The sequence below is a fragment of the Mesoplodon densirostris genome, chromosome 3 (assembly GCF_025265405.1).
Source record: "Mesoplodon densirostris isolate mMesDen1 chromosome 3, mMesDen1 primary haplotype, whole genome shotgun sequence".
Lineage (NCBI taxonomy): Eukaryota > Metazoa > Chordata > Mammalia > Artiodactyla > Ziphiidae > Mesoplodon > Mesoplodon densirostris.
In genome coordinates, this window is record NC_082663.1 from 96910101 (window position 1) to 97441477 (window position 531377).

Below are 531377 nucleotides of genomic sequence, written 5' to 3' on the forward strand. Positions count from 1 at the left end.
CCATCTAAAACAGTTAGAGCCAAGAATGGTCTGAGGAAGCAGATTCCAAAATGAGATTTTAGAGCTGGACCACCCACTGGCAGGCTGGCAACAGAAGACCATGTTACTGGTGGCAGGTGGAGCATGGTTCACCACTAGCATGCCGTAGCAGTGTAATTGTTGAAACCTTCACTGATGGTGAACTGGGAATGCCTTGGTAGGGACAGTGTCTCAGGCATTTGAGAAATATAAGAGAACTAGTAATTATGAAGAGTATGGAATTGGATGGCTATTCTTAGAGGCATTCATTCCATTAGAGAAATGCTGAGGGTGATTAATTACCGATTAAAGGCTATGTATGAAGACCAGAAGGGCTTCTTAACAACGTATAAAAAGACTTTCATCTCTTGCAGCTGGAGGACAGAAAAAGCTGAGGATCAGGCCCAGGCCTTAACTGTAAGATGGGCAAAGTTCAAGAGAAGATTGGATTCCAGCCTCATCATGTCTGCTAAGCCAAGGTCAGGGACAAAAATCTTGGATACGGACCTATAGAAGTAGCCCACTTCTTCCCATTAAGCTACCCCTCCCTCCCTTCCTCCTCCTTGCTTGGAGAGGATGCAGAAGCTTCTGCCTTGCAGGTTAACATGCACCCTCCTGAGGATTTGCCTCACCTGCTCTGATCACCAAGCCAGTCGGGTCGAGACAATATAATTGGGCCAGGGAAGTGCTAGGGCTGCCAAAGTTGTTGCAGAACCTTGCCAGAATAAACCTGGAAGAGCCAAGAGCATATATTTGGGCCTGGATCCTGAGGGTTCTGGCTTAAGGGGGAAGGAACCTAAAGCTGGACGAGGGAGAGTGTTTTATGTGTAAGCCCTCCAATGATAGAACATGTAACACTGGCAGGGCCCTGAGGAGACAGTGCTGACACCCTGCTAGGGTAGTTGGAAGCTTGGAGAAAGGCTGAGCCCCTACACTTGGCCCAGCTCAGTGAGGTATGACAGGACCTCCAAGCAGACAAGGGGAAGAAGAGGTTACAAACCTTAGAGAAGTGTGTGGGCTAAAGCGAGTATACTGTGTAAGGCAAGACCGCCTGGAAGTTCCTCCATTTACCAAAGCGGGAAGGAATATGTCACTGTTTATAGGGACACTGGCATCATTTAGAAACTCGGTAGTGGCTGTCTTCTGAAGGCCAGGACTTAATAGTAGGAAATGCTGCCACAGAGCTGGGTGCCCTGATATCAGTGGGGATGGTGAGATCGTGAAATAATAGATGCCAGGTTGTGGCACTTAACCAGGAGGTGCATAGTGGTTTAATTATCTTAATGAACTGCAGGGTCAGAGTGGCAACCAAAGATCCTGATCCACAGAGAGCTATAGAGATGGTTAATGGAACGAAGCTTTGGTAGGTACAAGGTAGATGGTCAGCCAGTAAGGGCGTTGCCCAATCTAGATAACCTAAAGAACTAAAAAATGGATGATCGGGAGGTTGAGAGCAGCCACCACAATAAAGTCATGACTTTTGTTCCAGTTTCTGGTCCTGAGCCAGTTCTCAGACCCAAAACTCATTGATTGACAGAAGGACCAAATCTCCAGGAGGAAGGACCCTGCACACCATGGCAAGTGCATAATATTAATGATTTTTCAACTACTTCCTTAAAGGGACTTATTTACTTGGATAACCATACACTGGGAAATGGAAAATACCCAATGTTTTGAGGACTTTGGGGCACAGTTTCCAAGCTGACACTGATAACTAGGGACCAAATATCATCACTTGGTCCCTGCCCCCATTACAGTGGGAGCATATGGGGGCTAGGTAATAAACTTAGTCCTGGCCCAGGTATAGCTCATAGTGAGTCTGCCAGGTCTACGAATCCACCTATTGGTCATTTTTCCCCCATACCCGAATATAACTGGCATGGACAGTTATCTGTGGCATAAGAGCTATTATAGAAAGAAAGACTTAAGTGGAAGCTTTGCAATTGCCCCATACTCACAGCCAAGATAGGAAATAATGATATTGCGTCTTGGGGAGGAGAGAGATTAGTACGACACTTAAAGACCTAAAAGATTTTAAAATGGTGGCCTCCATCACATACCCATTTATTGACCAGTTCCCTACAGGTGGATCCTGGAGGATGACAGTGGACTACTGAAAACTGGACCAAGTTTTAGCTCTAATTGTAGGTGTTGTACCAGATGTGGCATCTTTGTTAGAGAAGATTAACAAGGTCTCAGATAGATGGTATATGGCCATTGATCTGGTAAATGCCTTCTTTTCCATCCCTGTTAGGTGGGAGGACCAGAAAGTTCACATTATGAATACACAACAGTGTACTATGGATAGTAACTCGCCCTCAGAACATAACATAGTCAGAAAGGATCTGGGTCATCTGCATATACTATCACATTGGTCCACATTTTGATAACATTGTGTTACTTGAACTGGATGAACAGGGAGTTGCAAGCACATCGAAGCCTTTGGTAAGATACATGCCCTCCATGGGTGGAAGATAAGCCCTGTGAAGATTCAGGGCCCTACCACATCAGTGAAGTTTTTAGGGATCTGATGATCTAGGATATGCCAACCTATCCCTTCAAAGTAAAAAACAAAGTATTGTATTTCACAGCTCCCCCACTCAGAAGCAAACATAGAGGTTGGTGGGACTCTTCAGGTTCTGGAGGCAGCATATTTTATACTGGAAACACTATTCCAACCCATTCATCCAAACAGCTTCTAGATTTGAGTGAGACCCAGAACAGGAAAGGGATCAGCAGCAGGTCCAGCCTGCAATGTAAGTGTCCCTCCCTCTTTTTTTTTTTTTTTTTTTTTTTTTTTTGCGGTACGCGGGCCTCTCACTGTTGTGGCCTCTCCCGTTGCGGAGCACAGGCTCCAGACGCGCAGGCTCAGCGGCCATGGCTCACGGGCCCAGCCGCTCCACGGCATGTGGGATCTTCCCGGACCGGGGCACGAACCCATGTCCCCTGCATCGGCAGGTGGACTCTCAACCACTGCGCCACCAGGGAAGCCCTGTCCCTCCCTCTTGAACCATACTTCCTGACAGGCGCAATGATATCAGAGCTGTTAGTTATGGCAAAAGATGCCATGTGCTGCTTATGGCATGCCCCAGTTGAACAATTACAACATAAACCCCATTGCAGTCAGACAATGCCACCTGTAGTGGAAAATTACACGTAATTTGAAAAACAGTTCCTCGGGTACTCCTGGGCCCTGGTTGAGACAAGCATCTGATCATAGAAGTGATCATACATCCAGAACTGAGCTGGGATCTGTCAGAGTCACAAAATCATAAGGTTTGGCAGGACTAGCAACAATCTGTAGTAAGATGCAAGTGATACATGGGAAAGAATGGAGCCAGAGGGCATAAGTAAGCTGCACAAGTCCTGATCCCAATATCATTCTCCACTGTTGACCACTGCCTCTCCTTCAGCTCCAGGGAAAGATAATAGTGTGGAGAAATCCAGTGGGCAGAACTTTGGGTTATATACATGTGCATCCACTCTATGTGAAGAAAAAAGTGGCCCAAGGACGCACAGGCAATGCCTAATGACTTGGTTGGTTAGCCAAAGTCTTGGAAGGAGGAAGATTGGAAGATCAAGGACAAGGTTTGGGGAAGAGGCATGTAGATAGACCTATATAGGAATAAGCATGAAAATATGAAGATTTTTGAATCATGTGTTACCTATAGAAATCATCTGAAGAGACACTATACTGCCAAATAGAATGACTCAGCACAGTGTTATTGTGCTTCTATTATTGGCCTCAGTGTTGACACAGTGGGAGCTGGAATGGAGTATCCAGGGATTGAGGGCTACACGTGGGCCCAGCAGCATGAACTCCTACTCATCAAGGCTGATTTAGCTACTTACTGCTTGGGTCAAATGTCCTAACTACCAATAACAGAGACCAATGCTGAGACCCTGATACAGCACCTTTCCTTGAGGAGACCAAGCAGCCACTTGGTGGCAAGTATTTAATTTTGGGCCCCTTCCATTTTAGAAAGGGGAGTGAATTAATCCTGACAGAATTGACACATATTCTGGATATGAGCTTTTGTTTCTTGGCTGCATGACCTCAACCAACATCGCTATGGAAGGATTTACAAAGGGTTTGATCAACCTACATGGGAGCCCACATAGCATCACAAAGGACCAAGGAATCTACCTTCCAGTAAAGGAAGTGCTGCAATGAATGCAGAACCATGAGATGAACTGACCTTGTTATATGCTAACCAACTGAAGCTGCTGGACTGATAGGGAAAGTAATGGTCTTTTAAAAAGGCATACCTGAGGCACTAGGTGCCTAAATTGACAACCGTTATATGGTGCTGTGTTCCCAACAAGTAGACTACAGGGGTCCAGGCACCAAGGGATAGAAGTAGGAGTGGCTTGACTTACACCACTCCCAGTGACCCACCAGGGGAATTTGTGTCACAAACTCTAGGATCTATGGTACAGAGGTCTTGGATCCCAGAAATGCTTCCTCCAGGGGTGCAACAAGAGTTGTATTCACCTTTAATCTACAGCAGCCCTCCATTCATTTCAGGATGCTCATATCAAGAGATCTTGTTGGCAAGGAAAAGAGTCCTCATCCTCCATTCCTCCATAGCTTATTGAAGTCTGACCAAAAAAAGAGTCTTTCAGAGCACCAAAAATAATAGCTGTCATGACTCGTGTAGTGAAAATCACAGCTATTTGGGAGATAGGTTTCATTAGGACTCTGTTGCTGGTGTTGCAGCTGCTGATTTAGCACAGCTCACTCAGTGTGACTTCAAAACCAGATGTTAAAAATACATAATATATTTTGTGTGTGGAGAGGGAGAGAGAGATTAAACTGAAGAGTAACCAATTATTGCAGGTGAAGAAGAGGTGTGGTCACTACCCATGTAAGATCACAGAAATTGGAGAACATAATTTCTATGTCAGATTTACCTTCTGTAATAGATCGATACCTAAGAATTGATAGGGAGTGACGTCAGCATCATAGCAACGTAAGATGTTGCCGTTTTCTCTCCCCGCTTTTTAGCAATTAATTAGACATCTCTCCATGAACAAAAGTGCCTCGTGGGGAGCTGTGGGACCTACCACCCTACACCAAGGGACCTGGGAGGACTTTCACCTACCTGTGCTTCCAAAAATAGACAAACAGACATGGTAAGGGCTGCAGACCCAAGGGAGTCAGCGAGCCTGCCCCATCCCTGCTCACTCCAGTAGGGGAAAAACCTGGAGAGTACTGGCCTATTCAGATACCCAGGAGCAAGAGGATTTTGTACAAGTCCAGCCTGCCTGAGGGGAGATACCAGTACACCATTAAGATGGGAAGGATAAGAGTTTGTACACAGTGGAGAGGAAGGGACTCTCCCAGAGCCCCCTTCCCCATGCAGGGCAATGCCTACATAGGGCTAAGCTGTCAAGTATTGGTGACCTCTCCTGTGGAGGAGGTGGAAAGCTGTGAGTGAGTGCCCAGCTAGCCCAGTTTTGTGGGTTACAGCCGGAGAAACCCATTTTTCTCCAGCAGCACCCAGAGTACTGAGGTGGGACCTCCATGACTGGGGAGAGGAGGATAAAGGGAAGGAAGCAGATAAGAATATCAAAAGGCATTAAGGAGGTTCCTGCTGACTACTTCAGCACTTCAGCAGGAAGTCACCCTCAAGCTTTTGGCGTTATCCCACTGGAAAATCCTACCACTGGATCCATGGGCACCCCCATCACCTGGAGTGCTAAACTCACACTCCTACCCGTGCCCCTCCTCCCCCCACCATTCTGTGGATGGATCCTTATGGGTGCTCCAGAGTACAGAGGTGAGAGAGCAGGTCCAGTAATCAGAGTGCTCTTAGAAAAATGGACCAGGGAGAAACTACAAACTAGAGCTGTAGCGCCACCTTCTGGAAGACATAAGAGGTTTCCAGCAGTCAGCCTGGTGAGTTATGAGAGTAAGAAAAGATGTTAAATCTTAAGAATTCTGCCACCTCAAGAGGGAACAGGAGAGTTGAGCAGGTCTACCCTCAAAAGTTGAGGAAACCCCAGATACAGCAGCAGCAGTGATCACTGCCCCATCTGAAGGCAACCAATAAAGATTTAAGGAGTTGTCTTCTACTTCAGATGGAAAAACAGCAACACAAAAATATAAGGAACCTGAAAAACCAAGAAAATATTTCACCCCTAAAATGAATAATTCTCCAACAACTGAGCTCACAGCTACAGAAAACTGTGATCTAGCTGATAAAGAATTCAGAATAGCTGTTTGAAGAAATTCAGTGAACTACAAGAAAACACAGAAAGACAGTTCAATGATATTAGGGGGAAAATACATGAACAAACAAAATGAAATCTTGATGAAAGAGACAGAAATCATAAAAAAACAACCAAACAGAAATTCTGGAGCAGGAGAGTGAATGAAAAGATTACAATAAAGAGCATGTGTAGCAGACTAGATGGAAAATAGAATTAGTGACTTAGAAGGTAGGAATTTAGAAACAACATGGAAGTGAACAAAGAAAAATAATAAAAAAGAGCAAAGAAAGCCTGAATGATCTATGGAACTCAATCAAAGGGCAAATATTAGAATAGTAAGTGTTTCAGAAGGAGAAGAGATAGAGAAGGGGACAGAGTTTATTTAAAGAAGTAATAGCTGGAAACTTCCCAAATGTGGGGAACGACTTGGACATCCATGTTCATAAAGCTAGTAGATCACCAATTTACAAATGTAGGCATAAACAGAAGGAAAAAAGAAACAGTGGAAATACAAAACAACCAGAAAGCAATCAATAGGATGGCAATAGTAAGTCTTTACATATCTTTAATTACTCTAAGTGTAAATGAATTGAATTCACCAAGCAAAAGACACAGAGTGGCTGAATGGATAAAAACACAAGACCCAACTTTATGCTGCCTACGGGAGACTCACTTCAGCTTTCAGGACACACATAGGCTCAAAGTAAAGGGATGGAAGAAGATACAAGGAGAAACCCAAAAGAAGTAGAGTAGCCATAGTTATATCAGACAAAGCAGACTTTAAGCCAAAAACTGTAACAAGAGACAGGGTCATTATATAATGATAAAGGTGTCAATACATCAAGAAGATATAGCAGTCATAAATATACACACCAAACATTGGAGCACCTAGATATATTAACCAAATACTAGAAGGTCTGAAGGGAGAAAGAGACAACAAATGAAATAATAGATGTCAATACCCTACTTTCAACAGTGGCTAGATCATCCAGACAGAAAATCAACAAGGAAATGTTGGAATTGAACCATATTTTAGACCAAATGGACCTAACAGACATATAAAGAACATTCCATCCAGCATCAGAAAATACATTCTGGTAAGTGTACACAGAACATTCTCCAGATAAATCATGTGAAAGGACAAAAACAAGTCTTGGCAAATTTAAGAAGATTGAAATCATACCAACTATTTTTCCAACCACAGTGGTATCAAATTAGAAATCAGTAACAAAAGGAAAGCTGGAAAATCTACAAATATGTGGAAACTAAATAACACACTTCTGAACAACCAATAGGTCAAAGGAGAAATCAAAAGGGAAATTTAAAAAATCTTGAAACAAACAAAAAAGGAACCACAACATACCAAAACCTATGGGATGCTGCAAAAGCAGTTCTGAGAGGGAAGTTTATAGCAAGGAATGCATACATTAAGAAATTTGAAAGATCTCAAATAAATAACATAACTTTACATCTCAAAGAACTAGAAAAAAAAAGCAAATTAATCTTAAAGTTAACAGAAGGAAGGAAATAATAAAACCAGAGTGGAAATAAATGAAATAGACACCAGAAAAAACAATAGGAAAGATCAATGAAACTAAGTGCTGGCTTTTCAAAAAGATAAAATGTACAAACCTTTAACTACACTAAAGAAACCTTTAGCTAGACCAAGGGGGGGAAAAAAAAAGGAGAGAAGACGCAAATAAATTAAAATCAGAAATGCAAGAGCAGATGTTACAACTGCTACTACAGAAATACAAAAGGTCATAAGAGACTACTATGAACAATTATATGCCAACAAATTAGACAGCCTAGATAAATTCCTAGAAACACACGCCTCCCAAGACTGAATCAGGAAGAAATAGAAAATCTGAATGGACCAATTACTAGTAATGAAATTGAGTTAGTAAAAACAAAACAAAATAAAACAAACAACAAAACAAAAACCCTCCCAACAAACAAAACTCCAGTACTGGAGGGCTTCACGGAGGAATTCTACCAAATGTTTAAAGAAGTCTTAATACCTATTCTTCTCAAGCTATTCCAAAAAATTGAAGAGGAGAGAACACTTCCAGATTCATTACATGAGGACAGCATTACCCTGATACCAAAGCCAGATAAGGACACTACAAGAAAAGAAAACTATAGATCATTATTCCTGATGAATATAAATACAAAAATTCTCAACAGAATATTAGCAAAGTGAATGCATGAACACACTGAAAGGATTATACACATGACCAAGTAAGATTCATCCCCCTAGGGTGTGAGGATGGTTCAACATATGTAATTCAATAAATGTCTTACACCACATTAATAGAATGAAAGATAAAAATCACATGATCATCTCAATAAATGCAGAGAAAGCACTTGACAAAATACATCTTTTCATGGTAAAAACCCGCAACAGATTGGTTATAGAAGGGACATACTTCAGCATAATCAAGACCATATATGACAAATCCACAGGTAACATTATAATATTATACTCAATGGAGAAAAATTGAAAGCTTTTCTTCTAAGATCAGGAACAAGACAAGTATATCCACTTTCACCTCTCTTGTTCAGTATAGTACTGGAAGTCCTAGCTAGAGCAATTAAGCAAGATAAAGAAAGAAAAGTCATCCAAATCAGAAAGGAAGAAGTAAAATTGACATTATTTGCAGATGATATGATTTTATATTTAGAAAATCCCAGAGACTCTATGAAAAAATTGTTGGGACTAATCAACAAATTCAGTTAAGTTGCAGGATGTAAGATTAACATACAGAAATCAGGTGCATTTCTATACACTAAAAATCTAAAGAGCTGAGAAAGAAATGAAAACTATCCCTTTTACAATAGCTTCAAAAACAATAAAATGCCTAGGAATAAATTTAATCAAGGAAGTCAAAGATTTGTAGAATGAAAACTCCAAGACTTTGTTGGAGGAAACTGAAGAAGACACAAACAATTGTGGATTGGAAAAATTAAAATTGTTAAAAAGTCATCTGTGTTCTGACTGTTTATTTTTCACCATTGCTAGAGTATAGTGCACTTTGATTTACTTTTATGTCACTGATTAGCATCTTTTTTTTTTCCTGGCTGTGTTGGATCTTTGTTGCTGCACGCGGGCTCTTTCTCTAGTTGTGGCAAGTGAGGACTACTCTTTGTTGAGGTGCGTGGGCTTCTCATCGCGGTGGCTTCTCTTGTTGCAGAGCACGGGCTCTAGGCGCACGGGCTTCAGTAGTTGTGGCGCACGGGCTTAGTTGCTCTGCGGCATGTGGGCTCTTCCCGGACCAGGGATCGAACCCGTGTCCCCTGCATTGGCAGGCAGATTCTCAACCACTGTGCCACCAGGGAAGTCCCAGCATCTTTTCATTTCAACTTGAAGAATCCTTTCAGCATTTCTTACAAGGCAGGTCTAGTGGTGATGAATTCCCTCAGTTTTTGTTTGTCTGGGAAAGTCTTTCTCCTTCATATCTGAAGGGTAACCCCTGGATAAAGTATTCTTGGCTGGCAATTTTTACCTTTCAGCTCTTTGAATATTTATTTCACTCTCTCCTGTCCTGCGGCATTTCTGCTGAGAAATATGCTGATAGCCTAGTGGCAGTTCCTTTGTAGGTTACTTTCTTTTTTTCCCCTGGCTGCCTTTAAGATTCTATCTTTATCATTGATTTTTGACAATTTTGTTATAATGTATCTTGGGAAGTTATTTTTGCATTGAGATAATAGGGTGTTCTATTAGCTTCTTGGGCTTGTATGTCCAATTCCTTCCCCAGGGGTTGGACATTCTCAGCTCTTAATTCTCTAAATACACTCTCTGCTCCCTCCTTCCACTCTTCTCCTTCTGGTAGACCAATTATCTTTTATTTGTTTTTCTCATCATATCTCATAGTTCATAGGGTTTCTTTACTTTTAAAAAACCTTAGTTTGTCTTTACTCTTCTGAGTCATTTCTACGTTTCTATCCTGTGGGTTGCTAATTCCTCTTTGATCTTTCTGCATCTTTTCCTAAATTCTCTAATGTATTCTTTATCAGTTTCATCGACTTTTTCAGCTCCAGAAATTTTGTCTGGTTCTTTTAAAAAATGTCCGTCTCGTTGGTAAATAACTCCTTCTATTCATTCATTTTGCTCCTGAGTTCATTTAATTGCCTTTCTGAGTTTTCTTGTAGCTCATTGACTCTCTTCATAACAGCTGTTTTGAATTTTTTATCAATTAGATTGCAATATTCTGTGCCTTTGGGTTCAGTTGCTAGAGAATTATTATTATTTTTGTTATACCATATTACCATGATTTCTCTTAGTGATGAAATGTGCCTCTGCTGTTGCATTTGAAATACCACACACCTTTCTTGTTTACTTTGTTCAGTTTAACAGATGGGCAATTAGAAACTTCTGTTTTCCACACGGTGGCGCCATTGGTCAAGCTTTTGGCTCCCTTTACCTGAACTAGCTCTGGGGTTGCACTTGGGAGCACCTGGTTAAAACAAACAAACAAACAAACTGGCATAGAAAAAGCTAGCAGCAGATTAGGGTGTAGTGTGGGCTTAGCCCCTGGGGCTTTCTGGGTGCCTGTTGCCCAGTAGGGTGTTCCTCAAGTTGGGGTGAACCTCCTGCTGAAATCTTGAAGCCGGCAGCAGGGCACTTGTTCCTTTAATGGCCTTTGATATACTGGTCTGCCTCTTTTCCTTTCCTCCCCTCCGCCCCCCTCAGTCACAGAGGTTTTTCCTCAGAAATCCATGCTGCTGGAGAGAAACAGATCCATCCTCCTGTGACCTGTGCAGCCCAGTGGTCAGTCACTCACACTCTTTTCCTCTCCACCTCCTCCGTGAGGGAAGTCACTGTTGCTACTGCTGGGAAAGCCCAGAGCATGTTGTGTCACCCTGGGGAAGGAGGGCTGACTTCTTGAGATTCTCCTTCTCCTCTGCCTCCAAATTGGTCTCTCTCCTGGCCCAACGGCATGCCTGATTTTCCTGCTAGCCTGCCTGGACTTCCACAAATTCTCTGTCTCCCTTGCATGTGTGCCTTGTTTTGCATTCACTAGTCTCCCCTCCCCTCCCCCACCCCACCCTCTGTGTTCTGGTGTAATGTGAAGAAGCACATTTGTTTGGTTGTGAATAACCAATTTGTTGCAAATAAAAGGGGAAAGAAAAAAGGGATAACTCATGCCACCATGATGCTGACATCAACCCCCAACCCCAAAGCCATTCACAGATTCAACTCAATCCCTATTAAAGTTCCAATGACATTTTCCACAGAAATAGAAAAAAAAAAAAATCCTAAAAGTTGAGTGGAATCACAAAAGACCAAAGCAATCATGAGAAAGAAGAACAAAAGCAGACGCATCACACTTCCAGATTTCAAACTGTATTACAAAACTATAGTAATTAACAGTATGGTACCGGCATAAAAATAGACACATAGACCAGTGCAACAGAATCAAGAGCCCAGAAATAAAGCCCTGCATGTACAGTCAACTAATATTTGACAGGGGAGCCAAGAAAAACCAATGGGGAAAGGACAGTCTCTTCAACAAATGGTGCTGGGAAAACTGGATAAGCACATGCAGAAAAAGGAAACTGAACCCTTTCTCCAACCACTCACAAAAATTAAAATGGATTAAAGACTTAAACATAAGACCTGATATTGTAAAACTCCTAGAAGAAAACACAGGGAATAAGCTCCTCAATGTTGGTCTTGGCAATGGTTTTTGATACCAAAAGCACAAACAACAAAAGTGATAATCGACAAGTGGGACTACAACAAATTTTAAAGCTTCTGCACAGCAAAAGAAAGAATCAGCAAAATGAAAAGGCAACCTACAAGATAAGAGAAAATATTTTCAAACTACATATCAGGTAAGGGGTTAATATCCAAAATATATAAAGAATTTATACAAGTAAATAACAAAAAAAAACCTGATTAAAAAATGAGTAGAAGAACATTAAGTATACATTTTTCCAAAGAAGACATCCCGATGGCTAACAGGTACATGAAAAGATGCTCAGCATCACTAATCATCAGGGAAATGCCAATCAAAACCACAATGAGGGAGAAAGTGGCCAAGATGGCAGAGTAGAAGGACCCTAAGCTCACCTTCTCTCATGAGCTCACCAAAATCACAACAATCTGCAGCACAACCATCAATGAAAAAGTCTGAAACCTACCAGAAAAGATCTACGACTAAAGACATAAAGAAGGAACCATGGCGAGACCAGTAGGAGGAGCAGACTAACAATACAATCAAATCCCATATGCCCCCCCCCCACCCAGTGGGACAGCCACAAACTGGAGAATAATTATATTTCAGAGGATCTCCCACAGGAGTGAGAGTTCTGAGCCCCACATCAGGCCACCCCCAGCCCAGGGGTCCAGGGTTCTGGAAGAGGATCCCCCAGAGCATTTGGCTTTGAAGGCCAGCAGGGCTTGGTTGCAGGAGCTCCACAGAATTGGGGGAAATAGAGACTTCACTCTTCAAACGCGTGCACAAAATCTCATTCAAACCAGGACCAAAGACAAAAGCAGTAATTTCATAGGAATCTGGGCCAGATCTACCTGGTGGTCTTGGAGGGTCTCCTGGGGAGGCAGGGGGGGCGGCTGGGGCCCACCCTGTGGGCACAGGCACTGGTGGCAGATATATCAGTAGTGGTTATCTGCATGAACTCCCCTCGAGGCTGACATCTTGCTTGGATCGTTAGCACCAAGACCTGGCCCCATCCAACAGCCTGTAGGCTCCAGTGCTGGGACGCCTCAGGCCAAACAATTAACAGCCTATAGACCAAATCTGCAAAGGCAGGCCAGACATTACCCTGGGACCAGTTGGCCCCTGACCCTTGGGTGACAAGAGGTGAGTGCACTGCTGGGATGCATAGGACATCTCCTACAGAGGGACACTTCTCCAAGGTAGAGAAACATAACCTGCCATGTACATAAAAAGACAAATAGAAATTTAGACAAAATGAGGCGACAGAGGAGTATGTTCCAGACAAACGAACAAGATAAAACCCCAGAAGAAGAACTAAGTGAAAGGGACATAAGCAATCTACCTGAGGCATATAGATCAGTGGAACAGGATAGAAAACCCAGAAATAAACCCATACACTTACGGTCAATTAATCTACAACAAAGAAGGTAAGAATATACACTGGAGAAAAGACAGTCTCTTCAATAAGTTGTGCTGGGAAAACTGGATAGCTACATGTAAAAGAATGAAATTAGAACATTCTCTAACACCATATACAAAAACAAACTCAAAATGGATTAAAGACCTAAATGTAAGACCAAATAATAAAACTCCTAGAGGAAAACATAGGCAGAACACTCTTTGACATAAATTGTAGCAATAGTTTTTTGGATCCGTCTCCTAGAGTAATGGAAATAAAAACAAAAATAAAGAAATGGGACCTAATTAAACTTAAAAGCTTCTGCACACAAAAGAAACCATAAATAAAATGAAAAGACAACCTACAGAATGGGAGAAAATATTTGCAAACAATGCTACTGACAAGGGATTAATTTCCAAAATATACAAACAGCTCATACAGTTTAATATCAGAAAAACAAACAACCCAATCAAAAAATGGGCAGAAGACCTAAAGAGACATTTCTCCAAAGAAGACATACAGATGGCCAACAGGCACATGAAAAGATGCTCAATATCACTAATTATTAGAGAAATGCAAATCAAAACTACAGTGAAATATCACCTTACACCAGTCAGAATGGTTATCATCAAAAAATCTACAAACAATAAATACTGAAGAGAGTGTGGAGGAAAGGGAACCCTCCTACACTGTTGATGGGCATGCAAATTAATGCAGCCACTGTGGAGAACAAACAGTATGGAGGTTCCTTAGAAAACGAAAAATAGAGTTACCATATGATCCAGCAATCCCACTCCTGGGCATATATCCAGAAGAGATGAAAACTCTGATTCAAAAAGATACATACTCCCCAATGTTCATAGCGGCACTGTTTATAATAGCCAAGACATGGAAGCAACCTAAGTGTCCATTGACAGATGAATGGATTAAGAAGATGTGGCATATATCTATACACATATGTACACACACACACATACACACACACACAGTGGAATATTACTTGGCCATAAAAAAGAATGAAATAATGCCATTTGCAGCAACATGGATGGACCTAGAAATTATTATACTAAGTGAAGTAAGTCAAAGACAAGAATCATATGATATATATATATATAACTGAATCACTTTATTGTACCTCTGAAACTAACACAACATTGTAAATTAACTATACTTCAATTAAAAAAAGAGGTTAAAGAAAACCACAATGAGTTATCAACTCACATCTGTTAGAGTGGCTGTCATCAAGAAGACAAGAGGTTAAATGTTGGTGAGAGTGTGGAAAAAAAATACACATACACACACAATTATTCAGCCACAAGAAAGAAGGAAACCCTGCCATTTGCAGCCACATGGATCTCGAGGTATTATGCTAAGTGTGATAGGTCAGACAGAGAAAGACAAATACTAGATATATCACCTGAATATGGAATCTAAAAAAAGCTGAATTCATAAAAACAGAGAAAATGGTAGTTACCAGTGTACGGTCTCTAGACGTGCGGGTTTCAGTAGTTGTGGTTCATGGCAACTAAGCCCATGAGCCACAACTACTGAGCCTGTGCTCTAGAGCCTGCGTGACACAACTACTGAAGCCTGTGTGCCTAGAGCCCATGCTCCACCACAAGAGAAGCCACCGTGATGAGAAGCCTGCGCGCCGCAATGTAGAGTAGTCCCCACTCGCAGCAACTAGAGGAAGCCCATGCGCAGCAACAAAGACCCAACACAGCCAAAAAACACACAGACGCACACACACACACACACAACATGTTTTTGCTCTGGCGGAGGAAATACCTACAAGTACAGAAGGAGCCTGGCTGGCTAGTAAAGAATATTTTTCACTTTCAAGGGTCTGTTCTGCTTGGAACACTGCCTTCTGGAACTTTCTCTTTTGGACTCCTTCCTTAACTATTCAAGCTCCTGAATTTTGGTTTGCTAAGACCTCCTGGCTACTATTCCAACCTCCCCTGGGGTTGGGTAAAGGCTGCATATTGCAACACAGAAATTAAGATCAGAGTATTTTCCACAGTAAAGCTATCTTAGTTTCAGAAGGCAGGAATTCTAATTATTATGTTTAAATCCCTCTTTGTAATGTATCATCCACTTCCTGGAGTTTATTTTTATAGGTGCTTTCATGTTTCTATGAAACAAGAAGAGACAATAATACTCCAGCCACGGAACCATTTGTTCTAGAATTAACAATACATGTGGTATTTTTTTCCCTAAAGACCACCCCAAATGTGAAGGCTAAAATAGATTATTTTCACAATCCACCATTTACGCTAAGCACCACCACTCCCTTCTCTATGTGTGTCACCACTGACCTCTATCCCAATGAGCTGACCCTGTGAATGTGGCCTGGGCCTCCCTTAGAAAGTTAACCACTATTGGCTTTAATTAGATGTCCTTTCCTAAATATATGGTGTATTTTATACCAGTTCCTTGTAGAAACAACAGAAGGTAGTTATTGACTGTTCCTTCTACCCTTAAGCTGCTTTCTGGTGCCCCACCATGGAACATATAGAATTAGGGACACTTAAATTACTTTTAGAGTGAAAAACAGCTTTATAATGTGGAAGTCATTATCTTTTCAACTTTCAGTAGAGCAATGCTAATTGTGTCCCATTCAGATGATTTTCAAATGTTCTTTAACTCTGACTGTAGTAAAATCTAATAAAGCATAAAGATGACCAGATGAGCTACTTTATAGTTTGGAAAGTTTGAAACAATTTGCAGGTGTGGCTGTTTAATTCACTGAGAGCAGCAGCCTGGAACAAGCCGCTGTGTGCCAAGATCTCGTGCACATTTCACCAGTCACTGCTTTCCATTAATAAACTCTTCTAAATGCAGCTGTCACTTATCCCAAGCTGCTATGGTCTGAATGTGTCCCCCGCAAAACTCACATGTTGAAATCTAACCCCACCCACCGCCGTCCCCCGCAAGGTGATGTTATTGGGAGATGGTCCCTTTGAGAGGCACTTAGATCATGAGGGTGGAGCCTTCATGAGTGGGATCAGTGCCTTTATAGAGGAGGCTTTGCAGGGCTTGCTCTCCTCTTCCGCCAGGGGAGGATACAACGGAAAGTCTGCAACCCGGAAGAGGAACCCCTCACTCGACCACACTGGCACTTTGATTCGGACTCCCAGCCTCCAGAACAGCGAGAAATACATTACTGTTGTTTATAAGCTACCCAGTTTGCAGTATTTGTTACAGCAGCCCAAATGGACTAAAACATAAACGTTATTCACAAGAGTTTGTGAATGTTTTATGCCAGGTAGGAAAGGCATAATTTTGGACCACAGGACATGGTAAGGGAGAATAGGCCTGGAAAGGGCTTCAAAAGAGACTGACAGGGCCTCCCTGGTGGCGCAGTGGTTAAGAGTCCGCCTGCCGATGCAGGGGATGCGGGTTCGTGCCCCGGTCTGGGAGGATCCCACATGCCGCGGAGCGGCTGGGCCCGTGAGCCATGGCCGCTGGGCCTGCGCGTCCGGAGCCTGTGCTCCGCAACGGGAGAGGCCACAACAGTGAGAGGCCCACATACCGCAAAAAGAAAAAAAAAAAAAAAAGAGACTGACACAGCCGGTTTGGACACAGCTGACTAAGATGCAACCGGAGCTTGGTTTCTCAGCCTCAGCACTATTGGCATGCAGGGATGGGTAATTCATTGTTGTGAAGGCTGTCCTGTGCATTGAAGACTGATTATCAGTATCACCCCTGGCCTCCACCCACTTGATGCCAGTAGCTGCCTTTCTCCCAGCTTTAACAGCAAAAATGTCTCCAGACACTGCCTAATGTCCCCTGGGTTGCAAAATCACCCTCAGTTGAGAACCATTGAAGTAGGAAATTCGTTCAGAGTTCCAGAGAAAAACTTTGCACTGTCCGTAGTTTGTTTAGGTACCTGATGGCAGTGACACCAACTATGAGCTACTAAGAAGCATTTGTCATATTCTGTCAAGAGGTTGACCTTTAAAGCCCATCTCGGTGAGTTCCAGTCTACCCTTCTTAGGTGGTAGCCTCTTCCCTGAACACCAGTGTTTTTCAAGATACTCATTAGGAGATTATGAAATCTATTTAGTGGGTCCCAACCAGCATTTAAAAAAACAAGAGGAAGAAGAAGAATGGAATGGAATAAAATAGTACAGAAAATGTCAGGGTAATACTTTATGGAATAAATATTTCTTTGTAAAACTTTGGATTATATATATAACTGTGAATGCTTGCTCATATTGGATATTAATGTAAAATGTATTTCTTACCACGAGTTGGCAGTCAAAAGAGTTTGAGAATCCCTATTCTATCTAACATATCCCTTGGACATACACTTCTCTCCTAATGTGCAGTGTATTAGTCTCTCACTAATGCTGTAACAAATTACCACAATTTAGGGGATTAAAACACACAAGTTTATTCTCTTACAGTCTGGGAGGTCAGAAATCCGAAATCAGTTTCGCAGCACTAAAATCAAAGTGTTGGCAGCGCAAGAACTTCAGTCCTATAACTGCAAGGAACTGAATTCTGCCAGCGATGAGCTTAGAAGAGGATTGTGAGCCTCAGATGAGAGAGCAACCCAGACTGACATGTTGACTGCAGCCTTGTGGGACCCTGAATCGAGGACTCCTTCAAGCTGTGCCTGGACTCCAGACCCATGGAAACTGAGTTATAAACTGATGTTGTTTGAACTTCCTAAGATGGCACTGATCTGTTATGTAGCAAAAGGAAACTAATAGAGGCATTCAAAGGATTCACTAGAGCAAATATCTAAACTATGCTGATATAGTACATGGATATTAATATTAAAATTATGTGATTTTATGTAATAATATGGAGGAATCTCAAATGCATTTTTGCTAAGTGAAATAAGCCAAACCCAAAAGGCTGCCTGCTATATGGCATTTTGAAGAAGACAAAACTATAGGGATGACAAATAGGTCAGTGGTTAACAAAGATTGGGGAGAAGGGAAGAGTGTTGACTGTAAAGGGAAACAGGAGGGAACTTGCGGGGTGAGTGAACTGTTCTGTATCATGACTGTAGTGATAGATACACATCTCTATATATTTGTCAAAATCCATGGAACTGCACATCACAGACAGTGACTTTTACTCTGTACAAATTTAAACATATATATATATATTTTTTTTTTGCGGTATGAGGGCCTCTCACTGTTGTGACCTCTCCCGTTGCAGAGCACAGGCTCCAAATGTGCAGGCTCAGCGGCCATGGCTCACAGGCCCAGCCGCTCCGCGGCATGTGGGATCTTCCCGGACTGGGGCACGAACTCGCGTCCCCTGCATCGGCAGGCAGACTCTCAACCAATGCACCACCAGGGAAGCCCTAAACATAAATTTTTAAAACTAAGTAAATTACAAATCCTTACTTGGAGCTACTTGCCCTGGAAGAGTTTCCCTAGTTGGACAATAGGAGAGGCCAAAGAGAACTCTTTGTCCTAGGATTGGAGCCACCACCATGGGACTTAGCCTAGAAGTTGTGGAGAAGGTGGTTTCCTTGTCTTGTCCTCTGAACACTTCTGTCCCATTCATGGAGCCAGGGTCCAGTCAAAATGATCAAATCTAATGTAGAGCCTGGTAAAGTTACTGAATGTCAAAGATAAGCAGAATTGCTAGGAAAAGTTAAGTAGAAGAAGAGAAAAAAAATCAGGTTGGCTTTATATTTCTCCGCAGTTGCAATATTTAAAAAATGTATGGTAATGGACTAGACTTGGAGACGTTAGTATGGACTCATGTTTGTCGTAATATAGAGGCAGATGGATGCATATAGAAATATTTATAGATATGTGTATATACACTGGGTAGTATACACAGAAATATTTCTTTACTCTGAGAGGGTCTAGAAGAAGCGAAAAGGAAAGAAGTGCTAAACCCCAGTGGCAAAGGGCACACCCAGCACCCAGATCTTGGATTCTAAATACCATTCTTCAGTAAAGGGGAACAGGACTCACTGGAGAAACGGGTGATCCTAGGGCTGGGACAGGGAATATACAAGATGAACCTGGAGCATCTTGTGGTGCCAGAAAGCAAGGAAATGCTCAAAAAACAAGACAATGGATGTATGTCAAAGGGACTCACGGGCTATCTGAAAGAGCTCTCAATGGCCAAAGCTGAAACATTTTGAGCAACAAACTAAATAATGTAGTATTGGATTATAACCCAAAGTATAAAATAAATATCTTTGAATCCATATTGACACAAATAAATAAGTAGGTAAATAAATAAGAACAGACAAATCTCCTGTACAAAAGAATTTCAAGGGAATTCCTTGGCGGTCCAGTAGTTAGGACCCCGTGCTTCCACTTCAGGGGGCCCAAGTTCAATCCCTGGTTGGGAAATTAAGATCCCGCATGCTGTACAGTGCAGCCAAAAAAAAAAAAAAAAAAGAATTTCAAATAATTTATGTAGGTGCTATACTCTGAAATCAATACAGCATAACTCTCTAACCCTTAAATATGGGCTGCCTATAGTGACTTCCATCCAAAGAGTACAGTATGGAAAGGAGGAGAAGAGTGGAAAAATCTGACAAACACGGCCCCAAGTGTACAATCAAGTTTAACATCACCAGCGATGAGTCATGTTGATAGCATGTACCCTGGACATGTTGCAGTGAGAATGGCACTTTACCTTTGCAGTCTTCCTCCCAAGCACCCTAACCCTAATCACGAGAGCAACATCAGAAAAACCCAAACTGAGGGCCAGGCTACAAAGTATCCTGACCTGTATTCTTCAGAACTCTCAAGTTCATCAAAAACAAGAAAAATCTGAGAAACTGTCACAGGCCAGAGGAGCCTAAGGAGAAGCGATGACTTAATGTAATGTGGTATCCTAGATGAGATCCTGGGGCAGAAAAAGGACATGAATTAAAAACTAAGGAAATTTGAATAAAGTATGGACTTTAGTTAATAATAATGTTCATCAGTCTTGACAAATTAGTTCATTAGTTTTGACAAATGTATTGTTGGGGCCCAGGGCAGGCTGCCCCAAAATATGCCTCAATGGCATATTGATTGTTTTGAACTAAAGTTACTTGAGAAGCAGCTGGTGAAAAAAAAATATTTTAAAAAACCCACTCTGACCCTGCTCTTTCCTGCTGAAAGCAGGAAATAAATCTCCCAAGTGAAGGTATCCTCCCTATATCAGGAGGATAGAAAGCATCCTTATCACCAGTTAGGGAATTCTAGGCTAAGAAAGCTGTATAAACAAACTGTGTTCCTTCTCCATTAGTCTGCTACCCCAAGCACGAGCCCCTTTGTTTTGTTAAACCTTCACAAATAATTGTTTCTTTGTCTAAAAATGATATATAAACAGCTTGCTTTGGTCACTTTGGGGATTCCATTTCTATAAGAACTCCATGTGTAAGAACTAAACTGTTTTTTTCTCCTGTTTTATCTGTCTTGTGTCAATTTAATTACTAGACCAGCCAAAAGAACTCAAAAGAGAGGTAGGCGGGAAATTTCTCCCTCACTGACAGTATCCTTCTAATGTAGGATATTAGCAGTGGGGACAACTGGATGCCGGGTATAAGGGAACCCTCTGTACAGCCGTTGCTACTTTCCTGTCAATTTAAAGCTATTCTAAAATTTTAAAATATTTAAAAATACATTTTAAAAATCCAAAAGCATGTATAGTGTGATTTTCTTTCCTTCCTTTCTTCTTTCCATCCATCCATCCATATATCCATCTGTTCTTCCATCAATTCTTCTCTCTGTATTTGTACATAGAGTGCTGCCTGTAATGCTGTCCACCACATTTTTGTTTTTCCTGCAGGGTATGGATGGATCCCTTTTTAAAAAAAAAAAAATTGAAGTAAAGTTGATTTAGAATGTTGTGTTAGTTTTGGGTGTATAGCAATTGATTCAGATATATATATATACACACACATATTTGTGTGTATATACACACACATATATATGTATTCTTTTTCAGATTCTTTTCCATTATCCGTTATTACAAGATATTGAATATAGTTCCCTGTGCTATACAGTAGGTCCTTGTTGTTTATCTATTTTATATATAGTAGTGTGTATCTATTTTATATATAGTAGTTAATCCCAGACTCCTTATTTATCCCTCCCCACTCCTTTCCCTTTGGTACTATGATTGTTTTCTATGTCTGTGAGTCTGTTTCTGTTTTGTAAATTAGTTAATCTGTATCATTTTTTAGATTCCACCAATAAGTGATATCATATGATATTTGTCTGACTTGCTTCACTTAATATGATAATCTCTAGGTCCATCCATGTTGCTGCAAATGGCACTATTTTGTGTCATTCTTTTTTATGGCTGAGTAATATTCCATTTTATATATGTACCACATCTTCTTTATCCATTCATCTGTCGATAGACACTTAGGTTGCTTCCATGTCTTGGCTATTGTAAACAGTGCTGCTGTGAACATTGGGGTACATGTATCTTTTCGGATTAGAGTTTTCATCTTTCCCAGATGTATGCCCAGGAGTGGGCATATGCTGGATCATATGGTGGCTCTATTTTTAGTTTTTTAAGGAACCTCCATACTGTTCTCCATAGTGGCTGTATCAATTTATGTTCCCACCAACAGTGTAGGAGGGTTCCCTTTACTCCACACCCTCTTCAGCATTTATTATTTGTAGACTTTTTGATGACACCCATTCTGACCAGTGTACCACATTTTAAAAAATTGAAATATAGTTGACTTACAATATTATATTGGTTTCAGGTATACACCACAGTAATTTGATATTTTATAGATTACACTCCATATAAAAAGTTGCTATAAAGTATTGGTTGTATTCCCTGTGCTATACATTACATCCTTGTAATAGCTATTTTATACCTAGTAGTTTGTACCTTTTAACCCCCCTCACCATTTTGCCCCCTCCCCCACCCCTCTTCCCTCTGGAAACCACTGTATCTATGAGGCTGTATATATAATTCTCTGTATCTGTGAGTCTATTTCTGTTTTGTTGTATTTGTTCATTTGTTTTATTTTTTAGATTCCCCCATATAAGTGAAAACATACAGTGTTTAAATTTCTCTCTCTGACTTATTTCACTAAGCATAATACCTTCCAGGCCCATCCATGTTGTTACAAATGGCAAAATTTTGTTCTTTTTTTGGTTGAGTAATATTCCATTGTGTGTATGTATATGTATACATATATATGTGTGTGTGTGTGTGTGTGTGTTTATATGTATGTCACTTATTTATCCATTCATCTGTTGATGGACACTTAGGTTGCTTCCATATCTTGCCTATTGCAAATAATTCTTCTATGAACATGGGAGTGCATATACATTTTTTTGAATTAGTGTTTTCATTTTCTCCGGATAAATACCCAGGAGTGGAATTGTTGGATTGTATGGTTATTTCTATTTTCAAATTTTGATGAACCTCCATACTGTTTTCCATCATGGCTGCACCAATTTACATTCTCACCAACAGTGCACAAACGTTTGTCCACCACATTTTAAGGATTACTGTATCTGACTAGTGAAAATTGTGATGATGTTCTGAACTGCTTGAATTACTTAATAATCGTGTTATTCCTATCAAGATATTAAAGTCACTGTGTTTTTTTAAATGGAGTTGGAGAGAGACGTGCCAATCCTCAAGAACTTGATAATATTCTAGTTATGATAGGAACCAACATACGTTTTCATTTTGTAAGAATTTACAGGATATTTGGCCCAAGAGAGAGCTTGCTAAATTACCATAATCCATCAGTACATTTAAATGTCATTAGTTATATAATCTTAAAAAAAATAGCATGTTTTAAATTTTTTTCCTGTGGAAACTCCCACCAAAAAGAAAAAAAAAAGGAAAGGATCCTAATTGTGTGATTTTGCTTTTAAGATACATGTCTTTTACAGTCAGCCACTACAGGGGGGAGGAATGCTCAGTTGTTCCCACTTCAATCCAGTAGAGCTCATTTCTTCTGTAGCCAAGAAGTAAAGCATATCTAAAAGCAAACAATGCATTTAATCCAGAGTAGAGCTCTGCCTAATAGGAGAGGTAGGGCTGGGATAATACAAATAATTATTTCAGGTGAATATAATTGCAATAAGGAGTTGATTGTGAATAAATAAAGACAAAACTTGGGAAGAATCACGTGACTTTTTTCTCCCTATCCCCCCCAACAGAAAAGACAGCCCAATCTCTCAATTTCTAAAATTTAATGTTATTTGGAGGTAGGTTCTAAAACCTTAAAATTTTAGCACTGGAAGAAGTATTCAGTAAACAGAAAAATACTCAAAGTCACTGAGTCCAACCCCCTCGTGTTGCAGATGAGGAACAGAGGATCTGCATGCTCAGTTTTAAGGAAACCTGATAAACACAATTCTGTTTACGAAACAAATAAATCAGGAGGTGATACTAACTTTACAAAATGATCTAATGCAGTATTCCTTTAAATGTGTTCCCCATATAGTCTTTTTTTTTTACATCTTTATTGGAGTATAATTGCTTTACAAGGGTTTGTTAGTTTCTGCTGTATAACAAAGTGAATCAGCTATACATATACATATATCCCCATATCTCCTCCCTCTTGCATCTCCCTCCCTCCCACCCTCCCTATCCCACCCATCCAGGTGGTCACAAAGCACCGAGCTGATCTCCCTGTGCTATGCGGCTGCTTCCCACTAGCTATCTACCTTACGTTTGGTAGTGTATATATGTCCAGGCCACTCTCTTACTTTGTCACAGCTTACCCTTCCCCCTCCCTATATCCTCAAGTCCATTCTCTAGTAGGTCTGTGTCTTTATTCCCGTCTTACCCCTCGGTTCTTCATGACATTTTTTTCCTTATATTCCATATATGTGTGTTAGCATATGGTATTTGTCTTTCTCTTTCTGACTTACTTCACTCTGTATGACAGACTCTAGGTCCGTCCACCTCACTACAAATAACTCAATTTCGTTTCTTTTTATGGCTGAGTAATATTCCATTGTATATATGTGCCACATCTTCTTTATCCATTCATCTGTTGATGGACACTTAGGTTGTTTCCATCTCCTGGCTATTGTAAATAGAGCTGCAATGAACATTTTGGTACATGACTCTTTTTGAATTATGGTTTTCTCAGGGTATATGCCCAGTAGTGGGATTGCTGGTTCATATGGTAGTTCTATTTGTAGTTTTTTAAGGAACCTCCATACTGTTCTCCATAGTGGCTGTACCAATTCACATTCCCACCAGCAGTGCAAGAGTGTTCCCTTTTCTCCACACCCTCTCCAGCATTTACTGTTTCTAGATTTTTTGATGATGGCCATTCTGACTAGTGTGAGATGATATCTCATTGTAGTTTTGATTTGCATTTCTCTAATGATTAGTGATGTTGAGCATTATTTCATGTGTTTGTTGGCAATCTGTATATCTTCTGTGGAGAAATGTCTATTTAGGTCTTCTGCCCATTTTTGGATTGGGTTGTTTGTTTTTTTGTTATTGAGCTGCATGAGCTGCTTATAAATTTTGGAGATTAATCCTTTGTCAGTTGCTTCATTTGCAAATATTTTCTCCCATTCTGAGGGTTGTCTTTTCATCTTGTTTATGGTTTCCTTTGCTGTCCAAAAGCTTTGAAGTTTCATTAGGTCCCATTTGTTTATTTTTGTTTTTATTTCCATTTCTCTAGGAGGTGGGTCAAAAAGGATCTTGCTGTGATTTATGTCATAGAGTGTTCTGCCTATGTTTTCCTCTAAGAGTTTGATAGTTTCTGCCCTTATATTTAGGTCTTTAATCCATTTTGAGCTTATTTTTGTGTGTGGTGTTAGGGAGTGTTCTAATCTCATACTTTTACATGTACCTGTCCAGTTTTTCCAGCATCACTTATTGAAGAGGTCCCATATATTCTTAAAGTATGATTCAACTTATAAAAACGGAATTTACCCACAACCTTTAGGAGTTTATGTAAATTTAGCAAATACACATTCCTGGAATGTCTTCTGTGTACAAGGCTCTGTGCTAGGCACCACAAGCAGTGTAGCAACAGACCCCAGCTCCACTGTGAAGTAATAGAAGTTCTTGAAGAAAACATTTATCCTGGAAACTGACGCTCCTCAGTAAACATAGAAAATGGAAGCATTTTTCAGAAATCATCAGAGTCCAGTGACAAGCAGCAACCACCCCAGTCTGAGTCTCACTTCCATTCCCTTGTGCCCTCATCTTCCTCCCCAGCTTTCTCCCTATCACTGCTTTCCGTATACCAGGCCAAGAGCCCACAAACATCTGGCTAGAGCAAATGAAGTGTTTACTTAGGTAGATTTCCAAGGAAATAAACCAACCTACGCAGAAATGAACTAGAAAGGAGAAAATATTAAAATTCTTCTAAATCTTTTACTCTTCAGTTGGCCTTCATTTTGGAGTTCTACTTTTTGATAGGTATGTGTCTTAGTGCTTTAATTCACCCAGATAACTGAAGTTGATGCATTCTGGGTTTAACCATGAGTCTGCTGTTTGTCTTCTTAGAAGGAGTATGTTAAGATTTTACTAGTGAAGTGTTAAAGCCTACCTAAGTATCAGTCAACACTCTTCTGAAGGCTCCACCCTGGAGAAGGTATTTGCCTGTAGACAGTCACAGGTTGACAGAGTTCTTGGAGAATTTGTAACCAATAGTACAACTCTAGGACTAGGACTAAAAAGAAAAGGAAACATAATTTAATCCTTTGTTTATAGCAGCGACACAGCCGTGTGCACCTCAGTGTTATAATTTGTAAAGGGTTGATAATTGGGGTAGAGATGATAAAAGTAAAGCGTTACTTATACCACACCAGTGTCATCCCTGAGGCAGTTATGGTAATGGAAGGATCCAGAAAGATCCAACAGGAGTTTCATGGAGATTCAATTCAAATGTTTATAAAACACCTAGATACGTTTCTAAATAACAGATATTCAAAATGCGTCTGTTCCCAGTTCACTTCCGAAAGCTCCTGTCTCCCAGCCTCACAGAATCTGCAGTGACAGCATTTTTCTTTTTGAGTGGGTGTCCAAGTTTAAAGTTTGAAGTAGTTATGAAGAAAATCAGACTGGAAGAAAAACAAAGCCCAATAACAAAAACAACTTGGGAAAGGGAAGAAAAGTCAAGGTGAATTTAGATTTCTTAAGATACTGTGTTTCTGGCCAGAGGAAATAACACATTTTGCCAGTTGGCTTTGTGGACTCCAGACTGGGCCCAGAGACGGAGCAGATATTGGAGCTTCTTCCTGGATTGTGTGGCCAGACTTATATCCCTTAGAATCTCCAACCATAATTCTCTGAGAGATGGGAACTTGTCCATATCATCTCCATTCACGCACCTTCTCATTCAGAGATGATGATGCTGAGGCTGTGCTCTCTCCTGGTGTAAATGGGACTAAAAAGGGCACCATGTTCACGGCAGGCCTTGGACCCCAGGATGTCCCTTGGCAAATTCTGCTACTTCTGGGAAGACCTGTTGCTGATCAGCCTCGCCCATTCCCTCCCTCTTCCTGTCAGTCAGACCTGCTTTCCTCACCACACAGAGAACTTTCCCCTGGCTTTTTCTAGAAAGGGTCAGTGCACAGCTCTTATTTGTGTGTCTGGCCCACATCCACATGCCCTAAGCAGACTAGAAATCTCGATACGCTTGAGGGCAGGTTAATGAAACACAAATTAACCACCCTCACATTTCACAACCAGGATGGACACAGAAACCGAATGTAAAATGAACTAAAATGTCAAGAATGAGACTAAAAAAATTGTGAGGAGAACATTGATATTATATGTGGAAAGCATGGGGATCTGTTCCAATTCTTTTAGAAGGAGCCCACAATCTAAGAGAGATGCTCACATCTCAATGTTCGGAGCAACTTGTATGGTGGAGCAGGGGGAAAAGATGTGAGCTATCAGTCTGAGCATTTCATAGCTATTCACCTCACAGAAGAGCTCTCAGACTGATGGGAATCTTTAATTTAGTGTAGTCATCTAAGCTGGTTCTTAAAATAACAATAATTATTAATAATCATAAAAACAATTTGTATGTGTCATATTGCACTCTAGTTTTGATTGCTTTATGTAAGCTTCTCTTTCGAGTGACATAATCCTGTCCTTCCAGCTAGACTGTAAATTGTAGGTCAGAGACTGAATCTTAGACTTCTCTTTCCTCTGTCAATGCTTAGGCCACCTAAGCAACTCATAGTAGGTACCCAACACAGAATGGAGCTTGAGGTACTCACACAGCTAAGATAGACCTAAATAACAATCTTCTTCTCCAGCCCCCTATTAAAGCAGGTGCATTCTCTAACTCTCCTGAACAGATAGTTCTCTTTCCTCTTATACATCACCGGAAGTGACAGACAGTGAGCGCCCCACCATCTAGTCAGGCCTGGTAATCAGTTTGTATGTAAACTGTTGCACAGCCACACTGATTGCTCAAATACTGAAATGCTTTCATACCCACTGGAAAATAGGCACTGCCGCAAGCCTTCAAATGTTCTCCCTCTGCCACCCAGTCTCCGCCCCTGGAGCTCCCAGGCCCTCTCACCATCCACATCAGTTTGGTAGGACTGCTATAACAAAAGACCACAGACTGGGGCTTCCCTGGTGGCGCAGTGGTTGAGAGTCCGCCTGCTGATGCAGAGGACACGGGTTCGTGCCCCGGTCCAGGAAGATCCCACATGCCGCGGAGCGGCTGGACCCGTGAGCCATGGCCACCAAGCCTGCGCGTCTGGAGCCTGTGCTCCTCAACGGGAGAAGCCACAACAGTGAGAGGCCCGCGTACCGCAAAAAAAAAAAAAAAAAAAAAAAGACCACAGTCTGGGTGGCCTCTACAACAGAAATTTATTGTCTCACAGTTCTGGAGGCTAGATTCAAATTCTGATGTCAAGATGTGGGCAGGGTTATGCTCCCTCTGAAGGTGCTCAGGGAAGGGTCTGTTCCAGGCCTCTCCCCCAGTTACTGGGAGTTTGCTAGTTTGCTGACAGTCTTTGGTATTCCTTGGCTTGTAGACACGTTGCCCTGATCTCTACCTTGTGACACATGGTGTTCTCCCTGGGTGAGTGTCTGTGTTCAAATGTCCCCTTTTCATAAGCACACCAATCATATTGGATTAGGGACCCACCCTCCTCCAGTATAATCTCATTTTATCTATAATGACCCTATTTCCAAATAAGGTCACACTCTGAGGTACTGGGGGTTAGGATTTAAACATATGAATTTTGGGAAGAACACAATTCAACCCCTAATATAACTTATCAACTAAAAGTCAACACCTGGCACAACAGGAGGACTCCAGGACTCACTCCAGTCCCTCACCCATTCTGATATGTCCATTCATGCGAGGTAGTACTTGGTAAATAGTTTGAATATTTCCTTGCTCCCAAGAAGTTCATTCAGTGCTGACAGATTGACTGACTTCCCAAGAAGTGTGTATAAAACTTTTGTTCCACATTTGGATAACACTAGGAATGCTACAGATTAGTATATTAGTGGTTCCAAGCCAGCTGCATGCTTAGAATTCTACCTGTGTTTAATATCAGCTGGTGAATGAAGAGCACCAAATGGATCTACCTAACCCCTTCCCCAGGGTCTAAGGAAAACCAGACCCTCAGAAGCTAACGGCAGCATGCTGAAGGAGATTCTTACAGGCTAGAGATGTTTGACATCCAGCTATGAGGGTCTCTGAATTCTTGATCTGTTGGAATGAGCCAGGATGGAGTGAAGGTGTATTTAATGGTAGAAAGGAGGCCTGCAGGGACTAAAGAACTCTCTTGCAGAGCAGGGAAGACCTTGGTAACCCTCTAAGGCTTGAGCAAACTAAGGATCTTGACTCTAGGGCCGTTTATTGGGATTCCAGTTCCTCCCAGGCAAATCTAGGGTCTACCAACCAGGACAAAATTCCTCAACATATTTTCTCTTCCAGTTCACTGAGGGTTGTTCCCATTTCCAAATAACTGTCACAAGTGTGGCCCAGATCATTTTTCATCTACCTTCTTTTCTGCCAGAACATAATAACTGTTCTGCTCTTTGAATATCACTTTGCAACTTTAACATTCCCTCAAGGGGATTTCTGCTGCATGTGTGTGGAGGACAAGACATCATCTGTGTGGAGTGAACGTGCAGGGCGTGAGGGAGGAGTACTGAGGGCATTTTCAGTCAGGGCCTTCCGCAATCCTTTAGACCAGGAGTTTTCAATTGTTTCCAAGTTTAGCGAGACCAGTTCTTAAAAAAAAAAAAAAAGTCTCTTTTGAATAAAGAGTGTTATGCTTCACAACAAACAAACTTGAAAATCTCTGATATAGGCTAACACCCTCCTTCTCAGAGGTGAGAATTCTGTGGTTCCAAGAGGTTTGGGTCTTACTGGGGCACTTGCAGACGTCTCTCCCTGGGAAGCAATGGACTGGGTTCAAGTGGCCTCTTTCTTAGCCCAGAACTCTTCCACACCATACTGTCTCTTACTCCAGCCCCATTTAATTCAAATTGAACTAGTCCTCTTCTTTTTCATTTTATCTTTTTATTTCTTCTACCTGTTCGGCAGAGCTGTCCTTTCAAAATAAGGTTCACAGAATCCTGCAAGTAGCTGTGGCTGCAGAAGAAGAAAACACAGGGAGCCCAGAGTAAAGAGACATCTAAGTTCAAACATCTGGACAGCTGTCTCAGGCCTCTGCCTTTGTGCAATGACAGCCTAAGGTTCTGACAAGCTCTCTTGATCACTTATTATTTCCTCTGAGCCTCATGCTGAGTTCTTTGGGGAAGCTTCTGTTTCTGCAATGTTGGACGACTGCAGGGGTGGCTAACAGAGCTTAAGGTTTGCATGGCTTCAGGCCATCCCGATGAGTCCTGCTCTCTGTTCCTTGGGTCCCAGCTCATCCCTAGAGTATGGGCTCCTGACCTCTGGCTGAGGGGAGCAGCGGGTTCTAACCAACCCCCAGGTGCCTCAAGGGCTCATGGGACCTGGAGGTGGTCTGGCGTGTTCTGGGAATGTAACAACCTTGGACACCAAAAGGCTGATCCTGCTCTCTTTTCCAACAATAGGACCCTACCCTGTTCCAAGGAGAGCTACCCCAGAACTTCCCCCATCTTAAACGTGAAGAGGGGAAAAATACATACGAATATGTCCCCTACACACGAACGAGTTCTGTTCCTAGAGTTCATTCGTTAAGTCCAATTTGTTCATAAGTCCAACAAAGTTAGCCTAGGTACCCAACTAACACAATCAGCTATATAGTCTGTACTATAATAGGTTTATAATACTTTTCACACAAATAATACATAAAAAAACCAACAAAAAATAAAGAAAACATTTTTAATCTTACAGTACAGTACCTTGAAAAGTACAGTAGTACAGTACCACAGCTGGCATACAGGGGCTGGCATCGAGTGAACAGGCAAGAAGAGTTACTGACTGGAGGAGGGAGAGGAGGTGGGAGATGGTAGACCTGAAGGCTGGTCAGCAACAGGAGATGGAGGGCAGCTGCAATTTCACTCACGCCTGACGTGGATGGCACAGGTTCTGGTTCCTTGCTGGATTCAGTTTTATCTACCCTCTTGAAAAAACGATCCAGTGATGTCTGGGTAGTGGCTCTTGTTTTCTCATCATAGATGACACGCTAGCACTGGATTGCATTCTGAACGGCTGCTGCAACCTTCGTGTACCATTCTACATTCGGGTCCTGTGCCTCAAAAACTAACAGTGCCTCCTCAAATAAAGAAAATCCCCTTGCCATTTCCTGTGTCTTGAATCTCTTCAGTTCTTCAGTTACTTCTTCCTCTTGTCTCTCTTTGTCCTTTCTCTGGGCCTCCAATTCCATCAGGTCTTCATTAGTAAGCTCCTCATGTTGCACAGCAAGGAGTTGAGTGAAGTCGTCCTCTGGCAGATCTAGCTCCACCTTCTTGTTGAGGGTTACTAAGTTGCTGAAGACCTCTTTGGACTTCTCATCTGCCTTCTCAAATCCACAAAAATCATGAACAGACTGTGCAGTAAAGTACACAAAAGCACAACCACTTGTAGAGGATGCATGCCCATGACAATGTATGCCAGACACATGAACTAACTTATGTGATTAGACATGTGAACGCACCATTGGCATCTTTGAAAGTTTGCGACTTGAAGGTTCGTGTGTAGGGGACTTACTGTACTTAATCTGTAGCAGGTGATTCAGCTACATTATTGTACATTTAGATGCAAATCAACTGTGGAGCTATGAGTGACACTTGAAAATAAGCCCTGTTGCCAAGAGGCTTCATTTGGTGCATCACATCTGTCTGGTAATAATCTGTTTGGAATTGTAAACTGCACTGCTTGGTATAATAGACTTCAGTTTTCCTTTGGCCCAGTTCCACTGTGACCCCCAGGAATTTCTCATAAAGGCACATCTGAAAGTGTTCTTGTAGGTGTGTCGGAGGCCAGACATTCGACTCAGCAATGGGAGCAATGTTTCTGTATTGGACACCAGATACCAGATGAAGGTTCAGGACATAGAAACGTTTCTTACTCTCTATCTTCTTGATTTGAGTTCCCCACCTTCAAAGAAGAAATACAAGCACACTCAATAGTCCCAGCCTTTTGAGTTGGGGAAAAAAAAATGACATAAATACTTCCCTGAATTTTTGGTTTTTTGGTCATAGGGAAAGGCAAGGGATTGGGGCAAATTTGCATGTGTTAAAGTTCTAATTACAAGGGGAAGTGGGGAAGGGGCAAAATTAGAATCTACGTTTTTCCTTTGATGGGTGGGGGTTAGGGTGGGGAATTTCTTTTTTTTAATTTTATTGAAGTACAGTTGATTTACAATGTTGTGTTAATTTCTACTGTACAGCAAAGTGATTCGGTTTTATATATATATATATGCATATATATATATATATATATATATTCTTTTTCATATTCTTTTCCATTATGGTTTATCACAGGATATTGAATATAGTTCCCTGTGCTATACAGTAGTACCTTGTTGTTTATCCATCCTATATATAATAGTTTGCATCTGCTAACCCCAAACTCCCACTCCATCCTTCCCCACCCCTCCTCCCCTTTGGCAACCACAAGTCTATTCTCTATATCTGTGAATCTGTTTCTGTTTCATAGATATGTTCATATGTGTCATATTTTAGATTCCACATATAAGTGATATCATATGGTATTTGTCTTTCTCTTCTGACTTACTTCACTTAGTATGAGAATCTCTATGTCCATCCATGTTGCTGCAAATGGCATTATTTCATTCTTTTTAATGGCTGAGTAATATTCCATTGTGTGTGTGTGTGTGTGTGTGTGTGTGTGTGTGTGTGTGTGCCACATTTTCTTTATCCGTTCATCTGTTAATGGACACTTAGGTTGCTTCTATGTCTTGGCTATTGTAAATAGTGGTGCTATGAACTATAGGGGTGCGTGTATCTTTTAGAATTATAGTTTTGTCTGGATATATGCCCAGGAATGGGACTGCTGGATCATATGGCAACTCTATTTTTAGTTTTTTGAGGAACCTCCATACTGTTCTCCATAGTGACCGCACCAACTTACATTCCCACCAACAGTGTAGGAGGGTTGGGGTGGGGAATTTCTACACAGCAACAGTCTTGAGGTCCTGGACCAGCCATGTCATTTGCACATGACTGGCTGTTTTGCTGCATGGTACCTTTTGATACTGAGACATTTTGCCCTAACCTAAGAAACAAATCATCTTAGCCTGGGTTCTTCAATGAGTGGAGCCTGAGGTAGAAGCTTATGTGCTTTGTTATCTAGTGCAATCCCAAGAAAGGAGTTGGGGAAAGGACTGAGATGGGGAGGTACGAGATCCAGTATGATAGTGCATTATTAGCTCCACAGCTGGTGCCAAATACAACTGATTGCTCAATCTCACAGGACTGAACAGGATAGAAGAATTTATATTCTGCCTCCTACTGGTCAAATAACACATTAACTGCCCACCTCCTTAACATCTCCTCCTTCTGGATTGTACAAATGTGGGCACTGGGTGGTCCCATAACTCATCAACATTGAGGAGATTGAAGCCCAAGCCAAGAGCTGCAAGAGGCACGGCCTGTCAGGTTGTTGATGGCTCCATGGAGTTGGTCATGGCAGTGGAGGCTGGAAGTGGACACATGACCTCTGGCTCCAGGTCTTCCCAGGCCCAAGACGGAGTGGATTTGACCTCAAGTAGGTGGCTCCAGCTTCTTCACTCCTTGTGCCATTTACATCTTTTTATCTTCTCATCTCTTTCCCCTCCTCCCTGATTTGGACTAACCCATCATTATGGTAGACAGTGATAGGGACCATCGAGATCTCTCTTCAAGGAAGCATTGCTGACCAGCAGTGAAAAGTGCAATCAGTAAATAGCCTCCAGCTGTCAGATGCTTTAGGCTCTGCCTTAGCTGCAGAGATTTGCTTTGAGCAGGGTCATGCCCATTCAGGGGCAGTCTGCATCCGGTAACTGAACATGAGCTGGCCATTTATTTCAGGGATATAAAACCCCAGATATTTGTTTTGGGTCAATTTTGAAGGGCCATTTTCAGTCCAGAGCTCCCCACTGGGTTGGCCTGTGCCACAGCTTGACTTCTCCCTCTGCCCAATCCTACTTCATCCCCCTTCCTGTCACAGGTTTTCTTCCTAATAGATATCTTGCATCCCAAACCCCATCTCAGCATCTGCTTCTGAAGAACCCACCCACCCAGCTTACAATATTGCACGCCCAGCATGTGTCAAATGTGTGTGATGAACTGGAAAATTTCGGCCATTCAAGAATGTGCAACTTGTCTTTACAACCCACCTCTGGCCCCCACTGGCCTCAAGGCACCTAGTCCTAAGTCTATTCCAGGAGCAGTGGTGTTGATGACGGCAGTAAATTTCTGATTCATATTGGCAACACTACATGTAGATATCTGGGGACAAAGAACTCCTGGACAGAAAACACTGGAATTTCTGCTACTAAGTGTACCAAACAGTGTCTTTGGGGCATTACCATATAGATGACCTCATCTGTATCTAAAGATGGGCTATATCTAAAGGCCAGGACATATAGGTACATTTATATTCAGTGTTTGATGGCTGTAGAATACCTGAGCCCTTGTATTTCCTCTCTGGGTTACTTACTGATGCCCTGGCTTCCATATGTGTTAGGCCAGGTAGGAGGCAGAGCCCCAGGTCCTTCTTTCCGCCCACCTCTCTGCTCTTTCAGGGTGACCCCATTTAGCATTACAGTGGCTTAGGGAGTAGTGGGAAGCTTTTGTGGTGGAGATTGAGGAGATAGGCAGTAATAGACTATTTCCCCTGACAATCCCTAATTCTGTTTGCTCATGTTGGACACTGTAGGGCGGCATCAGAGGGGGATGCCCTGTGCAGCATCACAGCCTGCCTTCCTCCATGAATGAGACTCACGCAGAACATGTAGGGCGTGTGTATGTGCCCTGGCACCCATATACCACAGCACACTCTCCTTAGGAGGTTCATTCTTCCTCCCATCTAGCTGTATCTGGAGTCTCTTTGCCAGTCTACTCTCCCAATCAAAATAATATATCCTTCTTTCAAGAGGAAATGGAAAGGGTTATTGAGAATTGAGCATCTGTTAGAACCATCTCCTTTCAATTTCCATGTTGCTTCACCCAGAAACAGTGTAAATGATGCAGAGACACTAACAGGAAGCTCCCTGTTTGCTCCATATCAGAGCTCAGACCTGATGTGGTGTGTATACTTCCAGTACTGGAAATTCCTTCCATGTCCTGCCCTAACTGTTGACTCATTTTGTGGAAATGAGAATTGTTGGGAGATCACCGTCTTAACTCAGTGAATTGACAAGAAACTAGGCCAATGAGACCCAAAGGAAGACAAAGTGCAGGCGCGGGTAAGGTAGCTGCTTATGGCAGCAACAGATGAGGCTCATCAATGTAGAATTTGTTATTGAGACTGTCATTTCATGTTCTCCTATGTCACCTTTGTCTCTGTGAGGCTCGTGATGTCATGGAAGAAACCCATCATGCTTTTTTTATTGTTACTTCCACCCCTAGTCCTTTAGCTAGGAATCATGTAATTTTAATTTTTCTCCAAGAGAATGCCCATCTGGTCAGACTTCATACAGTACTCGGTCTTTTAAGAACAATTCATTTACTCTTTTTTTTTCAATCTAGTCAAATTTTATTTCCATTTTGTGATGTTTATCACAATTGAGAAAATCCTTGGTCCTTTCTAAATCAAGATAAAAAGAAACACATGATAAGGTACTACATTATATAGATCTCATCAAGAGAGTTACTGTTTAATCCACAGACTGTGAAAAATTAGCTTTACATGCTTTTTTACCGGTATCCCAGCAGAAGTACAGACCTTTTCATATGACATTTGAATAAATAAGAGCCTCAGAGCCCAGCCACAGATTTTTGGTTTTATATAATATATGGATCTAAGTCCTAGCTCTGTTTCCGACCACAGATTCCCTCATGGCTCCTGGTGTGTTCTTCTGGCTGCTGATTTCACAACAAGAACATCAGCACTTCAAGGACACAGTGTCTCCTGGGTTTGTCAAGGGACCCTGCCCTGGCCTGGCTTCCTGATGGCATCCACATTGGTCACTGTCCTCACATCGGTCACTGTCCTCTCCTCTCATTCCACTCCACCCCCCTTTTCCAGATGTTCATGTATTAATACTTGCCAGATCCTTGCTATTATTGCTCTTTGGGGCCCTTTCAGAATATGAAGTGGGCAAGTTTACAATTTAAACCTTATGGGTTTGAATTTTCAAGTTGTGAACTTAAACCTTTTGGTGATTACTCTTGTCCAAATGCAGCTTCCTGCCCTCATTGGAAAAAAAAAATCGTCTCCAAAGACATTTGGACATGAAGTAGCTATTGCAAAAGAACATATTGTTGGTGACTTGAGTGTAAAGAAACCAGAAACATATGGATTACATTTGCTTTTGAATGAGCATGGTCTTTAAAATGAAGGGAGTGAATGAATTATTTGGTAATATCCAGTTGAGAGGTGGTCAATATTAAAGTATTTGAACAGTAAGGCAGCGCACCAGGCCTGCTTTCAGGATTCTCCATCCCCAAGCAGCAGGGAGCTTCTGTATTTGGTTCTGTTGAGGCCAATCCCCAGCTGTGAGACCTGTTGTGCAACGCAAATACTGGCTTCAGTTGGGAGACCGCCGCTGTCCAAAGACATTTTTGAGTGGATTGAGTGGTGGGTATTAAACATTTGAAGCAATTGTAGTATATTAGCTGCCAGCCAGTCTTTGTAAATAGAAATCCTACCTAAGTGACCGTGGGCAAATCCCTTTGCTCTTCTGGCCTATCTCCTCATCTGAGTGAACATTAAATAAGAAAATGTACATGAAGTGCCAGGTTCAGACCTGAAACATTTATGACTGTGCAGATTTATTCAATTCCTCAGTAGAGAGAAAAGTGAGTTTTTAATCACTGCAGCAGAAAGAATGACCATAGACTTTCTTGTATCAGGCCCAATCCGACATAGATGTGTGTTTTCAAGTTCGACACAATGTGTAGAGATTGGTCAGTGATCTGATTTTAAAAGCATCTTCAGATCATCAGGTGGGGCTTACCAGCTTTCTCTTTAGGTATCATCAATTGTTAGTTTTCCTTGGATTTTGGTCACCAAAAAGACAAACCAGAAACAAGGAGGGAAGAAATGCCAGAAATAGGATGAAGTCATCCAAAATATGTGACACTGTTTCACAAATACAAATATCTTAGAATCAACAAGGACAATCTTCTAGAGGATGCAAAATCACAAAAAGGCAATCAAAACATCTGTGCAGAGTTCTAAGAGGATGCAGACGGACCTGGGGTGGGTATGGGCTGATGATATGGACTATCTTTATGTTTCAAATGTTTGGTAGAAGTGAAGTGAAAATCTAAATTTGAAATTACTAAGAATTATTGAGTAGTCCTTAAGTGCAGGACAGTGAGCTAACTGGGGTGGGGAATGCAGGCACTGAGATAAGCCAGCTAGGACCTGCAGTCAACAGAATTCAAGACAGTACTGTAATAACAGCAACATTATGTTATTCATAACCTGCCATCTAGCCCTGTGAAGAAAATGAAAATCTTTCTTTTATGTCTAAACTTGTGCAGAGTTTGCAGCCTTTTAGAAATCTGGTCTGATGCATTCCTCTGTCATTCTAAAACAAGCCCAGGTCCCCAGGAATAGAAACTTTAGCTGGCCCAAGAGCATTCTCACACCCTTTGTTTCTTGGTCACTTTCATAACCTCCATGGCTCTTTCACAGTCACTGCAGACTCAGCATGTGTATCAGGTGATGCAATATTTCTTTCTGCCACCCAACCAGGTTCCTTCTGTCTTCCTTGTCTTTGTCATGATACTACAGTCTCCCACTGACCCAAGTAGGTTGCCTTAGAACTATTGTAGATCATTCTTCTGCTTCATTGCCCATTATACTAAATTGCCACATCCTGATGACTTTTTTTAAGTGTTTTATTGAGATATAATTTACATATTGTACAATTTGCCCATTTAAGATGTACAATTCAGAGGTTTTTAGGATAGTTGTATATATGTGCAACCATCACCACAGTCAATTTTAGAACACTTTCGACACCTCTAGAAGAAACTGTTCTCTTAAGCTATCACCTCTGTACCCTCCCATTACTGTCCCTCCCATCCCTCAGCCCTAAGCAACCACTACTTTTTGTGTCTCTATAGATTTGCCTATTCTGGACTTTCACATGAATAAATCATGCAGTATGTGGGTTTTTGTGACTGGCTTCTTTCACTTAGTCTAATGTTTTCAAGTTTCATCTGTGTTGTAGCATATATCGGTACCTCATTCCTTTTTATGGCCAAATAATATTCCATTGTCTGGATATACCATGTTTTATTTATCCATTCATAAGCTGATGGATATTGCGAGTGTTTCCACTTTTTGGTTGTCATGAATAATGATGTTATAGACATTCGTGTACAACTGTTTGTGTGTATATATGTTTTAATTTTACTCAGGCATATATTGAGGAGTACAATTGCTGGGTCATATAGTAACTCTGAGATTAATCATTTGAGAAGCAGCCAGACTATTTTCCAAAGTAGCTGTACCATTTTCCGTTCCCACCAGCAGTGTAGGAGGGTTCCATTTTCTTTACATCCTCTCCAACTCTTGTTATTGCCTATTTGATTCTAGCTATCCTGTTGACTTTGAAACATCGTTTTTCTCTGAAAAAAGGTAGCATATTTCTTGCCTAGACCTTTTTGTCCCTTCCCAATATCACCACCCTAGTCTAGAATTTCATCACCTCATGCAGAATTCTGGAGTCTAAACTGCTTTCTTTTCTCCCCTTTCTGAATTACACTACCGAACACTGCCAAACTCTATGAGAAATGTACATTAACCTATGTTCAATCTTCCTCAGATACCTTCAGTGACTTCTAAGTTCCTGTCACACCAACTCTGAACCACTCTTGTTGGCTTTCCAGGTACCCCTGAAAAATCTGGCCCTACCTATTCACCTCACCACAATCTCCCCTCTCCCTGACCACATCTTTAGGCAGATGCCACCCTCCTACGAGCAGTGATGTTGCTGCTCAGTGTTGCCTCCTGGGCCTTAGAGTTCTCACTGTGAATGTCTTCTTTTTTCTTCCCCTTGACCAAGAAATACCGCAGCTTCTAAGAAGTCTTCTCTGAGTCTTTACCCTTCCTTCCCCTGTCCAAGAGGTGGGTGTGGCTAGTCATGTGTCCAATATGTAGGCCAGACTTGTACTTTCTCCCTGGAATCTGAGCCAAGTGATATTCGGATTGAAAAATGGTGACAGTGGTCTCCTACAAAGACTCTTCATTCATTCCTATTACGTAGATCCCTGACTCAGCCTTGAATTCCTGTCCCGTGCATGATCTGATTCTCTAACTCTTTTCTTTTTTCTTTTTTAACATCTTTATTGGAGTATAATTGCTTTACAATGGTGTGTTAGTTTCTGCTTTATATCCAACTCTTTTCTTGAGGCTATAAGCTATCCCCTTAAATTACCAACACATTCCTTCTCATTTGTTTATTTGCCTATATTAGCCAAAGCCACACTTTACTGATTAAACCTGATAATCCTAATGGATACATCAAGCACAATAGTACTAGTATGAATGTTTCTTCAGCCCTTGCTATGGACCAGGCACTGTGCAAATCTCTTCATCTAGATGATTTCAGTTAATCTTCGCCTATCACCCTCTGAAGTAAGTAGCATCTTGTCTCCTTTTTATGCATGAGGAAATTGTATCTTTGAGAAGGCTGAAAACTGTCCCAGGGAGAAGCTGATTAATGGAGGAGCCAGGTTGGTGCTTGAATATGTGCACTTCACTATTGTGCAGTAAGCCCTCTCATGCCATCGGCCTGGCAGCCAGTGAGGGCTCTTCTCCGCTGAGCACCTTGTACATTTGTACCTTCTTTGCTTTGAGGAGAGTTCACATTTCTCTGATGGCACTTCATCACCTTCTATCTTGTATTATAATTACTTGGGTATGTGTCTTAACTTCCTTAGCCCAGAATCTAGTATGTATAAGAGGTAATCAATAAGTATTTCTGGGCTTCCCTGGTGGCGCAGTGGTTGAGAGTCTGCCTGCCGATGCAGGGGACACAGGTTCGTGACCCGGTCGGGGAGGATCCCACATTTCGCGGAGCGGCTGGGCCCGTGAGCCATGGCCGCTGAGCCTGTGCGTCCAGAGCCTGTGCTCCGCAACGGGAGAGGCCACAGCAGTGAGAGGCCCGCCTACCGCAAAAAAAACCCAAAAAAGTACTTCTGAAAGGATAAGTAAATGTAGAGTTGCATCTAAAGAAGATCTAGTGAAATTTCCAGTTCTAAGGAAAGAAGGAAACCGCTTTAGAGAGGTTAGTAGAGGAAACTTGCCCTGGCAAAGACGGCAGCAGCTACCCTTTTCCCATATTTATAATTTCTTCTTTTAAAAAGTATGTTATTATAAAATACTGATCTCCGTTCCAGTACTTTACACACAAACCTTTAATAGTAGACCGTGGTTTTGGTCACCAAGGTTACTTTAATTAAATTCAGTAGTTAGCAAATGCTTGTGGCAAAATTTCTCTCAAGCTATACCATTGGCCAGTGGAGCAAACTGCTTTTTACCTTTTTTTTTTTAAAAAAAAAAAAAACCAAAAAACATTTTATTTTTCTTATTTTCCTCTTGTTTCTCCTAGACTTTCATTATGGTCCAGCTGAACCAGCTGCTGCCCCTCTCCTTGTAAACTTCATGTTACATCCCAGAAGAACTGGAGGAGAATCAGTTTCCTATGTAGCAGCTATTGCGGGATGGGTAAGACCAGAGGGAGGGGAGCAGCCCTGTTGGGATAGAATGATGCCAGGCTGGCTGGCTGATCCTGGGTAGAATTAAGCAGGATGGCAAAGACCAACATAAATGATGTCAGTAGTAACATTGTCATGTTCCCACAAACTGCATGAGTTGTCTAATTGAGGCAATTTTTTTAAACTTCCACAGAAAAGATGCAAAATCTAACTTGTCCTTTTAAATATCATCAGTTGCTACTGTTTACTGTCTAGGCTTCAGTGGTTAAGACTACTGTCCCCTTTATAAGGGCCAAGGAACACAACATTTGTATGTTTCTTGCCCCCTGTGGTAATATAGAATACTGTAAGCTACCCCTTTCAGATGAACTATGTGATAGAAAGCCAACTCAACCCCTGCAGATAGTGGAGCTGATACTGTAACTGGAGACAGAGGAGAAAGGCTGAGACAGACCATGCAATCAGATAACTTCAAGGAAGGATGAGATCAGTTCAAGAAGATCAACATGGAGAATGAAAGAATTGAAAATAGCAAGAAGTTACCTTCATTTCAAAAAGTGAGTATATTCTGTGCACTTGAAATTTTTTATTTGTTTCATTGCAATGTTCTTTCCCAATATTAATAAATAAGCAGAATGGTTCTGAAGATGCAAAGAGAGATGGTAAAGGAAGTTAAAAGATTAGGTAGGAAGGCTTCTATGACAAAAAAGTTTTTTTAAAGACAACATATTTCTCTAATGTAATGTGTTCGTGGCAATGCAGAAGTATCTGAACACCTCTTTTGTAAGATTGGATGCACCTGCACCTTTCAAACAGCATGGCAGACTAAGTGCCTCAGTACAGCTCTAACAATTTTAATTCTTGCTAACTCAAGCCTATCTGAACAGTCAGGAAAGCTAACCTGAGTCCCAGAAAGAAAAAGACTGTTGGACGCAATGGTGAATTTATACTATGCTGAAAATGGGGTAGGGTAAAGTGAACCTTACTATCTAAACCCAAAAGCTTTAATAACATGCAATGTCAGTCAACAGTCAGCCTTATAATAGGAGTTATAAAGCCACTGGATAATAGTTGGAAAACTGGTTACATAGTCATAGCCAAAAAGCACAGGAAATCATAGACCTTTGGTTTTATCTTGAAAGACAGATTTGATTTGTATTTGAATGTTTCAGTTATATACAATAATTTCATCTTCCCCAGCTTTCTAGTTTTTGGAAATTATTCTTGATCTTAGTAATAATATTCTTGAAGCTGATTCTATGCTAGTGAATGTAATTTTCATGGAAATAGAGTGGAACATAGAGGAAAAAGCAGAACTGTTTAAAATTGTTCATCAAATTTGCAGTTCTTTTCTTTAAACAATACCTTGTAATTTATTGGGTATGGCCAGAAAACAAGCTTCTCTACTCAAATTTTGTAGGCAAGAACCAAGAAAACTTTTATTTTTTCCAAACTCTTAACTATTTCTGTGAGGAAATCTTAACATTTTCAGCTTCCTTAAGCCAAGTAGACAGAATATAGCTAAATCTTTTTTGACTAGGATGTGGATGACTCAGGGTAATCATTCTGAATATTTGGAAGGTAGAGTAGTGATATATTAGAAAAAGCACAGGATCAGGAGATCTGGTTATAATAAATTAACTCTGTTACTTCGACAAATCACTTCATCTGGGTCTTGATTTTCTCACATTTAAAATTAGGGGTTGATTTCTTTTTTTTTTTTTTGGATCTCCCCAGTTCACAAGTGAAATTTATTAAAATTAAGACTATAATGAATATAGTCCTAAGGAGACCTCTATCACATAGCCACAAGGCAACAATTTAATCACAAAGTTCTGGAAGCATTTACTAACTCTGATTAATAAACACTAGCAATTTTAAACATACAACAAAAATATACAAACAGATATGCTAGCAAATATAAATATTACTTAAACAAGTAGTAACTGTAAGATGGAAAATGCCAGTATTATATGTGCAAAATGTTCAAAAACAGTGTAAAAAATACGGGAGATTTTGGCACACAATGGGAGTAATCAGAGAGAATGTGTGCATCCATCACATCAAAATATATTGATTTCTAAAATGTGCTTAGTTACATCTTTTTTTTTTTTTGCTTTATAACAAATTTAATCAGTTATACATATACATATGTTCCCATATCCCCTCCCTTTTGCGTCTCCCTCCCACCCTCCCTATCCCACCCCTCCAGGCGGTCACAAAGCACCGAGCTGATCTCCCTGTGCTATGCGGCTGCTTCCCACTAGCTATCTACCTTACGTTTGGTAGTGTATATATGTCCATGCCGCTCTTTCACTTTGTCACAGCTTACCCTTCCCCCTCCCCATATCCTCAAATCCATTCTCTAGTAAGTCTGTGTCTTTATTCCTATCTTACGGGGTTGATTTCTAAGGTTCTCCAAGAACTGAAATCCTTTACTTCTGAAGTCAATTATGGGATTAGGCTCAGAAGCTATGTGCTGTAGCTAAATCCATGTCCTCACCTGCCTTAACCCTTCAGCACATCTAACACAGCTGTTCACTCTCTCCTTCTCAAAACACTTCATTACTTGGGTTCCAGGGCTCTACACTCATCTTATTTTCCCCTTCACTGACATCCTCTTGGGCTTCCCTGGTGGTGCAGTGGTTGAGAGTCTGCCTGCTGATGCAGGGGACACGGGTTCATGCCCCGGTCTGGGAAGATCCCACATTCCACGGAGTGGCTGGGCCTGTGAGCCATGGCTGCTGAGCCTGCACGTCTGGGGCCTGTGCTATGCAACGGGAGAAGCCACAACAGTGGGAGGCCCGTGTACTGCAAAAAAAAGAAACAAAAAAACTGGCATCCTCTTTTCTGTGTCTTTTGTTGAATTTTCCTCATCTTACAAAAGTCTGAATACTGGAGTGTACAATCTCCTCTCCATGCATACATCTTTCCTAGATTATTTCACACAGTTACATAGCCAAAGCCATAAAAAGATCCCAACTATTGATAACTCACAGATTTATATGTATAGTCCTCATGTCTCCCCTAAATTCCAGACAGCCTACTCATTATCTCCATTTGAGTATCCAATGGGCATATCAAAATCGATGATTTAAACAGAACCCTTGATTTTCCTTCACATGCCTAATCCTTGCCAAGAATTCTGGTTGTCAATAAATGGCTCTTCCATTTATCCTGTTTCTCAGGTCAGAGCTTTGGAGTCAGTCTTGGCTCATCTCTTTCACTCCTATTCTACACGTCCTCCATTAGCAGATCCTTTTGACTCCATTTTCAAAATATAACCAAAATCTAACCACTTCTCAGCACTTTCAGCTGGTACTATCATAGTCCAAGATACCATCGTGTGTTGTTGCCTTGAGATGGTCTTCTAACTGGTCTCCATCAGCAGCGGAGTGATCCTTTCAAAACAGAACCTGATTACATCCTTCCCCTGCTTGCAACCTCGCACTGGCTTCCTGTCACAAAGAGAAGAAAATCCGGAATCCTTACCTTGCCCTGGATGATCCAGCCCGGGCAGCCCACTGCTCCATCTCCCCTCGCTTCTCACTCTATTCCAGCCACATTCCTTGCTGTTTCTCAAACTCAGTGAGCACACTCTTGCCTCAGGGTCCTTACTGCTCCTTCTGCCTGGAATGCTTTCCTCCCAGATCTTTGTATGGTTGCTCACTCACTTGTTCGAATGTTACTTCTTCAGAGAGATCTTCTCTAGCTGTTCTAAAATGACAGCTGCCCCACTTCCACCACTCTCTTCCTTTACTGACTTCCTATTTCTCTAAAACATATATTACTACCCAATATTATTGATTTGTTTGCTTGCTTACTGTCTATTTCCCATGACAGAATGTCATCTTCTTGAGGGCAGGACTTTGGCTATTCTATTCACTGCTACGTCCCTAGTGACTACAACAATGCCTAACATTCAGTAGGAGCTCAATAAATATTTGTCAAATGAATTATGAAGGTATTGAACTGTTTGCATGTAACTTAATTTGTTCCAGAATATTTGCAAGCATGATGTTTGATGGGTCTGTAATCTCCTTGCTTCTCAGAGTGCTAGCTTCTATTCCCACCCCTACCTTTTTTTTTTTTTTTTTTGCGGTATGTGGGCCTCTCACTGTTGTGGCCTCTCCCGTTGCAGAGTACAGGCTCTGGACGTGCAGGCCCAGTGGCCATGGCTCACGGGCCCAGCCGCTCCGCGGCATGTGGGATCCTCCTAGACCGGGGCACGAACCCGTGTCCCCTGCATCAGCAGGCGGACTCTCAACCACTGCACCACCAGGAAAGCCCCTCACCCCTACCATTTTATAATCTGCTGCTCCTCATGAACTATGGTTATAACCTACAAAAAATTCCAGGGTTTCCAGGGGAAGCTAGATAAATAAACTTGTTAGGACAGTGAGATTCATTTTATGTACGATGCTGTGTTAATAGGTCCTGTCTGTGGCAATGTGGAAAAAAGTGACTTGAATGGGAGCCAGAAACTTGGAGCTCTAGTAATTACTCCTCCACCCACCAGCTGTGTGATGCAGGCCAGTCACATGGCTTCTCGTCCCCTCCTCTGTCTCCAGGTCCTGAAGATATCTTCATATAGCTGCTGGCTAGCAGAGCACCTAAATCTGTGACACCTATTTTTATCACAATCGGGAGATACTTTTCTTGTGTTTGGATTTTGCGCTGAGTGAAAGATGTGTTGGCTTGAAGTGATGTAGTAGTTGATTTTAGTTCAAGAATCTTATATTCCTTCACTAATTTTATAAAAGATTTATTAGGCATATACTATGCCAAGTCATAAAATAGGAATTGTAAATAAAGTGGTGAATAAGACAGTCTTTATCTTTGCCTTTATGGAGTAAACAGTCCATCCAAGTGGATAAAATACGCCTCAAACAAGCAATCACACACCCAGAGACCAGTTAAGAGGCTTTTGCAATTCTCCAGGTCAGAGGTGATGTTATCCTGGCTGGGAAGGGTATATATAGAGAGAAAATTAGAGAGACAAAATTAGAGAGCTGTTTTGGAGGCAAAACAGATAAAACTTGGCAATTGCTTGGATGTAAGGAGTGCAGAAGAAGGGAAAACATCGATAACTACCCAAATTTGGTGATTGATTGCATGTGAGAGATGAAGAAGAGGGAGGCAGCATGGCTAACTCCCAATTTTCTGGCTTGAACAACTAGGGGTGGGAGTGGTGATGTCATTTCCCAAGACAGGAAACACTGGAAGAGGAGCAGATGTGGGAGCAAGAGGTTGGGACAAAGAACGAGTCCAGTTCAGGCTGAGGAGCCTGTGAGACAGTTAGTGAAGATGGAGCAGGTGGGGACATGGATCAAGACAACAGACACCGGACACAAATGTAGGTTTCATCAAAGATGTGGGATCTTTGGACCTGTGGGGCAGAGTGACATCACTCCTGGAGGCCGAGCACAGAATCAGAAGGCAAGAGGGCCCAGGACCAAGGCTTGAGGAACTCCTATATTTAATATGTGGAGAAAAAAGAAGGTTGAGCAAAGGTATCAAGATGGGCCACAGAGGAAGAAACCAAGGAGAGCTAGCTGGGTCCCAGGGGTCAACGGAAGAGAGTAGCCGACTATGATGACTGCTACAGAGAGGCCAAGTGAGGTGAGAACTTTAGATTCAGCACTACACACATAATAGTGACCGGAGAGTGAGCAGTTTCAGGAGATGATGAGTTTGGAATTTCAAATGAGGTAATTTGGAGAGTGAGTAACAGGTGAGAAAATACAGACAGCGCATAACTTTTTAAAGAAGCTTTGCTCTAAGGAGGAGGAGATAGCATAATAAATGCAGGGGCACAGGAAGCCAAGGGAATAGCTCTCTTTTTTTTAAAGTGCAGACTTGAGCATGTTTAAATGGGAAGGAAAATGATATGGCCAGGGCGAGGTAAGAGAGTGGAACCGAGAGAATGAGATTAATAGATAGATAGCACCAGAGTTCCAAGGAAACATGAGAGAGTAAGATTCAGAGCATAAGTGGATGGACTGACTTTAGATCAGAAGCACATGTTATTTGCTGTGTCTGGAGGGAAGAGGAAAAGATGAGTGAGGACGCAGGTAAGTCAGGCTGGTATGGAAAGTTGAAGCGGTTCCCAGGTGATCACTTCTATTTTCACGGTAAAGTAGGCGGTAACGGGAAGGAGGAGGGTTGTAAGTGAGGAGAGTGGAGAATGTGTGAAAATAGTTGTGGTAGACAGTGACCATGCAAGACAGAGAAAAATAGAAGGACTGAGGATCCAGCAGAAGCTGGTCATCATGAGTTTATAGTGTTACCAACCTGCCCAGCCATGTTACCTTCTCCTGTTTCATTTTGTTTAATGGTAACAAAATGGTAAGACAGAGGTAAGTATGCAGAATAAAATACAAGTCGGCCATAATATGTTGGGGTGTTTCTTCCACTGTCCACCACCCCGGGTACACCCCTGAGCTCCCACTCTGTATTCCTTGTACCACATGGCGAGTCCACAAAGCATCATGAATCCAACCACCAGCTGTCTCTAGGGCTGGAGGCCAGGGAAAGAGGCCTTCCTGGGAAGAGGCAAGGCTGAAACGGCTGCTGTCATCTTGCAACTATGAGGAATAACCAATTAAGAGCTCACTACGAGAGCAAATGTTGCTGAGGATGGAGAGGAAGAGAAATCCAGTCCTGACGATGTTGTTTGAGCCCTGGACCTAGCAGTGCCTGTAGTGATACCCTACCCTTTCCAGTTCCATGAGCCAATAAGTTTCCCTTTTCACTTGAGCTAGTTTGGACTGAGGTTTCAAAAGGGCTGTTCCCTGTTGCAAGATCTTAATTTTTAAAAAGGAACCCCCTACTCCCTCAGTCATCTCTTTTTTCAAGATATCTTTGCTGTCCATGTGAGGCCTAAGAATCAGCAGGGATGCAGATCAGAGGAATGTTATGCAACTGGTAAAATTATTGATAAAAATTGCTTTGGAATGATATAAATTAAAAAGGGGGGGGCAAGGGCTTCCCTGGTGGCACAGTGGTTGAGAGTCCACCTGCCGACGCAGGGGATGCAGGTTCATGCCCCGGTCCGGGAGGATCCCACATGCCACGGAGCGGCTGGGCCCGTGGGCCATGGCTGCTGGGCCTGCACGTCCGGAGCCTGTGCTCTGCAATGGGAGAGGCCACAACAGTGAGAGGCCCTTGTACCACAAAAAAAAAAAGGTGGGGGGACAAGATTTAAATTGTATAAAAATATAGTTATAATGCTCTTTTTATAAAAGATGAAGCAAATACAATAGTCTTACAGTAATTGTTTTGGGTTATGAAATTATGGTTGATTTCCCCACCCCCCTTTTGGCTATTTTATACACTTAATGAGTATGCATCACTTGTATGCATTTATGTACTTACTTTTGAAATTAATTCATATTGTTACCAAAGTAATGTGTACACATTAGAAAAAAAATCAATCAATGTGAAAAGCTTATCATATAAAACAGCAATCTTCTACCACACCCTCTCCACCCATCCCTGAACCTGCTTTAACTTTTCCTTCTTGACTATACTTCCATATTTCTAAATATTATGCATAGACAGCTATTTTCGATTATCAATTTTAGAAAGTATCTTTTGACATTCTATTACATCGAATTAGGAATTAAGCTGTCTTCTACAGTATCACCTTTCAGTCTCTTTCTTCCCATCCTCCTAATATGGTTACGCCACAGTTAAATTTATATCAGCAACGATTGATATGCACATTATTCACTGCTAAACCGATAGTGTAGTCGTGAATATATTTCTGTTCTAAGATAAGTTTTTCCTTCTTCCTGGTGTTAATAATTGCCTTGTTTCTTTTCATTTGTTTGTATCCATTTGTTGCCGTATATGCATTGAAATTTTCTTAAAAGGATCCAATGATCAGTCAAACTTGTGGCAAAAATGTTTGTCAAAAAATAAAGTATCTCAGATAATCCCACCATCACTCCCACATCTCACCTTAGCCTGGAAATAACACAGCCCCCCACCCTCCTGGACAGCCTTCTCTCTAGGTCTACTGCATAGCTCTCACCCCCAGGGATGACGGATCCATGGTTTATTGAGCCCCATGTCTTCATCTTTCTTCAGTGTGTGGGAAAGCACATCTTTCATTGGCTTCCTAAGAAAGTACATGGGAGGTGAGTTTTCTAAGTCATTGCATATCTGAGAGTTTTAGATATTTAGTTTGCTCTCCTACTTGATTGACATTTTGGCTGGGTAAAGAATTCTAGGTTGGAAATAATTTTCACTGAGAATTTTGAAGAAACTCACAATGTTGTGATAAATCTGATGCCATCCTGATTCCTTTTTATTTGGATTTTTCTCTCTGGAGGCTTTTTAAGATTGTCCTTTTTAGATGCTCTGAAATTCACAATGAAGTACCTTGGTGGGAGTCTTGAGTTTTTGTTTTTGTTACTGTTTTCCACTTAATTATTCTGGTCACACAGTACAGTCATCCCTAGGTATCTGTGGGGACTTGGTTCCAAGATACCAAAATCCATGGATGCTCAAGTCCCTTATATAAAAAGGCATAGTATTTGTGTATATATATCACAGAATATCTGGGACAAGGCTGAAGAAGACTAGTTGCAAGGAACTGCCAGTGCACAGGCCCTGAGGTAGAGGCAGGTCTGTCATGTTAGAGAAATAGCAAGGAAATCAATATAGCAGCACGAGAGTGACTGAGGAGGAAATAGAAGGAGGGGAGATCAAAGAGGTAAAAAGAAGGTCTTTTGGGTAATGGGAAGCTTTTACTGAGTACAGAGGGGTGCCATTTAAGGTTTGAAGGAGAAGAGTGACAAGGTCTGACTTCAGATTTTGAAGAATCACTCTGGCACTTGTGTTGAGCATAGATTGTAGGGAGCAATATTGGAAGTGAGAGGACGAGTTAGGAGGCTGTTCCAGTAATCCAGTAGAGAGAGAGAGATGGTGGCTTTCACCAGGGTAGCAGCAATAAATGTGGTAAAGAGTAGTTGGATTCTGGATTTATTTTAAAAATAGAGTCAACAGAATTTCCTGATAAAATGGATGTCAAGTGTAAAAGAAAGTGTCAAGGAAGAATCTCAGGTCTGTGAACTGTGTAACTGGAAGGAAGAAATTCCCATGTGCTACAATTAGAGGAATGTCTGGAGTTCAATTTGGTTGTGTCGAGTCTTCCTGTGGCTTACCCTTGCCTTCTTCTGGGTGCAGTGTCTTAAGTCAGAGCCACTTCAGTTCAATTCTTGCAAAGAATAAGCCTGCAGTTCCTTATGTGTATGCGTGGAGGTGGAGTGGGGACAGGAATGTGAAGTCTTTGGGCTGTAAAGAGTGAGTAAACGGGTGTATGGGGAGTTGAATTGTTCTGTCTGTGTTCAACCAAGCCCCCTGTTTTTATTCTCACATCATATCTGCACCTTCCATGGAAACAGATACTTCCAAATCCTAAGCCTTTCTGTGGTTCTGTGGAGGTGGATTCCCTTGCTTCTCATTACTCTTCTCTTCTGCAGGCTTTTGGGTTTTTGCTTCCTCAGCTTCTGGAAGTGTTCCAAAAATTTGTTGAAATTTTTCATCGACTCTTCCCTTCTCTCATTCTTGTGTATGTGTGTTTGGAGAACAAGAAGATATAATGTGTATGATCAGTTTGTGCTACTGAACTGGTGGTGTGCATTAGGGGAAAAAAATCCTTTTTTCAAGCCTACGTGATTTTGATATCACCTCAAATTCTAGCCTCCAGAACTGTGAGAAATAAATTTCTGTTGTCTAAGCTACCTAGTCTATGGTATTTTGTTGTGGTAGTCTGAGCTGACTGAAAACACTAATCCAATGTCACTTAGCCATAGTTTGAGGAGCAAAACCCCTGTCCATCTAACTTCAGAGGCTGCTCTCCTAACCACTGTGCAATATGGCCTCTCTGATATGTAAATAAAACATTAGGGCTCCAATAAGTAAATGTGCAAAGAAATGGAATGAAGAGTTAATTTCTAAAAGAATCCATTTGGAATGAGGGAAAAAACCTTCAACCTTACCAATAAGGTTGAACATTAAACATTAAAATAGTACTGATGAAAAAAAGATGAGGGATCTCTCTTTTTGGTTAGAGGTTTTAAAATATATAAATGGTAATAATGCTGTTTAGGGTATAATTTGGTGACCCTGTAAATTAGCATAAGCACGCTAATATTCTGCTCATGTGCCCCAAGGCTCTTTTACAGGTTATTGACAGTGGAAGTCTGTTCTGATTGGCCTGTGTCCATACTAGGTGTTAAATATTTTGAATTCCACCCCTAGCTGGAAGACAATTTAGTGACATTTATTTAGAAACATAAAAATGGTCACATTGTAGTACCCTGTAGTTCTACTCCTGAGTATCATTCCTAGGGAATTAATATAATTTTGGAACTAGATCTATATCTGATTTACCACTCCTTAGTGTTTCTTGTAATTATAAGCTTTTAGAAGTAATCTAAATGTACAATAATAGGAGAATGGTTACATAAACAAAAATTCTATTATACAGATATTAAAAATAAAATAAGCCTTGTGAAAATAGATAGTAATATGAGGAAATTCTCATAATATGATTTAAATTAAATAAAAAAGGACTCTATTGTATATACTATGTGTTCATAGTTGTTTTTTTTTTCCTAGTGGGTAGCTAGGAAAATAGTTGGAAGGAAACACCCCAAAATGTTCATAATGATATACGATAGTATGAGGGACACTTTTTCCTGTTCTGTTTTCTAATTGTCCGCAATGTGAGTATACTTTATTTGACATAGAAAAAAATTATAAACGAAAAATAGGCTATCCTCAAATCATTTCTTCCCATGCCTCTTCATAGATATGTAAAATGGCAAGTAAAACAATATCATTCCCAGCAGACTCTGCACCCTTAATTGTTGAAGAAGATAGTTCATTTTATTCTTCTTGAAATATATAATGGAGGTATAAAAAAGTCTATTACTCTCTCTATATATGAGGGGAAGGACCCATCAGTGCTTTTTCAAAGTCTCCTCAGTATGTCCAAGTGCAATCAGTGGGAAATAGCACCCCCTTCTGAGGCACGGTACAAAACACTGGTTTTCCAATTAGTTGGTTTGTGATGATCACCATCTCGGCAAGTAACTCCAACGGTGGCTTATTATCTGGTTTGGGATTCTGTGATGTGATGATATGCCAGTCTAATGATGCTGAGCTATGTGTGGGCAGGGTGTGCCCTACAACTCTAGTCACAGGGACTCCTGGTTCTGAAGAGCAATGACTTGTGTGACATGACCATGGCCCTCAACATGGGCTCCAGGGAAAAATAGCTCTCTCTTTCTGGCTCTTCCTTCTTGGGCATGAAGGACCCCAAATAGAGAGAAGTAGTAAAGTAGGAATTCCAGAAGAGATGAGACTACTGGCCTGCTTATAGCTGGGTTTTGCTAATTTTGTTTTTGTTTTTCTTTTTCTATTCTGCTTTTATATTATATTATATAAAGGACTTACATTATATTATATTCTCATGTTAAGACTTCTTATATCCTTATATCAAGGACTTATCTGTTGTGTGTTGTGTGTCTCAATATCTTAGAACGTATTCCATAATATTAGAGGAATGGATATTCTGTCAAGGCACCTGCATATGAACTCAATTTGTGATTTAGTTTCCTCTTCTCCAGAGAGAGAAGTGCCAGAACATCAACCAAGTCACAAAGGTCGCCCCTCTGGAAGGATAAATGTGGCATTTTGGAATCAAGTAGGATGGCCTCCTTTAGAAGACTTGAGGGATGACTCTCTGGAGTTGCTGTTGTGCTTGACCCAGTGCTACTGGGGCACTTGATGGTGCCTTCTGTGGGAGGTGAAAGAGCTGACCCCTAAGAGTTAAAATCTTGGGACCCCAGCATGGGGCCCGGCTGAGCTCCTCCACTCTCAAAGAACCAGAGAGGCCTGTGCAAGGATCTTTGTAAATAAGACACCTTGGGAGAATGGACAGTATATATGCAAGGACCAGTTTTGTTTTGTTTTGGTTTGGTTTTTTGTTTGTTTGTTTGTTTGCAGTATGCGGGCCTCTCACTGTTGTGGCCTCTCCCGTTGCGGAACACAGGCTCTGGACGCGCAGGCTCAGCGGCCATGGCTCACGGGCCCAGCCACTCCGCAGCATGTGGGATCTTCCTGGACCGGGGCACGAACCCGTGTCCCCTGCATCGGCAGGTGGACTCTCAACCACTGCGCCACCAGGGAAGCCCAAGGACCAGTTTTTAACAGCAACCTCATACGACAGCAAAAGCACCACCAGTGGTGGAGTTAATCAGACCTTTTTCTCTCTCTACTTCAGGTGTGGCCTCCCCACCTCCCCTCCAACACTGAGAATTTTCAGAAAAGGCTGCTTGAAGATAGAGTCATTTCAAACAGTTTTTGAAACAAGGTTACCCTTTGATTGGGTAAATCCTGGAAGAGTTTCTGCATTCCTTGGGAGTGGGGAAGGAGGTGCTAGGTAGAAGAAAGCTTTGTTATGGAGGTAATAGACTTCTTGCTATCAAGGCAACTGGGGAAAACTGTGTCTGTGTTACCTCTGAACCTTTTGTGGTAGTTTACATGGTTATTCCCTTCCTTACATCTATTCCTAATTTAGCTTGATGTCTATCTCTTTCATCTTTGTCTTCCTGCTTCTGTCTTGTTTTCCTTTATTTTTATATACTTATTCTTTATTTTTACTGTTAAAATGTTTAAAAAATATAAATTCTTATTTTTTTAAATTGAGGTATTCTTTTTTTTTTTTTTTTTTTTTTTTTGCGGTATGCGGGCCTCTCACTGTTGTGGCCTCCCCCGTCGCGGAGCACAGGCTCCGGACGCGCAGGCTCCGGACGCGCAGGCTCAGCGGCCATGGCCCACGGGCCCAGCCGCCCCGCGGCATATGGGATCCTCCCAGACCGGGGCACGAACCCGTATCCCCTGCATCGGCAGGCGGACTCCCAACCACTTGCGCCACCAGGGAGGCCCCCAAATTGAGGTATTCTTGATTTGCAATACTGTGTTAGTTTCAGGTGTACAGTAAAGTGTTTCAGTTATATGCACATATATATACACATATATATGTATATATATTATTTTTCAGGTTCGTTTCCATTATAGGTTAAAATTCTATTCTTAAATCAATTTTTACTTCTATCTTAATAATGATTATTTTAAGTGTTTATTTAATGATCTCTCTATTTATTTTGTAAAATCCTTTTATTTTTCTAACCTTTTTTTTTTAACATCTTTAAGAGTGTAATTGCTTTACATTGCTGTGTTAGTTTCTGCTGTAAAGCAAAGTGAACCAGCTATACGTATATCCCCATATCCCCTCCCTCTTGCATCTCCCTCCCACCCTCCCAATCCCACCCCTCTAGGTGGTCACAAAACACGGAGCTGATCTCCCTGTGCTATGTGGCTGCTTACTGCTAGCCATCCATTTTACATTTGGTAGTGTATATATGTCGATGCCACTCTCTCACTTTGTCCCAGCTTACCCTTCCCTCTCCCAATATCCTCAAGTCCATTCTCTAGTAGGTCTGCGTCTTTATTCCCATCTTGCCCCTAGGTTCTTCATGACCTTTTCTTTTTTCCCCTTAGATTCCATATATATGTGTTAGCATATGGTATTTGTTTTTCTCTTTCTGACTTACTTCACTCTGTATGACAGACTCTAGGTCCATCCACCTCACTACAAATAACTCAATTTCGTTTCTTTTTATGGCTGAGTAATGTTCCATTGTATATATGTGCCACATCTTCTTTATCTATTCATCCGATGATGGACACTTAGGTTGTTTCCATCTCCTGGCTATTGTAAATAGAGCTGCAATGAACATTTTGGTACATGACTCTTTTTGAATTATGGTTTTCTCAGGGTATATGCCCAGTAGTGGGATTGCTGGGTCATATGGTAGTTCTATTTTTAGTTTTTTAAGGAACCTCCATACTGTTCTCCATAGTGGCTGTATCCGTTTACATTCCCACAAACAGTGCAAGAGTGTTCCCTTTTCTCCACACCTTCTCCAGCATTTATTGTTTGTAGATTTTTTGATGATGGCCATTCTGACTGGTGTGAGGTGATACCTCATTGGAGTTTTGATTTGCATTTCTCTGATGATTAGTGATGTTGAGCATCCTTTCATGTGTTTGTTGGCAATCTGTATATCTTCTTGGGAGCAATGTCTATTTATGTCTTCTGCCCATTGTTGCATTGGGTTGTTTGTTTTTTTGATATTGAGCTGCGTGAGCAGCTTGTATATTTTGGAGATTAATCCTTTGTCAGTTGCTTTGTTTGCAACTATTCTCTCCCATTCTGGGGGTTGTCTTTTCGTCTTGTTTATGGTTTCCTTTGCTATGCAAAAGCTTTTAACTTTCCTTAGGTCCCATTTGTTTATTTTTATTTCCATTTCTCTAGGAGGTGGGTCAAAAAGGATCTTGCTGTGATTTATGTCATAGAGTGTTCTGCCTATGATTTCCTCTAAGAGTTTGATAGTGTCTGGCCTTACATTTAGGTCTTTAATCCATTTTGAGTTTATTTTTGTATATGGTGTTAGGAAGTGTTCTAATTTCATTGTTTTATATGTAGCTGTCTAGTTTTCCCAGCACCACTTATTGAAGAGGCTGTCTTTTCTCCATTGTATATTCTTGCCTCCTTTATCAAAGATGAGGTGACCATATGTGCACGGGTTTATCTCTAGGCTTTCTATCCTGTTTCATTTAACTATATTTCTGTTTTTGTGCCAGTACCATGCTGTCTTGATGACTGTAGCTCTGTAGCATAGTCTGAAGTCCAGGAGCCTGATTCCTCCAGCTCTGTTTTTCTTTCTCAAGATTGTTTTGTCTATTCAGCGTCTTTTGTGTTTCCATACAAATTGTGCAATTTTTTGTTCTAGTTCTGTGAAAAATGCCAGTGATAGTTTGATAGGGATTGCATTGAATCTGTAGATTGCTTTGGGTGGTAGAGTCATTTTCACAATGTTGATTCTTCCAATACAAGAACATGGTATATCTCTCCATCTGTTTGTATCATCTCTAATTTCTTTCATCAGTGTCTTATAGTTTTCTGCATACAGGCCTTTTGTCTCCTTAGGTAGGTTTATTCCTAGGTATTTTATTCTTCTTGTTGCAATAGTAAATGGGAGTGTTTTCTCAATTTCTCTTTCAGATTTTTCATCATTAGTGTATAGGAATGCAAGAGATTTCTGTGCATTAATTTTGTACCCTGCTACTTTACCAAATTCATTGATTAGCTCTAGTAGTTTTCTGATAGCATCTTTAGGATTTTCTATGTATAGTATCATGTCGTCTGCAAACAGCAACAGTCTTACTTCTTCTTTTCTGATTTGGATTCCTTAATTTCTTTTTCTTCTCTGATTGCTGTGGCTAAAACTTCCAAAACTATGTTGAATAATAGTGGTGAGAGTGGGCAACCTTGTCTTGTTCCTGATCTTAGTGGAAATGGTTTCAGTTTTTCACCATTGAGGACGATGCTGGCTGTGGGTTTGTCATAGATGGCCTTTATTATGTTGAGGTAAGTTCCCTCTATGCCTACTTTCTGGAGGGTGTTTATGATAAATGGGTGTTGAATATTTTCAAAAGCTTTTTCTGCATCTATTGAGATGATCATATGATTTTTCTCCTTCAATCTGTTAATATGGTGTATCACATTGATTGATTTGCATATATTGAAGAATGCTTGCATTCCTGGGATAAACCTGACTTGATCATGCTGTATGACCCTTTTAATGTGCTGTTAGATTCTGTTTGCTTGTATTTTATTGAGGATTTTTGCATCTCTGTTAATCAGTGATACTGTCCTGTAGTTTCCTTTTTTTGTGACATCTTTGTCTGGTTTTGGTATCAGGGTCATGGTGGTCTTGTAGAATGAGTTTGGGAGTGTTCCTCCCTCTGCTATGTTTTGGAAGAGTTTGAGAAGGATAGGTGTTAGCTCTTCTCTAAATGTTTGGTAGAATTCGCCTGTGAAGCCATCTGGTCCTGGGCTTTTGTTTGTTGGAAGATTTTTCATCACAGTCTCAATTTCAGTGCTTGTGATTGGTCTGTTTATATTTTCTATTTCTTCCTGGTTCAATCTTGGAAGGTTGTGCTTTTCTAAGAATTTGTCCATTTCTTCCAGGTTGTCCATTTTATTGGCATAGAGTTCCTTATAGTAATCTCTCATGATCCTTTGTATTTCTGCAGTGTCAGTTGTTACTTCTCCTTTTTCATTTCTGATTCTATTGATTTGAATCTTTTGCCTTTTTTTCTTGATTAGTCTGGCTAATGGTTTATCAATTTTGTTTATCTTCTCAAAGAACCAGCTTTTAGTTTTATTGATCTTTGCTATTGTTTCCTTCGTTTCTTTTTCATTTATTTCTGATCTGATGTTTATGAGTTCTTTCCTTTTGCTAAGTTTGGGGATTTTTTGTTCTTCTTTCTCTAATTGCTTTAGGTGTAAGGTTAGGTTGTTTATTTGAAATATTTCTTGTTTCTTGAGGTATGATTGTATTGCTATAAACTTCCCTCTTAGAACTGCTTTTGCTGCATCCCATAGGTTTTGGGTCATCGTGTTTTCATTGTAATTTGTTTCTAGGTATTTGTTGATTTCCTCTTTGATTTCTTCAGTGATCTCTTGGTTATTAAGTAATGTATTTTTTAGCCTCCATGTGTTTGTATTTTTTACAGATTTTTTTCCTGTAATTGATATCTAGTCTCATAGTATTGTGGTCGGAAAAGATACTCGATACAATTTCAATTTCTTAAATTTACCAAGGCTTGATTTGTGACCCAAGATATGATCTATCCTGGATAATGTTCCATGAGCACTTGAGAAGAAAGTGTGCTCTATTGTTTTTGTGTGGAATGTCCTATAAATATCAATGAAGTCCATCTTGTTTAATATATCATTTAAAGCTTGTGTTTTCTTATTTATTTTCATTTTGGATAATCTGTCCATTGGTGAAAGTGGGGTGTTAACGTCCCCTACTATGATTGTGTTACTGTCGATATCCCCTTTTATGGCTGTTAGCATTTGCCTTACGTATTGAGGTGCTCCTATGTTGGGTGCATAAATATTTACAATTGTTATATCTTCTTCTTAGATTGATCCCTTGATCATTATGTAGTGTCCTTCTTTGTCTCTTGTAATAGTCTTTGTTTGAAAGTCTATTTTGTCTGATACGAGAATTGCTACTCCAGCTTTCTTTTGATTTCCATTTGCATGGAATATCTTTTTCCATCCCCTCACTTTCAGTCTGTATGTGTCCCTAGGTCTGAAGTGGGTCTCTTGTAGACAGCATATATATGGGTCTTATTTTGTATCCATTTAGCCAGTCTGTGTCTTTTGGTTGGAGCCTTTAATCCATTTACACTAAGCTAATTATCGATATGTATGTTCCTATTACCATTTTCTTAATTGTTTTGGGTTTGTTTTTGTAGGTCTTTTCCTTCTCTTGCATTTCCTGCCTAGAGAAGTTTCTTTAGCAGTTCTTGTAAAGCTGGTTTTGGTGGTGCTGAATTCTCTTAGCTTTTGCTTGTCTGTAAAAGTTTTAATTTCTCCGTTGAATATGAATGAGATCCTTGCTGGGTAGAGTAATCTTGGTTGTAAGTTTTTCCCTTTCATCCCTTTAAATATGTCCTGCCACTCCCTTCTTGCTTGCAGAGTTTCTGCTGAAAGATCAGCTGTTTACCTTATAGGGATTCCCTTGTATGTTATTTGTTGCTTTTCCCTTGCTGCTTTTAGTGTTTTTTCTTTGTATTTATTTATTTATTTTTTTTTTGCTGTACGCAGGCCTCCTGCTTTTGTGGCCTCTCCCGCTGCGGAGCACAGGCTCTGGACGTGCAGGCTCAGTGGCCATGGCTCGTGGGCCCAGCCGCTCCACGCCATGTGGGATCTTCCCGGACCGGAGCACGAGCCCGCGTCCCCTGCATCGGCAGGTGGACTCTCAACCACTACGCCACCAGGGAAGCCCTGTATTTAATTTTTGATAGTTTGGTTAATATGTGTCTTGGCTTGTTTCTCGTTGGATTTATCCTGTATGGAACTCCCTGCACTTCCTGGACTCGATTGACTATTTCCTTTCCAATGTTAGGATAGTTTTCAACTATAATCTCTTCAAATATTTTCTCAGACCCTTTCTTTTTTCTCTTCTTCTTCTGGGACCCCTATAATTTGAATGTTTGTGCATTTAATGCTGTCCCAGAGGTCTCTGAGACTGTCCTCAATTCTTTTCATGCTTTTTTGTTTATTCTGCTCTGTGGTAGTTATTTCCACTATTTTATCTTCCAGGTCACTTATCCGTTCTTCTGTTCTTCTGCATCAGTTATTCTGCTATTGATTCCTTCCGAGAATTTTTAATTTCATTTATTTTGTTGCTCATCATCATTTGTTTGCTCTTTAGTTCTTCTAGGTCCTTGTTAAACATTTCTTGTATTTTCTCCATTCTATTTCCAAGATTTTGGATCATCTTTACTATCATTACTCTGAATTCTTTTTCAGGTAGACTGCCTATTTCCTCTTCATTTGTTTGGTCTGTTAGGGTTTTTACCTTGCTCCTTCATCTACTGTGTATTTCTCTGTCTTCTCATTTTGCTTAACGTACTGTGTTTGGGGTCCCAGGTTCATAGTTCCCATTGTTTTTGCTGTTTGCCCCCAGTGGGTAAAGTTGGTTCAGTGGCTCCTGTAGGCTTTCTGGTGGAGGGGACTGGTGCCTGTGTTCTGGTGGATGAGGCTGAATCTTGTGTTTCTTGTGGGCAGGACCGAGTCTGATGGTGTGTTTTAGGGTGTCTGTGAACTTATTATGATTTTAGGCAGCCTCTCTGCTAATGGGTGGAGTTGTGTTCCTATATTGCTAGTTGTTTGGCATGGGGTTTCCAGCACTGGAGCTTGCTGGTTGTTGAGTGGAGCTGGATCTTAGCATTGAGATGGAGACCTCTGGGAGAGCTGTCACCGAGTGATATTACGTGGGGCTGGGAGGTCTCTGGTGGACCAGTGTCCTGAACTCGGCTCTGCCCCCTCCAAGTCTCAGGCCTGACATCCAGTTGGAGCACCAAGACCCTGTCAGCCACATGGCTCAGAAGAAAAGAGAGAAAGAAAAAGAAAGAAAGAAAAATAAATAAGTAATTAAAATAAAAAATTTGTAAAAATATTATTAAGATAAAAAAATTTTTAAGTAAAAAAAAAAGAAGAGCAACGAAACCAATAAGCAAATCCACCAATGATAACAAGTGCTAAAAGCTAAAGTAAGATAAACATATAAATCAGAACCTAGTCAGTTGCATACAGCAAACCCCAAGTCTACAGTTGCTCCCAAAGTCCACTGCCTCAATTTTGGGATGATTTGTTTTGTATTCAGGTGGTCCACAGATGCAGGGTACATCAAGTTGATTGTGGAGATTTAATCCACTGCTCCTGAGGCTGCATGGAGAAATTTCCCTTTCTCTTCTTTGTTCGCACTACTCCTGGGGTTCAGCTTTGGATTTGGCCACTCTTCTGCATGTAGGTTGCCCTCTGGCATCTGTTCTTCACCCAGACAGGAGGGGTTAAAGGAGCAGCTGATTAGGGGGCTCTGGCTCACTCAGGCCGGGAGGAGGGAGGGATATGGAATGTAGGGTGAGCCTGCAGCAGCAGAGGTGCACCGTGTGTTCTCCTGGGGAAGTTGTCCCTGGATGACAGGACCCTGGCAGTGGCGGGCTGCACAGGCTCCAAGTGGGGGAAGGGTGGATAGTGACCTGTGCTTGCACACAGGATTCTTGGTGACTGCAGCATCAGCAGCATTAGCATTTCATGCCTGTCTCTGGTGTCCGCACTGATGCCTGTAGCTCGTGTCCATCTCTGAAGCTCATTTAGGCGGTGCTCTGGATCTCCTCTCCTCATGCACCCTGAAACAATGGTCTCTTGCCTCTTAGGCAGTTCCACACTTTTTCCCAGACTCCCTCCCAGCTAGCTGTGGTGCACTAGCCCCCTTCAGGCTGTGTTCACACAGGCAACCCCAATCCTCTCCCTGGGATCTGACCTCCGAAGCCCGAGCCTCAGCTCCCAGCTCCCACCTGCCCCCTGGGTGAACTGATAAGCCTCTCAAGCTGGTGAGTGCTGGTCAGCACTGATCCTCTGTGCAGGAATCTCTCCGCTTTGCCCTCTGCACCCCTGTTGCTGGGCTCTCCTTCGTGGCTCCAAAGCTTCCACCCCACCGCCCACTCTCTGTCTCTGCCAGTGAAGGGGCTTCCTAGTGTGTGGAAACTTTTCCTCCTTTACAGCTCCCTCCCAGAGGTGCAGGTCCTGTCCCTGTTATTTTGTCTCTGTTTTTTCTTTTTCCTTTTGCCACTTGGCCACACAGGAGCTGCATGGAGGTTGGAGCTGCCCCTGCAACCACTCTTCTGACTTCCATTTGTCCTTTCAACCCTTCTAAAGAGAGCTCTTCTAAAAACCTTACTCCTGATGACTCCAGCTGAACCTCCATAGGGCTATACTTACTTTCTGTTTGTAGATGATGGGACTTGACCCCCCAGGAGTTGTGGAGGTAGTTATTAGAGCATGGTGTCTCTAGGATCAAAATATACTGGCAGCCAATAAGGTTGCTCCTTAACATCTATTAAAATGAAAACAACAACAAAAAGTAAGAATTGAAGATCAGGAGGCTGAGGGTGGTCATCCCAATGAAAAGTCACAATCCCTTGTTCTGTTCCCAGGCTCAAGCCAGTTTTTAGATCTGAAACCCGTTGACTGAAAAGTGACTGTTCTGTAGGAGGAAGGACTAGCCATGATGTTGGCTAGTGTCTACTGACATGATGCCTCCAGTTATTCCACAAAGAGACCTGTAACCATTTACTTGGGTGACTTTGGGAAAAGGAGAATAACCAATTTTGAGGAGTATTGGACACAGAATCTGAGTTGACCTGATAGCAGAGACTCAAAGTTTCATCATGGACCCTTGTTAGAGTGGGACCATGCTATTAAGTGGAGTCCTGGCTAAAGTCTGGTTCACAGTCCCTGAGTGCACAATTAGAATCGATATACTTGGTGGGGTTACTTAGTAACCCTAATATTGAGCCCCTTTTCTGTGGAGTGAAGAGCCTCACAGGGGGAAAGACCTAATGGGAACCTCTGAATCCATACCTCTCTCCCCCAGTTAGATAGTAAATCAAAACAATATTGTACCCCAAGGAGGATGGCAAAGATCAGTGCCACCATTAAAGACCTGAAAGATGCAGGGATGGTGATTCCTACCATATCTTCATTTAATTCCAGTCTGGCTTCTGCAGAAACCAGATGAATCCTAGAGAATGGTGTAGACTATTGCAGATTTGACCAAGTAGCACCAATTGCAGTTGTGAATGATTAGTTATTTTGAAAAGGCCAGTGGTCCATTCTCACAGGGATTGGTAACCTATTTGAAGTATGGGTTTGCCTTTGCTGCCCAAAAAGTCTTGGCCAGCACCATTATCTGGGGCCTTTGGGAATGCTTGATCCATAGACATGGAATCTCACACAGCATAGCGTCTGACTTGGGGACCCACTTTACAGTAACAAGGTTGTGGGAGAAGGCCTCTATCTGTGGAATTCACTGGTTGTAGCACATACTACACTGTCCAGAGGCAGCTCACCTTATAGAATGCTGGAAAGGCCTTCTAAAGGTGCAATTCAATTGCCACCTTGAAGGAAACACTCTGAAAGCATGGGATCTCTTCAGAGTGCAGGGATTTATTAAATCAGAGACCTCTAATGTGCTGTTTCCCCAGTTGGAAGGATACAAGTCTGGAAAACAACAAAGACAGGAATGGCCCCACCTCCTATCCCTTCCAATGTCTCATGAGAAAATTTGTATTTCTCATCTCTGCAATCTGGGCTCTGTGTTGTTGGAAGTCCCAGTGCCCTAAGGGGGTACACTCTTCCTAGAAGACACAGCAAGGGTACCATTGAACTATCAGTTATGGCTGCCCCAGGGCACTTTGGACTCATTGTGTGCAGGGACTAGCTGGCAAATGGAGGAGTTACCACTCTGGCAAGGGTAACTGACCCTGATCAGTGGGAAGAGGTAGCATGCTTTTACACAATGGGTACAGCATCACGATCCTGTTGGGCACCTTCAGGTACTTCCTTGCCCTGCTGTAACTGTGAGTGGACATGTGCACTAACCCTAGACTGAAAACGGTGTGACGATCAAGTGATTGGACCCCTTGGGAATGAAGGTTTGGTTCTTACCATTGGAAAAGCCACTAGACCTGCCGAGGTTGAAGGGAATTTAGCATAAATGGTGGAGGAGGGAGGGGATGAGTTCCAGTTGTGGCCTTGAGATCAACTGCCATGTCAGGAACTGTAGCACCTCCCACTAAACTCCTTTTTCTGAGTTTCCTCTCGAAAGAGAGGCACGTAGGAAACGAAAGAGTTGCTGCTCCCTGAACCTTTATGGAGAAGCAGATCTTCCTTCACAGTGGTCTATGGAAGCTGTGAGAATGTGCCTAACTGGCCTCCTGGGCCCAAGCTGCTATGCTTAAAAGCCATCACCAAGGGAGGCCATGCCTCTTCCTATGGGCTCTCCTCGCTGAGTCAGGTAGGGAGACACAGAGCTCTGATGGCAGTCTCTGGGCTCCTGGACTCCCAGCAGCTTTGTCAACCCTTCCACCGACTGCAGGGCAGTCTAGGATGCTTGCACCCAACCTTTTTTCCCTCTCTCCTTCACTCGAGGTCAGATTTATGTTGAGGTCTGATGACTCTCCCATTTTTCCCTGGCTCTCTGCCTATTTCCTTTCCCACAGGCATTTCCCCTAATAAAACCCATGCACATTTCATCTCATCTTGGCATTTGGCGTCTGCTTCTGGGAGGATCCAGACTTAACACCAAGCTGTGACTTTGTTCTGACAGCTAACTTACTTGTCAAATCAGCTTGGAGCTTCTGAGGCTTGTTTTCAGGCTGAGGTGGGCCAGACCTCATATAGCTTTTTCTTCTAGGACTAGTTTGGCTCTGAAACTAAGGAGTTTCCTTTCTGGAGTTTCTGATTAAATGCTCTGAAGTTCAGCAAGGACTCTCCACTCTGGCTGGCTGGAACATGAATATCCCCCAGCCTTTTGTGAACTGTGGAATTATTCATCTTATAGCTTCCTGTTTTTTGTTTTGTTTTCTGGCTAACTTTGTGACATTTTATCCTATGCATGTGCAGCTAAGTATGCAGTAATTGACTCAAGGGACTCCTGTGCAAATTTCTCTGTACAACTACCTCTCTGATACTCTGCCATATTCATACTAGACACCTCAGTCTCTTCAAACTCCAGGCTAGACAGCCGGGATAATTATAGGTGTTATGTCATTCATGTCCCTTCTCTCATAGAGGAATCACAAGCCTATACTGATTTTTAATATCTGAAAACAGTTGCTTCATAAACCTTACTCAGTTTTCTAGTTGATTACCATAAGAGGGCAGTTACCACAGGAGGGCAAGGCTGGTTCCGGTTGCTTTATCATTTTTGGAAGTGGAATCCCAGCACCAGCAACACCCTTAGACCTGGGCAAATAGAGCTCCCTCTCTGGCTTGTTCCTTAGAGGGTCCTGTGCTTTAGAAGACCTTTTTAGAAGTTTTCAAGTCCTGTCTGCCCCTGCTGCCTGAGACCAGCTGAAGCCACTAGCGCCATCCTGTGGGAGTGTCCCAAACCCAGACCAGGACCTTTGTGGGCTCTGGACCCTATTTCTCCCCTTCTGGATGCTCTCTAACCCTTACCTTGAGCATGGGCTTGACCGGCGCCCTGAGGAGCTCCAATGCAGGAGTGTGGCTTGACTGGTGCATTGTTTCCTGTGCCTGATGTGGTATTTCTTTTGCAAGATTACATGATATTGGGCTGCCAGAAAGTGCCGATATGCTGATTTTGGATGACTCTAACCCACACGAGACACAGTATAAGTTCAGTTCTCTGGTCTACCACTGCCCCACCAGTGACCCTTAGGCTTTATCCATGTATGTGGGCCGATGCATCGGTTCTCACATTTATATTCCAACTAGTCTACAACACCAAAGCAGACAGCAGGGGAAGAGCACATGTCCTTTATCCTTTGTGCCCGTGTTATGGGCACCCAGGGCAGTCTCCTCACCCCATCCCCAAGCTCTGTGCCATGTGCCAGGTAGTTTTCCATTGGTGGCTGCATCTATTTCCTCCAAGCACTTTTGAGACTATTGTTCTGCAGTGCCAATGGGCACTTTTCTGGATATGTTCAGGAGGTGGAAAAGTAAGTCATGCATAATAGATCCATTCCAATATTTCTATAAGCAGGAGCTTTTTGATTCCTTCCACTACAGCAGCAGTTCTCAACATTAAAATCACTTGGGAAATTTCAAAAAATACCAATGCTTTGGTCTGTCATACAGAGTGAAGTAAGTCAGAAAGAGAAAAACAAATACTGTATGCTAACGCATATATATGGAATCTAGAAAAATGGTACTGATGAACCTAGTGGCAGGGCAGGAATAAAGACACAGATGTAGAGAATGGACTTGAGGACACAGGGGAGGAAGGGGAGGCTGGGATGAAGTGAGAGAGTGGCATGGACATATATACACTACCAAATGTAAAATAGATAGCTAGTGGGAAGATGCTGCGTAGCACAGGGAGATCAGCTTGGTGCTTTGTGACCACCTAGAGGGGTGGGATAGGGATTGTGGGAGGGAGGCTCAAGAGGGAGGGGATATGGGGATGTATGTATACATATAGCTGATTCACTTTGTTATACAGCAGAAACTAACACAACATTGTAAAGCAACTATGCTCCAATAAAGGTGTAAAAAAAACCCCAATGCTTTGGCCCCACCCCAGACTAATTACAACAAAACTTCTGGGCATGGGGCTTCAGCATCTTTGTTTGGAAAACTGAGGTGATTCTAATGTACAGCCAGGGCTGAATCTGCTGCTCTCATTCTGGCATATCAGGCTCATTGACTCTAGGCTACTGCTGAGTTTAAGTTTCAATTAATTCTAATCCAGATCTTCAAGTAACCTATTAAATATGAAGTTTTCGATGAGAGCATCAGTATCAATAAATTTAACCTGATTCAATCTTATATTTGATCTAACACCCTTAGAATCCATTCCCATATATGCTCCCCAGACTTTGGCTGATACAAAATAGAAAGATCCTACGTGTGTAAGGCCTCTTCCTGGAGAAGACCTGGCATCTCTTTGTCTGGGCTATTTTAGGATCTCATTTTGAGCCTGGAGGCAATGAGAAGTGGATGGGTGAGGTCTGCAAATAAGTATCCCTTTTTAAAGCAAATGCTCCAGATGAGGCAGAAAGGTTTTTCTGAAGGAGAGGTGGTTTCCTCAGAGTAGAGAGCTGCTTCTACTGGTAAAGGAGGTTCTACGAGAACTGCTGATTTGAAGTTCTCAGCTTTGTCTCTCCAAATAGCCCCATCCTGTCTCAGCATCTCACTCCTTCCCAGTGTCTTTACCTTAGCATTAGAGACCTGGTAGGGTTACATATTTAACTGGCATTGCAACTCTGGGCCTAATCAAATCTATGTTGGACTTGCAGCTAGATGAGATAAGGGCCTTCTTTAAGGTAATCATAAGATTTTCTGACTGTCCACTTATACTTTGAGATGGGAGTTTAGATCCTTAATCTTTTTTTTTTTTTTTTTTTTTTTTTTTTTTTTGAGGCATGGGGAAGGAGCTCTCTTTACGACAGTCAGAAGAAGCCATAATAATCCACAATCCTCATAATCACCATTGTCACCATAATAGCTAACTCCTATAGCCACTCCATCTCCCAGTGCCTTGCTTCCTACCTGTAATTCATCCTATGCCACCTTCGATGAGAATTTGAGTAAGCATTGTCCCCTCAAGGAGGATATTCATGTGCTCTTCAAATATGTGAGCTGCCCAATCCCATAGTCACATCTTGAGAATCTATTTCCTGGAAAAATTCCTGAGAAGTATTGTATCAGGTCCCAAAACAAAACAGATCACACAATCCATGGATTTAACTGGCATTTAACAAAGGGGCTGTTTCTGGAGGTGTGGACAAGATTAAGGGAAGCAATAATGAATCATCACACATCCAAGAACTAGCAACGATGAGAAATCATTACCACACTTAGACCTGAAAGGACAAGAGGAAATGGTTTAGCCAGAGCCTAGGAAAGCTAGAGCTGTGGAAGAGAGCCACTCAACAGGAGCTGGGCTGTAGTGGAGCCCTTACCAGACTCATAATGCTGAAGTACAAAAGGGGGAAGAAGAAATACTTGAACTTCTCTCTCTTTTTGCCTTTTGATCTCCTGATGAAGCCTCCCATTGGTCAAACCCAATTGTACTCAAAGGTCAAGAGAAGCTGGCTGATGCTATTAGTAGAGATCAGCTTCCCAGGGCAAAAATTGGATTAGATGATGAAGAACTGAGAATAATTAGCCCAAGATACCAATCTCTTGCCAAAAATCTGCTACAGGAGCAGACCTTTATGAAATCTCTGTTGATCTTAGCCTTTGCTACTTACGAATTTATCTTTGGCTACTGAGGGGATGCTCCCAGGATATGGAGATTAAAAAACAACAACAACATAGTATTCCTGATCTTATTTTGATATTGTCAGTCCATGGGAAAGCTTCTCAGTGAGGTAGTAATAGAACCAGGAAGGGAAGTGAAATTATCCAGCTCCTAGCCTGCTGTTCAGTTCTCTACCTGAATTCCAGAACTTGCCCTGTTTTTCTTTTGTATGGTTTTCCTGGTTTACACAAATGGTGAAGCTTCACCTAATGCCAATAAGGGTCTTCTGGCTGAGTGAGTTGCCAGTTGTAGGTCAGTGCTCAGTAAAACTCCTGCCTCCTCAAGGCATAGGAAATGGGGTGGAGTGGTAATTTTAGAGGACGCTGGAAAATTGAAGGTGCAGTTGGCAGGTCTGAGATCCTTTTTTTTTTTTTTTTAACATCTTTATTGGAGTATAATTGCTTTACAATGGTGTGTTAGTTTCTGCTTTATGACAAAGTGAATCAGCTATACGTATACATATATCCCCATATCTCTTCCCTCTTGTGTCTCCCTCCCTCCCACCCTCCCTATCCCACCCCTCTAGGTGGTCACAAAGCACCAAGCTGACTGAGATCCATTTTTGGGTGAACTTCATTTCTTTCCTACAGCTCATAAACTGTGTGACAAATAATAACCACTCTGGAGTGCTTTCTGTACATCCTTAGATAAAAATAATGTTTGGCAATATGTAACATTTTCCCTGAGGTTTAGCTTTGTGATAGCTTCCTCCTTATAAGTATTTTATTTAAATCTTGAGGCAAGAATGACTATACTAAACTTTTTTTTTCAAGTATGGAAAAGACTGGTAATTGTCTTCCAATGTCCATTCTTTCTTTCTTCCTTTTAGTATTAGAAAGCATCCCATAGAATGTTAGAGACAAATCTAGTTTTCCTTAGAGCCAAATATGGCCATGTGATTTCCTTATCATTGGAATATGGACAAAAAAGACATGTGCAACACATCTGCATACATTTCCTAAATAAAAACACTTGCCCTCCACTTTCTGCCTTTTCCCTAACTGGGGCCAGGGTGCAGTTGAAGTGCTGGTGAGGCAGTTTTGAACATGTGGACAAAGACCATCTCCCTGGGGGATGGATGATGTCACAGAAGAGAACCACCTGCCCATCTTGGAACCTCCACTTACCACTGGGCTATCATGTGAAGAAATAAATTTCTGTTTTGCTGCAGCCACTGCTTTTTTGGATCCGTTTGTTACAGCAGCTTAGCCTAAACCTTAACTAATAATGCATCAAGGCTTATTTCAAAGTCACACATGACAATTGACTGTTTTGTGCAAATTTGTCTGAGAAGCTCTCCTGTAATCCCTAACTTTCCATCTAGATAAACAGGTGACCAAACAAAATATTTTATTGAAAATCAGGTTTTGTATTAATTTTATGTGCTTAAATGGATACTGAAAAAAGAAATGAACATATATTTTAATATGTGTTTTTTGCTATTATTTCTAGGATGATTTTCTCATTCATGTGTTTTGCTTCCTCTTCTTTTTTTAAATCACTATTTTCCATACTTATGGTTTCCACACTGGTTGCACACCAGATTGTGTGCAAGATCCGACAGAGAAAACACTCATGACTTTATCCTCCTCTTCTTTACAGTTGTTCTCAATTATTCTATGTGAATTGTCAAAGTCAGGAAGTATATTTTCTAATTTAGGAAAGAGGGTCGGTTTATACACTGTTGATCTTCATTTTAAACACATTAACTTAGTGAATGTGATTAAAATGTAATATGCAATATGACAGAGTAGGAGCAATAAAATTCTTGGAAACTAATCATTTGAACCCCATTACTCATTGTTCAAACACTTATTGAACATATAATGCTGTGAGGGTGTGGACTCAGTGTTTCATTAACACTCAAGCCATGGTTTCTAGGAGAAATGCCTTTAATGAATAGAAGGGAAGAGAGTGATTTGCACATTTCTTGTATAAAACGATAAGTGATGGAGTAAAGGCTTCTGTAAAACAGCATCTCAAGAGAGCTCCTGATGCATTCTCCCCCAGCCTGTCACTAAAATACCTAGTCGGCTTTGAAAAGGATTTTTAAAAACCACCAGAAATTAGGAGTAACAACTATTGATAGCATTGGAGGAGTTTCTAGTTACTACTAGTTCCATGCAGTCAGAAACAGGGCAAACCTGCCTGACTGGAAATACATAGGAAGCCCTCTGCCCTGCCCCTGCATGAATATCCCTGCAAAAAGAATGAAATTGGAATCTTGCACCATAAAAAAAAAAGAACCCTCAAAATGAATCAAAGACCTAAACAGAAGAGCTAAAAACGTAAAACTCATGAAGAAAACATTGGAGAAAGTCTTTATGACGTTGGATTTACCAGTGAGTTGAGGAAAGTATCCAGGGAATGACATGCTGCATCAGAGGTGGTATTATTGCCACAGATAAAGCATTTTAAATGGGGATAGAGACATGAGGCAGCAAAGCCCTTGGGCATTAGAGTTTCCTGAATCGATATTCAGTGTCAGAGAACTGGATCATGGGGCTGGTGGTAGTAGGGGCAGGGAGTGGAGACTTCACTTCAGCCAGGTGGTTCCCTGTATTAGACCCACTCTCACCATCTACGGGTGTATAGGACTCTTGATTTCCCTCTCTATCTACTTGGACAAATTTCTTTCTCAGTACTAAGCCTGGATACTGTCCTTGTCCAAGTCCCAAGACTGGATAGATTTTTCCTTTTGTGCAGCTATATTGTGGGGGGAAACACTTGATAAATTCTCCAAGAACTAAAGAGAAAAATGACTTAAGATAAAAATGAAGAGAAAGAGCACAATAGATAAAGAAGAAAAAATGACAGTGATTCAAGCTAAGAATTATGGATGTTTCTGATGAAGGGAAAAAAAAACAATTGAAACAAAAGAAACAAGAATTAAAAACGTAAGTCTATAAAACTTTCTTAAAGAGAAAAAACCGATTACAAATCTCAAAAGAATCACAATATTCTAAATTTTAAAAAACCTGTGAAAGAGGTTTGCTCTTAAGTATATCCTAGCAATAATTTTTGAATTATGAAGATAAAAAAATCCTGTATGTATCCTGACAGAAGCATAGAATTTCAAACAGGACATTTTCTATAGTGTGTTAGTTTGGGTCTTCCAAGAAGCAGACTCCAAGATGGAATTAGATATGGAAAGGATTTACTGGGGGAAATGACTGTAAGAAGAAGAGGGCAGGGAGCCAGAGGAGGTAGGGAGAGCCTTCAGACTGTGATGCTGGTCTGACCTCTTTGTAGGAGGGAGGAAAGAGAAGAGGGCTGGAGAAGAAGAGTCCCAGACTGCAGTGCCATGTTAAGAAAACTTCTGGCAGGCCGATGAGAAGCCCTCCAGCCAAAATTGCCTATCAGCAGAGTCCTTCACAAGACTCATTAACGTCCCTGCCATGCTTGTCATTCATTGGCTGGGAACAGCCTACAGGGTGCATGGCCTCAGTGTTAACCCTGTGGTAGACTCAGAGCAGCACCTGAGGCTGTCAGTCACTTGCACTCACTGAAGGGGGAGATGGGACTGATGCACATTTTCAGGGCCACCGAATGCAATCAGCCACAACCCTACACCTGAGGACCATAGATGATAAGTATCAATAATCTAAAAGTTTATTAGGCACATATAAGCAGGATTTAGTAAAGACAACAAAAGGAGTCTAGAGACTTCTACCCCAACCAGGCTCTAGAAGAGAAGGGTACAATTTGAAATTGAAAGTTGAAGTCACTTATTGATCCATGGGCTGCCTAATGGATGTTACATTAGCAGGCATGAAAACAACATGAATCGCGTCGTACACCTCCACCAAAGCTCTTGGTGTGACCAGGTGCATTGTCAATGAGCAGTCATACTTTGAAAGGAAACTTTTTTTCTGAGAAGTAGGTCTTTATTATAGTGGGCTTAAAATATTCAGTAAACCCTGGCTTTGTTGTTCCTGTGTTGCTGAGCACAAGCAGAGTAGACTCAGCATAATTCTTAAGGGCCCTAGGATTTTTGAAGTGGTTAATAAACATTAGCTTCAACTTCAAGTCACCAGCTGCAAGGGAGTCAGACTGTCCTTTGAAGTCAGGCATTGACTTCTCCTCTCTAGCTATGAAAGTCCTAGATGACAACTTCTTCCAACAGAAGCCTGTTTCATCTACATTGAAAATCTGTTGATAATGTGTAGCCACCTTCATTCATTATCTTATAGCTAGGTCTTCTGGATAACTTGCTTCAGCTTCTACATCAGCACATGCTGCTTCACCTTGCACTTTGATGTTATGGAGACGGCTTCTGTCCTTAAACCTCATGAACCAAACTCTGCTAGCTTCAAACTTTTCTTCCGCAGCTACCTCACCTCTGTCAGTTTTCATAGAATTAAAGAGAGTTAGAACCTTGCCCTGGATTGGGCTGTGGCTTGAGGGAATGTTGTGATCCTCTTTCCAGACCACTAAAACTTTCTCCATGTCAGCAATCAGGCTATTTCGCTTTCTAATCATTCATGTGTTCACTGGATTAGTACTTTTAATTTCCTTCAAGAACTTTTTCTTTGCATTCAGAGCTGGCTGTTTGGTGCAAGAGGTCTGGCTTTTGGCCTATCTTGGCTTTCGACATGCTTTCTTCACTAGGCTTAATCATTTCTAGCTTTTGATTTAAAGTGAGAGATGTGCAATTCTTCCTTTCACTTGAACACTTAGAGGCCATTGTAGGGTTATTAATTGGCCTAATTTCAATATTGTTGTGTCTCAGGGAACAGGGATTCCTGAGGGGCGGGAGAGAGATAGGGGAACGGCTAGTCAGTGGGGTGGTCAGAAGACACACAACATTTATTGGTTAAGTTCACCTTCTTATGTGTATGTGGTTCTTGGTGCCCCCAAACAATTAACAACCGTAACATCAAAGACAACTGATCACAGATCACCATAGCAAATATAATAATAATGAAAAAGTTTGAAATATTGAGAGAATTACAAAATGTGACATAGAGACACAAAGTGAGCAAATACTGTTGGGAAAATGGCACCAATAGATTTGCTTGATGCAAGGTTGCCACAAAAATTCAATCTGTAAAAAATACAGTATCTGTGAAGTGTAATAAAGCAAAGTGCAATAAAACAAGGTATGCTTGTAGTCTTTTACTCCAGCATAATATTCATTTTTCAAAAGGATTCACATTTTTTCCCCAGCAGCTCATTTGTTAAATTTGCAAAGTAACAGGTATAATTACAAACACTCATGGACTAAAACACCCAGAGAGTGACAATAAGTTTTAAGCTAATGTTGCCTGCATAGTCTTGGATTTTAATAAGTAATAGCTCTTGATCACTATCAATAATAAAATCTTACTATTACGCTTAGCTTTATAGTACTATGTGTTTTTATTGTGGTGAGATATACAAAATGTTATCTTTATCTTTTTAACCATTTGTAAGTGGCATTAAATATATTCACAGTGTTATGTAACCATAACCATTATCTACACTTAAAACTTTTCATCATCCCTAGCAGAAGCTTTGTACCCAGTAAACAATGCCTCTTTTCCCCCTCACCCCAACCCCTGGTAACCTCTAATCTATTTTCTGTCTCTGTGTATTTGCCTCTTCCAGGTACCTCATATAACTTCATACCATCATACAACATTTATCCTTTTGTGTCTGACATTTCACTAAGCATGATGTTTTCCAAGTCCATTCATGTTGTAGCATACATCAAAATTTCAATCCTTTCTATGACAGTAATATTCCATTGTATGTATATACCACGTTTTGTTTATATATTCATCTGTTGATGGACATTTGGGTTTTTTCCACCTTTTGGCTATTGTGAATATGTTGCTACAAACATTGGTATATGAATGTCTTTTTGATTCCCTGTTTTCTATTTTTATGGATATATACTTAGGAGTGGAATTTACTTGGTCATATGGTAGTTCTATGTCTATTCTTTTGAGAAACCACGAAAATGTTTTCTACAGAGCATCATTTTACATCCCCTCCAGCAATGCATGAGGGTTCCAATTTCTCCACATCCTTGTCCACACTTCTTGTTTTTCATTTTTGTTTTTGATTTTTATTATAGTTATCCTAGCAGGTATGAAGTAGTGTCTTATTTTGGTTTTGATTTGCATTTCCCTAATGACTAATGATGTTAAGCATCTTTTTAAGCTTATTGGCCTTTGTCTATCTTCTTTGGAGAAATGTCTATTCACGTCATTTGACTATTTTTGAATTGGGTTGTTTGTTTCTCGTTGTTGAGTTCTTTATATATTCTTATATATATATATATATATATATATTTATTTATATAATCCTTAATCAGATATATAATTTTCAAATAGCCTCATTCTGCAGGGTTTTTTTTACTATCTTGACAGTATCCTTTGATGTACAAAAATACTTAGTTTGGGCCTCCCTGGTGGCGCAGTGGTTAAGAGTCCGCCTGCCGATGCAGGGGATACGGGTTCGTGCCCCGGTCTGGGAGGATCCCATATGCCGCGGAGCGGCTGGGCCCGTGAGCCATGGCCGCTGGGCCTGCGCATCCGGAGCCTGTGCTCCGCAACGGGAGAGGCCACAACAGTGAGAGGCCCGCATACCGCAAAAAGAAAAAAAAAAAAATACTTAGTTTGTTGAAGTTCATTTTATTTTTCTTTTGTTGCCTGTGCTTTTGTTGTCATATCCATAAAGTCATTGCCAAACCCAACATTATAAAGACTTTCTCCAATTCTTTCTTCTATAAGTTTTATATTTTTAGCTCTTATGTCTACATCTTTGATCCATTTTGAGTTTTTTTTTTTGTATGTGGTATAAGGTAAGGTTCCAATTTCATTCTTTTGCATGTGGATATCCAGTTTTCCCAGCACCATTTGTTGAAAGGCTGTTCTTTCCTATTGAATAGTCTTGGCACTCTTGTTGATGTGATGGTTCAACCATTATGGTGGTTTATTTCTGGGCTCTCTATTCTATGCTATTGGTCTATATGTCTATTGTTATGCAACTACCACACTGTTCTAATCACTTTAGCTTTGTAGTAAGTTTCAAAAGTGAGAAGTGTGAGTCCACCAGCTTTTTCTTTTTCAAAATTAGTTTGGGTATTTGGGGCCATTTGCAATTTAATATAAATTTGAGGACTGGCTTTTCCATTTCTGTGAAATAGGCTGTTGGAAGCTTAATAGGGATTGTGTTGTATGTATATCACTTTGGGTGACCTTGACATTTTAACAATTTTAAATCTTCCTATTCATGAACATGGAATGTCTTTCCATTTATGTAGATCTTCTTTAATTTCTTTCATCAGTGTTTTGTAATTTTCAGCATACAAGTCTTTCACCTCCTTGGTTAGATTTATTCCTAAGTACTTAATTCTTTCAGGTGCTATTGTAAATAGAATTACTTTCCTAATTTCATTTTCTGATTATTCATTGCTAGTGTACAGAAACACAACTGATTTTTGTGAGTTGATCTTATATCCTGCAATTTTGCTTTATTTATTTATTTATTTATTTATTTAACTCTAATAACTTTCTTGTAAATTCTTTGGGATTTTCTATATATAGGATTATGTCTCCTGCAAAAAGAGATAGGTTTATCTCTTCCTTTCCAATTTGCATTTCTCTTCTTTCTTTTTCTTGTCTAATAGCTCTGACTAGAGTTTCCAGTACAGTGTTGAAGAGCTGCAATGAAAGCAGGCATCCTTATCTTGCTTCTGATCTCAGAGAGGAAAGCTTTCAGGTTTTCACCATTGAATATGATATTAGCTGTGGGTTTTTCATAAATACTCTTTATCATGTTGAGGATTTTTCCCCTTTATTCCTAGTTTTCTGAGAGCTTTTATCAATTAAAGGGTATCGAATTCTATCAAATGCCTTTTCTGCATCGTTTGAGTTGATCATGTAGTTTTTTTCTTTGTTCTATTCATGTTCCTCTGTTCTATTACATCAACAGATTTTCTTATGTTGAACTAGCCCTGCATTCTTCGGCTAAATCCCACTTGGTCATGGTGAATAATCCTTTTAATACTCTGTTGGATTTTGTTTGCTAATATTTTGTTGACTATTTTGCATCTATATTCATAAAGATAGTGGTCTGTCATTTCCTTTTCTTGTGATGTCTTTATCTGGCTTTGTTATCAAAATAATGCTTTTATAAAGTGTTTCCTCCTTTTCAATTTGTTAGAAGGGTTAAGAAAGATTGGTTTCAATTCCTCTTTAAATATTTGGTAGAATTCACTGGTGAAGCCATCTGGTTCAGCACTTTTGTTTGGGGGGAGGTTTCTGATTATTTATTCAATCTCTATTTTCTATTTCTTTTTGACTCAGTTTAGGTAATTTTTTTTTTTTTTTTTTTTTTGCGGTATGCGGGCCTCTCACTGCTGTGGCCTCCCCCGTTGCGGAGCACAGGCTCCGGACGCGCAGGCTCCGGACGCGCAGGCTCAGCGGCCATGGCTCACGGGCCCAGCCGCTCCGCGGCATATGGGATCCTCCCAGACCGGGGCACGAACCCGTATCCCCTGCATCGGCAGGCGGACTCTCAACCACTTGCGCCACCAGGGAGGCCCTCAGTTTAGGTAATTTGAGCATTTTGAAGAATTTGTCATTTCTTTTGGGTTAACTACCTTTGTATTATTCTGTTATAATACTTTTTTCCTCTGTAAAATGGATAGTAATGTCCCCACTTTCGTTTCTGATTTTAGTTATTTGCATCTTCTCTTTTTTCCTTGTAATTCTAGCTAAATGGTTGTAAATTTTGTCAATCTTTTCTAAGAACCAATTTTTGGTTCCATTGATTTTCTTTATTGTTTTCCTATTCTCTCTTTTGTTTACCTCCACTCTGATCTTTATTATTTCCTATCTTCAGGTTTAGTTTGCTCTTATTTTTGTAATCCCTTAAGGTATAAAGTTAGGTTATGGATTTGAGATTTTTCTTCTTTTTAAATATAGACATTTGTAGCTATAAATTTCCCTCTGAGCATTGTCTCATTGGTTGCCATAAGTTTTGGTATGTTGTATTTCTGTTTTCACTTAACTCTAAGTATTTTCTAATTTCCCTTTTGATTTATTTTTTTGACTCATTAGTTGTTTGAGAGTGTGTTATTAATTTCCACATATTTGTGAATTTTTTAGTATTCCTTCTGTTATTGATTTCTAACTTCACCCCACTGTGTTCAGAAATAATGCTTTATATAATATCTATCTTTTAAAGCAATTGAAACTTCTTTTCTGGCCTAACATATGGTCTGTCCATGGAGCAGTCTCAGGTGTGCTTGAGACTGATGTTGTTTGGATGGAGTATTGTGTATATGTCTGTTAAGCCTAGTTGGTTTATTGTGTTGTCCAAGTCTTCTGTTTCCTTACTTATCATCTGTCTGGTTGATCTATCCATTATTGAAAGTAGGGTACTGAAGTCTTCAACTATTATTGTAGAACTGTCTAGTTCTCCCTTCAATTCTATCAATTTTTGCTCTATGTATTTTGAGAATATGTTATAGATGTGTGAATGTTTATAATTATTGTATCTTCTTGCTGTAGAAAACCTTTTACTAATATAAAATCCACTTTTGTCTCTTGTAAACTTTTTTGATTTAAAGTCTATTTGTCTGGTATTGGTATAGCTACTTCAACTCTTTTTTGGTTACTATTGGCATGGAATATCTTTTTTCCTCCTTTCACTTTCAACCTGTATCTTTAGATCTAAAGTGAGTCTCTTGTAGATAGCATATAGATAAATCATGTTTAAAAAAATGCATTCTGGCTTCCGGGTAAGATGGCGGAAGAGTAAGACGCGGAGATCACCTTCCTCCCCACGGATACACCAGAAATACAGCTACACGTGGGACAACTCCTACAGAACACCTACTGAACGCTGGCAGAAGACCCCAGACCTCCCAAAAGGCAAGAAACTCCCCACATACCTGGGTAGGGCAAAGCGGAGAGATCCCCACACAGAGGATCGGTGCCGAGCGGCACTCACCAGCCCGAGAGGCTTGTCGGCTCGCCCGCCGGGGCGCGCAGCACTGGAAGCTGAGGCTCGGGCTTCGGTCAGAGCGCAGGGAGAGGACTGGGGCTGCCGGTGAGAACTCAGCCTGAAGGGGGCTAATGTGCCACAGCTAGCCGGGAGGGAGTCCGGGAAAACTCTGGAGCTGCCGAAGAGGCAAGAGACTTTTTCTTCCCTCTTGGTTTCCTGGTGCGCGAGGAGAGAGGATTAAGAGCGCTGCTTAAAGGGGCTCCACAGACGGGTGCAAGTCGCGACTGAAAGCGCGGAGCCCAGTGACGGGCGTGGGACGCTGGGGCTGCTGCTGCCGGCGCCAAGAAGCCTGTGTGCGAGCGCAGGTCATTGCCCACACTGCCCTTCCGGGAGCCTGTGCAGCCCGCCACTGCCGGGGTCCCGGGATCCAGGGGAGGCTTCCCTGGGAGAACGCACGGCGCGCCTCGGGCTGGTGCAACGTCACGCCGACCTCTGCCGCTTCAGGCTTGCCCCGCACTCCGAGCCCCTCCCTCCCGCCCGGCCTGAGTGAGCCAGAGTCCCTGAAGAGGCTGCTCCTTTAACCCTGTCCTGTCTGAGCGAAGAACAGATGCCCTCCGGCGACCTACACGCAGAGGCGGGGCCAAATCCAAAGCTGAGACCCAGGAGCTGTGAGAACAAAGAAGAGAAAGGGAAACCTCTCCCAGCAGCCTCAGAAGCAGCGGATTAAAGCTCCACAATCAACTTGATGTACCCTGCATCTGTGGAATACATGAATAGACAACACATCATCCCAAATTGAGGAGCCCGGAGTCAGTGCTGTGCCTCTGAGGTGGGAGAGCCAACTTCAGGACACTGGTCCACAAAGGACCTCCCAGCTCCACATAATATCAAACGGCGAAAATCTTCCAGAGATCTCCATCTCAACACCAGCACCCAGCTTCACTCAACGACCAGCAAGCTACAGTGCTGGACACCCTATGCCAAACAACTAGCAAGACAGGAACACAACGCCACCCATTAGCAGAGAGGTGGCCTAAACTCATAAAAAGTCCGCAGACACCCCAAAACACACCACCAGATGTGAACCTGCCCACCAGAAAGACAAGATCCAGCCTCATCCACCAGAACACAGGCACTAGTCCCCTCCACCAGGAAGCCTACACAACCCACTAAACCAACTTAGCCACTGGGGACAGACACCAAAAACAACGGGAACTACGAACCTGCAGCCTGCAAAAAGGAGACCCCAAACACAGTAACATAAGCAAAATGAGAAGACAGAAAAACACACAGCAGGAGAAGGAGCAAGATAAAAACCCACCAGATCTAACAAATGAAGAGGTAATAGGCAGTCTACCTGAAAAAGAATTCAGAATAATGATGGTAAAGATGATCCAAGATTCTATTTCCCAGATCCAAAATCTTGGAAATAGAATAGACAAATTGCAAGAAACAGTTAACAAGGACCTAGAAGAACTAAAGATGAATCAAGCATCGATTAAAAACACAATACATGAAATAAAAAATACTCTAGATGGGATCAATAGCAGAATAACTGAGGCAGAAGAACGGATAAGTGAGGTGGAAGATAAAATAGTGGAAATAACTGCTGCAGAGCAAAATAAACAAAAAAGAATGAAAAGAACAGAGGACAGTCTCAGAGACCTCTGGGACAACATTAAACGCACCCACATTCGAATTATAGGGGTTCCACAAGACGAAGAGTAAAAGAAAGGGACTGAGAAAATATTTGAAGAGATTATAGTTGAAAACTTCCCTAATATGGGAAAGGAAATAGTTAATCAAGTCCAGGAGGCACAGAGAGTCCCATACAGAATAAATCCAAGGAGAAATACGCCAAGACACATATTAATCAAACTGTCAAAAATTAAACACAAAGAAATCATATTAAAAGCAGCAAGGCAAAAACAACAAATAACACACAAGGGAATCCCCATCAGGATAACAGCTGATCTCTCAGCAGAAACTCTACAAGCCAGAAGGGAGTGGCAGGACATAATTAAAGTGATGAAGGAGAAAAACCTGCAACCAAGATTACTCTACCCAGCAAGGATCTCATTCAGATTTGATGGAGAAATTAAAACCTTTACAGACAAGCAAAAGCTGAGAGAGTTCAGCACCACCAAACCAGCTTTACAACAAATGCTAAAGGAACTTCTCTAGGCAAGAAACACAACAGAGGTAAAAGACCTACAATAACGAACCCAAAACAATTAAGAAAATGGGAATAGGAACATACATATCGATAATTACCTTAAATGTAAATGGACTAAATGCTCCCACCAAAAGACACAGATTGGCTGAATGGATACAAAAACAAGACCCATATATATGCTGTCTACAAGAGACCCACTTCAGACCTAGAGACACATACAGACTGAAAGTAAGGGGATGGAAAAAGATATTCCATGCAAATGGAAACCAAAAGATAGCTGGAGTAGCAATTCTCATATCAGACAAAATAGACTTTAAAATAAAGACTACTAGAAGAGACAAAGAAGGACACTACATAATGATCAAGGGATCGATCCAAGAAGAAGATATAACAATTGTAAATATTTATGCACCAAACATAGGAGCACCTCAATACATAAGGCAAAAACTAACAGCCATAAAAGGAGAAATCGACAGTAACACACTCATAGTAGGGGACTTTAACACCTCACTTTCACCAATGGACAGATCATCCAAAATGAAAATAAATAAGGAAACACAAGCTTTAAATGATACATTAAACAAGATGGACTTAATTGATGTTTATAGGACATTCCATCCAAAAACAACAAAATACACATTTTTCTCAAGTGCTCATGGAACATTCTCCAGGATAGATCATATCTTGGGTCACAAATCAAGCCTTGGTAAATTTAAGAAAATTGAAATTGTATCAAGTATCTTTTCCGACCACAATGCTATGAGACTAGATATCAATTACAGGAAAAGAGCTGTAAAAATACAAACACATGGAGACTAAACAATACACTGCTTAATAACAAAGTGATCACTGAAGTAATCAAAGGGGAAATTAAAAAATACCTAGAAACAAATGACAATGGAGACACAACGACCCAAAACCTATGGGATGCAGCAAAAGCAGTTCTAATGGGGAAGTTTATAGCAATAAAATCCCACCTTAAGAAACAGGAAACATCTCGAATAAACAACCTAACCTTGCACCTAAAGCAATTAGAGAAAGAAGAACAAAAACATCCCAAAGTTAGCAGAAGGAAAGAAATCATAAAAATCAGATCAGAAATAAATGAAAAAGAAATGAACGAAACGATAGCAAAGATCAATAAAACTAAAAGCTGGTTCTTTGAGAAGATAAACAAAATTGATAAACCATTAGCCAGACTCATCAAGAAAAAAAGGGAGAAGACTCAAATCAATAGAATTAGAAATGAAAAAGGAGAAGTAACAACTGACACTGCAGCAATACAAAAGATCATGAGAGATTACTACAAGCAACTCTATGCCAATAAAATGGACAACCTGGAAGAAATGGACAAATTCTTAGAAATGCACAACCTGCCAAGACTGAATCAGGAAGAAATAGAAAATATGAATAGACCAATCACAAGCACTGAAATTGAAACTGTGATAAAAAATCTTCCAACAAACAAAAGCCCAGGACCAGATGGCTTCACAGGCGAATTCTATCAAGCATTTAGAGAAGAGCTAACACCTATCCTTCTCAAACTCTTCCAAAATATAGCAGAGGGAGGAACACTCCCAAACTCATTCTACGAGGCCACCATCACCTTGATACCAAAACCAGACAAGGATGTCACAAAGAAAGAAAACTACAGGCCAATATCACTGATGAACATAGATGCAAAAATCCTCAACAAAATACTAGCAAACAGAATCCAACAGCACATTAAAAGGATCATACACCATGATCAAGTGGGGTTTATTCCAGGAATGCAAGGATTCTTCAATATACGCAAATCAATCAACGTGATACACCATATTAACAAATTGAAGGAGAAAAACAATATGATCATCTCAATAGATGCAGAGAAAGCTTTCGACAAAATTCAACACCCATTTATGATAAAAACCCTGCAGAAAGTAGGCATAGAGGGAACTTTCCTCAACATAATAAAGGCCATATATGACAAACCCACAGCCAGCATCGTCCTCAATGGTGAAAAACTGAAACCATTTCCACTAAGATCAGAAACAAGACAAGGTTGCCCACTCTCACCACTCTTATTCAACCTAGTTTTGGAAGATTTAGCCACAGCAATCAGAGAAGAAAATGAAATAAAAGGAATCCAAATTGGAAAAGAAGAAGTAAAGCTGTCACTGTTTGCAGATGAAATGATACTATACATAGAGAATCCTAAAGATGCTACCAGAAAACTACTAGAGTTAATCAATGAATTTGGTAAAGTTGCAGGATACAAAATTAATGCACAGAAATCTCTGGCATTCCTGTATACTAATGATGAAAAATCTGAAAGTGAAATCAAGAAAACACTCCCATTTACCATTGCAACAAAAAGAATAAAATATCTAGGAATAAACCTACCTAAGGAGACAAAAGACCTGTATGCAGAAAATTATAAGACACTGATGAAAGAAATTAAAGAGGATACAAATAGATGGAGAGATGTACCATGTTCTTGGATTGGAAGAATCAACATTGTGAAAATGACTCTACTACCCAAAGCAATCTACAGATTCAATGCAATACCTATCAAACTACCACTGGCATTTTTCACAGAACTAGAACAAAAAATTTCACAATTTGTGTGGAAACACAGAAGACCCCGAATAGCCAAAGCAATCTTGAGAACGAAAAATGGAGCTGGAGGAATCAGGCTCCCTGACTTCAGACTATACTACAAAGCTACAGTAATCAAGACAGTATGCTACTGGCACAAAAACAGAAAGATAGATCAATGGAACAGGATAGAAAGCCCAGAGTTAAACCCACAGACATATGGTCACCTTATCTTTGATAAAGGAGGTAGGAATGTACAGTGGAGAAAGGACAGTCTCTTCAATAAGTGGTGCTGGGAAAACTGGATAGGGACATGTAAAAGTATGAGATTAGATCACTCCCTAACACCATACACAAAAATAAGCTCAAAATGGATTAAAGACCTAAATGTAAGGCCAGACAGTATCAAACTCTTAGAGGAAAACATAGGCAGAACACTCTATGACATAAATCACAGCAAGATCCTTTTTGACCCACCTCCTAGAGACATGGAAATAAAGACAAAAATAAACACATGGGACCTAATGAAACTTAAAAGCTTTTGCACAGCAAAGGAAACCATAAACAAGACCAAAAGACAACCCTCAGAATGGGAGAAAATATTTGTAAATGAAGCAACTGTCAAAGGATTAATCTCCAAAATTTATAAGCAGCTCATGCAGCTCAATAACAAAAAAACAAACAACCCAATCCAAAAATGAGCAGAAGACCTAAATAGACATTTCTCCACAGAAGATATACAGACTGCCAACAAACACATGAAAGGATGCTCAACATCTTTACTCATTAGAGAAATGCAAATCAAAACTACCATGAGATATCATCTCACACCAGTCAGAATGGCCATCATCGAAAAATCTAGAAACAATAAATGCTGGAGAGGGTGTGGAAAAAAGGGAACACTCTTGCACTGCTGGTGGGAATGTGAATTGGTACAGCCGCTATGGAGAATGGTATGGAGGTTCCTTAAGAAACTACAAATAGAACTACCATATGACCCAGCAATCCCACTACTGGGCATATACCCTGAGAAAACCATAATTCAAAAAGAGACATGTACCAAAATGTTCATAGCAGCCCTATTTACAATAGCCTGGAGATGGAAACAACCTAAGTGTCCATCATCGGATGAATGGATAAAGAAGATGTGGCACATATATACAATGGAATATTACTCCGCCATAAAAAGAAATGAAATTGAGCTATTTGTAATGAGGTGGATAGACCTAGAGTCTGTCATACAGAGTGAAGTAAGTCAGAAAGAGAAAGACAAATACTATATGCTAACACATATATATGGAATTTAAGAAATAAAAATGTCATGAAGAACATAGGGGTAAGACAGGAATAAAGACACAGACCTACTAGAGAATGGACTTGAGGATATGGGGAGGGGGAAGGGTAAGCTGTGACAAAGCGAAAGAGCGGCATGGACATATATACACTACCAAACGTAAAGTAGATAGCTAGTGGGAAGCAGCCGCATAGCACAGGGAGATCAGCTCGGTGCTTTGTGACCGCCTGGAGGGGTGGGATAGGGACGGTGGGAGGGAGACGCAAAAGGGAGGGGATATGGAAATATATGTATATGTATAACTGACTAAATTTGTTATAAAGCAAAAAATTTTTTAAAAAATGCATTCTGCTAATCTCTGTCTTTTGGTTGGAGAGTTTACTTCTTTTACATTTAAAGTAATTACTTATAAGAAGGGATTTTCTTTTGCCATTTGGCTATTTGTTTTCTATATGCCTTAATTTTTTTTCATTTCCCCCATTACTGCCTTCTTTTGTGTTTAATTGAGTTTTTCAAGTTAATTAATTAATTAATTTATTTATTTATTTTTGGCTGTTTGGGTCTTTGTTGCTGCATGAGGGCTTCCTCTAGTTGCAGTGAGTGGGGGCTACTCTTTGTTGAGGTAGGCAGGCTCCTCCTTGCAGTGGCTTCCCTTGTTACGGAGCACAGGCTCTAGGTGCACAGGCTTCATTAGTTGTGACACACAGGCTCTAGAGCACAGGCTCAGTAGTTGTGGAGCATGGGCTTAGTTGCTCTGTGGCATGTAGGATCTTTCTGGACCAGGGCTCAAACCCGTGTCCCCTGCATTGGCAGGCAGATTCTTAACCACTGTGTCACCAGGGAAGCCTTTTTAATTGATTTTTGTATGAAACATTTTATTCCTTTCTCATGTATTTATGTATATAAGTTATAGATATTATCTTTGTAGTTTCCATAGGGATTACACTTAACATTCGAAAGTTATAGCAATCCAATTTGAATTCATACCCACTTAACTTCAATAACATATGAAGACTCTGTTCCTATACAGCTTGATTCTCCTCCCCCCACATTTCTATTATTGATGTCACGTCTTTATACATTGTGTGTTCAATAATGTAAATAAAGTTTTTTATGTATTTATTTTTTGAATCACATAGTAAATAAAAAGTGGAGTTACAAACCAAAATTACAATAATACCTGCTTTTGTAATTACCCACGTATTTACTTTTACCAGGGATCTTTATTTCTTCAAATGACCTTGAGTTACTGCCTGGTGTCCTTTCATCTTAACCTGGGCTCCTGTTAGCATTTCTTACAGGGCAGATGTAATGGTAACATACTCCTTCAGCTTTTGTTTATCTGGGAATGTCTTATTTCTTCCTCACTTTTGATGGACAGTTTTGCTTGATATAGAATTATAGGCTGACAGGTTTTTTTCTTTCAATACTTTGAATATGTCAACCTACTGCTTTCTAGTCTCCAAGCTTTCTGATGAGAAGTCAGCTCATAGTCCTATTAGAAATCTCTTGGATGTGACAAATCACTTTCTTCTCTTGCAGGATTCTCTCTTTGTCCTTGGCTGTTGTCAGTTTGATTATAATATGCCTTGGTGTGGATTTCTCTGAGTTTATCCTGGAATCTGTTGAGCTTGTTAGATTTGTAGATTTATATCTTGCAAAAGATTGGGGGAGTTTTTGTACATTATTTCTTCAAATAATCTCTTTGCCCCTTTCCCTCTCTTCTCTTTTTTTTTTTTTTTTTTGCTGTACGCGGGCCTCTCACTGCTGTGGCCTCTCCCGTTGCGGAGCACAGGCTCCGGACACACAGGCTCCGTGGCCATGGCTCGCGGGCCCAGCCGCTCCGCGGCATGTGGGATCTTCCGGGATCGGGGCACGAACCCGTGTCCCCTGCATCGGCAGGCGGACTCTCAACCACTGCGCCACCAGGGAAGCCCATCTTTTTGAGACTCTCACAATAAGTATGTTGGTCTTCTTTTTTTTCTTTTTTTTTTTTAAACATCTTTATTGGAGTATAATTGCTTTACAATGGCATGTTAGTTTCTGTTTTTATAACAAAGTAAATCAGCTATACATATACATATATCCCCAAATCTCTTCCCTCCCACCCTCCCTATCCCACCCCCTTAGGTGGTCACAAAGCACCAAGCTGATCTCCCTGTGCTATGTGGCTGCTTCCCACTAGCTATCGATTTCACATTTAGTAGTGTACACATGTCCATGCGACTCTCACTTCATCCCAGCTTACCCTTCCCCCTCCCCATGTCCTCAAGTCCATTCTCTAGTAGGTCTGCATCTTTATTCCTGTCCTGCCCCTAGGTTCTTCATAAGCTTTTTTTTTTTTAGATTCCATATATATGGAATCTAAATACCATTTATATATGGAATATATATGGAATTCCATGTATATGGAATAAAATACCGTTAGCATACGGTATTTGTTTTTTCTCTTTCTGACTTACTTCGCTCTGTATGACAGACTCTAGGTCCATCCACCTCACTACAAATAACTCAATTTCGTTTCTTGTTATGGCTGAGTAATATTCCATTGTATATATGTGCCACATCTTCTTTATCCATTCATCTGTTGATGGACACTTAGGTTGCTTCCATGTCATGGCTATTGTAAATAGAGCTGCAATGAACATTGTGGTACATGACTCATTTTGAATTATGGTCTTCTCAGGGTATATGCCCAATAGTGGAATTGCTGGGTCATATGGTAGTTCTATTTTTAGTTTTTTAAGGAACCTCCATACTGTTCTCCATAGTGGCTGTATCAATTTACATTCCCATATGTTGGTCTTCTTGATGGTATCCCACAGGGCTCTTAGGCCCTGTTCATTTTTCTTCTTCTTTTTTTTTGTTATTCAGGCTGGATAATCTCATTTGACCTATCTTCAATTTCATTGATTCTTTCTTCTTCTTGGTTAAAAACTTCTCTTGAGCTCTTCCAGTGAAGTTTTTATCTTAGATATTGTACAGTCAACTTCAAAATTTCTAATTGGTGCTTTTTTTAGAATTTCTATCTCTTTATTGATATTCTCTATTTGATGACATATCATCCCCATACTTTCCTTTAGGTCTTCAGACATGCTTTCCTTTGGTTCTTTTAACATATTTAAAATAGCTAATTTTAAGTCTTTGTCTCATAAGGCCAAAGTTTAAAAGTCCTTAGGAACATTTTCTAAGGACTGTTTTTCCTGCTGTGTATGGGCATACTTTCTTGTTTCTTTTCATTTCTCATAATTTTCTTTCATTAGAAACATTTTAAATAATGTGACAACCCTGAAAAAAAATATTTTGTTGCTTCTTCAGGGTTTGTTGTTGTTGTCATTTGTTTGCTTAAAGACTTTTCTGGGGCTTCCCTGGTGGCGCAGTGGTTGAGAGTCCACCTGCCGATGCAGGGGACACAGGTTCGTGCCCCTGTCCGGGAAGATCCCACGTGCCACGGAGCGGCTAGGCCCGTGAGCCATGGCCGATGAGCCTGCGTTTCCGGAGCCTGTGCTCCACAACGGGAGAGGCCACAACAGTGAGAGGCCCACATACCACAAAAAAAAAAAAAAAAAAAAAAAAAAGACTTTTCTGAACTAATTCAGTAAGGTCTGTATTCTTTGCTATAGTAGCCACTGATGTCTATGTTCAGTTAGCTTATTGGTCAGCTAATGGTTAGACAGAGGTTTCCTTAAATACCTAGAATCAGTAAGTTTCCCAGTTTTTGCCAAGGGGTTCTCTGTGTGTGATGAGGCACCCCTTCAACACATTCAGGCAGTTGACGATTCTGCCATAGTCTTCACATCTGCCTTGAGCAGTGCCTCAAGATTAGCTAGATGTGAGAGTTTCGGGCCTTCTCAGTTCTTTTCTGAGCATGTGTACAGCCTTAGTCGTGTGCATAGCTGTATACATGAATGTGGCCTTCTAGATTTTTGGAATATGTCAGAGCTTTTCAAAGCCCCCTATAGATATCTAATTCCTGAATTTTTCCTTTTAAACTTTCTGTTGAGCTTAATGTTTGCCTCAATTGTTTGCCCACTCCAGGCAGTTGCAATGTTAAACAATTGCCTATGATTGTTTTCAACCAGTACCCCTGGGGAAAGACTGTTTGCACTGAGTCAACTCTGAATCTGGTCAATAAAGACAGCCATGAGAGTAGCATCTTCCAGGGAATCACCAGATAGTTCAAATAATGACAGTTCTCTCAGAATGAGGCTTTAAAGGAATTTAACACTTTTATGCTTCATTTAGTGCCTGCCAGACTGCTGGTTTTCACCACAATACCAGGCTGTTGATTTTTAAGTCTACTGCAGAACTGAGGAGAGGAAAATGAGAATAAAGCAAGTTAAAATGCCATAAAGCTCACTGATTTTTTACAGAGATTTGGCTATTTTTCTTAAACAAACACTCTATTAATTGCTGCAAGATTTTGGTTACTTTCTTGAGTTCTGAAATAGTTAATTCAGACAATGTTTCCAGTGTTCACATTGGTTTCATGGAGGAGAAGATTTTCAGTGATCCTGGCTCTGCCTTCCTTCTGGATATCTGGTTTTTGACTCTTGATCAATTTATGATGTGCTGATTAAGGCCTGAAATTTCCCCTGGAGACCCCTAGGGTTAGTTTCTTTACTGATGGTTTACAACTGGATTTATGTGTCTGACTAACCTGGCTTGATTATTTAAAGAGCCTCCCTAAGAGTTTCTCCTTTGAGCTTTCTGTAAACAAGATTCCTTTCACAGACCTTGGTGGTTCAAGCTGGTGACATAGCATGGCTCACTCATGCAAATGAGGGCCCTTGGGGAGCTCGCACTTGGGATGTCTCTCTGACTTCCAATGCTTGCCTGTATTCTCTTTCTCTTGCTGCACTGTACTATTTTCCTTTAAATAAAAGCTTAAATGAAAATACTCTGTGAAAGCTGGTGAATCCTTTCAAATAACCAAACTGGGAAAATCTTTGCAATGGTATGTACATAAACAATATAATAGCATGCAGCTGCAGAAAAGAATGTGAAAGATATCTGTGGACTGATATGGAAAGACATCCAGGATATATTGTTAAATGAAAATGCAAGGCGCAGAATTGCATATTTAGTATACTATTTTTTTAAGTAGGAAAGAGATACATTATATACACAAAGGTATATAATTGTATTTGCTTGATTTGCATAAGGAAATACTGAAAGAATACAAAAAACTATGAAAATTATTAACTTTGGAAGTAGTGGAAGCAAGATATAATTTTTCATATTGTTTCAGTTTTTGAAACTTATGAATATGTTACCCATTCAAAAAAATTAAAATTTCAAAGTAAATGAAGAAAAAAGGAAAATAAAAATTAGGTCATGTGGCCCAAGGGCGATAATAAAGTGTTACAGAGGTTTATAATAAATACCAAGAAAATAAAAGATGGAAAAATAATAGACATGCCAAAGAATAAGCATAAATAACAAAAGTAAATAGCGACACAAGATACCAAGGAGAAGTTTCCCTTGGGTAGCATATAAAAGGCTTGGATTATTGTTTAGCTTAGGATTTCTGAAAGGCAGCACTGATGACATTTTGGGTGGGGTACTTCTTTGTTGGAGGAGGCTGTCCTGTGCATTGTAGGACATCTAGCAATACCCTGGCCTCCACTCACTAGGTACCAGTAGCACCACCCCTGCAACATTGTGACAACAAAATATGTCTCTAAACATTGCCAGATATCCAGAGAAGGGGGCACCAAAAGTGACTCTCCCCCGTTGAGCATCACTGCTTTAGCTGATCTGAAGAGTGAGTAGATTTTCTGAGCAGCTCATTAAAACTTTTTTTTCTTTTTAATTTTCTAGAGACGTTTTCCCGGCAACTGATCTGTGTCCCAGAACTACTCTTTCACTGAGATGTCAAATATTTCATATAAGAGTATTTTCTAGCTCTTTAAAAATTATTAACATAAGCATGACTCAACCAGTATGTTATTCTGCAACTTCTTTTGAGTGACATTAATGATTTATCAGAAATATTTTCCCTTTAATAAGTTATTTAAATTGTTCAACCATTTGATGTGGTTTTATTACTTTGAAACTTTTTGTGTGGTAGCCAATCTCTATTTCTTTAATGATATTGGAGAAATGGAATTAAATAATCAGATCCACGTATACACTTTTCAGTAGAGTTTTTAATTTAAAATTGAGGGGAGGGACACCTCTAGTAGTTTTGTTACCGAGTCCTTTTCTTTTCCTTCCTTTTCTTTCCATTTCCTTTCTTCTCTTTCCTTTGTTTTTTAACCTTTCCTTGGAAGTCTGGAATCCATCAAAATCCTTCAAGAAATTGTCCAGGGAGTGGTAAGGCCAATAATTAATTAGCTCCATATCTGTGGCAATCCCCATCTGGCAATGACCTACACCCAGAGGGCCCTGCTAGCTCAGTAGCTCACAATTCTCACAGTCTGACTGGTGGTAGGTCTCCCTCAGCTCTACCCAGAATCTTCTGAGAGTGATGCATGTGGTCATAATTATTTTAAAATATGATTGTTCCATTTCTGAAGAAAGCAAACCAAACCTGTAATCAAAAGACTGGTCCACAGATTACAGCACAACCATCTGCATGAGCCTGATGTTAAGTCTCCTTTCTCCTCCCTGTCTTGTTCCAGAAGTCTTTTTGTTAATGTGATTAATTTCAGTTCGAAGAACTGGGAAGATCACATTTCCCAGGAGAATCACTTTCGTTTACCCTGTCTCTGACCTCAGGTGGAAGGGTTTCCTCATTGGAATGGAGATAACAGTTCCAAGCAGAAAAGCGAAGACCATTTTATGGCTGCGACGGAAAAATTCTCTTCATTCTGAAAAAAACTGAAGGAGTCTAAAGACAGGATACCCTCAAATAAATCATCGGCCAGCAGCAGGATCTTTAATCACCTCTCCTCCCTCTTCCCCAGCACCTCCTGAGTATTTGCAACGCCATTCTCAATTCACGCGAGTGCATGCTTGCAGACTGGGAACTCGGCTCACAGGACGCGGAACTCTCCCAGAAGTATCCGATAAATAGCAAACAGATGCCGAGGATGCCAAAGACCTCGCCGACTAGGGCACTGCCTGGGAGATGAATTCCAGCCGGCGGTTTCCTAGTGGAAAAGGCTGGCCACCGGACTGTATTATTCTCTATGCTTGAAACCAGTAGGTTTCGAAAGCAGGGCGTCCTCTTTCCCCGGGCAGGGGTGCGGAGAGCCAGACACTGCCCCGGGACTGGAAACCCCATCCCCGGCAGTTGCGGATCTAACAGACGGCTTCCCGCCGTGCCCCTTCCCAAGGTAAAGTGGCCCTCCACTCTCCTTCATCTAGAGACGCAGACGCCACGCTCTCCAGTTTTTTATCGTCCCGTCTTCCAGCTCCACTTCCCAAGCTCAGGAAAGGCTCCGGGACACCCCTGACCCTGTTGCCAGCCTCGCACTTATTGCCGGGGCCGCGTGAGGCCGGAGCTTATGCAGGAGGCGAATTTAGGGCCAAAAATTTGGCTCCGGAAGTTAGTTCAGACAGCGCGGCTGTCCCTAGCAGGTTCATTTCAAAGCATGTGCCCCAAAGTCCCGGTTCGTAAGCCCTCACCCCAGCCCCTAGCGCACGAATCCCTAGGTAGTGGCCGGCAAGTGTGCAGCCCGCAGTTCATCACTACAGTCAAGGAGTTGAGGGTGCTCTGTACCTGTCTCTTTTCCGACAACACCCGAAACCGCACCGGGTCACGCCCAACAAATCCCGTGAATCGAAATACCCCCCGGTCGGAGGTGCCCAAATTCGAGTTTGGTCCGACCGTCCCCTCCCTGCGCCTACTCTGGAAGCTCCTCTGCGAGGTCTTTCCCTTCAGACCCAAAGGGGCGCGCGCTCAGTTGCGCCAGGTCCGCCTCTTCCCCAGGCCCTGGCAGGGGCGGGAGTGGGTAGGCAGGGACCTGGATCTGATTAGCTGGGAGGGGAAGCCGAGGTCCCAACAGCTCTCTCCTGTCTCCCAGGCTCCTCGAGGAGGAGGGAGGGACGGTACAAGAGAGGAGGGGCGGGGGTCCCATCACTGAGCACCCAGGCCGGGGGTCTGAGCCGCCGCCGCCGCCGCCGCCGCCGGGCTCTCACCTCACCCCCAGCCCCGGGCTGCGGCCATGGGACCCCCTTCCAGCTCCGGCTTCTACGTGAGCCGCGTGGTAGCCCTGCTGCTGGCCGGGCTGGCTGCCGTGCTCCTGCTGGCGCTGGCCGTACTCGCCGCCCTGTACGGCCACTGCGCGCGCGTCCCGCCGTCGGAGCTTCGCGACCGCGGGGGCCCGCACGCCGCGCCCTCCCCGCCAGGCAGGCAGGAGCAGGCGCGGACCCCGAAGCCCGGTCCCACTCTGAAGACGGAGGTGGCGCCCACCCCGCGCAACTGGCGATCCCCGGGGCCCTGGGACCAGCTGCGCCTGCCGCCCTGGCTCGTGCCGCTGCACTATGAGCTGGAGCTGTGGCCCCGTCTGAGGCCAGAAGAGCTCTCGGCGCCGGCGTTGCGCTTCACTGGCCGCGTGAACATCACCGTGCGCTGCCTCGCGGTCACGGCGCGGCTGCTGCTTCACAGCCTCTTCCTGGACTGTGAAAGCGCCGAGGTGCGGGGACCACTGTCCCCGGACGCCGGAGACGCCACCGTGGGCCGCGTGCCGGTGGACGAGGTGTGGTTCGCGTTGGACATGCAGTACATGGTGCTAGAGCTCGGCGAAGCCCTGCAGCCCGGGAGCCGCTATGAGCTGCAGCTCAGCTTCTCCGGCCCGGTGTACCAGGACACCAGGGAGGGACTCTTCCTCAATCTCTACACGGACCAGGGTGAGCGCAGGTAAGGGCAGGCCGGCCCTGGCCTCCTCGGCCCCCGCCCCGCATTCCCCGCGCGCAGGCTGCGGGTTCAAGTGCTTAGGTGCGCGTCTCCTGCCCTTGGCAAAGAAACCCACCCCATCCTTCGCAACGTTTTCTTCTAGAGTCAGAGGGTGAGCGCCTCCTTCCTCCCTTTCCCTCTTCCTTTGGCCAGGTTTCAGCCCCATCCCTGCCCATCCAGTTCGTTTCTATCGTTGCCCCTTTTAAGATCGCTGCTACCCCAAAAGTTTATTGTCCTCTACAGAGAACCCCTTTGTCCTCTAACCCAGAATTTACTCAGGGCAACGAGCAAACCCCTCGCTACTCAAAGTTTGGTCAAAAACTTCGAGTTGCTGGTCTGCGGTCCCAACGTAACATCTGGGAGGTTGTTAGAAATGCAGATTCTTAAGCCCCGCCCTCGACCAAGGGGATCCGAATATGTGTTTACCGGAGCTCCTCGGGTGATTCACCCGCGTTAGGGTTGGATAAGCACGGGCTAGAGCACCGTTGCTGCTCTGCGGTTCCTCCCTCTGCGCTTTTCCTGCTCTGACTCTTTTGCCTGGGCGCTCCGTAACTGCTGCTTTTGCAACAAATAGACCCACGTCGCGGCTGTTCGTTTCCATAGTTTTTTTCTTTTTGCTGAGGTTCTCCAAAACTTCAGAATCCCCTTTCATTCCTGCCCTCCCCCCCCCCACTGCCCGGGCCCCGCGTGTCGTTTTGCGGGTGAGCAGCGGCATCCCCTCCCCTCCCCGCTCTTTGACCGGCTATGTGCCAGAGTTTCGGGATTCAAAAAAAAAAAAAAAAAAAAAGTAAAAGCGGTGACAAGGGACCTCCCCTCTGAGTCTGCAGGCTCACATAGTGTACATGTGTTCTCTTTACGCTCGTTTGCGATAGTGTCTCCCACACGGAATGTTTCCAGCCCAAGAATTGCCTCTTTCCACGCTCTGGGACCACATTACTGACCCCCGGCAAGCGCCAGGGAAATGGTCTTTTTTCAAACTGGTGAGCTCCTGCTTCGCTCATGCAGTGGTGGAGCCTTTGCGGTTTACACAACTGCATGTACTTTGCCCTTTATTATTAGAGAAAATGTTCTCAGATGTTCTCTGAGGGAAAGAAACCCACTAAATTACCCCTAAATCTTCTCCTGCACTATTTTCAAAACTTCAGGGGTTTAAAATAAGTTTAATAAACTGGCCTAAGTGAAAGCGTAATCTGTAACTTTTGTTTTTAAGGACAGTATGCTTGATTTTTCTCTCAAAAATGCATCAATACCTGAGAAACAGTTTTGAAAAGTTTCTCATGAGGATAATGTGTTATGGACTTATGGGCTCTGGAAACCTTTTGAAATAACTGTGTATTGTTAAGGTGCAGGATTTTTCAGAGGGGGAGAAAGGATGCTTTTTTGCACACCTACCTGACAGTGTTTTCTGCTGTCAGTTAGCAAATCTTCATCTCTTCACCATCTCTTCCTTCTTCCTGTCTTAATGGGGCTGTGGCCTGGACAAACTGCCCTAGCAAACACGGGAAAGGAAAGTCCCGTTCCATTTTTCTATTGTGCTGCCAACTCTAGTAGTAACTAGAAACCATATTTTGAGAGCTTTCAAATTCAAATAAGCAGAAAATTTAATAAAGTCCTACAGATGTTCATAGACCTAGGTGGAGCTCCAGAACTGTGGCATCTTGAGAGGAGCTGTCGCCTGGAAGTTGTTCTTCTGAGTCTCTGCTTCTGAAACCAGGAAGAAGAGAAACCTGCAGCTGAGATTGAAGCCAAGGTCACAAAGAACCTGAACAAAATGATGACTTGTGATGAGGCAGATTTTGGAAGCCCAAAATTGAGCTGTGTGACTTGAGTCTCTTCACCTCTCTGAGTTTGTTGCCTCATTCATGGAATAGACATAATAACTGTCAACCTTTAGAATGTTGTGAGAATTAAGTGGGAAAGGGGGCACCGTGACTGGCATATAATCTGTGCAGTGATGGCTACTGTCATTAGCTTGGGGTAAAATTATCCTGTTATCTAAACACAGAAGCTGCCACGTTCCTGGTAGATACAATTCTAAGAAGATTTCTATATGCAGAGAAATTGCCCACTGTTTTCACATTTTTCTTGGGGTGTCTGTAATTCCAGCTGCAGTGGTTGGAACATGTTTACTCCTGTTCTTTGATGGTCTCTAATCACAGTCCAGACAGGCTAATGTTTTTAAATAATTGTACTCAACTCTAACGAAAGAGAGAAAGAAGGTCAATCCAGAAAATACAAAGAGCATCACTATTTGACACTTCTAAGGTTTAGGTTACGATTTGCTAGCTTCAGAGGTTGCTGGGGATGCTTTCTACCTGTGCTCAGCCTTTCTCTACCTGACAGGTGACTTCACATTTCTGCCCTATAGGAGCCATCTACATGTCCAAGGATACCTTGGACATGTGCATCTTCCATGTGTGAAAAGTTGAGAGCAAGATCCAAACGTTAACGTCCCTTTAAGCAGTATTTCCCAAACTTCATTCGCTGGCATATGACTATTTTCAGATTTTGCCGTATTCAATATCTATGGCCATATTATTTGCTAAAAAAAGTTACTTGATTTAAACAAAAATGTTAAGTAGATGTACTGAAAAGCAACTCTATACCATTATTATAGATGGAAAACCATTTGAAATTTATAGAAAGGAATGGCACAGACTAATACAATGAAAACAAAGCATTGTTAATAAGTTCTAGCTATCATTATTGTCTGCTGAAGGCTTTGGATCTGAAGGCTGCTCTCTCTTTCTTAAAAAAGGGAAATTAGAATTAGATGTTCAAGATAAATAACACCAAAGCAATGCTTTCTCTTGACCTAATCAGAATGATTCATAAAACTGAAAGGACTGACTTTATCATGTGTGAGTCTAATCTATGTAATAGTCTGTCTGAGGACTACCAAAAATCCTTCTCCATCTATACTTTGGAAAATCCTGCATTAGAGTAGTGGTTCACACTTTAATGTGCATCAGAAACACCAAAGGAGCTTATTAAACATGTAGATTCCAGGGGCACACCCTCAGAAATTCCAGATAAGTACACCGATATTCATAGCAACACTATTCACAATAGCTACAAGGTGGAAGCAACCCAAATGTCCACTGATGGATGAAGGGAAGACACAAAATGTGGTCTATACATACAATGGAATATTATTCAGCCTTAAAAAGGAAGGAAATTCTGACATATGCTACTACACAGATGAATCTCGGGGACATTATATAAGGGACCTAAAGTAGTCAAATATATAGAGACATAAAGTAGAATTGTGGTTGCTAGGGGCTGGGGGAGTGAGGAGTTTTTTTGGCTGTATTGGGTCTTTATGTGTGCGGGCTTTAGTTGCGGCGAGCAGGGGCAACTCTTTGTTGCAGTGCGTGGGCTTCTCATTGTGCTGGCTTCTCTTGTTGTGGAACATGGGCTCTAGGCGCACAGGCTTCAGTAGTTGTGGCACATGGGCTCAGTAGTTGTGGCTTGCAGGCTCTAGAGTGCAGGCTCAGTAGTTGTGGCACACGGACTTAGTTGCTCCGTGGCATGTGGGATCCTCCCGTACCAGGGATCGAACCCATATCTCCCGCATTGGCAGGTGGATTCTCAACCACTGCGCCACCAGAGAAGTCCCAAGTGGGGAGTTTTTGTTTAATGAGTACAGAGTTTTAGTTTTGCAAGATAAAAAGAGTTCTGGAGACTGGTTGTACAACAATGTGAATGTACTTAACACCACTCAACGTTACTTAAAAATGGTTAAGATGATGAATTTTATGTTTTGTGTATTGGGTTGGTCAAAATTTTTGTTCAGGTTTTTCCATAAGATGTTACGGAAAAACCCAAAGGAACTCTTTGGCCAACCCAATATTTTCCACAATTAAAAAAATTTTTAAAGCTAAAACTTTCTAGAGCAGTGAGTTTTGAGTGGGGTTTGGAAACTTACATATTTTAACAATTGCTGCGATAAACATCTTTTCATGCTTATTTGCCATCTGTATATCACTTCAATGAAATGTCTCTTCATGTCTTTTGTCCATTTTCTAATTGAATTGTTTTTTTATTTTATATTTATTTATTTGGCTGCATTGGGTTTTCATTGCTGTGAGCAGGCTTTCTCTAGTTGCGGCGAGTGGGGGCTACTCTTCGTTGTGGTGCTCAGGCTTCTCATTGCGGTGGCTTCTCTTTGCAGAGCATGGGCTCTAGGTGTGCAGGCTTCAGTAGTTGTGGCTTGCGGGCTCTAGAGCGCAGGCTCAGTAGTTGTGGCGCACGGGCTTAGCTGCTCTGTGGTGTGTGGGATCTTCCCAGACCAGGGCTCAAACCTGTGTCCCCTGCATTGGCAGGCGGATTCTTAACCACTGTGCCACCAGGGAAGCCCACTGAATTGTTTTTTTACTGTTGAGTCCTGGGACTTTTTTAGTATAATCTACATCTGAGTCCATTGTGAAATATACACAAATATCATTCTGCCAGTCTGTAACTTGTCTTTTAATCTTCTTAATAAGGTTTTCAGAGAGCAAAAGTTTCAATATTAAAGAAGTCCAATTTATCGGTATTTTTTATAGAACATACCTTTGGTGTAGTGTCTAAGAATTCTTTTTTTAAAGACTTTGTTGGGGTTTTTTTTGGAGACGTTTTAGGTTTACAACAAAATTTAGGGGGAAGTAGAGAGATTCCTCATATATCCCCTGCCTCCACACATGCATAGCCTCCCCCATTATCAATATCACTCACTAGAATGGCACTTTTTTTTTTTTTAACTGAGGATGAATCTGTATCGGCACATCATAATCACCCCAAATTCATAGTTTACCTTAGGGTTTACTTTTGGTGGTGTACGTTCTGTCTGTTTGGACAAATATATACTGACTTATAGCCATCATTATAATACCATACAGAGTATTTTCACTGCTCTAAAAATCCTCTGCTATCTGCCTATTCATCTTCCCACCCACCCACTCTGCCCAGCAACCACTGATCTTTTTATTGTCTGCATAGTTTTGCCTTTTCCGTATGTCGTATAGTTGGAATCATACAGTATATCACCTTTTCAGTGTGGCTTCTTTCACTTAGCAATATGCATTTAAGGTTCCTCCATGTCTTTTCATGTTGCAATAGCTCATTTCTTTTTAGTGCTGAATAATATTCTATTGTCTGGATGTACCACAGTTTATTTATCTAGTCACCTACAGAAGGACATCTTGTCTGCTTCCAAGTTTTGGCAATTATGAAAAAAGCTGTTATAAACTCTGTGCACAGGTTTTTGTGTAGACATACATTTTCAACTACTTTAGGTAAATACCAAGAAACATAATTGCTGGATCATATGGTAAGCTTATGTTTAGTTTTGTAAGATACTGCCAGATTGTCTTCCAGAGTGGATATACCATTTTGTATTCCCACCGGGAATGAATGAGGGTTCCTTTTGCTCCATATTCTTGTCAGCATTTGATGTTGTCAGTGTTCTGGATTTTGGCCTATATTCTAATAAGTATCTCATTGTTTTAATTTTCATTTCCCTGATGACATACGATGTGAAGCATCCTTTCATATGCTTTTCTGTATAATTTCTTTGGTGAGGTATCTGTTGAGGTCTTTGGCCCATTTTTTAATTGAGTTGTTTGTTTTTTTTAAATTTATTTTATTCAAGTCTAGTTGATTTACAATGTTGTTAATTTCTGCTGTACAGCAAAGTGATTCAGTTAACATACATAGAATGGAGTTGTTTGTTTTCTATTTTTTAAAGATTTATTATTTATTTATTTAATTTATTTTTGGCTGCATCGGGTCTTAGTTACAGCATGCAGGCTCTTTGTTGTGGTGCGTGGGCTTCTCTCTAGTTGTGGCATGAGGGTTTTCTCTTCTCTAGTTGTGGCGCACAGGCTCCAGAGTGCATGGGCTCTGTAGTTGGTGGCACACAGGCTCTAGCTGAGGCACGCAAGCTCAGTAGTTGTGGCATGCAGGCTTAGTTGCCCCTCAGCATGTGAGATCTTAGTTCCCTGACCAGGGATCGAACCCACGTCCCCTGCATTGTCACGTGGATTCTTTACCACTGGACCACCAGGGAAGTCCATGTTTGTTTTCTTATTGTTGAACTTTAAGAGTTCTTTGTATATTTTGGATAACAGTCCTTTATCAGATGTGTCTTTTGCAAATATATTCCGCCAGTCTATGGCTTGTCCTCTTATTCTCTTTATATTGTCTTTGACAGAGCAGAATTTTTTAATTTTAGTGAAATCCAGCTTATCAATTATTTCTTTTATTGATCATGTCTTTGGTGTATTATCTTAAAATACATCACCATACCCAAGATCATTTAGGTTTTCTCCTATGTTATCTTCTAGGAGTTTTATAATTTTACATTTTACATTTAGATCTACGATCCATTATGAGTTAATTTTTATGAAGGGTGTAAGGTCTGGGTCTAGATTCAGTTTTTTTGCATGTGGGTGTCCAGTAAGAGATTTTCTTTGCTCCATGATATTGCCTTTGCTTCTTTGTCAAAGATTAGTTGACTATATTTTTATGGGTCTATTTCTTGGCTCTCTATTTTGTTCCCTTGATCTGTCTATTCTTTTTCCAATACCACACTGTCTTGATTATTTTAGCTTTATAGTAAGTCTTGAAGTTAGGTACTGTAAATCTTCCAGCTTTGTTCTTCTCCTTTGATACTGTGTTAGGTATTCTGTTTTTTTTTGCCTCTCACTATAAACCTTAGAATCAGTTTGTCCAAATCCATAAACTTAACTTGCTAGGATTTTAATTGGGATTGCACTGAATCAATGGATCAAGTTGGGAAGAAGTGATACGCTGATAATATTTAGTCTTCAGATCCATGAATATGGAATAACTCTCCATTTATTTAGTTCTTTTTAAAATTTCATTCATCAGAGTTTTCTATTTTTCCTTATCTAAACCTTGTACATATTTTGTTAGATTTATACCTAAGTATTTCATTTTTAGGGACACTAATGTAAATGGTATTATGTTTTAATTTCAAATCCATTTGTTCACTGTTGGTATATACAAAATAAATTGACTTTTGTATATTAACCTTGTATCCTGCAAATTTGCTATAATTGCTTATTAGTTCCAGGAGGTTTTTGTCAATTCTTTTGGATTTTGTAGAAAACACAGATGATCATCTTATCTGTGAATAAGAGTGTTTTAGTTCTTCCTTCCCAATGAATATATCTTTTATTTCCTTTTCTTGACTTACTGCATTTGGAAGGACTTCCAGTACAATGTTGAAAAGGAGTGGCAAGAGGGGACATCCTTGCCTTGTCCCTGATCTTAGTGGAAAGCTTCAAATTCTCACCATTTAGTATGATGTTAGCTGTAGATTTTCTTGTAGATGGCCTTTATTAAGATTAGGCAGTGCCCCTCTATTCTTACTTTACTGAGAATTTTAATTGTAAATGGGTGCTGGATCTTGGCAAATGCTTTCTTTGCATCTATTAATGGGTGATCATGTGATTTTTCTTATCTAGTCTGTTGATGTGATGGATAACATTAATTGATTTTTGAATGTTGAACTAGTCTTGCATACCTGGGATAAATTCCACTTGGTCGGGATATGTAATTCTTTTTATGCGTTGTTGGATTTGATTTGCTAATATTTTGTTGAGGATTTTTGCGTCTCTGTTCAGGAGAGCTATTGGCCTGTAGTTTTCTTTTCTTATAATGTTTTGTTCTGATTTTGGTGTTAGGGTAATGCTGGCCTCATAGAATGAGTTAGGAAGTATTCCCTTTGCTTCTATCCTGTGAAAGTGATTGTAGAGAATTGGTATTCCTTAAATGTTTGGTAGAATTTACCAGTGAACCCATCTGGGCCTGGTGATTTCTGTTTTGAAAGGTTATTAGTTATTGATTCAATTTCTTTAATAGATATAGGCTTTTTCAGATTGTTCCTTCTTGTGTGAGTTCTGGCAGATTGTATCTTACAAAGATTGGTCCTTTTCATTTAGAGTATCAAATTTGTGGGCATAAATTAGTTCATAGTATTCTTTATTACCTTTTGAATGTCAATGGTATCTGTAGTGATGTCCCCTCTTTCATTTCTGATATTGGTATTGATATAATGGATTAATATATACCATATCTGTTACTGTTTTCTATTTTTTTGCCCTTGCTCTTTTTCCCATTTTTGTCTTCTACTCTTTTTTTGCCTTTCTTTACTATGTTGAATTTTCCAGTCCATGAACACAGAATATCTGTTCATTTATTTAAATCTTTGATCTATTTCACCAGCATTTTATCATTTTTAACATACAAATCCTATACCTGTTTTATTAGATTTATGCCTAAGTATTTAATTTTATTTGAGCAATTGTAAATTGTATTGTATTTTTAATTTTGGTTTTTATGTATCTGTTTCTACTACAAAGAAATAGTGAGTTTTGTGTGCTTATCTTGTGTCCTAGGACTTGGTGATCTCACTTGCAAGATCTAGGAGTTTTTGTTTTGTTTTTATAGATTCCTTGGGATTTTCTATGTAGATCATCATGTTATCTGCATACAGAGACAGTTTTATTTCTACTATTCCAATCCATATGCCATTTCTTTTCTTACCTTACTTTGCTGGCTGAAATTTCCAGCACTATGTTGACTAAGAGTGGTAAGTGTGGACATTCTTTTTCCCTAATGTTAGGGAGAAAGTTTTTAGCCTTTCACTGTTCAGTATGATTTTAGGTGGAGGTTTTTTTGTGTATGTTCCTTATCAAGTTGAGGAAGTTGCCCTCTATTCACAGTATTTCTGAGTTGCTTTTTTTTTTGTTTTAATCACAAATGGGTGTTGGATCTTGTCAAACACTGACATTACCTGTTACTGGATAGAACATAATGGAAAATGGAGGATACAACAAAATTACCAAAAGAGTGCCTGAGGAAGATCTCAGAGCAAGACCCTTGTTCTTCCCTTTATGGTTAGCATGGTCCGCAACCAGTGTGGCTTCTAATTCATAGAGTAGAAATGGCTTAGGCCAATGGGCCCTGGATTGTGCATGTTTTCCTTGTGATCTATTTGAGGTCAAAGGGGATCTAGAATTTTGCACATGGGATAAGAACATTGACTAGGGAGCTAAAGAAGGGCCACCATGCCAGGGATCGAAGTAAATGTGTTGCAGTGAATGCTGTGGAGTGGTTGTGCAAGGTATGGTCCAGAGGGAGTTTCAGCCAGACTCAGAGGACTGGCCATGTGAGCAAGAGCCCAGATGAGTGCCATGTTATCAGTGGAAACTACTGAGCCTTGACTGTTGTGAAGGAATGGTTTACAAGTCATACCAATCAAGAGAATGCAGTCACATCAATATGGCAAATCCAAGAAGTCCTCTCCTGTCAAGAGGTCTCCTCCTTCTCTGCCCTTCCCCAGTCTGGCATCTGGGTGTAGGAGAAAGACTCTTAGTTCTCATGCCCTTAGGAAATAAAAGAGCCCTGAAAGGGAATTTGGATTTTAAATGACTATCCCCCCAAACAAGACTGTTTTAAAATCAGTAACGATGAGTAACCTGTAATTGGCAAGCTTGCGTCCTTTTCCTCTACCATCAGTGAGAATATGGGTTCCAGAGTATGAAGTTATAGGACAGATTGCTTTACACATCTGAGTTCTGGTAAGTAAATTTTGACAATTAATTCTTCTCATGTAAAATAAATGTTTCCTCCAACACTAATGACTAGAGCTTATAACATTCCAATTCATCCAAGCTTTCCAAACAATTATTACTAAGGACTCCATAAACCAGTGTAATCCAAAACTATATTTTGTACCAGTTGCTTCTGACCTTTGGAAACCATTGCAGAGAATACTTATGCTAAAGGCCAGTTTCTCAGCTCATCAAGGTCTGATTAGTCACCTGATAAAAGAGGTACTAGGAAAACTGAAATAAAAAACATCTTGTGTTCTTTCCTTTCCTGATAAGTACAAGTCACTCAGATGGCCCCAGACTGTACAGAATGGCTAATAGGTTGTCTTTGGCCATTTTAAAGATGTAAGGAGGCCTTTTCTGAAATATCTTCCTGAGGGTAAAATTGGTTACAGCAATACTGAGAATATTAGGGGACCATGTTCCACTAGTACATCTTGCAAGATGAACTTGGCCTTCCTTGAGACCCTTGTTCATAATCACTAACCCCAATTAATAAATACACACCTTTGGGGTCTCTTTCATTAGGGTGATATTATACCATTACTAGCTATGAGAATTTTTAAATATGCACCTCTTCATTTACTGTGTGCAAGATTTATGTACGGTATAAGATGGATGTGAGAAGTATGGGATCTAACTCCATGAAAAACAGCTTAAAAACATGACAGTAATATCACTGTTTGCAGATGACATGATACTATACATAGAGAATCCTAAAGATGCTACCAGAAAACTACTAGAGCTAATCAATAAATTTGATAAAGTAGCAGGATACAAAATTAACGCACAGAAATCTCTTGCATTCCTATACACTAACAACGAAAAATCTGAAAGAGAAATTAAGGAAACACTCCCATTTACCATTGCAACAAAAATAATAAAATACCTAGGAATAAACCTACCTAAGGAAACAAAAGACCTGTATGTAGAAAACTATAAGACACTGATGAAAGAAATTAAAGACAATACAAACAGATGGAGAGATATACCGTGTTCTTGGATTGGAAGAATCAACATTGTGAAAATGGCTATACTACTTAAAGCAATCTACAGATCCAAAACAATCCCTATCAAACTAGCAATGGGGGCCTCCCTGGTGGCGCAAGTGGTTGAGAGTCCGCCTGCCGATGCAGGGGATACGGGTTCGTGCCCCGGTCTGGGAGGATCCCATGTGCCGCGGAGCGGCTGGGCCCATGGGCCATGGCTGCTGAGCCTGCGCGTCCAGAGCCTGCGCGTCCGGAGCCTGTGCTCCGCAACGGGGGAGGCCACAACAGTGAGAGGCCCGCATACCGCAAAAAAAAAAAAAAAAAAAAAAAAAAAAAAAACTAGCAATGGCATTTTTCACAGAACTAGAGCAAAAAATTTCACAATTTGTATGGAAACACAACAGACCCCAAATAGCCAAAGCAATCTTGAGAAAGAAAAATGGAGCTGAAGGAATCAGACTCCCTGACTTCAGACTATACTACAAAGCTACAGTCATCAAGACAGTATGGTAGTGGCACAAAAACAGAAAGATAGATCAACAGAACAGGATACAAAGCCCAGAGATAAATCCACGTATATATGGTCACCTGATCTTTGATAAAGGAGGCAAGAATATACAATGGAGAAAAGACAGTCTCTTCAATAAGTGGTGCTGGAAAAACTGGACAGCTACATGTAAAAGAATGAAATTAGAAAACTTCCTAAAACCACACACAAAAATAAACTCAAAATAGATTAAACACCTAAATGTAAGGCCAGACACTATCAAACTCTTAGAGGAAAACATAGGCAGAACACTCTAAGACATAAATCACAGCAAGATCCTTTTTGACCCACCTCCTAGATAAGTGGAAATAAAAACAAAAATAAACAAATGGCACCTAATGAAACTTAAAAGTTTTTTTGCACAGCAAAGGAAACCACAAGCAAGATGAAAAGATGGCCCTCAGAATGTGAGAAAACATTTGTAAACAAAGTAACTGACAAAGGATTAATCTCCAAAATATACAAGCTGCTCATGCAGCTCAATATCAGAAAAATAAACAACCCAATCCAAAAATGGGCAGAAGATCTAAATAAACATTTCTCCAAAGAAGAGTTACAGATTGCCAACAAACACATGAAAGGATGCTCAACATCACTAATCATCAGAGAAATGTACATCAAAACTACAATGAGGGATCACCTCACACCAGTCAGAATGGCCATCATCAAAAAATCTACAAACAATAAATGCTGGAGAGGGTGTGGAGAAAAGGGAAACTTCTTGCACTGTTAGTGGGAATGTAAATTGATATAGCCACTATGGAGAACAGTATGGAGGTTCCTTAAAAAACTAAAAATAGAACTACCATATGACCCAGCAATCCCACTACATATCCCCTGAGAAAACCATAGTTCAAAAAGAGATATGTACCACAATGTTCATTGCAGCACTCTTTACAATAGCCAGGACATGGAAACAACCTAAGTGTCCATCGACAGATGAATGGATAAAGAATATGCGACACATATATACAATGGAATATTACTCAACCATAAAAAGAAACAAAATTGAGTTATTTGTAGTGAGGTGGATGGACCTAGAGTCTGTCATACAGAGTGAAATAAGTCAGAAAGAGAAAAACAAATACCGTATGCTAACATGTATATATGGAATCTTAAAAAAATAAATCGTTCTGATGAGCCTAGGGGCAGGACAGGAATAAAGACGCAGATGTAGAGAATGGACTTGAGGACATGGGGAGGGGGGGAAGGGTAAGCTGGGACGAAGTGAAAGAGTAGCATTAATATATATACACTATGAAATGTAAAACAGATAGCTAGTGGGAAGCATCAGCATAGCACAAGGTGATCAGCTCCATGCTTTGTGACCACCTAGAGGAGTGGGAGAGGGAGGGTGGGAGGGAGATGCAAGAGGGAGGGGATATGGGGATATATGTATACATATAGCTGATTCACTTTGTTATATAGCAGAAAGTAACTCACCATTGTAAATCAATTATACTCCAATAAAGTTGTTTAAAAAAATGACAGTACTAGAGCCACCTCTTCTTATTGGTGTAAGTCGATCAAGAGGGTTTAGACTGTGTTAAAAAAACAAAATTCAACTGAGTACATGTATTCAGTGATGCATAAGTCAGGCAGCATCCCATCTAGCAAATAGAAAGGTGCTCCCAGGAGCTGTACAAAATGAAAGACTTTTATAGGCAGAAGGGGGCAGGACAAGGAAGTCATACTAGCAAAGACTGATTGTTCAGGGCAAGGTCACCTTTCTTTAGGGGTGACTGTGATCTATCAGACATATAACCTCACTAGTGCTGACTAGGTAATTCCAGGTTGAGTGGGTTAAGATTCCATTCCTGGGAGAAGGGGAAACTGTAATTAAGTATCAAGTCTCGGTTTGGTGATGTGGGGCGTAGTACCAATGACTCCATTTTGGGCCTGTTGTCTTGTTTTTAACAAATGAGATCTTTTAAGTTCACTGTGAAGAAAATGTCTTCCCTTTGTTTGAAAAGTCTGAAGGTCAAATCTACATTAGAAATGGCAACACTTGCTTAACCTGCTCATAGCACTTTTGAGAGAATGTGCCCTACACAGGCCACACTCTATACCAGCGATCTTCTCTCCATATTCCTGTTCCAGCTTTCTTATGATTACTATTTACATGATGTATCTTTTTCTAAACTTTTACTTTTAGTCTATATGTGTCTTGATAATAAAAGTGGATTTCTTATTGAAACATAGTGTTAGGTCTTACAGTCTGACAATCTCTGCCCTTTAATTGGGGTGTTTAGACTACTTACATTTGATGTAGTTATTGAGTTGATTGGATTCAAATCTACCATCTTGCTATTTGCTCTCTATTGTCTAAACTGTTTTTTATTTTATTTTTCTCTTCTTTTGGATTGAGTAGTTTTTAATATTCCCTTTAATATTAACTTGGCTAATTAGCTATGTCTTTTTGTATGTGGTGATGTGAGAAGTAGAGCAGGAGGATTGCTCTAGGGTTTATAATATGTGTCCCAACTTATCACAGACTACATTCAAATGGAACTATACCCACTTTACATATAATATATAAATCTTAGAAGCACATGTTTCTGTTTTCCCCCTCCTATCCTTTGTGCTACAGCTGCTACACATCTTACTTTTACATAGGTTATTAACCCTACCATATACTGTTATTGTTTTTCCTTTAAACAATTAATTACTTTAAGATAAATTTTTACAAGAGAAAAAATTTTTATTTACTTATATATATACCATCTCCAGGGCTCTTTATTCCTTTGTGTACATCTAAGTTTCCATGTTATATTATTTTGCTTTCACCTGAAAGACTTTAACATTTCTTCAAGTTCAGGTCTACTGGTGATAAATTCTCTCAGTTTTTGTCTGTCTGAAAATTTTTATTTTTCCTTCATTTTTGAAAGATATTTTTGCTCAGGATAGAATTCTAGATTGGTGTCTTTTTTTATAATTTCAGCAGTTTAAGGATGTTATTTCATTGACTTATGGCTTGAATAATTTCTGAAGAGAAGTCTAGGGATTTTAATTTTTGTTCCTCTGTATGAGATTTGCTCTTCTGTGATAATCATATGATTTTTCTTTTTTAATTTCTTACTATGGCAAATTATACTGATTGACTTCTAATATTAAACTAAGTTTGCATTGCCATGATAAATCCCACTTGGTCTTGATGTATTATCCTTTTATATTTTGTTGCATTCAATTCACTAAAATTTTGTTTATAATTTTTGCATCTATGTTCATGAGACATATAGACTTGTGGCTTTTTGTTTTGGTTTGCTTTTTATCTTGAAATGTCTTTGTCTGGTTTTGGTATCAGTAACACTGGCTTCAAATAATAAATTTGGAGGTATTCCTGCTTTAATTTTCTGGAAATATTTATGTATTTTCCTTAATGCTTAAGGAAGCCTTAAATGCTTGGTTGAGTTTCACCAATGAAGCCTTAAATGCTTGGTTGAGTTTCTTCCTTAAATGCTTGGTTGAGTTTCACCAATGAAACCACCTGAGCTTGGAGCTTCTTTGTGAGATGGTTTTTAACTACAAAATAAGCTTCCTTAATAGATATAGGACTATTCAGGTTATCTATTTCTTTATGAGTGAGCTTTGGTAGTTTAAGTCTTTCAAGGAATTTGTCCATTTAATCAAAGTTGCCAAATTTATAAGTATAAAGTTGTTCAAAATATTCTTTTCTTCTTATTATTTTAATATCTGTAGAATCTGTAGTGATGTCACCTCTTTCTTTCCTGATATTGGTTATTTGTGTCTTCTCTCTTTGGGGAGCTGGAGCCCTGGTTCTGTTACCACCCCTGTTACTACTAGTTGTCTAACCAGTTGCATAAACTCCCAGGGCTTCAGCTTTTCCATCTGTAAATTAAGAGAGTGGAGCTCTGTAAAGTCTCTTCCACTTCTGATAGTCAATAAGTTTGATCTGTCTGTCTAGAGATTTATCTACTTTATCAATCTTCTTGTAGAACCAGTTTTTTATTTCATACATTTCCTCTATTGTGTTTCTGTTTTTTATTTCAATACTTCATGCATTAATCTTTATTATTTCCTTTCTTTTTGCTTTGGGCTTCCTTTCCTTTTCTTATTCTGTTTTCTTAAGGTGGGTGCAAGGTCATTGATTTAAGATCTTTTTTCTCCTCCAATATAGACATTTAATGCTATAAAATTTCCACTAACTACTGCTTTAGTGACATGCCACAGATGATGTTATGTTGCTTTTTCATTTTCATTCAGTTGAAAATACTTTCTAATTTCCCTTTTGATTTCTTCTTTGACTCATGGGTTACTTAGAACTGTTCTATTTTGTTTCCAAATATTTGTGCATTTTCTCATTTTTTTAATTGAACCCCTGATATTTTAAATTTTATGTTGCTGAGTGCTGCATTTTGTTATATTGCTTTAACGAATGATGGCCTTTTTTTGAATAGGCACATAAATTACTTGATGATCCTTTTGATCCTCATTTGATCTCTTGAGGCTTGTGTTTAATCACTTTGAGAGTGGATCTAAAGTCACCTTTACTCTAGGGCTAGTTTAGTTCACTACGCAGGCATTACCCTTCTGGTCTCTGTTGAAAAATCCAAATATTCTGGAGATGTCTATACTCTGATTTGTGGGAGCTTGAACAACTCCTAGCACTATGTGAGCTCTGGGAATTGTTCAGCTTTCCCTTCCCTGGTAGCTATTCTTTCCCTGACAGATTTTCTTTGCTTGACCTTCTGAAGTGCAGATTACTATTTGACCAAAGACTCCAGGGGGATTCTATGCAGATTTCTGGATGTCTTTCTCTGCATACCTACTCCTCCCTTATAGTCTACCCTGCAATTCTAGCTATCTAGGTCTCCCTGAGCATCCATCTCTGCCTTCTCAACTTAGTGAGACAATTGAACTCTGTTTCAGTTCTCTTTCCCTGTGCTGCAGTTTAGAAATCACTTCCAGATAGAAAGACAAGGTGATTGTAGAGTTCAACTTCTTGTTTCTCTTCTCTTGGGAATCACAGTCCTGTGCGTCCTGTTATCCAATGTCTGAAAACAGTTGTTTCATATATTTCATCAGGTTTTTTAGTTGTTTTCAGCAGAAGGCTAATTCTAGCCTTTGCTGCTTCCTTATGCTGGAAATAGAAGTCTTATCATCTCTTGGTAATGCTATTAATTATGAAGTTAATCCTCAGTCATCTTCATGATACCTTACTTTAATTTTAGTATTTGTGACATTATACACTTCAAGCAGGCAGAGCATGGAAAAGACCCTGGGCTTGGGAGCTGGAGCCCTGGTTCTGGTACCATCCCTACCACTTACTAGTTATCAAATCAGTTGCATAAATTTCCTGGGTGTCAGCTTCCCTATCTGTAAACTAAGATGGTGGAACTCTCCAAGGTCTCTTTGAATTTTGAAATTCTGTGAAAGAGAGAATGTATGAGAGAGCAGACAACAGAAGCAAGAAGAACTACAGTCCTTCAGCCTGTGGAATGAAAACCACATTCACAGAAAGATAGACAAAATGAAAAGGCAGAGGGCTGTGTACCAGATGAAGAAACAAGATAAGACCCCAGAAAATCAATTAAATGAAGTGGAGATAGGCAACCTTCCAGAAAAAGAATTCAGAGTAATGATAGTGAAGATGATCCAGGACCTTGGAAAAAGAATAGAGGCAAAGATCGAGAAGATGCAAGAAATGTTTAACAAAGACCTAGAAGAATTAAAGAACAAACACCTAGAAGAATTAAAGAACAAACAAACAGAGATGAACATTACAATAACTGAAATGAAAAATACACTAGAAGGAATCAATAGCAGAATAACTGAGGCAGAAGAACAGATAAGTGACCTGGAAGACAGAATGGTGGAATTCACTGCCATGGAACAGAATAAAGAAAAAAGAATGAAAAGAAATGAAGACAGCCTAAGAGACCACTGGGACAATATTAAACATAACAACATTCACATTATAGGGGTCCCAGAAGGAGAAGAGAGAAAAGACACAAGAAAATATTTGAAGAAATTATAGTCGAAAACTTCTCTAACATGGGAAAGGAAACAGCCACCCAAGTCGAGGAAAGGCAGAGAGTCCCAGGCAAGATAAACCCAAGGAGAAACACACTGAGACACATAGTAATCAAATTGACAAAAATTAAAGACGAAGAAAAATTATTAAAAGCAACAGGGAAAAATAACAACAAATAACATACAAGGGAACTCCCATAGGGTTAACAGCTGATTCCTCAGCAAAAACTTTACAAGCCAGATGGGACTGGCATGATACATTTAAGGATGTATGTCCACTCATAAGGATGTCCACTCTAGCCACTCTTATTCTACATAGTTATGGAAGTACTAGCCACAGCAATCAGAGAAGAAAAAGAAATAAAAGGAATCCAAATTGGAAAAGAAGAAGTAAAACTGGCACTGTTTGCTGATGACATGATACTATATAGAGAGAATCCTAAAGATGCCACCAGAAAACTACTAGAGCTTATCAATGAATTTGGTAAAGTTTCAGGATACAGAATTAATGCACAGAAATCTCTTGCATTCCTATACACGAACAGTGAAGGATACGAAAGAGAAATTAAGCAAACAATCCCATTCACCATTGCAACAAAAAGAGTAAAATACCTAGGAATAAACCTACCTAAGGAGGTAAAAGACCTGTACTCAGAAAACTATAAGACACTGATGAAAGAAATCAAAGATGATACAAACAGATGGAGAGATATACCATGTTCTTGAATTGGAAGAATCAATATTGTGAAAATGACTATACTACCCAAAGCAATCTACAGATTCAATGCAATCCCTATCAAATTACCAATGACATTTTTTTACAGAATTAGAACAAAAAGTCTTAAATTTTGGGCTTCCCTGGTGGCGCAGTGGTTGGGAGTCCACCTGCTGACGCAGGGGACGTGGGTTCGTGCCCCGGTCTGGGAAGATCCCACATGCCGCGGAGCGGCTGGGCTTGTGAGCGATGGCTGCTGAGCCTGTGCGTCCGGAGCCTGTGCTCCGAAACGGGAGAGGCCACAACAGTGAAAGGCCCGCGTACCGCAAAAAAAAAAAAAAAAAAAAAAAAAGTCTTAAATTTTGTATGGAGACACAAAAGGCCCCGTATAGCAAAAGAAATCTTCAGGGGAAGAAAACGGAGCTGGAGAAATCACACTCCCTGACTTCAGACTATACTACAAAGCTACAGTCATCAAGACAATATGGTACTGGCACCGAAACAGAAATATAAATCAATGGAATAGGATAGAAAGCCCAGAGATAAACCCATGCATCTATGGTCAACTAATCTATGACAAAGGAGGCAAGGATATACAATAGAGAAAAGACAGTCTCTTCAATAAGTGGTGCTGGGAAAACTGGACAGCCACATGTAAAAGAATGAAATTAGAACACTTCCTAACACCACACACAAAAATAAACTCAACATGGATTAAAGACCTAAATATAAACCTGGACACTATAAAACTCTTAGAGTAAAACAGGCAGAACACTCTTTGACATAAATCACAGCAAGATCTTTTCTGACCCACCTCCTAGAGTGATGGAAATAAAAACGAAAATAAACAAATGGGACCTAATGAAACTTAAAAGCTTTTGCACAGCAAAGGAAACCATAAACAAGATGAAAAGATAACTCTCAGAATGGGAGAGAATATTTGCAAATGAAGCAACTGACAAAGGATTAGTCTCCAAAATGTACAAGCACCTCATGCAGCTCAATATCAAAAAAACAAACAACCCAACCCAAAAATGGACAGAAGACCTAAATAGACATTTCTTCAAAGAAGACATACAGATGGCCAAGAGGCACATGAAAAGCTGCTCAACATCACTAATTATTAGAAAAATGCAAATCAAAACTACAATGAGGTATCACCTCACACCAGTTAGAATGGGCATCATCAGAATATTTACAAACAACAAATGCTGGAGAGGGTATGGAGAAAAGGGAACCCTCTTTCACTGTTGGTGGGAATGTAAGCTGATACAGCCACTATGGAGAACAGTATGGACATTCCTTAAAAAACTAAAAATAGAATTACCATATGATCGAGCAATCCCACTACTAGGCATATACCCAGAGAAAACCATAATTCAAAAAGACACATGCACCCCAATGTTCATTGCAGCACAATTTACAATAGCCAGGTCATGGAAGCAACCTAAATGCCCATCGACAGATGAATGGATAAAGCAGTTGTGGTACATATATACAATGGAATATTACTCAGCCATAAAAAGGAGCAAAATTGGGTCATTTGCAGAGACGTGGATGGACCTAGAGACTGTCATACAGAGTGAAGTAAGTCAGAAAGAGAAAAACAAATATCGTATATTAACGCGTATATGTGGAATCTAGAAAAATGATGCAGATGAACCAGTTTGCAAGGCAGAAATAGAGACACAGATGTAGAGAACAAATGTATGGACACCAAGGGGGGAAAGTGGGGGGGGGATGAATTGGGAGAGTGGGATTGACATATATACACTCACATGTATAAAACAGATAAGTAATTAGAACCTGCTGTGTAAAAACATAATTAAATTAAAATAAAATAAAAATCAACTGAAATTTAAGGAAAAAAAGAGAGGGCGAATGTATGAATCCTATTCTTGTTCAGTATCCTTTAGGAATACTTGCATTTCTGATCACTCCATTTCCTTTTTAAAAGATAAGAAAAAATATGGTAGTATTTAGAGAAATGAAAATAGAAAAATCAAGAGGTGGGAGTGGCTTGTTAGTGTCAAATGCCTGAAGAAAATTAAGATCTTTATTTGGGACAAATTAAGGTGAAAACAGCATGATCAAGGTCAATCATTTTGTGCAGGTGACCAAGGAATGAACAGTGAATTGAAAAAGACTCCCTTCCAATTGCTGTTTATGCAGGAAATCTGGCATAGTCCTCAGGGTATGACACACAAGAGAGAAATTTGAGTAATATTAGGAAAGAATTTAGAAGTCTCAAAACAAGGTCAGTGAACTCAAGTGCCAAGCACATGATATTGCTGGTGTCACAGAGAAAAGAGGTCAGTTCATTACCTTATAGAGCCGTTGAACCCACACATTTTATGTGGCTGAGCAGTTTTCTCTAGGAGATGGTTTGCTCATCAGAGGTTTAGATCCTGTATCTTTTGAAAACAAGTATAACTAGCATATTGAAATACCACACCTCATAATTCAGTAAAAATGCAATCATTTTTCTCCCACTGTCCTTTTACAATTTAGTCTCTGGGATAATAGCTCTTGCTCCTGCATGAATACTCTAGCAACCCATAATTTCCTGCTAATTCTTAGGTAATAGATGATCTATGGTCACTAAGTTACAAACATTATCCAGATGCAAAAAACTTAGGAAATCCAGTCCTGGGTGATACTCAAAACTTTGAACTTAAGTTGCTGTTAAATCTCCCTTTTTCTCTCTCCAACCTCACTTCTCCAAGCTTGGGCTGACTTCAGGATAGAAGCCTGCAGTGACATAGAGGGTAGTGGTCCTTCCATCTCTCAACCTCCTATTTCTAGTCCTCCCCTTCCATCTTGAGCTGTTATTTAAACCCTACCAGGTCCAGTGGGACTAGTGGAGACAGGGAGAGGCAACACACAGAGCAGTTCTTATTTGAACCAGTACTCTCATCGCTTGGTCTCACTTTGGTCTAGCAGATGCCTTTTTCCCTTGAGATGTCATTTTCCTGGACTCCTCAGAGCTTTCTCACTGTTTCTCTTTCTCCTACAATTCTCTTGTCCCTGAAGGATGCTTCTCTTATTTCTCTGTTCTGATTGTCACTTGTGACTCCTTCCTCGGCCCCTAGACACACAGTAGTGCATCTCCAAGCTCCTCCGGGTGGCTCTATTGGACAGAATCTAAGATTCTGTCTCAGGGCCCATGGCTTTTCCAAGGAACACTCATACATCTCTTGCCTGGGACTGATGTGGGTCCCAAGGCAGCAGCACTCTCCTGGTTCTGGCTCCAAAACAGTCAGTATAGATTCCCACCTGATAGGAGTTTGACTCCAGCCAGTGTCAATTTCAGCTTTCTCAGGAGTGAATTGGGTACCAGCCTCTAAGTCTCTCAGCCTTAGGAAACACTTCCACTGCTCTCTGAGGGATTTTCTCCCCCTGTCTCAGGTTTAGAGGGTTGCACCTCCTCCCAACTCCCTGAGTGCAGGAGGACATGGCAACATAATGTCCCTCCCCAGCAAGGAATCTTTCCTCTGATCTCTTTTATCTATGTTCTCTGACCCTTCTTCTATGTCCTCGATGTAGCTGAGAAACCCAAGAGTGGCTTGAAGGTTCTTGAGGCCATTTACTTTCAAAATCTTCATAACATGGTTTGGCACCTTTGTTTGGAATTTTACGTCTATTATGTTTTGTCGTCTGGTGGAAATTTCAGTTTTAAGATCGTATTACTCAAGTAATAAACAAACATGATTCACGGGCCAATCCAGTGGTGTAACATCTGTCTTTACTAAACATTTTGATATCTGAGTGTTGTTACTGTGTTAAAAAAAATCAGGGGAGACAACTCTCCAAAGAGTCTTATTTAATCCTTGACCAGCTATGTTATTTAGCACTTCTTAACTAGAGCTGTAGGCGTATGGAGTTCATAAAATAATTTGGAATGAAATACTGTACTGAATGAATATTTTTTATGTGGTAGTAGATGGATCCCCAAGGGCATCACGTGTCTTGCCTGCTAAGACCTTTTCCAGCACAAGAAAGTGGTGAGCCCACCATTCTCTGGCTGTGCAAGAGGGCAGGAAAGTGGCTTTGCAATAGTGAACCACTAGGAGACAAATTCTCCCAAATTAACTCCCTCACCAGCTGACCACTCTAAACCCAGACTTCATAGGCATCATAATAACATGTTTCTGTGAGGTTTGAAGGGAGGAAGGATATCCTTACAGGGTTGCTTGAGTCCAAAGCAGAGAGAGAAGGGAAATAAATATCAGCCTTTGGTCCAGATATGGCATAACCAGATTGTGTGTGCTGCCGGCTGGCCCTGACCTTTGGAGTTAAGATTGAGAGCCAGAAAGGCTGTGTGTTGTAGGGATTTTTCCCTTTTTGTTTGCTTGTATAACACCAGGGAGGGAAATAGTTGAGTAAAATCCAAGCATTTCTTTTATTTCACTTCTCTGGAGACCTTAATCATGGAATTGGAAGGACTTGCTTGATGCTTCATTTGTTAAAGCAGTGACTCCCTAGGCTGGTGTCTCCTCGCCTTTTTAAACCTGCACCTTTGGTGAGCATGAAAGTTTCCCACCTCCTTGAAGAGGCTGATTTTCTCCCTCCTCCCCACCTTGCCACCTCCTTGAGATTCACATGCTTTGGTGAGTTATGGCAGCAGAGATGTCATCAAGCTATACTTTCTATAGTTTCCATTACAAAAACAATAGGCATGTGTTGGCTTTCCAAATATATAAGCATGTATTATATAATTGAATGCACTTTTTCACTTTACATTGCACTTTTCATGCTAACAGATCACCATTTGTACAAAGTGTCCCTGCGATTTCAGAAGGCTCACAGATCTGCTGAAGGCCAGGTATGAAAACACCCAAGGGGACTATTTCTCTTCATCCTAGATGACTCAGTCATGGCCACCTCAAGGGCTCTTTCCTCCATCCTGTTGGAGTCTTTATCTCTGTTGGAATCAGTTTTAGAGCTCTAAGTGGACTTAGAGATCATCTAGTCCCATCCTGCATTTTATAGAAACGGATGTCCAAAGAGTTTAAGCAACTTTCCCAAAGTTACACCACTATGCTTACACTGCAGGTCCTGAGCAGCTACTCAGGTTGCTGAATTCCCTGCTCATCTTTCTTTTTACTGTATTGTCAATTGCTTGAATCTTCTGTACTTTATCCCATCCCTTTAAAAGTTACCAACCAATACTACAAAACAAACAAATGCCAATGTGGCAAACTCTGCAAAATACTTCATGTTCTTCTGTATATACTAACATCAAGCTTCCTTTACTTTATAGTGCCTCCACGGCTGAGAAAATACTTATTTGCCATGAACCCATATTTTAGCCAAGTATTTTAAATGATACAGAAGAAAAAATACATAACCCCTAATTTCTCATAATTTAAAATTAATTGGGGAGACATATGTGGTTCATATTCAGCTTGTGGCCACCTGTGATCTCTGGAAACTTTTTTTTTTGTTACAATGTTGTGTTTAATTTCTGCTGTACAGCAAAGTGATGGAACCTTTTTAAATGCATTTGTAATTTCCAACCCTCCACCCTTACTCTGTAACTTATTCTTCCTTGAATTCTTCTGTAGTTCATCTATATCAAGAATAATCTGTGAGATTGGAAGGAATATAGGCGAATTCACAGGTCATTTATTGCTAAATGTAGTTACTAATAGTATAAAAGCTCATCCAGCGATGAAACATAGCTAGTGTCATTTTTTTCTTGATGGGGAAACAGGCTCAGCAAGACTACGTGACTAGTTCAGGGTTGCTCAGCTAGCGGTAGATGGAGCAGAGTCTTGCAGCCAAAGTGGCTGCTTGTCAGAGCCCATAAGCCCCCTTTCTGCCAAGAAAGCAAGAGTAGAATAAAGTGGGCAAAAGCAAATAAAGCAAAATAGGCTTGTCACAGTGAGGTTATGAGCACATCAAACTAGCTGACTGTGAAAAGCTTTTGAACATGCCTCCTGTTCTGTGTGCTCTTCCTAAAGCTGTGTGAAGTTTTATGTGAGCAGGGCCCTTATCGTGGTGGAGAAGGGATTTACAGAGGTGAATAATGGATAGACAGTGATAGATATCTCAAGATATCTGTGTTGAATTCTCCTTTCATTTATCTAAGGACTGGGCCTGAGCTGGGGTAAATGCATGAGAGACATTAAGTCTCAGCACCTTCGGAGAAAAAAAGGAATTTATCATACACAATTGTCATCTAAAAGCAGTTCCCAGGGCTTCCCTGGTGGCGCAGTGGTTGGGAGTCCGCCTGCCGATGCAGGGGACACGGGTTCGTGCCCCGGTCTGGGAGGATCCCACATGCCGCGGAGCAGTTGGGCCCGTGAGCCATGGCCGTTGAGCCTGTGCATCCGGAGCCTGTGCTCCGCAACGGGAGAGGCCACAACAGTGAGAGGCCCACATACCACAAAAAAAATAAATAAATAAAAGCAGTTCCCAGGTCACAGAGTCTTGGAAAATGGGATAATGAGACTGCAGATTTCTTTGGAGGAGAAAGTTGTTTGATAGGACCCATGCTCTTGTCAGAATCATGCAGTGTTTACAGAGGATGAACCTGGAAACCTTCTTGTTTGCTCAGGGTACTCTTGTCCCTAAGCTTTTCCCTATAAATCACCAGTGCATTGTGGGCTCGTGTCACCTTTTGTATTTTTCCTTGGAGATGGAGGAAGGAGCAGTAGGGATTCGATAAATCCATCCATATGTAAATGAAAATTGTTTTGTTCAGTTGGGATGTGTCCATATTGTTTAGCCCCAAGGATATGCAAAATAAAACTTTTTAAAGTTTTCAACCAGGAAAAAGAGGAACATGTGAGAAAAAGATAAAAAACGTACATTCTTCTTTTGACTTGCACTTTGATGGGGGATGAAAGCAATAGCCCATCCCCAAAGAAGTAATCCTAGTTTAAAAAAATCCTTGGTTCTCAAAAGCCTGGCATTGCATGTTCGTTATATTTGTTTCTATTTTGTTTGTAAATGGTTTTAAAGGCATATGATATAATGAAGTAAATGTTATTTTGCAGTTGAAAATTAAAGAGTTCTTTTGTATTTTAGGTCTTACAGGAATTCTCAGGGACAGTGAGAACTGGAGTGTGTATGTATTATGGGGAGGGCAGTGAGGAAGATGAGGGGAAAACATTACAGCTCCTTCCTGAAGATAATTATAAGCCATAATCCCTCAATATATATATATTTTTGCTTCCTCTGGTTTGAAATAAAAATAGATTTTTCCCCAAAATGTATTTCAGGGCCCTCTTAGCATCTCAGATGGAACCAACCTTTGCCAGGAATGTTTTCCCTTGTTTTGATGAGCCAGCTCTGAAGGCAACTTTTAATATTACAGTTATCCATCATCCAAGTTACGTGGCCCTTTCCAACATGCCAAAGCTAGGTAAGTAATGTTTCCTATCGTTGTATATGTATACAGGTACATATATATATATGTGTATATATATAAACATAATATATAATTATATATACACATATACATATGTATATATAATGTTATATATTATATAATTATATAGTATGTTTAATTACCTATTTATATATTTGTATTTATATGTTTTTATATGAATTATATATGTGTATATATATTTAACTCTGTAATAGATTTTATATCAGTAGATTTTCTAGTCAATGTGTTGAGAGTGTGTTATGATTGTAGTATATTATAACCAGGGAGGGCAGTCACATGGGATATGCATCAGCACCCACATCTTGGTGATGGTAAATCCCGATTCTTTTTGTATTTGGAGCTGAGGACACTACACTGATCTCATACATTGGCAACCTGTCTGCCCATTAATTTGGGCTTCAACTATTGATCATTAGTTATAACAAGCTAGTGAACTTGGTCTGAATCTGGTACATAGATGTGGGTTTTGTTTTGTTTTGTTTTTTGGTTTTGTTTTTGGCTCACAGTAGTTTTTACTTTTGATTGAATTGGCATCCAATTTCTCTCTCTTTTTTTTTTGGTATGCGGACCTCTCACTGTTGTGGCCTCTCCCGTTGTGGAGCACAGGCTCTGGACACGCAGGCTCAGCAGCCATGGCTCAGGGGCCCAGCCACTCCATGGCATGTGGGATCTTCCCGGACCGGGGCACGAACCCGTGTCCCTGGCATCGGCAGGCGGACTCTCAACCACTGCGCCACCAGGGAAGCCCCCAATTTCTTTTAATTCAGAGATTCCTCATAAAAATAAAAATTCTTACTTTTATTTTGAAACTCAGAACATCTAACAACACTGGCCCTGCACTTCCAATGTGCCAGTGATAGTTGCCGCTGAGAAGGGGCTACCTCCTTCAGGCCAAGCCCATGCCCCCACCTGCCGTGGTCCCCACCACTCCCTGTTAGTGTACACCAGCCCGTTCACATCAAGTACCTGGCCCTCACAGGCGTTTGAGTTTGTGATTTCAGGTTTAAAACCCACAGTGTGACTCCACTGAGGACCTGCCCGAAACCTGAGAATGGCAGAATTGTACCTTGTTGACCTACTATGGGCCTGGGAAACTCTAGATTAAGTGCTGAGAGAGATGGGCTGGACTAGGAAATAGTCGTGGATGGGAAAGAGATGAGGTAGCTCATGGGCCTAGTTTACAGTGCCCGTAGATTTGCCCTCCATCCAGACCATGTCATTCAAGGTGCTAATTCAGGACCGAGATACTGTCCTTAGGCCTTCCTAATATGGTTTTGATAGCTTGGGGGTAGACAAGTCCAAACTGCTGCACTCTGGGGAGGAGTTGGGAAGAACCAGCTGAGTGACAGTCGACTTGACAAATTATTTCAAAGGTAGATAATTTTGCTTATTATTGCTTATTTACAGTGATTTGGACTAAAATCAATTTCTCTAGGTCAGTCTGAGAAAGAAGACGTGAATGGAAGCAAGTGGACTGTTACTACCTTTCACACCACACCCCACATGCCCACTTATCTAGCCGCCTTTGCCATCTGTGACTACGAGCATGTCAGCAGGACTGAAAGGGGCAAGGAGGTGAGTGACGGAGACCCTCCAGGTCAGGGGACATTTGTACCAGCTGCAGACTGCTCAGGCACTCCTGCATCAGGGGCTACACCTACAGACCCCACTGTCCCCTCCTGGTTCTTCCTCCGATCTCCCCCAAGCCCTGTTACCACTCTCAGCGCAGAGTTGCAGAATGGGATGCAACGGCTCCCACCGCGGTTCTGCGGATGGGTTTCTATGGAAAGGCTGCTCATTAAGCCCACTCGAGGCAGGTTCTGAGCCCCCCACTTCCCGGGCTTTCGCTGCCTTTCAGAGTACAGGTGAGGGAAAGCGGGCACACTAGCATCTGGAAGCTCAGGTTTATCTGTTGTTGACTTCGCCTACATGCTACTGCAGCCTTGAAGCCAGGGTGCTGCCCAAAATGTCTAGCAGCCACTATGACACAGACACCAAACAACCCAAACTGACACCAGCTGGGACAGCTGCTCTGGCTGAAATGCTGCAGGCAGGTTAAGCATCATCCCTATCAAGGGGCAGGTCCGCTGGGTTCCTCACCTCTGGGGCATGAACATTTCCCTAGAGTTGTGTAAATAGGTGCTCTGTCCTGAAACACCCAGTTTTTCACCCAATTATACTCTCTTTACATAATAATCCTTTAGAGAAATATCAAGGTTATTGTAGCAGTACTTTATAGACTGGTTCACTCCCTACGCTAGAGTGTGGAGGTAAGTAGGGCCAGTGCCTTAGGCCCAGTTCTTCCTAGTCAGGTGGACTTCACTGGGCTGAGGAGAGTCAGGCCCTACAGCAGGCGGAGGCTCTCTCCTGGGCCCATGAATTTCCAGGTTTGTGCCATTGACTTGTGGAGGCAAGGAAGCTGTGGATGAGCCAAGTCTGTCACCAGGGGGAGAGTGGTTCAAAGCCCCTCCTCCTAAGGATGAATTCATAATACCGTGTTAGATGCAAACAACAGCTCGTTTTCCTCAGCTGTTGGATCCAGCCTGATTTCCCTTATTGAATAATCATGGGTAGATGCTTCGTATTCACAGATATAACATGAGCCAAGTCAGATGTTCATGGCATATATTGATAAATCTACTCAGGCGTGATGTGGAAGCCCATGGTTTGTACCTAGCATGAAGGAGTGGGCCTGGAGCTCACGAGTGACCCAAGGTGACTGTCAGCATCCTCATCTCCAGTGGCTTGTTGCTCTCAATGCTGCTGCCCAGTGAATAATTCTTATAAAGGATCATACCTGTTTCTTCATGAAAGATCACCCTGGAAAGAAAGCCAGCTGCCACAGAAAGCAAAGAGGAAATGGAACATGCCTAAGAAAGTCATGGTCTTAGCCAGAAACTTGAAATTTGGGATGAGTTTATCAGTGGAATGTTGCATTTGGCTCTGGCTCAGCTCTGGGAAGCGAAGGAGTCCACCATATACTCTACAGGGAACCAGACTGTACTCTTGGAATAGCATCCAGACTCTACAAAGATGACTCATTAAGTAAGAGATAAAAATTCAGTGAAGTTGAAAATGCGGTTCATGCGTGGCATGAGGATAAACATAAGACACGCATAACTAAGGTTGGAAATAACATATTTTGAGTAGAATTTATCACACATGGGCATGTGTAAAGATATTCCGCTCTTAGATGTTGAGGTCTGCTGTGTCTAAGGAGGGCCACAAGGACACGCTGGTGGGCTAGGTGTGACTTTGAAGGAACCTTATGGCTGCGTTCCTGAAACGTTCTGCACCTGGTGTGATCCCAGCTGCCCTGCCTCTCCCCCCACAGCTCGGAATCATCATTTGCCTCCCTTTTGGCTTAAAGAGTGGTTGTTCACGGGAGGAGCTTTGTAACCTGGAAATTTACATGCAAACATTAGTTGTTAACTGCCATTTGTCCCCCCAAGACTACAGTTCATTTGCACACATTATCCTGAACGTGGGGAAAGGCGACTGTTATTTCCACTCAGTAGCGTGGGCTCTGGTTTAGATGTCTTCCTGGCCTTGCCATAGAGGTGAGAGCTTGAGAAGGGGCAGGTACGGGTAGCGTTAGGGGCAGGGCGGAGTCCTGGGCCCCTCTTTCCCAGGATAATGGGGCCTGGTGGGGAGGAGGCTGCAAGGAAGGAGGGGCTCCAGGCAGGAGGCTTCCAAAACAGGTGGTTGCATTTTGTGAAAGGGGAGCATTCCTGAAACCCTCAGGTAATTCAAAAGTCACTTGATTCAAGACAAATTCTCCAGCAGAAGTACAAGCCAAGCCAGATGAACATGGTCGTGGAGGGCAGCAATCTGCAGATGTTGTTGTGTTGCTTTTCGTTTTCTTTGCATTTTCTTTAATGTTTTGCAGAGAGCTCTTTCTCAAATTAACTGTATTCACATCAGTATAATTATCTAATTCCCTCCTCGCTAACTTTCATTCTAGGGTTATAAGTTTCATACGTGTTTTTTAGCTAACACTAACAACTCCATTTAAAAGTGCTCAGGTGGCATTGGGGATACCGCGACTTCATATTAAAATACCAATGAGGGCCTCCCTGGTGGCGCAGTGGTTAAGAGTCCGCCTGCCGATGCAGGGGATACGATTTCGTGCCCCGGTCTGGGAGGATCCCATATGCCGCGGAGCGGCTGGGCCCGTGAGCCATGGCCGCTGGGCCTGCGCATCCGGAGCCTGTGCTCCGCAACGGGAGAGGCCACAACAGTGAGAGGCCCGCATACCGCAAAAAGAAAAAAAAAAAAAAAAAATACCAATGAATGTGAAAACAACATCACATTAGTCACCAAAGTCACACAAACAAGTTCAAATGCCCAAACGACAGCACGGTTGTGTTAAAATAACAAAACACGGCAGGGATTTCTTTTCAGGTACTAACGAGGAAGTGTCATAAACAGAGAATATAATTCACTTGCTTCAACAACTATAAAGTCATAAGACTTTTGATGCACTTTTTCAAATTAAGGAAATTAACCTTATTTCAAATTTGGAAAATAAGATGGGACTATTAATGTTTTCTTTAACAAACCATTTTAAATTTGCATGATTCAAATTTGCTTAATATGTTCTATACTGTTTAACTCCTATTAACTGCCCAATTCTGGTTTGAATCGTTGGAAATATGTCCTGAAAAGGGAAGCAAGGATCCAAGGGACCCTTTTACTCCAGCATAGAATCGACATTTTCTGTGGGGGTAGATACCATTCCCAGGATTATTTTTGAACTACAAAATTTTACATATTATTGCAAAAGAGCGAAATAACACACTTTCTGAGGAACCACTGTTCTCAACTTAGTGAATAGCCTTCTGGGCTTTTCTCATTGTGTGGACACATTCAAACGTTTTATTATGCAGCTTCCTCTGAAAAGGTAAGCCTTTGGCTCCAGAGCATCAGGGAACTGGAGCAAGCAGGCTGCCATTTTCCAAAAATCACTACTGCTTTTCCTAATCACTGCTTAATTGTTTCTGTTTAGATACGCATCTGGGCCCGGAAAGAAGCCATCGCAGCTGGAAATGCAGACTTTGCTTTGAACATCACAGGTCCCATCTTCTCTTTTCTGGAGGATTTATTTAATATTAGTTACCCTCTTCCAAAAACAGGTGAGGCATCTCCCCTTACAATGCATTTGATTTCCTATAATGGGGGCCCTGGGTTGAGATCAAAAGGTACCTAGACGGGCCTCCAAGGACCCATTGGCACTTTGCTATTTTTGCCGTTTCAGAGTTAGCCCCGCTGGCTTCCCATCATTATGTCTTACACCTTCCTAAACACACAGGGGCCTGTCTGTTCTTTCTCTGCATCGTTCCATGTGACCAGTAAGTTCTCGGAGAGCTCCCTGGCTTTACATCCCTCCTAGGTACTCACTGGCAACTTACATCCTCCAGACCATGTCTTCTCTCTTGCATTCTCTCCTTTCCTCTCAAAACGTGAGTGTGCAATGCAGTGTTCTGCATCCTTTTAGCCGCTTCTGTGAGTTACTCCAGTTCACTTTAGTAAGGTTTTGTTGGTTTTTCAAGAAATATTCTTTAGCTGTGAGTCATTGGATTAGGACCTGGGGGTCCCATCTGTGAATTTTTGTCGTATGAAATTGGGATCATGTGTGAACATAACATGATCCTCGAAGGAATATGTAAACATTTTATTTCTCATAGATCTGTACGGAATGTCCTTAAAATTATGTGAGCCACTCAGCTCAGAAAGTTGTTCCATGTTTTTTCTATCAAAATTAAGGGTAACATGTAAGTGTGTTTTGTTCCTCTGACAGGTTAGTTAGTTGAAGTCTTGGGGAAAAGTATGTTTGGCCTTTACTGGCATATAGTAGAAGGAAAGTGGGGAGTAAAAATTGGGGAGCTCAAGACTCTTGAGCACTGGGAAGCCAGGGGCTCTGCAGCTCAAGCCTTCTGGCTGAGGAGGGATGGGGAGTGAAGGAATGGGCACTAGCCTTGGCCCCCTCACGGATCCCAGAGGTGATACCCATCATTTAGAAAGTTGGAGGCAGCAGGAATCTGGGCATGGAGACCAAGTTCTGGCACTTCTGTGGCTGGAAGGTCTCAAGATAACCCTTGTCTAGGCAAGCAAATTTCCATTTGCCTTTATTTAGATAAGGAGAAGTCCAGAGTTATTCTTGATATCCTGTTCTGTCAAAGCATTTCCTCCATCCAATTAGTCACCTCCTTATTATCTCCACATCCATCCACTTCTTCCCATCCCCCTCATTCTCCCTAGTTTACATCACCAACCGCTTGACCACAACATCTCTCACTTAGTTTCACCACCTTCGCTCTTGTCTCCTCCAATCCATCTTCCACACTGAGGCCAGAGGGATTTTTCCAAAGCAAAATCTGATCATGTTGCTGTCCTCTAAAACCTCTCTGTGGCTTCCCATTTGAAGATAAAGTCCAAATTCCACACCCTGTCTTTGTAACAGTGCATCTTTTGCCAACCTCTTGGGGCTTTTAACAGTTTCTCAGAGTAGGAGGGATGCTCTAATACCATCTCTATCCTCTCCTTCACTTTCATCTTCCTCTCCTCTCCTCCAGGCTCTTGCACATGCAGTTTGCACATCCTGCCATACCTTTTACCCAACAGGTTGATTCTTATATTTCTCAACTCAGTGCCCCCTCCACCAGGAAGTTTTCCCTGACTCCACTTCTCATGCTTCCACAGCATCCTGTGTGCCCCTGCATTCAAGCTCTTGACCTACTAGATCTTAATCATCTCCCCCAGTAGGTTGAGGGCAAGTTGTGGGTCAGGATCTGGACTGTCCTTTTTTGAGTACTCTCAGAGCCTATGACAGTGCTTCTCTCAGAGTGGTAAACGGTAAACATTTTTTTTTTTTTTTTTTGGTGGAGGAATAAATACATGCAGTGAGTTCAGTAATTCCATGTAAATTCTGGCTAGATTACCAACTCTTGGAAGTCAGGGTTATATTGGCACTTTTTTTGTATCTTTCATAGCATCTCAGCCAATGTTGCTCTATGAGCACACATGCAAGTGGTACTTAGTCAAAACTGCATTTTTTTTTTTTTTTTTTTTTTTTTGCGGTATGCGGGCCTCTCACTGTTGTGGCCTCCCCCGTTGCGGAGCACAGGCTCCGGACGCGCAGGCTCCGGACGCGCAGGCTCAGCGGCCATGGCTCACGGGCCCAGCCGCTCCGCAGCATATGGGATCCTCCCAGACCGGGGCACGAACCCGTATCCCCTGCATCGGCAGGCGGACTCTCAACCACTTGCGCCACCAGGGAGGCCCGAAAACTGCATTTTGATAGATGATTAAAATAAGGAGTTTCTCTATTACTGGATCTTTAAGAGAAAGATAAACTAATGTTTCCTAATTACTTTAACTTTTGGTTGAGTCATTTAAAAACAAAAACAAGAACAAACAAACACACAAATAAAGCAAGAAAGCCAAACCTTCCCTATCAGCATTTCCCACATACGCCTTACCCTTTACTCTCAGTGAGTCAGGTGAAAAGCCTTTTTATTTATTTCTTCCATGGTGTTCTTTTAGCTTACCTTCTTGTAGCTTGCTCAGTTGAATTCTAAGCCTCAGAATCTAAACCATGTGTATATATCTATTACATAGAATAACACTTTTTTCTTTCTTTCTGCTTTTTTTTATTTAAGTATGGTTGATTTACAATGTTTCAGGTGTACAGCAAAGTGATTCAGTTAGGTACATATCTATTCTTTTTCAGATTCTTTTCCATTATAGGTTATTACAAGATATTGAATAGAGTTCCCTGTGCTATACAGTAGGTCCTTGTTCTATATCTATTTTATATATAGCAGTGTGTATCTGTTTACCCCAAATTCCTAATTTACCCCTTTCCCCCTTACCCCTTTGGTAACCATAAGTTTGTTTTCTGTCTGTGAGTCTATTTCTGTTTTTTAAATAAGTTCATTTGTATCAATATTTTAGATTACACACATATGACAGTTGTCTTTCTCTGTCGGACTTACTTCACTTAATATGACAATCTCTAGGTCCATCATATTGCTGCAAATGGCATTATTTCTTTTTTTTATGGATGAGTAATATTTCATTATATATATATATATATATATATATATATATATACACACACACACACACACACATTCATCTGTTGATGGACATTTAGGTTGTATCCATGTCTTGACTATTGTGAATAGTGCTGCTATGAACATTGGAGTGCATGTATCTTTTCAAATTAGAGTTTTCGTATTTAGGGCAACATTTTTTTTTCTGGTGTAGCTATCATTTTAATTCACTCTGTTTAAAGTCAGAAGTGGACTGAAATATAAAAATATTACAGAGATGATAGAGTTGGCTGTTTGGGTTGTTGTAAGTTTTGAAAGAAAAAGTGGCATCATGATGCTTTTAGGAATAAATATGGGCATTTGAGATTTGCAAACTTTTAAAATGGCAACTTCCCTTTTAAGTTTTTATTTTACTCTTAACTTGTAACTATCAGGCTAATGATATGTATTGTACATTCCAGCATGGTCTGTATTTTTGTAGTAGTAAAACTCAAGTACAATATAAATCATAAAGCAATGAAATAATGACCATAATCAATTAGAAGCTACTGAGTAAATGAGGATCACCTATTACTTTCCTAGGTGCTCTGTGAATGCAGAAGTAGTTGGCTGAGGCTCTGTTCAAATAGCTCAGTTAGGGAGATAGCTTCTACACGTTAAAAGCAAAAGCAACAAATTGCTAAGTATGAGATAACGTACTGGCTGAAAAAAAAACTCTTAAAAGAAAAAGGATTGATAACTGGTAATGGGAGTAGCCCAATTATATAAAGAACACCTACAAATAAATAAGAAAAATACAATAGAAAAAAACAAGTAAAAGATATACGAATAGATGTTTTACAGAAAAGGAAACAGATGTGAATAATAAACTATGGAGCGATACTTAGCCTCATTAAGCAATCTGAGAAATGAATATCCAAGGCCACAGTGAGGCACCATTTCATACCACTCAGTTGTCAAAGAGTAGGCATTCTGACAAATGCCAATAGAAAGTGACGTTGTTGAAGGGAGTATCAGTTATTACAACTTTGAAATTTATTTGTTATCTTACAATGTTGATCATTAGAATACCTTAAAACTCAGTAATTCCATTGCTAGAAATACCCCAAGAGGAATTTGAGCACATATGTGCCAGAAGACACATGCAAGAATGTTCATAGCCACACTTTTCATACTAGCCCCAAACTGAAAGCAACCAAAATGGTCACCAATAGGAGAATGGATAGATACAGTGTGGTTCATTCACACGACGGGAAACTATCCAGCAATGAAAATGAAACACTCTTTCTAAAGTTTAAAAACAAAAGAAACCTAAACAATATAATATTTAGGTAATATTATATATAAATTAGCAACAATATGTATATTCCCTTGGTTTTTCTTAAACAATGGAATGATAAACACCAAGTGCAGGATAGTGGTGAATCTCTGGAAGAATAAGCTAAAGGATGAGTTGAGAAGGAGCACAGAGGAAGATGTAAGTCAGCTGTTCCCAAATGTTACCATGCACTGGAATCACTTGGAAGGCTGGCTAAACCACTCCTGACCCCAGAGTTTCTGATTCAGTAGGTCTGGGGTTGGTCCCAGAATTTTTATTTCTGATAAGCTCCCTGGTGGTGCTGATGCTGCCAGTCTGGAAATCAGAATACAAGTTATTAAAAATAATCTAAATTAGGCACAGGCAAGCAATCAAATCTGGCCCAACACCTATTTTTATACGGTCCATGAGCTTAGATTGGTTTTTACAATTTTAAATGGTTGAAAAAAACCAAAGGAAGAATAATATTTTGTGATACATGAGAATTTTATATAAAATTCATATTTCAGGGTCCATAGTTTTATTGCACCACAACGTGCTCATTTGCTTACATAGTGTGTGTGGCTACTTTTATACTGGTATGCCTGAGCTAAATGTGTTACAGAAAACATATAGCCCACAAAGCTGAAACTATCTACTAATCTGGCCCTTTACAGAAAAAAATTGCCAACCCCTGTTCTAAAGGGTAAGTGGTAGAGTTATGGGTTTTGTATTATTATTTTAAAATAATGAATTCATCATTAAAATAAAATAAAACAGGGTCATGTGCGAAGAAACAAGAATTTTGCTTACTCCAGTTGCATACATCTGAAGTAAAGAAAAAAACAATTTTTTTAAAATAGTCATCAGGGTTAGTTAGAAATGGCTTCTTAAAGTTGGTTAGATTGGACCACAAGTATTGGTGGCATTCATAGACTGAGCAGAGGATTTCCTGGGATAGCAAACAGCTCTAGCAGAGAACGACTCAGTGGTTGTAGAGAACCAAAGGGATTGGCTTGAGCAGAGTAGAGCAGTCTTTTGTGAGGAAAGTGAGTGGGTTGCTGGGTAGGATGGGTGCAGGTGCAGGAAAGGATAGGTAGAAGAATGGGAGACCTAGGCTGAGGCAACTAAGTATACCCAAAGATAAAAGAGCATTACCTGGTGGAGGCTATGTATCCACTACCTGGATATGCTTTACTACGTACTGTCAACTTCAAGTGTAAAGTCAACTTAAATTACTGAACATAGCACAGCATAAAACATTCATTAGGCAAATGTAGCATGGACTATAGGAATGATATTTCTTACATTAGCAAAATAAAATTTTAAGACTTGTTCTAGTTTTAGAAGTAATAATGATCACACTGTCGAAAATGTGGAAAGATAGGGAAAAGCACAAAAAAGAGAAGCAAAATCTCCTGTTTTGCTACCATGCAGAGATAATCATGGGTAACATTTTGGTGTATATATTTCCAGTGTCTGTCTTTGTCTCAATCTCCACCTTTCTTTGTATTTGCTTCTTTGCTTTTAACAAAAATGATACCATGTAATTGATACTATTCTTGGACCTTTTTTTTTTTAACAGTATATAGCAACGTGATCCAGATAACTATTCTTTTTTATTGTCATTTTAAGACATTGGATGCCTACATATCAGTTTGACAGAATAATTTATTTAATCCTCAGTGGTTGAACATTTGGACTGATTTTACCGTTTTGACGGCAGGTGCTGCTTTTAAAACACTAAAGAAAACATAAGGAAATGTTTACAAATATCCATGCTACTTGCCTTAGTAGAAATTCCAAAAGTGGAAAGGGTAGGAACATTTTTAAAGGTCACGAAGCATTTTGCTGGATTGCTCCAGAAAAATTGTACCAGTTCACACCCTTGCCAAAAGGCTATGTGTCAGTTTTCCTATACTTAATTATTAATTCTAGCCAATACTAATTATTAATCTTCTCATACATTTGAAAGATTAAGTTATATCATTGTTTTAATTTTTGTTTTTGATACAAATGGAGCTGAACATTTTAAATAAGATTTCTGGCTGTTTGAATTATTTCCTTCGTGAGTTGTTCACATTTTTATTTTTTCTTTTTGATTCGTCAGAATTCTTTAAATATTGAAAAAATATTGTCTAGTTGTGATATATGCTGCAAATATTTTTCCCAGTCCATGTTTTGCCTTTCAAATTTGTTTGTGGTGTTTTTTTGTGAACTAAAATATTTGATTTTAGGGCTTCCCTGGTGGCGCAGTGGTTGAGAGTTCACCTGCTGATACAAGGGACACGGGTTCGTGCCCGGGTCTGGGAAGATCCCACATGCCGTGGAGCGGCTGGGCCCATGAGCCATGGCCATTGAGCCTGTGCATCCGGAGCCTGTGCTCCGCAACGGGGGAGGCCACAACAGTGAGAGGCCCGTGTACAGCAAAAAAAAAAAAAAAAAAAAATTGATTTTAAATAGACTTTATTTTTTAGAGCAGTTTTAGGTTTACAGAAAAAGTATGCCCAAAGTGTAGAGAGTCCTCATATACCTCCTCTCTCTCCCCTTGTCCCCACCCAACCCCAGTTTCTCCTATTGTTTTTTTTTTTTTTTTTTTTTTTTTGCGGTATGTGGGCCTCTCACTGTTGTGGCCTCTCCCATTGCGGAGCACAGGCTCCGGATGCGCAGGCTCAGCGGCCATGGCTCATGGGCCTAGCCGCTCCGCGGCATGTGGGATCTTCCCGGGCCGGGGCACAAACCCATGTCCCCTGCATCGGCAGGCGGACTCTCAACCACTGCGCCACCAGGGAAGTCCTCTCCTATTGTTAACGTCTTACATTGGTGTGGCTTTTTTAAAAATTACAATTGATGAACCTGTTTTGATACACTTTTATTAACTAAAGTCCATAGTTTACATTAGAGTTCACTCTTTGTGTTGTACAGTTCTGTGAGTTTTGACAAATGTATATAGTAATGACATGTCTCTGCTATTACAGTATCATACAGATAGTTTCACTGTCATAAAAAATCCCCTGTGCTCTACCTATTCATTCTCCCTGTTTTCCCCAAGTCCCTGATAACTACTGATCTTTTTACCGTCTCTATAGTTTTGCCTTTTCCATGCTGTTATATACTAACTGGAATCATACCATGTGTGGCTTTTTCAGACTGGCTCCTTTCACTTAGTGACATGCATTTAAGTTTTCTCCGTGTCCTTTCATAGCTTGATAGCTCATTTCTTTTTATCACTAAATAGTACTCTGTTGATGGCTGTACTACAGTTTCCTTATCCATTCACCTATTAAAAGACATCTTGATTGCTTCCAAGTTTTGGCAGTTATGAATAAGACTGCCATAAATATTCATGTGCATGTTTCTGACATAAGTTTCTGACTCATTTGGGTAAATACCTAGGATCTCAGTTGCTAGACCGTATGGTCAGCCTATGTTTAGCTTTACAAGAAACTGCCAAATTGTCTTCTGAAATGGCTGTACTATTTTGCATTCCCACCAGCAATGAATGAGAGTTTTTGTTGTTCCACATCTTCTCCAGCATTTGGTGTTTTGTTTTGAATTGGTGTGTCATGGTATCTCATTGTCATTTTAATTTGCAAATTCCTAATGACATATGTTGTTGAGCATGTTTTCATCTGCTTATTTGCCATTTGTATCTCTTTAGTGAAGTGTCTATTTAGATCTTTTGCTAATTTTGTAAAGTTATTTTCTTATTGTTGAGTTTCAAGGGTTCTCTGTATATTTTGAATGTAGGTCCTTTATCAAAAGTATTTAATTTTCATATAGTCAAAACAGTTTATTTTCTGGCTCTGTCTTTGGTATGTCTTTAAAGCCTTCTTTCCCCTTAAATTATAAATATTTACTTGTATTTTTCTTTCATTAATTTTATGATTTCATTTTGAGATGTTTGTATCTGGAAGTCTCAAATTTTGAGGAAGAGATGATTTCATTTTTCCCTCCATTTAAATCCACTTAGATATAATTGCTTTGCCTACTTTTGACAACCGTGCAATGGAAAACTGGGGACTGTTGATGTTTGATGAGTCATTATTGTTGCTGCAACCAAATGATAAACTAACAGAAAAAAAGACTGTGATCTCCTATATTGTCTCCCACGAGATTGGACATCAGGCATGTGGTAAAATGTTCTTTCTTATTTCACATGAAAATATTCTCCAGCTGCTACACCAAAAGTAGCGACACCCCCAAACCCTGCTGTACACTAAATTTTAAAATTTATTTGAAAAGTGGGTCACTGAAAGAAAACAAGGAAGAATCTGTGTAATCAGATCCTGGGTGGATTTGAACTATTGGTGATAAATCACAGTGATGAGAACTTAAAGAACATTCGCAGGTCATATATTTATATCCAAAGAGTAACTGTGTTCCACAAAGTTCTCTTCAGGAAAAGTAAGCCAAGCCGAGCTATGATTATTTACTTTCCATTCCATCTTAAAATAGAGATATTCAAAAAAGTCACTGGAAGATATCCACATTTCATTAGCAGATTGTTACAAACTTTTTTTTTTTGAGAGAAGTTACAAGTTAAAGGATTATAGTCAATATACTAGTGTCAGTGAGGTGAGCAGTAATTAATCCTCAAGCTGCATCCCCGAAGGTGACGTAAACAGGATTTATTTCATTAGATTTATATGCTTTTATGCTGTGATTTTAGAAGTTTAGTTATTTGATTTGCTGGAGATTCTCACATCTGCATTTTGACCTTTATAAATCAAGTTTGTCAAGAAAGACGTCATCTAAACTATGATATTGTTATCTTTTTGTTATATGGACTCCTAAGAAGTTTTGGAGAAGAGTGATTTACTGGGATTGAATAACACCCTGTTACACAGTCAACACATACTTTCACAAGTTTTGATCAGTCACCCAAAGTGTCATTTTTTATTATAGCCTAAATGACACATTGTTTTGGAATACAGGCTGCTATTAGTACATCACAGCTGTTATACAAGAATTTGGTTAAAGACCAGGATGTGGATTTGTTGGTTTTGGAAATTATTGTGTTTTTCTTTCCTGATTCTATTTATCATCTGTTTGACACTTTCTTTCTGTTAAGCTCAAATAGAAAATAATTATAGCTGTACCACTTTGCAGAACATATGAATACTTGAGTGATTTTTACATGGTGCAGATCAAATCATGTCCTGAAAACACAATCATTGCTTACAGCAAGATCCTAATGTAGTCTGTTTAGAGGTATAAGATTCTGTAATTAGTAGGTGCTAAGTAAACTTTCAGGACTTCTGCTTTAACTTAACTTTGGGGCAAAGTGGACAATTTAAGAACTGCTACTCTAGCTTACCTTATTTTTTAACATCACAATTTTAAAACAAAAATTGCTTTCAATCATTGGATGTGAAATGATTATTTTAGAAGAAATACATGACTGACATCTCTTCAGGTTAAAACAACAACCTCATTTTGGAGTCCTGTTTTCAAGTTTGTCACTGATAGCAAAATGCATTTAATTTTGTCTTTGACCTTTCACATGCAATTACAATAAATATTACTTAAGTTGAATTTAAGAATTTTTTTTTCTCAACTCCAAAAGTGGTTTGGAAACTTGGTTACCATGAATTGGTGGAACAATATCTGGCTCAATGAAGGTTTTGCATCTTATTTTGAGTTTGGAGTAATTAACTACTTCAATCCTAAACTCCCAAGGGTAAGTAGTTTGTTAATTATAATTTTTTCCCTTAATTATAAAAGTAATGCATGTTTATTGTTGAAAGTGTGTAAAATACAGAAAAATATAAGGAATATTAAATTATCTGTAATACCAGAGATGATCAATTTTATCTTTTTGGTATATTTTCTTTTTCCAGACTTTTGTTATTATAAATATTCCTAAAAGAGAATTACACAGAAATGTGCAATACCCTTTCTACTTCATACTATATCAAGAGCATTTTCACAAATCATTAAATCATTTTTGAAAACAAGATTTTTAAGGGTTGCCTAATATTTTATCATATCACCTTATAAGGTGTATATATGTAATATTTCCCTACTATTAGATTTTAGGTTATTTTCATTTATTTCTACCTAGACTAAATTTTAAAGCACTTGTAATCAGTAGTCTATGGCTTTAATGATAAGAATGTGCTATATTATATACTATAAATATTATATATTATGTTACATATAATATAGCTGATATTACATATAATGCTAATAGCTGATATTGTATCTATTATAGCTGATATTCTTTTGCTGTTTTGAGTAAATAATAATATGGAAAAATAAACTTATGGATGTGCAAATCTGATTATTTCAACTGTAAGTTATGGTTCTAATATTTTATTTAGAGTAATTAGGTAGTGCTTTCAGAATGGCATGATAAAGCCATATTGATTTTATTTGATTTAGGTGTTTAAATGTTTAGATTTAATACCATCTTTTGACACAGACCTCACTTTTGCACTCCAAGCCAGGGGTCCTTTCTCCCCCTCTGTTCCTGCCTCCTGCCATCCCTCTGATGCTCAGAGCTGCTGTTTCTGCTGCTCTTTGCTGGCCTCTCTCTCATCTCCCCTCCCAAGTGTTTCCAAGGCTCAATTTTTGGCCTCTTTCCTCCCTTCCCTACCCTCGCTCATTCAGAGTATATTGACATTTGAAATGCTGATCTCCACTGGCCAGATCTTCTTTACAGGCTAAATTTATTCACTTTGAAGGAGAGTCTAAGATTGTGTTCTTTCTATTATATTTGTTGTAAATTTTCTTTCTTATGAAAGGAGGGAGATGGTAGGTAGATATTTGGTTTATGTTGATTAAAAGATTGGCAGAATAAAAAGTTGACAGACCTCTCTTGGCGCCACAGAAACTTGAAAAAAAAATCCTTTTTTACCTGTTTGTGAAATTGTAGTTTCTGGGAAGCACTGATGTAGCAGCCTCTTACTGCCCCAGTTCCAGACCACCCACTCTGCCCTTTGCAAACATCCTATAAAATGCCCACCATCACATAGTCCAACCATTCTGCAGTACCTCTGCTCTTCCTCCCCTGGATTGGACATCATTATATAGATCAGCAGAATGACGTATCGAAAAGTTAATTGACTCGCCCAAGGTCATTTGCCTGATTGAGGCAGAACTGTGATTACATTCCAGTTACCTGGGTCTAGTCTGAAGATGAGGATAATGATGATAATAACAATAATACTGTATTTACCATTCACTGAGTACTTAGGATTTATCTGCCTGGTAGTGTAAGTTCCATACATATATCATCTTACTCAATCTTCAAAGTAATCATATGAGTATAGTTGTTATTTTTTCTATTGAGGAAACTGAGGCATAGAATCATTAGGTAAGTTATTCAAGGTCTCACACTTATTAAAGGTCAGAGATGAGAGTCAGTTCCAGGTTTCTCTAACCACAAAGCCCATGCCTTTAACCACTGTGCTCTGCGGAGAAAACACCTGGGAGTGTTCTAGTTCTCAAGGAGCTCATGGTGTGTGTGTATATGTTCATTATATGACTCTTTTCATATACATAAACTTTATACACATACAGTAAATCTCAGTTGTCTTCAATAGTCCTTTCCATATACTCTATACCTACAAAATTGTTTATATCTCTCTTTTATAAAGTAACATCTACACATGGTTAGTGTCATCTATAACTGGTTTTGAAAGCATTTGGTTGTATTCCAAATTAACTCTGTGCTGAGTCAATATGGAAAGAAATTGCATTCCCATAAAACAATTATATTCACCCTGTATGTCCTTAATTGAATAGACTATACTATCAACATCTATCAGTTACCTCTTAATGCAACTAAAATGGCTAAGATATTACCATATCTGGAAACAGTGATGAAAACATATTACTAATGTCTTTGAAGCTAAGATGGTAAGCTTATCCTCTCTTTTACCATTTAGTTATTTCTTTTTGTCATTGATTCTATTTTTGTTTGTTTTATTATTTTTTTTATACAGCACATTCTTATTAGTTATCCATTTTATACATATTAGTGTATATATGTCAATCCCAATCTCCCAATTCATCCCACCACCGCCTCCACCCCCACCGCTTTCCCCCCTGGGTGTTCATACGTTTGTTCTCTGCATTTCTGTCTCAGTTCCTGCCCTACAAACCAGTTCATCTGTACCATTTTTCTAGGTTCCACATATATACATTAATATACGGTATTTGTTTTTCTCTTTCTGACTTACTTCACTCTGTATGACAGTCTCTAGATTCATCCACGTCTCTACAAATGACCCAATTTCATTCCTTTTTATGGCTGAGTAATATTCCATTGTATATATGTACCACAACTGCTTTATCCATTTGTCTGTCGATGGGCATTTAGGTTGCTTCCATGACCTGGCTATTGTAAATAGTGCTGTAATGAACATTGGGGTGCATGTGTCTTTTTCAATTGTGGTTTTCTCTGGGTATATACCCAGTAGTGGGATTGCTGGGTCATATGGAAATTCTATTTTTAGTTTTTTAAGGACTGTCCGTACTGTTCTCCATAGTGGCTGTATCAATTTACATTCCCACCAACAGTGCAAAAGAGTTCCCTTTTCTCTACACCCTCTCCATCATTTGTTGTTTGTAGATTTTCTGATGATGCCCATTCTAACTGGTGTGAGGTGATACCTCATTGTAGTTTTGATTTGCATTTTTCTAATAATTAGTGATGTTGAGCAGCTTTTCATGTGCTTCTTGGCTATCTGCTATGTCTTCTTTGGAGATATGTCTATTTAGGTCTTCTGCCCATTTTTGGATTGGGTGGTGTTTTTTTTTTTTTTAATTTTTCGCCTTGTAACAAATTTAATCAGTTATATATATACATGTTTCCATATCCCCTCCCTTTTGCGTCTCCCTCCCACCCTCCCTATCCCACCCCTCCAGGCGGTCACAAAGCACCGAGCTGATCTCCCTGTGCTATGCGGCTGCTTCCCACTAGCTATCTACCTTACGTTTGGTAGTGTATATATGTCCATGCCGCTCTTTCACTTTGTCACAGCTTACCCTTCCCCCTCCCCATATCCTCAAGTCCATTCTCTAGTAGATCTGTGTCTTTATTCCTGTCTTACCCCTATGTTCTTCATGACTTTTTTTTTTCTTAAATTCCATATATATGTGTTAGCATACAGTATTTGTCTTTCTCTTTCTGACTTACTTCACTCTGTATGACAGACTCTAGGTCTATCCACCTCATTACAAATAGCTCAATTTCATTTCTTTTTATGGCGGAGTAATATTCCATTGTATATATGTGCCACATCTTTATCCATTCATCCGATGATGGACACTTAGGTTGTTTCCATCTCCAGGCTATTGTAAATAGGGCTGCTATGAACATTTTGGTACATGTCTCTTTTTGAATTATGGTTTTCTCAGGGTATATGCCCAGTAGTGGGATTGCTGGGTCATATGGTAGTTCTATTTGTAGTTTTTGAAGGAACCTCCATACCGTTCTCCATAGCGGCTGTACCAATTCATATTCCCACCAGCCGTGCAAGAGTGTTCCCTTTTTTCCACACCCTCTCCAGCATTTATTGTTTCTAGATTTTTTGATGATGGCCATTCTGCCTGGTGTGAGATGATATCTCATTGTAGTTTTGATTTGCATTTCTCTAATGAGTAAAGATGTTGAGCATCGTTTCATGTGTTTGTTGGCAGTCTGTATATCTTCTGTGGAGAAATGTCTATTTAGGTCTTCTGCCCATTTTTGGATTGGGTTGTTTGTTTTTTTGTTATTGAGCTGCATGAGCTGCTTATAAATTTTGGAGATTAATCCTTTGACAGTTGCTTCATTTGCAAATATTTTCTCCCATTCTGAGGGTTGTCTTTTGGTCTTGTTTATGGTTTCCTTTGCTGTGCAAAAGCTTTTAAGTTTCATTAGGTCCCATGTGTTTATTTTTGTCTTTATTTCCATGTCTCTAGGAGGTGGGTCAAAAAGGATCTTGCTGTGATTTATGTCATAGAGTGTTCTGCCTATGTTTTCCTCTAAGAGTTTGATAGTGTCTGGCCTTACATTTAGGTCTTTAATCCATTTTGATCTTATTTTTGTGTATGGTGTTAGGGAGTGATCTAATCTCATACTTTTACATGTCCCTATCCAGTTTTCCCAGCACCACTTATTGAAGAGACTGTCCTTTCTCCACTGTACATTCCTGCCTCCTTTATCAAAGATAAGGTGACCATATGTCCGTGGGTTTATCTCTGGGCTTTCTATCCTGTTACATTGATCTATCTTTCTGTTTTTGTGCCTGTACCATACTGTCTTGATTACTGTAGCTTTGTAGTATAGTCTGAAGTCAGGGAGCCTGATTCCTCCAGCTCCATTTTTCGTTCTCAAGATTGCTTTGGCTATTCGGGGTCTTTTGTGTTTCCATACAAATTTTGAAATTTTTTGCTCTAGTTCTGTGAAAAATGCCAGTGGTAGTTTGATAGGGATTGCATTGAATCTGTAGATTGCTTTGGGTAGTAGAGTCATTTTCACAACGTTGATTCTCCCAATCCAAGAACATGGTACATCTCTCCATCTATTTGTATCATCTTTAATTTCTTTCATCAGTGTCTTATAATTTTCTGCATACAGGTCTTTTGTCTCCTTAGGTAGGTTTATTCCTAGATATTTTATTCTTTTTGTTGCAATGGTAAATGGGAGTGTTTCCTTGATTTCACTTTCAGATTTTTCATCATTAGTATATAGGAATGCCAGAGATTTCTGTGCATTAATTTTGTATCCTGCAACTTTACCAAATTCATTGATTAACTCTAGTAGTTTTCTGGTAGCATCTTTAGGATTCTCTATGTATAGTATCATGTCATCTGCAAACAGTGACAGCTTTACTTCTTTTCCAATTTGGATTCCTTTTATTTCCTTTTCTTCTCTGATTGCTGTGGCTAAAACTTCCAAAACTAGGTTGAATAAGAGTGGTGAGAGTGGGCAACCTTGTCTTGTTCCTGATCTTAGTGGAAATGGTTTCAGTTTTTCACCATTGAGGACGATGCTGGCTGTGGGTTTGTCATATATGGCCTTTATGATGTTGAGGAAAGTTCCCTCTATGCCTACTTTCTGCAGGGTTTTTATCATAAATGGGTGTTGAATTTTGTCAAAAGCTTTCTCTGCATCTATTGAGATGATCATAGGGTTTTTCTCCTTCAATTTGCTAATATGGTGTATCACGTTGATTGATTTGCGTATATTGAAGAATCCTTGCATTCCTGGAATAAACCCCACTTGATCATGGTGTATGATCCTTTTAATGTGCTGTTGGATTCTGTTTGCTAGTATTTTGTTGAGGATTTTTGCATCTATGTTCATCAGTGATATTGGCCTGTAGTGTTCTTTCTTTGTGACATCCTTGTCTGGTTTTGGTATCAAGGTGATGGTGGCCTCGTAGAATGAGTTTGGGAGTGTTCCTCCCTCTGCTATATTTTGGAAGAGTTTCAGAAGGATAGGTGTTAGCTCTTCTCTAAATGCTTGATAGAATTCGCCTGTGAAGCCATCTGGTCCTGGCCTTTTTTTTGTTGGAAGATTTTTTATCACAGTTTCAATTTCAGTGCTTGTGATTGGTCTGTTCATATTTTCTATTTCTTCCTGATTCAGTCTTGGCAGCTTGTGCATTTCTAAGAATTTGTCCATTTCTTCCAGGTTGTCCATTTTATTGGCATAGAGTTGCTTATAGTAATCTCTCATGATCTTTTGTATTTCTGCAGTGTCAGTTGTTACTTCTCCTTTTTCATTTCTAATTCTATTGATTTGAGTCTTCTCCCTTTTTTTCTTGATGAGTCTGGCTAATGGTTTATCAATTTTGGTTATCTTCTCAAAGAACCAGCTTTTAGTTTTATTGATCTTTGCTATCGTTTCGTTCATTTCTTTTTCATTTATTTCTGATCTGATTTTTATGATTTCTTTCCTTCTGCTAACTTTGGGATGTTTTTGTTCTTTTTTCTCTAATTGCTTTAGGTGCAAGGTTAGGTTGTTTATTCGAGATGTTTCCTGTTTCTTAATGTGGGATTGTATTGCTATAAACTTCCCTCTTAGAACTGCTTTTGCTGCATCCCATAGGTTTTGGGTCGTCGTGTCTCCATTGTCATTTGTTTCTAGGTATTTTTTAATTTCCCCTTTGATTACTTCAGTGGTCACTTTGTTATTAAGTAGTGTATTGTTTAGCCTCCATGTGTTTGTATTTTTTACAGATCTTTTCCTGTAATTGATGTCTAGTCTCATAGCATTGTGGTCGGAAAAGATACTTGATACAATTTCAATTTTCTTAAATTTACCGAGGCTTGATTTGTGACCCAAGATATGATCTATCCTGGAGAATGTTCCATGAGCACTTGAGAAAAATGTGTATTCTGTTGTTTTTGGATGGAATGTCCTATAAATATCAATTAAGTCCATCTTGTTTAATGTATCATTTAAAGCTTGTGTTTCCTTATTTATTTTCATTTTGGATGATCTGTCCATTGGTGAAAATGGGGTGTTAAAGTCCCCTACTATGATTGTTACTGTCGATTTCTCCTTTTATGGCTGTTAGTATTTGCCTTATGTATTGAGGTGCTCCTATGTTGGGTGCATAAATATTTACAATTGTTATATCTTCTTCTTGGATCGATCCCTTTATCATTATGTAGTGTCCTTCTTTGTCTCTTCTAGTAGTCTTTATTTTAAAGTCTATTTTGTCTGATATAAGAATTGCTACTCCAGCTTTCTTTTGATTTCCATTTGCATGGAATATCTTTTTCCATCCCCTTACTTTCAATCTGTATGTGTCTCTAGATCTGAAGTGGGTCTCTTGTAGACAGCATATATATGGGTCTTGTTTTTGTATCCATTCAGCCAATCTGTGTCTTTTGGTGGGAGCATTTAGTCCATTTACATTTAAGGTAATTATTGATATGTATGTTCCTATTCCCATTTCCTTAATTGTTTTGGGTTCGTTATTGTAGGTATTTTCCTTCTGTTGTGTTTCTTGCCTAAAGAAGTTCTTTTAGCATTTGTTGTAAAGCTGGTTTGGTGGTGTTGAACTCTCTCAGCTTTTGCTTGTCTGTGAAGGTTTTAATTTCTCCATCAAATCTGAATGAGATCCTTGCTGGGTAGAGTAGTCTTTCTTGCAGGTTTTTCTCCTTCATCACTTTAATTATGTCCTGCCACTCCCTTCTGGCTTGTAGAGTTTCTGCTGAGAGATCAGCTGTTATCCTGATGGGGATTCCCTTGTGTGTTATTTGTTGTTTTTGCCTTGCTGCTTTTAATATGATTTCTTTGTGTTTAATTTTTGACAGTTTGATTAATATGTGTATTATGTGTATTGGTGTATTTCTCCTTGGATTTATTCTGTATGGAACTCTCTGTGCCTTCTGGATTAATTAACTATTTCCTTTCCTATATTAGGGAAGTTTTCAACTATAATCTCTTCAAATATTTTCTCAGTCCCTTTCTTTTTCTCTTCTTCTTCTGGAACCCCTATAATTCGAATGTGGGTGTGTTTAATGTTGTCCCAGAGGTCTCTGAGACTGTCCTCTGTTCTTTTCATTCTTTTTTCTTTATTTTGCTCTGCATCAGTTATTTCCACTATTTTATCTTCCACCTCACTTATCCAGTCTTCTGCCTCAGTTATTCTGCTATTGATCCCATATAGAGTATTTTTTATTTCATGTATTGTGTTTTTAATCGATGCTTGATTCATCTTTAGTTCTTCTAGGTCCTTGTTAACTGTTTCTTGCATTTTGTCTATTCTATTTCCAAGATTTTGGATCTGGGAAATAGAATCTTGGATCATCTTTACCATCATTATTCTGAATTCTTTTTCAGGTAGAGTGCCTATTACCTCTTCATTTGTTAGATCTGGTGGGTTTTTATCTTGCTCCTTCTCCTGCTGTGTGTTTTTCTGTCTTCTCATTTTGCTTATGTTACTGTGTTTGGGGTCTCCTTTTTGCAGGCTGCAGGTTCGTAGTTCCCGTTGTTTTTGGTGTCTGTCCCCAGTGGCTAAGGTTGGTTTAGTAGGTTGTGTAGGCTTCCTGGTAGAGGGGACTAGTGCCTGTGTTCTGGTGGATGAGGCTGGATCTTGTCTTTCTGGTGGGCAGGTCCACGTCTGGTGGTGTGTTTTGGGGTGTCTGCGGACTTTTTATGAGTTTAGGCCACCTCTCTGCTAATGGGTGGCGTTGTGTTCCTGTCTTGCTAGTTGTTTGGCTTAGGGTGTCCAGCACTGTAGCTTGCTGGTCGTTGAGTGAAGCTGGGTGCTGGTGTTGAGATGGAGATCTCTGGAAGATTTTCGCCGTTTGATATTATGTGGAGCTGGGAGGTCTCTTGTGGACCAGTGTCCTGAAGTTGGCTCTCCCACCTCAGAGGCACAGCACTGACTCCGGGCTCCTCAATTTGGGATGATGTGTTGTCTATTCATATATTCCACAGATGCAGGGTGCATCAAGTTGATTGTGGAGCTTTAATCCGCTGCTTCTGAGGCTGCTGGGAGAGGTTTCCCTTTCTCTTCTTTGTTCTCACAGCTCCTGGGTCTCAGCTTTGGATTTGGCCCCGCCTCTGCGTGTAGGTCGACGGAGGGCGTCTGTTCTTCGCTCAGACAGGACAGGGTTAAAGGAGCAGCCTCGTCGGGGACTCTGGCTCACTCAGGCCGGGCGGGAGGGAGGGGCACGGAGTGCGGGGCGAGCCTTTTGGGAGGTCTGGGGTCTTCTGCCAGCGTTCAGTAGGTGTTCTGTAGGAGTTGTTCCACGTGTAGCTGTATTTCTGGTGTATCCGTGGGGAGGAAGGTGATCTCCGCGTCTTACTCTTCCGCCATCTTACCCGGAAGTCTTGGTGGTTTGTTTTTTTAATATTGAGCTGCATGAGCTATTTATATATTTTAGAAATTAATCCTTTGTCCATTGATTCGTTTGCAAATATTTTCTCCCATTCTGAGGGCTGTCTTTTCATCTTGTTTGTAGTTTCCTTTGCTGTGCAAAAGCTTTTAAGTTTCAGTAGGTCCCATTTGTTTATTCTTGTTTTTATTTCCATTACTCTAGGAGGTGGGTCAAAAAAGATCTTGCTGGAATTTATGTCAAAGTGTGTTATTCCTATGTTTTCCTGTAAGAGTTTTATAGTGTCCAGTCTTATATTTAAGTCTCTAATCCATTTTGAGTTTATTTTTGTGTATGGTGTTAGGGAGTGTTCTAATTCCATACTTTTTTTTTTTTTGCGGTACAAGGGCCTCTCACTGTTGTGGCCTCTCCCACTGCAGAGCACAGGCTCCAGATGCGCAGGCCCAGTGGCCATGACTCATGGGCCCAGCCGCTCCACGGCATGTGGGATCCTCCCTGACCGGGGCACGAACCCGTGTCCCCTGCATCGGCAGGCGGACTCTCAACCACTGCGCCACCAGGGAAGCCCTGTTGGAAGATTTTAATCACAGTTTCAATTTCATTACTTGTGATTGGTCTGTTCATATTTTCTATTTCTTCCTGGTTCAGTCTTGGAAGGTTATACCTTTCTAAGAATTTGTCCATTTCTTCCAGGTTGTCCATTTTATTAGCATAGAGTTGCTTGTAGTAGTCTCTTAGGATGCATTGTATTTCTGCGGTGTCTGTTGTAACTTCTCCTTTTTCATTTCTAACTTTATTGATTTGAGTCCTCTCCCCCTTTTTCTTGATGAGTCTGGCTATGGCTTATCAATTTTGTTTATCTTCTCAAAGAACCAGCTTTTTAGTTTTATTGATCTTTGCTCTTGTTTTCTTTTTTTCTATTTCATTTATTTCTGTTCTGATATTTATGATTTCTTTCCTTCTACTAACTTTGGATTTTGCTTGTTCTTCTTTCTCTAGTTCCTTTTAGAAGTAAGGTTAGATTGTTTATTTGAGATTTTTCTTGTTTCTTGAAGTAGGCTTGTATTGCTATAAACTTCCCTCTTAGAACTGCTTTTGCTGTATCCCATAGGTTTTGGGTCATTGTGTTTTCATTGTCATTTGTTTCTAGGTATTTTTTGATTTCCTCTTTGATTTCTTCAGTGATCTCTTGGTTATTAAGTAATGTATTTTTTAACCTCCATGTGTCTGTATTTTTTACAGATTTTTTCCTGTAATTGATATCTAGTCTCATAGTATTGTGGTCAGAAAAGAAACTTGATATGATTTCAATTTCTTAAATTTACCAAGGCTTGATTTGTGACCCAAGATGTGTTGTATCCTATAGAATGTTCCATTAAAGTGTAATCTGCTCTTTTTGAATGGAGTGTCCTATAAATATGAATTAAATCTATCTGGGCTATTGTCACTTAAAGGTTGTGTTTCCTTAGTAATTTTCTGTTTGGATGATCTATCCATTGGTGTAAGTGAGGTGATAAAGTCCCCCACTATTATTGTGTTACTGTCAATTTCCTTTTTTATAGCTGTTAGCAGTTGCCTTATGTATTTAGGTGCTCCTTTGTTGGGAGCATATATATTTATAATTGTTACATCTTATTCTTGGATTGATCCCTTGGTCATTACGTAGTGTCCTTCCTTGTCTCTTGTAACATTCTTTATTTTAAAGTCTATTTTATCTGATATGAATACCGCTACTCCAGCTTTCATTTGATTTCCATTTGCATGGAATATCTTTTTCTAATCCCTCACTTTCAGTCTGTATGTGTCCCTAGGTCTGAAGTGGGTCTCTTGTAGACAGCATATATATGGGTCTTGTTTTTGTATCCATTCAGCGAGCCTGTGGCCTTTGGTTGGAGCATTTAATCCATTCACGTTTAAGGTAATTATTGATATGTATGTTCCTATTACCATTTTCTTAATTGTTTTGGGTTTGTTTTTCTAGGTCCTTTTCTTCTCTTGTGTTTCCTACTTAGAGAAGTTCCTTTAGCATTTGTTTTACAGCTGCTTTGGTGGTGCTTAATTCTCTTAGTTTTTGCTTGTCTGTAAAACTTTTGATTTCTCCATCGAATCTGAATGAGATCCTTGCTGGGTAGAGTAATCTTTGTTGTAGGTTCTTCCCTTTCATCACTTTAAATGTGTCATGCCACTCCCTTCTGGCTTGTAGAGTTTCTGCTGAGAAATCAGCTGTTAACCTTATGAGAGTTCCCTTGTATGTTATTTGTCATTTTTCCCTTGCTGCTTTCAATAGTTTTCCTTTGTCTTTAGTTTTTGCCAATTTGATTACTATGTGTCTCGGTGTGTTTCTCCTAGGGTTTATCCTATATGGGACTCTCTGCACTTCCTGGACTTGGGTGGCTATTTCATTTCCCATGTTAGGGAAGTTTTGGACTATAATCTATTCAAATATTTTCTTGTGTCCTTTCTGTCTCTCTTCTCCTTCTGGGACCCCTATAATGTGAATGTTGTTATGTTTAATGTTGTCCCAGAGGTCTCTTAGGCCGTCTTCATTTCTTTGCATTCTTTTTTCTTTGTTCTGTTCTGCAGCAGTGAATTCCACCATTCTGTCTTCCAGGTCACTTCTCTGTTCTTCTGCCTCAGTTATTCTGTTGAATACTGATTCCTTCTAGTGTATTTTTCATTTCAGTTATTGTATTGTTCGTCTCTGTTTGCTTGTCCTTTAATCCTTCTAGGTCTTCGTTAAACATTTCTTGCATCTTCTCGATCCTTGCCTCCAATCTTTTTCTGAGGTCCTCGATCATCCTCACTCTCATTATTCTGAATTCTTTTTCTGGAAGGTTGCCTACCTCCACTTCATTTAGTGGTTTTTCTGGGGTTTTATCTTGTTCCTTCATCTGGTACATAGCTGTCTGCCTTTTCATCTTGTCTATCTTTCTGTGAATGCAGTTTTCGTTACACAGGCTGCAGAATTGTAGTTCTTCTTGCTTCTGCTGTCTGCCCTCTGGTGGATGAGGCTATCTAAGAGGCTTGAGCAAGTTTCCTGATGGGAGGGACTGGTGGTGGGTAGAGCTGGCTGTTGCTCTGGTGGGCAGAGTTCAGTAAAACTTTAATCCACTTGTCTACTGATGGGTCAGGCTGGGTTCTCTCCCTGTTGGTTGTTTGGCCTGAGGCAACCCAATACTGGGGCCTACCCGGCTCTTTGGTGGGGCTGATGGCGGACTCTGGGAGGGCTCACACCAAGGAGTATTTCCCAGAATCTCTGTCACCAGTGTCCTTGTCCTCATGGTGAGACACAGCCACCCCCCGCCTTTGCAGGAGACCCTCCAACACTAGCAGGTAGGTCTGGTTCAGTCTCCTATAGGGTCACGGCTTCTTCCCCTGGGTCCCGGTATGCACACTACTTTGTGTGTGCCTTCCAAGAGTGGAGTCTCTGTTTTCCCTAGTCCTGTCAAAGTCCTGCAATCAAATTCTGCTAGGTTTCAAAGTCTGATTCTCTAGGAATTCCTCCTCCCGTTGCTGGACCCCCAGGTTGGGAAGCCTTACATGGGGCTCAGAACCTTCACTCCAGTGGGTGGACTTATGTGGTATAAGTGTTCTCCAGTTTGTGAGTCACCCACCCAGCAGTTATGGGATTTGATTTTATTGTGATTGTGCCCCTCCTACTGTCTTATTGTGGCTTCTCCTTTGTCTTTGGATGTGGGGTATCTTTTTTGGTGAGTTCCAGTGTCTTCCTGTCGATGATTGCTCAGCAGGTAGTTGTGATTCTGTTGTTCTTGCAAGAGGGAGTGAGAGCACATCCTTCTACTCTGCCATCTTGAACCAATGTCCCCTTATCATTGATTCTTAATCACTCTTTTCTGAGTGTACATTTCTCAATCCCATGTAGAGATGAGTGAAATATAACCCTTGCCAGAGGAGTATCAGATCCTGGAGCTTGAGAAAATTGCCATGAGCTTTGTTTTTTTAAAGGCTTAAGGCCCTGTTTCAATGATCTTCGAGAGATCAAATCTTTGGCTTCCTTTTAATCTAGTCATTAGATTGAAATTGAGTAGAGAGCATCACAGAACCATATGCAGAAAAAATTTCCATTTTTTCTAACTGGTCTAATTTCAGCTGAAAATTATTACAGTATGAGATGAATGGGTCATGGTCAAGGATTCAGAACATTCCAATTGGTTTCTTGATCTCTGAAGCTCCAGCTCTGACATTGCTACTCACTGACGTTTTTCCACCCCTCTTCTGCCTGGTCTAAGGAAGCAGCAGTCATGGTGGAGGGAAAGGGCACACAAGGGCCTTGCAGCCTGTCAGACCTTGCTATGCTTTTATGATCATTGTAAGCTGAGGCAAGTAGCTGAACATTTCTGAGCTTTCATTCCTCATCTGTAAAATAAGTTTTTTACAGTCATTCAATAGATTATTGAGTATCTAACAGGCACTGTTGTGACAGCCACCATTTTACTAAGCACTCATTATGTGCTTATAGAGTATTGCATACATTATCTAACTCAAGCCTCCAAACAACTCTGAAGAAAAAATAATAATAGTATAATCACAGTAGTGGTTGTGCCAGTCACAGTGCTAAAAATTTTATGTAAATTAATTTAGACCTGATAATAATCCAGTGAGGACAGTGTTGCTTCCTGCATTTTCGGAGGTGAAACTGAGTTTCAGAGTGATGAAGTTGGTTGCCTTTTATGAGTCACACAACTCCTAAGAGGCTGCAGTAGGATTCAAACCCAGGCAGCTAACTCCAAAGCCTGTGCTTTTAACCACATTGATATTCCATACAAATTTATTATCATAAATACTGTTATATTTCTTAGGATAATAGTAGATTTAATAGAAACAGGTTTTGTTCTCTGGGATCTCACAGCTTGCAGGAAGAAAGTAATGGTGAGTGTCTAGAATCGCTTTATCCAATCACTCTATGCAGTAGCTAGATAATGTTTTTTTAAAAGCTGGTATTACTTTTTACGTAGAGTTTCCCTTCAGGGGTGGAACAGGCTGGGATGAGCATCACCTTATGGGAGGCCCAGAGTAGAAAAACCTGAGGGATGTTGAGGAAGAGGTGTTCGTCTCATTAGTCACAGTTATCTTGTGTGATTCTGATGAAACCAAGAAGATTATGTAAAACCTTATACCAGGCAGGCAGAAGAGAGACAGACAATCCATTCTGAGAGAGAAAACCCCCACAAAATATAGAAAACGCTATATGTACAAAAATGTTCATCAATACATTTTTTATAACTGCAAAAAAACAAAAACAAAAAACAAAACTGGAAGCAACTTAAATGCCTAACTAATAGGGAAATGGTTGTCAACTATGGTCCATCGACCTTATGGGGTATTTTACAGCTGTGTATTTATTTATTTTAATGTTTTGCTTTTGCAAAAGTTATATCTGCAGTACTTTGAAAAGAAGAAAATCATCTGTGATTTGACCACCCTGTGATAACCATGATTAAGGTTTGGTTTATTTCTTTCCAAGTTATATTTATTTCACTTACAATGCAGTGGCCATTATTAGGAATAGTTACAAAGATAAGACAGCAAAATTTCTCAATGAATAATATAATAAGTAAATTAAAAAGGTTGTTTTTACAAATATGAGAATAAATAAATAGATAGGAAAAAAGATTGGAAAGAGCTGGACTAACAACATCCTAATGGGAGTTATTGTAGGGTGTGGGCTTATGGGTGTTTTTTATTTTTGCTATTTTCTTCATTGTGTTATGGGTCAACAGTGCACACTCTCAAGAGCTCTTGGCTGTTAAATTAGTAAAATCTATACTTAATGAATAAGGTCAGACTTAGGCAGATGTCTCCTCTAAATCCTTGCTTCTCAAAGTGTGATTCTCAAACTAGCAACATCAGCATCACCTGGTAGTTTATTAGAAATACAGTCCCCAGCCCAGACCAACTGTTAGAATATGAGTTTGACAAAATTCCCAGAGGATCCTTATTGACATTAAAGTTTGACATGCATTGCTCTAAATGACAGGCTTTCTCATTTGGGGAAGAGCAGAGTTTGATGATAGCTTAACCAAAGTATTAATAAATCTAAACATAATGTTTAGGAGAGGGTTGATTGGAACATTGGCAAATGGAAGCAGGGCAGAGTTTGAAAATTTATCTGACACTGTTGAGGGGTTAGAGAGTCAACTTGGGGATCCTGGCAAGAGTCACTAGGGAGCTGAGACTTCATGTAGATTACCAAGTGCTCGCCCGGCTCTCCAGGGTATGAGTGAGCTGTCCCTGTAGTTTCTCCACTGCCCTTTCTTTGGCTCTGTCTTCCCAGGTACCTCTTGACTATTCTTTGGTTTTCCTTCTAGCTTTCCTTCAGAAAGAAATGGCCCTTGTCATGAGTCTAAGAGAGATCTAGTCTTTTGGAGAGTTCTGTACTTATTAAAATATAAATAATTGCCATCTCTTAATGCATGGGTATCCAGTCTGTGGATTTATTTCTAATAACTAATATTACATCAGCATCATTGTGAATTTGTAAATCTGGCATGCTTTTGGTTTATAAATGTCCATGTAACAGAGACTGATAAATTTTAAGGGATTGCTAATAAAATTACCGATAAAATTCTAGAGGATTAAAACCACCTAGAGATGCTGTTACCTGGAGGACCTGTCTGGGTGGCCAGGAACCTCTTTAGGGCAACGTAGAGGTCTCTCTTGGAAACCACATTAACTTTTGTAATTGATTTTTTTTTATTGAAATAAAAAAGCATACCAAATGGGAAGGAAAGTATCTTAGAGTTTTGTTATTCAAGGAATCCTAACTTATTTGGCCCATTGTAGCCCAAAGGGTACTTCTCAATTATTGATTTTTCCCTTCTTCAGTGTTAGTTTTTGAAAGTATTTTAGGAACATTGAACTTTGTGTTTCTGTTACACCTCAGAAGTTAACGTGGCTCAATGTTTTCCTTTTAGAATGAGATCTTTTTTTCTAACATTTTACATGGTGTCCTCAGAGAAGATCACGCCCTGGTATCTAGAGCTGTCTCCATGAAGTTGGAAAATTTCACAGAAACCAATGAAATAAACGAGCTCTTTGACCTATTTACTTACAACAAGGTAAAATCAGTTACACATTTACATTTGTTCTATACTCTTGCAGAAAGCTACATAAAATGGATTCTAAGCGTCCTAGACTAATGTGCTACTACACAACTTTGGTACAAAAACCTTAATATTATTCAGTAGATGGATTTCAGAAAACATGGTTAAATCAGTTCTTATCTAGTAAATATTAATCAACTACAATAGGTGCTCAGTATCATCTACCTTTATTAATATAGACTTAGCTTGCTACTTTTAAGGTGAACCCTTCTGCTTGGTGGAAATTTGTTCTTGTATCGACTGCAAGAAGAGCACACAACATAAAAGTTGTGAGTTAAGTTTTATTCAGGAACCTTACTGAGGACTATAGCCCAGGAGACAGCCTCTCAGAGTGCTCTGAGAAACTACTCCAAAGTGGTAAGGGAGGGGCCAGGATATATCTGAACTTTTTTTGCTGGGAAAAACATGCAGTCAAGCATAAAAAGCTTACTGCTAATCACAAGGAACAGACATCTCAAGTTAATTTTAGTGCTTTTCTGTATACAGAAAAATGTAAAAATCTGGGGTCATTGAAATTTTTCCTTACATATACATCTTAACTATCTAGGGGCCAGTATATTCAAAGCACAGAATGCTTCCTGTTTTTCTCCATCCTGAATTCCCCCCAGGGTGCACTTTCAGTGGGCATCTGCAGTGGCTAATGGCTGATCCTTGTAGAACTGGAATGGCAGGCAACGTTTTTTTCTTTACATTTGCCGTATGAGTATCTCAGTTTAAAAACTTTTCTGTGCCTTGAACTCTTTATATGTAGGACATTTTCTCATCTTTTACCTATTAATTAGTGACAGTCTCCTATTTTATTAGCACATTTGGGGACAACCCAGACATTCAACTAAAGTGCACAATGCAATCAGGAGCACAGCCCAGAATCTTGCTTATCAGAATGGAATGCATCAATATTTAGATACCGAATTTTGTTTAAATAATGGACAGCTTCTTATGTCTTAGGGAGCGTCTCTGGCCCGGATGCTTTCTAGTTTCTTGAATGAGAAAATATTTATCAGCGCACTTAAGGTGAGTTTACAAAATTGTTGTTACCTGGAAAACAGTAAACATAAATTGCTTTGGCATGTTATTTATCTTAACCTTAACTTTTCTATTTTGACAGTCATATTTGGAGACATTTTCTTACTCAAATGCTGAGCAAGATGATCTATGGAGGCATTTTCAAATGGTAATTCTCTCACTTCCTGCCATGTTTTTGCTGAGTTGTTTTGTAAGATCGGGAGGCCATGTGTGTATGGTAATGACACAGGAAAACCATCTTTCCTTGTTTGTGACACTCCTTTAAGTCAGGAGTTGCTTCTTTAGTCTTCACCACTATATTCCCAATGCCCAGAAGAGAGCCTGCATATGTTAGATCCATAAAAAAATGTGTTCAGTGAATGAATGAATGAGTGAATGAATGCACTAAGGAACCATTCATATATAGAGAGTTGAACAGAATTAAATTTGGTCCAGAATATCACCCACTGGGAACTATTGTACCATGTAAATGAGGAAGAGAATAGCTATGTAGTTTCTTTTAGGAGATTGCTACCTCAAAAGATTTTGATGATAAATATCTGCTTTTGTGATGATTTTTTTAAAACAGGCCATAGATGACCAGAGTAAAATTCTTTTGCCAGCAACAGTAAAAAGTATCATGGACAGTTGGACACACCAGAGTGGTTTTCCAGTCATCACCTTAAATGTATCTACTGGCGTCATGAAACAGGAGCCATTTTATCTTGGAAAGGTTAAAAATCAGACCCTTCTAACCCACAAGTAGGTAGATTTACTCCTCTGTCTTCACCTTCCTTGGGATTGAGCTCTGATCAAATGGAAACCAGCCTGTGGGTGAGGAAACATAACCCCTACTGGATACACACCCTTCCATGGGGTGATTCTGGGATGGTGACTGAGTGCTCCATGCAGGATGTCGCTGGCGTGCTGGGATGGGGCCAAGCCCCTCATGTGCTGAGCAAGGCCAGAGACCTGCATTTAGGGATTCAAGCACGGCCCCTCTCCTGTGATATAGGGCCACACCCATGACCAAAGCTTTGGGTGTTATGCATTCTCTTCTCTCCTTTAGACAGAGGTCATGAATTACTTGGAATTCTGTGTGAAAGGCAGTAAAATAGAGCCTGAAATGCCTCCTGTTAGTTAAGAAGAAAGGGGATCCTGTTGCAATGTTGTCTTCCCTTCCCTAGAAACGGAACTGAATGGTGACTGTATCCTTGAGGAATAATTCTGTGCATGTCTGCCCATGCACTTATCTGTGCTTTTGTAGCCATACCTAAAATGTTAGAATTATAGATCCCAAATTCAAACCTTAGGTAAGTCTTATTCAAAATCTCTGAGTTTCAGTTGACTTATCTATAAAGTAAATGTAATAACATATATACCAGGGGATTGCTTTAGAAGTGAAATGGAATAATAAGTATAAAGTGGCTTAGCATTCATCACTTTCTCCTTCCCTTTCCTTCTCTATCTTGTGAGATAATTTTCAACTGTTTTTTTAAAAATAAATTTATTTATTTATTTTTGGCTGTGTTGGGTCTTCGTTGCTGCGTGTGGGCTTTCTCTAGTTGTGGTGAGAGGGGGCTACTCTTTGTTGCAGTACACGGGCTTCTCATTGCGGTGGCTTCTCTTGTTGCAGAGCACAGACTCTAGGCTCATGGGCTTCAGTAGTTGTGGCATGTGGGCTCCATAGCTGTGGCTCACAGGCTCTAGAGCGTCGGCTCAATAGTTGTGGCGCACAGCTTAGTTGTTCCACGGCATGTGGGATCTTCCTAGACCAGGGCTCAAACCCGTGTCGCCTGCATTGGCAGGTGGATTCTTAACCACTGCACCACTAGGGAAGCCCTTCCAACTGCTTTTGATAAAAGTTTTTATCCTCAGATCTCATTATATTAGGTATCAACACAAATGAGTAATTAATTTTCGTATATCACCACCAAAATTTTCAAGTTATCCTACTCTTTCTTTAAAACCCCAGGGGCGGGAACAGGAGAACTGCAGGTCCCTTCTCCCTATATTTCATGACTTGTGAGAAGAGGTGGCCTTAGCTATCACATAAACAGAGACCCTCAGTTCAAAGTCTGAGAAACCAGACTTGTGAGCGTTTGAGCAAGATTGGAAATATTGCCCAAATTCCAAGTAGTGTGTCTCTTTAGATGACTTATGTCCTCCCTGTGGTCAGCGACTTCATCCAGATCATGTCCACCAATGTGGGAAGAATGCCAGCATTCAGTTAATATGAGTAATCTGGCTGATTTTTGTTGAACACTTTTCAGATGAGGAGAAAGCTTGAGGTGGAGAAGCATTTTAAAATGTTTGTCAAGCATTTTCTTCTTAACTGATTATTCAACTCTCTTGGCACAGATGGCTTTGGGTCTGTCTGTAGCATTTGAATGACCCCTGAGTAAGGCCAGGTGGCTGTAATTTAATATAAACAAGACTTGAAAAGTTCAGATACAGGAGAGTCTTGGTAGCTACCTTAAGTTATAAAAAGAAGCAAATCTCTAAGACACAACAAGAGAGTAAACAAATAGCCAAAGCAAAACTGACTTGTGAAACAACCGTGAATAATTCTAAGAGCAAAGTCCTGCATATCCACAAGGAATGACCAAAGAATTTGAGTTCTGTTATTTTATCATCTTATTTAATATTGGCTCAGAGCTGATATTTTTATGTGTGAACATTAACTGAATTTTTCATTTTTTTCCAAAAAGTGACACATGGATTGTACCTGTTCTTTGGATAAAAAATGGAACTACACAGTCTTTAGTCTGGCTAGATAAAAGCAGCAGTAAGTAACAAATTTTTTAAAATATCTTCACATATATACGCAAATATATATGTGTATGTATATATATATGTGTGTAAACATATATATATATGAAGGCAGAGACTAAAATGTTGACATGTCTATCTTTTGAAAAGCTATCTTGTTTTTTTCTTTTTTTCTTTTGCGGTACGCGGGCTTCTCACTGTTGTGGCCTCTCCCGTTGCGGAGCACAGGCTCCAGACGCGCAGGCTCAGCGGCCATGGCTCACAGGCCCAGCCGTTCCACGGCATGTGGGATCTTCCCGGACCGGGGCATGAACCCGTGTCCCCTGCCTCGGCAGGCAAACTCTCAACCACTGCGCCACCAGGGAAGCCCCAGCTATCTTGCTTAAAACTAAAATATTGTATCATTCTTGTTGAACATAGAGCTTTAAAGAGAACTTTCTAATCAAAAGCCATTATATGTGAAAAAATATAATTATGTGGTAAGATCAATACGTATTTTACAATATCTTTACTTTTTGTTTTATTGGACTTACTGTTTAGAATTAAGAGGGTGTAGTACAGACATGTAGTAAAATATTCTTTAAATGTACCATTTCAAACTTTCCACCTGTTTCTTTGTAGAAGTATTCCCTGAAATGCAAGTTTCAGATTCTGATCATGACTGGGTGATTTTAAATTTGAATATGACTGGATATTATAGAGTTAACTATGATAAATTTGGTTGGAAGAAATTAAATCAACAGCTTGAAAAAGATCCTAAGGTAAGGTTATTGTTTTACACCTTTTATTAAATATCATTAATATTACACTCTAGCCTTTAGAGGTTGAGCTTTCATTAACCTGTCTGGTGGGAACCTGACCCCTGTTGCCACCCCTCACCCCAAGGCATACTGGATTTTTTTTTCTTATTCTTAGAAAGGAGAGGTTTTGGTTGAATGCATTGTGTTTTTGAACATTAATCTCACTTTTCCACAATAATTTTACCTTTCTAGGTAAAAAATCAGAAAAATTTCCCATTAACCATTAATTTTGTGATCTTAGGCAAGTTAAATGTTCTGCTTCAATTTCTTCACTTTAAAATGGGAAAAATATCATATATTTCTTATTCCTTATGAGGATTAGAGATGATGCAAGTAAACATATACTTAAAATTTCAAAGCCCATAATAGGTGCCTGTACATATATGCTAGAAAATGTTAATTTTCTAAAAACTGTATTTTCACCCTCCCTCAAAGGAGAGAATTTAATTCACCAGGTATCAGTAATAATCCAATATTGCTTTAAGTTGTAAAACAACTGTAAATTATTATGCAATATAGAAATATTAAAATATTGGCCAGCTCTTATCAGTCAGGATTTAATTGGTTGAATTAGACCAAATCTCCATTGGTGCAGATGGATGCTGGCTTAGAGGTCTATAGAGCTGGCTCTGCTGTGAAATCTTGGGCTGTTCATTTAGTCTCTATTCATAAAACTAGAGAGTTGAACTAAAAGATATCTTAGGTGTCTCTCTCTTCAAAAGTTCTGTGAGTCACATAGCAGCCTCTCTGGCAGAAGAGGCAGTGCACGGCATACTGGTCCAGAGCTCGGGTTCTGGGTCAGGTAGACTTCTGTTCATATTTTTGTCCATCATTTACCAGATGTGTGACATTGGGCCTCTTGTTTGCTCAGTCATGCCTTGGGTTCCTTATCAGTGTAAGAATGGGTGTAATAGACCTTAAAGGGTTGTTGTGAAGATTAAGTAAGGTGATGTGTATATTATGTTTAACAGAGACCTGACACAATTTGGGCATTCAGAACATGATCAGTAATTTTAAAAAATTATCATTGGTCTTTTGAATAAAGGTACCAAAAACAGTTATAATAATACTTTATTTAAAAATCTTTTTCAGAGTAGCTAAATTCTTTTTAATTTCTAAGGGCAGTCTTAGCCATGGAAGCACTAGGTCATGCCATGATAGCTATGATTTCTTGAAACCCTTGTAGATTTACTTATTGAAAAACTGGGGTCAATTATTCGTACAACATAATTGCTGAGCAAATAAAACATTTCTATTATTAATATTAATCTAGCAAATGTAAGTGTTATTATTACTGCCAGAAAAGATATGCAGCTACAACAAAGGAAAGGATTAAGCTTGGCTTGTTCAGATGCTTAAAGGGATGTTGTGAAGATAAATTTTTTGGGACCACATATATGAACATGCTGGGAGGGGTATTGAAGGACTGCTGTAGGAAACTTTGGGCACCCTTAGGACACAAGCTGAGACAGAGTCCTGTGGCCTGACAACGCCAGGGAGCTCAAACCGAAGCCTGAGGAGTTAGGTTGGCAGTTGACTCCTGCCTTTTCATGATTCAAAGGGCTCTGTTGGTGGTATTGTGTCAAATTAGTAAACTCTTGAGAAGAAAGATACCATTGAAAAGAGTACCTCACTATTGCCAAAATAGTGCTAAGTAATATTCTCTAAGGCTTCCTATGCCAAAAAGTCCCCTGACAACAATTTGGACATTGTGATACAGTTTAATGTATACTTTCTGTTTTGGAGAGGCCCTTTAAACTTGGCTTCCTGTTTTATTTTTTAACATGCTGTTTTTCACAGAGTATTTTGGCAAAACTCTCAGCCATATTTAAGCCTTATGATTGATGTCCAGAGGGATCACTTATCAAAAGCAGATGTATAATAAATAAATTATGGGAACTATCCTTAGAAATGATCATTTCTCTGTACATAATTCACATGAAAGTGCTTTGTAAGCAGCAATGATCTTTAATGTTGTTATTATTTTGAAAATTATTTTTTCACTAAAAATATTCTCATCTTTTCCTGAACATTTTTGGATCTCATTTGCAGGCTATTCCTGTTATTCACAGACTTCAGTTGGTTGATGATGCCTTTTCCTTGTCTAAGTGAGTATATTTTCCTCTGTCATCATTTTAGCGTGTACCTTGAGAAATTCATAAAAATAATAACCTCATCACTATGAACTTGGTTCTTTAGTATATACAGGCCCTAACTTATTAAGATTAGGATCAAATTCTGTGGTTATTATGGAATTTATGATATAAAAGTTGCTAGAATATGCAACAACATGGATGAACGTTGAGGACATTAAGCTATGTGAAATAAGCCAGGCACAGAAAGACAAATACTGTATGTTTCCATTTACATGAGGTACTTAGTAGTCAGAATCAGAGAGACGGAAAGACTGCTGGTTGCCAAGGGCTGGTGCAGGAGGGTGGGAGGGGGGAATGGGGAGATATTGTTTAATGGGTACAGAGTTTCAGTTTCACAAGATGAAAAGAATTATGGAGATAGATAATGATGATGGTTGCATAACATTATGAATGTATTTTTTAAAAATTTTTATTGGAGTACAGTTGATTTACAATGTTGTGTTAGTTTCTGCTGTACAGCAAATTGAAACAGTTATACATATGAATGTATTTAATACTAGTGAACCATACACTTTAAAACGGTTAAGAAGAAAAATGTTATGTGTATTTTGCAACAATAAAAAAAATTAGAAAAAAAGGCAATTCAAAAAAGTCATTATCAGGATAAGAGCAATAACATCTACTACTATTAGAAATGAAAGCCACAGAAAACAATGTTTTTTATAACAGTTTGACAAGAAGGAATATGTTCTTTCTCAAGTCAAAACTTGGTAGTTAATTATATGAAAGTCGTATATTTTCAATCAAATTAACTTTGGTATAATAAGGTTTAAACTGATTATGGAGAAATTTTGAAAGACTCTTAAAGGAGCAGCAAAGAAAATTCAATGTTTTATAAGGAAGCCCTGGGCTTCCCTGGTGGCGCAGTGGTTAAGAATCCGCCTGCCGGGCCTCCCTGGTGGCGCAGTGGTTGAGAGTCCGCCTGCCGATGCAGGGGACACGGGTTCGTGCCCCGATCCCGGAGGATCCCACATGCCGCGGAGCGGCTGGGCCCGCGAGCCATGGCCGCGGAGCCTGTGTGTCCGGAGCCTGTGCTCCGCAACGGGAGGGGCCACAGCAGTGAGAGGCCCGCGTACAGCAAAAAAAAAAAAAAAAAAAAAAAAGAATCCGCCTGCCACTGCAGGGGACAGGGGTTCGATCCTGGTCCGGGAAGATCCCACATGCCACGGAGCAACTAAGCCCGTGCTCCACAGCTGCTGAGCCTGCGCTCTAGAGCCCACGAGCCACAACTACTGAGCCCGTGTGCCACAATTACTGATCCCGCACACCTAGAGCCCATGCTCTGCAACAAGAGAAGCCACCGCAATGAGAAGCCCGCACAACACAAGGAAGAGTAGCCCCCGCTCGCCACAACTAGAGAAAGCCTGCGCGCAGCAACAAAGACCCAACACAGCCAAAAATAAAATAAATAAATTTGTAAAAATAAATAAATAAAATAAAATGCCTTTCCATGAGGAAAAAAAAAAAAGGAAGCCCTTAAAGGAAAACCTTTAGAAGGATGCAGTAGAGATGATGTAAATAGAAAAAAGTAATAGTGTTTAAATATTTATAGGATTATTGCAAAATGTATAAGGATCATTATTTTTAAAATCTCGATCAAGAGTAAAAACTTAGGTAAAATACAAGTGATTCAGACTTGCATTTGTAAAGACTGTTAAATGTTTAAATGTATAAATTTAGGAAGATTGTAGAAGATGTGTCCATATTTTTCTTAGATACTGGAAGTTAAGGAAATAAAGTAATTGATGTATCCAAAAACAATGTTTCTGGAAATAAATAGACTATCAATTAAGATTTTGAAGTGATTTTTGTTACCCAATGATGATGACTGTAGGTATAATTTTAATGGGCCTGAATTTTAGTGTATTACAGAATTATTGATTTCATTTATATTGGATTTACTCAATATAAGCTCTGCTGATAAGTTTCTAACCAGGAAAATGAATATATGTTCAGAACTTAAATTCCAGACAGTAAAATTAAGGAGTACACATAATAAATGATGCAGTGTGTTCTCTCTTTCTTTGGCCTGTTGTATTTCTTGAATGAAGGTCTGCATATTTTATCCTTCGTTTTTTTACTACTTTTCCCCCATGTGATGTACAGCACATTTCCCCACCCACTACTTTTCTGAAACATTTCTCTAAGATGATCATGACTTTATACTGTTAACCACAACCTCCTGCAAACTTCTTTTTTGACTTCCTGAGGCTCCAATATGCAAACCTAGTTCTCCTCCAGGATCTGACTTCTCTTTTTCTTGCTGCCGTGAGCATTCTTAAGACCAATCATGGTTATGTTATTTTCTTCTATCTTTCCTCTGGATAATTCATGCCTTCTGATGGTTTCAGTGATCATTTTATTATGTACATGTACAGTGCCTAGCAGATATCAGGTACGCAATAAATGTTTATGAAAGGATATGTTGATGACTTCTAAATCTAGATGTCTATTTGTCTCCTCCTGTCTTCTGTTTATCCTGTGGTCATTTAAATTCAGTACCTTAAACACTGAACTTTATTTCTGTCTCTAAATTGCTCCTGCTATCAATTTCTCTCTGTCTGTCGAAGCTACTACTACTTTTCCCATCCCCACACTTGAAACATCAGAGATGTCCTTGACTGCTCTCTCTCTCTCTCCATCTCCTATCAAGCCATCATATCTTATCTATTCATTCTGGGGTTCTGGGGAATGTCTTTTGGATTCTCACCTCACTTACCACCTTCACTGCTTCCATGCTAAGCCAAGCTTTCATCACCCTTTGCCTAGCCTATTGCATTAGCTTCCAGCCTTTAGTCCTTTAGAATTCTATTTATATTAGAATTCCATTCTGTTTTCTGCAGCATAGTTGCAACAAAATTTTAAGGTATTGATTTCATGATGTTACCCCGGTTGTTTAAACACCTTCCCACCACATGTAAACTCTTCATCCTGATACTCAAGGCTCTCCACACTTTTTTTTTTTTTTTTTTTTTTTTTTTTTGCGGTACATGGGTCTCTCACTGTCGTGACCTCTCCTGTTGCGGAGCACAGGCTCCGGATGCACAGGCTCAGAGGCCATGGCTCACGGGCCCAGCCACTCTGCAGCACGTGGGATCCTCCCAGACCGGGGCACGAACCTGTGTCCCCTGCATCAGCAGGCGGACTCTTAACCACTGCGCCACCAGGGAAGCCCCTCTCCACACTTTTGATTCACCTTACCTATTAGCTCCCATCTTTCACTACACATAAAAGAAATTCCCTGCCTCGGTTAACTTGGTCTGCCCATCACACTAATTCTCACTTTATCTTCTTGCCCATCACACTAATTCCCACTTTAAACTGCCTTCCTCAATCTCTCTACTTATTCCAATCCTACCCTTACTTCACTGCTTTTCTCAACTTCCTTCTCCAGAAGGCCTCCCTGCCTCTGCCATCACATGCGTATATTTTTCTTCTTTGCTACTTTATTGTATTCGTTGCCTCTGCTAGGGCCTTTCATTAACACCTTCTTATGTGCAAGTCTCAGCTCTTCACTAAGTTATAAGCTCCTCGCTGGTAAGCAACAGGAGTGTCCTGTTTGTGTTCACTTGTTTTGTGTTCCTACTAGTATCTGGCAGAGCATTAGATAGAGAATGACTTTTATTAATACTTGTTGAATGGAAATTATAGTCTCTTAAGAATGTATACTAAATGCACAAATATTCTAGTGCCTGACAATCAGCCCAACGTTTGGCCTGGATTTTCTACAACCTCCAAGAATTTGGGCACTTGAACCTATCAAACTGAAATTGAGGGTCTGTCCACATTGCTTGGGTTCCACTTCATCAATGAGATGGGACTTTTACCCTCTAGCTTCTTGATTTCATATACCTTATTGAAGGCAGGCACTGAAGCATGGAACAAATATGAGTTTTTGAGTCTGTGGGTTTTTTTTTAAACCAAACAGAAACAGTTATATAGAGATTGAAACAGCACTTGATTTAACCAAGTACCTTGCTGAAGAAGATGAAATCATAGTGTGGCATGCAGTTTTGGTGAACCTAGTGACCAGGGATCTTGTTTCTGATGTGAACAACCATGATATATATCCACTATTAAAGGTAATTTCATTCTTTGTTAGATGGGTTTGTTTTTAATTTCTGTCTTCCTCCTTCCATATTTTAGATAGTGTCTGTGAAAGCGGTCTTTCCCAAAATAATAGTCTATTTGTTCTGTATATATTCATTTTCTTAGGAATGGTTGTTTACTCTTAGAAGAAAATACCTTAGTCATAGACCTGGTCTAGGAGGTGAGTATGAGAGAAGTTTGGACAGTTTCTTAATTCTAGGTGAGGTATAAATGTGTCTTAAGAAACCAGAAGTGGATGGAAATGGTATGCCTTTTTTTTTTTCTTATAAAAAAAGGATAGTATCTATTAACAGCTGTTTCCCTAAAAGATTGTTAGTCTAACAGAATGATTTTTCACAATTGTATATCCATGATTTATATACTCGGATTTATAGGGCCGGCACTTGAAACCAGAGAGTTATATTCCAAAAAAGTAAACATTTTGAAGCTGCTTTTGATATTGGGAAGAGAGATGGGGCAATTAGAGTTAATGAATGAAGAAATAACCATGCCATCTTGTCCTTATAAAAGGGGAAAATAACATCTATAAAAGGGGAAATTTCTGTTATTAGATCTTTAACAGTGATCATAAGAAAGATGGCACAGGTAAAACCAAAGCCAAAGTTTGGGTGCAGCCCCTCGGAGAGTTAAGGGCCACAAACAGAACAGCAAGTGTGGGGCTTCTCTGGTGGCACAGTGGTTGAGAGTCCGCCTGCCGAGGCAGGGGACACGGGTTCGTGCCCCGGTCCGGGAAGATCCCACATGCCGCGGAGCGGCTAGGCCCGTGAGCCATGGCCGCTGAGCCTGCGCGCCTGGAGCCTGTGCTCCGCAACGGGAGAGGCCACAACAGTGAGAGGCCCGCGTACCGCAAAAAAAACAAACAAACAAAAAGACAAAACCAGCAAGTGTGTTAGGTGATGATTCCAAGTGAGAGTCTGGGACAGTCTGAAGGCGAGATCACAAGCGCTTCGGGGTTCCAGACTTTCTTTTATCTAGTGTACAAAGTGCTGATGGGAATGTACTTGAATGTGGCATGGCGACCAGTAGGAGAAGACACTTGTTGGTGGGATCAGGGTGGCTCACTGATAACATCTGATCACTGGTTTTGAGTGAAGAAGTAAAAGTTAATGTTTGTTTTTAAAAATTTCAATGAATAACATTAATTTATTCTGAGGGATGTATTGGTAAGTGTAGGACTATTATAAGCTTATTATTTACCAGCCAATAGCTCAATTGAAGAAATTTTATTTTGGTGTCAGCGCTTAAATTAATCCAAGGCATAAATCAGTATTCCTTGTTTTCTTAGAGATATATATACTGAGCATGGAAGTTTCAAGGTAGAAAGTTTGTTTTATATTTCTCCATTTTTTCTCTATTTTAAAGACAACTAGAAATGTTTGGGTGATAGTAAATGATAAGAATGGTTAATATTTATTGAGTTCCTACTATGTGCCAAGCAGTGTGCTGACACACATCATATTGTTTATGTATTGCTTACGTTTGAGGAAACTGAACCTATAGAGGTTTAAAAAGTTATACATTTAGTGACAAAGATTATTTCTGAAGAAATATCTGTCACCTCTCTGTTAATGTCTTTTCAGACAAAGAGAAAAGCAGTGTAAACCGGATGTTGTGAGCAGAACTAACAGTATATTTTCTTTATTGCTTATAGAAGTATCTGTTAAAGAGACTTATCTCAATATGGAATACTTATTCAACTATAATTCGTGAAAATGTGGCAACATTGCAGGATGACTATTTAGCTCTGTAAGTACTTTTTGAGCAGTGATCATTGAATTAAATAATTCATATTAATGGATAGGCTCCCAGATTCATAAAATAAGATACTAATAGTTATGATTCACTGAGAGATTTGTGTGCCATTTGAGAATAGTAGATTTAGGATTGGTGAGCTACATGTATCCTAATAGGAAATAGTAGTTTGGGAATCTTAATTTACCTGCAAAGCACATACAAGTACACACAGGAATTTATAGCTTTATACTCTCAAATCTTAGGCTACTGGTTGAAATCTTAAGTATGTTGTACTATTGATGAAGGGTTGTGCTAAGCAAAACCAGCCTATACAAACAAATTGAAGGGTATGGGAAGGACACAGGTGGAGAAAAATCCCCCCTGTATATTCTTGATGACAGAAGGAAAAGTTCCATTATTTATGTCAAACAGAAATTCTAACATTATGCAGATATGATTAGGGAGGTTGACAGTGAACTGTATCAGTCATCTGTGTGTGAGCATGACCAAGTATTGCAAACGATTTCCCCATCATTGGTTCGGTTAGGGGACTATGCCTGTTGTCATGCTGCTCTGGGAAGGGGGTGAAAGACAAAACATGACTGCAGTACCGCTGGCCTCCCTGTGACACAAAGTTTGTGTGTGTAGGCTGGGCTTCCAGATTTAGCGAGGGAATCTGTGACCAGCAATGAATGGTACAGGGATTATATTTACAGGTCTAGTCAACATCAAGCTGAAACCAATTAGACCAAGTAAGAAATACAAAAGGTGGTTATTCTCTCTCACAAGTATCCTTCTGAGAGGGGAGAAATTTTAGAGCTAGGGCATGTGAATGGATGAACATAGGGTTGGATTTACAGATGGATGGAAGACAGTGGGGATGAGCTAGGATGGAAAGTGGGTAGGTAGGCAAGTTATATAGGCAAACAGAAAGGCCCAACCAGGCAGCACCTTTGTTAACCAGCCATGGCCTTGGCTCTCCTAAACTGGCCTGAAGTGACCTGCTTTTTGTAGCATCCCTGGGCCAGTTCTCTTCAGAGCAATCTCAGGGAGTTAGACTATGCTTCCAGAGAATTCCACTTGCTGCTGCCAGCTTGGGGTGGGTGGGGAGAGGAGTGCTCAGAACTGTCTCTCAGAAGGTCTCCCCACTGGAGATTCTACTTCTGCTTATCAGAAGGTCAGGCCAGGCTGGGATGAAACTGGAGGGAGGGTGGAGCAATGGAGATTTGGCTCTTGGCATTTTCCGGAAACTTCTGACCCATTTGAATTCCTTTACCTCTTACTCCAAACTGCAGCACCTCAAGGCACCGCTCATCTGGATTTATCATTGTTCTTCTCCACGTTCTTTTAAACTTATTTCGTTTGCAATCGCAATGTGTACATCTGCTCAGCTATAAAAACAAAGCAGAAACCTCCGTTCTTTTTCTGGAGACAAGCGTTAATAGCCAGGAGGAAGAAACAGAAGCTTAAGCCAGGAGAGGCTCGCTGTCGAAGGAGAGAAATAAACCATTCCCTCTGTTCTCATGTGTAGAGAAATAACTTTATTTTTAAGTGTGTTATATCAGATACTTAAAAGTCATTTTTTTATCTGTAAGGGAGTTATTGTATAAGGGAGGAAAAATAAATTGATAACAGATGTGGTGTGTGTGTACACCCGTGTGTGTTTGAGGGAGATGAAGGAAGGCAGTAATTTATTTCTTACTTTCAAAAAGTACCAGTCTTGGAGCTTATTTGGTGCCTGAGAGCCTCTCAGCAAATATTCCCCTGAACCTTAAATACAGTTGCCATCCACAAAGGCTATTTTTTAACAAACCTGATGTTATTGGAAGGATGTTTTAAAATACCCATCTTTTTATGAAACACATATTCTTGGCGGCAGAAAAAATGATTGTAGTAATGAAAAATACATGTTTTTCTTTGATATTTCCTTCAAGAATATCACTGGAAAAACTTTTTGGAACTGCGTGTTGGTTGGGTCTTGAGGACTGTCTTCAGCTGTCAAGAGACCTCTTTAGAAACTGGATGAACCATCCAGAGAATGAGTAAGTGTAATATTGTAATTGCCCTTCTTTTTGTCCTGTTTCAGCACCAACAATTTCTCTGCCTTTTGATGCTCTTACTCTGGGAATGAACATTTTGTTTTTACTTAGATAATCTCTCTCTCTTACTATTTTTTTCAAATGTTCTTTAAAAAACACACACACACAATTGTCTCATGGAGGTCTGTGCATAGCAATAGATTAGAATTTATACACGGAATTCTCATCCAGGACCTCTCATTGCCAGTGCATTCCCTAATAAGCACCTGTGGTTATTTTGAGTCTTATTTAGGTTGTTCATTATAGTTATTTATTCACATATATAAAAGTGCATCAGTGCATCTCTTTCTGTGTAAGTTTGCAGTCTCACTGACACCTGAGACCAACACTGTCATTTTGGTGTTATTATATTACCTTTAAAATATGACTTCAGATGGACTCTTAGAAAATGTGATAATAAGATATGAAACCAAACTGAGTTATCAACATACACTGTTTGTACTGTTCTAATTTACTTCTCCCTCAAAACTCCTTAGTTTCTAAACTAATTTGATGATCTCAAGATGTTAATATGAATGACAGTTTTCACAATTGCTTCTCTAGATCCCTACTTTTGATATATATATCTGAGATCACAGACATTTTTTCTAGATTTATACTTCTAAATATATGACAACCTAGATTAACATATAACTTAACTACTATGAAAAATATCATTGCATCTTATACCTTACAGAATACCTTATCCGATTAAAAATGTGATTTTATGTTATGGCATTGCCTTGGGAAATGATAAAGAATGGGATTTTTTGTTAAATATCTACAATAATAAAACAAAGGAAGAAGAAAGGATTCAACTTGCTTATGCAATGAGCTGCAGTAAAGATCCATGGATACTTAACAGGTGATTATTACAACTTACCTTGAAAGGGTTCTTGGTGGAGGAATGCAATTAATAAACCAAAGGGAGAAAAATAGAAATGAGCTAATATAAGAATTAATATGAAACATAATTCAGTAACTTAGAACCATATGGGATTTTAACTCCATTTATTTAAGTTTTTTTTTTTGTGTGGTACGCGGGCCTCTCACTGCTGCGGCCTCTCCCGCTGCGAAGCACAGGCTCCGGATGCGCAGGCCCAGCGGCCACGGCCCACGGGCCCAGCCGCTCCGCGGCACGCGGGATCCTCCCGGACCGGGGCACGAACCCACGCCCCCTGCATCGGCAGGCAGACTCCCAACCACTGCGCCACCAGGGAGGCCCCTCCATTTATTTAAATTTACTCTTTCCATTGGATAATGTTTACGTATTTATTTTCTGCCACACGCGCTTTTACAGATATATGGAGTATGCCATCACTACATCTCCATTCACTTTTAATGAAACAAATATAATCGAAGCTGTGGCAGCCTCTGAAGTTGGCCGATACGTTGCAAAGGACTTTTTAATCAACAATTGGCAAGCTGTGAGTGAAAGGTAAGGAGGAAATGTGAGACCTCTCTTTCATTTAGGTCATTGGTTTGGTGCTAGTGGTTCAACTTTAGTCTGGCCAGGTCACTAAAGTCCTTTGCATTGACTAGAAAACTGATAAATTTTCCTGCGTTTAGTCTCACCACAAACTAGCTGTGTGAAAGATAAGGTCACTTATCCTCAGTTTTGGCTTTTTTTGTTAATGTAGATTTGTGTGGGGTACTTATCTACCTCAATTTCACACTGTGCCCACTAAGAATCTTGTCTTCAGAGACACAGATTAGAGCAAGTCATGTTTTTTGGTATGAGTGTACATCATCCATTCATTTCTTTTGTGAAGTATATCACCATATCTTTAAGAAACAGCAATGTTCATTACTACGTAAGCTTGGATATTGCTTGTGCGTTTTGTCAGATTCCCTTTATGTATCTGGCTTCCATGTTCTCGAACTTTTTATATTTCTCACCTTTTAAGATTAAATCTGCTTGCTACTTAGCCTGCCAGGTAAAATAGATGTTGAAATGCACAAGTCAGGCAGCATACCCTCGATAGCTGCTCTTTCTAGAACATGACTTAACCATATGTTCTTTTTCTGAGGGGTGGGAGGGTGGATCAAGCCATTTTATTAAGGGGCTTCAGGGGAGGGTCAAAGGGCTGGGAAGGCAAGGAGATCTGACAGCATCCTTCTCCAGGCCAGGATCTCCCCAGCTTCACAGTCTCTGAAAGCCTGAACCATACATTCTTAAAAGCCTCGAATAATATGTCCTACGGCTATTCGCATACTGAAGAGTTAGCAGATCAGAGTAGACAACAGTTCAGGTACATACACAGCTATAAAGTTGGAAGATACTTTTTGCAAATAAATTTAGGTCTTTGGAACAGAAGATATATTTAGAATATAAATGTTTAAGAATCTGAATATGGTTCTCTTATACAGAAAAATAATGGAATGTTTTTCGTTTATGGACATGTATTGAACACCTTTACAATACACCAAAAATGTATTTTTAAATCAGAAATTTTAAACATGTAGATAAAAGCTCTTTTGCAGTACCGTTTTTCTGGCTCATCAGGGGGACATACATAGCGTACTCACATATTGAGAGAATTGTCCTTATCTCTTGTTTTAAATTATCATTCTAGGTTCATTGTTCAGAGAGCCTTATGACCTTGGGGGTAAATGATGTCTTCCATTTTTGTTTAAGTCATTAAAGGTAATGCCCTCCTTCCCAGGTCCTACTTCCCAGTGGGAATTTGGGAGTTGGGTATAAATCAGAAGTATTTACTCAGGTCGCCTTGTTCCGTGAGGTTTCAGAGGTTCCAGCCTCGTAGGGCTGTCTGTTACTTTCTGTTCTCTCTCCCTGGAGCTTGTATCGAAAGCTCTGACCCCCATCATGCCCCCTCTTGGGCTGACATGCCCAGCTTTGCCTAGACTGGAAGCCATCTGCCCTCTTGCTGCCGTGATCATTTTGCCCAAGATCATTCACTTCAGCTACAGTCCCTGACTGTTTTCTTCCAGAGCATCCTGCGGAACAATCTAGCAGCAATTTTGGAATTAAACTGCTGAGAGAACAGCTCCTTTAAAAAAATAAGTGATGATTTTCCTGAGGACCCAGCTTGTAATCACCACAGCCTATCACACTCTCCATGCCTTCGGATGCCCTGCCGGGCCCTGAGAAAGACGCAGCTTCACAGTTACTTCCCAGGCTCAGGGCTTAGTAGTGCCTGGCACTTAATGTGCACTTGTACATGTTGAGGATTGTTCATATTGTTGTTGTGGCTCGAGGTGACATGGTGCCTGTCAGTCCCGGGCCATATCCACACTCAGATGGGTGAGCCTAAGCACAAACCAGACACTTTCTAATGTTGCAGAGCTTCGTAATTACCTGGAGTGGTTCATACACTTAAAGACTCCCAAGCCCACCCTACCCCTTGAAAATCAGAATCTGCCAGAATAGGGCGCAAAATCTGTACCTTTCTCTAGCACCCCAGGTGACCCCGGTGTAGTTTAACATGGAACCAATTGACACTGGATTAAAAAATTAACTAAGCCTGCATTGCTCAATATGGTAGCTACTAGCTAACATATGGCTATTTAAATTTAGATTAAGTACAATTAAATAAAATTTAAACTTCAACTCCTCAGGGAATTCCCTGGTGGTCCAATGGTTAGGACTCCACGCTTCCACTGCAGGGGGCACAGGTTCAATCCTCGACCCCTGGTTGGGGAACTAAGATCCCATAGGCCTCGTGGCACAGCCAAAAAAAAAAATTCAGTTCCTCAGTTGTACTAGCCTTGTTTTAAGTGCTCAGTGTGGCCAGTAGCTACCATACTGGACAGCTCAGATAGAGAACATTTCCATCCTCGAGAGAATTCAACTGGACAACATTGCTCTAAGGGGTAAAACAGCCTCTCAGTTTATTTCTCCTCTCTTCCTATACCATATACAGCACATGTAACTAGTTAAGCCCCCCAAATGGCTTTGAGCAACCCATGGGAAAGATTGCTGTTAATTTAAGTGTGTTTTAATTTTTATTCCTCAGAAGAACTTTTTTCTGCATTTGGAGAACAAAAACAGGTTTGCAACGCTCTCTAAAAAGTCCATTGTCTAGCAATTTATTTAAATGATTTAACTGTATTAAATACAAGTATAGAAGGACTTCCTTTAAAAAAAAAAACAAAAAACTCTAAACAGGTATTTCATTATCCCTAAGAAGGTCTTAGAATTGTAAATGCATTCACTTTTAACCATGGCTTAAATGTTTTTATCTTTTATCAACAAAATGCCATGCTCATAAAATAGATGCCTTTCCTTTTCTGTTTATGATACATTAAGCTCAGTTCACTCCTCTTACACATTCTGCTACAAAAAGTCCTTGGGACTCAAATAAATTTGTCTTCTACATCTAAAACATTTATTTTTAGGATTCAATTTATAGTCACCAGTCTTGCTGAATTTTGCAAATGATTTTGAATAGACAGTAATATTAAATATGGATTGTTAAGAGGAAATAAAAGTTCAAATTAATAATTTAAATGTTTTATTCATTAAAACGGCACAGGAATGCTTACCTTATTCTTTGTACATCAGGATATTTACTTAGCACTTATTAAACAATTATATTTGACATGAATATTTGTATGTTGCCAGTCTTCATAAAATGATAAAGGTAGTATAAAAGTGTAAGTAAACAAATGTGATGACAAATTAAATTTTATGTTATTTAAGTGAAAAGGGTTTATTTTAAAGTTGCTATAATGTGATCACTCGCAAATTGGCTTTGAAACTGGTATTTCTCCAGTGTGTTTCACTGAGCATTATTCGTGGAGACACTGACAAGCCTTCTGTGAACCAAGGAGACAGTGGCCCATCGGTTTGGAAACTGTCTATTTTAACCTCCACAAATTCACAGTACGTGTTAGCATCATAAAGCTCCAAGAAGCCCATCAGAGGGAAATCTAGCATCTAGCCCAGCATCTTGTCACTGTAATCCTGCTATGTACTGTCTATGCTAATGTAAACAAAGTGTCATTCTGCCAGTAGATCAGTTGTTCCAAGCGAAAGACAGATGAGAAACTAAATTCTCTAACCCTGTCATCTGGAACTGTAACTAGAACATTTATTTATTGATGGCCTATTAGTTAACATTTAGGCCTTGGTTTCCTCTTGCATAAAATGAAAGATGTTGTATGTGATCAGCTGTAAAGTTCTTTCTGGTAATAAGAAGTTCTGGTTTTTCTATGCCAAGGCACAGTTCAAGCTGTTGTTGGGGGTTATAAAGTGATTAAGACACGGTCTCTGATAAATGTTACAGAGGACAGATGGAAGTGCTCTAGAGATTCAAAGAGAAGAAGGGGGATTTGAACAAGCAGGTGGGAAAACTCACCTTCCACATGGAAGGGAGGACACCAGTAATTGCCTGGGGGCAAGGCTGAGAGTCCGACTTGGGACTGAACGTCATAACTGGCTGGAGCTTAGGGCCCTGGAAAGGAGGCAATAGGGCTGGTCAAGCATTAGAGTTGAGACACTTGAGACACTGCCAATAGCAATCCAGGAACATCTGCTCCGCTTAGCCAGGCCCCAAATTCTTCCCAGGGAGCCTAATCTGAATATATATTTTGGAACACTTGCTTGAGTAAAACAACTTCGGTTTGATACTGCTTCTCAGTCCCACGTGCAGGGCACTGCACTGGTGGCTGTGGGGGTATTTAGTTAATTGTTAGATGAGAGGTGATCTTTTGGATACTGATCCCAGTGAGGGAGCTTCCACTAACCATAAAGACATCTTTCAGGTTACAGAGAAATCAGTATGCACCTGCACTTGTGCATAGCTCCTATGAAGAAATGTGTGAATAGACACGAAACAATAGGGTTTTTGTGACTTTTTATTGGATGTGGTAGAAATGATGTTTGTTCCATGCTTGTTATGTTGCTTTTGGCTTTCATAAAATGATTCAGGCTTCACCGCCTACAGCAATACCCTAGCTTTATTTGAATATAGAATACGAGGTATCATCACTTTCAAACTCAACTGATCCAAAACGAATCTTACCCTCTTCTTCACCAAACCCCTTATTTCTTCTCCAAATATGTGATACTGGCTAAAGTCCTATGCTTGAAAAACTTACACTCTTTTTTCTTTAACTTTTTATTTTAAGTTGGAGTATTGCCGATTAGCAATGCTGTGATAGTTTCAGGTGCACAGCAAAGCAACTCAGCCATACATATACATGTATCCATTCTCCCCCAGGTTCCCCTCCCATCCAGGCTGCCACATAACATTGAGCAGTGTTCCCTGTGCTATACAGTAGGTCCTTGTTGGTTATCCTTTTTAAATATAGCAGAAACTTACACTCATTTTTACTTCTACTCTGTTGTGTTTCATGATTGGGAATATAGAGTTGAAAGGGTTAAATTGGAGCAAACAGAGAATTAAGATGTTATTGGAGTGCTGTGTCCAAGCACTGGAGGGCCCATTTTCACTGCCTATCACTGGGTCAGGCGAGATACCTGGCTGCCTCCATGCTTGCCTAAGTGGCCAAGCTTGCTGCAGGAAATCAGACATGGCAGGGGAAGGGATGGGAGGGGAGGGCAAATGTGAGAAAGGAGAGAAGCGGAAAGTGAGATGGACTAGAGTCCCAAATCATGCTGACTAGCACTGAATGTTATCAATTTCTTGAAAGGGCAACTATCCTGACAAACGTTGGCTCCTGTCTTCATGTTAATACCTTTGACTACTGGTGGGCTAAGCTATCTGCAATGTATATATTTTTGTTGAATACTATTTCAAAGAGATTGCTCTTTCAACCAGAAGGATAAATCATCTGTCTCAAAAATATCTCCTCTTGAAACTTTCAAGAACAGGAAGGAATGAAGTGTGCCAGGCACCCTGATAGACACTTCAGTGTACATTATCTCATTTAATCTCCATACCAATGCTTCTAACTCTATGTTATTCCCCATTTTTACAATTTATAAGTTGCCCCAAAGTAACTTCAAACCCAGCCCTGCCTCTGGGGTAACCTTTCTCCTGTATTTGGTAGAAAAATCACACATTTAGCAACATAGGTAGTTTTCTTTTGTTTCCTACTTTTTTTTAAGTCTAGAACTCAGTTTCTTTGAAAATTTTGTCAAATGTCTTGAGTCATTTCACAGGCTTTTTAAACCTGGCCAACCAAAATGAAGAACTAAGAAATATTTCTTCTTTCCCCATAGAAACAGATTTGGTTGCCTGAATTATATGTAGACCGTCTCTTATCCTCCACTTTGCTGAAGTAGACTCGGCTTAAGTTATAGCTGGGAACTTAAAAAGGACAAAAGCACTGTTTTCTCTTACCTTTGTCTGCCTATCATGCCAATGTTAACTCTTACAATTTTTAATTTCAAGTATACATTTTTGAAGTAAATCAATTGTGTGTATTAACTATCAACTATCAAGACAGAATCCTGATTCAACCCTTTCTTGTCCAGGCCATTATATTAACCTTTTTAATTTTCTTTCTTTTTTAATGCATCCAAAAGTCTTTCTTTACTTTTTTAACTACAGCAACACTTTGAGCAGGTATGTATCTGCTGTTTTTCTATAGCAACATTTCATGGCTGTTTTTCAGACAATTCTTGTCAGTTATTCAAGGTCACTAAACTAAAGGGGAAGTTTCAGTTACCATACCTGTTTGAGGGAGCTTAAGGAAAGCCAGAGTACTTAGCCCTCAGGGATCACCAACATTTTGAGAATCTCTTTGCAAAAAGCATATACAAATACAGAAGTTTCAATAAGCTTTCAGGGTATTTTAGTCAGGGTTTCTGGAACTGATTCTATACTAACTACACTTTTTAAGGGGTATACTTTGAGTATTTACCTTTTTTTTTTTTTTTTTTTTTTTTGCGGTACGCGGGCCTCTCACTGTTGCGGCCTCTCCCGTTGCGGAGCACAGGCTCCGGACACGCAGGCTCAGCAGCCATGGCTCACGGGCCCAGCCGCTCTGCGGCATGTGGGATCTTCCCGGAACGGGGCACGAACCCGTGTCCCCTGCATCGGCAGGCGGACTCTCAACCACTGCGCCACCAGGGAAGCCCTACCTATTCTCTTTTAAATTTTCTTAATTTGGGTATGTGACATCTGTTCTAACCACTTCATTTTGAAAGATAAAAACAGTTGTTGTTACTGTTTTTAAGAACAGCTTTTTATATTTAAATGAAACTTTTAAAACTATGTGTTACACAAATCAATATTAAACTATAATTACTTCTTTGTGCTAATAGACTTTTCTATAGCATGAATTTTCTATGAAAAGATGAAGCTAAACAAGTTCATATATGGTTTTGCTTAGACTTGGGAGTTAGGAATTAATAGGGGCTGTATACTTAGCATTTATCTGCTCTGTAGCTTTGTCTTGCCAAACATTTTCCACTCCTGATTAGCATCTTGTTGCTTTGTAGGTATGGAACACAATCATTGGTTACTCTGTTATACGTAATAGGGAGAACCATAAGTACGGATTTACAGATCTTAGAGGTAAGTACTATAGATATTGTGCATTATAAAGACAATTTAGAAGCCATTTTCTGTGTAATTTGGAGTTGCTAAAATTAAAAATAATATGCTTTTCTGAATTGTTACATTCTATGCTCCATTGATGCTATTATCACTGTGCAGGAAATGTCCTTTTTTTTTTTTTTTGGCTGCGTTGGGTCTTCATTGTGGTGCGCGGGCTTCTCACTGCCGTGGCCTCTCCCATTGCAGAGCACGGGCTCCAGGCATGTGGGCCTCAGCAGTTGTGGCGCACGGGCCTAGCCACTACGTGGCATGTGGGATCCTCCCATACCAGGGCTCGAACCCATGTCCCCTGCATTGGCAGGCGGACTCCCAACCACTGTGCCACCAGGGAAGCCCAGGAAATGTCTTTTCATTCTGTCTTGCTCTTGAAATAGAGACCATTCTTGTTCATGGAGGGTTGTACTTCACCTGAATTATCGCAGTAGATTATGACCCGGGCTCCCTGGCGCAGGCTATTCTTCCCTCCATCCCATCCATCACATCAATGCCGGTCATTGCCCTACTCCCGAAGTTTCAGTAGCTCATCACAGTTTTTAGAAGAAATTTTAAAATCTTTTCATTAGCACATGAAGCCCTTCACAATCTGGCCCCTGCATTACTCCCTAGCTTCACTTTTGCCCACTTCACCAACCAGAGTCAGAGAATAAGAGGCATAGGTACCCCCGAACACTTTTCCTCTAGCTACACTGTACCACTTAACAGAATTTCTTAAATTATCATGTTGTTGCACATTTCCCAGATTTCAGAAACACTCTACCTTCTGTCTGGGGTGCCCTCCTCATGCCTGTCCTTGCCTGGGTAATTCCTAATCCTCCTTTAAGACCCTGCTCCAACCACATATTCTAGGAAATTTTTTTTTCAATAAATTTATTTATTTATTTTTGGCTGCATTGGGTCTTCGTTGCTGCATGCAGGCTTCTCGTTGCACTGTCTTCTCTTGTTGCAGAGCATGGGCTCTAGGTGCGCGGGCTTCAGTAGTTGTGCCTCACTGGCTTCAGCGGTTGTGGCTCACGGGCTCTAGAGTGCAGGCTCAGTAGCTGTGACGCAGGGGCCCAGTTGCTCCACTGCATGTGGGATCTTCCTGCACCAGGGATTGAACCCGTGGTCCCCTGCATTGGCAGGCAGATGCTTAACCACTGCGCCACCAGGGAAGCCCTCTAGGAAATTTTTAACTAACTAATTTACACCCTCTCCTCCTCCATGCTCCCAAATCATCCTATATAGTTGTTACTATGAGAGAGAGAGGAAGAACTGGTAATTCCTGAAGGAATGATCTTTGTTTGGGTTTTGGCCTGCCTGAAGCTGAGCTGTCAGGACCTGATTTATCAAGGATTCCCCAGACAAGAGAGTGAGGGGCACACCCAAAAATCCTGGAACGAAAGCTCCTAGAATCAAAACTGAGTTTGTGTTGATATCTTCAAAAGTGCCTCTGTTCATCTTTATCTCTACAAAACCCAGTAGTTCTGTTGTTGTTGAAAGAATGAATGAAGTTTGTATAACTTTAGCAATCCCCAAAGTTCCAAAATTCTATAATCACTGATAGTTCATTTAAAAATGCAAAAATGGATTTAGCGGTAGTTAAATTATTGTAATTTTGAAAACAAGTGAGTTAGCTACCATGAATATCTTTGTCAAAAAGCTGTTAATGACCAACAGTCCTACTGCAATGTATTGGTTCACATGATAACATTGAAAATAATTACTAAAAAAAGGTAAATGAAAAGAAAGTCATAGGAATGCCTTTTCCCTCCACACCAGCACAGTTTTTATACACTCTCCGAATCTCTTGCTCTGGTCTTTCTACTCCACTCTGCTGGAGCCTGTCCTCACTCGTGCTCTCAAGGACCCGTGAAGCCCCCCACACACAGTCCCACAGACCCACACTCCCCTCCTACCCACTGCAGGTGCTGGATCATGGGCGGTGCTGCTGGTGTGTGGCTCCCACTGCCTGGCAGGAATGCCCAGGTGTGGGAGAGAATGGGAGGTTTGCTCCTGGCCCCTTAATCTACTTTTTCCTAGAACCTTATTCATCTTTTGAATTGTAGTTAGGCTTGACAACCCTATTACTACCTAATTTCAAGTACATTAGGGTTTATGTGACCTTTTGTGAGCTGGTAGGGTACACTATCATTTTATGGCAATGTGTGTTCTGAGTTATAATCCAATGACACAGAAATAGACTTTTGGAATATGATTTATTCAATTCAATTATTATTATCCCAATTATTCAATTGGGATCTGTCTGGCTTGAATGTAATATTGCAACAAACGTTCCCATAACTGAATGCTTGATCTGACTCAATGAAGGAATTTAGCCAACGGATGAATCCACTATAAATATTCTTAAATAAAGGGTAACATTTGTAAAGACATGGATGTTGTGTACCAGTTTTGAACTTTGGAAGTTGCAAAGTTTCTTTTGAAATAAGGAAAGGTCTCATTGTGTCTCTGTCTACAAATCTTGTATAATATCCAATATGCATTCTGGAAATCTTTATTGAGCACCTACTATGTGCTTGGGGAATAGAGCAGTGAGTAGAATAGACAAAGTTCCTACTTCCTGGAGTTTCCAGTCTACATCGGATTCTTCAGGACAGGTGTGGTCTTCATCACATTTTCTCAGTCACAGTCTCCTCAGTCTCCTCCCTATATGTCCACCATATAGGGACAGACATTTCTACTCATTCCAACTGTCATCATCCATTCACAAGATCACGTCGCTACTTAACATGAACTTTGTCTTACTGTGCCTAAGTGAGAAATTCAATTGCACTGATGGACCAACCGTCTCTTTGTCCTTTCAGCTGCAGCAGTTTTGCAGTAACATGTTGGAGGAGCACCAGAGACTCACAGTTCAGGCCAAATTACAGACAATAAAGAATGAAAATCTGAAAAACAAGGAACGAAGTGCCAGGATAGCTGCATGGCTACAGAAAAACACATAATTTAGTGGCAACTTTCGGCCCTTCTCTTGCATATTATAATGTGCTCACAGTTTTGTCTTCCAATATCCTGTGAGTCTGGAAAACCACACGTTTTGTTATTCGTATTTCAGTCACATTTACTACTCAGAGTCCTGTTCTTCCCCTATTGTCACGTTTGGCCCTGAGGCTCAGTGATTCTTGAGGATTTTGCCAATAATGCTGCATTTCTGGGGAAGATTTTGCTTCATGTTGGGCTATAAACCACATGATTTACTTTAAATGCCTTGGAAAAACAAATTTACTGTAGAAAGTTTTGCTTGTTCAGTTGTGAAGGCCAGTGGAATATCACATCATTGGGTAATAAGCACATTCTTTTCTGAGGGAAATACAGATTTGCAATACTCTAGGGTTTATTTAGTTCAATATTTTAAAGAGTAATGAGCAAATGACACAACAGTGTAAAGAAATAGAAACCAGAAAAATAATATTCACTAGAAGAGAGACAAGCCAAAGAAATGCAAGTTTTAAAAAGAAGAAACAGACAATTTCGTGAGCCACGTTAAGTGCCCCAAAGGCAAGAAATGTGTCTCCTCCTGCTCATATCTCTCTCCCCAGTGCCTGCTGCATCACGCCACACTTCACTGGCTACTAACTTTATGGTGTCACAAAGAGACCTGGAATCGTAGGATATATGAAGTACCCTTAGGATTGCTGTTGTGGAGAGCAAATGGAAAGCAAGGCTCTGCCCTGAAGCTCTTGACTGTAATTCACCTGTGGGACAGGCACTCTTTCAGCCAAAGTTTAGCAGCAAAAATGATGATGTCAACAGACAATAGCAATTATGGGCTAATCTCCATCGCAAAGGATAATGGTCAGATAAAGAGTCATGGAACTAAAAGATTAACCAGAGCATAATCTTTATAGCTTTGCACTCAGCAGATTAAGTTTGAAATGTGGTTTCATTTGGCCAAATTGACCCTGCTTGTAGTTTGGACAACTTTAAACATTTTCATCAACCACAATGTACGGAATTAGCTTAGTTTTGTTACCCCTGATTTAATCAGGACAGCTAAGGCAAATCATCCTACTCTAGATTTTGTGTGTATACCATTTAATTCTTGTTTTCATTTTAATTTTGTTTTTACAGAATGGGGGTAAAACTACAGATCTTCTATCTACCTCAAAGTGGTACTGTAAAGATTAAGGATGATATCAATGAAAAGCCTTTAAATATGTCATATAAACTCAAGGCAGTGTGATCTAAGGGTTTTTTCCTATTTCTTCTGTAAGCTAATGTACCCACAAATTAAAATGCAAGACAAAAGTTCACTTTCATATTTGCTTCACAAGAAGATACTCCCTGAGAGGGAATGGGAGGACAGACCAAAGCACAGCCTGCACAGACTTGACCATGGGTCATAGGTCAGAGAGATTTTTCTTTAAATTTAGCAATTTAAAGTATAAGCAATAAAACGTCTCCATGTCTTCAAATTGTTATGTGTGCAGTATCTTCCTGTGTTTTCATAAACGTGCGTTCTCTGTTTCCTCTATCTCCTCCAATCATCCATCTCATCTTTTGATAACCATGTCACGTGTCCTCTCAACTGCTTTCTCCTCCTTTCTTTCTCTCCTCCACTTCCACTCCCTCCCCCTCCCTTGTGTTCCCCTATCTTCCTTCTCCCTTTCCATTAACCTCTGCCTTCCTTCTGCCTGGTTGTCCATGTCCCCTCTCCTTGATCTTCCTCCCCTCCTATGCTCTCATTCGACCAAGTGTGCTTGGAGGCTGGCATTTGGGATGCTGAGCGGACTCTGATGCCTGTTATTGGGTGATGCCAAGCCCTGATCCTACCAAAGGAGCACATTGGGCTCTTCAGACCATTTGTTGACAATTAAATTTCCATGATATCTTAGCTTCTGTAGTAATTAAACAGCACCAAAAATGTTTATCCAAAATCAAAAGCCCAAATATTTGGTTAATAGTCCTTCCTCTAAATACGAACAAGAATTTTGAATAATGTACATTTTTTCTTACTTGGATGAAGCCAGTTACTCCAGATAAGCATTATATTTTATTATATTGTACCTTATACTTAGTATAAAAAGAAGTAATTATTGATTGATTACTGTGATAGCAATAAGTCAGGGAGTGATACTGAGTCAGATTTGTCTAAGTGGTATAAATACTTTATTAACCAATAAACCAGCTTATTTATTAGCACGCCAACTGTAACACAATATTTTCGACCCATCTACTTTATACTGTTCATCCTAAAGCAGGTTAACAAGATATACAATGTATTCATGATTTTTTTTTTTTTTAGGGAAAAGGTTCTCTTTTATTTTATTTTATTTTATTTTTTATTTTTTGCTTTATAACAAATTTAATCAGTTATACATATACATATGTTCCCATATCCCCTCCCTTTTGCATCTCCCTCCCACCCTCCCTATCCCACCCCTCCAGGCGGTCACAAAGCACCGAGCTGATCTCCCTGTGCTATGAGGCTGCTTCCCACTAGCTATCTACCTTACGTTTGGTAGTGTATATATGTCCATGCCGCTCTTTCACTTTGTCACAGCTTACCCTTCCCACTCCCCATATCCTCAAGTCCATTCTCTAGTAGGTCTGTGTCTTTATTACTGTCTTACCCCTATGTTCTTCATGACATTTTTTTTTCTTAAATTCCATATATATGTGTCAGCATACAGTATTTCTCTTTCTCTTTCTGACTTACTTCACTCTGTATGACAGACTCTAGGTCCATCCACCTCATTACAAATAGCTCAATTTCATTTCTTTTTATGGCTGAGTAATATTCCATTGTATATATGTGCCACATCTTCTTTACCCATTCATCTGATGATGGACACTTAGGTTGATTCCATCTCCGGGCTATTGTAAATAGGGCAGCTATGAACATTGTGGTACATGACTCTTTTTGAATTATGGTTTTCTCAGGGTATATGCCCAGTAGTGGGATTGCTGGGTCATATGGTAGTTCTATTTGTAGTTTTTTAAGGAACCTCCATACCGTTCTCCATAGTGGCTGTAGCAATTTACATTCCCACCAGCAGTGCAAGAGTGTTCCTTTTTTTCCACACCCTCTCCAGCATTTACTGTTTCTAGATTTTTTGATGATGGCCATTCTGACTGGTGTGAGATGATATCTCATTGTAGTTTTGATTTGCATTTCTCTGATGAGCAAAGATGTTGAGCATCCTTTCATGTGTTTGTTGGCAGTCTGTATATCTTCTGTGGAGAAATGTCTACTTAGGTCTTCTGCCCATTTTTGGATTGGGTTGTTTGTTTTTTTGTTATTGAGCTGCATGAGCTGCTTATAAATTTTGGAGATTAATCCTTTGTCAGTTGCTTCATTTAAAAATATTTTCTCCCATTCTGAGGGTTGTCTTTTGGTCTTGTTTATGGTTTCCTTTGCTGTGCAAAAGCTTTTAAGTTTCATTAGGTCCCATGTGTTTATTTTTGTCTTTATTTCCATTTCTCTAGGAGGTGGGTCAAAAAGGATCTTGCTGAGATTTATGTCATAGAGTGTTCTGCCTATGTTTTCCTCTAAGAGTTTGATAGTGTCTGGCCTTACATTTAGGTCTTTAATCCATTTTGATCTTATTTTTGTGTATGATGTTAGGGAGTGATCTAATCTCATACTTTTACATGTCCCTATCCAGTTTTCCCAGCACCACTTATTGAAGAGACTGTCCTTTCTCCACTGTACATTCCTGCCTCCTTTATCAAAGATAAGGTGACCATATGTCCATGGGTTTATCTCTGGGCTTTCTATCCTGTTCCATTGATCTATCTTTCTGTTTTTGTGCCAGTACCATACTGTCTTATTACTGTAGCTTTGTAGTATAGTCTGAAGTCAGGGAGCCTGATTCCTCCAGCTCCATTTTTCGTTCTCAAGATTGCTTTGGCTATTCGGGGTCTTTTGTGTTTCCATACAAATTGTGAAATTTTTTGCTCCAGTTCTGTGAAAAATGCCAGTGGTAGTTTGATAGGGATTGCATTGAATCTGTAGATTGCTTTGGGTAGTAGAGTCATTTTCACAATGTTGATTCTTCCAATCCAAGAACATGGTACATCTCTCCATCTATTTGTATCATCTTTAATTTCTTTCATCAGTGTCTTATAATTTTCTACATACAGGTCTTTTGTCTCCTTAGGTAGGTTTATTCCTAGATATTTTATTATTTTTGTTGCAATGGTAAATGGGAGTGTTTCCTTGATTTCACTTTCAGATTTTTCATCATTAGTATATAGGAATGCCAGAGATTTCTGTGCATTAATTTTGTATCCTGAAACTTTACCAAATTCATTGAGTAGCTCTAGTAGTTTTCTGGTAGCATCTTTAGGATTCTCTATGTATAGTATCATGTCATCTGCAAACAGTGACAGCTTTACTTCTTCTTTTCCCATTTGGATTCCTTTTATTTCCTTTTCTTCTCTGATTGCTGTGGCTAAAACTTCCAAAACTAGGTTGAATAAGAGTGGTGAGAGTGGGCAACCTTGTCTTGTTCCTGATCTTAGTGGAAATGGTTTCAGTTTTTCACCATTGAGGACGATGCTGGCTGTGGGTTTGTCATATATGACCTTTATTATGTTGAGGAAAGATCCCTCTATGCCTACTTTCTGCAGGGTTTTTATCATAAATGGGTGTTGAATTTTGTCGAAAGCTTTCTCTGCATCTATTGAGATGATCATATGGTTTTTCTCCTTCAACTTGTTAATATGGTGTATCACATTGATTGATTTGCGTATATTGAAGAATCCTTGCATTCCTGGAATAAACCCCACTTGATCATGGTGTATGATCCTTTTAATGTGCTGTTGGATTCTGTTTGCTAGTATTTTGTTGAGGATTTTTGCATCTATGTTCATCAGTGATATTGGCCTGTAGTTTTCTTTCTTTGTGACATCCTTGTCTGGTTTTGGTATCAAGGTGATGGTGGCCTCGTAGAATGAGTTTGGGAGTGTTCCTTCCTCTGAAATTGTTTGGAAGAGTTTGAGAAGGATAGGTGTTAGCTCTTCTCTAAATGTTTCATAGAATTCGCCTGTGAAGCCATCTGGTCCTGGGCTTTTGTTTGATGGAAGATTTTTAATCACACTTTCAATTTCAGTGCTTGTGATTGGTCTATTCATATTTTCTATTTCTTCCTGAGTCAGTCTTGGCAGCTTGTGCATTTCTAAGAATTTGTCCATTTCTTCCAGGTTGTCCATTTTATTGGCATAGAGTTGCTTGTAGTAATCTCTCATGATCTTTTGTATTTCTGCAGTGTCAGTGGTTACTTCTCCTTTTTCATTTCTAATTCTATTGATTTGAGTCTTCTCCCTTCTTTTCTTGATGAGTCTGGCTAATGGTTTGTCAATTTTGTTTATCTTCTCAAAGAACCAGCTTTTAGTTTGGTTGATCTTTGCTATCGTTTCCTTCATTTTTTTCATTTATTTCTGATCTGATCTTTATGATTTCTTTCCTTCTGCTAGCTTTGGGGGTTTTTTGTTCTTCTTTCTCTAATTGCTTTAGGTGCAGGGTCAGGTTGTTTACTCGAAATGTTTCCTGTTTCTTAAGGTGGGATTGTATTGCTATAAACTTCCCTCTTAGAACTGCTTTTGCTGCATCCCATAGGTTTTGGGTCGTCGTGTCTCCATTGTCATTTGTTTCTAGGTATTTTTTAATTTCCTCTTTGATTTCTCCAGTGATCACTTCGTTATTGAGTAGTGTATTGTTTAGCCTCCATGTGTTTGTATTTTTCACAGATCTTTTCCTGTAATTGATGTCTAGTCTCATAGCATTGTGGTCGGAAAAGATACTTGATACAATTTCAATTTTCTTAAATTTACCAAGGCTTGATTTGTGACCCAAGATATGATCTATCCTGGAGAATGTTCCATGAGCACTTGAGCAAAATGTGTATTCTGTTGTTTTTGGATGGAATGTCCTATAAATATCAATTAAGTCTATCTTGTTTAATGTATCATTTAAAGCTTGTGTTTCCTTATTTATTTTCATTTTGGATGATCTGTCCATTGGTGAAAATGGGGTGTTAAAGTCCCCTACTATGATTGTTACTATCGATTTCTCCTTTTATGGCTGTTAGTATTTGCCTTATGTATTGAGGTGCTCCTATGTTGGGTGCATAAATATTTACAATTGTTATATCTTCTTCTTGGATCGATCCCTTGATCATTATGTAGTGTCCTTCTTTGTCTCTTCTAGTAGTCTTTATTTTAAAGTCTATTTTGTCTGATATGAGAATTGCTACTCCAGCTTTCTTTTGGTTTCCATTTGCATGGAATATCTTTTTCCATCCCCTTACTTTCAGTCTGTATGTGTCTCTAGGTCTGAAGTGGGTCTCTTGTAGACAGCATATATATGGGTCTTGTTTTTGTATCCATTCAGCCAATCTGTGTCTTTTGGTGGGAGCATTTAGTCCATTTACATTTAAGGTAATTATCGATATGTATGTTCCTATTCCCATTTTCTTAATTGTTTTGGGTTCGTTATTGTAGGTCTTTTCCTTCTGTTGTGTTTCTTGCCTAGAGAAGTTCCTTTAGCATTTGTTGTAAAGCTGGTTTGGTGGTGCTGAACTCTCTCAGCTTTTGCTTGTCTGTAAACGTTTTAATTTCTCCATCAAATCTGAATGAGATCCTTGCTGGGTAGAGTAATCTTGGTTGCAGGTTTTTCTCCTTCATCACTTTAATTATGTCCTGCCACTCCCTTCTGGCTTGTAGAGTTTCTGCTGAGAGATCAGCTGTTATCCTGATGGGGATTCCTTTGTGTGTTATTTGTTGTTTTTCCCTTGCTGCTTTTAATATGATTTCTTTGTGTTTAATTTTTGACAGTTTGATTAATATGTGTCTTGGTGTATTTCTCCTTGGATTTATTCTGTATGGGACTCTCTGTGCCTCCTGGACTTGATTAACTATTTCCTTTCCCATATTAGGGAAGTTTTCAACTATAATCTCTTCAAATATTTTCTCAGTCCCTTTCTTTTTCTCTTCTTCTTCTGGAACCCCTATAATTCGAATGTGGGTGCGTTTAATGTTGTCCCTGAGGTCTCTGAGACTGTCCTCTGTTCTTTTCATTCTTTTTTCTTTATTTTGCTCTGCAGCAGTTATTTCCACTATTTTATCTTCCACCTCACTTATCCGTTCTTCTGCCTCAGTTATTCTGCTATTGATCCCATCTAGAGTATTTTTTATTTCATGTATTGTGTTTTTAATCAATGCTTGATTCATCTTTAGTTCTTCTAGGTCCTTGTTAACTGTTTCTTGCATTTTGTCTATTCTATTTCCAAGATTTTGGATCTGGGAAAAAGAATCTTGGATCATCTTTACCATCATTATTCTGAATTCTTTTTCAGGTAGACTGCCTATTACCTCTTCATTTGTTAGATCTGGTGGGTTTTTATCTTGCTCCTTCTCCTGCTGTGTGTTTTTCTGTCTTCTCATTTTGCTTATGTTACTGTGTTTGGGGTCTCCTTTTTGCAGGCTGCAGGTTCGTAGTTCCCATTGTTTTTGGTGTCTGTCCCCAGTGGCTAAGGTTGGTTTAGTGGGTTGTGTAGGCTTCCTGGTGGAGGGGACTAGTGCCTGTGTTCTGGAGGGTGAGGCTGGATCTTGTCTTTCTGGTGGGCAGGTCCACATCTGGTGGTGTGTTTTGGGGTGTCTGCGGACTTTTTATGATTTTAGGCCACCTCTCTGCTAATGGGTGGCGTTGTGTTCCTGTCTTGCTAGTTGTTTGGCATAGGGTGTCCAGCACTGTAGCTTGCTGGTCGTTGAGTGAAGGTGGGTGCTGGTGTTGAGATGGAGATCTCTGGAAGATTTTCGCCGTTTGATATTATGTGGAGCTGGGAGGTCTCTTGTGGACCAGTGTCCTGAAGTTGGCTCTCCCACCTCAGAGGCACAGCACTGACTCCTGGCTCCTCAATTTGGGATGATTTGTTGTCCATTCATGTATTCCAGAGATGCAGGGTACATCAAGTTGATTGTGGAGCTTTAATCCGCTGCTTCTGAGGCTGCTGGGAGAGGTTTCCCTTTCTCTTCTTTGTTCTCACAGCTCCTGGGTCTCAGCTTTGGATTTGGCCCCGCCTCTGCGTGTAGGTCGCCGGAGGGCGTCTGTTCTTCGCTCAGACAGGACAGGGTTAAAGGAGCAGCCTCGTCGGGGACTCTGGCTCACTCAGGCCGGGCGGGAGGGAGGGGCTCGGAGTGCGGGGCGAGCCTGCAGCGGCAGAGGCCGGCGTGACGTTGCACCAGCCCGAGGCGCGCCGTGCGTTCTCCCTGCGAAGCCGCCCCTGGATCCCGGGACCCCGGCAGTGGCGGGCTGCACAGGCTCCTGGAAGGGCAGTGTGGGCAGTGACCTGCGCTCGCACACAGGCTTCTTGGCGGCGGCAGCAGCAGCCACAGCGTCCCACGCCCGTCACTGGGGTCCGCGCTTTCAGTCGCGACTCGCGCCCGTCTGTGGGGCCCCTTTAAGCAGCGCTCTTAATCCCCTCTCCTCGTGCACCAGGAAACCAAGAGGGAAGAAAAAGTCTCTTGCCTTTTCGGCAGCTCCAGAGTTTTCCCGGACTCCCTGCCGGCTAGCTGTGGCTCATTAGCCCCCTTCCGCCTGAGTTCTCGCCGCCAGCCCCAGTCCTCTCCCTGCGCTCTGACTGAAGCCCGAGCCTCAGCTTCCAGCGCCGCCGGGGGGAGCAGACAAGCCTCTCGGGCTGGTGCCGCTTGGCACCGATCCTCTGTGCGGGAATCTCTCCGCTTTGCCCTACCCAGGTATGTGGGGAGTTTCTTGCCTTTTGGGAGGTCTGGGGTCTTCTGCCAGCGTTCAGTAGGTGTTCTGTAGGAGTTGTTCCACGTGTAGCTGTATTTCTGGTGTATCCGTGGGGAGGACGATGATCTCCGCGTCTTACTCTTCCGCCATCTTACCCGGAAGTCCTCATGATTTTTTTAATTTGATAATTAGAAATTAAAGTTGTCCTTATAATCTTATGCTTTTTTCCTCCTCAGACCTATTCAGTAACTTTTCATTGTTGACCTTAAGTGAGAGAACAAGTGCCTTAGTCTTGAACACTCTAGATGCTTTGTAATTCAGAGCTCTGGGACCAATCTGTACAGCAATTTATTCTGAAGAATGAATGAAGAAGCAAAATGAGCTTTAAAAAGGATTTCTACTTGATTACTTTTCTTGTTTACTCCAGTGAATGCTTTTTTTCCATCCAAACTCTAGCAGATTAATATGTCCAATCCCAAGCCTTAAGGGAGGTTTACAAGTGAATGTAATGAATGCTTCCCCAGATACAAAGAATTACGTAGCATAGTCAGAAGCATTTGAAACTACACGTATATTGCCTCCAGCTCAATCTTCTCACCAATTCAACAACATTCAGCAAATATGTTCTTCACAGCACAACTCTTATGTAAGAGTTATTTGGACTCTTCCTCTTCCCTTCCTTTTTTTTTTTTTTTTTTTCTTTTTGCGGTATGCGGGCCTCTCACTGTTGTGGCCTCTCCCGTTGCGGAGCACAGGCTCCAGATGCGCAGGCCCAGCAGCCATGGCTCACGGGCCCAGCCGCTCCGCGGCATATGGGATCCTCCCAGACCGGGGCACGAACCCGTATCCCCTGCATCAGCAGGCGGACTCTCAACCACTGCGCCACCAGGGAGGCCCTTCCCTTCCTTTTATAAACAGGTCAGTCCTAAAGGTGAGGCAGAGCAAGGTAAGCGTCTACACCAGTGGGAGCTGAGGGGCAGCTGAGGAGGCCCAGGACCTGGAACGAGGTGTAAGAGCTTGAGTGGGTGAAGAGGGAGTCCACACACCAGGGAGCAGCTTGGCACAGGATGTCAGAGCCCAGGAAGGGTGAGTAGAGTGGCCCTACAGTGCAAGGAGGGAGCTTATGACATGGACAGTCAGAGCCCAAACAGGGTGAGAATGGGCAGTCCCATAGTGGGGTGGAGAGGAGGCTCAGACTGGATGAGGGTTCAACATAAGGTATCAGAGCCTGAGGCAGGAGAGGACGACATCCACATAGGGTGGGGGAGAGGCAGAGATGGGAGCTTGGTTACCACAGAGGGTATGGTTCAAATAAGAAAATTTACAAATGATAATAAGATTCAGGTTTCTCACTGCTGGAGAAGGGAGTTACAGATATTCAAAAAGAAAAACTAGAATGAACCCTTTTTTGTTGGATTGGAATTAGAGGTATTGATGTTAGCAGTTCTCACTGTTCTCAATACATGGATAGATTTATACATATAGATGTAAATGTGTGTTTGTAAACATATCTTGCACTTTCTCTCTAGATATATATAGACATAGATGCAAACACAAATATAGATATAGATATAGATATAGATATATACTTTAACTTTCTAACTGAGAAGGCCTGGGAGCAACAACACCTCAATGACAATGAACACATCCAGTGCCCATATCTTGGCTTCTAAATGCCATGCTCTGCTAAAAGAACCAGGGCTTCTTGGGGAAATGGCTGATTTCAGGGATGGGGCAGGAAAGGGACAATTTGAGATAGAACATCTCTTTGTACTAAAAGATAAGGAAGTACTCAAATAATGATGGGTACATATCAAAGGGTACAAAAGCCAACCACAAAAGTAGCAGGATACTAAGTAAGACAGGTCAAAGGCTTCCTCTCTCTTTACTTCCCCTCACAAGTAATGCCAAGAAGAATAAAATGAAAATATCACCTTCTCTGCTTTCAGGCTTCTGCTGAAAGTGGGCTAGTTTGATGACTTGAAGACTCTTGGACCCTGGATGTTGATAGATACATATCAGAGGAGTAAATGTGTACTAAGCATGGAGTTTGCAAAAGTTTCTTTTTATTTATCCTCTTGCAGTGATCACCCTATCATTTACAATGGCCCCTCAATCTTAGCATATCTTACCTGGGATCAACACAGTCTATTAGTCCCATCAGTTTCTATGAACCAGAACAGTCCTTAGTGAGGCCAGGGGTCTCAGGTCTCATTTTAGGAGATTGTCCTAAAAATGCTCCATAATAGAGAGTAAGTATGATTTCTTTCAGAAATGATTACCACAATAAGATTAGTGAACATCCATGGTGTCCCATAGATACAAAATTAAAGAAATAGAAAAAAAAATTTTTTTCTTGTGATGAGAACTCTAAGGATTTACTCTCTTAATAACTTTCATATATAATACACAGCAGTATTAATTATATTTATCGTGTTGTACATTACATCCCTAGTATTTATTAGCTTGTCTCTGGAAGTTTATATCTTCTGACTACCTTCATGTAACCCCCCCATCCCATCCCCCCACCCCACACCTTTGGTAATCACAAAGCTGATCTCTTTACATGGGTTTGTTTGTTTGTTTGTTTTTGAAGTATAATTGACTTACAACACTATGAGAGTTCCTGGTGCAGAACACAGTGATTCAGTATTTCTGTGCATTACAAAATGGTCACTACAATAAGTCTAGTTACCATCCGTCACCATACAAAGATATTACAAAATTACTGACTATATTCCCCATGCTGTACATTTCATACCTGTGACATTTATTTTGTAGCTGGTAGTTTGGACCTCTTAATCTCCCTTACCTATTATTCTCCTCTCCAGAATTCCCTCACCTCTGGCAACCACCTATTTTGTTCTCTGTATCTATGACTCTGTTTCTGATGTTTGTTCATTTGTCTTGTTTTTTAGATTCCCCATATAAATGAAATCATACCATATTTGTCTTTCTCTGTCTGACTTAGTTCACTTAGCATAATATTCTCTAGGTCCATCCATGTTGTTGCAAAATGCAAGATTTAATTTTTTGTGTCTGAGTAATATTCCATTGTATTTATCCATATAATATTCTTTATCCATTCATCCAATAATGGGCACTTAGGTTGCTTCCATATCTTAGCTATTGTAAATAATGCTGTAATAAACATAGGGGTGCATATATCTTTTCTAATTAGTGTTTTCATTTTCTTTGGATATATACCTGAAAGTGGAATTCCTCAGTCATATGGTGCACAAGAGTTCCCTTGTTTCCTTTTCTCCAGATCCTTACCAGCCATTGTTATTTGTTGTCTTTTTGGTAATAGCCATTCTGACAGGTGTGAGGTGGTATCTCGTTGTGCTTTTTTTTTTTTTTGCGGTACATGGGCCTCTCACTGTTGTGGCCTCTCCCATTGCGGAGCACAGGCTCTGGATGCACAGGCTCAGCGGCCATGGCTCACAGGCCCAGCCGCCCCGCAGCACTTGGGATCTTCCCGGACCGGGGCACGAACCCGTGCCCCCTGCATCGGCAGGCGGACTCCCAACCACCACGCCACCAGGGAAGCCCCTCTCGTTGTGCTTCTGATTTGCATTTTCCTGATGACTGGTGATGCTGAATATTTTCATGTGCCTGTTGGTCATCTGTATGTCTTCTCTGGAAAAAATGTCTATTCAGGTCCTCTGCCTGCTTTTTAAATGGGTTTTTTGGGGTTTTTTGATGTCGAGTTTTATGAATTCTTTATATTATCCCCTTATCAGATCTATTATTTGCAAATATCTTCTCCCATTCAGTAGGAGGCCTTTTCCTTTTGTTGATAGTTTCCTTCACTGTGCAAAAGCTTTTTAGTTTGATGCGGTCTTATTTGTTTATTTTTTATCTTGTTTCCCTTACCTGAGGAGACAGATCCAAAAAAACATTGCTAAGACTGATGTCAAGAGTGTACTGCCAACTTTTCTTCTAGGAGTTTTATGGTTTCAGGTCTTAGTTTAATTTTTTAATCTATTTTGAGTTTATTTTTGTATATGGTATGAGAAAGTAGTCCAGTTTGATTCTTTTACATGTAGCTGTCCAGTTTTACCAACACAACTTATTTAAGAAGCTGCTGTTCCCCCATTGTATAGTTTTGCCTCCTTTGTCATAGATTAATTGCCCGTATAAGTGCGGGCTCATTTCTGGGCTCTCTATTCTGTTCCATTGAGCTATGTGTCTGTTTTTGTGCCAATATCCTACTGTTTCAATTACTGTAGGTTTGTAGTATAGTCTGAAGTCAGAGAGTGTGATACCTCCAGCATTGTTCTTCTTTTTCAAGATTGTTTTGGCTCTTCAGGGTCTTTTGTGTTTCCATTCAAATTTTAGAATTATCTGTTATAGTTCTGTGAAAAATGTCCTTGGTATTTTGATAGGAATTGCATTGAATTTGTAGATTTCCTCGGGTAGTATGGTCATTTTAACAATATTAATTTTCCAATCCAAGAACAAAGTATACTTTCCATTTGTTTGTGTCATCTTCAATTTCTTTAATCAATGTCTTATAGTTTTCCGAATATAGGTCTTTAACCGCCTTAGTTAGATTTATTTCCAGGTATTTTATTATCATTGATACAATTATAAATGGGATTTTTTTTTAAATTTCTCTTTCTGGGGCTTCCTTGGTGGTGCAGTGGTTGGGAGTCCGCCTGCCGATGCAGGGGACACGGGTTTGTGCCCCAGTCCGGGAAGGTCCCACATGCCACAGAGCGGCTGGGCCCGTGAGCCATGGCTGCTGAGCCTGCGCGTCCGGAGGCTGTGCTCTGCAACGGGAGAGGCCACGGCAGTGAGAGGCCCGCGTACCACAAAAAAAAAAAAAAAAAAAAAATTCTCTTTCTGGTAGTTCACTGTTAGTGTATAGAAACACAACAGATTTCTGTATATTAATTTTGTGTCCTGCAATTTAACTGAATTCATATATGAGTTCTAGTAGTCTTTTGGTGGTGTCTTGTAGCATTTTCTATATGTAGTATCATGTCATTTGCAAACAGTGCCAGTTTTACTTCTTCCTAATTGCAGTGGTCAGGACTTCCAATACTATGTTAAATACAAGTGGCAAGAATCTTGTTCCTGATCTTAGAGGAAATGCGTTCAGCTTTTCACCATTGAATGGGATATTATCTGTGGGCTTGTCATATATGGTCTTTATTATGTTGAGGGCTGTTTCCTGTATACCCGCTTTGTTAACTGTTTTTATCATAAGTGGATGTTAAATTTTGTCAAAAGTGTTCTACATTTATTGAGATGATTGTAGGATTTTTATTCTTCAATTTATCAATGTGGTGTATTACATTTATTGATTTGCAGATACTGAAACTTTCTTCCATCACTGGGATAAATCCTACCTGATCATGATGTATAATACTTTAAATGTATTACTGGATTTGGTTTGCTAATATTTTGTTGAGGGTTTTTGCTTCTGTGTTCATCAGTGATATTTGCCTGTAATTTTCTTTTTTTGTGATATCTTTGACTGATTTTGCTATCAGGGTGATGCTGGCCTTGTAGAATGAGTTTGGGAGCATTGTTACCTCTGCAATTTTTTGGAAGAATTTGAAAAGGTTAGGTGTTAACTTTTCTTTAAATGTTTCATAGAATTCACCTGTGAAGCCATCTGGCTTTTGTTTGTTGGGAGTTTTTGAATTACTGATTCAATTTCCCTACTGGTAATTGGTCTATTCATATTTGGTATTTCTTCCTGATTCAGTCTTGGATTCAGTACATTTCTAAGAATTTGTCCATTTCTTCTAGGTTGTCCATTTTATTGGAGTATAATTGTTTGTAGTAATCTCTTATGATCCTTTGTATTTCTGTGGTATTGGTTGTAACGTCTCCTTTTTTATTTGATTTTATCAATTTAGGTCCTCTCCCTTTTTTTCTTGATGAGTCTAGTTAAAGGTTTATCAATTACATTTATCTTTTCAATGAATCAGCTTTAGTTTCATTGATCTTTTCTATTTTTTGTCTCTATTTAATGTATTTCTGCTCTGATCTTTATTACTTCTTTCCTTCTCTAACTTTGGGTTTGTTTGTTCTTTTTCTAGTTCCTTTAGTTGTAAGGTTAAGTTGTATATCTGAGTCTTTTTTTGTCTCCTGAGGTAAGCTTGTATCACTATAAACTTTCCTCTTAGAACTGCTTTTGCTGCATGCCATAGATTTTGAATCATTATGCTTTGTCTTCATTTGTCTCCAGGTATTTTTTATTTTCTCTTTGATTTCTTCAATGACCCATTGGTTGTTTAGTAGCATATAGTTTAGCCTCCATGTGTTTGTGTCTTTGCAGTTTTTTTCTTGTAGTTGATTTCTAGTCTCACAGCTTTGTAGAAAGCATAGAAAAGATGCTTGCTACTATTTCAATTTTTAAAAATTTACTCAGACTTGTTTTGTGGCCTAGCATGTGAGCTATCCTAAAGGATGTTCCATGTGCACTTGAAAAGAATATGTATTCTGCTCCTTTTGGATGAAATGTTCTATATCCATATATTAAGTCTATCTGGTCTAATGTGTCATTTAAGGCCAGTGTTTCCTTATTGATTTTCTATCTGGATGATCTGTCCAATGATGTAAATGGTCTGTTACAGTTTCTTATTATTGTTGTGTTACTGTCAACTTCTCCTTTTATGTCTATTAATATTTGCTTTATGTATTTAGGTGCTTCTATGTTGGGTGCATATATATTTATAATTGCTATATCTTCTTCTTGGATTGATCACTTATCATTATGTAATGTCCTTCTTTGTCTTTTATTACAGTCTTTGCTTTAAAGTCAATTTTATCTAATATAAGTATTACTACTCTGCCTCTCTTGTTATTTCCATTTGCATTGAGTACCTTTTTCCATCCCCTCCCTTTCAGTCTCTGTGTGTCTTTAGATCTAAAGTGAATCTCTTGTATACAGCATATAGATAGGTCTTGGCTTTGTATCCATTCAGTGACTTTGTGCCTTTTGATTGGAGCATTTAGTCCATTTACATTTAAAGTAATTATTGATAGGTACATACTTATTGCCATTTTGTTCATTGTTTGGGGGTTGTTTTGTGGTTCTTTTTTGTTCCTTTTTTCTTCTTTTGCTCTATTCCCTTGTGATTTGATGACTATCTTTAGTGTTATGCTTAAATTCCTTTCTCTTTTGTATGTGTTTATCTATTACAGGTTTTTGGTTTGTGATTACCATGAAGTTTGCATATAGCAATTCATATAAATATGTGATTATTTTAAGTTGCTGATCTCTTAAATTGGAACCCATTTTAACAACCTTGCACTCCCCGTCCCTCTCACGGGATATGATGTTTTTGACATCATATTTTATATTTTTTTGTTTTGTGTATCCCTTAACTACTTACTGTGGATATAGATGATTTTACTACCTTGTCTTAACCTTCCTACTAGCTTCTTAAGTGGTTGATCTCCTACATTTACTATATATTTGCCTTTTCCAGTGAGATTTTTCCTTTTGTAATTTTCATATTTCTAGTTGTGGCCTTTTCTGCTTAGAGAAGTCCCTTTAACATTTCTTGTAAAGCTGGTTCCATGGTGCTGTCTCTTAGCTTTTGCTTGTCTGGTAAACTTTTGAGCTCTCCTTCAAATCTGAATGCTAGCATTGCTGGGTAGAGTATTTTTGGTTATAGGTCTTTTTCTTTCATCACTTTAACTCTATCATGACACTCCCTTCTGGTCTGCAGAGTTTCTGCTGAAAAGTCAGCTGGTAGACTTATGGGAATTCCCTCGTATGTAACTTAGTGCCTTTCTCTTGCTGCTTTAAATTTTCTTTATCTTTAATTTTTTCCATTTTAATTACATGTCTTGGTTTGGTCCTTTTTGGTTTGATCCTGTTTGGGACTCCTTGTACTTCTGGGACCTGGGTGTCTGTGTCTGTTTCCTTCTTTAGGTTCAGGAAGTATTCAGCTATTGTCTTCAAATATGTTCTCTGCCCCTCTCTCTCTCTCTCCTTCTGGGACCACTATAATGTGAATGTTAAGACACTTGATGTTGTCCCAGAGGTCTCCTAATGGTCCTCATTTCTTAAAATTATTTTTTCTTTTTTCTTTTCATCTTGAGTAATTTCCACTGAGTTGACTGAACCATTCCCCTTCTGTATCATCTAATATACTGTTGATTTCTTCTAATGTATTTTTTATTCCAGTAATTGTATTCTTCAGCTCTGTTTGGTTCTTTATATTTTCTAACCCTTTGTTAAACTTCTCATTGTGTTCATCCATTCTTCTCCTGAGTTCTTTGAGCATCCTTATGACTATTTGTTAAACTTCTCACTGTGTTCATCCATTCTTCTCCTGAGTTCTTTGAGCATCATTATGACTATTACCTTCAACTCCTTATTGGTTACGTTGCTTATCTCCACTTCACTTAGTTCTTCTTCTGGGGTTTTATCTTATTCCTTCGTCTGGAACACATTCCACTGTTGCTTCATTTTGCCTAATTCACTGTTTTTATTTTTATATATGTGGAAGGTTGATTATGTATTCTGATCTTGGAGAAGTGCCCTTATGTAAGAAACGTCCCATGGGGCCCAGAAGCTCACTCACCTCTGCTCACTGGAGCTGTATGCTCTAGATGTGCCCCCTATGTGGGCTGCATGGATCCTTCTGTTGTGGTGGGCTGACTACTGTGGGTGCAGTCGGTGTGGCTGCCCCCTAGTCTGGTTGGTTGCCAGGCCCTGCCTGGTGTGGAGGCTGCCAGGCACTGGTGGGTGGGGTTGGATTCTGATATGGCTGGCTACATGGCCAGGGGAGTCCCAGTGCTGGTGCCAGCTCAGTGGTGGGCAAGGCTGGGTCATGAGGCTGCTGGCTACAAAGCCTAGGGGATCCCAGGGCTAGTGCTGGCCCACTGGTGGGTGGATCCAGGTCCAAGGGTGGCTGGCTGCTGGGCCAGGGTTCCTGGAGGCAGTTCAGCCTGCTGGTGGGTGGGGCTGTGGCTGCAGAGTCTGAGGTGTTCCAGAACTGGGGTCATTCTGCTGTTGGGCAGGGCTGGGGCCCAAGACATCATGGGATGCTACCAGCCTGCTAGTGAGAGGACCAGGTCTTGACACAGCTGGCTTTGGGGCCTCAGTTGTCCCAGGGCTTGTGTATGCCTGCTTGTGTGTGGGGTCGTGGGCCCAGAAGCTCCCTGGGCTGGTTTCCACCCACTGGTGGTTGAGGTCAAGTCCCAGGGCTAATGCCAGCCTACTGGCAGATCCAGGTCCTGGGGTTTCTAGCTGTGGGGTCCCAGTGGCCCCAAAGTTGGTGTTGGCACACAGGTGGGATAGGCTAGAGCTAGTGCCAGCCCACTAATGGGTGCATTTATGTCCTGGGGTCTCTGGCTGTGGGGACCCAGGAGTCCCAGGTGTTAGTGCCAGCCCTCTGGTGGGTGGGGCTGTGTCCTGACCTGGCTGGAGTTCAGGGGGTCCTTCAGTAGGCAGCCTGCTAATCGGTGGTGCTGTGTGCCTTCCCAGCTAGCTGCTTGGCCCGGAGCGATCCAAGTCTAGTGCAGACTGGCTGGTGGGTGGGGCCTGGTCCCGTCACTAATAAGCTAAAGGGAGGATTCTGAAATGGCGTTTACTACCACCAGTGTCCTCGTGGCTGGATGAGCTCCCACAAATGTTTGCTGTCAGCGTCTGTGTCCCCAGGGTGAGTCCTAACTGCCTCCTGCTTCTCCGGGATAAGCAAGTGGGTCTGACCCAGGCTCCTTTCAAATTACTGCTTCTGCCCTGGGTCCCGGAAAGTGTGAGATTTTGTGCACGCCCTTTAAGAGTGGAGTCTCTTTCCCACGGCCTTCTGGCTCTTCCAAAAGGAAGCCCCACTGGCCTTCAAGGCCACATGTCCTGGGGGCTCATCTTCCCAGTGCAGAACCCCTGGGCCGGGAAGTCCAATGTGACGCTTGGACTCCTCACTCCTTGGGGAGAACCTCTGCAATTGTGATTATCCTCCGGTTTGTGGGTCCGCTATGAGGGTGGGGACTCTGGGCAGCTGGTGCTGATGTCTCTGAGGGGACACATTAGGCTGAGTCTAACGGATGGGGGTGGGATCCTGAGAACTGGAATCCAGCAGCCACTGTCAGGAGCAAGAATCGTTGCTGAGGTGTTGCTGGCAGAAGCAAGAAGCAAGCAGGAAGGAGCAAGCCCTTTGGCTCCTCCAGCCTTCTCTTGTCCCTCAGCGCCCCCTGTTGGCAGAGCTTTCAAAATCAAAGTGTGGTTTGTAGGGTCCCTAACATTACACGGCTGAGAATAAAAAGGTGGATTTGGAACTGACAGATAATGGCTTAATAACCTACTCAGGTCAGTATAATTATTCTGATTTTAACACATGGGGAAACAGAGGCTTAAGGCCACAGTGCTGGGAGAGGCAGAAGTCAGAATTTAAGATCGACTCGTTTACTGCCAAACCCCATTTACTTTGGGTTTTTCTTTTAACTGTCAGCTTAGGACATGGTTAATATGCTGAGAAGCCACAGGTGAACTTTTTTTTTTTTTTTTTGCGTTACGCGGGCCTCTCACTGTTGTGGCCTCTCCCGTTGCGGAGCACAGGCTCCGGACGCGCAGGCTCAGCGGCCATGGCTCACTGGCCCAGCTGCTCCACGGCATGTGGGATCTTCCCGGACCGGGGCATGAACACGTGTCCCCTGCATCGGCAGGCGGACTCTCAACCACTGCGCCACCAGGGAAGCCCAACAGGTGAACATTTTTAATCCACACACACCTACGGTAAACCAGACAGCAGGCAGCTCTTAGAAATAACAGGCAGTGCTTCATGTAGGTATGGTTGTTCAACACAAAGGAAAACTTTCTAAAAATGACTTTTTAAAGAAAGTTAAATTTGGACTTGTACTAAAAAGAAACTTTAGGTAAATGCATTTAAATAGGTTGTTGCTTCTACTTTGCAAACATTATTTAGATAGATTTTTTTTTTTTAGTTTCTGCTTTATAACAAAGTGAATCAGTCATACATATACATCTGTTCCCCCATCCCTTCCCTCTTGCGTCTCCCTCTCTCCCACCCTCCCTATCCCACCCCTCCAGGCAGTCACAAAGCACCGAGCTGATCTCCCTGTGCTATGCGGCTGCTTCCCACTATCTATCTACCTTACGTTTGGTACTGTATATATGTCCATGCCTCTCTTTCACTATGTCACAGCTTACCCTTCCCACTCCCCATATCCTCAAGTCCATTCTCAAGTAGGTCTGTGTCTTTATTCCTGTTTTACCCCTAGGTTCTTCATGACATTTTTTTTCTTAAATTCCATATATATGTGTTAGCATACGGTATTTGTCTTTCTCTTTCTGACTTACTTCACTCTGTATGACAGACTCTAGGTCTATCCTCCTCATTACAAATAGCTCAGTTTCGTTTCTTTTTATGGCTGAGTAATATTCCATTGTATATATGTGCCACATCTTCTTTATCCATTCATCCGATGATGGACACTTAGGTTGTTTCCATCTCCGGGCTATTGTGAATAGAGCTGCAATGAACATTTTGGTACATGTCTCTTTTTGAATTATGGTTTTCTCAGGGTATATGCCTAGTAGTGGGATTGCTGGGTCATATGGTAGTTCTATTTTTAGTTTTTTAAGGAACCTCCGTACTGTTCTCCATAGTGGCTGTACCAGTTCACATTCCCACCAACAGTGCAAGAGTGTTCCCTTTTCTCCACACCCTCTCCAGCATTTATTGTTTCTAGATTTCTTGATGCTGGCTATTCTGACTGGTGTGAGATGATATCTCATTGTAGTTTTGATTTGCATTTCTCTAATGATTAATGATGTTGAGCATTTTTTCATGTGTTTGTTGGCAGTCTGTATATCTTCTTTGGAGAAATGCCTATTTAAGTCTTCTGCCCATTTTTGTATTGGGTTGTTTGTTTTTTTGCTACTGAGCTGCATGAGCTGCTTATAAATTTTGGAGATTAATCCTTTGTCAGTTGCTTTATTTGCAAATATTTTCTCCCACTCTGAGGGTTGTCTTTTGGTCTTGTTTACGGTTTCCTTTGCTGTGCAAAAGCTTTGAAGTTTCATTAGGTCCCATTTGTTTATCTTTGTTTTTATTTCCATTTCTCTAGGAGGTGGGTCCAAAAGGATCTTGCTGTGATTTATGTCCTAGAGTGTTCTGCCTATGTTTTCCTCTAAGAGTTTGATAGTTTCTGGCCTTACATTTAGGTCTTTAATCCATTTTGAGCTTATTTTTGTGTATGGTGTTAGGGAATGATCTAATCTCATAGTTTTACATGTCCCTGTCCAGTTTTCCCAGCACCACTTATTGAAGAGGCTGTCCTTTCTCCACTGTACATTCCTGCCTCCTTTATCAAAGATAAGTTGACCATATGTGCGTGGGTTTATCTCTGGGCTTTCTATCCTGTTCCATTGATCTATCTTTCTGTTTTTGTGCCAGTACCACACTGTCTTGATGACTGTAGCTTTGTAGTATAGTCTGAAGTCAGGGAGCCTGATTCCTCCAGCTCCGTTTTTCGTTCTCAAGATTGCTTTGGCTATTCGGGGTCTTTTGTTTCTCCAAACAAATTTTGAAATTTTTTGTTCTAGTTCTGTGAAAAATGCCAGTGGTAGTTTGATAGGGATTGCATTGAATCTGTAGATTGCTTTGGGTAGTAGAGTCATTTTCACAATATTGATTTCCAATCCAGGAGCATGGTATATCTCTCCATCTATTTGTATCATCTTTAATTTCTTTCATCAGTGTCTTATAATTTTCTGCATACAGGTCTTTTGTCTCCTTAGGTAGGTTTATTCCTAGATATTTTATTCTTTTTGTTGCAATGGTAAATGGGAGTGTTTCCTTGATTTCACTTTCAGATTTTTCATCATTAGTGTACAGGAATGCCAGAGATTTCTGTGCATTAATTTTGTATCCTGCAACTTTACCAAATTCATTGATTAGCTCTAGTAGTTTTCTGGTAGCATCTTTAGGATTCTCTATGTATAGTATCATGTCATCTGCAAACAGTGACAGCTTTACTTCTTCTTTTCCAATTTGGATTCCTTTTATTTCCTTTTCTTCTCTGATTGCTGTGGCTAAAACTTCCAAAACTAGGTTGAATAAGAGTGGTGAGAGTGGGCAACCTTGTCTTGTTCCTGATCTTAGTGGAAATGGTTTCAGTTTTTCACCATTGAGGACGATGCTGGCTGTGGGTTTGTCATATATGGCCTTTATGATGTTGAGGAAAGTTCCCTCTATGCCTACTTTCTACAGGGTTTTTATCATAAATGGGTGTTGAATTTTGTCGAAAGTTTTCTCTGCATCTATTGAGATGATCATATGGTTTTTCTCCTTCAATTTGTTAATATGGTGTATCACATTGATTGATTTGCGTATATTGAAGAATCCTTGCATTCCTGGAATAAACCCCACTTGATCATGGTGTATGATCCTTTTAATGTGCTGTTGGATTCTGTTTGCTAGTATTTTGTTGAGGATTTTTGCATCTATGTTCATCAGTGATATTGGCCTGTAGTTTTCTTTCTTTGTGACATCCTTGTCTGGTTTTGGTATCAAGGTGATGGTGGCCTCGTAGAATGAGTTTGGGAGTGTTCCTCCCTCTGCTATATTTTGGAAGAGTTTGAGAAGGATAGGTGTTAGCTCTTCTCTAAATGCTTGATAGAATTCGCCTGTGAAGCCATCTGGTCCTGGGCTTTTGTTTGTTGGAAGGTTTTTTATCACAGTTTCAATTTCAGTGCTTGTGATTGGTCTGTTCATATTTTCTATTTCTTCCTGATTCAGTCTTGGCAGGTTGTGCATTTCTAAGAATTTGTCCATTTCTTCCAGGTTGTCCATTTTATTGGCAAGGAGTTGCTTGTAGTAATCTCTCATGATCTTTTGTATTGCTGCAGTGTCAGTTGTTACTTCTCCTGTTTCATTTCTAATTCTATTGATTTGAGTCTTCTCCCTTTTTTTCTTGATGAGTCTGGCTAATGGTTTATCAATTTTGTTTATCTTCTCAAAGAACCAGCTTTTAGTTTTATTGATCTTTGCTATCATTTCCTTCATTTCTTTTTCATTTATTTCTGATCTGATCTTTATGATTTCTTTCCTTCTGCTAACTTTGGGGGTTTTTTGTTCTTCTTTCTCTAATTGCTTTAGGTGCAGGGTCAGGTTGTTTATTCGAGATGTTTCCTGTTTCTTAAGGTGGGATTGTATTGCTATAAACTTCCCCATTAGAACTGCTTTTGCTTCGTCCCATAGGTTTTGGGTCGTCGTGTCTCCATTGTCATTTGTTTCTAGGTATTTTTTAATTTCCTCTTTGATTTCTTCAGTGATCACTTCGTTATTGAGTAGTGTATTGTTTAGCCTCCATGTGTTTGTATTTTTTACAGATCTTTTCCTGTAATTGATGTCTAGTCTCATAGCATTGTGGTCGGAAAAGATACTTGATACAATTTCAATTTTCTTAAATTTACCAAGGCTTGATTTGTGACCCAAGATATGATCTATCCTGGAGAATGTTCCATGAGCACTTGAGAAAAATGTGTATTCTGTTGTTTTGGGATGGAATGTCCTATAAATATCAATTAAGTCCATCTTGTTTAATGTATCATTTAAAGCTTGTGTTTCCTTATTTATTTTCATTTTGGATGATCTGTCCATTGGTGAAAATGGGGTGTTAAAGTCCCCTACTATGATTGTTACTGTCGATTTCTCCTTTTATGGCTGTTAGTATTTGCCTTATGTATTGAGGTGCTCCTATGTTGGGTGCATAAATATTTACAATTGTTATATCTTCTTCTTGGATCGATCCCTTTATCATTATGTAGTGTCCTTCTTTGTCTCTTCTAATAGTCTTTTTTTTAAAGTCTATTTTGTCTGATATAAGAATTGCTACTCCAGCTTTCTTTTGATTTCCATTTGCATGGAATATCTTTTTCCATCCCCTTACTTTCAATCTGTATGTGTCTCTAGATCTGAAGTGGGTCTCTTGTAGACAGCATATATATGGTCTTGTTTTTGTATCCATTCAGCCAATCTGTGTCTTTTGGTGGGAGCATTTAGTCCATTTACATTTAAGGTAATTATCGATATGTATGTTCCTAGTCCCATTTCCTTAATTGTTTTGGGTTCGTTATTGTAGGTATTTTCCTTCTGTTGTGTTTCTTGCCTAAAGAAGTTCTTTTAGCATTTGTTGTAAAGCTGGTTTGGTGGTGTTGAACTCTCTCAGCTTTTGCTTGTCTTTAAAGGTTTTAATTTCTCCATCAAATCTGAATGAGAGGTCGCGGCTGAAAGCGCGGAGCCCAGAGACCGGCGTGGGACGCTGGGGCTGCTGCTGCCGCCGCCAAGAAGCCTGCGTGCGTGCGCAGGTCACTGTCCACACCGCCCTTCCGGGAGCCTGTGCAGCCCGCCACTGCCGGGGTCCCGAGATCCAGGGGCGGCTTCCCTGGGAGAACGCACGGCGCGCCTAAGGCTGGTGCAACGTCACGCCTACCTCTGCCGCTGCAGGCTCGCCCCGCACTCCGTGCCCCTCCCTCCCGCCCGGCCTGAGTGAGCCAGAGTCCCCGAAGAGGCTGCTCCTTTAACCCTGTCCTTTCTGAGCGAAGAACAGACGCCCTCCGGCGACCTACATGCAGAGGCGGGGCCAAATCCAAAGCTGAGACCCAGGAGCTGTGAGAACAAAGAGAAAGGGAAACCTCTCCCAGCAGCCTCAGAAGCAGCGGATTAAAGCTCCACAATCAACTTCATGTACCCTGCATCTGTGGAATACATGAATAGACAACAAATCATCCCAAATTGAGGAGCCAGGAGTCAGTGCTGTGCCTCTGAGGTGGGAGAGCCAACTTCAGGACACTGGTCCACAAGAGACCTCCCAGCTCCACATAATGTCAAACGGCGAAAATCTTCCAGAGATCTCCATCTCAACACCAGCACCCAGCTTCACTCAACGACCAGCAAGCTACAGTGCTGGACACCCTATGCCAAACAACTAACAAGACAGGAACACAACGCCACCCATTAGCAGAGAGGCTGCCTCAAATCATAAAAAGTCCGCAGACACCCCAAAACACACCAGCAGACGTGGACCTGCCCACCAGAAAGACAAGATCCAGCCTCATCCACCAGAACACAGGCAGTAGTCCCCTCCACCAAGAAGCCTACACAACCCACTAAACCAACCTTAGCCACTGGGGACAGACACCAAAAACAATGGGAACTACGAACCTGCAGCCTGCAAAAAGGAGACCCCAAACACAGTAACATAAGCAAAATGAGAAGACAGAAAAACACACAGCAGGAGAAGGAGCAAGATAAAAACCCACCAGACCTAACAAATGAAGAGGTAATAGGCAGTCTATCTGAAAAAGAATTCAGAATAATGATGGTAAAGATGATCCAAAATCTTGGAAATAGAATAGACAAAATGCAAGAAACAGTTAACAAGGACCTAGAAGAACTAAAGACGAATCAAGCATCGATTAAAAGCACAATAAATGAAATAAAAATTACTCTATATGGGATCAATAGCAGAATAACTGAGGCAGAAGAACGGATAAGTGAGGTGGAAGATAAAATAGTGGAAATAACTGCTGCACAGCAAAATAAAGAAAAAAGAATGAAAAGAACAGAGGACAGTCTCAGAGACCTCTGGGACAACATTAAACGCACCCACATTCGAATTATAGGGGTTCCAGAAGAAGAAGAGAAAAAGAAAGGGACTGAGAAAATATTTGAAGAGATTATAGTTGAAAACTTCCCTAATATGGGAAAGGAAATAGTTAATCAAGTCCAGGAGGCACAGAGAGTCCCATACAGAATAAATCCAAGGAGAAATACACCAAGACACATATTAATCAAACTGTCAAAAATTAAACACAAATCATATTAAAAGCAGCAAGGCAAAAACAACAAATAACACACAAGGGAATCCCCATCAGGATAACAGCTGATCTCTCAGCAGAAACTCTACAAGCCAGAAGGGAGTGGCAGGACATACTTAAAGTGATGAAGGAGAAAAACCTGCAACCAAGATTACTCTACCCAGCAAGGATCTCATTCAGATTTGATGGAGAAATTAAAACGTTTACAGACAAGCAAAAGCTGAGAGAGTTCAGCACCACCAAACCAGCTTTACAACAAATGCTAAAGGAACTTCTCTAGGCAAGAAACACAACAGAAGGAAAAGAACTACAATAACGAACCCAAAACAATTAAGAAAATGGGAATAGGAACATACATATCAATAATTACCTTAAATGTAAATGGACTAAATGCTCCCACCAAAAGACACAGACTGGCTGAATGGATACAAAAACAAGACCCATATATATGCTGTCTACAAGAGACCCACTTCAGACCTAGAGACACATACAGACTGAAAGTAAGGGGATGGAAAAAGATATTCCATGCAAATGGAAACCAAAAGAAAGCTGGAGTAGCAATTCTCATATCAGACAAAATGGACTTTAAAATAAAGACTACTAGAAGAGACAAAGAAGGACACTACATAATGATCAAGGGATCAATCCAAGAAGAAGATATAACAATTGTAAATATTTATGCACCAAACATAGGAGCACCTCAATACATAAGGGAAATATTAACAGCCATAAAAGGAGAAATCGACAGTAACACAATCATAGTAGGGGACTTTAACACCCCACTTTCACCAATGGACAGGTCATCCAAAATGAAAATAAATAAGGAAACACAAGCTTTAAATGATACATTAAACAAGATGGACTTAATTGATATTTATAGGACATTCCATCCAAAAACATCAGAATACACATTTTTCTCAAATGCTCATGGAACATTCTCCAGGATAGATCATATCTTGGGTCACAAATCAAGCCTTGGTAAATTTAAGAAAATTGAAATTGTATCAAGTATCTTTTCCGACCACAATGCTATGAGACTAGATATCAATTACAGGAAAAGAGCTGTAAAAAATACAAACACATGGAGGCTAAACAATACACTACTTAATAACGAAGTGATCACTGAAGAAATCAAAGAGGAAATTAAAAAATACCTAGAAACAAATGACAATGGAGACACGACGACCCAAAACCTATGGGATGCAGCAAAAGCAGTTCTGAGAGGGAAGTTTATGGCAATACAATCCCACCTTAAGAAACAGGAAATATCTCGAATAAACAACCTAACCTTGCACCTAAAGCAATTAGAGAAAGAAGAACAAAAACATCCCAAAGTTAGCAGAAGGAAAGAAATCATAAAAATCAGATCAGAAATAAATGAAAAAGAAATGAAGGAAACGATAGCAAAGATCAATAAAACTAAAAGCTGGTTCTTTGAGAAGATAAACAAAATTGATAAACCATTAGCCAGACTCATCAAGAAAAAAAGGGAGAAGACTCAAATCAATAGAATTAGAAATGAAAAAGGAGAAGTAACCACTGACACTGCAGAAATACAAAAGATCATGAGAGATTACTACAAGCAACTCTATGCCAATAAAATGGACAACCTGGAAGAAATGGACAAATTCTTAGAAATGCACAACCTGCCAAGACTGAATCAGGAAGAAATAGAAAATATGAATAGACCAATCACAAGCACTGAAATTGAAACTGTGATTAAAAATCTTCCAACAAACAAAAGCCCAGGACCAGATGGCTTCACAGGCGAATTCTATCAAGCATTTAGAGAAGAGCTAACACCTATCCTTCTCAAACTCTTCCAAAATATAGCAGAGGGAGGAACACTCCCAAACTCATTCTACGAGGCCACCATCACCTTGATACCAAAACCAGACAAGGATGTCACAAAGAAAGAAAACTACAGGCCAATATCACTGATGAACATAGATGCAAAAATCCTCAACAAAATACTAGCAAACAGAATCCAACAGCACATTAAAAGGATCATACACCATGATCAAGTGGGGTTTATTCCAGGAATGCAAGGATTCTTCAATATACGCAAATCAATCAACGTGATACACCATATTAACAAACTGAAGGAGAAAAACCATATGATCATCTCAATAGATGCAGAGAAAGCTTTTGAAAAAATTCAACACCCATTTATGATAAAAACCCTGCAGAAAGTAGGCATAGAGGGAACTTTCCTCAACATAATAAAGGCCATATATGACAAACCCACAGCCAGCATCATCCTCAATGGTGAAAAACTGAAACCATTTCCACTAAGATCAGGAACAAGACAAGGTTGCCCACTCTCACCACTCTTATTCAACCTAGTTTTGGAAGTTTTAGCCACAGCAATCAGAGAAGAAAAGGAAATAAAAGGAATCCAAATTGGAAAAGAAGAAGTAAAGCTGTCACTGTTTGCAGATGACATGATACTATACATAGAGAATCCTAAAGATGCTACCAGAAAACTACTAGAGCTAATCAATGAATTTGGTAAAGTTGCAGGATACAAAATTAATGCACAGAAATCTCTGGCATTCCTGTACACTAATGATGAAAAATCTGAAAGTGAAATCAAGGAAACACTCCCATTTACCATTGCAACAAAAAGAATAAAATATCTAGGAATAAACCTACCTAAGGAGACAAAAGACCTGTATGCAGAAAATTATAAGACACTGATGAAAGAAATTAAAGATGATACAAATAGATGGAGAGATGTACCATGTTCTTGGATTGGAAGAATCAACATTGTGAAAATGACTCTACTACCCAAAGCAATCTACAGATTCAATGCAATACCTATCAAACTACCAATGGCATTTTTCACAGAACTAGAACAAAAAATTTCACAATTTGTATGGAAACACAAAAGACCCCGAATAGCCAAAGCAATCTTGAGAACGAAAAACGGAGCTGGAGGAATCAGGCTCCCTGACTTCAGACTATACTACAAAGCTACAGTAATCAAGACAGTATGGTACTGGCACAAAAACAGAAAGATAGATCAATGGAACAGGATAGAAAGCCCAGAGATAAACCCACGGACATATGGTCACCTTATCTTTGATAAAGGAGGCAGGAATGTACAGTGGAGAAAGGACAGTCTCTTCAATAAGTGGTGCTGGGAAAACTGGACAGGGACATGTAAAAGTATGAGATTAGATCACTCCCTAACACCATACACAAAAATTAGCTCAAAATGGATTAAAGACCTAAATGTAAGGCCAGACACTATCAAACTCCTAGAGGAAAACATAGGCAGAACACTCTATGACATAAATCACAGCAAGATCCTTTTTGACCCACCTCCTAGAGACATGGAAATAAAGACAAAAATAAACACATGGGACCTAATGAAACTTAAAAGCTTTTGCACAGCAAAGGAAACCATAAACAAGACCAAAAGACAACCCTCAGAATGGGAGAAAATATTTGCAAATGAAGCAACTGACAAAGGATTAATCTCCAAAATTTATAAGCAGCTCATGCAGCTCAATAGCAAAAAAACAAACAACCCAATCCAAAAATGGGCAGAAGACCTAAATAGACATTTCTCCACAGAAGATATACAGACTGCCAACAAACACATGAAACGATGCTCAACATCTTTACTCATTAGAGAAATGCAAATCAAAACTACAATGAGATATCATCTCACACCAGTCAGAATGGCCATCATCAAAATATCTAGAAACAATAAATGCTGGAGAGGGTGTGGAAAAAAGGGAACACTCTTGCACTGCTGGTGGGAATGTGAATTGGTACAGCCACTATGGAGAACGGTATGGAGGTTCCTTAAAAAACTACAAATAGAACTACCATATGACCCAGCAATCCCACTACTGGGCATATACCCTGAGAAAACCATAATTCAAAAAGAGTCATGTACCAAAATGTTCATTGCAGCTCTATTTACAATAGCCAGGACATGGAAGCAACCTAAGTGTCCATCACCAGATGAATGGATAAAGAAGATGTGGCACATATATACAATGGAATATTACTCAGCCATAAAAAGAAATGAAATTGAGCTATTTGTAATGAGGTGGATGGACCTAGAGTCTGTCATACAGAGTGAAGTAAGTCAGAAAGAGAAAGACAAATACTGTATGCTGACACATATATATGGAATTTAAGAAAAAAATGTCATCAAGAACATAGGGGTAAGACAGGAATAAAAAAAAAAAAAATCTGAATGAGATCCTTGCTGGGTAGAGTAGTCTTGCTTGCAGGTTTTTCTCCTTCATCACTTTAATTATGTCCTGCCACTCCCTTCTGGCTTGTAGAGTTTCTGCTGAGAGATCAGCTGTTAACCTGATGGGGATTCCCTTGTGTGTTATTTGTTGTTTTTCCCTTGTTGCTTTTAATATGATTTCTTTGTGTTTAATTTTTGACAGTTTGATTAATATGTGTCTTGGTGTATTTCTCCTTGGATTTATTCTGTATGGGACTCTCTGTGCCTTCTGGACTTAATTAACTATTTCCTTTCCTATATTAGGGAAGTTTTCAACTATAATCTCTTCAAATATTTTCTCAGTCCCTTTCTTTTTCTCTTCTTCTTCTGGAACCCCTATAATTCGAATGTTGGTGCGTTTAATGTTGTCCCTGAGGTCTCTGAGACTGTCCTCTGTTCTTTTCATTCTTTTTTCTTTATTTTGCTCTGCAGCAGTTATTTCCACTATTTTATCTTCCACCTCACTTATCCGTTCTTCTGCCTCAGTTATTCTGCTATTGATCCCATCTAGAGTACTTTTCATTTCATTTATTTTGTTTTTAATCAATGCTTGATTCAGCTTTATTTCTTCTAGGTCCTTGTTAACTGTTTCTTGCATTTTGTCTATTCTATTTCCAAGATTTTGGATCTTGGAAATAGAATCTTGGATCATCTTTACTATCATTATTCTGAATTCTTTTTCAGGTATACTGCCTATTTCCTGTTCATTTGTTAGGTCTGGTGGATTTTTATCTTGCTCCTTCTCCTGCTGTGTGTTTTTCTGTCTTCTCATTTTGCTTATCTTACTGTGTTTGGGGTCTCCTTTTTGCAGGCTGCAGGTTCGTAGTTCCCATTGTTTTTGGTGTCTGTCCCCAGTGGCTAAGGTTGGTTCAGTGGGTTGTGTAGGCTTCCTGGTGGAGGGGACTAGTGCCTGTGTTCTGGTGGATGAGGCTGGATCTTGTCTTTCTGGTGGACAGGTCCACGTCTGGTGGTGTATTTTGGGGTGTCTGTGGACTTTTTATGATTTTAGGTAGCCTCTCTGCTAATGGGTGGCATTGTGTTCCTGTCTTGCTAGTTGTTTGGCATAGGGTGTCCAGCACTGTAGCTTGCTGGTCGTTGAGTGAAGCTGGGTGCTGGTGTTGAGATGGAGATCTCTGGAAGATTTTCGCCGTTTGATATTATGTGGAGCTGGGAGGTCTCTTGTGGACCAGTGTCCTGAAGTTGGCTCTCCCACCTCAGAGGCACAGCACTGACTCCTGGGTCCTCAATTTGGGATGATTCGTTGTCTATTCATGTATTCCAGAGATGCAGGGTACATCAAGTTGATTGTGGAGCTTTAATCCGCTGCTTCTGAGTCTGCTGGGAGAGATTTCTCTTTCTCTTCTTTGTTGTCACAGCTCCCGGATCTCAGCTTTGGATTTGGCCGCACCTCTCCTTGTAGGTCGCTGGAGGGCGTCTGTTCTTCGCTCAGACAGGACAGGGTTAAAGGAGCAGCCGCTTCGGGGACTCTGGCTCACTCAGGCGGGGCAGGGAGGGGCACGGAGTGTGGGTGGAGCCTGCAGCGGCAGAGGCCGGCGTGACGTTGCACCAGCCCGAGGCGCGCCGTGCGTTCTCCCAGGGAAGCCGTCCCTGGGTCCCGGGATCCCGGCCGTGACGGGCTGCACAGGCTCCCCGGAAGGGGGGCGTGGACAGTGACCTGCGCTTGTACACAGGCCTTGCGGCGGCGGCAGCAGCCCCAACGTCCCACGCCCGTCTCTGGGGTCCGCGCGCCGTGGCTCGCGCCCGTCTCTGGAGCTCCTCCAAGCAACGCTCTTAATCCCCTCTCCTTGCGCACCAGGAAACAAAGGGGGAAGAAAAAGTCTCTTGCCTCTTCGGCAGGTCCAAACTTTTTCCCTGACTCCCTCCCGGCTAGCTGTGGCGCATTAGCCCCTTCAGGCTGTGTTCACGCCGCCAACCCCAGTCCTCTCCGTGCACTCCGACTGAAGCCCGAGCCTCAGCTCCCAGCGCCGCAGACAAGCCTCTCGGGCTGGTGAGTGCCGGTTGGCACCGATCCTCTGTGCGGGAATCTCTCCGCTTTGCCCTACCCAGGTATGTGGGGAGTTTCTTGCCTTTTGGGAGGTCTGAGGTCTTCTGCCAGCGTACAGTAGGTGTTCTGTAGGAGTTGTTCCACGTGTAGCTGTATTTCTGGTGTATCTGTGGGGAGGAAGGTGATCTCCGCGTCTTACTCTTCCGCCATCTTCCCCGGAAGTCTCTATTTAGACAGATTTTTATGGAATTGCAAATGTTCCAAAAAAACTGGCTTCATGCTGTCAAGTCACTATTTGTTATGGTTTATAATTGCATTTTGAAATATAGACTGTAAAGGAAGTACAGCTTAAGGATATTTTATTGATATAAGTAAACTTTATTGATACAAATGAATATGCTTATATTACCCAAGAATATGCTATATTACTCATGAAAGCTAGCTTTAGCTGAAATGCTGAGTTCCTATAGTTTGCATAAACCATAAAAAAGATTGAAAAGGATTTTTAAATCATAAAAAGGATTTAAGTGAATCCTAAGTTAAATATATCAGAAATTTAATTCAACATAAATTCTAATTGCAGATGTCAAATGTGTGGAATCTATTAGTGTTGAATTTATTGATGCATTTTGAATGTCCTTATTGATGTTTTTCTTTTAAAAGCAACTAATGACTTTTTTTGTTGGCTTTATATATGTTCTCATTTCATATTGGAAACTCTCCTCCTCTGAGCATCCCTTTTCTCAGCAGCAAAGTGAAAGTATTGCACTGCATTAGTGGTTTTCTCTAGGGCTTCTTAGAATTATTTTATGGATTGCATAGCTGTTGATTAAGTACAGCCAATTCTCGATTATGTCAGCCACGGGTGAGGGTGTGGGTGAGGGTTGGAGAAGCTTGGACAAAGAGAATGTTTGGGATGGCTCTTGTCCCCAGTCCCCACTTCAATTAGGATAGCTCCAGTTTTGTTGGCTTCATATATTAGGGTTTATTTAGAGAAAAATCTAAAAAGCAGTGTGTGAAAACTGATGGACTCTATGATCTGCAAAGCCCTTTGCAGGTGCGACATCACGTTGACACTACATAAATCATCCTGGGCTGCAGCCTCCACACGTCCCCTCTTCAGAGTCCCCTTATTTACCTCTGAAATGACTCACCTTTGACTGTAGAAGTAAAACAAATTACATTCGATGAACACAAAAATTCTAGAGCCAGTGTGCATTTTGACTAATCCTTGGTCACTAAGAAACATCCCCTCTGCGTGGCATTTTTGCAGTAGTAAGGGTTATTATTTTTTAAAACTATTTTCATTCTAGATTAAGGTTTTGCGCCATCTGCTGGAAGTATTTATTTTTGCAATACTACGAGAGAACTGTACATTTATTCTCAGAAGTATCTTTAAAAATATTAATACTTTAAAAAATTGTAAAGTACATGTTTATTACAGGAAATGGATAAGTGTAGAAAATAATAAAGTGTAAGACAAAAATCCGGAGGTACCTACTGTCAATAGCTAGCGTTTTTTCTTTATACATACAAGAATATGTTATCCTGAGGTTTGGTTTGTGTTTTGTGTTTGGGTTTTTTTTGTTGTTGAAGTATAGTTGGCTTACAATGTTGTGGTAGTTTCGGGTTTACAGCAAAGTGATTCAGTTATACATGTGAGATATATATATATATATATATTCTTTTTCAGACTCTTTTCCATTATAGTTTATTATAAGCTATTGAATATAGTTCCCTGTGCTATACGGTAGTTCCTTGTTGTTTATCTGTTTTATATACAGTAGTGTGTATCTGTTAATCCCATACTCCGAACTTATCCCTCCCCCCCAGTTTCCCCTTTGGTACCCATAAGTTTGTTTTCTATGTCTGTGAGTCTGTTTCTGTTTTTTAAATAAGAAAAACACAAGTTTGAGATCAACACTATGCTGATTTAGGTTACAGCAGTAGTAAAAAGAGAGGACACATTACAGATATGAGATTCTTTGGGAGGGAGTGCTCTCAGGCCCTGTTGTGTGTGAACCTTAAGGTTTGCTTTGCCAATTATGCAAGGCTGGGATCTTACCCTCCAACTTAACTGGGCAGGGTGGGATAGAGATAGGGTTGAGGGAGTGGGTTAGACCCTAGGAAAAGTGCGTTATATTGTTCAGATTCCCAGGAAACAGATCCCCAGATTACTATTTCCAGCAGTAAATGTGGCATTGCTCCTTTCTGTAGTGTCCATGTATTGAACACCAGTGTGCTAGTTGCTGTGACACATGCTATAGAATGAAGAAGTCTTATAGATGCTGATTTGAAGTGAGAGAAGTCTATCATGAGAGATAAGTATGTAGATAATTAACTACAACACAAGCTTGGAGACATAGAAGCGGGGTGCTTACCCTCATTGGGCAGGGAAACTGGGAGGAAAGCATAAAGTGGGTCCTGGAGGTGGGAACATTCCTGTCATTTAGTGTTAGGTTAATGAAGGATGCAGTGACAATGAGGCTGGGAAAGTAGACGTAGGTTATGTCATCAAAGGCTGAGGATCACAAAGCACCACCAAGTTGTTGGAGGAGGAAAGTGACACAGTGTAAGAGGATTTTAGGAGGACAACCGTGGTAGCAACATGTGGAGATACGAAGAAGGACAGAAGGCAGAGAAACCAGGTTAGGATCCCAAGTTGACCTGCTAACTGTGGGGGGTCTGGAACAGAGATAAAAATTCCTTATTCGATGTACTTAGGAGACAGAGCACAGTCAGAAAACCACATCCCATGAATAATTACTGCTAAATAAAGTAAAATTTGGACCCAATTGTGAAAGCAATCCGAGAGCGAATATATGTTTCTGTGGATCACTAACAATAGGCAGAGCCTTCCAAAGTGAAGTAGCAGACCCTGAGGGAAACTAGAAGCACTGTCCTTGGAATTGAAAGCCTCAGACAGGCTTCCAGCGCGTCCCTGGGGCCTGAGTGACAGAGAAAATGGGGCAGAGTTTGGTGACACACAGACAAGGTACACTTGCTGTTGGAGTGGTAGGATGGGGGAGACAGGGTGGGTGGCAATCAGCCCTGCCGGTACTAGTATTGATCAGTAAAAGAACCAGGGACATTCCAAGCTGAATCGCAAGTCAGGAGCACATGTGAAGCCAGAAAGAATGGCCTCCATGTAAAGACCAGAGATAATCAGGAAGGATCAGAATGGAACCTCTGCAAAGACACTAGGAAGAAAGCAAAACCAAATAACTGATAAAAAATACATAGCAGAACAAATACACCATAAAGCAGAAGAAAATATGAACAAAGTTCTCCGTGGAATAAAAAAAATTAGGAAACATTTCCTCTTTGAAACAAGAAATAAAATCAGAGATAGGATTCAGAAGAGATATGATAAAAGGAGAGGTGAAGAGAAAAAGTAAACTGAGCTGGCTGAGACAAACCTACTGAGATTTATGTCCAAAAATGCTTATATTAGAAAAACAAGGAATCAAAATAAATGAGCTAAGCATACATCTTAAGACAATGGAAAAATAAAATTAAAATATACCCAAAATAGAAGGACATGAAATAGAAAAGAAAGAAAGAAAGAGAGAGAGAAAGGAAGAAAGACAGACAGAAAGAAAGAAAGAAAGAAAGAAAGAAGAGAGCTTTTCTTTGACAAGATGAGAAATGTTTGAGAAGTAGTAAAACACTAGTACTAGGAATAAAAAGGGAGAGATAACTACAGATGCTGCAGACATAAAAGAAAACTGGATGCTATTATGAAAAAATTTATGTCAATAAGTTTGAAAACTTTGGAGAAATGGTTAAAGTTAAGGTCCTAGAAATATGTGACCTACTAAAACTGTCTCAAGAAGGAGAAAAAAAAATTCTTCTAGATTCTCATTTGGAATCTACTTCTTTAACAGTAAAGTATGTGTATCTTCTGTCTTATTAACAAATACAGTTCCATAATATCATTTTAATGGCTTGTATTATATAATTTTGTTTGATAATTAAGTCATTCAATTTTTACTCTCCCAACCTAGGAACTCTATAATCTAGCAGTTATACAAATGTGAACTTTTGCAAAGAGCTTTGTCTATTCTTAGAAGAAATTCCCCAAAGAGGAATTGCTGGGTCAAAGATGCCTGTTTTAAAGCTTTTGTTACACAACAAATGTCTATAATTTTTTTAAGGTGTGATGGGAAGGCATTCCTGGAAGAAAGAGTAACAGGAACAAATTTAGGTACAGCAAATATGAAATGTGTTCTGAGAATGAAAGAGTTCACGAAGTGCCCTATGACGTTAGTAAATCAATTTAGTAGAGCAATGTTAGCATAATATTAATTATGTTCTAGTAATACCAAATAAAATGCTAATAACAAATAATAGTAAATATATAATAATAGTAGTAAATATAATAGTAATATGGTAAAACAATTCAATGTTTTTAAAAAGAAAATTGTTCACCTGTACAACATGTGCACTTATACTGATCTCTGTTCAGGTAAGAAATTGTGTAAAACCATCTTTCCAAAACGGAGCTGCTGGGGTTCCTGAAGTTGCATAACTCTGCTAATTCTCCTCTCCCTTGCCTTATTTCATCTGCCCACCAACCACCCTATTTTTGTCATTGGGAATGACATTCATTAGAGTCTATCTAAATACACAGATGCTATTGCAGTGCACTTGGAGTTCAGCCTTACCGTAGCCAGGACAACCCCTCCCACCTCCCACTAGTCTCTTCTCCTACATACAGCTTTTGCTTGGAGCAGCTCCATCCTCCTAGAATACACACCCCACTCCCTCTCTACCTGAGTTTTCCCTGTCCATTTTTTTAAGATTAACTCAATTGCCACCTCTCCTTGGGAGCCCTTCTTGATACCTCTCTTTCCAGGGAAAACCAGCTGTTCCTCCACTCCCTCCACTGGCCCTGGCAGTGTCCTGAGCACGTGTGATGCACATCTTGTATGTATGTGTTTACATATCTCCTTCTACTAGACTTTAAGGAAAAGAACCATGTCTTATTTGTCATTTTATTAGTGCCTACCAACAGAGGTATTTAATCAATGCTTGCTAAGTGAATGATTTGAAGAGTAGTCGTAATAGATCCCAGTGAGCACCTCCAGTGATGGAGCCACTGGTCCTAGTTCAGATTACCAGCTTCATTCACTTCTGACCCTTCATGGTGTTTCCCAGTAGGAAGTTTGTCCTTTCAAAAGTACAACTCACTAGAGCTTCACAATGTAACAGTACCTTAATCAAAAACCCCAGTGAACCTGTAATTCACCAGACAGTAAGGATTTGTCTCTTTGAGATCTTTCCAGTAGAGGGCTGGATAAGCCCAGTGAGAGCCTGTTCAGTAGCTGCTTAGAAGGCTGCTAATGCATTTAAGAAGTTAAACTAGAGAGCTTCCTACCACAGCCCCTCCCTAGATTTTCATGACTCTCAAAGTCAGTGACTTTTTAATTATTTTAAAATTAAAATACCCACACCCTACATCACATTAAGTTTATTAAGATTATTTGGCTACAAGTAACAAATTTTCTTATATCCCCTTCTTTCTTACATGAGGGTAGTATACTTTCTTACATGAAGGCTAAATACTCTTTTTACTATGTTATTTTCATTTAATAGTATACTCTGGAAATCACTCTATATCATTTCATAGAGATCTTCCTTATTCTTTTTTCACAGCTGTAAAGTACTCTATGTTTATGGTACATGTGGATGTCCCGTACTTTATTCAACCACTCCCCTGTGTCTGGGCATTCCAATATTTCACAGTTTAAAAAATACTACAATAAATAAGCTTATGAGTAGTGTTATTTTTAAAGTAACAGTTGACCCTTGAACAATGTGGGGTTTGGGGTGCTGACCGACTATGACAGCAAAAATCCAAGTATAACTTGTAGTCAGCCCTCCATATCCAGAGTTCCTCTGTGTCTGAGGTTTTTCACAATCCACAGATTCAACCATCAGCAGATTTAACCATCTGTCGCTGGTGTAGTACTGTAGTATTTAATATTGAAAAAAAATTCCGTGTATAAGTGGACCTGTGCAGTTCAAACCCATGTTGTTCAAGGGTCAACCATACAGTATGTTATAAATTCATATACAGATAGCTACAAACTGACAAATTAAATTATATAACTCATGAGCATAAAGAATTTTACTTTCCCGGAATTAACAGGTAACTGAGGAATGTTTTAGTATGTGAATCCTTAATTTTTAAAAAAGCAACCAATTTTTTTGTGGTACGCGGGCCTCACACTGTTGTGGCCTCTCCCGTTGCGGAGCACAGGCTCTGGATGCGCAGGCTCAGCAGCCATGACTCACGGGCCCAGCCACTTCGCGGCATGTGGGATCTTCCCGGACCGGGGCACGAACCCGTGTCTTCTGCTTCAGTAGGCGGACTGTCAACCACTACGCCACCAGGGAAGCCCTAAGAAGCAACCAATTTTAAATTACATCAACTTAAGGTCTAGAAAACCTGAGAACATCTGAAGAGGAAAAAAAATTTTTTTTCTTAGTCAAAGTGCAATAAATTCAGCATTAGCAAATTTAGCAAGGTATTATTAACTTTAAAAAATACTCTTTTGGGCTTCCCTGGTAGCACAGTGGTTGGGAGTCCGCCTGCCGATGCAGAGGACGCAGGTTCGTGCCCCAGTCCGGGAGGATCCCACATGCCGCAGAGCGGCTGGGCCCGTGAGCCATGGCCACTGGGCCTGCACGTCCGGAGTCAAAAACTCTTACATCTCTTAAAATTATACTGTTATCTTTTTAAAAAATGATGTAAAGTTCCTCTGAAGATTTGCTACTTAAATCATTAGTTTGAAAAGCTATTAGATTTTTTTTTTTTAGCCAGGTCTCTCCTTTATTTTTTTTTAATTGAGATATAGTTAACTTACAATGTTGTGTTAGTTTCAAGTGTACAGCAAAGTGATTCAGTGATGCATGTATATATATATATGTTGTTTTTCAGATTCTTTTCCATTACAGGTTATTACAAGATATTGAATATAGTTCCCTGTGCTATTAAAAAAAAAAAGGCCATTAGATTTTACTTGAGAAACTTGGAAATAACACAGGAAATTATTTTGCATAATGTATATTCTTTTATTCTTTTTTTGGCCGTGCTGGGTGGCATGCAGCATCTTAGTTCCCCAACCAGGGATTGAACCCGTGTCCCCTGCATTGGGAGCGCAGAGTCTTAACTGCTGGACAGCCAGGGAAATCCCCTATATTCTTTTCTAAATTGAAGAAATAAGAGGAAGTAATAACTTTCGAACTTGTGGCACATTTATTTCTTAGCACTCAAAGTTTTTAAAAAGGTTTTCAGTTGGAACTTTTCTTGGCTGGTCACAATTCTTATCCTTTAGAAGATTTTCCTCCAGTTTTAAGAGGATTACTGCCTTGTATTTGGCCCTTGATATGTTTGTTCTTTCTGTAGCATCTTGTGTGGTAAGATCCGTGAAAAGTACCTTCTCCTGTTAAGTGTGTAACAATATTATTCAGCCATAAAAAGGAACAAAATTGGGTCATTTGTAGAGACGTGGATGGACCTAGAGACTGTCATACGGAGTAAAGTAAGTCAGAAAGAGAAAAAATATCATATATTAACGTATATATGTGGAATCTAGAAAAATGGTACAGATGAACCAGTATGCAAGGCAGAAATAGAGACAGATGTAGAGAACAAATGTATGGACACCAAGGGGGGAAAGTGGGCGGTGGTGGGATAAATTGGGAGATTGGGATTGACATATATACACAAATATGTATAAAATGGATGACTAATAAGAACCTCCTGTATAAAAAAATAAATTAATTTTTTTAAAAAAGAAAAAGAATAAAGCTAAACATTGGCCAAAGCGTGTATTTTTGTAAGGTGTGATTGTGGAAAAAGTCTGGTAGGTTTTTTACTTGATTTGAGGTTTATCAGTCCTTACTTGGCAAGATGGAATTGGCAATTCTTAAATGGCAAGATGACAAATTTTTTTTTTTCCCTTTTTTTTTGCGGTATGCGGGCCTCTCACTGTTGTGGCCTCTCCCGTTGCGGAGCACAGGCTCCGGACGCGCAGGCCCAGCGGCCATGGCTCACGGGCCCAGCCGCTCCGCGGCATATGGGATCCTCCCAGATCGGGGCACGAACCCGTATCCCCTGCATCGGCAGGCGGACTCTCAACCACTGCGCCACCAGGGAGGCCCAAGATGACAAATTTTTGATGAGTAGAATTTACTGTGTAATCTCAAAAATATAGCCTTTGCCTAATGGTTATAAAGTTCAGGTCAAACATACTTAATTCTGGTATCCCCTTAAGGTTTTGCATCACTGCCAGATGGATTGCAAGCTCTTAAAACTGAAGGTTTTGTTTCCTTTCCTTGTTTTTGCTGCAAAAGTAATTAGGAGTGAAATGGCGGTTTTTACCCTATAATTCACAAATGAATGAGGTGGGTATTAACCTGCCTGGGACGTGGTTTTAATGGCTCACAGCACAATAGCTGAGTCCTGGTGGCAGAGGACAATGATTGGAGGGCTGTAATTTAGAGATTAATATGTCTTAGTCACAGCTTATAAACGTGGTTTAGTTTTCTCCTGGGACAACCCAGTTTTTTCCTAAATGGTTTTTAGTTTAAATATATATATGCAGTATCATATATATGCAAATATCGTGTATATTTTTTATATGCAGAACTTACAGTGTAATCTCAAAAACATAGAAGTTACTTAACGGATATAAAGTTCAGGTCAAATATATTTAATTCCGGCACCACCTTCAGGTTTTATATCATTGCCTGATGGGTTGGAAGCTCTTGTAACTGACGATTTTGTTTCCTTTCCTTGTTCTTTGCAAGAATACTACATATATGTATCTATAATGTGTGTGTGAGTGTGTGTGTCTATATACTGGGCTATTTACACTGAAGTATAAAAATAGCCAGGCAGCAATTGGCTGTTAACATTAGTTGAATATCTGAAGTCGAGATATGACACCGAGCAGTACAGTCAAATCGTAAACTCTAGATTCATTGCTTATTGCAGATGAAAGATGGATGAGCAGACGAATGATCATTCCCTGATTTCATATGATTTTAGATAGACTCATGGTGGAAGAGAGAGTTAACAATTACACCCACCTCCTACCCCCTCCGTTTTTCCACCTCTCCTCCTCTCAGCCACTATTACAAGAGTTAAGGAGCACCTTAGGGGCCTTCTGACTTCTCCTCCGGAGGGTTCTATGGTTTCTCAGCAAAACAAAGGAAACAAGGCACTACAGTTTCTCTTTTTGTCCAGTATTCTTCCCTTCTTTGTCAACCGACTTAAAGGTATGTGTACTTTCTCTTTACAGCCCACCACTTCAGCTTGGCAAGGCAAGTCTCATTAAGAAGTAGGCACTAACAAAACTGTGAAAATCATCATTGGAAAGACGCTCCTTTTCAAAGGATGCACTTAAACTTGATTTCCTCTGAGGCTGGTAGAGAGAGAAGAGGCAAAAGCAGGTCACGGAATGCTGACTCTGAATGATATTGCCATATTAATGTGTTGTAGTTAAGAGCAGAAGAAAGTTGAGGTTCTTTTTGTTGCAGGCATGAAACTGAAAACTAAGAACTGAGCATAAGAAGACGTTAGGGATCTAGAAAAAAGGACCTCCACACTTGAAATATGGGATGAGTGGTTCTGAAGTATATTTATCAGGACAATGCTGAATGTATATTTATCAGCATAAGGCTGAAATGGCCCAGGCCGCTGTCTCATAAAAGAATTTTCTTCCTTCTCTGCTTTCCATCGATGGGGCAGAGTAAGCAGACAGGTTTCTGTTTTTCATAATCCTTAAAGCTGCAAGGAAGAATTTAAATGTATAACTCAAGAGATCCAGATTATAAGTGAGGTGTGAGTGGAGAGGCCCTCGGGGATGCTGATCTGTAACTGACCCAGAAGAGCCCTGCGGGGGCTTTGGTTTCAGAGCGATCCCAGACTGTAGCCTTCCTGGCGTTAGCACAAAAAAAAAAGCAATGATATGGTTGCATAGCTTATCAGATTCTCTGCTGAGTGCATTTCAAATTATTTTAAATCTATGATAGTGTTTTCACATTATTTTACATTGAGCCACAGAAGGGTGTGTGTGTGTGTGTGTTTTGGCAAATCCAGCAATAAAAGTATTCCTAGGAATCTTTACACACTGCAAATAAAGTTGTTTCTAAAGCATTAACATTGTTTATCTAAAAACACTCTCAAAGGCTTGGATCAAAATTACTTTTAATTCTCACAGACAAATGGCAGTGGAGATTTTGTTGGAGGTTACGGAGTTTTGTGGCTTTGAAAACAGTTGAATCATCTGGGAGGGAGCCGCAAGGGAATGATTTAATTGATCACCAGCACAGCAGTTGTTTCTCTTCTAAATATGTCCCTGGTGGGATTTTGCTCACCTGCCAATTATCTCAGTGATCTGTCATTTTTACCAAGGATGGGAACTGAGGCTAGAGACAGAATGAGATTGAAATAGCTTGACTCTCTACTGCAAGGGCTTTGAACGAAAATATGCGTGTGTGTTTTACTTCTAAATATTTTCTGAGGGGTGTCTGACAGGTAGTGTCTCTGAATAAACCCCTTTATCTGCTACTGAGTAAAAGTGGAGACCAACTTTTGAGCAAGAGTTTAAACTGAACGCTTTTCCTGTTTTGATAGTTTGCTAGTGTCCTTAGGGATAAAAGTAGAAAAAACACTCCACCTTGTGCAAGATACCATCAGCTTACATAAATTCAACCTTACGGTGCTGGAGGCATCCTGAAGATAAGGGTAAGTGCTTACAGTGTGAGTCATTTTTACTGCATTTCCCTGGATGACCTGTGCCTCAGAATGAGCAGGAAGGTGGGGTTCTGGGCCCAGTGCTGTTTCTACGGTGACCTAGTTCCTGAGGCCTCATAGAGCATGGAACTTGCCAGGGTGTATAGATCTGGGGTTTAAAGGTAAACATAATTCAACCACGCTGGCTCCTCTATGTGTGTAAGTAAGTCAACTACTTCATCCGATTCCTAACCTGAGAAACTGGAGAAAGGCCTGACTGTATAGGGCCTTTCCCAGGCAGCATTTTCCGAAGGCATTTTCAAGGGTGACTTTGTCTATGTGTGACTTTCTTCTTTCCAGCTGACTTCCAAATCCAATCCTGAGGTCAGATGTGGCTCATGTGTCTGAGCTGGGAACCTTTTTCCCAGCGCACTTTGGAGGTGTGTGCTATGACAGAGGAACTGGACGAGGCAAACTTGAGATGATCATCTAAATGCATCTTCCCCTGTTCCTAGTCCAGGCTTCATTTTGAACAAGCTCTGTGTGGCTCGGGTTGATTATATCCCGTCACTTAGCAATAGCCTATGTAGAGATGGTGGTCATCATTAAAATCAGTCTTGAAGCAGTGTAACATCCCCAAAACAGCTTAGTTTGGGAGGTCAGACAAGTCTGGATTTTAAACCCCTGTGGCCTAAATGATCTTTCTGGGCCTCAGTTTTCTCATCTGTAAAATATTCAATAGAAATAACAGTACCTAGTTCAGAGTGTTGCAGTGGAATTAAATGAAATAATATATGTAGAATGGTTAACAAAGTACTTGGCACATAGTAGGTGCCTAGTTAGCATTATTAGCATAATATTTATGAGATATGAATTGAGTACTAACAAAGTAGTAGTTCTAGGGGGAGATAAAGAAAGGTATAAGACTGCTTCCAGAGCTAAATTTCTAATAGAGGTAGGAACTTGCACGTGAAAGTTGAACTAACCACAGAAGGAAGATGAGTGTCACAGCCGAAATGTACTCCAGTGCTACTCAAAGTTCCTGTTCATGGTGAATCAAGGTTGGGCCAGAACGGAAATCAGTGAACTGCCTCCTCCAGATAGATAGTCTTGCTCTGGAGAAAAACATCAGCTAAACTATCCAATGTACCCAGTGAAGTGGCTGACCTCCATTCTGGCCCAAGCCTGGTGCTAAACTGTTGCCCCATCCTTGGGCCATACTTTAAGGATGGCTGCTCTTGGAGTGTGTGTTATGTCTGCCACTTGGGGGAGCCGCTTCTCTTTGGGCTAGACTATATTGTGGATTTTTACAGGCAATCTGACATGTGTTAGGACAAAACAGAGAGCTGGTTAATTCGATGTCATACACTTTGTGTTTCATTAAATGCAATTCCCCAGAATATACCATATTGCTTCCAGCCCTATCCTTGAAAATGAGCATCCTCTACAGCCAGGAGCTGTTGTTTCTCATCACCATGATCCATGAGGTAGCAGCAGTGGGTTCTCCCTGCCTCTTGGCAAGGGTTCTTAATCTTATTCTTGTGTGTCATGGACTCCTTTGGTCAGCTGTTATATCTATGGACCATGTCTCAGGATAATTTTTTTTTTCAGAATGATGGCTTTAATCATATAAAATAAAATCTGTAAGGTTACAAAGGAAACCAGTTATATTGAAATACACTTACCAAAATATTAAAAACAGGCTTCCCTGGTGGCGCAGTGGTTGAGAGTCCACCTGCCGATGCAAGGGACACGGGTTCGTGCCCCAGTCCAGGAAGATCCCACGTGCCACGGAGCGGGTGGGCCCGTGAGCCATGGCCGCTGAGCCTGCGTGTCCGGAGCCTGTGCTCCGCAACGGGAGAGGCCACAACGCTGAGAGGCCTGCGTATCGCAAAAAAAAAAAAAATCGGTCAAAAGTGCTACTCAGACTATTGTGGTTTGTTGGTTGCCTTATAATAAAAGGCAATGCCAGAATTTCAGTTAGAGCTTAGTGAAAATAAATATGTGTTCTTTATTCATCCGAGTTCAAGGGCCCCCTGCTATTCCTTCTCTGGTTAAGAACCCCTGCCTGGGAAATGCCAAGCAGGGAAAAAAGGGAGTTCTGAACCATTTTATTACTTTTCCTGGGACAGATATTTTGGGTTCCTAATAAAATCCAATTACAACTTCAGGCCCTGGTGAAATTCTATTATAATTTCCATTTGTTTTATTCAGAATATGAATAAATACGAGTAAGTTTTCCCCCAAATCTATATTTGGAGACGTACATTTCATGAAGGACTTAACCAAAGGCATCTTGGGTGGAGGATTTGCATAAAATATTCATTTCTCCTAATGCAGTTAAATGGATGCTCTTTGAGAAGATTTTCTTGCTTGCAAAGATGATCATAAAGTCATATCTATTCCCATGTGGAAGAAAATTTGTTACATGAAGAAGCTAGAAGGTTTAGGGCCCCGCTGGGGGCAATTTTCTTGAGGAAGCTTCAAACAGAGCCCAAGAGAGAAAGGAATCTTCAAGGATCAGAGTGATGGGGAGGCTTCTTGGAGCAGAGAGATAAACCAGAGTTCAAAGGGGAAGGAATGAGTTAGGTAAGAGATGGGAGGGATGGTAACAGGAGTGGGGAGGTCAGTAGTTTTGGCCCAAGGTAAGGAATGCAGGGAGGTGAGCCTAGACACGTTGCTGGAGTCGGTTTTGATGGACCTTCACTGATACACCAGGGATGTGGGATGTTATTGAGAGAGGGGAGTGACGGAAGTCCTTTCATAGGAATAAGATAAAGACATTTCTGGTTTAGGAATATCAACATGACCACAATGTTTTGGATAAATTTGGGGTAGGAAGAAATTATGGGCAATAGTTTTAGGATCAGATGGCAAAACTGGATGAAGAAAATTATACCTATCCTAATATCTCCCATAATTGCCTAAGGATAGCATTCACCTGGAGAACTTATTAATTTTACAGATCACCACGATTTTCCTCTGCAAATGATAACCCCACTAGGGCTGGCATTTGACAGGGAATTTATCATTTTTAAAATAGCTCCATGTGATTTTATCTCCAGACAACTTGGAAAATGCTCCCTGGGAATGTTTGGCTGATGAGATGTGAAATTGCATGTGACAGTGTCCACGCAAAAACTGCACCAGATCAAGTGAAACAGGCAAAGTAGATTTTATTCAAGGCTATCATAGGGAAGGAAAGCCAGAACTCAGTCTGAGCTCAACTCCACTGAAATAGAAGGTGGGAATAAAATACTAGAGGACTTTAGGGGAGAGATTGATCCCTGGGATGTGTGGGGCACATGGAGTAATTCCCCAAGCTTGCGAATGTTTTTCTCTGTGATTAGGTCACCTGTGTTTGCTAATTGGCACTCACCAATCCACCAATTAGCAAGTTAGGCTTCTACCTTCCCACAGAGACTGGCAAATAGGAGCTCAGTCTTTCTGGCTGATTACATTTCAAAGGGATGGCTCCTAGCCCTTGAGAAAGACCTTCTGGGGTTATAAAACTGGCTGAGGCTGGGAGAAGATTTACATCTCAATGGAGCAGAGAAAGAATTTACCGATGACATGTTTTCTGAAGTAAGGGATCTAAGAAAAGGGAGGTCAAGGCAAAGAGTCAGGAGAAGGCTGAAGTTTAGTCAAACTGAGGGGAGTGATAAGCCCATCTTGGTCAAGGGTAAGGTACTACTACTACTACTATGACTCCTGCTATCTTTAGGGTGGCTTCTCCCTGATACAGAATGGAAAGGAAGAATCAATGCTAGGAATGTTAGGAAAGACAAACCAACACGTCTTCCTAACCTAATGTTGGGAACTGGAGCGGAAGATACAGAAGAGTGAACAATCCATGTCTAGCGGCCCTAGACATAGGGAGAATGGAGAGGCATTGGTGGAATTGGAATTACCAGTTGGCAGGCAGAGTGGCGGTGCCAGATGAACTGGTCAAGCCTAACGCCCTGGTCCTTTGGTAGAAACAGTGCCCTGCACTCAGCACACGTAGTTGACAAGAGACGGGAGAGGCGGCAGGGCTGCGGAAGCCTCCTCTGGATCGTGGTCCTTTCTGCAGTGGCAGAGAAGCCTGGACTGTGCATTTGTGATTGTCAACCTGTGTTAACTTCACCTGACATGTACGCATCTTGTATGTGTGTGTGTGTATGTATACATATATAGGAGTATTTAAAAGTAAATTACAGGCATTTAAGCAGCTGAGTTTTATGGGAAACTGATGACTTCCATTTAGCACAAGTTGTGTTAGAAATCTGTCAGAAAACTTGTTTGAGGAGGTTGGAGCTTTTAGAGGCATCCTGGGCAATGATTTCTGAAAAGGTTATAATGAAACCATGGGAGCGGAGAAGATTTTCACAAAGTTACTGGGGATGTACTACAACATTAACGTGTCTTATTCTCTTTCAAGGGACTAAGTGTAAAGGAGGAAGAACGGCGGTCTAAGAATTCCTAGTCCTCTTGGGCAGGAGTGGCTGGTCCCAGGGTTGTGTGCTCCAGTGAGGTCTCTGATGCTAAGAACTGTAAAAGGTACAGTTGATTTGCTCATGGAAGTTGATTTGCTCATGGAACACCAGGCTGAGAAGAGCATCAGTAAAGTGTTCTGGGGGAGTCAGATGCAGGATTTAAGAGTGAGTGGTAAAAAAAAATGAAGCCAGGGGAGCAAATGGCTTTTCTAGTAAGTCTGGTTTTCAAAGAAAGTAAGATGTAGGGAGAGAGCAGGAAAGTCACAGGATTAGGTTACTTGGGATATGTGATATTAATGTGTTTTACTTTTTTCCAGTTCCTTTTTTTAGTCATCAGAAATGAGTGAACAATCAGAAAAAAACAATTCCACGCAAGAGAGACATGCAGGTCAAAGTTCTCCTGAGAAAAACTGTCAAATCGGACGGAAGCAACTGGTATGGCTCGTGGATACTATGATTCCATGGTATTTGGGGAGTTTGCAACTTGGGGATCTCTGAGATGCCCCAGATTTGGGTGGGAAGGTAGGCCCCATCAGGAATCCACAGGAAGGATCTCTGCCCCTTAGTGCTAATGGGGCTTCTCCTCGTCTTCACCCCGCTTTCATGAAGCTGGTCTCATCTTACCTAGCTTCTTGTACCTCTCAGTCCCCAGCATCCTGTGCAATAAAATCCTACCCTTGGAGTAGAAAATTTGTAGAGAATATGGTCAAATTTTTTTTTTTTTTTTTGCGGTACACGGGCCTCTCACTGTTGTGGCCTCTCCCGTTGCGGAGCACAGGCTCTGGACGTGCAGGCTCAGCGGTCATGGCTCACGGGCACAGCCACTCCGTAGCATGTGGGATCTTCCCGGACCGGGGCACGAACCCGTGTCCCCTGCATCGGCAGGCGGACTCTCAACCACTGTGCCACCAGGGAAGCCTGGTCAAATATTTTTATTTAACAAATCCTTGGGGTTTTTTTCCCCATGATATGCTAGTACCTGTTCTAAAGCTTGGTATATGTTAATTCACCTAACCCTTATCACAAGATACTGTTGTTAACCCATTTTGCAAAAGAAGAAACTGCTTAGAAGAAGTAGGAACTTGCTCAAAGCACTCCAGTAACAAGTGGCAGAGCCAAGATCTGAACAGAGGCATCTAAACTCTTGCTTTGCTACTGAGAATAATAGTAGATCGTGCTAAGTTGTGTTTATTGCACAGCTATACCTAAATACAGAATCGTTTCATAAGGTTGTTTGTAAAACAAACTCATACACACAAACCAAAATGAAATTTTAAAGAAACATACCTATATTATTTTAGACTGACTAGACTATTATTAAGCTAAAGAAACTGCAGAAAAGCCTGAGATTCTGTTACTAATTTGTTACCTTGAAATTCATACATTGAAAGTTTCCCTTTGGTTTCGAAATGTAGTATTTCATATATGTGTTAGCCTAAGTGTTTTGGGGCCACTCAGATTATTTTCTTCTAAAATCCTTCAGAGGAGCATTCCCTTCACTCCTGACATGTGCTGCATGTTCAAAATTAATTATCAGGACTGATTGAAGTATCTTTATTGCTTGTCTTTCCAATTAGGCCCCATTTAATTTCAAATTATAAATATCCCAAAACAGAGACTTGTGAAAATTTCCACTAACACGCTATTTTGTCATTCAAGCCAGATTTTCTTCTTGCAATCTGACTTTGACTGAGAGGGGATCCTTCAGGTGACTGCATTCTGCATCAGAGCCCTGATGGGGTCCACACTCCCAGGGCAGTGAGTGCTGAGATGCCCTAGAGCACGGAAGGGGAGGGTTGTGTGTATTGTGTGTTCTCACTGTGTTTTGAGATACTTTACCTGGGCAGAAGGGCTTTTACTCCCTTGTCATTATCCACCATAAAATGGTAATTCTGACTTTCATCCCCAGCAGATTTGAGAAGCCAGGGGGCGGTTTGCAGGTATAAAGGGAATTCTTCTGTTCCCCCTTGATTGTTTTTATTTTTTTATTATACATAGTTTTATACTATGTATTTGTTTATTCAGAAAGAATGACCTAATTTGAAAAGTTTTACATCATCTTTTGAAACTTAATCTGATTAAATTGTTTATTACTCTAGCTAAAACAACTAAGCTTTCATGCCATTTTGGTAAAAGTTACAGAAACTTCATTTTGATGCTGTGTAAAGCAGATAAAATTATCTGGTTCTTACTACTAATACATTTTATTTGTTTATTTGTTTCATAGCAACAGATAGAGCGACAGTTAAAATTCTTGGCATTTCAAAATCCCGGACCACAGGTAGCAGACTTTAATCCTGAAACAAGGCAGCAGAAAAAGAAAGCACGAATGTCAGAGATGAATGAGTATTTTTCTGTAAACTACAAGTAAGATCATGATTTATTATATTTAATCTGTGGGATTACAAAATGCATGAGTTCTCCTTGACAAAGCAATTAAATGTTGCCACATTTTTATTATTTAAAAATGTATTTTCTAAAGTACAGTATCACCCCTTATGTCTGGAAGTTAGCAATTTCAAGAAATAGACTATAATCTCCAAATAGACATCAGGTTTTTCTTTTTTTTTTTTTTTTTTTTTTTTTTTTGCTGTACGTGGGCCTCTCACTGTTGTGGCCCCTCCCGTTGTGGAGCACAGGCTCCGGACGCGCAGACTCAGAGGCCATGGCTCACGGGCCCAGCCGCTCCACGGCATGTGGGATCTTCCCGGACCAGGGCACGAACCCGTGTCCCCTGCATCGGCAGGCGGACCCTCAACCACTGCACCACCAGGGAAGCCCTGTTTTAAAACAACTTGGCAACCTATGTACCTTATGACCTAACATATTCACTTCTGGGTGTATATCCTGGAAAAACTCATACATGTACAATAGGAGACATGTTCAAGAAATTCATAGCATCCCTGCAATAGCAAAGAAAATAAAGTAGTAATAACCCAAACACCCACCCATAATGGAAAAGTTAAGTTAAGTTAAGTAGCTGGTATATTTGTACAGTGGAATACATATAGATAAGAAAATATCTGAATACATCTACATGTGCCACCATGGATGAATCTCAAATCATGATGTAGAATTAAAAAAGCAAATTACAGAAGGGAAAATGTGGTACGCTTGGGGATACATACACATATGGCATAATGAAAAGTAAAACAAGGAGATGATTTTTATGATATCAAGGTGTGTTTCCTTTTGGCCGAGTGGAGGGATACAGTGGATGGAGCGTGAAGAGGCTGTCAAAGGCACGACACCCCTTTATTAATCTGGGATACGTGGAAGTGTGTTTTATTCTTTATCTCTGCATGTATGTTTTGTACACTTTATGTACCTATGATAGCTCAGAACTATATAGCGTATAGCATCAGATGGGCAGGAAACTGTAAGATTTGTGTCTTGATGTCTGAGTAAAGACAGGGAGTATTTGGGCGAAGGCACAGGGAGAAGGACCGAGTCTGACCTAGGCTCTCTGTTGGCTGCATGACTCCCCATTCCCATCATTCCCATAATAGATTTCACATCTCCTTGTCTGTTGACACCTGCATTTCCTAGTGGGTGTAGGAGCTCTCATGCTTCAGATGAAGTGCTTCAAATGTAAATCCTCATGGGAAAGGCTGTCCTGCTACAGTGAGATAATCAGGCAAGTCTGCATAATGATCCTTAACCTTCCCCGCTTTATTGGGAGAGGGAAGAGGATGGAATAGCATTACCTAACAGGAAGGGAAGGAGGTGCTATGCCTGCTTGGGGGCCAAGGGTGCAGAAGGTCATAACTTCACAGCCTTTTCTGACTTCAACTGGTCCTAATGGATACAGGCTCTACGCAGGTACTTTTGTCATTCTCAGGGTTTCAAGCAGCTCAGTACTGAAGGATTTATTTCAAGATGGTTTGGTTTTGAGAAGGTGGCAGAATCCTGGTGAAAGCCTTTCGCTTTCTGGACTTGTAGAGGCCGACGGGCAGTGTCGGGGCACAAAGCACGGTGTACTCACTGGTACAGAACTTCCTGCCGCCAGTCAGCGTTTATGACACCTTCTGCCCCCGACACTGGGTAAAAAAAAACAGAATCAGAAAGGGACAGAAGCAGTGGTCTGAGGAGACTGTCAGCAGAGGAATTTTCAGTTTGCTTGTTTTTGTTTTTAATGATGTTGGTATAGTAACGGACAGTTCCAATGCTTCTCTTGAGTCATTCAAAATGTGACTGTATTCACTGTAGTGCTTCTTCTTTTCTCTCTTTTTTTTAAAAAATTGAAGTATAGTTGATTTACAATGTTGTGTTAGTTTCAGCTGTATATAGTGCTTTTTCTTAAGAAAGGAAAAATGGATGTAATTTATCAGGGGAAATTCCATCAAGGATGGTTATATTTTTAAGTAAAAACTTGTAGAAGGAAATTTTAATAGCCTTTAATCAGCTATTCCTCAAACTTTGCTTAGGTGGGATATTACATTCCCCAGCATGCTGGCAAAAATGAAGCCTTACTCTAGGTGACAACCCTGACTGCCTTGGTAATTGGTGTCTATTGACTGAATTTCCCAGGACATGTTGCCTCATAGCGTTCTGAAGTGTTGCTGGGTCATCTTTAGGGTGCTGCTTCCTCAGAGTAAAGGGAGCCTACTTGGGAAGATTGCTACACAAGAATCTATTCTCCATGTTAAGGAAAACTGCACTGTCCTGTCAGTGTCATTCTTTTCCTTTGCAGAGTTATGAAGAAGTATGACAAAAGCGGCAGGCTCATCTGCAACGACGCTGACCTGTGCGATTGCCTGGAGAAGAACTGCCTGGGCTGCTTCTATCCCTGCCCCAAGTGTAACTCCAACAAGTGTGGCCCTGAATGCCGCTGCAACCGCCGCTGGGTCTACGACGCCCTCCTCACTGAGTCGGGGGAGGTCATCAGCGCACTGCCCTTCCACGTTCCCGACTAGGAGCTGCCCTTGTGGTCTGATCGGTTTCTTCTTTACATTTAAGGCAACCTCTTTCTCTTGGGTGAATTTTAGGGCTGGGGGAAAATGTTTAAAAAAGTGTACTTAAGACTCATGTTCTGCGAAGCCATAGAACAGTATGGAATGGGCCATCCTTCTCTCACCTTCCTGCTGTGACCTCTCAAATTCCTCTCCTTGTAACCCAAGAGAGAGTGCCCATAGGTGGATATCAGCACCGACACCTCCATCACTACTTGGCTCTCAGATTAAAAGTCCCTTTCCTCTTTGCTGGTATCTTAGGAAATGGGGTCTGAAGATCTTCAGAATTCTGTAGCTGGCAGCTTGACTTCGAACATAGAATCATACATTTATAATAGCTAGTTACCCTTAGAATCTTACACATCACTAGTTCTAAATCAGAATTGTTACTTGGCTTGAAAAAAACAAAACCTTATGACTTGGCATGCATACCCACAGTCTCCTTTTTTTATTGTTGATATTTTAATAATATTAAAATGTAATACTTGGCAATATTTTTATTAAAAACTTGTATTTTATTTATGAAATGGAAACATTAGGACTTGAATATCCTAAAACCCAGTGGTTTACATTGTTTTTTATTTCAGGATCAGTATTTCAGAATATATTTTCAAAAGGAGGAAACTTAAGTTATTATATGAAAGCACATTGTTGCATATTGGCTAATTGAGTGCATTGATACCTAGCTGACTAGATACATGATGTGGTCTTTTTCAATTCTGATACATTGTAGGAGGTTTATAGAAACTTCCACTCAGCCTTCTTTGAATTTGCAGAATACTTTCTCTGAGTCTAATTTGTAAGAGAAAGAATCCATACAGCGTCTGAGACGATCGTTAGGCACTTCCCGCCCACCCCCCAATACAGTATCCTGGATCCATTACAGGTGTGAACCTTGGGATGCTAACTCATAGAAAAATCATTTACGCTCTCCTTTATATATTTATTTGCTTTTCCTGGAAAGTGAACACTGCCAACTTGGATATTTTGTGGCTATCATGGATTGCAGTTCTATAATGCCTCAGAAACATAAACACTTACGTGAGCAGGACTGCAGTGTTTGGCTACGCAGGCTATTGGCTGCACATGTCCAGGGGTGCCTTTCACATGGGCTACAATGCCACCAGTGCCCCCGGGAACACAGCAAAGTGACTCTGCTAGCAGGCGCCATTGATGTGTGGATTTCTTTCTTTTTTTACAACTTTATTGGAGTATAATTGCCTCACAATGGTGTGTTAGTTTCTGCTTTATAACAAAGTGAATCAGTTATACATATACATCTGTTCCCATATCCCTTCCCTCTTGCGTCTCCCTCCCACCCTCCCTATCCCACCCCTCTAGGTGGTCACAAAGAACCGAGCTGATCTCCCTGTGCTATGCTGCTGCTTCCCACTAGCTATCTGCCTTACGTTTGGTAGTGTATATATGTTCATGCCTCTCTCTTGCTTGATGTGTGGATTTCTTGATTGTCTAGTATTTATGGACACTTAGTATATGCTAGGCATTGAGTGCTTTACACTAGCTTATATCTTGTATAAAATGATTAAAAGAATATCCCTACATCTTGCTTTTTCCCCTTCTAGTGTTTCTTTTTCCTTCATTCTCTGTGGTGTCTATAACCGCAGACTACAATGTTCAGGTTAGTTCGAACAGTACTCCAAATATATTATCTAGCCAAAGCAGTTTTCATACTTTGATTCTTTTTCATAATCTATATTTTAATCCTAGATTTGGAATATTCTTTTTCATATTCACAGATTTCCTGAAATTCTGCTTTTTCCATAATAATTTTTTTTCACTCTGTGCAAGGGATATGACTCTCTTATCATCACTATTCATGTCTAACAAGTAGTTTATTTTGTGTTTATAGTTTGTAGTTTCAGAAGAATTTCCCTCCTCACTTTGTATGGTTCTTTTAAAATTGGCTGATGCTTAGGTCAGATATAATAAATTCAAAGAGATCAGAGACTGACTTTGTTTTTCCTTTGAAAGTGAATTCAATGGCCCTGAATGCTTAATAGATCTACTACTTAGTGACCATTCATTCGTTCATTCATTCATCAAGCACCTCCTATCTGCCAGCTACTTTACTAGGTGCCAAGGATACAATGAGTAAGAAAAAAAAATTTTTTTAACCTAGGATACATAAAGTAGAAAGAAAACCCAGGCTACTTAAACTGTGTCATTCCTCATATCCAAGGTCCCTATCCTGTCCGCCTTCCTCTCTCTATTTTTCAGAGTCATCTTGTGTATGTTTTATTTATCACGTCTAGCCTTTTAACCTGTACTTACCGAAAGAAATGGAAAAAAGTACGTCTGAAACCACTAGGTGGCGCTCTGCGGTGGGGGCGCTCCAAGGAGCTCCAGTCTCAGGGCAGAAAGAATTCAGCAAGAGGCAAAGTGGTCAATAAGAACTGATTTATTAGAATAGGGACACTTGTGAGGCTCACAAGTGGGCGGGTGCGAGGGTGCCGCACCCCGAGAACTTAGTGGGCTACAGCTTTATAATCAAAGGAAAAGTAGGGAGACGGAAAAGGCCATCTTCCTCATTCTTGAGTAGATGTCATGCTTCCACCATCAAGTCCTCCTCCAGGTTGGGCAGGGGAGTTTTCTTCTCCTTACATCGTCAAGCCAGGACTGCCATGGCACTGTGGAAAAATTATTTTAGGTTTCAGTACAATGAGAGTCTTTCACTTTGAAATATCACCTTTCAATAAATTATTGTTTTTTATGTGTGCAGAGAGCATGTCCTAGGGGTCATTAACTTACTGAGCTCACTGGGCAGGATGTGATTCTCATGCCACCATTGTTTTATTGTTTGGGAGCATGTCTGATGCTTCTGTTGGATGGTTTTGTTGCTAAGCAGACCTGCTTGGTTTTGTGGTTAAGCAAACCTGCTTTCTTGAGTGATCATTAACTTACAGGGGTTTCCCATACTTGTTTCTTTACTTACAATCCCCTAGGGGGATTAACCACTTAATTACCTAATTTGTCCCTTTACTCTGTCCCTATCACGTCTACCCCATCTTTCCGGAAGTGGGATCCCTTGTGGTCTTTGATATCAAGGTACTACTCGTCTCACAAAAGGAGTTGTGGGTTACTATCTCTTTTTTCTTCTCTGGAAGGCTTTGTTTCAGGTGACTTTGGTTTCCAGATATTCCTTAAATATTTGCTGGAACTTGCCAGTGAAGCCATTTGGGTCTGAGGTTGGTTGGTTGGTTGGTTGGTTGGTTTTTATAAGAAAGTGTTTAATAATACAAGTGTTTAATAATACACGCATTTGTAAAAACAGTTATATTCTATTTTGTTCTATCCTAATGTCAATTTTGGAGAGTTATATTTTTTCTAGGAATTATCCATTTAATCTAAATTTTCAAATTTGTGAACATAAGTTTGTTCAAAATAAACTCATTATCATTTTTCATTATAAACTATTTCCCCAAATTTTAGTTATAAACTATTCAAAGGATAGCCCAAACCAGCATCCTTTCAATAAATTCCTTTCCCCACTAAGTTAGTCAGAATTGGATTTTCTTGCTTATAAAGAAGATACCCTAACACAGGTATCATGCAGAAAATGGAAAGACACTTCTATTTAGTGGCAGCAAGTTTTTAAACAGACTTCCACGAGAAATGCGTCCCTTCTCTTTCCTAAGTTATACCTGAAGCCTGACTTAAGAGGTCTGAGCCAGAGCTTCTTGTCCTGTTTCTTGTCAACACACCTGTAACAAGTATGCTCCCTGTAGCAGGAGCTGAACAAGTGTTGATACAACTCACAGAAAGTTTCCACTGAAATAGAATACAAATGACCTAGCTTTGGGGAGTCACTACAAACCAGGCCCAGAGAGAAACAGAGAGAGGGAGGGAGGGAGGAACGCTTCTTTTTTGAACTACTTGAGATTCAGAATCCCCTTGTAGCTTTGAAATTTTCTCTAATGTACTTGGCATCAGAGTAGCATTAAATTATATGATTTCTGTAATTTTTGCATACATTCTTGGAAGATGAGGTTCATTTGCATTTTCAGTTTTTAATAATCCACTTTCCTAAAAGCTTTGTAGAAAAGTTATATGCATGGTTTTGGCTCCCTCAGCTGGCCATTCATATGTACTTTAAGTTTTAGAGAACAAAACCAAGACACCACTCTTGAAATAGATTTGGGTTTTCCCCCCAAAGTTTATTGCAAATTTAATGCTTCCAAATTTATGACAATCTTTCAAGTTTCATAAGTACGTTTTTATTCCGGTGTTTTTTTCTTTAAAGTTATAACTGAAAGCAAAGGCTACATTTTAGCAAAAACATCAAGTTTAGAAAATATTTCGGATAATATGTGTAATTCCTTTATGTCTCTTTCTCAAGCTGTCTGTGATGAAGGTACTAGTTAAGCAGACTGATGCTGCTGCCTGTTCCCATGGCAATGCCTCCTTTGGTCAAATGAGCTCCTCAGCTGTTCGCCACGGCAACCTTGTAACCTTTAGCCTTTTATTTATTTTGAAGTTTTGAATTTTATTTATTTTTTATACAGCAGGTTCTTATTAGTCATCTATTTTATACCTATTAGTGTATATATGTCAATCCCAGTCTCCCAGATCATCCCACCCCACCCCCACTTTCCCCACCTTTAGCCTTTTAAACTCACCACCTCTTCATCCTCTCAGCAATGTTTCCTCTTTCTTAGAAATGATAGAGGTTACCCAACACAAATAACTTTGACATCCTGATTACCTCCCCTGCCCCAAGTCTTCAGACAAATCTCTATCCTTTTCTTGCCTCCGTGTCTCTAGGTTCAGTGAAACAAGTTTCTCTCCTGTCAAGGACCAGTCAGTTGGAATGACCTCTGGATCCCTTTTCCCCTGATTCTTCAGGAGCCTCACTCTATTCATCGTTGTTATTTCTCCTCTTTCTTTTCTATATCTCTGCACTCTTAGTCGTTGTAGGCTTTTCATGATCAGCATACAGACATGCTTATGTCAGCTAAGGTTTTTCAACTGCAAACAGTTCTGGCTAATTTAAGCCAAAAAAGGGCTCACCCCATGTAAGGAAATGTACAAGAGCTCACCTCGGGAAAAGCAGGTTCCAGGACAGCTCTGTGGAGCGGGGAGCAATGCACGGTGGACCGTGTCCTCAGGACCGGTTGTCGGGAGCTTAGCTGAGTTGTCAGGTGTCACAGCAGCCGATTAAAGCAAAGAGCCAAAAAGGAAAGAGTTAAGTCTTTAATCACTTAACTGCGATCATATAAGTAAGAGGCTAAAACCAAACGCACCACCACCCCCAACCCCGTTCCTTTTTCCCCATGGTGGAGGGTCAGGTAGATCAGTGCAGTCATGGCGGGCATCTTACTGTTGACAAGCCCTGAACAAAATGCTCCTGCAGTTTTATGGACCCTGGGATGGGGAGGCCAGGGGTGAGGGCTAGGAATGGATGAGTACTGGGTATTGAGTCAGAGTGGGGAAAGATGTCTTCAGAATTCCCTCCTCTTCCTGATAAGGAGGGCTCAGCAAAGGTCTGCCCAAGGCCTCAGATAAAGACACCAAGGATTGATTAATGCAAATGTGCAAAATGCAGGTCTGAGAGGCCCGAATCCTTGACTGCAACACCCCTCAGAGATTACAGTGCCCTGGCTGTGCACCGGTGTGGGGAGGGCAGCCTTCCCATGAAGCGTCCAGGGAGACCTCTTGTAATGGCCCATGGTCAGGCCTGAAAAGTCACATGTAGGTTTTTTAACCAGGAGCCGGACTCTTCATCACTGTGTGGGTGAATCAACTCTAACCATTTTTTGTCCTGGTGAAAATCAGTCCCTGGGAAAGTGCTGAACGGTCCTCCAGTAAGTCAGAACCCTCCCAGATTAGCAGTCTCACCAAGAGAGCATGGAGTGGGAGAAGGGGATTAGCCCAAATAAAATCAGGGGCTGTTACAAAGAAGGTGGAAGAGAAGTGAGGCAAGTCAACTCAACAGCCATGAACTACCCATGCTCCCTTCTTAGAAAAACCAAAGCAAAACCTATTGTAGAAAGGTCTCTCTTTAAACCTGTGTCTATTGACCCCTCCTCTTTTCCAAACAGCCAAGCTTCTAGAAATAATATTCAACACTCACTGTGTCCATTTCTGTCACTTATTTACTTATTTCTCAACTCACTGTGATCAGCTCCGCCTACCCCCTAGTCAACCAAAACTTCCCTTGCCAAGATCCCCAAGGACCGCACCGTGGTTAAAGCCCAAGGACCTTTACCTCTTTATTTTGGTTGACCTTCTCTTGGTATTTGACTCTGCTGACCATGCTCTGCTTTTTGAAATCATCTCTACCCTTGTTTCTTTCCCCTCCTTCCTCTCTGAGTGTTTTTTCCCAGTCTCTTTTGTGGTCTCTTTGCTATTCTTTCATTACAGAGTTTCTGTTTTCAGCCCAATCACACACTCCTTGTTAGATTCAGTCATTCTCCATCCCTCAGCAGGACGGTGGTTAGGAGTGCTAGGTCTTGAGTTAGCACATGGGGTCCAAATCATGGCTCTACCCACCACTCGTTGAGCCACTGTGGGAAAGCCACTCAGACTCTCGTTGTGAGTTTTCTTATCTGTGAGAGTGGACCTGCCGACAGGATTGTTGTGGGATTTAATGAGACAATGCTTGCAAAGCATTTAAAACAACGCCGGGCACACAGTAAGCATAGCTTGATAAATGGTGGCTATCGTTGTGTATTCAGATCATCTACCCTGCCTTGTGCTCACATCAATCATGGCACTTTTTTGCTCTGTATTGTCCTTTTTCAGACCTCACATTAGTTAGTAACTTCCTTTTGGGGAGGACTGTGTTTTTTGGACACCAGATCCTTAGCACAGAGCTTGGCACAAAGAAGATGCTGGATAAAAGCACATTGGTTGAAGGTGAGTGACATCATGGATCACGTGTTGAGGGGAATGTGAAAGTAAAGTGGGCGTGGTTATGAAAGGTCCTCTGGGTTTCCTAGATGGTAACATAAATTCTTTTCATTAAGATGTTTGGCTATCATTTTTATTTTTTCAGTCCCACCTGACAAATATCCTGAATCCTTGTTCAAGTAAAATTCAAGAGTCTATCAGACAAAAACTTTTCCTTTCCTTCGTCTTCCCATCACCATGACCACCTCTACCATCATCATCACCAACATAATTGTCTTCAAGTTCCTGAGGCAGTCATTGAGTAGTAATCTTTTTTTTTTTTTTGCGGTACGCGGGCCTCCCACCGCACAGGCTCCGGACGCGCAGGCTCAGCGGCCATGGCTCACACGCCCAGCCGCTCCGCGGCATGTGGGATCCTCCCAGACCGGGGCACGAACCCGCGTCCGCTGCATCGGCAGGCGGACTCTCAACCACTGCGCCACCAGGGAAGCCCTGAGTAGTAATCTTGATCAGTTTGTCCAGTAAGAATCCCTGTTGCAACTTGGGTTCCCCAGTAAGTGGAATCTGAGCTGAAATTAGCATGCAGGAAGTTGGTTAAGGAGGGCTCTCCTTCTTCCCCTCCCCCTCCTCCTTCTTCTTCCTACAAAAGCTTAAGTGAGGGAAGCGGGGACTGAGCACTTGTTGGTGGATTTAATTTTCGCTGTCTCCACTCTGAGGTTCACTTAACTGTTCTGTATCAGGATTCACTCCACTTGGTAGGGACATGCCCAGTCCCTGAAGGGGGACAAACCTTCACTAACTGTGGTGCCACAGAGCCTCTGATTCCCCCTGAGTCAGCCCTGGTTGTTCACACCCCTATTTCAGTCTTTCATTTCCATGTAGTATGGGGGAAGGATTGGGGTGCCCGTGGGTTTCACCCAGTGTTAACAATGAGGTGGGGAGGTCGGGGTGGAAGAAAGGCTATTTTCACTGCAGCTCTGATGTAACCTTTTCCACTGACTTTTCCCCTCAGGATAGCTTTTCTTATTTTCTCTTCAGATTTCCAGCTCCGCATTCATTATTTGGGATATTAGATATAGTTTTGCTTTTTTCCGCCTTGTTCTACTTTTCCCCTCCCCCAGGGGCACCAAAAGATTGACTCTTGGAGGTTCCTCCACCCTCCGTGGCATCCTGCACCTGGCTTCACAGACATACATTCTCCAAGGATGTCCCATGACTCCCCTTGGGCTGACTATTTACACCCCCCCGCAACTTCTGCTCCTCTTTAAGGTACGGGGTAGAAGGAGAATTCTCCTGGCTTTGTGGACGCCTTCTTTTCCTAGTACTGTTTCAGCAGTGCGGGGATCACCTTTAAGATACAGCTTAGCCAAAGCAGACATTCTTTTTTTCCTTGGCAGATGCTTTTTCAAGTGTGTTGTTAAGCTATGCTTCTTCCTTTGTTTGCTGTCAACAGGTAGTTTTTTTTTTTTTCCAGTTGCCTATTTGTGGTGTTTACTGTTTTTATTTCCTTTCCTAGTCATTGGGTAAAGGGGAATCTGCAATGGTGCCTCTGTGGACATGTCTATAAGGGAAGCACCATTTAATTCTTTTCAAACTCTGCTCACCGGTGAAAATTACTGAAGAAACCATTCAATGTTTCACACATCCTATGTGTAAATATCAGTCCTGTTAATGGCACGGGCCTCTGAGAGGTTGAGTGAAGAAAATTAGGTACAAATTAATATGCAAGGGTGATAACTGGAGATGGTTTTCAACTTTAAGTTGGAGAATAGATTAGAACAGAGATCTGCTCATATATCACAAAGTATATTTTTGTTACATTTTAATAAAAGTTTCCCTCCCATTCCCTTCCCCACCCTCCATTCAGTTAAGGGTGGGTGAACATAAATACTGTTTATATGGACAAATGTGGTCTGCACCCTTGATACCATTCCTTCTTTTCTTGTTTTCTAAGCTTCTTGCTTCCTTTCCACATCACAGCCTGGTATGCAAATACTCAGAGCAGACTTTATGTTTATGCTTTCTTGATTCCTAATGTATCTCACATTAAACAGGAACATTCACATAACCTACTCTTAAATTAGAATATGTGATTTTAAAACTTCATTCCCCTGAGAATCTGGGGAGAAAATGTGGAACAATTACACGTGTACCACGTAGAAGGCTGTTCTTCAGTTACACCCCAACTGATTCACTCACACTTATGAGGTAAGTGCTGACAACAGAGCTAAAAACAGGGCTGGAAAGTGTGACTGATGCTGGTGTGGAGACGGGGAGGTGGAGGGAAGGAGGAAAACTGGGCCAATGGCTTCTGCAAGTGAGTGTGACAAAGCAGCTGAGTGTGACTTTTGTATTTTCCAGTCATCTGGGTATAGGCCATGAGTGGCAGGCAGTTCTAGTCCTCTGCCCTGATGTGACTCTAAACTACCTTTGATAGCTCACCTGAGAAACTCAAGGTGAGTTGTAGGACTGCAGACTTTCATAGTGTTAGGGTCCTGGGCCTGACACTTAGCTAACCCATTGCCAGAATAATCTGGGTATGTAATAAAATCCTTTACACCCGGCCCCCCCACCCCCCAATTTGACAGTATGTATCAAGAGCTTACTTAAAAGGTCATTTCAGCTGGACTAGGTTGCTGGGGCTCAGATACCATTCTGATGGCTGAGTAGGTGTTACCTTTCCTCCAAAGATAATCATTTACATTTGTGGCTGGAATGGATTTGGGCTGGGTTCCTTGATGTACCCAGGGTTTTCTTAAGCGTTGGAGGAGACTTCTGGAAAAAATAGGCCCAGACTTCGGCTCTACTTCATTGAGTGTTAAAGATATAAATCATGCCTAGTAGGGAGAAGGCGGGTGCAGACTGAGGCCACATTGCTGGATACTGCCATGGGGCCCTTGGGAAGGAACCCACCAAAAAGGAGGGGCTCCAGGGACTTCCCTGGTGGTCCAGTGGATAAGACTTCGCCTTCCAATGCAGGGGGTGCGGGTTCGATCCCTGGTTGGGGAGGTAAGATCCCACATACCTCGCGGCCACAAAACCAAAACATAAAACAGAAACAATATTGTAAGTAATTCAGTAAAGACTTTAAAAGTGGTCCATATCAAAAAAACAACAAACAAAAAACAACAAACTTAAAAAAAACACAAAAAGGAGGTGCTCCAAATGGGACAAAGTTCACACCTAGTTTTAAAGACAGAGGGGAGGGTGGTCACCAAACTCACTCCAACCTGTGTTCTGATAGACTTTGGTAAAACAACTAGGCACACGTGAATTGAAAAAGCTCCATCAATTAAGAGCTGAAGCATTCAGGGCCCAAGCAATTCTTGTGTTGAGATTCCACTTGAGGAGAAAAACTGTCTTCAGGCTATGTACCTCCCCAGATATGCTCACCCCACTGCATCCCAGGCTTCAGCCCGTTGCTTGACTTTCCCAGTAAAGTGACCCCTGGGAATGCTGAATTATTCCCATTGTCTTAAATCTCCTGTCACTTGCTGCCAGCCTTGGTGGGGCAGGGATTGGGGAGGAGACATCTGAGGTGGGTGCTGGCAGGGACTGAGCCGAGGGCTCTTTTTTTACAGCTCCAGACTCAGTTCCTACTCTACCCGACTCATGGAAGCTCCGGATTTTCCAGTGGCTGCCTAGAGGTGCCAGGTGACATACCCCAGGAGTTCAGGGGAGGTGTGAACCATAGGACAAATTTGGACCAAAAAAAGACAGCAGATTGGAAAGAGTTTGCAGACAAAAATTTCCCCCGTACTGCTATCTCTTTGCTGTTGCAAGATACAGCAACTTGAAATAGTCTCTGTGAGAAATAAGCTGGGTTTTGAAGCTGTAACAATTTGGATAACATGCCACCTTTTATTTGCTTTCCTCCTCCCTTCCTTCCTCCTTTCCTTCCCTTTGCCCTCACTCCTACTTCCCTACAATTACAGCCCCCAATGAAACACCAGCATGCAACTCAGGTTGTTTTCTAGAGGACCCAGGCTAACAGAATATAAAAAAAGGTGAATTTGGCAGAAGTTTGCAGTAAAGGCAAGGGTATGGAAGAAACTTCAGGGCACTGAGCATGTTTAGTAGTCCTAATAGATCAGCGGCAACAGATCTGGGCTCTGGATCTATCATAAAAATGGGTTGACAAGTTGGGGTGTAGGAGTAAAGTGTGGTTATGGAATTAGGCCTCCAGGAGGTACATTTCCTGCCCTCCAGCAGGTGGCAACAGGAAGACAACTACAAGGACTTGTAGCTTTGGATAGGTATGTCTATACTCCAGAGACTACAGAAATATTTGGAGTAATAGTCTCATTTAGGGATTGAAAGTATTCACTGCATCAAGCCTTTATAGGAAAAAGTAGTAATAAGAAGTGATCACCCCGGGGCTTCCCTGGTGGCGCAGTGGTTGAGAATCCACCTGCCAATGCCGGGGACACGGGTTCGAGCCCTGGTCCGGGAAGATCCCACATGCCGCGGAGCAACGAACCCTGTGCGCCGCAACTACTGAACCTGAACTCTAGAGCCCGTGAGCCACAACTACTGAGGCCCGCGCGCCTAGAGCCCGTGCTCCACAACGAAAGAAGCCACCGCAATGAGAAGCCTGCGCACCGCAACGAAGAGTAGCCCCCACTCGCCGCAACTAGAGGAAGCCTGTGTGCAGCAACGAAGACTGCAACACAGCCAAAAATAAATAAATAAATTTATTAAAGAAAAAGAAAAAGTGATCACCCTGTCAGTGAAAATGAAGAGAAATATAGTGAGAGGCCCTCTGTGTCCACTGGACACCGTTTTGCTAAAATCTTGGAAGTCTGTGCTTTGCTTTATAAGGGAAGGTAGAGTGATTCTTGCACATACACATCAGGCTGTTTAATTCTCACCACAGCCCAGGGGAGCAGACATTATTCTCACCTCCATTTTGCAGATCAGGAAGAGGAAACTTGGTGAGGTAGAGTGCTTTGTTCCAGGTTACACAGATTCAGGGCTCAAACCACCCTGAGGTTCTTTGGCTCAAAATCCCAGCTATAGTTTTGAAGGGAACTGAAGAGGAGGTAAACTTCACCTCCTCCTCCTAGAGATTCAAAATAGTTCTACCTGGTTAGTGGCTCTACTTCAGGCAATGAGTCAAGACAAAAGGGAAATGATTCAAAAGTTGAGCGAACTGGGACTCTATTAATGTGCCAGGTAAGGTAATCTGTGTTTGTATCAGACGCCTATGATTTATGTAGATCCACATACATTTTTTCCAGATGCTGCACAAATTGGGAAATGTGTGGAGTGTTGTCGAACCATATGTATTTGTATGTGTTCAATACACTGTATAATTGACTCAATTATCCATGTGGGGATTATTCACTTTTAATTTGCAATCTGGCTTCTCCTTTCAGTTAGGATGTTTCAGGGCTGCTCTAGGAATGCCAACTAATGTAAATAATAATTTAAGTAAAACATAATTGGGTACGAAAATTAAATCCAATCTTTTCTCAGCTCCTGAAGATTCTACAGCTGAAATGTAACTCTAATTCATCCACTATCTTTTCATTCTCCAATGCCATTTTACTACCAAGGATTTTATTGCTTTCCATAGATGATTGCAATAGCGCCCTATCTGGCTTTCCTGCTTACCTCTTTCCCATCCAATAATCATTCTGCTTACAGTAATCTTCAACAAACAAACACAGTTCTCACAAAAATTTCTTTGCTTGAAAACACTTAATGGCTCCCTATTTCTCACCAGACTAAATGTACATGCCACAACCTGTCATTCAAGGCTTCTTCAGGCCACCTGTCTCAGGAAGTTTTCCTGATCCAACCTGGGATGCCTTATCACTGTTCCCAGCTCTGAATCCCCTTAATGCACTACATGCTTTTCTCTAAGTGAGACAAAGGTATTCCTGAACCCGCGTTGTCTGTCTATTCTCCTGAGATGTCCTTAATCGCAGTCTCTGCGGCGATTCATCTCCTCTACTCCGCAGTACCTAGCTCAGTGCCCGACCACAAAGAAAGGCACAACGCACATTTGCCCATTTACCTGCTGGAAAACCTCAAGGGCAGGAATTTTGGGCCTTTGTATCCCGAGTGTCTAGCACAGTGCCTGGCACACAGTAGATGCTCAAAGAACACTACTGAACGAATAAAAGTACAAAGAGCCCAGGCTCCGCGTGGGGCACTGTAGAGCTCCAGGGATGTAGACAGGAAGGGCTGGTGGCGCAGGGCACAGGGTGGAGCTGGCCCTGGGCTCCTTCGGGGAGCGCGTTCCACCGCCTGCCCATTTGCAGCGCAGGCCAGACACTGCGGGCACAGCTTAAATTTTTTCTTCCAAAAAAAAATATGTGTATATGTACGCACGCGTAAATGTATATGTTTATACACACACACTACCTACATAGTACATAAAAATAGCCACACCATATCCAGGTATGCGTATATATATAAAATAGGCAAATATGTACATATAAACAAATTAATATATGTACAGCCTTAACTCGGAACGACGGGAGTGGCGGGGAGGACGACGGGGACGCCCCTTCGCCCCTCCAGGATCGCAGGACCGGAGCGGCGCGACCCCTGCGCGGCTTGAGCCTTACGGCTTGCCGTCCGCCGCTGCCGCCGCCATTGGTTGGATTCCAGGCAGCTGATCCTGGCGGCGGGGTCAGGGAGTTTTGAGGATGGCGGCGTCCGCGGCGCTGATTCTGCCGGAGAGCCCCAGGTATCCCCGGCTGAGCACGGGGGCAGCGCGGGCAGGGCAGGCGTAAGGATGCTGCTGTCTGTCGCCGAGGCGCGGGTGGGGGCCCGGGACGGAGGGGCGGGCGCGGGGCTGGCAGAGTCGCAGCGCGGGCCCCGCGGGATTGCGCGAGACTGCGGGTGCCTCAACCTGCACGGTAGTTCACCTGCGTGGGCTTACAGTGGGCCTGGGCAGCTGAGGTCAGTACGACAGTGTGTGGTCAGTGTCACCGTTCCCCGAGGCTGTATCTCAGGTACCCAAGCCATCCTGGAGTAACACTGAAATCACGTGGAAAGGTATTCCGTTTCCGTTTTCAGTTCTCTTTCAGACCTCCTGAGTATGAGAAAGTCTCCCATTGGTCCCGGATGGTCTTTAATACCTAACACGCGTTAATATACCTTTTCAATCAAGATACACTAGGCCTCAGGCCAGGAGTTTTGGCTTGTAACAGTATCTAGCCAGAATTTAGTAACATTGCTTTTGTTTTCATTTGGTTTCTTTTGAGTTCATTTGTTTAGTTCATTTCTATTTATGATAGGTAAGTAAGGTCGGCTGTCTATGGTGGTGAGGTAAAGTTATGTTTTAAAATAAAATTATTTAAGTAAAAGTGACTCCATTTAATGAAAAATAAGAGTGCAGGTGGTGTGTGGATGCAGAAAAGTGCGGAAGTATACAGGCAGATAATTGAGACTGGAGAATAACTGTGTCTAGATTGGAAAGGAGTCTTTTTGAAGAAGAGAGTTGTCATTTTGAAGTTTTTCCTTTTTTGATTACTTGAGTTCTGACAGCCAGTTCCTTTTCTCACCCCAGTGTCCTGGGTAACACATCACATCAGTAAACCATATTCAACGTGGTGCAGTAGAATTGTTCTTATCACATAATTTAAGTTGATTATTACAATTGAAACAGGGTTTTAAAACAGCTGTGTACTTAGTGTCCCCAAATGATATTGTATGTAGTTGTTTTTTTTTTTTTTAACTCCATTACCTGGCATGCAGCAGTCTTTTCTTTCTATTTTTGGTGTAATTGCCAATTCCCTCCTCCCACTCTTCTCAAAGTTCTGTTTTGAGTTAAGTGGATACATAAACTTTCACTCCTAAATTAATACCATTCCCCACAGAGTGCAAGCTTCTCCTAGTCGTTTGCCTTGCCCAGAAGAAAGAGAAAATTAGCCAGATAGACCTTTTCAACAGAAATACTTTTGGGGGTATCTTTTGGAAACGTCCTGCCTTTGCTGGTCATCATCTGTTTTTCTTTATTTTACTCAGACTTACCTTGTAGCAAGCAGAGTTGTTGAAATGAAAACTTACAGACAGTTGTACTTACAATAACTACAGTACCACTTGGGGAAAACTCATTTTAAAACTTTGTTTTATCAATTTATTTAGCATGAAAAAAGCAGTGTCGCTGATAAATGAAATAGATATAGGAAGATTTCCACGATTGCTCACCCGAATTCTTCAAAAACTTCACCTGAAGGTTTGTATGTTTGTACTTCTATAGATTATAATATATTCTCGTGATTCCACTGCAACTCTAGGTTTCTACTTGAAGTACTTTTTGCGAGCTATTGTTCTCCAGCAGGTCCTCAGGAACACCGGGTCTCTAGAAAATTTGATAATATCCCACGGTCAAAAGTTAGGGAACTTCTGTCTTCATTCAAATTAATTTTTTTAAATCATGGAACTTTTCAGAGTATATTTTATGGTAGTGTTAATAGTAAATATTTAAGCGTGAATGTTGTGTGCAAAATTTTCCAAATGTGTTTGACCAGGGAACTGTTTTATCATGGTATTTATTTTGGGACCAAGGCTCTGTGGAACACGCTTTAGGACAATTCTGATATCATGATTTCATTCTTTGTCTTAAAAATAACTCTGTAGTTTTGCTATCAACCAGTATGTAATTTTTCATTTAATCTTTCTCTTCCACTTTTATTTTCAGGGTGTGGTTATCTTGGATATATTGATGCTTAGTAATTCATTACTTGGTTAACTTGCTAACATTACTTAGTTAACTTCTTTATCAGGTTAATAAAATGAATTCCATTCAACATGTGTTTAAGGAGTGCCCATTAACTGCTCTGCCTGGTGCAAAGTATCACCATTAAATGAGAACCCAGACTCTTACCTCTTCTTTTTCCTGGCCAGAGGCCAGTCCCAAAGCCCTGCCCTTTCTCCCTCTGAAGTATCTCTCAAATCCAAGTTCTCTTCGTAATCCTAGTTCAGACCCTTATTATTTCTCCCTTGGACTACAACAGTTACCTTCAAACTGGTACCGCTGTCTATAGTCTTCTGCCTTCTTATCACTTCTTCATGGTGCTGTTCCATTTATCTTTACAAATATTTTTTTCCTAAAAAAAAAAAAAAGTTGATCATATCTTTACAGTGTTCAAAGCCATCAATGACTTTCCATTGCTCATGGGAAAAAGTTCATATTCCTTAACATTGTATTATAATAACGTTACAATATAGGTACAGTCTGTGTTTTCCCCACTTTGCCAGTGTTTCAGTTACCCTGGACTATGCTCTTTTACTGGAACGTACTGTGAACTTTTTCGACTTGGTGTCTGTGTAATATACTCTTTTCCTTACCTGAAATATCTTCCCTTCTTTAGTGAATAAACTATTCATCTTTCAAGGATTTGGCAGTCCTACTCTCAGCAGTTCATCCTCTCTTCTTTGCTTCTAAAACAGTTGGTTCATCCTCACCTCACTTTAGTACTACATCATAAGTATTTGTTTCATGATTGCAGAGTCTTTCTCTGACCTTGAATACTTTAAGTATCATGTCTTACTCATCTTTATATTTCTCACACTTGATACATTGATAGTTATGCAGTTGGCACTCAATAGCTATTCTTGGAGTTCATTCTTTTCCTTGCCATGGGAAGCACAAAATGAATATAGGTTCTCTGAATTCCTGCCTATAAGGAATTTGTGATGTAGAAGGAGAAACAGGAGGAACAACCACAATAACAATAGAAGCTACATTCTGTGGTGTTTGCTATTCACAGTTCCATTGCTCCCTCTGTGACCAGTGCTGTTCTAATGGCTTTGTGGTATTAACTCATCTGATCCTCACAGCACCCTTAGGAAGTAAGTACTGTTGTCATCCTTATTTTATCCATGAAGAAACTGAGATAGAGACCAGTTAAGTAATTTGCCCAAGGTCACACAGCTAGCTAGTAAGGCAGTCTGGCTCCAGAATCCATCCCTCTGACCCATTACAGTAAAGCTCAGGAAAGAGTGTGAAATGGTATATAAATCAGTCCCAAAGTGAATGATGCAGGCAGTTGATACAGAGTTTCTTTGATTGTCTGAGTTGGTGGCTGCCTTCTTTTTTATTTTTATTTTACTTATTTTATTGTATTTTTCAATTGAAGTATAGTTGATTTAGAGTGTTGTGGGTGGCTGCCTTCTTAAACACATACAAAGTGATATGGGACACAAAACTCTTACATACATCTTTTGTTCTTCATACTGAGGTAGGATGGAACATCTGCAGGAAGCTCGTGACCCTCTGGAGTTTGTCTTTGACCCTCTGGAGTTGAGAAAACATTAATATCTATCTTAGAGTAACTGAATGGCCAGAGCATTCCACAGAGGTGTTTGAATGCTGTGCCTTCAGAGGTGGGGAGTGGAGGTGAGACGGTGTGGTTGTTGAGAGCTGAAGCAGCTGAGGACAGAAACATCTGTATTTGATTACTTGTCTGCAGAAAGTCAGGAGAGAAAGTCAGGAAAGGGGCAACTCATCCCCACTCCCCCAACCCACCCGGACAGTTTTAGGGAATGTTCTTCCAGAGGGACTCCAGTTGTGATAAGGGCTCTTATCAAAGAGTTTGCAGCGACATCTCAGATCTGCCAGCTTTCTTTTATGTACTCTTGGTCTGTCAAGTTGGCCTTTGCCTTGGGACAAGCAGAGTCCTGAGAGCGGCGAAACCGCATGCAGGTAAGTTGGTGAAGAGGTTTAGGGATTTGGTTGTTATTCTTAATGTTACCAGCTTGACACTTTGATTTTACCAAGTTTGATCTGGTAAAATGGGATTGTGGGCAGAGGGTATCTCTTTTTGTCCAGACTGGTTCCTTGAAATCTCTAGTAGAAATAAACATGGGGAAAATAAGCTTAGGTATAGAATATGGGCATGCCTAAGTGTGGGTCTGGGAGTCCTCTTTGAACTGGCCCTATTCCTGAGCAATCGTGGCATATAGGAATACTTGGGAATTTTGGGTGGTTTGTTACCAATGTGTGGAGGGTGCTAGTGGCATTTAATGCCCAAGAACTTTGTTTTTTTTAACTTTTTATATTATATTGGAGTATAGTTGATTAACAACGTTGTGTTAGTTTCATGTGTACAGCAGAGTGATTCAGTTATACATATATACGGATCTATTCTTTTTCAAATTCTTTTCCCATTTCAGTTGTTGCATAATATTGAGCAGAGTTCCCTGTGCTGTACAGTAGGTCCTTGTTGGTTATCCATTTTAAATATAGGAGTGTGTACGTGTCAATCCCAATCTCCCTAACTATCCCTTCCCCCCTGGTAACCGTAAGTTCATTTTCTAAGTCTGTGAGTCTGTTTCTGTTTTGTAAATAAGTTCACTTATATATTTTTTTTAGATTCCGCATATAAGCGATATCATTTGATACTTGTCTTTCTCTTTCTGACTTACTTCACTCAGTTTGACAATCTCTAGGTCCATCCATGTTGCTGCAAATGGCATTATTTCGTTCTTTTTAATGGCTGAGTAATATTCCATTGTATATGTGTACCTTTAAGTGTCTTGCAGTGAGTAGGACAATCCTGCACAAAGAATTGTCTCATCCTGCATGCTAATAGAGCCTGCATTGGGAAACACTGAAGGAAATCAGAGTAACTTCCTTATCTGTGAACTTAAAAACAAACATTTGTGGCCTCTAAGTTTTTAAAATAGCTGTCACAACTCATGCAATTTTTTAAAAAAACCCTCATATACCTTGCTCCAGAGACTCTTAGGCCCTCCCACAAAGCCTATTGATGTTACTATGTTATATGTCTAGTTCTGCGAGATGAGGTGTTTGGATTTCTGGCCATGGCCGACTAGCAACAGCAAACTGGGGGGTGAAGGCACTCCTGTGATGGGGCATGTAGGCAGTTTCAAGAATCGACTGCTGGGTATAGATTGAAATGGAAGAATTATGAAAATCAGACACAAGAAATACAAAAGCAAAGAAATCTGAGGGTTTTTTTCTGAAGTGAAAAATCATCAGTGTATCTTAGCAGTTCTTTAGGAAAGTAATGCAGCACAGAACTTGGATGCTCATAATTATGATCTGACTTATTGCAAGAATCTAGTGTAATCCAATATACTTTGTTTACAGAAGTCTAGAATGGGTGCCGTACATTTCAGAAAGATTGCTTTTAAAAATTTAAAATAAAAGTTCTTTTATTTGATAGATTGACTTGTGGGTACCACCATATTTCCTCATTATGACAGAGAAGTCTCATTATATTAATATAAAGGACAGTCACAGATGTAAACCCCAGCATACAGAAATGCCTGAGGATTTTGTTATTGTTGTTGTTACAGTGTATGGAGGGTGTTGCTGGCATTTAATGCCCTGGGACTTTAAATGTCCTAACGATGTGCAGCACGGTCCTGTTCAAAGAAGAATTGGCCTCTCCTATGTGGACAAAAAAAGAAAAGAGTAGCTTATCTCTGAAAATGCATTTATTTTGTACTTAATATAAGCTGGAGGGCTTCTTACAACTTAGTTTATTAGGTTATTTAAAATGATATGGGCCTCCCTGGTGGCGCAGTGGTTGAGAGTCCGCCTGCCGATGCAGGGGATGCGGGTTCGTGCCCCGGTCTGGGAGGATCCCATATGCCGCGGAGCGGCTGGGCCCGTGAGCCATGGCCGCTGAGCCTGCGCATCCGGAGCCTGTGCTCCGCAACGGGAGAGGCCACAACAGTGAGAGGCCCGCATACCGCAAAAAGAAAAAAAAATAAATAATAAATAAAATAAAATAAAATGATATATATATACATTTTAAATTATGGCATATGCAGACTACTAGGACCATGTGTTCTTCCATTGTGGTGTTGGTGTGTGCATGCCTGTGTATGTGAGTCAGAGCTTGGATTCCGGACCACAGGCCTCTCTTGTCTCTAAAGCCATGCCCTGAGTTTTTAAAACCTAGTTGCCTTCATAATTATTTAGATAGTATACTGTCTTCATAGAATAGAAGATCCGTATAACTTTCTGAGGAATGTGACCTGATTTCAACTATATGTGGAATTAAGATGAGTTCACTCATCGTGCATGTTAAGAAAATAAATTCTTCAAAAAAAGAAAAAGTTGGAAGAATGGATTTTTTGATTTGTTCTTTTTTATGCCCTTAAAGTTCAAAATAGAGTGCTTAAGTGAAGTGTTTCAGTAACATTTTAAATTTCACAAATAGTTTATGAGTAAGTTTTTGTTTTAAGACATTTAAACAACATGGACGAACTGAAATGCCCCCCTTGGCTAACTCTTGCCCCTTCCTCCATCTTGATTCTCTCCTGTGTGAGTTATTTATTGCTGAATTGCAAATTTTCCCCAAATTTAGCAGATTAAACCAACAATAAACATTTATTATCTCTCACCCTTCCTGTAAGTCAGGAATTTAGCAGTGGTTTGGCTGGGTGGTCCTGGCTTGGGGTTCTCATGAAACTGCTCTCAGATGTTGGTTGGGGCAGCTGGTACCTGAAGTTTTGACTGGGGTAGAGGATTTCCTTTTAACATGGCTAGATGGTGGCACCAGTTAGTTCCTTGTCACATGGGCCTTTGCTTCTGACATGGAAGTTGTCTTATTCCAGAATGAGTGGTCCAAGAGAGGGAGGTGCTGTCCTTTTTATGACCTAGGCTTGGATATCACATACCTTCACTTTTACTATATTCTACTGGTTAGAAGTAAGTCAGTTAAGTCTGGCTCATATTCAGGGGAGAGGAAATTAGGCTCCATCTTTTGAACAGGAGTGTTAAAAGAATTTACAGATATGATAAAACCACCACACCTCCCTAGAAGTAGTCTTTGTTGTCGATTTGGTTTTCATCTTTCCAGGTCTTTTTTTCAAGTATTAATAAATACAGATGTGCAGACATATGTGCACGCATATATAAATAGAAATTTTTGATTTTTATATAAATGCGTTTATAAGTGGCATTATACTGTTTACCTTTTTAACTTATCACTTGTATCAAAGATCTTTCCATGTCAAGCCATACAGCAGTTATTCTTTTTAAATGCTGTTTTTCCTTTCTGCCTGTATATATATATTTATGGCATATGCTTTTTAAATACATAGAAAAAATTAACATCCATTTTCCATTTAAAATATAAGTTTCGGGCTTCCCTGGTGGCGCAGTGGTTGAGAGTCCGCCTGCCGATGCAGGGGACACGGGTTCGTGCCCTGGTCCGGGAAGATCCCACATGCCGCGGAGCGGCTGGGCCCATGAGCCATGGCCGCTGAGCCTGCGCGTCTGGAGCCTGTGCTCCGCAATAGGAGAGGCCACAACAGTGAGAGGCCCGTGTACTGCAAAAATAAATAAATAAATAAATAAAATTTAAGTTTCTTGGACACTTGCTTTCTAATTTTATAAACATGGGCCTTAAATTTTTCCCACTGAGAGGGTAAAAACGAATATATCTCCTTTACTTTCTCTTCAACACCCAGATATGTGTGGGTTACTTTTGGTACCTAGGAAGAAGTTAACCTGCTGCTGTCTGGAAGTAAATAGAGTGACTTACATTTAATATTGATCTACCCAGGGTCGTTGCTGGAGCAAGATATTGACTATGGATTTGGAACTTTGTTTCATGGCTGTATTTTATTCTCCATTTGTTGTTCTGCTCACATATTTTAAGCGCCACCTTATTTTAAGGGTGCACGTTTCATGTACCAGTGTATGGGGGGAGATACATGTTCCCTTGTCCCCCTTCACTCCAAACCACTTAATTAATATGATGCCCTTGAAGATCTTGAGAATGTCCCTTTTCTTGCTTTTTTTTTAACAATGTCTCGGGACTTCCCTGGCGGTCCAGTGGTTAAGAATCTGCCTTCCAATGCAGGGGAAGTGGGTTCGATCCCTGGTCGGGGAGCTAAGATCCCACGTGCCTCATGGCCAAAAAACCAAAACATAAAGCAGAAGCAGTATTGTAACAAATTCAATAAAGACTTTAAAAATGGTCCACATCAAAAAAAAAATCTTAAAAAAAAAGAAGTCTCACTTTCTTGTACATATTGAGGACACTGAAGTTTATTTTTCTATGTGCTCAATCACTATTTTTATTTTGTCAAAATATCTCATTTGGTGTATATTTAAAGGAATCAGATCGACAAACTTGGAAGTTAAATTGTACATATCCATTGAATTTAGTGCAACATGTGGTTCATTGATTGTACATGAGTAATACTGTTATTCTCTTCCTCATATCGATAAAGTCTGGTACTGTAGGTCATTATTTCAAGAAGGTGTATGGTAGTCACAGAAATTCTGGAACTTTAAAATCCAAACATTGCTCTTGAGGTAAGTGATCGGCATTTTGGCCAAATTGGGTTCATGCTTTTCTCAGTCATAAAACAGGTAGTAGATACTGGGAGTTCTGGTGACTAGCCTCCCCAAACCAAAAATATGCCAGCTTAGAGTTCTAATGCTGCTTCACTTGAGCAATTGTAAAGTTGTACCTCATCCTAAGCTGTTGAGGCATGGACTTCTGAAACTTCTCCATGTAGCAGTTGGGGAGAGGCAGCAACAGGGGAAGTTGTTTTTGGTATGTGTAGGTAAAGTATTTTTATTTGAAAGCAGTTCTAATAGTGTATATTTTTCATACTTGAAAAACCAGTCTTTAGATCAAGGAGATTATTTTGAAAATGAAAGAAAGGAGACTAGCCAGAACTTATACTCAGATGGCTAACTTCTTTCTTTCATATATTGCTTATAAAAGTAATGTGTGTTATGTGTAAGTTTTGGAAAATATTAAAATTATCAAAAAGACTTAATTTCTTGCTTTATATATGCTTTTATAATAATCCATGCTTTTGCAGAACTCATTAAAAAGGGAAGTTATTGGAACAGTTATTTGTTTTTAATTTGTCTTTCTAACTAGAGGATAGTACTCCTGAGGACATAAACTGTCTATGTAGCACATAATAAGTACTCAGTAAATATATATATATATATATGTGTATGTGTATATATATATATTTATATATATATATATATATATGTATATTTTTTGTACTTCTGCAGTATCAGTTGTGATTTCTTCTCTTTCATTTCTTATTTTGTTTATTTGGGTCTTCTCTCTTTTCTTCTTAGTGAGCCTGGCCAGAGGTTTGTCAATTTTGTTTACCCTTTCAAAGAACCAGCTCTTGGTTTTATTGATTTTTTTCCTATTGTTTTTTTAATCTCTATTTTATTTATTTCCTCTCTGACCTTTATTAGCTCCTTCCTTCTTCTGAATTTAGGTTTTGTTTTTCTTTTTCTAATTCTTTTAGGTGGTGGGTTAGATTGTTTGAGATTTTTTTTGTTTCTTAAAGAAAGCCTGTATCACTGTAAATTTCCCTCTAAGAATTGCTTTTGCTGCATCCCATAACCCATTGACTTTTAATAAAATAATCCTAAGGGTTAAACTAGTTGCCACCTCTCTATCTGATGGGAATCCTGGTGCTAGGTAATGGAGGATGTAGATAAAGGTTCTCAAGGTTAACTGTTTTTATCTGTTTAATGCTTCCAGGGTAGTCTCCCTCTTATTAAATGCCTACAGAGGCTTAGGGCTAGGTAAGGTCATATACTGGCAGAGGTTTTGGGGTGAGTTGGGGGGAGGAAAGAGCTACCAAAGGAAAGGAGCCCCCAGGTATTTTCTATCTTAAAATGCTGTTCTCTTAAATGGAGATTTTGCTTTGGGCTCTTAGAAGAGTTACTGGGGCCCGTTATAATTGGATAGTATTATTACAGAGAAGGTGTTCCCCCCCCAATGTTTTTTTTTATTTTCTTTCTTAATTTTTATTTTATACTGGAAAATAGTTGATTATAATGTTGTGAGTAAAGATGGAGATTACTATTAATTATTGTTAACATTTTGGGGTTTTACCTTGTATTGTTTTTTCTAAATGTCCATTGTTAAAAAAATTTTTTTTTATACAGCAGGTTCTTTTTAGTTATCCATTTTATACATAATAGTGTATATGTTAAATGTCCATCGTTTATGTTATTTACCATTATTTTCCACCTCCTATAAATCATAGAATTGAAAATACTGGGTTTTTTTAATGAAATTTATTTGGCAAGAGCCAGGTAATGAACTGTACTATGATTTTAAGATATTGAAATTTACAGACACATCAGTTTCTTTCTAGGATGGATTTACTTTCTTTCAAGTTCTCATTGTCATATGAACAAATGAATTTTCTGTTGAGTATCTGAGTTTTGAATACCTGAGTGTATGCTAATAGATTGCTTTCTGTGTTGTAGGTTGAGAATAGTTTCAGTGAAGAAGAGGAAGAAAAACTTCAAGCTGCATTTTCTCTGGAGAGACAAGATCTTCACCTAGTTCTTGAAACAATATCTTTTATTTTAGAACAGGTATTTTTATTGCCCCAAACTTCCTAACCATGGTTTGTTTACTACATGTTTGCATTGCTGTGATATCTATAACATTTTATCTTATTTTTCTCAAGTATACAGATGGAAGCTATGAATATGTTTTATCAAACAATTTTGATGTAGTAAAAAAATTTTGAATGTGTGATTTTTTTCCATGGTATTGCGTTCTACTAAAACAGTCTTAGTGTTGAGCAGCATGAGTAAAGTATTTGACAATATGAATCAAAATTTCGTTGACTTGAGACCGTTAAAAAAGGTTCAAATTTATTGTTACTTGGTATAATAATTTGGAAAAATGATTTGGGAAAATGAACACATTTTATTTAAGAAATTTAATAAATGATTTTGGAGGATTTATTTGACTAGGTTGATAAATAAAACATTTAGAAAAGAAATATTTGTCAAAGGACCTTTTGTCATACTATTTCTTCCTACTGAGCTGTTCTTCTGCATCCCTTCTTTACATGTAAATTCAGTTCATTGTTCAAGTTCATTGTTCTGTTCAAATCCCATCTCCTCCCACTGCAGCCTTGACCCCGTATACTTGCAATCCTCCCCTTATTTGGATTCCTTTTATGCTTGGCTCATCATGGTAGAGCACATTGTTAGTCTTTTCATTATTTCATGTATGTCAGTTATGTCTCCTTCACTAGGTTTTGAATTTGTATGGGGCCAGGATCACATTTTCTGTGCGTCTTATGTAAATGTAGCACATTGCTGGGCTAAAAATAAATTCTTTTTTTTAACATCTTTATTGGAGTGTAATTGCTTTACGATGTTGGGTTAGTTTCTGCTGTATAACAAAGTGAATCAGCTATATGTATACATACATCCCCATATCCCCTCCCTCTTGCGTCTCCCTCCCACCCTCCCTATCCCACCCCTCTAGGTGGTCACAAAGGACTGAGCTGATCTCCCTGTGCTATGCAGCTGCTTCCCACTAGCTATTTTACACTTGGTAGTGTATATATGTCAATGTTACTCTCTCACTTTGTGCCAGCTTACCCTTCCCCCTCCCCATGTCCTCAAGTCCATTCTCTATGTCTGCGTCTTTATTCCTGTCCTGCCCCTAGGTTCATCAGAACCTTTTTTTTTTTTTTTAGATTCCATATATATGGGTTAGCATACAGTATTTGTTTTTCTCTTTCTGACTTACTTCACTCTGTATGACAGACTCTAGGTCCATCCACCTCACTACAAATAACTCAGTTTCGTTTCTTTTTATGGCTGAGTAATATTCCATTGTATATATGTGCCACATCTTCTTTATCCATTCATCTGTCGATGGACACTTAGGTTGCTTCCATGTCCTGGCTATTGTAAATAGTGCTGCAATGAACATTGTGGTACATGACTCTTTTTGAATTATGGTTTTCTCAGGGCATGTGCCCAGTAGTGGGACTGCTGGGTCATATGGTAGTTCTATTTGTAGTTTTTTAAGGAACCTCCATACTGTTCTCCATAGTGGCTATGAAAATAGATTCTTAATAAATTCCTGTTGTTTGATTAAGTAGAATACTTGTGAAATAAAAGTTTATTTCACAATAAACAATACTATAGGTTTCTGGGCATTCTAGTGAATAGATACCATTAGGAGGACAAGCTGCTAGGCATCTACTACATGCAGCCTTATACAGATTACAGATCATAAAGATGATTATGGTTCTTATCCTTGGTGAACCTTCAGTAGAAGAAAAGGATAACTGAATAGAGCAGAGCAGCCTGGGGTTTATGAGGAAGTTTTTTCAGAATAATGTAAAAAACAACAGGTATCACCATGAAAAAGGTTTTCAGTTTTTTATTATATATTATCTAGGAAGTTGGTAGATGAACGTGGTTTTGAGAAAGTGTTTCTTGGAAAAATGTTGATAGTTGGGAAACAAAACCACTGTGTACTTATTTGAAATAATGAAGTGAAATAAGGAAATGAACTTTTAATTAGGATACCATTTACATAGCCAAAGCAAAGAAGTTTTTCTGTTAAGTAGATTTAGTATTACTTAAACCACAGGCAAAAATGAAGCAGTTTAGCTTGAATAATTTAGGCCATTTAATTCTGAATCTTCCAGCCCTTGGTTGAGTATATTATTATTTGTAAAATAATAAAACAATCTCTGCAGCAGAAATAGGAAATTTTCTAAATTTAAATCATTTAAAATAATGTTGTATTTGATTACAGTTCAAGGTCTCTGTATGAACAGTAGGGATATATATAATTTTTTTTTCTTCTTTTATAGGCAGTATATTACAATGTGAAGCCAGCAGCTTTGCAGCAGCAATTAGAGAACATTCATCTTAGACAAGACAAAGCAGAAGCATTTGTCAATGCTTGGTCTTCTATGGGTCAAGAAACAGTTGAAAAATTCAGGCAGAGGATTCTTGCACCCCACAAGGTATAGTGTATACTACTCAAAAGATATTTTTCAATATGTATGTATGGCATAAATTATTATATCTGAAAAATTCCACTCTCCTCTTCTATTTTCTGGAAATATTTGTGATTGGTGTTTTTTTGCATTTTCACCAGCATTATATGAGCGTTCCAGTAGTTCCAAATCCTTGTCAGCTCTTGGTATTGTCAGTTGTCTGTATTAAAGCTATTCTGTTAGGTTTTGTAATGATATCTTGTGTTTTTAATTTACATTTCCCTAATAACAGATTATGATGATTATCTTTTTATGTACTTACTTGCCATCCATATGTCTCCTTTGGTGAAGTGTCTGTTCAGATCTTTTGTCTAACTGTATTTCCACACTGTGACAGATAATTATAGTAATATAAAGGACAATTAGAAGTGTAAATCCCAGCATATAGAAATGCATGGGTTTTGTTTTTGTTCTTGTGTTTTTGGTTGTTACAATTTGTAGAAGGTGTTTGTTTTCTTTCTGTTGAGTTTTGTGAATCTTTTTTTGTCAGATATATGATTTGCAGATATTTTCTCTTAGTCTGTAGCTTTCCTTTTTAGTTTCTAACAGTGTCTTTTGCAAAGTAAAACCTTTAAAATCTGATCAAATTTGATTTATCATTTTTTTCTTTTGTTGATACTGCCTTTGGTTTTGTATCTAAGAATCTGTAGCTTAATGCAATGTCACAAACTTTTGTTTTCTTCTAAGTGTTTTATAGTTTGTGTTTTACATTTAAGTCTAACATCCAGTTTGGGTTAATTTTATATAAGCCATGAGGTACAGGTCCAAGTTGTTTTTTTTTTTCTGATATGGATGTTCATTTGTTTCAGCATAATTATTGATAACATCCTTTTGTTATTGAATTGCCTTAGCCCCTTTGTCAAAAATCGTTTGACATATTTGTGTATCTCTTTCTAGATTCTCTTTTTGGTTTCATTTATCTATTTGTCTATCTTTATGCCAATATCATGCTGCTTTAATTACTGTAGCTTTGTAGTAAGTCTTAAAATCAAGTATTGTTAATCTGCTGACTTTGTTCTTTTTAATAATTGTTTTGGCTATTCTAGTTTCTTTACCTTTTAATACAAATTTGAAAACCAGGTTTCTTAATATCTGCAAAAAATCCTTTAATTTATAGGTCACTTTGTAGATAAATGACTTCTTAACATTATTGAGTATATCTCCATTTATTTAGGTCTTGTTTGATTTCTTATATCAGTGTTTTTCATTTTTCAGCATATTTTGTTAGATTTGAACACTCTTAACCTAAGTTATTTTTTGTAGTTGTTGTAAATGATACTGGTTTTAAAATTTTGGTTTCTAGTTGTTTACTGCTAGTATATAGAAACACAATTGATTTTTATATATTGATATTGTATTCAAGACCTTGGTAAACTCACTAATTAGTTATAGCAGTTTTTTTGGTGGTCTTCCTTGTGATTTTCTTTGTAGGAAGTCAGATTGTTCATGAATATAGAGATAGTTTTATTTCTTCCTTTTCAGTTTGTTCAGCTTTTGTTTCTCCTGCCTTACTATACTGACTAGAACTTCTAATATGATGTTGAATAAGATTGGTAAGTTTGAACATCATGCTTTGTTCCCAGTTTTAGAGAGGAAGCATTCAGTCTCTCATCATCAAGTAAGATGCTGGGGTCTTCCCTGGTAGTTCAGTGGTTAAGACTCCTCGCTTCCACGGCAGGGGCACAGGTTCAATCCCTGGTCAGGGAGTTAAGATCCTGCATGCTGGTTGGTACGGCAAAAATATTAAAAAGAGAGTAGGATGGTGGTTACCAGGGGCTGGGGCTGGGGTAGGGAAATGGAGGCAATGTTGTTCAAAGAATACAAATTTCAAGTTATAAGATGAATAAATTCTGGGGATCTAATGTATAAAATAGAAACAAAAAGATGCTAGCTATGGGTTTTTAGAAAATGCCCCTGTATTGTTTTCATTTCTCTCTCTTTTTTTTAACTCTACATTCTAAGAGCTCTCAAGTGTCCTCCACATCACAGCTTCATTTTTCATTTTAATTTCTGCTTTTTCCTGTACCCTGTACAGGTTTTAAGTTTTCCATTTATTTATCCCTAAAATTTTTTTAACCATCACCATTAAAAAAAAAAAAGTCTCCACTTGCCTTTGAATATTTGCCTATTTTTTATATTTATATAATTTTCTTCTGTTTTTTTTCTTGCATTTATATAAGTACAGTATACTTGTATAGTTAAAAATATTTCTTTTTTCACCTCTAATAGTAAGTCATTTTTTATTGTTTTCTGGATGATAGTTTGTTGCTTTTTTAAAAGTAATATTTCTGGGGCTTCCCTGGTGGCGCAGTGGTTAAGAGTCTGCCTGCCAATGCAGGGGACCCGGGTTCAAGCCCTGGTCTGGGAAGATCCCACATGCCGCAGAGCAGCTAGACGCGTGCACCACAACTACTGAGCCTGCACTCTAGAGCCTGTGAGCCACAACTACTGAGTCTACATGCCACAACTACTGAAGCCCGTGTGCCTAGAGCCCGTGCTTCGCAACAAGAGAAGCCACTGCAATGAGAAGCCCGTGCACCGCAACGAAGAGTAGTCCCCACTCGCCACAACTAGAGAAAGCCCACGCGTCGCGGTGAGGACCCAACGCAGCCAAAAATAAAATAAATAAATAAATAAATTTTTAAAAGTAATATTCCTTCCTTATGTTGTATTACATTAACTTCTGTTTAAGAAGTAGTTTGATCAGTTGTCATATAAAATGCAAAAAAGTAGTTGGATATGATTAATTGGTCCCTACGACACTGGTTCCTTGAGAATGTAGGAAATTATCTTTTGCCAATACAGAGTACATGAGAGGGTAGCTAATACATTTTTAATACCTTAAATGCTAATTAAGATCATATAATAATAGCAAACATTTCTTGTGTTTACGGTGGGCCAAAAACTCTACTAAGTGCATTATATCTTGTAAGATCCATTAATAGTTCTAGTTTATATTTAAAATTAAACTGAGGATTAGAGAGATTAAATAACTGGTCCATGGTCATGCAGCTAAATAAGTGGTAGAGTTGGGATTTAACAAAGTAGTTACACTTCTAAGCCACTGTGCTATACTACCACCTAAATGTTAGCAGCAGAATTTTTCTGTGTCAGGCATTATGCATGGTGGTTTACATAGTTTGTGTGTGTGTGTGTATACGTGTGTGTGTTTTATATCTTTGAAAAAGAAATAAAACTTTCTAAAGTGTACCTTTACCATGTTAACCCAAGTGGTCCATGATGAAGGTGAGGTGGGAATCAGATTGGGCTCTCTCTCTTTTTTTTTTTTAATTTTATTTATTTATTTTTTGGCTGCATTGGGTCTTCATTGCTACATGCAGGCTTTCTCTAGTTGTGGTGAGTGGGGGCTACTCTTTGTTGCAGTGCGTGGGCTTCTCATTGAGGTGGCTTCTTGTTGCAGATCACGGGGTCTAGGTGCGTGGGCTTCAGTAGTTGTGGCGCGCAGGCTCAGTAGTTGTGGCACACGGGCTTTAGTTGCCCCGTGGCATGTGGGATCTTCCCAGACCAGGGCTTGAACCCGTGTCCCCTGCATTGGCAGGCAGATTCTCAACTGCTGCACCACTAGGGAAGTCCGAGATTGGTCTCTCTCTTAATTGAGCCTTGTTCCTTTTATGTCATGGTACCTCTGGCAACTATAATGTTATCTTCCTTTTTTGCCCTGATGACTGTTACAATATGGTGACTAAAATAGCTGTGGATGAAAATAGATCATGTCATTTAAATTGTAACAAAAATATATGGCAGTGATTTATTATATAATGAACAAAAGTTGTATTTGCAGTGACTGTTTTACAGTCATTTAGAGGTTAACATAAACTGTGTGGTGCTTGCAGTGGAACATCTGTGTAAGTAATTCTGAATTCAGAGAGGGTCAGATTCAATTAAATAACAAGTTAAAAAATCAGAAGGAACTTATTTTTAATTGAGTTTTTAAAAACACCTCTTTTTAACCTTCTATTATTTAAATCTAATAAATGAGAGGCAGATTGAAAATTGATTGGATAGCTTTTTTTTTTTTTTTTTTGCGGTACGCGGGGCTCTCACTGTTGTGGCCTCTCCCGTTGCGGAGCACAGCCTCCGGACGCGCAGGCTCAGCGGCCATGGCTCACGGGCCCAGCCGCTCCGCGGCATGTGGGATCTTCCCAGACTGGGGCACGAACCCGTGTCCCCTGCATCGGCAGGCGGACTCTCTACCACTGCGCCACCAGGGAAGCCCGATTGGATAGCTTTTTACAGGATATGATTGAAGGGATTTAAAAATTTTATCCTGTCTCACTTTTTCTTTTTTTAAATACACTTTATCTTAACCTCTTTGGACACTGAAATGTTACCACTGCTTATTAGAATTGGTAGTCTTCCCTCTTTTATCAGTGTTGACTATGTTAGCAGTGTCCTTCTAACAGGTTTTTCTGTTTGATTTTTGTTAAAATGCCTGTGTGGTTACAACATTTATTAAATTATGAATACCCTTTCAAACAGACCTTGAATACTATGTTTAATTTTACTCCTAAAATTCTGGTTAGAGTTCCTTTATGTATATTCCTGCTATACAAAATGTAAAAACTTATATGTTAAATATTACTGACATATTGATAATCTCTTTTTTTCTGAGACCTTAAGGAAAAGAATTGTGTTTTTTATATGATATTTTTTCTAAAATATTTTTACATTTGAAGTTCACCCTATTCCTCAGTAACATATGATTATGAGAAATATACATAAGGCATATTTTTAGCACTCTGAGTAGCCTGCTCTTTAAAGGTTACTGATTCCTTTACTGATTCCTTTTCTTAAAATGTACTTGTATGTTTGTTAGGAAAATTTTAAAGATAAAGGTGACAGTTGTATTTGTTTTGAATGCTCAAAATGTGTGTATTGTGATTTCATCCTATTAAGAGTGTTCTTAATTTTACCAGTTACATAGCAAATTTATTATTTCATTATGTAGTGAAAATTCATCATGTCTCATATGTTCTCGAGAAGCCTGCATTTAAAAATGGATGGCTAACGTTCTTAAGATAATAATGTTCCTAAACAGTCTTTTAAAAAAATCCTCTTTAAGCCATTATAATAAGATTTACTTTATTGTTAAGTGTAACAACTAATTGTTTGCTTCATTAATTGTTAAATATCTGTCTTTTATATGTAATATAAGAAATTTAGATTTGACATTTTTAAAACTTAGTGTATTCTTTTGTTTTATTTTCTTTTATATTCTAATTTCATTTCTTTTGGAATTCTAAGGATGGATGAATGGCTTTATTAAAAAGAGAACAGAAAAAGCATACTTCATATAGATAAATCTAAATACGTAACTATGAATACATATCTGAGTGCTTTTTCAAGATTTAAACGCTTCTTAACATTATCATCTGCATTTATAGGAAAGGTATTTTGTTATAATTATATCCATATACAAGTCAAATTTCTGCCTCATTTGTTGCGTTAGTTGTTGGCATGTTAAGAATGAAGTGAAATGAAGATGGTATGTTAAGAATGAAGTGAAAGCCAAGTTTTTCCATATGCTGGAATTGACTGAATGTAAATGTTTGTGAGGTTTAAATGCTGTTATATTCATTTACTGTTTTTTTATTGAAATATAATTTACCTGCAGAAAATGCAGAGATTTTAAGTGTGCTCAGTTTGATGAATTTTAGAAATTATATATACCCATTTAATCATTCTCCTTAACAAAATAGAGAAAATTTTCATCACCTGGAAAGTGCCCAGTTTTAATTCCCTCCACCTTCATACTCAAACTTCCATCACTGTAGGTTGTTTTTTTTCTGTTCGTAGAGTTAATATAAATGAACTCAAATAAAAGTGTCTGTCTACTGTCTCTCAACATAATGTTTTTTTGGATTCATTCATGTTACTTGTATCAGCAATTCTTTTGTTGCTGAGTAATATTTCCTTGTATGAAAATAACACAATTTGTTTATCTGTACTCCTCTTGATAGACTTTTGGGTTGTTTCCAGTTTCTGGCTATTAGGAATAAGACTGCTATTTGACATTTGTGTACAAGTCTTTTTGTGGACATATATTTTTATTTCCCTTGAGTAAATGTCTAGCAATGGGATTGCTGACCCCTTAAGCCAAATCTTAGGCTTTGTATTTGAGTTTTAGCCAGTCCATGCTGCACGGATTGGGAAAAAGTCATATAAATGTAAAAAGTCATATAATTGTAAATCTGTCACCTTGTTTGGTTCCCTTCTTTTACGAATCTGTCACCTTGTGTGGATCCCTTCCCTTTAACTTCTTTCTGCTTTTAGTCATTCTCCAATGCCTTCAAATCACTGTTTTTAAAATATTTTGTTTAGAAGTTATACTTTTTTTTTTTTTTGCGGTACGTGGGCCTCTCACTGCTGTGGCCTCTCCCACTGTGGAGCACAGGCTCCGGACGTGCAGGCTCAGCGGCCATGGCTCACGGGCCCAGCCGCTCCGCGGCATGTGGGATCTTCCCGGACCGGGGCACAAACCCGTGTCCCTTGCATCGGCAGGCAGACTCTCAACCACTGCGCTACCAGGGAAGCCCTAGAAATCATACTTTTTATTTGCAAGGGAAGTTGATGTGATATAAACTACTTCCTACCATCATCAGATTAGGAACTCTAAAGGTGCTTCTTTTAAATGGTAAGTCTTATTCTGTCCTTGCTCCAGATCCACCAAGTCTTTCCGTGTTGTTTATAATGGAAGTCAAAGTTCTTACAGTTGCCTTTAAGACCCTACATGATCAGTAACCCCTTTTGGTCCACTATCTTGTTGACCTCGACCTGGCTCACTTTGGATAATTCTATTCTCTTTACCTCAGGAACTCTTGGATGTTCATGTGGTTGGCTTCCTTATCTTTTTCAGCTCTTTGTGCAAATATCACACTTATCAGTGAGCCTTGCTGTAATCATCATAGTGAAAAGTGCTTCCGCTTCTATGGTACATTCTTACTTCGTTTTTCTCTATAATACTTATTATTCTTATCTGGCTTTCTATATGTTCTACGTGTTCATTTTTTAAAATTGTCTGTCTCTACTACTAAACTATAAACTCCACAAGGGCAGGAATTTTTGTCTGTTTTGTTCACTACTATATTTTCACTACTTTAAATGGCCCCTGGTAGATAGTGTGTTCTCAAAAAATAGTTGTTGATTAAATAAATGCACAATATTCCTACTTTACTAATTGTGCTATTTTGAGGTTCAGTTTATAGGGTTTTCTTAAAAAGAGGGATATTTGTGTTTATTGGTGTTAGAAAGAAAAGTAAAGAGAGGAGGGTATGGATTATATTTTGTATTTCCTAGTGTTCTTTTGTGTTTTCATTTTGGTTGTACTTTAAGCCTTTTGAGGTTCATTTATTTCATGACTCTTGAGTTTTGCTGGAATACTAGATTCAGTCATTTACATTTTTCCTCTTTGAAAGTGGGAATATGTATAATAAGAATTGCTTTAGCTTGAAATGGAAATTCTCCAGGGGAAAAAAGGTGATGTCATTAGCTGTTGATGCAGCAATCAATTTAAAGAACTTTAGATCTTAGAGACCCTTAATCAATCTAATTTGAAGTAGAAATGTATTCTCTGCTTTATAAATAATTGACTAAAACCAGACCATTAACAAATTAAATAAAGATTTTACCAATGCCAAAGAACTGTGCTGTTAGCATAATTACTCTTATGTCATAGTAGTCAAAGATGTGCACTTGCTAAATAGAATTGATGTACTTTTTCAGAGTGTTGTCAACTGTGAGAGCATTAGCTGAATGACATTTCGGTGTCCTCAAACTTGTACTATGGTCTTCATATATTCATGGTATGCAGAGGTGGTAAGGAGTCTGAAGGATGATTCACTGATGTTTTCCCTCATCACTTTATAACTTGGATATGAAGACCAATTAGGTATTTTGGCCAAGTCTGTGGGTCAAGGAGTATAATTTTAAGTTTCATGCCACCCTAGCAAGGACACTAGGTTGACTTTTGTGGCATCCAAACTTGAGGGTATAGGTTAGAGAGTATCCCTAAGTTGTGATATTTGTAATAAAGCATTTATACCTCTTGTAATGTGGATACTGTATTGCATAATAGTCATCTCTGAGATCCTGACCTTGTCTTTGTATACTTATAGATGTCACAGTATAGAATTCTTTCTCTGGGAGGCAAGTAGTAGTGTGGCTTGTTCCTTTGAGGCTTACTGCCTCCTGTTCTTGCCCATGACTAGAGGATGGCAAAGAGATTGAAGATGTTCTCTTATCGCACCTATACATTCCTCTGTTACAGCCTTTAATATATTGTATCTTTTTAAAAATAGCATTATTAAATTATAATTTACATAGTGTAATCTGTATCCTTTTAATTGTACTATTTGGTGAATTTTGATAGCGTTATATCTGTGAGATCATGGTCATAATCAAAATACAGAGCATTTTCATCGTGCTAAAAAGTTTCCTCATGGCCCCTGGCAGTTCTTTCCTCCCTAAACTCTGGCTGCAGGAAACCACTGATCTGCCTTGTGTCACTATAGATTGTGTTTAGTAGGATTTTATATAGATGGAATTATACACATGTACTTTCCTCTGGCTTCTTCCACTGAGTGTGATTTTGAGGTTCATCTATGCTATTGAATGTATTAATGGTTTGCTCCTTTTTATTGTGGGTTGGTATTCTTTTTTATTGCTTGGTGGTATTCTATCATACGGATGTGTCACAGTTTGTTTATCCATTCACTTGTTGATGGATAGTGGGGCTCTTTCCAGCTTTGGGCTATTTTGAATAAATTTGTTAACATTCATGTACACATCTTTTTATGGACATGTATTTTTATTTTTCTTGAGTAATTTCTTAGGGGTGGATTGACTGGGTTGTAGGGTCAGTGTATATTTAACTATATGAGAAACTGCCAAACAGTTTTCCAAAGTGGTTATACTATTTTACATTCCAACCAGCAGTTTCTTCATATCCTGGCCAACACTTGGTGCTGCCATTCTTTAAAGTTTTAGCCATTCTAATGGGTATAAGGATGTTGAACATAAGGATTTTGAATATCTTTTTATGTGTTTATTGGCCATTTGTTTATCTTCTTTTGTGAATTATCTGTTCCAATCTTCGCCCATTTTGTATAGATTTCATTTTCTTTTTTTTTAAATTTATTTTTCTTTTAACATCTTTTTTGGAGTATAATTGCTTTAGAGTGGGGTAGATTTCATTTTCTTATTGTGGTAAGAATTATTTATATAGTTTGGATACAAGTCCTTTGTCAGGTATATGTATTGTGAATATTTTATTAGTCCATGGCTTGCCTTTTTCTTAATGGTGACTTTTGAAGAACAGAATTTTTTATTTTGATGAAGTCTAGTTTATAATTTTTTTCTTTTATGGTTCATACTTTTTTTTTTTTTTTCGTTACGCAGGCCTCTCACTGTTGTGGCCTCTCCTGTTGCGGAGCATAGGCTCCGGACGCGCAGGCTCAGTGGCTATGGCTCACGGGCCTAGCCGCTCCGTGGCATGTGGGATCTTCCCAGACCGGGGCACGAACCCGTGTCCCCTGCGTCGGCAGGCGGACTCTAAACCACTGCGCCACCAGGGAAGCCCCTATGGTTCATACTTTTATGGCTCTCTCTAAAATCTTTGCCTATCCTAAGATCACAAAGATTTCCTTTTATGTTTTCTCCTAGAAGTTTGATGGTTTTAGCACTTACATTTAGGTCTGTGATCCATTTTGAGTTCATTTTTGTGTTTGGTGTTAGGTAGAGGTTGTTTTTTATTTTGTTTCCATGTAGATATCTAGTTGTTCCAGCATCATTTACCTTGGTACCTTCATTAGAAGTCAATTGATGGGTCTTCATGTCTATCCTTTGCCAATGCCACATTGTCTTTATTGCCGTACTTTTATATTCTTCAAGTTAGGTAATATAGCTCCTCCAACTCTTTAAAAAAATTGGTTTGACACTTTTAGGTCATTTGCCTTTCCATTTAAATTTTAGAATCAGCCTGTCAGTTTCTGTTAAAAAATTCCTGCTGGGGATTTAATTAGATTGTCCTAAATTCTATAGATCATTTCTGGAAGAACTGACATCTTAATAATATTGAATCTTTAAATTCATGAGCATGGTATATCTCTCCATTTATTGATATCTTCTTCAATTTATTCCAATAATGTTTGTAGTTTTTCCAGTGACCAGGATTTGCACAAATTTTGTTATCCTTATGCTATAGACTGAATGTTTGTGTCTCTTCAAGATTTGTATGTTGAAACCTCACCCCCATGGTGATGATATTAGGAGGTAGGACCTTTGGGGGGTGATTAGGTAATAAGGAAAGAAACCTAATGAATGGGATTAGTGCCCTTATAAAGAGGCCCTAGAGAACTTCCTTGCCTCCTTCTGCCATGTGAGGATACAAGAAGTCTGCAGTCTGGAAGAGGGCCCTCGCTCAACCTCGCTGGCACCCTTATCTCAGACTTCCAATCTCCACAACTGTGAGAAATAAATGTTGTTATTACTAAGCTATGCAGTCTGTGGTATTTTGTTTTAGTGGCCTGAACAGACTAAGACTGTGTATTTGCATGATTTTGGTTGCTACTAAAAATGGAATTGCATTTTTGATATTTTCCAATTGTTTGTTTCTAGTATATTGAAAACTATTGATGTTTCATATTAATCTTTTGCCATAACTTTCTTAAAATTGGCCACTAGTTTTAGTAGTTTTTTTGCAGTTACTTAGGATTTTCTACATATGTGTTATATCAAAATTACTTTTGTATATGTTTGTCTTCATCACTAGACTTGGAGCTTTGGGGACAGAGATTGTAAGTTTATTGATTTTTATGTCCCCAGCATCTATGACAGTATAAAAGTCAAGGTCCGTGCTCTTCTGGTTTTTCTCCTTTCTGGCTGCTTGTTTTAGTCAGTCATATTTGCTACTTTCTTCTCATTTCTACAACCTCTAAATTTTGTATTGTGCCAGGAGTCAGTCCCTGATCCTCTTCTCTTCTCTTTTGTACTTCCCTGGCAATCACATCTAGGCTTCTGGGTTTAAAAACTATTTTCTAATAAAACATTTTTTCTCTAGCCTACTTGACAGTTTCATTGGATATAGGATAGGCATCTCAAGCTTAACATTAAAAAAATAAACTGATCTTTGGATCATTCCTCTTGAAACTGTTCCTGTAGTTTTCTCATCTCAGTTAATGGTAAACTTGTTTTTGTTTGTTTGTTTGTTTTTGTTTTTTCATTTGCACAGGCCAGTCTTTATATCATTGTGCCATTATTATTTAAAAATGGATAGAAGACTAGGATGAAAGTCTGATTCTACTGATAAGAAGTGTAAGTTTCATCAGCATACAACTTGTGGTATTTACATAAAGATGGGAATCATTAGTGTCCTGAAAGCAACAGGCTTTTTCTCAAATTATATGCTTGTTGAGTTAAGGCTGATATCTATTGTATATAATAGTTAAGAAAACCACATATATAAAATGCTGGAAATTGAAGATTTTTCTTAATGCCAAGGTATTATTTGTTTTTAGCCATTTAGGACTGGAATTTATTATTTTTTGAGTTTTAGATATTCCTCTAGTTAGGACAAAAGTAGGGAACCACTTGCATTCCTTCTGTTAAATTACTTGGTAATTTAATCACCATTTATAATTTTATTATATTTGCAGATTTGTTCTAAGTCCCAAACAAATAGATTTTTTAGAATCTGATTTTATAAATTGGGCACTGCCAGCTTAAAAATGGGGAATAAAATTTGGCATCTCCCGGAGGGCCTCCAAATGACAGCCTGTTTAAATTTTTGCTGATTTGATTAATGAACCTATTTGAGCAAATTACAAATACCTTCTTCGTTTCTTCTACAGCATTTTCTTTCCAAAGGAAAAAGGTGAAAATTTGAGGTATAAGCATCAGTGCCTTTATTGTTCACTGGTATATAGAATGTTTCCAATGAAATGTACTCTTAACTTGGTGCTGTCATCTTGTGTCCTTTGGCAAACTCTATAGATACATATATTACTTAAGAAAATAGATCTCTGTACGTTATGGAAATAGTAGAAACTTCTCTATTTTAGACAAATGTAAAATTACTCTGAATCTATTATTTTAAAGATTTTATTATAACATATACACATGCAATAATTGAGGGATCATACGTATGACCTCTTATACATTCATGAATTGATTTTTCCAGCAGGTATTCCTTTCTTGGTGATACAGGGTTATAATGAGAAATGCTTCTAAAAGCTAACCTTATTAAGCAGATTACATTGAATTGAAAAATGCTCTTCTCCCCTGTATGAAAGATTTAGAAAAAGTTCTTATATCATGCTTTATTCTCTATGTATAATTTTAGAAAACAAAGAATAAGCCAACTAGAATTTTTTTAAGGTGGGAATTTTCTATAATTAGTCAGTAGATTATATACGAAGAAATCATTGAAGTCAAGAGAAATGGTCAAGGAAATTATAGAGCAAGTGTTTAGCTAAGCCTTAAAAGTAGGTAGGTTCATGGTCTTTTTGTATTAAATGTTTAGTTAACTTCCTAAGTTTTATATTTCATAGGCATAAATAGTAATGTATAGTTTGTGTAATAAGCCATATATATACAGAATTTCTGCTTATAGTATTTGCCAGTTACAAAATGAATGATGGATTATAGCAACAAAATATAGGTACTGTTTTCTCTTTTAGCAGTTATAGTTCTACTTTGTGTTTTCATGACATTATAATAAATAATAATTGTTTCATGAATATCCATACACATAATTCCTAAAACTCATTCAGTATTTCTGAGCAGTATTTTTTCTAACTATAGATAGATAGCTTGACCTATTAGTGGTTTAGTAGGTAATGAAATCAATTTGGAGGGTTTTGAATTAGTATTTTATTATTTTTTTTAATTTTTAAATTGTTTAAATTTCATTTTATTTTATTTTTAAAAGTATTTATTTATTTATTCGGCTGCACTGGGTCTTAGTTGTGGCATGTGAGATCTTTTATTTGCAGCATGTGAACTCTTAGTTGTGGCATGTGGAATCTAGTTCCCTGACCAGGAATCGAACCCGGGTCCCCTGAATTGGGAGCGCAGAGTCTTAGCCACTGGACCACTGGGGGAGTCCCTGAATTAGTATTTTAAAAGTGAAACATAGTAGAGATTCTGTATTACTGCTCTGGGTAAAAATTGTTTTGTGACACTTTTGTGTATGTATATCAGTTTGAAACATAAAAAAGTGTTTCTTACTATGTGATATGATCCAAGCAGAGGCTACTTTTGAGAGATCCAGTAAAGTATGATGATTAACTTTACATTTTCTTTTTCATTTTAAAAGAGTTAATATTATTGTAATTTTGGCTAATTTTGCATATGCTTGGAACTGTGGTTTACAAAGCAATTACGAGAATTTAAGCTTATGCTGAATTTTTTTATGTGGAATTAGAGGGAGCATGAAGTCCTTATATTTTGACTGACATGTTAGTGACATTGTCAGGTAATAAGTAATGTAAGTGAGATGCCTAAGAACTATCATGTAAACAGTTTTGGCATGGGTTGGAAAACATTAAAAATATTAGTGGCTCATTTTCCTTGTGTTTCATGTTATTTTGATGATATTTAAACTTAAGATGTTGGTTAAGGTATAAACACCCTCAGATTTAAATTTGAATATGAGATATCAAAATAAATTATATTAAAATGGTTCCTGGTATTTTAATGTACAGATGCCTCATATACACTATACAGAATTTTCTTTTAAATAGAATCAAATGTAGTTTAGCTAACTTAAGTCAAAATTCTGTGCTAGATTTTGTTTCCTATGTAATTAAAATATTGATGACTATCATATTTGTTTCTTAGGAGTCTCAGAGGAATAATTAAATAATATACTATAAGATTTTCACCTTGGCAAAGGGCCTTTGTTTTATTCATATTTGTATTACTAGTGCCTATTATAGACCCAGAAAATAATATATGTTCTAAGCAGTTTAAGGAATTCCTTCTTTCTTCAGCTTTTCTTTGTCTTTTAGGACATTGATGTTTTTCAAGTGTACCTTCCACTTGTTTTATATGTTTCTCTGTTTTTTCCTGTCATTTCTTCATGATCAAATTTAGTTATGATTCTTGGCTAGAAAGTTATGTAAATGATGTTGTGGTCTTCACAGGATATCATTTCTAGAGGCACCTGCTGTCCATTTGCTACTTTTTGGTGATGTTAATTTTGATCTCTTGATTAAGATGTTGCTTTTTTTTTCTACTGCATAATTATTTTCTTCTTTTGCAACTAAAAAGGAATTGTGGGCAGAAACTTTGTGACCGTTCATTTCAAATCAAACTTTCTCCACTTAAATTTAGTATCCATGGATGATTTTTACTTGAATCAATTTCTGTAACTTTTGATTTTGATATAATTTCAAACAGAGAAAAGTGGGAATAATAACATAAGGAATCTTCATATACTCTTTACTCCTATGCACCAGTTGTTTACATTTTACATATTTAATCTCTAGAATGGGGATAAGAGTACCTATCTCAAGTAGTTTTGCTGTTGTCTCCTAGTTTCACTGTAAATATTTTGTTTTGTTTTTCTTACTACTCTGTGTAACTGCAAAGTACTTTTTAAAATAATTCTAGTTATCCTTTATTCCCTCTTCATTTAAGTTTTCTGAATACTGATCTTTTTCTATGAAATTTTATGTGCATATACCTACATATGAGTTTAGCAATTTTTTGTTTTTACTTTTTTTTTCTTTTTTTTTTGCGGTACGCGGGCCTCTCACTGTTGTGGCCTCTCCCGTTGTGGAGCACAGGCTCCGGACGCGCAGGCTCAGCGGCCATGGCTCACGGGCCCAGCCGCTCCGCGGCGTGTGGGATCCTCCCGGACCGGGGCACGAACCCGTGTCCCCTGCATCAGCAGGCGGACTCTCAACCACTGTGCCACCAGGGAAGCCCTGTTTTTACTTTTTAAATTACTATTTCATGGAGTCATGGGACAAATTTTTTTTTTTTTTTTTTTTGGTGGTATGCGGGCCTCTCACTGTTGTGGCCTCTCCCGTTGCAGGGAACAGGCTCCGGACGCGCAGGCCCAGCGGCCATGGCTCACGGGCCCAGCCGCTCCGCGGCATGTGGAATCCTCCCGGACCGGGGCACGAACCTGGTCCCCTGCATCGGCAGGCGGACTCTCAACCACTGCGCCACCAGGGAAGCCCGGGACAAATATTTTTAAATCACAAAATTCAATAGAAAAGGCTCTAGAATTTAAGAACATCAACCAACGAACTCTTTTTAGTTATGATGGTTTTAAAAATTTACCTTTCCTTGTATTTTTTTATTTGTTTCAATTCAGCAGATAGATATAGAGTGCCAACTCTATTTAAAAGCTACTATTCAGAAAAGATACTGTGGGAAAAATTAGGCGGCCCAAATGCCTTATATTTATAATGCTTTGCAGTTTCCAAAACAATTTGAATATGCGTTTTCTTATTTGATATTATCAGTAACTCAGAAAAGTAGATAATTCATGTAGATTTATTTCTATTTTTTATGAGGAAATTGAGACCTTGAAAGATTGTGACTTAACTATCAGGGTCACCTAGCTAGTGAGTGACAGCGTAAGCATGAACTAAAGCATAAGCTTTAAGTTCAGTGATCTCAATTCTCCCATTCTACCTCTGTGCAGTGACTGAGCATACATTAATTTATGCAAGGGCCTGACCATAGTGGGACCATATTTTAATTTATTCACTTAATATTTATCTTTATCATTTATCTTAAGTGCTTAAAGGACAGGGATAGGATTAGTTAAATGAGATCAAAACAGTGTCTTACAGGTCCATACAAATACCTAGACGGTGCTTTTCAATTAAGATGGTGTTGTGTATCAAAATGCTTGGATATATGAGAGTAGTTATGACATGTTCTTTCCCGTTATATTGGAGGGTCTATTGCAGGTGACTGTTGAAAAAGTAGTGGGCTGCTATTAGAGACTATGTTACTACTGTAATCAGTGTTAAAGATCAGTACATTACGGATCCTTAACATGTAGCATTAAATTGATTTCTTTACTTGTGATATTATGGATTATGTCTCTGCAACATCTTCCCCCTTTTTACCCATAACCTCTAAAAGGTTCAGTGCCAGAAAGTACAGAATTGTATCTTTATTTTCTCATCACATCCTCTCTCGAATAGATAATACTTTCATTGCTCTCTTTCCAATTTGGCTTTGAGTCACTGCTGTGATTCTAGCTGTTGAACAGTCTTTCAAGTTAGCAATTAGTATTCCAGCTAAGTAAAAATTGTTGTGAGGCTGCCATTCTTACCAGTGTAGCTAAGGTAGTTTTACTAAATCAATTACTAGAGTCATGTTGTCAGAGGTATATGACAATTACATGTCACAAAACTTCCCTAAATATAGATACTTTAGATTTATTGGAAATTAGATTTAAAACTTCATAGTTTTGAGGCTGGAGAAACCAATAATCTGTCCTGTTCAGTAAAGCCACATTTATGCTGCTTAATACTTTGAAACTTAAGCTGTTTTAGTGTGTCTTTACTGTTTTTGCCTTCTGATTCAATTTTGCTGTTGTTAATTAATAAATTCAAAGGAAGTATTCTAATTAGTTTCTGTCATAACTGGGAACCATAGTAAGTTAGAATACTTTGGAAAGCATGATAACACCTGCTCACTAGTAGATATCAATTCTTTGCCTGGCTCTATTCCAATCTCACTAACTGTGTCTAAATATGTGAACCTCTTACCATCTGGGCACTTCAATTTCCCTTTTAAAAAAAAAGTTCTACTGTGTTCTACTTACTGCAAAGAGTTTTGAAAGATAATAGGAGGTCATTAAAGTACTTATCACCAGTATATGCTATTTACTGGTTAAAATTGATAACTATTTAAAAACCATTGGCTTTAAAATATACTGTTTTTTGTTTTTGTTTTTTTGGCTGCACCGCGTGGCTTGTGGGATCCTAGTTCCGTGACCAGGGAGGGATCAAATCCTGGCCCTCGGCAGTGAGCGCATGGAGTCCTAACCACTGGACGGCCAGGGAATTCCCTAAAATATACTGTTTTAAAATAGTAATTTACTATTTAAAAACCATTGACTCCTTTAGTGTAGTCCATCGCTTAGTCTCAGAACTTTTATTTTTAGAACAGAGTGTATTTAAAGACCAGTTTTACTGTTGAATTTGACAGGCATGGCACGTGGCCAATCTAATGAGCCCAAAGGGAGAATATGTACAGAGTGTGCAGGTTAAAGGAGCCCTGGAGCTGACTTTCCACAAAGTCCAGGCTATCCATGTTCATTCCTGCTGATTGGAGATTTGCTTAAAGTTGACTGTTTTCTTCCTTCTGTACCATCTGATTCCAATCTGTGCTTGTCTTTTGTAGCTGGAGACGGTTGGATGGCAGCTTAACCTTCAGATGGCTCACTCTGCCCAAGCAAAACTAAAATCTCCTCAAGCTGTGTTACAGCTAGGAGTGAGCAATGAGGATTCGAAGGTAAGAAACGGTATCCCATGGAAAGGATGTATTTTGTTTACTAGGTCTTGTAGTTTATTGTTAGCAAGGTCGTTGTTCTCTGAATTGAAGATTTTAACATAATTTAATTAAACTTAAAGAAAGATGAACCAAATGACAGATCTTTGTGACAAGTTTTGATGTCAGATTTACATAGCACTTTGTTATTTATTTGAAAAAACAGGTTGTCTTACAAGGTACTTTTCTTGCAAGAATATGTTATAATGTCTTCTTTTAAATTCTGCAATGGAAAAAAATGGTAGTAGTCATATAAAATTATGATTTTAATGTTTTAGATAATTGTGGATGTTCCTGGGTGTTTTGTGTTTTAAGCTGCATACATATGGCAGAGGGAATAATGTTGTCCAGCCAATGCCTGAAATATGAAGGTGACCTGAGTTCTGTTTGTGTATGTATAGTATGTCTGTGTGTGTGTTTAAATCTCAGCTATTATAAAATAGAATTTTGGATTAGTTTTAAACTGCATGGTGATTTTTTCTTTAGTATTAATTTAAGAAAACTTGAACATGTTATCAAAGGTAAAAGAGTTGCTATGGAATAGTTTTTACTACAGCATATTGAGAAATGTGTATTTCAGTTGTCATTGAATGCTATTTTTATATATTTTTTTTACTACAATTGAGTATCTTTAACAGAGAGAGAAGGGGGAGTGACTTTTTTTCCTTAGATAAATGAGACTGTCTCATTTTAAGACAAATGAAATAGAGGTGAGAATGAGGTAGGAAGACCTGAAGAAGAAGAGATTACTGTGGCTGTATGTGATCAGAGAATAATGGAAGAAATGTTATTATTTATAATGGGCATTGAAGGATGTGTATATTATTACTCCTTTGTTAGCACGTTCACTGTTTATTACGTCTTGTACATTTCTGTCTTCCATAAGAACTGGCATCAGTGCCTAGCTCAGGTTACATGTCCACAGAATTTTAGGCAATTGAATTGGATCTTAACATGTATAATTTATTAATTTATTACAGTGTTTGCAAAGAATCATTTCATTTCACACATTTTCACCAGAAAAGAACATAAACTTAGTGGTTAAGTGTCGAATTGACTGGTATATTATATATGCTCTGCAATTTAGTAGCAGTCTAACCTTGGGCAAGTTACTTAAATCTTTATGAGTGTCAGTTTCTTCATGTGTAAAACAGGAATAATATCTGTCTCACAGGGCTTTTATGAAGATCAAATACTCAGTGTATGTAAAGTACATGATGCTCTATAAATGCTGGCTGCTGCCATCTTCATCATCATCAATAAAAGTTTTCTTGGGCTAATGAATAAATAAGTCTCTTTGTTTTAAACCAAAGCTGCCACTAACTTTATTTCTTGATGAAATTAACCTTTTCCCTTTTCTTTCATTCTTTCTTCCTTTAATTTTGGATCATATTTTTCATATGTATGCTTCTGAGAATAGGGGAGGGAAAGGATAGCCTGGAAAGTCCTTTATTTTTTTTTCTCCCCTTGAACTAGGGAAGGCATTCCTTTAGGTTTAGGATAATAACCTGGAACTCACTGGTGTGGACTGGGTCTATTCCATGAGGGAAAACGCACACCTATATACACACATACATATATGCGTTCTCCAGGTATATGTTCACTGCTTTATTTCTCGTGACTATCATATGTTAAGTCTGAGTAGCTAAATGGAATTTATAGCTTGGAAGGATACAATTTTGACTCTATATTTGATATACTTTAAGCATCATGACTTTGGCAGTGTTTAACTTTGGGATGCTTGAGTCCTCCCAGCTTCTTTATTATGTCTTCAAAACATGTCTGTGTCAGTTATGTCTTTAGGCAGTAGGAATGAATGAGTAATGCTTCAAGTAAAAGAGTCATGTTTTTAATTCATTCATATTATTCAGGAAATCTATACAGATGTGAGATCCAACTCATCTGAGATACAGGCTTGATTGAGTACATTTGTATTTTTCTGTCTGTTGCTATTTTTAAATTTTGAATGAACATTTGGTTACTCTTATGACTTGCAGAGCTAGAGAACCATTTTCATTAACAGACACTTGGGAAGAGGAGCAGCAGCACACAAATGTAAAGGATATTTTCATTTCATATGCAGACTTAAGTGACCCTCTTTCTCTGTGTTGCCTATCTCCCCGGTGGCATTTTGTGGATTTGGTCCTTATTTCTTATATATTGTAAACAGCAGACACGTAATGGAATGTACAACCACGGTCAGCCTGGTTAGAAACATGCCCTCTCCAAGTGACGTGTGCCCTAGCTATAAAGGAACAGTTATCTACCATACCTCTGTTCCCCTCAGTGAACTGCTGCTGGGAAGCTTTACTTTTTCTCCATGTTTTTATGATCTGGTATTCTATTCTTTGTACTCTTGTTATATCTGATTCCTTGATGTTAATTTTTACATAACTTCTGTTATTAAGGACCACACACTACTCCTCCCCCAACCATTTGCTCTGTTCTGAATGAGAATTCGGGAATTCTAGACAGGTTAGAGTATTAGGTAAAAGGAACATGAGTATGGAACATGTTTTAAAAACCAAATTTGTTAAAGGAAGGGAGAAATTTTATTAAAAGGAAGATTAAAAGTTATCGCTGGTTAGCTTATGATGCAGAGTATCCTAAAGTACAAAGTTGTCATGCTTAAGAAATTGACATTTGTTTAAAACAGGAAACAGGTAAAATTCTTTCAAATGTATGTTGTTGTTGTTTTTGTCAAATGTATGTTTTACAGTGTAGTTATCCTGAAAGTACACATATATTAAAATAATTCTGAGAGGATTAGAGTCAGTGCAAATCGTAAGAGAATATTTTGATAGTATTTACAATGCTTATGAGCTGCTGAACTGAAAACTTACAGTAATTCACTGAGAAGCATGGTTTCTAAGAACCTCTTTCTTCTCATTGCCTTCCAACATACACATGAAAAGTGTAGCCTGCAGTGAAGTTTTAATTGCTGTCACTTTAGATAACATTGTTGTACTGGCCTCCTTTCTGTTAGAACATTTCTGTCTCGAGGCTTTCCTGTTTCGCTACTAATTTTATCATGAAAACTGGATGATTCTAGCTTTTCCTATAGTATTTTGATAGATATTCTAGTTGTTTTCAGTTAATTTTCTTACCGTTTGTCTACTGCATTTAGCAAAGTAAGATTATTTTCCTGTTCCACACATACCTCAAAACAAGTTTTCTGAGTTTTTTGGCTTTTTTGTTTTTTTTGTTTTACTTCATTAGGGGGCAGTAGAGCTCTTTGCTTACCTAACCTCTGGCACTCACAGTGTTATTTGAAATAACATTCAAAATAATTTGTGAAGTCAGTAGTTGTGGGAAATGCTAAGTGTTTACATTTCTAATCTGTATATAACAATAGAGTTCTCTTGTTTCCATCAACAAAATTAGTGCCTATTAATCAGATATGTACAGAACAAATAAATAAAATCATTCTGATTTCAATATTTGCTAATTTGCATATGATCATTTGCCAAAATGAAATTTATTAAAAAGCCTTCTACACTGTTGATTTTTTTTGTTACATTCTGCCACCTGTGTTAAATTCTTTATGAGAAAAGAATACAATAATCCCAAAGATAGTTGAATGGCTGTGTTAGGTTAGAGCATAACTGGTTCCAGACTAGTCATAGACAGTTGAAATTTCTTTATAGAGAATAGCAATTTTATATGTAACAGATTTGGTAATTAGGATGGCATCAACACTTTAACTGAATATCCTAAAAACACTAAAATATTTGAATTTTACTACTAATCTTGCATTTTCCTCAATAAATTTGCTGTTGAAGACAATCATATTTTGTAAATGCAGTGATTCTAAATTCTTTTTGTTCATCCTTTAAGAAAGAATCCTTGTGTTTCATTCTTTTTTTCTTCTTCTTTTGAAACAACTGAGATAAAGTCACCTTGACAAGAGAACTTTCTAAACATTTATCTAAGTGTTCCATTGGATTGTGCTCAGGTTGCAGAAGGGTAATTATGGTCTTGAGTGAACTTAGGACTTTTAATAGCAATTTTTAAAATTAGAGGTCTTCATTCTTATTTTCAAAATGTATGACAAATTCTATTTAGATTGAGAAAAAGGGGGAAAAAAGCTTTTTTAAATTGCTTACTCTATGTAGATATGGTATTACCTCCTTTGATATTTAAAACATCTCTTCCAGGTATGAATTCTTATTATTATCTGTATTTTATAGATAGATGGAGAAATGGAAACATGTAGTGGTTAGTTTATTTTCCTAGGTTGTTCCTAACTAATAAACAGAGCTAGGATTTGAAGTCAGGCAATTTTATTTCAGAGACCTATGCTATATTTATTGCTAGGATACTGTATCATTTTGCTTATTTAATAACTTAGCAGTTATCCTGTAATATGTGTATATGTTTCAAGGTGTTGAAAGCTTTTCTAAAATGCAATGATTGTTTTATTATTGTTCTTCATAAAACTATAATTACGCGGATTCTAAATTTCCTTTTCTATTTCTTTGATTAAATTAAAACAATTTTACACTAAAGTCAATGAAAGACACTAATATATTCTTTTATGTGGTAAGTAAAGTTGTATGTTTTGATGTCTCAGTTCAATAGACACTGCATTTATTAACAGAGCTTATTGTAAGGGCTATATGACATCATTGATGTTGATGTGTCGTGAACAAAGAAATAGGGTATATCATTAAAAACACATCCTTAGCTGTGTATATGACAGGTTTTTCAGTAAGAGAAAAACACACATATGCTGTTCAAATCATGAACTCTTTGTATTAGAAATTTAAAGTATTTTGATCTTCTTAAAGGTAATGTTTATATTGACTGATTCGGAAGGACCTTCAAATTTTTCTGAGCTGCTTTGATGAACAAGTCTAAAGTTTACAAATGTTGTATTTTTATTAATCTATATAGTGAATATATTTCAGCATATTCTCTTGATAATTTAAATTTATTTTTCTGTGTTACAATATTTGTGTATATATTTATAATGGACATTTTGGAAAATATAGGGAAAAAAAGCCAATTAAAATCAAGTGTAATTCTAGTACCCACAGCATTGTTATGTTTTGTTATATGACCTTCCAGTCGTTTTTTTTCCTATACCTCTGTTATAAGTGATTTTTTAAAAAAACAGTGACGTTTGCATTTGGTTTAAGAAAAAGAATTGAAGTTTTGTTATTACTGTTCAGTACTAGATGTGGTATGAGAAGATAGTCTCATTCATCAGTCAGAACTTTTTTTTTCTTTTTTGATAAATAGCAATTATTCATTTTCTAAAGTATACTATTTTATGATCTGAAAAGACATTCTATAAAGTCTTAGGCTTTCTTACTCACTGATTTTGATCAGAAATTTATAAAATTAGCTTTGTCTAATGAGCAGGTCTGTGTCAAGATACTTTTATTTGTGTCATTTGGGATGGTTTTATTCAGGGTTTAGAAGAATTTTAAGACAGGTCAGTGGTTTTTACTTTTGAAATGAAATGATTGATGAATATTGCTTGTCTTTTAAAGAAGATGTTTCTGGTTCTTTTTTTATTACCTAAGTTGTATACGTTTATTTTGAAAATTTTATAGATATGGAAAGAAAAGCTCACAGATTTACCACCACTGTGCAGTCTTTTTTACTTCAGTGTTCGTTCAATAGCTACTTTCTTTTTTTTTTAATAGCTACTTTCTTTTGAAAGTCTTCTTTGATTTTCTATTTGATTTTATATTCTGCTTTTTTCATTTAACTCTGTAACAGATCTTTTCCATATTCAGACTCATCATTAATATATTAAATGACTGACTGCATCACGTTTTGGCTATGACTTACTACAATTTCCTACCAGTTCCTCTGTTGTCAAATAATGAGTTTGCTTCCAGTATTTTCCTATTATATTGTGATAAACATCTTTGTTTATAAATACATGGTAGGTGTTCATTAAACACTTATTGAATGATGAATGAACAAATGAATGAATGAATAAAGCACCCTTGGAACTTATGGTTATTCTTCAGGAGTGTAATTACTGGGTGAAAGGGTGTAAACCAAAAAAAAGGTCTTTACTATAGTTTGATAATTGGCTTTTCATAATCGTTTTAGGAACACACACACTCAAAGGTGGCATTCAAAGGATACAAGAGCTTCTGGAGAAAAGTGTAACATTACTATCTCAAAAGTAGGTTCTTTGATAACTAGTTAATTATTTTGGATAATTTTAGGAGACCAGTGAAAAGCCCTGGTATTTTTGTAAGATTATAGAGCCCTCTCATTTATAATTTCTTTATTCCATTAGTATACACATTAAAGAAGCTTTTGTTGTATGTGTTTTATTTTATTATAGAACATGTAGAAGCAATCTCATAAAATATTCTAGCAGTTAGAGTAAATAGAAACAGCCCTTATTTGGTAGACAATTGCCCATATACTTTGAAAAAAAAGCCTGGTTCTTTGCAATCAAATTTATTTATTTAAGTAATCCTAAGGCTTTGTGGCTCTAGTTTTCTGATTCTTAATTTTGTTTTGTATCCTTTTTCATTGTGATCAGTTTCTCAATGATAGTATCCTTTAAGGTGTCATGTTTTCTAAATGAGAGCAATACAAAACTGTCTTTCCTCAATTTAGTGTGGTTTCTTTTTTTTTTTTTTTAGTTTTGTGATCAGTATGACTTTCTGAAAGATCTTAGGTGTTCAAGTATATTGAAGTGTTCAGATCATACGTGTATAGCTCCTTGGTATCACAAAATGAACCGCCTTATATGCGTGTGAAGAGTATGTATGTTTAAGTCTTTTTCTGTACTTTAGGTTGCCTAATGGAAAGTCTGCATTTATCTATGGATAAGACTTTTAAGCTAGCAAAAATATTGTTTTAGACACTGTGTATCTTTGATGAGTAAAAACAAAATATTAATACACAGAGTGTGATGGAAGTTAGTATTCATGTGGAGAAAATGATAAAAACGACTTGGAGGAGAAAATCTTTAAAAAAAATACTCCATGTATTTCATAATTTAAAAAATCATCTTTTTACTAAAATTCTTTTCAAAAATTTTGTGAAATTTCAAAGTAGGGAAACAATATCACCCTCACTTGTCTTTCCTAGCTTCTGAACTTCTTTACTTTTTTGAAATCTGGAGGCAACTGATAATTGTAGAATTCCTCAAACATAATAGAATATGTTTAAAAGTACCTTTAAATTTTGTTTAATGTATTTTTATGGATTAGAAATGATAGTAATGTAAATGAGTGACTTAGGTATTTTGAAATAAAAGTGTTAACAATGAATTAGACATCTGAACAAATAAAATTCAATAAATTAAAGTTCAATAAATTAAATAAGCAACAACTTTTAAAATAGCTCAAATTCAATTCAAGAAACATTTATTAAACCTTTACCATGCATGAGGTACTAGGCAAGGTATTTGTGGTATAGACGGGTTTTATTTTCCATCATGGAGCTTATGGTCTAAAAGGGAATACATACATTAAGCCGGTAAATATATTTAAGTTTAGTGACTGTTACAAAAGAGGAAATACATGGAACTGTGGAAACTGACAGCAAGGAGTTGGAGACTGCAACAGGCAGGGGAGTTTCAGGTGGAGGAAAGAACACATGAAAAAGGATAGGGGCTTATCTTCTGAGCATGTTGAGTATGAGGTAGCTGAGATATCCAGGTGGAGATTGTTTGTATGGCAGTCGGTGAGGTGGGGAGTGGATTATAGACTAGAAATTGAGACTTGGAAATCATCGAGGTTTTGATTATCATTTCAGTTATGAGATGGAAGAGGTTAGTCACTTAGGGAGGAAGTATAGAAGCTGATGAACTCCCAAATTTAAAAGGCAAGTAGAGCTACAGGAGCTTATCACAGTGATTGGGAAAGGAGCAGCCAGTGACCAAAGCAAGAGAGCATTTCTTGGGGGGTGAGTAATGTTACATGATGTAAGAGGTAAAAGAGAGAGAAAAAAAAAAGATACTAATTTAACCCTCACAGCTGTGAATTAAGTACTAGTATTTTCCCTAGCTTGTAGATTAAGAAGACTAGTCTCAGTGATTATGTATCTTTCCCTAGATTGGATATTAGAAAGTAATATGGGCAAGATTTGAACCCAGGTCCACCTGCCACAGTAGCCTGAACTTATAATCACTATATAGAAGTTTAAAAAAAAATGAACTTAGTGTCATGGAAGTCACTGATGATCACTCTGTGGGACAGGAGAAGGAGGTGTTTCAAGACGGAGGGCGGCATTGAATACTGTTGAGGGGCCAGGAAAGAGGAGAACAGACATATATATGATTGTTGGATTTGGTTAGATGGACTTCTCTGATAACCTTGGTAATTGTAGTCTCAATCACAATTTAGAGGCAGAAGAATCCTGATGGGAGTAAATTGAGGAAAGAAAACGAGGCAAAAAAGTGAAAGCAACCATATAACGTAACTCCTTCAAGAAACAGAAACGGAATAGTCAATGTAGGGGAATGTGGATTCAGTGACTGGAGATACTAGAGGAGGTTTGTATGCCAATTCCACATCCATTGGGGAGAAATTGACGCTGCAGGAGAGAGAGGGATATAAGTTCCATGAGAAAGTGAGAAGATAAGAGGGCCAGAGCACAAATGAAAGGGTTGGACTCTGATGAGAGTGGGAACACATTATTTGTTGTAACAGCAAAAAAGAAAGAGAATGGATTAGGTAGGTAGTTTGGGTGGTAGAAGAGGAAGCTGTGTCTGATTGCTTCTGTTTCTGAATGCAGTCATTAGTTGAGGGAGTGGGTAGGTCTAGAAGGTTTGAGAACAGGGGAGGAAGTATGAAACAGTTATTTTGGATATTGGGAAAATGAACAAACTAGTTATTTTAGGCTGTTTCACTGTTACTGACCAGTGCTTATTGCCCACTTGAGATTTGTGACCATGAATTTGAAATGAGAACTGTTGAAATGGTGTATATTTTCCTTTATCCATTTTTAGTTGCTCTGATGCAACTGTGAAGTAGGTAGATAATTGGGTTTAATCAGCATTTCATCTTTGTCAGGTGTATCAGGTGAAGGGAGAAAGGGACAAAGGATTGGCCTTGTGTACAAGGGAGTGATTTTAGTGATGGACCATAGATTCTAAATCAGATCAGTTGGAAAGTGAGGATATGGTGTATGTTGTGGGTGGCGTGATGGAGAGTGAGAATCTGGCTATAAAACTGGAACCCTAACCGCAGGCTTCCTTGAGTCATTTGTGGTACAGAGGAACCTCAGACACATTAGTTCCACGGTCACTTGGGAATTTTTTATTTGAATCTTCTCCCTTCCTCTCTTCTTCCCTCTCTTTCCCCTTCTTCCTTTCTTTTTATAATCGAGCAAAAATGCAGTTTCTTTCAGCGTTATTCCATTTTATCTCAAGGAGTTCCAACCTATCCATCTTTAAAGGGCCATTTTATCCAAAGTTAAAATACTGCCACTTCCTTTGTAAGGGTAATATAATAATAACTCCAGAAATAACCCTTTTATAATTCTCAGCAGTAAAACAAGTAGAATTATTATTCATATACAACTTTATTTATGGAATGAGCAAAGGCTGATGGAATTTTCCAGCCAAAAGAGATCTTAGATGGATATGGCAATGGATTCTTAGATATAATATCAAAAGCACGAATGACAAAATAGATAAATTGGACTTCATCAGAATTAAAAACTTGTGCATCAAAGGACATTATGGGGCTTCCCTGGTGGCGCAGTGGTTGAGAGTACGCCTGCTGATGCAGGGGACATGGGTTCGTGCCCCGGTCTGGGAAGATCCCATATGCCATGGAGCGGCTGGGTCTGTGAGCTGGGCCTGCACGTCTGGAGCCTGTGCTCCGCAACAGGAGAGGCCACAACAGTGAGAGGCCCGCGTACCACAAAAAAAAAAAAAAAAAAAAAAAAAAAGGACATTATGAAGAAAAAGAAAAGGTAACCTAAAGAATGAGAGAAAATGTTTGCAAATTCCTGGTAAGGAATTGCTGTCTAGAATATGTAAAGAACTTCTACAACTCAACAACAAAAAGGCAAACAACTCAAATAAAAAATGGGTAAAGGAGGGCTTCCCTGGTGGCGCAGTGGTTGAGAGTCCGCCTGCCGATGCAGGGGGCGCGGGTTCGTGCCCCAGTCCGGGAGGATCCCACATGCCGTGGAGCGGCTGGGCCCGTGAGCCATGGCCACTGGGCCTGCGCGTCCGTAACCTGTGCTCTGCGGCGGGAGAGGCCACAACAGTGAGAGGCCCGCGTACCACAAAAAAAAAAAAAAAAAAAAGGGGGTACAGGACTTGCATAGACATTTCTCTAAAGAAGATATAAAAATGGCCAACATGCACATGAAAAGATACTCAACATCATTAATCACTAGGGAAATGCAAATCAAAACAAGAGTGAGGGCCTCCCTGGTGGCGCAAGTGGTTGAGAGTCCGCCTGCCGATGCAGGGGATACGGGTTCGTGCCCCGGTCTGGGAGGATCCCATATGCCGCGGAGCGGCTGGGCCCGTGAGCCATGGCCGCTGAGCCTGCGCGTCCGGAGCCTGCGCGTCCGGAGCCTGTGCTCCGCAACGGGGGAGGCCACAACAGTGAGAGGCCCGCATACCGCAAAAAAAAAAAAAACAAAAAAAAAACAAAAAAAAAAACAAGAGTGAGATACCACTTCACACCCATTAGGATGGCTATACTTAAAAACAAAAAAAAGTAAAATAACAAGTGTTGGTAAAGATGTGGAGAAATTAGGACCCTCATATATTGCTGGTGGAAATGTAAAGTGGTTCAGCCACTATGGGAAATAGTTTGTCATTTCCACAGAAATTCAAACATAGAACTATTGAATGACTCAGCAGTTTCACTCCTAGATATATACCCAGAAGAAGTGAGAACAAGACTCAAATATGTACATCTGCATGCATGTTTATAGCAGTACATAACAGTAGCCAAAAGGTGGAAACAACTCAAATGCCCATCAATGGATGAATGGATAAACAAATAGTAGTATACACATACAATGGAATATTGTTGAGCCATAAACAGAAATGAAGTCCTGATACATGCTACAATGTATATGAAGCTCAAAAATATTTTTCTTAGTAAAAGGAACCAGACACAAAAGGTCACATTGTATGGTCTCATTTATATAAAATATCCAGGTTAGGCAAATCCATAGAACCAACAAGCAGATTAGCAGTTGTCAAGACCTGAGGGAAGGAAAGAATGGGGACTGACAGCTTAAAGGTTTTTGGTTTCTTTCTGGGGTGGTGAAAACGTTCTGAAATTAATGCACAACATTGTGAATGTATTGGAAGCCACTGAATTGTATACTTTAAAAGGATTAAAATAGTACATTTTAGAGACAGAGAGAATGAGAGAGAGAGAGAGAGAGAGAGAGAGAGAGAGGAGGAGGATGAAGGAGACCAACTTAGGGAATATTTCAACCCTCTAAGTTTACTGAGAAAACTCAGGCCCAGTGAGGTTGAATGGTTTGTCAGTTGATTATTGGCATAGCCAGATGAGACCCCAGTCTGACAGAGTGAAGGGGGTACACTGGATTTAAAGTGTAAAAGTGAGATGACTTGAGTTTAAATTCTTAGACTGTGGGCAAGAATCTGAATCTTTCTGCAGCAAATTTCCCAATTTGAAAATGTGGCTAGTAATACCCTTCTAGGATTATTGATAGAATTAAATATCTGTGAAGTGCCTATTATCGACAGAATGACTCTCACATAGTAGGCACTTAATGTTAATTGAATTTGAATTTGCAGTGCTATAGTTCAACGTTGTGTTAGGAACATAGGTTATTCTGGAAAATATTTTTAGGAATATATTATTTTGGAAGATAGTGGAGTACTGACTTGATGGCTTGTATAGTAGTTTGCCCTTACTAAAAAAATTGTTCAGTGTGACAGTATTCTCCTTTGTAAGCAGGCTGTTGGAATTCAGATTGAATTTTCTGTAACCATCATTTTTAACAAATCACTGTTCCTTTTCTCTAATTAGTAGAAATGATTCCCAAATGAATATAGAGGAAGAATACCACTTCCTTAATTACTAATATTGCATTGTAGGCTACTTGAACTCCCCGTGGGGTTTATTTTCACCCACAGTGACCTTTCCTAGAGTATATACTCTGAAAGAACAAGTCCACAGGGGTAGTATGGCATTGTGCCACTTATAAATGTAATTTTCTATTATCTTAAACCATCTTTGTTTTTATATCGCTATTCTTGATTATAATACTTTGTATTCACTCTTTTAGCCACAAGGCTCAAAAATCTACAAATATTGAGTCTCAAAACACTCCAGTGAGGCAGGCATATTGCAATCATCCTTTTTAGTTAAGAGAGGAGGAGGAGGATATTATTTAATTGTTAATGTATAATAATAGAAGAAATAGTCTACCAAAAATCTGTTGCTAGTTTTACGATAGTCTTATTTTAAAATGAGAAATCAGAAGTTCTTCTGTCTCATGTAAATGATGCTCAGATTTTCATCCTCATTTTAATTTGGGTATTTTCTCTACATTTCAACTGATTTTTATGTATATTGACTTCTTTTGACTCCGAAGTACAAGAAAATATGAACATTGTAAGCATATACCTAAAGTAGCTTGAACGATTTAAATTTATCAAGCACTTTGCTGTACACAGATAAGTAATTTATAGATTTATATATAAATTTATATTTAGATATAATTTATAGATTTCTTAGCTTTGAGAGTGGGTATTGTGTATTCGTTTATAAGTTAAATTATAGTCACCTCCTCAGGTATTTTAGGTTGGCATGGTAATGACTAATAATAACACTGCTGCCATATAAGTGTATTTACACTTCTCTTTGATGGTACACATGTTATTTATGAATTAAGTACTACTTAATTCTATGTATTTCAGCTGTCTGCTTCTAAAGAGTAAGATCTTTGGAGATGAGGGGCTATTATATAGGACAAGGACAAGTTTAAAAATAAAAACAAGTTTAAAAATACAGTTTACAGTTTAAAATGCGATCTAATTAATGGTAATTCCTAAGAACAGGTAAACATTTCTCATAAGGAAATGTTGTTTATTTAAGAAATAAACCCACAAGTTGCCTTGGGTCAGTTCATATGGATTATGACCTATTTGGAGGCTGAGGGGACGTCTAATTTCTTCATAATATTATATGAAATATGCAGGTGGCTGAGATACCTCATTGTCTCCTTTGTAAGTGCTGCCACTTTGTCTTTTTCTGAATTCTAGTCAGCCTAGGTGGATGGAGCTCATTAAAGCTGAGTGTCTCGATAGCTGCAGTGCACAGAAAGTAACCACTATGCCTGATACTGCCACATTTAAACAATTAAGAAGGTAATGATAATAGATAACGTTTATTGACCATTTAATATATGCCAGGTATCCTACGTGCTTTTATACTTTGTCTCATCGGACCCTTGAAATTAATAAACAATAAGTCACTTTTTTTTATTTGCCCAGAAGGACTGAAAATAATGTACAATTTAATAAAGTAACCACTATGCTTCCACAGTGATTACTTTGCCATCTGTCTTTAGTGAGGTCCATGGCTAGTGCCTGTTCTCATAGTCTATATGGTTTTATCTTGCTCTTAAACATTTTGTTTTGATAGTCATGAAGCTCTCCGGAGGGTAGGTGATTTATTTCCATCTGCCAAGCATGAGGAGTGAGAGAATGACCTTGACAGACGATTGCACTGAGAGTTTTCCTATTCTTTTCTGGCAGGGCTGTCTGGGTGATGAAGTACTCATAGTACTAGAGAATCAGGGAGTTTCTGGTAGTAAAATAGAGTCTGTACTGGATTTTTCTAGATGATAGCTGCTCAGCTGAAGTGCAAGTAGCTAACAGGTTAGCTGAATATTGACTGCCCTGTTCTGCCCTTGGGGCAGCCAAGCAGTGTCTGGGGGAACTGGAGGGCCCAGCCAGTCACCCAACCTCAGGCTGCCTTGTTGGTTAACCACATTGAAGTACAAACATGATCATTTTTTTTGTCAGCGCCAGATGTGAGTTAGGCTTAGGAAACATGATTTCCCTCAGAAATGGGAAGAAGTAGAAATTGTAAAATATTTTATCTTTTTTTTTATACCTAATTCTCTCTATCCTGTTGTTTAATTGCTGGTGGGATGTTGAATTTGGAGCTTGAAATTTGTACTTAGCAGTTTAACCATAGCCACTTACATAAAAGTATAAACATTTCCTGACCAGAATGTGTCTACCAGTCAATTGTATATATTGACAGAGGGCAAACTTGACCTGTTTACTTGAGGGTGCTTTTTGCTACCAATATTCTTTTTGGGGAAGTTTGGTTTACAAATAGTTTTAGGTAATTTTTGAAACTCTGATGTAAAAATTCTATCAGATAGTTTATAATTCATTAACTTACATTAAAAAATTCTATCAGTTTATAATTCATTAACTTACATTAAATGATTCATATTGCAAATTGGCCCAAATCTACAAAGACTGCCTTTATTAGCCCACATAGTTTTCCCTAATTCTCATTTCTGCCAGCCTCTCCCATAAAACTACTTATTTTTCTTTTTGCACATTACTATTAAAAAGAGTGACGTCCTCTTTTTTTTTCTTTTACATATAAGGAATCTTATGGAGAGATGGGTTTTAGGGTCTCTAATGTCAGTGCAGAAAGTGATGATCTCATAGAGACAAGACTTATTCTTGGGAGGGAGAGGAAATCCCTTAGGAAAGTACCACATTGGATCCCATCATAGCATTTCTTATTAAGTCAATTTCAGCCGTATTATTTTTCTTCAGAAGTTTTTTGGAACAGTTTGCTGTTTCTTTAGTTGAACATTTAGATTTACAGTGCATGTATGTCTTTTAGCCCTAGAATCACCTTAGTACATGAGGCCTCAGCACGCATCGACTGAGGAAACAGAAGATTCACATTTTCCGTCTCACACTCACACTGACTCCAGGAGTTACACTCGTTCAGGGAATGGTGGGCCTCATTGCTTGTATTATTTAATTAGTATTCTTTCTCCGTGTGCAGAGTGTATAGTTGAAGTCCATATATATAGTTGAATTTAACTGAATCACAGTTAAATTCACATGAATTAAATATGTCACTTGTATTAAGGGATGACTTGTTTGTGCTTTGGTCCCTCTTATGTTTTACTAATTTATGCCTTCATAATCTTCAAGTTCTCTTGTCTTAGAATTTAAAAGTACTAGTGTGTTCATTAAGAAAGTCTCCTGCCTATTACCAATCTCTTACTGATTTATAGGATTAGAGCCTGTTAGGAGAGAGAAAAGGTTCTTAAATATAAACTCACTGGTATTCTGTATTTGTCAGGGAAGTATATTCTTGTAAAAATCTTATAGGTAAACAAACATTCTGTGTGTCCTAGTGAAAAAAGGAGGGGATAAGATAGTATAGATGATAGTTCCTAACTTTTAAATTTGACAGGGAGGAATGTGAGTATATTGACCTAGTTAATGCCAATTTGAAGAATTCTAATATGATTCCCTATTTTCTTCAAATTGTATTGAGCCGGGTTCTGTTGGTACCAGCCATGTTATTTTAATTGGATTTAGATTCATACATGACTGTCTCCCGTGGCTTCCATTCTTGTACGCTCTACTTATACTGCTTTGTACAGTAGGGGTTTGCCTTTATTTATATTTGCAGCATTAATCACCTATTAATTTTTCATTTTAGGTCACTAAAATATATCACATACATTAGTATAAGAACTATAAAAATCAATTATCCTAATAAATTGCGGAGCAAAAAAAAATGTGAACAACTGTGATTTTAATTTCTTATATTTTAAAAGGTCTGGTTGAAGATTTTTATTCATGGTTTCTTCCCCCCTCACCTCTCCCATGTTAATATTGTTGTAGAGAAGGTTTAGACTTTGTTACTGAATACACACCTTATTAAATAGGTGTTTGTCCTGGGACAAAGCATTTCTCTGGTTCCTAGTTATTTCTGCCATTCAGCTAAAAAAATAGCTCTGTATTACATTTGACAGACAATAGAGAAGAATGTAAAGGACTTTGAAGGTGGCCTTGGTATGTAGTAAAAGCAACACAGGCTTTGGAATCACACTGTTTACCTCTTGGGAAATAGCTGAAGAATCTCGAGCAGGTTACTTACCTGATTGAGGCTCAAATTCTGATCTGAAAGTTTGGACAATAATAGCAACCTTCCAAGGTTTTTCTGAGAATTAAATATGGTAGGAAATTTAAAAGTGTCTATTACAGTACAGCACATTGATATCTTCATTACTTAAAGAGGTCTTTCCAGTTTAGAGCAGGAAAATTGAAGTGCCTAACTCTTTATAAGGCCATTATTAAGTTTTGCCAGAAGTAGAACTAGTTGTGAAAGTAGAAGACATAAAGAAGATAATTCCTTCTGTTTTTTTTGTTTTTTGGGCTTTTTTTTGTCTCTCTAATATCTTTAGGATAAATTTAGGAAGAAAATGTTTAAAGGAAGATTAGGTCTATTAAAAGACCTTACTGAATTTTGTTCTTTAATGCTAGTGACCTTCTTTTCCTAGATGTTTGAACCAAGTGAAAAAGGTTAATAAAGCTCTACAATAAAACAATCTGATTAAAAATAAAACTGCATACTTAATAAAAAGCCTGTCCCTTTGCTTACAAAAAGTGGGAGAATATAACTTTGAATGTTTCGTGAATGCAGAACTTTAACAAGAGTTATGAATAAACCTGCTCAATTTTAAAATAAAAATGAAAAGAAGTTTGAAATATACAGATCACCAGATGAGAGTATAAATTATTATTGGGAAGTTTATATAAAATAGAAATTAGATTATGGGCATCCTAATCTCACATTATTATGACGATATGAAAAATTAAATGAAGTGTCTTCAAATTTTGTATTTTTAACCAGAGAAAAGTTATTTTCTGAGTACTTCTATTTACAAAAAACAGCCACTGAGTTGGTTCTAAAAAAGTTAGATTATTTAAGTCCTGTAAGAATTTCATCTGAAATAGTTTTAGCAGCATGCAGTATCAGTAATTATACTATGAAGTCAGCATGATATTTGGATCTTCTAAAACTGTTTTGAAATTTGCTTAGTGCAGTTTTACCCAAATGTGTTAGTGACCTTGAGAATTTTTTTTAAAACAATACCAGTTACAGTGGTGTCCTGTGAAAGAGGTTTCAGTAAACTGAAGTTAATTTAAAATTACTTATGATTGTCACTTGGTCAAGAGAAATTATTTAACATGGCATTTCCCTCAATTGATAATAACATAAACAAAGAAGTAGATTTTTAAAATATTACTGATAAGTTTGCTTCCATAAAACCATGAAAGTAAACTTAAAACCTTCTGTTGTTGATATAAATAAAATACTTAAACTGTTATGAATTTCAATTTCTCAATAATGTTCTGGAAAAATATTAACCATTAAAATATGCATTAAAATGTGAATGGGAGCATGCTTTTTTCCTTTAGTGTCAAGTTCCAGGCACTGATAAGAACTTTACAGTAGTATACGTTCATTCCTCCCAACCCCTGGCCTTTTGCTTTTTTTTTTTTTTTTTTTTTCTTTTTGCGGTATGCGGGCCTCTCACTGTTGTGGCCTCTCCCGTTGCGGAGCACAGGCTCCGGACGCGCAGGCCCAGCGGCCATGGCTCACGGGCCCAGCCGCTCCGCCGCATATGGGATCCTCCCAGACCGGGGCACGAACCCGTATCCCCTGCATCGGCAGGCGGACTCTCAACCACTGCGCCACCAGGGAGGCCCTGGCCTTTTGCTTTTATTATCACATATTTTTCTTAAATATGTTATGAACCTTACACTATACTATTTTTGTTTAAATAGATAATTATCTTTTACAGATTTAATTAAAGTCCCAAGTCAGTTGGTTTAAGATATGGAGATTTTTCTGGGTGGGCTTGGCCCAATCAGCTGTTCACTTTAAAAGCAGAAAGTTTTCTCTGGCTGGTAGCAGAAGAGAAATCAGAAAGATCTGAAGCGTACAAAGGACTCTGCGTGTTGCTGGTTTGAAGATGGAGACATTGGTGAGAAAGAATGAGGGCAACCCCTAGGAGAAGAGAGTGTTTTCTGGTTGACAGCACGGAAACAGGGAACACAGACCATTAGCTGCAAGAACTAGATTCTGCCACCAACCTGAATGAGTGTGGAAACAGATTCTTCCCCAGAGCCTCCAGATAAGAGCCCTGCCTGACTGACATCTGATTATGCCCTTGTGAGAGGCCAGCCAAGCCTGTCTGAACTGCTGACCTACTGAACTATGAACTAATAATTTGATGTTGTTTTAAGCCACTCAGTTTGTGGTAATTAGTTATATAGCAATAAAAATACTAATACAACTTATAAGACCTTTTGTCAACCTGAACATTTCTATGAGGCTTTGTCTTAGCTCTTTCTGAAGTCTTAACACAGCATGTTACAGCCCTACTCTGGATTTGATCTTTACCTGAAAGCCATTTCATTATTTAAGAGTCATTTTGTCATCTGGAGGTCCTTCACACACTTTTATTTAACCCAGCAAGTCCTTGCTCTTTTGGAGCTAATAGTTCATTCTTTGGCTCATCTCTTTCCTATATGCAACGAGAAGAAACCCAGTGGCCCTTTTAGTCATTGAGTTCATTAGGAACATTTACCATTTTCAATTTTTCTGCCAACAACAGTATTTCTAAACTTCCCTCCAAAATAAAACAAGGAACCCCTTTCTTGCAGCTTCCAATCACATTTCAGTACTTTTAAACCCTTACCAACAACCCCTTCTGGTCCTTTTAGGCTTCCACTAACACTATCCTCAGTTCCCTTTAGGCTTTAACCTGATTCCAGTGCCAATGGCAGCTAAATCCAAGAGCATCCTAAGGCAGAAGTGCATGACATTTTTATGACCTAGGCTCGTAAGTCACATAGCGTAATTTCTGTTGTCCTCTATTGGTTGAAGCAATCATAAAGGTCTGCAAGCTTCAGGGGGGAGGGATATTGACCACACTTCTCTACAAGAGAAGTGTTAAGGTCATATTGAAAGAGGGGCCCGTGGGATAAAAGATATTGTGTCTATATTTGGAGAATTAAATCTACCACAGATCTCAACATTTTAGCTTGTATTTTAAAATTGCATTTTGTCTGATTTGTAATGCTCTTTCAAAATATAATGCTACCAACCCTGTAGCCCATTTCACAATTATAGATTTATGGGAAAATCTTAGGTTTTATTTATAACAGTCTTATAGTATATCCAATACTGACATCAGCCAACTGGTACATTCTTTAATTTAATTTAAAAATTAAAAATTAAATTACAGTTATTAGCTAGTGATTAAAGCTGATTATTTTTCTTGTTTAATGAGTTTAGATTTTTAAAGAAAAGTATTTTCTTAACTGAATCAATCTGTAACCTCTTTTATACTTTGTGTTACAGATTTCAGAAATGGTGTAGCAGTAGAATATGAACTGGACAAATACAAGTAGTGATGTATGATTTTTCAGCATTTTTTTTTACAGTAGTGCCATTTTCTTTTAAGAGAAGGTTCTAAGTGTAGCATATTATTATTTTGTGTTACACATGTCTCTGCTAGCTGATCATCAGCTGTGATACATACTGAAGCCTTGAGGGAAGATTCTCCCATCTCTTGTGGCTTCTCTCATCTCTGCTCTTTCCCTGGCAGAAAAAGTCTAGGACTTTGCTTTCAGCTGTAATGGGGCTAGGAGGCAATTCTACTCAAACGTTTCTCATCACAGTAAAATTTCACAAGGAACTTCTGAAGAACAAGTAAATAAATGATGGAGGAATAATATTTTATCAGGACTTTTTGAATCGCTATTGAGCACACATCTTAAAAACCTATTATTGAGGGACTTCCCTGGTGGCACAGTGGTTAAGAATCCGCCTGCGAATGCAGGGGACATGGGTTCGAGCCCTGGTCCGGGAAGATCCCACATGCCGCAGAGCAACTAAGCCCGTGTGACACATGCTGAGCCTGTGCTGTAGAGCCCGCGAGCCACAACTACTGAGCCCGTGTGCCACAACTACTGAGCCCGCGTGCCACAACCACTGAAGCCCGCGCGCCTAGAGCCCATGCTCCACAACGAGAAGCCACCGCAATGAAGAGTAGCCCCCGCTCGACGCAACTAGAGAAAGCCTGCGCACAGCAACGAAGACCCAATGCAGCCAAAAATAAAAAAAAAAAATTTTTTTTAAACTATTATTGAAAGTGAATGGTGCTCCTGATGAGAGACGGTGACAGTTCATCTCATAATATAGTACCTGCTAGATTTTATTGAATCATTAAGCAAACACAGGGAATCCTCTTTTCCCCTTTAGTCTTAAACAGGCTGACAGAATAAATCAGTGTTGCTTTGATTACATGAATTGAATAAAATCTCAGCAGAGCATATCATTTAAACAAAATAGTTCTGTCTAAAGTGCTTTTGAACCTGGACATGTTCCTAGTTCTTTGGCTGCCACAGTCCTGTGGTCTCACTGATGCACATCTTTTATACATGTTAAATTATGTATGTACAGAAAAGTGCATAAAACACAAATGTACAGTTAATCACAAAGCTGACATCTGTGTAACTACTACACAGATCAAGATATAAAATATTGCCAGCTTGCCAGAACTCTCCTTGGCCTCTTCTGAATAGTTTCCCCTTCTTTTCCCTCTCATGTAGTCTACCTTCTATGATAATATTTTCTTTTTGTTTTTATATTTTTACCCCTTAATCATACATCTCTAAACACCACAGTTTAATTTTAACTGTTTTATTTTTGACTTTATTTAAAAGGAATTATATTATTTTCTTGTGTTGCTTGCTTCAAAATTATGTTTTTGCTATTCATTTTTGTTGCATATAGATATAGTTTATTTTCATTGCTGTATAATATATTATTATATGAAAGAACACATTTTATTCAGTACAGTTTTAAAAAATTTATATTCATATTCATTACAATGTTGATAGGCATTTGGGTTGTTTCCAGTTTTTAGCTATTATGAGTATTACTGCTATGGACATTCTGGTACATGCCTCTTGTTACATATGATCATCCATTTCTGTTGGGTATCTGCCTGGGAGTAGAATTGCTGGGTGTTATTATATGGGAAAAGTCAAACTTATAACTGTTTTTGAGACACACTTTTTCTAGACTTATTTTGGGTGTGTCAGACTTCTGTGAGACAACTCCTTTAAGACCATAGAAGGCCTTTTATTTAGCTGAGGGGGTCTTGTAGGCCCCTTCATTATTCTTTTAGAGACATTAATGAGGGGGTTTTACATCTTGATTTGGTCTACAGTCCCAGACTATACATTTGGAGAATGTTTTGCCAGCTGAGAGACTGGAGATGAGAAGCAGTTGTGTTTTCCAACCCAACAAGTCCTGGCCCTTCTTTATTCCTTCTAAATCTTACTTGTAAACTGATTACTTTTTTCTTCAGCTCATCTCTTTTTTGCCCTGTTACCTTAGTCGTGCACAGCTGGGAACAACCAGCTGCCTTAACATTTGCCTGGAAATCTCAGACAAATCTAAATGTTTATTAAGTAACTTTTTCATCTTCTGAGTACTATAGAGAACAAAATTTTGCCACATATTTTGTTACTACATGCACAAATTCCCATTTTTTCAGCGTCCAGTGAAAATTTTCTTACCCTTTTCCAGCTTTTGCTAAGAGTTTGCTCACCATTTTTCAAGCCTTTGGCCACTGTTTGGTTTCAAAACCAATATTACATATTTTATTTTTTAAATTGTGGCAGTACCTCACTTCTGATACCATCAGTTAGCTATTGCTGTAGAACGAACCCCTCCAAAACTCAATGGTTTAAAACAGTAACCATTTATTGTTGATCATGGGTCTGTGTGTGGGCAAGGTAGTTTGCTGGCTGGGCTTGGCTGGTCTCAGCTGGGCTTGCTCATGTGTCAGCAGTTTGCTGGGGCCACACTAGTTTATTAGGATGGCTTTAGTCACTGTGGCGACTCAGGTAGCTGGGCTTCACGTCTTCCATCATTTGGCAAGTTAACCTGGGCTTGTTCACTTTGTTCAGAGGGAGCATGAAACGCAAGACGCAAGGCTTCTTGAGGCCTATAGGTGCGAACTGGCATACGGTTGTTTTCAACACATTCTGTGGGCCAGAGTAAGTCACACGTACAGGCCAAATCCAAGGAGTAGGGAAATAGATTCTAATTATGGATGAGAGACGCTACAGAGTCACATTTCAGAGGTAATGTCTATAGTAAAGGGTGGAGAATTGAAGTTATTTTTACAGTCTTCTAAAGTATATATATGTTTAATTTTGAAGTAGTTTTACAGTTTACACTCACACCAACAGTGTATAAAAGTTGTATTTGTTCTGCATTGTTATCAGAACTTAGTAATGAATCTTTTTAGTTTTAGCTATTTTGGTGAGTGTCCAGTGGTATTTTATTGTGGTTTCAATATTTATTTTCTTAAACTTCTAATAAGATGGCTTTCCTTTTTTCCCCTTTTACTGGCTATTTGAATATCTGCTTTTGTTAGGGGGAGAAGTACCTCCAGAAGAGAGTTTACTTCTGGGCTGCTCCTGACCCTCAGCTGTAAGTCATTACTTTGTTGTTAGCTATCCAGTGCCTTCGAGCAAATGTTTTTAAGTTTTTGCTTTTAATTATTTCTTGGTAAGTTTTTCTAGTTAATCCTTAGTGGGAGAGTTGGTCTTAGGCTCCCATTCCTGGAAGTAGAATAATTCATTGCTATTTCTTTGTAGTTTTGACTTTCATGAATCTGAGAGATTTGGGGATGCACATCTAAAGATTTAAGGGTTAATGTACATTATGGAAAGACCTTTGTAAATGAAATATCATCTGCCTTGCAAACAATGATTATTTTTTTCTGAGGCCCGACTAATCTGTTAGCAAACAATTTTGTTGTGTTTGACATGTAACAGGTGCTAACATCTTTTACAGTCTTGTCACAGGGAATAGAGGGTCTAGGTCATCATGTTCATTCATTAAGTCCAGGAAATCTTATTTCTCCTGTGGCTGATCATTTATGTGTGACATGAATCTGTCATTTGTGCCTCTAGTTTCCCTGCTTCTGCCTTTGTTCTGTGTAGCTTATTTTTCACATGGCAGTCATAATTTTTAGACATAATTCAGATTATGTTATTTCTCTGCTCAGTATACTCTAAGGGCTTCCCTTTTCTATTTATTTATTTATTTATTTATTTTTATTTATTGGTTGCATTGGGTCTTTGGTGCTGCACGCAGGCTTCCTCTAGTTGCGGCAAGCAGGGGCTACTCTTCGTTGCGGTGCGTGGGCTTCTCATTGTGGTGGCTTCTCTTGTTGCGGAGCACGGGCTCTAGGCGCGCAGGCTTCAGTAGTTGTGGCACGCGGGCTCTGTAGTTGTGGTTCACAGGCTCTAGAGCGTAGGCTCAGTAGTTGAGGCACACGGGCTTAGTTGCTCCATGGCATGTGGGATCTTCCCGGACCAGGACTCAAACCCGTGTCCCCTGCGTTGGCAGGCAGTTTCTTAACCACTGTGCCACCGGGGAAGCCCTAAGGGCTTCCCTTATAACTAAAAGTAAGACTCAAAGGCCTTAGCATAGCCTGTAAGATCCTACTGGATATAACCCCATGCTGCCTGTTTAATTAACTTTATCTGATACCTTTTCCCCTCTGTTCCCTCTGCCCTATCCATAGAAGTTGCCTTGTTTTTCCTGGAACACTTCACGGCTTTTGCAGTTTCTATTTCCTCTTCTAGAATGCTTCTTCCCTTGATATCCACACAGATTGGTATTTCCCCTCTGTTAGTTTTCTGTTCAGATATCTTTTCAGAGAGAAGCCTTCCCTGAACACCTTACAAATAATTGTAGCATCTCTCCTGTCACTCTTTATCCCCCTTAACGTACTTTGTTTTTCTTCATATAACTGTCATTTCCTAACATATTATTTATTAATATGTTTATTTACAGTTCTCCTGTCCTAGAAAGTAAACTCCATGAGAGCAGAAACATGCCTAAAACAGTGCCTGGCACACGGTAGACCTTCAGTTATTATATTTTTAATGAATGAATATGTGGCTAGTGCAGTATTTTTATTTCACACTTACAGACTGTTCTAAATTGATGAGCTAAATAACTAAGTTGAAAGGCAGTAAAACATAGAAACTAATACCAGCAAATAGGACTGAGAACTTTGTTGACATAGTAGAAGTGCAGCTTTGAGCCCTGAGCACATCTGGCCATGGTGATAACGTTAAAGATCTTTCTTCAGGCATTGGCAGTGTTGACAGGGCATTGTCCTTCTGACTTTATAAACCAATAAACCCCAAATTAGGAATAGATTATAGAGAGAAAATATTTTTTCTGCATCTTAAATCTTTACAAGGATTTAAAAACAATATAATTATTTTAATTAAGCATTTATTGCTTAAGAGAGCTTGTTGTATAAATAAATGTTTAATAAAATATGTCTAATGGGAAATAGAAAATTCAAATTTGGCATTTTAACAAATCCACCATTTTAACTGTTAGTAAATGGATTTGGGAATGGACTCATATAAAAGGTTTAATCAATTTAATATTTAGTGATTTCAACTGTGATTTCAAAGACATTGGGGGATAGTTTTCTAACTGTGTGCCTATACCTTACTTCCTTTGTCCTTGCACCAACAGCAAATCTCAGAATGAGGTGTGGGATATAAATTATATTTTTATCAGTTACACAGGTATTTTTTGTGTTCCTTGTTAGACACATCTCTTTGAGTATCACTGGTTTAAAGTAAGACTGTAATCATTGCTGGGTTAGGGACAAATCTCTATCACAGGGACAACAGCTGCATATTTACTGAACGTTTAGTATGTGCCATTGCTTAAAATATATTATCTAATTTGCTCTTCACAGTAACTCTATGAAATAGATAACATTTATTATCTCCATTCTATAAAGAAGAAACTGAGCAAGATCATATAGCTAGTAAGTAACTGAACTGAGATTTAAGCACAGGTCTGTCTGACTACAATTTAATAAAACATTCAGTGAATGACTCTCCTGATTTAGAGATGAAATTATTTCAGCACTTCATTTTCTATTTAAAATGGAAAAAAAAAGTCAGAAATGAGGATATGACGTGGAAAATATATTGATGCTAAGCAACTATTTATATCAGTTTCACTTGTTGAAGAAAATCAAGAATCAAATTTTGCATTAGAATAATAAAACTTGAAGATTCTGATCAAATTATAGTCCTTATATTTTGGGCAAATACAATTGTATATTTCTGATAACAAAATGTGTACTCTTTTTTTACTAAAGTGTAGTTGATTTAGAGTATTATTTTAGTTTCTGGTGTTCAGCATAGTGATTCAGTATTTTTGCAGATTATACTCCATTACAGGTTATTACAAGATACTAGTTATAATTCCCTGTGCTATACAGTATATCCTTGTTGCTTATCTATTATGTATATTGACGTTTGTATCAGTTAACCTCAAACCCCTAATTCATCCCTCCCTATTCCCCTCTCCCCTTTGGTAACCACAAGTGTGTTTTCAGTGTCTGTGAGTCTGTTTCTGTTTTACATATACATTCATCTGTATTATTTTTAGATTCCAGATATAAGTGATATCATACAGTATTGTTCTCTGTCTGACTTATTTCACTGAGCATAATATTCTGTAGGTCTCTCCAGGTTTCTGCAAATGGCAGTATTTCATTCTTTTTTATGGCTGAGTAATATTCCTAAAATGTGTGTTCTTAATAAAGTATGAACATTTATTCAAAACCTATTATGTCCCAAGCTCTGTGATAGGTGCTGAGTGGATAAAAATGGGTATTAAGGTTCCTCTTCTGGACAGACTCACAATGATATGATAGATAAAGACTTGGAAACAATGCAGTTAATTGGGAAATATGTTAAACACCTGAAATGGTGCCTGACATACTAGAAGCTTATAAATAGTAATGAATTATGGATGTTTATTCACAGTGCAGTGTGAATATACAATATGGTATTGATTTTATGTAGATTCATAGGAAAGTGTCCACAGTGGAGTACATATTTGATTTAGGCCTTAAAAAGTAAGTGAAAAAAGGAATGGATAGTCTGAGTAAAGGGAAGAGTATACAAAACCTAAATATATTGCCCACGCCTACAAAGATACTTCATTTACCTCCCTTGTAGCTTTAAAAAAAAAACAAAAACAGAAGGTGTTTCATTTACTCTATGAGTAGATTGTTCCAATAATATTGTATTATGACAGGGAGTCATTGACAAAATCAGGAACATTTATTTTGATTTTTTATTTTTTTATCTTTGAGCAATGTAGATACATAACCTAACTGTACCATATAAAGTACAGTAGATCAATCAGGATACTATTTAATCCTTAAAAGAGAGGATTGCCAAATATGTTGGCCTAAAAGAGTTATTTCATAAAACTTTGAACTTTATTGCCAAGTGATCATTTAGAAGCTTCAGGTGTCTAGTGAGTATGCTCCATTCTTAAGACTTTTTGGACAATTCAGGATGGAATAGTGATGGAGCAGGGACCTAATGTTATGCCTGATACATTAGATGCTCATAAATGGTAATGAATTTTAGAGGTCAGTTCCAAGTGCCATTGGACAGCACATAGCAAGTTGTTTTCTGTCTGTCTGCTTCCCATCCTAGACTCTTGAACCCATCCTCTGCCTAGTAAATAGATGAAATTAGAAATAGAGATATGGAAGAGACTACAGTATTTAGGCTATATGTGTCTCAGAATTGTTATGACTTTTCCTGTTGGTCACTGTTGGAAGACAAACTATGAATTTTTTAAAATGTAGACTTATTACGAAATTTTAGCTCAAATTCACACTTACTAATGTTTTACACTTTTTCTGGCATTGAGCTAATAAAGTCATTGTAATTGACCCTAAAATAGTAACTTAGGATCCTAATATCAGATCCTGCATCAGAAACATGAGAAAGACAAGGTCCTTGCTCTTGTTAATTAAGTGTGATAGATAAGGCTGGAAAGACAGGAAAGCAACTGAAGACGGATGAGTCTCTTAGGTGTGAGGTAATAGATCTGTATTCTTTAACCACGCTTTTGATTGCATCGATATAGATTTTGTTTGAAGGAAAAGCCTAAAGAAGGACTGCTATCTGTGAAAATACATAATAATACTGGAAATGTTGATCTGTTGATACCAGAAGCTTCCTTAACTTATATTTAAGCTTCTGAAGTTGTCTTTGTCCTCAGAGCCTCAGCATATATATAAAACTTTGAGAAAGCCCATGGCTTTCTTTAGTCAAGAAAATATGCATTCTTCTCACCTTTGTACTAAAATTAGTAGGAGTAAATAGAGTGTTTTAGGTTCTGTATTCTACTTCTCTCTTATGGGAAACAGCGTGTTTCAGTGCCTTTGTTCTCATTTGCCGCTTGGAGGACCTGTTCTGTGGTGAAAATATCTGTCTTTTCTTTGATATTGAGATTGTCTTTCTTTTGATATTGTCTTTCCTTTCTTTTTTTTAATGTTAATATCCTTTTGTTTTATAAAATAATGCTGATGGTAGATAGTAGGGCTTAAAAAATATATAATTTCTTAGAAAGTAAAATGTTGCCAGCCACATGAGGACCACCAATTGTGTGTGGGTGCGTGCATGAGTGTTGTTTTGGTTTGTAAAATATAAAAGTCTGGAAAGTACTGACTTAAGGGAAAAATCATAGGCTTTGGATTCAGCAAACCTGGTTTAAATTTTTTCTCTGCTATCGTTATCTTCTTTATCTCTAAAATGGGATGCGAATACTTATCTCTTAGGGTTGTTGTGAGGATTCACTGAGATAATGTAAGTGTAAATGTAGTGCCATGAGTATAATAGGAGCTGAATGAATTTAGTTTCTTCTCTTCTTTCTTAAGTGGTTGGGGATAGAGGGAATCTCAGGTAAAGTTACCATTTAAATTGAATATAAATCCAAGAGGAAGAAATGAAGAAAGGAAAGGGCCTTGGCAATCCACAGTTTGATGAGCCTCTTAGTAAAGGGATATGACATAATGCCTTGTACATATTTGGAATTTAGTAAATATGTATTGATTTTAAATTATTTGAAAATGTTGGATAAGGGAGTTAATAAAATGTTTGAGTCATAAGACAAAGAAAAATAAATCAAATTTAGAGAAAAATTGAAAGATTAAAAATTTTATTGTTGTAGTAAAGTGAATCAGGCAATGAACAAAATACTGTGGTGAAGAATCCACCATTTTTACATTACACATTTTAATGAAGTGTTAAAAGTATTAAAAAATTTTCCAATCTCATTATACTTATAACAATAATTTATAATAATTCAAAAATGTGTTCTTTTTTGTTTTAAAGTGTTTTCACACATTGTGCCGTCAATGTTTCTATGTATGTACTATGCATATTAATATTTTATTAAGTTTAATAGATGAGAGAAAACTGAAGGTAAGATGGTTAAGTGACTAGCATAGTTAGTCATGGTTAGTAAGTGATAATCAGACCAGATCTTAAGATAGCTAGTATAATTGTCTTTTATTTTTGTTGCTATTATTATGACAAAGACAACTTTATGAGGACCAAGTGATTTTAAGTATTTTATTTTCCCTTTTGCCTTCTGTGAAACATTTTAATACTTACTCTTATACATTCAGAATTTAATAAAAAGGAGGATGATTTCCCCAGGGTCACATTAATGACCTTATAACTCTGAAGCAGAATATATTCACTGAACTCCCTTGCTTTTGCTGAATTACAGTGACACCAGTTGATGCCATGGCAGTTGGATAAAATCAGCCAAAGAAAATATTTCTTGGTGTAGATACTTGGAATAGATGATCTAGATACCTTTTTCACGTTTATAAGCAACTATATTTTTGGGGTTTAAATATTTAGAAAACTTTTTCAAATTGCTTTAAACATCTGGAGATTTCTGTTTAAAATAATTTACCTGGACCAAACATATGCAAACCAGCTCTCATTTAGTGACATATATATACATACACACACACACACACATATATATATGGTGTCAACTGTGTCATATATGATATATATGTATCTTACATAAATATAGTATATATATGTTTAACACTTTAATTGAGCATGCGCTGTAACCTTTGGTAGCTGTTGTCTCTATAATTAGATACCCATATAGGCTGTGATCTAACCCAGTAGCTTTTGATAAATTTCTTTGCTATAAGAAAGAATATATTGGTTGGAGGTAGAGGGTAACCATGCCCCAACCCAGCTGGATGGATTATGTATATTCATCATTCTCCATAATTGAACTTGGTTAATTTAGAACTAATTTCGGTTAAAGACTTTAAAGTATGGATAACACAGCAGTTTAATGAGCAGCAAAAATGTGTACCTTGATGTCTGAAAGGACAGTTGGTAACATCTCTTGTCAAATCTGTGAGACTAAGTTAAGAAGCATAAGTCTTTTGGAAGAGATACTGGTACATGGCCCAATCAGTGTTTAATTATCACAGAGAGGACACCTTATAGGATCTAATTTGGAGTAATTTTGGAACTATTTTAGATGCAGCACCTTTTATCCCGGTAGTCATTCAGCTTCCCCCCACCCCTTCCTCCCTCGCTCTCTCTCTGTCTGTCTGTCTCTTCCTCTCTCTCTCTCTCTCTCTCTCTCTCTCTCTCTCTCTCTCTCTGTGTGTGTGTGTGTGTGTGTGTGTGTGTGTAAATATTTGACAAAAATTGAGCAACTCTTGTTGGAGTGAGGGAGCCAGGCATAGTTAGTTTATTTGACCTGCTCGTACTACCCCCCCTTAATTCCTAGAAATCTCTGTTACCACCCTTAGGGCTCCTTACCACTTCTTTAGAGGTTCAAATAAGAAAAGAGGAATCTTTTGACTTAAAGAATAAGCTGTAGGGAAATAATAACTTACCTTAGTGAGAAATTTTTAAATAATACAGCAGTTAACTAGATATATACAAATGCTTTTAATGTCAAAAGATAAAACATATCTGTTAGTACCTCTTGTCTAGATCTGCTTAAATCTTTTAAAAGTATCTTCCTAAGCAGCCTCATAGCACAGGGAGATCAGCTCGCTGCTTTGTGACCACCTAGATGGGTGGGATAGGGAGGGTGGGAGGGAGGGAGACTCAAGAGGGAAGAGATGGGGATATATGTATATGTATAACTGATTCACTTTGTTATAAAGCAGAAACTAACACACCATTGTAAAGAAGTTATACTCCAATAAAGATGTTTAAAAAAAAGTATCTTCCTAAAGTTTATTTTTTAAATGTTGGCTTTTTCTTCTTGAAAGCATCTTGTAATTAAAAAAAAAATCCTCAAATCAGTGTGAGAAGTTCTTGATTATTTTGTGAATAATTTATAGTTTATGGTTGGATTTATTTTGTGGCATAACATTCTTGAATTAGTCAGATTACTTTCACCAAATAGTGCTATTTTACTTTTTAAAGCCATTTTTTGGTATAGAACACTTTTTATGTTTTCTAAAATACATTAAATGATATATTTATTTTAATTTAAAAACTAAATGATGTACAAAAAATACCCCACCCAATTTCCATTTGAATGAAATTTCTGTGTAAGTTTCTGGTTATGTTTTGTATGTGAGTAAATAAGCCTAGTCTCTTTCCCTTCCCCCACTGAAGCTATGGGTTTATAGCTACACGGGGTGATTGAGATTACTTTGTGTAACTGTTCTCCCTAGCCAATAGAAACAAACTCTGGATTAGTCTGTATTTCAAATTACTGGTTAACTTTTGCTCTACCTCCAAGTAAGTGTGGGTAGTAGATAATTGTTTGTTCAAAGCTTTGGATAGATCTATGATGAAATTTCATCAATTTAGAGTAAGTCCTAATGAGCATGCCCACGTTGTCAAATCTTCATGCCATAACTGCTAATGAAATAAAAACGTTAAGGTAAAATAGTACCCAGCTAGCTTTTTAAACTTTAATTATAAAAGCTAACTGTCATGGTTTACAAATGACCACAGATATCTTTATTTCAAGGAAATTTTGGGATACTTCATTTATTTACACATAGTATATGAAGTAAAAAAAGAGTGTGGTTCTGGGCTTTACCACTTACTAAGACTCAGTTTTATAACTTTGGGGAGAGGGAAGTGTATATATTTCTTAGAAGGGGTTGTGTTGTACAGATCAAATATGATATTTGACATACAGCCACTTAATAAGCTATAATGTGCTCTTGGCAAAATAGAGTGAACAGGAGTTATAGTCTGAACCCTGGAATCTATTTCAAGTCCTTGGAGGCTAGAGTAAAGCACCCCCTAAAGACTTGGAAATGAAGAAAATGCTTCATACAAGATAAGTCCCTCTGAGACTTATCTTATATGTACACAAAATGAATCATGGCTAACATATGAAAAGTCACTGATAAAGTCAATATTTATCTTAGTCTGTAGTTATAGCTTTTTCAGTTTATCAACATATCTAAAGAAGTATGTGCTTCTCTGAAGCTGTTCAAATGGCCTTGTGCTGTTGAAGCCCAAAGTGATCTCTGAGACAAGGACCAGAATTGGCAGTGCATGAAGAAAGGAAATTTAACTCAGAAAAGTCTGAATAATCTGGTTCCATTGTTGAGGGAGTGCCTGTGGTGAGAAGGATATTTGAGGCCATTAAAATATCCTGTTCATCAAACTCACCTGGTTTTGTTTCTTGGCTCCAAGCACAGTTCTAACAAGGAATACAGTTGACCATATCATATTTTTGGTAAGTATACTTATTATAAATTAAAAATTAGCTATTCTTATAGGTCTTATGTACATAGTGTATTAGTTTGCTAGGGCTGCTATAACAAAATACCCCAGACTGGGTGGCTTAAACAACAGACATTTATCTCTAGCAGTTCTGGAGGCTGGGAAGTTCAACATCGAGGTGCCAGTAAATTTAGTTTCTGGTAAGGGTGCTCTTCCTGGCTTGTGGACGTCTACTTTCTCACTAGGTCCTTAGATGGGCTTTTCTCAGTGTGTATGCTCAGAGAGAGCAGGTTAGCTCTCTGGTGTCTCTTCTTAGAAGGACACTAATTCTTTCAGATTAGGGCCCCACTTAATAACCTTAATTACTTCTGTAGGGGCCCCATCCAAATACAGCCACACTGGGGTTGGGCTTCAGTATGTGAATTTTGGGGGGCATAAACATTTAGTCCATAACACTTGGTTACCATGTATCTGTCTCAGAGAGGTGACCCCCTGCCCTTGTACCTTTTTTTTTTTTTTTTTAAATCAAATTACTATCTAGGGACTTGTACTGCTAAGAGCGGCAAACTTTGGTGGCAAACTCGCTAAGCATATCATTTTTTGCTTTTTGGGAGCTATTCTGTGTCCCTTGTGTCATACTTAGACATTGTATGGTTGGCTGAAAAAGCCAGCACATTAAAAGATTTCTATGTTTCAGGCTTGACTCTGGTACATCTAGCTCCGTGGACCTGAGTCTGTTTCTCTGTAAAATGGCAGTAATAATTGCTCCACAGGGTTGTTATTGGTCATGATTCTTTAAGAGGAAAATATGTTAAAAACTATAGTAGGATACAAAGATGAGGTTTTTTTATAAAGATGTGCAGTGCTATTTTATTATTATTTGCAAACTTAAGAACTTGAACTCAGACCTCCTAATTCCAAGGTTAGGACTCTATAAGTGGCCAAACATGCCCATTTTCCCAGAAATAATTGTAATTCTCTATGGCCAAGTCCTCTGGGGAAAGTCCCATAAAGTTTTATTTGCACCATCTCGTGCAAATAAACCAAAATGCTGTGCTTTGTTTTGTGAATTTTATCCAAATTCAGCTGCTAGTGGTTGGTGCCCAAAATAAAAGATTTTTCTTAGTGATATGTCTAGAGCTTACAGAAGAATAATCCAAAACTGGAAAAATACATCTCTTAGCCCAGCCACTTTATATGTTACATATTGAGAAGTCTGTAAAATGTTAAGGAAGTATCCCATATTGGCTTACCAGCTGGTACTTTTATAGAGAGAAATCTGATTTAAGTTAATATCTAAGGCTGGATGGAGGTGGGGAGGAAAGTAGAGAAAAGGTTTTGATGATTATAGGAGTAGGAAGGATATTATTTACACTACCTCAGTGACAGCAAGGGGGTAAGAGCTAGAGAGGTAGGGAGAGGGAGAGTAAGAGAGATTATATGAAGAAAAATTCTGTTCTGATGCGAGTTATCTTTTGTAGGAAGATTGATGCTGCCTCTTTTCCCTCTAAATTTGCTGCCTTGAATCATAAGGCCTTTTTAGCTTTTTGATTCTACAAAACCATAGGACGTCCCTCAAACTTGAAGCATTTGCTCAGACTAATTGCTTTATGGTTATCTTTCCTAGGTAGGAAATATTTAAGTGCCTTTTCTTCAGTCCTACAGAGTTTTAGGCTGGTACCTTAGAAAGCAGAGCTGAGTTCCCATTTGGAGAAAAGCTTTACTTGTAGTGTTCTGTGTTGTGAAGCCATGTCTCTGGGGTGTCTTCTTCTGTAGCCACAGCCCTGGACCAGGCCAGGAGCTATGGAGAAGAGGTGCACGGGGACTTGTGCTCCTGAGTCCTGGCTGTGCCTGTATGTAGGTTAACATTAAAAATACTAATTTACGTCACTCATTTGAAATAGAGAGGCTTTGGAGCTTGAACTCTCTGTGCTTTTTAACTTTTTGAAAAATTGTTTAACGATATTTCAGTGTTATTATTGTAAAACCTCGAGTAATAGAGTAATACATCCTAGTTTGAGTTAGGATGAGAGAACGCTTTTAATAATTTTATGTAATATGGTCAAATCTTTGTCTTTTGCTCTTGTAAAGCTTATAATATTTAAACTATCTAAAATTATGACACTATTGTATTCTTCATTGAAGTTCATAATAGTGTAAATGAAATACATTTGCATTCATGTTTTCTTTTAATATACAATGAAAATATTTAGATAATAAGTTAAGGTCAAGACAAAGTCATATAATTTTAATTCATCTAACAGCTGTCTCTTGTCCCCATTTATTCCCTTTTTAAGGTAGCTTACAAATAAAAAAAAGCTTTGGTATTAAACTCTTTCTTGGAAGTCAGGAAACTCCTAGGTTATACTTCCTATAGAATCATATTTCATATTATTTCTTTGACTATAGTAATTTTCAGTTTTCCTGTTATACGTTCCTTTTAAATGCTAAGTAAGCCAAGTTAAGCAAGTTAATATTAGAGTGGAGTATAAACTTTGGAGTTTCCTGGCTTTTAGCATTTAAACTTTTTACTTTGGTGGGCTGGATCATGCAATTTAATTTATATAGTTAGTATAGATATATTTATATTCAAAGAGTAGTGGTTATTTTCTGCCATCACACTGTGAGTAGCTTAAAAAATAACTAATTTGCATCCTACATAGTGAAGTACTTGGTGTTTGCCCTTCACTTTTGGTAGCTTTTAATTTTCACCTTTCTAGCTGTGATCAGAGATCTTTCCAAAAGTTCTAGTACGTTCTTTGTTTTCGGTAGAGGAGTTATAGTTTCATAAATCATCCACTTTCTGTAGATATATTTCTACAAATGCAAATACAGTTGTATGTGCTACCTGAGGAAGCCAAAGTATTGGGTATTAATTTCCTTGTTAATACATTTTAACTGTTTCTCTTCCCTCCCCTGCAATGAGTACAATCAGAATACTAGTAATAAGAATTCGTTCATTCATTCTGTCATTCAACAGACATCTATTGAAAGTATACTATGTGCCAGGCACTTCTAGCTATTGGGGATAGAGTAGTAATCAAAGCCAAGTCCCTGTCCTCTTAGATATTTTTTTCTGGTAGGTGGAGAAAGAACATAAACAGATTGAACAGTGTATATTCTATCAGGTAGTGATAAATGCTGTGAAGAAAAACTAAGTGGAGTATGGAGACAGAGTAATAATGGGGTACTATTTTAGATAGGGAAGACGTTTCTCTCAATAAGGCAGTATCTAACTGGAGACCTGAAAGAAGTGTGCACGTCTTGAGGAAGAACAATCTAGTAAGCAGGAACAAGTGTCAAGGCCCTGAGATGGAAGTGTGCTTGTAGTAGTCCCAGAATATCAAGGAAACTGCTGTGGTGGGGTAGAGTGTGTTTGGGAAGAGAGTTTCAGATGATACGGTGAGAGTAATAAGGCGGGTGGAGGATGTGGAATCCTGTAGTGCCTTATAGGCCAAGATGGATGATCTGAATTACAGTCTACAAAGATAACTATGGCTACTGTACAGAGAAGTTGTAGAAAAGCCGTGGTAGAAGCAGAATAACCAATTAGTAGATTTTAATAATAATTCAATCAAGAGATGAAAGTGGGGCTTCCCTGGTGGCGCAGTGGTTGAGGGTCCGCCTGCCAATGCAGGGGACACAGGTTTGTGCCCCGGTCCGGGAGGATCCCACATGCCTCAGAGCGGCTGGTCCCGTGAGCCATGGCCGCTGAGCCTGCGCGTCCGGAGCCTGTGCTCTGCAACGGGAGAGGCCACAACAGTGAGAGGCCTGCATACCGCCAAAAAAAAAAAAAAGAGATGAAAGTGGTTTAGACCAAAATGGTAGTGGTACAGGTGGTGAAAAGGGGATTCAGGGACTTTGAAGATAAAGATGGTAGGATTTGCTGGTTAGATAGAAAGTGTGAGAGAAAATGAGTCATTAAGGATGAGTCCAGAGTTTACCTGGATAATTTATGTCTCTCTCACTTGTCTGTATTTGCAGGAACCCTTTCCCAACCATTCTGCTTACCCCCAAAAGAGTAGCCACTCTGACTCAGTGTTTATCAAAACTAGCAATCTTCCTTTAAGTCTGTTGACGTGTCCTTTTTTAACTTCTCTATAAAGAAGTAGTCAAAATCTAAATGTTTACTAAAAGTTTGAAATTGATTTAAACCATTTAAAATAGTAGATTAACTTTTTTTTTAATACTTGTATTTTATGGCAGGTAAGATAAAATACAGCCTGCCAATGCAGATATGGAGGACTAGTTTGCTGGGGAGCAAGTCTGTTTTGCTCTTTTCAGTCTCTCATAGCTATTTCCTTCACTTCCCTCAGTCCTCTTCTTAAATGTCATCATTCAAAGAGGAATATCTTAACACCCCATATAAAACACCTGCTCATTACTTTCTGTCTCCTTGTTTATTTGTCTTCCTTGAATTTATCATTATCTGATATATACTTGTTGCTTATTTTTGTGTCTATCACCCCACTGAAATATAAACTCCATTAAGCAGTGGCATTTTTTTTTTCACTGCAGTAGTCACAGGGGCTAGAACAGTACTCAGCATGTAGTAGTTACTCAGTAAATAACTACACATGAATTGAATGTATGAATGGTTTTAAGTAGATGTCCTTATGTGAAAACATAGCACAGTACATGGCACAGAATTAGGGGTTTATTAAATGGCAGAATGAAAAGAAAAATGAGCATCCTTGTGGATTGCTTGTGGGAATGTAAAACAGTGCAGCCAGTGTGGAAAACCACATTGTGAGTCCTCAAAAAATTAAACATATTACCATATGATCCAGCAGTTACACTTCTATGTATGTGCCCAGAAGAAGTGAAAGCAGGGACTCAGGTATCTGTACACCCATGTTCATAGTGGCATTATTCACAATAGCCAAAAGGTGGAGGCTACCCAAGTGTTTATCGACAGATGAATGGATAAAAATATAGTATATACATACCATGGGATATTATTCAGTGTTAAAAAGAAATGAAATTCTGACACTTGCTACAACGTGGATGAACCTCGAAGACATTGTCCTAATAAGTAAAATAAGCCAGTTACAAAAGGACAAATACTGTATGATTCCACTTATATGAGGAACCTAGAGTAGTCAAATTCATAGAGACAGAAAGTAGATAGAATGGTGGTTGCCAGGGGTAGGGGAGGAGTGAAATGAGGAGTTAGTGTTTAACGGGTACAGAGTTTCAGTTGGGGAAGATGAAAAAGTTCTGGAGACGGATGGTGGTGATGATTGCACAATAATGTGAATAGAATGGTAAATTTTTTATTATGTATATATATATATTTTTTTATAATTAAGATTTAAACTTTTAAAAAATTTTATTTATTTATTTATTTATTTATTTATTTTTGGCTGCATTGGGTCTTCGTTTCTGTGTGAGGGCTTTCTCCAGTTGCGGCAAGCAGGGGCGACTCTTCATTGCGGGGCGCAGGCCTCTCACTATCGCGGCCTCTCTTGTTGCAGAGCACAGGCTCCAGACGCGCAGGCTCAGTACTTGTGGCTCACGGGCCTAGTTGCTCCGGGGCATGTGGGATCTTCCCAGACCAGGGCTCGAACCCGTGTCCCCTGCATTAGCAGACAGATTCTCAACCACTGCGCCACCAGGGAAGCCCTATTATGTATATTTTACTACAATTTAAAAAAAAAACAACAACAGAAAGAAAAATGGACTTTGAAAGCAGGCTGTTCTGCATTTGAATCTTACCTTGACCTTGTTGGCTTTCTGGACTTTTTCATGGTTCTACTTTGGGCTTTAGCAAATAGAACCTAAAGTATTTAACATAATATTCATTGAATTGGCAACATGCCAATTATTCGGAGGCGTTTAATTTTATATTTCCTCATTTCTAGCTACTCGGACTCAATTTTATTTATGGTTATTTTTCAGTATTTTTTAAAGTTTATTATATATCTCAAATTCTTATTCTAAAGTCTTAAATTCTTTATTTTCTGATGTTTAGGTCCTGTGTTGTACTCTTAATAGATGGTTTACTTTCATTTCCTCCTTTTATTATTTATAAAAAATATTTCCTGGTTATTAGTTCTCATGTTATTCATTCTTGAGTAATAGGTTATTTATTTTTGACCACTGTTGTCTTTATTTCTCTGGGTTGAATCAGGAGACAGAAACCACAAAGTAATTCAAACAGGGGAAGTTATAAAGAATTATTAAGCTATGATAGGTGAGAAATTTAGAGGTCTCCAAATATCATTTTCTTCTCCTTTGCATATTTTGTCCCTTCTGCTGTCCCTTACTACCCTTGCCATCTGGAAAATATCTACTCATCCTTTAAGACTTAAATGCCATCTATTCTTTCCTTATTTGCCCAAGGCTTCCTTAGTGCTAGGTGACCATTTTTCTTTAAACATGCATCTATTTGTTTATGTATGTCTCATTTCACAATGGAACTGAGTTTTTTCTTATGTCTTAGTGCATTTGGGCTCCTATAACAAAATACTGCAGACCGGGTGGCTTATAAACACAGAAATTTATTGCTCGCAGTTCTGGAGAGTAGAGGTCCAAGATCAGAGTGCCAGCATGGTTGGGTGAGGGCCCTCTTCTGAGAGTATCAGAGTATCATCACACGGCAAAAGCAGCTAGGAATCTCTCTGGAGCCTCTTTTTGTAAGGCATTAATCCCAGTCATGAGGGTTCTGTCCTCATGACTTAAGCACCTCCCAAAGGCCCCATCTACTAATGCTATCACTTTTGGGGGTTAAGATTTCAGCATATAAATTTGAGGGGGCACAAACATTCAAGCCATAGCACCCTATCCATCTTTTAACCCTTGGTATTTAATGTACCACACAGCACATAGTAAGTGTTAGATGTTTTTTAGATGAATAAATAAACTGTATCCATGCATTCTTGGCTTTAAATAGTTTTTTATTCAAATAACATAATCACCTGCCATAACTTAAAAAAAATAGAATTCAGAAGGATACATGCTATAATTGAGAATTATCTGGGTTCCGTGTGTTTATACCTGAAAAAAAAAGCACCTTAATTTCTATAGTTCTTCAGTTTCCCTAATGCTTAAAAGTATATTGTTATGTGATAGGTAGAGCAAATTAGAGATGAAGAAAATGAGGTGAAAAGGAGCTAACTGCTTAAATGATGGAGTTGAAATTAGGAACCAGCTCTTTTTGGATTATCTTCCTTTAATCTTTCTAGTATTAAAAATCAAGTAGATAAATATTTATTGAGCTCTTCACTATGTGATGTTGTGTTAGATCTGTGACTCTAGGTTCTCTTCCACATCTAAGATTCTGTTATTACTTAGTAAGTTTGAAACCCTAAAGAAAACGTATTTAAATATTTTGCTAAAGTAGTTGGTTATGTCAAATACCTGAAATAATTATAAATTACTGTAAAATTATCACATATTAAATAAAATACAATAAAGTTGTATAATATACAGCAAACTCTATGCTGCGCTACCCAAAGATATCCTAAAATGTATGTGTTTATGTTTGCATATGCATGTTTACTCACACCTATGTGTACATATTTAGAATTTCTTAAATTGGCACATAAATTTATAATTTTTTAAATTGGCACATAAATATAATATGGGTGATGGTACCCCTTTTTTGAATTCCTGTCTCTGAAAAAATTGTACCATTCTAACTCCTAAGAAGTGCTTAAAATGACAGGACCAGGAAATACAGCCTCTTTGGTAAAGTTTGTTTTCTAGCCGATATAAGGCCTTTTGTAGTTGGTTCTGCTTTTTCTAGTAACCTTAATGAAGATTGGTTCGATCATAAGATTTTAACACAAAGTTTGCCCTGACTTATTCTCAGGAGGGGTCAGGTACAGTTTATGAAATCAACCATTAGAATGTATTCACAGAAACATCTTCCATTCCTAAGAGTTTGAAAACGTAATACTGTATGTCTTAATCATTCAGTTGCATTAGATACATGTTAATTCTGTAATGCACCTGGACGAGAGACTTACGGGTTTCAGATACTCTATGTTAAAGGGATACAAGGAAAGCATGTTTTTTTTTTTAACATCTTTATTGGAGTATAATTGCTTTACAGTGGTGTGTTAGTTTCTGCTGTATAACACAATGAATCAGCTATACATACACATATATCCCCAAATCCCCTCCCTCTGCGTCTCCCTCCCATCCTCCCTATCCCACCCCTCTAGGTGGTCACAAAGCACCGAGCTGATCTCCCTGTGCTATGCCCCTGCTTACCACTAGCTATCTGTTTCACATTTGGTAGTGTATAGATGTCAGTGCCACTCTCTCACTTCTTCCCAGTTTACCCTTCCCCCTCCCCGTGTCCTCAAGTCCATTTTCTACGTCTGCGTCTTTATTCCTGTCCTTCCCCTAGGTTCTTCAGAACCATTTCTTTTTTTTAGATTCCATATATATGTGTGTTTGCATACGGTATTTGTTTTTCTCTTTCTGACTTCACTTTGTATGACAGACTCTAGGTCCATCCACTTCACTACAAATAACTCAATTTTGTTTCTTTTTATGGCTGAGTAATATTCCATTGTATATATGTGCCACATCTTCTTTATCCATTCATCTGTCAGTGGACACTTAGGTTGCTTCCATGTCCTGGCTATTGTAAATAGTGCTACAATGAACATTGTGGTACATGACTATTTTTGAATTATGGTTTTCTCAGGGTATATGCCTAGTAGTGGGATTGCTGGGTCATTTGGTAGTTCTATTTTTCATTTTTTAAGGAACCTCCATACTGTTCTCCAGAGTGGCTGTTTCAATTTACATTCCCACCAGCAGTATGGTACTGGCATATACCAGTGTGTGCAAGAGGGTTCCATTTTCTCCACACCCTCTCCAGCATTTATTGTTTCTAGATTTTTTGATGATGGCCATTCTGACTGGTGTGAGGTGATACCTCATTGTAGTTTTGATTTACATTTCTCTAATGATTCGTGATGTTGAGCATCCTTTCATGTGTCTGTTGGCAATCTGTATATCTTCTTTGGAGAAATGTCTGTTTAGGTCTTCTGCCCATTTTTGGATTGGGTTGTTTGTTTTTTTGATATTGAGTTGCATGAGCTGCTTGTATATTTTGGAGAGTAATCCTTGTCCGTTGTTTCATTTGCAAATATTTTCTCCCATTCTGAGGATTGACTTTTCGTCTTGTTTATGGTTTCCTTTGCTGTGCAAAAGCTTTTAAGTTTCATTAGATCCCATTTGTTTATTTTTGTTTTTATTTCCATTTCTCTAGGAGGTGGGTCAAAATGGATCTTGCTGTGATTTATGTCATAGAGTGTTCTTCCTGTGTTTTCCTCTAAGAGTTTTATAGTGTCTGGCCTTACATTTAGATCTTTAATCCATTATGAGTTTATTTTTGTGTATGGTGTTAGGGAGTGTTCTAATTTCATTCTTTTACATGTAGCTGTCCAGTTTTCCCAGCACCACTTATTGAAGAGGCTGTCCTTTCTCCACTGTACATTCCTGCCTCCTTTATCAAAGACAAGGTGACCATATGTGCATGGGTTTATCTCTGGGCTTTCTATCCTGTTGCACTGATTTATATTTCTGTTTTTGTGCCAGTACCATACTGTCTTGATTACTGTAGCTTTGTAGTATAGTCCGAAATCAGGGAGCCTGATTCCTCCAGCTCCGTTTTTTTTTTCCTCAAGATTGCTTCGTCTGGGCTTCCCTGGTGGCGCAGTGGTTGAGAGTCCGCCTGCCAATGCAGGGGACACGGGTTCGTGCCCCGGTCCGGGAGGATACCACGTGCCGCGGACCGGCTGGGCCCGTGAGCCATGGCCACTGGGCCTGCATGTCCGAAGCCTGTGCTCCGCAACGGGAGAGGCCACAACAGTGAGAGATCCGCATACCGCAAAAAAAAAAAAAAAAAGGATTGCTTCGTCTACTCGGGGTCTTTGGTGTTTCCATACAAATTGTGAAATTTTTTGTTCTAGTTCTGTGAAAAATGCCATTGGTAGTTTGATAGAGATTACATTGAATCTGTAGATCGCTTTGGGTAGTAGAGTCATTTTCACAATGTTGATTCTTCCAATCCAAGAACATGGTATATCTCTCCATCTGTTTGTGTCATCTTTAATTTCTTTCATCAGTGTCTTACAGTTTTCTGCATACAGGTCTTTTGTCTCCTTAAGTAAGTTTATTCCTAGGTATTTTATTCTTTTTGTTGCAGTGGTAAATTGGAGTGTTTCCTTAATTTCTCTTTCAGATATTTCATCATTAGTGTATAGGTATGCAAGAGATTTCTGTGCATTAATTTTGTATCTGGCTACTTTACCAAATTCATTGTTTAGCTCTGCTAGTTTTCTTGTAGCATCTTTAGGTTTCTCTATGAATATTATCATGTCATCTGCAAACAGTGACAGTTTTAGTTCTTCTTTTCCAATTTGGATTCCTTTTATTTCTTTTTCATCTCTGATTGCTGTGGCTAAAACTTCCAAAACTATGTTGAATAACAGTGGTGAGAGTGGGCAGCTTTGTCTTGTTCCTGATTTTAGTGGAATGGTTTCAGTTTTTCACCACTGAGAACGATGTTGGCTGTGGGTTTGTCATATATGGCCTTTATTATGTTGAGGTAAGTCCCCTCTTTGCCTATTTTCTGGAGAGTTTTTATCATCAATGAGTGTTGAATTTTGTCGAAAGCTTTTTCTGCATCTATTGAGATTATCATATGGTTTTTAATCCTTCAGTTTGTTAATATGGTGTATCATATTGATTGATTTGCATATATTGAAGAATCCTTGCATTCCTGGGATAAATCCCACTTGATCATGATGTATGATCCTTTTAATCTGCTGTTGGATTCTGTTTGCTAGTATTTTGTTGAGGATTTTTGCATCTATTTTCATCAGTGATATTGGCCTGTAGTTTTCTTTTTTTGTGACATCTTTGTCTGGTTTCGGTATCAGGGTGATGGTGGCCTCGTAGAATGAGTTTCAGAGTATTCCTCCCTCTGCTATATTTTGGAAGAGTTTGTGAAGGATAGGTGTTAGCTCTTCTCAAAATGTTTGGTAGAATTTGCCTGTGAATCCATCTGGTCCTGGGCTTTTGTTTGTTGGAAGATTTTTAATCACAGGTTCAATTTTAGTGCTTGTGATTGTTCTGTTTATATTTTCTATTTCTTCCTGGTTCAGTCTCAGAAGGTTGTGCTTTTCTAAGAATTTGTCAATTTCTTCCAGGTTGTCTTTTATTGGCATATAGTTGCTTGTAGTAATCTCTCATGATCCTTTGTACTTCTGCAATGTCCGTTGGTACTTCTCCTCTTTCATTTCTAATTATGTTGATTTGAGTCTTCTTGCTTTTTTCTTGATGAGTCTGGCTAGTGCTTTATAAGTTTTGTTTATTTTCTCAAAGAACCAGCTTTTAGCTTTATTGATCTTTGCTATTTCCTTCATTTCTTTTTCATTTATTTCTGATCTGGTCTTTATGACTTCTTTCCTTCTGCTAACTTTGGAGGTTTTTTTTAGTTCTTTCTCTAATTGCTTTACGTGTAAGGTTAGGTTGTTTATTTGAGATGTTTCTTGTTTCATGAGGTAGGATTGTATTGCTATATACTTCCCTCTTAAAACTGCTTTTGCTGCATCCCATAGGTTTTGGGCCATCGTGTTTTCATTGTCATTTGTTCCTAGGTACTTTTTGATTTCCTCTTTGATTTCTTCAGTGATCTCCTGGTTATTTAGTAGCATATTGTTTAGCCTCCATGTGTTTGTATTTTGTACAGTTTTTTTCTTGTAATTGATATCTAATCTCGTAGCGTTGTGGTCAGAAAAGATACTTGATGTGACTTCAATTTTCTTAAATTTACCAAGGCTTAATTTGTGACCCAAGATATGATACATTCTGGAGACTATTCCACGAGCACTTGAGAAGAAAGTGTATTCTCTTGTTTTTGGATGGCATGTCCTATAAATATCAAGTCCATCTTGTTTAATGTGTCATTTAAAGCTTGTGTTTCCTTATTTATTTTCATTTTGGTTGATCAGTCCATTGGTGAGGGTGGGGAGTTAAATCCCCTAGTGTGATTGTGTTACTGTTTATTTCCTCTTCTGTGGCCGTTAGCATTTGCCTTATGTATTGAGGTGCTCCTGTGTTGGGTGCATAAATATTTACAATTGTTATATCGTCTTGGATTGATTCCTTGATCATTACATAGTGTCCTTCTTTTTCTTTTTTAATAGTCTTTATTTTAAAGTCTATTTTGTCTGATACAAGAATTGCTACTCCAGCTTTCTTTTGATTTCCATTTGCATGGAATATCTTTTTCCATCCCCTCACTTTCAGTCTGTATGTGTCCCTAGGTCTGAAATTGGTCTCTTGTAGACAGCATATATACAGGTCTTGTTTAATGTACCCATTCAGCTGTGGCTCACTGTGGGGACAAGGATACTGGCAGCAGAAGTTCTGGGAAGTACTCCTTGGCGTGAGCCCTCTTGGAGTCCAATAAGCATGTTTTTAAATGTAATTCTGGCTTCATGTTTATCTATGTAATTTTATAATCCCAGAAACAAAATAAAATAACTGAAAGGGAACCAATACAAAAATGAACAGTAATTTGCTATAAAAGTTCCTAAAAGAGCTGAGCTAGAGTTTGCCACTCTTTCCAAGAGTAATTATCTGAAATACTGAATATAGCTAAGTATTACCAAACATATTCTTATGGGCTTCCTAAAAAGAAATTCTCAGATCCTGTTTTATCTTTTGCTACCTAAAATAACTGAAGAAAAGAAAAGGAAAGGAAAAAAATAAACTTCCCCTCATACCCTGATTTCATGATTTTGAAATTATTTTAAGGTTTTATTACTTAAAAGAGTATTACTTTATTTATCTTGCTTGATGTAGACAGAGGAGTTGTCAGAGTTAATCAGTCACAGGTATTAAGGATCTACATATCAAACACTGTGCTGTGTCTTGTTGAGTTTGCAACTAGTTGTTACCTCAAAAATCTGCCCAGAGTCACACTACTGGATAATGTCAGAAGCAGAGTTAGAACCCACGTTTCCTGACCATAGCGGAGTATTTTCTGTTTGTAAGCACCTATGAGCATATGTGGAGTGGGCTTGATTCAAGACACGTGGAAGAAGTGAGATGTTGAAGGGTATGAACAGGTGGTGGGGAGAAGAGCTGGTGCTCTATGAGGGAGAGAGCTTAGAAGCCTTGGGGAAGAATAAAGGGAGCAGCCTAATGAGAGCGGAAGGCACATAGTAGGAATTGTTAGTAACCTGCGGTTGGATTAAGGAGATCCTTGCAAACCATGTACTTTTTATGTTGTAGGCCCTGGAGTGCTTTTATAGATTTCTCAAACAGAATGACTTGATAAAATTATATTTTGGGAAGATCATTCTGTGATGGTGAGCATGAAGGATTGAAGTAAGGTAATACCAGGGGGCGGAAAGGCAGGATAGATTGAGCTATCAGGTTGTTGTAGTAGGAATGAAGTAGAAAATTCAAACCCACAAGGCATATCTAGGGAGAAAAGCAATAGGACTAGATTTTCATTTAATACAGAGAATGAAGGGAAGAGTGTAGAAGAATTGTGATCCTGATGGTGCTGGTCCAGGAACACATTTTGAGAGCCACTGTTACAGATCTTGACAGATGCGTTTGAAGTTATCCAGATGAGAATGAGAAGGAAGATTTTTTAATTTAAGAAAGTGATCTTTAACTTCTGGCATCCATGGTCTTATTTACCACAATGGTAGTGTGTTATGAAACTGGCCAGCATCTCAGCATTTTTTCATCTAAACTTTCCATTATTTATTCATTTATTCAATAAATGTTTACTAAATATTTAATATGTGGTAGGCATATTTAGAACTGGAGATAAAGAGTAAGACAGACTTAGCTCCTGCTCTCATGGAGTTTACATTCTTCTGGGGGCCATATATAGACAAATAGGTAAACAGGCAAATTATGTAGTTGCCAGTTGAAGTATGTCATGTGAAGGGCACAAACAAGGGAAAGAAGAGAGAGAGAGTATCAGAGACCAGACTCTGTTAGGTATGGTGGTCTCTGAAGAGGTGACACAGAAGTTGAAACCCAAAAAAGAGAAGGAACTAGGTCTCTTGAGAGGAGGAAGCAGGAGTATTATCTTAGACAGTTAAATATTTATAGGCCCTAAGGCAAGATGAAAAATCTTTATTCTAGGAACTGAAAGTAGACTAGCTTGCTTATAAGTTTGCGGAAGGGAGGCAGGGGAGAGGTGAGGGAGAAAGAGGAGAGAAATTAAGGGCAATCCTTGGCTTTCTGGTTTATGTAAATAGATGAATAGTAGTATTGTTTACGGAAATGGGAAGAGAGTGTGTGTGTGTGTGTGTGTGTGTGTGTGTGTGTGTGTAGGGTTAGGGGGAGCTCAGCTGTTTTTTGAGAGTTTGGTCAAAGAAGCAGTCAATGAAGGTGATTAAAATCATTACTACATTAAAGTAAGATTACACAGTAAGATTAAGATTACACAGAGAGGAAACTTTCATTATTACTAAGAAGATTAGGAGATCCTCTAATTTTGGGGGTGTTTAAAGTAATATTGGTACCCACAAAGATTAAAAAGTTAGAAAGTCAAGTAAAAGGTTAAAATTCTTAATCAAATGGAAAAAAGGCAGATTGTCCAGAAGGGAAGTGAAAATAATAAATTAATATGTAATCATAAAGATAGATTGTTGGTGAGAGAGGCCATTGGCTTTTCAGAGAATACAGAAAATAATTACCATGGACTAGAATGTCTAACATTATCGTTGAAATATGAAATGTTAGTATTCATAGGGGTTACTAAAGGGACAGTGTCAGAATTGAAAGGAAAAAGCAGTTTCTAAGACCTAAAACCTAAAAATCATAGCAAACTCCTTGAGAATAAAATTTAAATGCCTAAAATAGTTTTTAAAATCTGGGTTTAGCTAGCTCAATGCCCTAGAATTTCAATGACTACAAAGAAAATTAGCTCATTAAAATGAAAGTCAGTCTTGTTTTTATTTTTAATGTGATATTTCCCAGATCTCTAAGGGACCATCGCAAGGATTTAAATATTCCGTATCCTTATGAAAGTGAATTATATAGGCCTCCTTGAATTAAAAAAGTGTAAAGACTTTCCCAGTAGTGTTCAATTTAAACTTGTGGCTTTCTTTCAGAAGGAAGCTCTGTTCTGAGAGAATATGGTTTTCTTTACATTTGGAAGAAATAGACATTGGTGTTTTGTTTGCCACTTATGTATTCATCATACTTACCACAGTGCCAGACACACAGTAAACATTTAGTCAATAGTTGTTGAATGAATAAATGAGTGAATGAATATGAATTTTAATTCAGTTTTGCTTTTTCTGGAAAGCTGATAATCTACAAAGCAGTTCATTTGTGCTATGTGAGGAGACCTCTCTCCCATTAGTGCATTCAGGTATTGTACAGTAGCAGGGCTCTACCTAAATAGTGTTAGTGTTGATCAGAAATGGGCTAGAACATTTTTGAGATTGTGTTTCCATGCATTACAGAGGAGACTGATGTTATCGTTAAGCCAAATATCAATTCCTTTTCGAATCTGTGAGAATTTTGATCATTTTGATCAGTCTCCTGTTTACAGCTAACAATCTACAGTCAACTGTGTCGTGCCTCAGTTCCAAATATGAAAGGATTGAACTCATGGTGCTTTTGAAAAGAAATACTGTAAAAGAATATTGGAAACAGTTATATGAATAATGAGATATGCCAGGACCTCATTTTACTTGGATTATTTTTGAAAGTTTAGTAGACGTACATATTACTCTAGCCACATGTAGAAAAATGACAGATAGTTCTATCTGGTCCATAGTTCTCTATTCTTAAAAAAAAAATCTAGCATGTTCTTTTGTATTTACTTCCTAGTTATGTATCCATACTTCCTTTATTTTGCTTAGTTATGTATCTGACTTTTTTTTTCCTGAAGCTCTTAATTAAAATCAACTTTTCCTCTACAATACTTAAAATTAATTTGGGGTCCTTTTTCTCATGATCCTGTTACTCAGTGATTGTTTTCTCAAATACTTGTTTCCAAGACCTTTGTTAGTTTTATGTAGACATATTTTAGTGGTTGGCGTTTCATCTCCAGCCAACCTTTCTGGGTTAATAATACTGCTTTACCCTGGCTTCTAGGATAGAACCTCATCAATCATGTAGATGTAGAATAGGACATAAGGAACACTAAAGAAGCAACATCATCTTTTATTCTAGCAGCAGTGGAGAGGATCATTATTTACCAAAAGGAAACAGATTGAGCAGAGATTTGACTATGTTAAGTGCTATTATTATTTTTAAAAAGTTATATGATAATTCTCAAGGGTTGAGCTGTTTTTAATGTTTTTTATGCAAAAACATTTTATGGGCTTTTAGCCGGAGAATTTTATATATAAATGGTAATAGAGGGACAGCATAACATTTTTGAACTTGGACGCAATGTGATGTAATGGACTTGGGACTTTAGGAGCAGATGCTTTGAGTTCTGACCCCTTCACTTAATAGTTTTGTAACTGTGGTCTAGTTACTTGACCTCTTTAGGCCTCAACTTCTTGTTTTGCAAAATGGAAATAATATGATTTATTCTCCAGAATTTTGAGGGAGTTGAATGCAAGTATATACACAAAATGCCTAATGAAACTTTTGGCACATTAAGTTTTTCTCCAAAGACAAATAGATCCTATTGCTAAGTATAGAAAGGAAGACGTAAAAAAAGTTTCCTCATGATTTGCTAGAGCTTTGTGCCCATAGATCTCTATATTGTCTTAACCTGTGCTCCATAATGATCCCAACAAGGATGAGTGTTTTAAGAAGGCATAGAATTTTTACTTTTTTGTTCACTTTGAACAGAAAGTCAGTTTGCGCTCTGAGGTCCTAGGTGGCTGCTAGATACAAGGATATGGGAAGATGGAAGATGAGCAAGGGGAGTTTAACGGGCCCCTGGTCCTACTTCCACCTATATTTTTCTGTTTTAGCTTTTGTATTCATGTGGACAATACTGTTTGAACAAAAGAATCGGTGTCTTTCAAGAAAGTTTGGAAAACCAAGAGCAGGCTCAAGCATACTATTCCTTGACTTCCCTTTCTCTTGGGTCCCACTCTGCTTTCTCCTTAGCCTTGGTAGGGCAGAGAGGAGGGAAGAGTTTTCCAGGCTGTCTTCTTGGTAGAGTTCTCAGCCAACAAAACATCACAGAAGAAGGGTCCTATGCAAAGAGGGCACTCCTGGTAGAAAAGTTCCTTGACCTGCTTAGCTCTAGGATTGATCTCTACCCATACAGAGACGCATTTTGGGCCATGATCAGAAATTTTCCAACTTTGAAATAACAAAAACAGACATCTTGCCTCTGATTACTTTCTCCTATTTGTCCTTATTGAGAACTCTTTAATTGACCTTTACTATTTTCGGTTTCTTCTTTATCTGTCTAAGATTCTAATCCATCATTTACTCTCTTTTCAGTGTCCTAGTCTTCCCTGAACCCACCAGCAAGAACTGTGCTTCTGGATAAATCTATCTGACTTTACTCTGCCATCAAACATTAAGCATTGTTGGAGAAAATAACACACTGGCTAACGAGTTGCCTAATAATTTCTTGAGCTCTGAGTTCCTTCTCTTTCAGTTGTCCGAGTGACTTCTCTCTCCTCCATCATCCTCTCTGTTGGCCTCTTACCATCAACACGTAAGCATGCTCAAATGAATCCAGCATCAAATAAAAGTAACAAATGAATCCATCTGCTATTTGAGGTGCCACCCTCTTTCTCATATTCTCACAAACTTTTAAAACAAGTTATTTATTTTCATGGTCTTTAGACCATTCCAGTACTGTTTCTGCTTTTGTAAATTTATTTTACCCTCCTGCTTAATAATGCTTAACAACTTTCTCATTACTTTATGAGAGTCTCATATCCCCAGCCTTACATTCATATCATTCTATTTCCCCTTTTCTTGTCATATGCACTCCCTTCATTTCATCATAAATACCTAGTTTTTTCTTCTCTTTCTGGGTTTTTACAGGTTCTGTTTCTTTTATCTAGAAAACACTCTCCTTGATTTCCCCAACTACTCAAACATACTGTTCAGTTATCAAATGTCATTTCCCAAGAGATTTTCCCTGACCTGAGTTGACATGCCTTAGTCTTCCTACTTTATACCTTATCTTCATAGCACTTGTCACATTTGTAGTAATTTATTTAATGTCTTTCTTCCCATGTCTTTTAGTGTTAGCTTCTAAAGAGTAGGGATTTCATTGGTCATAGGGCCTGATACTTGTAAGGAGCTCAAGACATATTTGTTGAAGAAATGACTGAATAAGTGAACAACTTTATTTCTCCATAGCTCTGTAGATCAGTGTGTCTTTGACCTTATGAAGCTTCTTTTCATTGGCAGTGTATAATAATAAGTTTTAAGTGGAGGTGCAGCAATTAGTTCCTCTACTAGAGTTATTAAGCAGTGTACTCAATAGGGCATAATAGCTGTAGAGCATATACACTTTTTCTTTATTATCCACTGCTTTTTGCTTTTTAAAAAAGCTAGAAATGTATAATAATTTCAAACTTTTTTATTAGGAAGCTGAGTATTTTGTTTCTTATGGCATTTTAAATTAAATCACATATTTATTGACTACTATTTATGAAATAGTAAATGAAATGAAATGAAAAACTAAAATATAGGTAAAAGATTTTTATCAATTTTCCAAAAAAATTTTTCTAAAAATAAAATACACTTTAAAAACAGTTAAGGAATACATATATCCAAAAGAGACACCAGAAATTCTGTTTTCTACCTAAATATATTAGACTTTTCTCAGCTCCTAATACTCTAGTAAATAAAATGTTACAAAACTTTTATAATGAAGAACAATTTGACAGCTGAAAGTACAGCTAAAAGTATAAGGTAAATTAATGAATATATAAAGGAGTAGAGAGCAGTGACATTGTACTCATTTTGTAGATTTCTCATTTCTACACAAAATAATAATGGTATGTGCATTTAAGTACAGTCAAATATTGCACATATGTACAGAGATTGCTACCATGTTTTATGGATTAGTAAAGAGTGTTAAGTGGAATTCTGAAGATATTTTAGGGTTTAAAAGTAACCTTTATATCATTTGTAGAGCTACTTTAGTGCTGTAAAAAAAATCCCTGTCAACATATCTACAGGTGAATATGACAAAGAAGAATGACAGAATTTGGTTTACCACTAGGAAGCAGATTAAATGATCTCTTAATTACTTCTCATATTAACATTTACATGTAACTATATTCCCAGCATATTGTAATTTAAACTCAAATTTAGAAATGAATGTAGGTTATATTTAACTGAGTTGAGAAAACATATGGTAGTAATTAAATTCTGCCTTTTTTTTTTTAAACAAAGCTTTTTTGTGAATAAAATTGCTGGCTTCCAAGTACTTGTACTTTAATTAAAACAACAACTGTACATTGTAATCCAGATTTTCCTCTTAAATACTTCCTTTATATCTTATACTTTATTTTCTTTAAATTATAGCTCTGTGTCTTGGGTAGAATTCTAAGAGAGTAATAATGGACTTTACCCTGCAATCAAAAAAGCAGTGTGGTAATATAGGAGCCAAGTGACAGTTTTTTCCCTCTAAGTATATAGATCCATAGTATGGACAGGAATCTTTAGGAGTGAGATAACACGTCTTTCTGTCAGTTTACAGCAGAATATTGACTGTCAGTTTCCAGTAACTGTCATGGAAACTAACCTAGATGAACATCGCTACTTACTTTGCAGTAAGTGACTGACTACTTGACCCATTATACTCATGGTGGAGAAAGAAGTAACTTGTTCATGACCTGCCATAATCTACCCCAGTAGGTCAAGCTTTGATTGCCTCCTGTTTATTGATTGCCCTAGTATGTCCATTTGAATTAAATTATGTGGTAGAGGCAGGATATATCTGGGGGGAAAGGAGATGGAGTTTATTTTTAAGGAATTCTTTCTGCAGGAATTGGAGCCAAGAGTTGATTCGGAATAATCAGTTTTTGCTTATTTTCTACCAGTAATTATGTGATTTGGTAAATATCTTTGTTGTGTTTTTTTTTCTTTAATGAAAATGATCTATCGCTCATATAGTATCATGGTAAAAACATTATTTGCCACATAATCACTTAAACCATGCTTTTATGAGAATAATAAATTACATTTATTAAGGGCTTATTATATGTTAGGGTTTATTCTAAGTGCTTGAAGTCCTAGTTCTACTGTGGAAGCTATAATGCTGCGATCATGCCTCTCATACCTCTTGATACAGCTTGAGTTCAGGCACATGATTTATGCTCAACTGGTTAGAAATCTCTGCATCAAACTTCACATCTGAAAAAAGCAATACAAAGGAATAGGGGACAGTTACAAATGAGGCACTGGTCCCAGCAGTGGTACTGGTGCCAACATTCTCAGCAGAGGCTTCCTAAGCCAACTTTTCTTTCCTTCAGCATGATTTTCATGGCATTTCTGGCCTCCTAGTGCTCTTTAGTTCCAGCTTGTTTCCTAAGTCTGTTTCTTCAGCTTCATCATTTATGTGTCCTTTTCTGCTTAACTTAACAGATTGCACCTGCTCCTGCAACCAAGAACTCTGACTGGTACAATTATTAGTGGCAATAATTGGGCTTAATCTCTATCTGGAAATATATCCTTTTTTTTTTTTTTTTTGGTAGCTACAGCTGTCAAAACCCTGAATTTCAGTTAACGTTGTAAAAGGGAATTTGAAAGGGGGAAAATATAGGTTTTAATTATTTCAATAGTGGCATCAGAAGGAAACAACGAACATCTAATTAAGAATACTATTTTCAAGAAATTGTTCATATATTTCCACTCTAAAAAACTTAAAACATTTTTTGTAGATGTTATTTTTTGTTCACATAATTTTTATTATGAAAAGATATAATTTGTATTGGGCGTGTATTCCTGATATTATGGAAAACATCCCTTTGATTTTCTTTTGAAGAGTCCACCCCTTCCTCGCTCATAGGGTAAGGCCACACCCACCAGCCAACTCAGAGATGGTGTATGTGACCTATACCTAAGCAATCAGCACATTGTGTCTCCTTACATACATGGATTGGTTCAGATTGGGTGAGTATATATCAGTATATACTGATCGAAAGATGGCTGTAGCAGCTTCAAGTGCTACAGCCTCACACATCACATGGAGCCTGAGAAGGAGGCCAACATATCAGAAAGTAGAACTGAGAGGATGGAGAGAGAGAAACTGAGTCTTGATGATTTATTTTGAAGCCTAAATCCAGCTATGCTTGAAGCCATTCCTACTCATACATTTTAATCCTTTGAGCCAATACATTACCTTTTTGCTTATGCTAGTTTAGGGCGTAGGTTTCTGTTGTTGGCAAGGAAGAGTCCTAGTTTCTTTGGGATGTAAATGATAAATCATCTTGAATTGTCATCATGGATTATTGCCACCACATTTTTAAGGTTAGCTTTTTATTTATATTTTAGTTATATACCTTTTATACATGAAATATTAACAAGGAAAAGCAACTGATACTTGAAAGTGAAGAATTAATCCAGAAAGAGATGAGAATTCAAACCTTGAATTCTATAAAACTTTAAGATAGCTGCATTTTTACTTTCTGTATGACTTAAATCTGTAAAACCCAAGTTGAGAAACAAAACTTAAAAAGAATATTATAGTCATGTAAAACGTGTATTTTAAAAAGTCAAATTAAACACATTATAAACATTTGCTGAATTGTATTTGATTTGTAATAAGCACTTCCCTACATTTTATACTGTTATTGCCTTATTATATAACTTTCTGAAGTTTTGATGTTGAAACATTGTGATTTTCCATCAAACATCATGACTGAAAATATGAGCGTGTGGATGAGAATTATGCTATTTCCAGATTTTTGTACATAAATATTTTAAGTAGGAAAGTATATTTATTAATACTGCCTTTAACTGCCCCAACATCATTCAGTATCCCTGTATTTTCCCTTTACCAATCATTCTTGGTCTGAAATTGATTTTCTTCATTTCCTTCTTGCTTGGAATGGATAAAGAAAAGAACCAGTGAAAGCACTCCAGGGGGAAGATGCCCTCAAGAGCAAACTCTCAAAAACCTGTTAGTCAGGATTCTTCTGGGTGTGAATGTCAGAGATCTAACACAAATTAACTTAGTCAAAATTTGCTGGCTCAAATAGCTACTGTGAAACAAGAGGTGAATCTCTAACCTCAGTCATGGTGGGATGCAGGGGTTCAAGCAGTATCACCACGGCTTTGTCTCTACATTGTTCAGTTTTACTACTCTTCTGTGATGGCTTTATTCTCCAACAAGTACTCTCTATGGACTGCATGTGTCCAAATGTCTATCATTCTTATAGTTCCAGACTTCAGATAAGTATGAATGACTGTCGTTTTCCCCAGTGACAATTTAAAAAAATCTCCAGGGGGTGGGGGAACCCCAAAAACTATTGGCCTTGCTTGGTTCTCATGGCCACCAGGGTTTGGGGATGGAAGGCCACATGATTGATAGCTCTATCAGTATCACACTGAATGGAGTTGTGATATTTCCAGAAAAGAAAAGATGCCAGTGAGACAAGTATAGAAGTCCTCTTCCAGTAGGGCAGATTTACTTCCCATTGCAAGCTGTTCTGCTTGCTTTTGTTTCACTATCTAATATATCATTCTTGAATTCAGTTGAATTCAGTTACCTCCTTTTGAAAAGATGCAAATGCTACTTCTGGTAGGATTTAGTTATTTATATCCAGTGCAAATTAGATCAGAAAGGTTTCTTCTAGTGTATAGCTGGGATCACCTGTGCTTAAGGACTGGAAATTTTGGCTCTGGAAAGGAAAGTAGGTATTTTGAAGGTTGGCAGTGTAGCAAAGTGGTAGACAGCATGGACTTTGGAAGCCATGTGGACCTGAGTATGACTTTGCCACTTCCCAACTATATGACCTTAGGCAAGTCACTTAATTTTTCAAGTCTTCATTATTTTAACCTGTAGGATGAAAATAATACCTGTATTACAGAGTGGCTATGAAAATTAAATGAGGCAAAATATGTGAAGCATTTATCACAATACCTAGCATGTAGTGGGTACTTGGTAAGTGATAGCTTACTGGATATTATGATTCGCACCGATAATAACAATAATAATAAACACTGTCTCTTGCCACCCTTGTTCCCAAATGCTTCCCAACTACCTAGGATTAAGAGTTTGAAAAGGTTCTGTAGTTCAGCTACATTAAGTTTGACATCAAATTTTACAAGTGAGTCTGGAAGTCTGATTGCTGTTCATAATGTTGGTTCTATGGGGAAAATTTTCTTGAACTTGAAGAAAATATATTTTTGTAACATAAGTGATTCTTCAGTGGAATTTGCTTCTCTTTGCTGTGTTATTGTTGTTTTTTTTTAATTATATTTAGTTTTTCCTTTTATGAGGGTCAATCAAATAAGTAAGGGTCAGAATCTATTTAGTAAAATGCTAGGATTAAAGTATATCCTAGCAGAATAAAATATATTCGCAGAGGCTGCTGATGGCCATAAGAAGTTGTGTCATAGCCATGTGACTTGTTGCGGGGAGAGGTGCTTAACTTAGAGCCTAATTAAGCCACAGATGAAATTTCAAGCGTTTTCATTTTGTTTTTGTAGTCAGATATTTAACATTTCACTTTAAAAGTCCTGTCATAACTTGTGGCCCTTTACAGCGGTGGGCTGACTGACTCAGTATGAAGAAATGTGGTTATGGTAAGCAGGCACAGGATTCAGCTGTTTTGTTATTAATGAGAATAAATTCATGCATAAATAATCTTAGACGCACATAGCTAAAATGATGACTTTCTAGTATAAAAAACTTAATAGCCAACTGTGTTAACATTCCCATACCTGCTTTGGTGAATGTAGGTGATTATCATTATATTAAGAAGTCAGAGTTATGGAGTTGATATTGTACTAGCTTACCTTTAAGAAAATTTATTTATGACTATAGACACTGATACTTTATTCAAACATCCCTCATGCTATTATTAGTCACAGAAATACTGAATCTGTGTGTATGGATGGCTTGTCACAATCTTAATATAATGATTAGGAAAATAATTAATATAGTGTACTCTAAATGATGAATTTTTATCTTCATATATAAACAATAGCACAGATTTTCAAATTTATCAGGAAAAGGAGACACTAAGCAAAACCTAAGAAATAATGGATATTGTTTTAGTGTGACATATGATTTTCTAAATAAAGCTTAGAAGCACTTAGAATATACCTGTATTCCTGTTCTTTCAGCATGTGCAAAAATAACGTCTTGATAATTAAGGTTTTCTTTTTATAGATTGTCAGTAATTTTTATCAGAAGTATATAATCAAGAAAGGATAATTGTTTCTGCCAAATAAATATCTATCCTTTTTAATGTTTTCTGCAGTAAACACTTGTGGCATTTTTAATATGTGGGGTTGTTTGCCACATTTTGCAGAGTCTAGTTCACAGTCATAGTCTTCAGTTTTGGGAGAGAGCATAAAAAGGTCATTCCATTTATTCCCCCATCCACTTGATGGTAATGGTAATGTGCTTTGCAGATATAATATGAAATTAACACCTTAGGCACCAATTTTTACTTTCTAAAATGTCATTGTATTTCATGTAAACAGTTGGGGTTTTTTATCTTTCTTGCCAATAAGAATTATAAGTAGAGTTGAGGACAATTTTATTTTTATAGAAATAGAAAATCTGTGGAAGAACTCTGCTACTTTTTCTATCTTTCTGAAAGTGCAATAAAGTGTAAATTACCATAGGCCCCCATGGAAGGAGCCAGTTACCATTTGAGTAGAATCCAGTTCAGATACTGAAGCACAGGGAGATTACATGACTTGCCTATGTTATATACTGAATTAATAGTAGAGGTAGAATTGAAGTACTAGTGTTTCAGAACCAAACTTGGGTCTGCTCGCAATAAAGCCAATCTGCTGACACCGGGCTGTGGTGAAGAGAAGTGCAGCATTTATTGCAGGGTTCCAGGCAAGGAGTTCAGCACAGCTAGTGCTCAAAGCACCCAAACCCCCCATGGGTTTCAGCAAAGCATTTTTAAAGGTGAAGTGAAGGAGGGGCATCCCAGGGAATGCGATCAGCTCGTGCATAATTCTCTGATTGGTTGATGGTGAGGTAACATGGGTGGTATCACAGGGGTTAACATTATCAGTCCTTAGGCACCAGTACGTCTGGGGGCTATGTGCTCATGATCATCAAGTAGTTAACTTCTTACATTTGGTGGTGGTTTTAGCATCTGTAGAACAACACAGGAAATGTGCATCAGATACTATTATCTAGATACTTCAAAGAGGAGCATCAGATACTATTATCTAGATACTTCAAAGAGGAGCTAGAGCAGAGGATATGGGGCAGGGAGTCTGTCCTGGGAAGGCCCCATAAGGTCCTGCCCTGTTATACGAGGCCCTAATTCTCAAGTCAGTTCAGCCCAGAGCCAGAGCCGTGGATGCTTTCTTTGTGGTTATTATGTGAAAGGCTTGACAACCAAAGATGTAAAGAGAGTGGTCTCAGATGCGTCTCCCCTCCCCTCCCCTCCCTTCTCCTCCCCTCCCCTCCCCTCCCCTCTCCTCTCCTCTCTTCTCACACACATAGTCTTAGTTAGCTTGAGATAGATATACATATACCTGTATATATAAATCTAAAACCACATATATATACTGCCTGCTACAATTAACACTTAATTTCATAGTCTTAAGTTATCCTCAGAAAGGTCCATTGTTACCCTTAAAAAGAAAGACTTTAATATTAGTCACAGCTGGAGAGAGAAGAGGAAACTTAGAAGAAGCAGTTTAATTTTGAAGTACATTTTGGTTTTCTCCTTGCTCTGTATTAGAGATGCATGCTTTTAGTAGATGTTCACCTTTAGGAGCCAGTCTCTTGCCTTTGACTGAATAGAAAGAATTATAAATACTGTATTGATAGAAACTGGTTGCTGTGGAAATCATTTTAATGTTATAAACTGACACCCTGACCACACTGCAGCATTAAATGCAGAGAATGAGAAGTTGCTGTTTGGTTTTAAGTCTGTAAAGCAAATGCTGGGAAGGTTTTTGGTTTACCCAAAGTTACACAGCCTGTAAATGACAGAGATGGGACTAGAACCTAAATATTTTCACTCTCAATCAAATTCTCTTTCTACTGCACTAAATTACATTTTTCTGAAAAGTAATATGAGTGGTTCATATAGGGAAATGTTGCAGTGAGGCTTAAGTTACTGTTTCTTATCTCATGTTCACTTAGGTGTTTTCACCCCTTCTTTTCTGTACCTTCTGCATTAATTTTTCTTTTGGATCTGGTTCCTGTTTATGTTGAATATTTAGAGAAATACCTGCCATTTTTGAGGAGAAAATATCTAATAATGTTACCCTCATTCTCTTCTTTATATTATGGGTAGAAGGAGAACTAGAGCACAAATTTGTCTTCCCTCTTATTCATTTGAATTACAGAATATGTTAAAAATAATTGTAATATGCAAACAAAAACATCACACAATGAAACTATTTATATGCTTAGTAAGAATTCAGCACCATAATTAAATTGCAAAGTTTAACATCATTGTATCCCTTTTTAATGTTAATATTTGTTCTTACTTATAATGGATGTCTGCATGTAAACTTTTTATTTACTATAGAGGTTGTAGTATAGAATATTAAAGAAGACATTCAACTAGACCTGGATTTTTCTTATGAGCTCCGAGGTTCCCATAGCAATTTTAGACAACACATGCTGTTTTACTGGAAGAGTAACTAGAGGATATAGTCTGATCACTCTCTACCTCCCATGGTAAACCTTCTGTTTGTTTTGTGAATTTAGTAGTTAAAGGTGCGTGATAAAACTTGTCATCTCTGTTAGATGCTGCTAAGTCAGATGGTAATAAAATGGCTGCCAAGCTCCAGCAGCTCTTCTTTTTATGCCATTAAACATCAGTTTCCTAGATGGTCATACATCTGGTGTGTTCAAAACCTTATTACTGGGCCTCCCTGGTGGCGCAAGTGGTTAAAGAGTCCGCCTGCCGATGCAGGGGATACGGGTTCGTGCCCCGGTCTGGGAGGATCCCATATGCCGCGGAGCGGCTGGGCCCGTGAGCCATGGCCGCTGGGCCTGTGCGTCCGGAGCCTGTGCTCCGCAACGGGAGAGGCCACAACAGTGAGAGGCCCACATACCGCAAAAAGAAAAAACAAAAAACAAAAAAACCTTATTACTCTGAAAGGACTAAAATGTACAACATAAGTTTTAAATTCCAAATTAAAGGGAGGAGGGGGATTCTTCATGAGTGAAAACGTTCCTCAAACATACGAAAGAACACAGAGTTTTTCGTGGAAATTTATTTTCACTTTTCTGACCATTATGTGATTTTCCTAGCAATACAAAACAATTCCCTGCAGTTCCTCCCATTTACTTGTTGAAGTAGAAAAGTACATTAAATCTTAATTAGCCATACTACCTATAGTAGCATCTGGTGTTACTGAATTTTTGCAGGCATCTAAAGGCAGTGTAGTAATCATTCCTTACCTGGAGGAAAAGATTCCAGCATTCTGTTTCATTAGGCATTTTTTCTAGTCTTTCCTTCAGTTACATTATATGTTGGGGAAAAATTATATATTCAGTTAACATGATTTGTTGAGAAAATACACATGTGCATACACACACATATGCATATATGTGTATTTGTATATGCACATATGTGTGTATGTATATATATACATGCGTATGTGTGTGTTGTGTTTGTATGTATATATTTATGTTCCTTTCTCAATAGTATTCTATTTCATACCTTGGAAAATATAAATAACAACAAAAAATATAAGATCAAGATGGCTTCTTTTAAGAAACTAAGTTGTGATTCCACTTTTTTTTGCCTTCACATCACAGATATTAAGAAAACTAGAGGACTTAATTTGGCTTAGACATTTTTTAGCATCTGTTTGGTTTTTACTTTGTTTTCTTGACTCACTCACTCAGTTATAGTGGGTTGGCCAAAAAGTTCGTTTGGTATTTGCTTCCTTTTATTATAAGTGTTTCTTATTTCCTTAAAACACTTTGAATTCCCCCTCCACTGATTCTTTTCCCTCCTTTGTTTGTTTACATGCCTCACTTATGTGGTAGTATCTGAAAGTAAAAAAGCAGTTTAGAAACAAAGTTGAATAAAATTTCATTGTTCTTAATTCTGGAGATTGTTTACTGAGGTTTTTATCTTGTTGATGAGTTATCTTCGCATCAAGCATTCAGGATATCAGTTACCAGACACATCATATTCAGTTATGGTGGGCTTATGGTGGTGTATTGTGCAGAATTCATGAAGGCTTTTTCTACAGATTTATCATGAATTTATGGCCAATGGAACTGTTTAAACTTCCTAATCCATTTGTTCCACTGAGTAGCCTTAGAGTTAAAACAGCAGTTTCCATTTCCCTTATGGGTAGGTGAACCCATGCACACATTTATCATTGATTTCTAGCACTGGAAAAATGTAGAAAGTAGGTGAGTTGCTCTATATTCAAAGGAGGGAGAATATTTGGGAGGAGTTTTCCTGAAAATAGGATTGGTGAAATAAAAATAAAATTTATATTCACCCTAAGGGAGACAAACTACCAGAAGCAAACCTCTTTGGTAGATGTTTGAATCAGGGATATGATCCAACCGTAGTAGAGTATTTGGTTTGACTTTCCTTTGAGAAGCAGGGACAACCCATGGTGTTGGGCTGGCAGGCATGAGGAAGCAATCACCCTTCTCTCCCTTCCTTCCCACCAAATTATAAATAGAAACATTGTGTCCAAATAACTGCAAAGATACAATCTAGCTTTTTTCTTTTCCTATTTTAATAAGCCTTTTTATTTTTTAAGAATTAAGGTTAGCAAACTTGAGAGAGAACCTAAAAGTACTCTTTCAAATGTTTCTGATCTTCAGTTGAGTTACTTGAATTAGACAGATCTATTAATATAATTATTGCATTACTACGTCCATTTTATTATATGCAGTCTAGAATACTTGGTCTTTTTACTCCTATAATCCTGAAATAAACATTTAATTTTTAGGCATTACAAATGCCCAGTAGCTGTGTTTTTAATTAAAGGGAATTGTATTTTTTTATTAATAGTTTAGATGAATCTATATATCCAAGTCTTGACCCACTGAAATGAGTAATCCTTTGTATTAGGGAAGGACATCAGTAGGATTAGAGATTTCTTGACTTTCTCGATCCTTCTTGTTAGTGCTTCAAGAGACTGCATAAAGATGATAATAGATGTTCTGTCTTATTCACCAAGTTTTCTCCATTGATTTCAGAACATTACATTATCAGAGAGAGAGGAGAATATCAGTATTTTTTTCTGTATCACACTCCCCACCCTTAGCACTGCTTCCCATTCTTTCTTTTAGCCATTATTTACTGAGGACCTACTGTGAACCAGAAGTTGTACAAAGCTCTGGCAATATGTGACCTTAATCATTCTGACCATTATGGAGTTACAGTTTAGTAGAGAAGGCAGAAAAGAACATGGATTCCTGAATCACACTGCCTGGGTTTTACTCTTGGTTGCACCACTTCCTGGTGAAGCTGGACAAGTCACTTCATCATTTGTTGCAATTTCCTTCTCGCTAAAATGAATATAACAACTGTACATTAAATGAGAAAATACATGGATTAAATGAGATAATGCATGTGAAACATTTAGCACTCACGTTAGGAGAGGAAACTTCTAGGCTACTATCTCTAACCCTATTAAAAAAGTGATTTGACCGGCTTTGTTTAGTTATAATATTTTTATTTAGCTTTTGGAGCCTTTTCCCAGTCCTAGTATAATACAACCTCTTGAATACACTCTGGTCACCTTTTGTTTTCTCCTTCAAAAGCTCCTAGTGTTCTGTCATTTCTTGGAAGCGTCCCCATTTAACAGCTCTTGGCTAGACATTCCTATCCATGTAACACTCATGACTCCCATTACATGCTGTGCAGTAATGTGCAGTTACTCCTTCCCTGTACATGTTGCTAATGTGGATTATTTATTTACTTATTTGAGGTGTGACTACTGGGTATCTTTTTAGTTATTTATTATCTGTCTCTTGTTGTAAACACCTAGAAGGGAAGAAACCATAGCAATCTGCATAGTGGGCATTTAGTAATTGAAATAAGTGAAAACAATTTCCATTCTCAATAGAAGAGAGTATAGCTTTCTTTCACCAGGCTGTTTACGTGGTTGAGAACAAACAGGACTGTCAGAACTGTCCATCTTATCCTTTAGATGCAGAGGTGTATCAAGTTCTGTTGAACCATTTGTAAAATGAATTACCTTTTTCATTCTTAAGTTTTTACAGTTTTAGCTGTGTATTTTCCAGTTTCAACTGTGTACTATTTCTCCATTGTAGCTCATTTCTTAGATTAAACTTTGGTAATGTCTTTTATTGTGAATAATAATTTTCTAAATTTTTACTTTTGTTTTGCTTTTTGATTCTTTGACTATTTTCCCATAGCCATTCACATTCTTCCAAGTCTTACTCAGAAGCCATTCAAAGCTCTACAATTAGATTACGTTTATTAACCACTCTATGATTAAGCCATTTCTTCTTTTTTATTTGCAGTTTGCATATTATATGCTGTACTTTGACTCGTTTAATAAATAGTTACTCTCCTTTCTTCTTATAATTCTGTCTGGAAATTTTCATTTTCATTTTATTTTCTTCCTTCCTTTACAAAAACTAGAGATCAAGTGTAAAACTTTCTGGATAAGTACATACTAAGGCTTTGTGTACCTAGCCCTTAATATTTTCACTGTTTTACAAGAGAAGAGGTTGTCAGCTGACTGTTAACCACATAAGGTGCCAGTTTGATGTGACAAATCTGTCCATTAAGACTGATTTTCCAAATAGTATTTCTTGGGAACACAAAATCAAAGCTGTGGAGTACTCTGTATGATTTTTAGTTCTAAGGATGTAGCATGCAAGTATTACTGTTCTCATTTTGGAGAGCAAAAAGTAAACTAGGAGAATTAAAGAGATTTATACATTATTTCTCCATTCATGTGGTTAGTGTTGGCTAGTATGTGTTGGTATTACTGAATCTGAACCCAAGTTCCCTGTCTCCTGTTGAATTGTTGTAAATTCAGATGAAAATGCTAAGAAGAAAGTCAACATTAAAAATACAATAGCAATTGGTAATTTAGCACAGGGCATGAAATATTACCTCAAGTCATAGTATGCTCATTAAAACATTTTAAATTAACTTGCTCAAGGCATCTCTTAAAGGATTTGGTTTTACGTACTGTATTTGTCAGTCTTTTTTAAGATATTGTTAGCTACTCATTCACTGAAATAGTGACATACTAAATAAAAGATAACTTTTCATATAGTCACTTGCATTGTTAAACTTAAGCATTTGATGTTAAGATTATGTATATACATATATATAAACACACACATATACAGACATGCTCATGTTTATTTGTGTTATTTATAAATCTTTTTCTCTAGGAAAAATAATTATTTATTTATAGAGTTATTATTGACATTGTTGGGATGACAACAGAGGAAGATTTGAAATACAATCTAAGTATTATTGTAGAGGATGTACTCAGTACTTTGAAAACTGCCTAAAAACCACCTAATAAATGAGTGTGCATTTGTTGGCAGGTAGTAGATCATGCTACAACCATACTATCAGATAATGTTATTCATCCAAATATTTATGAATAACTATCATAATCAGTGTACTCACACCCCATATCAAATCCATCAACAAATCCTGTTATCTCTTCTTTCAGAGTATATGCTAAATGTAATTACTCTCACCACCACCTACTTCAAAATTAGATTTCACCTTTTGAGAGACACCTGCCCCATGCATTTTATCTAAATTGGGACCCTATTTCCCAACTCCACATTCTTTCCCTCTATTCCACTTTATTTTTTTTTCATAGAACTTTCCACTTTTTGATATTATATCTTTTTTTAAAACTTACCACCTGTGGTTTATTGTTTGTTTTGCCATTAGATTGTAAGCACCATGAGGGTGAGGATTTTGTCTTTCTCATTAATCCAGTGGTCACTAAATGTAGAACAGTACCTGGCACACCTTAGTTATTCAGGAAAATGAATGTAGGAAGGAATTAGTGCTGTGGAGATATTGGAACTTGGTACAAGCCATGTAACACATTTTTGCTTAACACATTTTAAAAAAATTAGGGAGTGAGTGAATAAATGAATGTAAAAATTAGGCTTTGGTAGTCCACTTCAGAAAAATATTTGTCATTATCTACTGAAATTGAACATACTTATACCATGTAACTCAGAAATTCCACTTCTAGGGTTATACCCCACTGAAATGGAGATGTATGTTGCGGACAACCGTGTTCATAGTAATACTATTCATGAGAGCTCCAATGTAGAAACTGCCCACATGCCCATGAATAGTAGAATGGATAAGTAAATTGTAGTATGGTCATACAACAAAATACTATACATCATTGAGAATATACAAACCATAGCTGTATTAAACTATGGATGAATCATATAAATATAATGTTGAGTGAAAGAAGCCAGAGGCAAAAGAACACATACTGTGTAATTTTACTTATATAAAGTCCAAATCTATGTTTTTAGATGTCAGGATAGTGTTTATCCTTGAAGGGATGGCACTAGAAGGGGACATGAGGAGGTACTCTAGTGTTTTATGTCTTAAAGATAGTACAACATGACAATCCTAGTCTTAAAAGAACTAACTTAATGAAGGAGCAACAAACTAACATTAGGCTGACTAAAATAACTAACATATAAAGTACTTTGAATGAGCAGAGGATGAAATAATTAATTCTGTTGAGGTGTGTGTGGAAAGACAAAAATAAGTAGCTTTAATACCTCTAATAGTTTTAATAATCTTTGTCATAAACACCAAAAACTTTTTTGAATTTTATTTTTTTATACAGCAGATTCTTATTAGTTATCTATTTTATACATATTAGTGTATATATGTCATTCCCAATCTCCCAATTCATCCCACCACCACCCCTCCCCCTGCTTTACCCCCTCGGTGTCCATATGTTCGTTCTCTACATCTGTGTCTCTATTTTCTGCCTTGCAAACCAGTTCATCTGTACCATTTTTCTAGATTCCACATATATGTGTTAATATATGATATTTGTTTTTCTCTTTCTGACTTACTTCACTCTGTATGACAGTCTCTAGGTCCATCCATGTCTCTGCAAATGACCCAATTTTGCTTCTTTTTATGGCTGAGTAATATTCCATTGTATATATGTACCACATCTTCTTTATCCATTCATCTGTCAGTGGGCATTTAGGTTGCTTGCATTACCTGGCTATTGTAAATAGTGCTGCAGTGAACATTGGGGTGCATGTGTCTTTTTGAATTATGGTTTTCTCTGGGTATATGCCCAATAGTGGGCTTGCTGGGTCATATGGTAATTCTATTTTTAGTTTTTTAAGGAACCTCCATACTGTTCTCCATAGTGGCTGTATCAATTTACATTCCCACCAACAGTGCCAGAGGGTTCCCTTTTCTCCACACCCTCTCCAGCATTTGTTTTTTGTAGATTTTATGACTATGCCCATTCTAACCGGTGTGAGGTGATACCTCATTGTAGTTTTGATTTGCATTTCTCTAATAATTAGTGATGTTGAGCATCCTTTCATGTGCCTCTTGGCCATCTGTATGCCTTCTTTGGAGAAATGTCTATTTAGGTCTTCTGCCCATTTTTGGATTGGGTTGTTTGTTTTTTTTAATACTGAGCTGCGTGAGCTGTTTATATATTTTGGAGATTAATCCTTTGTCCATTGATTCATTTGCAAATATTTTCTCCCATTCTGAGGGTTATCTTTTCATCTTGTTCATAGTTTCCTTTGCTGTGCAAAAGCTTTTAAGTTTTATTAGGTCCCATTTGTTTATTTTTGTTTTTATTTCCATTACTCTAGGAGGTGGATCAAAAAAGATCTTGCTGTGATTTATGTCAAAGAGTGTTCTTCCTCTGTTTTCCTTTAAGAGTTTTATAGTATCCAGTCTTATTTAGGTCTTTAATCGATTTTGAGTTTATTTTTGTGTATGGTGTTAGGGAGTGTTCTAATTTCATTCTTTTACATGTACCTGTCCAGTTTCCCCAGCACCACTTATTGAAGAGGTTGTCTTTTCTCCATTGTATATCCTTGCCTCCTTTGTCATAGATTAGTTGACCATAGGTGCATGGGTTAATCTCTGGGCTTTCTATCCTGTTCCATTGATCTATATTTCTGCTTTTGTGTCAGTACCATATTGTCTTGATTACTATAGCTTTGTGGTATAGTCTGAAGTCAGGATATCTGATTCCTCCAGCTGCAATTTTTTCCTTCAAGATTGCTTTGGCTCTTCAGGGTCTTTTGTGTCTCCATACAAATTTTAAGATTTTTTCTTCTAGTTTTATAAAAAATGCCATTGGTAATTTGATAGGGATTGCATTGAATCTGTAGATTGCTTTGGGTAGTATAGTCATTTTCACAGTATTGATTCTTCCAATCCAAGAACATGGTATATCTCTCCATCTGTTTGTGTCCTCTTTGATTTCTTTCATCAGTGCCTTATAATTTTCTGAGTACAGGTCTTTTACCTCCTTAGGTAGGTTACCAGATGTTTTTATAGCATAAAACTTAGAAGTTCTTTTCTTTTTAATTAATAGAATCCTCAAAACCAGATAATATTATGATGAAGAGGCCAAGCACTTTTTAACAGACATTGTCTTAATTTATGGCAAACTAGAACATTCCTTAAGAGAGAGAGATTTTATTTCCAGACTTAAAAACTGAGTTTTTAAATGTTTTGAATAACAGCAAGTTGAAAATGATTAATAAAATATGTAAACACTATCACAATACAGTGTCAGCCCTAAGAAAAATAAAATTTTATATCAATAATGAATTTCACTGATGAACCAATGGAATATCAGGTAACGAACATGGATGAGATAGCATTGGCACAACCATCAAATTGACAAAAGTGTGAAGGTCTGGTAGTTGCCAAATATTTATATAGGGAAATGAGAACTCTTTTATACATTTCTGGTGGCAAAGTAAATTGGTACAGCCACTTTGAAAAGCAATTGTATAACACCTAGTAATCTTTGAGATGCACAAACCCTATGGCTCTGCAGTTCACCTCTCTGGATGTCAGCATGAGCCAACATTGTACATGTATAGTGGAACCAAGCAGAACCCTGCAGGACCCCCACCCCCACCCCAAATACAAACGCTCCTCTTTGTCCCCTGTCTTTTGCTTGTAGAAAAACTGAAGTCTCCCAGTCATCTCTGAGTCACAAAAGAGCAGGCTCAAGCAGTTAATGATTAGCATAATAGAGTCACAGACTCAATGTCTGGTGCACATTCTTGAGTTGTTTTGCCGATACTATAACTCCCATTAGAGGGAAAAAGCTAACTGCATGATAACCAAATTGTAGCCATGACATAAGCTGCTCCATCTTGAGCAGTACTGAATCTATAGCTAGCACTATTTGAAGAACTGGCCTTAAGAGAATGGGATTAACACTGTTGCTCAAAATAATCTATATCTTTGCGGTCATCAAAGGAAGTAACTTGTTCTGCCTGTATACATAACAGGCAGCTAAAATTGTCGGCAAAGAGGTGCTCCAGACCCATCTTCCACTCTAATTATATGGCACCCTATGTAAGTATGAAGAAGTTATGGAAGACAGACCTTGGCCCCTAATCCCATAGAAATGGAATGATGTCCGACAAGTGGGGATTTGTAAGCAGCTCTTTTGCCCCTTTCCTGTTTTTGTTCCCCTTAAGCCTTAATTATAAAAATGAGATCACGAGGTAACATTTAACCTAACTCCTGACTTATGTTCTACTAAATGCATACAGTATCTTGCCTAACGTATTGATTCTTTCCCTAGACTAAAAGAAGTAGGAATGAAGAATTAAGTAGTTAAAGAATGACTAGCTCTGTAACTCTAGCAGCCCCCTTAGCAATCCTGCAGCCAGACCACATGGGCAAGATAACATCTGAGCAAAGATCATTAGGAGTCAGTCAGCCTTCATGCAGTGGAAAATGACACAGAACCTAAACTTCTGTCTCAATGATTAACTGAGATCACTTCCCCCTCTTCCCTTTAAAAATCATCATGGCTGAGAAGAATCTCCAGAGTTGTTTTTTGGGGACATGAGTCCACCTTTTCCCCAGACTGCAGGCTTTCTGATTAAGCAACTTTCCTTTCTACCTCTCAACTACTGGCTTTTGAGCAGTGAGCACCTGAACCTGAGTTCGGTAACAATAGGATGATTGTTACATTTGCAGTAGTGACAAAGTAAAACAGTATCATGGCCTATTCTAGCTGGGTAGTTAAGCAGGTTTCTTTGTAATGTGAGACATCATATAGCAGTCAAAATGGAAACATTAGACTTCCATTTTGCCAAGATAGATAAATTTCAAAAATCAGTGCAGATTAAAAAACAAAAAAACAAGTTGCAAAATGAAGTGCACAGTAACAAGAATTGTATAAAATTTTAAAACAGTAGTATGCATTTTTAATGTAATGAAAATAGAAAGACTGAAATATTATCATAACTTGTAAAGTATCTCTACAGAGAAAATACTGTAGTACAGTTTCTTTCTTCTGCAAGGATTTAACTAGAGGTTTGAGGGAAGAAAGGTGAAGTATAAAAGTTAATGTTATTTGAAATTGCCATTAACTAAGCAAAATTCCAGTTTTGCTGCCTGATAGATTACCAGGAGGTCATGTTGTTAAATGAAAGAGTTTGGTAATGGTTATTATTTAGCTTGCTATTTTTACTCATTAGTGTATTAATATAAATTTGTGTAAAGGAATTTCTAGTGAGGCTCAAATCACATATATAGATGAAATTTTTCAGTTGCTTTTCAAATATATGGAAAACTTTAAATACATGGATTCTAAAGGTTAGGAAAGTTCAATACGTATCTGTTTGTAACTGCATTTTACACACACACATGTACTCAACAATTCATGAAATAAGATTATATTATACAGTGATATTTAAAACTTGAAATACACATACAAGATAATGAAGTGTAGTGGCTAAGAGCACAGACTTGGATCAGATAGAACTGCATTTGAATTCCAACCCTGGCAAGTTAACTTACCTTTTTAAGCCTTGGTTTTCTTAGATCTTGTTAAATAGTGATAGTTCCTACTTCATTTTGTTGATTAAATGAGAATCTGTGTAAACTACTTATTAGTACAGTGCCTTCATACACAGCATACTCAGGAAACCATCAATATTTTAATTCTAACTTCTTTCTCCTGAAAAACAATTTGATGAGTATCATTTGAAGTTTATGGTTCAGCTCTCAAAAGTTTATTTGATTCATAATGTAACTCAGAGTAATATAAATAGTACCTAGAGTGAAACGACCAACTGTAGCAGTGGTTTGATAGAAAAGTATAGTCAGACAGTGTTCCAGTTTGAAAAGCTGGGAGCTATACAGTCATCCTTTAGTATCTATAAGGGATTGGTTCTAGGATTTACTGTGGATACCAAAATCGGTGGGTGCTCAAGCCCCTTGTATAAAAAGGTGTGGAATTTGCATGTAACATACACACATCCTCCCATATACTTCAAATCGTCGCTAGATTACTTATAATACCTAATACAACGTAAATAGCTATGAATACAATGTAAATGCTATGTGAATAGTTGCGGGTATGTGGTAAATTCAAGTTTTGGTTTTTGGAACTTTCCGGATTATTTTTTCCAAATATTTTTGATCTGGGGTTGGTTGAACCCACAGATGCATTACTTGCTCATACGGAGGGTCCACTGTACTTTCTCCTCTTAAAGTTCTAGGAATAGAAGTGATAATCCTGTCCCCAGCCACCCTTCTATCTTGTGAGGAGTAGGAATGAATATATATATATATATATATATATATATATATATATTCATATATGTGTGTGTGTATATATATATATGTATATATGTGTGTGTATATATATATATATGTGTATATATATATATATATATATATACACATATATATATAGATATATGTAAGCCTGTGGTAGTAGCTCTGGTTGCCTGGGGCTGGGGCTTTTTGCGGAATGGGGCTTACAAGGGGAGTGAAGATTGGAAATGAAGTTCCGATGACAGAAGGCGCTGGAATGCCATGTTGTGACGGGGAAAGGGGTGTTGGGGTGGGGAGATGGGTAGTGGAAGACGTAAAATTGTAGGCCAGGGTTACAGGTGCAGTAGAAATTCTGAGTTTTAAAAAATAACCATGCCAGCTGTACACTATTTCAAGAAATACTCTTGGCATTTCGTTGAGATAAGATAATGAATGTATCACATTTTATCATCCCAATCTTCTTTATTTTAGGAAAATTAACTGGATTTCCAATTGTTTGTCTTAACGTGAGATTGTTATAGAAGTTAGTACAGACATTAAAGGCTATCAGCAAACCCATGTTAGAACTTTAATGATTATAAGAAATAAAGAGTTTTGTAAATATATCTGACACTTAAAACTAGCTGTTTTAGGGTGTCTATAATAAAACATCTGTCACGTGGTTCTTTGTGGTCAGTATTTTCAGGAATAAACTTGGTGCGTAACACTGAATGCTCTTAGAAGATTATCTCTGTAAACTACACTATGACTAGCGTTCCTCCTACAAAATGGGAATTAAATAAATATGTTAATGAATAGCTGTCTGTGGAGATAATATACTTTATTTCTTTTATTGGTTTGTTATCTTTGATAAGCCTGCTTTCTTTTAGAGAATCAGCATGATATAACTTGCCCAGGAGACTTGGTATATGAAAGCACAGTGGACCGTTTTGAGTATGAGAAGTTCAGAGACCTTCTGAATATATTAATGATTACCACCAAAGCACTTCTTGATATTTATTCTTCTAATAATGAGTTGTAAAGATGCCAGAGTCAAACTGAGAGGTGAATGCCAGACTCCCTCACTATCTGGGTGACTTGCTGTTTCACATCCGTTTTCCAGCTTTATTTTAGCATGATTCAAATGTGTGCCTCTGCAAAATGGTTAATTACCACAAGCCCTGAACTTTGGGGTCACTGTGAAAATAGTCACTGAATATCAAGGGTCTATATAAGGATTCTTAACCTATATAGATTCTGTCTTCAGAAGGTCTCTGAAAGTCCTGAAATTACTACATTTTGTGTATATGTGCATACTCATTTTTTCCCTAAGATGTCTATAGCATTTACGAGCACTATCAAGTCTGTAACCCAAGAAAGGTTAAGGACCAATCGGTTCGAAACCTCTTCAGAAGTCTTTTACATAGAGTAAAGGTTTGCCATCTCATTTCCTTGATATACAGCATGTACCTCTAGAGGAATGAGGATACAATGTTTGTTTACTTATCAATCTTACTTTAATTTTACAGTCCAGAAAATTTGTGGCCTTTTCATAATACAGTGGTATTTCTTTTTTATGTGAATTCATATTTTAATGCAAATGCAGTGTCACTGAGTGAATGTGATTGATAAAATGTGAATGATGCTTTACATAGTTTTATTATTTACATATCTGAAGTCATTATTAAAGGGGGAAAGAAGGAATTTTTCTTATTTTACACGTAGTTTGTTTTATGGAGTAAAATAATTTAAAATAAATTTTGGATTGAATTTAAAATGTTCCTATTCAGAAAACACCTGCCTTTTTTTTTTAAGAAAATACCTGCTTTTATGGAAATACTAAACCCTAACACATTCTGTAGAAATAGGATCTTATCATGCAGAAAATGGTAGTATAATATATAGACTAAACCATAGTTGATTATTATGAGTGTATGTGAATATTTTGTCCTATTTGAATTGGACTTGACAATAGAGTCAGAATTCTTCTTTAAAGCTTTAGCTATTGCTTCCTGGACCTTTGTGTTGCCCAAGGGAAGCAAACTTCCTAGAAAGTGGAACTGTAGAGAGAGTTGAAAATGAACAAGAGGATTAGAAGATGTAATTACAGTCTAACCTTAATTAATATTTTTGAACTAGACAATGAGTAATTTATTTGAAAATTCCAAAACCCAAGATCATAAAATTTATCACCTACATTAATGAGCAAATGTGGAGCTATTTTGCTGACTTAGGAATTAAATTTAGGAAAAACTTAGGAAAACAAGAAATTTTTATTCTGTCACCAAAGAAAGGAAGCACAATGGTTATGTTAATTAATAAAAATACTGGAATTAATAGCCATTTGGGGGTGTTTCCTTGTTATAGACACTTTTACATATTACCTCATTTGATCTTTATAACTGTATGAGATAAATAATGCTGCCATTTTGATGAGGAAACTGAAACAGCGTAGCTTGTTCAAGGTGTTCAAGGGAATAATAGGTGCTCAATATTTGTTAAATTGAATTGCATTGATATCTGTGAATCTCTTATCCTTTCCTTTTTTAGTGTTTCCATTTCCCCATTTATCTGTGGTTAAATTATGGCCTCAGGACCCCAGGCCTTGATACATCTAACATGGAAATGTCCCCAGTGAAATGTGTGCTACCCTGTCAGCAAGATTGTTTAGGAGAAATATGACCTATTTTATATAATCCTATGTAAAAGGTTAGTGAAGTAGATTTCTTATACCTTCACTCCTTCTTATTAATCACCAGTTACTGGACTGGCGATTGGGTGAAATACTGAAGGTCTTTTCTGTATAGCTTTTTTTGCCACTAGAGATGGATCCTTATTTTTCTTAATAATTTGAGTAGTTAAGCAATCTGTAATGTAGTTTTTGCTTACTTTGATTTGGTTTCTTGGGAAGGAGAGTATATTTTATGGATATACCATAATTCTATTTTTCCTCTCTCTCATTTTGCTATCAGCCTCATTTTAAAATAGTAGCTAATTCTGTGAATGATAACAAATTTGTGTGTTGTGGAATATGAGAAAAAGAAATGAAAATTTATATTGTATAGTCAGCATTTTATAAAGATCTGTGTATATGAGGAAAGTTTACTTACATTAAATATAATTCCTCAGCATATTTTAAGTGTTAATAGCAAGTATTGGTGCATTATGGTCAAGTTCATTTAGTTGGAGGGAATATGATAGAAAATAACATTAAGCGATGTCCTACTACATCTAACTTTTATAAAAGGGAGCAATTTTTAAGAGTCTGTGAAGATTGTATCAAATATTTTGTTTATGCAGGTGTAGTACTATATTTAAAAATAAATGGCTTTTTTCCTTATTCTCATTTGTTTATAATCACTGTTTTAATATTGCCTAATTATTTAGATCAATCCAGAGTGTGTGTTTTTTTTTCAAATGAAGATTTGCTTTGTGAAGAAAATTTTGGTATGAATATTAGAAGATATTCTAATATCTTCTGAGTACGTAGAAGAAAAACAATATTTTTCCTTCCTAATATAGAGGTCAGACTAGAAAAGCAGCTCTTGAAGTTGTCCCTGTGGGAAAGGAAAAGCCTTATCATTTACAGAATTTGATATCAAGGGGACAGTTGTTTTGAAGTAAGACAACCCAGACCATTACAGCACTGATAATTTTCTCCAAGTAGATTAGAGGTTTAATCATAAAAGAACACAATGTCCAGTATTTTTTGATACAGTGTTTTTGCATACAGAAGCAGCATTTTTAACTTTAAGGAAATTCTTTTTCCTTAGATTTATATTTTTTAAGCATTATGTAAAGGTTTTTATTATTAGAAAATGAATAGATAGCAAACTGATCAGAAGATTTTACATTGAGGAGAAAATTTGAATTTCTACATAGTTTTTATTAGTAATATTTTCTGTTGTGGTTCTGTTGATTCAGAAGATTATTTTACTTCTCAATGATATACATTACAGGAGTGAGGAAAAGTTGATCACATAAAATGCACGTAGCACGTATGTAATATTTACATGAGCCAGAAAGTTTTGTTCTTGGGCTTTCAATAGAAATATAAGACAAATCTGATGTTCTCATAGGAACAGTTTCCAAAATTATAGTTTGGTTTTTTATCTAAGACCTGTATTTTTGCCAAAATTATTACAAACTTCATAGTTAATCACCAGTAAATTTTACACATCTAGATAGAACTTTCCAAAGTGGATATAAATTAAACATAGCAGTTCTAAATTATAATTTTTTTCAAGTTTTTATTATATCCTATAATTTCTGTACTATATCTTTAGTACTAAAAAGATGAAAACTTTCAAATTGGGATTGTAGAATTCAGAAGGATGGGGGGGGCAGAGGGTAGATTTTAATAGATCCTTTTGAAGATCCTTTTGAGTAAACGGAATCATTAAATAGCCATTTTAAAAAACCCAAAGATTTATGTATTTTTATGAAAGGGTTTTTAAATTTTGAAGGTAACAGATGACCATTATAGATGATTTGGAAAATACGGAGAAATTTAAAGAAGAGAAAAGAAATGACCCTGATTCTACCACCCAAAATCAATCGTTTAATAGTGAACTCTTCACAGATATTGACTACTATGTAGATTTGGGGTTGTTTATAAATTTTCACAAAAATAGTTTTGTCTTGCACAATTTCTAAGGATACTTGCTAATGACAGCACAACACAGTTTTCTAAATAACACGACTTGGTAAACAAAATCAACAGTTCTTTATTCAAAAGTTCAGGAACAGTACATGGGCTAGCTGTAGGAGGGAGTTTCTCTAATCGAGGTTTGGCATACATTTTCAGAAAGCAGGGAAAGTGGAACCGTATCTCCAGGAAGTGGTCTCTTGGCGAGACAGGATAGAAGAAAGAATAGATATTGTAAGAACCCTTTAGGCCCAATCTTGGGTAGTAAAGAAAGAAAGACTCAAACAGAACTTATATTCAGTCTTTTGTCATTAGGAAATTTCAACTAGCCTTGAATAGGGTCTTGAGTCCTCCTTGACATGAACCTTCTTAGAGAGTGTTATGGACTGAATTCTATTCCCCCAAAATTTATATGCTGAAGCCGTAGCCCCTAATGTGATTGTATTTGGAAATAGGGCCTTTAAAGGGTTAATTGGGGTTAAATGAGGTTATATGGGTGGGTCCCTAAACCAATATGAGGGATGTCCTTATAAGAAGAAGACGAGACACCAGGATTGCATGCACACAGAGAAAAGACCACGTGAGGACAAAGGGAGAAGGTGGCTATGTGCAAGCCAACGAGAGACGCCTCAGTAGAAACCAGCCATGCTGGCACCTTCATCCTGGACTTCTTCTAGAACTGTGAGAAAGTAAATTTCTGTTGTTTAAGCCACCCAGTCTGTAGTAGTTCGTTATGTCAGCTCTAGCAAACTTAATAGAGAGTAAAGCTTTTTTTTTTTTTTTAAAGAATAATGGGTCCCCAAAGATATCAGGTGCTAATCTGTGGACCCTGTAAATGTTACCTTATAAGGAAAAAGGGTCTTTGCAGTTTTGATTAAGTTAAATATCTTGAGATAGAGAGATTATTCTGGATTGTCTGGATAGGCCCTAAGCACAATAAAAAAATGTCCTTATAAGAGAGAGAGGCAGAGGGAGATTTGACACAGACATACATAAGAGAAGTTGATGGTATCCCTAAGGTAGAGACCAGATATGGCCACAAGTCAAGGAATACTGGCTGTCACTAGAAGCTGGAATAGGCAAGAAGTAGTTTCCTAGAGGGAGCATAGCCCCGCTGACACCTTGATGTTGGCCTAATGTAACTGTTTTCAGGTTTTGGGAGTGAATAAATTTCTGTTGTTTTAAGCCATCAAGTTGGTGGTAATTTGTTACAGCAGCCATAGGAAACTAAAACAAATAGCTACTAAAAATACCAGATAATTTTCAGCATGTGTTGAAGGAATCTTAGGATTTTGTGTCATAATGAGATTTGCCTCTTATTTTATGAAGTTATGAATTATGTTGATTATTTTTCTTTTGTTGAGCCATCATCTTATTCTTGGATAAACTCACTTAATTCTGATTTGTTTAATATACCAGTGAATTTGATAATATTTTGATGATAGTTTACTTAGAATTTTTTTTTAATTAAGGAATGAAATTAGCCTCTAGTTTTCCTTTTTCATACTGTCTTTGTCAAACTTTGGTCATAAGGTTTTGTCAAATTTGTTTGAATGTGTGGCTGGAGCCCCAGTTATGCTAACTTTGAAAGCCAGGCATCAAAGCTAAAGCTTCCTATGTAGACAGTTGGGAGCTATTGTTGGTTCTTAAGCAGTAGAAACCTCATGAAAGGGGTGGTTTAGATAATAAGACATAACAGTGCATTTAATAGTCATCTATAGTTACCTATAAAACATAATCAGGTATTGCAGTCTCAGATAACAAATCCAGGTACTGAGTTTCTCGAACATATTCCACTCCATGCATGTTCTTGAGCAGTGAAGGCTTATGTGGGTTATGGGACATTCATAACCCACATTGGGAAGCAAAGGCACGCTAAGCCACTAAAGAGTGAGTGACTGAAAGGTGACCATATTTATCTTTGCCTTTTGATTCTTTTATTCCATTTTGTTCTTGTTTGGAAGAGAATCATAAGAATTGTAGGCATCATAGAAGCATAAACTTTGGGAATGTTAGTGGATGATAGGAAAATATCTGTGTAGATCAGAGTTTCTGAACTGTGGCTTTGGATTCTGTGAGAAAAAGGAGTGGAGATATTACTGAGGATCCATGGACCCATGTGCAACCCAAGCATTATCTAAACACTAAAAAAAAAAATAACATTCATCTGTTATTCCAGATTTTCAGTATACTAAATTATCTCATTAAAAAATCTGTATCATCAACTGAACAATTATATTTTTGAATTTGTAGTACATTTGTTTGGCTTTTAATGTTTTCAAGCAACATTAATCTACCTACTATTCCATGGTAGTCTGTAATTTTTTTGTTCATTTGTTTGTTTTAAAGGGACTGTCTTTTTTTTTAAATATCTTTATTGGAGTATAACTGCTTTACAGTGTTGTGTTAGTCTCTGCTGTACAACAAAGTGAATCAGCTGTATGTATACATACAGCTATATGTATACATATATCCCCATGTCCCCTCCCTCTTGAGCCTCCCTCCCACCCTCCCTATCCCACCCCTCTAGGTGGTCACAAAGCACTGAGCTGATCTCCCTGTGCTATGCAGCAGCTTCCCACTAGCCTTCCATTTTACATTTGGTAGTGTGTATATGTCAGTGCTACTCTCTCACTTCATCCCAGCTTTCTCTTCCCCCGCTGTGTCCTCAAGTCTATTCTCTACATATGTGTCTTTATTCCTGCCTGCCACTAGGTTCATCAGTACCATTTTTTTTAGATTCCATATATATGTGTTAGCATACGGTATTCGTTTTTCTCTTTCTGACTTACTTCACTCTGTATGACAGACTCTGGGTCCATCCACCTCATTACAAATAACTCAGTTTCAAAGGGACTATCTTCTAATCAAACACCAATTACTTTCTCTTACGGCTGAGGATATTCATGATTATACTGTTAGTCATGTTTACACATCTGGTTAGTCAGAGTCCTGGTCAGAGCCTGTGTTTTCAAGATTCCTTAGAAATTTTATGAAGAAGAGTTCCTAGATTTATAGCATTAATTACTGGTGTTTAACTGAAAAAGTATAGATACCTGCACCTTTTGACCTTGAGCTGTGCCTAGATTGAAAGTTATATTGTTGTATTTTGAAAGTTAACAAGATAGCTCCTGTTTTTATAAAATTGTTCTTAAATCAAAAAAAATTTGGGGGGTCTTCCCTGGTGGCGCAATGGTTGAGAGTCCGCCTGCCGATGCAGGGGACACGGGTTCATGCCCCGGTCCGGGAAGATCCCGCATGCCGTGGAGCGGCTGGGCCCGTGAGCCATGGCCGCTGAGCCTGCGCATCCGGAGCCTGTGCTCCGCAGCGGGAGAGGCCACAACAGTGAGAGGCCCGCGTACTGCAAAAAAAAAAAAAAAGAAAAAATTTTTTTGTACTTTCAATTTAGTAAACTATTTTTGAGGTGGTCCCACTGATTGTTTTGGACGTTATGTTTTAGTTCTAGCCACCATTCTTTGTTTAAATGGGTAGTAAGTCAAGAAGAAAATAAGGGTGAATTTTTGGAGACCTTTGTTTGTTTTCCACAGTTTTTCTTACCAGAGGAAAAATAACTAGATAGGAAGACAGACAGTTCAACAAGAAAAAATAATAATAATAAAAACTGTGTAGCAGGTTTGTGAGAAAATGTGCTGAGTCCATTGATCCGTGCATGTCCTTTAGTGAGCAGGTGGATGTGAGTAAGCCTCAGAGCATCAGCCAGCACTGGTAAGTGTGTGCTAATTCCAAATAGAGATGTGGTGAAAGGAAGAAAGAAAATGTTAACACTCCCTGGGGTATTAAGGAGTTGGGTGAGGGCACAGAGCACAATTAAGAAGAAATTATGATGACTTACTCTCTAGTGATAGTTAAGTCCAATTGAAACCTCTTTGTTCTCATGAAAATATTCCCAAAGCTGTAAAGAATAAGTAGTAAGACAGTTTATGTGGATCTTATGAAAAGTTAGTTTTGGGTGTTGGAATTAAATTTTAATAGTTTAATTTGGAAATCTGTTCATCCTGAAATCTGTCTTTCTTAGTAAAAACAATTCTAACATGGGTTAGAATTATTTTGGTTAACAATTATAGTTTCTGTATCCATCAGGCTATCAAACTCTTATATTCCAAATGATATTAAATTGACTCATTGACTCATCTAGTTAAATGGGAGTATGTTTTTAGAAGTGGGATAGTAGAATGGAAGTACAAGAGTCTACTTGTAATCATAAAGTTGACACAGGGTTTAATGAGTGAATTTATCCTTCTATTCAGGAACATGCGGCTGGACAGAAAGAGACTCATAAGAAATTATCTTGGGTATTCATTTTGGCCTTTTGTTCACAGAAGAAACTAGAATTCAAAAGAAAACAACATTTAGACTTTTTTTTTACATTATGATTATTTTATTTGATTGGTATCTGCAGGTTGCTCTTAATTAGACTATATAAAATATTTGTTAGTGTTTTGTGTTGTTTTAGTTTTATTTGTCTGTGTTTCTTATTTCTTTTAAGTTGACATATTTTACTGTATTTTTACTGTCCATATATAAATTATACATTGCCAGTCTTTAAAGGAATCATATATTCTATATTAAATATTTTTCTTAAAAAGAAAAAACAGGATAAAATGTGAAGAAATGAAATCTAGGAACTACTTTAGAAACATCAGTGGATTTCTACTTATTTAGTAATAAGGAACGTAAAATAAGTTGAATTTACATACCAGAGGAAAAAAAGTTTTCACTGCAAAGTAAAATGTGAAGCAAGAAATGAGTATGCTTATCCATATTTTACCTGAATGTAATGTATTCAGCAAATGACAGTTGAGTTCAAAACTGGTGTTAGAGTCCTTCCTAGGCTCTGAGAATATATTTGCAAACATATTGGTAAATCAGACATTACATTTATAATTGGAAATTTTAGGAGTTCTCTAAGAAGGGAAAGGTCGTGGTGCGTGCAAAGCACAGTTTAGGGAGCTTAACCTAGTCCAGGGAACCTCAGGAAAGATACAAGCTGAGACATGAGCTGAAACTGTAAGGTTGAGTCAGAGCCAGCAAGAGGGAAAGGGTTTGGAGAGAGTTGTAGGTGGTAGGAATTGCATGTTCAAAAACCCTGTAGAGACAGTAACTCTAAACTCAGCACTCTAAAAGATGAGTTCATGATTACTCGAATGGAGGCAGTGAGATGAGGTGAAGCCAGCCAGACTGGAACGATTGAAAAGGCAACACTTGAAATCATCTGATTAAAATAAGGTACTCAGTATAGCCGTAAGAATGCAGGTATTTTAATTGGTGCTCCTTGCCTAATTGCTTAAAAGCATTTTTATGTTTCTAAGTGCTGAATTCATTTTACATATTTTTTAAAGGAAATCATTTATTAGAAACATCATTATAAGTCTATGGAAATGGTTTTACTATTAATCTCCTATTTTGTTGTACTTTTTTTAACATCTTTATTGGAGTATAATTGCTTTACAATGGTTCACTTTCTTATAAAGCAGAAACTAACACACCACTGTTGTACTTTTTAAAGAGCAAAACATTTTAAACTTCCGTCTCCAGGTCTGTTCCCTTAATTATGATCTTTTCTGTCCTTCAGTCCAGGTCCTATAAGGAAACGAGTTTGGAATTTAACTCAACCCTTTTTTACATTGAACCAATATTTTTTCACTGAGAAATAGTCCATAAATTCTTGCTGCTCAATTAAGTGTTAATCTATATAAGGACTTTGGTAGGGAAATTGCTTTTTTGTTGTTGTTCACTAGAATTAGAAAACTACATGTACAAAGGAACCATCTGTGTTTTTAGTCATCATTGTATCTCCAGTGCCCTTCATTGCCTGGTATCTTATTGATGCTGTATAAATATTTGTTAATTGGATTAATACTAAATTTTATTTTTAAGCCCTGCTATTTGATAGTTCCATGGTTTTGTGACTAAGATCTAGGCCCGGGTGAATGAAGTATTATAGTTGATTTGAGTAATCTTTTAAATTTAAATATAAGATGGGAGAGATTATTTTAACATTTTATGTATCATTTAAGAAACTATATGTGAATCTTTAGTTTATGAGGCTCCTTTTGAAATCAGTGTGGGTTTGATATTAAGAGGACATATAGAATAAAAAACATAAAAAACAAGAATTGGATTGTTCATGAATTTTTATATTTTAGTTTTATTGGGAATCAGACAAAGCAATTATATACTTGAAACTACCATATTTTCATTTGTAGGGAGACTATAAATTTTTCTAGTCATATCAAACTCTTAAAAAAATACTTACATGCCATAAAATTTATCCATTGTGAGTATAAAATTTAATAAATTTTTGCAAATTTATGTAGGTTTGCAGCCATCACCACAGTCCATTTCTAGAATATTTGCATCATCCTTAAAAGTTCCCTTTGGAACATTTGCAGTCAGTCCTTACACCCAACCCTAGGCAACGACTGATCTACTTTCTGTGTATATAGATTTGTCTTTTCTGGAAATTTCCTACAGTTGGAATCATATATGGTCTTGTCTGAATTCTTTCACTTAGAATAATATTTTTGAGGTTCTTTGATGTTGTGGAATATATCAGTGATTGGTTACTTTTTATTGTTAAATAGTTTTCCATTGTCCAAATGTATCCTATTTTGTTTATACATTCAGCAGTGGATGGTCATTTGGATTTTTTCCTATCTAGGACTGTTATTCATAATGCTTCTGTAACATTCATGTGTAAGTCTTTATAGGGAAACATGTTTTCATTTCTTTATGTTAAAACCTAGGAGTAGAATTGGTGGGTCATATGGTAAGTTTATGTTTAACTTTTTAAGAAATTGCTGAACTCTTCCGAAGTGGCTGTACCATTTTACATTCCCACCAGCAAAGTAGGAACCTTTCAGTTTTTCCTCTTCCGTAACACTTGATACCATCAGTCTTTGTGATTATACCCATTCTAGCAAATTTGTAGTGGTGACTTATTGTGGTTTTGAATTTGCATTTCCTTAAAGACCAGTGATGTTGGGAGTATTTTCATGTACTTATTAGTCATCTTATGTTTTCTATTGTGGAATGTCTATTCAAATCTTTTGTCCATTTTTTCTTGTGCTGTTTGTCTTCTTATTAATGAATTGTTAAAGTTCTTTACATATTCTGGGTACAAGTACTTTTATCAGATTTGCAGATATTTTCTCCCAGTCAATGGTGTGTCTTTTTGCTTTCTTTATGATGTCTTTTCAAGAGAAGAAGTTTTAAATTTTGATGGTCCAATTTATCAAATTTTTCTTTTACAGATTATGTTTTTAGTATCATATCTAGGAAACTTTTGCCTAGCTCAAGATCAAAAAGATTTTCTCCTATGGATGTTTTCTTCTAGGCATTTTATAGAGGAAAAAGTCTTCAACAAGGAGTGTTGGGACAATTAGATGGCTATATGGGTTTTCCTTTCCTCCAGATAATTTCCTGGTGGCTGTTTTGTCTAAAATCAAATTGTCATAAATGAAAGGCTTTGTTTCTGGATTTTTCTCTTCTGGTGCATTGATGTATATGTTCATCTTTAGACCAATACCACACTGTTTTGATTATTGTAACTTTATAGCAAGTTTTTGAAATTGGGTTGTGTAATTCCTTTGACCTTGTTCTTCTTTCTCAAAATTATTTTGCCTACTTTACACTCTTAGCATTTCCATATATAAATTGAGACCAGCTTGTCAATTTCTACAAAAATACTTATTGGGATTTTGTTAGAGATTATGTTTTATCAGATGAAGTGGGGAAAATATCCACTTTAACAATTTTGAGTTTTTCAATGTATAAACATGGAATGTAGCTATGTGTTTATTTACATTTTCTTTAAATTCCTTAAAGATGTTGGGTAGTTCTCAGTGAATAGCTCTTGTACTTTTGTGGCTAAATTTATTGCTAAGGATTTTTTCTTAGAGCTCCTATGAGCGGAATTATTTTCTTAATATTACTTTTGAGTTGTTGGTGGTATATAGAAATATAATTTACTTTTTTAATTTTTATTGGAGTATAGTTGATTTACAATGTTGTGTTAGTTTCTGTTGTACAGCAAAGTGAATCAGTTATACATATACATATATCCACTCTTTTTTAGATTCTATTCCCATATAGGTCATTACGGAGTATTGAGTAGAGTTCTCTGTGCTATATAGTAGGTTCTTCTTAGTTATCTATTTTATATATAGTAGTGTGTATATGTCAATCCTAATCTCCCAATTTATATTTTTAATATTGGCCTTGTACCCTGTGACTTTGCTAAATGCATTTACTAGTTCTAGTTGTTTGCTTGTTTTTGGAAATTTCTTAGGATTTTTTACATATGTCTGAGAGTACAAACATTTTATTGTTGTGTTGTTGTTGTTGTTTTAAAGATGATTTTGTTTAATGCTAGGATTTCTATTACACCAAACAATTCTTCAGAAGTTGGAGTCACGATATAATCACTATTATATTACCTTATGTTAGTAATTAAATTTTTTATAAACTTTATTTTTAAAACAATTTTAGGTTTACAGAAGAACTGAACAGAAAGTACAGAGTCTCCATCTATCCCATCTCTCCCTGCATAGTTTCTCCTATTATTAACATCTTGCTTTAGTGCAGTACATTTGTTACAATTGATGAACCAATATTAATACATTATTGTTAACATAAAGTCCATACAGTGTTACAACTTTTGCTTTAAATAATTATATATTTTCTTTAATTAAGAGAAGAAAGGAAAAGTTTTACATACTATTTATGTTTACCCATATATTTACTCATACTCTTCTGTAGACCTGAGTTGCCTTTAGTCATTCAGACTGAAGAATTTCTGTTAGCATTTCTTGTTATTCAGGCCCACTGACAATATATTCTGTTTTTGTTTATCTGAACATGTCCTTATTTTACTTTTATTATTGAAGGATTGGACTTCCTGGAAATAGAATTCTTGGTTTCTGTACTTTGCGTTGTTTCACTTTATTTGGCTCCATAGTTTCTGAAGAGAATTCAGTTTTATCATTTTCCCCTTTATCGAATTTCTCTGGCCCCTTTCAAGATTTGGTTTTTATCTTTGACTTTTGGCAGGTTTTTTGTTTGTTTGTTTGTTTGATTTTTTAATAAATAAATTAATTTATTTTTTGGCTGAGTTGGGTCTTTGTTGCTGCGTGCAGGCTTTGTCTAGTTGCAGCGAGCGGGAGCTACTTTTTGTTGCGGAGCGCTGGCTTCTCATTGTGGTGGCTCTTCTTGTTGAGAAGCATGGGCTCTAGGTATGTGGGGTCAGTAGTTGTGGCTCACGGGCTCTAGAGCACAGGCTCAGTAGTTGTGGCACACAGGCTTAGTTGCTCTGCAGCGTGTGGGATCTTCCCAGACCAGGGCTTGAACCCATGTCCCCTGCGTTGGCAGGCGGATTCTTAACCACTGCGCCACCAGGGAAGCCCTTTCAGCAGTTTGACTGTGGTTTTTTTAGTATAAATTTTCCTTGTGTTTATCCTGCTTAGATTTTATTTAATTTCTTGGGCCTTAACCTACTATTTTCCATCAAATTTGGGAATTTTTCAGCCATTATATCTAAGGATATTTTTTTCTTGTCTTTTATCACCTGTCCTGCTAAGATTCCAATTACACATGTTAGATCATTTCGTATTGTCTCATATGAACATCTCTAATGTTCTGATCATTTTACTTTGGTCTTTCTTCTGTTTTACCTTTGGCTTGGGTAATTTCTATTAATCCAACTTCAATTTTTCTGATTCTTCCCCTACCATCTCCACTTTGTTGTGCTCATTTGGGAATGTTTTATTTCAATTACTGTACTTTTCAGGTCTGGAGTTTCCTTTTTTTTTTTTTTTTTTAGCTTCCATTTTTCCCTTGAGATTTCCTCTATATTTACTCACTAACAGCATGTTTTCCTTATATTTTTTGATCATAGCTTCTTTGAATTATCTTATCTGCTAAATTCAGCATCTGAGAACAGAGTGCACCTTTTTTCCTGAACATAGGTAGCATTTCCTGTTTCTTTGCATGTCTAGAAATTTTTGGTTGTAAACTGGACATTGTAGATTATATGGTGAAGTAACTCTGAGTTCTGTCATATTCTTTGTTTTTAAAAAAATTTTATTTATTTGTTTATTTATTTATTTATTTGGCTGTGCCGGATCTTCATTGTGGTGTGTGGATCTATAGTTGCGACACATGAGATCTTTAGTTGCAGCTTGTGGGATCTTTTATTTGTGGCATATGGGCTCTTAGTTGCGACATGCAGGATCTAGTTCCGTGACCAGTGATCGAACCTGGGCCCCCTGCATTGGGAGCGCAGAGTCCCAACCACTGGACCACCAGGGAAGTCCCTGTCATATTATTTAGAGGTCCTTGTTTTTTTGATTCAGTAGGCTTCCTTGAATTGAAACTACAAATGTTGTCTCCTATGCATTATACAGCTTATAGCTTCCCACTAATGTTTTCTTTTTTTAGCCTGAACCCTTGTAGGTCTCCCTTGTGCCTGCAAAATTTGGCCATTAGCCCAAGGATTTAGGCTAAGATGGTGTTCATGCTTTGTATTGTTTCTTTGCTTCTAAGGATTCCCTCCTAAATGATAGTGGCTCTGGTGACTTTGGGCTCTCTTCTCTGACAGTAAAGTCTGTCCAGTCATCTTTTTCCCACTCAAACTGTAAATGATTGATGAATTAACTCAGTTAATAATAGCATTACAAATAAAAATCTGATTTTTTTTTCCTCTTCCTACTTTTTCATCAGGCTTCATGGGTCTCCTATGTTCATGTGTAATTTTGCCATCAACCAGGAATTTGGGCAGCTTATGCTCTGCATTTGGGTCTTCATGCCTGCTGAGGTTGACTTGCTGCCAAGATTTCCTCTTTAAATTTTCAGCTGCTTTTCCAGCCCTAAACTCTAATTTCTAACATCTTTAGCCAGTGTGGCTGCATTTTTTTTTTCTCCATTTTCTGCAGCTGTAGCTGTAGCTATGGAGCTTGGTCAGTGCCTTGGGACCAGTAAGCCATGAACTCTTACCTATTCCACTTTCATTTTTCAAAATTAAAATTAAACTCTCTTCAGCCTTAGATGTGCTTTTGAATACTTTCCAGTGTCATAATTAGTTTGTTTGTATTAATCTTGTATTTTATCACTGTTACCTCTGGCATTTTGTGTGACCACTTCAGTCATCCACCATGACCAGAAGTTGAACTTATTCATCTCTATTGATTTTAATGATACTTTTTTTTTAAAAGCCTCTAAACATTCAGTAAAATATAAGTGAAGTTTTTAGGTATTAACTTATACCTCAGTTCTCCCAGGTTCATGTTGACAGTTTATACTGTTTTTAGGGGACAGCAAATTTATATTTTAGCTGATAGGCTCTTCAGTTTCTGTAAGGTGTGTGTGTGTGTGTTTGCGTGCATGTGCAGGTGTGTGCATATGTGTGTGTTTAATAGTACAATTAAAGTCACTGTTCATTCTTCACATCTGTCGGAGTTTTAGGCATTTGGTTGGGAAATAGTTTGGCATTGAACTTAGTGATGTTATTGGGGAACTTAAAAGACAGTGCAAATATGTTTATTCTCAAAGGAACATTTTATGTTATTATTGTTTTGTAGAACACTTTCTTCTATTGTAATCTAACCAATTTTTATATTTTCTCTAATGGCTAGCATTGTACCTACTAATGTGCAGTCAATTTATTGAATTATTCCCAGTTTAAATCAATAAAAATATGTTACTCTCCTTTGTATTTTATGTGGATTAATACCCCTCTTTACATGTGGGAATGTGCTTTCTCTGATGAAACTGGAACTTTTGTCTCTCCAGCTTTTCTAACATATTAACCTCAATTGTTAACTATTCTAAATATAGTTTCATAAAACTGTTGGGTTTTAGAGCTGGAAGAGAAACAAGTGATTAGTACTATGACCTGCTTACTTTATTGGTGAAAAACTAAAGTACAAACCAGTAAAGTAATACTTTACTTGGTTGATTATTAATATATAGTATCAGAACTAGTTCTTGAACCCAGGTCTCCTAAACCTTACTTCATTAACTATTCTTCTACATCTAACCCTACTCCCTCCTCAAAAAACTTATAATAATGTCACTTTTAAGAAACTTTCATGTCCCTTTCAAGAAACCATCCCACCCACAATTATAAAATTTTCTTACTCAGATTTGATTAGCACGTACAGCTTCCTTTTTTTCTCCCTCAGGTTTCAGAGCATTTATAAGCTGCAAATTCATATTTTAAACTTTTACTTAGAATGGAACATCAATAAGTTTGTAGGTGTGGTTTTTGTAACAACTGTAGAAGAAATTAATTCCAACATGAGTTTTCATTTTAGAATGTGCTTATTTTATGCAAATTATCTGTAAATGGAAAATAAATATGGAGATGGGCAGGTAAATAACAAGAATCAGTTTAGGCATGTTGTACAATGCCTTATCTAGTGTTGTGAGGTATGGTTGGGATATTGGAATGCCCCTAATAATGGCAGGGATTCCCACTCTCTCTCTTTCCCTGTTTCTCTCCCTCTCTATCTTCTTCCCTCCTTTCCTTCCTCCTTTGTCCCCTTTCTTCCTTCCTTCTTCCTCCTTTTCATCCTTCTTTCTTTAATTAGTAGGTTATTTTAAATACTTGTTCTACATCTTAGCTCTTTTTCTAAATGACCCTTTGAGTGTGCTAGGACTTGGATATTTGTCTTGAAGAACTTTTGGTATAATATTACCTTAAAATTATTCAAGGCAGGAACCTAGGATTTGTTCCTTAAGTCCTTTTCGGTATTCACCATTCATTTCTTAGCTTAATTGCTTCTGTCTTCAAATTCTGTCTTGAATCTACCCTCATCTCTTTATATCTCCTGCCACCTATTTCAAAGTATCATCATCCTTTAACTTTATTTACTAACTCCTGCTGGAGCCCCTTTAATCCATTTATACACAGTTTATACACAGTTTAAAGCTGACCTTCTTAAAATATTATTTAGATCACATTACTCCCTGCTTAAAACACTTTTCAGTAGCTTTCTGTTGTACTTAGTATAATATCCAGATTCTTTTCCATGGCTTATGATACCTTGTCTGATTGAGCCCAGTTCTCTAGCTCTCCAGCCTGATCTTTTTCATTGACCACAATCACATTGATGTCCTTGTAGTTCCTCAAATGCTAGTGTTTTTCTGCTGTGGTTTATTTCACATCCTTTTTCATCTGCCTCGAACTCTTTTTCCTGCTTTGCACATAGCTAACTTCTCTCACTTTATCAACTCAAATATTATATCCTTGGAGCGGCATACCATGAGCACCATGCCCATCCCAGTTTATTATTAGTTTCCTTTTTAGTGAACAGCTTGCAGTTATTTTGCCTGTTTTCTTGTATTTTTGTCTGTCTTTCTAAAATTTAAATTTCATGAGAGTAAAAAGACCCTAAACACACTGTCTGGCTCATAATAAGCATTTGGTTTTTACCAACTGCTTGAGTAAAAGTTAAAGTTTTTTGGACAAGTAGTTCAGCTTAAGCTAGAGAGTCTGTGGGGGAAAAAAGGAACTTGTAAAATGTAATTAATTAATTGAAAGAACCTGTAAAATGTTATCATCTAGTCTTACATTTTGGATGTAGCCATAAATTTATTTTGCCACTATTAAATATGGCATTCAGAATGTAACAGCAGACTGTAAATGTGTCTTAAAGATTTAAGTGCTAGTGTTCCAGACTACTTATCAACTGAAATTTTTTTTTGTTGCTTAGAGGTAAAAAATTTATCATTTTTAAATGATTATGCATAAATTAGCTTGACCATTTTGTATTTGGTTTTCTCATTTGTGACATTTTGTGTCATTTATGCTTTTCATTTATTACTTATTTTGAGTGTATCATGTAGTCTATTTCCTATGGACTACAAAAGAGTTTTTATAATTCAAGTGGTAAACAGTTTTCTAACTTTCACTTTTTTAGAAGCTGAGTGGTGGTTGGGTTTGAAGTGTGGTACAAACAGTTGGGCATATTAATGTGTTTTGGTTGTGGGGAGGACCTTGAAGTTGTGGGATCCACACTCTCATTCATTCATTCATGATGTGGAATGTTGAGTTCCTAAGGTTTGAGGGGAAACAAGAGATAAGCCTGATAAGACTTAAGTGATCTTCATTTCTTACCCTCACTCCAAGCCACTTGAATTTGAGGAAATTCATCTTCTGCAGTTATTCTGAAAAGCAGTGACTCTTCTTCGTATGGGTAGAACAGTTGGAGAATTCCAGCATATTATGGAAACACTTTAAGTACTACACAGCCCTATGCAGGGTACTTGAATTCTGCGCCTCCTGGTTAGCCTCAAGGAGACTGAGGACATGGTTCATTGTCATATCCCTTTATTGCTGCTTCTACCCTTGGCTAATGATACTCTCAGGTTTCCACTCTGTGCACTGTCCTAGGAGCTGCCAAACAACGCTTCTGGGGCAGAGGTCCTGCCAAAATGCCCCTAAGCTGCTGCTACCACCACTTACCTTTTATGTAAGGTAAATTCTATGCTCAGTTCCATTATTAATCAAGCAAGTTTAATAATAGCAGCACCTACCCGATAACATTATTGTGAGAATTCTTTGAGTTGATGAATAATAAAATATTTTTCACAGCAGCTAGTACTAGGCAAATATCATTTGTTATGGTTGTCATCATCATTAAGAAACCCCCCCCCCAGTACCATTAAGGATGCTATAAAGACAGTCATAGGGGAGAAGACTACTTTTCTAAGTATTCTGGAATAATAAGTCTATTCTAGGATATGTACTCTTCCCCTAACCTCTATTCTTTTCTAAATCATGCTTAACTTTGTCACGTCTATCAGAATAGAACATTCCCAGAGTCTCAAGACATGTATTATGCCCAACCTCAGTTTCGCCGTGCCTCACCATTCCAGAGACCCACATGCAGTCACATTAATGGTAATAACTCAGTTATTTTGGCTCATGTCCTACCTAAATGATACAAGGCCTCCACCTTCCTGTAAAGTATCCCGCAGTTTATTCTGGTAGTCCCCGGGGCCATATCACTAGTGCACACAGGCTCTACTTGTTCCTTTACTCTTGTCTTCTCATTCAGTTGCATGAGGGCAGACCCTCACCACCACCTCTGTAATGTACACATGTAGCTGCTTCCCTGTTAGAGATGCTGTCCCTTGCTACTCTCACAGATAAAAATCTGGAGTGCGTAAAATGGCATTACATTTACCATAGTCACCCCAGCTGTGCTTGGACTCCATGTTTCACAGAGTCCCTTCTGAAAACAACTTGTGCTATGGGTTCATAGACATAAACATATGTCCATAGACACAGACATTTCCATAGGTCCAGCCTAGTCTTTTCTCTCCCCTCCCCTGCAACCTCCCTCTCAAGTCAGCATCCCTTGGGTTTCCAGCCCCTGTGCAAGTCAGGTCACGCACACAGCTTAGATACGTTACCAGCTTGACTGTAGTATCCTGCTACAGACATCCAGGCACCTTTGAATTCCAGAGTAACTTTCGCACTTATATTCTGTGTTTATTCATAAAAGTAGTAGCTATATGATTGGTTATAATCCCTAATATGATATTAGGAGTTTTACATATAGGCAAATTGCTGATCTTGATAGTTTAAAACATTAAACACTATTTTCAGATTTTCTCTAATTTCACTTCCATTTCACACAAATTCACATTATTTCTGTGCCCCTGGGCCAAAGTCTAGGTAAATTTACTGCCCTAATGCATACTCTATCTTACTCTCTGGCACTCTCTTTTGCCTTCCTGGTTCACAGTACTGGTAAGCAGGATCCGCTTCTATCTGTATTACAATTTCACCTCTCCTTGGCATAAGTTAGAGTGAGACTTTAAAAATATCACTAAGTACTGGATTCAGCCCACTAACAGAAATTTTTTCTCTTTGTCTCAGGCCGCTGAGCCTCTTACCTAATTTTCTCCTTAATGGAGCTTCACACTTTCAGTCAACGTGACTTGGATTTCTTTGAGTAGACATTATTATTCCTACTAATAATTTTAATAACTTCTGGTAAATTGTAATTACCCATCCTCTTTATTCTCCAACAGTTTATTATAAATATTCTTCTATTTCCCTTTTTCTGTCTTTCACATTATCTTTGAAAGACACCTTTAGTTTACATCTTTAATCTGGTACTATCTGCAAAGACTTGTTGTTCAATTCATGCTCCATGATAATTTAACATAGAATACTGCTATCCTTGAAATTCCATATTTATGTTTTGTCTCATATGCCTCCCAGCTGCCAGTCCACTATTACTTGCGGGGAGTAGGGAATGTGACCCCAAATACTAAGACCACCCACTTATGTGATTTCATTTCTGTTATCTTCATTTCCCAAGGTGTTGGCTTCAGGATTTTTTTTTTTAACCTTGTGTTATTACAGGGTTTAGTTTTCTGACTTGATTGGTGATACTGAACATTCACAGCTTTTCACTTTTTCAGTTTATAAGCAAGAAACTTTAAAAGTCACTATCAGTGCCTTTTGTCATGAAAAAGACAAGTAGAAGGAATTAGTCTTTCTCACCCAAGGATGTCAGTTTGTGTATACCAGTGGGAACCAGACAGCATGTCTAGGTAAAATCACTTATCACAATGCAGCTACTTCTTTACTATGGTAATTTTAGCTCAACTAGGTCATGTTATAAATGTCAGCAAGGCACGAAAGGGAATAAAATGTCATCAGAATAATACACATGTGCTTACATTTCAACGGAACTTAAAATCTTTTATAGGAATCAGGATTAGCAGGATTTTTTTCTCATTCTAGTGATAAATGTGAATACAGTTACTGTCACTATGACTCTTAAGTGTTCAATTTGGTCTCACCCCTGGTTTCCTTAAATTAGAAAGAAAATCTCAATTTTGTTATTGGAGGTTAGTACAGATAAGAGTTTTTCAGCTAAGTAGATAACAGTCGTTGTAGTGGCTTGATTTAAAAATACACTTCCAGTTCACCTTTAAAAACTGGGTTAAGAGGAATGAGATATAATGTAAGCCACAAAACCACCATTTGATACTAACATTATTCATATTCTAGGCCAGAGTTTTAAAATTTTTAAAAATAATAAATTTTTATTCATTGTTGTTGATTTTGTACCTCACAAACTAGATGTTAATTTTAATTTAATTTAGGCAGAGTAATTGAAGAAAGGAAATATCACATTTCTCATGTTTATATATAGTAATTTTTTCCCTTACTTCAAGAGAAAGAATTATAGACATAAAAGGTGTAACAAAATAGATTTGTCAAAGAACCTTTAATAGGCTGCTGCTTTTTTTTTTTTCTTCAAAGTTTCAATTAAACCTGAAGAGATAATACAGTCCTGCTGTGATTTTAAATGACTCTTTTCATGGTTGCATAAATTGTGATTTGTCATGAATTGTAGATTGTGAATGACAGTTATGTCTGGATTCTGGTCCTTTTCCTTTTCTGATTCATGCTTGTTAAAACAGGACCTTTAGGATCACTGTGACTATCTCCTTGTTTGTTTCATATTATAACAGCCTTGATTACAAACAAGCTTTAACTACTTCTTAATTCAGTTTAATCTTTCTGCATTTGCAAAGAAAAAATTCTTCACTGCAGTAAATAAGTATTAAGACATACTCTTATATTTCAAAGATTAACTTAACTTGAGAATCATACTTTTGATTTTGACCCCCAACTTGTGATAGGATTAAGGTAGATTATTTTATCTTCTTGTAAAATAGTATAAAATAAATATATGCTTATAGATGTTACAGTGTAAAGTAGAAGAATTTCACTTTATAAGAAACTAATTTGCCTTCACATTGGGCATAAAAATGCCAGTATGTAGAGGACATTTATAATTTATCTACTTTTAAAGTATTTTAATTATTTCCCTTTTTACTATTTTTTTTATTCCCACTTATGGAATGAAAGATACAGGTAGTGAACTTATATTTAAGATTGATCATTTGTTTTGAATCAGGTACAGACTAATAATGACTCAGTCTAATATAATATTTGGGGTTCAGTCTCTAGGTGACAGGTATTCGTGTGTAATAAAACTCACCACTTGAATTGGCATTGATTGTCATTGTTGTTGAGAATCCTGGTAGGAGCAGGATTGATTGAACAAATGTGAAGATTGAATTTGCCTTTTCCTAGCAAGGTGGTCACAGAAGCAGGATGAAGTATAAAAGCTGAATACGACAGCATTAAATCTATTCAACTGTACTTCAGAGAAAAGAAATGGCAATGATTAAGGTTACTGTTCAATTCAACAAGCATTTATTGAGCAATTCTATAGTCCAATACAGTGTTAGCTGCTAATAGATACAAAAGGAGAAGATAGTATGATTTGCCCTAAAGGAGTTTATCATGTAATTTGGGAGACAAATGATTCATATATGAAACAGCTGGAGAACAAAATATGACAATATATAATCAAACAAAATACAAGCACAGTTATTTGTCCAGCAAATGAAAAGACATATCTGTATGATTTGAAATTCTTTGTGGTGACATAAAGTAACATAGCCTGAGGTACTTGAGATTTTTCGTTATTTAAAGTGAAAAAAAAAAGTAATTTAAAAGATGTTTATTTAAACTATCCTTTAGTCCAGTCTAAACACCAGTTACGTACATGATCACTTCATACATGAGACACTAAATGAATTCAAGAATACTTTGCTTCCTTTTAATGGCTGTTTTGCAGTGTCTTCTATATATTCTAAATGCAGTTTATTTTTCCAATGTCCAGGTAGTCTGAATTGTATTTTTTAAAAAGTAGGTCTCAAAGAGCACAGTCATCTGCTTAGCTTTGTGTAAGGAGGCCATGTGGCAAAGCAGCCTCACTACGTTCTGTTTATGTTATTTTTTTCTCCACTGCTTGCTCAGTGGTAATGGTCTAGAAGATTCCTTTTGTGTTGTTATTAATTGTGGTAAGAACAGTTAACATGAGATCTACTCTCTTAACAAATTTTAAGTTTTTAATACAGTATTGTTAACTGTAGGTACAGTGTTGAATAGCAGATCTCTAGAACTTAATCATCTAGCACAGCGGTCCCCAACCTTTTTGGCACTGGGGACCAGTTTCATGGAGGACAATTTTTCCATGGACGGGGCGTGGGATTGGGGCGGGGGGTGGGAGATGGTTCAGGTGGTAATGCAAGCGATGGGGAGCGGCAGATGAAGCTTCGCTCGCTGGCCCACTGCTTACCTCCTGCTGTGCGGCCCCGTTCCTAACAGGTACCGGTACTGGTCCGCGGCCCAGGGGTTGGGGACCCCTGATCTAGCATAACTAAAACTTTATGCTTATTTTATAGCAACTCCCCATTTCCTGAGTCTCCCTCCCCACCCAGCCCCTGGCAACCACCATTCTGTTCTTTGCTTCTACTTGTTTGACTCTTTCAACGACTTAATCTAAATGGAATCATGCAGTATCTGTCTGTGATTGGCTCATTTCACTTAGCATACTGTCCTCAAAGTTTTTCCGTGTTGCATGTAGGAGAATTTCCTTCTTTCTTTCTTTTTTTTTAAAGCTGAGTATTATTCCATTTATGAGTATAGCACATTTTCTTTATCCATTCATCTATTGATGGATATTTTAGGTTGTTTCTACATCTTGGCTATTGTGAATAATGCAGTGAACATTAGAGCAAATGTCTCTTCAAGGTCCTGATTTCAATTCTTTTGGATAAATACCCAGAAGTTCTGTTGCTGGATCATATGGTAGTTCTATTTCTAATTTTTTGAGGAACCTCCATACTGTTTTCCATGGTGGTTACACCACTTTACATTCCCACCAACAATGTACAAGAGTTCCAGTTTTTCCACATCCTCACCAACACTTTTACCATTTGCTTTTTGATAACAAAAAAATAACCATTTTAACAGGTGTGAGGTAGTATCTCATTGTGGTTTTGATTTGCATTTCCTTGATGACTAGTGATGTTTACATCTTTTTATATACCTGTTGTCCATTTGTAGGTATTCTTTTTTTAAAAATTAATTTTTATTTGAGTATAGTTGATTTACAGTGTTGTGTTAGTTTCTGCTGTGCAGCAAAGTGAATCAGTTATACATATATGTATATATATACAAAGTTTTTTTTAGATTCTATTCCCATATAGGTCATTATAGAGTATTGAGTAGAGTTCCCTGTGCTATATAGTAGGTTATTCTTAGTTATCTATTTTATATATAGTAGTATGTATATGTCAATCCCAATCTCCCAATTTATCCCTCCCCCACCCCTTTCCCCCTTGGTAACCGTATGTTTGTTTTCTACATCTGCAACTCTATTTCTGTTTTGTAAATAGGTTCATTTGTACCATTTTTTTTAGATTCTACATATAAGTGATATCATATGATATTTGTCTTTCTCTGACTTACTTCACTCAGTATGACAATCACTAGGTCTATCCATGTCATTTGTAAGTATTCTTTAGCAAAATGTCTATTCAGGTCCTTTGTCTATTTTTTAATGAGTTATTTCGGGTTTTGGGGTTTTGTTGTTTTTTATTTGATTGATTGTTTTTGCTATTGAGTTGGAAGAATCCCTTTTATATTTTGGATATTAACCCTTTATCAGATATGTGGTTTGCACATATTTTCACCTATTCTGTAAGTTGCTATTTTCACTCTTTTAATTCTTCCCTTTACTGTACAGAAACTTTTTAGTATGATGTAGCCCCATTTGTCTATTTTTGCTTTTGTTACCTGGGTTTTGGGTGTCCTACCAAGAAATCATTGCCAAGACCAATGTCACGAAGTTTTTTCCCTCTTCTTTCTTTTAGTAGTTTTACATTTTCAGGTCTTACAATTAAGTTATTACTCCGTTTTGGGTTGATTTTTATGTATAGTGCAAGATAAGGGTTCAGTTTTATTCTTTCACATTTGGATATCCAGTTTTCCTAACACCGTTTACTGAAGTGACTATTATTTCCCGTATGTATTCTCGGTACCCTTGTTGAAGATTGGTTGAGCCTATATACATGGGTTTATTTCTGGGCTCACTGTTCTGTTCCATTGGTCTATATGTGTGTCTTTATGTTAGTACCATGCTGTTTTAATTACTGTAGCCTTGTCATATATTTTGAAATCAGGAAGTATGATGCCATCAGCCATGTTCTTCTTTCTCAAGATTGTTTTAGGCATTTGGGGTTTTTTATGTTTCCATATGAATTATATAGGATTGTTTGTTCTATTTCTGTAAAAACTGCCATTAGTATTTTGAAATGCCATTGAATCTGTAGCTCACTATGGGTAGTACAGACATGTTAACATTATTAAGTGTTCCAAGCCATGAACATGGGATTTCTTTCCATTTATTTTGTGTCTTTTTAATTTGTTTCATCATGTTTTGTACTTTACAGTATACAAGTCTTTCACCTCTTTGTTAAATTTATTCCTAACTATCTTATTCTTTTTGATGGCATTATAAATGGGATTGTTTTCTTAATTTCTTTTTTGGATAGTTCATTTTTAGTATATAGAGATGCAACTGATTTTTGCATGTTGTTTTTTTTTTTTTATCTTTCAACTTTACTGAATTTCTTTATTAGTTCTGTCCAGTTTTTTCTGTGGAATCTCTGGAGTTAAGTGTATATGAGATTATGTTATCTGGAAACAGAGATAATTTTACTTTGTCCTTCAGTAAACTCTTAAAATACTCTTCAGATTCAGCCTTGGCTGGGAAGCTTTCTCTTTTCTGTGTCTCTCCTTAGGTATTTCTTCACTGTACCTCCAGACCCATTGCACATCTATCATGACATATGTCATTGTATTTTAATTTATTTTAATAAATTCATTTGTCTGATTCACTAGATTGGCATTTTTACCGTATCACCAGGACTTCACATAATTCTTGGTGCATTGCAGATTCTTAATAAACACTTACTGAATGAATAAAATATATGAATTTGTTATATATCACAATACTAGTGAAAATTTGTTATTGCATTTAGTTCTTACAATAAACGTGGGGTACATCCTATCATTAAGTGTCCAGTGGGTATGGATCTTTAAGATCCAGTGATGTATACAAGTTTAAAATTTAAAAGTCTACCTCTTTTACAGCCCCGCCTCTACCATATAATTTTCTCTGAAAAAACTGATACGAAAAGCTGTGATGTTCATTTCTCCACACCATGAACAGTTCTTAAAGTTGCTTGAATCAGTCCAAATATAGATGTGATGTATAGATATATTATGGGTGTGTACACACACTCATCCTCCTTAGAAACAGCTTTTCCAATGTTAACTGACATTGCCTTCCTCCCAGTTTTCCACTTGACTTAATTATTTCAGATACAGTTTTAAATTGCATTAATTTTTTTTTTTTAGCATTTAGTCTCTGTTTATTCTTTTTTAAGGTTATTTCTAAGGCTGGCTTGGAGTAGTTCAAATCCAGAATAAATACAGTTTGCTCCCCGTCACTCCATACTCTTAAAATGGTTTTGCTAGCTTTTAGAACCTCTTAGATACTTATAAAATAAGGTCAAGCTGATTCCACAGCCTATCGGTGGTATATATTAGTGCTATACTTTTGGCTAAATGTAATTGACATGAAATACAATAATTAATACAGTTAATAAACTTATTGCTTGTTCACCTGGAATTTTTGGTGTTGCAGTTTTTCATAATAGAGTTTTTTAATGTCATCTAGTTTATTTTTGGCCAAACTATATTTTATTTCTTAAGTCCTTAAACCCAGACTATTTGGAAAATCATATACTCTCTGACAAATGAGAATTCTTGTATTTTATTGATTTGAACTGTTTTCTTCAAAGTCATTATTTCAGCAATGAAGGTATCGAAGTTTTCACTTCTGTAGGTGTTATTTCTTGGCAGTGAATACAAGAAATTCTCCAGTTCAGTTTAAAAGAGTAAAATTTGAAATTTGTGGTTTTGTTAATTAGGCTTTCCATGAACACCTGGTTTTTGGCTTTCTTGTAACTATAGTGTAGTAGCCTTAAAAGCACTGAAATCATATCTAGGATTTTATATGTTGCAGAATGTAGTAGCTACAACTGCACTTTTCTACGTTCATACATAGTATGGTCAGTATTTATCATAATTTTTAAATGTGACAAGTTTTTTTTTCTTCTTTTCCTGTAAGTAGTGCTTCTTGGACATCACAGTCACTTCAGGCTGTGCCCTTAATTCCTGTCCATAGCATTATTTTATAAACATAAATGAGAGGATTAAAGGAAACATTTTAAAAACAAACATTTTAACTAGCATTTGAAAATTCAAGCAGTTTCATCAAATGTGGCTCCTGATAAGTTACTTCAGTTTAATCAGAATTTTATCAACTTGTTAAGGTCCACCTCAGATGGACCTTCAAATATTTTTTAAAGGCTTTCCATTCTTTTCTCTCTTCTTCATTCTGTTTTCTTTTTGCCCTCCTAACCTCTCCTTTCTCTTCCCATGTTTTTCTCCACTTATCTATCTTCCTATCCCCATGTTACCTCTTCCATTTCCTCCCCTATTTTTCTTCATTCACCTGTATTCAGTTCCTTTCTCACATTTATGTGCTTTATCCACTTGCCATTCTGTCTTCCCTTTATACAGTCTAAGAAAGGACACACCCTGGCTCATATAGTGATTTCCTGTTGTCTGCCTGTCCTTCCTGTGCTCATTTTTATGAAACAAACTTGAAGGGAAATAAGAGTTTGGATGGGCGAAATAGAGGTTCATTTTTAAAAATATTTGTTATTAACTCCAACAAATCTTGTGAGGATTGTTGATTAACTACGAGTGTATAAAATCTACTCTGATCTTAGTGTGAAAAGAGTTATGTTAGTATAGCATTCTTGGTTGAAAGCCATGATTCAAATTGAGTATACGTTTGTGATTGGCATTTAAAAACAAACTTTGCTGTTCCCTTCTCTTTAATTAAAGAGACAACAGTGAAGAACATTGATCCCTTCAATAGAAGACATATTTATTAAAAATCAACTTTTTGATGCAATACATTGCTATAGGATGCTAGAATTACTTTAAGCTTGAAGCAAAACCAAAACCCAAAACTTGGAAAGCTAAGTGCAAAGGCTTCAAAGCAGTTTAGGATCATCCAAATTGTTAGTCTAAATAATTGAAGACATTAAACAGATCCATATTTGTAAATGACAGAAATGATTACTGGTTTAAGTATTATTCAGTGGTACTTTATCAAAGCAGAGCCCCCTCACATTCCTGGTTCTGTGCTTTGCTGGACTCATTCTCTGGGAGTTTGCCCCATGTAATAAGTTTTGGTTTTCATATTGTTGCCAGTAGAAATGGGTTTTTATGGCTTAAGGAGAGTTGATATTGTTTGGTTGAATATGAACGCCTAGGGAGCCTACACATTAAAAAAATTTTCAAAACCAACTGTTAGATTAATGTTGAAAAACACTACTAATCCTGTTACAGTATAGTGGGTACTTACTTATGAGGTTCTCAGAGTAGAATCTTGAGGTTTCTTGAATAAAACTTAATGGGAATTTAAGCTGGTTTGTAACTATTAACAAATGTAACTTAGAAACATTTTCAAATTACTTTAAACTAGTTAAAAGTGGTCAGGACAATCATCAAAGATTTGAAAGTTGCTCAAGTTAGGTTCATTGAAAACTCCTGACTTTTAATCTCTTAATCATAAAAATGTTCTGTTCTTAATTGTCATGTGGTCCAGTAAGTATGAGCAGTTTTTCTATGTCACCAATGCTGTGAACAATCAGGCTGACGATTTCCTGATAATGTTCTATTACGGTGGTCGCAAGTAATTCTGGAAATAGTGTTTTAAGAAATGTCTTGCTCAGAAGCATCATTTCTTCCAGGAAATAGCCTTTCATTTTGGTCTAGAAAGTTCAAGGATACGGCATCCTGTTGGAGCTCTGGGGTACTACTATTTTCAGACCTTGTTTGTGTGCAACATGAGCCATATTGATTTCCAGATAATATGAATTTATTCAAAACAGGAGATTGTAACATTCTAGGAGCAGATTGTTTTTAGTTTTATTAAATTTACTTTGATTACAACCAAGAAAATTGCTTTCAAACAACTAAGACATTATATTCTGACCCCATAGCTTTGCTGTCATTTAACCTTTCCCAAGGTTTCTACTGTTATCCTAACTCTTCTCAGTAGGAGATGATGGTATTGGTACAAATCAAGAGATGTAAGATTTAACATCACTGTTGACTTAGCGAGAAATGCAAAATATATTTAATCAATTTTTTTCTTAAATAAATACGACCAAATGAACTTTGCTAAGTAATAATTTGACCATATAATAAAAAGCAGATTAGAGATAACTACTTATATGATGGGAATATTTTCTAAGAGTACTTCAGCCTCAAATATTGCATACAATTTTTGTTCTTGTAACATCTACAAGTTAGAATAAAAGCATGGTGTGGTATTGGTTTTTTTCAAAATTTCTGAAATTATGATAGAAATAAAGTAAAAATAAATCATGTAATTTTTATGACTGGAACATTAAATCTGTTTTTTAGTAATACTACCAATTAAAGGGGGAAATGCTCAGATTTAACTGTTACTATTCTACCATGCAAAGGCTTCCCAGTTTACAGACTGGGGAGTCTCTACATTAGCCTACAAAATCCTAAATGATATGGCCCCCTCCAGGTTTTCTCTCTGATCTTATTTTCTACCACTTTCTCTCCCTCACACAGTTCACTTCAGTCACACTAATCATCTTACTGTTCCTCGAACATCCCAGGGACTTTCTGCTTCAGAGTCTTTGTACTAGTTGTATCTCTACCTGCAGTGTTCTTCTCTCAGATGGCCGTGTAGCCTTTCCTCAGTGCTCACATGTCAGCTTCTAATTAGGCAGGCCTGTGTTTGTCATCCTATCCAAAAAGCCTTCACTCCCCACACTCCCCACAGCACCTGAACTAACTTACTCTGCTCTACTTTTTCATTTTCAATAGCATCTCTCACTTCCTAACAAACTATAAAATTTGCTCTTATTTTTAAAGAACATAATGTGTGAAATATTAACACAGAAGTGTGTTCAAAGGTAATGGTGTATGTGTAATACAGAGAGGAAGTTCAGGAAATAATAATTACAGAATCACAAGACCTGAAGAAAGGTATTAGTCTTTGAATGGAAGGGCTGAGCAAGTATCAGGCAGAATGAATGAATGTAAAATACTCCCACGTAAATGCATACTTTTGGCATTTCAGTCCCCTGACCATAAAGAAGGAAATCCTGAGATTCCAAAGAGGAAAAAAAAAAGTTACCAACGGAAAAACATGAATCAAACTGGTATTACACTTCTTATGGGTGACCCTGAATTCTAGGGTATAGTGTAGAAAATGCTGTTAGGGTTCTGTAGGAGAATGACTTTGAAACTAGAAGTTTATATTCCAAGCAAAACTGTGCTTGAAATGTGAAAGCAAACAAAGATAACTCATACTTGAAAGAACTCTAAAAGTGCATCTCCAATAAAATCATAATAGATGAAGAGGTGAGAGTTAAGAAACAGTGACTGTAACTCCAGAGTGTAATAGTATAGTGAAATACCCCCAAAATATAAGTGAGAGCTTCGCAGTTATCCAGGAAGGCAACTAATTCAAATTGGAACTCAAAATCTAACAAACAAGCAGCAGTCCTACAATTAGCAGTCAAAGGGAATTACAGCTTTTATAGTTCTGAACCCTGAAGACCCAGAAAGACTCCTCAAAGGAATTAAAACGTATTCATTATCAACCTGTTCTCCATTTAATCTGTTTTTAACTGATGAGCTTCTTCTTATTAGCCCACACTCTCTCTTCTTAATTGTATCAGTGTTCTTCGTTTAAAAAAAAGTAGATGAGTAGATTCTGGCACATTTCACAGATGGAAAAAACTGCAAAATATGTAGGAAAAGCACAGATCTGCAATTATAGAAATGACTGACTTCTGTGTCCTCTTACAAATAGTACCTTCAAGGTGGAAGTTCATAGGTAGGATGTAGACTGTTGGATAGACAGGGTGAGGGTTTTTCCAGCAAAATGAAAAGTCTCAGACCCTCCGAGACTGCTCAGACCCAGACTCTTTTCTGAGTGACTGGTTAGGAGAGCTGTTGCTCTTCTTCCCCCAGCACTCCTGAGGCTCCACATCAGCTGCTTCCTGTGCTCTGCCAACCATTTATACTTTAAAGGATCTCTTCACGAAAGGGACTCTGAGACCCTTTAAAAATCTGACCTTGGAGCCAAAATTATCCTATTGGGTATGTTTTTAGAACTCATACTGTTTTTTAGCTAGTTCATAACTCGATCTGTGTGTAAATTATTTACAGATGAATGCAGTTCCAGCCAAATTGCCTTATTTAAATGTATCATTACGGACACTTCAATAGCTTCTACATTTGAACACTGAATTTTACTTCATTTCAAATATATTATAAACTGCATAAGCAGTTTATATCATTCCTTACCATCCATTTTACAGTGTTAAAGTAATAATTTTACCCATCTTCAAAACCGTATACATTAGATTATTACTACCATGAGAACTTATATGTGAACTGTGGGTATTTTTTCCTCTTTATGTGACCTTCTTTTAATGATTATTACAAAATTGAAATTGTTTTCCTTTCAGCGCTATCTAGTACTTTTTTGTTTGTTTTCAAAGCGGGCAAGTCTTTTAAGTGCCTGATTTGCAAGTGTCTGTTAGCTAGCAAAGCTGGCTAGTTGATTGGTATTGCTGTCCAGTGACATTCTCTTGTCTTTCCCTGTGAGTATTTCTGTGAGGAATTCATTATATTACTCTAATACTGCTGAGAATTTCCCTACCTTCCTTTGTTATGTCTGCCTCCACTGTCACTTTGGCTTCCCTAATAGATGTTAGTTCAGATCCCATTCTTCCCCACCACAATGCCGGTGAAAATTTTAGCCTCTTGCCACTTCCTTTCTCTCTGCCAATAGAGACCCCGACCCTTCAGAAATGGTAACCTCACTGATTACAATCCTCCTCTTTTTGTTTATTAATTTCATCTCTTATGTTAATGCAAAACACTTCTCCAGTTACCACAGATTCTTCTAGAACCCTTAAAGCCCAAAATTCTTTGAAGTTTTGGTTGTCTGTGGGACTCCCTCAAATGGCTCCCCATCTGAAAACAATAGCCAAGATCTAACAGTGGCTTTATATAATTTGTCCCACTACTACCTCTCTTTCTTAATCATCTACTAATCTCCCTCTCACTTACTTTGTTCCAGTCATACTGTCTCCTTGTTATTTCTTGAAGATACCATGCACAGTTTCTCCTTAGGAACATTGTACTTGCTGATTTTTCTGTCTGGAACGTTCTACTCCCAGATAGTCTCATGGTTTACCCTTTCACTTCTTGCACATCTTTACTCACATTTCACCTCATCCATGAGACCTTCCCTTTCCACCCTAAGAAATAACAGGGTACCATATTTCCAGCATATCCCATGCCACATAGCTTCAGACAAGCTATCTGTTTTATTAGACAAATTATGTATTTTACTTATTTATTGTCAGCCTCCACCAAAATGCAAACTTCCACAAGAGCAGGGAACTTTAGTTTTATAAACTGTTGAATTCTGAGCCCCTAGAATAGTGCCTGGCCTGTCATAAGCATTCAATAAGTATTTGTTGAATGAATGAATATTATAAATGCGACTCTGTTCAGTATTTTATACGGGTATACATTTTAGCTAGAGTTGACTGGTCTCTCTCATTATGAGCATGAAATTACAATCCGATTGCCTGGGTTCAAATACCATTTTTGTTACCTTGCACACAAGTACTTAACTTCTCTGTGTCTCATCCTGTATCTCATAGGTTGCTTGAGGATTAAGTGAATTAATATATGTAAAGCAATTTTAACAGTATATGGCACACATAGTATTCTACAATTTGATGTCTACGGAAATGTTCAACATCATCAGATTTGCTTTAGTCGTTTCTTTCAGCTTACTGAGCATTGTTATTTCTGAATATTTATGCTAAGGTTCTTTTGAGGTGGAAAGTACAAGCCCCAACACCATGGATTGAATTTTTTTCTAATTCATTTGTTTATCTTTTTTTAATCATGGTTTTGATACTTTAACATAAAAAATACTTTCTTTAGGACAGAGATATTTAACTTGTATGTGTACAGTATTATATATACCTACTTCTGGGTCCCCACTTGTAACAACATCTCAAAGCCCTCCATTTCTGATCAGAGCTGCTTTGGTTTAACCCAGTTTGGTTCAATTCAAACCAGTATGACAATGGATAAATCACAAAGGGCAGCTTAAGCTTACTTGCTGCTGGTAACAAAACAAATATGCAAATATAACCTGTACTTCTGAAATATAGCGTACAATCCTGACATGCTACGTAGTGTCAGAAACAGGGTTTCTGACCTTCACAATGTGGCAGTGAAGCCTGTGGCTCTCCAGCTCCCATATACAATTCAGCTCAGTATGAAGTGGCTCTTTAGCCTGACACAGTTGTGTATCACTGATTAAGATAACCTCCCTACCTTGGAGGGAGTGTGAAGTAGTATCCTTCGGTTCAGAAGTAGTTGTTTTTCTGCATATCTCAAACAGCTCTTTAAATACAACTTGACTTTTCTTTTACGTTAAAAACATTTCATTTGTATCTTCATCAGTTAGTTTCTGGATTGTACGGAAGTAATTACTCCAGTATTCATGTTCAACTGTTATTTCCCAGTTGGTTTCTTTGAAGCCTTTTAAGTTTTCAGTGACAGTTACATAGAAATTAAAATAAATAATACATTTGCTAATGATGATTTTAAAAGAATGAGGACATTTTAGCTATTACACTAAAATAATTTTTACCCTTCTTCTTAGTCAGTAGGATTCTTTGGTTAGGAGAAAAATTGGCCCATGTTTAAGAAAATAATAAGTTTATCTTCAGACTAAAGCCGCTAAAGTTAGTCTTTGGTCTCCATATGTTTTAAAGAAGTATAACGTTTATACAGTTAAATGAGTTATCACAAAATGAACACTCCTGTGTAACCACCAACCATTGGAGAAGGAAAGTGTTATCTGCATCCCCAGAAACCCTCTTACTGATTCCTAACCACTGCCCCTTTCCTGCTCCCCAAAGTTAACCACCCTCCCACCTATTCTAATATCATGGGTTAGTTTTGCCTTTTTAATAAACTTTGTATAAATTGAATTAGTCAGAATATACAGTTTTCTCTCTGGGTTTTTTTTGCTCAACATCACATGGGTGCAATTCCTCCATGTTTTGTGTTGCAGTACTTTTGTTCCTGGCTGCATAGTATTCCATCATATGACCATACCGCAGTGTGTTAACCATTTTTCATATGGATAGAAATTTGAATTTGTACTATGATTGATGCACATGCATCTCTGTTGAGCATATACTTAGGAATTGTTAGATCACAAGTTCAATTTTAGTAGATAATCAAGTTTCCCAAAGTCACTATACCAATTTGCTTTCCATCAGCTGTATATGAGAGTTGTGGTTGCTACGCATCTTCTCCAAAACTCTGTATTGTCCTTGTTTTTAATTTCAGCTGTTCTGGTGAGTTTGTAGAGAGGCATCACATTGAGCTTTTAGTTTGCATTTCCCTGATTATTAGTGAGTTGAGCACTTTTTGACATGTGTATTGACTATTTAGATATCCACTTATAATAGAGAGCTTTTTCAAGTCTCTCGTCCATTTATCTATCGAGTTGTCCATTTTTCATATTTATTTGTAGATATTCTAGATACCAGCCCTTTGTTGACTGTATATGTTGAAATTATTGTTTCCTACTTTGTGGCTTGCTTTCTGTCTTAAGGCATTTTTGGGGGAAAAGAAATTTTTAATGTTAATATGATCTTATTTCTCTGATTTATTTCTCAATCTTTTCCTTCATGGTTTCTACTTTCTGTGCCATACTTAAGAAGTAATTACATTCTTATGTCATGAAATATTTTCCAGTGTTATTGTTGGAAAATTTTATTGTTTTACTTCCTGTATTATATAGCCTAGCAATAAAAATTTAGGTGTATGCACCCTTCTGTATACATATAGTTTATTTATATGTATCATATGTGTACAGTGTACTCATTTTTACATAAAACAAACAAAAAAAGAAAATAGAAAATAATTAGATAAGTATGTAAGTAGATAAGTGTCCTTTTTGCACACCCCAGTATTATGATACACCCAGTATTGTGCATTTTCCGATTTATACACACTACATTTTATGTCAACCTTTTTAGAATCAAATAATATTGTCAAGTAAATTACTTAAACTGTCAAGTAGGAAACTTAACTCATTGATAATTCAGTCAGAAAGCTTTTATTTGGAAATTTTCACTTGATATCAATTTGAGAAAATATGTTTTCTATAAGGCAGAAGTTATTCCCACAATTTTCACATACTATAATTTAGGAAATATCATAGTCTCAAATTAGTTAGGCATGTGACTGTCAGCAAATACTTGATTTTTTCCAAAATGCATATTTAATCATTTTATTTCCCTACTTTAAATTCTCAAATTTAACAAACATCTCCTTACGTTATATATTTGTCTGAAGATTTTCTTTTTCTTATAAGATTTGCTCAAATAGAGAAAAGGCTTGAACTAATCATGAAAAGTTAAAGAAAACAAATTGCACAGTTTTCCTTTCTTTTTTATTTAATAGCTAAACACAGACTTTTTAAAAAAATAATTGTTCTGGTTTTCAGTAAATAAGTTTGTGGTTTAAGATGGCTTTAGTCACTAAGCCCAGCAAATATCCTCCAACTCTTTCTCTCCCTCTCAGAAAGCTTCTTATATGTGAGATCAGCAGTCCCCAAATTAGACCATTTAAATGGTGTTTTGGAATAGGATCACATATTTATCTGTTTTCTGCGAGAATTGACATATTTTAAAAGAAATCTTCTCTCAGTTCAAAATAAACTCAGATTTACCTGTTTATCTGACCTTCTAATCTATTCATAGCTTGGACAACTTAATTTGGAATCTTTACCGAAAAAATAGAAAATAACGGGTTATTTATGACTCTAAAATTATTATCCTTTTAATGTTGGAGTATTCCTCTGTGTCAAAAATAAAATCTTATGAACTTTTTCCTTAACCTATATGTGAGGGTAAGGTCCAAAGAAAAACAATTTAAAGAATATCTTCCTATTAATTAGGTTTCAAAACAATCAAGAATGAAATAGGTTTCCTGGAATTATTTAAGCATCTGGTTTCCCAATAACCTCCACTATGTAGCCGTAGTTTTTAAAGGTGGTTACAGGGACTTCCCTGGTAGTCCAGTAGTAGAGAATCCACCTTACAGCACAGAGGACATGGGTTTGATCCCTGGTCAGGAGACTAAGATCCCACATGCCGCGGGGCAACTAAGCCTGCGCGCCACAACTACTGAGCTCACACACCTCAACTAGAGAGCCTGCATGCTGCCAACTACAGAGCCCACGTGCCTTGGAGCCTGCACACCACAACTAGAGAGATAAAACCTGCATGCCACAACTAGAGAGAAGCCGGCGCGCAGCAGTAAAGAGCCCGCATGCCACAACGAAAGATCCCACATGCCTCAGCAAAGATCCCGTGTGCTGCAACTAAGACCCAACACAGCCAAAATAAATAATAAATAAATCTTTTTTTTTTAAAGGTGGTTACATAGTTACCAGAAAAATTGAATTCTGATGAGGTGCAATTTTAATGCATTTGAGCTAGAGTAAAAAGTTTTAGGTTTGGATATAGAGCGGACAACAAAGGCAAAAGTCTAATGTAGTTAAAATTTATTGTACTAAGGGCAACTTCTAGAGTATAATGCACTTTGTTAATATGCATACACAGACTGAACGTTGGTAAATTGTGTATGTTAGCGTCATAAGATCAGTAGTTGTTATTAAGATAGTCAGTGAGCTTACTAATTGCAAAATAGGTAAGAAATTACAAATTACTAAAGTAAAATGAAGTCTGTTTGAAAAGCATTGTATTTTTTAAGATGTTCAAAAATGTAAACGACAATTGGAAACATAAATTTCAAACTGAACCGCAATGCATCTAACCACTTCTAGGCCATGTAATCTATTTAAAGAGGAGTACCATGAAAGGCCACTGCTAGAGATCCCCTGTAATAACTGATGAAGCCTTCATTATCTCTGAGAGATTGCTTTTGTTCAAAAGATTATCATTTTTTTTTCCTTCAGATTGTTGAGTTCCAAACCAACACATTTTGGGGTACTGAAATCTGCCAGGTATAAACTGATCTGTCTTTGAATTCACCTGCACAGCTTTTCACCAGAATCTCATGCTTTTTGTCATGTGTTGCTTTTCATGAATAAAGGATTAAAAACCTCAGTATTTTTCCCTATTCTCTGTACTACCGTGTGCTCCCGTCAGAATATTCATTAAACAGTTATACCTCTGTGACCTTGAATTCTCCTTAAATAAAAATTTAGAGTGCATAAATAGACTTCAGTGTAGCTTTGGGGTAACACTGAAAGTTTCAGTGATACAGATGAACTACAAGGCGACCCTGTGAGGAATAGTTAGAAAAAGTATACCACGAAAGTTAGGTAAACTGGATGACGAAGGATGGAGATTTTTACAACAAAGACTTGGGAAAGTTAAGGGAAGAAGGTAAGCTGTGCCAGGTGTGCCAGATCCTAGTTACACATCAAAATAGCCTTTTGCGGTTTTGTTTTTGTTGATGAAATTTTGCTTTGTTTGTTTTAATACAGCTGCCCTGGCCTCAAGATTCACAGAATCTTTGGGAGTGGCTCTGAGGATAGAAATTTTTTTTTTTTTTTTTTTTTTTTTTGCGGTACGTGGGCCTCTCACTGTTGTGGCCTCTCCCGTTGCGGAGCACAGGCTCCGGACGCGCAGGCTCAGCGGCCATGGCTCACCGGCCCAGCCGCTCCACAGCATGTGGGATCTCCCGGACCAGGGCACGAACCCATGTCCCCTGCATCGGCAGACAGACTCTCAACCACTGCGCCACCAGGGAAGCCCTAGAAAAATTTTAATAGAGGTCCCTGTTGGTTCTATTAGAGCCAGAGTTGAGAACTACTGTGGCATGGCTGTGCAAATCATCTTATTTTTTTTACTTTCCCACTGATCTTTTAAAACAACACTAAGATAAAAACTAAAAATAGTACAATATCCATTATTACAATTCTATGCTGTGGTAAATTTCAGTAATGCTGTCTTTAGCAATTTTTATTGTTTTTAGTGAAGGAATATTTAAACTAATTAGTTCACTTCAAAGCATGGTTACCAGTTATCTTCTTCCTTTAAAGTCAAAATTTTTACCATATATTCTATTTACCTTAGTATATTCAGGACTCCTGTGATTAGGGCTGTTTCAAATATATGAATGAGTACAAGTAAGTATTTACTTTTTATTGAAAAATTCTTTACTTTTTGTTTCATGACAACAGGTAGGTTCCCAAACATTATTCCAGTGATTATTGTGCACTAGCATTGGTATCTTTCATCTGTCAGACATGTGGGTAAATCAGATGACCTGGCCATGGCAGACTGCTGAGTCTGAGATTCTAGTGTTCATTTGTCTTAATGTAGGGTTTTAATTCTAAACACATTTATCTAATGTAGGATTCTGAAGTTACTGTGATATAAATGAAAAGCAACTTTTATTTGTAATGGTAATAAAGTATTAAAGTATTAGTAAATAAAAAATTGAGACTGTGAAATTGACTAGAGAATTTTGAAATGAGAAAAGATAGTTGAGGTCAGTTTATCCCCTCTCCCTACTTCTACTATGGCCCTCCTCCTCCACTACATAAAGTTTGAATTCTAAAAGATTAAAAGATAATGCCAGCATGGCTGAGACGTTCTTTGGGTTTACATCAAGTAAACTATACTATTTTGTAATTTTAAAAAACAGTTTTCTCTTTCTGTAGTTAATTAAAATCTTAACGTGTATAATACAGTGCAGATTTTAAGCTGCCTTTAGTTGACTTGTGCTTCTTATTATATTTGTTTCTTTGGGGATTCTTGGCTTGAGACCAGTTCCACATCTGATTTTTTGAACCAGCAATAGACAATGGCAGTAAAGTAATAAATCAACATAATGATTCAATTAATTGTGCTTCACATAAGTCACTTAACAGTCATATTTGTTACTCAGTGGTATGTTTGTCACAAAGTTAATATCTGTTTCCACAGTTTTTAAGGATTATATTATTGCTGTTTTTTCAAATTTGATCTTATGAATAATAATAATTTATATTCCCCCCAAACTTCCAACTATTGTAGTTGATCCTTTTTACTCATGCCTTCTTTGGGGGGAAGAAAAGCAAATTCTTACTTTCAGACATCTAGTTTTCATTATCTTGCAGCTAATTGATAATTATTCAGTTGCTGAGATAATTGGAAAAAATACATTTTATCTTTTAGTTTGTAAGGAATCCTTTGAACTTGAAACAGAAACTGAATCTTTTTGAGATTCACTAGATGGATTAGGTTTTCTTAATTAAGCATTGGATATCATAATAGTAACTTTTTATCCTTCAGGTATAAAAATAACTGATTTCCCATCCATAAACAATTTATATTAAATTGAAATGCTGAGGAGTTTTAAATTTTGTGTAGATCTCAGGAAAGTTAGCTGTTCTACAAGTTAGCAGGTAAGATTTTTGTGTACAGTTATATGCACTAGATGGTAGTAGACTGGTTAAAAAATTTAGAAAGTTATCCCACCTGGTGTAAGATGGAGGCTTGCGCATACATGTTGATTTCTTGTCCCTCCTGAGACATCACTAAAATAGAAGCATAGAAGCACATAATAGATTGATGCAGCAAAGAAAATCAGAGAAAACTTGTAAGTTTTCAAGAAATTACTGGGAGAAGGAAAGATGGGAGTGAGAAGACTGATGAAACAAGCTGTGAGGAGGTGAGAGGAAACTGATCGCCTATCTGAACCCGAAAGAGCCTCTGGACTGAGAATCTGCCAAGTATGAAGTAAGGGAGGAAGATGTAGAGCTGAAACAGGAGGATTAATTAAAGGTCTGTCCCTGAAAGCAGAACAGTTGGCTCCCCTATCCCACTTCTCCATCCCCAGGCCAGAAACCAGAGCCTCATCTCAGAAGAAAGGCAGTGAACCATATGGGAGGGAGTAAGGTTTCCGTTGTGCATCTTGGCACTCTACAAATAAGTCTACATTATTCTGGCCTTTGAAGGGTTGCAGCCTGACAGCTGGCTTCCTGCATGCTCACTACAGCTCTTGTCTAAAGTGAAGCTTGCCTATGTCCAAACATACCAGTGTACACAGAGATCTAGTTAATGCTACCAAGTAGACAGATGAAACCTATTTTCATTATTATGCTTGTCTATTGTTTCTGAAGCCCTCATATTATTACAAATGCCTAAATTTCTATTATGTTCTTATTATCATTTTGATTGTTCACTGAGTATTTGTCCCCTATTTGACAGATTTTTCATAAATGGAAGCAAATTCTGTTTTCAAGGGTAATTCATTTTGGTAGCCCAATCTTAGGAATCTACCAGAAACTGTTTTTTCCTCCCAAGGTGTTTTCATTTGCTAATGTATTAGTGGGATATGATTTAGGAACAATTAGTCTTTATTATTCATAATCTTAGTTTGAATTTAACCATAGCATAAGCTCACCCTGATATTTAATAATGTACACATATGCTAACTGCAAATTCAGATTTATTTAGCCTCTTGGGTTGTATCTTTTTTGCCTGTAAGAGATACAGAATGCTTTATTAAAGCAGTGAGAAATGTTATCTCATTAAGTGGAAGAGAAGAACATATTTCTTGTCTTTAAAACATTTAGTAATGTGAATTGAGTTGTAGTGTTCAGAAACATTGCAGTTAGACACAACCCTAATTTTTCTCTCGTTTCCTTACATTTTCATGGATATGCATGTGGAACTATTTTTGTATTTATTCTCAGCTAAATAAGTTAGTCCAAATATGCATGACTGAAATTACCTTCCATAAAAATTTCTGAAAGCATTTGAAAAATTTCCCAAGGGTGGCAAATCTATAATATTTTACTTGATTTAAATGCTGTGCCTAGCTTCTGGATGGATATATGATCAGAAGAACAAATCTAAAATGTAATGAAAGTTAACCAGACTGTTGTAAAGTCCAAAATGATCTTGTATCACTGAATGAGACTGACCTTGGAGACTAGTGGAAACTTCAAGTGGTAGTTTCCAACTTCTATTCATTTTGGAGTTATTGAGTATATGAAGAATATATTATACCTGTTCCTGAAGGTCAATAGCATGGACATGATTATGCTGAAGTATATTTTGGATATTGGTTTTAATCTATAAAAGACTTTCATATTTTGTACTTTGGGTTCTGTAGAAATTACCATTCCCATGCATCCTTATGACAGTTGAGATCTGAAAAGTCTTAATTAATGGTCCTTGGTTTTGTGTTTCAAGAAGTCAAAGGATGGGCATTTCCCCCCCCCTCTGTCTCACTTTGATATTAGAGACAAGATACAAACAAGCTTTTTAGATCTTGTAAAGACCCTTTATAGATATCTTAAATATACAGCTTATTATTGTCTACTGAGTAGAAAGATCGAGTTCTTTTTTCTTCTATTTAATATTTTAAACTTCTGTATTAACCCATTTCCAGATGCCTTGTGCTGTAGAAATATTTATTTATTTTCATCTGAAATTTATGAAAGGAATGTGCACAAGAGGGCATTTTAGCAAAACAATGAAGACAGAACAGCTTTTGATACTTGGTCTGCCCTTAATGAGTTCATTGTAAATTGAAGGCTCCTTTAGACCTTCAAAATTAACTTTCATGAGCATTCTTAGCAGCAGGCCTTCTGCCTGAAATCACGGTGCCAGTTTAGGACTTAATGTTCTTTTTTGTAAATACCAGTTCTTTTCAAAATTAGATAAACTTCTCAGGAAAAAAAATAGACATCAAACTTATTTACTGAACAAAATGAAAACTATTGTGGTTCAGGTCAGTTCTAATTGGAACATTGTAAGAGATAGTTTGAATATTCTCATGTATGGACTGTTTTTACATAATGTAACTCCAATATAAAGCTTCTGTGGTCATCTGAACTTTGGGGGAAGTAATTTTCCAAGAATTAGTACTGAAACTTTCTGAGTTACAAATTCATATACCTGATTTCATTATTTGGTTCCATTCCATATGGACATTCAAAACTATATGTAACCATTTTTGTCTAATTAGTTTTAAAGAGCATTCAGAACCTCTAGGAACAGTGCAGTGGTGATGTTTACACACCAGTAAGGGTTTATCGATGTACAAGTGTGGGTATATGTGGAGAAAAGCAAATTCATATTAAGTCTAAAGGTGCAGAAATCAGATCCTTTTTCCATTGTCAGGCATCTCTTTGTGTAAATGAATGAAAGGAATATTTTGAGGACATCCAAAAGCTTTTCTCTTACTGAATGTTTTTATTCTTTTCTAAAAATGTCTAGAGTTTTTTTAGTATATATGTATTTCTTCCTCCCTGACAGTCATTCTAAAATACTTTTGTACTTTATTTTAGATTGTTATTTCCTTTTAATATTATGCATCAATGATGATATAAATTTAGTTTTACTAAATTTAATTTAGTAAATTTAGTTTTACTGCTTTTGGACATCACGATTTCTTTTATTTTACATCTTCCTCACTGTTTTTTGTTTGTTTTACTAGAATTGATCATTTAGTAATTCTTTTAGATTATACCTGAAGGTGTTGAACTAGTCTGAGTCTTTTCCTGACTATGTCTATTTAATCTCTCACTTGTTTGCTAATTGGGCTTGACAGAGTTCTACATATAAATAGTTTCACCTGGAATTTTGAAGACTGTGCTTTATTTATTTTTAAAATATTTATTTATTTATTTGGCTGTGCCGGGTCTTAGTTGTGGCATGCAGGATCTTTGTTGCCACGTGCGGGATCTTCAGTTGCAGCATCTTCAGTTGCGGCCTGCGGGGTCTTTTTAGTTGTGGCATGCAGGATCTAGTTCCCTGACCAGGGATCAAACCCAGGTCCCCTTCACTGGGGGTGCGGAGTCTTAACCACTGGACCACCAGGGAAGTCCCTGTGCTTTATTGGCTTCTGTTATCTGATTTGCTTTATTGGCTTCTGTTATCTGATTTTGCTAAAAAGAATTCTGATATAAAATATGATTTTCATACCTTTGTAAATAACCATTTTCTCCCTCCCTCCATCTGTCCCACTGCAGCCAAAGATTTTGAAATGTATATCTGTAGAGTCCTGATATTATACTAAGATGTGATTAAGTGTCTGTTTTTAATTATTAGTGTTCTTCTGGTGCCTCTGCCCCTGAATCTATCTTCAGCCAAGAAGGAAATTTTCTTCTTTTATTTCTCTGATTACTTTTTCATCCAGTTCTTTCAGTTTTGTCATTCTATTAGGTAGCTACTGGAACTTGTAAATCTGCCTTCCATTTCTCTTTCTTTATGTTTTCCTAATTTTGCATTGGGTTATGGAGAGTCTCTTGTCCTTCTTGTCTAGCTCAATAATTTTTTCTTTAGCTGGTCCCTTTAAATTATCAGTCCATTTTTTTAGGTTTTGTTTTATCATTTTTTTTATCAGGCATGTTTTTAATTTTGTAGAACTCTTTTTCAAAATAGCCTGTTATTTTGTTGTTGTTGTTGATGTACTATCTTTTCATTTCACTGAGAATGTCAATTATATTTAAAGTTTTCTTTTTCTTCTACTCTGCCTGAATGGTATTTCTTCAGTTTAAATTCAGTGGCTTTGTTGCTAATTTTTCTTCAAATGATTGGTGATTCTTGGTTATTAGTATGTATGGTTGAAAACATAGATGGAGGAGTTTTCATGGCTTGAAAGTATTTATTCCCCAGCCCAGGTGAGACTCCACCCCTCTTGGGGGTAATAAGATTCTTATTACAGAAGCCTTCATCCAATGACTGCATGGCAAAAGGAGGGAGTACCGCTGGGCAGGGTGTTCCTTGTTGCAGGATTTTGTCCTCTGGGTTTGGGAGTCCTTTCCCATAAATTGCCTGTCATCTTGCTCTGTTTCTCTCATCCCCGTCGACTCCAGGACTCTCCATAGATATAAATCACATTTGAGAAAATATACAACTGCTTTTGTTGACCATGAGCTTTATGTTTCTCTGGGCCTCTACAGCAGCTTCTTCTTCGCTTGTTTAGATTCAGTTTTCTCATTTTATTATTACTTTTTAATCAAATCTCTGATTTTTAGTTTATAGAGCTTCCTCAGATTTTCTGGCCTGCAGTGTTATTCTTTCTTATTTTCCTGCACTGTTAATGTTTCTTCTTTTAAAAAAATGTATTTTTTGTGGAATTTGAAGGGAAGGGGAAGAAGTAAATGTGTCCTTATTTGCCATCATGATTCATTTTGTCTTGAAAGTATAGATTTCAGGGGCTTCCCTGGTGGTGCAGTGGTTGAGAGTCCGCCTGCCGATGCAGGGGACACGGGTTCGTGCCCCGGTCTGGGAGGATCCCACATGCCGTGGAGCGGCTGGGCCCGTGAGCCATGGCCGCTGAGCCTGCGTGCCCAGAGCCTGTGCTCTACAACGGGAGAGGCCACAACAGTGAGAGGCCCGCGTACCGCAAAAAAACAAAACACACAAAAAAGTATAGATTTCATTAAATTAAGAGAAACTGAAAAGATGATGAAACTATTTAATGGAGGTTTATCAACATTTTAAAAGAAGGAAAGTGTGCTGAATGTTTATAGTATGTAATGAGTTTATAAAAGCTATTTATTTATCATTAACCTTCCTCATGAGTTCATTTTTTTTCCCCCAAGAAAACAAATTGAAGCTACTGACTTTGGAGCAATTTCTTGAGCAGTGTTTATTGTTAGTCATCCTATTTAAGAAGAACTTGCTTAAGTGGTATTTTTATTTCATGGTAACGAATGGATTATTTTGATATATTCAGTACTCAGTATTGATCCATTTTATTAAAGTAGACATGTTATTTTCAAAAGTAGCATGTCAAGTCAGCATTTTGGTTGGTAAATTTTAACTTAGCAACATTAAAAGAAGTAAACCTTAGGTACTTTAATGGGGATTATAAAATAACTTCACTGTCTTGTTCCAGGCAAGATTCAGTAAAAAGCAAAAATCAGATATTATATTAATAGTCATACAAAGCAATAACCAATCTGTACAAGTAAATTACCTACCTGCTAAAATGGACAAATTGATTTTTTTATAACCTCATTTTAATTAATTACATTTTTTGAAAATGAATGCAATTTTAAATTAGACCCTAGGCTTGAAAGTCATATTTTTCATAATTGTATTTTGAAACAAAGTTTGCTAATAAGTGTTTAGAAGAGAATAAGGAAATATTGTCATTTACGTAGTTCTGGTTTATTTATGGTGTAAGTACTATATGTTTTTTCATTAAACTCTTCAAAAATAGGGAGACACGGAACAACACATTCTCTTTGTGAAAGTTCGAAATTATTAACAAGTCAGTAAGATTGCTTTTGTACATGAACTGCTTCATGGAGACTTACAAAATTTGATTTCGTTTTTGTCTTTTACTTTTTTCTAGAAAAACCAATTCCTACTTTAGAGACATGAGTAGCCCCTAGAAATTTGTTGCTTTTCTTTTAAAAGTGCACCTGCATCCAAAACTGATTAAAAACATACTGAAAAAGAAAGCTGCCATAATGAATTATATTTCTCAGTGCTACCTAATTTGCCAATATGACTAGTTTTGATTAAAAAGAAGTTGATTATAATGTTCAAAACTGTTTATTGAATAGAAAACCTGGATGCAATCAGAAATCAGAGGTGTACCTATGGAGTTACTGATTCTGAAAATCTTGATGTGACAATTGCTGTTTCCTTTTAAGGTTTTACTGATCTTGCCAGGGTAATACTAAGTAGTTCTTCTACAGGCATCAGGAGGATTTTCTTGTTGGGGTGGGGAGATGGTGATGCTTTTATTTTATATTTATTTTTTTTAGTAAGGTTAGAGTGATGTTACAGTGTATTCTTATCATATTTTAGTAAAACTCTTTTGTCAAATTGATCAGTATAACCTGTAGCTGGGTATTTCTAAAAATACATTATCATGACTAGAAGTTTTCATTTCATTGCATTTATTTGACATCTTTCTGGTTATTATTGACCAAAACACCTGACTCTTGCCTCTTCTTCTCTTCTTTCTGTGTGTCCTTTTCTCATTTTTATTTTGCAGCCTTTTGTATATGTCCATATCTCTGGCTTCTTCATTCCTATCAACCAGCACTAATTTTTTAGTGCCTGACTTTTATCTTCACTTATCAACTAAAATTGTTCCTGTTTATGGTTTACCAACAGGCTCAATTTTCCTGTTCTGCATCTTCTTGATCTCTCATCAACCTTTGGTATTACTGGCTAGCCATTCTTAGTGTTTTGACTTCAGAAATATTCTTTTTCCTTAGTTTTATAATAATTTTAGGTAACATTTATTGAGCACTTAATTTGTGTCATTCACTATGCCAAGCACTTTTCATGTCATATGATCTTTACTACAATCCTGAGATTAGTTACTATTATTATTCCCATTCACAGAAAAGGAAAGTGAGGAACTGAGAGATGAATTACTTTGTGTGAAGCCACACAACTATTAAGTTATGGAACCAGGATTGAAACACAGGCAGTCTGACTCAAGAACTGGTACTTGCAACTTCTAGATGCTACATCGCTTTTCTAATCAGTGTTTCCTCTCATCTTTTTCAGTTTGAGTCTAGGTTTTTATGTTTTCCTTTGGCCCACTCTTACCTAAATATTATGTTAAACATTTCTGTATTCCTCAAAACTGTCCAAGTATCAGTTAATGTACTTTTCAACCCACTAGGAGTTTAATACATGTTATGGACAAATTTCCTTTTGTTGTCCTTTGAAATTAAATTTAAGGAGAACAAATCATTACAGGGTTCAAAGTTAGACCTAAAAGGATGTAGAAGTGACCTACATAGGTGTTTTTATCTTATCCATAATTCTTCAGTTTCCTAATTGCCAATACTATAAGAAGACATTATTATACTTGGATTTCATCATTAACAATTAAGATATGATTTTCTTAGAGTTTAAGACTGAATTTAAGGCCAGTTTTTTCCATGTTAATTATTTGAAAATGTGTAACTCTACTCATTATAAAACGGATTATTGTCTATGTATTGGTTGTCAGGTCCTAGTCTATGCATTCCCATGTCTTTTTACTCTAATAACTAAGCTAAAGATAAAATACCTATGAATTTTGTTCTTTACATTTTGTACCAGCAGAATGAAAATAATTTTTTAAACTTCAGTACTCATTTCCAAAATAATTTGAGGTACAAGTTAGGCCCATTTGTACAATATTTGGCAGTATTTCTATGTCAAATATTGTACAACCTTGCATTTAATATGTCCCATGTATTATCAGGAGCCATTGTTTCCTTTTTAAAAATGAGTATAAAATTAATAAAAAGTGCTTTGGAAATTATTTCTTTAGTGACTGTAATAGGAATAGTTCATCTAGCAAAGGAAAAAACTTGAAATACGTTTTCCTATTTGCTTGTCATGACTAAAAATTTCTCTGGTTTTATAGAAGTTTAGTAATATAAGCAAGTTTTTATTTATACGCACATGTTTTAGAAAGTGAATAGTTCCTGTTTTGCTCTTTGAGGACTTTTCTTTAAAACGTGTTAAAAACTAAGATGTATTTGACTTGCAGCAAACCATAGTTCCTGAGACGATTAAGAGTTAGAGAGAGCTGGATGTCATCCATAGTGTGAACCTGTACCCTGTTGTTTAAAATGCCAGCTTGAGAGCCTTTAACTAACAGTGAGGCCCCTACATCAGATGAAACTGTTTCAGGTCCAAACCACCTCCTGCCGTTCGGGATCCATCTGGCCCTGCTTTCTCAGGTGTACATTTTCCTTAGATGAATCCTAGTGATTAAAATGCAGGACATGGTGCTGGGGGAAAAGAAGGGTTTTATTTTGCAGATTTATTCAACAATAATTCAGGTCAAATTTTCAGTGTATGTTTGAAACCATGATATTGTTTAATATTCTAGTTCCCTTTAGTATTTAAAAAATTACTGCTTAGTTAAAGTTCAGCTAGTCAGAATATTCCTTCACTAAAATCTAGCTCTGTCATTTTATAATTCATTCCACAGCACCTCACATCACTGTTACCTCCACCATAGCACTTAGCATGCAGAGATTTGATTTTCTACAACTCTCAGTTTCCTCTCTTATCAGGAGATAAGAGGGCATTAGCTACAGTGCCATGTAAAAGACAAATCAAGGTTTAATTTGAAAACAGAAGCCTGCAGTTTGGAGGCCCACCTGTTGACATAACAGAGACAGCATTGTGATCTCCTTTATGACTTTTGGATCTGGGCCTTGCATCATATTGCTAATTTCTCACTGGCCTTTCTTAGCATGTTTTTTTTTTTTTTTCCTAGTTAGGAGCTTGGTGGAGAGAGAACATTTCTGTTAGATTTTGCACAATGTCTTCAGTTCCTTGAAAGACATGTCATCTAAATGCAAAACATGGTCAGTCCTTTTAGTCTAAGACTTGGTTGAATTATTTGCCTTGCCACTGAAAAGAATATTTACTTCTTTAAAGCAAGTCTATACTATGTAAATGACACATAGTGCTTACCATACATGAGTTCATGTCCTGAAAATCTAAGATACTATGTTCAGAGTAGTTGGCATTCATTTTGTGTCACATATTCATGAAAAAGAGTAGTGAAAATATTTCTGATACTAATATTATGTTTTAATCTCTGGATTAGGTCACCAGTGAAAATGGACCTAATAGACTCATTCTATTAAAGACATTTTATCTACTTCACAAAATAGTAACATACTTCTGCATTATTTGGTAGTCTGCGCACAAAAGACATTACATCCAAAAATAGCTGGAAGATGCAGTTTTAGTGTGAAGCAGTGTCATGTGGGAAAGGAAACCAACCCTCTGCATGCTCTCTGCCTAAAACATAATTCTCTACTTACTGGCTTTTTTTCACTGCCTTGGAAAGTCAGGATTTTTCATGCAGTTCTAATAGTACTATTGAAATGGACCTTCATTATAGTACAGTTGTCTCTTGCTATCCGCAGGGGATTGGTTCCAGGATTCCTTGTGGCTAGCAAAATCTGTGGATGCTCAAATGCAACAGTCTGCCCTCAGTACCCGTGGATTCCACATCTGTGGTTGGCTGAACCCGCGGATGAGGACCCTGCAGATACGAAACCTTCTGATCGAGAGGGCTGACTATATTTATTTAAAAAAATCCATGTATAAGTGGACCCGCTCAGTTCAAACCCTAGTCATTGAAGGGTCAACTACTGTATTAACTTATGTAAATGTATATGGAAAGGCCCTCTCTGACAACCCATAGGTATGAAAACACTTAGCTTTCAGAATCGTAACCCACATTTAGCTTAGATCTAAAGGATGTTACATCTTTTCTGGAAAGTAATTTATTTAGGCAACATTTATATAACTCTTTGTATATAATTATTAATCTACTACTTGCTCATTTAAAATGTTACATTTAAGAGAGATTTTGTTTATGGTTTTCCCTGCTCAGTATTTTCCATGCGGCTTTATTTTCCACTTGATTTGAAAAGCCAAAAAAGATTCTATTCAATTTACTAAGCATTTATTAAATATTTGTTATGTTCATGGCCATGGGCTAGGTACATGTGGAGCATAAAAAATGATGACTATGATGATGATGACAAGGATTGTAAACACTTGCAATCATTGATTACTTACTGAATACCAGGTCAGGCAGCTGGCCTAAATGCTTCTACACATAATACCTATTTAATCCTCCTGTCCCTGTCAGGTAGGTGCTATTATTATCCCCATGTTACAAATGAGGAAACTGAGGCATAGAACATTTCATAATTTGTTCATGACAGTGACTTGTGAAGATGGGTTTAAAAAACAAGCAGTTTGACACTCAAGATCCTACCATAAAGAAGCTTGCGTCCTGCTAGAAAAATGATGGTATATTCACAAGGAAAATGCAGTACAAGGTAGAATATATTAAATGCCGGACTACTAGCTGAAGTGTGGGAGATATTGGAGCTCAGAAGGAGACATGCATTTCTTTGGGGAGATGGGGGAAGGCCTCATGGAAGAGGTGCCTCAGCTGAGCCCTGAAGAATGGCAGGGTTTTGCCATGTGTAAGTTAGAAGAGTACATTCCCATTGAAGGGGGAAGTGGGAATAAAGGCATTGTTTTGAGAAAATACAGAAGTGTTCAAGGGTAGTAATAAGCAAATTTGTATAGCATCCTTCTAGAGGTAGCAGGGAGAAGATAATTCAACTTGCATTGTAGAAGGATTAAAGTGGCAACCTGGGGAATTTAAACTTCTGCCAGTAATGAAGAATCTTTGAAGGATCTAAACTCTAGAAAAAGAAGTTCATGATCAGAATTGGATGGACTGAAGGGGGAAGAGAAGAACGGCCATGAGACTTTTTAAAACTTGGGCAGAGAGCATATTTAGTAATTGCATCAGATATTTAAAATATATTTTACTCTGTAACTAATGAAAACTAGGATGGCTGAAGTTAATTTGAATACATGGAAAAGAAAAATCTTCGTGCTTACACAGACCCTTAAATATGCCTAGGTTTTCATTTAAACTTGAAAACTCAATTTTCTGGTATTATTATAGATTCAAATTATAGATTATTTAAAAATGGAATTGTTATATTTTCTTTTTTAACTATAGGAGACTGTTTCAGTGGAAAGGGATTATCCAAATGGAATCTGGGCAAGGTTTAACATCTCTTTCTTATCAAGATGTTATAAAATATTTTATAGATTTTAATGTTTTACATCTAATCTTAGAAGATATCCTCTTAAGCTGAAGTAATAGGTCTGAGTTGATGCAACAGAAATAAATCTGTTGATACCTTCTAAAGAACTCCTCCTATTATTCTTTCATTTAAATCTCTTTCCATAACCTGACAATATTTAAAGTACAACATTAAAGAGAGTTGCACTCAAAACGCAATTTCATTTTTAGTCATGTGAATGGTTACATGTGAATACCTTACTTCATAGCACTGAAATAGTATTCTCTGAACATAGTATTTCTAGAGGAAAGATTTCCTATCATGGCTGCCAGGGGAAAGCTGATACACTTGGAGAAATTTTGGGCCACTCACCAAACCTCTGATTTCCTAACCCAGTTTGTCAACCAAGTTATACTGAGGTCATTATGCAGGCTGTGATTTCTCCTTAATGATTTTCATATTTTACTTCATAGGTTATGTTGACCTTTGGATTTCAGGCAGTAAATAAAATTTAAAAATCTTAGTTTAAGTTAGAAAAAATTTATTCTGTACCATATTTGTTTTTACAACTTTATTGGAGTATAACTGCTTCACTGTACCATATTTTTGTCCAGTATCTTTTTTCAGGCATTTTCATGTTCATGATTTTTATATAATAAAGTGATATATTTTTAATTTTAGATTTGTCCCTTGTCCTTTTCTAAAAACAACTCTAAATATACTGATTCTTTTTGGTTATTTTAGCCTCTTCCTAATAATCACCTCCCTCCCAACTTTCCATGCATGTGCTATGTACGGAGAATGATTTTTTTTTTTTTTTTGGTACGCGGGCCTCTCACTGCTGTGGCCTCTCCCGCTGCGGAGCACAGGCTCCGGACGCACAGGCCCAGCGGCCATGGCTCACGGGCCCAGCCACTCCGCGGCACGTGGGATCCTCCCGGACCAGGGCACGAACCCGTGTCCCCTGCATCGGCAGGCAGACTCCCAACCACTGCGCCACCAGGGAAGCCCCCGGAGAATGATTTTTAACCATTATTTTGGTTCCTTAGATTGTAAGCCGTCTTAGCTTACATACATATAGGTTATTAAAGAAGACAATGGGCTCTCATGTCTTCTGATCTGTGCCTTGCCAGTCTTAGTTCTTTATCTTTTATTAGAGGAATAAGGGACAGACATGGGAGAAGTAGTGAATACTCTTTATCCCATTTCTGCATATTCAAATCCCATCTTCAAACACTAGGTCTAGTTTTACCTCTATTACAAATTTGAAATGAAAGTAAAAGAGATATTAGTTGCCATTTTTTCCTTTTATTTTCAACTTTCTAATCTAAGGTTAATAATTGGAGGGCATTTAAAAAATCATTAATCTTGATGTAGTTAAGAATGATATTTGTACATTTTTAAGTCTTTTGTTTGTTGTTTCTCATTTCCTTCTTTGAATTTTTATTTCTAGTAAATCTTTATCCTTCTACTAAAGGGAAGGAGACAAGATGAGTGGTGGCAGACCTAACTGTATTCTTTATTTACTCTTTTTAAGGACAAAATGTTAACCTGAATTATATCTGGGTATTGGGTTACATGCGTGTCAGCTCTGTTAGTCTTTGTAAATTTTTAATATTTTAAATATTTCATAATTAAAAAGGAAAAGGTAGACTGGGAGAGGTTTATGGAAAGCTTTGACTTCTAGCCAAAAGAGGTAGAACTTCAATTGTTGGTAATGGAGGAGATACTATTTTTAGTAGAAAAGCAACTTGATGAAAGTGGCACTTTAAAAAACTGAATTTGGGGCCTCCCTCGTGGCGCAGTGGTTAAGAGTCCGCCTGCCAATGCAGGGGATACGGGTTCGTGCCCCGGTCTGGGAGGATCCCATATGCCGCGGAGCGGCTGGGCCCGTGAGCCATGGCCGCTGGGCCTGCGCATCCGGAGCCTGTGCTCCGCAACGGGAGAGGCCACAACAGTGAGAGGCCCGCATACCGCAAAAAGAAAAAAAAAAAACTGAATTTGGCATCTGTATTTAGAAGAATCTAGAGAATAATGAGACTGAAGAAAAGAAATTTAAGCAAATTCAGCATTCTAATTTTTGAGGAATTTGTGCTTAGGCCAGGGGGAATAGGAAGGAAAGGGCAAGAGATGCTGCTTTGTTTAATAGTTTTGGTAAACATTCCCAAATGAAAGCGTAGGTGTATTACTAATGCTGCATAATGCATTTCGTGTGCTTGAGAGCCTATCTCAGATCTAGTTCCTGCTGCATAACTACTAGTGCTCTCCATGAACTAGGCTAACATTTCAAACTAAGACCAAACCGAGAGCATGACCAGTAATATGGTTCTTACTCCCAAGCCACCCACGTGGAAGATCATTTTTTAAGAAGGGCGTCAGTTAGCTCTGTTACCAATAATACTGTTTTCCAATTAGTCTGGCCCATCTAGAAGTAGCCTTTGTCTATTTGGAAGAGGTCTGATTTGCGACATAGTCATTGGCTGCTTCTACAGGTTTCCACAGACTTTTATTTTAAGCCAGTATCTTCATAAATGGCTAAAAGAGAAACCTTTAAACCATTATTTCACCCCACTTTAAATAACATTGCTCCACACAAACACCCTGTATTTTTACAAAATGATTAACTTTTTCCAACTCCGTGACACAACTGAGTAGTTTTTTCACAACTATTTTGGGTAAATCCCACCAACCTTATCAATTTTATATTTGTTAACTCAGATGTGACTTGAAAGCAAAAATTACTTGTAATCACTTTGGGGTTACACAGATTTAACCTGTTCTTAAATTAAGTTGTATTCCAGTCATCTGTGGAATAATCTATGTCTTAATTCCCTGTTACCTTTATCTGATTTTAAAGCAGCCCTATGTGACCTAGAATCAAAGAGTGATGTTTGATGGATACTTTTACCATTCTGTCATTTTTTTCCCATCCAGGTTAGGAAATGTATTGGAAACCCTTGTTTATTTTCTAGCAATGTAAAATGCTATAAATTCTATAAAGCAATTTCAAGTTCAAAATTATTATTGACAACTTTTTAATAGGTTATTTAAAGATTTGTTTTATTAACTTGGCCTAGGTCACAAAACTCATTAATATTAATGACTAGGCTAGAGAGGCTTATAGCCTCTCTAATCATCAACAGAAACAAAACGTTAAACCAAATTGTGTAGCTTTATTATGTTATGAGTCATTCTAGGCAAAGACCACATATAACAAGCAAGAGCTGAACAGTCCAGTTTTAATGTTTCTGATTCAAACCTTTGGCTTTTTATTACTCTTTGAAGAGGAACTAGAGTTTTAAAATTGACACGCAAACAATTTTTTATGGACTTCGTATGAATATATAATTCATTAAAATAAAACACTTGGAGCTAATCATTCAAAAAAGTATTTTTTATTAATAAACTTCAGAAAAAAGATAAAGCTTGAGGCACAATTTACTTTTTTAAAAATACCAATTTTAAAATCACATTTTTCTTCTCTTAAAGAAGTTTGCATGATATAAGGCCTTACTATCGTTTGAAAATTTATATAAATGTGAGCTGCTAAGTGAAGTATTCTGTTTATTCCAAAGATCTAACAGCCTCTGCAGCTGTCTCTAGGCCTTTCCTGTAAAACAGCAGTGCATCAAATGATAGTGAAGAGGGCCTGAAATTTCCACCTTGACATGAGTATTTATGCTGTATTCAAGACAGCTGATTTTACTTACTTCCACTTACATATAAACAGCAGGTCCTTTTAAACTGGTAGTAGTGAACATAATGTGCAATATGAATGCTTATTAGGTCACTTTAGTTAAGTAGAACTAATAATTTGTGATGTTTGTGTACAGTAGGGGTTGGCAAACTTTTTTTCTGCAAAGGGCCAAATAGTAAATATTTTTTAAAAGCTTCCAGGCTGTGCAACTCCACTATTGTAACACAAAAGCAACCACAGACAGTACATAAACAAATGAGTATGTCTGTGTTCCAGTAAACCTTTATTTATGAACACGGACAGCAAGCCAGGTTTAGCCTGTGGACTGTAGTTCACCAACCCCTGGTCTACATTCATTTGAATTCCTCACTTTCTACTCACCTTTTTAATCTACCAGTATTGGCTTCTCCCTACCAACCCACCAAAATTACTGCTGCCATTGTCAGTGGCATTCTCCTTGTCATCTAAAATAAAAACTTACCAGTCCTTTTCTCAGTTGGTTTTGGGGAGCCTTGACACTTGAATCACACCTTCCTTCTTAAAACTCTTTCTTTAGGGTCTGTGATAGCACTTGTATAGTTTTTATCCAACCTCTCCAGGCATTCCTCAGGTTTTGTTTTTGCAAAGCTCCACTTTTTTTATAGCCTATTCCTTAAATATCAGTGTGTTTGGGCCTCCCTGGTGGCGCAAGTGGTTGAGAGTCCGCCTGCCGATGCAGGGGATACGGGTTCGTGCCCCGGTCTGGGAGGATCCCATATGCCGCGGAGCGGCTGGGCCCGTGAGCCATGGCCGCTGAGCCTGCGCGTCCGGAGCCTGTGCATCCGGAGCCTGTGCTCCGCAACGGGGGAGGCCACAGCAGTGAGAGGCCCGCATACCGCAAAAAAAAAAAAAAAAAAAAAAAAAAAAAAAAAAAAAATCAGTGTGCATTAGGGATCCATTTAAATTTTATATTGTTTCCAGAATAGGCAAATCTATAGGCACAGAGAGTAGGTTGCTGGTTGGGACAAGGAGTTAGGAGGGTTGGTGGATGATAGTGAAAGGGCATACAGTTTCTTTTTGGGGTGATGAAAATGCTCTAAAATTAATTGTGGTGATAGTTGCACAATTCTGTGAATATACTCAAAACCATTGAACTATACACTTTAAATGGGTGAATTGTATGGTGTATGATCATCCTCATAAGGCTGTTAAAAAAGTGTAAGTTAAATTCTCCAATGTCAGTATTTTTCCTAAATTAAAAATCAAACCTACATTCCACCCTTTACTCAAGTACCATAGTACAGACTGAACTATCTCCCAGTGCTGTTCTGAATTCATAGTAGCATGACCCAGACACTACGTTTTAAATGTAAAATGAAAATCTTATTTATAAGCTCCAGATATATTCAGAATTATAGAAAAATATCAACTTGTTAGAACCATTTGTTTTTTAGAATATGCATTATTAGTTCATTTGATGATTCCAAGAGGAATTTGCAAATTATAATCAGGTAATTAGGTTAGCAGGGAACTAACGTGGATGGAGAAAATGAGCTCAATCTTCATCTGTCACCATTACAAGTTAAAAATTTGTAATGGAACAACATGATTACAAGTTAACAATTTCTTCTAGATGGTTACTGCCTTAAATTAACCCATAATCAAATTAGTATTATAGCTGCCTGTCTTTAGGATTTTGGGTCCATGTGTGTTGAGGGTGAAATAGGGAGTTCCCTATTATTATATTGCAGGTTAACAGTGGATTTTCAGATGCCGCTTACATGATAAATTCAGTGCCCTCCAGAACATGGAGCAAATGTTGAACTTACGCTTTTTATTTTGCAGAAACAGAGCTTCCAGTTAGCTGATAAGAAGTGTAAATTGTAACTAAATTGTGAAATTAATACTCATTTAGGTGCACATATTCGTTCTCTTTTCCTTGAAGACTGACCTGACAGCACAATATGGAAAAAAATTAAACTGACTTATGTTTTTAATTGGTTTTTTCTTAACACTGCGAATTACATTAGGCTGTTTAGTTTATGCAAAGTTTAGGATGCAAAGTACATAGTGGCTCTTGAAAGTACACACACACCATCCAAATTTCTATGAATTTACCATGAGTACAGTAATGTGATTTTATGAACAAAGGAGAAACCCAAACTTGGACACTGAGCTCATAGTCTTTAAAACTACGCATTGAAAACAGAGTATGATTTCAATTTGCTATCTGTAGTTTACCCAGAATCCCTCAGCTGGGATACTAACACATGTTTTGAGAAGTTAAGTAATGCAGCTATTCCTAAATCTGTAATGATAATGCTTCAGTAATCAGATAAGTATTTATAGTTAGAATGAAGTATAATTTTCAGAAAAAGATAGCATCACTTATAATATTTATACAGGAAAAAACTCCATTTTTTTGCTGTCAGTGCTCTTCTTAACATAATTTCTTACTATATTTAAGGAGCTTCATGTAATCATATTCAAAACCTCTTATCTTGCTGATTATATTCAGCAACCATAGCTAAATATTTCAATACCAAAGCTGAAAATCATAATGACATATCAGCATACACATAATAAATTATAGTTAATGAATACTACAGAAGGTGCATTTTGATTGGCTCCAAGTTTGTGATCTGCTCATGCATAGCACACTGTTAATTTTTAAAAGGACAGAAAATATGGTGATGATATGACTGCCAAGCACATTGTTTTGTCTACGCAAGAATAAAGTAATATTTTAGCCAGAATGAAAAGAGCGTACACAGATAACGGAGTAAATGTTCTAACAGCTGAAGTATATATCCCAGATTAAACATATAGTGACAATACTTCATACACACGTTTACACAATTTTTATATTGAATAAAGATTTCTGGCCAAAAGTGGTTTATTGTTATGTTGACAGCCACAACTACTCTATTTTTAGCTAAGTATGTACAACACCCCGAATCTTCAGCTTTCACCAGTTTGAGGCAGGCACCTTCAAGTATGAGAAGCCATTTTTCAAGCTAACTAGAGAATCAATACTTAGAGTTTAATTTTTGTTCTATTTAGCCTACATATTTACTGAGTAATAAGCAAGAGTTACAAGACCTGTAAAACTACTGTCAGCATTGGGGCAAATGCTATAGAATACTTTGAAAACATTGTCATCAGACAAAATCCATTTATTCTGATACTTTCCATATATAATATTTTTCCCCCAGTGGGGTGAGAGGGAACATATTTAAATTTACTTCTTAAAATTAAGCTCAATAACCACATATTGTTATTAAGTACTATGATCAAGTACCATACTAGGCTATTAGACTACAATAAAGAAAATAAAGGCTAGCCCCTCCCTTGAAGAGCCTACCATCAGTGGAACAAATGTAAGTAATTCCATACAGTATAATAGGGAAAAGAAAAGATAGAGGTATGCAGCGGGTGCCGCAGTGGCAACTGAGCTGAGTATTAAAGGATCTAGCCAAATGAAATAGCTGGTATATGCGCATGTGTGTATGTCCATGCACACACAAGAGCAGTTGGGAGCATTACTGGGAGAAGACAGGGAGCAGCATGAACAAAAACCTGAAGTATGCAGAATGCTACTGGTACTGCTGGTGCATGCAGCACATTAGGAGGGCATTAGGAGATGAGGCCATAGGTGGAGTCATGGGCCAGGTATTGGAAGTCTTGAGTGCCATGTTAATGAGCTAGAAATTTGCTTTTGCTGTTTATGTACTGCCTGTATTGTTAAACAGATAAACATTTTGTCAAACTGTACTTTTCAAAGATTGAAAAAAGACAAGTTATAATTTGGTTGATTTGACCCCGGGGAAATGCCTTTTGTGGCTTGTATTTGTTGCAGTCATCTTTTTATAACGTCTATCAAACTTTGACATAAGCTCAGGGTTTTCAATTTGCCCACTGCCCTCCTCAAACAGCAGGGCCAATGCCTGTGAGGTTTTGGAGCCTGCTAGGCTAGACAATGTTTTAATGAAGAGCTTTTGGAATCATAGGGCTTGAGGGAGCAACAGAAATCAGCTCCATATTCAGGTGAAAGTAGTAATTTTCTTGCTCCGTTTCTCTGTATGATGTAGTATATTCATTGGGCTAACAGTTTTGTTTATATATTTGGAATTAGAATTTTAAACATGGCAATTGTATTATGTTAACCTTTGTGAAATTTTCACAGTAGCTTTTTTTAAAAAAAAATTAATGTAACTGAGACAAAGAGAGTTGCTTATATTTTTTTCTGAAAATTTTTGAGAAATTTAAGACCTTAACCTGACATTTTACATCTTTTATTTGGCATCTCATCAGCCATATTTATCAAACTATTTACCCTCAGCAAAGCTTTTATGTACTTCTGTGTATAATGAGTTAGAGAAAGGGAAGCAATTGTGCAAATTTATGGGAAGAAATTTTTTTCTATAAATTAGCTTGATATGCAGGTGAAAGTGTTGTTTTATCTTGAGTTACCATAATAATGCAGTAGAAAGAACAATGACTAGTTCCACTGCTGTATACTTTATATGAGTTAGTTCATCTTTGTAAGACTAGTTTTCTCATCGGTTAAGTAAGACGGTTGAACTATGTTATTGCTAAAGCTCTTTCTTACTGGCATTTTGTGGTCCTCTAACTCCCTCAGTTCCCCAGTTTACTTTGCTTATAGAGGTGTCCCTTTCAACATCCTTGAGTCATAGAATTGAAAAGAACCTTGGGAGATTGTGTAGTCCAACTGCCTCGCAGAAAAATGGAAATTTGCTCTTTCCCTCTACCTAGAATGTTTTGCTTGCACCTTCTCAAGCTAGCATCCTCTGAATCAGAGCTGGTTGTAACCCCTTTTGTTGCTAGGATTAATTCCATTGATCTGACAATAGGCGGAGAATCCCTTCTTTCTCACTGTTCCATGTACATTCTTCTTATAGTTGGAAGCTTAGCTGTAAAGGACAACCTGCCTACCTAGAAAAGGATCTTTCTTTGGTCAAGAGTGTATGGCTAATTCATCTCTGTATCAGTACTGTTTAGATGTTTATTGAATAACTGAATGTTATTGGGTGGCAGAAATGGTTAATGTTCATGTACATGATTAGAGTTTCACTAACTATTCAATAATAGTGAAGATAGTCAACAAATAATAATAGAAATACTGGAATATTTTTACAATGATCTGTAACTGTATATAGGTACAGTTGTAGATAATATAAGTTATAGATGTATTGATTTAATAAATGGTGCCTAATGATTTCTGTTTTATAAACCCATTCAGTAGAACTTGAAATATTATTTAAATTTTGTATCTATCCTTCATTTCTGTAAGTGAAAAGGAGAAACCTTCCTGTCTAAGTCCCTAACAAATTATTTTTAGATTTAACCAGATTTAACCAGGATTCTTTTACTGGAATCCTCTACTCCTGATTTTCTAGATGAAAAGATAATTGTATGATTTCTAATTCTAATATCCTACTTAATTTTAAAAGCTAAGCAATGTAAATTTGGTTTAATTCTTATCTATTTATATCTATGTTATTTAGAGGTTATTTCTGCTTCGATAATTTGTGATGAGGTTAATACATTTCTCTCTTGGAAAATGTATATGTGTTCCTAATTTCTAACTAATGGGAAAGCAGACGATATTTTTACTGTCAGCTTTCATCAAGTTAGACCTCTCTGAAGACCTTACTAAATTCTATTTCCATGGGAATTTTGCTAATGGGTATTTGCAACATTATCCAGGTGCTCACAGACAGGATTACAAATTAAAAATAAAAGAAATGGGTGAACAAATACATCTTTCTTCTCTTTTAAGAAATTGGCAGAATGATAATCTTTGGACTTTCATTTTCACTTGGCAGTGTTTTCAGATAGGGTGCAGAAAGTCTGTGTGGTATTAATGCATGTGACCAGCTTAGACAACATAAGTAATGAATTTCCTAAATGGGTTCTTGGTTGCAATCTTATATGTATAAGGCAGAAGAGAGTAAATCTTCTAGTCTGTGTATATTTAGTTCACAATATTAATGAGTTTAATGGGTCTTACTGGAAAATGGAACATTGAAGGCAAGCCACCCAGTTTTATTGCCTGTGTGCCAACTTACTAAACTATTTTGATTCATGTCATAAATGCCATACATTTCCACATACCATGCAGAAAACACTTATGGACCTGGTGATACTCATCATTTATGAAACACCTACTTACCCTAAATATTGGAGTTCCGCAGGGTTCTGTCTCAGGCTGCCCTCTCTTCTCATACTGCATTCTTCTCCTGGGCAGTCTCATCCAGTTTTAAATAGCAATATATCAGTAACTCCCAAATGTATATCTCTTATCTAATTTCCTTTTCTGTCTTTCCAGACTTATTTCACATATTTTCAGGGAAATATCACAGACATATCAAGCTAATTGTGTCTGAAAGTGCACTTTTGATTCTCTTTCTTCGCATCTACCTCCTCTAGTTTCCTATCTCAGTTGCATCCATCAGTTTCTCTTGCCAGAAACTCGAGAGTCATTCTTGACTCCGCCTATTCCTTCACCTCCCCCTCCAACTCAGATCTTTCACTAAATGCTATCTCTTCTACCTCTTAAACCATTTTTCAAGTTTTTTCACTTTTCTCTATCACTGTTGCCATCACGTTAGATCAGGTCACTATCTTTTGCCTAGACGAATGCAATATAGCCTCCTAACTGGTTTCTCCACATCTAGGTTGTCCAGCTCTAATCCATTTACAAATAAAACCCAAAGTGACTCATTAATATGTAAATACAATTACATCATTCTTAAAATTCTCCAGTGGCTTTCCATTGCTCTTAAAGATCTTCTCTCCGTCCCAGAAGAGATGATGGGGCCTATTGTTTGCTGGGACTGCCATAACTGTACCACAGACTGGGTGGCTTAAATGACAGAAATTTATTTCCTCACAGTTCTGGAGGCTAGAAGTTTGAGATCAAGGTGTCATCAGGATTGGTTTCTTCTAAGGCCTCGCTCCTTGGCTTGTAGATGGCCATCTTCCTCCAGTGTCTTCATACAATCGTTCCTTTGTGTGTGTCTGTGTCCTAATCTCTTCTTATAAGGACAGTAGTCATATTGGATTAGGGCCCACCCACATGGGTTTGTCTTTTTATTGTTGAATTATAGGAGTACTTTATATATTCTGGGTGCTATACTCTTATTAGATAATGAGTCACAAATATCTTCTCCTATTCTGTGGGGTTTTTTTACTCCTTTACTTCTTGTAAATCTTAACTCAAATGTTATCAGCTCAGTGAGACCCTTTTTGACCATCTAACCTTGAATCTCCACCTACCTACCCCCAAACACACATTCCCCCCCGCTTTATTTTTCTTTCTAGCATTTATCACCAACAAACATTTCTATATGTATGTTGTGAATTATGATGATGATTTTATTATTATTGTTATTATTGTCTTTATTACGCTTCTTGTTTATTGTCTGTTTTTTTCAACTAGAATATGGGGGATTTTGATTTCTATTGCTCATTGCTCTTTACGTAGCACCTAGAACAGGCCTGTAGGCCTTTAATAAAAGTTTATTGAATAAAAAGGAATGAATTTAACACATAACAGTGCCGGATTTTTTTAATTGGGGAAATATAGCACACATACAGAAAAAGAGCACAGTAATTTGTCAAAAAAAAAGGGCACCCTTTTACCTACCACCAAGATCAAGAAATAAATTATTGCCTAATTTATAATAACAATAATAAGAAATCAGAAGCCTCTCTTATGCCTCCTCCCAATTACTGCCTCCTTTCTGCAGTCACCCGGAGGTGATCAGTATTTTGGGATTTCTGGTAATATTTTTGTTGCTTTACTTTATACTTTTACCACCTAAGCATTTGTCTCTAAAACCTTTTCTGTTGTTTTTTTAAATATTCATATGCATGAAATTAATCATACATGTTGTTCTGTGCCCCCAGCCCTGACGTTCAACTTTATTTTGTTAGTCATGCATGATATATTGTATTTGGCTGTAGTTTATTTTCATGTCTGTATAACATTCCATTGTATTACTATACTACAACTTACTTATATATTCTTCTGTTGAAAGAAATTTTGGTTACTTCCATTTTTAGCTTTTTTTTTTTTTTTTTTTTTTTTTTTTTTTGCGGTACGTGGGCCTCTCATTATTGCGGCCTCTCCCGTTGCGGAGCGCAGGCTCCGGACACGCAGGCTCAGCGGCCATGGCTCACGGGCCCAGCCGCTCCGCGGCATGTGGGATCCTCCTGGACTGGGGCACGAACCTGTGTCCCCTGCATCGGCAGGCGGACTCTCAACCACTGCGCCACCAGGGAAGCCCCCATTTTTAGTTCTTTTTTTTTTTGCGGTACGCAGACCTCTCACTGTTGTGGCCTCTCCTGCTGCGGAGCACAGGCTCCGGACGCGCAGGCCCAGCGGCCATGGCTCACGGGCCCAGCTGCTCTGCAGCATGCGGAATCTTCCCGGACCGGGGCACAAACCCATGTCCCCTGCATCGGCAGGCGGACTCTCAACCACTGCACCACCAGGGAAGCCCCCCGCCTTTCCTTTTTATCCTACACACCTAAGCTCCATCCTTACTTCCCTAAACCTAAAAAACAACTGTCACTGGCCACCCCTTAGGTAAACATAGATTCTCAAAATTTAGGATAAGCTCTCTACACATAGACATGAAACACTTAAAACCACTCCCACACTCTTTCATATTCTCATGGTCTTCTCTAAGTCATTCTGAGTTGAATGGGAAATGATAATGATAATAGCTACCAGTTATTGTGTCAAACATAAGAAATTTTATATCAGGTATCAGTTTTTTTCCTTCGTGGGGCTAAGTATTTCAGTAAAGTAAGACACTAAATTTAGTTGACCTTTGAACAACACAGGTTTGAACTGCACAGGTCAATTTATACTTGGATTTTTGTCAATAAATACTGTGGCCCTACTTCATCCACGGTTGTTTGAATCTACGAATTCGGAACCACAGATCCGGAGGGGCATTTATGGGACTTCATCCAGAAAATTCAGTATCCACAGTGGGTCCTGGAACCAGTCTCCCGCAGATACTGAGGGATTACTATTATGGATGGATGGATAGGTGTGTGTGTGTAAAATAAACATATCCATATATATGCACACACTCATGCACACACACACATTATTTTAGCTATTATTTTAAGAAGTATTTTTTTAAAGTTACCTTCTTTCCCTTTCCTCAGTGTAACATTTTAGAAAACACTACCCTGAAAGAAAGCAAAGCAAAGCAAAATACAGGAAACAAGAGGCTAGCTTGGCTGCTACCTCTAGGGGTACATCAAATGAGCTGTTCACATACTGATTCAGTCTTCAGTCTCTCCTAACTTTCGGCTGGGAAGGGGGTGGTAAAGAAATGAACTTGCTTTGCTTTTCCCTAGGGTAAACCTAGGCTTATCATTCCCCTTTAACTGCTGGAAGGAAATATAGCACTGCTAGATAATGCCGATTCAGCCTTTGAAGGTTTCAGGATATGTGCCAGTTAACCAACTGATTCTTCTAATATGATTTGAAAAATTCATAGTTTTTTTTATCATTCGTAAAGGATAAGGCTTTAAAGCTGGTGTGCTTCTTCATTCATTTTAAAACTTACATGGGTGTATAAGAGAAAACAAAGAAAGGAATTTGAGACTGTGCTTAGGCTTCATGGAAAGGGAGGTGCCATTTCTGAGCAGAGCCCCACTGACTCTCCTAAGATTAGGAGAAAACTTGTTTTGAAAATGTTGGCTTTGTGAATGGAAATGGAATCATTAAAACAAAGAAAACAAAGAAAAAAGTGAGCATAGAACCTGAGAAATAGAATTAATACAGTGTTGGAAATGACCATAGGCAATTAAGTGCATGAATCAATGTGTTGCAACAGTTTTCCACTTCTTCAATTCATGGTGCCTGTTGTATGTCACGTGAGCATGACAGTATGGTCAGAGCGGGTGACACATTCTTGGTATTCTCTCCCCATTAACTTTCACTTCCCAAAGGTACGTTGAGTAAAATAAACATGTTTGAACAATTTTCAGAAACAGTGTTTCCTCAGTTTACAAAATCAACCAAAAGCGGATTGGGGTGGGTTGGGTTAATGTCACACTTTACTGCACTATCATGCATACGTACACAATATTACTTAGCATCTGTAGCATCCATAAAGATTTCTCTATTGCATTTGAGGTGAAAGGAAGGAGCAGGTTTAAGTCCCAGCTTGGAAGATGTTGTGTTAATTGTTAACTTGTGCTGAGTCTGTACATTACAAAAGGTAACAATCTCAGCATGTTAAGATCATAACTGTTAGATTAATGCTTGGAGGCAGCAGCTGTGCTGACGTGAGGCATTAATGGCTGGATGAGTTCAATCAGATATGCTGCCTCCAGTGTCTTTGTGTAATGGTATTTACTAGATTCCAAATGGACTGCTGAGAAAGATGAAATATAATCTCATGTATTATCTCTGCCTTGAAAAAATACATAATGAAATTGTTCTCTTGTTGGAATATATTTTATTAACCTTTGTGGAGTCAGCTTAAAGAACAGATACCCCTATAGAGTTGAAATCTTTTGCTAAAGTGGAGTGTTATTAAATGTATTTTTGAGTTCTTGGAACAATGGGGTTGAGTAGAGGAGGTAAGTTTGGTTTGTTTGTTTTTTTTAAACCACTCAGAATAATATGGCATATTCTGAGGCTAGCTGGAGAGGGAAAAAAATGCAATGTAAATTGTACACAAATTATTTTCTTTCTTTCTTTCTTTCTTTTTTCTTTACAGAGCCTGAAGAAAGTTCTTGTGGAATTCAGTCACAAGGAATTGTTTGATTTCTATAACAAGGTCTGTATTTTTTAAATAATTTCTGATAATGTGGGGTTTTTCACAATGTTTCCTCTACTTTATGAATTCTTATTTTTAAATGCCCATTACAGAGTTGAGTTCTTTAAACTTCCCTTATAAACATCTTATGTTTCACAGTAGGAAGCATTGCCAAGATGAAGAGACTCTGACAAACTAAATCAGGAAGAGAATGGATATGGTTTTAATTAAAGCAGTAGGATTGTTGTTTTAATGTAAAGCATTAAATAATAAACTGTGTGGTATTTAGCCACACTGGCACTTTAGAGATAGGTAATGTTAAATATTTTAATTTCTGGGCCCAAGGGAAAAGGCAGATACCAGGCCTTTAAAGATTTATCTTTGAGGATATTTCGTGTTTCTTTGTAAATACTGATTTTGCAATCCAGGAAAATGCACTGCCCCCTCTACCACCCTCCCCCCTTTAAAAATCTAAAATGAAAGAGCTGGGTGCATTTTAAACAGTAGTATTTAGAAATCCTCTTTTACAAATTTGAAAACAGATAGCAAGCTTGAATTCTAATATCCACATAAAAAGAAAACTTTTCTAAGTGGTATATTTATTGCTTATGTGAGTGCATTTAAAATACATAGTTACCAGTTACATTCTTTTCTTTCATTTGCATGTTTCTAAACAGCACTTCATATGAATTTCTCTCCCTTCACCAACTTTCTCTTTTTATTTTTTTTGTCTTTGTAAATAGCTAGAGACCATACAAGCACAGCTGGATTCCCTTACATGATGTTCTCAAAGACTGGTTTCTCTATCACACTCCTGCCACCTCATTGTTTTGCATTGAAGATAAACTGCCAGGTTGTGTTTTCTGAAGGATTCATTAGCTTTCTTCTTGTAAATTATACGGTTTATTGCTTCTTATACAAATAACAGCCAAGGAAGATCATTGTTTTGAGTACTGAAGTTCTAATATACATTCTCCAGTTCTGTGAGCCAACAGCAAGCAATTGTTAAGAACATTTTTGGGTTTTGTGTGGTTTTTTTTTGTTTTTTTTTTTTTTTTTTTGCGGTACGCGGGCCTCTCACTGTTGTGGCCTCTCCTGTTGCGGAGCACAGGCTCCAGACGCGCAGGCTCAGCGGCCATGGCTCACGGGCCCAGCCGCTCTGCGGCATAGTGGGATCTTCCCAGACCGGGGCACGAACCCATGTCCCCTGCATCGGCAGGCGGACTCTCAACCACTGCGCTACCAGGGAAGCCCACATTTTTGTTTTAAGGGGAACAAAAGTGAATATCATATTGTTTTTATTGTCCTATTTTTGCTTTATTGCCTGACCTGTTTATTTTTTACATACTTGATGATACTTCTGTGTATCAAGAAGGGTCCATGGATACAAAGTGTAATATGTATCTTAGAACACAGAACTTCTTTAATTACATTAATAAAAATAAGAAAGTAGCCACATTCAATTAACTACATTATGGCCTTTGTTTCCTTTAATATAATGAGTGTATTTTGCTTGGGAAATAATATAGGAAAGAAATTTTAGATAGAGCTAGTACTAGTACATCAGCCAACTCCAGTATGAGCATCTCTGTGCACTTTAATTGTTTCTCTGAGTTTAATGATTTAATAACAGTTCAGGTTTTTGTGTGGTTTTTTTTGTACTGAAAATTAATAATGATTCATTTCAAGGTGTGGGAGACAGATTCAGATCATGAATAAAAATAGTTGTAATGAGTGCTAAATGATTATCCTTAAAATTTTAAAACAGAATGTAAAACAAATTTTATGTTCTCTTTTTGTAAATATGTTAATTTCAGCCAAGAAGATTTTTATGTCTTAGAATTAGTTGAACTGAAGTGCACAGTATTTTATGCTACGGATCTATATAAATGTGAGTATGGTTGCCTGCAGAAAATAATATCAGTTGAATTTTTTATGAATGAAATGTCTGCACTATATTATTTCCAGCGAGAAAGACAGAGAGTGAGGGAGGAAAGGAGAGAAAGGGAGAGGGGAGGGGGGAAGAAAATGAGAGAGAGAACAGAGAGAGACAGAGAGAGATTCAAATATGACTTCACATGAAAGACTTTGATTTCAGAAATATCCTATAGTTAAACAGAACCACTGGATTTAAATCACATTCTTTATATGAGGTATCTGAATAATATGAATGTTAAATGTCTCCCAAATAAATGTTCAGTATATGGAACTTATGCCCTTACTTATTTATATGTGTGCTTGTATGTTGTTGCTTAGAAGGATTAGGTGTTTGGATTATTTCAGAATGTAAATATTATAGTGGCTGTCCATACTTGGTTGATTTGAAAAGTTTTTAAACTCAAACTTCGATTGATAGGATATCTAGAAGACGTGTTTATAATATAATGGGATTTGTTTCTATATGTAGCTTGTGGGATCTATCTTATATTTTTACACTCTGTTCTGCTGGTCCCCAGAGGAAAGTACCTGACTACTGTAAACATTTTGGTAAATATTCTTTCAGACTTCTTATGTACAAATAAACATACATCATTTCAAGTTGAATTTGTTGGGCCTTCCCAACAGTGACCATATGAATAGGTAGAAGTTTTCATTGGTTTGATGCCAACTTAACTCCCAGTGTAGGTATCTAAGTTAAATGTGACACTTCATAATGAAATTTCCTATTTGTAGCTTAAAATAGTGGTAAATAGTTTTCTCTCCATCAATCTAGTTCAGGAAAGTCTGACCAAAGGCATTGAAGGAAGGACAAGTAAGTAGTAGGTCTAATTCTAACTAAGAACATAATTATTCCTGAAATATATTTAATTCCAGATAATTGTGTTTCTTAAGCTACCACCATTGTTACGATACACAAGTAAAAGAAGATATCATTCCCAAAGATTATTAAGGTGTGTGTTACATTTTCATAGAAATAAGGTGGGTGGAGCCATAAGTGGGAACTGAAACCTACTGTCTTAGCAAATAAACATGTTTTGTATGAGTGCTTGTCATGAGGATTGAATAAAAATATAAATTACTTGTTAGAAAGGAGTACTACAAATAATATTTGCAATTCTCCAATTATAAAATATGATTATTTTTAAGTAGGAAACACCAAAAAAGTCATAAAGGAGTAACCTAAAATCATGGACTCTCAACATCCAGAAACAGCCGTTAATGACATTTTGGTAGATTTTATTGAAGGTTTTTTTTTTTTTTTCTATTCATATATCTTTCTCTACTATCTTTAAGTAGTCCTTCATTTGAATGAGTTACACTTTATTTATTCAATCTGTTGTTGGACATTTAGATTATTTCTAGTTTCTTAAAATACTAAAGAACTCAACTGGTAAAGATCATTATAAATAAACCCTAAACCACATTTCTCATTACTTTATTAATACAGGTTCCCAGAAGTAGGATTATTATGCCAAAAGTATGAAGATTTATTTTCTGTTTTTACTTTTTTTTTTCTTTTTTTTTGCGGTATGCGGGCCTCTCACTGTTGTGGCCTCTCCCGTTGCGGAGCACAGGCCCCGGATGCGCAGGCTCAGCGACCATGGGTCACAGGCCTAGCCACTCTGCGGCATGTGGGATCTTCCCGGACCGGGGCACAAACCCATGTTCCCTGCATCGGCAGGCGGACTCTCAACCACTGCGCCACCAGGGAAGCCCTGTGTTTTTACTTTTACTGGGATTTTATTATAAATATAAAATTGCCTATATTTTTTAAAAAGTGTTTTTTAAAAAGTCTATTTTGCTCTCTTACTCCCTAGAAATACCTACCTAACTAGTTAGAAGCATTTGGTTTATCTTTTCAGATATCTCATGTAAATTCAAATACACACACATCCCTCTTTGTATATGTTTTTATTTATTTACTTTTATTTATTTATTTTTTATTTTGGTTGCTCTGGGTCTTAGTTGGGGCAGGCAGACTCCTTAGTTGCAGCATATGGCCTCCTTAGTTGTGGCTAGTGGGCTCCTTAGTTGTGGCTGGTGGGCTCCTTAGTTGTAGCATGTGAAGTCTTAGTTGCAGCATGCACGTGGGATCTAGATCCCTGACCAGGGATTGAACCCGGGCCCCCTGCATTAGGAGTGCAGAGTCTTAACCACTGTGCCACCAGGGCAGTCCCTATTTACATTTATTTTAAGGCCATTTTTGTATATTGATAAATTGTTTTCTCAAAGGTTCATAACAGTTTATACTCTTACCAACAATAAATGAGAACTCACCTGCCTCAAGCCAACTTCATTACCCTCTTCCTCCTACTGTACATTTTATTCTCAACATTTTTTAAAATCTAGGAATGGGTTTGGGAAGAGTGTGGAGTGAGAGTGGGTTGGAGATTGAAGCATCACTAATTACTTGGGATATGTTATGTTGATAATTCCAGAGGGATAGAAGAGAAAAATTTCTTCTAAAGTCAGCAAATGTGAAAAACAGTTGCACAGTGTTTAAGCGTAAAAGCACTGAAGTCAGACATTTACTTCCTCAACAAATATTCAGTGACTGCCTATGGTGCCAGGAACTGTGTGTATGCTAGACATTATGTTAACAGTGATGAGCAAAATTAATATAGTTCCTGGCGTCTTGAAGTGTAATGTGTTAGACAGTTAAAAAACAAGCAAAATGTAACAACCTAATTGGGAAAAGAATTTGAAAAAGAATAGATACATGTATATGTATAACTGAATCACTTTGTTGTACACCCGAAACTAATACAACATTGTTAATCAACTATACTCCAACATAAAATGAAAAGTTAGGGGCTTCCCTGGTGGCGGAGTGGTTAAGAATCTGCCTGCCAATGCAAGGGACACAGGTTCAAGCCCTGGTCCAGGAAGATCCCACATGTCACGAAGCAACTAAGCCCGTGCGCCACAACTACTGAGCTTGTGCTCTAGGGCCCGCGAGCCACAACTGCTGAGCCCACGTGCCACAACTGCTGAAGCCTGCGTGCCTAGAGCCCGTGCTCTGCAACAAGAGAAGCCACCGCAATGAGAGGCCCGCACACCACAACGAAGAGTAACCCTTGCTCGCCGCAACTAGAGAAAGCCTGTGCGCAGCAACGAGGACCCAATGCAGCCAAAAGTAAATAAAGTAAAATTTTTAAAAAATGAAAAGTAAAAGAAAAACAAGCAAAATATAATAAATTGCAAATAAGTATGGGATGAAAAATAATTGGATTCTCTTAAGAGAAAATAAAAGATAGGACGAAACTTAGATGGTGCATCAAGGAAAGACTCTCTGAGGAAGTGAGATTTGGGCTGAGTCCTGTAAGATGAGTTAGAATGAGGCAATAGCAGAATACAGTGAAAAGCATTCTAGATAGAATGGCCAGTGCAGAATCTCAGAGATTGGAAAAGGCTTAGCGCGTTTCAGGAACCAAAGATCAGTGTGGCTAGAGTGTCATGAACAAGGGAATAGTGGAGTGCTTTTCAATTAGAGAGGTAGCCTGTCACTTCTACCACCTAAATATCTTGCAAATATATCTCTAGGATACTACCTTTTCCAAGCTACCATCATCTTTGCCCTGGACTACCTTGCCTCCTCTAGCCCCACTTCAGTCCAGTCTCCACACAGAGCTAATATTTTTAAAACATTAATCATATTAATTACACTACCTCCCTGCTTTAAACCCTTCAAAGACTTCCCATTACACTTCAAATAAAATTTAAGTGTCTGGACCCTCAGGAAAGACTAAGAGTCATATACTAGTTCTGCTGCTTTTTGTGTTGCTTAATTCGCTAAAGCTCAGTTTCCTCATCTTTGTGGTGGGAATAATAATAATCTAAATTACATGGGAGTGTTATGAAGGTTAAATGAGGTCATTCATGTTAAACATTTAGCATAATTCCTGATTTGCAATAATCATGTAAGTGTTAGCTGTCATTTTCATAATCACTAAGAAAATGACCAGGTTTTCTGTTGAAATTATTCAAGGTAAGGTTTGAATTGAACTAAAATCGGAGAAAGCTTGCTATGAAGCCCCTTCACTTTGAATTTAGTTAGAGTTCCAATAACAACTCTATTTTATGATAAATAAATTCGAGCATAATGCTCATCTATCCCATTCTTAATTTTTCATTAGCAAGGTAATAGGTGTATTATGGGATAGGACCAGAATCTGAAATGCATTTTTTCTATGACTGTGTTTCTACAAAGCTCCTCTGGCTCTGAGGGTTCTTTTTCTCTAACTCTATTCAATTAATTTTTATCTTTTCTTACCTTAAACAATGGCTTCTACACCTTATTTATTATGCCAGGTGTCTGTAAACTATGGCCTGTGGGCCTAATCCAGCCCACCAGTTGTTTTCATAAAGTTTTATTGAAACACAGCTCTGATGGACAGACTCCCAATCATCTGTCAAAGGTAATGGAATGTCACTCCCGTGACTTACATTATGTGAAATTCTGTCATGCTACCAAACTCACTCTAGAGACTTTCTCCCCTCTTGGCTTTGAAGAAGCAAGCTGCCATGTTGTAAGAGGGCCTGTGGACAGAACCACAAGACAAGGAACTACGGGTGGCCTGTAGGTGCTGAGGGCAACCAGTAGCCGCCAGGAAGCTGAAGCCCTAAGCACTCTGCCCTACAGCCACAAGGAGATAGATCTGGAAACAACTTGTGTGAGTTTGGAAGTGGATTCTTTCCCAGTCAAGCCTCCAGAAGAGAACACACTCCAACTGACTGTGACTGCAGCCTTGTGAGATCCTACGTGAAGACCCAGACTCCTGACCCATGGTAATTGTGAGATAATAAATGTGTGTTGATTTGAACTTCTGATGTTAGAGTCATTTGTTATGTTGTGATAGATAACTAAAACAATAGCCATGTTCTTTCCCTTACTTATAGTCATACAGTCTGCGGCTGCTTTTGCACCACAACAGTAGTTGCAAAAGAGAGCATATACCCAGGAAGCCTAAAATATTTACTACCTGTCTCTTTACATGAAATGTTTGCAGACCCATTCCTTATACCGTGCTGCTCTAGGGCACCTCTAGAGAAATATAGCAGTTGGTAGATACATAAATCCATAAGACAGGTGTGGTATATATTTCTGTAGCATCACCTTTATTTTAATTTTTGCCAGCCACATGGCCATCCAACTGGAAATTATATTTTTCCATGCTCTGTAGCTACTGCAGCCATATGACTAAGTCTCACCAGTGAAATATGAGTGAAAATTATATTCATCTTCACTTTTCTTTGCCCTTTCTATGACTGAAACATAGATTTGAAGCTAAGTTAGGTTTGACTGAGCAGATAAGGATAATGCCTTAAGGGTTAGAGAGCAACAAGATGGAAGGAAGCTGGGTCCTTGATTATCCTCATGGAGCAGTACTGCTGATACACCCTTGGCAAGCTGCTGCCTCCAGACCCTTACATGAGAAATAAAACATCTTGTTTAATGACTATATTTGGTATCTTTTTAATATAGCAGCATAGCCTATAGCCTAACTAATATGGGGGTAACATTTTAATTAGCCAGTAATTTAGAGCATGTATATTTCTAAAGAGAGATGAATATTTTACAACATATAGTTGGAAATACATATAAAAGTCAAAGAGAAAATGGGAAACTTCAAAAAAAAAAAAACAAAAACAACACTGTGCTTGCAGGCTGCGACTTCAGGCTAAACTCCCAGAGCTACTGAGAGTATATATGAATCCCCACCCCCAGTGTTGCTACTTGGAAGGGAAAGTTTAAGAAACCATAGGTGTATGTTGTAAATTTCCCCCAACATCTTTACATACTGTCTTTTCCACTGTTGAGGACGAGGGCCAGGATATTTCTGACTTGTTCAGGCTCATTAGTCAGAAGCTGCTCAGGAATTAGAATTTAAGTTTCAAATGAATCAATTTTGCTTCTCTAAAACTTTGATTTTTGTCGTCATTATGCAAATAGTTCTACTCAATACACCGGCCTCATTTAATGCTAAAATTAGAAACACATTAATTTGAGGGATTTTATAGTAAAGCTTAATGGCATTTATAATTTGGGAGAATTTCAAGGATTTTATCATTGCTTCCTTCCCCCTCCCACCCCCCTTCCCCTGTCATACATACTCTTGAATCTTATTAAAGGTCTTTTGCTTTTGTCTGAAGTGTGAGGTTGTACTAGCTGACCGAAGACCTATGATCCAAATCCAAGTGATGGCTGTTCTCAAACTTGCTTTGTTTTATTTGAAATAGAAAGTTATTAGTTTTTATTTGAAAAGAAGTAGTCTGCAAAGACAAGAAAGTTGAAGCAGGTCCAGGCTATATAACAGTAAGGAAGAGGATGCTACAGGATTAGAGAAACTGTTTTAATCTCCAAAGCAGGAAAAATAATGAATATATAATAATGTTCCCTTAGTAAAACTAGAGTTCAGTCATTTTTAGCTTCTTTTAATGGGAGTATGAGAATCTCATTCTATAAATGACTTGGTTTTTTTTTTCAAAACGGATCTGTTTTATTATTTTTTTCCACTGAAGTAAAATTGCTATACAATGTTGTATTACTTTCTGCTGTACAATGAAGTGAATCAGCTATATGTATACCTATATCCCTCCCTCTTGGACATCCCTCTCACCCCACCCCCCATCCCACCCATCTAGGTCATCACAGAGCACCGAGCTGAGCTCCCTGTGCTATACAGCAGGTTCCCTCTAGCTATCTATTTTACACATGGTAGTAACTAATCTTCCAATTCATCCCCCGCTCCCGTTCCCCACCAGCGTCCACATGTCTGTTCTCTACATCTGTATCTCTATTCCTGCCCTGACAATAGGTTCATCTGTACCATTTTTCTAGATTCCACATATATGCGTTAATATACAATATTTGTTTTTCTCTTTCTGACTTACTTCACTCTGTATGCCAGACTCTAGGTCGATCCACATCTCTACAAATGACCCAATTTTGTTCCTTTTTATGGCCGAGTAATGTTCCATTGTATATATGTACCACATCTTCTTTATCCATTCATCTATTGTAGGACATTTAGGTTGTTTCCATGTTCTGGCTATTGTAAATAGTGCTGCAATGAACATTGCGGTGCATGTGTCCTTTTGAATTAAGGTTTTCTCAGGGTATATGCCCAGTAGTGGGATTGCTGGGTCATATGGTAGTTCTATTTTTAGTTTTTTAAGGAACCTCCATACTGTTCTCCATTGTGCCTGTATCAATTTACATTCCCACCAACAGTGCAAAAGGGTTCCCTTTTCTCCACACCCTCTCCAGCATTTATTGTTTATAGACTTTTTGATGATGGTCATTCTAACCTGTGTGAGGTGATACTTCATTGTAGTTTTGATTTGCATTTCTCTAATAATTAGTGATGTTGAGCATCTTTTCATGTGCTTCTTGGCCATCTGTATGTCTTCTTTGGTGAAATGTCTATTTAGGTCTTCTGCCTATTTTTTAATTGGGTTTTTTTTTTGATATTGAACTGCATGAGCGTTTGTATATTTTGGAGGTTACTCCTTTGTCCATTGCTTCATTTGCAAATATTTTCTCCCATTCTGAGAGTTGTCTTTTCATCTTGTTTATGGTTTCCTTTGCTGTGCAAAAGCTTTTAAGTTTCATTAGGTCCCATTTGTTTATTTTTGTTTTTATTTTAATTACCCTAGAAGGTGGGTCAAAAAATATCTTGCTGTGATTTATGTCAAAGAATGTTTTTCCTATGTTTTCCTCTAAGAGTTTTATAGTGTCCCATCTTATATTTAGGTCTTTAATCCATTTTGAGTTTATTTTTTGTATGGTGTTAGGAAGTGTTCTAATTTCATTCTTTTACATGTAGCTGTCCAGTTTTCCCAGCACCACTTATTGAAGAGGCTGTCTTTTAATGGGAGTATGAGAATCTCATTCTATAAATGACTTGGGTTTAAAAAAATTTTTTTTCTTCAAAGGAATCTAGGTAAATGAAAGAAGGGATATAGTATTATATCCCTTCTTTATAGTATAATATATACTATATATATATATACTATATATATTATTACTATATATATTATAGTATACTATAATATAATATAGTATTAATAGTATTTTTAATAGTTGCATTTATTTCTGAAACTGAGTATTAAAGAACACAATACATCCTTCCTGCATTGTTTAAGGAAAAGTCAATAGTAAGGTTTTTCTCATCTTTAATAAATGTAGATTTGCTGTGAGGCGTGGAGCTCAGTGATGTCTCAAGGTCTTTCCCCATGTCTCTTTGCTTCTAAGATAAACAGATGTTCTTTGTGCTCTCTTTCTAGTCCACAGTTCAGATTCTTCCTGCAGGTTCAACCAGGCTACGTATGAACAAAGCAAAAAGCTGTCCCCAGAAACAGGCTGCTCTCACACTTTAGCATTGGAAGGTTCAGTGTTTCTCCCCATCCAGGAATGCAGTTTTGCTTTGGCAGCAGAGCACAGGAATTTTCCAAATGATCAGAGATAGTAGTGACTCATAACATCCCAGACCATGTGCTCCATTTTGCAGTCCAGCCTCTCTGTTATGTGCTGATGTAAGTAGTCCTGTGAACATCGGGGTATTTAAGAAATATTGGCTGAACGAATTAATGGAGTACATTAATAGTTTTTCTCCCTCTGCTTCTTTTATTTGCACGGTACCATCTGAATTCTTAAAAACAAAACCATCATAAACCTAGATTTCAAATGGCTTTAGGTGATCCACTGGGGAGGATCACCTAAAGTCACTGAACCTTTCATTCACCAATGAAAGGAGATATATATGAGTAGAATAAAAGCCTGATAACCTGCCAGATTTCTTCTATCCAGAATGCTAGAGCCGGTTCTCCCACTGCTGTGAGGAGATTTATGGTGGTCATGAAGTTGACCTAGATATGCTTCTGGTACTGATGCTGCAAAGTCTGAAAAACAATCACGCTCCTACCAAATTCAGAGTCGATGTATGTGACAGGGTCAAATGGAGTGCTCCAGGAAGGCACCGGCAACATTCTGATATTGAGATGTATGTTAAGTATGGATAGATTTTGTGAGCTCATTACCCAGGTTTTAATTTCCTATTGAAAAAGTTGTCTTGATTAAGATACACATATAGGGCCTCCCTGGTGGCGCAGTGGTTGAGAGTCCGCCTGCCGATGCAGGGGATACGGGTTCGTGCCCCGGTCTGGGAGGATCCCATATGCCGCGGAGCGGCTGGGCCCGTGAGCCATGGCCGCTGGGCCTGCGCATCCGGAGCCTGTGCTCCGCAACGGGAGAGGCCACAACAGTGAGAGGCCCGCATACCGCAAAAAAAAAAAAAAAAAAAAGATACACATATACACACTGCCTACAAAGAGGCTTTCCTTACTGATGTGGGTAATTCAATGACAAAGTTTTAGAAAGAAGTCTCCCCTTACATGACACAGATTGTTCCAAGTTAGCACGCGTATACAGCCTGGACAAAAATCTGAAAAAGTTCACATAGATAATGCAAAATGCATTTAAAAAAACGCGTGTCCTATCCAGCTCCTCCGTGAGCCCACACACCGGCCCCCCGACAATGACTCACCCATGCCCCCTGCCCCTCCAGTTTGCCCTTCTGACACTGGGTATCCCAAGCCTTCTATGAACAGTGGCATTCCCTCTGAACTGGACACATCTGGTCACTGGCTGGAGCTTACCTACCTGCCAGAGAGTTGCTTCCTGCTCTCCCAGTGACTGTAGACCAGCTCTGTCTTGGGAAAACCAACAAATTTCTCTTCCATCCAGTAGACTTCAACTACCTTCTCTAACCAGGTATGAACCCCAGCCTTGAGATGGTGGGGGGATCCCCTTCCAAGTTCAGTCTTCCTTGGGCTCTCCCTCAAACCTGTGGTACCCTATAACGTTTTTTGAGAAGTAAAAAATCCTCCTGTAATTAAATAATTACTCCTTATTTCATCAGCTTTCTAAGACTAAATTACATGTGTTTCAGGCTTTCCTAAAGAAGCCACGTCTATTTCATAAGCTTCTCTGTATAGGATTTCAAATAGAGCATGTTTGTGGGAAGAGGGTGAACGTTTCATAGGGGACGGAATGTTTCTATTTCTTTACCTACTTTCCTACTGTCTCCCTTTCTAGCTCCCTCGCATCTTTTAAGGGAGAATGATCTGCCATTCTGTTTGGTTAATTATAAAATATTGGTTGATGTTTACCGATGAGCAGAGTGCTACAAAAAGCCCACGTTTGTGCAGGGGTGACGCTCTCTTGCACTCCCTGCTTTTGCTCCGTGGGTTGAACTTGCCAGAAGCACCAGGGGAAGAGAGCCTAGCCATCTTTCTCTGCCTCAGAAAAGCATCACTGCTTTAGTTTTGTGCCATGTGGCTGGCAGCGACTAGGGATGGTCCAGAATTTGAGCCGAAGCTGATGTGTGTGGGGTAGGAGGGTCCTTCTCAGGCCTTAAGAGTGAACCTCGCACTCTAACCCAGCCTGATCAGGCTCTGAAAGGTAATAATAAAGTGTTACTTTGTTTCTCATTTGCTATCAGTCTTTATCCAGCTCCCTTGGGAATGTCAAGGGTTGAGGAGTGATTGGCAGGACAAGATTTGGGTGTTTGGAGGTTCTCTAGTCGAGTGCCATTAAATGCAATCACAATTTCTCCTCTGTCCCTTTTCTTAGCAAATCTGTCTTATTTTTCTGTGGTAAACATGTGTAGAGAGCTATGGACAGAAATATCAAAGGCATCATTCATATCTCAACTCTCAAATGGGCACTGAGTAACAGAAGGCTTTAAAATCAGTGACTGGGCTTCCCTGGTGGCGCAGTGGTTGAGAGTCTGCCTGCCGATGCAGGGGACATGGGTTCGTGCCCCGGTCCGGGAAGATCCCACATGCTGCGGAGCAGCTAGGCCCGTGAGCCATGGCCACTGAGCCTGCGTGTCCGGAGCCTGTGCTCCGCAACGAGAGAGGCCACAACAGTGAGAGACCCGCGTACCGCAAAAAAATAAATAAAAAAAAAAATTAAAAATAGAAAATAAAAAATAAAATAAAATCAGTGACTGACTCTCTCTGAAGAAGACCAGCTTGACATTCTTAATAAACAAAATATACACTTCTGTGAAAACAGAGGGGAGCCGTTGCTAAGTCAATTTCAAAGGCCACAACAGACCGATGAGACCAGTTCAAGGGAGGATGGAAATTGACCTCACGTTCACCACTTCCTCTATTTTTCTGAGAACTTGAACTTCAGCCTTTCCCTCAAGCTCCTTAGGAAGCTAAAGAGGTATGGAATGTACCTTTGATAGACTGACATGATTCTGTCTTTTGATCATTTGCTGAATTTGTGGAAGGAAGAGAACGGTTGAAAACTGGCCTCCTCTCTTTCCAGGCTAAGCGTTGACAAAGCAACACAGCTAAGGAGGAAACTGAGAAGAAGAGAGGATGAGATATTAATTGACTGATCAAGTTACCCTTACATGCTCCAGTAACAGATGTCCAAGCCACTTCAGGGCTACCTTTGTGCCTCCTTTTCTAAATGTGTTTAGTTATCTGCAAGTGGGGCTGATTCACATCATATGAAACCCACAGGATTTGCTTCAGGCAGGGGGATGGTTGAATTAAAAGCTTCTTCCATATGTTAGTTTCACCCTGAAGTATTTAACCCATACCAGTGTGAATCAAAAGCAGAACAAACTGATTTTGCAATGCCAGTTGTTTCTGCCTCAATTAACCACTACCTTGTGCAAATTGATGGAAGTGCTTATTGGCTGAACCTCATCCACATTTAAAATGTGTTATAGGCAGGAGAAAAAAATTTTCTAATTATGTTAGTGATGTTTAGTGTTAAAAAGCATGCAACACAGTGCTTGGTGTCAGTTTATCTCTTGTAAAAATAAAATACAGTGTGTGTATGTGAAAAAAAAAACCCACAAAAAACATGCAACCTTTCAGTTCCGTGCAGGGGGCTCTGAAATGTCCCAGGATATGTTCAGAGTAATTAAACTTGCTTGCCTTTTTCTGCTTCTTCAGGACTGCCATTGTGGGAGAGGAGAGGCTGATGGCAGGAAGTTCCTCTCCCAGACCAGTCAGCATGTCCTCAGATTTCATCCCCTCCAGTTGTTCCCAGCTTCCTCCCCACATGGATCTGTAGCAGCCCCAGGGTAGGCTGAGTGGAGCCGCAGACCACCAGGAGCTTACCCTTTATGCAGACAGAGACACCTCAGACAGACTCAGACCTCACACAGCAGTGCCCAGTGTCCAGACAGAGCTCTGCTCTATTCTGTGGGGGTTCTGCTCCCAAAATACAATAAATCGATGAGTCAATTAGCAGTTGCTTTGCATGCATACCCAATTTCTTCATTTATTATTTTTTTTAAAGGGAGTAATGGAGAAAGGAATGGACAAAGGATTGTGTGCGTGGGTGTGTTTTAAGGTGTTATATGTAACAAAAAAATGGATTTTAGTAACCCTATGGTTATCATACTCATACGGGCAAGACCTTAACTGGGCAACTCTGCTTTTTCATTCATTCATCTATACATCTGTTTATCCACCAACTGGATAGGCCGGCAAGTGAGGTCCTCTGGAAGCTCCTTGAGTTGATAATACCATAAAGACATTGCCCCAGGGCCTCAGGAAGAGGCTGATCAGGGGGCCAAGGGGCTCTCCCTACTGACTCCTCTGCAGCTTTCTGGCCGAAAGATGGGGAAATACCAGTGGGGCCTCTTCTGAGGAGCTGTGGTCTGTCCTTGCTTGGTCAGACACATCTTTACCTTAGGCTTCAGCTCCTCACTTAATGTGACTGTCAGTAAGTAAGTAAAAGAGTACAGGTCTGGTAATAAAGACTGATTAACTGCCTGCTTTGTGCCAGTTCGTGTGCTAGGTGTCATGGATTCAAAAGAAATAAGACAAGGTCTCATGTCTTCGGCGTTAATACCAGGGGAACATCACGCAGCTTGGAGGGACAGCACATGGAATACTGAATACAGCTAACAGCCATGCCCATTGGAAACGTGAAGTGCTTTACAGTTTACAAAGCCCTTCATACTCCTCATCTTACTTGATCCTCACAGTATTGTTATTTAGTAAATTGGACAAGTATCATTTCCATTATGTAGGTGAATAAGCTGAAACTGAGACATCTAAGTCACTTGCCTGAGAGTACACAAGTTGTGCTCAGAGTTCTGACGCCTGGTTTAAGGCTCTGTTGATGTCCATTTTGGCCTCTTGGCAATAATGGTTGGAATTCCTTCCAGTTCTTCTTCTCTGCAGAGAGCACCATGTTAAGCTTTCTCAGTGGAGGGCACTGGGGGGACAGTGCAGGAGGAAGAGGCTTCTGCAGGTCCCACCAGCTGCCCCATCGGTCACCGGTGTGGGTGTGAGGGCATCTGGTGGTGCTGTGCCCCAGCCAGGGCTCCAGAGCACCCAGGCCCCCGGCAGTCTTGCAGCCTGGTGTAGCCTGGTGAGCACTCTCCCGTGGCTCTCCCAACACAGACACTGCGTGTCCTATCCAGCTCCTCCGTGAGCCCACACACCAGCCCCCCGACAATGACTCACCCATGCCCCCTGCCCCTCCAGTTTGCCCTTCTGACACTGTGGGTGTCCCAAGCCTTCTACAAACAGTGGCATTCCCTCTGCAGCTGGACACATCTGGTCACTGGCTGGAGCTTACCTACCTGCCAGAGAGTTGCTTCCTGCTCTCCCAGTGACTGTAGACCTGCTCTGTCTTGGGAAAACCAACAGATTTCTCTTCCATCCAGTAGACTTCAACTACCTTCTCTAACCAGGTACGAACCCCAGCCTTGAGATGGTGGGGGGATCCCCTTCCAAGTTCAGTCTTCCTTGGGCTCTCCCTCAAACCTGTGGTACCCTATAACGTTCTCATATCTTAGAGTTACTGTTTTATCACAACTTCATAATTCTTTATGTTAAACTTCCCCTATTTAAATCACTGTTTGGTTTCTGTCTCCTGATTGGACCCTGACTGACATACTCACTAACTGTTGGTGTGCGGTCACAGACAAGGTACAGGAAATAGTTAAAGTTTCTAAAGTGTCTTATGGGCCGGATCTTGTCATCTGTCTCTGATCACTGCAGGCACCTGCCTACTTTGATGCCTGACACATAGAAGGTGCTGAATAAGGACTGATTAACTGAGCACAGTTGAAGTTAATTTGAACACCCCTGTTTGACAGAAGTAATAGCAGCCCACAGAGATACAGGAAGGAGCCTGAATTTATTTATGCATGTGGTTATCCACTCGTTTGTTCAATGAAATTGATCAAATGTCATTTGGGAACAGCAGCATTGACTCCAAGGGCAGGTCAAACAGCAGCATTGACCCTTAACTGGGAGACCAAGTAAATGGTTGCCTCAAGAGGACAAGCTAAAGAACATTCTGGAAGACTGAATGAAAACATTAAAAGACCCAGAAGGAACTAGGGAAATACCAAGTGTGAAGCTCAGAGAAGGTAAGTGACTTACCTAAGGTCACAGGGCCCCTTCTTGGTAGAGCCAGGAGCAGAGAGCAGGTCTCACGGTCCTCAGTCCAAACCCTTAACCATTACATTGCATTGCTTCTTCAAGTGGGGTGGGAAGGGGTGGTGATACAAACTGCCATCTCGGGAAATGGGGGGAAAATGCCCCGAAAATGGTTGTCCCTTACCTAGTAGTTCAGAAGAGTCTGTTTGGGGGATCCAAAAAATTCTCCTGCTCATGCTGTTACCTTTGGAAAAGCAACTAGCAGTTTCTCAAATATGTTGAGTTTGGGGTTTGACTCCCGTGAAGGTAATTGGCCACCTGTTAATCCACAGCATCCCAGGCTTTGGGGGCAAAGCAAAATCTTCTTTGTCCTACCCTCCTCAAAGCATCACTGGTTTCTCTGAGGTGGTCTTACACCCGCACATAAAGCCTCTCCATCACTCCTCTCCAACATCTGCTGCTTAATTGTCCTAAAGATCTTCCTTTATCATGTTGGTTTACTTAGCAGGACATTTTGCTATTTCTGGTCAGATGTTTGTCCAGGGAACAAGGTATGGAATCTTTTATTAAGTGAGGGAGCGCCAACAGAGCCTGTTCCACGTGCTCCTCTGGAGCTTCCCCCAAAGCATGACTTCTAGCTTGAATACTGCAATGAATGTATGGGCATATGTGACATACTGTGTCATTAATTTTTCACCAACAGATGGGTCACATATGAGCCAAGGGGGAATGTGGATATAGCAAGAGCTGTGTGAGTTAAGTCAAGCCATGTTTAGACTGTCTTTGTTGGCTGTTATTGGGAAGGAGCCCATGCTGATTAATTGGTTTCGGATGTGCATACACCTCTGTGGTGGGAAGCAAGAGAAAATAGGCCTGCCTTTGAGAGTCCTGGGAGAGGCCAGGTTCTCTGCAAAGAGTAACAGTGAAATGCGAGTTGCACTTTGCAGGCTGGCCCTGGCTGGAGATGCATCTTGCTGGGAATTGCAGGTACCCAGGAAATAAAATTTTCCTCACTAGGGGCTCTGTTACAGTGAGGATGGCTCTATTTACCTGGCCCAGTGAAATCAGTGAGGAAGGACACTGCCAGGATTTACAAATGCTTGGGTCATGCACCTGGTTGTACGCTTCATAACCTGGGCTTGCTCCAAGAGCCAGTACTGAGGCGCTTCCTGGCTTGATGGTTTCCTTCAAGGCCACTGTTTTGCCTCCCTCTCTCCACCCCTGACTCCCTCAGTCCTTGCATATGTACTGCTCTAGAGATCTAGGCTTTCCTCCGGGAATACAAGCATCCCTCAGAGGTATTGTGGGTTCACTTCCAGATCACCACAGTAAGGTGAATATCACAATAAAGCGAAGCACACACATTTCTTGGTTTCCCAATGCATATAAAAGTTACATTTACACTCTTCTGTAGTATATTGTGTGCAATAGCATTATGTCTAAAAAAACAATATACATACCTTAATTTTAAAATAACGCTGTTGGAAAAAAAGGCGCCAATAGACTTGCTCAACAAAGGGTTGCCACAAACCTTCTATTTGTAAAAAAAAAAAAAAAAAAAAACACAAAACAAAAAAACTGTGAAGCACGATAAAGCAAAGTGCAATAAAATGAGGTATGCCTGTACTCTTCTTTTACTTTTGTCTTATTTATTCAATCAAGAGGCATGTGCTAAGCTCTAGGAATACAATAGCTCTTCATGGGACTTCTTTGTTAGCCAAGTCTTCATCACCCTCTTCTAACAGCTAGGATAGGATTCTATAAACAGGGACATTCAGAATAGTGGACTTCTAGACCTGGGATGTTACTGTTTTTGAAAGGAAGGTGGTCCCAGGCCTCTGGTCCAGCAGCTGGCTAGAGTTCAGGCCTTAGAATGGCATAGCTTATTCCATTGCAATGTGTCATTCTGGATGTTGAGATCCAGCTGTCTGAAAACTAAATATAAAAATAACCAAGAGTTATATTTTTAGTCAAATTTGTTGAAATTCGGTTTATGTACAATAAAATATATTTATTTTAATTGTACAATTCAATACATTTTGATACATGTATACACAAATGTAACCACCATTACAGTCAAGATATAGAACATTTCCATCGCCCCAAAAGATCCCATGTGCTCCTTTGCAGTCAATCTTTTCCACCTCTGAATCCAGGCAACCACTGATTCCTTTTATGTCATTATAGATTAGTTTTGCCTATCCTAGAATTTCATGTAAATGGAAAGCATACAGGGTGTACCCTTTTGTGTCTGGCTTCTTTTGTTCAGCATATTTTTTAGGTTTATCCATGTTGCTGTATATATCCAAAGTTTGTTCCTTTTTTTTTTTTTTTTTTTTTTTTTGCGGTGTGCAGGCCTCTCACTGTTGTGGCCTCTCCCGTTGCGGAGCACAGGCTCTGGATGCGCAGGCTCAGCGGCCATGGCTTACGGGCCCAGCCGCTCCACGGCATGTGGGATCTTCCCGGACCGGGACACGAACCCATGTCCCCTGCATCGGCAGGTGGACTGTCAACCACTGCGCCACCAGGGAAGCCCAGTTTGTTCCTTTTTATTGCTGAAGAGTATTTCATTGCATGGATATGCCACAAAATGTTTGTTTATCTATTGATGGGTTTTGGACTAATTCTAGTTTGGGGCTATTATTAGTAAAGCTGCTGTGAACATTTGTGTCTGTTTGGGAGAGCACATGTTTTCATTTTTCTTGTGGAAATGCCTAGGAACTAATGAATTATATGGGAAGTGTTTGTTTATAAGAAATTGCCAAGTTGTTTTCCAAAATAATTGTACCATGTTACATTCCCACCATACATCTATGAGGATTGTCATTGATTCACATCCTCACGAACACTTGGTATTGTCAGTCTTTCTAATTTCAGCTTTTCTAGGTATGTAGTGGTTTTAATTTGCATTCCCATGATGACTAAAGATACTGAGCAATTTTTCATGTGCTTGTTTGGCCATTCATATATCTTCTTTTGAGAACTGTCCTTTCAAATATTTTGCTCATTTTTTAAATTAGGTTGTCTTTTTAATAAGAGTTCTTTGTATTTTCTGGAAACAATTCCGTTGTCAGACATATTTATTGCAAATATTTTCTCCCTGTCAGTGGCTTGCCTTCCAAAAGCAGAGGGCTTAATTTTTAAAAAGTCTACCCTTACCGATTTTTTTCTATTATGGTTTGTGCCTTCTGCGTCCTAAGAAATCTTTGCCTTCTTCAAATTCACAAACATTTTCTCCTGTACTTTTCTTTTTAAAGTTTTTTAGTTTTAGCTTTTATGTTTAAATCTATAATTCATTTTAAGGCAATTTTGATAAATGATGTGAGGTAAGGGCCAAAGTTCATTTCTTCTCTAAATAGATATGCAATTTTGCCAACATCGTTTGTTGAAAAGAATACATATCTTTTCCTCATTGAATTATCTTGGCACCTTTGTCAAAATCACTTGACCATTGATTATGAGGGTCTATTCTAGACTCTGTTTGAAACATGTACGTGTTTATCCTTACACCAAACCCACACTGCTTGATAACTGTAGCTCTATAATAAGTCATGAAATAAACTTCATTATAATTTTTCAAGACTGCTTAAAATATTCTAGGTCCTCTGTATTTCTCTCTAAATTTTGGAATGAACGTGTCAGTTGCTACGAAGGAAAAAAAAGCCAGTGGGATCTCAATTGAGACTGCATTTAATCTATAGATCAATTTGGGAAGAAGTCACATCTTAACAATAGTGAATTACCATTTATTCGGTTCTTAAATTTCTCTCAGCAATGTTTTGTCATTTTAAAAGTACAAGTTTTATATTTGTTTTATTAAATTTTTTCCTTAGGATTTCATTTTTACTTCTATATTAAATGGTGTTTTTTGTATTCCATTTTCTAATTGTTCACTGCTAATATATAAGAATACAACTGATATTTGTATTTTAATCTTGCATCCTATAACCTTGATAAACTCACTTCTTAGTTCTAGTAGCTTTTTGAGTATTCCTTTGTGTTTTCTGCACATGTGATCATGTCATCTGAGGAAAATGACAGTTTTTCTTCCTCCTTTCTGATCTCCACAATTATTTTCTAATTGTACTAGCTATGACCTCCAGGACAGTATTATCTAGAAATGATGAGAACAAACAACATTGCCTTTTTTCTTATCTTTCAACCATTAACTATGATGTTAACTTTAAATTTTGGTATATGCCGTTCATGAGACTGAGAAAGTTCTTTGCTGAGAATTTTAATCATGAATGAATGTTCAATTTTGACAGGTGCTTTTTCTGCATTTATTAAGAGGAAAATATGTTTTTATTTCTCCCTTATTCTGTTGATATTATGGATTACATTGATTGATTTTTGAATGTTCAACTAAATGTACATTTCTGGGACAAACCCAACTTTGTCATTGTGTAGTGTATAGGATTAATATATAGTGCTCAATTCATAGAACATTATGGGTTGACAGTTTTCTCTTTCAGCCCACTTAAGATCTTACTTCATTGTCTTCTTGTTTGCCTGGTTCCTGATAAGACATTGACTCTAATTCTTATCCTCGTTTCCTTATTGATAATGTGTCTTTTTTCCTCTGGCTGCCTTCAAGATTTTCTCTTTGGTGTTTGGTTTTCAGCAGTTTGACTATGATATGCCTGGGTCTGGGACTTTTAGTTTTTATTTTAATCCTGCTTAGTCTTCTCTGAGCTTCTTGGATCTGGGTTTGGTGTCTGTCATTAATTTTGGAAAATCCTGCCATTATTTCTTCAGGTATTTACTTTGACCCATTCTCCTCAAGGGATTCTAATTTTGCACCATTTAATAGTGTCCCACAGTTCTTTGATGTCTGTTCTAGATTTTTGTTTTTGTTTTTGCTTTCCATTCTCTTTTGTCTTTGTTCTTCAATTTGGATAAATTCTATTTACTTATCTTCAAGTTCACTGATTTTTTTTCCCCTCAGTTGTGTCAAGTCTACTGATAAGTTTATTGGAAGCATTCTTCATCTCTTTTACTGTGTTTTTTATTTCTTAAAGTTCCATTTATTCTTTCTTGTAGTTTCCATTTGTCTGTTGAAATTATCTATCTGATCTTTTATGGTGTCTACATTTTTTATTACAGCATTTAACAGCATTAACCATAGATGTTTTAAATTTCCTGTCTGGTAGTTCCAACATGTGTCATACTTGAGTCTGGTTCCAACCATTACTTCCTCTTGGTACATTGTGAAGAGACGTGATGTGTTCATGATGAACAAAATATTGCTGAGTTTTTCATTTGCTTCACATTCCAATATAGCTCAGAACGGCACTATTACTGATCTGTCTTTATTTAAAATTTTGACATTTTATTCATCATGAAATTTTCACGTTAATTTTGATTTTTTAAAATAATGCATTATAATATGATTTACCTCAATTGCAGAGTCCCCTTAAATTTTGTGCCTGAGGAAAGTGCTTCACTCAGCTACCTCAGTCCAAGGACTTTTGCTCTCTATATCTTGAAGCTGAAAAAATTGAAATTTTAATAATTTACATTGAAATAAGTAACCCTAATATCAATGCAGAGGGATTTTAGGATGAAAAACATTCTGAAAGTTTCTATTTTAGACAAAAAAGCAGTAAAGCACACACTCCACCAGAGCTCTTAGATCAAGGAAATGTGTGCCTCATTGACTTCTCACAGAAGGGCCTCATAAAGTTTTATTCCACTGTCTCCCAGAGTCTGTGAGTGAAGGCTAAGCTAGGTATAGTGTACTGTTTTTAAAGATTATCTATTAGCTTTCATTTGAATACAACTAAAAGGATTCTGGGGCCTGTTCCCCATAGAAAAAGGTACCCAGGGCTGACCAGGTCCTACAGTTGAGAGTAAAAGAACATAAAGAAGCCACTACTCTGTGGCCACTTGAAGGCTTGAAAAGGTACCCCTTTTGAAGAAAGTGCTCAGCATAGTATCTTCTCAGCTCCTTCCGGTGAGGGGAACCAGGAGGAAGAAATGAGACTGAAGGCACTTTGGTGTCTCCTTTCTCTGACCTCCATGAGGTTGCCAGGCTCTCCCTGCATTGTGGGAATCACACAGAGGGATGGGAAGGGCCTGTGTGACTATGTTCCCCCAACCCCCAGAGGTCACATTTTTAACGGGTGTGTGCCGTCACTTATTATTTGGCTGTTTTGCTTTAGCACTGTAAATCTCAGTGTGATCTTTCTCCCTTATAATTCTTTGCGTTAGAGAATGCTCAAAGAGAAAAAAACACACCTTTTGTGTGTCGGTGCTGGTGAGGTAACTGAAAAGATGAAACTGAAAACTGAATCTTAAAGATACAGGAAGTGAATCCCAGGACGAAAAGGCCAAACGTCTGTTTATGGTTTGATCAAGGATTCTGTAAACATCATGGTTCTAGACACTGTTCTGGGAGTTCAGAGGTAAAATGACTCTCCCCAGCCTCTGGCCTCTCAGTCAAGTGGCAAGACACTTTGGGTCCAAAATACAAGGCTGCATGACTAGAGGATTTAAGGGGTATAGTTAAGATTTCTTTTCTCCTTAAGTGACATTCTCTATCATTAAAAGCTTTAAGTTATAGGGACAAACTTTCTAGAGCCTGATTAACTCTTCCTGTGCTTTAGGATTGGTGACTCTCCCCACTGAATGGTGATGTCTGTGGTGGCCAAATAGGCACAGGGCTTAGGCTTTCCTTAAGAATTAGAGGGCTTCCCTGGTGGCGCTAGTGGTTGAGAGTCCACCTGCCGATGCAGGGGACACGGGTTCGTGCCCCAGTCTGGGAAGATCCCACGTGCCGCGGAGCGGCTGGGCCCGTGAGCCATGGCTGCTGAGCCTGTGCGTCCAGAGCCTGTGCTCCGCAACGGGGGAGGCCACAACAGTGAGAGGCCCACGTACTGCAAAAAAAAAAAAAAAAAAGAATTAGATTAGCTATTTTAAAAAAAAAATTTATTTATTTAGGCTGCATGGGATCTTTAGTTGCTGCATGCGGAATCTAGTTCTGTGATCAGGGATTGAACCTGGGCCCCCTGCATTGGGAGCATGGAGTCTTACCCACTGGACCACCAGGAAAGTCCCTAGATTAACTATTATTTAAAGTATTTTCTACAAAATTGTTTACTATTTACTCAGAATGTGTTTTTGGAAATACATAATTTTCCCTGATCAGAGCATGCTAGAGCAAAATTCAATATATCCCCTAACAAAATGTTAACTCTTTTTACCAAACGTTGCTGTTTGTTAAAATACATCACTTACCTCAGTACCTCCCAAACATTTTTTCACATCCTGCTGCACACAGAAAATACTTGTCTGTTGGAGTAAACTGTAGAGGATTTGTGAACCCTCAACTAGGCTGCTTACTGCTTGAAAAGTTGAAAAGATGCACATGTCAGTGGGAAAGAGCTACATCCATGAAAGTATAGGAAGTTTTCACCGCAGTTAAATACGTGAGAATCTGGTTAGTTGTCAGGTACTTGCTAAATAAGTTGCTGAATCTTGTGTTCCAATCCACCAAAGAGGGAGCTTAATGCTTGCTGGGCTTCTTTGGATTCTGCAAGCAAAATTTTTCTCATTGAAGTGGCTGCTCTAGCCCATTCAATAGCTACCTGAGGGCTTCCATGGTGGCGCAGTGGTTGAGAGTCCGCCTGCCGATGCAGGGGACACGGGTTCGTGCCCCGATCCCGGAAGATCCCACATGCCGCGGAGCGGCTGGGCCCGCGAGCCATGGCCGCGGAGCCTGTGTGTCCGGAGCCTGTGTTCCGCAACGGGAGAGGCCACAGCAGTGAGAGGCCCGCGTACAGAAAAAAAAAAAAAAAAAATAGCTACCTGATTAAGACCTTTAGATGACCTAAATACTGAGAAGATTTTGCTTCCCTACTAAGTAATCCAAAATAAAATTCCAGCTTATGAAAAGGCACAATTAGGATGTTTGTTAAAATTAAGAATTTCTTTGTAAATTTTCAGATTTCAAAATATCAAGATAAGTTCTTTGAAGGTGAATAAATCAATAGCCCTCTCTTCCTCTGTCTCTCTCTTTCTCCCCCTAAACACATTCTTATTCTACTTAGTGGATAATCTAGCCTTCATTTCCCATGTGGCAAAAAAGCTGTGAGGTTTGAGTAGATCTTAAGGAAAAAGGGGCTCTCCAGTGGGTCCAGGCACTGGTGCTTATGACCCAGCAGATTCCAGAAGGGCTTGTGGTATCTGCAGCAACTTGGAGTATTGTTTCGATTCTGTGGTGAGGCCATTAAGATTTTGGAGCAAAGCCTTTAACAGGTAACTGTTTTCCTTTGAAACATTGCTTCTGGCTCTTTGCTGGGCTTTAGTGGATTTTGGACATAGGGCACTAAGTGACCATATGATCCAAATCACCCCCCTCCATGAATACTATCTGCTGTATCTGTAATGGTGAGCAGGCCAAGAAACATTCCATTATTGGATGGAAGGGATGTTTATGAGGCCAGAGCCCACCACATCCATGAAGCCTCATGGAGAGTTCCCTATGACCAGGTACCTGAGAGGGAAAATTAAAATTCAGACCCAGTTGCAGGTGGTTTTGCTTGATATGTTGGCAGCTGCAAATGCTGGATAGATCAGCTACAGTATAATGGTCCCACTCAAGGTACCTTGAAAGACAAATGGCAGGAAAATCCGGTAGACATAACTTTGATTAATACATACTGTTGTCCACTTGTTGGAAAGTAGATGTGGCCTGAACCCAGGAACACAATTTATGTGGATTCCAGCAAGAATTTTGAATCTTGCACAAGGATTGAAAATAATTGGAGCTCCTCCTTTATACGTATAAAGTATTTGAAGGCCCTGGTATCCATATAGCCACTATTCATCTACATACATAAGCCTGAGGGATTCCCAGTCAGGAATTATGGGTGACAGATAGAAGGAAAAATATGTCCTTGGAGGGAACTGGGGTGAAGTCACTGAACCTTACTCCAAAGGCCTCAGATAAATTCAATTCAGTGGTCATTTGTGAAGCAAACGCTTACCCTGGGTCAAGCACTGTGCTAGCTGCTGGGGATCTGGCAGCACACAAAGCATGGTGCCTGTCTCAAGACTCTGTGGGATATCTCCCTCCCACAGTCCAGGAACTGAAATAGTGTTTTCTACGAGCCCAGGCCAGGTCTCTATTGCATATTTATATCCTGCTAAGGTAAGAAATGGGCATGTGGGTAAGTACAGAGAGCCAGATCAGTGTGAAAAGTAGTAGGGGTTTGGGAAATGACAGATCAGTTAATGCCTAAAGCTGTATTTCTGAACCCTCTTTCCACAACTGGTGGTAGTTAAATTCATGAGAGTCTCAACAGACTCCTGTTAATGATTCAGATCCTGTGATAATCCTGACAGCCCCAGTTGAAGCATGATTTTGAGCTCATTCTGACCTCAAGAGCTGGAACAAAGGGGATCATACTCATTAATAATTAGACTCAAATGGCATACTGTCTTGCCTGGGGTGGGTGGTGACTTCGTTCTCAATTTAGTTCTCTAAGTTTTATCTACAAGCTCCTACCAGTTCTCCCCAGCATGCATGATACATTGATCAGTCATAGACTTGGACTAAGTTTACACACAGAATTTAGGTGTAATTCTCTCCAACACTCTCCTTTCTAAGGTTCCCTCTTCGTTCTTCAGTGGCTGTGGTTTTCCCATGCATCTAGCCCTGCTTTCTCTCGACAATATGTTGATGGCTTTTCCTATTGGAGTTTTAGTGACCCGGCAATGTTGCCACCATGTCTGTGGTCTGCCCTCTGGGTAAAGTGACACAAATGGAATTCATTCTGTGCCGACCACTTTTCTAAGTTTCAACTCCTTTATAACAGGCCTGTGTTTTTCAATCTTCAGAGCCTTCAGATAGTTTTTTTTCCCCTTTGTTTTATTTTTTTTCAGGACGTATAGCTGTTATTTGATGGAGGATGGGGTTTATTAGTAGCTCAGTCCTTCTAAACTAAAAACAGAGCCTCTGAGATATTTTTTTGCAGTTCTAGAATGCCAATTTGAGTCTTTTTAAATAGAGATTCAAATTCTTTGTTATAATGCTTCATTGTTTCCATTCAGTAGTTCCATCCTTCTTCCCATTTTATCTTTATATTAATCTTATTTATTTTGAAACCCTTGTCTACAAACTTCAGTGTCTGGTTCATTTTTCAGTCTGCTTCTAATGACTGTTTTATCCCTTGATTGTCAGTCACTTCTCTGTTTCTCAACTCTACTTTTATTTTATTGTACACTAGACATTGTAGATTTTAAACATTTTTGAGGCTTTAAATGATATTATCTTTCACTAGAATTAATTTACCTTTTCCTTTGTGAGGCTTACAGAACGGGGATTGGTCCAATCAGGGACTGAGCTAAGAAAATGCTTACTTGAGATTTTTGTCAGTCTCAGTCTGCCTCTGGTTCATCCCTACTCCTAGGGTATTGTTCTCTAAATCTTTTCTGGTATGGTCATTGATCCCCCCCCACATCATGGTAAGTCTTGGGCTCTATTCTTTGTTTCTTCATCACTGTGAGAGCACCCCAAAGTCCATTCTGTTTTTCAAAAACTTTCTGCTTAGGCTTTTTGGCTCACAAACTTCAGAATTTGGCAGAAGTCTTTGGGAAAAACTGGAGGTGTTTTGAAGCCACTCAGATTTTCAGCCCTATGCAACTGCCAAAAAATTCTTCTGGTTCCTCTCACTCTGCTCAGGTAAAGCCTGAATCAGGTGCTTGCCCTTTGGCCAAAATCAACAAATGCCTCCAGAGAAAAAGAAGTTACAGAAGGTTAGTTCATTTCTCTTCAGTCTTTCTCCAGAATCTTAACTCCTGTAATCCCCTCAGATGTCTTTATACAAATGATTTCCAAAAAAAAAAAAAAAAGTATGTGGCCTTTTGTTACAGGGGTTATCTGTTATCAGTGGGAGGCTTAGTATGTCACAAGCTAAAAGCCAGTGTATGGGAAAAAGTAATAGATGTATAAATGAAACGAGAGAAACCTGAACAGACCCATTATGATAGTATGCCATGAACATAGGACTATGATTCACTCTAACCTCTGCACTCACTCTTGACAGCTGAAACAGGAAAGAAAAGAGAAAGAGAGATACAATACTGTTACAAACATTCTACATAATCTCATATCTCCCTACCTCATAATGTTCCTTCTTCTGGAAATATCCCAGCTTTCACACAAGACATGAAGACAGGTAAACACAATTAAGACTTCACACTTTGACCATAAAGGTAAAGGATGAGTCTATGAGGGAAAACGTGTCTTTCAGAAGAGGTAGAGTGAGTGACCCATCCGGGTCCATTTTTGTCTCTTGTCCATCACTTCAGCAAGGAAAGAGGGAGCAGCACATTTTTTCTCAGAGAGGGGGCTCCCCAGGGCTCTACCACTGATCATGTATTACGTATTATGCTTCTGCTCTACCCAGCAGTGCCCTAGGCACTGAGGATACAGAGTAAAACTGAAACACAACTCTCTGCCCCAAAAGGAGCTCCCAATGCCTCATCACAGCTTTTTCTGCATTTTTGAGGCCCTTGCTAGCAGTTGCTAAGGGAAGAGTTTTAGTAATATGCTCAGTGAGATATCCTTTGTTTCTCCTCCCTACCGGTATCTTCTGCCAATTTTCTATCTCTCCAGCTAAGCAGGCATAAACTTGTAAGCAAGAGAAATGAGAAAGTGTTGTACTTCTCATAGCTTGAAACTGACCCCACAGACCACTATCCTCTGCTAAACATTAATACTATTCTCAGAGTTTTGCCACTGTGTTGAAAATGGGAAAGGAAATCTTTTATAAGGATTATTATATCAACCAGATACAGTCATGGTTGGATTCTTTTTTGATAAGGCAGATGGGAGATTACTATCTAATGGTTTCCAGATAATAATAAATTATGAATATGTATCCGAATAAAATGTTAACATGACTGGCATGCAGAGGTTATAGAAATGTAAATTGTATCAGTCCCAATTGTGTAGCTTAAAAAATACTAAATTCTACTTGCACTCTTTGCCAGAGACTTAAAATTAAGTTTCCTTCCCTGGAGTAGTTTAACTGTAAGAATGGATACTTCCATTATCTGCCCATCCAAAATTATTCAGTTGATTTAATCCCCTCAAAATTAGCGGATTTTCACCATGGGATTTAGCCAGGGGATTTTTCCAGCTCTGCTGATACCAACATTTAAAGTGATTATGTATAATCTATTTCCTTTCCACTATCTCATTTCATAAAATACTGTTTTCCCAATTTCTCTATCTTCAGCAGAAAGGAGATCAGGACTGAGTATGCTATCAGGATTTGGCTCTGTGCCATTTATTAGACAAAATAGCTTTAAGAATTGCTGCTGAGGTATCTCTGGCAGTGGATTCTCTTTCCAAAATCCTGATAGGCCCTGGCCAGAGCTGTTCACAGGTCAGAGGAGAGTAGGCTGTTGGGTTGTTGACATAAGAAGATTTGGATAACCCAAGAGACATGTGGAGATGTGGAAAGAGGTCTTTGTAATAATATAGTCCTTGTGAGCATTTCTGTTCTGAGTGATAGGAGGCAAGGGGAGGGGATGAGCAGTGTTGTTTTGTTACCCCTAAATATTTTCATTGTCACGCAGTGGTGGGAATTGACCCAACTACATTATAGAGGTTAACGTCTAAGCCCTATTCACAAAGGCATAGAGTGTGCAATAGATTTTACATAACTTTAAAAAACTGGGCCATTTATTGTACTCAAGTACTAATCCCCTTCACCATGTAATCATTGCTTTATATAGAGCAAGGGCCAGAGAACTAATGTTGGATATAAAGCAACTTAGATATGGCCCTGAATGGCTTGTTTTTAGGAATTAGGTCTAAATCTTCAAGACATAAATATTTTGGAGAACATTTATTAAAAATAAGCCTTGGTCCCTTGAATCTTAGAGAAATGTGTAGTTGAGGGCAAGGACAGTTCTGCATATCCTTCTATCCCCACTAAACATAGATAAAGCTGCTTCTGCTTCTGTCCCTGAAGGATTAATTGCTATAGAAGTGCACATAGGGATTTCGTGAGTCTTTGGTTGATTAGCAATCTATGCATGCTCTGTTCAAAGAATTAAAGAGAAACATGAATGTAAGAGGAGAGAAATGGAAAACATCCCACAAAGTTGGACAAAGTAAAATAATTACAAGGAAACTGTAAAATAAGCAATTCCCAGAGCTCACACAGGACGTAAGAGTGTTGACTAATATCCAGCAAGAGTAAAGAGACATTGTTGAATTAAAAGACATTTAGTAGAGACCTCAAAAGGGCCAAGCCTTAGAAGGGGGCAAAAGAGCTCTAAACAAGGGCTCTTCTAAGCCCTCTTAAAAAGAACTTCTAAAAGGTACTTCAAAAGGGTCAAATTAATGTGAGAGTAACTGAATTACCTGCCAGAAAAAAAAAATTGAAGAAATTGTCAAATTTTTTTCAAATTTGGAAAAAATGTTGAACCCACAGATCCAAGAAGCTCAATAAACCTCGAGCAGAAGAAACATACTGGTTGGGTTTTACCTCCAGGAGCCCTACCAGGTTCTCATGGTGAATATTGGAGAAAAATCCCTCCTGCTTCTGGTAAGGGGAGTAGAAAAGTAACCATTTTCAGATATGCCAGAACATTCTCTTCTCAACAAAGTCTGCCCTTAAGATAAAATATTTTACCAGAGCCTAAATTATTGGGGCTTTATTAGAGCTTAACCAACCTGGGGGGAGAAAAATACCCAACTCCAGCCCCCTCTAGCCATCCTGTCCCACCTAGGAGGGGAAAACAACTGAGAAGCCCTTGTGAAGTTCACAGTCACAGGCTCATGAAAAGACTGAGACCTAATCACAGAACTATAGGATTCTTCCCCTTTCCTCGTGTCTTACCGCATCATAATTAAAGGCCTGTTTACCAGAGGTTTTTTTGCCCAGTACAGCATGTCTGGCTTTCAACAAAAAATTGCAGGGCATATAAAAGACAAAAAACACAGTTTGAAGAGACAAAGCAATGTTAGAGCCAGATTCAGTTATGGAAGGAATGTTGGAATAAGCGGACTGGAAATTTAAAATGACTATGATTAATATGCTAAGGACTCTCATGGAAAAAGGAGACAACATGCAAGAACAGGTGAGTAATATAAGCAGAGATATAGAAATTCTCAGTAAGAATCAAAATAAATGATAGAATTCAAAGACACTGTAACGGAATGAACAATGCCTTTCCTGGGCTCATTAGTAGACTGGGACAGCTGAAGAAAAAACTCTCTGAGCTTAAGGATGTATGAATAGAACCTCACGAAACTAAAAAACAAAGATAAAAATGACTGAAAAAGTGAAACAATATCCAGGAACTGTGGGATAACTACAAAAGGAAAAGAAAGAGAGAAAGGAGCAGAAGCAATATTTGAAGTAATAATGATTGAGAATTTCTCCCAAATTAATGTCAGACACCAAGCCACAGATCCAAAGTTCACAGAACACCAAGCAGGATAAATGCAAAACAAAACAACCCCCCCCAGATCCACACATTCAAAAAAAACAAACAAAAAGACTACACGTAGGCAAATCTTCAAACTGCAGAATTTAAAAGATAAAGTAATCTTGAAAGAAAGCAGAGGAAAAAAAACACCTTATAGATATGCAAAGGTAAAATTATATCCAACTTTTCCTCAGAAACTATGTGAGCAAGAAGAAAATGAAGTGAAATATTTAAAGTGTTGAGAGAAATAAAACACCAGCCTAGAATTGTGTCCTGTGAAAATATCTTCAAAACGAAGAATCTCAGACAAACAAAAATTGACGGAATTTGCTGCCAGTGGACCTGCCTTGCACGAGATGTTAAAATAAGTTATTCGGAGAGAAGGAACATGGTATAGATCAGAAGCTTGAATTTTCATAAAGAAAGGAAGAACATTAGAGAAGGGTAAATAATTGAAGGAATTCCATTAGAAAAGGAATAAATAAATGAAGGTAAAAAGCATCCAGAGTAAAAATACACATTACATATAGAGAAATAAAATATGACAGCAGACTTCTCGAAAATACATTCAAATGATACCTTTAAAGTGAGGGAGAGAGCTGTCAACCTAGAATTCTAAACCTAATGAAAACATCATTAAAAGATGAAAGTAAAATAAAGAATTTCAGACAAATGAAAGCTAAGAAAATTCATTGCTACCAGATCTGCTCTAGAAAACACTGTTGTAGGAAGCTTTTCAGAAGTGAAATGGTTTCTGATGGAAATTTGAAACCCCCCTGCCATACACACACACACAAATGAAGAGCACTAGAAATGGTAAATATGGGGATGTGAGTAAATATAAAAGAAATTTTTTTTCTAATTTTTACTGTCTTGTAAATATAACTGTTTAAAACAAAAATAGCAACAGTGGGCTGTAAGGCTTATAATAGTAGTAGTAAAATGTATGGGAACAAAGGATAGGAAGAGGGAGATGGAAGCATACTGGTGTAAGATTCTTTAATCATATGCCAATTTGTACAATGTTATGTGAAGGTAGACTGTGATAAATTAGAGATATAGATGGTACACCTTAGAGCAAATACTAAAAAATATTCAATTAATCCAAAAGAAGGCAGGAAAAAGGACAAAGAAACAAAGAACAAATGTGACAAATAGAGAACAAACAGGAATATTGTAGATATAAACCCAGCTGTATTGATAATTGCATTAAATATCAGTGGTCTAAGCATTGAAATTAAAAAACAGATTATAAAATAAATAAAAATCAACTTGGTAACAGTTTACAAGAAACACACTTTCAATATAAAGACAGAGATGGATTAAAAGTAAAAAGAGGGGCTTCCCTGGTGGCGCAGTGGTTGAGAATCTGCCTGCCGATGCAGGGGACACGGGTTCGTGCCCTGGTCCAGGAAGATCCCACATGCCGCGGAGCGGCTGGGCCCGTGAGCCATGGCCGCTGAGCCTGCACGTCCAGAGCCTGTGCTCCGCAATGGGAGAGGCCACAACAGTGAGAGGCCTGCGTACCGCAAAAAAAACAAAACAAAAAGTAAAAGGAGAGAAAAGATATCCCATATAAACACAAATGAAAAGAAAGCTAGAGTGGCTATGTTAATATAGGATAAAGTGGGCTTCAGGACAAGTACTATTCCAGGAATGAAGAAGGCTATTACATTATGATCAGGGATTCAAAATATCAACAAGAAGTAACAGTCTTATATGTATATGTACCTAATTACAGACCTTTAAAAAAAAATGAAGCAAAAATTGATAGATCCAAAAAGAGAGAAAGACAAATCCACAGATGAAGTTGAAGATTTCAATTAATAGAACTAGCAGACAAAAGAAATTCAGTAAATATGTAGGAGACTTGAACAGTACTATCAGCCAACTTGACCTAATGGACATGTAGATGATGTGCCACCCAAAATGAAACAGGAAAGAAAAAGTTTCTATGATTTTATGTATAAAAAATAAAATTATAAAAATGTGAGAAGAAATCATATGTGTTTTACTGTGTTTTTAATCTTAGGATAGAGAAAACCTAAGTACAACATGCAACTCATGGAGGTTTAAAAAAAGAGATAAATGTAACTATAGGAAAGTAAAAATTTCTTCATGCAAAAACATCATAAGTAAATTCAAACTGTAAATAAACCAAGGAAAATATTTGCTACTCCAACCATACAAGAAACTGATAACCATTATATATAAAGTGCTTCTACAAATAAGCAAGAAAAGGACCCTAACCCAATAGAAAAATAAACAAAAGACATAAATAGCTCCTAGAAAAAGAAATGTCCTTAAATATATGAAAGTATACTCAATCTCATGCACAATATTAATTTTCACTGTCAGATGATGAAGATTGAAATGTTTGCTAACATGCTGTGTGGGTGAGGACAGTGTAAGAGCTGATAATAGACATCTCTTCCCAACTCCTCATATAGTGACTTCATGTTGATAGCTTAAAATCAGTGATGATGAAAGTATTATTTATATCATGGAAATTGGCATATGCTACAAATCAAGTTTTTTCTTCCCTGAAAGTCAGTTGGTAATCATTTACCAACACACCACCACGTAAGAGTGTAGGGAAACAGGCTCTCTCATACTGGTGTTGTTTTGAATATAAATAGCACAATCTCCACACAGCACTTTATTAAAGTCCAGCAAAGATATTAATTGCACCTTTTAAAACAACAATCCTGGGCCTCCCTGGTGGCGCAAGTGGTTAAGAGTCCGCCTGCCGATGCAGGGGATACGGGTTCGTGCCCCGGTCTGGGAGGATCCCATATGCCGCGGAGCGGCTGGGCCCGTGAGCCATGGCCGCTGGGCCTGCGCATCCGGAGCCTGTGCTCCGCAACGGGAGAGGCCACAACAGTGAGAGGCCCACATACCGCAAAAAGAAAAAAAAAATAAAAAATAAAAAAAATAAAACAACAATCCTATTTCTAGGTACATGGCCTAGTTATTTTTGCACACATGTGAAATTGTATGCTTTTTTTTTTGTATTAGCACATGTCTGTCAATAGAGGATTTGTTTTTTAAAATGTAGTACATCTCATACAATGGAATGTAAAGCAGCTGTTAAAATAGGTGAGAACATCCTTTATATCCTAACATGGAATGAGATCCATGCAATATTATTAACTGAAATAAGATTTTGAGAGAGAGAAGAGAATGTATTTACATATATTTGCTAACAAAGTCCTATTCACAAGGAGTATTAGTTGCCTCCGGGGAGGAGGATGCCTGGAAAATAGGGCTGGGAGGGAAATTTCACTGTGTTTAAAAATTTTTTTAAATTTTGCTTTATGCACAGTATTTCTTATTAAATAAATAAATAAATAAATTTCAATGCCATAAAAATACTTACTGAGGTGTTGTGAGACAGGCTATTTTATACACTATTGATAATTCTGAGCTGGAATAGTCCTTATCAAAAGCAATTTGGTAATATGTAATCAAAACCTTTAAGTAGTTTTTACCTTTAATAGAGCAATTACACTTTTCAGTATCTAGCCTGAGAAAATAAGCAGAGATGAAAACAAAGATTTATACACAAGATGCTCATCATGGTGTTATTTATAATAGTGAAAAGTTAGAAATAACCTAGATGTTCAGTGAAATGGAAATAGTTAAATAAATTTAATCCAGTCATACAACTGAAGGAATAGCCATTTAAAATAAAGTTTTGAAAAATTTTAATAGCATAGTCAAAACATTATAAATAGAAAAGTAAGATGCAGAGTTTCACACAAGGTATGACCCTAATTTTTCTGAAAAGCAATGTGTACACATTCACATGCTTACGTACACATACACATACAGGGAAAAGATATGCGGCATGTTAAGAGGATTATCTCTGGATGATAATATGGAATTTCACTCTCATCTTGATATGATTTTCAGTATCTTCTTGATAATTATCTGTAAGAATAATTGTCAGAAATAATAATCTGTTAGAAAAATTTAAATTTTTAATGTTTTACAGTATCTTAAACATAAAGAAATACCTTGCATCCTATTGTACAGTCACTCTGTACATTGTTACTAAATAAAACATGTGGCACTACAACACATCTCATCTATAAAAATGAAGGCAAAAATACAAATATATCCCCTCTTACCAAAGTATCTTGTAAAAACTAGGGGTTCTAGAAAGAGAAGAGTTCTGTGGTCAAATAAATTAAAGAAACATTAAGCTGTATTTCATGGTCTCTTCCTCTTAGAGATATGTAATTAATATTAACGTTTCTGAGTGATCCTGCAGTAAGGAAAATTAACTCTTTATAGTTGCTTTCTCCTCCTCCTCCCTCCCCCCTCTCTAAATACCTAAATGTGGACCTAGTGTTCCAAAGGACATAGTTTAGAACATGATGAGCTCAGGAATTTTGGAGACCCCTTTCTCTGATCTCTAATTTTTGTTTGTTTGTTTGTTTCCATGGCATTTGCTCCCTGTAACAGCAGTGACAACTAGTGTGAGAGCTGTGCTGACTCTCCTCTCTTCCCCAAGGCAAAAAATCGCACCTGATCACTTCATTGTCCTGAGCACTCCCACCCCCGCAGCAGAGTTTACCTGTACATCATCATTCGTGCCCATCAGCATGTCAGAAAGAAAGGACCAGAAAGTACTTGGACACATACTAAAACACTGTGCACTTGTCTTTCTGATAGGACAAAAATTATTAGCACATAATTTTTTCCCATTCCCCAGCGTTTCCATTTCCTTTAGAAGAGGAATCTGGTTTTTCAGTTGCCTCTGCTCAGTTCTTTCCTCTTCCTTGCTCTCCAATGCAGTCTGCCATTTTTAGAGATATTCTTTGGGCTTTAGAGATGCAGATTTGGGGGAAAGAAGAAGAGGTGACAGGCAAGATGTTGGGAGGAATTTTGGAAGAGAAATACAAGGGGGAGGGATCTGGAATATATAAGAGAAGTAGAAGGAAGACAAAGTGGGATTTTAAGAATTAATCTTATGAAATATGTATTATCTACATAGTGTTCAAGAAATGATAAATGTGTGTGTGGATGGAAGGAGGGAAGGAAGAAAGGAAGTCCAGTAGGCTACCTTGAAAATTCTGTTTTGGTTGCTAAGCTGAAATTCTTTGATTGTAACATAGCTCTTAGATGCTGTATGATCAGGCCACCCAAGATGGCTGTTTTCTTGCTCTCTGAACATCCCCTGCCGGACCAGTCCCTGCTTCACCTACACCCCACTCACATGGCTGACCTTCCCCCTAAATCATTGAGCCTAATCAGTAAATGCCTACATACTTGCCCCAGCTAGTGATTGTTCTAATCTTTAGATCAGAACCATCTCCCCTCTTTCTGATAGTTTATTAAAGGGGTGGTGAGGGGCATGCTCCTCTGCTGGTTTCCCTGGTAACTGATGAGCCAACCTGATGTCAGTTCCCCCTATAGGTGGTAACCTCCCTCTCCCCCGCTTGTGAAGACTACTGCCGTATCCTGCCCACTGTCTGCCATACACGGTGGAGTGTTGCTTATCTGTTAAACTACTGATGTCTCTGTAGCTGACTCCAGGCTCTTCCTTTGGTCTTGAGGCTGAGCAAGCACAGGGCTTCCAGGCCTGCAGGGTGCAGCCCAACAGATGGACTATGCTAGTCACCTTTAATAGCGTAACAGGTTTAAATCTGCATTCTCTAAAGCCTGCACACTGTAAATAGAAGATCGTATGGGCTTGGAAAAAAACTGTCGAGATACTGCCAATCACTCAGCTTCTTTGACTAGAAAGAAGAAAAAGGAAGTGAAGTGAGCAGATTCTGGAGAATAAAGAGGGAAAAGAATTACAGCTCTGAAATTAGCATCTTAGTCACTCAGATAGCTGTATCCTAATCAGAAAATATGGTTTAGGAGAGATTCTGAATAATCCTGCATCCTGAAAGATTGCTTTCTGTTCTGAAAGGAAACATAACCAAAAAGAATTTTTGAATTTTCCATGGAACAAACTGATGAAGAGAAAAAAGCAGGACAAAGCCAAGGCTGTATAGAGGAAATCAGCAAAAGGGAATCCAGATAGCTCACTAGACAGTAAGAGTTCAATAGCACAGTTTGAAAAGAAATGCAAATAATAATGCACAGCACATCAAAGAAGGAAAATATTGACAAAACTCGGTGCCAAAAGGATGACAATGCATAAGGCAGTTTTATAAACTGTGGAGGGACTGTGAATTGGTAAACCTTTCTGGAATGCAGTCTGGCAATATGAACCAAAATTTGAATTTTTAAATGTATATACCCTTGATAGGGCAATCTCTTTGTAGGAATTTTCTCTGAGGACATAAATAAACAAGTACATTAAGATGTATGGCAAGGATTTTTTAAAAGCTAGTTTTATATAATAGTAAAAAAAAAGAGGGCTTCCCTAGTGGCGCAGTGGTTGAGAGTCTGCCTGCCGATGCAGGGGACACGGGTTCATGCCCCAGTCCGGGAAGATCCCACATGCCGCAGAGCAGCTGGGCCCGTGAGCCATGGCCGCTGAGCTTGCACGTCCGGAGCCTGTGCTCCGCAACGGGAGAGGCCACAGCAGTAAGAGGCCCGCATACCACAAAAAATAAATAAATAAATAAAAGTCCTGTGAATAATTTAATATCTATGAGGAGGTGCTTGGTTTAATAAATTAAGTACATCCATACAGTAGAATACTATGCTCTGTGTATCTCTTATAAGCAAGCATAGGGTCTGGAGTCAGATTGTCTGAGTTTAAATCTGGCTCTACTAGTATGAGTTTGATCACATCATTTAACATCTCTTTGCCTAAGTTTCCTAATATACAAAATGTTTTAAAAACCTCTAAAATAGCTTCATATCCTATAAAAGCTATTTCAGAAAGTGTGACAAAGATTGAATGAATTAATACATTGAAAGCCCATGCACATAATAAGTACTCAATAAGTGTTAGATATTATTATGTAAACATTATAGATGATAATATCACAATGGAAAATGATCATGTCAAGCAAAAGTTACAGACTAGCTAGTAATATAGGTTTATGTTTATGTAGAATAATTTATGTTTGACTGTATGCATAGAATTCAGAAAAGATGTTTACTCCAATTTTAATGCTGGCTATCTCTGAGAGTGGTATTTCAGATTATTTATTTTCTTTTTCCCTATTTTCTGATTTGATATTTTTTATTAACATATAAGATAATAACTCCTGAAATGGCAAGCTAGGAAATGTAAATCAGCTTTTCTACTGGGAAAACAAAAACTCTGGATAAAATATAAAAATCACAATTTTAAAGCCATAAGGAGCCAACTAGATAGGGAGGAATTACCAAGCCAAAATCTTGGAAGAAGTTAAGTGACTCACTCAAAGCAACTTTGATTCTGAGGGCATTTGCTGATATGTTAAGAAACAACTGCTAACTGAGCTGTAGTTTTGATGACTGCATGTGACAAGGGGAAGGGAAGTTAAAGACAAGGGTTTGCAGCTCAAGATGGGAGTCTAACACTCATTCTTCCATATACGTATTAGGCTGGTGTCCTAATTGGCTTTATCCTCAGAGTAAGGTTGCACTAACAGTAATTCTGTCTTTATTCAGTTTCTTTCCTTCCTTCCTTCTCTTCTTTTCTCTTTTGTTTTCTTTTTCCTTCCTTCCTTCATTCCTTCATTCCTTCCCCCCGCCTCTTTCTTTTCTTCTCAGATTGGCAGCCTGGCTTAACATCACCTGTATAATCCAAGACACCTTAAAGCCCTGAATTCAGATTATGGTGGTTCCAGACTGGTGATGAGCAAGAGCAAACAAAAATCCTCTCTGGAAGGAAGGTGACTTCATCTAAGTTGGCTTCAAATTATTTCTAACAACTTTATTTTCAAACACAATGGCCAGCATTCTTCAAAGATAAACAAACATACAAGGAAACAAGATACCTTGAGCAAGAACCAGCTCAAAGACATAAACAGATTTAAAAGATTAGAATTATCAAACACAGAATATATAACTCTTAGGCTTAGTAGTAAAGTCAGTTTGATCTACAGGAAACAGGAAACTATAAAAAGCAATACAGTAGATATTTAAAAGAACCAGATAGAATGTCTAGAACTAAGAATGGTATAATTTAAATTAACAAATTAATAAATGGGTTTATTAGGAAACTAGACCCAACTGAAGAGAGAATTGGTAAATTAGAAAATAGATTGAAAGAAATTATCTAAACTACAGCACAGAAAGACCAAAAAATAAATTAATTAAAGAAAATACAAGAAAGGATGAGAGACATGCGTGATAGAGTAAGAAGACCTAAAATAAGGTAAAAATGAATCTCAGAAGGAGAGGAGGGAAAGAATGGGTTAGAGGCAAATTTAAAGAGATAATTGCTGATAATTTTCCAGAACCAAACCCACATATTCAAGGAACTCATCACATGCCAAACAGTATAAATAAAAGGAAATCCACCCCATCATAATGAAACTACAGAAAATCAAACCAAAGAGAAAATCTTAAAAAACAGGCAGAGAAAAAAGACAGATTAATATCAAAGGAACAACAGACTGACATCTGACTTTTGGTGGCCACCTGGAAGCTAACAAGCAGTAAAATGATTAAGTCAATATGTTAAAAGAACAAAAATCTACCAACATAGAATTCTATACCCACCTAAAATATTCTTCAAGAATAAAGAAGAAATAAGGACAAACATAAAATCTAGAACTGAAACAAAAAGATGGAGAGATTTTGACATTGGTATACTCACACCAAGGAAAATTCTAAAGGATGTACTTTAGGCAGGAAGATAGTGATCCCAGGTGGAAAGTCAAAGAAGGAATAAAGAGGAAATAAAGGGGAAAATATGTAAACCTAAATGAACTTTGTATAAACAATAATAATATCTTGTGGGGGTTTTATCATACAGCATTAAAATACAACTCTGTGTGTGTGTGTGTGTATGTGTGCACACATACATAATGAACAACTGAGGGCTTGAAAACATACTTTTTTCATTGAAGTATAGTTTTATTGAAGTATAGTATGTAATTATAAAAGTTAAAGGTGTACATTGTAGTGATTCACAGTTTTTAAAGTTTATATACTCCATTTATAGTTATTGTAAAATATTGGCTATATTCCCTGTGTTGTACAATATAGCTTGGTAGCTTATTTTATACATAATAGTTTGTATCTCTTAATCCCCTATCCCTCTATTGCCCCTACACCCTTCCCTTTCACCACTGGTAACCACTAATTTGTTCTCTATATCTGTGAGTCTGCTTCCTTTTTGTTATATTCACTAGTTTGTTGTATTTTTTAGATTTCACATGTAAGTGATATCATACAATATTTGTCTTTCTGTCTGATTTATTTCACTTAGCATAATGCCCTCCAAGTCCATCCATGTTGTTGCAAATGGCAAAATTTCATTCCTTTTTATAGCTGAGTAGTATTCCATTGTATATACATACCATATCTTCTTTATCCATTCATCTCTTTTTTAAAATTATTTATTTAAAAAAATTTTATATTATATTGGAGTATAGTTGATTAACAGTGTTGTGTTAGTTTCAGTTGTACAGCAAAGTGATTCAGTTATACATATACATGTATCTATTCTTTTTCAAATTCTTTTCCCATTTAGGTTATTACTGAATATTGAGAAGGGTTCCCTATGCTATACAGGAGGTCCTTGTTGGGACCATTCATCTCTTGATGGACACTTAAGTTGCTTCCATATCTTGGCTGTTGTAAATAATGCTGCTATGAACATTGGGGTGCATGTATTTTTTCAAATTATTGGTTTTGATTTATTTGGGTACATACACAGGAGTGGAATTGCTGGGTCATATGGTAGTTCTAATTTTAGTGTTTTGACGATTAGTGATGATGACCATCTTTTCATGTGCCTGTTGGCTATCTACATTTCCTTTTTGGAGAAATGTCTGTTCAGGCCTTCTGCCCGTTTTTTAATCAGATTGTTTTTTTGATGTTGAGGTGTATGTGCTGTTGGTATATTTTGGATATTAACCCCTTATTGGTCATATCATTTGCAAATATTTTCTCGCACTCTGTAGGTTGTCTCTTCATTTTGTCAGTGGTTTCCTTTACTGTGCAAAAGCATTTATGTTTAATTACATCTCATTTGTTTATTTTTGCTTTTATTGTCTTTGCTTTAGGAGACAGATCCAAAAAAATATTGCTATAATTGATGTCAAAGAGTGTTCTGCTTATGTAAAACATCCTTCTTGTGAGCGCTGAGACAGTATGGTGAGAATGTCATCTGTCAATGTGGGAAGAGTAGACACAGGAAAGTTGTCTGAGGTATACTTTGAGCCACAACAGTCTTAGGCAGTATATTTAGAGAGATACCAGACTGTCATCAAGGAAGGTATAGTGGGCATCACTTTTCTTTTGCCTGTAATCACCCTTCCTTTCATCTTGGAATAACACTTTGCATTTCTTTGGGAGAATTTATCCTCCACTCCATCTATATGCTTTTATTGGTACTTTCAATCATAATACCCAGTAGTCATGGAGATGGGCACATACCTGAGTGTCTTAGTCTGTTTGGGGAGGTGTATCAAAATACCAGACTGGGTATCTTATAAACAATAGAAATGTATTTCTTACCATTCTGGAGGGTAGCGGTCTGAGATCTGGGAGCCAGCATGGTTGAATGACAGGCTTCTTCCAAGCTGCGGACTTCTTGTTGTATCCTCACATGGTGGGAGGGGCTAAGGATCTCTCTGAAGCCTCTTTTTATAAGGTATAATGCCATTCATGAGGGTTCCTCCCTCATGACTTAAGCACCTCCCAAAGGCCCCAGCTACTAATACTATCACCTTTGGAGGTTCAGATTTCACCGTATGCATTTGGTGGGGGAGAACACAAATATTCAGACCATAGCACTAAAACAAGTCAATCAGAATCCTTCCTCAGCGTTTTCTTTTTTAAATTGGTGCTATAGAGTGAGGTTAATCCCTCTTTGATGGAAAGATGTGAATTGTGGGAGTGACAGATGGCCAATTTCCAACCATGTGAAGGAAGCTGATCTTAGAAAATGAACTAAACACCAGCGGGGATCAGAGAGGGAATTGGAGAAGGAAAAACTTGGAAGTATTCAAGTTCTTTGTTCCATCAGCCCTGAGGGTCAGCTTCTTCCCTCCCTTTCCCTTCTGTTCCAAAAGATTTACCTTTTTGCCTCAGCCAGTTCAGGTCCTAATTGTTCTGCCAAATCAGAGGGAAGCAGCGGGGCAAGCTAGAGAACTGTGTCTAAGGGTGAGGTTAGGCTATTAAAACTAAGCTGCAGAAACAGAGCAGAAACCAGGGATGGAGTGGAGGCAGGTGACACTCGCCGATCAGGGAAAGATCAAAGCAGTTGAACAGCAACTGACTGGAGTTGATTCGAGGCTCATTTTTCTGGGTTGTTGGTGTAGTTTTTGTGTTTTGTTTTGCCACCTACATTTCATGGGGGCAGAAAAAACAGGCTAAGGGAGCCTCTGGATGTTACAGAGAACTCTCAATACTAAAGCCACAAGTTGTCTGTGGATAGTTATGGAGAAACGAGAACTGGATTTTAAAATATAAGGGTTTCTGAGATGATACATGGAAAAACATAAATTAAGAGGAACAGTTGATGTTAGAAAGCATTCATTTGTACCTATGCATTCTTAGTTACTAAAATCTTGCTAGATATCCATGTTGACTTCTTAGGGGTTAAAATTAGCACTAATTTATAACATAGTTGTTAGGAAGAGTTAGGTAAGTCTGGAAAATGTTGCAGTAGATGGGTGTCAGGATAAAATCAATCTCATTTTAGCCCCATGCTCCCTTAATGGCAGCTACTCAGTCTGCAGGCATGTCGCCCATGTTGGGCATTTGATAGAGACTTTCTTGTAGAGTTTATTGCTGATACATGGTATTCATTCCTTGGCTTTGTAGCTTGTGTTTCTTCCCTCATCACCTGCTGTCTGCCTCCCCCTGCCAAGTTAGGGTGGTATTATTTCATAGCTTTTAAGAACAGAGACATTCCACCTTCCACACAGTTTTAGTCGGCGAGAATTTCCTTGTAACACATGCTGCTCACAAATACATGTTGTCAAACACATGTCCTAGTGCAGGTAACTCTTAGTAAGAGGTAGGAGCCCCAGCGAGCTAACTTGGGATCAGCAGAGAATTAAAGTCCCAATCAGAAACCAAAGTGGAGGGCCAGTTGGGAAACTGGCTGAATGCCTGGTATCAGGAAGGGAGGCTGCACTTAGGCCTCGGGACTCAGCTTTTCCTAGCGCAGGAACTGGCTCCCCTCACCAGTGGGGTGGGCAGGTCCAATATGCTGCCATGCTGGGTGCCGGTGGGTAGCATCCCACGTCTCATAGAAGGGGCAGGCTGCTAGTCTTCATTCTTAGCAGCTGGATTGGAAGAGCTGGGATAGGCTAGGTTGATAGGTAATTTCTACTGGAAATTCTAAAATTTGAGATCATCCTTTCCCTTTTTATTATGCATGGAAAGAATCTAAAACCCATTGTCTGAGGCATGACTGTTTCTTTTTGTTTTTATAAAGCTATCAAGTGTTTCTCTTTTCATGTAAGGCTTTCAAGGACTTCTGGTTCTAAACAAGTGAACACTCTAGTAGTTGAGATCTCCTCTCCCCTCCTTGCATTTATTCAGTCCCCTACCTCTACACCCCTTCTGGGACACAGCCTGTCATTCTGGATTTGAAGCCCCATGGAGCAGAGTTGAAAACGTCTACCTGTGTTATCTCTTTTCCCGGAACTGTCTGCCTCACAGTCGGATCCACCGCAGACCAAGGGAGCTCAGTCTCGCAAGAATTCACTGAGCAGCTCCGAGGTGCCAGGCACTGGTGCAGATGCTGGACACATGATGCCAGACAAGGATTGCTCCCTGGTGTCACGGAGCTTGTCTTCATCAGCTGTTGTTCTGAAACAGGTGGCGGGCTTTACAAGAGGTTTGGTAAAATTCTGCCTTGAGTGCTGGAGTAACTTAAGGATTTAGAAGGATGTGCCAGTTTCAAATACAAATGTGACTGTGCTTCACCCAGTCAGTTTAGGGTGAGTGACATAGGTGTTAGAGGCCTAAGTGGTTTAGGACCTGAGAGCCCTTCTCAGGGTCTGCCTAATGCAGAACTCTTTTCTGCATGGTAGGAAGTGACTTCTTCTTTGGCCTCAGGATGGACATGCAAAAAGAGAAAACAAGGAAGACAGAGCTTCTGGGTTATTGTTCATCAGAGAAGCCAACTTATATTTCCCTGCAGATTTACCCTATCAGTTTTTCTTTCCCACTGAACCCAAGCCACTGTCTGGGAGATCTGAAGTCCAATTTGCATCTCAGAGCAGTGTGATGCTCTACATTTCCTGAAAACGGACGTGCTCTTCCTTCCTACTATCCTGTCCAGGTTCTTGCAGAAAAAGACCTTTGCTCCTGGCCAGAGATAATATTTTGTTCCTAATTTCTAAGTAGCTGCTTTTGGGTGATTCAGAGTGGGATGAAGAGGGTAAATTCTGTCAGGCTGTCCACTGCAGTGTGGTTTGGGCAGCCCATTGCTGTGGAGACCAAGGAGCTAGGCAGAGGCAATTGCAGGTGGAAGCAGGAGCTGCATATGTAGGTTGGGAGGGCAAGGGGCAATCAGGGATGGTGTTTGAGCACAGGGGGCTTGAGGAATGAAAGGACAGCACAGTAAGTCTGGCCAGACCCTGCAAGCTTGGTCTGTGAACCCAAACCAAAGAGAAGGGAATGTGCACTTCTTGAGCCAGGCTCTGTATATACTTTACGCTACTTATTCCTTGCAGAAGGTTGAGAACTATGAGGAACTGAAGCCAAAGAGACTAAGTCCCATTCCTGAGGCCGCACAGAAGATGCTAGCCTCAAATTCAAGCTCGGGCCTCCTGATTCCAAAGCTGGTACCCTGTCCACCACCCCGAGCCCTCTGGGTGGAGAAGAGCAGCTGATCACATGCCATTAAGAACAATAACCAGTGACATGGTCCTAGGACACAGAGGACGAAGGCTGGACTCCCTGCTGCCTTGCTGTCATTCAGGGGCTAGTCTCTGGCTGTCCATTTGTATTGACTTATCTCCTGGCGTTCTTCTGGCAACTCAGCCAGCCCATTCATTCCCTTGCCCTTGGACCATGATAGGATTATATAGGTGCATGGGAAAAGCTAAATTTTCCAGACTGAGGTTCATTGTTACACTGTTAAATCCTCCAATACAAGTGCTGTCACGTGGCCTGGTTTGCCTGGATTTCAGCAATGTGGCTGCCCCCCTCCATCTCTCCCTGTGAGTGCTTGAGGTCCACAGCTCTGGTCGGCTCTGAGGAGTGGTTCACAGAGGATGCTGGCCACGCTCGAGGGGTGGCGGGGGGGTGTCAGACCTACGGACAGAGGTTGTGACCTCCTCTGGCCCTACCATGGATGTCAGCCACATCTTTGGGCTGTCAAGACCAGCTCCTGAGACTGAGCCATGAGACTGAGCCTCCTTCAGGACCTGGGGACACCTTCCTTTCCAGGTGGAACCCACCACTTCCATGGGGCATCATCTCTGTAACACAGGGGGAGTGAACAGGAAAGAGGAAAGGCAGCCCTTGTGGGTCAAAGGCTTGAGAAAGGGGTGGGAAGCCAGCCCAGGGATCATGCAAGTCTTTGGAGATGGGAAAGAACCAGAGCTAGGTGATCATTTCCACCATGTAAATGCAGTACAGTTGATGTCTACTTTGGGCTGCTTTGGTTTTTTAAATAGAACACTTCCCCTACTAATAAGCTAGCAAAGTTCTGTTCCTCTCTTTATAAGAGGGCGCGGATGACGTGGTTCTATCAACACTTTCCTGTGTCTTTTGAACTGTAGCTTTTTCATCTCCTCACACCTCACAACTGCAGATTTATCTTTCATATTCACTCCCCTCTCTCCCACCTCATTTCAGTAGGTGTTTAGGTCCTTCTAAAAGGCTCAGCACAAACCTGCTGCCGTTGATTGAGCCCCACCTCTGTGCCACGTGTGTGTTCAGCATCATATATGCACTTATGTCATTTAATCTTCCTAGCAACTTTAGGTGTACATCTCTAATTTACAAGTGAGAAAACAAACCCAGAGAAGTTCAGCAACTTGCTTGAGGTTGCACAGCTTCTTATAAATGGTGGAACTGGGATTTGCTCTTAGGTGTGTCTCATCCCAAAGGCTGTGCTCTGAGCACTGCCTCCTGGCACTGTCCTGCCTTGTGAGATAAGAGGCGGCTCTTCAGACCTATCTTTCGTATCTGTGGTGTTGGTGGAGGGGAATGAACGCTGCCTTCAGCTCTGCTCCCACACTACTGAGGGCTCCAGGGGTTTGCTTTTGGCAGAACTTCTTTCAGGCATGCCCGATGCTCTGAGCAGGCTGTCAGGGAGCCTCCCGCCTCCCGCCTCCCACCTCCCGCCTCCCACCTCCCGCCTCCCACCTCCCACCTCCCACCTCCCGCCTCCCCCCTCCCCCAGGGAGGCAGCCGCTATTTCCAGCTCCGTGATTTGAGCAGGCCTCCCAAAGAAAGAATTATTGCAAACCTGGCCTTTACCCCTCCCTGTTCCAGTGATGGCAACTCCCAGCTCTAGCTGGAGGTCTAGAAGGCAAGATAAGGAAAGAGCTGGGCCAATGTTCTGGTCACTTCTTGGCACCGAGTGCTCATGTTTTTACAGCAGCTACGGGCCCTGCGTCCTTCCTGGAGACTCTAGGGTAGAACACAGGCAAAGTCACCTCTTCCCACTTTCCCAGCCCTTGTCAGGCGGCTGTCCTGATTTGCTATGCTCGCAGCCTCCCTTCACTGGGCAGGGGCTTCCATATGGCCCTCATTAGAAGAGAATGGTTTCCAGGGGCTCCTGGAAATGTGTTGCAGGTGGGCTCCTGGGCACTTGGCTTGCCTACCACCTCTTCAGCTCTGTTTGCTTTGCCTAATTGGTTTTTTCTCTGCTGATTTGTCTGAGTAAAGTTTCTTTTCCCCGTTTTGTCCAAGGTGCATCTGGCACCCATTTGGCCGGGGAGGGAGCAGAAGCAGGGTTGTTAAGTGAATGCTTAGCATAGGGCTGCAAGAAGTAAACTGAGGAGAAAGACAAGATCCGGGAGAGCGTGAAGAACGTGGTTGGTTGGAGCCTTTGCACAGAGCAGAAATTCCACAACCTCCATCCTTGTACTTGGTTTCTGTCCAGAAACAGAGCCTCGAGATGGCCGAGGGAAGGACTTTGATGTGATTCTGAGACTAGATTGCAACTCCTACTTCAGTGGAAGCCTCACAAGCGGCCTGTCTTTCTTTCACAGGGGCCATGGCTTCTGGGCAGGTGGCCAGGGTACCAGAGGCCCTGCTTGCCAGGAGGGGAGAAACAAAGGGCTAGGGAAGATCACCTGTGTCTCTGTTCTTGCTTTCATCTAGTTTGCAGTCAGGCCTCTGGTTCTGCAGCAGGAATTTTGGCTCCAGACCCTGGTCTGGATCCAGAATGCCAGGTAGAAGTAAAAGTGAAGCAGCACCACTTGGAATTCCCGTTGCCGGCAAGGGTCCAGCGCCAGCCCAGCCACAGCAGGGGGACTTCGGCCCGTTTACTTGCCTGTCTGTGTCTCTCTGACTTTGAGAGACCGAAATGAGCATAGGCATTAGAGTCACAAAGTCTGTGACTTTGTGACTTCTGGGCTCCTACTTGATGTATGTCAACCAGTAAGTGCCTATTCATTTTGGAGCCTCAGTTTCCCCTCTATAAAACGTGACAAATCACATTGTCCCGCAGAGTAAATGAAATGATTGAAAACAGCTATCAGCTCTGCAGCTCTCTTAAGACTCCACGCGTATGGCTTCCTTCAATCCGCACAACGCCCGGAGGGGGTACTGTCATCGCCATCAGCATCCCTGGTTTATGGAGGAAGAAACTGAGGCCGAGACGACATAGGCTGGGACCCGGGACCTGCTACCAGACTGCTTGCACCTGGACAAAGTCTTCTCCAGCAATAGAATACAAAGAAACCATAAGGGACTCAGAATCACTGCATGCCTGCACAGTTGGCGCAGTTACGAACCATAGGCTACCAAAAGGCCGCAAGCCAACCACCGTCTCTTAGGTGCCAGGAGCAAAAGTAGGGTACTGCGCATGGTACCACCAAGGGGGTGGGCAGACCACCTAGGCTACGCCTCCTACCCTACCCACGGACCCACCCCCCCGTTGTTACCTCATTTAAGGACCTAAGCAGCTCCTCTCCAGGAGCGAGCAAGGGCACCTGTTTCTTGTTTGTGAGTCCTTTGCTGCAGCACAAGCCCCAGTAAAGTCTTGCCTAAAAGTCTCATCTGGCCTTTTTTAGCAATTTCTGTTGATTAAAGAGTCCAAGGACCCAGGTTGGTAACAGAGAGAAGCTAATGCCTTGTCCATGGTCTCACATCCAGGAAGTGGCAGAGCCCAGACTCCACGCAAGGAGTCTGACCCAGAGCCTGCACGCCTAGCCTGTGCAATCCTGCCTCTAGGAAAGCGGGGAAGCTCCTGGTGCCTGGCGGGGGAAAGCACACGCTGAATACTGACCCTCCCTCTTATTGCCTTGGGGCTGCCGGAGCTGCTCAGGAAGTTGTTCTGGCTGCTCTCTGGAAGGACAGTGACATGGGGGCTACCAAACAGTACAAGAATGAACGTGAGGAGAGGAGGCTGCTGGGTCAGGACACGCGAGGAAGGACACGCGAGGCGCTGACACACGCAAGGTCAGTGGGGAACTCGAGGGGCGGAAGAGGGGATGCGGGAACTGGGGCCGCCCTGGCCCGTTCCCTCACGGATGCTCTTGAAATCCACATGGTCTATTTCTGCCCAGCTCTGAGGAGTTGGTGAGGTCAGACCTGACAGCTTGCCCTGGCGGCGGCTGCTGGCTTCTCTAAACATCTCCAGATTCAGGGCCCCTCCAGCCGATGGCTCCTGCCCCAGCCGCCTTCACGAGACTCGGCGGCCGTCCCTGCCTCTCCTTGATGAGAGCGAGTCTGCCATTGGGGTCCTGCCTGCAGCCCTCCCTGCTCTGCCCGCCCGCTGTCCTTGCTGTGGTGTCGCTGCTCCCAGCACAGACCAAGGTTCCCTCACGTAAGGAGGTGGCCGCAGCACTCTCTGGCCACCCCTCTGGACTTCGTCCAGCCTCGCGAAGGGTGCCCCAGGCTGGGCGTTTTAGACGGGGAAGCTCGCAGGAAGAAAGTGACTTGAAGGAGAAAGGTGTGTTCCCTGGATGGGTTAGAAGGAATCACACTAGTTGGTCTGCCCAAGACACCCCACTCCCAAAAGAACAGTGAGAAAAGAAAGAACCATGGTGGAGAAAGGATGGAGGGAGAGAGGCCTCAGGGAGCGAGCTTGTGGCTGGCCGCGTCTCACCAATTTTACACACGTTAGTCAGGTTGAGCTCCCTGTTTTTTGGAAGGAGTGTGCCCATACGTCACCCCATAGGCCTCAGCCCCCCAGAGCGGAGGCACAGGGCTGACGGAGTGGGGGGCTTTACAGTCAGTCCTGGCTATGAGCTCTGGCTCAGCAAGTTAGTCCCCTGCTCTGAGCTTCTATTGCCCCTATGAAAACAGAAATCATAAAATCACCCTCACGTGAAAACAAGTCACCTAAACCACCTGACCCACAGTAGGTGCTCAGGAAAAGACAGGCCCTTCTTTGCGAAGTTAATGAGGAAGGGCTTTGGCACCCATCCCACTCCTATGGAGAACTTTTGGAACCTCTCACTTTCTTCCCTCTTACCTTGTCCCCAGGGCTGATGCCCTCGTACCCATGCTGCTCTAGGCCCCCGTTGCCGTGAGGCTGGATGACTGCTAGCCAGCCAGGGAGGGCAGGGGGTCTATGTCTGAAGCTAGGGCATATACGGAAGTGACTTTCAGTGCTTTCTTGTCCAACAACTATGGTGAACAGGCAACTCAGTAACCATGACCTGATAAGCGCAAGGCATTGAGGATCAGACCTCCTGGGGGATAAAGGTGTTTGTCACTGCCTAAAGCAATCAACTTACACCAGTGAAGTGCTGGCAGAGAATGAGGGAAATGGAAAATGGGTGGGAGGAATAGATGATGAGTATCAATCATGGCCTTGAGATCAGCTGGGGCAGGGAACCAGCGCTTGTTTCACTCACTCTCTTACATTAAGTCCTGTCAGAGGTTGCAGACTTAAATGAAGACCCAGTTGGACTTAGAGGGTCCGTGACAGATACGAGAGATGTGAGGGACATTCCTTGTGCCTTTGTTCAAATCCTCTCAGCCTCACTCCTTACTTTGCAGGGAACTTTGCTGACTGTTGCAGGGAACAGGTCTGTACAGGCTTCAGAACAGCTCAGCTCAGTGGCAGTGTGACAGTGTCCCGCCCCAGGGCTTCCCTGGAGCTGCTGTGTGAATGTCCCCGAATTCACTGGGCGCTAACCCAGTGATAACCGGAGATGTGGGGCAGTTAGTGTGAGGGGCCACCCTTGACCAGTGGAAGACAGGAGCCTATGGATAAATGCTTACCCATTTCATTTCCTGAGCAGAGAAATCTGAGCTACCTCCCATCAGGCTCCACAGCAGTTCCCACACTATTGATCATCTGTTGCCCATGGGGGCAGCCAACCCAGTGATGTGTCTTTGCTTTCCCCACTTTTCCCATTTCACTCTTCAGGGCCAGTCTCTGGATCCCTGAGATCACTTCCCATATAAACTACCTTCAGGTAAGCCTGTATCTCAGGCACAGCTTTTAGGGGATCTCAGGCTAAGACAGCCATGTGTAAAGTTTCAAGAGGGAGAAGGTGTGAAACAATCTTCACAGAATGGAAATGTAAGAACGTTACGGAAGTAGCATAAAACTGCCAAGTGTGCTGGGTTCCTATTTGGGTGTGTGCTCAAGGTAAACGCCCTAGCTCTTTTGTATCTTCTACTATAGCCTTGAGCATCTCAGTGTCATCACAAAATATGTGGATATGAATTTAATGTTGAATAACTTTTTGCCAGATGAATTTGATGAAAAGAGAAAGGCAGGAAAAATAAGGGAGTTCACAAAGCAGTAATTATAATGTTAAACCACGGAATTAAGCGGAACAAGGGGGCAAGTGAGGATATAAAGAGAAGATAGGTAGACAGACAGATATAGATAGATATAGTCTTTGTGTACATCTTGTACCTTTACAAAGTTACAAAGGTGGATGGTAGGGTCAATGGATTGATATCAGAGAGTGGTGATGCCAGGGTAAGGAGACACAAGCATGAGAGTGTGGATCAAATGGCATAGAGATTAAAGACTGTTGGAGGTGGGCTTCCCTGGTGGCGCAGTGGCAGTGGTTGAGAGTCCGCCTGCTGATGCAGGGGACACGGGTTCATGCCCCGGTCCGGGAAGATCCCACATGCCGCGGAGCAGCTGGGCCCGTGAGCCATGGCCGCTGAGCCTGCGCATCCAGAGCCTGTGCTCCGCAACGGGAGAGGCCACAACAGTGAGAGGCCCGCGTACCACCAAAAAAAAAAAAAAAAAAAGACTGTTGGAGGTGAGGAGGTCGTGAGACTCAGAAGGCAAAGTATTGAATGGGTCACTATTCTACAAGGTTGTTAAATCAGCAAGAATGGTGACAGGGACAGGGGTTGAGAGCCAGGTGCTAAGTCATTAAGGAAAGGAGGAGGGTAGGTTAGGAGGTAATAGTAGCAAGGACACATGGTAGGTGTTAAAGGCTGGCATGAATTTCAGAGAGTCTGGGTGTTTTGAAGGAGGAGGGAAGATAACTGAATTGCAAGTACAATGGGACACCTACCCCACCCTTGAGCCCTCTGGGATATAGTCACCCCTACACCCAGCATTTAGAAATGAGAATGGAGGTGGGGCCTGAATGGCCTCCACTCGAGGCTGCAGATGAAGTGGTATTTGCAGGGGACAGCCAAATTTCCATGAGGGCAAGATATGAAGCAACCTTAAAAAAAAGGATGAAAGATACAGGGTACTTGCTGATGACAGATCCCAAGTGTCAGGGTACATAGTATGTAAAAGTTGGGAACATGGACGACAGGGAGTGAGAAATAGAGATAATACTTGCCTTGTAGGATTACTGCAAATTTGAAAGGTAACTTTATGTAAAGTGGCCAGTAGGGGGTTTGGCAAAGATGATGAGGATGATGGTGCTGGTGTTGACGGTGATCGCCAGAAGAACAGGTGTCAAAGCTGAATTATAGGTAATGTCAGAAGAAGCACTGGTCTAGGAATCGAGTGTCTTATGTCTCATCCTGGCTTGGCTATTCTAACTGTGTGGCCTTAGACAAACCAATCACTTCCTCTCTCTGGATCATGGTTCCTCCATCTATAAAATGACAAGGTTAGACAGCATCACTGGTTGTCAACTCCAAGGTGGCAGAGTGGTCATGCATAAAAAATAGATGCTAATTTTCTGAAACACTTTCTTAAAACATGTGTATTTTCTCTCTCCTCCCCCTGTCCCCAAGAGGTCACATCTCATTTTCTGGGGTAGAGACCCAGAATGTGCATTTTGAAAAAGCCCTCTGGGTGATTTAATAAGTGCCCACTCCCAACCCTATTTTCTTTCTTTGGGGAATCGCTTTGCCAAGAAGCTAGTCTTTCCTCTCCCAAATGTCATCGCTCAGAAAGTGATAGTGAGAAAGACGTGGTTAGTCAGAGCTGGGTAGGAGCATTTATCAGAGGCACCAGATGCCCTGAGCTCTGCCCTTGGTGGGCAGATGGCCAAAGAGCAGGCAGCATTATTTTTACAGCTTGTTCTTTGGGCACTTCCCCATTCACATGCATAAGAATGAGAACTGAATCAGCATAGCTCAGTTTTGTTGCTGCTGTTTTTGGTTTTTTGTTAAATATCAGGCCACACCATGCTCTTGACTAGCCTAGGCATTGGTTATCCTTGAGAAAGGTGACCCCTTAGCCAGTAAGTGGGGGAAGCACAGGAGATATAGGCCCAGTGATGGGGAGTGAACCCAGCACAATTAGTCACCTTTATCCACAGCATGTAGAGATGTACTCAGCACATAGTAGGGACTCAACAAATACTTGTTAAACGGAAATCTAAGGAAAAGCAATAGTAGACCAAAAAAATTCTCCTAGCAGTTTAGGGAAATTCATTGGTTTTCAACTGCAGGAAAGAGAATGGCTTCAGAGAAGTACAAATTTATGCTGAGTCAAGCTAGCATTACAGTTGAAGGACAAAATAAAATCACTGACATGCAAGGACTTGAGAGATTACCACCTACAGACCTTCTCTGAGCAGATGTACTTGAATATTTCTAGTAAGAAGAAAAATGAATTTAAGTATCAACAAGTAACAGGGAAGTGGTAAATACATAAGCCTGTAAAATTAATAGTTAAATCTAAAAACGTTTTGACAGAACAAAGTAAAAAATTATTACTATAACTAAACTAAAGTCCCAAATGATTTCAAGATGGTGCCTTTTTTTTAAATAGTTTCTGCTTTATAACAAAGTGAATCAGTTATACATATACATCTGTTCCCATATCCCTTCCCTCTTGCATCTCCCTCCCTCCCACCCTCCCTATCCCACCCCTCTAGGCGGTCACAAAGCACCGAGCTAATCTCCCTGTGCTGTGCGGCTGCTTCCCACTATCTATCTACCTTACATTTGGTACTGTATATATGTCCATGCCTCTCTCTCGCTTTGTCACAACTTACCCTTCCCCCTCCCCATATCCTCAAGTCCATTCTCAAGTAGATCTGTGTCTTTATTCCTATTTTACCCCTAGGTTCTTCATGACATTTTTTTTTAATTCCATATATATGTGTTAGCATACGGTATTTGTCTTTCTCTTTCTGACTTACTTCACTCTGTATGACAGACTCTAGGTCTATCCACCTCATTACAAATAGCTCAATTTCGTTTCTTTTTATGACTGAGTAATATTCCATTGTATATATGTGCCACATCTTCTTTATCCATTCATCAGATTATGGACATTTAGGTTGTTTCCATCTCCGGGCTATTGTAAATAGAGCTGCAATGAACATTTTGGTACATGACTCTTTTTGAATTATGGTTTTCTCAGGGTATATGCCCAGTAGTGGGATTGCTGGGTCATATGGTAGTTCTATTTGTAGTTTTTTGTTTTTTGTTTTTTTTTTGGCGCAGTATGCGGGCCTCTCACTGTTGTGGCCTCTCCCATTGCGGAGCACAGGCTCCGGACGTGCAGGCTCAGCGGCCATGGCTCACAGGCCCAGCCTCTCCGCAGCATGTGGGATCTTCCCGGACCGGGGCACGAACCCGTGTCCCCTGCATCGGCAGGCGGACTCTCAACCACTGCGCCACCAGGGAAGCCCCTATTTGTAGTTTTTTAAGGAACCTCCATACTGTTCTCCATAGTGGCTGTACCAATTCACATTCCCACCAGCAGTGCAAGAGTGTTCCCTTTTCTCCACACCCTCTCCAGCATTTATTGTTTCTAGATTTTTGATGATGGCCATTCTGACTGGTGTGAGATGATATCTCATTGTAGTTTTGATCTGCATTTCTCTAATGATTAGTGATGTTGAGCATTCTTTCATGTGTTTGTTGGCAATCTGTATATCTTCTTTGGAGAAATGTCTATTTAGGTCTTCTGCCCATTATTGGATTGGGTTGTTTGTTTTTTTGCTATTGAGCTGCATGAGCTGCTTATAAATTTTGGAGATTAATCCTTTGTCAGTTGCTTCATTTGCAAATATTTTCTCCCATTCTGAGGGTTATCTTTTGGTCTTGTTTATGGTTTCCTTTGCTGTGCAAAAGCTTTGAAGTTTCATTAGGTCCCATTTGTTTATTTTTGTTTTTATTTCCATTTCTCTAGGAGGTGGGTCCAAAAAGATCTTGCTGTGATTTATGTCCTAGAGTGTTCTGCCTATGTTTTCCTCTAAGAGTTTGATGGTTTCCGGCCTTACATTTAGGTCTTTAATCCATTTTGAGCTTATTTTTGTGTATGGTGTTAGGGAGTGATCTAATCTCATAGTTTTACATGTACCTGTCCGGTTTTCCCGGCACCACTTATTGAAGAGGCTGTCCTTTCTCCACTGTACATTCCTGCCTCCTTTATCAAAGATAAGGTGACTGTATGTGCATGGGTTTATCTCTGGGCTTTCTATCCTGTTCCATTGATCTATCTTTCTGTTTTTGTGCCAGTACCAAGATGGTGCCTTCTGAATGGAGAAAAAAGTGGTAGCAGACTAATATTGGAATTGTATCAAATCAATAGGTAAATTTTCAGGGAAGGTATAGAGACATTAACATAACCATAGATTCCTAGAAAAACATATACTTATATGTGTGTTAAATACAAGGATAATCAACAGAAAAATAGAAATAGGATATATAATGTCCAAACTACTGGAGGAAAAAATTCAAAGTATTCAAAAATCAATTAAAACAGATGGTAAAAAAAAGGGAAAACTAACAGATTTTTTTAAAAGTAGGATACATGGAAAACATAAGATTGTAGAAATACATCCAGTCATATTAGTAATCACGATACTTGTAAATGAATCAAATTTCCCCTATTGAAAGACAGAGATTCACAGATTGGGTAAAATAAAATCCATTGTGGGTCATGATATGAAAAGGTTGGAAAGCACTACTTCTAGGGTATATACCCAGGAGTGAAATTTCCGAGTCAAAGAGTATGTGCCTATTTGGTTTTACTGGATACTGCCTCACTGCTCTCCAAATTAATTGCATTAATTTACCTTTAGAGTCGTGTTAGAGTTCCCATTGCCAAATCTGATATTGTTATACTTAAAAATTTTTCCCAGTGTATCGGGTATAAATTTTATCTCATTAGTATTGTATTTGATGTTACTTTGCTTACTAATGAGGTTGAGCATCTTTATACGTGTGGGGTTTTCTGTTTTGGGGGGTTATTTTTGCTATTCCAGTTTATTATTTGAATGGCTTGTTCCTGTCATCTGGCCACACATTTATACATTTTGGCTTGTTCTTATTGGTTTGTAGGATTTCTTTATAAATTTGGGTAGTAGTATCTTCTCCTTATCTTTGATTTGTCTTTTCATTTTGTTTATGGTATTTTTGAACTATTCAAGTTTTAAATTTTAATGCAATCATATTCTATAGATTATGCTTATTGTATTTTATTATTATTGTATTATATTTATTGTAACTTGTTAAACAGTCCTTTTGTACCCTAAAGGCATAACCAGATTCCAATCAGCCCAAATATTACTCCTTTAGGAAAGTCTTCTCCACTCCCTCAAAATAGATCATGTCACATTGTTATATGCTCTTATGATACTGTTTTCTCTCTTTGATTACACTTATCTCAGCTGTAATTATACATTTATTTGTGTTATTGACAAAAAGTCTGAATCCTCCACTACAAGGTAAGCTCCGTGAGGTCTCAGATCATGTCTTATATTCTCCCTTTCATTACAGTATCTCCAGGACTTAACATAGTTCCTGTCATATAATAGCTGAAATTTATTAAGTTCTTACTATACACAAACATTTTTCTAGGACTTTACATGTACTCATTTAATACTCAGGACAAACACATGAGGCAGTTACTACATTAGCCACATTTTAATGACATAAAAACTGGGGCACAGAGAAATTGAGTAGCATATTCAATGTCACAAAGCTAGTAGATAGCAGATCCAGGATTCAACCCCAGGTTGTCTGGCTCCACACCCTCTGCTCTCAACCTTTAATGTATAGTCCCTCAAAGGGTAGGAACTCAGCAAATGTTACCTGGATGAAATGAGTGACAAGTCTACAATTTTAGCATGGTTCTATCAGAAATAGAAATAACATTTTAAAAAGAAAAATAGTATATTTGAATAACAAACTACAAGCTGTATCTAAAAATGTTATTTCTAACAGAATAACATATTCTTTCATATATTCATGGAGCAGTAACAAAAATGTACTATTTAATAGGATTCAAAGAATCTGAATAAATATTAATAAGCTGATTGTATTTAAATAAGTTTACTGGCTAAATGCAATAATAGTATAAACTGATAATAGAAGGAGGGCAAAAAAACACATTTTTGTTGTTGTCCTTGTTCTTCTAAGTTTAATTTACACAGTTAAATGCATAAGTATTTAGTGTACAGCTCAAAGAATTTTGATGTGTACACCTAAGTAACCATCATTCAGATCAAGATCTAGAACATTTCCACCACTCCCAAAAGACTACTCACGCCCCTTTCCAGTCATTCCTCAACCCAGAGACAATGACTGTCTGTTCTTAAACTTGATGTAAATGGCATCATGCAGCTTGTACTCTTTTGTGTCTGGCTCCTTTTACTCAGCATAATGTTTTTGAGATGTATCCATGTTGTTTGTTGTGTATAGCAGCAGTTCATTCCTTACTGATTTATTCATTTCCTATATATAGTATCTCTTTTTGTGAATATATTATTGTTTGCTAATCTGGTTTTCAGTTTGGGGTTATTGTAAACAAAGGTAATATAAACATTCTTCTACAAGAATTTTTCTGAACCCATGCATTCACTTCTCTTGTGTATATTCCTAATAATAGAATCTCTGGTTTGTAGAGTAGGGGTATGTTTAATTTTATTAGAAACTGCCCAAAACCACCACTCTTTTCCAAAGTGGTTGTGCCATTTTATACTTTCTTTTATGTACAAGAGTTTTTGCTCCACTTTCGCACCAACATTTGATACTTTACATCTTTTAAATGGCAGCCATTTGGTGAATGTCAAGTGGTATGTCATTGCAGTTTGAATTTGCATTTCCGTGATGGCGCTGAATACCTCTTACATGTTTATTGGCCATTCAAATATCTCCTATTGTGAGTTGCCTGTTCAAATTTTGCCTATTTTATAAGGGGTTGTCTTTTTATTATTGATCTGTAGGAGTTCTTTAAATATTCTAGATACATCTACCAGGAAATTTTAGCACAGACTTTTAAGTCACTTCTCGGTTAAAGAGAAAATCGTATTAAAATTACAAGCAACTTGGGAATAAATGAAAATGTGAGCACAGCATTAAACAAAAAGTTGGTGGGATGCATGCAAAATGATATCAGAAAACATTTTATAGCTTTAAATGTCTGAACTAGACAATGAGAAAGTTTTTTTTTAATGAACTAAATTTATGAATCAAGAAGTTAGATAAAAAAATGATAAGGTAACTCCCCAAAAAAGTAAAAGGAAAGAATTAATAAACATGTGAAAATGCAGGGGTTAATGGAGTAGAAGCAAAAAAGGAAAACTAATCAAGCCTTTGCCCTTCCAATTATGAAAAGGAAGAAATTAATGAAACATTAGAAATAAGAAAGCACATATATTCTCTTAGGAGATTTGAAACATAAAAGCATACCATGCTCAACCTCATTAAATAAATTTGAAAAACTGGATTAAAAAATGGGTGGTTTCCTGGTAAATATAAATTCTAAAGTTAACTAAAGAGAGAGAAATAATTACAGAAACATTTAACAGTTAGTCGAAGTTAGTCATAAAGCTCAGATCATGAAGGAACAGATAATTTAGGGGTTATATCACTTCTTTTGGAACATAGAATAAACTTGGAAGCTTGTCAACTCATCTGTGAGGCTTGCGTAACCATATACCAAGACTAAACAAAGCTATCGTGGGAAAAGAAAACTATAGATCAATCACTTTTATGAACAAAGATACAAAAATCCTAAATAAAACATTAGCAAATTAAATCCATTGGTGTACTAAAAGAATAATACATCTTAACTAAGTAGGACCGATCTTTGGAATGCCAGGATATTTCAACATGAGGAAATCTATTAATGTAATTCATCTGATCAAGAATTAAGAGAGAAAAATGATAACCTCATCGTGATAGATTTAAAAATTTTTAATGAATTCAACAAAGACCCATTTATGATTTTAAAAACCACTTAACAAAATAGAAATTAAAATAAAACAGCCCCATTTTAATGAAGGAAAGAAACCCCTCTACAAACATCATATTCAATGGTGAATCACTAGTTTGGAATCAGAAGAAAAGACATAACATTTACACTATTATTATTCAACATCCTAGCTAATGGAATAAAACAGTAAAAAGAAAACATAAATATTGAAAAAGAAGGGACAAAATTATTTTTACTTGCAGATAATATAATTGTCTATTTAGAAAATCCATGCAAATCAACTGAAAAATGATTTGAACTAATAAGAGAATTCAGCCAGTTGGCCAGAGACTATACCCCATTAATAAGCAACTGTGAAAATGTCATGAGAAAAAAAGATGACCTTTTTGAAACTCTAGGCCACCCAGGAATAAACTGAATAAAAAATGTGTAACATGTACATGGGGAAAAAAAGCTGAAACAATTTCCTAAAGACTTAGGGAAACCTCACTGATGAATTGCTTAGATATCTGTGTAGAGGGAGTTATGATGGGACACGTCTGGGTGAGATGGGTCCACACTGTCATATTTGACCAATGAATTCTCATCAAGACCATGGGTTTGCTTTTTCTTGTATAGATTTTGCACAATTGAAAGTAACAATTCCATCCACCTGTCAAAATTAGATATTATTTCAACCCCTTACCCTGATGAATCCAAGCTGTTGTATTTTCTGGTTTTTAATTTGATTTATAGGTTTTGCAGAACTGAAAGCTAATCCTCAAAAGGACCTCTGGCCATTTATTCACTGGTTGGTTCAAACATGTCATACAATGGTTGCAGTTTCTAGAAAGGGTTGCAGGGGTGAAGATAGCCCTTGGCTGATTTTTAGGCAGCAGGGAAAGATGGATTGACTGCAACATGATTTGGAAAGACTAGGGATGACGGAGCCGTGGAGTTAACCTCATCCAAGAATGCAGGGGGTTTAGAGGAACATCCATCCTCTGGTCACACTGAGATATTTTCTCAGCATCTCCTGAGGGCTGAGTTCATGTGCCGTTTTCCTCCTTACAGAGGTGGGCTGGCATCAAGAATGGCAGCTGTCAAGCTCTCATGGGTTTATATGTGTGTTCCACACATTTGAAAGTGGCCTTGCAGACTAATCCAGGCCTAATCTTCACATCCGAGCTGGGAACTCCAAGACAACAGGGCCCGCCTTGGGGGTCAGTTGAAGTGCTGGGGGAGAAACAGTGAAAGAGACTTTGACTTTTAAGGTTCTTGGAACACTGATAATCAAGCAACCTGGGTAAAGAGCAGATGAATGCCAACCCCGAACTTTGGAGGCACGCTTGTCAGGATAGAGACTTTTCCCAAGAAGCTGGTCGCTTGCCTTGAGTTGTTGGGGAGTCATAAAAATATACGCCTTTCTAGGGCTGGTATGACCTGAAAAAATTAAATTAAAACATTCTAACAACTTCTGATTCCAGGGGGGGAAACATGGTGGTACATGGCGGCACATGGCTCCTGTAGGCTTGTTTCTTCACGGGTCAGTTCACCTAGTGAATGCTGAGAGCGTACCTCCCAGGTTCCAGTTCCCAGAGCACAGTCCAGGTGGATGAGTCTAGAAATCAGGTCCCATCAGGAACAATGACAACTGCTTTGGGCATTTGCCCATTTTTCCCAACTGCCTTTCTCTCCGCGGATAATGGAGACTGTGTAGTAAGTGATTTCCTGCTGGCGGCAGGAATCCAAAGAGCACAGCTGATCGCTGCCCTGCTCTCAACTCCACTCCCGCCCGAGAGCGAAGCAGGAAATCACCTGACTACTTCAGGCCCATTTGGACGTCTGGCAGATGACACAGGCAGCAGCAGCTGCAAGAGTAGTAGGTTGTTTTCTGGTTTTAGAGCAAAGAACAACAAAATATCCTGTTTGACTAGTTGAGGGAAGCTGGCCAGCTCTGGAACAGGTGGACTGTTGGTTTTTCTCCTCGACAACAATGAACTGAGTTTTTGTGCTCTGTTCCGAAAATCCCACATCTCCTGCCTGGTCAGGTGTAGCCAACATCCCTGCCTGACAGAGTTCTTTTGGGGACACCAAGCAAGCCCAACACAGTCTCTGCTCCACTTCGGGTTTGGCACCTGATCTCGAATTCATTCCTTCAGTCAAGTTACGATAATGACTTATATGGTCTTGGCTAGAAGGTTCCTTGAATCCTGTGGGGAAGGAGGTTGAATGAGCTAGTTTCAGACTATGATGATGAGGTCCACACAGCAGAAGGATGAGCCTGTTCTTTAGCTGTTTAGGTTCTGTGCAGGTGAAAAGGAGACCACAGCCGCAAGCTCCCAAGTGGAGGGTTTATAACAATAACGTCCAAGCCCTCAGACGGATATTGGAAAGCCACAATTTAAGCTTATAATCATATATAAAAGCAACAGGTTTGGCAGTGATGAGATTTTTTTCAGAATTCTTGTTTTGTGTTTGACCCTTCATGTGTCTGCTTCACCTTCTCCTCGGAATATACATTGTCAGGCTGTTCGTAGGATTTGACATAAAGTTTATCAGGCACCAGCTGCTCTGGAAAAGGGAGGGTGTGTTTGTTTGTTTTTCGTTTTTAAGTTTTACACTTCTCTCTGGAGCATTTCGATAGTGTACTTGAGTGGAGTTCAGTATATGTATAAGACTTTTAAAAGTCAAATATCATAGGATGCAAAGGAAGGCCACAAAAAGGAAATATTGTTTGCATAAGGCTGACATTCCCTGGCTTTGCCAAATTTTGTTCCAGAGGTTAGTAACCTTCTGTTTCAAAACAGGAAAGAAGCTGAATCACAGGGAGTCACCTACACACAGGCTTTGCTAGATAATTATTCAGCTGACAGTTCAGAGAGCTTAACAGACCCTGTTCCATGGTCTCTGAAGACTGAATTCATTATGTCTTAAACAAGAAAAAAAAAAATTCCCATTGGGATTTTCAGGTCTTATTGCTTTCTTTAACTATGTGGTCTACCTGTTTAAGGACTTGGCAAAGAAGATAAAAACGCCTTTCTTAACAGTTACATCTCAGGTTTTAATTATTCCTATTTTTGATCTTCTAGCTGTTGATCTAGAATTAAACAGTCTTCCTTTAATGTGGGTACTGGCTTTTTTAAAAGCCGTTTTCAACTTGTAGACTTAAAAAAAAATTTTTTTTTCCTGCATGAACAGCTTGGGTGGTCAGAGAAAAGAAAGTGCCAACTACTTTCTTTTTGTTTTCCTGGGAAGCTGGTGGGCAATTATTTGGAAATGTCTGGAGTGTCTTGTGCCACACGGATTGGGAAAAATTGTGAGTGCTCAGATGTACCTGAGGGGAGACAGACATGTGGGCATATCCAAGGTAGCTTCCTCCACCCAGGTCCTTCACCAGCGCCTTCGGTGGAGATGGTCTTTGTTCCCACCTGCTCTGTGGGCTGTGAAGTTGGGGGCTCTGGGCAGGGAGAGCATGTTATGTGGGGCCTGGGAACGTTATTTGCAGAACTGCTACCCAAGTGGCCAAAAGAAGACAGGTTTACCTTAGAGAATTCTCTTTTAATTCTACTCCTCTGTTGTTGTAGCCTTAAAAAAAAAAGATAGCCGTTATATTCAGAGGAGGAAATGGCTAAGAAAAATCAAAACAGTCTCCTGTGTGCCTCCTACATTTAGGGAGAGTTAGGAACACAGCAGAGCTGCCTTTTTCTCCCATCTTGGGCCGTGGCGTAGGGCTGAGTGTGGTGGTGGTGAGGTTGACATATTTGGGTCTTTTCGTTTTTCTAAAATTAAGTATGTATCTGCTTATAAAATATAGATATATATTTCTCTCCGGGTAAGTGGGGCAGGATGGGTATACAGAAACGTGAGTAAACAGATCGTCTGGAGAAAGAGGAACTGTCCCAAGAACAGGAAGGACTAAGCCACTCTGGGATCACAAACAGGCAGAGAGAGTCCGACTGTGTGTCAAAATGTGATGGATTAACTCTGAGTGGAGAGCTGACTGGGCAGTCTCTACTCGTTCTCTCCTGAGAGGAAACCTCTGAAGAACCCTGCTAATGATGAGATGTTACTGAGGCATAAGAAAGCAATAATAAAGCAGTCAACAGCAGGGTGGCTGTGTTTATTATGGTCCAGACCCTGTTCTGAGTGCTTTACATGCATAAACTCATTCCATCCTCACAGTAACCTATAAAGGAGGAGCCGTTATTATCCCCATTTTATGGTAGCAGAAACTGAGGCACAGAGAGATTAAGTAACTTGGTGAAAGCCACATAGATAGTAATTGAGAGAGCAGCATTGAAACTCAGGTAGTGGGACTTCCCTGGCAGTCCAGTGGTTAGGACTTCACCTTCCGATGCAGGGGGTGCGGGTTCCATCTCTGCTTGGGGAGCTAAGATCCCACAGGCCTCGGGGCCAAAAAAACAAAACATAAAAAAACAGAAGGAATATTGTAACAAATTCAATAAAGACTTTAAAAATGGTCCACCTCAAAAAATCTTTTTAAAAATAAATAAATAAACAAACTCAGGTAGTCTGAGACGAGCCCATGCTATTAATGACTAAAAGTTTACTAGTAAGAAAAAAAATTAAGTAAACAGTAATTCTAGGTAGGATATGCTGTGACTGCAAGTTGAAGGACATCAGAGGGGGGATGGGAAGTTCCACTAGAGGAACTGTAGGTAGTCAAGGGAGAGAGAGAAGGAAGAGGCTTTTCTGTGTATCTTATCAGATCTACCATCCCCCTGAGTCATCAAGTCCCCACCACATTCCAGCTGGCTGTGAACTCGCTCTGGGAGCACGTGATCTCTAGCAGGGATCAAGTGAAAGTGGTCTCTGCTCTACTGACTCCTGCTTCTTCCCAGGTAGACACCTGTGGATGATAGTGTGTTGGATTCGGCGTCTCTTGGGACTGTACTGCCCGTCGTGCAAGTTGGGGACCGGTCCAGAGGGAGGCATCAGACCTGTTGTCTGTGGTCTAAAGGGAAACCTGATTCTGCCCTCTTTCTCAGGGCCCTGACCCTGGCCTCTGGGAGGCCGTGGGAGTCCTGAAGCGGGAGCTCACTCAGCTCCAAGAGGAAGGAAGCCCCTCGTCATTTCCCCAAATGAAGCCTCCCACTTCCTCACTTCCAAATGGATTTGGAAGAACTCCTGAGTCTGGCCTGGGATTAAGGGTCAGAGAGATAGAAAGAGTTTGATGAGTATAACACATTTTCACATGATTCAAGATGCTACAGTACCTCAAGGTCACCATCCTAGAGCTCTCTAAGCATAGCTTCCAAGACACAACCTAGTTTAACATTTTTCAATTGATTTTTTTTTTTTGGTCATATGGCCTTTTATGTCTATAAAAGTAGAAAGTAAAATGTCTGATTAATTGAAAAGTTTGGGTTAGTTGAATTCTGGTTAGTTGAGGTCTTTCTATACTATATGGTCTGCTCTACCTTTGTCCTGCCGGCCTCCTCAAACAAGTTGTGAAGAACATTTCATGGCATAGAAACTTCTTGAAGTTTTTAAAAATACTGTGCATTCTTCCTAGCCTAGAGCATGTTCATTGTAAAGCAAACAGAAAAAAAGATAAAACACTGAAGTGATTGACAGCCAGCCTAGAATATGAATCGACATAACTTCCTGTAGCTTCTCATCTGTCAGGTTCTAAGAGGCTAAAGGAATCAAGCAGAACAGGGTTCTGACCTCTTCTCAGGCCACATCTGCTGTGGTGCCCATGCTGCCCCTGCCCGGAGGGGACGTGAGAGCTGCCTGGTATGACTTCAGTGTTTTGAGTTTCCAAATGGACAGCCGTTCTGGCAGGAGAGATCAGATGCCGTCTTTCTCGCTCTGAGGCAATCAGGTTTACTCAATCTGTATAAATGGCACTGCCTTTGCCTGCCTGGATCATCCTCTCTGAGTCTGGTGATTGCCTAATACATCAGGGCTTTTGTCTTCCTTCGTTTAATCAAACAGAACCGCAACAATTAAATGTGTTCTTAATATAATCACCCTTTTCTTGTTGGGCCCTGGGAAACAAGTCTCCCAAGATGTTGGTTGTGTTTTTCCAGGCTAGTTTTCAGGGAAGGAACAGAGCCTCAGGAAAGGGGAACTGATGTTGAGGTATGTGTGCAGTAACAAGGAAGGCAGAAACCTAGGACAGAAAACAAGGCATAGCTCGGTCGCCTGGAAATGGTACAGAGGATTCAAAGGGGCTCCAGCAGTGTCCTCACTCAAGCACTCCTCCGCTAGGATGAAATACAGTCCGCCCTCCGTATCCGCAGAGGCGGAACCCCTGGAGGCTGTGGGCCGGCTATGGGATCGGGCGGTGGGGGGGTCCTGGAATCAGTGCCCCACGATACCAAGGGACGACTGTCCCTACATTCACTGTGATGGCCTCTTTCTCTCTCTCTCCCAACCATTGGTGGCTCCTTTGCTTGCCTATGGCCCTAGCTCACTCTTACTTTTGATTTCTTTAGCTCTACGTTTACTTCATGACTCTTCAGAAGTAATTTCTCCTGCCAGCAGGAAAGTCTTGTCTAATTCATGGTTCATATTAGAGGGAGAGAAAGAGAGAGAGAGAGAGAATTTAATCATTCCTTCTTCCTTCTCTTTGTTTGTTTTTTGAAATATATGGGTCATAGGTCACTGGAAAGGTAATTATTGGTTCTTTTTGTGGGTCAGGTCTCCAAGCCCTGGTCCAACGAGCTGTGCGGGAGGAGTATGGATGGAGAGAAGTGGTTCAGAAGTACACACCTAAGCAGCAAGGGCTTTACGTGGACCAGCTTCCCTTTGAACAGAGTGTGGTCCAAGCGGGCATCAACTACCCACCAACATAGCCAGCATTTATGGGCATTGGAGAGTCTTTTTAGAGGAGCCATCAATAGTCATAAACTACCACTCCCATGGAAGACCTGGTTCCATAGGAGAGCGGAAAAAGCTGGGAGAAGGTGAAAAATGTGTCTTTGGCTCTAACAATCCAACACACATTTTCCATTTAAGGGCAAAGCCATGGACGATCTGGCTATTTCAGAGTGGAATGAAGAAGCCACACCCAGAGCCTCTAGGGCTACCCTGTGCTCCCAGATCTAAGCCCGGCTCTGGAATCAGAATAAGTCTTCATCACTTGCACGTGCACACCGGGAGCCAGGGGCAGGTGCTGCGGAAGATGTGAAACTCCCCTACGGTCTTGCTGGGAAGTCTCCTGGTGCCCCTCTCTTGTTGGCCTGAACTGAGCAGCCAGGAGCTCCTGTCCTTTAGGCCAGAAATGCCTACAGAGCTACTGTTGTTTCCCTCAGGTAACTAATGCCACAGGCCTGGGCCAGCCCAGCTGCTTCCGCGCCATCCAATAAGAAGGGTGCTTTGTTTTAATTGTCACATTTGTTGTTTGGAAGAATGCTCTTTGACCACAGAGTTTTCTCGGTGACCTTTACATAAGAATTGCATGCAAATGTCCGAGCGAAAGGTTGTGATTGGTTTGGAAAGGTTATCTACATTTGTCTAGATGGCTGTCTTCACAAAGGCAGAAAGTTCAGGCACGGAACCCAGGGCTGGGGTGCAGCCGAGGAGAAAGGTCATCTGGTCTACACCCCTCAGTCCACTGGGCCGCATCTGCAGGTGGCGGCTTCTGTTTGCTTCTGGCCTCCCACGTTTTACCTCAGCTAGAATAACCCTTCTGACTGAGGTGCCTTGCTGCTGTTTCCCCCAGATCGCCTGTTTCCTCAGAACAGGCTCTCTTTGAGCAGATGTAATACATCCTCCAATCGCCCTGAGATAGGCCATGCAGAGGAATCACCCCTCTGAACAACCAAGGCTCTGTTAATAGGTTCTTAAAGGGTTTGTTGAGGGGACAGCGTATTAATGCTTCACCCTCCAAACAACTCTATTTAAATAACTGCCCTTTCTGAACCAAAAAAAAAAAAAAAAAAAGCTCTCTGGAAACTCAGCTGAGATTAGTGTGTTCCTTATTACCGTAGAGGCATCTGATAACCCCTTTCCCCTGATCTCAGGCTGGTGATGGGAGAGAGATGGATTTTAAATGAGAGGTACTCAGATTTAAGCTGCTGAAGAGAAAGGCCTCTGCTATGATTTATGTGTGGGGGGAGTGGATTTCTTGCCCCCCTGGCCAGTCACTCCCAGCGAAATCAGACTGTTGATTTTCCTACTGGGTGGAGGTCCGGAGGCAGCATAATTAACCTTAAAGGTCGAGTGGGGCGAGGGTGGGAGAGAGGGAAAGCCTGGAACGTGAAGCTAGGGACCAGGGTTGTGCCTGACGGATAGCAGAGAAGGTTCCAGAGGCGTGAGAGGATTGCAGTGGAGGAGTGTGACGTGCTCATGGATCACATCAGCTGTTGACGGGGGATTCACAACAAACAGCTGCGTGTGCAAGCCGCAGCCCAGTCCCTGGGGAAGCAGGTGGTGGGGACGTGTGGGCTACAGCCTGCCCCAGCCTGTCTCCATTAGCTGTAATTACACTCATGACTTGTGCTCCGGGACAGCAAGGAGCCAGCAAGGCCTGCTGGGACTACCAGAGACCTGCCTTTCTAGCAGTGGTGGTCAGTCAGCTGTAAAAATGGGCCACAGTTGGCAACAACAGAAGGAGTCTGAGGCCTGAAGCAATTTTTCTTTGAAATCAGCTTCTAAATTGCAGGGAGTCCAAATAAATGGACACACTTACTAGCGCGAGCGGCTTTTCCATTCCTGCTTCGTTGCCTCAGCCTGGCCACTCCTTGCTGGAGCAGTTCTGGCCATGGGGTTGGGGATGGGTGATGGGGGTCTTCTCCACTCCCTCAGCCTCACCCCCCGAGGCTGGAGGCGGCTCTGAGCTATCTGGAGGGCTGTCACAGGCTGGGCACTTAGCTGAGGATTCATGTGTGCGAGCCCAGTTTCATTACCAACATTACCGAGTGCTTTTCACCTTATAAACTGAAAACATGTTCCATAAAAGATACCTGTAATCTACAAGGGAAAGCCCCTGTAAACTAAAAAGCAAAGAGGTACCAAGCGTTCACTCCAAGATAAATACGTGTGGTACTAGGATGCAGGCTCTCTCCCCAGTCTGCCCTCCTGGGTAGAGAAAGCCTCTTTCTTAGGCAGCAGAATTTTCTTATAATTTACCCAGTTTAAATTCTGGCCTGTTTCTTTCCCTAATCATAACTGAAATTAAATGACAAAAGAAGGCCCTCCTGAGTTTTGATCCGTCACTTAGCATTTACGGCATCTTGGTCACTAGGATTTGAAAGTGCAGGCCTGACTGGGCGGCCCTGAAGCACTTAGGGAGGAGTGGTCCTTGGTGGTCGACAGTCTCTGGGTGGACAGCTAAGGCACGGGGCTGCCGGCACAGGCCTGAATGCAGATCCCAGTTCGGCCGCTTAATGGCTGGGCAAGGGACGCCATCTTTCTAAGGCTCAGGCTCGTCACCCATCAGTGGGGATAATAATAACTATCTAATGCTTAGTTTGGGATTGAGTGAAGATGTGACAGCAGCAGCGTACTGTAAACGCTTAGTGAGTGTCGGCTCTCTTTCATCATCACTGAGGATCGACACAGTCACACTTTCTCTTCACACTGCTGGCTCAGGTGGGGAGGAGGGGCGTAGAGAATCACTTCCTGGTATCCTTGACGCGAGCCCCGACTTTTCATACTCCCGTCCTCTAGCAAAGTCGAAAAGCCAGCTGAGCTGGGTCCTTGCCCTGTTCCAAATAGGCCCTTTGGACTCTGATTTCTGCTCATTCTCCTTTCTCCATCTATCTTCACGCCGTGGCTGAAGTCTCACCCCCTCTAGGAAGCCTTCCTGAAGTCACCCATAATAATTCTTAGAGGATTCCTAGAGTATTCCTTAGCACTCCCTGCCTCTTACTGAATGTAATGCTGTGATATTAATTAGCTTTAGATGGATCCGTGTCCCCTCTTCATCCAGCTGGCTATAATTTTGAGGTCAGGAGTGGCTTTCTCTTTCCTCGCATTTTCCGCTAGCTTAGTGACAGGCTCAAAATAGGTGCTTAGCAAATGCTTGTTTAGACTCTTGTAAAAATACAAAGAGGGCTGAAGACTTGTGCAAAGATCGGCGTTTGTTTTGATTATCTCTGGCGTTGATTCATTCAACCAAATTTGACTGAGAACCTTCTAGGCCCAGGGATATGGCGGTGAGCAAAACACAAATAGGTGTTGACGAGAACGAATGCACTGCATCGGGATTGGGATTTCTCCCACAGGTGTGGGAGAGGGATGTGGGGGTGGAAGATCACGGCTCTCTTAACAAGTATTACGGTTATTTGTACTGTACCAACTTAGCTAACTGGAGCCACAGCCTCCTGCATTCCCCGTGCCGTATGGTTCTAGGTGAGCACTGGCCACGTGAGACATTTTGAGTAAGATTTGGAAGGTAAAGCAGGAGCCACAGTTCTTTTTTTTTTTTAATTTATTTTATTGAAGTATAGTTGATTTACAATGTTGATTTCTACTGTATATCAAAGTGATTCCGTTTTATATATATATATATACATATATATATAAAACATATATATTCTCTTTTGTATTCTTTTCTATTATGGTTTATCTCAGCATACTGAATAGAGTTCCCTGTGCTATACAGTAGGACCTTGTTGTTTATCCATTCTGTATATACTAGTTTGCATCTGCTAATCCCAAACTCCCAATCCACCCCCCATCCCTCTCTCTTGGCAACCACAAGTCTGTTCTCTATGTCTGAGTCTGTTTCTGTTTCGTAGATAAATTAACTTGTGCTATATTTTAGATTCCATGTATAAGTGATATAATAATGGTATTTGTCTTTCTCTTTCTGACTTACTTCACTTAGTATGATAATCTCTAGCTCTATCCATGTTGCTGCAAATGGCATTATTTCATTCTTTTTTATGGCTGAGTAGTATTTCATGGTATATATGTACCACATATTCTTTATCCATTCATCTGTCAATGGACATTTAGGTTTTTTCCATGTCCTGGCTATTATGAATATTGCTGTAATGAACATTGGGGTAAATGTATTTTTTTTTAATGTGGACCATTTTTAGTCTTTATTGAATTTGTTACGATATTACTTCTGTTTTATGTTTTGGTTTTTTGGCTGAGAGGCATGTGGGATCCCAGCTCCCCGACCAGGGATCAAACCCACACCCCCTGTATTGGAAGGCGAAGTCTTAACCACTGGACCACCAGGGAAGTCCCTGGGGTGCATGTATCTTTTTGAATTATAGTTTTGTCCAGATATATGCCCAGGAGTGGGATTACTGGATCATATGGCAGCTCTATTTTTAGTTTTTTGAGGAACCTCCATACTGTTTTCTATAGTGGCCGCACCAATTTACATTCCCACCAACAGTGTAGGGGGGTCCCCTTTTCCAGGAGCCACAGTTCTTAAGCTCTGAATGTGGGTACGAGGTGCAAGCAAGGTAGCAGTTTACATGCACCGATGCTGATGTGCTGGCTCACCCAGGTGGTACAGGGCAGCACTTGGCTCTGCAGATCTTCCCACTCCCACCAGATCTCCTTCGGCCTCTCCAAGGCCTGGGCCAGGTGTGCGTGCAGCTCCGTAGCATAGAACCCCCACTTCTCCTGCACGTCACCTACCACGTCGAGGTGCCGAGACACAGGGCAGCATCCCCCCGGTTCCAGATGTCGTGTGAGTCTCAGTTCATATCCTAGGTCCCAATGTGTCCTTGCCGCCACCCACATCTGCTCCCTTCTCAGCGGATGGTCTGGCTGACCCAGAGTAACTGCAGATCCAACGCTAGACGTGGAAGCAGAAGGCTGCACAGGCTACATCAGTCCACTGAGGAAGGTCTAACTCCCGTCAACTCTAACAGATCCGAATCTAAGTCATCCAGAATGGTCCTGCTTCTCTAATCAAACCCTGCCCGATCCAATGAGTACAGCACATAATATTCGTGGAGTCTCCTTGTGTGCAGGTCCAGTGGTCATACCTCGCCTAAGAGAGTTTACATGCAAATGATGTGGCAGGGACCCTTAAAACCCCCATCTCAGGGGAAGAGGCACTCACCATTCCCCTCTCTCCTGGGCTGTTCAGGCTGGCCTTGGGGTTGATGGAGAGGAGGTAGGATCTGTGCGCGTGCCACCATTGGAGGAACAACTGCTCACCACAAAACTGGCACAGTGGAGACGCAAAGCAGCTTCGGATTGCGTCACTGGAAGCTAGAGACGCAGCAGCTTTCTTTCAGTCCAGAAGATTATTGCTTGGCTTCTGCCAACGGGTGGTGGGAAGAGGTACCAGGAAATCCCATTTCCCAGATTCACAGGATGCATTTGCCTTCAGAGGGGCCTCAGCCGTACCTGGTCTTTGAATGAGGTGGCCCAGGGCTAGGCGGGGGCTGCACAGTGTCCCCCTGGAGCAGCACTGGACCTGCGGTTCCTGCTTCACACAGGGGCAACACACAGCCATCACCGAGCAGCAGGGCCGCAGGATCTAGGACGGGACGAGATGAGCAAAAACATCCAAATTTGAAGTCAAATAGGCGACACTGTACACACTCACGTGAGGAAAACGTGGGGACGTGGAGAAGGAAACGGAGTGGAAACAGGGAGCTTCCCCGGGGCGCACTTTTATAGAGTGATGAACCGAAGCCTCACTGTCTGTCACTGTTCAGAGTGCCATCATTTTATCATCCTTCCCACGCAGTGCCGTGCTATTTTGGGTTCTGTTATTTTTTTTCCCCTCTCTCACCTCAATATGCCCGAGTTGCCTGACAAACGAATGTGTAAGAAAATGCTTTATTTTCCCCAGCTCGGATGGAGGATTTATTACAGGATGGCCACCTGCTCCTCCGTGCTGTCAGGCTCTGCCCTGCCGAAGATTCCTGCTGAGAACAGAGGCCTGCTGCCGTCTTGTGCCCAGGATCTGAGGCCCTGTTTGCTAGTAAGATTCCTTTGCTTAGCCAAGATCCAAGCAGAAGAGAAAAGAATGCCAGCCGCCCTTTTGCAAAGACCACATACCACCCCTCTCCCTTACACACGGTGTGCCAAAGGTTTGTCTAATTTCCTTCGTTGAAAAACAAAGCAAAACAAAACCAAAACCAAACAAACAACAAAAAGAAGAAACACACAAAAAAAACTTGGAACTCTTTTGAGGACAAGGAAGGAGAACGCCAGAGGAAGTGGAAGCATTTGATGTTATCTTCGTACCATCTGTTCACCTAAGTTAGCTATTTAATCAAATGAACAGTTGAGAGCCTGTATAAACCAGGAGGCTGGCAGTCGCCCGCAGTCATCCCACTCCTTCCCTCACTGCCCTTTCTGGACAGGCCTCCTCAGTTTCAGGATGGCGGAAACCCTCATCACTTGTGTCCATCTTCCCGCTCTGGGTGAGGGCAGAGCCGTGAGCTGGGCCTAGGCAGGCCCTGGTGTCGCGTTACCTCTCGACCTGCATTTTCCGGGCCAGTGAGGGGCCAGCTCTCCTTGAAGTAAATCTCTCTGCCTGTAACCCTGGGGCTGGGACAGCCACGAGCAGCAGCACACCAGAGGCCATGTTACTTTGAGAACAGTATTCCCAGCAGTGGGACAGGCCGTTAAACTTCAGGAAAGAAGCTACGAGCCACCTCCAGCAGGGCACGCGTTCCCTGAGACTCGGGGCACAGGACGTGGCCAGAGACCGGGCACCAGTCAGCCTAAGTTGCCATCTGCGGAGACCAAGCCATGTCTCCTTGGAACTGATGACACTTCACCTTCAAAAGGGAACTGAGGGCTTCCCTGGTGGCGCAGTGGTTGGGGGTCCGCCTGCCGATGCAGGGGGGGCGGGTTCGTGCCCCGGTCTGGGAGGGTCCCACGTGCCGCGGAGCGGCTGGGCCCGTGAGCCGTGCCCGCTGGGCCTGCGTGTCCGGAGCCTGTGCTCCGCAGCGGGAGAGGCCACAATAGTGAGAGGCCCACATACCGAAAAAAAAAAAAAAAAAGGGAACTGAGCCCGTCTGGGGCATCAGCTCAGGCCTGGTCTAACCGTGCTAATAAAAAGTTAGATTGCCCTAGGAGAGTTTTGCAGTGACAGCAGAAAGGTGACTGAGTGCCTGGGTTCAATACTCCACTGACAGGTGTCCCCAGCCCCCCTCATTTTCCTAGCACCCCTAGGCAGATGCTCCTCCATCCTGCCATTTATATGCTTCTCTGTGAGGGAATCAGACCTAAATGAGCACTGTAATGCTTGGGAGATTTGTTTTACAATATAAAATGCATGACCTCCTCTCTCTAAACCATTTTCAATTCTACCTCAGACGACTCTCATTGAACTCTTCAACTGGATGTTTCACTGTTCTGTGTTTCTCTGTTGCTTCTAAGACCACATCATTTGTACCTGAAAAGCACCTCCAGAAGTACTAGTTTTTCAAACTCATCCATTCTTTTTTTTTTTTTTTTAGTTTCTTTTTTTTTTTTTTTTTTTATTTTACAAATTTAATCAGTTATACATATACATATGTTCCCATATCCCCTCCCTTTTGCATCTCCCTCCCACCCTCCCTATCCCACCCCTCCAGGCGGTCACAAAGAACCGAGCTGATCTCCCTGTGCTATGCGGCTGCTTCCCACTAGCTATCTACCTTACATTTGGTAGTGTATATATGTCCATGCCGCTCTTTCACTTTGTCACAGCTTACCCTTCCCCCTCCCCATATCCTCAAGTCCATGCTCTAGTAGGTCTGTGTCTTTATTCCTGTCTTACCCCTATGTTCTTGATGACATTTTTTTCTTAAATTCCATATATATGTGTCAGCATACAGTATTTGTCTTTCTCTTTCTGACTTACTTCACTCTGTATGACAGACTCTAGGTCCATCCACCTCATTACAAATAGCTCAATTTCATTTCTTTTTCTGGCGGAGTAATATTCCATTGTATATATGTGCCACATCTTCTTTATCCATTCATCCGATGATGGACACTTAGGTTGTTTCCATCTCCAGGCTATTGTAAATAGGGCTGCTATGAACATTTTGGTACATGTCTCTTTTTGAATTATGGTTTTATCAGGGTATATGCCCAGTAGTGGGATTGCTGGGTCATATGGTAGTTCTATTTGTAGTTTTTTAAGGAACCTCCATACTGTTCTCCATAGTGGCTGTACCAATTCACATTCCCACCAGCAGTGCAAGAGTGTTCCCTTTTTTCCACACCCTCTCCAGCATTTATTGTTTCTAGATTTTTTGATGATGGCCATTCTGACTGGTGTGAGATGATATCTCATTGTAGTTTTGATTTGCATTTCTCTAATGAGTAAAGATGTTGAGCATCCTTTCATGTGTTTGTTGGCTGTCTGTATATCTTCTGTGGAGAAATGTCTATTTAGGTCTTCTGCCCATTTTTGGATTGGGTTGTTTGTTTTTTTGCTATTGACCTGCATGAGCTGCTTATAAATTTTGGAGATTAATCCTTTGTCAGTTGCTTCATTTGCAAATATTTTCTCCCATTCTGAGGGTTGTCTTTTGGTCTTGTTTATGGTTTCCTTTGCTGTGCAAAAGCTTTGAAGTTTCATTAGGTCCCATGTGTTTATTTTTGTCTTCATTTCCATTTCTCTAGGAGGTGGGTCCAAAAGGATCTTGCTGTGATTTATGTCATAGAGTGTTCTGCCTATGTTTTCCTCTAGGAGTTTGATAGTGTCTGGCCTTACATTTAGGTCTTTAATCCATTTTGAGCTTATTTTTGTGTATGGTGTTAGGGAGTGATCTAATCTCATACTTTTACATGTCCCTGTCCAGTTTTCCCAGCACCACTTATTGAAGAGACTGTCCTTTCTCCACTGTACATTCCTGCCTCCTTTATCAAAGATAAGGTGACCATATGTCCGTGGGTTTATCTCTGGGCTTTCTATCCTGTTCCATTGATCTATCTTTCTGTTTTTGTGCCAGTACCATACTGTCTTGATTACTGTAGCTTTGTAGTATAGTCTGAAGTCAGGGAGCCTGATTCCTCCAGCTCCATTTTTCGTTCTCAAGATTGCTTTGGCTATTCGGGGTCTTTTGTGTTTCCATACAAATTGTGAAATTTTTTGTTCTAGTTCTGTGAAAAATGCCATTGGTAGTTTGATAGGGATTGCATTGAATCTGTAGATTGCTTTGGGTAGTAGAGTCATTTTCACAGTGTTGATTCTTCCAATCCAAGAACATGGTACATCTCTCCATCTATTTGTATCATCTTTAATTTCTTTCATCAGTGTCTTATAATTTTCTGCATACAGGTCTTTTGTCTCCTTAGGTAGGTTTATTCCTAGATATTTTATTCTTTTTGTTGCAATGGTAAATGGGAGTGTTTCCTTGATTTCACTTTCAGATTTTTCATCATTAGTATATAGGAATGCCAGAGATTTCTGTGCATTAATTTTGTATCCTGCAACTTTACCAAATTCATTGATTAGCTCTAGTAGTTTTCTGGTAGCATCTTTAGGATTCTCTATGTAGAGTATCATGTCATCTGCAAACAGTGACAGCTTTACTTCTTCTTTTCCCATTTGGATTCCTTTTATTTCCTTTTCCTCTCTGATTGCTGTGGCTAAAACTTCCAAAACTATGTTGAATAAGAGTGGTGAGAGTGGGCAACCTTGTCTTGTTCCTGATCTTAGTGGAAATGGTTTCAGTTTTTCACCATTGAGGACGATGCTGGCTGTGGGTTTGTCATATATGGCCTTTATTATGTTGAGGAAAGTTCCCTCTATGCCTACTTTCTGCAGGGTTTTTATCATAAATGGGTGTTGAATTTTGTCAAAAGCTTTCTCTGCATCTATTGAGATGATCATATGGTTTTTCTCCTTCAACTTGTTAATATGGTGTATCACATTGATTGATTTGCGTATATTGAAGAATCCTTGCATTCCTGGAATAAACCCCACTTGATCATGGTGTATGATCCTTTTAATGTGCTGTTGGATTCTGTTTGCTAGTATTTTGTTGAGGATTTTTGCATCTATGTTCATCATTGATATTGGCCTGTAGTTTTCTTTCTTTGTGACATCCTTGTCTGGTTTTGGTATCAAGGTGATGGTGGCCTCGTAGAATGAGTTTGGGAGTGTTCCTCCCTCTGCTATATTTTGGAAGAGTTTGAGAAGGATAGGTGTTAGCTCTTCTCTAAATGCTTGATAGAATTCGCCTGTGAAGCCATCTGGTCCTGGGCTTTTGTTTGTTGGAAGATTTTTGATCACAGTTTCAATTTCAGTGCTTGTGACTGGTCTGTTCATATTTTCTATTTCTTCCTGATTCAATCTTGGCAGGTTGTGCATTTCTAAGAATTTGTCCATTTCTTCCAGGTTGTCCATTTTATTGGCATAGAGTTGCTTATAGTAATCTCTCATGATCTTTTGTATTTCTGCAGTGTCAGTTGTTACTTCTCCTTTTTCATTTCTAATTCTATTGATTTGAGTCTTCTCCCTTTTTTTCTTGATGAGTCTGGCTAATGGTTTATCAATTTTGTTTATCTTCTCAAAGAACCAGCTTTTAGTTTTATTGATCTTTGCTATCGTTTCCTTCATTTCTTTTTCATTTATTTCTGATCTGATTTTTATGATTTCTTTCCTTCTGCTAACTTTGGGATGTTTTTGTTCTTCTTTCTCTAATTGCTTTAGGTGCAAGGTTAGGTTGTTTATTCGAGATATTTCCTGTTTCTTAAGGTGGGATTGTATTGCCATAAACTTCCCTCTTAGAACTGCTTTTGCTGCATCCCATAGGTTTTGGGTCGTCGTGTCTCCATTGTCATTTGTTTCTAGGTATTTTTTAATTTCCTCTTTGATTTCTTCAGTGATCACTTCGTTATTAAGTAGTGTATTGTTTAGCCTCCATGTGTTTGTATGTTTTACAGTTCTTTTCCTGTAATTGATATCTAGTCTCATAGCATTGTGGTCGGAAAAAATACTTGATACAATTTCAATTTTCTTAAATTTACCAAGGCTTGATTTGTGACCCAAGATATGATCTATCCTGGAGAATGTTCCATGAGCACTTGAGAAAAATGTGTATTCTGTTGTTTTTGGATGGAATGTCCTATAAATATCAATTAAGTCCATCTTGTTTAATGTATCATTTAAAGCTTGTGTTTCCTTATTTATTTTCATTTTGGATGACCTGTCCATTGGTGAAAGTGGGGTGTTAAAGTCCCCTACTATGATTGTGTTACTGTCGATTTCTCCTTTTATGGCTGTTAATATTTCCCTTATGTATTGAGGTGCTCCTATGTTTGGTGCATAAATATTTACAATTGTTATATCTTCTTCTTGGATTGATCCCTTGATCATTATGTAGTGTCCTTCTTTGTCTCTTCTAGTAGTCTTTATTTTAACGTCTATTTTTTCTGATATGAGAATTGCTACTCCAGCTTTCTTTTGGTTTCCATTTGCATGGAATATCTTTTTCCATCCCCTTACTTTCAGTCTGTATGTATCTCTAGGTCTGAAGTGGGTCTCTTGTAGACAGCATATATATGGGTCTTGTTTTTGTATCCATTCAGCCAGTCTGTGTCTTTTGGTGGGAGCATTTAGTCCATTTACATTTAAGGTAATTATTGATATGTATGTTCCTATTCCCATTTTCTTAATTGTTTTGGGTTCGTTATTGTAGTTCTTTTCCTTCTGTTGTGTTTCTTGCCTAGAGAAGTTCCTTTAGCATTTGTTGTAAAGCTGGTTTGGTGGTGCTGAACTCTCTCAGCTTTTGCTTGTCTGTAAAGGTTTTAATTTCTCCATCAAATCTGAATGAGATCCTTGCTGGGTAGAGTAATCTTGGTTGCAGGTTTTTCTCCTTCATCACTTTAAGTATGTCCTGCCACTCCCTTCTGGCTTGTAGAGTTTCTGCTGAGAGATCAGCTGTTATCCTGATGGGGATTCCCTTGTGTGTTATTTGTTGTTTTTGCCTTGCTGCTTTTAATATGATTTCTTTGTGTTTAATTTTTGACAGTTTGATTAATATGTGTCTTGGTGTATTTCTCCTTGGATTTATTCTGTATGGGACTCTCTGTGCCTCCTGGACTTGATTAACTATTTCCTTTCCCATATTAGGGAAGTTTTCAACTATAATCTCTTCAAATATTTTCTCAGTCCCTTTCTTTTTCTCTTCTTCTTCTGGAACCCCTATAATTCGAATGTTGGTGCGTTTAATGTTGTCCCAGAGGTCTCTGAGACTGTCCTCTGTTCTTTTCATTCTTTTTTCTTTATTTTGCTGTGCAGCAGTTATTTCCACTATTTTATCTTCCACCTCACTTATCCGTTCTTCTGCCTCAGTTATTCTGCTATTGATCCCATCTAGAGTATTTTTTATTTCATTTATTGTGTTTTTAATCGATGCTTGATTCATCTTTAGTTCTTCTAGGTCCTTGTTAACTGTTTCTTGCATTTTGTTTATTCTATTTCCAAGATTTTGGATCATCTTTACCATCATTATTCTGAATTCTTTTTCAGATAGACTGCCTATTACCTCTTCATTTGTTAGGTCTGGTGGGTTTTTATCTTGCTCCTTCTCCTGCTGTGTGTTTTTCTGTCTTCTCATTTTGCTTATGTTACTGTGTTTGGGGTCTCCTCTTTGCAGGCTGCAGGTTCGTAGTTCCCGTTGTTTTTGGTGTCTGTCCCCAGTGGCTAAGGTTGGTTTAGTGGGTTGTGTAGGCTTCTTGGTGGAGGGGACTACTGCCTGTGTTCTGGTGGATGAGGCTGGATCTTGTCTTTCTGGTGGGCAGGTCCACGTCTGGTGGTGTGTTTTGGGGTGTTTGCGGACTTTTTATGATTTGAGGCAGCCTCTCTGCTAATGGGTGGTGTTGTGTTCCTGTCTTGCTAGTTGTTTGGCATAGGGTGTCCAGCACTGTAGCTTGCTGGTCGTTGAGTGAAGCTGGGTGCTGGTGTTGAGATGGAGATCTCTGGAAGATTTTCGCCGTTTGATATTATGTGGAGCTGGGAGGTCTCTTGTGGACCAGTGTCCTGAATTTGGCTCTCCCACCTCAGAGGCACAGCACTGACTCCTGGCTCCTCAATTTGGGATGATTTGTTGTCTATTCATGTATTCCACAGATGCAGGGTACATGAAGTTGATTGTGGAGCTTTAATCCGCTGCTTCTGAGGCTGCTGGGAGAGGTTTCCCTTTCTCTTCTTTGTTCTCACAGCTCCTGGGTCTCAGCTTTGGATTTGGCCCCGCCTCTGCGTGTAGGTCGCCGGAGGGCGTCTGTTCTTCGCTCAGACAGGACAGGGTTAAAGGAGCAGCCTCTTCGGGGACTCTGGCTCACTCAGGCCGGGCGGGAGGGAGGGGCTCGGAGTGCGGGGCGAGCCTGCAGCGGCAGAGGTCGGCGTGACGTTGCACCAGCCCGAGGCGCGCCGTGCGTTCTCCCAGGGAAGCCGCCCCTGGATCCCGGGACCCCGGCAGTGGCGGGCTGCACAGGCTCCCGGAAGGGCGGTGTGGACAGTGACCTGCGCTCACACACAGGCTTCTTGGCGGCGGTAGCAGCAGCCCCAGTGTCCCACGCCCGTCTCTGGGCTCCGCGCTTTCAGCCGCGACTCGCGCCCGTCTCTGGAGCTCCTTTACGCGGCGCTCTTAATCCCCTCTCCTCGCGCACCAGGAAACCAAGAGGGAAGAAAAAGTCTCCTGCCTCTTCGGCAGCCCCAGAGTTTTCCCGGACTCCCTCCCGGCTAGCTGTGGCACATTAGCCCCCTTCAGGCTGAGTTCTCGCCGCCAGTCCCAGTCCTCTCCCTGCGCTCTGACCGAAGCCCGAGCCTCAGCTCCAGCGCCACCCGCCCTGGCGGGGGAGCAGACAAGCCTCTCGGGCTGGTGAGTGCCGCTCGGCACCGCTCCTCTGTGCGGGAATCTCTCTGCTTTGCCCTACCCAGGTATGTGGGGGAGTTTCTTGCCTTTTGGGAGGTCTGGGGTCTTCTGCCAGCGTTCAGTAGGTGTTCTGTAGGAGTTGTTGCATGTGTAGCTGTATTTCTGGTGTATCTGTGGGGAGGAAGGTGATCTCCGCGTCTTACTCTTCCGCCATCTTACCCGGAAGCCAAACTCATCCATTCTTAAAGGTGAGCACAAATGCCGAATCCTCGGTGAAGCCTTGGCTGAGACCCCACCCAGAGGTTATCTCCATCTCCTCTGGATTCACATAGCTATTTACTGTAAACTATTTTACGGATCCCATTCATTTCTGCATCATTTAATGGTTGCCTAGCTTCTTGGTATAGTGGTTAAGTAGGTGGATTCAGGAGGCAGGTTTTCTGGGAGCAAACCCTGGTTTGGGCATTTGCTGTGTGGCTTTGGGCATATTAACCAGCCTTTCTACACATCAGTCTCTTCATCTATGAGATGGGATGATAATTAAGTACCATATAGGACTGTTGTGCAAATCAAAGGAGCAAATCCATGTTGAAAGTGTATGACAGTGACAGGCAGGGCTCGGCAATGTTAGCTGGCTTATTATTATTAATAATTATTACTATTGTTATCGTTATTATTATATCTTCTCCTTTAAACTTTCTAATGGCAGGGACCCATCTTGTCTATCTTTCTGCTCCACCACATGGCACTTTGCATATTGATACATGTCGATTTACTTTGTATATTGATAGATGTTTATAAACAAGTAGATGGCCAAAGAATAAATAAGACTTCCATTCCTAACAAATTGATCCCATTTTCCTCCATTAATTTTAAGTTACAGAGGACTTGATAAAACTGACTTAGGCTTCAGATGACAGTATTAACACATTTTCTTAAATATAATACATCAGACGGGCATCCTTTCCATCTCGGCATGTCAGCCCATGCTGTCATTGCTCAGAGGTAGTATCAAGAGTCCATAGCCTCGGGCCTCCCTGGTGGCGCAGTGGTTAAGAGTCCGCCTGCCGATGCAGGGGATACGGGTTCGTGCCCCGGTCTGGGAGGATCCCATATGCCGTGGAGCGGCTGGGCCCGTGAGCCATGGCCGCTGGGCCTGCGCGTCCGGAGCCTGTGCTCCGCAACGGGAGAGGCCACAACAGTGAGAGGCCCACATACAGCAAAAAGAAAAAAAAAAAAAAAAAAGAGTCCATAGCCCAAGACAAGCCTTCCAGCAATAAACCATTAAGAAGCAACTCACCACTGGGCAGAGGCCTGTTTACGATTGCCTGGCATCTGGCAGTATTCCCTGGCCCACTATGCAGAGATGGGCTCAGGAAGGCCAGAGGTGTGACAACCTAGAAGTAGAAGTTGGAGATTCAGACACACCTGGGATCTAGGAAGGCCTTGGAGAAGCCATGGAATTTTTCTCATAGACATAGAGTGACCCCCTCAAATTTTAAGAGGTGTCCCCACGCAAGTACTGTTGTCCATAGGCCTCAGGATTATTTTGTAAAAGGACGTGGTGGTTTTTCCTAAGTCTGGGCCCTGCTAGTTTCTGTCCCACCTCTTTCTGAGATTCTTGAGCAGGTGAGAGAAAATGTGGTGAAGGGAAAGAAAGGAGAAAGAGAAAGAGAGAGAGAGAGAGAGAAGAACTGGAGGAGAATAACCACAGTGAAAATCACCAGGGAGAAGAAGGAGAGATTTCGATTTTGACATCTTTTTCCACTGTTGTTACCATGAATGAAACAACAGTGGAAACTGGAAGAGAGTGAGGAATGTGTGTGCCCAGGCTGGCCATGCAGGTGCGGCCCCGGACAGGCTGCTCTGTGGGGACAGAGGAGGTGGGCAGGCAGTGAGCTCAGGTGATGGAAATGTCACGGCAGCTGAGTTATACTGAAGCACTCGAAGTTCTTCTTTTCTGTCTTGATGAAAAATTTGTAATTTTTACTCTGTGGCAAAACAAATGGAACAGTGACTTACGATTCACAATTGACGCAGTTTGACACTTCTATCATGTTTCTCGCCGGCACAAGCTTTATTACACTCAGCTTCATGGAGAGAAGCAACAGAGGGGAGGGGAGGCACTGTGCCCACTCCATCCTTGAAGTCATGTTGATGGCAGATGTTTGTTTATTTATTTAAATTCATTCACTCAACCAAGAAGTAATCTTGGAGCTAGATGGGAGTCCCGAGTTGCTTACAGAACTGTGCAGGAAGGACCAGGCTGACTCAGGAATCTGACTGGGGAAATGAGGAAGAAGAGAAAGTCTTGAATAAATTAGAAGAGTCAAAATCCTGCCCACCAATAGCTTAGAGGTGATTGTAATGCAGCAGAAATTTCAGTATTTTGTGATGTATTCGACCTCACAGGCACCGCAGAGCAGAGATGCGTGTCCCCTGCTGAGATGACAGTGTCTAGGAGGGGATCCAAATAGAGCCAGCCACCCCAGGGGCTTCATTTAGTCCACTTTCAAACCTGTGAATACAGCAGATTTCTGTTGAAAGCAAATACGATTACGTTGGTTTAAATAATTTAAGGACCAAATAACATCTTCGCAGAGTCAGTTGAGGTGTGAAGCACAAATGTCTCTCAAGCTGTAGATTAAAGTGGGAGCAGGGCTTGCATGTGTGATGGAGGAGGTGTGATCCCCAAAGTGTCTGGGGAAGATGAGGCCACTGTAGCTTGACTTCCCTTCCTGGGCAGGACAGTGGGAAGGGAATTGTGTCAGGGCTGAGCTGTGTGGCAGTCTGAATACTCCATATAACCTCCCTGGGCAGGCCCTTTGCTCCCAGGCTAGGAAGTCAAGGTTGGGTTGTATTCAGCTTGTGCTGGGAGCTGCCCACTCACAGGTTGGAGGCTCCAGGTTAGGGGTGGGAGGGTGCTGAGTCCCACACCATGGCCTGAGGTCATCTCAGGTAATAATCCCTCTAATGACCTGAAAGCTCCTCATCCAAGATGCAGGGTTCCCTTCCTGGCCTGAAGCACTGTCACAAAGAGCCCCGTCTCTGCTTAGCCAAGGGAACACTGGCCCTCTTCAGGCCTGAGGACACCCTGGTCACAGTACAACCAAGAGAAGACCCCAGACCCCTGTGGCCTCCTTGCCCCTAACCCAGCAACCATTCACACAACCCTCAGGGGAGTATCAGACAAAGCCATTGCAAGAGTAGCTAAAGTGTTTCTTACTTACTGGATGACAGACTCAGCTGAACTGCAAAATGGAGAGGCATCTGGCAACGTCCACCTGCATTTTAAAGGAATTTACCCTTGGACCTAGCAACCCCACTTTTGGGCATCTATAAACAGATATACCTGTGCATATATTCAATGTACACAGAAGGCTATTCACTGTGATAGTACAATAGCCAAAGATTAGAATCAACTCAAGTATTTATTAATAGGGAACTAGTCAAACAAATAATGGTACATCTGCATAACGATGTACTACGCCACAATAAAAAGAATGAAGTAAATCTGTATCAGCTGATATGGAAAGATCTCTAGGATATATCGTAAAGTGAAAAAAGCAAGGTGCGGAACAGTGTCTATTGTATACTACTTTCCATATCACAGTTTCTCAATCCTTTTTTCATTATAACCCCCCACGAAGCCTTTTTAAGACATTTTTTCTAATTGCCACCCCCCATGAAATTTTAATACCGTGTATATCTGTTTATGTGCTGTATGTATAATGTATATCTGTGATTTATACATAAAAAGAGTATGAATTTTTCACTTCCAAAACCAATTTTCACCCCCTTGGGGGTGGTATCATCCCTGTTCAATAAGAAAGGGAGAAAATAAATATATCATGTAACAAACTGGAAGGATACATAAGAAACTCATAAAAGTAGTTGCCTGTAAGGAAGGGAGAGAATAGGGAGATGAGAGCCAAGGTGTGAGCAAGATTTCTCCAGGTATTCATTTTCTTTTTTTTTTTTTTTTTTGCGGTATGCGGGCCTCTCACTGTTGTGGCCTCCCCCGTCGCGGAGCACAGGCTCCGGACGCGCAGGCTCCGGACGCGCAGGCCCAGCGGCCATGGCTCACGGGCACAGCCGCTCCGCGGCATATGGGATCCTCCCAGACCGGGGCACGAACCCGTATCCCCTGCATCGGCAGGCGGACTCTCAACCACTTGCGCCACCAGGGAGGCCCTATTTTTGTTTTTGAACTATGCAAATGTATTGCCTGTTTAAAAAATTAAATTGAAAGACATGAATTCATTTTTTCTAAAGTAAAACAAACAAATAAAGGACGTCTGAGGAAGTGCCAAACAAAACACACAAGCAAGCAATACTTGCACCTCTGCCAAGGCTCTTCTCTTAACTATGCAGGTCCTGCAGGGCTGGAGGCTGCATCTGGCAGAGCCATGTATCCGGTACCGCCGGGGACCTCCGCCCCTCAGCAAGGGACTTCAGTCCCCCCAGGTTTATTTATTCATGTATTTTAAATTTTATTTTATTTATTTATTTTTGGCTGCGTTGGGTCTTCATTGCTGCGCGCGGGCTTTCTCTAGTTGCGTCGAGCAGGGGCTACTCTTTGTTGCGGTGCGTGGGCTTCTCAATGCTGTGGCTTCTCTTGTTGCAGAGCACGGGCTCTAGGCGCGCGGGCTTCAGTAGTTGTGGCTCGCGGGCTCTAGAGAGCAGGCTCAGTAGTTGAGGCGCACCGGCTTAGTTGCTCCGCGGCATGTGGGATCTTCCCAGACCTGGGCTCAAGCCCGTGTCCCCTGCATCGGCAGGCGGATTCTTAACCACTGCGCCACCAGGAAAGCCCCCTCCCAGATTTATTTTTTAGCACAAAAGGAACCCAAGAGTATAGTCTGCCCTCTTATAAGGGCTGTTTTGGTTAGTTTTGAAGATCGTACCTTCTACTTTAAAAGCGTCAGGATGTTTCAAATTCAGAGGAAGAGGCAGCACGGGGACTGGGAGGTAGCACTCCCAGCCAGCTTTTCGGAGAGAATGTGAAACGAACGGGGAGATCACCCGTGCCCTCTCGTCCCCCCACGCCCCACACAGGCTCTCGCCAGGAAGGGCCTGCGCGGGGGCCATGCAGCCCTGGTCGTGAGAGAGACGTAAAAGGGCAGAGATCCTGGGCCTGCTCTGGTTCCTGTCACCTGGACCAAGGCCGGGTCAGCTTCCTCCAACAGTGTGTTTCCTCCTTCCAGAGAGATCGCTCGGAGGAGGAAAGACCGTGCTTAAGGTTGATTAGTAGACCAGAAATTCCACTGTGGGATTAACAAAACAAAACTAAACAAAAAATTGGGCTCACACTTCAAGGTACCAGCAACTTTAATTTGATCGTGTAATGAGGCGAGATGATAACTAAGATGTACATGATTGTGTCCTTTCTTTTGCTTAAATATCAAACGTTGCCATGCGTTTTTGGAATAAGTGGCCGCCTTTGAATGAGTTTTGTTTTTTGTTTTTTTGTTTTTTTTTTTCTTTTTGCGGTATGCGGGCCTCTCACTGTTGTGGCCTCTCCCGTTGCGGAGCACAGGCTCCGGATGCGCAGGCCCAGCGGCCATGGCTCACGGGCCCAGCCGCTCCGCGGCATATGGGATCCTCCCAGACCGGGGCACGAACCCGTATCCCCTGCATCGGCAGGCGGACTCTCAACCACTGCGCCACCAGGGAGGCCCGAGTTTTGTTTTTTAAATGCTCCAATATGGTACCTAGGGAAGAGAGTCAGTTCATTTAGGTCACTTCATTTGGTTGTGCCCCTCAGACTCAGTTTCCCCGTCTGTAGAACGTGTAAATAATAATAATCACATCTACATGATAATGCTGTTGTAGAGAGTGAACGATTTGATGTAAGAAATGTTTCATGAGAGGAAGATATTGTCATGGTTGACATTGCTATTTCTAGAAGACGGAGGGAGTCTTGCTTTCTAGAACTCAGTAGAGGACACTTAATAGACTTGTTGAGCTGAATTGTTGAGCTGTGTTGAAATGTCTCTGCTCCACTGAAGGAGATTCTAGAATAAACATCTCCCTTCTGTTATGTGGATTCATTTCTCGACTTTTTCAGAAGCCACTTACGAGAGGATGGCGTAGATATCCAGGGTGCTGTGTGCAAAATGACAGCTTTTGATGCTCAGTTCTATACCTTCTTACCACATCTCCCTGCGGGGCCTCAGGTCTGTCACTTAACTTTTCTGTTTTCTCTGCTCTTTCTGTCTCTGGGTGTTGCTCTTTGAAATAACCACTGGGAAACGCAAGCTGTCTCAGGCCACGCCAGTGCTCAGTGCTAAACTATAAACATTAGGGTGCTTCTCTCAGAACTGCCTAGACCCTCAGCATCATTTTATATCATAGTGAATTACCCTAACACCTGTCTACCTTACTAACATGCATTCCTGGCAGAAGCAACTGAGCCTTTTTTTAAAAAAATTTTTGATTGGAATATAGTTGCTTTACAATGTTGTGTTAGTTTCTGCTGTACAAGGAAGTGAATCAGCTGTATGTATACATATATCCCCCCCTCTTGGACCTCCCTCCCACCTTTCCCCCCATCCCACCCATCTAGGTCATAACAGAGCACCGAGCTGAGCTCCCTCTAGCAGGTTCCTTGCTAGCTATCTATTTTACACATGGCAGTGTATATATGTCAATCCTAATCTCCCGGGGATAGGGAGGGTGGGAGGGAGGGAGATGCAAGAGGGAAGGGATGTGGGAACAGATGTATATGTATGACTGATTCACTTTGTTATAAAGAAGAAACTAATAAAAAAATGTTAAAAAAAAATCCTAATCTCCCAATTTGTCCCACCCTCCCTTCACCACCTGTGTCCACACGTCCATCCTCTACGTCTGTGTCTATTCCTGCCCTGCAAATATGTTCATCTGTACCGTTTTTCTAGATTCCATATATATGCGTTAATATCCAATATTTGTTTTACTCTTTCTGACTTATTTCACTCTGTATGACAGACTCTTGGTCCATCCACATCTCTACAAATGACCCAATTTCGTTCCTTTATATGGCTGAGTAATATTCCACTGTATATATGTACCACATCTTCTTTATCCATTCAAATGTCAATGGACATTTAGGTTGGTTCCATGTCCTGGCTATTGTAAATAGTGCTGCAATGAACACTGGTGTACGTGTGTCTTTTTGAATTATGGTTTTCTCAGGATATATGCCCAGTAGTGGGATTGCTGGGTCATATGGTAGTTCTATTTTTAGTTTTCTAAGTAACCTCCATACTGTTCTCCATAGTGGCTGTATCAACTTACATTCCCACAACAGTGCAAGAGGGTTCCCTTTTCTCCACACCCTCTCCAGCATTTATTGTTTGTAGATTTTTTGATGATGGCCATTTTGACTGGTGTGAGATGATACCTCGTGGTAGTTTTGATTTGCATTTCTCTAATAATTAGTGATTTTGAGCATCTCTTCATGTGTCTCTTGGCCATTTGTATGTCTTCTTTGGTGAAATATATGTTTAGATCTTATGCCCAGTTTTTGATTGGGTTGTTTGTTTTTTCGACATTGAGCTGCATGAGCTGTTTGTATATTTTGGAGATTAATCCTTTGTCAGTTGCTTCATTTGCAAATATTTTCTCTCATTCTGAGGGTTGTCTTTTCATCTTGTTTATGTTTCCTTTGCTGTGCAAAAGCTTTTAAGTTTAATTAGGTCTCATATGTTTATTTTTGTTTTTATTTTCATTACTCTATATGCTTATTGTATAAAAACTCTAAAATAATGTAAAATGTATGCAGAAGAAGACATTACTCATAATCCTACTACTTAGAGATATGGAATGTTAACCTCTAGGCATGTAGACATCTATGTATTTATTTGCATATATGCATAATGTGTGTATACATGTATATAGAGAAATATAGATATATGCATATGTGTATATATATGTGTATATTTAGGTTTATATAATTTTGTTTGCTCATTTTACTTTTATACACAAATGGAATCACAATGCGCATACTATTTTGTGAACTAATCTATGCCTTTTCTAAAATCTGATAATATATTGCAAACAACCTTGCACAGTAATGAACATATTTCTGATACATTATTATTGGCAGAAGTGCCCCACACCCAACACCCCCTCGAGAAACAGAGCTGGGAGCAGGGCTCACTGTTCCAAAAAGATGGGGAACTGGTAGAAAAAATGGTTTTCCACATTTTCCCCTTCCTCCAAAGAAGCAGATGACTGCAATAAGGATGTGCTGAACTTCTAAGGAGAGAGATTTTCTCTGTTACGTGTGAGTCACCCAGGAATGACGTGGACCCGAAGCTTTTCTTAAGGGCAAACTTTTCCAGGTTTGCATTCCCAAGCGGGGCAGTGATGCTGCGGGGCTCCTGGGCTTGCACTGGAACGCAGCACAGCATCCTGCCTTCCCCGCCCCTCTGGAGAGTCCTCCTGGTTTCCCAGGACGCTCAGGACTTCTCTTCGGGAGAGACAGAAGGAGATGCATTCCAAGGGCTTCTTTGTGCTTCTGTTGCCTGAATCTTCCTGGCTTCTGATTTTGTTTGTTTGTTTGGGGGTTTTGTTCTTGCACTGGAAATATTTTGTACCTAGGTACATCCTCGTGCTGTTTTCAACCAGTTCTTTACCATTCTGCTGTTACCACGTCTCTCTTGGCTAGGGTAGCTGCTGCCGCTTCAGCCTTCTGATAGCTCTTGTTTACCTCTAGGCGGGTATTCCTTCTTTGAACACAGGATTATGTAGCACACTCAGCTCAGTGCAAACTGTTATGTTCTTTTCCTGGGGCTAGTCAGCGGTAGAATGCACAGATGCTCTGGAGTCTCTTGGCAGACTGCACTCTGTCCCCGAGAAGGCCCCTGCAGCCATCCTGTTGGTACCTTCTCCAGGAGGTGACTGAGTGTCTGTTTCCACTCTTGTAGAAGCCTGCTTTATGAGAAAGAAGAGCCAGGAAGGATGAGGTTGAGGAGGGCAACAGTGTTCCATAAGAGTCAGGGAGAAAGAGCTGCCAGTTTCTGAAGAGCCAAATACCGATTTCAGAGCCACGGTGTGGACCCTGACTGCAGCTAATGCTCCAGGCAGGCGAAAACAGTCCCTGGAGGTCTGGGAGCAAAGAGCCCTGCTTCTCAGGGAGGAAGAACAGAGGAGGTTTACCTTCCTGGAGCAACAGTTCTTTACTGTTTTTGGATCATGGATCTCTCAAGAAATAAGTAATAAGACCCCAGTAGGGACTGATAGGGGAACAGCAGGGATCCTCACTGCCATGTACACATACAATACAGACACATCACAGACAATTACAGGGAGTTCACAGACCCACTAACACCCAGCCAGAGCCCTGCTGGGAGTCAAGCCCAGGAAAAATGTCTGGTGAGAGCTTTTAGTGGAGGAAGCCCAAAGCCCTGGAGAACGACTCTCCACCCCAAACTGAGCAGAAGGCAGAGACCATTTTCTGGAATATTTAGGTAGAACCCCTCCCTCCCTATTCCCAGTATTTCTTTTTTTAAAAATATTTATTTATTTATTTGGTTGTGCCGGGTCTTAGTTGTGGCAGGCGGGCTCCTTAGTTGTGGCTCACTGGCTCCTTAGTTGCGGCATGAGAACTCTTAGTTGCGGCATGCATGTGGGATCTAGTTCCCTGACCAGGGATCGAACCCAGGGTCCCTGCATTGGGAGCACGGAGTCATAACCACTGTGCCACCAGGGAGGTCCCCCCAGTATTTCTTTACAAGGGGAAGTCAAACCAAAAACATATGGTTTGCTAGGTATGTAGAACCTTCTCCGCCAGCCCTAGACTCTTGGCGTGGAGACCCATGGCTGTGGCTTTGTGCACAGCTCTTGCTAGAGATGATTCAGCAAAGCTGGGAGGACGTGCTCTGATCAACCAGGATTTGTGAACCAGAAAATAAATCCTGCAGCACTGACTCTGAGTTTGGCTTATGATAACAGGGGCCCCTCATGACCTCGAAGCTGGTGCATTGGGACTGATTTATTTTTCAGGCTGTGGGGGAGCCACGGAGTTCCTCAGCTAGTGGAGAAAGGAAGGCTTCCTTCTCCGTTCTTCATCGGTTTGGATACGTTTCTCTCTCCCTGGCAGGACAGCCTCATGGACCCAGACCACGTTTCTCGGCAGGGTGGCTGGTGCTGGCCTTGGCTCCGAGCTGTCCGTCAGCACCAGCGCCTGGCCAGAGGCCTGGGGCCAGGCCATTGAGGGTGGCAGTGTGAGAGGGGTGCCACTGGCCAAGCCCTTGTTTTTGGAGTCCTGTGAGACCCAGAGATGGCCTTGGACAAAACTGGAGAGGCTGAGGAGCTTGTTCTTTACTCCTCCCGCTTCTTTCAAGGCCACTTCTTTCTGCCTCCCCCTTAAAGGTGTATTCCTCCCATCATGGCCCAGCGGTGCCAAGTCTGCTTTTGGGGGAAGAGCCTATGTTTTGTGCAGCTTCTTTATCTCTTAATCAAAGCACACCCGTTAATAAAGTCCTCCCTTCAGAGGTGGAAAGGTACTTTCTCATTTGAGCTTCGGAATGGCCCTGTGAAGTGAGCAGACTTACCTCTGCCCCAGCCTCACTCCCTGATTTACAGAGAAGGGACCCAAGATTCTGAGAAGGTGGGGAGTTGGTGTTTATTAAACAGAAGTGTGACTTCTGTGGAATCCTGGGTTTGGGGTCAAAAGGACCTGGATTCAAATTGAGGCCCTGCTACAGGCTTGCACATTTGCCTCTTTTAGTTTTGGGGACCATTCTGAGCCTAAGTTTCCTTAGAAAATGTATTAAGTGGGAATAACATACTGCCTGGGGTTGATAGGAAAATTGAATGAGAATGCATGGCAGGTGTTCAGTCGTGGTGGAAATACTGGCTACAACCTATGGAAAGCCAGTGCATCATGTTTTGTTTTTCACTAGCTCACATACCACTCACGTGGTGGCATCTCTTTAGAGCCAATTTCCATTAATGATGGCTCAATGTGAGGCTGACATAACACAGCCAGGACATTTCCCAGTGTCCTCACACTGAAATGACCCAGCTCATTAATTTTGTTCCTATGCTGTTTTAAATAGCTTGAATCCAAAGGGCACTTTCCGTTCTCATTCCCTTGGCAAATCGCTTGGTGCACTTGCCAGAATCTCCTTGGTTACTCTCACATATGGATGTGGAACATGTTAATACCGGGCCAGACAGAGCCAAGTTGAGGATTTCACATTTTCAACATACACATTATTTCTTTTAACTCGGAACTCTCCATTGAGGCCTCTTACAACCTCCTGTTCAATGGGTTTGCAGCTGTCATTTCTCCCTCTGACACACCCACTGGCAGTCCTCTGGTCCCACACTTTGTGGCTCCTTATCACTTACAGAGCCAATCCCAGATCTTGGCTGCTGGGCAGTACAAACACGCTCAAGTGTCTCAACATGACCCAGGGTGCCCAGTAGAGGACGCTGTTTCCTCCTGCCAACTACGCCCTTCCTCACCAACAGCCCTCCTCCCCAGATAGAATTCCCTGGACAAAGACATCTCTCATCTGGCAGCTGGAAGAAACCTCCCTCCCTCAGAAGGCCCTAGCACTTGTCTTTGTCTTTCATATACCACTTATCACTTTCTCCTTTGAAGAATATTCATTTAATCTCATCTACCTGGCTTAGCACCTCTTATAGAAGTCTCCTTGGAGGCAAATTCCCTTCCCGATTCATCTTTGTAGCCCCATGATACCAAGCACAATATGTTTCACAGATTTTCAAATGAATTAGTGAATTGAATGAATAGATTAAAATATTTTAAGTATGGAAGAAAATGGTAGAAGTAGTTTGAATTATTGAAAAGTTAGAATGTAGTTGAAGCCATGTAGTCATATTACTTTCAAGTATATATCTCCAGCTAGGCTAATCTAGTCTTGCATCATCGATATCTTTAGGGAACCTATTTTAATGCATAATTGAATTATGATTAATATTATATCAATTATTTATAAGTACTTGGTGCTTCTGAAATACTTTTCAGGTCTTTGGAGACTTTTTTTTTTTCCTCCTAAGTATTTTACTATTTCTACCTTGAAATCTAGTTTACACTATTAATTTCTTGTTCATGGGTGTGCATAGATATATTTCAGCCCAATTCCTGTCTGAATGACCAGAGTACATTCTAGGAAACATCAGTCCTGGGAGATGTTCCATGAAAACAGCATATTTTGTCATCCAGTACTTTTAGGATATATCATATCCTGTTCCTTTCTCTCTAAGATTCCCAGCTACTAGTTCTCCAGAGGGATACTGTATTATTGAGTAGGCTTCCACTTTAATTCAGTCACCCTTTCCTGGAGCCTCCACAGGGTGTCAGGCACCCATGCGAGGTGCTAGGAATGCACAGGAGACTGACACTATCCCTGCCCTCTGGAGACACCTGAAAACAAATTATTACAAGCCAGGGTGATGAGGACAACGGTGATATGGAGGCCACTCAAAGGAATAATCCCCCCTGACCACTCAGAGGGACAGGGTCACTTCTTTTTTTTTTTTTTTTTTTTTTTTCCTTTTTTTGCGGTATGCGGGCCTCTCACTGTTGTGGCCTCTCCCGTTGCGGAGCACAGGCTCCGGATGCGCAGGCCCAGCGGCCATGGCTCACGGGCCCAGCCGCTCCGCGGCATATGGGATCCTCCCAGATCGGGGCACGAACCCGCATCCCCTGCATCGGCAGGCGGACTCTCAACCACTGCGCCACCAGGGAGGCCCAAGGGACAGGGTCACTTCTGAAGTCCACTCCTGCCTCTATGCTTCCTCCCCACAGCAGGGGACACACAGAGGTCTCCCCTGCAGCTCCACCTCACTCTTCACCACCCTCCATGTGCCCAACTCCTACCACAGGCAAATTTCAGAGGCTCCCGTATCCTCCCTCTCAAGCCTTTCCATCAGGCCATTTTTTTTTTAACCATCTTTATTGGAGTATAATTGCTTTACAGTGGTGTGTTAGTTTCTGCTTTATAACAAAGTGAATCAGCTATATGTATACATACATCCCCATATCCCCTCCCTCTTGCATCTCCCTCCCACCCTCCCTATCCCACCCCTCTAGGTGGTCACAAAGCACTGAGGTGATCTCCCTGTGCTATGTGGCTGCTTCCCACTAGCTATCTGTTTCACACTTGGTAGTGTATACATGTCCATGCCACTCTCTCACTTTGTCCCAGCTTACCCTTCCCCCTCCCCATGTCCTCAAGTCCATTCTCTACGTCTACGTCTTTATGAGGAGGGCACTTTTATGGTAGAGAAAGTCATTCTGCCCTGACTGGAACGCTCATCCTTCAGTTCTTCACCTGAACAGTCAGGGAGGCCTCAGCCAAAATGTCACGTCTTCAGAGACGCCTTCCCCTGCCAGCCCACCTGCCATCCCCACTCCTGCCCATCAGGCAATTTTAAGTTAAACTATATGGAATTGCCAACGGTCAACCATTATTTACCTAAAAATGGCAGTTTCATGTGGTTCAACTCAACACGTCCCTGTTGGCCTCTGTGACCCTCCGTTCGGGGTGGGGACCAAGGAGGAATTTGCGTAAGAGCAGGCAAAAAGACTGTTCCATTTGGGCTGCTATCACTGCACCTCCCAGGTCATCTTCCTCTCCTCCTCCTCTTGACCCCTGAGGGTCAGTATCTCCCACCTTCAGCCTCCATCCGTTGTTAACTTCTTCATACTCAGAGCTCATCACTCACAGTTCCAACATGCCACTTCCTAGAGGGACCCCGGGACAAACCCCACCCTGTCCCCTGAGATACAGCCCTATGTATCCCACTCCTGGAGTTATAGGGCATAGGTCTTACAGAGGGGAAAAGAATGTGATGGCTGTGTCCATCTGTGATGGCCCCCTCACCCCGGAGCAAGAGCGGGCTCAGGAGTGTGGATGGACTTGCACACCCTCTCCCGATGCTAGAGACACAGCCAAGGGCCCTGCCCTCCTTGCTTCTGAAAGGCACCACCTGTGTCCTTCGTACAGTTCCCTCCAGGCAATGACTGTCAGGCTGAGGGCAAATCTCTTTGCAAAGACGGGAAACTGACACTCCAGTAAAACACCCATCCAGCAGAGCGGACAGGAATCCTACTCAAAGCCAGAGCTCAAAAAATATTAGCCTGGATTAAAAAAAAAAAAAACAGAGAATAAATTACAAACCAGGTCTCTTGTTGGTAATGGCATAATTAGCATGTTATTGGGTGTCTACTGCATGCAATATGGTGTTTGGGGTCCCAGGGGACAGATGGAGACTGTGAGGCCTGTCCCAGCAGAGGGGATGAGTTCCAGAATCAAGGGGAAAAATCACGCTGGACAATAAGGATACATTTTTGGCTTTGCTGACCTAAGGAGTCAAGTATTCTCCTATATGTCATGGTCACATTTTATGCAACGGTTGCTTTTATGAAGATCTTGCATAATTCAAGACAACATTTTCCATAGCAGCAAATGTAAAGTCAGGGGGACGTGTTTCAGGAGAGCAGAAATCTGTAATTACTATGTTGTCCTTTTGCTTTAAAGCTGCTCTTTCTCCCAGCATTATCTTTAATATCTGGTGGAGCCTTTTCCCACATTAACAGCATGTCAGAGCGTATGGACGGGTTTCATCCTGGCATTTTACCACATCTAACTTCTCTTGCCAAGATTTTGATTTGGGGGCCCCTTTTATCAGCCTTAGCACTAGCATCCCCATTCAGGGGTCTTTTAGGTGATTCTGCTATAATAGATTTTTAAAAGACAATAAATTATATCAATAATGATTAATATTAGCAAAATAGTCACCAAGATACTAACAAACTCTGATATATATAAACAATAAGAAGGTTCACAGATTACAGATCTTGAAAGAGGATGGCAGGCATTTCTATGGCCACACATGTGGGAAAAATACAAACTGTTTCCAAGGACCCCTGCTGGTCTTGAAATGATGCAGTTCTTGATGGATTTTTTTTTTGGAGGATTCATATTAATTCCAATTTTGTGTATAACATGAGACTGTCGAGTCCATACTACTTTATATCCCCTGGTTTGGATTTGCCGTGATTATGCTGTGATAACTAACTGGTATCCCTCTCCCTTGTGCCTGATAACTTAGGCTGAAAATCGTGTAGGCAGAGGGGCAGGCCTGAGCAGCTGTGAGGGGAGGAAAAGGGGAGGTGTGGGGTACAGGGGAGGCTGGACCTGGGCGACAGCTGGTAGCGATGAATGGGAAGTGAGTTTTCCACCCTAAGTGTGTTGCCCTGCCAGTTGGTCACCTGTGCCAGCAAGGAAATGAAAGCTCATTAACTGCCTCTTCTACCCCCACTGGAAAACACCCTGGGGGATACTCTGCGTGTGTAGATTACCTGACTAGTTCCCGGGTAGTGGTTCTTAAACTGGGGTCCGTGATCAGCAACATCAGCACCACCTGGGGGTCTTGTCACAATGCAGATTCCGATCCAGTACCGCTGCAGGGGCCTGGCCTCCTACATTCCTAACAAGCTCCCAGGGGATGCAGGGGATGCTGGTCCAGGGACCACCTTTTGAGTCGCAAGGCTGTTGGGTTCTTTTAGGGCCCATCAGTTCCCTTCCCTCGTACCTCTTCACCACTTGCAGGTGCCTAAAATCCACCTTGATTATACAACTAGAGAAAAGGTTAAACACAGCTGAAGCGACAGTATCAGTGACGAATTCTTCCACAGGACGAAATGACTAATGTGCCTTTGGATGGTGGAGAGAGGATGAGGGCCCTGACTTTGACCCGGGAGAAAGGACAGAAACGAGTCTGGGGAAGCCAGAATCGCTATGAAGACTTGACTGTTCTGCACAGGGCAAGCCAAGGGAGTCCTGGCAGCCACTGTCTCTCGGTGTGCCTCTGGCTCCACGCTGCTTTGGCTATTTATTACGTCTGACTTCACAGAAAGGGGCTTTGTTTAGCGGGTGAGCTAACTGAGGCATCAAGGTATATGATATAGACCTTGCCATCCAGGAGTGTAATGTGATTTTTAACTGTTTCCAGAACAAATCTTAAGCAGCCCAACTCTGCACAAAACCCACCATGATTAGTTTTCAGTTTCTAAGCACCTTCTCATTCTCGACCGGGAAGTGGACAATCCTGAAAGAGCATGTGTTCTTCTCCAAAAGCCACAGGCCCCTTACGTGTCAGAATATATTCAGCTTTTGGGGGAAATGACATGACAACTAATTTTCACATAAAATTCATCTTCACAGAGAACAGCAGGCAATACACAATAACCGTGCATGGGATGGCTGAGATTTATTTTTCTTCTTAAAACATGCCTTTTACTGTGGTTTTAATGATGTGCATACAATAAAAACATTCATTTTAGAAGGCCGAATAGTCTGAACTGTTTCTATTGTGCATTGTATTGGTAAGGATAGAATAAGCTCATTATTCACATACAGTCAGGAGAGCGGGAAGTGATTAAACCTTTTGATAAGAAGATAAATGATAGGAAATCCATCTGAAAGCCTGTACTGCCCGAGTCAGAGTTTCCACTTTGAGCCAGTACAAAGCCTGCCTTCTGTGCGAGGCGTCTGGGCATCCTCCCCCTTCCTGCTGTTGTCCCACTTTGGCTGTGACCCTCTTAGAGACCCACACCCGGGGCCATAGAGTTTCCTGAAAGTAGGACCCGGAGGCATGGTGGGGACCCTGCTTCTGCGCTCCTGTCCTACTCATTACCCTTGAAACCATTTGTTGTTCAGTGTGTCCTTCCCTGATGCTTGATGCTTCCAGATGTTGGAGACTGGGTCTCACGTGCACAGCCTGGCACTCATGGGCACTTGGGAATATTTGTTAGATGGATGGATGTATAGATGGACAGATGGAAGTTTATCAAGCTTTAAAGTGGTCTTCATTGAGCGCTTGGCCCTAGGCCAGACTTTTGTACAAATTGGTAATTGACGGACCATGTGTACGTCACTTGCCCCTCCAAGGGGCAGGCTTCTCCTTGGGGAAATCAAGGGAAGCCCATCTTTTCAGGAATTTTGTGCGCACACAGTGATTTCTTTAAAATGCACTGAAAATTATATCCACGGATCCCCACACTCTGAAACAAACAAACCACCTTCAGTTTGTCTGCTTCAGGTACCGTAACTCACGTTCAGGGCCTTGAAGGCACTCAGGGTGTGTGACCCTCCAGCTCCCAGCTACCTCCCATTTCAACTCAGGCTGTGGCAGAGCAGGGTCTGGACTTCCAGTCCCAAGTTTAATATCCAGGAAGCAGGGAGTCACTGAGAGATTATGGAAACACCACTCCATCGCCCATCTTCCTCCCATTTCCGTGCTTCTGTGCTTCAGGTAAAGCAGAGCATGATTAGAATTAGTGACTGGCCGGCCACCAGCAAGAGTCCACTCATTTCATTGAAGCTTCTGAACTTCTGTGTAGCAAGGATAAGGATTTTTTAAAATCTAGGTGACATTACTCTGAAAAAAAAGAAAAGCTTCCTTTTCTTATGTACAGGTAAATACAAACAAAAGAAACCCCCCCAGACTTCACATTAGACATCCTATTTATGCTCTTGATCTTGTCTGACAAATTAACAACTTTGTTACTTCCACAAGCCATATTCAGCTCTTCGCTTTTGGAATTAATTGTGATAGGCTGACAGAACTCCAGAGAGCATTGAAGAATACATTTGGCTCTATTACCAGCTTACTGTAAATTTTGTCTCACTCATGTGAAAGCAACAACACTTGGTAATCCTGAATCAGGAGTTTATCAAATTAGAGCTTTCTCTAGTGTCAGAGTAAATTAGAGCACAAATTATTTTCTTGAACATACTGATAAAATGAGGCCAATGGTCTCATTTGCTGTCTTGTATATGAAATGATATTATTTACATGGGTTGATTTTATTTTTTTATTTTTTATTTTTGCGGTACGCAGGCCCCTCACTGTTGTGGCCTCTCCCGTTGCGGAGCACAGGCTCCGGACGCACAGGCTCAGCGGCCATGGCTCACAGGCCCAGCCGCTCCGCGGCATGTGGGATCTTCCCGGACCGGGGCATGAACCCGTGTCCCCTGCATCGGCAGGCAGACTCTCAACCACTGCGCCACCAGGGAAGCCCCTACATGGGTTGATTTTTAACAGGCCTTTTACTCAGGAGTGCAGGATAAATTGACCCCAAATTTACCTGTTAAGACTGGTTAATAAAATATAAAAAGAGGGACACATCAATGAAATTTCTTTGGGCCTACAAAAATCTCTGGTTTAGGAATCAAAACATGTAAGTTCTAATGCCTGCTTTGCCATTTACTTACTGGCTCTCTGTCCAGAGTGGACATCTGTTGTTTTTGCCTGCCCATTACCCATGTCCTTGTCTTCAAGTAACAGCAGCTCTTTCTCACTCACACATCATGTTTTCCCTGGGACTGATCCCACATCCCAGCCCCAGGGAATGTGCAAGGCCAGAACATTCAGACTCATGGTGATTAATTCAGCATTGGGCATGCAATTTAAACCAGGTCAATGAAATTCAAGCTGTGACTTTTACTAGAACTACTCATTTTTGCTGGGATTGCCCAGTTGATAGACTACAATGCTAGAGCTTCTGGTGGACATTTTTGCTCACAGGAAGGCAAATGCATTGCCAAGAAATGGAGAAGCATACATTTGGGATAACGTTAATTGAGCACCTGGATACAGCCTTACCTGCACAAATAATGTCTGGAGTTTTCAGATACAAGAGCTAATAAATGTTCCATGTATTTGCCTTTCTCTCCCCCCCTCCCTCCCTTCCATTCTCCCTTCCTTCTTTTCTTCCTTCCTTCCTTCCTTCCTTCCTTCCTTCCTTCCTTCCTCCTTCCTTCCTTCCTTCCCTCCCTCCCTCCCTCCCTCCTTCCTCCCTCCTTCCTTCCTTCCTTCCCTCCCTCCCTCCCTCCTTCCTCCCTCCTTCCTTCCTTCCTTCCCTCCCTCCCTCCCTCCTTCCTTCCTTCCTTCCTTTCCGGCTTGGTTTTTGTCACTTGCAACCAAAAGAACAGTGATTTTAGCAAATGCCTTAACCTCTCTGGGCTGTAGTATACAATTGATACAATTAAATGAAATGAGTCCTTTTATCTAAGAGTATTTCTGACACAAATATACACTGTAGAGACAGTGAAGCACTTTTGGAAATGTGTTTATTCTGAGACACCAACTAAACATGCAGGGACTGGAAAGAGGCAAAGCATCTCCAACACTTTCTAAGCTCTGGCTCCAGGGAGAAGTGGCTTCATTGTGTCACTGGCCATCTCATCTGTCCTGCTGGGCTTGTGAGTGGACTGAGTGCTCTCACCAAGTCAGACCTGTCCAGAGGGTGATAACTTAATCCTTGCTAGTGCACGACAATCCCTGAAGCATACGTAACTGGCACATTGACTGACCCAAACTCTGTGGGGTGTAGGTAGAGATCAATTTTGCTCTTTCTCATTGTTGACGCTTGAGATCCATTCTGTGGACCTGTTTTTACCCATCCATAATAAAAATTCTTGGGAATTCCCTGGCAGCCCAGTGGTTAGGAATCTCCACTTTCACTGCCATGGCCCTGAGTTCCATCCCTGGCTGGGGAGCTAAGATCCCGCAAGCCATGCAGTGCAGTCAAAAGAAAAAAAATTCTTCCAGTCGCTTTAACTTTTAAAAATAATTTCAGTTCCATAGTTAAAATACCCAGTCTGCTGTAATAATTAAAACCTCAAACTTAATTCAAAAAGGAAAACTCGGGCCTCCCTGGTGGCGCAGTGGTTGAGAGTCCGCCTGCCGATGCAGGGGACACGGGTTCGTGCCCCGGTCCGGGAAGATCCCACATGCCGTGGAGCGGCTGGGCCCGTGAGCCATGGCCGCTGGGCCTGCGCGTCCGGAGCCTGTGCTCCGCAACGGGAGAGGCCACAACAGTGAGAGGCCCGCGTACCGCAAAAAAAAAAAAAAAAAAAAAGGAAAACTCTGTCCTCCCAGCTTAGGTTTGAGCAGTGGGAGAGAGGGATAATGGTTGGTTGGATTCTTTGCCATTCCTCCCATCCTCCTCCTCCTCTTCACTTCCCCAGGCTGCTTCGGCTTCCTCCAGGGCTTGGAGAGGGTGAGGGAGGAGAGGGGCGCGTAGCAAGCTCATATTTGGCCGGCATCGCCGTAACCCATGTTGTTGCCTCCTGGTTTGACTGGTTCCCAGCAGGGCCCATTCTGTTGGGTTTAGTGGGGGACATTCTTGGGAGCCTTCAACTGCATAGGGCATCACCTTTTCTCCTTCAGCCCCTGCAGTCCACTGGCCCTGTTGGGTTCCATTTCCCTCCAGGTGGCCCATATGGACCAGGTCTAAGATTTTGCTAAGCCAGGTCCCTTCCTGGAGTCCCACATCTAATCCTGGGGAGATGGCCACTGTAGATGTGCAATCAGCCCTCAGTATACTTCTCTGCTCTGCCCCCAGGCTGCTTCAGCAAGCCTCTGACTGTGGACTTCTTGAGAAGTGAGTCAGACCCAGCCTCCATCCCCTACATACTCCAGGGGACACAGGTCAGACTCTCCAAATGATTCTTTTGAAGCCCATGTCAGCTGAATAGAAAAGAGGGAAGCCTCATCCGTTCTCACGACCCCAGTGTAGGACGGAGCACCTGCAGACTCAGAGCACGCTCTCATCTCTCTCCAAAGAAGGTCTGGCAGCTTTCTTCGCTTCAGCCCTTTTTTGTCCTCCAGGCAGACGATGGCTAATGGACAAATCTTCGCAATGGCCTCATAATGGTCAGGCACCCCACTTTAGATTGGGGCTTCCTTGGCTTTTAGTGTTCACTGGTACCTCTCTGCCTCTGGGGCCTTAATCAAAACTGAGACATAAAGAGTCCCATATTAACATCCTGTCCATGCCTTGGGGTCTGTGTCAGAATTTTCTGGTTCCAGTTCTAAGTGTAAGTGGAATCTTCTTGGTAGAGGGGTCTCCCATCCCATCCTTGGGCTCTTCCCCCAAATCATCTCTCTGTCCAGGAGCCAATAGGATCTGGGCCACAGTGGTCCCAGGAGTGAAAGGAACTTACCTTTGCACAGGAGTGTTCATTCAGATGCCTTGACGCTTTGGTCATTTGGATTTCAATCCTACCTGATGGGACTCCCAACCACTCTTACCAGTAATTTGCATCATTATTTAGATTCTAACATAAATTATTGGTCTGAACATCTTTGTGAGTTAGACTGCTAAAAGGAGACCAGAGAGGTTAAGTAGCTCACCCAAGGTCACGCAGCGGAGCCGTGGCAAAATGTTGGCGTGTGACCCCCAGCCCGTTACTCTGCCCTCTAGACCTTGCAAGCTCCTTCCCAAGCTCATTATTGTCTGTTAGAATCCCTTCTCCCGTTTTGCACACAGCCACCGAGATGTCTGCAGATTCATTTTAAACAGAATGCAAACATTTCCAGAATTCATTTCCATTTCCATTTCCAGCTCTGAGGAGGTGTTAACTTCGGAGTACTTCACTGATCATTTTTCCTCTAACAGCAATAATTGTTTTGAAGAACTTGACACACATTTCACCAGGGCTCTGTGCTACCAGGCAGGCAGGGAGCAGTGAGGAACTGAATTCCAAGAGCTAAATTTGCATTCTGCGGCGTCCAGAGAGTGAGCTGAACACCCCACTCCCATTAACAATAATGAGAGGTGTGCGTTAAGCTCTTCCTCATTGCCAGAAATATATTTCATCCTTTGGGGATCTGTTCTGATCCTTGGCCCTTCTGTGCATCCAGCCACCACAGCATTTGCTTGGTAATTTATAAAAGATGTGTGTTGCACCTGGGTGCCTCAGAAAATTTTAAATAATTTAAAAGCATTCAACACCAGCCTTAAATTAAAGCTCCCCAATTCCCTTGCCAGATGAGTATAATTAAACTCAGACCCACACAGGTGAGTCTTTTAATACATTTTAGGGATCAGGAGGCCTGGGCTGGGTCTGAGGCAGGAGTAATTCCAGAGACTGGAAGGGGTGCATGATCATCCTGCAGGCAGCATGGCATGCGGAGGGCAGATGCCAGTCTATAACAAAGCTTGGGAGCGTGCCATTATTCCAAGACACTCTGCATGCTTAACAGACATCATCTTATTCATCTGACTCCACCCATCAGGGAGAATGGCTTTTGCTTCCCATTCAACACCCTGGCCAGCAAGGTCCAGGATGGCCTGACCCCAGGCTTCTCAGCAGAGCAGGAGGGTGAAGGACTCAGAGTTTCTCCCAGTGCTGGGGTCACTTGCTCAATGGCAGTGGGTAGGTTCACGTGCAAAGTGCTTGAGGTTGGGACCTGAATAATCTGCTACAACATTAACAACAACACTTCCCAGTTTACCTTAGATTTTATTTTCTGAAACAGTTATTTTTAAACCCAAGTCCCTGGAACCTTGAGTACCGTGAAAAGCACCACTTTGGGAATTAAAGGGACCCCAGCTTGAGTCTTGGCTCTTACCACCCACTAGGGAGTGACCTCCAGTAAGTTACATCACCTCTCAGCTTATGCTATAAAAATTTTATAAGGAATCACTCATTAGTGTATAGGCTAGGCTACTGTGAAGCAATCATATCGATTACGCTAGGCTACCATAAGGCAAACATATTGTTGCTTCTTTGTTATCAATGCATGAACTGTTACATCTGTAAATATGTTATATTTGTAAGGGGCAGGGAAATAACAATGTCCACTCGGCCATGGCTGTCTTAACAGATAGACTTGGACACTCTTTTATGCTTCCAGGGTTGCCCTACGTCCGCGGTGCAAGCTGGGTAAATTCACACGATGCTGAATCCCTGGCACTTTATCCCAGGCTGGCAAATCATCTCAATCTTTCCCTTATTTCCAAATCTAAAAGCAAGCGTGCTCCGTAAGCTCCTAGGTAAATACATCCTTATGCTCCATTCTGGATGGGATTCTGGAGAAACAGAATCACTCAATTGAGACAATAAAGAAAATCTGAGTTTAGGACCTGAACAATCCAGATAATTGCTTTACCTATGTACTTGGTGGGACTGGAGACCCTGACTGGGATTGTCCCTTAGAATTGCACAGTCCAATGTGTGTGTGTATGTCTCTATGTGTAGATATAATATATATATATACACATATATATTCTCATTAAACATTTTTATATTGCTTACATGTTGAAATGGTAATATTTTAGATTTATTGGGTTAGATAAAATATTTATTAAAATTAATTTTACTGGCTTCTTTTTAATTTTTTTAATATGGCTACTAGATAATTAAAAATTACATATGTGTTTTATATTATATCTATACTGCCCTGGAGATATCTTTTGTTTCCATTGCAAGAGGTAGATACATAGCAGGATCAGCTCAAACAAGGGGTTTTATTATCTGGATCCATGTGTCATTGTTCAGAAACCTCAGAACCCAAACCCCAGGGTGGGTTTCGCTCAGGTGACTGGATCTGGGAGGTATTCCTGGGTCCACAGTAGCTGAAAGGCCTCCAGCAACAGGGTTAGAAACGATCTTCGATCTATGTGGTTCACCAACGCCTGTTCCTGCGTCTTCTCTCTCCTTGCATGACCAATGGGTAGCCTCTCTCCAGATTTCCTGTTTATATTCCTGAGAGAGGGGATCATACTGGCCCAGCTAATGTCACACTTTTCCTTGAGCTCTCTTTGTCAATCCCAACAGCATCCAATTGTTGTTTGAATTCTGGACAAAGCACAAAAAGGAGCTCAAGTGAGGTGTACACAGAGTAAGAGGAAATCATGCCACTGGGGAGAGAGGGCTCTTGTTATGGGCTGAGTTTCGTTCTCCCCAAATTCATACATTGAAATCATAATCCCCAGGACCCCTGAATGTGACTGTATTTGGAGACAGGGTCTTTGAAGAGGTAATTAAGATAAAATGAGGTCATGAGGTGGGGCCCTAATTCAAAATGGCTAGTGGCCTTATAAAAAGATTAGGATGCAGACTTACAGACTGGGAAGACCATGTGAAGACACAGGGGAAGATGGCCATTTACAAGTGAAAGCGAGAGGCCTCAGAAGAAACCAACCCTGCTGACATCTTGACCTCAGACTTCTAACCTCCAGAATCGTGAGGAAATAAGTTTCTGTTGTTTAACACCTCATCTGCAGTACGTTTTAATGGCAGCCCTAGCAAACTAACACAGCCCTCAGAGATGAACTTTCCCCAGGCTCAATTCTTCTGTCTGCTCAGCCTGCCTGGGCTGCAGACTTGGGCCTGATGAAGGCAGCCAACGAGATTTCCCAACAGGAAGTCAGACCATCCAGGTGTTCACTTCTCCCTGAAACTGTAGGGGGAGGCACAGGCCATGGGCGGAGCCCTCCCCTCACCCCTGCTGCGGTGGTACTTCAGCCAGCCGCTCCTTTCTGCTCCGTTAGCTCCTGGAGGATGAGGTCAGCTTTCCACACCTGCTGTTGACTGTCTTTCCCTCCTGAGTTGGCAGCGGGAATATAAGGACTTGCCCTGGCTTTTCAGCAGCTGTGAGGCAACCATTTTTGCTTTGAAAGTCACAGACCTGGGAGCTACCAGAATTACTACCCCTTGGGTGGAACGGGCCCTGAAAGAGCAGGTGGCAGGACACCAAGTGCCAAGAGAAAGCTTAGTTGTCATCTGAGGCCTTGACACTTTTAAAGTGACTCAGCAAAGCTGTGTGCACAAAACTTTATCAATTGTGCATCATAAAGAAGTCATTTACGGCTTCCCTGGTGGCGCGGTGGTTGAGAGTCTGCCTGCCAATGCAGGGGACACGGGTTCGTACCCCGGTCCGGGAAGATCCCACATGCCGCGGAGCGGCTGGGCCTGTGAGCCATGCTACTGAGCCTGCGTGTCCGGAGCCTGTGCTCTACAACAGAAGAGGCCACAACAGTGAGAGGCCCGCGTACTGAAAAAAAAAAAAAAAGTCATTTAAATGCACAAAGTACTAATTGAATATTACTTTAATTCATGGCAATATGGAGTCATTATGAACCCCACTCCATCCCCTTTCAGAATGCAGAGGCGCACAGAATGGACTGCCCTTGAGATGCCTTGCCATTGGGGAAAAATGCCCAGAGTGTATTAATGGGAGGCAGTGGAGAGATGCCTCTTAGTTCATTTCTGTACCTGCCTTTGCCTGTCCTCCGGTGATTGCAGAAATGAGCATGCCACAATCCCCATTCCTCCTCTCTGCAGAGTTTTTGGGTCCAAGAAAGGGAAAGCTGTTTGGCTTCTGACAGTATGCAATGCCCCTCACCAGCAACGGCCTCTGAAGGGCACACTTGGACCTGGGACACGTGTGGATGTAGCCCAGCACCGCCCTCCAGAGAGGTTCCACCTTCACCTCCAGAACCTATTGCTTTGCATTGTCTTGGAATGTTCCTTATAGAAATCACTTGCCAGGTGTCTTGTTATATTGAAAGAAAACGGTTTAATGAGGAATCAGAGTGATAGTAATTTAGTTTTGTTGTTGTTGTTGTTTTTGCGGTACGCGGGCCTCTCACTGCTGTGGCCTCTCCCGTTGCGGAGCACAGGCTCCGGACACGCAGGGTCAGCGGCCATGGCTCACGGGCCCAGCCGCTCCGCGGCATGTGGGATCTTCCCGGACCGGGGCACGAACCCGTGTCCCGTGCATCGGCAGGCGGACTCTCAACCACTGTGCCACCAGGGAAGCCCAGTAATTTAGTGTTTAACAAGGGAGATTTGAGATGCTTACAGATAAGATTCACTTACAGTGGTTATCTCCAAGGGGTGTCGTCACCAGGAACTTTTCAATTTTCTGCTCCATTTTTTGGTAGCAGCATTTCATTCATTTTCTAATAGTAATAAAAGAGACAAAGCATATAAATATCTCCTTTCTCTGGTTGAATCAGATGCCCTGCTTCATGGCTGTGACAGACCATCGAACCAAACTGCATGGAGTCTGGCATGGCATCCACGCTGTGTGGCCCGCTGATAGTCAAGCCCATCCCTTGGAGTGGGATTGCCAAACGGGCCTGAGTGTGGGAGAAAGAGGGAAAATCCAAAACGTAGCCTCTGGCAAAGGAGAGGCCCTGGGCAGAGCCGGCTGTGAAGCACAGCCTTGGCGGCCTGTCTTCACCCAGCGTTCTCTGCCCTTGCCTGACCTGTCTCCTCCATGAGGTCTGCTCCCCAAAGCCAGGTGGTGTGAAAGGAGCTGGTGTCCCTGAGGGCGCAGCAAAGCTTTCCTGTCTTGAGGCCTGGAGGCGCAGGGGTGAGAGAGTAGAACTGCAGCTTTCTGCCTGCAAAATCCACATCTAAGAGTCCTGCCAGCCCGCTCCTGGCAGCAAACTCTCCTTCCCCCTGCGGACTTCGCATTAGAAGGAGCGAGGGCGATTAGAAGGAGCGAGGGCGAGGAACTAGGGAATGAACAGTCAGTATTTGTCAGCTCTGAGCCAGCTGCTCTCCGTGAAATAATCCATCTGAACTGTCACAAGGACCCGGAGAGATTGGGGTGGTAATTTTAAAATGAGGAAACTGGGACTAAAGATCTAAGAAATGAGTCAACTAACATCATGTAGCCCATAAGAGAGACAGTCAAGATTTGACTCCAGGTTTTCTGACTTTGAAATCCACGCTCGTGGCTTTACTTCTGGTGCATCCTGCAGGGTTAACAACTAGTTCTAAGACTCCGAGTCTTTTTTTTTTTTTTCCTAAAATTTACTTCTGTGGGCTGAGAGGCTCTTTTGCCTGGCTTTGCGATATGCGTAGATACAGAGATGCAGATATATGGTTCATAGAGTATTATCTTGCAAGAAAACAGGAAGGTGACCACACTAGGCTAGAAAATTGCAGATAAAACAGGTTGTGCGGCTTTGCCATCCTTCCTCTCGTGCACACGGACCTCCCCGAGCATGGAGAGTGTCACGTCCCCTGCCCGGCGCCCTGCCCCTCCTCTCCCGCTACTGCGCCCAGCACTGCTCTTCTCTTTAGTAGAAGCTAGAAAAGTGTTGAACCACAGTCAAAATAAAGTTGTGAGCAGATGCACCATTTATTACGTACCCCAGCGTGAAGCCTGCCTGTGAAGTGTGTATTAGAATCACCTAACCACTGGAGCACGTTTAATCATGTAATGCATTGTTCTTTCAGCATAGTTGAGAGGTCCTTGTAAGTCCAACTGCCTGGTCACTGTTTTTACATAGCCAAATGTGACATTTCTGGGCTCAGCCGGGGGGGGGGGGGCGGGGCGGGGGTGAGAGTTGAAGGCAAGGAAAACAAAACGAAATACTTTGAAGAAACGTGGCCCAGAGAAGCAGACCCCTTTGAAGACATTAGAGCGAGAACCAAGGGCAGAGTTTCCTAAATGTCCTTCCTTTCTCTGCCCCCTTTATAATTTTGGTCAAATTTTGTCAATAGATCATTGAGCTATTATTTATTTTATATTTTAACTTGACTTACTCTGTAAGTATTTTGGCCTCCTCTCGGGCAATCATATCCATGAAATTACTTACCAGTTATGTCTTTTTCTAAAGCACCCTTAAATTAGGATAATTGAAATAAAAAGTGTTTGTGTGGCATTTATAAGTCATCTGAGGGGCACACTTTGGTGATCAAGGTGCAAGGGGACCGAGGATGCTTTCTTCCTCTGCGCGGGGCTGTCTCTTCTTGGGGCTCCAAGAGCTGGAAGCTGTCGGCTCGGCTCCCACCCTCCCTGGTGTTGGAAAGGACAGCGACAGCACAGACAGGCCCTGAGTGACATCTGGGCAGCGCCTACCCTCTGCCATGGGAGCTGCATTTCCTGAGAACCCAGACTAGCTTGGCTGCCACTTTGTGAACAGTAGCCATGCTTTCAGAACCCTAGATCAGAATACATGGTTCGGTCACAGGATAGAATATTTTTAAATGAAACAGTTCCAGAAAATATGGACAGCGAGGTTGTTGTAGTCACAGAGCTTCCGGAGCGGGTGGTGGGGTGACTCTTCCTACCCCCCTTTGGGGGCCTGGTGCATAGGGTGAAAGTGGACCCACCTGGAGACAGCTTGTGCCCTTTGCTGCCTCACTGGGTTTCATGGGCTAGCTTGAATGTAGCTGTACATTTTCTAAAACTTTAATTCCTTGTATCGTATTACTTGACACACTCAGACTCCTTCACTAGCATGCATTGCTGTGGTCCAGACTAACTAGAGAGAGAAAGAGAGAGAGAAAGAGAGAAAGAAAGAGAGAGAGAAGCATGAGGCCCAGCACTGAGATGGAAAATAATGTGGAAGCCCAAGGGTCCCCTGCCAGTGCCCTTTTCTGGCCCAGAGAAGGTGGCCAGAAGGGAAAATAAAAGCTCCCACTGGGATGGGCGTCTTTATAGTATTTGAGCAGAGTGAACCGTTCACCATGTGCTTTTCCTGCCTCAGTCACCTCAGGACATTTTCTTTGTGTGTGTTGATTGGTTGGGACTCTTGATTGCAAGTGACGGGAGAGCCAGCTCAAATCGTCTTCAGCAAAACCAGAACATATTGATTCATGTAGGCTGCATTGCACAGGGGTAGGGCTGGTTTCAGGCATGGCTGGGCGTGAACCTCAGACAGTGTCCTCAGGACTCAATTTTCTCTTCATTTTTCAGCTCTCTTTACCAAGTTGGCTTCCGTCTTTTTTTTTTTTTAATTGGAGTATAGTTGCTTTACACTGCTGTGTTAGTTTCTACTGTACAGCAAAGTGAATCAGCCATATGTATACATGTATCCCCTCTTTTTTGGATTTCCTTCCCATTTAGGTCACCACAGAACATTGAGTAGAGTTCCCTGTGCTATACAGTAGGTTCTCATTAGTTATCTATTTTAGACATAGTAGTGTATATATGTCAATCCCAATCTCCCAGTTCATCCCCCGCTCCTTTCCCCCTTGGTAGCCATACGTTTGTTCTCTACATCTGTGTCTCTACTTCTGCTTTGCAAATAGGTTCATCTGTACCATTTTTCTAGATTCCGCATATAAGTGATATTATACGATGTTCGTTTTTCTCTTTTGGACTTACTTCACTCTGTATGACAGTCTCTAGGTCTATCCAAGTCTCTGCAAATGGCACTATTTCATTCCTTTTTATGGTTGAGTAATATTCCATTGTATATATGTACCACATCTTCTTTATTCATTCCTCTGTTGATGGAACTTTAGGTTGCTTCCATGTCCTGGCTATTGTAAATAGTGCTGCAATGAACATTGGGGTGCATGTGTCTTTTTGAATTATGTTTTTCTCTGGGTATATGCCCAGGAGTGGGATTGCTCGGTCATATGGTAGTTCTATTTTTAGTTTTTTAAGAAACCTCCATACTGTTCTCCATAGTGGCTGTATCAATTTACATTTCCACCAACAGTGCAAGAGGGTTCCCTTTTCTCCACACCCTCTCCAGCATTTATCATTTTTAAATTTAATTTTTGATTTATATTGGAGTATAGTTGATTTACAGTGTTGTTAGTTTCAGGTGTACAGCAAAGTGATTCAGTTATACATATACATATATCCATTCTTTTTCAGATTCTTTTCCCATATAGATTATTACAGAGTATTGAGTAGAGTTCCCTGTGCTATACAGTAGGTCCTTATTGATTATCTATTTTATATATAATAGTGTGTATATATTAATCCCAACCTCCTAATTTATCCCCCACCTTTCCCCTTTGGTAACCATAAGTTTGTTTTCTATGTCCGTGAGTCTGTTTCTGTTTTGTAAATAAGTTTGTTTGCTTCTATCTTGACTTTACACGGTCCTAACATGGCGGCAGGAGCACCAGTGCCTACACTGTCTTTGGTTTCCAGGACATATTCAGCTGCAACTCACTCCTCTGCAGCTTTTCAGCAGATCCAGGGTTTCAGGAAGGTAAAAAGCCGCTTTGTACTGAGTTCAGGTCTAGCTCTGAATTGCAAGGGAGAAAATCTGAAGGGCAATGGCCAGGCATTGAACTTAGTTCAGAAAGATCTCTTTGGTGGTGTTTGCACCTTGATATACAAAGTAAGTTATGGATTTCCATCATCCAAGTGGGACTTGGACTATCAGATTTCTTCTCAGTTTATGAAATAGACATTAAAAAAGCTGGGAAAAATATTTTTTAAAAGACAGCAATACAGCAGCCCTTTGCAGTGATTGAGACTTTTAGAAACACTCTCTGGGCCGGGCTCACCACGGCCAAGGATGTCCTCACCCATGCAGGTGCCCAGTGAACCAGGCTGGCTCTTTGATTGGTCCCTTCCCCTGAATTATTTCCCCTTTAGACTTTCTACTTTTGTTCCCTAATGTAACTGACACCATAACCCAAAGGTATGGGCCAAATAGGAAACCAGAGGCACTTGGTTTAGAATTTCCTGAACAGAGAATACAGAATAACTCACACTTACTGCTAGACACTGACATTTGTTTCCTTATAGAACCTTTATGATAACATTGATATTCTTCATTTATCTGTCTGGAGGAAGGGTCTCAGGAAGCCTCACAGGGTTACCTTTAGCCCTGAGATGATAAACTGCAGCAACCTGTCCTGTGTTGCTCTTTCTTCATGCCCACTCCTCCTCCAGCCTGCCTTCCCTGGTAGCTGCCTGCAGCAGCCATCTCCTCTCCCCTGAACGTGGGCCAAAGCTGACGTGGCTTGGAGAACCATGGCTCTGCTGTCTGTTTACTTTGGAATAATACAAAATAAAGCTGACCTGACTCTCTCGGGTTTACCAAGAGTTTTCACTTTTCATGCCCTCTATCTCATTAGATTGCCATAACACTTCCACCAGGAAGGCTGAGAATATGAGCTCTCCGGATTGTTGCTGCACCACAGCCCAGCCTAAAACACAGTGTCTGAAAACACCAATAAACACCACGAGGGATAAGCAGACACAATCTGACTGGAAGCTGCAGGATGAACTTCCAAGACAGCTCACTCACCTGGCTGGCAAATTGGTGCTGGCCATCCAGTTGGGCTTCTCCAGGGGCTAGTTGGGTTTCCTCACAGCATGGTGGTTGGGTCCCAAGAGTGAGCATCCTGAGAGACATAAAGTGAAATTTTATCTTTTTTCTTTTCTTTTCTTTTTTTTTTTTTTAAAGACCTGGGTCTGGACACTGACATAGCAGAATTTGTGCCAGATTCTACTGGCCAAGCTGTCACAAAGCCGAGATTCCAGGGGAAGGCACAGAGACTTACACCTCTCAGTGGGAGGAGTGGCAAAGAATTTGGGGGCCATGTTTTAAAATTGCCAAATTGAGATGATGGAAGAGCCCCAAGAAGTTTAGTGACTTGCCTGAGATCACTTCAGTAGACACCTCCTGAGGTGCCTGTCCAATTTGTTACCACCCTCTCTGAGATTCGCTCTTTATCCATGGGGTGGCCCCTGAAGCCCTGTTCATGCTGCAAAACTCGGTGTCATAGGAGTTGCTTGGTCTGTGTGAATAGCGCCCCCTGGAGTTTTTTAGTGCCGCCATCCAGAGACCCCCACTGTGACTCGCTCCAGGAATTTAGAATTGGGATGCAGATAGATGGGTACTGTAATTGGCTGGGGTTTACAAAGAGAGAGGACTTCGGGTCCAGAACAGGGGACACCCTGATACATGTTCAAGATAGAGGAAGTTATTTCTTTTCTCTGGGCCTCAGCCTCCTGTAAATGAGGAGGGTGAATGATGTTAATTAATAATCTACATTCTTGTGATTCACTACAGAATGGTAGTATACAAACGTGGCTCCCCAAAGCACTTTCTTGTTTCTTGGTATTTTTTAACCATTTTTAAATTGAAGTATAGTTAGTTTACAAAGTTGTGTTAGTTTCAGGTGTAGAGCAATGTGATTCAGATATATATATATATATATATATATATATATATATATATATATATATATGTGCACACACACATATATATGTATATATATATAATTTTTCAGATTTTTCCCATTATAGGTTATTAAAAGATATTGAATATAGTTCCCTGTGCTATACAGTAGGTTTATCTATTTTATATATAGTAATGTGTATATGTTAATCCCAAACTCCTAATTTATCTCTACCCTGCCATCCCCTTTGGTAACCATAAATTTATTTTCTAAGTCTGTGAGTCTATTTCTGTTTTGTAAATAAGTTCATTTATATCATTTTTTTAGATTCCACATATAAGTGATATCATAGGATATCTGTCTTTGTCTGACTTACTTCACTTAGTATGATAATCTCTAGGTCCATCCATATTGCTGCAAATGGCATAATTTTATTCTTTTTTTGCCTGAGTAATATTCCACTGTATATATATATACACCACATCTTATTTATCCATTCATCTGTCGAAGGACACTTAGATTGCTTCCATGTCTTGGCTATTGTAAATAGTGCTGCTGTGAACATTGGGGTGCATATATCTTTTCAAATTAGAGCTTTGTCTGGATATATGCCCAGGAGTGGGATTGCTGGATCATATGGTAGCTCCATTTTCAGTTTTTTAAGGAACCTCCATACTGTTCTCCATAGTGGTTGTACCAATTAACATTCCCACCAAACTTTTAGTTTCCTGGTATTTTGATTCTCATCTTAGCATTGCTAGAAGACTGAGAATAGGGTAAGAGGTGGCTGATTTTGTGATTGACCCAACATCGTGAAGTCACAGATTCTCTGCTTCAGAGTGGAAAGGCTAAGGCTGAACTCCCAAGAGCATTGAGATGCCCCGGGCAATGGGGCAATGGAAAGTTCCCATGGGGCCTTTCTTACCCTACTTCTGTGTCTACCAAAGGAGATCATGGCTGGAGGGGAAGTTATCAACTATGAGACTCTTCATGACATTCTTTTTGGTACCATTGCTATATCCCAGTGGTTCTCAGTTGGGGTGAATTTGCCCCCAAAGAACAGTTGGCTGTGTCTGAGACGTTTTTTGTTGTCACACGTTGGGAGGGAGTATGCTACTGGCATCTAATGGATAGAGGCCAGGGATGCTGTTAAACATCCTTCAGTGCAGAGAACTGCCCCCTTCTTCCCCAATAAAAAAATAATCCAACCCCAAATATCTATAATACTGAGGTTGAGAAGTCCTGCTATGTCCTATTGCCCAAGAGAAAATTTGAATTTACAATCTAGATTGAATCAAAGTTCAGATTATGGCTTGAGTTTTTAACACTGGGTTTTTCTTTCTGGGTTATGGCTTTGTAATCCTGATAACAGCTGAAATCTCCCTGTATCTTGAATTAATTTCATGAAGTTAATTCAAATTCCAAGTCCATACCTCCTTGCCTAAGATTTCTTCAAACTCCCATATAGGAGCTTCTGATCACCTTCCTTTATCACATGTGGTGTCTTTTCTGTCCCATGTCAGCTCATATGTGAAAACTCACCTTCTGTGTCAATTTCCATTCAAGTGTGAGTAAGCATACACACACCCCATGTGCACTAGATAGTTTGTATGTGTGTGCAGTACAGTAGTGTGTGTGTGTGTGTGTGTGTGTGTGTCAGAGGGGACTGGGATGGAGTAGGAGATTTATAATGGGGCATTATTCCTGTTCGTAAATTTCTTACCTTCTGTGCTAATGGGCCATGTGGAAACTGAAGAGCTGCAACAGTGGGTGTATGAAGATTAGAGAATGAGCAGAAGTAATAATTGGTGGCTATGAGAGAATGATAGTTTAAAAATGGAATGTTCTGTGAATGAAGAAGCCAAGGGAAATATTTTTCAAACTTTTTTGACCATAACTCATAGGAAAAAAATCAGACACCCAGCCAGCCCTGTACCCCCATAAAATATTACCTATAGTTCAAGCAAAAGTTTCATGAAAAAATACCCTTATTTACATGCAGTGATTGTGGATATTTTCTTTTCTATTTTATTTTGTAAAAATGCTGCAGCTCACTAAATTAACTTCATGACTCACCATTGGCTCTGACTGGCAGTTGGAAAACATGGTGAGGGTGATGCCCTAGGGTAAAAGCCTGGGCCATGGAGGTGGGTGGGTTGGGAGAAGAGTAAGGCTGTTTGAGTTGACAGAGTTGGGAACTGCAAAGCTCAGGTACTATATGATCACTCACAGTGGCATCCAAGTTCCCCAGGATGGTGGTGGGACTAGTGGATCAGGGAAGGTTGTCATACATGAGCCCAAGTCATCAGTGAATATAGAGGAATCACCAGGATGTCACTCAATGTCTAAACTGAGGAGCGTGAGAGGGCAGGTTGGAAAAAACCTCAGAGGTAGTGTTTTTCTCCTAATGGAGGAGTATTGGTGGTTTAGAAGCATTCTAATTGTCCTTCTGGTCCCCAGCACCCATGGCACAATACAGCTGCATTGCACAGATGGAAAATCCTTGTTGATGGTTTCATTCTTTTGACAGATATTCATTCAGCACCAACTAACTTACCAGCAGATCCATACACTTCTGTGTTCTGCTTTGTTCTTCCTAAGAGCATCCTAGGGATTCACAGCTACACCTGGGGCACTGCCTGATAACATTATCTTTTTCCTCCCATACTTACCTTCTGCATGAACACATGAGTCACATGCAAGAAGGCGATCAGAACGGGTAAAAATATGAACTTGTCATATAAGACTTGAAAATGGCTCCTGACCCCATTATAACATAGATGTTAGGGCAAGATTATATGACTCATACAGTCCAAGACTAACTTCAGTGCCTGCAAGAGTGCTGGAATAAGCAAGCAGTGAACCTGCAGTCTGATGATGAAAGACTCAGGTCATTGGACTCCAATTATTACTTCAAACATCATGTCCCCGCTTCAGGCCCTTTGGGAGAAGCCTGTGTTTGAAAAGATCACAGTTTATTTACCCCTTTCCTGGCTCAACATCCATCTGTAGCTCTGCAAGAGTAAGATAGAGGTTGCTATCTCCAGCTCTCTATCCATTGGCAGAGTCTGGGGTCTGTTGCACCCATGTGTGAATCCGGGCTCCGTTGCTCACCAGCTTTCCCATCTAGATGTCAGTTTTCCATGTATAATATAGGGTTCTTGTGCCTGAAACACATAGTACAATACCTGGCACAAAATAGATCTCTAAAAATATTATTTCTTTTACCATTCTTCCATTTATCCTCCCTCCTTATGGTAGATGGCTTATTCTCAATTCTTCACCCCTCGATGTGTACCATCTCCCATGTTCCTTCTAGCGAGAGGCAGAATATATTTTTCTGCCCCATTGATACTGGGCTTGGCTACTTGATTTGATCTTAGGCATGTGACTTGCTTTGGCCATTGGCATATTAGCAGATATGACATAAGTGGAGGCTTGAAATGTGTTTTTATGGTTGAGCTTATTCACTTGCAACCCCACTTTTTACCATGAGAACAACAGGCCTCAAAAAGCTTCTGGGCCGGGGAGGATGGGAAACCTGTTCAGAGACCTGGACCCGGCCTGCAGCTTGGAGTCAAGCCCAGTGGAACCGAGCCTAGATCAACTGAACCCTAACTGACCTTCAGAGGGAGAAACAAGTGCTTATGGTTGTAGGTCTCTGAGTTAAGTAGCATTATTGTAGCAATGGCTAACTGATAACTACCTTATGGTTTTCACCGTCCATAATAAATGCTGCGTACAAAGTAGCAGAGAGAGTAACTTTTCTAGGGAAGCAGCAGCACAAAGTGAATCACTGGTGCATAAAAGGGACTAGAGCTTTATTCTTCTGCTAAGCCTGAAAAACATTTAGTAGGTGTTACTTGGCCAAAGCAGGTCACATGCCCAAGGTCAAATCAAGTAGCCAAGCCCAGTATCAGTGGAGCTGCAACTTCTCCTCCATCTTTATTTGTGGGTAGGGGATTTCATATCAAAATGAAACTATTTGGATAGTAGTTTCATTTTTGGATAACATATAATAATGCCAGGATTATTGTTTCTCTGAGACTAGACCCAAACTATTGTTAATAGTGTATTTTGCACGAAGCTAGGTTCTATTGACTTCAGAAGAAAACTAATTCTTACTGAGTGAGGTTGTTTGCTCTTAGATAGTCGTAAGGTAACCTGAGCCATCATGGTGGAGAAACTAAAGTGGGTCCCTGTCATGCATGGCACGGAGCTCCCCTCTCTCTGCTTTGCAGCCTGAGAAGGAAAGCAGAGGAGAAGGGGCACCACCGCGCACAAGTCCTGGAGACATTGTTCACATTCGTCTGCAGACTTGTCTCCCATGGGAGGGTGGAATCCAAACAGATGGGGGCGAGAAATGGGAAGGAGCGGAGCACAGAGAGGGGCTACAGGGGAGGAGGGAGGGAGGCGTGCTGGAGACAGAGCTGGGAGACCTTGGGGCCCCCGGAGCGGGTCGAGCATTAGTGAGCTGGTGGGCGAGTGAGGACGAGAATTCCAGATGTGCTCCACTTACCAAGCCAGGGGTCAGGCATGAGCTGTCTGCCTAGCACACCATTGAGATAGAGATAGAGGGACTTGCTTTATTTTAATTCTCACAGGAGCCCAGCATAAACTGGCAGCTGTTCTGGGTAAGAACAAAGCACCGCTTCTGTGGGACTGTCCCTGTGGGACATCCTCTGAAGGCCTAAGTTCTGAGGTTTTGTTCTCCCGGCTCCAAATGTGTATGGAGCAAGAAACAATGTTAGTTAAATAAAGCCACTTCTTCCGGCCCATCTACTGTGTCTGCTGTAGAATACCTTCTTGAACCTTCAGTAGAATGTCCTGCTGAGTTCAGTGAGCTCCTTCTGAGGAGGACGGGCGTGGTGCTTCTTCCCAAGGGGAAGCACCTGTTTCCTGATCACCTGGCAGGCCTGGCCCTTCCGCTTTGGCCTGCAATTCCTTTAGCCTGAGGGACCATCATGCATATTTCTCTGCTTACCCAGGTCTCCCTTTAAGTAGTGAGGGACATCCCCCTGTGAGACAGAAAGAAGGTAGGGTCCTGATACACCCTGCTTAAATTCTATTCTATTTCCAAAGTAAAAATTTTGTTCAGAGAACTCCTACCTCTGAGTTTTCTGGTTTCATTTCTCTTTCCTCTGCTTGTATGACACTCGGGATAGATCCAAGTTTTGTAGGGCCCAGTGCTTATACAATCTGAAGGGCCTGCTTTATGAAAAACTGTAAAAGAACAGGGTGGAACTAGGTACAGAGGTGGAGCTTTACTTAGTCTGAGACTGGAAGGGGCTGGTGTAAGTACCTGGTCCTGAAACGTGGGCTTTCTTTGCTTCATGGTAGTCTGCATGTCATGCCTCTGACTGCAGCTGATTTAACTTCTCCCCCTTTTGTCTAGGAGGATGGGAGCCAGGAGCCAGAGCCTCCTTGGGCGGGGTGGGGCGGGGGAGCGAGCTTCCTCCTGGGCTCCCTGTGGGAATGTCCTTCAGTTTGTCCTCGGCCTGCACTGCCAGGCAGGGGTACCCTGCAAACAAGGCGGCTCGCCATGTCTTGCGGTATCACCCTCAGGAGAGCTCCAGCAAGGGCCTAGCCAGGCTGCTGGGGCGGATTCATCCCTCCAGACCATAAAATGAGTGGGATCCTCATGCAGAGGTCTTGACACATGTCAAATGTCACCCTCAGCCCTTTGTCCCCTAGGTGGAGCCTACTGGTAGAGCAGGGAGATGCTGTGTTGTACCAGAAACACCTACTGGCCTTTCCTGTTTTCTCAAGGAGCACACCCAACCTCCCCAAAGGCCACTTTGTCTAAAACAGTCTCTTCTAAGGCTTCCTTTTCTTAAAATGTCCACAGCTGACCATTCTTTCAGGTAAGAAATGTATTCGGGCTTTTTGCCCTGCAAACAAATCTAAGGGAGAATAAAAAAGCCGAGGCGTGGGCAGACTTCACTGGGTAATTATTCAGGTCTCAGAAAGGACAAGAAAGGAACCAGGGCAGGTGTGGAGCTCTGGATAGCCAGGATCAGTGCACAGCTTTTGGAGCCCTACTTTTGGATCAATTTTTTCCAGCTGTTGAGTTATTCTTTTGTCACTTCTCTCAAGGAGAGCCAGACTGGCCTGGTTATGGTCATGTATCCACCTCTTGTTCATGACAGACCAGGTCATCCTGAGTGAGGGTCCTGTCAAGATGGCATAAAATGAGGAGATGAGGTTCTGCAAAGGGGGGGGAATCTGGGCTTCCCTGGTGGCGCAGTGGTTGAGAGTCCGCCTGCCGATGCAGGGGACACGGGTTCGTGCCCCGGTCCAGGAAGATCCCACATGCCGCGGAGCGGCTGGGCCCGTGAGCCACGGCCGCTGAGCCTGCGCGTCCGGAGCCTATGCTCCGCAACGGGAGAGGCCACAGCAGTGAGAGGCCCGCGTACCGCAAAAAAAAAAAAAAAAAAAAAAAAAGTGGGAGGGGAATCTGAGAGCTGCTACAGAAAATGGGGGAGGGATACAGGGTGGTGCATGCACTAACTGGACACCCTCGGTAGAAGCGCCTCGCTGCACAGTCTGCCACCTGAAGGGACTTCTGCAGTACTGTCACTTCACCATGAGATTAAGTAACAGAGTCCAGCGCGTGAGGAGATGGGACACAGGGTGATTTGATGGAAGTTGGGGCTTTGGGAAAGTTCTGGAACATGGAAAGTGATAAGAGGCAAGCCTGGGTGAAGGATCCAAGAGGAAGAGAAAAGTCTGAGCCCTAGAGAGGCCTGGAGAGTGTTGGAGGTTAATGCCAAATGAGATGGGGTTGCTAAAAGGAGGATGATGGGCCCTAACCAGAAACTGTGTTGAGTTCACCAGTTTGTCTCCGTAGAACTCTAAGTTTTTCCTATAACGAAGCATTATCCTTTTACAGTAGCCGTTTTCAAAACTGTATCCAGGCATCTCAGCCCAAGTGGGGGTCAGAGAGTAAAGGAGGCAAGCTCGGAGGAGAGAGCAGCTAGAGAGCAATTTTGTCTTTACCAGCTGAGTCTGAGGCTCTGAGCAACATCTCTGCAAGGGGTTCCGGGAGCTCTGAGGTGTTGAATGATCAGAGGCAAAGCCACCTGGGAGATATTTGCAGGGAACTCATAAATGCCATGGGAAACTATGAAAGGTTGCTTCTCAGAAAGAGCAGAGGACAAATAAACCACTTTTGGATTTCAAAAAGGCAAACAGGGGCTCCCTTTGTGGTGCAGTGGTTAAGAATCCACCTACCAATGCAGGAGACACGGGTTCGAGCCCTGGTCTGGGAAGATCCCACATGCCGCGGAGCAGCTAAGCCCATGCACCACAACTACTGAGCCTGCGCTCTAGAGCCCACGAGCCACAACTACTGAGCCCATATGCCACAACTACTGAAGCCCGCGTGTCTAGAGCCTATGCTCCGCAACAGGAGAAACCACCGCAGTGAGAAGACCGTGCACCACAATGAAGAGACAACCCCACTCGCCGCAACTAGAGAAAGCCCGCGCGCAGCAATGAAGACCCAACACGGCCAAAAATAACTTAAAAAAAAAAAAAAAGGCAAACAAATTTGACATCACAGAGTCCAGTGGAAAGACTTACTGTATCAAATAGCAGGTCACAACGGATGCTCGAGATCTACACGGCAAGGCCCTGATAGTCATAAAATGAAGGTGTCATTGCTGGACTGCAACGTACTCCAACTTCAGGGTTTCTGGGATCATAAGTCACTTGCATGGTCAAACTGTGGAAATAGTTCCTTTCCCACCAGATTCCTCAGGCTCAGAACACATGCAAGGCTCAGAACACATGCAATGAGCAAATCTGTAGAGTGCTTGTCCTAGTGGAGGACCTTGGGCTCTTGCCAGCTAGGAGAAGGGCATTTGGTTATTGTCAGAGACTGAGCAGAGGTGAACGGCCCCATCTTTCTTCCTGCAAAGAGCAGGAAGGCCAGTGTTCTGTGGTCTTGCCTCTTCTTGGCTTCCTAGGTTCCCCTCCCCCCCACTTTTAGAACAGGTATATTTCCTGTCCACATCCCCCTGAAACCATTGGGCTCTGCCTAGAACCACTGACGTTCATCCCTAATCCATTCTGAGCTCCTGTCCCTCATTCAGCTGTGCTGCCCTTGGCTTTTTATCCCACTAGAAGCTGCTGCACTAAGGGGAACAGGCCACTGTGTTTGTTCTTTCAACTACACAGAGAAGCGGAAAGTACCTGTGTGTCCTTCACCAAGGAATATTTTTAGTTGGTTCCCAATGCGGCTTTTCTTTTTTCTTCCGAAATACCTAGATTTATTCTTGGAAGCAGCCCCTTGCTGCTGATGCGACGTCTCTTCTTGGTTATGCCTAAGTAGGATCGTTGAGCCAGAGTCCCTCGTTATCTGTTTTATGATGAGGAAGATGCTGTTCTGCTTCACAAAAGAGCACTGAGCTGGGGCTTCCCTGGTGGCGCAGTGGTTGAGAGTCCGCCTGCCGATGCAGGGGACACGGGTTCGTGCCCCGGTCTGGGAAGATCCCACATGCCGTGGAGCGGCTGGGCCCGTGATGCATGGCTGCTGGGCCTGCACGTCCGGAGCCTGTGCTCCGCAATGGGAGAGGCCACAACAGTGAGAGGCCCGCGTACCGCAAAAAACAAACAAACAAGAACACTGAGCTTGTAGGAAATGCCCTTGTTTCAGCTCTTGGTCACTCCAGGTGAGGTTTTGTTGGCCAATTTTAAACTCTCCATAAGCCCTGTGGGCTTTGACGATCTTAAGCAAATACACAAAACCCACGATCTGAGTTCATCACTCCCTGCTTAAACATCTTTGCTGGTTCACATGCCAAAGCTCAGGCTCTTCATAAAAGGCTATATAAAAGGCCCTTCACGATTTAACTGCAGCCAAATATCCAAGCCTCCTCTTGTTCTGCCATGACCAGACACTCTACACTCCAGGCGTGCAACCCCACTCCTTTCCTCTAAAACTGGCTGCCCATATCACTGTACTTCCTCTGCCCATGTGAGGCCCTCAGCTGGGAATACTCCTCTTCCCCCATCCTGGTCTCCTGGATGGTGGCATCTCTCCCAAGTAAAGTTCATGCCTCCCTTCTGTGTTTCCGTGCTGATGGTCATCCCTCCTCTGGGACACTTACCAAGGTTCATTTTAATTATTTGTGGACGTCTACCTTCTTGACTGTGAGTTCCTTGAAGACACCAGGTTCTTATTCTCACCTTTCAAGCCTTAGTACGGGGTCTGGCCAGAGCTGGAGCCCAGTAAATATTTGATGAGCAGAATGAACAGTTCTGCAAGGGCAACTTTTCCTTAGACACCAGAAAATTAGCCCTTTTAAAATGGACACACATCCCTGCAGGGACCGGATGTTTGGGGAAGGATTCACACCCATTCTCCCCTCAGCTAGCTCTCCGCTGGCCAAAGGGACCAGAATTCCCGGGAGGTCGCTAATGCCTCTCCTGATGGTCTGTTTCCTGTTACTAGCTAAAGGAAACTATATACCATTGTGTTTGCTTTCTTTCTTTTTTCCTTCTTGGAGGACAGGAAGTTCGGGGTGAAGCCAGTGCTTCCTGGTATAATTATTCTACAAACCTCCTCCCCCTTTTGCCTTTTCTCCTTCTTGGCTCTTGCCTTCTGACGTTAGTTTTAGAGGTTTCATGGTTCTTTCATATCTGTGCTTTTCATTGAAAGCCGTGTCACATCCTTCTGGAAGCAGGTGGGACATAAATAATAAATGAGAGATGAACATATGATACAGTGCTCTTATGTTGCTTCACAGCAAGCCTTGCTGCTAATGCAAGAGGTTTCCCACTCCATCTGTGGGTGTGTGCCCCTGCCCTCCTCCAATGCACACCCTGGATACTTGGTCACACTCATGAGGCAATGTCATTGTTTATATCATCCCTAGCTGGACCTGGGGAGAAAGTCCTTTGACTATGTCCTTCTCCAGAGCACCTCTCACAGATTTCAGAGAAAGGGTTCTGTGCATGCAATGCATTCATGTTTATTGTAGATGGACCACGCTGACTTGCCTGCCATGTGCTTTGTAGGAGATTCTGAAAAAGTAAGGTGATTAGAAAAATACTATGCCTCAGCCTGACCACCTTTCATTAGCATCTCTGGACACATACACACATATACACATGCACACAATTTTACATACACCTTCAAGGGGTTGGGAACTCTGGTTTAAAAACCCATTCTCTACAAGATGGCTTAAATAGGATGCTGTTCCAGGTCAGGGATGGCTACATCCTAATCACAGCTACATCATATGTGGGTGAATAAATATGTGATAAATGCCAAGGAAATGTTGAAAACAGAACAGTATGATGGTTTTGCTTTACCTGCTTTAAAACTACCATAATTTAAAAAGGCATAGTGCTCAGATGGCCAACAAACACATGAAAAGATACTCAACATCACTAATTATTAGAAAAATGCAAATCAAAACTACAATGAGGTAACACCTCACACAGGTCAGAATAGCCATCATCAAAAAATCTACAAGTAATAAATGCTGGAGAGGGTGTGGAGAAAACGGAACCCTCTTTCACTGTTGGTGGGAATATAAATTGATACAGCCACTATGGAGAACAGTGTGGAGGTTCCTTAAAAAACTAAAAATAGAACTACCATATGACCTGGCAATCCCGCCACTGGGCATATACCCTGAGAAAACCATAATTCAAAAAGAGACACGTACCACAATGTTCATTGCAGCTCTATTTACAATAGCCAGGACATGGAAGCTACCTAAGTGTCCATTGACAGATAAATGGATAAAGATGTGGTACATATATACAGTGGAATATTACACGAAATTGGGTCATTTGTAGAGATGTGGATGGACCTAGAGACTGTCATACATAGTGAAGTAAGTCAGAAAGAGAAACACAAATATTGTATATTAATGCATATATGTGCAATCTGAAAAAATTGGTATAGACGATCTCATTTCCAAAGCAGAAATACAGACACAGATGTAGAGAACAAACGTATGGATACCAAGGCAAGGGTGGGATGAATTGGGGGATTGGGACTGACATATATACACTATTGATACTATGTCTAAAATAGATAACTAATGCGAAGCTACTGTATAGCACAGGGCATTCTACTCAGTGCTCTGTGGTGACCTAAATGGGAAGGAAATCCAAAAAAGGGGGGATAATATGTATACATAGAGCTGATTCACTTTGCTGTATGGGAGAAACTAGCACAATACTGTAAAGCAACTATACTCCAGTAAAAAATTTTTTAGAAAGGCATAGTACTGACACAAGTACAAAAATTAATAAATGGAAGAGAATATGGAAAGGGATCCAGGTCAGTCTGGAGACAGTGTCTGATAAAGGTGATGACCTCAGGGTTCAATCACAGAAGCGGAACCACTATCAGTGATACAGAGCGGTGGTTCTGAATAGAGGTGATTTGGCCCCAAGGGACATTTGGCAATGTGTGGCGACGTTTTGTTTTGTAGCCACAACTAAGGGGCAGGTGCTACTAGTATCTAACAGGTAGAGGCCAGGGAGCTGCTGACGTCCTACAATGCACAGGACGGCCTCACATAACACAGAATTCTCTAACCCAATGTTAACAGTGATGAGGTTGTGAAACCTTCATGTAAAGGATTTATTACTTGCTAAGGACAATACACTTATAAAGGTCACTTTACTCATATTCAGGGACATGGACACTAAAAGCAATGAGCCTTTGTGACCACAAGATTGACCCAACTTAAAAAGATGGAGGCCCTTCAAGGGTGGTCACGGTGTGGGGAGAAGGAGAATTTCATTTGTGATTGGTTGGTATGGACTGAACGTTTGTGTCCCCCCAAAATTCATATGTCAAAACCTTACCTGCATAATGTGATGGTATTAGGAGACGGGGCCTTTGGGAGGCGGTTAGGGTTAGAAGAGGTCATGAATCCTCTCATCACTGGGATTCGTGCCCTTGTCAGAGTTCCAGAGAGCTTGCGCCCTCTCTCTGCTCTGCCAGGTGAGGCTACAAGAAGCTGACAGTCCGCAGCGTGGAAGAGGCTCCTCATCAGAAACTGATCATACTGGCACCTGATCTGTTATTTATAAGCCACCCAGTTTTTATGATATTTTGTTATAGCAGCACAAGCTAAGACATTGGTATTACTGTGAATTATTGGAGCATTTTTTAGTGATTTTCAGAAATAATCATTGATACCGACATATACACATCTTTTATAATAGTACTAATCCAAATTCTGGGAATCTAATAAGTAAAAATAATTTCAGTTTTTAATGATATAGCTTCTAGTTTATGTATTATAGCCTTGTTGACATGGGAACAACTATCATAAATATGTAATGCTACATATTTACTATGTTTAAAACATTGTGAAGTTCAATACCACTGTTAACTTGGATATCTGGTTAATGCAAATAATGTGATTAGCAATATATGGATAATGGAAATACAGATAGATTCCTTTTATTTTTTTTATTTTTTATTTTTTTGGTACACGGGCCTCACTGTTGCGGCCTCTCCCGTTGCGGAGCACAGGCTCCGGACGCGCAGGCTCAGCGACCATGGCTCACGGGCCCAGCCGCTCCGCGGCATGTGGAATCTTCCCAGACTGGGGCACGAACCCGTGTCCCCTGCATCGGCAGGCAGACTCTCAACCACTGTGTCACCAAGGAAGCCCTAGATAGGTTCCATATTTGAAAAGAATCCTGCAAAACAGAAAGTATGTGAGGGCACATGTCAAATTGTCAACAGTGATTACAATGTGTGTATGTGTGAACAAGAGGAGGAGGCTGCCCATGAAAGAACAGTACTATGTGTAGATATTGACTGTATCTATCATGTGTGCTGACTTCAAAGACCTAAGCATCTGCAGAAATGTGTCCGTCTTAGATTTGAAGACTTTGGGTGCTTGCAAATTCCTACAGGAGCCATATTCTGCTGGGCCTTTGTTAATATATGCTTTCTTTCTCATGGAAAAAGCTCTGTATGCCACCTACTCCCAGATCCAACTATCAGCTCCACTCATGCAGCTAATTTCTACTCATCTTTTAAGACCCAGCTTGAGGGCCACCTCCTCTAAGAAGGCTTCTGAAAGCCCCCTCTAGCCCCACAGTCTGGGAAGGGACCCCTCCTCTGATTTCTCAATGGGTCCCACATCACCAGATCTCGCCCACTTTTCCAGCCCCTAGAATAGCAACACGCAGCATGATGTGCAATCAATGTTTGCTCACTAATGAATCAATTTCAGATTTTCTGACAGACATTTTACATTTGTTTTCTTGTGGCCATTAGAAGTGTGCCACAATACTTGTCAACCTAACACTAAACCAGAGCGAGGCTTAGCCAAGGGGAGAGACTATATTATTAAAGCCCCCATCCCTCCCCACTGCACTCAAGCCCCCCACGGCCCCCCATCTCAATACAAGGCACATATTGAGATTTTCCCTCTTCACCTGACAGCTGGGTCTCTGATATCCTGGGGAAAATATATTTCCATTTTTAACATTAAAGAGTAAAAATACATTGAGCACCTATGGAGTCCCATTAACCATGGAGAATGTCATGTTTGTTTAAACACATTCAGGGCCCAGAGACTGCTTACAGTGTTGGTACTCAGCCTAATGCTCTCACATGCAGAGTCTGGATGTCAGAGCAAGCTCGATGAATTTGTATTTACAGTCAAAACAGACCTTCCGAAAAGCTAAGGAAGATCCAGCACTGCCTACATGTGTCTGAAACCTCAGGACCATGCAGAAACCACAGGAAAGGGTCCCTGTCCTCTGATTCCCCTGTGGCCCTCTACGTGGCAAGGCAAGATCGAGGGGTGTGGTGGGGAGAATGGCAGTTATCCTAGGCTTTAGGGCATATGGGTATTTTACTGTCTACATCTAGAGCAGCTTGCCACTGTAAAGGTACATCCCAATGATGTACCTTCAAGGGTACATCCAGTGATGTTCCTTTTGTTCAGGCATCAGTGCCAACCACTGAGAACAGCCTTCTCCTTAAGATTCTGGGAAGAAGACTTTGGCCTAGCTTGGGTCACCTGTCTACCTCTTGCTTAGGGGAGGACAAACAACCTTAATTTATGGTCCCATCAAGACCACAGCAAAGGGGGCGTTAACGCTACAAAAGGAAAGCAAGATGCTATTATCAAAAAAAAAAAAAAGCAGCAAGGAAGCATGGCACCCAAATATCTACCACTACCTGAGGCTTTCATATGTAGCCTCTGTGCGTTTTCACCTGCCTCCTCATTATACCAAGGCACGTGGGAAGGGCTGCTTTGTTCCCTCCCCATGCATCCCCACGAGCTGCATTAAAAATTGAATTTCCCACCTTCAAATGAGGTTCCTTATAT

At 39.6% G+C, this 531377-nt stretch overlaps 3 protein-coding genes across 5 annotated transcripts; all 3 read left to right on the forward strand.

Moving 5' to 3' along the window:
- Positions 1–91119: 91119 nt before the first annotated feature.
- On the forward strand, positions 91120–174483 carry LVRN (laeverin). Its single transcript, XM_060091859.1, has 20 exons — positions 91120–91814; positions 116948–117090; positions 118553–118692; positions 122126–122252; positions 130445–130599; positions 132041–132154; positions 148203–148346; positions 149340–149405; positions 149500–149565; positions 149986–150158; positions 152108–152184; positions 152790–152929; positions 155021–155076; positions 159053–159206; positions 160886–160980; positions 162903–163010; positions 163744–163911; positions 164347–164484; positions 171421–171496; positions 174343–174483. Exons 1-20 carry the CDS (start codon positions 91120–91122, stop codon positions 174481–174483), a joined length of 2976 nt encoding a protein of 991 aa, XP_059947842.1.
- An 18300-nt stretch (positions 174484–192783) lies between these two features.
- On the forward strand, positions 192784–226844 carry ARL14EPL (ADP ribosylation factor like GTPase 14 effector protein like). The gene is made up of 5 exons (XM_060091860.1): positions 192784–192871; positions 221486–221604; positions 221858–221975; positions 223768–223907; positions 226234–226844. Exons 3-5 carry the CDS (start codon positions 221880–221882, stop codon positions 226454–226456), a joined length of 459 nt encoding a protein of 152 aa, XP_059947843.1. The 5' UTR covers positions 192784–192871; positions 221486–221604; positions 221858–221879; the 3' UTR covers positions 226457–226844.
- Positions 226845–239977: 13133 nt separating this feature from the next.
- COMMD10 (COMM domain containing 10) lies at positions 239978–409240 on the forward strand. Of its 3 annotated transcripts, none has more exons than XM_060091861.1 (7): positions 239978–240062; positions 241466–241556; positions 250575–250685; positions 252944–253099; positions 270527–270637; positions 406022–406081; positions 406804–409240. In XM_060091861.1, the coding sequence occupies exons 1-7, from the start codon at positions 240022–240024 to the stop codon at positions 406840–406842; spliced, it is 609 nt and encodes a 202-aa protein (XP_059947844.1). In that variant the 5' UTR covers positions 239978–240021; the 3' UTR covers positions 406843–409240. The 3 variants fall into 3 exon arrangements, with proteins under 3 accessions (XP_059947844.1, XP_059947846.1, XP_059947845.1); XM_060091862.1 differs by lacking the exon at positions 239978–240062 and adding an exon at positions 240228–240373; XM_060091863.1 differs by lacking the exons at positions 406022–406081; positions 406804–409240 and adding an exon at positions 270952–271148.
- The last annotated feature ends 122137 nt before the right edge of the window (positions 409241–531377 follow it).

What these genes read in the sequence shown, in the direction of transcription:
- COMMD10 (XM_060091861.1), top strand. Translation starts at nt 240,022, where the DNA reads ATGGCGGCGTCCGCGGCGCTGATTCTGCCGGAGAGCCCCAG. An exon ending in GGATTCTTGCACCCCACAAG is followed by an intron (nt 253,100 to 270,526) that starts GTATAGTGTATA and finishes TGTCTTTTGTAG; the next exon opens with CTGGAGACGGTTGGATGGCA. An exon ending in TGAGCAATGAGGATTCGAAG is followed by an intron (nt 270,638 to 406,021) that starts GTAAGAAACGGT and finishes TTTTCTTTACAG; the next exon opens with AGCCTGAAGAAAGTTCTTGT.
- LVRN (XM_060091859.1), top strand. Translation starts at nt 91,120, where the DNA reads ATGGGACCCCCTTCCAGCTCCGGCTTCTACGTGAGCCGCGTGGTAGCC. An exon ending in ACCTATTTACTTACAACAAG is followed by an intron (nt 148,347 to 149,339) that starts GTAAAATCAGTT and finishes CTTATGTCTTAG; the next exon opens with GGAGCGTCTCTGGCCCGGAT. An exon ending in TATGGAGGCATTTTCAAATG is followed by an intron (nt 149,566 to 149,985) that starts GTAATTCTCTCA and finishes TTTTTAAAACAG; the next exon opens with GCCATAGATGACCAGAGTAA.
- ARL14EPL (XM_060091860.1), top strand. Translation starts at nt 221,880, where the DNA reads ATGAGTGAACAATCAGAAAAAAACAATTCCACGCAAGAGAGACATGCA. An exon ending in AAATCGGACGGAAGCAACTG is followed by an intron (nt 221,976 to 223,767) that starts GTATGGCTCGTG and finishes TTTGTTTCATAG; the next exon opens with CAACAGATAGAGCGACAGTT. An exon ending in TATTTTTCTGTAAACTACAA is followed by an intron (nt 223,908 to 226,233) that starts GTAAGATCATGA and finishes TTTCCTTTGCAG; the next exon opens with AGTTATGAAGAAGTATGACA.